Genomic DNA, 576,716 nt, shown 5'->3' on the forward strand with positions numbered 1-576,716 from the left:
GGGCAATAGATTCTGTTATCTTTTTGTGTCTCTCCGATGTTGATGGGTGGGGGTTGCTGTGTACAGTGTTTCAACGGCTGAGATTTGCGTTGTGGACGACGCCAAATCTAACTCGGTGTTTTCTTACTTTGGTGTATAATAACAAAACCAAACGATGGTTGAATAGATTTGTGATGCAGAGACAACTTGCACTTTATACGTCTTTGCTCGCCGTCTTCCACGGCAAACCCAAAGTGTAACCAAATAAGCTATTTCGACTTGCCTTGCTTGTTTACAAGTCGTTCCTGTGGCGGGTCTTGTGCCATTTTTAGGTCTGTTACTCTCTTAAAACGTTGAGTAGGAGCGTGTGCAGTGTGACTTGCGGGGTGCGGGCTGGCTGGCTAGCTGGCGAGCTAGCTAGCTAGCTTGGAGAGGGTGACGCGGCGGAGTAGCTCGTGTGCGCATGCATGCCTCAAAACAACTTAAAATTAGTATTAATAATCGTTTTTTACGATTATACCAATTTTGTAATCGTGGAGTGTAATAATCGAAATTGTAATTGAATTTCGATTAATTGCACGGCCCTACAACACACCAAGAAGGATCACCCTCATGGATGACATCATATGAGGTGCCAGCATGTCGCACGAGGCCTCAGTTTACCCAATGTCAGGTCAGCGAGTATCAAACAGCTGACTCTAGCCACGTGTTTGACTTTGTCTTGAGCTTTTTGTGACACTAAAGGACTCCATTTATGTAAGATGTTATGCAAAATGTCACGGTCACTTTAGAATAAAACAGGTCAACCACCATAACAAAAACAATACCACCAAGAGAAGAACATGAGATGATCATTAAAAACAGTATCAAGTCATAAAAAAAAAAGCATCTCTCTTATTCAGAAATAACTTTCCTCAGAACTTTGACAGCATGAGGTCGATTGTCTTTATTCTGCAGTGGCTCATCAGCTTGATGACTGTATGGTGTGTTCACAGTGGGCAACCCTTTGGCCCAGATTCACAAGGTGTGCGGTGACGAGGCAATCAGCCTTCATTGCAGCCTCTTGCCCAACATCAGTTTGGCGTGTGGTCTTTAGTACTGACCTTCACTGTCACACCATGATCACTATAACCAGTCCCTCATTTTCCATTCTTATGTAGTCATTTGTAGACCAACACCATGAAACCTTTCCCCAAACAATAGAGACTGACTGGTGAGGATTTTAAGTTGGAACTAATCCAAATTCTGGTTCCAGGAACTGACTTTTGCATTAAAAGTTTGCCTTTAACTTTCCTCTTCAAAGCCTTCATGTGTCGCTGCAAAACCTTGGGCCGAGAATCCCAATTAACGAGTACTCTTTCTGCTCTCTACCCTCATGGGGGAGACTCAAAGGGGGAAGGCATTAGTCCTTTGTAAAGAGAAAAGAACTCTTGACCCGGCAGATTTGTACATGTGAAAGAATAATGCTTCCTATACGCCCCAGGGATGGGAAGAGGGTCACAGTAAGCACCTTTTTGACCACCACCACCTCCGCTGCCCCCTTTTCATCACTCTATTTGTCCTCATCGTGAGAGTTCAGAGGGACCACATCACTGTGATAAAAAGTTAAGACTTCACATTTAACAGAATGTGTAGAAAATGTGTGCAAAATGATGGATGGAGATATGGAATTCCTTATTTCAAATGTGAATATAAGATTAAGGAATGGCGGAATGATAGAACGGTGGGTTGCAGGTTTAGGACTACAATTGTCTAGTGATGAGTTCAGGGTCGACCCCATCGCTCACCCGAAGTCAGCTGGGATACTTCAGTTTAAGTACACCCTGTGGAACTCTCTGACAAATTTTCTTTGATTAAAAATGTATCATATGCGTGCCATTAATTTGGGTTACAGTCAAGTAGTGGCTCATAGCGACCTTGTATTTGTTTTATATTTGTATACATATTTGAAAGCTTTATGCTTAATACAAAAAAAGGCATGTGAGATGCAGGTATGATTTTTGCCCACTTACGGTCACCATACCCACCATCTACACTGAAGTATTTGTGACTTTGATAGTGTGTGGCTTTAAAAGACAGGCCCTGGCCTGTTGGGTGGCATGGGAATCAATGAATGGGTGTTGTTGACTTATAAATAGGGGCTGGCTGTTAAGTGCATCTTGGTACATGTTTATTTTTTTGTACTATAGTTAGTTCAATAAAGCGATTAAAAGTGCAGTGTGTGTCTATCCTTGACGGTCTGTGGGAGGATTATTTAATTTGTTCTAGCTAGCGTCATTTTAGTTAACATAAACTAACACGATAACTAAAATTGAAAAAAAAAAATTCCGCTGTGTTTTATGCACTCTTTCTTCCCCGCTCGTACCAATTGTTACGTGTGTCTGCAGTGACTTTAGTCATTGTGAAAAACAGCTACCACAAAATATCACAAAATAGCGAAGAATCATCAATACAAAATGATATGTTTATGATATGTAAAGATCCACAATACAGTGACACTGAAAAAAATGAACTGCGATATGCGAGGGACAACTGAATTTGTGCGTGAAACAAAACAAAAAAGAAATGTGAATTATGGGCAAAAGTAATTTGTTGTGGGGGCATCTTGTATTAATATTCAAGGATCAGGGGAAACAGTTCCACAGTGACTTTAACAGCGGAAATAGAAATTTGCATTTTTATTTGAATTTGCATCTAAAATATATTTTTGGGCATGACATTTCTGACCAACCAACAGCAATCAAAACCATTGCTCTCTCGCTCACCCTTGGCGGATGTAACAAGGACGGCGTATGTATATGAGGCGCTTAATGGAAACCATTCCGTTGTGTTCCTCTTGTTCCTCACGGTCACGGAAAAGGAGGTGTTAAGGGAAGAGAAGAAAATCGATGTTTGGAGTCTCTCTCCTGCTCGTGCAGGTGTTAATCACAGTCAATTGTTCATTAATCTAGCACGCTGCCACCCTAAAGTTGGAGGCAGATATTACATCTTACTCTTTGCCAACCACACACACATACACACGCACCCACCCACCCACACACCCCCCCTGCTCACTATGCTGTCAGTGCCCGGCAAGGAGATAACTATCCCTAAACGCGAGAGGAGATAGGGCTTGTCACTGGCAAGCTGACAGGCTGAGGTGCATTACTTAAAGCACTCACCTTTGTTTCCGTTTATTTCGTTATTTGCACATTCAAGAAGAAAAACAACTCAACTATCTTAATAAATTAAACGTGGACCACTGTTGATAGATTGGGCCGAAGGGTCTTGAGAGGAAAAGCTTGTTTAAGGTCAGTTTTGCGTTTTGAATTATGATGAATGTTTTTGCTTCAATCACACATGTGTGACGTCAATACATAATGAGAAAGGGGTGAATGGAGCTCATTGGCACCCAGGGACACTAACGCAATCATTAAAGCACAACAATAGCTGCTGTTTTGCTATTCAGCCAAAGATAATGCTAAGTGACTAGGCTGTGTATGTAACACATCACTGTCACAACACTTTCTGCATTCATGCTACCATAAAACCTCACTCGCAACACCTTACGCTCACTGAACTGAAACATCACTCTCGATCAGGGTTGAGCGATTCCGGACCTCGAGGGCTGGTATCCTGGATGTTTTATATAGTATGTCTCCCTGATCCAACACACCTGCAACAACACTTGCACTCTACTCTTACGCTACACACTAAACGCATCACTATACTCTCACTCCTCAATGGAACATCGTGTAACACTCTTAAGCCTGGTTTAGATTATTTATCTGTGTTCGATTATTTATCTGTGACAGTCCCCACTCATTAATATTTTTTCATCCCGTTTGGCCTCCTCTGATAACCTCGACACAGAACAACACTCATAAAGATCGTGTCGCGCCATGCAACTGGCTAGAATTAATTCCTCCAAGGCACACCGCTCGCTTGATGGCACATGATCACACAAACACAAAGACAACCACACACTTCCTGATATGCATCGATGATTGTAGACTGTTTCCGAAGTGGAAGTGCTTCGGAAGATGCCTCCTGCCATCTGGGAAATCGACTTTTACACAAATCACGACGTCGGGTAGGAGTTGGAGTATTTTGTTTTATTTCCTGCCTCTTCCTTGTTCGACAGTCAGAGCACTTTCCCCACACACTTGAAGAGTTTTGATTGTAAATATTAAATTGTTTAATATTTAAGATTGTCAGTCCCGACTTGTTTTGGACACTATTATCAGGACGAATCAACTCTTAACACACCTCAGACCAAACGATAATCTTATAGGACAATCAAATCTTAAAACATTAGATTGTAAGGCTTTTGACGTCGGGGAGGGGCAAAATCAGGACCAAAGCATTCCGATTGTCTTAATGTCTGTGCCTTGCCTTACTCTCTCAACATTCTTCCTTGACACTAAACATCACTCTCACAACTTTCTACCCACACGCTTCACTGGAACATCATTCACTACTCATCCATCCATCCATTATCTGTACCGCTTCTCCTCACAAGGGTCGCGGGGCGTGCTGGAGCCTATCCCAGCTGTCTTTGGGCAGTAGGCGGGGGACACCCTGAACTGGTTGCCAGCCAATCGCAGGGCACACAGAGACAAACATCCGCACTCACAATCACACCTAGGGCCAATTTAGAGTATCCAATCAACTTACCATGCATGTTTTTGGAATGTGGGAGGAAACCGGAGTGCCCGGAGAAAACCCACGCAGGCACGGGGAGAACATGCAAACTCCACACAGGGAGGCCGGAGCCGGGATCGAACCCACGACCTCTGAACTGTGAGGCGGACGTGCTAACCAGTCGACCACCGTGCCGCTCACTACTCATCATAAACGCTAATCTTATTCTTCACTGAAACGTCACCATCACAACCCTTTCACGCCACTGACACTATACTACACTGAAAGCTTACTCTCGGAACAGTCTTACTCTACACTAAAACGTTACTCTAACAACATTCTTGCTCCAACATTGCCTACAAACACTCTTGCTTGATCCTCTCTAGCCTCAGACATTACTGCCGCAGCATTCTTACGCTCGCTGAAACATCAGTCACAACACTTTTACTCTACTGACTAGTACACTGAAAGCTTACTGCCACAACACTCTTACTCTTCACAAAACTCTGAAAGTGAAACATCATTCCCAAAACACTCGTACCCGATGCTTACTCTACATTGAAAGATCAATCTACAAACATTCAGACGCTATGCTTACACGGAATCATCTCTCTCATGGCACGATACCTCTACTTTCACTCTATACTGAGCACATCACTCTCACAACACAACTACACCCTCGTACTCAACTCTCACTCTCCTCCATCATTTTCAAACTCCGTTCTCACTCTCTGCTCTTCATTTTCACTCTTCTCTTCCTCTTGACTCACTCATTCTCACTGGCTTTTCTTAATTCACAATTCCCCTCTATCTGATGCTTGTCTCACGCGACTCTCAAACTTAATCACTCTCCCGACACTCAGGGCAGGCTTATATTACCATCTTACTCCTAATTCTTTTCTCACTTGATCACTCTCCTGACGCTCCTCCCAATTGTACTCTCACCTAGCACTACTCTCACTCTTCTCCCAAGTTACCACTCTCATCACTCCCTCACTATTCTCTCACTTTCATATTATCTTTCCCTCCCACTTTCCTGTCTTTCCTCTAACTTGCACTTGCACATTCCCACCACCTTATTTCCTCCAATGCACTCTAGCCCATTATTTTCTCACTCCAACACTTTCCAGTCACTTCATCCCTCCCCTCTCTCATTTGCACACTCCTCCGTCCGACTTGTGCTCTGCTCTGACTCACACTCTTCTCTTACTCTCCACTCTGACTAGCAGTCTCCTCTTACTCCCTTCTAAATTGTGCTCAACTCTCACTTTGACTTTCACACACACTCACCTTTTGCTTGATCACACTCCTCTAACTTGCCCACTTCTTATCACTCAAGACACTCTGCTATGCACTCTTCTCTCGCTACTCCTGTTATTGTCACTCCGGTACTTGCTTCTCCCCTGCTAGCTTGCACTCACATCTCTCAACCGACTCACGTTTCTCTCCTCTAACCTCACACCGTTGACTCATTTCCCTCTCACTTTGCATTCTGTCTTCACCCTTCTCCAACTTATTTTTTGCATTATTTTTTCCCAACGACTGACTGGTTCGCATTGTCCTCTCACTCTATACTTCTCTAACTACTTTCACTTGCACCTTGCCTCTTTTCCCTCTGTCCCATTTAATCACACAAATCAGAGAATTATAGTACATTATCCTCAAAGGCAACCGTAAAGGCAAGCATAACTTTGATGAAGTGCTAGCTTAGTGTACTTACGATAAATGATGGGCATCTGTACTGTTTCTCAGTTAAGTGTAGCGCGGAGCATACTGGTAACAAATAAAGGTGATATGTGAGATTTTTTTTTCACACTGTCCTAATCATGCGAGCAGATGAGTTCCTCTTGGACTATTCTGAAGGGGCTCACCAGCAAAAGCGAGTTGACAAATACGTTGGGTGGGAGATGGAGGGTTGATTATGAGCAGAGAAAGGCCTCCATGTGGTGAAATCTCTTAATGTTCTTTGACCGAGAGCCAAGTCACGCTTGTGTGTGTGTGTGTGAGTGCGCTAACAAGCCTAGCGGAGTGTCATCTCTGCCTTATCGGACTGCCACTCATACGTGAAGGATGTTTGTGTGTGTGTGTGTTCACGTATAACCCAACTCCACTCGCCAATTTGGCTTTTCTGCCTTTAAGATGTTTAGGATGAGTTTCCATGGCAATGGCTGTCATGACTGTTGATGTTTGCCTTCCAGTCCAGTTAAGCAGAAGACTCCGCTGTCGGCTTGACAGACCGCATTCATTTTGAGACTAATGTTTAGGGCAGGACAAGTTATATGGGAAAATACTTTGACAGTTATTGTCTGTGTAGATTCTCAGCAATCCAGGTCGTGGTAATACATGTTACCGGTAGATGACTTGAGGCAACTGGACTCTTCTTGGTTGGTGAAGATGTTTCACATTTAATAAAAAGATTTATTTGGTTCTACATTTTGGGTGTGGGAGTATGGCGTTAGATTGATGCCACAATTACGTCAGTGTAATGTCAAATACCACACACAAAAAAATATGTTTCGCGTGTACAAACCTGTCCACATGCACGCACAAGATTGTTTTTCACGCTTGTTTCTTCTCTCTACTACGTATACAATATGCTAATTCACGCTCGCGATGCAGGCGTTATAATTGTGCCACAATTCTTAACCAATCAGGCGTCGGAGAGTAGGGATAATTCTGATTGGCTCTTTACTATCTATCTATCTATCTATGGAATTACTATCTAACTAAGAAGTGGGGAGAAACTAGGGGGTAAAAAATACAACTGCCGGTGTCTCAAGGGACAATAACGTTAAACAAAACAAAGATTCTTTGAAAAACTCTATTTTTGAATTATTAACCACAACAAGACGCCATACATACCCTTCCATCGACTGCTTGTGTTTGAGGCTTCCCGGATTTCATACTTGCTGCTGTAAAATGAGATTAGATATCAGAATTAGCCCTATTGTCCGACTCCTGATTGGTTAAGAATTGTGGCACAATTATCGGCGTATTGTACTTGTGCGTGTAGACAGAAGAAGCAAGCGTAAAAAGCGCGTTTTGTATACGCAAAACATTTTTGAACGCGCAAAACATGTTTTTGTACGCAGTATTTCACATTACATACACGCAAAACACTTTCGTACGGGGTATTTCACAATAAATACATGCGAAACACATTTTTGTGCGCGGTATTTGACATTACGCTGATGTGATTGTGGCATCAATCTAACGCCATAGTGGGGTCCTCTAACATAAGTTTCAAACATAACATACCACACTTCAAAAACTAGAAACACCCTCAAATACAAGCTGGTTCATCCCAAGCAAACTTGTCAATGCTATTTATGCAATACAGTGTAGTAAGGAGTGCAATGACCTTTGCTTTGGGGAAGCCAAATAACCCCTACACAAACATATGGCACAACATAAAAGGGCAGCCTCTTCGGCTCCAGAGTCAGCAGTTCATTAGCATCTCAAAAAGAAAGGATGTTCTTCTGAGGACAACAGTGCCCAAGTCCTGGGCAAAGAGGACCACTGTGAAAGAAGCCGTCCATGTCAGACACAAAAGGCCCTCTCTGTACCGAGGAGGACGAGGATTAAATTCGGTTACGTATTAACTGCATTTACATGCAGTCAATGATCCTTTTTAAACCGGAATATTGGCAGTACAGTAATCCCTCGCTCAGGGCTCAGATAACGACCAATCACGGCTCACCTGTTTTCTGAAGCTGAGCCATGATTGGTCGTTATCTGAGCACTGAGCAACTTCAATGTCATCTTCAGTCAACAGAAGTGACAAAATGGACGCCCCCTTAACTAGATAAAAATGGGTGGATTTCTCATGTTCCACAAATACATTATTAATCAGAATGCCGTGTTTAGACAAGTGGGCCTGCATAGAACATATTCTGGAAAAAATATATGTTTGAGTTGACTTCCTTTTTTAACTGCGTAAAAACAAAAAATTCTAATTGTTCCGTGCTTCCTTCACTTTTTCTGCGTGCGGCCCTCTGAGGAAAAGGTTTGAACACACCTGCTCTACTGCTGATTATTTTATACGCTGACTGTCACAGGACACTTTGCTGGACAAATTCTGATTTGTACAATCTTGTGGACATTCAGCTGTATTTGTTTGAGCATTTGTTTTAGTGCCAGTTTATGAATGTCTTCCCTAGTTGACGCACTCTTCCATCGTTCCAAAGAATTGTCAGGAAATTGCTGTTTCTAAAACTGAAAATGGTTTCTTTGACATTGGTTGTCAAAATCATGTACATGGCTCCATCAATAAGTAGAAGACAACAGAGGCGGAGGCAGGCACACCAGAGGGCTAACCTCTGCGAGAAGCTTCAACCTTAATGTTAATCTCCTTCATGAATTTTTCAAGTCTTCATTAACGTTTTGGCCATTAAACCGCGTTTTTTTTTTTTCCCCAACTCTGTCGCGTCAAAACCGACGACTGATTCCTCATTCAAAGCTTTGCTTTATGTGTCTGTGCGCTTCATTTGCATAGGCTGATGTGTCTTTTGATAAACTCCGCCTCAGGCGCAACTTGGAGCCATTTGTTGCCTGAAACTGTGCAAGTAGAATATAAAGTAGACTCATCATCATGTTGTTGTTGTATAGTGTAAGCGGGGTTTCTGTATGAGAAAACCACATTAGTGTGTAAAGGACTTTCTTTTTGTCCTTCACTCTGCCTGCTGTTGTGATGAAAATGAGATCGGTGGAGCTCCAGTGAAGTGGAAAGGTAAATATTTGCATGACTCTGGCAAACCTGTGCTACATTGCATCCTTCCATTAGTCTGTGTCCTCATGCACAACATCCCTCCCCGTCGGCTGTAATTGGCCCACAGCTCAATGCGCGGCAAAGCTACACTACTATTAGTCTTCACCGGTCAATCTGCTCATGTTATCCCAGTGTGATTCCTGTGCGTGACTTTGCATATGACCCGCAGTTCTTGATTTACGCATCGGAAATCCTCGATGTCAATCACGTGTAACAAATGAGCTCAATGAGCTTCTGTTGATTTGATTTCATCCAACAGTGCGCTGCAGTTTCACTGCTTCCCTTTCACCCACTTCCCATTTCTCATTGGTTTGTTTCCGGGACGAATGATCAAAGTCGCCCACGTCTCAATAAAATGTCTCCACCGATATTCAGTGCAATGACTGACAATGGAACGACACTCAGTTAAGTAACAGGGTGGGCCTGTAGTGAGAAGAATTCAACATAATTTGCAAGAACCTTTTAGCAGCTTTTGGACTGCACTTATATGTTAAAGAGACACAAGCCTCTTTTGAAAAGTCTAATTTAAGTATTGTCTGCGTCGTTATTTAATCTGACAAATTTCTTGCATTGATTACGACATTTTTAACCTAAAATGTGTTAAGTAAAATGTATTTATTCCAGCGGGATGCAAAGGGGGCGTGCCGATGGGCGGGAAATTTCTGTACTGTATTTACTGTATTTTGTGCCGACTTTGCCTCTAATTTAAAAAAAAAAAAAAAAAAAAAAAACTGTACAGTAAAATGCATCCAAACTTCGCATGATGATAGTATTGCTCTCCAGGAACAAGAATCTGCGTGAAAGATTTTCTACTTATTGGAGGAATGTTTTTTACGGCAGTTCAAACGTGAGCAAAATTATGATTTCTGTACTGTATGTATTGTATTTTGTGCAAAGGGAAAAACCAAAGTGTGATAGCTTGACCGCAGTGCTTGAGTCCAGGAGCCTACGGGCCTATCAGGAATAATAAAAAAATAAAAACAAATGAAAATTTTGAATGTCAGTTTGAATGTGAGTGAAGTGATGAATTATGTACTGTATTTTGTGCCAACTTTGCCTCTAATTTCTTAGAAAACTGTACAGTAGCATCAGTTCTATCTTCACATGGTGATAGTATGGGACACCAGGAAGAAGAATCCACTGGAATGATTTTCTACTTATTGAGGGAATGTTTTTTATGGCAGTTCGAACTTGAGGGAAGCGATGAATTATGTACTGTATTTTGTGCACAGTTTTACCGTAAGGTTTAGAATACGCGCGCACTCAACAATTTAGGAGCGGATAGTTTGACCACGGAAAAACCAAAGTGTGGTAGCTTGACCGCAGTCCTCAAGCCCAGGTAAGCCCGTTGGTAAGGGCGGCCCTGCCGATGGGGTGGGGACCCAAGGCATTACCGTTCATGGATAAAAAAAATTAAATTGGCAACAAAATGTGTTTTGCCGGGCAAAACACCAGACGCACGTCAAACTGAAAAATATTCCATCCCTATCAAACCACCACTTCTTAACCATTTGAAATGAATAGAATTGCCATCAAATCACAAAAACAAAACAACAACAAAAAATGTTTGTAATGTGTCTACAATGGAAAAATAGCACGCTATTGTGTATATTATACTTGATAAAAACAGACTGAAATGATAATTACATAGAATGCGAAGCATGAAACAGTCTTTGCCACATTTTCTGCTTCAATTTAATGGACATTGTATTGCTCATTCATTGTATTGCTCTCAGTATAATTCAAGCATTGAGACACACATAAAGAAGACTTTCTCAAATGACTCAGTAAGTTGCGCTAATATTACATATTGTTCATGAAGGAGAAAGAATGTATATTGTGTGGGCATGTGAAGCCCTTTGAGACTTTGTTGTGATTCAGGGCTATATAACAGGGATGGGCGATACCAGTGATTTTGGATTCGATCTGATACCAAGTAATATTAGACTAAATATCGCGATACCGATCTGATATCAATAACGGAAGTGACATTTTTATTTTGTTTTGTTTTTTTACACAAAGCTGCGAACAAAATCATGTGTGCACTAACCACTGCACTCTCACCACACATCATCAGTTGAACCAAACTACTTCACACTATTTTGTTACCACTTTTCTTGTCAATCAGTGCCTACGAGACGTGGGCCTTCACCCTGATCATTCTTCATCCAATCAAATGCATTTACAATTTTCTAGTGGGTGGGACCAGCACCAGCAGTCTGTTTCTTTGCCCTCGGCAACACAGCAAAAATTCTGATTGTATGACAATAAAATCTTCGAAATTACAGATGAACAAATATATACATGAATTAATTGCAAATATCTTTAGCTTGAGGGTCGATACTTAAAATTGGGCCTTCTGGATCGGAATATCAATATTTTGGTATTGAGCCGCCCATCCCTACTATATAAATACATTTGATTTGACTTGACATATTGCCTGTCTTGTGGTTCTCCACCTTTTGTGTTTGAATAACAGTTGCTTAAAGGGTTATAAAATGCAACACCAATGCTATTCATCAGCCCGTCTTTTGCATTTCGCTTTGTAGATTAGCATTTAGATAAACATAATTTATGAAGGTAAAAGATGTGTGGTTGCTTTAAATACATAATGTGTAATTCTTTGTTTTAGTTTAGGTTGACAGTAAACTTCAACTTAACTCATTCACTGGCAGACATTGTCAGGCCCTCTTTTTTTGTTTTTATTTAATTTTGAAAACATTTTTAAAAACATAAAGAAATTCCTGGGACTGACTGGCTGGACTGTGAGAAGAGAAATAAATATGTCAATGGAAGTGAATGAGTGTTAATGATGATATGATGATGAGAAAAGCCATGCAAACTGCTTTATTCTTATTTAAGCGGAGGTAATTGAGGTCATCTTAGCATCAGGACAGCCAGTCATGCACAGCTGCTTTGTTTTACTCATCATGCTTGCGGGAGACGAGGTTACAGGTCTTCAAACGCATTGCTGCCAAATTAGGCCCCGCGTCTTCTCAGCTCTCGTGCTTGGGCATCCTTGTCAAACGATCCTTGCATGTACGCGCAGTCATTGCACTGTCAACAAGTTACACATCGCCTTCGGAGATATCGTTGGTTAAATTTGGAAATTGGATCACTCCGAAAGCACAATCAAGCCCAAGGTGAAGACATGAGATAAGGGACACATTGGTGGCATCATTACTTGCTCAGCGTGATAGGCCAATTAATGGCTTTACACACGGAAACTGGAGGTGAGAGATTTGTAATTCACCCCCATATTCAATATATTACAAAAGAAAGCAAAGCTGAGCTGAGCCCAGATTACTTCATCAACTGATTTAATGTAATCAATTTAAGCAAGTTATTCCTCTATGCTTTTATAATATTGTAGAATATTGTAGAATGCTATATTATTTAAAAAAAAAACATGGTACAACATTTTTGTTGTCAATTAAATACCTCTACAACCACCTGGAAATATTCTGGCTGTCGAGTAGGAATAGAAAAAAGAATAAAGAAGAAACTTGCCCCTCCTGGCACTTCCTTTGTCACCGTGACATGCACACATTCACAGCCAACAATGAGGCGCTCTAAAGCCGTCCACCTGCCGGCTGTCAAGGCAGATACCACCCCAAATACCGCCCCCCCCCCCCCACCCCTCACTTTCCCCTGAAAGTGCGTCCACCTTTCTCACCATAACGTGCGGGCGCTCACAGCTTACAACAAGGCGCACACAAGGGAGCAATGCCTGCGTTACTTCTGCTCGCCTCTCGGGGCACCACGTCAAAATTTTAGGTTATTTAGAGGGGAATTTGACGAATAAACCTCATTAAATCAGTCTTGAAATGTGAAGGCGCTACAACAAAATAAGTTGTGAGTTCTTTGAACAAAATTGAGTTTAATACCTTGACCCAAACACACACAATTCATGCTTGACCTCTGTATATGGACAATGTTTATTATCTACAACTAGTGGAACATACAAGAAAATACTACGAAATGGCAAGCCTAAATAAATGAAGAAAAACAAGAAAACAGATATCAAAATTAAGTGGGAGGTAAGGAAAGAATGGGACGTCTGATAGATGAGCATGAGAAGCTGGAAGGATAAAGAGAGTGAAGATGGCGGGCTTTATGAAATGCACAAAGTTTGCTCGCGTTCACTACCAATTTTGTGTGCACCCGCTGAAAAAGCTTTGGCTAGCTGTAAAGTGGTCACTTTGGTTGATCATCCTAGTCTCACGTTAGGAGCATTTGCAGATGGAGGAAAAAAGAAAAAAAGAAAAGAAAAAGGAGGCAGCTGGGAGCGGGACCTTGGTTGGGTTCTCATGTGGCTTGGCCGGTCGGCCTCCGCCAAGATAACCTAGTGGGGATTTTGCTGGCCTTCAACCGAAAGGGGCCAAAACCGGCGCGTCGCTTCAGCTTTTGCCCCCCACAGCCGGATTTCGGCTCATCTGCCACATTTGCGTGGCGAGGGAGGTTGAGAACCCAGATCCTCGGCTTTTGCGGGTCGACTGCTGGAGGTTTCCGGGCGCGTCCGCAATGCGTGGGAGCGCGATCAAAAATGCAGTCAAAAGATTAAAAAAAAAATTGAGATGAGAGAGATTTGGTTGAGTCGCCAGGAAGACAGCGACAGGAGAGAGAGCGAGAGAGGACGGGAGCGAGAGAGCGTTAGGGGACAAAAGGCCAGGCCTGTTATCTCCTTAAAAAAAAAAGGGGAGGTGGTGAAGTGTCCACCCCTCAACTCACGTTTCAGGTGAGCCTCAATTCGTGACATTAAAGTTAGGTCTATTGAATTGTCCTGTTTAAAACCTTTGTGTATTTCACAATATGTTACTTTCATGCTTGGATAGCGTTTAATCTGAATTCAGTTCACAGTGTCTTTAATAAGTCAAACCCTTTTTTTCTTTCAAGAGGCGTCTCTGTCCCTTTCTGCAAATAACAGCAGCTGAGTTGTTTTGGTGTTTGGGGTCCTTGCATCTATTTATCAGCACATCCAGATGCTTGCCTCTTTTTCACAAGACCACATCCTCTCCCCATTGACGTGGATATGAATTATGAATTGTTTTGAAACCGCCATGCAGAATGAGGGCTTTGTCATCCTAATTGTGATTGAAAGGAGTCTGTCGTTTATTTGCGCTCGTGGTGACGGCGCACGCACTGAGAATTAAAAAGTTGAATGAGCTTTGATGATCAACTGTGCGGTAAACTGTAAAAAAAAAAAACTGCCAGGAATTGTTGTGAAACATTCTCCAATTACTCAAAGTGTGATGTGTGGTCTAATATGTTAATATCGAACCATGTTGGATTTAATTTTGAGTGACCGACCGTAATTTTGATCGACTTGGTGAAAGATGTGGAACACAATCTGTTCTGTGATGACCTCCAGGTTGTTCTGATTGCAATTTTTCACATAGAAAATGCCAAGCGATTTGTACCAGGCGCAAACTGTTGCCATCATAAAACTCATGTTAACAGGTGTTGTTTTAAGTTGTACACGATTATAATTCAACTAAATAAAACTAATTACTTGAATTTGTTATGATACTGTGACTGGGTTTGGGTCTTTTGATTCCTTGTTGCTTTGTCCTTTATTTGGACAAAATAAGAGTTAATTTTTGTAAAAGAAAAGAGTTAGGTCATGTTGCAGCTGCCAAATGCCATTGAACAAATATGCCAAAATTGTGAGCGCTATCATCCAGAATGAATCTAGCACAGCTACACTCACCCAAACGCAAACTTGTGTTGATGTGTTAAACCTATTAATGTATGCAAAACAAATCCCCAAACCTCAAGATATTTTTCAAGAAACATTATACCTCTCTCAAGTAACCATCTGAATGTCATCTGAAAAGGCCCGAAACCATAAAAGTGCCACATCTATAAACCAAGCCAGAAGACTCAGCTGGGATTTGAGATGGAAAACAGAGCGCTGAACCTCGCCCAAAAAAAAAAAAAAAAAAAAAAAGAAAAAGTCGTTCCCTCCCTCCCACTGCCATCGCCGGTTAATACTCCACAAACATCATCTATAAAATGTGTCACATTTTGTAGAGAGGGCGCTTTGGAAAGAGTAGTTGGGCAACTGTAACAGCCATCATTCCTCATTTCCACACTGCTGAGCAAAGCACATTGGAGGAGGCCAGTCGGAGCAGCTAGGTAGGAGGTCTCCGTGCCCCCCCCCCCAACCCTCCTCGATCCCCACATGCATTTGTCTTTGTGTCACATGGAAAATAATTCAATATAAGCGTGAGTTATAGTGTTGGACATTGGCTAGCCCTTGCTACATTTTTAATAGCGAGATTTGCCCTATGATAGTTTGTTGTCAGTGCTTTTGTAACCTCTCTAAACAATCCACATAAAAGACCACTTGAACAATTACTTGGAGTGCCCAAGTATCCAAGAGGCTTGTCCACGTCTTAGACAGTGGAACTTGCCAACTAGAATAGTCAGATTTTGTCAAAACATGTCTAACAAGAGTCATGTTTCTTTTTTTGCAATTTTCTTGATAAGAAGCCACATAGGAAAGTAGTAATAACCAGAGGCGGGTATTTTACAAAATGTTGCTGGTCAGTCATTCGGCATCCTGGGTACTCATCTGTCATTTGTCAGTCATTTTTCGTGACGAAACTAATTGTAATCGTCAGTTGGTCAGTCCGTCAGTCAGTTCGTCAGTTAAGTCCACCAGTTAGTCTGTCAGAAGTCCGTTGGTCCGTAAGTCGCTCCCAACAAAACGTCAGCAAAACGTTAGTGACGGACTGATGGACTGTCAGGGTCGATCTGTCAAAACGGCCCGTCACTGATGGATGCGGTTGGTGATGATTACTTTGACGGACAAAAATCCACTTCTGTCTGTGCCTAGTCCGTCATTTTTAAAAAGTGTCCTGTCATTCGTCAATCGTCAGCAAAACGGGCATCCGTCAGTGGCAGACTGACAGATGAAATGCCCACCTCTCGAAATAACCACAATAGAACAAAAAAAAAAGTGCTTGTCATCGATAGGGTTACTTGGTTTGTGACGGTTGTAGACTAATGAAATAGAAAAGTGCTATGGTGTTGGATGCTACATTAATCTAGCTACAATCACAATACTGCACACATCAAAATAACAATATTACCCATAAAGGGTTCAATTGTATTGTCTCGCCATCTTGGAAATGTTCTGAACCACAACACACCTTGTGCGTGATGTCATCACTCTTTTGTGGCGGAGGAATTGATCACCCGAATTGTCAGGCAAGCAAACAAATGGTTACTAGGAATCAAATTAAAATGTTTTTTTTTTTTTTGAAAGAACCATTTTTCAATTTCTTTTTACACTTTTCTTGCCTAGCTAAAAAATTTTTTAGAAAAAATAAAAAAGTCCTTTGAAAGTTTTTACTAGATTGTCGACCAGTGGAGGTAATTGAGGTAAACCAGAATGTCAATCCAGGCAACCTGTTTAGAAGTCAATGTATTCAAACGATTAATCGATTGTCAAAATGATGGTCGATTATTTTGATAGACGATAGTAGACACCTCTGCAGTAAATGTACCTTGTCTCCTGAACTGCTCAACAATCTCCCGGAAACGTAAAAAGGGACTTTTTATTGTTTGTTTTAATTTGATGTAAGACGTAGCCGCAGACATCATCATATTGGTATTGATCGGAAAGTTTTGCTAATCCTGCTTGACCCTAATTAGAACAAACACTATGGAAAATGGATGGATGCTCCAATTCCAGCTTGACTAAGCCATGATGTGGCACATCTATGACAGGTCTCTTGCATGTAAGTCCCCTGCCAGATATTTGTTTACTATATTACCACGGGGTAAGGCGATTATCCAAGCTCATTTCCATTGTGGCATTAATTGCCAAGTACTTAATTAAAATGCACGGCGATTAGAGTGCATGCTATCCCTCAGGGTGGTTGGTTGCTGACGTTATGAATGTTTGATTGCTACGCCGGTGTAATAGGCGCCAGTATGTCTCCTAGGAATATGCAGTACACATTCCTACGTACAGTAGTACGTAGTTCTTTTCAACTTCTAGTGCTTTGGGAATTGGCCGTTTTTATGCGCTGTCGCTGATAACCAATGAGGTGACCAGTCTATTTAATTAAAGCAAGGGGGATTGGCTTTCATTTTGCATTGCAAACATGGTTATTAACATTTTATAGCCCAGGGCGATGAGGTTAAATGGGCAGGATTGGTGGACTGATTTGAAATGTTAGACTGATAAATTCAAAACAATGGGATGGCTTGATGTGAGCATGTTTATGAGCATTTTTATTCTTTACTCTATCTATTGCATTTGCAAATAACAATGATTTTAATAATAATTGATTAATCTGTTGTTTATTTTGTCAATTTTCCAAAGTACAAGCAAATATAGCACCCAGGGGCGGAGTCACGGGTGGGCCTGATAACACCACAGAAATCAGAGAATATTTACTGTTGAGAGGTTGAAATTCCCAGAATTAAGGTAGGTCTCGGAATTAAATTAAAATCAATATCAAAATTAACGGACTCAACTCGCAGCTCTTGAGTCGAGGTACTTGTGGGAAAAGACAGACTGTTGCAGGGTTTACTTTCTGGACCTGGATTCGATATCTGTCAGATAGGAGGATTTTCATTTTGGCCATCGATATATAGAAGGAAAAGCCACATTTACAGTACTGAAAAGTTTATTTTATTGTAAAATGTCAAGATGAAACTCATTGCATCATACCCTCTCGAGCTGAGTTGTACCATACTGAATCGAATCGTAACCCCACTGAATCGAACCAGATCGTTCCACTTTAAAAATCAAAGCTTATCACACTATATCACATGTATTGAGATGCATATCAAATTGGCCTTCATTTGAGATTGATTGATCTAGGGCTGCTCGATTAAGCGATTTTGAACCGTAACCAATTTTCTGGATAAAACGATGTTAAAAACGTTCAAATCGGCACGTTCGATTTTGTTATTTTTGGTGTATCTAAGTGTAGCCCATTTGTACTTTCTGTATTCTGTTCTGTTTGTACATTCTCTTCGTATTTGTACTTTCTGTTACTCTTCTCTTTGTATTAAGATCTCTGTTTTCCGGTGGTTACCTCCGTGTTTGTCACGCGGTCACGTGAGTAGCGCGTTCAATCCAACTGCTGAAATGCGAAAGCGATTGTCCGCTGGCCCAGGAGAAAGTGACACATGTGGGGGATTGTTTGCTGCAGGAGCCGACTATCTGAGCCGACTGCCGAGTGAGTGAGTGAGGAAGTGAAGTGGAGCGTATGTTCAACTGACGGAATTGGCCAGGTTGATGGTGAGCTCGGGAGCCCAGGATTGAAACTTGGAAATTGCTTGGAATAGAACTGAACAATTCTGAATCATCCCTGCTCTGGTCAGGCTGGTAGGAGGCTGCATTTTAGCCAGCCGATCCCCTTCATTGAACTTAAATTGACTGCCATTTTGAGTTCAAAGAAAGAAAAATTCAGTTTAAATAAAAGACATTCAAAATACTCCATTTTTCGTTATTTCTTATTTTACAGAGAAATCGTAATCGAAAAATCGGGTTTGAGAGAAAATAATCGTGATTTTCTTTTTGGGCAAAATCGCACAGCCCTAGATTGATCCATCCATTCATCCATCAACATCAACCATCAGCATTTTACCTTAGTGGTTGATTTCTCTAAAGCACTGCCACGAAACTGGTCATGTTCAAAATGAAAAGCATTGCTAGTGTTTGCATATTTGGACACCAGCTATAATTATCCTGTCTTGATAAATGAGGCTTTGTGATAGTTTTTGCATGTGACTAGCTTATTTTAATTAGGATACACACATTCTTTGTGTTTTGCCAGATAGTTTCCGAACTTGTTTTTTTAATGGGTGCAGAATAGGCTCGAGCAGATGGCGTGGCCCTTATGAAAGCACTTTTCCCACTCTTCAGTCTACTGGCAGTGTCACGCTTTTCCACTATAGCCACAATCAGCACACTGGTGCTGGTAGCTGAACAACAGAAAAGCTCAAGGGTGCGCAAGTAGTACGACAGCATGTACTGGGGGGAAAAAAAGCTAATATTGGAGACTTGAAATGAGCTTTCACCAGATGCTAGCTGCTTTTTATGCTAGCGTTCCCTTTTATGTGATTAGATCAGCTACGATGAAAATGTTTTACAAAGAGTAATGTTACAAAAAGTAATGTGCTGCAATTAGTCAAAAATGGGTAGTTTTATAGAGTTTCACATTTATTATTAAGAGTTATGTTAATATTTACCCAAAATAAATAATAAAAATAAATAATAAAAATATGAAATGAGTATTATGGATTATGTATGTCTAATTGAGGTGCGGATTTTGTTCAAGTGAACAAGGCACCCTGCAAACAATCAATTGAGGCCTGGCATCTGTTAGAGTGGAAGTCAAATTTTGGAACATCATTTTATATACTGTATAAATTTACTCAACTGTAGCTTTTACCTTTACAGAATCCTACAGCTCCCATGGAGTGGCCTATTTGAGGCTTGGCATTTATTTATTCAAATGGACCACACACCCAGCAATTAATTGAGGTGTGGCTTCTAATGGGTCATTGAATTTTTAAGGACATTCATTATGTTTTGTGTATTATTCCACTGTCAACTGTAGTTTCACAGATGCCCGCAGCCTTCGTAGAGGCTTCGATTTGAGGTGTGGCCTCTATTCATTCAACATTTCGGCAAAGTAGAGCTTACGGGCCTCTTCCAGACCATCCACAGTCTCTGCGGCCTATAGGAAACAAACAAACCAAAATGTCAACTTAGTATGCGCTCCTTTTATGTTGATGTATATGTGTTTCAGCAGTGCAAGCGAACAAGAGCAGCGACTTGGCCCGGTAATGATTTGGGAGAATGTCAGCACACATTAAAAATATAGGGAAAAAAATGAGGACACTGTAGACATGTTTTTGTGTTTTAATCCGTTTTTAATTCATATAACAAGGTATACCAGAGCTATACAAGTGGCAAGAAAATTGACCACTTTTATATATAATGTATATAAAAAAGAAGGCATTAAATTAATAGTTAACAGAATTGAGTTAGCATGTTGATGTGGCCTTCGGCATCCATTTGAGTTTTATCACAAGACAGCTTCAAAAAATGAATTACCCACATCTGAGAATGCTAGCTGATTTAGCGCAGTTCTCACGGGCAGCGGTCTTGTGCCCAATCTTTTTATTATGCCACAGACCTCTTTCAAGTAATGACGTAGAAGGCGCGAGGCAACGAGACGGAAATGGCCATCTCAGCACCTCAGTCGGCGGTGGTCGAACACAGGGACACCGCCGACTGAGGTGGCGTGTATTTACTGAAATAGACGTCATCGCCCAGCAAATAATGGATGCACATGACAGAGTGGGGGCTTTTTTAAGGACATTATATATTTCTTCACTGTAAACTTCAGCCTTGCAGATGCCTATAGCAGAGGCGGGCATTCCGTCAGACTGACCCCAAATTATTTGAGGCATGGCATCAATGAAAGCAGAGGCTGGGATATTATACAATATATATTATGTGTACATATTATTTCATTTGACTCTAAGGTTTACAGATGCTAAAAGTATTAATTTACAGAGGTGATGTGTATTTGTATTCAAATCATTGATTTGATGCACGGAATGCATCACAGTGGCGGCTTTTTTTAGGCTATTATTTAGTACGTTTCGTTACTCCACTGTCAACTTAAGCTTCGCAGTTTCCTACAGGCCTCAAATACTATTAACGTCTATTTGAGGTGTGTCCTTTATTTATTCAAATTAGCTATGTACCTAATGATTATGATTATTTCCAAAATGATGCATGGTGTCTATTGGTGTAGGCTTTTTAAGAATATAAATGCTGTGCCCCGAACAAGTAAGTGACTTGTAAACCATGTCAATACAATGCCGTGAAAGTAATGTATGAATGCGGCACACTTCAAACCTGTGTACCAACATACACAAAAACACACCATGCAGCAAGGCTGTTAGTGATTTACAAACATTTACATATTGATGACGCCCCCCTCTGGCTCTCTGGAGTCCAACACGCTAGACGAGTAACTTGTGCTTTTTAAGCGGGTCAGCAGCCAGCATGCTGCTTTAATGGTCAACTCAATGTCACACTAATAGCTCGAGTACTTTGTCCCCCTCCTCGGGGACTTAACAAATGGACCATTCACTGTATTGGAAAGAGATTTCCCCTTCTAACCCCATCGCATCTAATTTTGCAGATTTATTTTCGCCGGGGTTACCTTCCATCAGTTTTCTGCCTCATTGGCTGATCCTCGTCACTCAATCTCACAGTAAATGTTTCTTTGCTCTTTAAGGTTGAAAATGACACCAGCACAATTGATGAGCTTGACAGCATGCGCCCTAATATTGTGATAAATGTTTCCTCATCTTGCACCAGGTCAAGTTGGGATCATTTACAAACATTTTTTATGACGTAAATACATTAAGCCTTTTCTAATTTTACAAGTTACAGGTTAGCTAGAAGCTATCCCATCTTATTTTATGCAAAAAATAATAATAATACATCAGGAAAACTGGTCGCCGGCCAATCGCATGGCACATACAGACAACCATTCACACTTCACGTATAACATCAATTTAAACTCAAATTTTATTTATATAGCACTTTTCACCTCTCGTTGGTCTTAGTCAGCACACAAGCCGAGTCCGGTGTAGTTATAGGTCAGGATTTTTTTTTTTTTTGAAGACCAGTGACCAGGGCATTGCAATAATCTAAACGACAGGAGATAAAAGCATGCATCATCACCTCCTTGTCAGCTTGAGTGGGAAACGGGCGGACTCTGGCTATATTCTCAAAGGGAGACTTTGGGTCAGGATGGCCATGTTTTTTACTAACAAGTTCAGTTTATATATTTTTTGATCAGGAAAATGAAACCAGTTGTCATTTTCTATTTCATCCAATCATGTTGGAGGAATTAGAAAATAAGTTACAGCATGAATAACGCCCACTTTTAATGAGGAGTATGGCCACGCCCCCTTCCGTTCTCTCCAAGTCTGCGTGGGAGTCACGCCGGGAACCGATCGCAGTTTGTCCATTGGAAAGTTTGTCTTTTTTTTTTTTTAAATAAATATATATATATATATATATATATATACAGCCAAAACTGTTTTCTGAAGTTCACCAAGATGCATAAATTAAATTATATGATGTTGGGATGAGTTTTCATGTTGTCATTTTTATCACTTACGTACCCAACGTGCAATAAGTACTGTATATACTGTATTACAAAGTTAAACGTTATTATCCCTTCACTTACAATTTTTTTTTATTTCCTATGCTTCCCTTCTTTCAGGAGGAATAGGCACGTCGCCTATAGGCGGCTGTTTCTGAGTGGCTCTGTGCACTATCCCCATTGAGCACTGCCACTGACATTCATCTAATAACGCCACACTTCCGGTTTTGTCGCGGCCAGCATCTCATCTCATCTTCGGAAAAACTGTTACTTTGTCAAATATACGAAGTAGAAATGATTTTTTCTGCTTTATTTTTTGTATAATGTCTGAAGTTACTTCACATTTGGTCTTTAAAAGAAGAGATAAGAAGAAGACGACAACAAAGAAGAAGAAGCCGCCGCCAACAGAGAAGAAGCAGCAGCAACAAGGGTTTAAAAGTGCATTAATACACTAGGGTTGTACCTGGCTAAAATGCACCGCGGGATTCTAGTTAAGGTAAGCCAATGTTAGGATAAAAATGAAAACTTTAACGTACTTATTAGCCAACATTCCGTCACAATTGTCCGCTTACTTGAAAGACACTGCAAAAATGTATAAGCTATTGTTATTATTATTATTATCATCACCACACTTTTACTCTGACACTTACTTATCCTTCACAAAAAAATAGCAAAGTCTGACAAGATTTGCGTGATGGTCCTTGTTTGACTTTTTCTGAGAAATGTTGCTTCAACTCCAAATGGTTTTACTTTATTTGTGTACAAAAACAACAATGGACATGGCTGTCGCAATAGCTGACAATGTCATTCTTCCGTAAAGGCCACTTCTATCGTGAGTCGGAAACGACTCATAGCTTTTCAATGATTCCCCCCGCCATGCGAGTTAGCACTTATGAGAGAATTAGCATTGATGGAATTGTATTAAAAAAAAAAACAGTGCCTTGTTGTTGGTCATACATACCTCCCCATAATGCTTATGGATTCCAGACATACAGTCTGAATGTTTATGTTATAGTTGTAAGTTGTTTGTTTGTGTCCTCCACGATGCCCCATTTGTGTTGGTTTCATTTTCCATTCAGTGCATTCTGCTCCCATCCGCTCATATTATGACACTCCATTCACTAGAAGGCAGACCACTCTATTTGCAGGCATCTTGTTTGATGAGCACACACTTCATTCATTTACAGTCGGCGGAGGAAGACTCGGGTGTCAACGGGAAGGGGGTGTTTACGTCTGACAGAGGAAATCAAAAGAAATGAGACAAAGTAAATAGACGATGGGGGGTGGTTGGAGTGAAAATCGGGGAGAGGGAAGTCATTTGGAGTCCAACAGCGAGCTCAGTGCTGGTTTATTTATTTTTCGTAACCCTCGACTGCTCAAGCGATGATTTGCCTTTTTTCGGAATCACACTGATACAAAATGGCAGGCCACACTGCCGTTACGATTGTGTACAATGCAATTGTTCGACTAGGTAACTGATAAGTTAAAGCTTCTGATGCAGTACGTTGAGGGTCAAGTTGACCTGTTATGAGTTTAAAGTTTAAGGGGGAACTATTATGAAAACCTGCCTCTTAAATCCGCTGGTTAAATTAGACAGTTGTGGCTTTCATGCCACTAACTATCGCAGTCTGGACAGAAAATGATTTGGAGGGAATCTGAGTTTCCAGAAGTCTCCAAAAACACCACAAAAAGCCTCAAGATTTGTTTTTCAAACGTAATCTATAATTTTAAAAACGCCACTACAAAGTTGCGAAACCGATCAATTCAAGTCGGGCTGTGAGTTTAAATTGGACAGCGGTGGCTTTGTCTTTGTCTGGAGTCTCTGGACTAAGGTTCTTATAAATAACGAAATCTAACAAAATAACTACAACTAAAATTGAAAAGGAGACATTATTTTCATTGACAAACGAGTTAGTTGAACAGTTTTGTAGCTCTGATTTGTTCTGCTCTGGTCCAGAGTCAACAATAAAAATGCATCCCTTATCCATTAAAGCTTTCTCCTGCTGTCAGCTTGTAAAAATATTGTAATGCCTCTCTTGCACTGTATGTCCACTTTTTTGATTCCATCACCGTGACCATATTTACTGAGGAGGACGCCATACTTTCAAGGTAAATCTCCTTTTATCCCTCAGCTGAGTCAACAATCCCCGCGGAATGCATTAGAGACTCGTCAGTTTTACCCCTCGCCTTTAAAAACATCAGCTCATCTTTTTTTTTCCTTTTTTTTTTTTTTTTTTACCTTGGACCATCCCTTGTGGCAAAAGTGTTCTCATTAAATAACTTCCTGAGCAGAGGTGAAAGCAAAGTGTAGTTGATAGGCAATCTTGACTGGCCTCTGGGGATTCTGGTGGTTCCAAAACACAAGTGTTGACTATTGATCGCGTTGGGCTGGGCAAATTTAACATGTGCTCTGGTTAAATATTGTTGAAGGAACATGTGTTGGAGAAGCAATAACATGGGATGGATTTTATGTGAAAAGGGAAAGAATTTTTCAAATGCCTTCGTTTGAACACCATCAGCTTCCGCCTGCAGGGTATTTGAGATTATTTGAAGGTCATGGGTTTTGTGACTCAGGTCCTCCTCCAAATGGACCTCTGGCCCTCTTACGATTATCTTTGCCCAGCTGGCCTTTCATTCATTTTACCGCCCATGACCTCACTTCTCTACATTTCTCAATACAAACTGCAATATTCCAGATGAGCACAAGCACCCCAAACACACACACACACACGCACCCCCACTGGATACTCACTCACACACACATACACACACACCCACTATAACACACCCGCACACTGATATTCACACAGTCACTCACTGAATATCCCAAACACAACCTTGTGTGCACTCACTGAATATCCCAAACACAACTTTGCACACACAACCTCATTCACTGTCTCTCTCTCTCTCTCTCTACTTATGTCTGTTACTCTCTCTGCCTCTCTGTCTCTCTCACTGAATACCCCAAACACAGTTTTGCACACACAACCTGTCACACTCACTCACTTAATAACTCACTGAATACCCCCACACAAACACACACACTCACAACCTCATAGTCTCACTCACTCACTGAATAACTTGACCACAACATTGCACACACAACCTCATTCACCCGCTCTCTGTCTCTCTCTCTCTCTTTCTCTCTCTCTCTCGCTGAATACCCCAAAAACAATCATGCACACACACCACTGTCACTCACTCACTCACTCACTCAGCTTTGGTTGACATCTTTCTTATCACAAGAAATGTGTGGTGCAGACGACAGGCAAATAAAGGTAAGTTGGCCGCGCTGCAAGTACCCCATTTATCGACGCGTCCCCAAAACCTGATGCACCGTGAGCTTGTTTTTCCCTCATTTATGCATAGCCGCATGCAGAGATCCATGTGACTCTACCTGAAGTGCTTGTGCCACTTTGACATATTTTTCTTCTCAAGCCAACAATTGACTTGGGTTACTGTCAGTCAACGGGAATCTCGCGTTGCTTCATGTGGCTTTTAACACTTGCCAGCTCATGTTCATTACTGACATAAATAGTTACATAAATTTGATTAATTAGGCCAGTGGGCACAAGTCGCCCACAAATTCTGCCTGGCAAAACCATCGTGATGCCGCCTTCTTTAAGACAAACAAACAAAGGAATGCAAACATCTGTTTTATCCACATTATGTCTGCTAGAAATGTTGAAGGTTAACATTGAATCAAAGAATTGGTTATTTTGTAGTAGTTTTAGTCTATAGGGAGAAGTTTACAGTATGATGACAAGTGTGAATTGTGAGTAAGCCCGGCAATCGTCAGGTGACATTGTGGGTATTAAGCTTTGCCTTTGTCCAAGTGGCCACGTGAAGAAGTTAAAAACATACAAAGGTATGTTGTGTGAAATGCTATTGAAATGTTAGCTAGTGGTCCACTGACTCATTTGAAATAATAGGCTTTTGCATGTAGGTCTCAGTTTGTTTTTCTCATGCAGCTGAACAATGTGATGTTATGAAGGAGTTGAACTCTTGCTGCGTCAGGGAATGTGCAAGGCTAGCTTGTTAGGAACTGAAACTCCTGCAGGCAAACGCATTGCTTGCACAATTTCAGGGAAAAAGATCCACAAAAAATCATGGAAATAGAGAGAATTTGTTCTTGGTCAAACTGTCGCCATCATAATTGATTTAACACCAGTATAGGACGTTTTATGAATATAGCAGTGTTTCGTGCTTAAGTGTAAAAAGTGTATTTATGAAAAAAAAAAAAGCAATAGAACAATCTTAACTTTAAAGACCAAACACAAAGGCCAGATGTAAAGATGAGTCAAGTTTCATATTCACCTTTGTCACACAATTGTAAAAAGTAAAACTAATTTAACCACTCTTGATTGTAATAAGGGCGGCACGGTGGTCGACTGCTTAGCACGTCTGACTCACAGTGCGGAGGTCGTGGATTCAAATCCGGCCCCCGGCATTGCTGTGTGGAGTTTGTATCTTCTCCCCGTACCTGTGTGGGTTTTCTCCGGGGTACTCCGGTTTCCTCCCACATTCCCAAAACATGCATGGTAGGTTAATTGGACACTCTAAATTGCCCAAAGGTGTGATTATGAGTGTGACTGTTTGTCTCTGTGTGCCCTGCGATTGGCTGGCAACCAGTTCAGGGTCTACCCCGCCCACTGCCCAAAGACAGCTGGGATAGGCTCCAGCATGCTCGCAACCCTTGTGAGGATAAGCAGATTGGATATTGGATGGATGGATGATTGTAATAAATAAAAACAACAATTTAAACAAAGTGATTATGCACCGTTCAGATGGTGGTGCTGGGGTCTTACTGCTTTGAATGTGATCGACTACTCCATTTTTGGGAATAATTGTAAAATAAATAAAACCACATAACCGTTGAACTGAGTTCTCGTGAGTCACACTGACATCTCACTTTTGTGCTACTTTAGAAGCCTATTTCTCTGAAAATTCCTCAAGATCATCCACCTCAGAACCTGTAACAGTGCATTTTGGTTTCATACTATATGGTAAATACGAAGCCGAATGTACTGTAAATGTATCTCAATCACTACAAAGTTGCATGCATGATCATATAATGAGCAAAGACTTCTTAATACTGATATGCAAAGCTGGGCATCGGTCCTCCGTCCCCGAGTTTCCGTCCTGCATATTTAATCGACCCACGTGGTCCCGGCCCGTCCCTCGCCGGCGACAGCCAATCGGCGTCGAGAACGTTATCTCACGTCACACGCAGGCGCCGCACGAGCAGACACGCAGCCAAACAAAGAAAAAATACCAACCAAAAACAACTGACACACACGCACAGCGTTGTCATCGGTGAAATTAAAAACAATATGGGACATGTCATTGCGTCTGCGGGACCAACCGCAAGATACACCACACCCTTTTATTTTTTTTATTGTTTCCTTACTCAACCGCGTGTCAGGATTGCGGCACCTGCATGTGACGCGGTATCGGTTAAATCCGTTCTCGTCGCCAGTTGGCTGACTCCGACCGACTGGGACCACGTGGGTCGATTAAATATGCAGGACGGAAACTCGGGGACAGAGAGGCTATAGCCTCTGCCCAGCTTAGCTTCTGTCAAGCAGCACAGTTAAATTGATACTGTTGCCACGGGGATGTATTTGTGTTTGGTGAAGTGTCCCCATACTACATACTACTATAATGCATAAAGTGCTGCGTCCACAAGTGAAAATGCTTTTATTGTCTTTATGGGCCCAGCAGTATATGCATGGGACAGTGCTGCTCCCAGAAACAAGCTGATGTCGGCGAGACAAGAAACTGGGTGTAAAATATTTTAGAATTCTTGATCCTCTGGGTTTTCTGACAAAAGCCTGTCACAGACATGTTATTCAGACACCGAGAAACTAGTGTTGTTCCGATACCACTTTTTGGTCCCGATACCGATTCCGCTACCTGGCTATGCAGTATCGGCCGATGCCGATACTGTACCGATACCGATAATGTACCGATTTTTTTTGTAATTCTAAAGAATTGCACTCACTTGGATGTAAAATTATTCATATTTAAATCATCACTTGCGAAGTATCTGTAGTAACATATACAAAAAAAATACATATGTTGAATAAACAGCCTATTTTCATAGCTCTTCGTGCTTGTGAGAGTGAGACATGGGATACATACTGTATTCACATGAATGTACATTTGTAATATGTTGATGGAACATTATAGAACATTTTGCTGAGCGATGTGTTGTAAACAAACTCGTCTCTTAGTTAGCAAGTTAGGGAGAGCTCGAAAAGCTTCGACGGGTCATAAAGACGAGTTTATCTGGACACAAAATATTTCATGAAAGACGTTTTACACCATTAAACTAGTGATCGATATACTGTGTCACACAAAAGCAACGTACTTTTCTACGAGACAAAGATCCAGCCGACATGCCCCCAAAGTAATTGCAAGCTCTTGATAGCAGTCCCCCCAAGCAATTGCCTCCAATGTGGCGATGTATGTCCTTATAGCGACCTTTTTCACCAAACTAGACATAAGCAGACCGATGACCAATAACGCTAATAATGGATAAGGCTTCTTCTTGTATTTTCCTTCCGCATGCGGCTCTCAAACATGCGCGCTGCATTCAAATAATGATACCAGTATCGATAATCTTTCCTTCGGCGTTTTATTTGTTAGTATCGGCCCATCCGATACCAGCGTTTTAATGCGGTATCGGTATACAACCCGATACCAGTATCGGTATCGGAACTACACTACTAGAAACTGTTTGGATTTGAAGCTGACAAAAAGATGCATAATAGTTAGCCTTTAACACATCAACACTGGCTTATGTCATGACAGTGGCTGTTTTTTCAAGGCCACACCTTAATACTAATATAACACTAACTTAACTACCAAAACCCGAGTTAGGTAGGATTATGAATAGGTATTCAAATTGGGATGGTTTATGTCAGTGACTAATCTGTACTGGTTTATTCGGACGAATTCCCGGTGGGCCAGGCTGTATATCGGGCCACTACTCTGGCCTGCATTTATGATACTTGAATGCGTAACACTTTCTTGGACAAATGTCCTAACAAAACACACAGGGAAGCCATTACATTAGCTATAGTACTGACTGCACGACCTTTGTTACTATGGGTGTCACCAAGTCACAGTAACTTAATACCAAACATAGCAATAATTTAATACTTGACTCGGATTACTGTTGCTGTTAGCATGAGCGTCAGTCTGCTAAGTAGTGCATATTTATTTATTTAATTTCAAAATGAGAGCACTAAAAGGAAGTGAAGCTTTAGCTTCCTTAACCTTGCGGGTAAATGTGTTTGGTAAATCTGACATTAACAAATAAATATTTTTAAAAAATGCACACTTGTCTCTTGTTGCCTTTTTGTCCTGTAGCCCAATTGAACTAGTTATGTTCTCATACTTGTTCAAATAAATGCTGATCATGATCTTGTAAGCACATTGAATTGGAATTTTGATTTTCGAACAAATAAAATAGGAATATCATTGGAGGGAATTGTAAGCTATATTAGACTGATACACTATAAGGATATATTGGTATATCTTCATTAAAATTTTGTGATCTTAAGTGGGCTGGTAGGAGCCCTGAAACTCCAGAGCTGAAAATGAGTCCAATTCTGGCCCTTGTGATGAGCATCAGAATGGCGCTCATGATTTTTATGTACAGGCTTATACTGCCCTCTAGTGGTTAAAAGGGATAAACACAATTCTTCTTGAAAAAATGAATTCATGTGTTTGTGTGTGGGGTTGTAGGGAGTTGAGGGATTTATCAAATGACACTTTCCCATATTAGATTTTAAAATCAATCGTAATTTGTCTTCTTTTAGTCTTTGTCTTTATATCCATATACATATTTTAAAATATTTAATAGAAAGCATGGGTTCAATCCCCAAAGTCAAAGCCCCTAAACAGTGGTATATGATTTGAAGACCAAACTAAAAATGTCCAAGAGAGGGAGTCAAGTCAAACGGTCGTCATGTGTGAAGTCAATAAATCTGGTGAGACTTCAGTTTAGAAAGCATGCAAATGAGTTCACAAGTGTTTGACTTAGTTGTGTGTGATTGGCACCACACAACGAGTCCATCTTCCATTTTCTACAGTGCTTGTCCACATTTGGGTTGCTGGTGAGAGTGATTACAGAAGGTTTTGTACCAGAAGTTGTTAAATCAAAGTACACGTGTGCTGTGACGTGGAGGTGGTGAAATGACCAGTTAGGATTATGCTCTGTGAATTCTGCCTAGTAACAAATGCCCAAACAAAATTTAAATAGTGACATTTTATAATGACTTAAGAATGATTTGCACTGCCTGTGTTTACATTGTGTATAACACTGTCAATGAAAGTGGAACTGGAATTACTACTGTCATTTTTCCTGGAATGTCTCACAAAGTAATTCCTTGTATAAATAGAGGTTGATGATGCCTAAACTAGTTATGCAGTAAACACAAGTCTATTGCAAGTTCCAGGTTCGCAGTCCCACTATTTCACTTCTTTTTTTGTTTTTTTTGTTTTTTTAGTAATTTAAAGTGACACTTGATTGGGCTGAACAACAACACTTATATAATAGATCTGTATGAAAAAATTATATCAGCACTAAAATTAAATTAATTATTTTTTTGTTCCTCATCTCAGGCTGTCAACGTCATCGCAGGGAGGCTTGATCCGTGTTGCTCCTTGTTTTGGTTTGTCATGTTCTATTGTCACCTAGAGCAGGGGTGGGCAAACTTTTGGACTTGGGATGTAAAATTTGACAGAGGGGCCGGCCAGGAACATTTGCATCGAGTGTTTGGGCCAGATAACACACACAAATAAACGAACAAGCCGATTGACTACCAGCGTGCACTGATGGCTACCCCTTTTCAAACGTGCAAAAGAGCTCTCATGCGGGTAGTACGTTTGTGTCAATGAATATCGTCGCTGATCTGTGAAAAACACCTGTCTCCTTTTTTTTTTTTCCATTTTCTTATTTTTACATTAATGATGTTTCCGCCTTACAGACATTGCATTAATGTGAAAATTAAAAAAGGTTTCCAAAATTGGAGTGTGAATTGTGTGTGGAGTGGAGTGTTTTTCAGAGGACAGCGACAGTATGCAAGATGAGGCAGTTCCACACCTGTTCATACAAGTCCTCTCCTTGCGTTGTCTTCTTTAGCGACTCCATGCTCAAGAGGTCCTCAATTATCTCAAAACTTTCCGTACCTTTTTTCTATTTATGTTGATAAATATTCATTTCTTGAACAATAACATCTACAAAAAAATCAATTAAACTATGATTTTTCACAATATAAAATGTAACTAATAACAAAATATCAATAATTCAAACCAAATGAGCCTGAGGGTGGAGTAAAAATAAGTAACAAATTACTATTATAAGAATAAATAATGCAAACAATAAATCTCTTACAGATTAGTGTGAAACAAAGTTCTTTGCAATGAACAACACAAGGAACAAACTTAACTTAAACAGTGTGGAACAAAGAAAAAATGGTATTGTTTTAAATCTTCGTTCCTTGTGGAGTGTTTTTCTAAAACGCAAGGCCTGCCGCACACCGCAAGATGAGAAAAAAACCCAGCTAGAAAGAAATTTATATATTTTTAAAACTGAAGAGGAAATTAGTGGAGGGACCTAGTGTTCGCCGGCTGCGTCCCCTTCACGCTTAACCAAAGCCAGGAAGTGCGAGGCTTCACTATCGCTACAATCCACTTCATAAGGTGGATTCATTTGGCGTGGTGGTGGGCAAATCTCACCCGGAAGTGTATTTTATCATTTTATTATTTTATTAGTATTTAGCGTATGTGATGGTCAGTGTTTTGTGTGACCGAATGACGTCATCGCTAGACAAGACCCTTTTCCCCACTTCTGTCGTGCAGAAAGACAGTGGGTGTGGCTTGCCACAAAAGTCCTCCAAGGGTCAGTGTGCTATCTACTGGAGAAACGTGGGCACTGCAGGTACAAGATGAAATCATTGAATGAATCTAATTTTAGTTTTTTTTGTTGGACAAATTCAGCGGGCCGGATTAAAAAGCCCTGCGGGCCGTATATGGCCCGCGGGCCGTAGTTTGACCATGAGTGACCTAGTGCCTGAAAGTGATTAATTGCCACTAAAATTAATTTGCAAATTCCTACTCTTGTCCATTTCAAACTGTGAAAATTTAAAAGCAGGTGGCACAATATTTCGTTTTTATTAACATCAAATGTGAGTTCCATGGGGAAACCCCTTTTTTTTTTTTTTTTTTTTAATTACAAGTTAGAGTGGACAATACCAGTAATGTGTATATGAATTTGATTGACAATTGATTGTAGTTTTCGGACATTTAACGATGCAAACACTTTGTTATTTAGGCATAGGCAGCCAAGCAGGAATGGCTGTTGGCTCGCTAATCGAGGCAGAATTAGCTTTCGATTGCTAACAATCAAAGTTAGCAGAAGGAGATCTTCTTACCGTCCATACATGAGGGTTCGCTGCCCACTCGAGTAGGAGTTAGCTCCAAGCCGCCACGGGTCAGCCAGTTGCCGGAGTTCTGCCAGATTCCGCTCGGCATCACCGGTGCGGAGTGTGATCGATAATAAGTGTCCAATTCCAGAAAATGCATGGAGGTATAACATGTTAGTTTTGTACTGATTTCTCCAAAACAAATTGACAAAAGTTAAAATGCAAACTAATATCATTTTCCTGATTAGAAAAAAATACAGAAATTGAGATTGTTATTGAAAAATAAATAAATAAAATAAATTAGTACATTTAATGTCTCCTATTGGGTGCAATGCAATTCCACTTTCTACCACTAGATGGGAGCTCCCCTGTTTAGACAATTTGAAGAAAAGGGAAGGAAGAACGAACCTGGAAGTACAGTACTGTACTGTTTTTCAGTATTGTTTTTGTATTATCCATTGCTTGTGCGCTCTCTCTCAATGTATAATTATGTGTTAAACTATGTTTGTATGATTTTAAAAGTGCGTTTTAAAGAACTTAAAAAAGCATGTGCCGTAAATGCTATAAAAACATGCCTAAATGGTATATTTGTCCATTGTGGCTTTTATTGCTTGGGGTGGTCTGGAATATAATCCCCATGATGGAAGGAGGTTTACTGTGCTTCCAACACAGCACCACTTTTTATTATTTTATTACGATGTGTGTGACTTTTCTTTGACTGAGCACAAAAGTGGAGAGGTTAGCTGCACTTTGATTGCAGCACTCCTACTCCTATGGAGTTGTTTGGTGTTTCACTGCGTCCCGGGTCACTTATCGGGGTTAATTGGTACTATTTGACTCACAGGTAGGCTCCCTAATGGCTGCCAACCAACTGCTACTGTTTACATTTTAATGATTTTGTTCTGACTCATTAAGCCAAAGTCATTGTTTTGGATGCACGATGAGTAGCATTACTGGGTTGTATTTGCCAAGTCAAGGACGAATACGCTAGTACATCGGTAGTGCTCCTTGATCTTTTTAACAAGATTTCCCCCCGAAGCCAGTTTCACTGAGCAACATGAAACTGGGTTGGCATATCTGTCATGAGTAGATACACAAAAAAGGCTTTAAAAGCCATGCACCAAAATACACAGAAAGCCTTATGTTATGAATTGAAACCGACATTTTGGCCATTTCCAGTTGGACTTCAAAAATGAACTTGAAATTAAATGGAAGACTTGAAATGAAATGAAAGATTTTTTCCGGTTGTTCCAAGTTTGATGTTACATTGTGCAAAATTTGAGTTTTTGCTGCATGACAGAGAGTTTTGATGATTCATCGTTGGTGTCTTACTGAATGCCATCTGTGAATAAAAGTTAACTGACTTACAGTGTTCAGCCCATGAGCAACTGAGGCCTGACCGAACAGGTTTATAATTGCCTAGAGCTGCCACAAAATGTCATTCTTCTATTTTAGATATTTTTTAAAGTACAGTCTGTTCACTACTTTGTTCAGCCTCCTCTTTAAATTGGATGTAATTCCATTGTTGACCCCTAGATAGAGGCACACTAATTTGTTTGACTAAATTTGAAAGAAGAAGAATGTAAACAGAAAGTATTTCTTCTCACCCTAGTTTTTTGGTGAAGATTATTGAATGTCAAATCCTCTTCAATCATGCATTTTACACCCAACAGAGAGTGATGCCTTCAAGTTCATATCAAAACGTACATCTTGGGCTGATCAAGCCTTGGGAAGCTCTTGCGGCCTTTGCATTATTGATTTGGAAAAAAGAGTCAAAGCCTCAAAGCCTTATAAAGTAGACCACACCATGTTATTAATTTACTCTTTTCACTGTTTGTTATTGTAGTATTGATTTTTACTCCATGTACAGCACTTTGTATGCTGCATTGGTTGTTTTAAAGTGCTATATAAATAAAGTTGAGCTTTTTTTAACAAGTTTTTATTCAAGAACATTTTGCTCAAGGTGAAAGTGTTGCCATGCACAAGATCATTTTCATGACAGATTGACACAGAGCCAAATATTTCATTATATCAGTCACATAATTTTCATTGTCTCTTTGGCGCGCATGAAGCCTTATACATCATCAGCACGTGATCGTGGGGATTCGATTCAGGCTTTTGATGCACTGTCTCACTCGGCTGATGAGCTCCGGAGTCTAAGTGTCCCATCTCTACATCTTTGGGCATCATTATTAATGTATATTGTAAGATAAGTTAGTTAGCTAAAAATAAATGTATTTAAATAGGGTATTTCTATGTCTCGGATATCACGTATTGCAAGGGTGGTCTGGAATGTAATGGAGGGGGAGGGTCAATGTAACTGAAAAGTAACACAAAAGTGATTACTTTGACATTTAAATTCAAAGTGACACATATTTTCAATGTTAGGTAAGGGTGGGTAATATGGCCTGAAAATAGAATCCTAGATTTCATTCACAAAATCCCTATTTTTCATTTGGGTGAGTTTTTAAAAAAATATATTTTCATTATTTATAATAGACAAATAGTCATGGATGCGTTTTACCACAGGATGGCATTGTGGTACAAAAAAATAATCACAATCCGGCATTATTGCCCGACCTTCAGTTCTGCACTCAGACTGAAGAATGTTTTTTTCTTTTTAAGTCTCTATTGGTGCTCAGCCAGTTAGGTGAGGCAGAAACGTTTTTGAAAGGATATTTAATTTAGCCAGAACTCTCAAAACCAAACATCAGGTGTCCTTCTTGGCATTTTGACAAATTTTGCACTAAAAAAACCCCGGAGAAAAAAAACAAAACATGGCCTCGTCGTTGAGATCAAGCAGTAATGGCGCCCTGCGCGCAACAGCAAGAATGCATCGCGATTCCCATTAATGGTGGAAAACTGATAAAAGTGTTCTGTGGCAGACAGACGAGCAAGTTAGACTTGATGAAAAAAATGTAATCAGAGTGCTTATGGTGGGGTTAGGTATCACTCAAAATCAACAGGAAACTTGACCTGACAAACAGTATCATCCTCCACAACAAACCTCTGACATTTTGTATTGAAAATGCTTAAAAATCAGTCTTGATTTTTTTTTTTTTTTAATTCAAAACATGAAACAATAACTTGTACTGGCTTGACCATCATCATCTCAGCAGTCTTGAATTAAATCAGTAAGATTAATAGGGCAATCATTCTTGATAGGACCATGGACTTTCATTGTTTATTGATTCATCTTAATTAGTATTACTTAATTAGTATTCATTAAAATGTACAATGCTGACAGAGACTGTGGTAAGCTATAATGAGTGGCCTCAATATTAAAGTGAAATGAGATTCAATATTGGAGGATTCAGCAAAATGTTGCTTTCACAAAACATATAAATGCTGAGTTAGGTATTTGGTTTTTTTATATTTGAATTTAGTTAATTTTTCAAGTAATATATGTATTTTTTTCTATTTTAATGAAATTTGTTTCTAAATGAATAGCATGTGTAATGAATATACATGGTTTAAAAATTAATTGTATTTTTTCATTTTTCTCTCAATGTAATTCATTTTGAAACAATGAATAGTATTTTTTTTACTTAATTTTTGTATTGTGCTTGTAGTTTGCAGTAGCATCTAGATCTTCATAGTATTTATTATGTTAGATAAATATATTAGTGCACTCTAAAAACAGTTGGGTTAAATACAACACAATTTGGGGTAAAAAATGGAGCGATACACAAATTGGGTCAATTTGACCCACTTTCTTGCATTTTTTGTAAAAAACAGTCTATTTTTTGGGGTTTGTTTTTCTGCAAAAACAACCAAGAAAGTTGAGTCAAATTGACCCAAGTTGTGGATCGGCCAATTTTTGACCCAAAATTATGTTATTTTTAACCCAACTGTTTTTAGAGTGTAACATAATTTTATTTTTAGTAATTATTAAGTAAATCCTAACTATATTTTGTAACGCAGTAATTACACCACAATGTAATATATATATATATATATATATATATATATATATATATATATATATATATATAAATACATATACATCTATTTACAATTTATTTATGAAATTCGTTTTATTAATCAGTGTCTTATTTTAGTTTAAAAATAAGTTACTGTGATTTCTTACTTTAATGATAAGACCGTATCTCTGTGGAACGAGACAGTTTGAGGTTTTTTTTTAATATATCAGTGAGTCATGATGGTGCAGGTTGGCATATTATCTTACCTTCACACTGTGCCAGACAAGCTATCATCATTAAGTTTAAGCACCTTGACGGCTAACTCATAAACAGAAGGAGAAGTTGTACAAAAAAGTCAAGTTTTAATACACAACGCGCACTAAATTGCCTCTCGGTCGGCAGTGGAGAGAATGCCTATTTCAGGGACAAAAGCAGAAGGAGAGTTCTATTAAAAATTTGAATTAACTGCCTGTGTTATTGTGTTTCCAGAGTGTTTCACACCTTGTTGGTCGAACTGGAAATAATCAAGAGTGAGCTGAAGTACTGGCAGGTGGATTTGAAAGGGTTATGTTGCTGGAGTGTGTACATGTGCCACCATTCCTCCTGAGCCAATGGCAAGTATCACAGTGTGATTAAATTGCCATCTTCAGCAAAATGAAAACATGTCGTATCATAATAAGAATCCTCATCAAAGGAAGTTGTTGGGGCTTAATAAGTCTTTGCCAAGTGGTCGAAGACTGCGGAGCACAGTGAAAAAGAGATACTTTGACCAATCATTCATCTGTTCATGATGGCAACACTTCCCATGTCCTACATGGGAACACACAACAGCCAGAGCTGAGATTCGAACCCTCAACCTCAGAATTGTGGATCAGCGATGCTAACCACTTGGTCATTGTATTGTGTTGTGCTTGCCATTTGGACAACTCTTTCATAATTCACTGCTATTTTTTTTTCTTTCTAATTTGATTCCCCTCAATCATTAATATCCTTTTAAAAATGAAAGGCGCCGCGTGACCTGTAGTACAGAAAAAAAAAAATCATACTACGAAAACAATAAATCCAAAGTTAATGATAATTGTAGAGCCAGAAATACTCCAACACAGAAGAAGGATCTGGTCTCCTCGTACATTTGATTCTTTCCCCCATTTTCAAGTTATCTATACCTCACAAAAATTCTGTTCACGCCACTACACACTTATGGGAGTATTGCTCTGTAAACACCTTCCTGTTCCATCTACTCTACGGGTGGGTGGTTTGACTGTATTTCAATTTTATTATACAAAATATAGTGATATATATATTTTTTTGCACTTGACTGATTAAGATGCGACTCCTACATTCCCTCTCAAAAAGAGTTTTATGAACATATTCATAGCTCGGCTCATTTAAAAATTCGCCTGTTTGCGGATTTGTTGGGGGAATCGACCCTCCATTATTTTCTGAAATACTCACCTGTTTGCTGTTTTTGTGCTCAGTTTAAAGCCATGTTGAATATAAAAATATTGCCTAGGTGAGATCAGGTGGCATCTTGGCTATTGATGGATTTTCACTGTAATTATTATACAGTATGTAATGGAAACAAGGTTGAAACTTGGAAGTGAAACAGCTTTTTCAAAGATAGTGAACAAAACAGAAGAATAGAACTATATATATATACATTGGTGCTGTCAAACGATTAAAATGTTTAAACTAATTAATCGCAAGATTTTCCATAATTAATCGCGATTAATCATATTTTTCAACTACAATTTTTTTACGAAGCTTGGAACCGTTATTTACTTGAGTAATATCTGTAAATTAATGGGGAAAAAAAATAAAAGTATATTTGGATTCAAAAAAGTTCTAATAGCTTTCTTTGATCCTTGAATACAATTCTTTTCCTCCAGTTGAACGATACACCAAAGACGTACAACTAATATGGTGTGCAAATTATGTTGGATTTTTCCAATGAGCCGTCAAGCAACCTTTTAAAGTAAAACTATGTAAAAGTACGTCTTTGCAACAGTGACTCTGCTCTATGTTTGGCTGTAGAGTGAGCAGAGGTCAGTTGCTACAGGAAGTAAATAAAACTGAGTTAACTGAGTACATTTTTTTTTTGTGCGTTATGAAATTTTGTTTAATCTCCATAGTTAATGCTTTAATATTGACAGCACTTATATATATATATATATATATATATATATATATATATATATATATATTTACATATATATATATATATATATACACACACTGGGTATGCATCCACATCACTCAAGACATTTCAGGAGATACTTACAGTTTCTTTTGTGACTCTGTTGTGTTGTTTTATTTCTCCCAGTATAGCCATAAACCAGGCTCTCATTATTAGCTTAGCTAATAGCTATAGACCTGCAACTTGATTCGTGGGTGTTTATTGCACAATCATCTTAGGAAGTCCGATTAGTGCGCATAACCACAATTGGGCTGTAATAACCGTGTAATAGAAACGTAATTACCAAGAGTTTTTTTTGCCTTCGCAAAGTTTTATGCTTGTTACATTTTGAGCTACACAAGAGTTCAATTCAGACGTTTCATCATCTGCCTCAATCAGATGTGTTTATCATTTAAATTGGACAAACAGATTTTTCCCCACCGACTACCTGATGTCATTGCTGTTTTGGAAGTGTAATAGGCTTTCTAATAGGCCCATTTGTTTTTTGTTTTTTTCCCGCTCGCCCTTTTGTTTCTCCAAATGCCTTCTCGGAAAAACAAGTATGTGGGGATCGTGGTGATGTCCCTCAATTTAAGCCTTAATGAAAGCTTTGCCACTAGAAAGCTGTTCCTTCACATCATTGCTGAAACAAGAGATGCCAAAATGAGCTCCCCTTCTGTGAGCCCACCCCGCCCCACAAAATGACGCCTGTCTCTTTGCTCATCAAGGTAGCGTTTAGGTGCCTCTGTGTGGTGATTTGAGGAGGCTGGAGAGATGAAGCTATTTCTTCTTGCTTGGTTTAATGTTCTGACTCGACAAACCTGACCATGGTAATTTCCCCCTCACTGGCTTTGCTGTGGCTTTAAGGAAAAGCCAAAGGAGTGTGGCTAACTGCCGTCAAGGAAAAGAGCTGCGATTGCAAAACCATTTCACAACAAGGACCCCTACCTCGCTCCCCAAAGCGGTGTAGGTAAGTGTCAGTAAGCGTCATACTGGGTAAGAAGTGACAATGGCAGCAACAAAGTACTTTGCTCCAAGACAAAATGGGAAGGAGTCTCTGTATGTGGAAGATGTGCACAAATGTATGCCAGGGCTGACCCCACAGGACAAAATTGTTGCCGTTTTATATATATATATATATATATAAATATACATATAAAAAATAATAATCGGGTGGTGGGTGGGGGTAATTACAAAGAATGGACCCCCTCATAATCACTGTTCTGCATCCGTGGGTTCACCTATTTGGGGATTTTTGGGGGTTTATCTGTGTTTTTTGAAGAATATTTTTTAAACCCAAATCTCCCAATGCATTTCAATGGGCGTCAGTATGTGTGGATGTTTTTTTATTCGCAGGCCGGCACATTCTTTGTCCATATTTAAAATGCCACTTTTGTCATCTGTCTGGTTAGGAAGTCTGTGGTAGTATATATACTTATTTGTAATAAATCATTTTTTTTTACCAGTTTAGTAAAATTACATATAGAAAAAAAAACAGTGCAAGCACAACATCTTTAGTCCACACAAAAAGGCGTGAGCTGAGATTCAAACGTGATCTCTTGAGTGTGAGGCAGCTTTGCTAACCGCTATTCTACCAAGTTGCCCCATTTAATAATCTCGTCGAAATTGCCCATGAAATGATCAGTTTTGCTGCTGTCTAAGATGAAAATGTGCGAAACAGCATGATCGCCAAGATAGTCCCAGCATGTATAATCACATTCTCTGTTGATCTGTCAGGATAAGGACAGCAGGTTTTAGCCATGTTAATGACCCTTGTGGCCTGAGGTTGGAGACTTTCTCTGAACATTGAGAGAACTGTAGCATGACAGGCCAAAAAGGTAATAACTAACTAAAGTTCTTACATGGTTTGAGTTGGATCAGCTTGTTAATAAATTGGTAAAATGTATTTGTTTATTTGCTTTTGTGTATATTGGAGGGCCGATGACGTGAGATGATGGGACAGAACAATTTTTTTTTTATTTTGGCCATGTTGTTACTCAAACATCAAAAGTGAAACAAGTAATTTGTCACCGGCAGCGCAGATTCACAGTCACATCTGCCATCTTTCATTATTCATTTCTCTGTAATTTTCTTCCAATTCACAATGAAATATTTATCTTAGTGTTTTTCAGGCCAAAGTTACGGGAGCAAATCAAAATAACAAATGCATGAGTTCAGATTATATGTGTATTTTAGGGGGACCTCGCTTTCTCTCGCTCTCTCCAGACGCGCAATAAACTTTTGACCTTGTAGGGCAGCGCAATTTGATGGTAAATGGCTGTCATTTGGTGCGCTACGCCTCATGAAGCCACCCTTTTTTATTACCACTCGTGTTTATGCCCCCACTGATCACAACATTGCAGCAGTGCTTGACTAATTTGATGGCCTCGGGCGCATGGAAAAACATTGTAGATTACAGGCATGAATACTGTGTGTACTTTTTCAGAGTGAGGCTGTTTTTCTTTGTCAGATTGAACTGGGCGAGCAAATCCAGGGTCAAACCTTTGAGTGCTTGACATGTCCTCTGGGATCAGTACTGTCTGGGCGCTATGTTCCCGTTCCACCAAAACAGCAAATTCAGCAGCAAGCAGCAGTTCCACTGGTCCGTGCTGATAAGCTTACACTGAATTGTACTGTATGCATGCAGGAAATATTGTGAATGAGGATAGACGTCTGATAGTGATGATATGGAAAGAGCATTGGAAGGCGACACAATGGTGGTTCAGTCTCCGTGATCATTTGTATGATTGTATGTCCAGCCTCTTTCGACAGCCAAAAGCCGGCTGAACGCAGAGTGAGACCCCACAGATTCTTATTGTCCTTATAGCGTCTGGGGCATTTGACAAACAGTATACAACATATTTAATGATCTGTCCACTACCTATCAAGAGTCCCTTACACAAAACCAGAAATCATGCATGGTCAAAGGCAACATGATATAGTTGTCAGGTTTATCGTGGAGGAGGAGCCACATGCAGGAGGCAAAAATCGTGTGCAATATAAAGTATTTAATGTAAAACAAAAGGCAAACAAGGTGCTGGGATGAGACAGGATAGAACAGACGAACCAACAAGGGCTGAAAGAAAGCGGGGAACTAAATACAGACAAGTTGATGATACAACGAGGAACACCTGGACAAGACACAGAGGGTAGGGGGGAGCTGATTGGCTAACACCAGGGACCGGGATGACAAGCACAGGTGGACTTAACTTAACGAGAGACAGACAAGGCACACAAGGAAAAACATGAAACTACATTCAAAAACAAACTCAAAACATAGACCATGACGATAGTACCAGGAATATTATAGGTTTGGATTTTTCATTATAGTTTTGTACTTTTGTTGTCTAATTTCAGTTCATTTTCATTAGTTTTGAGAGTAGTTTTATTAATTTTTAATACTTTTTTTCCCCCGAAAATTATTTAATGTACTTTTTATTCGTTTTAGTATTAGTTGTAATTTTTTCATCTATGGAGTATTTGTCGAGTGAAAGATAAAAGAAATGTCACCAAATATTGTGTAATAAACTGCAATTCTCAAACGACTCTTTGACCTTCCTTTTTCTTTACAGACACACAGCAGCACTGAAACAAATACATTGAAAATGAACGCTGAAAGCTCATATGATATTAACTGACAAATATGAGAATGAATTATATTTTCACTGTAATTATAGGCAGTTTTAGGTAGTTTTATAAACATAAGATGTAGTTTTATTAAGTTTTCTTAAAATTCAATCTTAGTTTTAGTTATTTTTTTTAGTTTTCATTAACTATAATAACCTTGCATAGTACATGGAGTGACTACCTATACATTGACACCTTTTCTGATCTTTTCTCTCCTACTTTCATACTGGTACTGGTTGCACTGACATGGTACTGTATACTATTGTAAATTGGTACTAAACACTGCTAACCGGTGATTGAAAAAGCAGAAGTTGAAAATACTGTGGGCTACCACAGAGAGAGAATTCAAAGCCTTTTGTTTTTTGTTGAATTTGTTGGGCAGCAATTCACATAACAGATGGAGCTTACACAACAGATCAGGGTTTACCCTTCTGAGCAGGTGAACTAGGTCTGCCTCAAGGCCTCCTCCGAGTTGGTCATCCAAATAATCCAGAGGAGCCTGTAATAGATGGTCGAGCCACCTCAGATGTTAATTCTGCATTCAAGAAAACCTGACCATAAGGAAACTAATTTTCAAGCCTCACAGCTACTGCACAACCTTGCGAGCTTAGTTGAAGGTAGCAAGTTGACCGGAAGCGATCTTTGCCTTCCGTCTTATCGCTCTGTGCGAACAAGACCTCAAGATATGAACTTCCCTACTAACTTGGATGGTGCTATCAAACATGTCCATACATATAATTGGAAAAGAACAGAGATGAAAGTCAGGCAATCAAACAAAGGCCCGACCCTGGAGGAGTCTGTAATATCTACCATGAATCGCATGGATTTCAACACTATAGTATGTTTGGAAAGTAAGTAAGCAGGCTGGTTAGTTGTAAGGAAAGTTTTCAAGCACAACGATTCTGATGACCAAGACGTCCTGTACCAGCATGGTTTGAATTGAAATCCTTTCCCTCCTTTGTAAAACCCGTAGCTGTCCATAATACATTATAAGTGTACACTCTGCTTCACCTCGCATTGTACCGACGGTGACACAAATATTCTATTCCCGACACTCCATCACATGGCACTTTATGCAGTCTTGCTGCTTATTTTCATATTTTCTAATTGTGTTCCACATACAGACTTTAAGCAGCATTGTCAGTTGAAAAATAAATTAGAAACAGATGCTTCAATCTGCAAATTTAGGAATAATAATAATTGAAGCTGCATCCAGCGTTGCGCGGGGCCTTTGCATCACTATGACAGTTGGGGGAGCATGAAATTTGAGGTATGTACTGCACCGTGCACTCAATGCAGGTATTTATTTGTCCATTGGCACAAATTGCTAGATCTTATAATTAATGTCACTATATTTGTCTCTCCTTCTGTTGCTATAGATAGCAATATTATTTCAAATCAAACAATACATTTTCTTATCTATTCTTATCCGGTGACTATATGTCAATATTGTAGATATTCCTACACTGTTAAACAAGGAATGCCATGTACTGATAACCTTGACTGCAGTATAGAGACAATACAATTGCAATGATAATTTAACAGGTTTACTTTGACAAGCATTATTTTTGTGCAAGCCCCGAATCTGTTTGTCTTCATTAACCTTAGAACACTTAAGTTAAAATTAGTGATACCATCACTAACGTCGGGTACATTTAACCCGATATAATGTCCCAGGTAAAATTCAGTTTTCATCAATTTATGTAGGAGTACAACACTGTATGCCAAATTGGAAGTCGTTTTCTTTAATTTCCCAATATAAAATATAACACACATTACTGTTCTAGGGTTAGACAAATCAGTTGTGATGCTGGAGGTGATTAAAACTGTAAATATCAAAGAAAATTATTCTAGCAAAGTTTTCTCGATTATTGTTTAAAAAATAAAAACAATTTCTTTGTCAACAGGGGCCCTGCAGCCAGTAGTTAAGCTTTGCAATGGCATTATCCATTGTGTTTGTCCTCTGTAAATTCAAGGTAGAGCTAATAGGGCTTCCCACTGGGAAAAAAATCCTCTCATGCTTCCTGTCCTGGAGCTGCCCTCTTTCTCTCTGGGCACAAAGCTGCAACCTGCTGTTTCTCAGGCACTCAACAGCAGAGGTGGAGTCGCTTCGTTCGAACGTCTAAAAATAGAAACCCAGTATCACCCCTAATCTTGTCGAATTCCACACAATGTGGGCAAATTGCTGTGCAGAACTAGCTAACAAAGTAATTCCAGATGACATGTCATGGAAAAGTGTTTCAGTGTTTTTTTCACCTTGAATTGAAAGTTGTTACATGGAGAGAGTAGCAAGTTGCAACAGTACACCGGCGATAGAATAAAACGTGTTTTGTCTCTCTGGGTTATGCTGCATTTGGCAAGTAATCGATCATGAACTTCACATCAGTGGAGCTTTTATATCAGGACTGTATACCATTTAAACTACAATGGTCTCTCTGATTGTCTGTTGTGCATTTTTCACCAGCATCAAACAGCAAAGAAAATTCATTCAAATTAAACAGTCGCGCTCATTTCACTTGCATAGCCATGGTGCAATTAAGACCACCGACCAAAATCGTACTGTACATACCAGCACTACAATTAGTATTTATATGATTATGAGCTGCCCTGCGATTGGCTGGTAACCACTTCACGGTGTACCCCGCCTACTATACCGAAGACAGTTGGGATAGGCTCCAGCACGCCCACGGCCCTTGTGGATAAGCGGATTGGATAATGGATGGATGGATGGTTATGAGAAACGATGATTTTTGCATATTCATGCCACTTCAGTGGAATTACTCGGGTTTAAAATTAAAATATGTACTGCGAATATTGAAAAACTTTACCCTCTGTTGGATCTAGTGGGGCACAGCCTCCACTGTCTTGTCTAGTCTAGTTATGGGCATTTGATCAAATTCATTGTTTCAGTTGCTACTGCTCTCCATGTTATTGAGTTATCTTTTCTCCAGAATTTATACCTCCCTCGCCTCTCCCTAGCCTCCATAGTTCACTGCTCCTGGACGTAGAGCTATGCAAGTAATTTCTTGCAGGGCGGGTCTGAGACAACTGTCCTGGAGTAGTTCACCCGGGGCGTGGTATCTGGAATGAGCAGGTACCCTGTTGTTCGCAGGCTAAGTTCTTACAAGGGACCGAGTCACCAGTGATATATCTAGTTGGGGAGGAGCTGCAGAGTGCAGACCCCTTAAGGTAGGTTGTGCGGGGCCCAATCGTATGTGGGCATGTCCATGCAGCATCCAAATCCACCCCACTTGCTTATGGGTCAGTGTTTTTTGGGTAAAGGCCAAGGGATAAAACCCCGACAGAAAATCGAGTGACTGTGTCTGGAAGGACAGTCTCAAGAGCCTTGGATGGGAACTGCCTTCGGACCCTGGCCAACAACCAGGAATGTGGCATGTCACTGCACTGACGCTGTCCCTGACCTCGGTCAGGCAATGTGCTGCCAGTCGTCTTGGTCTTCTCCTTGCCACTCCACTGGGTTCCAGCATTTGTGAGTCAAAATGTTTGTGGTGGTTTTGTTGGAATGCGCAACCCTCTCATTACTAAAATACCTTAATCGTGCATGATCCTTCTCTCCATAATCTCAGAATGTCATTATTTATCACTTCAAGTCCAGCAGCAACTGATAGGCTGGCAACGGGGGCAGGTTTTGGGGGAAGATGGAAGCCTGTTGTCTGCCTCTAGCAGGCAAAATGGACGTTGCGATAGTGGAATCACCTGGCACTCCCTCCGTCTCCTATCTGCATAAACCTAAATCCGAAGTGGGGCCTAAAAAAATATGGACTATCTCACCCCGACTTGAGTAGGTAGCCACAGCCCCAAAGGCATTACTTTTTGTGGGTGAAAGAATGGAAAATCCTTTCATTTCAAGTTCAGAGCCTTGAAGGTCGCTACATGGAACGTCCAGATTCTGCTGGACCCTAAGAACAGCACTAGTAGTGACCACGCACTTGTCGAACTGCACTCATCGCATCTGAGCTTGGCAGATATGACATTGATATTGCCGCGGTAAGTGAAACTCGTCTTCCTGATGAGGATTCGCTCCAAAAGATTGGGGCAGGTTACACTTTCCTCTGGAGAGGTTTGCCAGAGGACTCCAACAGGATCCATGGCGTTGGCTTCGCAAATGGTTTACCTCTTTACTTACCTTCGGCAGCATTTTGTCCTGCTCTTATTCACTGAGTGATGAGATCCAGAACTGCATCAGATGGACAGATTCAGCAAAAGGGTGTTCCTGAATAGGAATCTTGGTGACACTGTCCAAAAAAGGACCAAATGGTGTTTGGATCCCACAAACGCAGACTCAGATAAATTACGAAACAAAAATATTTATTTACAGAAAAACGAAGGACCAACAAAGTACAACCAGAAATAGCTGGCAACAATGAACCAGGAAAACCGAATATGAACAATAAATATTTGCAAACGGCAAGGTAAATTTGACACCTGAAAGTACACAAAACGAAATGGTAATAATCCAAACATGCACAACTTAAATCAGCCAAGAATGACTTGAAAACCCAAATACTGTACTTACAAAACAAGGATCTAGTAGAACAAGACCGACTAGGGACGTGAACATAAGGCCTGGAAAATATTTCTTGAGCAAAACAGCGAGCAAGGTCAATAATCCGACAAGGCAAGGTAGCAGTAGGAGTCCTTTTAAATCCTGGTGATTACAACAAGACACAGGTGCGCTGCTGAAGGGAACGCCCTCCACTCCAGCTGGAGCTAAAAAAAAAAAAAAAAAACAGAGCCAGAGCCAAAACTATGACACCTGGCATGAAGACCAAGATTCAGGTCTATTCTGCCATTTGCATCTCTGTCCTACTGTAAGGCAGTGAACGGACCATGTACAGGGCTGACGTTCACAGCCTTCAGGCATTTCACATTGGATGTCTCCAGCGGATCCTTGGTATAACCTGGAAGGACCGCATACCACATGTGCAGATCCTGCAGCGTGCTAATAACCGCAACATCGAGACACATGTGGTGCAGCGTCAGCTCCGCTACGCTGGTCATGTAATCCGCATGCTAGAAAATCAACACATCTTTTATGGCATATGGATGGCAATCACAAGGAGGCTAGAAGAAACCGTTTTAAGACCATCTCCTTGGTGGAGGTGGTCTTAAAACTGTGTAATATTCAGCCTTTATAACTAGAGAATTCAGCTACCTCCAGAGACCTCTGGCATACAACCTGCCAGAGGGTGTCAACACCTTTGAATGTGGCCCTACCCCTGCCCACGAGAAGCACTGCCAGCGCTGGCATGAGGGTTTGGAGAGCCAACCTCTCCCCGCCAGTGATGGCATCCATTGCCCCCTCCGAATTTGGCCTTCGCTCCCATCTGCGAAGCCACAGGTGGTGCAACACCAATACCACAACCACTTAAATGCACTTTACTCATTGACACAATAGACCCCCTCAAGCAAGCAAGTAATATTGCTGTATATCAGAAGTCATTCACGCACTTCATTTCCATTTATATACATATTATGCAAGACCTTGCTCTGAGTAGTGTTCCCCTTGCTACTTGCAGATTCACCTACTTGCTGACACTTTTTGGAACCTATCCTCCATATTTGGTGAAAAAACACCTTATTTGCTGTTTATGTGCTCAGGCCAAAGCCCTGTCTAATATAAAAGTATTACTTTGATTCCATCTTGTGCCATCTCAGTGTCAAGGAACTATGTTTAAGTGAGTTGATGAACTCCATGTATTGACACAGTCGAGTACAATTTGTCATATATACTGTAGTTGGTATCGTCACATTTGTTGGCAAAGTTCTAATTACGACATCGAATACTGTCAAACTGACAAACTCCTTTATTCTCCCTTCACGTGTTAATTCCTTGCCAGATGTCTGGAAACCAACTGCCCGGCTGCTCAGCAGGATCAAGACACCCTGGGGGGGCAGTTTGCAGGTGGATCAAACTGGACAGTAATTTGCTGAACATGCTGTTGACCGAGAGCGATGCCAGACACTCCCTCTCATCTGTTGGACAGTGAGAGTGAGTATTGCAGTGTTGCAGTGAGCATTCTGTCTTTAGATTGGTGCAGGATCATGGAAAAATCAATTCTAATGTTATACTGCCATCACTTTGGATGTGAATGTATTTTTACGGGAGTTCGGCGACCACAATCTTATCAACAGTTTTCACATGTTTGCCAAGTGATTGTCATTATATGTGTATTGTATAGTGTCATTGTATGTCTTTACTTGACGTGAGTGTGAATGGTTGTTTCTTTACATGTGCCCGACAATTGGCTGGCAATCAGTCTAGGGCAGTGGTCTCCAAATCCGGTTGTCGTGAGTCCCTATCCAACCTGTTTTATGTTACCCTGTTCCAACAAACCTGATTCAAATGATCAGGATCATTATCAGGCTTGTGCAAAGTTTGCTGATGAACTGATCATTTGAAACAGGTGTGTTGGATCAGAGTAACATACAGTATATAACAGGCTGGCTACGGGCTCTTGAGGACAAGACTTGGAGACCACTTGTCTAGGGCATACCCCATAATGAGGACAAGATACTAGATGCAGAAACGTGTTGGACATTTTTAGGGATATTTTTATCATACTGTAAATAGACTCTTTAAGGATGAGGGTCGAGAAAATCCATGGTTCCCCCCAAAACCAGCGGAATATAATCATGAGTTCAAACAAACTTGGGCCAAGTAAAGAAAAAAATGGCTCTCCCACAGAATGCTCTCGTTTCAGACATCTACGGAACAAATGCTCTTCATTAAAAAGGCAAAAGTTAGTCAGTAACTTTTGGCGAGTAAAAGTACTCTGGTTTTGCCTTGCTATATTTTAAGGGGCTCTAGTCCTGTATATAATAAGACTGAGGTTGTAAACTGTTTTAAAAAGAATTTATAAAAACACGCTCTTTGTTTGACTGTCTCTGGACTGTCTCGATGAAACCCTGCATAATTTTTCCAACCTACACTGCAGACCCTTTTAAACTTGTACCACTTTCTTTGCAGGAAGTTCAGAAAGAATATCCAATTCCCAACCTCTCTATTTTGGCTAAAATTCTTGAAGCTCTTGTAAGTGAGCAAGTAAAGGAGGTTTGTTCTCAAATGACATATAAACACATCAATATGGCATTGGAAAAAACATATTGTTCGCTAAGTATTGATTAGCGTTACTCTTGACATGTAATCACTCTGTGATCTTGTGTGCGACCATGTTTCTGTTTGGCCCAGTCAACATCAATTGTTGTTGTTTTGCCACATTTGTCCATCATATCTTGCATATTTTGTTTCAAACTATAGTTTCTCTTGAAATACAGTATATGCCTCCAACTATTTTCAGATGAGTAAGTGCAGTAAGCACACCAAGATCTGCTGCAATATGGAATGAGAAAAATGTGTTTGAAAAGAAAAATACATTTGTAAGCCTGGAAAGAGCCGATTTGTCTGCTACTGCTGAAAACGTTTCATATTTCTTGTTGATTTTTTTTTCACATTTCAAAAGCGTAAAATTGGCGGGCTGGTTGGGAGTGCAATATTGCAGCCAGGTGGTCATCTTTTGTGGTTGCACGTTTGCACCATTTTGCCACATTTAAACATAAAATATGGGTCTGTTTTACAATCTGGAGCGGGTTTCAAATTTGGAGAGAGGCGCTGTGGAACACATGGAAATGGTGAGAAAATTTGAACGATTTGAAAGAGATGTCATTCCATGGAGTAGAAATAATAAGCACACAATTTCTAAAAATAAAAAACAATGATGCTAACAATAGCTTAGAATTAGATTCCTTTTTAAGGAACCCAAGGACGCTTAACAGTAACTCATGGAAATAATTGAAATATTGAGTATGATAGGAGCACAGTTTTTGCAGATGAGTAGCTAGCATTAGGCTACCTACCTACCTAGCTAGCAACTAATAGCTAGTTTGCTTGACTGCCATCAGTAGCACGATGAAAGACTGGTAGAGGTCCGACAAGCGGGCGAGGTTCCTTGTGCAGCAGACGCAGGAGAATGCGGGATGTTAAACGTCTCAAGAAAATGCAGGTAAAGTATTTTCAATGTGGCAGTGGTAGAAGTGAACCGGTCATTTTCATTGAAAGCTGAAGCAGTTTTCAAGTAAATTTAAAAACAATCACAAATAATCAACACAATACACATGAGGAGCATGGTAGGATATATTTGTATTTTTTTTCTTACTTTCCATAGCCTTTTAAGTATTGTGTGTCATTGCCAGAGGGGAAGTGCACAAGGCAAGTCAATAATGACATTAAAAAAAATAAAGCTGTAACAAGGTCGTGCTTGTCCCTGCTGCTCGGTGCTGTCGTTTTTATTGTGAGTGGTTTGTTTTTATTGATTTTCACTCCTGTTTTTCACTCTCAAGAACAATCAATTCAGAGTGTCGTCCATCTCCAGATGAGCATTGAGGACATGGCACAATATCAGTGTTATCAGTGTAGTACATATTCTTGATGTAAAACTATTTTAAAAGGTAGTGAACTGATAAATGGTGAAATCAAGGTCACATTATCTATAGCATTCTTTTATGTCCAAAAAGGTAGTAGCGGGGAATTGAGACTAAACATTTACTTCTTTTTTTTTTTACATTTATTTTTTAATTAGGGCATATGAGCAAGGTAAACAACATTCTAAATACAAGTTACTAATAACGTTTTTATTAATAAATGTTATCAAATCACCAGATGTACAAATTGTTAGGTAGAGTTTTCCCCAAGTGAACTCTTTCACTTTCCAGGATAGTCTTGGAGAGCAGTTATCCCTTTTATCTCTATTGTCTAAACAAAGAAATGATCTATGCGGCTGTCAGGAGAGCAAAGAGCACAACATTTTCAGCCTGGTACACACGTTAAGATTTTTAATGCCTTAATTGATTTTTGAAATGTGGGGGACCTCACATACGTCAAAAAAAAAAAAAAAAAAATCAGTTCGTACAACCTTTACAATGTGTGGTATACTCGAGACAACTCGCACAGCACACCGCTCACATTCTGATATCTTGGCCCAAACCAGAAGAACTTGTTTAATATTTACGATTGTCAGCCCGACCATTTTCAAAACAAATATGGGAAGGCAAAAAAAAAAAAAAAAACTAGCAACACACCCTATGCCACAGGATAATTGGTAAATGTAATATTTTAGAGATATTCCGTCATCTGACTTTGATTAGAATAGAGGAATTGGCCCAAAATTGCAGACCTATTTATATGCGTGTACTTGGCTTTACAATATTGTAATGTTGGGCAAGAAGTACAAAGGATCAGAGCTGGGCATTTTACTCAAATTTCCACCTTCCACCTTCAGCCAGGGTATCCTTCGGCTATCCGTCTATCTGCCTTTTTGTCTGGTCGGAATAAATAATAATCGCCCATAGGCTGGTCCGCCTAGCATTTTCAACGGGCTTCCGTTAGCGTTTCTGTCCAATTTGACAAACTTCCAATCGCTGAGGGCAATGTGTGTAATTTTATCAGAAGAGGCTGGCTGCTATATGTGATCACATTATAAGGTCATTGTCTTTAGCTCTATTTGGCATCATGAGGGGGCTTCATACCATATATGTGTGGGACAGCCGCTGCCATTTTAATTAGAAGACCTTTTATACTGCTTTCCTTGTATCTGCAATCCATAACTAGTCATAGAAAGTCAATTCTTGGTGTTTATTTTAACATTATGGATAATATTGGTGAAACAATTATAAATTTAAAGATTGGATAAAAGATCACACCCAGATATTCCACTTCACAATAATTTCTCAAGTGCTCTGGACATACAGTAAGTGAGAAAAAGTACATTGTTCTTTAATTAATAGGCTCCGGCAAGTTCACTAGTAGTTAGATATTACACAGTGAGTAGATCAGACATGTTTGGGGTCTGAAGAGGAATAAATATTTTCCCAAGGCCTTCGTCAGTCATTCCAGTCGAATGACCTCTGGGGATATAATATTCCATGTCCACAATAGCTCTGTGTGTTTAAATATAAACCCTGAGAGTGACCATTGAGGCCAATGTAAGCTGCAGTAGATGCCACAAAATGTAAATAATATGTGTCACAAGTGTCTCTTGCTCTCGCAGCTCAAAACTGGACAACATTGGGCATAACACAGCAGTGATAATGAGCAGAGGTGGGCATTTTACAAAATTTTGCTGGTCCGTCATTCGTCATCCGTCAGCGGCCAGGGTACCCGTCCATCATACGTCAGTTGTCATTTTTTGGGACAAACTGAATTGTAATTGTCAGTTTGTCAGTCTGTCAGTTAACCATCAGAATCCGTTGGTGCATCAGTCGGTCTCTCCAAAAAACGTCAGAAAAACGGGCGGACTAACGGTCTGTCAGTGACCGATTACGATTACACTGTCAGTCCGTTACTTCCCGTCATTCGTCAGCAAAATGGGCATCCGTCAATGACGGACTGACGGACAGGTCTGCTGGTCTGACTAAATGCTCACCTCTGATAGTGAGTATACAGTAGAAAAATGCTATGAAAACAATAGTCAACAACAGACACCACATCACCTTTTAAACACTTTCTAACTATGCTACTTTGTATTTCACATGGAGCATACATCCAATGTGAGTTTGTTTTCTGCCTTAAGTGCTGACTCGACTTGAAATTTTGAGATTAATTATTATTCACAAGAGTTGTTGTTAAACTTGTTAACGGGTCTGCTTGCTCAAAGGTGACCGTTGTTTTCAGTATATAGTCCTGCAGTTAAGAACTTTAACTTTTGTGAAAATGTGATTCTGCAACACTCTATGGCTGACTGCAATGCATGAACAAATGTCCAGACTTTTATGAGTTGTTGTTGTTTTTGGGGAAAAGATACGCTTGAGGACATATGAAAATGCACTTTTAGATACACCCCCAAAATGAGCCCATTTCACCATGGGCAGGTATAGGCTGTATAAAAGTCTAGAATTCTTGATCCTTTGGGCGCTTTGATGTATGTGCGGCTAACCTGTGAACTGCACAATATGCCTTTAATAGAGAGCGTTTTTATGTATGAAGCAAATCCAGCCTTTCATCCATCCATGTTTTATTTTATGTGCACACAATCTTTCAGGATATACTACTATATAACTCGGTAGTAATCTAATTGATTTACACGTTGCACAATCACTGATGCAATACGCATATTTGTGTGTACGCGTGTGTAAAAAAGGAAGAAAAAAAGCGGGGCACGCTGCATGTGTTTTGTTATCAAGAATTACCGCACTATTTCCGGTATGACGTCGCACGATTCCCTACAGTTTGAGATCTTTTCTTCTTTCACTAAGCGCAATCCACTTTCTATGAAATCAGTTTTGACCCTCACGTCGACACACACGACGACACAGCAACCTTTTGACAGCCAACACATCGGACCAATAGCCATCGGGAGCCATATTGCTTGCCCAGCCCATCAACCAGTAAAAAAATGAATGGGCGGGGCCTAGCGTGGGCCTGGCATTCAAGTTTGGTTGCGATGGTATTGACCAGGATGGGATACTGTGAGTTTTACTGGACACATTACTGGATTCATATTTTTCAGACTGTAATTTATTGTCTTATCCTGTCTACTCACGTGTAGTATTAGCGACCAAGCAGTTGACGCTCTAGTGGCGAGGAAGTTCAATGTGCGATAACGTGGCTGGATGTACTTGCTTTGCAAAGTATTCCAGAGAGAACAACGGTGATTTTTCGACTATTGTTACTACTGATATTAATTCCGATCAATCATGGTGATGCTACGTGGCTGATAGCCTCGGTTTTAAACGCAAAAAAATACCATTGTGTCTTGCCTCGTCGTCTTTTTTTAAATTTGAAATAGTGTGGTCTTTACTATGTTATAGCGAACTTAAACATTTAAGTTGATTTTGTTTATAATAGAAACATAGGGCTATGCTCACTGTTATAACACATAAAAATAAAACGACGTGTTTCAAATCATTAGTCGCCTTCTCCAGTGCATCCTGCCCTCACTGAATTTGGGTGTACTTTGAATATTAACCAGACTATTTAGGGAAACTCGTTTTGCAGGATTTGTATTTGTTTTAAAGCATAATCTTTGACATTATTTTGAAAATATATCCATATAAATGTAATGCTTTAATGTCATTTCAGAGAGCGACAGAGAAGAATTAGTGCTGAACGGATACCGCACCTCTTCGTCTTGAAGCGACACCCCAACCACTCGGATACTGCTTTTCGCAAAACTGTACTTGCACTTATTTATTGTTTTTATTTTTATTTTTTCTAACCGAATGGATATGGAAAAAGCTCACCCTGGAAGGTGTTGCCAAGTGACATGTTGACAAGAGCTTACGAGTGAAGTTTGCCAACTTTTTCGTTGTTGTGGTGGGAGTCCCTGTCAAGTCATTGGAAAAGGCAACTTTCACAACTTTGAAGGCAAAATGGATCAAGCCAGCGGTGGGGAGGATCCAAATAAAGCGTCTAAAAAGAGGTCCAGCGAGGATGAAGGAAGAAACAAAAAGCTGGTATGTGTTGCACAAAAAAGAGTGTGAGGAAATCACTAATCCACACGTCCCCCCCTCCCTCCCTTTTTTTTTGTTTTTTTTTTTACACTTGAGATTTTTATGTAATCATATTACAACAATCAGAAACATGAACTCTCATGCAATGCTGTTTTTAATGCAGTTAGTTATTGATGTGAGAGTTTGAGTGCAGTGAATAGATTTGGGAGTTCCACTAAAGAGGTAGTGTTTTATCTTTGTGCTGTGCTTTGCACTTAGTGCATCATGTGATCACCCTGTCAATTGGTTCCCCTTAAAAGTACTGCTGAGAGTCTTGTTGTTGTGACAGTTGGCCCTCAGTGTTTTTATACCGCTCATGTTGAAAAGTAGCTTAGCAGTTTGTTGACTCATTGCTTTGTGGTGTGGCCCTACCTGTGAGGAACATGACACCTTAGTCATCCTTGTAATTGGTGTTTTGATTTACTCATAGTAGCATGGGTGTTTTTTGATTCAAATGCAGAGAGTACCAGGTGTATTTCTACATGCCTCTTGGGTCCTCTGTTTAACCCATAAAGAACGGGAGCGCATAACCGCGTTTCTACCTCTAAAGCCAGGAGCGCTGTTGCGTGTTTCTCCCTTTAAAGCCAGGAGAGCATATACGTCATTTTCTTTTTTTAATTCAATTCTAGGTCTCTTACCCAATGAAATGCATCAGAATATACATGTGACGATGTCGTGAGTTTTCGGAGGATATCCAGAATTTTTTCGAGGAATAATGGAGGCACAGTCGATCGCGGGAGCTCTGATATAAGTCACGGCAGTGATATAGACAAAACGCTCGCGGACTTTAAAGCCGTGTAAACATCCAAAGGTGATATATGGTTAAGATATATGTTCGTATACAATGACGATTTCAACGTCTTTGTAAGAGAACACAGCATGGTAATTACCACTCGATTTTTTAAAAATTAAAAATAGTGCTTCACTTGCATCTTTGATTGAAACAGTAAATATTACAATAGAGGCCTGTGTGAAAGCCACATGTCCAAGCTCTCAAATTTTGGGCAAATTAGGTTTCTATCTCATACAGGGGCTAAATATTAATTATTTTGTAGGTGGCGAAAATGTCAGGTTTTCAAGGGTGACTCCAAAGACGACCGTAGGTCTTAGAGAGGGGCTTCAGGCTTTAATGGGTTAAGTCGGCCCTAACATAGATGGTTTTGAGGTTACGGACTGGAGTAGTTTGTGCAGCAGCGTAAGAATATGTCGTCATGTGGCACAAGAAGGCACTCTCAGTTACCTCTGTACCTACTGTTTTGTTGGATTTTTCAATACTGTTTGTATGGCCTCCGACTATTATTCATACAAATATTTACAGTAATGATGTTGGCTGGCAACCAATTCAGGGGATCTCCCCCCGCCTACTGCCCGAAGACAGCTGGGACAGGCTCCAGCACGCCCGAGACCCTTGTGAGGATAAGCGGTATAGATGGATGAATGGATGGATGTATTTACTACTGCGTTATCGTAAGTTGGTGATAGACTACGTCATGTACCCAATTACCTCCAAACTGGAGTTATCTCACCACATTAAGAACGGAAATCAATCGTAATTTGAGTACTCCATAAGCATAACCTCTGCCTCTGTAAATGTAATAAATGTCTCTCTGTGACCAACCACTATTTCGTTTGCCTCAGTTTATAACGTGCAGGTAAAGCAACATGTTTTCACAAAGCTCAAGATGCAGTTATTTACGTTTTACATAAAAATCAGCCGGATTCATACTGGAAGAGTGTTCATTCCAAATCCAGGGGTGTCCACACTTGATGTCATTAACACAAAGTAATGACAGTTAGCTTTCTGCTTCAACGCGTCATCGTCAAACAAAGGAAGTGTTGTTTCGATATTTGTTATTAACATGGCGGTATAAAACACATTTTCATGGTTGCGTAAACGACTCACTTTTAACTGGAAAAGCAAGAAAATACTGTAATTATGTTAAAAAGTCGTCATAAAGAGAAGCTACAGTATTTTTAATCCACAAAATATAACTTCAGTTTTGCAGATTCCACATCTGTTCTGCAGGTACTGTGTTGGAACAAATTAATAACTTCTGCGATTCGGTGGCGACCAGTCGATGATGTACCTTACCTCTCACCCAAAGTCTTTGAGACTGTTCCAAAGTCATTGTGATAGGATCGCTGTGACCCTAATGAACCTAATGAAGGAAAGCGTTGTAGAAAATGGATGAATTTTCATACCTTCAACATTACAAGATGCATTGTCTGCTCATCAGGCAATGTGTTGTGGTGTCTGCCACAACACATGATGGTACCAATCATAGTAAATTCAATTACATCTTTTCACCAGCTAGTGGAATAAGAAAGGGGGGGGGTCTTGAATGGGGTGCAGCACTTGTTAAAGGTGAGGCCATTATTTGGGTAAATATATGATAAGAACTGTCTGTATATCAGTGGGGCTGTGGTGTAATTAGGTTATGCCATCACCATTCCTTTGTGGTTGTAGTGCACCATGTTGAGGTTCTTCAGGTTGAAGCGCCTGACTGACAGTGTCACATGGCTGCAGATTTACATGTAGTTCTTGTGTAAACATTTTCTGTTATGACTAAAAACATCCAAAAGCTTCAATTAAGTGCTGTCATTTGCATTCTGTCATGTTCCCTTTCACGTGGGGTAATATAAAACTGCAGATCATGCACGTGTGGCGTGTGAGCAGCACCCCCCCCCCCACACACACGCACTGACAGCAATTGTATGAACTTGGTGGTTAAACAATATTTTTCCTCACTTAAGACTTAGAACAAAGGTTAAGTTACCCTTTTAAACAGCCCAAATATTTCTTACATTCTCACTGAATAGCATTTGCTGAGTGGTCAACAGTCTTTCCCTGACTGTTCTTAAATTTATTTTAATTGAATATAATGAGCCAGAGTTGATACCACAGACTTCAAATGCTTAATTTCAAGATGGGAATGTTGCTATGGTATTAACTTTTCCCATAGCCAGGGCCAAATGCTCTGTTGCACACATCTTGTAATCACTGGTTGTGTTCCAGCAACGTTTTAAAGGGAAAATGCGACCACAGTGACTGCAAGACAGGAAATCACAGATGCAAGTGAGATCCCATGTGCTCCCACAAACTATCCTGACATCACTCTGCAACTCTGGAATATCCTGACTCCCAACTTTTCAGAGTCTAAATGAGCTCACCCTGCAAATGTTTCTGATTCCTGGGAGGGGTTTCCGTACTCAACAATGTTCCCCTTTTTTCAGCCTTCCAAAGAGAATCAGTGCTCAACATGTTCGCGATTTGTTGTTGAGATCTCAGAGGAAGTAATTATTCACCTCGGGGTGGTTCCATGAGCGGTCATGGTTTGTTTATCCCACACTTTCTTGCCGGCCCGAAGTATGCTTGGAGCGCAGGGATTGCTCTTACTCTGTGAAGGACTGGGATGCACGTTTTAAGTCGATCTCTCAAGTATTTTTGGGGGGGTTTCCATCAAATGGTGGCTGCACCATGTTAACACATACAAGCTGAAATCTGACTGAACAAAAAAAAGAATACAACATATACATTACTGGAAAGTGGGTAGCCAAGAGACATGCTTTGAAATGAAGATATAACAGACTGTTGGAAATGTAATTACTAAAATTTCATGTAAAATGTAAATATACGTCAGTGCTTCTCAGTGTTTAGGCCAGCAGAAAAGACCTTGCAGGCCCTAACTGCAAACCACTGGTGTGTACATACTTTTAGGGCAAACATATGTGTCCAGACAGCTTCCTTACAAATGGCAAATTCTAGTGACGGGTAGAATGTTGAATTTGGATGAAACCTGTTAGGACAAAATGTTTTAAAGGGAGGTCAACCCAAACATTTTCTTTACAATAATATGTTCTATTCAGCCCCACTAGTCTAAACTAGTTTGAGTCTGATTAATATTGTGTTTGTGGAATACGAATTAAGCAGCAAAATCCATTTGTTTTTATACATCTCGGGGGGCGGCCATTTTGTTACAGTTGCTCAGGGTCAGATAACAAATCACGGCTCAGCTTCAGAAAACAGCTGAGCTGTGATTGGTTGTTACCTGAACCCTGAGCAACTGTTTGTCATTTTCAGTCGACAGCAAGTGACAAAAATGGCTGCCCCCTGAGATGTATAAGAACAAGTGGATTTTGCTGCTTAATTTGTATTCCACAAACACAATATTAATCAGACTCGAACTAGTTTAGACTAGTGGGGCTGCATAGAACATATTGTTGTAAAGAAAATGTTTGGGTTGACCTCCCCTTTAAAACATTTTGTTCTTAAATATGAAATTAACCAAAACACTTTTTTTAAGAATATGTTCAATGTGTGCAATATTTATCAGAATACCTTGTTTCAACTAGTGGGCTTGCGAAGAACATATTCTTGAAAAAAACACGTTTGGGTTGATCCATTTAACTCATATTCCACAAAGGCAATTGTAATCAAAATTCTGTGCTTAGACTAGTGGGGGTGCATACAACATATTGTAAAGAACATTTTTGGGTTGACCGTCCCTTTAAAGTAAAATTGCCAACTACTTTCTTGACTTACATACTACAGAAATACCTTTTTTTTTAAGTTTGTAATTGTAAATAAGATGCCTACCCTTCCAAATTCCCTGAAAATACAATACAATGGCAGACATTATGAGCGTCTAAAGGCCTAGATTGGGGTTGCCCACACTTTTTCAGCATATGAGCTACTTATAAAATGACCAAGTCCAAATGATCTAACTACTTTTATTTATTTAAAAATGTACTTAGAATTCTTTGTACTGTATGTACAATATATACAATATTGGTGTACCTGGCATGACTACCTGACTCCATATATATACACGGCGAGGTGTGCAACAGGCTTACGACTAGCAGCTGTATCAATAGCATAAAACTGGGATGGTTGGCAACAATTGAGTTAATGCAATGAGACTTACCTACATTCCCTTCGCAAGCTACTGGTAGCTCACGATCTACTTAATGGGCACCCCTGGCCTAGATAGACCAACCCATTGGCCAACTAGGGCTGACGCTTACCCCCTGTGGCGTCGGGCCGACTGTCGGTCGCTGGAAAAATACACTGCAACGGCAGACAGCGACGCTGACCATTAAAGTACCTCCTGCGCATGCGTGAGATGTAATACCCCTCCATACCATTGGTGGCGGCAGTCGCTATTCCTCATGGTTAGGAAAAGCCAACCAGAAAGCTATTGGCCGGGAGCGGATTATAAAAACGTAATCAATGCATTCAGCTATATTTTTCGCTCACGATGAACTCCCACGCGAAGTAAATCCTCACGTTCTTGACACAGTATTGTGAAATACTTACATTGTCAACCCTTTCTCGTGAAAAAGTCTTACTGGTTAAACATAAGCCTTGGTTAAACATAACCTTTAAATGGAAAACGTCAAGTTGAGTTTGTGTACATTGTTGATGTATGGAAGAAGTAAGCAAAATCTGTACCAAAGGCAAAATCTAACGAAAGTCCTTATTCTTTGTGTGATTCTGACCTAAACTGGCAGACACCTGTAGGGCTGCTCGATTCTGAAAAAAATATTAGTCATGATTATTTGGGTAATAATTAACATCACGATTATTCAAACGATCATTTGTTTTTTGGTACAAAACCACAACATGTTTAAACGTAAAAAATATAAAGACAAAGAAATGTAAGCAAGTTAAACAAAATTGATAAAATTAGTTATTATAAAATGTAACAAAAGGTGCAAATGTATAAAGTCAAGTATGATTTCCTTGTGTAAACAAACAGTGCATTGGATATAACTAATAATAATAATCATTTTTTACTATTATGCCAATTTTGTCATCGTGGAGTGTAATAAAATTGAACAGCCCGAAGACACTGGTTGAATTTCGTATCAGCAGAGTCAAACCAGTCTGTAGAGGAGAAATACTGCATGTGTGTGTTTGTGCTACAAGTCACCAGGAAGGATTACATCACAATTACAGCATTTGGGCTTGAGGCCAAGGACATAGATACTTACCCCAGCCAAGGATATTAGAATAACACCGCTAAAGTTAATGTTACTTTTACGACCTGTTTTGTTGATGCTGGGGGAAAAAATTGACTCGAGAACGAGAGGACCTTTTTCAAGGAATTCGGGAGGGCAGGTTTGACGGAATGGGAGAATGTTTCTGTTTTGCATACCAGAGCAAAAGATGATGTCATACCGTTGCTGCACGAGGGGAAAGTCATTCCCACGTATCCACATAATAGTAGGACCAACTGTTCTTGTGTCACAATGTAGGCATGATCTTAGCATGTGCTCTCAAAAGAATTAAATGGAAAATCTATTTGGCGTTGTACTATTTTCCAGAAGCATAAGTCACCATGCCACAATGCTCGGTGTGATTAAAATGTTATATTTTGCCATGAAAAGATGTAAAAAAGGTACTAATTAAGAGCTTCCGGCATAAAATTAATTTTAATCAAAAGCAATCTTGTTAAGTAGTCTTTCTAGTAGAAATACCAAATACTGGTACATTGCTTTCATATGAAATCACGTCATGTTTTTGGGAGAAAAAGACTCAATAAGATGGAATCTTGATTAATGAAAACCTTGAACAACTAAAATAAAACTAAAAAAATAAAACCTTAAAAAAAACATCATTACAACCCAACCAAAGTTGAAGCGAGTAAATGCAAAACTTAAGCTCATTTTCTGACTGGTTATATTTAAGACCATTTGTATTTAACACCGGAATAATTAAACTGGGTCGTTAAAGAGTAATTAAGGTAAAGAGGATTTCACTTGATTATGAGATCTTGGGCAGGGAAGACGTGACCGTGGCAGTGATGGGCTGACATTTTTTGAGGGTATTGTGGTAGTTTTAGTGACATCACACATCTAAAAAAAAAAGACGTGCTACACTAAATAGGGTGGAATCTTTACGGTTGACAGTGGACGATCGTCAGTTGTTTGGATTTAGAAATAATGGAAGATAAATGAGAATACAATAATCCAGTCAATCTGTCACTATTGTTAAATCTTTATCATGTGTAATTGCAACATTTTCAGTAACGTTCTATTCTGATGAATGTACAATGCATTATGTCAGGTCTTTTGCTCTTCTGCTTTTTAACATTGACATTGTTGATTTCACACAATTGACAAAATAAATTAACCACTACATAACAAAACAAACAAAAAAAACAATTATAAAGCAATTCATATCAGGAAGATGGATTCTTTACTGCTTTAAATGGTAGTCTGCTTACTTGATGTAACTTCCAGTGTATTTTTCTTCTTTGAACAGCCCTTGCTGTTCTTTTGAAATAAGTGTTGCAAAAATGTTACACAAATTCAAAGAAAAAGCAAAGCACACACAAATTCTAGGGGTGATGTTTGAGCTCTGAAATTTTGTGTGATTTTTTTTTTTATGCGTTATTCACTATGAATATACATTTAGACACTTCACTTTTTTTTCCAGACGACCCATGCAGCTTTTTGACGTTGTGATACATGAGCTGTATTAAAGCTTCTGAAGGTCTTGTTGACTTTAGGGTTAATCCAAACAGCCAGATACTTAAAATCGGATCTATATTCCTGATGCTGTTGTGTACCTTTCCCACAATGCGTTGATTGAATGTAGCCAGTGTTGAGCAGGCATGTGAGGCAGGAAATGCACCACGTGTGAGTGTGTCCATGGCATTCAGGAAGTTGGAGCGAGAGGAAGCAGTGAAGAATGCTTTAGTAATACAGTGGAAGAAACCCCCTCTTTATGAATGTCTGCATCTCAGGCTCATTCATGCCGTCTTGCAGGACATCAGTCAGACTCACTTAGTCGACTATATATGGACCTCTCCTCAATTTCTATTACCATATTTTCCGGACTATAAACCGGTTTTGAACCATGCGGCTTATAGTCCGGTGCGGCTATTCTGTGGATTTTTATTCCACCCCTCGGGGCGCTCTAACCGGAATTACAGTACAATTCAATACAAACGCGCTTCCAAGCAGAGTGGCGATGCACCATTTTAGATTTAAAACCACCTCGGTTTGCCATCATTCTTTATTATTTTGTAATCAAAAGCCATTCCGATGTTTTTTTTTTAGTTTTTTCAATGTGTGTTAAAGCATTCAAGTACAAATGTTAAATGAATTAACATTCCAATGACTTTTAATCAGTTTTATGTTATTGACTATGCAGAAAAAAATGAATTACATATTCATTTTTATTCACAAGGTGTCCCTGAACACAGCTCATGCTCTCGTTAAATATGAACACTTAATTATAAACTCTTCTGGACTTGCGAAACCCAACGCCTGCCGGTCCACCCCCGCAGTTAGCGGGGCTGCCGCCTCCGTCACCGTCCAAGCAGCGTTTATATTCCATTTAGCTAAGAATAATTTGCACTTCCCTTAAAAGTGTTGTCACCTTTATTTTCAAAGTATCGCCAGCTAACATGGCTCCTACCCGAAAGGTACATGGGGAAGTGGTGCCAAGTGTTGAAGTATCAGTGCATTTTTATGAGGACTGAAAATGTATGTCTAGTAGTAGGGCTGCTCGATTAAGCGATTTAGAACCGTAACCAAATTTTCTGGATAAAACGATGTTAAAAATGTTCAAATCGGCACGTTCGATTTTGTTATTTTTGGTGTATCTAAGCCACCGTAGTTTCCTCTGCATTTCCGCTTCCTCCCACGAGCGCGCAGTCCGAAACAACGACAGCATCCATGGCTAGCGGCGATTCTGCTATTTGCTCAGGCAAGTGAGCGTTTAGTTAATAAATCGGGCAAAAATAGATCTGTAGTGTAGTGTGTGCCCCGCATGTACAATACAACTCGTGAGCAAGTAACTCAACGTCTGAAAGTCGTCCCTTTTTTTTTTCTCCTCTACAACGGACATTTGGTCCAGCTGCACTATGCATCCGTACTTAAGCTTGACAGTGCATTGTATTATTGAGTGACAGTTTTGTACAAATCATTGATTTCTGTTTAAGTAAGACCAGGGAGAAAGGTGAAAGACTAGTCACTAGCTGGTTGGCAAAATGACTTGCTGACAGACTGTTTGGTTTACAGACTGGACTGTCTACCTTCTCTCATGTTGATGATTTCGTTTCAGATGGTATATGCACTTTGTTCTTTGATTATTGGTTTAATTAATAACAGATCTGAAATCTATTGTGTAAGTAAAATACTGTTAATCCCAATGGATTGTTCTGTGTGAATTAAGTAAAATTGACTGGCATTTTGAGTTCAAAGAAAGAAAAATTAAGTTTAAATAAAAGAGATTCTTCATTCTTCATTTTTCATTATTTTTATTTTATAAACAAATAGTAATCGTAATAGTAAAATCGGATTTGAGAGAAAATAATCGGGATTTTCTTATTAGGCAAAATCGAGCAGCCCTATCTGGTAGTATTGTTACAGGTGCATCCCTAAAAACTAAATTGTAAAGACATCTAAGAATTAATTTTAGCCTACATGTACCTAGTGACAGAGAACAAAAGATATAGAAATTCATAGATCTTAACAGGTAGACATTCAGGTTTAATTTAAAAACATGATCATTTAGGAAATACATCTACTTTTATGCAGACAGAGTATGTACCTGCAATCTCAGGGCTCAAAAGTATGACAAAGAACCTCCAGGGAGGAAACTCAAAATTTTCCTGATGTCCGTGTGTTCTGGACTTCAGGCAATCATTGACTGCAAAGGATTTTTTATTAAAAGGACATTTATGTCCACATACATTTGACCCCCTAAAATTGGAGGTACACTACATCAAGTGACAAATTCATAAATGGTAAATGCCACTTCTTAAATTAAAGACATTTTTCAAAATCCAGATTGTAATTTGTAAAGGCAAAAATCACAAAAACTCAGTGTCCAATTACTTCTGAACCTGACTAAATGTGAGCATCATGACTGACCTAGCTGAATAATGTTATCAGTAGACAAATAGTCTACATTTATCATAGCTAAGTGTCATGCGAGTCCTTCGGGATTAATGTTCAAGAGATTTGCAGGGACAGAGATAACCCGAGGGCCTGACTGTGCAGTCACATGGTCGTAGCGCTCACTGAAAAGCCATTCAAACGTTGTCCGGGCTGCTTTTTGTGTGCTTCCCCTTTCAAATGGTTTCTGTTTTAGGACACTACTAGCGGGCCCAGTGCCTGCCCGGAATAATAGAATAGCTCCACCACTCACTCATGCCCATTTAAAGGCAAAGCAGATAGACATTGACAATGTTTATTTTTCAAGGCAATTACTTTGCTCCAAGATATTTTTAGGTGCAGATAGCTCATTGTGTCGTTTTTAGCATCCAAGTCAGCTGAGAAAAGTGTGCCAATAATTTTAATCCCGTGTGCCTTTGCATTCTAGCTTGCAACATTCATGTGCCAAGTCTTCCCCGCTGGCCCCCCCCCACACAGTATATATATACACTGCGTGGTGCACTGATGAGAATCCTTCATCTTAGATTGTAGCCTGTCCTTCTAAGCGCTTTTCCAAATAGATGCTTTATGGCACGCTAGCGCAAGCTGTAAGACTCTCAGCTGTTCGTTCACCCGCAACTGAATCTTTATGTTCTTCTTTTTTTCTGGACATTAATTAACATTTGTAAACTGTACACACATTTCCACTTTAAGTTCCAGGGAGTTCTTGGTAACATTCACTCAGTTCCACAGTGGAACTTCCACTATACCCCACATATTTCTGGACCTTTCGGACGCACTACAATGTAAACATCCGCATGCTCTTCCTTTTTTCACCGCTACATTCCTAGCTCCAGGGTAGAGTTCCTGCAGTTGAAATGCTTTGTATGGATCATTGTTGTACCATCGCACATCCCTTTTGTCATTGTGGGTTTCCAAATGACTTCACTTACTGTACAAATCATTTAAGGTTTGGACTATGTACACACATAAAAATTCAAATTCAAATACAAGTATTTCTAAAAGAGTCGGGTGTTTTTTGGATTTGAATGTAGACTGGAAAACTGACTCATAATGGTAAGTTGCAGCGGCACACACGGATAGTGCATCTACTTTATTCGGTACCACCGGATTGTCGTAAGATTCCAATAATGGTAATGTGTTGCTATTTTGCCACATGTCCAAAATGACAGTTATAAAAGAAAAAAACACTTCAGTCTTTCTATTTCCATTTGCTTCTCTAGTGATGCTTCCAGTACTACAAATCTTTTCGGGTGTAAATGTCTGTAGTTTAACAATAATAAATAATAAAAATAAAATACTGCAGGACAGCATGTCGAGTTAAGAGAAGACGGAAATGTTGTGATCAAGTATCACTTGAACAGGGCAGCACAACCCTGCCATGGTTTTATTTTATAACGTGTGCTATTCTCAAGTAGCAGTGTTGTATTTCTTTTAATCTCTTATTTTTGTAGTTAATACAGAGGTTACCTGAAATCTGTATTCCTACTTGTACACATCAGACTATGTGCTTTTTAGTCTCATCTATTGTATGCACTCCTTTTGTATGTTTCCCTTCTGTGTTCAGACTGAGACACTACATCTATAGTAACTGCAATGCTGGTTACCGGCTACATTTAAGTACATTTTGTGGCAAGTATGTTGGAAAATGTAATGTAAATGTAAAGCACTTGTCTGAAAAAAGTGGCATTGCTGCATATCTAGAAATAGAAATAGAAAAATTAACTTGACTTTAAACATGCAGCGAGGTGCTAACTGACAATAGCCATTCAGAAAAAGTGATTTGCCCCTTGAATAGAACACAATAAGGATTACAGTATGTTATGTTCCTTGTGTCAGGTTTAATTGTGTCTTTGTTTCCCCATTTTTTTGTTTCAAAAAGGGCACGCGCACACACCCACACGCACGTACACATGCGCACACCCACTCGCGCGCACACACACACACGCTCAAATGACACAAATGACAAATAATGCTCTAAATTTGATTGCCTTAAAAGGCAGGTTATTTTTCACGTGTTCATCATAAGCAATGTCTTACAACTTATTATGGGTTTTGCTATGTAAACCTTACTGAGTTTGCGAAGGCAGCTGTTGCATAAAGTATGAAAAATATGGGGCTTGATTAATTTTGACAAAGATTTGTTCAGACGGAGGGTAATTGGGTAATTCCGTTGGTATTTGGTGCTCTCTGATGCCAGGAGTCCAAAAATGTGGGCCATTATATTGGCAACAATGTACATTCTACCATTAATCTGATGGATAATAATAATAATGATAATAATAATGATAATAATAATAATAATAATAATAATTGTTATGTGGACCATTATATTGGCAACAATGTACATTCTACCATAATAATAATAATAATAATAATAGTAATAATTATTATTATTATTACTATTATTATTAATATTATTATTATTATTATTATGTAGGTAGTTGGGTATTCAACTAGGGGCACCTTTGAAGGTGGAGGCCTTGATTTGTATAATTATCTGAAATGACACACAGTATGTATATTTCGTAAAGGTATTTTTCCCAGGGTGAGCATGTGCCGGTAGAGGGAGACCAAGCCGTTTTGATGAAGTTGCCACAAACTATTGGCAGTTATCCCCCGTTATTATTAGAAGTCATTAAAGTTAAAGCTAATTTGTTTCTAAACTCGTATAAAAGAGGCGTCGCGGCCACCGACTTTATCGCGATCGTTCCGGTGGGTGACTTAAAATGACATCATACAGATGGTCCAGTTAAATTGGTTGGGAATAACAGTTATTGCTTTCGCTAAATGCTGTGTAATGTTGCCAATCTTAAACATAAATGCTTTGTTTTTACATGCGCATGTCACAGAGCCATTAGAGATACGTCTCTTTAATGTTCCTTATATGCATACTTTGGCGTGTGTCACTAGACTGACTTTCAATATGATTTCATCCAGGGCAGACCTAGAATTTATTTGTCTTATTTCCTTAAAATGGATAATGGTGTTTTCTCATAAACATTTATCATGACGAAAAAGTTTACTTTATTAATTGAGGGGGCCCTGAAGACATGTAAGCTTGATTGTTAAATTACGTTGTTGCAATGTTGCCAAGATAATGGGGCAAGGAAGCCCTCAAGTCAAGGCAATTTGCCAAGCAGTGGTTTGATTGTTGTTAAATAGATTAGAAAATGTTAAAGTGTGACATTCAAATTTTAGCCTGCGTTTCACAAAGTATTAGAGTACTATTGAATGCCGGGGTTAATGACACATAAATGGTCTGATTTAGCAATGGTAAAAGTTGTTGCCCATGCCACGTTTATCAAGAAGTCATGCTGGGCAGACAACAATTACGACATATGATTTGAAGAACACTTGGATTTTCACTGAATTCGTTAATTACATGTGACAGAAAGTCAACACAAGTGCTCACACAGTATGTTGATCTTTTTGCTATTCCACCTCCGTCCCATCGGTGTTGACAGTGTGTTTCAAACTGTTGTCAACTGTCAAAGTAAAGTTGTAAATTGCCATTCAAATTCTACAATAGCAACATGACAAGATTTCCCAGAAATGACAGTCTCTCAAATTACTGAGTCAGGTTCGAATGGCCACTTTTGGACAAAAGTTAGTTATTTGTGTTGTTTTTGGTTAATGGTTTTCTGTGATATCACCTATAGAAAGTCTGTCCAATAAACACCTTCAAATTAGAGTAAAACGGAGCTCAACATATTTAAATAGAAAAAAAGTTTTGTCAATTAATGGATCGAGTCTATCCAAAGTCACAGTCCATGTTCTCCTATCTTCTAAAAACTATTCAGACCACATGTGAAGGAAGACACTTTGTTGGTGTGCGATTCAAGTTTTGAGTGAGTGCTCAGCTGTTGCCGCGAGCGACAGCTGATTGAGGCGCACATAGGGAGGTCCAGGTTAAAGCCAATCTGTTTGCTCGCCCTAGCACCACTAATTTCCCGATTACCGTAGTGGAGAAATCCACGGCTCTCGGCAGTCTTTATGGCCATTAGCAGCACACATCTCTCTATTCATTAGTGCCTCACAACCCCGTGCCTCACCCCATACAGCAGTGCAGATACTGCTGTCTTAAAAATGACTGGACACTCACATATTGTCCCGGACAGACATTAAGATGTTGGGGAACATCCCTTTGGTCATTTTGAATGTTCCCCTATTAGGAGGAAATGTTGGCTTTTAAAACAGTAATGGTGTGATCATGGTGCACACATTTCAGGAATATGAAAACATGCTCAAGAAAGTTCTTGGTTATGTTTTTTTAAAATAAAGTATGGAAAGAGTAATAATCTATTAACAATTCAGTGTTGACCTATTTTTGACAAACATTGGAGCTTCTGAGGTTAAAAACAACAACCCCAGATTTGTTCATATCTTAGATTTATTTTCTTTAATAAAACTAAAGTTGAAAAACTATTCACCCTTTTGTGACGTGTCTGAGAATTGCAAGTGCAAGTGGGGGAGAATTTCTTAGTTGGTTTTTTTTCACACTTGTTTCTTAGAAGCTATATAGTAAAACTAAATTAAACAAAACTGCTGACCTTTTGATAGTGTCTGATGGTTGTACTGAAGGTGTGACTTCAAATTACATGTTCCACTGACTTTTTGTAATTGCATCAAACATTACTGTACTGTATGTTGACTTATTTACTTGTCGACATGATTCTAATTCCACCACTGACAAAATAACATGAACACAAAAGGTATGGTTGCATGCAATTGCAATTTCATCTGTGGAAATTGGCATTAGAAATGCCAATTTTGTCATCCATTTTAATTTTCTTATGGTGTGTGTTCGGTGTCCATTTTTCAGGTGTGCATGCCGGGGAATATGAACTTTACACTCACCTATGTGTTCTGAAATCTTTAAACAAGTACAGTATTGTTCATCCCCTGCACCTACAATCTCATTTTAAGTATCATATACAGGTGCATCTCATTCAATTAAAATAGAAAGGTTAATTCCAGTATCTTATTTCAAAAAGTGAACCTCAATGGTAAATTTGAGGATTTTGTATGTATGTATGTATATAAATAAGTATGTATATATATATATATGTATATATATATATATGTGTATATGTATGTATATATATATGTGTATATGTATGTATATATATATATATATATATATATATATATGTGTGTATATGTATGTATATATATATATATATATGTGTATATGTATGTATATATATATATATATATATATATATATATATACATACTTATTTACTTATATATACATACATATATATATGTATATATATACATGTATATATATATATATATATATATATATACATGTATATACTAGGGGTGTAACGGTTCGGTTCGTTTTTTTGGAAACTTCGGTTCGGTATGTTTTCGGTAAAAAAAAACAACTAGTGGTGTCAAGCGATTAAAATATTTAATCGTAGTTAATCGCATTCTTTCATAGTTAACTTGTAGTTAATCGCATATTTTATTTATTGTAAAAATTTCCCTTGATTTTTCTGTGACATTATTTTCTTGAATTTTAATACCCTTAACATGAATAAGAGGATTGATCTTCTTATGCAAATACTTTATCAAAGCGAAGTCAACCCAAGCATTTTATTTTTTAAGAAAATGATCCATGCAATCCCACTAGTTGAAACAAGGCATTCTGATAAATATTACATTTGTGGGATAAGAGTTAATCCACCTGTTTTTAGTCATCACTGGGGGCGGCCATTTTGTCACGTCTTTCAACTGAAAATGATATCACAGTTGCTCAGGGCTCAGGTAACGACTAATCACAGCTCACCTGTTTTCTGAAACTGAGCCATGATTGGTCGTTATTTGAGCCCTCAGCGCATCTGTGATGTCATTTTCAGTCGACAGAAGTGATGAAATGGCCGACCCTCAGATGGTCAAAAATGGATGGATTTTTTATAACTTAATTCATATTCCACAAACAAAATATTAATCAGAATGCCTTGTTTTATCTAGGGGGCCTGCATTGAACATATTCTGGAAAAAAATATGTTTGGGTTGACTTGACCTTCATTTGAAAAAACAAGCATTGGATTCAACTCACGCAAACAGCCCCCCAGCGCTTTCAAACACACACACATACACCCACACACACAATCGGGCGACTTGTTGCTCAAGCTCCGCTTGGTTTTAGAACGACTAAAAAGATTATTACTCGCTGCTCGAGTGTCTAATAAACGTATGCGTATGTTGCGTTCACGAAACTGGAGCTGCGAGTAGCAGTCCATACTGCTAGTAGCAGCCCACACTGCGAGTAGCAGCCCATATTTTTACCTTTCGTATCCTGAAATTTCTTTCGCAACAAGGAGCAATATTTTCCTGTTGAGGCGTTTCGTAACTTGAAAATTTCGTATGAAGAGACGTTCATAAGTAGAGGTACCACTGTATGTACTGTATATGTGTAATAGAGTTTCTGTTTTTGAATTGAACTACTGAAATAAATTAGGTTTTCCATGATATTCCAGTTTATTGAGATACACCTGTAGATGATGGGGACCAACTAGTGACGTTACTATCTTTATTTTGGAGCCCACCTCCATCCTGTTGGGATTCTACCTTAAGAATGAGACATGATGCAGGGATGACACCTCTGTACATGTGTGTTCAACACAGATGTGGGGTTCTGTTTATCTCTGGTTGTTGTGTGGTCATTTCCTGTCATTTACATTGTGCCCTCCCTCCCTTCCAACAGAACATACACATAAAAACATTGGCTGATGATATGGTAAGGTGCTGGGTTTTACTTTGGCATGCTCATTTTTGTTGTTGTTATTTTTGTTATTTTGCATCATACTCGTCTGTTCATTATGGCTGCATTGGATGTGACTGAACTGAAATAAGCAGATGGATCGAACATGCGTTAGAAGCAAACAGAGAAACAGATTTCTAATAGTCTTCTGTCCAAATATGTCACGATGCTTCATGTTTCTGCCAGTGTGACAGCTTCTAGTTTTTTTTTATCCATTTGGAAATATTTCAGTGAAAGTACATCGTGCATGTTAATATCACATTTGTCTGTTATATATGTAAAGGTATTGTGTTGTTTGATTTGATGGGAAAAAAAAACATTGAATTATCAGTCAGTAACTCATGATGACAAAGTGAAACTATGATTTTAGGAGTTCCAATTTATGTTTATGTCCTCACTTTGTTCCATATCATTGCTGTACTGTGAAAAACAACGATCTCCAATTTTGGAAACTTTTTAAATGTTCACTTTAATGCGATTTCTGTAACACGGAAACATGATTCAGGTAAAAATAAGAAAATGAAAAAAATTGAGATAAGTGTTTTTCACATGACAGCGACGATATGCACCTTTTTTTTTTAATTTTAGAACTAATTTTGTAGATTTAGTTTGATCCAAAAGGAACTTACTTACATTTAATTGTCATTATATTTGTTACAATTATTTTTTTTTGTTTTGTAAAAAAAATGAGTGATTGTTTGAATAATCGTGATTTCAGTCATTACTAAAATAATCATGATTAATACGACTATATATAAGAGGTAATGTGTCCAGAAAATGCAACATAAGGGAAGGCTGAACTGCACTTTATTTATTTATAAAGTAAGGTACTTACATAGTCCAATAGTGTGAAAATAAAATATCAAAATAAGAGGGATAACAATATTCAACTTTTTTTTTTTACATTATTTTTATATCCAGTTTTCTATATACATAAATCATCTATATAATTCTGTAACTTATTTAATGTCATTATTTTTGAAAAAGTCAATAAAAATTAACCGCACCTAACACTTTCAACTTTATATTGTGGTTTTGAGATGACAGTTTTGTGAGACTAAGTTTTCAACACACTCAAATAAAATCAAGGAGATTGATTGTCAAGATTGCTGCCACAGTAAAAGCTCTAAATGACCCAAATCATACTTTCACTTTGCCAACTTTGTTACTGGTTTAAAATAAATCATTCAATCACAAATTGAACAACACATTAAATGTGCATGAAATTACTACTTTCCAAAACCACTGTGTATGTCCTTTAATTCAGCATGTGCTCTCTATTCCATTTCATACTAATCTTAACACTAGTTGCATGTGGGGGGGTCAGGATTTTATTTTACGTTTTGGTTCACACTATAGAGGAGTATAAATAGTTCCAGTAATGATGGAAAGCCAACTGAGCGTCATTATTTTATAACAACCAGGTGGTCCTTTGGGTAAGGTTGTAAGTGAAGTCTCTTGATGTTCATACAGTACTGTATTTGCTTTTCTGTATAGTAGACTGTTTCATTGTCGTGTCTAATTTTAGCAAAATGTAGCAAAATGTTTTTGTTACAATGTTTCACAACCAATGTACCTCAATCTCATTTTATTGGAAAGATCAAAAAAAGAAATCTTTATATTTTAGTGGTCAGTAATGGGATGATACAAAACAGCTAAGTTCTGTGAAATAACATCATGCCGTGAATATGGATTAAAGGTAGTCATGATTGCTACAACAGTATTATTACAAGTGATGAGTGTCTGAAATGTTGTTTTCTTGCAGCGCGACCGAATTACCAGTTTCCGAAAGACAGGAATGAAGAAGGAGAAGCCCCTCATACAGCACCCGACGGACCCCCTCTCCGCCCAGACCGAACTGCCCGTTCCTCAGCCGCTTTTTGACGACCGCTCCATGAACCTCTCAGAAAAGGAGATCATTGACCTCTTTGAGAAGATGATGGTAAATTTGGTTCCCTTTACCATTGTTTGTTTTGTGGCCCTGCACATATTGACGTCATATTTGGTGCTGTCCGTAGTTCATAGAAGCAGACATGTCTGGATGTCTTTTTGGTCTGAAAGAAACTGGAACCCAATGCGGATTTTGTTGAGATAATGAGTCCAATATGTAATGGTTATTGCTTAATGCTGAGCACAATACCAAAGGCAAGACAGTTGTTTCCAGATTGATTTTTAAATGAATAATTTCTGATAATTGGGAGACGTTATATATACAGAGCTGGGCACTTGACCCTTTTTTGCCCGTCCGGCCCCGACCCTCCACCCTTGACCTGGGTACCCTTCCGGCCGCGCCCCCCCGGCGGACTAGTCACGTTGCCTGATTGTGAACGCAGAGTTTTTTTCACCTACCATTCTGCGGATCGTGCCCACCCTGAACCGATGCTTGATCCTTACGAATCAAAGATGATTTGTTCCACTGCACCACTAGTGTTTTTTTTTTTTTTTTTTTTACCACTAGTGTGTACAGGTACGCAAATGCGTGTCGTGACGCAAATGACGGTATGCATCAGTGATTTCTGTTGCGCATGTGTACCTGCTTTCCACTTATGTGCACCCCTGTGTGTGTGTGTGTGTATATATATATATATATATATATATATATATATATATATATATATATATATATATATATATATTAGTGCTGTCAAGCGATTACATATTTTAATTGTAGTTAATCGCATTTTTTCATCGTTAACTTGTAGTTAATCGCATATTTTATATATTGTAAAAAAATCTCTTAATTTTTCTGTCCCATTTTCTTGAATTTTAATACCCTTAACATAAATAAGAGGATTGATTTCTTATGCAAATACTTTATTCAAGCGAAGTCAACCCAAACATATTATTTTTTAAGAATATGCTCCATGCAAGCCCACTAGTTGAAACAAGGCATTCTGATAAATATAGCATTTGTGGAATAAGAGTTAATCCACCTGTTTTTAGTCATCACTGGGGGCCGCCATTTTGTCACATCTTTCAACTGAAAATGATATCACAGATGCTCAGGGCTCACGTAACGACTAATCACAGCTTACCTGTTTTCTGAAACTGAGCCATGATTGGTCGTTATTTGAGCCCTCAGCGCATCTGTGATGTCATTTTCAGTCGACAGAAGTAATTAAATGGCCTACCCCTGAGATGGTAAAAAATGGATGGATTTTACAATTTAACTCATATTCCACAAACACAATATTAATCAGAATGCCTTGTTTGAACTAGGGGGCCGGCATAGAACATATTCTTGAAAAAAAAAAAGGTTTGGGTTGACTTTCTCTTCAATTGAAAAAACAAGCATTGGATTTAACTCACGCAAACAGCCCCTCAGCCCTTTTCAAACACACAAATACACTTTCAGCTGTTACTGAAAGCATGCTACTGAACACCAATTGAATGGCTAATCTTGTCTTGCTTTAGAGAGAAAATATGTATGACAAACACAACGCTACATATTAAGGGCAAGCAAGGAAAGTCTATCTAATCTAAGCAGTCTATGTAACCACAGTATGTATCTGTATGTAGGTACAGTATTTATGTATATGCTGCAGCTACGTATGATCTAAGCTAAATATTAGCTGGACCTGATTCCACTCGAATCCGGGGTTTCGGTGCCCAACCCTAAGCGGGACACAGCCGTGCATGTGTCAGCTGAGCAATTCATCTTCATCGTCAATATTTTGAAGCCGACGTAATGCCTCCTCTACTCTAAAGCTTTTTATTTTTCAAGATACATGTATATATCATCGTGACCAGCAGCCTTTATCAATGCAGCCGCTGGTTGCTATGGAAACCTTAATCACGCGATCAATTTTTTTGATCGCATGATTAAGGTTAATAATGCGCTAAATTGACAGCCCTAATATACTCTGTGTGTGTGTGTGTGTGTGTGTGTGTGTATGTGTGTATATATATATATATATATATATATATATATATATATATATATATATATATATATATATATATATATATATATATATGTATATATATATATATATATGTATGTATATGTATATCGACTGAAGCAGTGCACCCATACTGTAGTAGAGTGCCTTGGTCACTGAGAACTTTGAAATGTTTTTGATCACAAGAGAGCGTTTTTATCGGTGAGAAAATTACCTGGTTTAACGTTGCTTTTATCTATATCTGTACACTGCTCTTACACTCATAACTATAACATTCCTGCTAACTCATAATTATCGTACACACACTTCACTTTCACACAATACATCTTCTTTACTCAAAATAGACTTAATTTGTATTTAGGATGTGAATACATTTGCAGATGTCAGGCTTTTTTCCTGTCTACTTTTAGGGCAAAGCGATTCATTGACACTCCCCTGTGGGTTCAAAGCTCTACCATTCTACATGGAAAGACACACTACCTACAGCTTCATTGCATAGGTTGTGTTGTGGATAATACCTCATTGTGTTTTGTAACAGTTTTTTTTCTCCCTCTCACACAATGGCCTTTATTGCCAGGCGATACACTACATGATCAGTGCTTCTCATTTTTAGTCAGTCTCCGGTGTGAGTGTTTTCTTGCCAGGTTGCTCATCCCTGCCACTCAGTTCACGTCTCAGTGACAATGTTTGTGTTCATGGTGGCATGACATTAAACCCTATCTTAAATTTGCTTGCTGACAGGTGGCACAGAAAGCAGGTTTGGGCAGGGGCTGACATTTGACAGGCATTGACAATTCCAAGCAAACATGTTCAATTACAGTAATGAATTCAAATCTAAGAGGGATATTCATTTGTGTACTCTTCAAGCCACCACTCTTCACTCTCAGAAATGTATGAATTCTAAATTGGTAATTTGACCACGATTTTATGACAAATATCCTTCTAAAAGTCACACAAAACATACAGCACAGTACATGACATCATGCTTGAGCTCAGCATAGTTTAAGTATTTCTTTTTTAATTTATACAGCACTTTTCACTACTGTTAATATACAGCCACACATACAGTATATAAAATACAGAATCAGAGTTTTTCATTTTTTTAAAATTCACATTTTAAGAGACTTCAACCAATCCCACGAGGCTCCCGTAGATCGGACAAGACTCAAGCGAGTCCAGCGGGACTTCTGTGAACCTTGCAAGATTTAAGTAGATCTTTTGATACTTTCACATCTCTTCAGAGAGTTCCGAAGATCTTGTGAGACTTCCGCATTTATCATAAAACATCAGCCAAACTCATGAGACTCTACAATTCCTGCCAGACTTCCACAACTCTTGTTAGACAAACGCAAATCTCACGAGATGCAAGTCTTGCAAGTCTTCGACATACAGTACAGTGCCTTGCAAGACTCCTGTAAATTACATAAGACTCATGCAAATCAGTCAGACTTCAGTAAATCTTGAGATACGTCCACATATCCCCTGAGACTTTTTATAAATCTCGTGAGACTTCTGCAATCCTAAGAAGAGTTCTGTAAATCTAGCGAGACCTCATCCTTGCCACAAACCCAAATCCTGTGAGCAAGCGCAAATCTTGCAGGTTCTCGTGAAAATCCCATGGGACTCGTGTAAATCTTAAATCCTTGACAATTTCACATAGGGTGGGAGAATTTTGAAAAGACTTCATTTAGCAAATCTTGTTAGACTACCGCAATTCCTGCCAGACTCCAGAAAGTTACGCAAAACTTTAACTTATCTCATCCTCAAATCCCTTGTGACATCTGCAAATCCTGTGAAATTTCCACTTTCCTAGCAGAAATAAACATCTAGATCAGGCCCAACAGTCTTTGTTTTTCTTTTTCAGTTTTTTTGTGATGCAACCACAAATAACCATAGAACCTAAAGAAGAAATTGAAGTTCGACCTCAAATGTCCTGGCAATATTAAAGAAATATTTGACTGTACGGCAGAAAAATTATCTGCGTTTTATCTTTATGTGCAGACTATACACGTCTGGCACGTGTTTATAAATGTTGTTTCTAGCTTTCTTTCTTTTTTCTAACAGTTAATACAGGTTTTATGATGTTGACCCGATATAAATCTAAGTTATTGTTATTATTTCAGACATCATTATTTTCAACTGGACAAATAGTTTCTAAACCATCTCGGAATGCATAATTGTTCAACCTTTGCACCGCATCAACTTTTAAACAGATCCATCCCCTTTATGGTCATGCAAACATCAAATTGATTTGGCTTCCATCTTTTACAGCCTTTCTGTTGTTGTTTGTTTCGCCATGCTGCAGCCTTAGCAGCGCAGCAGGCCTCAAAGTGGAGTGCCATATTAGTCAGACCCCCTTCTGTGCACTAATGACCTGGAGAAAGTGAAAATATTTTTTCCTTTGGGGAAAGTGCTTTGCCTCTCACACAGTGTGTTCTTGAGGCCTAAATAGCACCCGGCCTTAATTAAAGCTTATTACTGACAGGCCATGAAGGCGTTCTTAGGAAATGAATGAAAATATGAAAATAGAGGAGCTATCCAAAGTTTGTTCGAGGTGAAATGATGTTTTGGTAGTAGAAATATAATAGACGTTTAAACGTCAACCCCACCACTGCCTCCCAAAAATTGTCATGTGTGTTGAAACTGTGTTTTTTTCCTGAGATGAACACAGCAGGAAGCCACAACCCCTCATCAATATGCACAACATTAAATCCACTGAACTTCTCTGGAAAATGTATCTCACTGAGCTTGGATGTCAGAAATGGAGCTGACAACAGTCCAAGAGGTTTAGGAGAGAAGTTACAAACTGTAGAACTTTACAAGTCAAACAATCAACCAGAAACTTACTGGGATGAATCTGCCACAAAATAGTTCAAATGACCTGAGATATCAGCGCAGTGAGCATTAAAAGGAGGAGGAACGGAGGTTTGTTTTGTCTGCTGTGTGATGGCCACACCCCCTGACAAAGACACGTACACGCGGCGCCTCGTGTAGCATTGCGCAATGGTTGAAAGAAGAGTGAAATGAACGGTTATTCAAGTGATTTGCCACCAAGTCTACGAATCCAACGTGGGTTTTCACGTGCACATGAATGAGTTGAAAACATTGTGATCAGACAGACAAACAGCGATGAAAGCATATCTTATGAGTCACATGTAATCCAAATAAGTACGTAAAGCTAATTACATTAGCGCTGATTGATTGTTGTCAGGGCTACCAAGCTTACGTGACTTTATTCATGCCGCTTACAACTTCTAGGTAATGTAAAGCAGACCAATTAATGTTCAAATCAAATTCAGTCCAGTGGTCCTGTTTTTCCATTTCATATTTTTTATTTGGGCTGAAAATTGAATATGAAAAAGCTGTAATTTTTTGGAATCTGTGACTTTTTAACAATTGAGATTTTTGATTGATGGAAATTGAAAGAACAAATTATACACAGATTTCATCACAGAGGGGTACCAGTATTGCAAGGTATAAAAGTGTGACATTGGATCGGGCCTGTCTGAGGATAAGCGGTATAGATAATGGATGGATGGATTTTTTTTAAATACATAAAGGCATTATGAGCCTGGAACTACACAGAGTATGAAGTCCACCCTAAAAAAATAAAACAACTTTGATTAAAAAAATAATCCTTTACGCGTGACCTTTTAATCAACAAGAAGATTAGGACTTAAATCTAGAGTATTTTTTTTTTTTGCCTATATACACCTTCAAATTGAACAGACTAGTCACTTTTTCAACCACACTAAACCCGGTATGACACGGTTGACATATTAAAACACCTTTCATCATTGGTTCAAGCCTGTATTGTCCATAACGGGATCATAAGCAATGGTAGGCAAGGAGAAGCTCATGTCCCAGTTGGCGTCACTCCTTTCAAAATCTGCCGCACGCAGCCTCTTAAAAGTCCAATGTGCTGATGGGAGCCATTAGACATACTTACATCTTGTTTTTTTTTAGACATTTGCATTTATCTATCAGCTTTTTAAACCTCTCAGCGTACAACATGTCTTTTTACTGAAGTATTCCACATCATTTTATTTTGCTTCCTGCGAGTGTCTTCTGCTTGTTAGGAGTTGCATGTTTTTGTTTCTTGTGACCAAGAAGGCCAGTAAAAAAAGATTCTCTGGCCAGATGGAGCTTTTATGTGACGCTCCATGCACTTTGTCAGAATGAACACTCCCAGTTAATAAGATCCGAGGTGATCCCTCTGCAGTAATACTCTGCAGCAGGACTTTTTAACAACAACCTACTGGAGAGTGCCTGTATGTAAACCTGCATATGAATCAGACCTGTGAATTGAGGTTGGAACTTGATTTGTGAGAGCTGAAAATTTTAGGGATTTGAAAAAAGGACATTTCCAAATCAAATTAATTGCTGACTCAAATGGTGACATTGCAGATTAATTGTACTCGAAAGTATGATTTTCAGTTTGATATAATAACAAATCTCTCTCAGCTTTTAATTGCATTAATTGCGCTGATTATGGTTGCATAGTTGTGAAATTCATTCGCAAATGTTTACCAAATAAAAGCATAGGTGAGCTTAATATGCTTACGCAGACAATTGTGTGCATTTACTTACCCCCCAGTGTAGTTTTAATGTATTTAATTCATAGTCTGGGCTTTCCCCTATTTCATCCCGAATATTTACTCATTCATTATGTATTCATAAAAAAAGTGTAATTATAATAATAATAATAATAATAACAATAATAATAATGTTAGTAAAACATACTAAGTCAAATTTTTGTATTGCCTTCTAAATTTATTTCAATGTATTAGTTTTGTGTTGCAGTATTTCCTTTTAACCGTGTGATTTTTTTTTTTTCCATTTTTGTGGTGGTTCTCACTAGAATTTATTTAATTTCCATGGCATTCAAAATCAAATATTGACATGTCTGAAACACTGTAAGCTACTCGACTGTAAAATAGTTTCTGGATAAAATATCATTTGGAAACTTTGAGAATGTCAAAAGAAGAAGCTAAAACATTGACTGTGCTCGGCTTCACGATGCAAGCACTTTAAAGTGTTTTAAATTCAGAAACAGTATGGACCTTAATTGACAAATGAGCACAATTAGTACTTGAGAATGCCTTTTACACCGACCAACAACCTCACAAACCCATTCCATTCATAATGTAATATTGTCTCATTCCTGATTCATAATGTGAATTCAAAGCAAATTTAGTCATCTCAGATCAGATTAACTAAATGCAAAAAATGAATCAGTTCATTTACTTACCAGTAGATGGCAGCAAGGCTCTGCAAATGTGCCCTGGCTCTCATGGGGAGCTTGATGTGTGTGTGCGTGCGTGTGTGTGTTTTATTCTCTGCTGCTACCAAGACATTCATTTTTGAGAGAGACTGCTTCTTCCGAACATCCCCTTCCATTCTAATCACCATGTCATTCTGTAGCCATTAGTCCTCCGTTCGGCCTTTGCTCCATCCGCTGATGCCTTTCACATGAAAGAGGTCTTTTGTGATGCTGTATGAAAGTAGCACAAAAATAGTGCCCTCAGTACTGCGCACATACTGCCAATCAAGGCTCATTCAATTTGAGTGGTTTGTCCTTTTTTCCTGAATTTGTACGGATGGTATAGCCTTGCAACATTCATTTATTCAGGGACTAATTAATACTGGGCGGCACGGTGGTTGACTGGTTAGCACGTCCGCCTCACAGTTCAGAGGTCGTGGGTTCGATCCCGGCTCCGGCCTCCCTGTGTGGAGTTTGCATGTTCTCCCCGTGCCTGCGTGGGTTTTCTCCGGGCACTCCGGTTTCCTCCCACAATCCAAAAACATGCATGGTAAGTTGATTGGATACTCTAAATTGCCCCTAGGTGTGATTGTGAGTGCGGATGTTTGTCTCTGTGTGCCCTGCGATTGGCTGGCAACCAGTTCAGGGTGTCCCCCGCCTACTGCCCAAAGACAGCTGGGATAGGCTCCAGCACGCCCCGCGACCCTTGTGAGGAGAAGCGGTACAGATAATGGATGGATGGATGGATAATTAATACTGCCATTTTGTCCTCTCCTCGCTCTACCTTGGGGTTCGAACAAAGAGAAATTTACGAGAAATGAAAGTATTCACCTGTGGAAGGACATGATCTGATTCAAGAGTGGTCGCGTGTGACATTGATGCTAAAGCAGATTTATATTGAACGCATCATGGTAAAAGTAGAAGTGACATTCTTTAAATTGTCCTAAGTGACATAATAGTTTAGAAAGAGGTCAATTTTTTTCACCTTTGTTCATAAGAATAATATGGTAACAAAATACATATGGTACTCAGACATAATTTTCACAAAAGGCTACAGTAGATTTGAGTTGCCCATTTTAAAAGCTACATGCAGCATTAATGTTGTAAATAAAGGTCAGTTTTTCCTTTGCTGTAGAACCGAGGAAAACTTTGAATATTGCTGCAATGTAACTGGGTGTTTTTTACACAACCTCTGAGTCTCGTATAATTGAATGACCCGCAGATATCAGATGATATCGAATGCTTTTCAGCAGGGCTGGGCATCGCCAAGCCGCCACCGAGTTCCCGTCTGCATATTTAAACCGCATGCTCCCAGTCGGTCCGAGTCAGCCAAATGGCGTCGAGAATGCACTTAACCTGTACCACGTCACACACAGGTGCCGCACTCCTGACATGCGGCCGAGTAAGAAAAAAATGTAAAGTAATATAGCGTTGTGTACCTTGCGGTCCCACAGGCGCAATGACACGTGCCTCATATTGTTTCATTAGTGTGTCAAATGTTTTTGTTTTTGATATTTTTATTTTTTTTTGTTTGGCGCCTTGTAAGCTCGTGCGGCGCCTGCGTGTGACGTGAAGATTACGTTCTCGACGCCGATTGGCTGTCGCCGATGAGGGATGGACCAGGACCATGTGGGTCAATTAAACATGCAGGACGGAATGTGGTGACGGTTAGGCGATGCCCAGCTCAGCTTTTCAGACGGCAACATTTTTTTTCAATTGTCTGTTGTTAAACATCATACCCGACCTTGGTCCACCTTACTGCCACTCCCTTCCTCTGTTGTGGCTCTAATACTACTACTAGGAATTCCAGTATCGATATTGGTGCGCATATTGTACGTCTGTACTCATACTCTTATAAATGCTCTGATACTACGACTCCGATACCACTTCATTGCCTGACATATAAGTTACGGCAGGGCTGTGCAATTAATTGAAATTCTATTATAATTATGATTATTAAACTCCACAACAACAAAATTGGCATAATCGTAAAAAACAATTATCAATATCCGTTTCTATCCTACGCACTATGTAAGGAAATCATACTTGAATTTATACATATGCACCTTTTTAAAGAATGATATAACTAATTTTGTAGATTCAGTTTGATCCAAAAGGAACTTACTTACATTTAATTGTTTATATTTTTTACAATTAAAAATATGTTTGTTTTGTACCAAAAAAATGAGTGATCGTTTGAATAATCGTGATTTCAGTTATTAAAAAAATAATCATGAGTGATATTTTTTTCATAATCGAGCAGCCCTACCTTACAGGCAGGCGGATGTCAGCTGTGTGGAGGTACAATTAATGTAAACACGGATGACAATACTTTTAACCAAGTGCAAAATATGCTCTGCTAAATGGAAAATAAATTCCACCCCACGGGCCCTGGAGACTACCTGGTTGATCTTTCCAGTAGCACATCAACTGTGTATTATAGTATTAAGCCATGCAAGACTTAGTACACAAAGACTTGTAGAGGGAAACTGTGAATGGCTCATTAAATCAATTGTTCCTTTGATTGTTCCGCCGTTACTTGGCTCACTGTGGCAATTCTGATGCTAATACGACTCTTCAAACTGCCCTCCGCTAGAGTCCAGAGTAAAGAGAAGTAAGTGCTGTCATTATGTATCATTTAAGTTGTCCTTACACACTATATTAAATGAAATATGTAAAATATGGCAAGACTGTTTAAAAGTACCTGCAGTTCCATGTAAAAATGTCAGTAATGAAAAAGTTGTCTAATTTGAATAAAACCTATGCCACATTTAAGAGTAGGTTGTGTTTTATGCTTTTGGATATTATATGATTCAAATAAATTGAATCAAATGTAAGTACTTGTACTCATACTCGGTCTGAAAAAAACTCCTTGTGTGAATTTGGGGTTTGAAATCTAGAATTGTACTTCAAGGTAACACGGTGGATTAGTGGTTATTATATCTGTCTACCAGCCCTGAGGTTGTGGGTTTGAATCTTGGCCCCATCCTGTGTGTATTTTGCATATTTAGTACTTAGTACTTCCATTGGTTTACTTTCTCCTGCACCACCAAACATACGTTTTAGGTTAAGACTTTCAGTTGTCCATAGGTGTGAACCAGAAGTATGAATGATTGTTTGTTTATAGTCCCCCCGCCCCCCAAAGTATTGGAACTTCACGGTCAATTACTTTGGTTTTGTTCTATATTGAATACATTTGGGTTTCAGGTTGATTAATATGCTAGAAAAGTTTATAAGTCCTGATTTTATTTCATGGAAGTTACATCACAATGTGTTAAACAACACAGGACAGAGCTCCTTTCGATGGGCTAGGCTCCATCTCACCTGCCATTTAAAAATGGATAGATGGATTAGATCAAATTGACTGTCAGGAATGATTTAATTCTTTGCCTATATTGTGTTACAAAGCTAAGATAATACTTAGGAAAAGGCTCCTTGTCAACGTACTCTTTAAAGACGACTCTTTTAATCTGTTAATAGACTGTCTTCTCCATTTTGTTAAATGTCACTCACTGTCTTCTTGTTCATCTGCTGTCTAGGAGGACATGAATTTGAATGAAGAGCGAAAGGCGCCTCTACGCGGGAAGGACTTGAGCACCAAACGGGAGATGGTAGTACAGTACATCTCAGCCACTGCCAAATCTGTAAGTCAATCAAGTCAAGTCATTTTTTTTTTCTTACAAAGTGAAGTGTGCTTACCCACTGACAGTAGTTGGCGTGCTGAAGTGTGTTGATGATTCTCCTTGCGAATCTCCAGAATGAGTTCAACCTTGATTCCTTGGCTTTTGCAGTATGGCTTGCTTGCTTGCACTTCTGTTGGCTCTACACTTTCCAAGCTTCACATCTCTGAATATTCTGATTGCCATCTGATTTACCCATCCGCCCCTACCCTACTTTACAATCCCCCCCCATCGTTTTGTTCCCATCATGCTGCACCCACCATCACTGGGTAATAGTAGGAACTCACTCACTCAACGCTAGCTGGATGGTCAGTGCTTGTCGAGCCGTTTGCCCGCATGCAAGATTTGGGGTTTTTGGGTTGTCATGAGCTTGCATGGAAGTTTCGAGGTGACGCATTCATTTATTGTTTGGTAAAAGGGTGCAAATGGAGTTTGTGGGTCCAACGCCGGTCTTGCATTAAAAAAGACCATTGTCAAAAACTGTGAGCACAAAGCAGTTTGTAACAATATTAGCTTTCATGTAAAACCTAACCGAACCCGTGCGTTTTTCCATTTACTTGTACAGTGTATGTTTTTATTTCATACTTCGGCTGTACTTGAAGGACCCGGTATAGCATTTTATGGTATGGTTATGGGCTCAGATCTTAAGTTCAGGTTGATGTCTGAACTGACAGCTGACCATCAGCTGGCCGGATATGATGTTAAATGTTTTTAAATACATGATTAGAAAAAAGCGGCACGGTGGTCGACTGGTTAGCATGTCCGCCTCACAGTTCAGAGGTCGTGGGTTCGATCCCAGCTCCGGCCTCCCTGTGTGGAGTTTGCATGTTCTCCCCGTGCCTGCGTGGGTTTTCTCCGGGTACTCCGGTTTCCTCCCACATTCCAAAAACATGCATGGTAAGTTGATTGGATACTCTAAAATTGCCCCTAGGTGTGATTGTGAGTGCGGATGTTTGTCTTTGTGTGCCCTGCGATTGGCTGGCAACCAATTCAGGGTGTCCCCCGCCCACTGCCCAAAGACAGCTGGGATAGGCTCCAGCACGCCCCGCGACCCTTGTGAGGATAAGCGGTACAGATAATGGATGGATGGATGGATTAGAAAAAAATGCAATAATACTGATGATATTGTATTTCATTACATTGGTTATCCCTTTAATCACTGCTGTGGCCCAAGGAGTTGCCAGGTGCATCCAGTTAAGACCGTTACAGGTCTCCCTCAATTCCCTTTCAAGAGGAAATACAAAAATACTTTCTCTAAAAATGAATTAAAACTACTTGAATTAAAAAAAAAATAGTATAAATGAAATAAAAAAGTAACTAAAATGAAAAATCCCAAATCTATAATAACCCTTGGCATTAATTAGTTAATGGGTTAACCCTTTTAAACTCTCTTGCTCACTAAAACAGCACTTAAACAATGTTTAGATGAGCATATAAAGTCTTACAGCATCTTGCATAAGATCTTGTTTGACATGGAGACAACGTCTTTCAAGACTTAGATGAACTATTACTGTTAGACACGGGCATGTGATGCATGCGTCCATGTTTATGTTCACCTTATAGTCCGCCTTTCATTGCATTTCTCCATCAAAGTATGTTTTATTTTGTTTTAAACTTCAATTTGACTTGTGGTAAATTGTAAAATGCTCATTATTGTTTAACATTTTTTTCAAGCCTCACTCATCTGTAGTTGAAAATATAAATGGCCTTGGCCATTATTAGTGCAAAACTTGTTTCACTTTATGCAATCCCAAACTGGATAATCTTAGTGGGTCATCAACAATCATCTATGAAAGAATAATTGTATTTATTCTCCCTTCGCCAGCTTCCCGAACCTGCATAGCATCATCATTTGTTTGCCTCCTCATTGTTATGGTAATTAAACGGCATTATTGATAATGATGATTTTTCCGAGATGATTGAATTCCTCACCGGGCCCATTATGCTTTGTGAGCAATGATATTTTATTCAAATGACTAACATAATGTGTGTAGTCAAAAGACAAGAGAACAAAACGGCACGTCTCTCAACACCCCGTTACTTACTTTCATTAAGACATGAAGAAAAGGGGATGGTTGAATGTCAGTGTTGACATATCATTCAGTGCTACAGGGGGGGGTACCCTCCGACAATGAAACATGTAGCCTTTGTTAAGGGCCCTTAGTCTCTATTGGTTTCCGTGGCTGCGGTGGGAGAATTTTAGTTTTGGTCAAATTTGTGTCAAAAATCAAAGTTTGCAGCAATTATTCAAGTTGGCTTGATATGCATTTTCTAAATGATAGCTTTGGTCTGAATAAAATGGACAAGGCATCTCGCCACATCAAGAAAACCTCTTTTATGTAGGGATGGTCATAATTATATTTAGCGCCCTTAAATGCACCAAAGGTGCTTGATTATGTAAATAGGACTCTTAATTTTGTTCAAATGTGCCAGTTTCTGACTTCAAAACCAAGATGGTGACTGAAATGATTATGCTTGAAAATAGTAAAACTCACAAGATCACTTGAAAATATCGTAATAACTGTCTGATGGCAGTAATGTTTTACATCCTATGACAACAAATAAACTCCGCGAGGCATTTTGGGCCACATATTGCTTGTGGAAATGCAGTCCACATGATTAATGCAGGAATGTTGGTGTGTTGGTTTGCTGTGGTGCTTGGTGTTTTTATTTGCCTCATGAGATTGCAGCTTGGGTTTGGGCCTTTCTATCTTTGCATTTTCCTCTCAGTTGTTGATGGTTTTCCAAAGTCCGGATAGAATCTGCCTCTTTTTTTTTTTTATTGCTGTAACTAAAGGTACATATAATATTTTCCCCATGTCAATTTTTAACTTTTATTCATATTGCCTTGGCATCGATTTGGCTTCAAATAATCACCCAGAGTGTACAGAGGTAAAACGCATAGAGGGGGAGGTTTACGGCTGTCTACTGATAGAAAATGAATGCAGATTTTCTCAGTTGTACAAGTTTTCTGCATACAAATTTAACACTGTATAAAATGTCCAGTGTGGGATTGAGATAACGTCCACAAATGTGGTCTGAACATAGTCTAAACTGGAGAAAGACAGATGATTTTGTTCACTCAAGTAAAAATGTCTTTCAAAGTAGAGGCAATATTTCTTCCTTTCTCCTCCCTCTCATGAATGGCTACCTCTCTATCACCAGGCAAGATTGAGAAACACTCCTCACGTCTCTGCAGGAGTCTTGCAAATAACACCCACCAACCGAAAGGAATTGCTTTTTCCACGGGAGAATTTGCACATTGACCCATTTGAATATGAGCCGTGTTTCCACAGAAAAGAACCTCGCTCTGCTTTTCAGCAGCGTGTCTTACGGACGTCCTTGACCATCAGCTTTGCATGAGCACGTTGTTCTTCACCTGCTTTCATTATTTCCTGCTATTTTAATGTTCACAACCCCATTTAAACCATCACATCTCCTCTAACATTCTTAACGCATTTCTCTGAGATTGTGTCTGTCTACTGTCAAATTTCATGTACGATTCAAACTCTGCTGCACCTCAGATGCTTGAGGTGCGTGATGGGAGGGTCTTGTTAAGAGAAATGTCCAACATTCTTATTGCGCTTGCGCTCAAATATCATTTTGTTCAACGTACAGTGGCACCTATGAGGTTGAAGCTGTACAATTTGGAATTAAACCAACATAAAAAAAAAAAACATGCCTCTAAAGTCACACAAAACTTTAGAGTTTGACATTTTCATACAGAGTATATCATACTCGCTCAATTCAGCGAGCTTCAAATAATCAATTTAGCCATGTTTCACATTTTCTTTAACTTTCAGTTGAAGCCCTTCTGCGTAATGCCTCCAAAGCAGGGGTCTTCGGTCCAGCTCCTCCAGGGACAATTTCCTGAATGTTTTACATATCTGCCTCCTGCAACAGCCTGATTCAAATGATCAGATAATCAGCAAGGTCTGCAGAAGCCGGATAACGACATTGATCATTTGAATCAAGTGTTTACAGCAGGGAGAGATGGAAAACATTGAAGAACATGTTGTCATTCCAACAACTGTTTGGAGAGACCCCAGAGTATCTCACAAGAGCTCAGATCAGAAGCATTGTAGGATTATTGGAATTTTCTGCAGATTCGACTTTGATGTTGCTGCAGTCATTCCATGTCAGAATTCGACCCAAAATTCTCCCCCCAAAATTAAACTTGAAATTTCCAACTGACATCATGCGAGAGATCTCAGTGTCTCCTATAAACTGAGTTTAGGGAAGACTCAGTTAATTCCTCTCATTTTTTTAATCATTTCCTGGCAATGCCGTTAAGGTCATACGTTTTGAAATTAAACCAACATTCCTTGAACATCTCCTAAAGAGCTCAGTTTAGCAGGAAATTGTGATCAAAATTTTAGACAAAATATATGGCACTAATGTCTCCTAAATTCAAACTTTGAAAATCAAACCACCGTCATTTGTGACATCTTGCAAGCCAGCAATTATTCACCAGCATTCAAGAATGGATTATTTGACCATTGTACCAATCCATCCTTCAGTCCTAAAATACTGTACTGTGGTGCACACAAACAGAACATACATGTTGGACTCTACTCTTCAAGCTCCTCCCTCACAGTTGTGTGTGCAGTCTCAAAACAGTGTCTGTTTAGTATAAGAGCTACTTTCATACGATACTCCTATTTTTTCTACATTTTGTGTGGCATCAACTGTGGAAAAGGTTGTGATCTGCATTCTGTACAGAATGTTAAGTCATCGTAAAACATTCCTGGTGTGTTAGTTTCATGCCGGAGAGTGGTGGATCCAAAGACTGATTGATTAAAAACCACTGTGTCGCACACCAGGTGGCGGCTCGTGTAAAATTAACTTTGCGGCACCTGTAACGTTTTGGGAGCCGGCAGGAAGAGTCTCACTAAAAGACATGGGAAAAAGATTAGAAGAGACATGAGTAAGAGAAAAATTAAAAGGGCAAGAGAACGGTGCAAAGATGGAGGTAAAAGGTAAAAGGCAAAAGACGCAGCGTTTTCCTTGATGATATGTAATCGATATGCATTTCCTCAGATGCAATAAAGAGAAGCTCCTCACTGGAATGTAGATGACTGGTGGAAAGACACCCTCACCGCTGCGAAACCAGGGCCACAAACAGCATTATTGACAGTAGGGATGGCAATTTCGACTAATTTGCCCGCCGACTAGTCGCAAATTTTATTTGCGACTAGTCGACTAGTCTATAAGGAAGAAAACTTGTATTTTAATACATATTGAATTCAAAGTTTAAAATGCAAATGTTGTGTTTCTTTAGGGGCTATTTCAGCCCAAACATTCAGGACAGTTTGTTAATTTTATTGATGTAACAACTGACTGAATAAAAGTCAACAATTGAAAGAGAAATACATTTCTGATACATTTTCCAATGCAGTGCTTGGCATTTATTATGAATAATGTAATGGTACCAACGTGGTGATAATCATTCTTAAATATCGCTGAAATGCTTGTGCTTGTTTAATCAAGACCGGGCATAAAATGCTGCCGCACGAACTCGGGAAGAATAATGGATTGTGTGAATGGCACACCTTGATGTTACAGGATGTGTAGCTGAACTCAAAAAGAAATATAACAGAACATGTTGGACATAAAATTTGCCCAAGTTTAAACACAGTTTTGGTATTACTTTGTGTGTGTGTGTAGGGGGGGGGGTGTCATGTGATCAGTGGCGCTAGACTGAAGTCACATGATTATGGCACTACGCTGGTGTGATGAGGTTAATTGAGTTTTTTGGGTTGCAGCTACATAACTGATAGCGTGTAAAGACCCTTTAAAAAATAATGGCCTAAGTTGTTTTTTCAAGAAAAAAAGAAAAAGTGAACCAAATACTGATGCTATTATATGTATTAATAATTTAATTTCAGGGCTCGAATTGAATGACCTGCTAAACGAAGGATGTTGCTGATTTTAGCAGAGGTGACCAGTATTTGTATGTTTTGCTTTGAATGTTTTAAAGCACTTTGAGTTGCATTTTTATGTATGAAAAGTGCTATATAAATAAAATGTGATTGATTGATTGATTGATGTGATTTTGAGGAGATGTTAAGGCCTTTTTTGGGGGTGTCAAAATATGACTTAGGCCATAAGACGTGACAATTTGGCATAACTTCCCTAATGTTGGTTTTGTACCCTGTTACTCAAGTCGTGACTGTAATGTAGTGGCTTACATTTTGTATAATTAACTTCCAAATTATGGCGAGAACGTGTTGCCTGGTGACTGTATCCTCCAGAGAGCTGCAACACACTAGTTTGATACCCAATGCCAAACACTAATGAAGCCTGATAGATGTTGGGCCGGCAGCACACTCCACCCTTCATTCTAGTTAATGGATCGCTACATTTGAACAGATCAGCTAAAAAGATGACTTCATCATTTCCACAGTTGTTGCCATGTAATTACTTTACATCCATTCTAAGGAATAAATTAACAACAGGGAGAAGCTGAAATGGTTTGCATGATGCACTTTTTTTTTCACCTGCCTGTTTTATTAACACCTGAAACATCTGGAAATTTAGAGCTGCAAAGCAGACATTTTCTTCAGTATGTGCTTCTAATAGTAAAAGAGTTCTCTTGTCGAATATTAAAAAGCAATTCTTAGCTGTATCGTGTTTGATGGACAGTTTGTAATATCACACAAGTTAACGCTCATGCCTCAACGTGTAATTGTCTGGCCTACTTATGACTGTGCTGTTTGTGTCTTTTTGCACATTAACCTTCTCCGCTGATTGCTGCATGCAGATAACTGGGAGCAAAGTTGCGGTAAGTAGTCCAATATTTTTATTTGGCTTCTGTGTCTATTTCTGTCTTTACACCATGCATATTGTGAAAATACTTTTTTTTTTTTTTTTTAGATAATAAAATTTGATTTTTGCATCTGCATTTGCATTTTGCATATTTCTTTACATTAGGGATGGGCATGCTGCTAATTCAATCTCAATTCATTTGTTGTCTAAAGAAGGACAATGTTATGTCTGCATGCGGGAAGATGGCGTACGCGGTTGAACATTTTCAAAGATTCTTGCATCCCTTTTAAAATTAATATTAAAAAACAAAATTCAATTGCCCATCCCTAATATACAGACAGACATAGCTTATTAACTTATCATTAATTTAGCAAAAGTATTTGTGGCTTTACATTTCTGTTCTTGTTGTTGTTATTGATTGAATTGTTCTTTAATTCCCCACCTGAGATGTAAATATTTATTCTTGCACTTTGGTACCATTTTGGCTTATATTTTGTGAGCTAGAGAAAGTTTTTCTTTTTAGTGCTTTTAGAAAGAAACATCAATAACATGTCTAGTCGTGCATTCTTATGACATTTCATTGGCCTTTTTTAGCGGTGTGAAGCATTTGGTGCTTAACAGGACTACAGGCAAGGTAAAGCAGCGCACGGTCCCGCTGCCTTTGCTCTGTCCATGCTCTCAGACACAACTCCCCTTTTGAGCCACTTCACATGGACATTTTTTATCGATTGTAATTTCTCCATCCTTTGTCCAACTGTTCTTTTGTGTTTGTTTATTGCGTGGGGGAAGAGTGGGGTCTTAGCTTCGCTTGTATGGATGTGGGCGAAGTTTCTCTCCGCTCAACGGCACTGGTCACAATGTGTTCAGTAAATAGAATATGACATAATCGCCCCAGCTTGGATCCAGACTGTTTGTTGGAAATGCATTGGCATACTTATCAAGACCTTATCAAGAACTTTCTTGGACTTATGTAAGATAGTTTAGGTAGAAACTAAGATGTGCTTTATTTATCTGGTGAAAAGATTAAGTAATATATTTAAAGATTGAATTAATTTCTTAAGCATAATCAAGCATTTTACCAGATTTTCTATAACCAGGCAGATATGGCAAACATTCTTTGATGTTCCCATGACATTTTTTGGGAAAATATAACATACTAAACATAACACATTGGTGTTGACCTTAATATTAGGTTCAGAAGCCGTAATGCCAAACCGTGTTTCATCCAGACCTGATTTGTATTTCGGAACTGGTCATATTTGAATGTAACATGTAAAACCCACTTTAACATTTCAGCCACTTGTACAAGGTACAGGGTGATTGAAATTGAATATATTTTTGTTTTGAAAACAAATATGGATCATCCTCTCAGTGGTCATATTTTGGACTAAATTTGGTCTAAAGTAGGTGTTCACATTGACTTTGTGAAACCACTGAGCACAGAACTCGGTTGCTCACCAAAATAGCAGTACTGGACAAGGCTAATAGAGTCTCTCGGATGAATTGAAGTGTAAAGTCTCACTGCGAGTTGTAAATGATCTCACTGCACAGTATTAACATGAGGTTTTTACGTGGAGGCAGCATAAATCTGTTCAATCAAAATTTGGAATTGCACAATTTGCATTCCAGTCGACTAACATGCGACCTCTGCACTACGTTGTGTACTTTGTTCATCCATTTTTATGATCTGCTATAGTTGCTTAAATATGAAATTAAGAAACATAGAAAATCTCGATGAAATCTCATTGCGGTAATGTTTTGTTGCTTGTTACACTTGTGAGGCATCAAACTGCTTGGCGAGAGATGAAGTTTCATCTGAAATTCTATCCGGATCCAAGGGAACAACATGTCATTATCACATCTTACGCATTCAGCAATTGATTGTGCAGGTGACAAATGTTGAAGCCTCGCCAGATTGCTCTTGTTAAAACTTGGAGTTGTCATTCTATAATAGGCCCCCAAGAGCAGGAGGAAGCTGAGAGTCTTTAGCCTGGTTAGTTGGTGGTTGGTCACAGCTAACTCCCTGCTTTGCTGGCAGATTCCCATTTTCACGCTGTCAGCGTGTGTCATTGGGATAGAGCGCTCTCACTTCTGCTGGAGGGAGAAAGCTGGCTCGGATTGTCTGTCGGGAACGTGCAACTGTAACTCCTCTGTCTCACGCATGAAATTTCTCTGACATTGCCTGCTCTCCCACTAGAGAATGAGCTAGGAATAGAGAACGGTGTAAATTGGATCTAATCCAGTTTGACCAGCGTGCAAATGTGCAACATTTCTAAGTCTCAAATGCTCTTTCCACCTCAACATTGAGCGACGGATGAGCGGAATACGTAGAACCTACAGTACCTGCTCATCTTGAACAACATATCTGCAGGTGTTCAAACCAGATGCCTTTGCTTCTGCACGGCATCACAGCTACCTGCTGACTGTTTTGATGCTTTTATAGCATTAGTCCCTGTAAAGATTGCCCTGATTTACGTCACACGTCAAGGGCCAGCTGGTAACAGTCCATCAAACTCCTGTGGCGTTACTGTGGAAGCAGACTTCCCCCTCTGTGCGCTCCTATTGACAGGCTCGGATGACACGCTGCTGATACAAAATGAGTGCTACACAATTCACATGAAGGAGAAGACAATGGAGGCTTGTTGGTCACGTAACACAGAATTTTGACCCAGAAGCAGACAGGACACTTGAGTGGAAAAACACAGTCTTTATATGCAAAAACCCAAAGTCACATCAGAGAGAAAGGATGGATGTAGAAGGCACGGGAGCTTGACGTTCGCTCACAACCTGCCACTGAGCAACTCGAGCTTAATTACTGAGAGACATCAGGTCATGCCTGATCCTATATGACGCAATACAGGTGAAAACATAAGGACCACAGCAACTGACAACATCGAGGACCCAACCCAAAACACAGTCATAACCAGTCGCCACACTTCTGTCTGTTTGGTGAGACGCAGCAACATCCCAAAAGAGTTGTAATGACGCATCCTTTTGCCTGATGTACATGTTGGACAGTGTCAGTAGGAAAACAAATCTTAACAAATGGACACACCCAATAAATATTGACAGAAATTATAGCTGTCGTTCAAATTAATTGTGGGACAAACTATACATTTATCCTTTTCTCCAATACAAAGTCGATACACCACTATATATCGAATATCTGTTCTCCGATGTAAATGTGTGTTTCCCCATGTTTAAGTTTGTATTAGTGCCAAAACATTAGCTCATATGTGAATCCCCATAATTGTGACTGCATACAGAACTAATAAAAACTATTTACTTGCCATGATTTTTACAATTGTTCTTTCTTGAATATTGCTGAAAATACTGATAATAATAACAATAATAATAATAATAATAATAATAATAATAATAATAATAATAATAATAATAATAATAATAGAGAAGACTAGACACAATCTCTGTCTCATATATATATATATATATATATATCAGTGTGTATATCATATATGTATTTATGCATATGTGTGTATATACTATATATGAGGAATATAACAATATCCAAATGTGACGATATGATCATATCACGATATGATGTTCCAGCCAAACACAGCATTGTGAACTACATATACCATAATACTTTGTGCTGCCGAGCCAATAGAGCGCATGACTGGCCAAGCTTATTTCTTTGTGAATGCTTTTACTATGTACAAAAACAGAATATTGTGATGTTTTTTAAGATATGAGCTCTTTTTCTTTTTTTTACAATATTGTGAGCTTTTATACAGTATTGTGAGCTTTTTATATATCGCCAACCTCCCCACAATATTGTGATAATTATCGTATCGTGAGGCTCATATCGTGATCGTGACATTTGGATTATCATTACATCCCTGGTTAGTTGTGAAAAGTGAAGATATTCAACACAATTTGTAGGGGTTCAAGAAAGACCAAAGGATTGCACTTTTCCCCGATAGGAAGTGAGGGAGGTGGGGGAAAACGTTATGTATAACTGAGGGCATGTCAACATCTGGCTCCTCCTTAACTCCAATCAAATGCTTATTCATGAGCCAAGTGAGATTATGAAGGACCTTTTTTTTTAATGAATGGATGGCAAGGCTAAAACCTCTTTTTTTTAAGGCAAGCTATTAAATGGGTTGCTGGGGGTTGATCAGATTTGATGTTGCATGTGTCCTTGGTCCTTTTAAAAAGCTTCAATGAAAAATGAATCAATTGTGTGACTGCATGGCCTGTGCCAGTGTGCCGCATAGATTCTATTTTAAATCAAGATCAAAGAAACATGTTTTGGAAGGGTATGAAATGTTTCCTTTGGTTAAAAGCAGACTTTAATTCATCTAATAGTACTAACAGCATTTGTTGAGTTTAACAGACCAGTCTGTTGTTGAAATGTATGTAATGGAATGTGGAAACAGCGAGTTAGCCTCTTTGTTTACAAATTGACCCACAATGAGCTTTAAAATGCACGGTTCAATGGGTACAATCCAGATTTTTGCTTCCAAGTGGTCTAATGGGATGTAAACCTGTACCTTCTCAATTTAAGCATAAATCATCCACACAGGGCTGCCATTGACATGTACACATCTACCTACGTCTAGCCAAGCAACACACCATTGGTGAATCCCCAAATAAACAATCCACCTCTGGTATATCAAAACTACATGCTCCGATGTGAAAAGCACGAAGTCACAAGTAAAATCTTTATTGGAGCCTATAAGAGTTTAAACACTGAAGATACCACAGACTATGATCCCAAAACACTACAGTGTATCATTCAAACACACACTAAATTTATTTTGAAAAATTGAAAAACACGTAAAAATAACAATTACTAGGTTCCTACTAGCCGTTTTATTATGCTTTTGGCTCTGTGTTACATAGATACTCTCATTTCATGAGTCTAATAGGGTAATCGGCCAAATTATTTTTAACTTACTGCCACAATGTCAATAAAAATATCATTGTACTTGCTATTCTTTTTAAATTACTGTCTGTGTAGATTCTCAGTCATCTAGGACTTGGTACTTTGCAAAGATTGAATGAAGGCAACCAGACTCTTTTTGTTTGTTGAATTTATTGTCAGTGTAAGAGAAGCACTACTTTTAATTAAAAAAAACAAAACAAGTGGTAAGTACATCCTCTGTTCTGTTTCAATGCCGGCGATATCGTCATTGTCTCCAAAAAAATGTCTTAACTATATATCACGATTGACTGTTTCCACCGGTTCAAAGTCCACAAGCGCGTCGTCAATGTCACTACCGTCACTTATTTCAGAGCTAACGCGATCGTCTGCGTCCGCCATTACTGCTCGAGGGCTTACGAGTGTTAGCGAATGTAGCAAATGTAGCAAAAGACGTTCGTAAACCTAAGTTTGAATGCTTTAACGTTTTTTCTTGTTGCTATTAAATTTTGAAAATGTTCAAAATTTCTTTGGGACGAGAAACAATGGTGGCAATCGTTAAAACTGTTCACGAACATCTTTGCAACCTTTAATGAACACTGACGAAAAACCAACATTCGGGCTGCGCGAATCAAATGGACATCTTCACCAGGAATTTTGTGTGTCCCATTTCCTTTGTGTCCTTTCCCTGGGCCTGTCTGTCTGTGTAGCATACATCTTTTCAAACATACTGTAGAGACAATTGCTGCTTTTCCATCAGTTGAACTGCCTCTGTTGATGTTGAGCGGACCATAAAAAGCTGAAGTGGTCACAGCGCACCGATATCGGATTGAACTACGTCTCTGTCAATGCTTTAGATTCTGTTTATGCTTGTGTCAGTGCATGTGCACCCGGCCTAATGACTGTGTGTGCTTGTGAGTGTGTGTGCGTGTATATGTCTCATTTGTTTTTCCTCCGTGCAGGCCCAACAGATGCGCCCGTTACATCTTGGCTTCGGCTATTGCAGGGGAGAGTGTTTGATAGAGTGGCTTATGAAAAGGAGGGATACGAAAAAATGTGATTCCCAGCATAGGCTATATATGAATTGGATGTGTTTTCGACATATCACGGATGGAGGCTGCGAATAGCGGCTATGCTCTCAGTTGCGCATCTCTCCCCACAGTTCTGTTACACAGTCGGCGTGGCTGTCGACATGCAGCCCAGCAGGAGGGTGCTGCAGGGCCGCATTAGGCTCCATAAAGTTTATAGCATATTTTTACAGCTCGCCTCTCTGTATGCACCCACCATCACATCCCATCGCATCTGCTTTAACTGTTCACACAGCTGTGAAATTCTGTGTATCCCCATGTTTTATGGTTGACGGCTCCTCTCAAATTCTTTATTTGCCTCTTTAGCTTTTTAATATCACCCGCGGCATCTGGGTATATTTAATACATTATTTGCTGTGCTTGATCAAGTTTGCGGCTCCATCTCGAGGTCCTCTCGATGAAATGCCTCCTAGTATGTCAAGATTTACACGGACTATGCAGGCAGTGGGTGGTCTTGATGGGGCACATTTCAGTCTGTAGTTTTGCCAAACGCTTGCTACATAATGGTAAAGTGCAATTCATTCTGACATGGGGCAGGCAGCATTGTGCCGCAGCATAATGCTTAGATCCTGCTGCTTTTTATAGTCTTGCATCTTAACTGTCACAAAACGTGATTCGGTATATTTAAAAAAATATAGCGTTTGCGCTTGTCCTTGCGTGTTTGTGTGTGTGCGTGTCTGTGTGTGTGTGACTGACTTCGATCCCTATAAGCATATTTTTGGGGGTATGGGAGGTTGGAAGCGCATAAAAGGATACACACAATATTGTTCAACACCTCAGTGCATGGCGAGAGTTGTTTGTGCACAAACCCAGTGATAAAATTCACTGCCAAAGTCATTGCCTTAGTCATTGTTTTTTTGATCAATTGATGCCAAACTCTTTGTAGCTTTTACCACTGAGAAGAATGTCTTCCAATATATACATTTTTCAATCAGCAGCATTGGTCCTCTGCTGCTCCTTTTACTCAGTGTTAGAAGTGGTGACCGTCTGTTTTCTCCCATGTCTGTGTTCACTTTATGTCCTGAAACACAAGCATGATCAATCTGAAATGCACTAAGACAATCCTCTTAGATATTTTTGTGTGACATGACGCCCACTTTATGCATTATACAATTAATTGGAAATACATTCCGGTTTGCCTTGCGCTCTAGCCCACTTGCTTTTCACCACCTTCATATGGCACCACAGTCCAACTAATTACTGTACAGTGTGGGAAAAAAAAGTCACTATCAATCTTTGCCGGTCACCCATGATCATGGTCTTTCCACCATGTTGTTCTCCAGCTGGTATTGTAGTACTGAAGGCCAGCACTTGGTGGCAGTAGATGCTCATTGAATTGACCACTGGGCTCACAAAGGCTGAAAGCCAGTTGTTGCTATGGAACTGACCTAATGGGTTTCTCCTTGCCAACGCATGGCTGTATGTGTTGCTCAGCCGCCTGCACGTTTATTTCCATCCTTTAAAGAGGAGACTGACTATAAAATGGCTCAATGGCATTCACAATGATTCAGATTGGTCTGATCAATACTTTCTCCCCACTGCCATCAACCAGAATGGGAAGTTTAAAGAAGAGATGAATCATGTTTACTCTGTCACATTCACAACGTTGCTCGACAGACAACCTCTTTTGGGTCCACTTGATATTTTCCTTGGAATGCTTCAGGGCCAGAAAGGAAACTCTTGTTTGCCTTACCTGCTATCGACACAACCTGTCTTATTGACCACCCCTTTATGCAATCATACTTGAATTATTTATTAGAGTGACCTACAAAGATAAATAGACATAATCCCTTGCTAACAGTGCATCCGTTATGCTCAAATAACGAGACCATTGGCAGTATTCGCTCTGGCCTTACTGTATGCTGAACCACAAATGCAACTTTGCATTATTTACACATTACATCAGTATGCTGTGGAAGTTTTGTAAGTGCAGGTCATTCGATTTGGAAGTAGACCTAACTACTAATTTGTCCCACCTAACTTTTCTGGAAATTATGCCAATTAACACGCAAAACCTCTGAGGTGAAAACGCTGTCATGCTTGACATCACGCCAGGCACAATCACATTTTATTTATACAGCACTTTTCATACATAAAAATGCAACTCAAAGTGCTGTAAAACATCCAAAACACAACATAAAAAGAAGACCCATTCCCGCCCTCCGTCCCAACAAACCCGATAACATATTTTCACCAGTACATCAGCACTCACACACACACACCTACACACCCCCACACACCTACACACACACACGCACACCCCCACCCCCACCCCCACACACAAAGCACACAACCTGATAAAGTGTGTTAGAAAGACATGACAAGGCACAGGGAAACCATATGAGGAAAGGCTACCCAAGGGGAGCTCATCCGCGCTGAGGGGAATGACAGCCCAGGGCCACAGGGGTGCCACTACCACAGAGACCCCCGGCCCGGATCAGCCGGGTGGACCCCAAGCAAAGTGTAGAGGCCCCCGGCCACCCGGACCCAAGGAGCCCCTGCGAAGACGGCCCCTGCGTGAAGGGCAGCCACCCCACCAACGCGGAGGCCCCCCCAGGAGAAAACACTGGAGCTAAAAGCTAACAACAACAGAGAACAACAAAACTAAAAAACAAAACAGTAATATAGTCTCAGAACTAAAATCAGTAGATAAGAAAAGAATAATTGTCAGTCAAAAGAAAATATAAATTACTTAAAATTAGTTAAAAGCCAAACTAAAAAGGTATGTCTTGAGCTTCCGCTTAAAAATATCAACAGTCTCTGCGGACCTGACGTCCTCTGGCAGGCTATTCCAAAGGTGAGGACCAAAATGGCTGAATGCAGCCTCACCATGCGTTTTGGTCCTCACCCTTGGAATAATTAAAAGGCCGGCGCCAGAGGATTTTAACAGGCCAGCATTTTTTTGGTAAACCCAAATAATTCTTCAAAAAAAATGCTGATAATCCCCACTGTAGAATAACAAAAGAAGAATGAGATGTACATCGCAAAGTCCGCTGTATTCAGTATGTGAAAAGGCTCAACTAAAAAGGCGTCATTTTTTAAATTTCCTTATTTCTTAAATTTTAGAATACATTGGTTAACTTCCCTTTGCACTTGTATTTTAGTAAAACATTTCAATGTTAGGCCTAAGTGTTCATCAAAAAATGTGTTAGAGATTGATGTCCCCAAAGATTTGCTATTATTGATAAGACACTGTCGGTTTATTCACAGCTTGAACATTAACATTGCTTAAATACAGGAAAAAAAAATCTTCAATAATTTAATTCAAATGGATTTCACACAGAAGTTAAAAAACACTATTATAAAAGATAAAATGCAAACGCATTGAACTTCAAAATTAAATACAACTGAACTGTACTAAATAAATGCACTGTACTGGATAAAAGACTGTCCAATCCACTGTAGCATTATTCACAGATTGAGCATTTAATTCTTTCTCATACCACTAGAGGTTATGTACACTATGAGAACCACTTATATATTAGAAAAATATCCGAATTGAAACCAATAGTCAGTGCAACTGAGGGTCCACTTTATTAACTGATGATTATTTGGGGTGAACACTATTTACCTATGTTCTGGCCCACTGCCTTCTAACTCTGGAATTGTTTTCCTGAAAGGTTATGTTTTCGATGTTTGCTTGCCCTATCTATGGGTGGTCAAAGTACTTTTTTTTTTTTTTTTTTTTTTTTTTTAAAGAATGTAGACAATTACAGGATATTGCAGAGGTTGATTTGATGGCAGATCTATAGTGCTCCAAATGGTGATGCCCTTGATGATAGCCAGAGACGCAGCATGCCAGGTGACATCCAATCATGTTGAGATGGCCGGCCTGTCTCTTTATGTCCAGAGTGGTCTTGAGAGCTGATGTTGTTAATGCTGATTGGATGATAGACACACACATTGGCCTTGAACCATACACATTTGGACATTGGTTGACGTCAAATCCAAAAAAGAATAATAATACAGTGGACCATCATGTTCTGGCCGATTGCAAAGTCATCCATTAGTATAAAAAAAAAAAAAGGAAAATTCACAGTTATTGGCGTAAGAAGTCGCTTATTTGTGATTTTCTTTAACATGGCAAAAAAAGTCAATTTGCTTTTTTTTTTGTTGCAAAATATTGTCTACCAGTATTTACAGTATGATGGTATGCATTGTAGCATCTCTTTAAATGAGACATCAAACAATTACATGAGTTAGTTCTGCGAGAGTTGTTCTTTAGTGTAGGCAGCCACGAAATTTGCACGAAATCCCAAATGTAGCAGCAGTGGAGCACATGCGTTCTGTTTGTGTTTTGATGTCAGCTATTGCCATACAGTAGCTGTGTTTTTGTTATTAACCTAAGCTAACTGACAAATGCCGCCGTAATCCATAGTAGACATTACAATATGTTAGCGTAGCCAAACATGACATAGTGTTAGAACGTTTCACCAAACACAAACTATGATCTGTTTGTGTTAAGGCTATCAATCAGGCGTGACTGTTGCTATGTCAAAAATTGAGGCATCATCCCCAATGTGCTTCCATTTTCAATGCTGCCATGAAGGGCAGGTTTGCATCATATTAAGTATTTTGGGTGAAATGCGGGCCAGCTTTCGGACTCTGTAAGCGGTTAGCCATGATGAATACTGCTTCTGTTTACATCTGATGACCTGAATTTCCACTACTGCACATGTGCTTCCCAGACAGGCATTCGGCCAGCAGTAAAAGAAGATAAGATAAGAAGGCCTTTATTGATCCCACAGTGAGGCAATTTTCAAAAGCAAGAGATGAGGAAGTTTTGAGAGGAGAAACTACACTAAAGAAATAATGATGACATCAACTATTAGGTTAGCTCTCGATGGCTAGTCGTGACTCGTTAACTAATCTTGGCAGCCATAGTGGATAGATAAGATGGCGTCACCCATGTCTGCTTTGGGCCATGATAGTTTCTCCGAACCCAAGAATTTGTTCCAGCGCCTCAGCGGACTGTCACTTCATATTGTCACTGCGCAGTTCCAGCGGTTTTGGGTTAGTAAACACCAAACCGGTAACCATTGTAAAGCTAATTAACTTTAACATTGGATATCCTACTGAAAATTCTATGGAATCGAGTAATCGGGTAAGCGTATATACGTATATACATTATATAATATATAAAACGTATATATTTTTATCTGGTAAAATCGGCTGCATCCTTAGTTAAACAGATCAGGCAATTTTACGGTTGGAATATAATTATTATTACATATAAGATCATCAGAATGTGGTTCAGTTTTAAGCGTTTTCTGAAAAAAGAGAAAAAAAAATACTTAAGCGATTATTTTAAAAGGGCGACGATAAATAAATAAACGGGTACTCGAGGCAGACAAATGCCTTGAGCATTTTTTGATCCAAGGTACTCAAATTACTTGGACTCGTTTCTTCCCTAGTGTTGGGATCATAGTTTGTGATGTATTTTTTAATATGGGGTCTTATAATAACTTTGGGTTGGGTCCACTCTACATTAACGAAAAAAAAAATGGCAGAACTACAGATTGTGTATTGTTTAATTAATAGGACAAGCAGGAAGTTCGATGACGTTTGAGTTTTTTTCTTTTCCTGTCAACATAAGAGACGTTAGTTTTCAGTCAGTTGTCACCGCCACGTGTAACAAGGCGTAGATTGTTTGTGTTACCTCACATGTCTCTGTACTGTATAACAGGAAGAATTTGCCAGCAGAGAAAAAAAATCAAGAGAGGGGGAAAGGGTAAAAGTTGCTTCAAAGAAGAACAAAAGAAATAGAAAAAAATATATTTTGATGTTATTATGCCAACAACATCTTGTGAGCTCCTGATGAAAATGCACTAAAGCTTCTAAAATTGTCATCTGAAATATGCCTTTCATCTCCCTGTGTTTTTTTTTAGTGAGGCAGTTGAGCCCCATCTCTCTAGCGAATCATTTTCTTCCCCTTTGCATTTCTGAACAAGCACCATAACCGTAATGAATTCTATTATTTTAAAGAAATTACTGTTAGTTGGGAGCCTTTTGGTTGTTGTTGTTGTCGTCGCGCTCTCCAAGGAGTAGTGCTGCTGCAGTGTAGACTGCACTCAAAGCTGATAGTATTCCTTCCTCGTTCCCTCAATATCCATACTAATGCACTTTCCTGGTGTTTCACAATAAGATGCTTTTGCTTTTGTTTGAATTTACCTTTAAATACAGGAAAAAGCATTTCGTGGCATGTAGTCCCCGTGCAGTCAGTTTTTCCAAGTCAGTAACTGTTGTGGCTATATATATTTTTTAGATTGCTGTTGTAAATACTGTGAGAAACCCAGTGTTGTCTTTCTACAATCCACTGAGAAAGTTTGCCCCTGAAAAGATTATTACCTCCAGAAGCACAAGAACGCAGCAGAAGCACTACTTTTGTATTAGACAGGGTAACGGTCTGCCTAAATGAAGCTCCTTCCCTCACTTTAACATAGTTCCTTGGCATCAAAATGCCACAAGATGTCTACAAAGCAATAGTTTTATATTAGACATGGCTTGCTGACTTTTGGCAAGAGGCTCAATGGACTGGTTGAGAGTCAACTGACAAACAACTATCGACACCTACGGACAACTTAAAGTATTATCATCGCCTCACCTGCATGTTATTCTAATGTGGGAAGAAGCCGGTCTATGCGGAGAAAAGTCACGCAAGAATATGCAAACTCTCTCCACAAAGTGGTGAGCTAAGATTCAAACCCAGAATCTCTCCACTGTGAGGCAGACCCACAAACCATTTGCAACACCGCTCCATCCGTGTTCTGAGTCAATTTATTTTTACATTGAAAATAAAAGAGATTTAAAAGAAAGACCACCTAATGAAGACGAGTGGACACAGCTTTATATGCATTTCATTCATGCAGTGACACTGATTGGAAATTCTGAAAGGATTTTCATCCCGTCCGCTCCCCCATTATATGTTGCTAATGCTTTATGTCGGACCACACACTGTTCTTTGTTCGTCGTAATTATATTTTCCAATGATCACCAAAGACTTGTACAAATACTATTATGAAGTTTTCTTTGACGTCGCTCTTCATTATTTTCTTTTTCTAAGCACAGAACTAATTGGATCATGAGTCTGTGCTCAGTCCGTATTTGGAGGTAGACCTTTTTTTTGTACAATTCTGTGCAAATGGACCCGCTTACTTTCTGTCATTCAGTCGCGCGCCACTTGCATTGCCATTGGCTTACATTCACAAAACAGTTTATGAATTAAGACAAGAGGAAATGTGGTATTGGAATACATTCAAGCATTAAAAGCAATCCTCTCAAACTACACAGCAAACTGATTACTAGCTTGTTTGATGAAACTGGTTACTAGCTTGTTTGATGTAATGAAACCTTGGAACATATTTTCCCCATAAATATATGAAAATATGTTTAGATGTAACTTGTTTTTTTATGCCAGTTTTAATTAAATGAAGTTTCAATGTAATGTGTCAGAACAAACCCATGTGAAAGTGTTCAGTTATTGTCACATTGGAGGAAAGTTTGGTGTATGCAATGAGTGAAAAACAGCGCTAATAAACACATAATACGAACCCATATTGGGATTTGTTCATAGCATTAATAATTATTAACATCAGAAAATTTAAGGGCACTTCATGATCCAAATAGCATTCTATGCGGCTAAGAAAAGAAACAACCATGCTGCGACCAGAGGAAATACTGCATATGTGCTAATCCAAAAACAAACCTGATTAGTTTATTGGTTAATTGCTTCAGATTGTCTTTTTTCCTTGCTTAATCCGGTTTAAAAATGATGCGAGCAAAGGGTGTGAGTGTGAAGGCACCTTCAAACTCTTTCACAGTGCCATAATTAGTTGCAATATACAGTGTATAAAATATTCAGCATGTTGTATTTTGGCGTCCAAAGCCTGGGCCAAAAATGAATGCAGCATTATTTAACATTGCAGAATGTTCTCTAATTAGCTTGTATTGCCCAGCAGCTGTCTGCTATTAGCTTTCTTTGTTCCAGATGTTATCTCATTAGAATGGCATTGATCATTCTAATGACTCTGAGAAAGATTATTGGTCTACATTAGTGTGATCCACTTTCTCCCTTTCTCCCCTGAGGTCAAACCAAGGTAGTTTTCACCCATCCATCTGTTCGGTTGTTGACCGTTTTAATCGTTTTCACTAGTTAGTGGTTAATTTTGTGTGACGCGAGCAGTTTGCTCACTAAGTCATTTAAAAGTGAACTGCAGCTCAGTCTTGACAAACCCAATTCTTTATTGGCATCAGTGGCTTTTTAAGTGGTTCAATGGGCTCTAAATTCACGGGTTTTAGTTTTATTCACTTTAAGAGCATGAATGAATGAATAAATCTGATCCCCATTCAGAGTGATTTTATCCAAGGTTTTTATTTTACCAGTGTTCGAATTGTGTTTACTTACATTACGTGCACTTAAGCATGTATTTGTGGTTTTACTGTGTTTTCTTGTGGCTGCTGTGGCCAGCAGTAATGGAATATAATTGCAGACTGGTCTTTTTGTGAAAAGGTTTCTGTACAGAGCAGATTAGTGCATTTTTATTTTCTCTCCTTCCTAATCTATTCAATTTTTTGTACTGATTCTCTGGCAAATTGGGTGCATCTAGCTCCTTTCCATGACTACGTTGCCAGTAAGGCTGCTACACCAATGAAAGGAGGCCCAAAAGTGGTGTGCTGCATAGCACATATAGCACAGCATTCACTATGGCTACGTTCACACTGCAAGGGGTGATGCCCAATTTGTATTTTTGGGTAATTTTGATATCTTTACGTACTCGTTCATGTTAGAAAAATAAATGCGACTTCTAATGTGAATGCAACGCGTCCGTAATGTGACAAAGCATGACGTCGAGTGACGTCCACAAAAAAAAAAAAAAAGACGTCACGTGGCACAGTGTTTACAGAAGCTCATCTATTTATCATCTCATATCGCCAGAGAAGCGAGGCGGGAGGAGGTAGAAATATTTTGGGGTTATGAGTTGACGCCGTTTTTTGGAGATGTCTACTGAAGATGAAGTCTGGTCATTGCCATGCGTAATAAATGAACCGTGGCTGAATTACTATTATCGCCACATATGTCAACTGTATGTTTCATGTTTCAAGTGGGATTGAAGTCCAATATAGAGACAGCACCGTTACTCAAGACAACTTTGTAGATTCATGGATGCTAGTCAGTCAAGAGGCCAAGGTCGGATTCAAAAGTTTACAGTTTGTGTGAACAGTACAAGTCCGATATTTTTGAATGCATGAAAAAATCGGATACGCGTTGCAATTGGGCAAAAAAATTGAATTGCAGTTGTGAACATAGCCTATGGTGACCTCTAAGTGGACAAAGAGTTGGTGCACATACTTTGCCTGGAATACAATTACATGGTTTTTGTAGCGCTGTGTGAACAGAGATCATTTTGGCAACTAAGTCTTCTGTTTGAATTGAATTGAAACTTTTCAGGCAAATATCAAACCTGTCAAATGTACCATAGCAGTGTTATGTTGTCGAAATGGGAAGGAAGGAAAGTTCCCACTAAATTTTACAAGACAGCAAGGTGATACGAAACGCCAGGCTGGTAGCTTCCCTGCTTGTGTAGGAACCTATTGATTGCTTTGCCACTTGTTTAATATCCCAGGCTTAATGGCATTCTTCTCTTAGGTCGTGTCTTCAGGTATTGAGGCTTGGCCGCCTAATGAAAACACAGAGTCATCACTCTCATTAAAATATATGGGTCTCTTATCGAGGAGAGGTTGTTTTTATTTGGAGCCATAATGAATTTCTCATCAGTTTGTTATTAACGTTGTGCTTCACGTGGCTCAGTTGGGAGAAGTCAGCCAATTACGTGGCTTTGTTCACCCTGATAGACAAGTATTTGTCTCTCTTTTGAGAGAGCAATAAGACGTGAATACAAGAAGGGGAAATGCGATGACATTGTCCTTCAATCCACTACAAGATACCTTTCTGCTTTCGGTAAAGTCGAATGTGGACTGTCCTGGTTTTGGGCGATTTGCAGCTGGATTAGCTCAATTCAGATTTTTTTTTTCTCATGTTGCTCAATTTGGATATGCTTCATGGCAGCATAACAAGCACATGCAACCGCACACACTCGCACACTTAATATTGTTATTAATTATCTATTATTGTTTACTTATTTGGCGTTATTAGCAATGTGATGATATTTAGCAAAAATTATAGTCTGTCAAAATACAAAGTCTGTTTGGAAAGGACAGGTTAACCTGAGCAGCAAGAATTGTGAAAATCAGATGTTGGGTTCCACAGAAATTATTTTTTTTTCGTGAAGGAGAAGAGAAGAGAACCCCTTCTGTGATTGACTGACATGTTTCAGGTATAAAAATAGCCACCAATCTCTTGTGCAGGCTGTAATTGTGAGAATGTGACGTCAAAATTACCGCAGCGTCTTAAATGGCATCACTTGCCCCAAAAAACTTGACTTAACTAGCGCAAATGGAACATTAAGGTGAGAAGACCATTGTGGACAGTAGAACAGGTTTTATACTGTACTTCAGAACTCAGTTTTTTTTTTTTTAAATTATTTTTCTGTGGATGATTTTAGGGGCATTTGAAGTGCTCATGCCATGTTTTTTTTTTTTTTTAACTCAAATGTTTTGGTTATATTTTCTTAGTCAGCCCCCATTAAGTGACAATTGTAAATCCACCATTGTTCCCCACAAACTAAACCATTAAAATACTGCATTGATCCAGTTTAGCCTCCACCAAAAAACGAGTGCAGTATGGCACTGCTGTGAATTCAAATAGTCGAATGAGGTCAAGTAATGATAATTTTACATTCAGTACCATGACCCTGGCTGTACGCAGCATTCCTTCCTTGACCTAAAACCCATTTGGATCTAATGTAATGACACATGAAGGGAGCATAATGGCATGTTGGCCTTCCTTTTGTTCACCAAACACTTGAGCGGTTTATTGCATTTTACGCTTGATAGGCTTGATCATGAATATTACAGCTTTTGTGAACGGGAGTCAATAAATTACCCTTCTTTTAAAGATGATGCTCACACTCGAGGTGTGAAAGACACTCTATATTTATGTCAGAGTACTTTTCCTTGTACCACTTTGATCACTTAAATTTGGATTTAATTTGTACTCCTATCACCTCCATTGCTATGTTAAGGCTGGAAAGCATTCTACAGGCTTCCATGAGGTTTGCACTGTTGTTTCCTGTGGTTGCCCTTCAACCAAACCGTATACTTTAATTTGTAACTTATCTTGATCTTTCGTTATTGAACTAACTAATTGTCCAGTCCAGTGCGATGTATGCAATCGTACAAGATTGTAATGAGAACTATGTATTTTTCCTCTATGTCAGTGTGTTTGTGCACAAAACTGCACTTATTCTTAGTTTGTACTTCATTGGCAGGTAAAGGGCCTACCCTGCCTCGGTCTAGATTAGTTCCTCATCTGGAGGCGTGGAGGGAGTTAGGCGAATAATGAGTGTCAGGGCCCAACCAGCAGTGCCCAGTTTGGTGATCTGCCTGTAGTGCTAAGCCTCACGGCTCATGCAAAACCTATAAACATTTCCATCTTCAAACTTGTGGAATCCCACACATTGAACAGTCAGTGTGTATGCATCGATGCAAGCAGCATACCTGTAATTCCTGCAGCACACTCATAATTATCAGGAGAGTAACAGGAGTTAGTTTCATGCCAAAGATTTTCGTTTTCAAATTGGGAGGTTGTACCTTGTCCCAGGGTGTAATCACACCTGCATTGTTTTGTCCACTTTAAATGGACCGCACTTAATATCCCATGCTGGTCTGTACCTTTTGTGCAGTTGTGTATACACACAAACAAATCCTGGTGCGGATCAAACAACCGGAGAGAGACCCATTTTTGGAGGTGGTCTTGGTGCGCTTCCAAAATGACTCGATGCGGTTGGCTTTCAGGTCTGAATACAAACCACTGTCACAGGGTACAATGCATGCAACTATTGGGGCTGAACAAGCCACCGTAGCTTGCATCATGGGAAATATTAGCCCATTGCAAATGTTGATCATACCTGATCCTTCATCTTCTGTTTAGCCACCCCAGTGCCAGCACTTTGTGATTTAGAGCACACAGAGCACACACTCCTATGACTTACTGCATGAATTTGCTGATGCTGTTCCAAAATTTTGAAACATGGCGTTGCAAAACGTTTGTTGAATGAGTTGCTCTTGACACTCACTATTGTTTTTGCAGCTCTAATATCAGTAAAAATGTGCCGAGCAAGAATGCAGCATGTAGGAATTCCGCGTTTCCTCCATTTCTGGGGTTGTTTTCTGTGTGCCACACTCATTGTTTCTCTCCAATTGGAGCGCCGATCATCACCCGCTGATGTGCTTACATAATGTAGATCACTTGCAAAAAGTACAATGTGAATATGAACCGCACAAAACAAAAAAATGAAGTCCGCTTTTGGTCCGGACCAAACAAGCGGACCAAAGGACTTTTCTGGTGTGAATACACACTCAGAATGAACAGAGATTTCTTAAACGGTGATGTATTGAAGCAGGTTCTTGCCCAAAAATATCTCAAGCATCCTAAATGGTCATTTAATTTTTTTACGGCAGGGATACCCTCTTTGTGTGCTAAAGTATCATCATTTAATGGCATCCAGATATAGCCGCACCTATGTTGAAAAATTAGATATTTACTACATTTACAGAATTATGTTGAACTGTAAATGTACATGTATGTACCAGAACAGATTACTTCCTAACAGTGCCCTTTAACACGAAAGCAACTTTTCTGATTAAAACTGAACAGAACCAAGGGAAAATAAATTACTTATCTTAATTTCACTGCCCGCTGCTACTCCAGTTTGTCCTTTAACGTCCACCTTTTATCTCTACTGGCTTTATTTACTTCTACATACCACATAATTCACAAGCTAGTGCATAGCGCCTTCGCCTGTTGAATTCCTCCACCTGCAGTCATATCCTGTTAATGCCAATTGTATTGTAATGTATTATAATTCCACTTAGACCGCCCCTAGCGGTGGAAAAAAAATCCACAGAACAGCCGCACATTTGTATAAGGTGCATGGTTCAAAACCGAGGAAAAAAGTTGCGTCTTATAGTCCGGAAAATACAGTACACATTACCATTGCATTCTAAATTTCAAACCCAACCCCATTAAAACATAAATGGTACCCAAAATGTCATTTTAGACGTAAAATCTACATCATCTAGTTTTGTGGGTTATGTTTTGATGATTTTGCATGTTACATGATATCTTTGGGCTTTGTTTAGACTTCTCTAGGGTGTGTACAGTCTTGAGGAGGTGCGTAATTTGTGAAGCAGATGTGTGGCTTAAATATTTGGGGAGCAGCTTCTGTATGGCAAATGCATTTTTATTTATAAATACATGAAAAACGTGTTGATGGTGATGTCAGTTGCTTTCACCCATAACAGTAATTTGCAGTAGGATTCGCATATCCACCTCCAAACCTAAATAATGACATTTGCCAAGCGCTTGCCTTTGAAATAATTACCGTGAAGTGAGACACGACAGCAGGAGGCTCTAAAAGCTGATAGAAGCTCATCGAGAATTGCAGCCATTTTCTCCAATCAACAGTCTGCTCTCCCTGAAGTCCTCCAAACCACAACCCGAGAATGCTGACTGTGGTAGTGCTAATTAACTCAGCCAAGATGAGGTTTCTGCCACACTTGTCTTCGACACCACTCAGGTGTGCTTGCTGGCTTAGCTGGCGAGATGCCAGTTTGGATTGTACACAATGTTACAATACCATCAAACATGTCTCAGAGTAAAAGACTAGGTGAGATGTCGTGTGGGATGGGAATGATTAACTCCTGAAAATGGCACTGATTCTTGTCGTCTGCCTGTAACTAATACAGCTGCGAAATGGAAATTAACGTGTTTAAATGATTGTCCGCATCAAGGTACTGTCTATTGCAGGGATGTCCAAATTCCGGCCCTGTGGCCAAATGCGGCCCGTGTTCAAATTTCTACCAACCCGCAGCCACGGGCATAAAAATAAATAATGAGTGACCGGTCAGTAGTGTTGACCACAGTTCGAAAAAGACATGTAAAAATAACAGAAGCTGTTTTACATTTCACCACCATATGGCAGCAGACCTGTGGCTGCCCTCTTGGGTACTTCCAGAAATACGCTCCAAGCGCTCTCTACCTCTCCGAAAACACCACTCTCAAAGTCGTGATAGGTGTCAGAGTGAACACCTTGCTGGTTGACCTTTTGTGTGGCCGTTTCCAGCCCATTTCTGAAATAGAGACTGCAGCGAAGAAAAATAAAGTTGACTGAGAGTGCTGTTGCTTCCAGGACAAGTGGAAATTGTCATATTTTTTCACAGAAATTCAAAACAACTATGTTTGCTGAGTTCACTAATGCTACGTTCACACCAAACGCGGATGAAGCGTTCGGCTTCGCTTCATTCGCTCGGGTTTGACCGTGGGAAATTGGAAACCTGAAGCTGCAGCCGTTCATTCATGCGGAGAGGGGAGGGGCTTCGCTAGCTTGTAGACGACGACAGCATTTTTCAACATCGCAATCAAGTGGCTGACACACTGCTAATGCTAACAATATTGCTGTCTTGGTAAACTTCAAGAACTGTAAAAAAAAAAAGAAAAGACGCCGAGTGAACAGGTGGCTGTGTGTGACCTTGTATGCCCGATGTTGATTGGCTGCCGCGAACCGAAATGGCAAAAAAGTTCATTTGTTTTATACGCGACGAATGGGGCGAGTGGGCGGATTTTCTGTGCTTCGCTCCGCGTCCCACCGCTCCGGACGCATCATTCGCGCCGCCCCGCACGCAACAGCGCCCGCCCACGCCAACTACATTGACTCCAATTGACACGCGCCGCCAGAAACGCTCCCAACGCAGTTGGTGTGACTGCAGCACAAGACACTGTGGCTGTTTTCAAGAAATTCAATATCAAGTCACTACCAAACGAAACATGCAAACTACGACAAGGTGACTGGTAACAAATGGCGTGAAAAATTGAAGCAAGTTGAAGCTGAATGGTCGGCCCCCTCACATTTTCACCTCACCAAATCTGGCCCGCTCTGCAAAAAGTTTGGACACTACTGGTTTATTGCCACTTCCCAAGTACGAGGAAGTACTATTTGTAGAACTCAGTCAGAATTCTGAGTCGATTCGAAATGGACAACGTAAACCGCTGCTGGTCCACCAGATTTGTGACAAAACATCACACGCATTAATATTAGCTTAGCATATTGCTGTGCCTTAGCCCTTGATGCTGCAGTATGAAACTCCAGTCTCCAGTTTTCTGCTGCCCTCAGCCTTGTTTTGAGTACAAAAAGTACTTGAAAAACAAGTATAGAAACCGTCATTCTCTTCCCTTGTTGTTGTTTGTCAACTTGTTCTCATTTATAAATATGCATTCCATATGACTTAATTTTTGTTATTCACGGTGGAACGCGCCAATGCAAGCTTAGTCAAGCTAGTATTATGTAGTGGAAAAGACCACACATTACTTTGTTCCAAATATAGTAATAACTCTGTATAGGTGTTATAATAATTTCCTATTATAGACTCCAGGAAAACCTGACGAATACTTTTATCAAGATGATTGCCTTTGCAATGACATACGAATATGCGGTTTGACCACAAAGCAGGCAAAGGTAATTACTGAGAAGTGGGCATTTTTTCTCCAATGAGGATAAGACAATGGAGACACCATCAATAAAGACAAACTTCCCCAACCCTTTCACCACTCACTCTGTAATGAAGACCTTTGCTATTGGCTTAGATGGATGAGAGCTGCTCTGCGAGAGCAAATGAGAGAGAGACAGGTAGATGTTTGTTTAAGACGAACTCCGGCTTGATATATTGGAATTGGAGTGGGCCTGTCGGATAGAGAGGCGCATTAGGACCGGGGTGATTAAGGAACAGAGTTGATGGAAAACAGAGCACTATTGACAAGGCTTTGTCGTCACCTATAGCCTCCCCACTGCCCCTGCTGAGACACCGTCTAGTTTCTTCCAGACCATGACGACTGCATTCACAAAACTTAACAGGAAAATTATTCTCTGTCAAGTTTTTATTGTACTGTAGTCCTTCCCGGGTAAAATGTATTTGAAAACAAGTGGCATTGCAATAATAAACTCTATAAAGTAGAATCAGGTAATCATTCAATCTTCTTATTTTAATCAAAGACTATATACATTTGGAGGAAATGTGCTAATGAATTATCTACTTTTTTGTTTACATTTAGGAGTTTTACAGTTTAGTTTGTGTCACCACAGAACCATTTTCATCTATCCAATTCACACTTATGAGTAATTTTGAGTCTTCAGTGAACCAAGCATGCATATTTTTGGACCAGCTGACTTTTTGGAACCCCCAATCTCCGAACTGCTGCAGACGTGCACTAGCTGACTGTGCTGCTGCCAATTGGCAATGTAGTTTTAATTTCTCCACAATCTTTGGAAAGTTATGGTGACAAAAATCAATCATCAGTGCTTGGCAATTTTAGCGGAGTGGAGCCACCAATAGTTTTTGGGTTTGATCACAAATACACTGTAATCACAACATTTCTTAAAAAGTGAATATGTAGGTAGTGAATAATGATATCCTAAATTTGAAAAGGTCTCAACATCTTGGATGATGCTTCTTTGTACCTGCAAATATCTGGTAAAACCTCTGCACCAGGAAGGCTACAGCCACAGTCATCATACTGTTTACAACCCCTGGCAAAAAACATGGAATCACCAGTTTCAGAGCATGTTCATTCAGTTGGTTATTTTGGTAGAATAAAATAAAAGACAAGATCACCGACTTGACACAAAACTGAAGTCATTTCAAATGCCAACTTTCTGGCTTGAATAAATCAAGAAAAACATGGTATTCAGTAACAGTATTTGTTTAGACCAACCAGAGGGGGAAAAATATGGAATTACTTATTTCTGAGGAAAAAAACTGTACATTTCCATTCCCAAAACTTGACACCTACATTAGATTTGATCTGCTCGTTAGGTTGCAGTTAAACAGGAACGTTGATACCTTGGGGAGCTGTTGCACCAAGTGGACTGACATGAATCATGGCTCCAACATGAGAGATATCAATCGAAACAAATGAGAGGATTATAAAACTTCTTATAGAAGGTAAATCATTATGAAATGTTCCAAAAGATGTCAATTGACCACAGTCAGCTGTGTCTAAAATCTGGACCCAGTACAAACAACATGGGATGGTTGTTAAAGGTAAGCAAACTGGTAGACAACGGAGGACATTAAAACATCAAGTTAGAAAACTTAAAGCAATATGTCTTGTACAGCATGTACAGCAAAACAAATGAGGAGCAAATGGGAGGGACCTGGAGTCAATGTCAGTGACTGAACAGTAAGAAACCCCCTAAGGAAATGGGATTTACTTAGAGAAAAGCTAAAGGAAAGCCATCGTCAACACGTAAACAGGAAAAAAAAAAAAAAGTTACCATAGGCTAACAAAACGTATTTGTATACTGTGGATGACTGGATCTGCATTGGGCAAGGTGATGATGCTGGAACTTTTGTTTGGTGCCGTACCAGTGAGATTTGAAGATGACTGCCTGAAGAAATCATGCAAATCCGGTCATTGATGATTATTTGGCTGCATCTTAGGTAAAGGCACTGTGGAAATGACTGTCATTACAGCGCTTCTTCAATAAGAAAGAATAAGTATAAGAAAAAAAAACAAGTTTGCGTTGGCATTTTAGATCAGAGGTCGGCAACCTTTTACACTCAGAGACATTTTGACACGGTTTCCACATAAAAGAAAGCCCTGGGAGCCGCAAATACTTAATGACATTAACCTCCGAAAAACGTCAGCTTGTTTGAGTTCCCAGGCAACGCTTTGTTCTAGTTGTAGGCTATAATTTGTGCACACTCACGTCCACTTAACATTACCTCCAAAATACATTCAATCAGTAATTTGACGCTTGAATTGATTATAGAGTATAAAACCAAAGTATCTCAAAGTCTACGCTCATCGTGCCCCCAGGCTTTGAAACGTCACACCAGCAAACAAACCTGCCCAATACAATACAATACAATACATCTTCATTTTGGCTACAACGCCTTCACAAAACACCATCTTTCAGATTTAAAACCATGAGTGATACATAAAAAAAAACAATGACCCAACCAAAGGGCATATTAAATGAAAACGAGACTTACCTCACGACACACGAGAGGGGGGTATTTTTGCAACAAAGCATCTCATTAATCCATATTGAACAAGCCTACGTAATCCAGCGAACCTTCCTATTTTCAGTCGTTATTGTCTAAAACAAGGCTGCATTCAGCAGACGGAGAACACGTACACACCTCCGGCCTTGAAATCGTGCTTTATTCGACTATTTGCTATATTTACCACTTTAAATTGGCTAGAATTGCATAACAATTACAGATGAAGTAAGGATGGACAATGAGAATCGATTTATGATTAAAAAAAAAAAAAGAATTTGACCATATTTGGACTTCCGAGATTTTCGTTCGACAGTGACTACAGGTATATAATTTTATTTTAATATTTCGGGGTCCCAATAATGTTACAATTTACAACTACAATTAAATACACGAAAAAACAAAATACTAAAATACTTTGTTCAGATATTGTGCAGTTTTAGTCTCATCTGCCTGCTGGCACGTCGTCAAGGGCTGTCAAAAGTCACTGAAGAAGGTGAATGCCGATCACTGAAAATTGCACAAGGTCTGAAGAAAGAAGTTAAAAACTTTGACTTACTAAGAAGACATGGTGCATGTTTTTGAGACAAATAACATACTGTAACGAATTGGGTTATCAGTATTGTGGTGACGTTTGCGTTTTGCTAAATTATGTTGTTTCCGAGGTTCCTGAATGCATCACGCAACTCGCTGGATTGGAGGGGTGTGCGAGTGAGGAATGAGCGGACGGTGAGAAGGACGAAGAGATCCATGTGTACTTACGACGAAACTGTTGTTGCACCGTAGTTGGGATAATAAAAAGACAGTCGTTTTGGAATAATAAAAAGGGAGAAAACTAAGCTACATCTGACCTTGTGTCTTTGGGTTGGACGTTACAATGCACTTCAATCGGACACCAATAATTTACTTTCCCAACCCACGTTGAGCCGCAAAATAAAGGTGAAAGAGCCGGTTGTCGACCCCCTTTTTAGACACTCTTCTTATCCCATCAATTGAAAGGACATTTGGGGATGATGAAATCATTTTTCAATATCACAATGCATCTAGTCATAGAAAAAAAACTGTGAAAACATTCCTTAAAGTAAGACAAAAATTGAAAATCTTTGGTGCAAGTTGAGGAAAATGGTCCATGACAAGGCTCCAACCTGATTCAAATTGTCCTAGATCCTAGATTTGGTTTTATTTGCCATCTTGCTTCTTGAAATGAATAAAGTGGTGAACTCATTGACCACAGTAAAAACTTCCTTTTTTTTTTTTTTTTTCAAATAAAGGAAAAACTGAAGTCTCCAGCCATTCTCTGGCTTCTTCACATCCTCTTGTTCAAAGTGGTAAGAAAGTGCAGATACAAAGGTGAATCTACCGCTTCCCTCCCCTCGCTTCAGCTCGATGCTTCCCGAACAGAATCTCTCAGAGCTCTTTCCTTTTTAAACAGTCTCACCGCTCAGTACCACTTACCAACTTCAAGGTGATACAAACGCCTGAGTGTTAACTCTACAAAGTACATAAGTTTCAGACAGAAAGACGGGTGCTCTTGATCGAGAACGGTGATGGAGGTGGGGAGGGGGTGAGGTGACGAGTACGCATATGAGGAACACCTTCTGAAGTGTCAAAAGATGGGCCCGAATGATGAAAGAGACAAGGAAAGAGGAAGGGAAGTTACGGGAAGGAGGGCGAGAGCAAGAAACAGCAGCGAGCTGATGTCACATCTGAGGCAGCCGAGAGGCTTTCAAGTCTGGAGCCATGGTTCTGAATTCTGTAAAGCAACCACTGAACTGGGGGAATGGGAATGTTTGTACCAGTGTGTGTTCCCTTTGTGTGTCAAAGCAGGGTGTGTTAATAGGGATGTAACGATTCACTCAAGCCCCGATTCGATTCGATTTTAATTTTCAGTTCCCGAACTTCGATTAGATTTTTTTTTTTTTTTTAATCGCTGCTATGCTTGTGCTAGTGAGATGCTATAGCCATCCACAAACGCAATACGCAATGATGTTTGGTGCAGGCATGTGAAGTAGGGCTGCCATAAACTATTATTTTGCAAGTTGACTAATTGGATCATATGTAAATCGTGGCATAATCGCATCAGGCTCTTATATGACCATCGGAATCTTACAGCTAGAATTCTTTATGGTATGCATACAAGAATAATAAAGACAATTAAGACAAAAGTACATTTAACTTTATTCAACTTTGCAGCTTGTACCAACATTCCTGACATGTTTATAAAAGATGGAGTAATTGAAATTGAAGGTGATATTGTTGCCTGAATTTTTTTTAGCTGTAAATGTTTACTGCATTTTAAAATGGAATCTAAAACTATACACTCTGCTGAATTGCACTAATACTATGGACACGACCTATACGTACTAAAAGAAATACTTGTAAACACATTTCACTTTTCTTGGGCACCAAGCCGTTTTTTTGGATGTAGAAGAAAGTGAAATCATATGAGAACACTTAGGAAAAAGCACTGTGCTAAATAAAACCAAACTAAAATCTTGTATTGGTTTGCTTCTCTAATATGCACAGTTTGATCTACACATTTAAAATGTGGTATGCACTTGGAATGGAAAATACAACTTGATTAGGAGGAGCATAATTTTTTTAGCACTCTAAATTTGCATATTCTAACGATCTAGCTATGTTATGTGTTTTATTGCCATTAAGGGTTTGTGGAAAATAGGTCATGTAGCGTTAACTTTGAGTAGTGGGATTTCCGGGTTCTTAAATGCAACACTCGGTACATGGTCATAGTGACCGTGAGGCAGCGCATATCCTCTCGCTGTTTGATGTCAACCGCGGGTTTACAAAAACTGTTTTGGTTTTTAATAAACGTGACTTTGCTGACTAATGCCTCCTTAATTCGTAGTAGAGGCTACAAAATGTTAGCGTACCACAACAGGACATGCATGCGGTGTTCACTCAGACACACACGGTAGCCTGTGTGTGCTAACTAGCTAGCTTCCAGAACGACTGTCCCTATGCCGTAAATGAAATCGGGCATCAGCCACAATGTGCTTCCTTTTTAGATGCTCGTTCATCACCGCCGTGCTGCTATGAAAGGGAGATTTACATCGTTTTAATTAATTTTGTGAAATAGGTCCGGAGTTTTGGATTCTGTTGTTAACTTTAACTTGGGTAGCCATGACACCATTGCCCACAATGCTTCTGTTTACATCACGGATGACCCGGATTACCACTACTGCGTACGTGCCCTGCAGTAGACAAGACGTGAAAGCTTTTGTTAACATGGCGTTGTGAATGGATTATTTTATTTTTTTACATCGATGCATATTTTAAGCATTTCTCTCGATTTTATATCGTATTTTTGATACATTTTTACATCCCTAGTTAATAGTTTTCTTCACTGTGGGTTAGCGAACCAGTAAAATGAGCACCTGGAGAATATGTTGTGCATGTGGAAATTATAAAATCCTCTCAGAACCTCCATATTAGCATATTAACCTGTGATTTCCTCGCTTTGAATGACTGAGTTAATGTACTACGCCTTGCAAAAATTATGGAATCAGCAGTCTCTGAGGATGTTGATTCAGTTGTTTAATTTTATAGAAAAAAGGCAGATCACATACTACATGACACAAAACTAAAGTCATTTCAAATGGCAACTTCCTGGCCTTAAGAAACACAAAATTAAATCAAGAAAAAACATGTGTTAGTCAGTAACAGGTACTTGTTCAGACCAAGCAGAGGGAAAAATATATGGAATCACTCAATTCTGAGCAACAAACAGCTCGTAGTCTCAGAGACTTAATGAGTGATACCCTTCATCAATAATGCTCCAACTTTCTCTAATTGCTTTGGCCAGATCAGCTTTGCAGACTGTCTCCAAATTACCATGCAAATAGGATTGACTTTGTTTTTTTTTTACCAAGTTCCAGTTTGTAGTTGGTGTTGCAGGGCACATATAGAGACCAACAACCATTCACACCCACATCCACACCATCACTGAGTGGGAACCGATCCCATGACGTGTGTACCATGACGCCATCAGTGACTAAAAATAAACCAAATACAGTATATATTAAAGTAACAAAGAAAACGCTTTGGACAGTTTTGTGTTGTTTCACGCTGTCGTGATAATCTATGAACAAGCTGATCTACTACTAACAATGAAACAGATTTTCTGCATCTTTTTTGAGGCCTTTTCATTACGTTTTTACCAAAGTCATCATTGGAATCTCATTATATGTACTTGTACACCTTGTTAAAAATGTTTTTAGGGCAACTGTTTTTCATCTCCCTTACACTTTAAGTTGCTAATATTAATATCCAAACAAATCTGCTCACCGTGCTCTTTCGTTGGTTTAAAGGACATTAGTTCACCATGAACTTGCTTCTTGAACCCTTACCTACTTCATACACACACATCCACTTGAAAAACTTTGCCTTACTGGAGTTCCAATGTACGTGATTGGTCTGTTCATCTCCTGTGTGAATATATTTACCACTGTAACGACCAAATATGTTGCCAGAAAGCTATGTTAGTTGAAATAAAAACACCCTAAATCCACTCAAAGTTGTGCAGGTTTATAATAGTCGACGTGTTGTATTGTGAGGATGATACGTGGATAACCATTGTTAAGAATTTACTCTGTAGCTCTGTGCTTTAACCGTGATTTATTTCTTGCTTAGAAGACTTTACCACTCTGAAGTGTGTTGACACCCACATGCATGCAGCTTGGCTCAGGTTCAGAGAGAACACATTACCTACACATTGCCGAAGGTGGTCTCCGGCACCGTAAAATATATTCACCTTTTTGATATATGGTGACTGCACGGTGTTTGTGCAGTGTGGAGGCTTTCACAATCGTACTCCCAGCAATATCTGCTGTATTTCCGGTATTATCCATTGTGTCATCACCATGTGATCTAATATTTATTAGGATAAGGTGAATCAGTATCCTCTCAGTTTCTAACCCACGCACATGAAATAGACATTAGTGGCTCTGTAGCCTACTACATGGTTAGGCCATAGTTGGGTAACATTTTCACGGTATTATCTTCTCTTCATGTATAAGCGTAGCACCCACCGAGACCTAATCCGCAGTACGAGGAAAGAAGTGCATGCATTTTAGATTTATAGGTTTCATTTCCCCCACCCACATACATACACACACATCTTAATAAAGCTGAAGGAATCCAGTTTATGCCACGCTGAGATCACTGTGCACACAGACAAAACAGGATTTCAGCTTGCTGGAGTTCAAAAGAAATGATCGAGACAGGGTTAAAATAATGTGCTAACTTGAAATACACATCCCATTTTTAGCAAGTGGATTTGTTAATCCCCCCCCTCTCAAGTACACCAGCACGAAATGAGGCTTTTTAATATGCCGGTCAGTTGTGCCGCTGTCGTGTGGAGTTACTTTCCTATCTTTAATCAAGAACAGATTCTTTCATGTTAAGAGCGTGGCTTAAATTTTTTTCAGGCTTTCTTGCAAATCCTCTGGCTTGCCCTCAGATAATCTCTTCTAGCATGAAGATTTGAACCTTTTTGAAGTTCAAAATTTAGACTCTTCTTACTTTGTGTTCTTACCATTCCCTTTGCATTATCTAGGTAACATTTTCCTGTTGACCAATCAACGAATTACAGTTCGCCACCAGATGGTACATTACAGCTCATTTCGTCACAGTGTGCACTTGGCATGTATCAGCTACAAAACTTTGGTGACATCAGACTGTAACAGTGAGACATCTCGTAATTTGCTTTACTGTCAAGCGATCGCAAGAAAGACGACAACACACAATTCTATCTTTACTTATATCTACTGTACGCACCAACCAATACTATTTTGCTTAGCGCTTTAAAAGAGGTGCTGAATATTTGGAAGGTTTGGGTTGGATATTTTTGGGCACTGCACTAATGGAAAAAACAATCAAATACTGCACTGAGCTAAAAATAACAGAAGAAAACATATAGCGTGGTTGAAACAAGGCGTAACTTCGCTATTACTGTATTTCAACAGGCACAGGGAGCATCCTTAGGCACTTTCACACTGTCCATCATCCTGTACCGCTATTCACTGTGAAATGTACTGAATGAGAGAATAAACATGAGGAAGAATAATGAAGGTGAGGTGCTGCATATTGTACTTAACATTTTACTTGTAATACAAACCAGCTGTGCTTGGTACTACAGTCAGAACCCGCTGACCCAATCAATGTGTTTCTCACATAAATTTGTAGTTATCAGTCTTAATTTGAGAGGAATTGTGAACTCTCAAGTGAGAGTTTTCGTTTTTCACAAATGAAGTTATGATCATTTTCTTTTGTTTTGTCCTCCACAGGTTTTGCACATTGATGAATAAACCGTTTCTTAAAAGATGTTGTTATGCCTTGGCATCAAGCCTGACCAGAGCTGTAGCATGGCTCTTTTATTAGAAAGCATTTATCTCATTTTTGGGATGCCTAAGGAATATCGATAGTCGATGGTCCTCGCGTAGCATTTTAACTACATAAAGTGGCGCTTAGCCGTAAAAATGATCATGGTGGTGCCAATGACATTTTTCAAGTTTTCCTTATCGACTGAGGGTGGGAAAATAATTAAAGCTGCAGATCAATTTTCAAGATCAACTATTTTCACTTCTTGCGTGATGCTACATCTTCTTGCCTATGATGAATGTTTGGAGTATGTTGTCAAGAATATTTGAGGCAGCATGACTGTGTATACAGACAAAAGGTTTTGTTCCCTAAACTTTGCCATAAGCGTTTGCTTCGCAACTTGGCTACATTTTATTGCATTATGGAAATTCAATTCAATGGGTACTTTATATTTAATAGGTCCTTTCACAAATGAGATCCAAAGTAGTTCAAGTAATAGTTTTTTGTAGAATCGAGGCATATTGAATGGCATCATTTGAAACACGATACAGGAGGAGAGTGCTCTTGTCAGCCACTGTCACATCCATGAATTTTACCCCGGCAGTTGAACTCATTATTAAATTAAAGCCTTCACAACACATTTATTTTTCTCCCTCCCTCAAACTGTCATGCAATTGTGTAGCTGACAAACCAAGATTTTGAGCACCTTTAATCCCTCTTTGATAGATTCATTTGTATTTTTTTCCCCTCTTGTAGCAAAATACAGTGGATTAATTCGGTTAAATATACTGGTATATCCTTTTCAATGTGTACACTTCAAGTTTGACTCTGCCTTCTCGCATTGGAGCAAATAACCTGACTGTTTTATATGGAGAACACAAGCTTCTAATGGTCTTTCACCAAATTGAAAATACCTCAGGGCATGGGTAGGATTAATTAGATCATAAGGATTTTTTTTTTTTATAAAGATGGTTTCAAGACTAAATGTCCTCCTTTGTTTTTAAGCATGTTATAAAATGGGAATCAGTGTGGCAGAAAAATCTACTAATTACCTGGAGTGTTTATTTGCTTTAGGATCATTCCCAACCTAGTTTTATTTGTAAATGTTCGATGGGAAGAGATCCTGAGACAATTGTAGTGCACACAAATGTGTTTTGACGTTTTTTGGATAATTTTATACTGTATTCTATTATAAATAGAAATATTTTTTTCAAACTTTTTAAGTTCTACAATGAAAAAACAAACATTAATTCATTATCGGTGCAGTTTACATTTTGATTTCTAGCTAAAATGGCATACATTCACAACTGATGCTTGTAAAAGTATATGAAAACACCTGCCTTATGTTACAAAACCCCCTGTAACAGAGGCAGAGGATGCATATGTGGATGCTGCAAAGCCAGGCTGTAGGTTTTTCAGACTAACATTTAAGACATTCATTTCTCCCACCCTGATGAAACTAAATTTCATTGTCTGACATGTGTGACAAATTACCGTTCCTGACATCGTTTTTTTTGCTGGATCTATGTGTGGAATAGGCTATTGATTCTGACATGTGTTACCCCTTTCACACTGTGTGAAAGATAACAACAGAATTGTATACCATACAGTCCAGGCAACGCCATTAAATTACCTCAAAGTGCACGTATTGGAAATCTCCGTGGAAATCTCTTTGTAAAAGTCAAATGCATATAAATGCTTCATGTTTTGTCACTTCTGTAATATATATGTGTGTGTGGGATCTTTGTGTAAAAGAGGCCACTGAATCATTCATCCTTGGTGAAAACAGATGGAAGAAGTGTAAAAATGTATAAGGGGCAGCACATTAATTGTGCTGTAATAGTTGAACCCGTGTCATCCAGGCAGTCATTATGAAGCAAAAGCTGTACCATAAAAGTTGCTGGTATGGAAAGGATTTTTAGAAGCCGATTCACAGAGGGCGGGAAAAGTAGACTTGAAGTGTTATGTGTCAAGCAGTTTAGAACTAATCCTATTACACATATCAACACAGGTAGCTAACTCTCCATTGAGGAAAGCTGATTAACAGATACTTTGCTGTCTGCTTCAATTACATCATTTCAATTACTTATTGCGTTCTCAACCCACCGAAAAAAAAAGAGAAAATTTAGGCTCCTCATTGTAATTCTTTTTTAATGTGTGATGTGTCCCTCTGTGGATCTTTTAGCACCCCAGATGCATTTTTATTGTAAGCCTAAAGACCTCGACACTCCAATCCGACGTCGGCCCTTGGAAAGTCGGTACAAGCCGTCTGTTTGGTGTGTCCCGCAACGTCATAAAGTTGGAGCCGTTGTCGGGGCGTCTTGGGCAGGTATGTTCGGCCGATTCAACAGGTAGGATTGGGTCGGCCTGTCGGGACAAATGATCACTGTGATTGGCTGATAGCTAGCGAATCAAGGCACTGGACAAGAACGGGAAGTGACGAATGCGGACAAACGGTGTAAATCTAAGCTTTTCCTCAAGAACTAAATCAACTTCGCTCATTTTTCACATCTCCTCTATGGACATAATGGCTGGCTGGACAGAAGAGTGTAAAAATAAAAAAAGACAGACGTTATTCGACATTGCCGTGAAAGGCTACGCTCATCGAGTGATGCAAGACAAGCTCTGGGAAGTTATTGAGACACAGCCGGTTATAGCAGGTAGGATTTCTTTTTATACTTGAGTTTATTTTCATACAGAAACCGTTCGTAATTGTTGATTAAATATACTAGCTTCAATGGCATGGAGGGGCAAATGTAGTACTTCTCACGCATGCGCAAAAGGTCTGGAGGTGTTGGCGTCTCTGTCGGCTTTTGCAGTGTGTTCTTCGGTCATTTTCCGGTCCGACGTGCCGACTGCTCGGCCGACGCGACAGTTGGCCATGACGGCCGACGTCGGATTGGTGTGTAGAGGGCTTAATCCGTTGCTTTTTAGTGTTGTCTTCTCCTATTGTCTTTATCTTATTCATCACATTCCTCTTTTGTGTCACCTCGCTCATTTCCTGTACATCTGCATACCAGTGGAGGTCTTGTTCATCAATTCTTATCTGACTTGTCGATTGCAAGATACTCTTTGGCGACGTTACTCTTTTCTTGGTGTAGCCAAACTGAAACCATTACTTATTGGGAGGAAAACAGCAACGCATTGCCCAATGTTTTTAAATTTAATGTGATATGTCACCCATAGTTGGCATGTATTAAATTTGTTCAGTTCAGCTCGAAACTGCTTTAGAAAGAGCAAAAATGTAGGGGCCTGGGTGTGTTGTTAACATGTAATGTGTTTTTATTAAAAATAAAATCCACATATAAACTTCTCATTTTACATATTTACTTGATAAAAACAAAAGTGAATGGTCTTGAAGGAATTCCCACTCCAACATTGCACGTTAATATTAAAATTCTCCTTCTTAGATCTTAACTGAGCTCCTTGGACTTTCACTTTGTTCAGAGTGTTGGTCGAAACATTGAGCCCTTTTTGAAAAATAATTGAATTGATGTTACATTCATGTCCACGATGTGTGTGCGCAAACTTCTGACCGCATCTGTAAAATGTATAATAGGGCTACATGTGCGAGAATGATTGTTAAAGGCTTTCTTTGAGATTGTCATTAGTCAACTTGATTTTCTGTCTCCGTATAAAAAGCAATCACTTTGACTGCCTAATGGAGTGAAGGCATAGCAAAGGCTTCATCAAAGGCAGCAGACCGAGTGGCACATTTGATGACGTCTTAAAGTGACTCGCTTCAGGAGTGTTTTGATTTAGCACAATCAAATGACCGCAATGATGCTCAATCTCGGTCACGGAAAACTCTCAAGTTGAAGTTAACACTTCACTTTAGTTGGAAGAATAAAAAGGCTTGATTTAACTATGAATCATCTATTAATTTACTTTTACATGTGTTGATGAAATTGCTGGGTGCTACAGACATGTGGTCAACTAGGCTGTAGATGGCCAGCATAAGGATCATGGTATAACCTTGATTTCAATTTCAATCAAAGTAAAAATGATTCTAATTGTTTCCATAATTGTCCAGCCCTATTGAGCTCCATCCATAATCACGCATTCTAGTCAATTAGGCACTGGCATTACAATAGTGCTGAAAATAGTTCAACGTGCCATGGCGGAAGAGTGGTCAACGCCATTGTCTTATGCAAAATAGGTGTTACGTGTGATTCCAGCTCTGGTTTCCCCCACAAATAAAAACATGTTGGTTGCCCACTGTTGCTCAAGGGTGAATTCAAGGGAAACATAAAAATAAAGGTCTGTTTCCCTGGCTACAATATCAACAGGTAAGTTAACAGAAAGTATTCATTTAAGTGACATCACTTCATTGAAGGTCCGCAAGCTTTTCAATAAAATATGATTATTCATTTATTTTAGAACTTAGTATTTGCTCAATTACGAAAACCCAAGTAGCCTAAACTACTAGCTCATGGTCATTCATCCCTGCATGTTTAACACTTTATTCTTGAACACTCGGTTCTTTTTGTCAAGTACAAAATGACCTTGTAAAAGCGATGTGAAATTCAAGCCTCTGGCATTTTTATCCTGCTGCATCCACACCTTTGCTGCATTGAATCAAATGATTAACCATCTCCCTTATCTCTTTATCATTTTTATTTTATCTTGTTTTGATGTTCTAATTTTATTTTAACAAGTTTTGTTACATACTGGTCTAACCTGATATCACGGGTATGATATTTTGTGCCATGTCACAAAAATATGTGTTAATAAAAACAATACAAATTCTTTGAATTCTTGTAAACTCAACTTTAAATTAACTTGAAAGAAAAAACAGAAAATAAATTAGAAACAAATTAAAACAATGATATCTATAAGATAATAGCAATAAAAACAAATACATAATAAAATAAATACCGGCTGTTCCTGCTGTGTGTGCCGGGCAGTGTGGTGCAGTGTGGTATTAATATAACTTGTTTTTTAGATTAGGAAGAAAAGTGCCTTTGAGTACTGTATGCGTTCTTAAAACTTTTGTGTGTGAATATTAATTATTTGAAAGAATATCACACGCAGAAGTCGATGCTAACCTCACTTTAGCGTGTCAATCAAATTTTCCATTGACTTTAACTTTAGTACTGCCAATATATATAAAATGAACCATATCTTGTATTTAAATATATAATGAGTGTAATTATTTTTGTTGTGTTTAGATTTATAGTCAACTCCAACAGTGGTGTCATTAAACATTTAAAAGCATGCTGAGGGAGGGCAGAATCACATACACGGTCATATGGTTGCTGCACAAGTAATATGGTGCATTCAGGGTAGTTTCACAACATCCGGAACTTGCACATACACTGCGCCGTTCTAGTTTTTCTTGTATTCTAATGTTTTATAAATCGAGAGAAACCAAAATCACAATTACAATTTGAATAATGACCCAGCCCAAGAGCTCAATTTCCCACATCTGATGTCACGTTGGAATTTTTAGATGGCAAAATGGTACAGACTGAGTCAGCAGCACTCCTACTGCTTGCAGCCAAGTAGTGCACTTCATTTTGCCTCACTTGCTCTAAGACAAGATTGATCAACACACATCAATTTCACTCGATTGACAGAATTCTTAATCGATTCTGTAGTCTGTAAATAAGTCTTATTTTTCCACTTTTCTGTTGTTCCTTACTTAAATAGAAAAGCCCTCGCAAGTTTATTAATGTTTCAGCAGGTGAAAGTGAAATAATTGCAAAAATGTTACGTTTGCTTGCCATCTCCTCTGAGGGGCATTTAAATACACAATAAGCTTTTAGATAGAAGCACAAGTGGTGGCTGTTGAATTAGATTGCACCGACGTGCGATTCGTTTGCGCTTGCAGGAACGCTGCGGGCAGGAGCTCTTAATTTCTTAAAATTAAGCAAAGCATATTGGTACATAGGTTTATGGTAATCTCGCCCGTATGTCTCTGAGGCATTGCAGACAAATTTCAGCACTTGCGGGGGGAATATTAAGTAGCTGGCGTGTTTGTTATTAACTGGATTACTTTGTTGTGTGATGGAGAAAAAGGGGTTGGGGGTTGTTCCGGTGCTGAAGTTAAAGTTTTCCGCTATCAACCTCACAGAGAGCTTAATGACGATATCAAAGAGCTTGCCGCTGAGCTCTGCACCGGCATGTCAGAATCTTGACAAATCACCTCGGATACATTTGTCAGATTTATTTTTCCTTTTCATATGTGATGTTTCTGCTTCATTAGCTACAGTAAAAGTGACAAATGCAGAGGGTTAAAAAATAATACAAAATACAGGTTGACTTTTTATAAAGGTTGCCAACAGTCACATACCCACGACGGTGCTCCCAAAAGACACATCTTCGTTGGCAGATTCATCTTAGATCAGTCGAACTATTATAAATAGATACTGAAGTGAGGACTGAAATATGTTTGTCTGATGTTTACAGCGTACTCACTCCTAATATATGGTTTGAAGTCAACTCATTTATCAACAAAAGTCATGTTGTAAATATAAGGAAATAATAGAAATAATCTGACCCTAAATCATGCTGCAGCCATCATAAAACGTTTGACTGTTTTGAGTAAGTGTTTTAAAGTGAAGTGAAAATATAGAGTCTTTGAAATTTGACACACCATACGAAGACTGTTGTTAATGACTCGGACAAATTAGAATGATTAAAACAAGCCACGTGTATATAATGGGGCTTCAAATTCTCTGCTCTCAAATGCTGTGGTTATGTGCACTTAAGGTGTGAAACCGCACCCTGCTGAAAAATAAATTCTACTTTGGCTAGCATCCTACTTATGCTTACACATCCTAACATTTTTGAGTCGAGAATATACCTGCACAAAACGTCAGTTAGCGGAAATATATCTGTAATATGTTTTGGGTTGCGCGGCTTTCCATTCTGCGATGAGAAGCGCTAGAACAAGCTAGCCCGCCAGCTAACAAGCTGGACGGCGGGCTTGTCCACTGCGTCTCCTCATTGCTTAGTGTTGTGAGTGTATGGGTCCACATAATAGAGGCACTTTCAGGGAAAGTTAACCATTTCTATCGTCCAGTCAGGCCAAGTACACACGCCCTGCCAGTTATACACCAGCAACGCTTTGTATTCCAACATATCAATGTGACCGGAATAATGCAAATTTAAATAATGACACCGAGCTGTTCTGTAGGTTGTGGCATTTTTGGAGTATCGGCATAGCTAACTAGCTAACTGAACGCCTAAGTGGTAGAAATGGGCCAAGTAATTATAACTAAGTAACTTTATTGTGCTGGATAACCACTGATGCAAATTAAGGAGCTCAGTTCTTATACAGTATAACGAGGAAGTGGGACCCTTGCCCGAAGTGCATCACTGGGTCCTGTTTTAGCCACACCCAAATAATTAGAAAAACTTAAATGGTGAAAAACTTTTTAACGCTATATCTCCGCAATTCGGTAGTACATAGTCTTTTTTCATCTTATCATCCAAAGATGTATAGCGTGTTTAGAAACTAATCTCAATTCATTTTACAGATTCACTACGTCTTTACTGCTGTGCTCGTGTAAAACCCAGTTAGCCTGCTATTAACATATTATATATGATCATTATGATCATTTTCATAGCTAGTTTTGAAAAATAGTTGCAAGCGTTCTTCTTGGGCCACAAAAAATGATATGGAGGGCGGGATATTGCCCACGGGCTTTGAGTTTCACACCTGTGCTCTGTAGCCATCCGTGATTTCGAATAACATTGGTTTCAGGCAAATGCAGTTGCGATAAATCCGATGTGAAGCTGTGACACAAGCTGACATGATGACCTTTATTCTCCATTATAATTCCTCCTCTGGCAATGTGCATTGCTAGCACTAGGAAGGGATACCTTTTCAAGACAGGCAGCTTATTATCTGGACCCGCCCTTGTTCTTGTATTTTGGTGCAAATAAATTGCCTTTTGCCTGTGTTTCAGTGTTGCTCTTTGCAGATATTTTGTTTGTAACATTGCAGCAATGTTGCACGCACGACCACCTTATAACAACTCCACAGCAGTTCCTTGGTAACCATCACCGTCTTCTTGACTAACGACATGGAGCGAGCATTTAAATATTCAGACTTCTTTCTTCACTTTGCGTCTTGCTTTTTTAATGATAAAAGCTAGGAGGAGTTGCGGGGAGAGGTTTGCGCTGACGTCTCGCTGAAAAGGAATTAGACAGCGTTCCAAGCAGGCGCACCTTGACCAGTCACCTACCTGTTTCATTTCCTATTTGTTTCATTTTGCACGAAACATTGTGAGGATAAAAGCATTCCATTTTTTCTTCACTTGAAGACATGCCCTGGTGATACAGTGGGGAATAAGAAACACAATATAGGTTGGCTTTGTCTTCCAGTCCGCTTCTATCGTGATTTGGAGGGAGCGAGAGGAGCGATCTTGGCAACTTTTAATGTGGAAACGATGCAGTGTTTTCTCAGCGAGCAAATGTGTTGCTATAATCAGGCTGCTCCCTACTCCTTACTTTGGGCTACGTAAAAAATGAAGGCTTTAATTGATTTAATGGTTGTTGACTCCCACATGCTTGAACAGATGTAACATCAAGTATTCCTAGAAGCGAGGGTGAAGGGAAGAAGGAAGTAATAAGCTAAAAGAAAAAAAGGTAGCGTAATTGCAGAGTGTTCCCAAGTGTTTCCTCCTCTGGAAGACGGCATGTTCATGAGAGGTGGATAGGGTTAGTTCAGATTTCAACAGTGGGCGCCATGTAGCCAGGTTGAGATTTATTCACATTCAGAAGACCATTATTGTTGACCTTGCCTTGCCAGGGAAAGCCAGAGTAAACAGTGGTCTAATAAATCAACTTTAACAAGCCCCGAAGTCCTGGCTGCTGCAGCGGCCGTCCAGCCCTGACACTCGGCTGGATTAATCCACACTTCCTCTTCTCTTCAGTAGCATTCCTGCAGTCTGCCTGATTGTTTGTCCGCTATGCAGACACACTGGGACATTTAATTGCTCCACTGGATGCATCCTCCCCACGCGGAGTTTGTATTGTGTTGGCGTGACAGCCAGGCTAGCGTGGCCAATATATGTTGACTTGGACTGTGCACTCGATTCCGTTTCATCGCGCCTCCGCATATCAGCAATGTTTTATACAGCAACTGACATGTTACATACACATAGACACATCTAGCTCTGGAATCACACTCTTTGCCCCGGGGAATAAATTTGAGCCGCAACAATCCATTGCTCGTTATCGATGCATCGGCAAGGAGCACACTGTGTGTGCATCCTTCTGGGGAATAAAAATTTAATTTCACACGTGTGTTCTAACAGGCTTCCAATGAAAGCCTATTTGCTTTTTGGGTGGACCGTGTTATGCACATCGCCATGAGAGAACAGTTCAAGTATTGAATTTGAGACATTGGGATTGTAGCAGTCACATTTAACATTCTTAACTGGCAAAAATACATTAATCGTGAATATGTTAAATGTAAAAACATGTTAGTGCTCATGGGTCATGATTGAATAAAGTTCATTCTCTTATTTATAACTGAAATCGTTGGTTCTTTTATCTCAGACAAGTTTTTAAAACTTTTTTAAAACTTGTCTGAGATAAAAGAACCAATGATTCTTCATAGGGTATGTCAAAACTTTAACTCCATAGGTACTGTTTTAAGTCATATTTTAACATTCTTACCTGTCCTATACGCTATAAAAGTATATAAACATTGCATAATCTAAAATAAACTAAAACACATTGCACATTCAGGAATGGGTGGAGAGAGATATTCAGACATTGTTTTTGTAAAAATTCTTATGCAAGTGGCAAAAGAAAATGGTCTCTGTTAATATTGAATTGTTGCTTTTGCCATATTTTGTACGGAGCTGCCACGACGGAGATGTGTACCACTTTCTTTCGTCGCAATAATATTTTGTAAATTTTCTGTTTGTTGCGAGCGTTTCGGGTCATTTTCATACTAATCAAGCACTCTGCTTGTAGCCACACGCTATTTGTTTAGCACCTCAGTTGTAAAATCCATTTGCATTAAGTTCAATTTCTGATTATCATCAAATATTTTGTCGAGTCAGCGCTCTTTGGTGGGAACACAAAACAAGGCTCCAAGAGGCAAAACACGTTTTTGGAGTTGATCATTTGGATGCTAACTAATATTGAGACCCAGAGATGGGAAATTCAGGTCCAGAAAGTAAAAACCCCGCCACGGTTTGTCTTGAGCCACAGGTGCTTCTACTCCACTGTTGAGTGGCAGCACCTGTGGCTAAAGCCAAACAGGGTTTTTACTTGGACTGGTCTGGTCTGGACCCAGCTTTCCCTTCTCTGTTCAGACCTCTGAAGTTTTGAATGACATTACAGCAGACGTGGGCAACTCAGATCCTCAAAGGCTGGTATCCTGAATGCTTTATATGTTTCCCTGCTCCAACACACCAAGCAGGGAGACATATAAAACGTCCATGAGACAGGCCATCGAGGACTGGAATTGCCCACCCCTGCTTTACAGGCATATTTTTATGATAGTTAGAATTCCCAACTTTGGAGGTTTTCCTGTTGTCTTGGTAGGGAGCAGATATGAAATGATGGGAACGCAAAATTGTCATCGTCCCGTAGAAGTGTTGCCCTGTATAACACTTACAGAATACCCACACTTGGTAGCAAATGTTTCATGTGAGTATTTGCTCTGTGTGTTCATACACAGGTAAGACCTGACACATTCTGTATGCACACATCTGTACAAGTGTGTGTCCATGTGCTTTATTTATTTGGGCCGACTGATTGTGCGAGTATGTGGGCGCGCGCGCATGCGTATGTGTTAAGGAGAAAGTAGCTAGAGTTCTTCTTCCAGTGTCATATTTTTGGCCTGGCTGTGTTGTGTCCCAGGCTGCTGCACAGTTGGTGAATATCAATGCAGTGTGGCGTAGTGACAGGGACTGGAGCTGACATGTTGTCACATGGAGATGAAAAGCACTCTGAGATGATGTGGCAGGAGTGTTCCTCCTGTCCACTGAGAGATGGCAAGCTGGCTCTGCCGGTTTTTTTTGTTGTTTTTTTTTTCCCGCGTGCGTGGCGCGTGCTCTTTTGTGCTTTCCTGCTAGTGTGAGTGAAAGAATGTCTTGGTTATGTACTTGTGCACTGATTTTGTAAGCCCTAATCTATCGCTCACTGAAGGGAAATTACGTCATTTTCCCTGCATGCAGCCTGCACTGGTTGTACATGCATGCTGTGTTTTGCTCCTCCCATTATCAAAAATGTTGGACTTACCTTACTCTTTACCATATAATGATCTGAAAGTGGCATTGCGATGAGTGTACATGACAAATGATATGCCATATCTTCCGGACCATCCATACATCATTCCATCCAGCCATCCTGCCATTCATTCAATTTTATTGGTAACATATTTGGTATGCAAACCAAGTCTGCTTCAATCCCAGTTTTGAGTTGGTTGATTTGCCAATAAATCTCGTTGTTACTCGTTAGTTAAAGAATGAGGAGCCGGTTGAACGGCAAATGGATGAATTCCTGGCGTGGTTGTCGTGACTCACACAATTGAATTGAATTTTGACAAAATACTGTAAACGGGCTGTCACTTCTCTAGTGCTGCTCTACTTACAGTAGTCAAAGCGCTTCATACTGTACCTCATTTAACTACTGATGACACAGCTCAGGAGCAACTGGGTGTTCAGTAGCTTTCTCACGGATACCTCAACACGGTCACATCGGCCGGGAATCAAACCCACAACCTCTGGGTTGGGAGACGACCACTCAACCACTGAGCCATGCCGCCACCTACACCTCCCAAATTGTGGTCATGTTATGAATCATTTTGTAGTGTCTGTTAAAGTTTCTACACTGACGCAAGCACAAATCAGAAGGGAAACGAGTCGCATTGTTGGCATTGTTTTCGCCTTCCGAGTCGAAAAACAACTTGGATCAGTTCGACATTAGTAATACGTTGAAGAGCATCGACCTGCATATAACAGTGTGGGCACTTCGATAGGCTTCAAATATTTTGCAGTGTACTGTACATCTAAGCACTGTCCATGGGACTTCAGAGTCAAGTTAAAAACTTTTTCCAAACTGCACCTACTACAGTAGTAGCAGACAGTGGAGTTTTTCAGATGGTGGCCTGAAAGTGCAGCTGCAGTGACAGATGTTCTTGTTTATGTTTGGGAGCTCTACCAGTAGCGCCACTCCCTCCCAGTCTCTTGCTATTTTATTCCACAAGCACTCCGTCACATCTGAGTAAACTTGGGCAACTTCGGTGCATCGACCAGCCCCCCGGAGAGTCAACACGAAGGGAAAGGGAGTCGCTGTGCCTGGGCTTGTATCTGCAGACCCAGCAGGACTCCTGATTAGTGTTTTTGGGGAAAAAAAAGGTTCAGCCTGGACTTTGGCAGAGGCTGTTAAAGGATTGACTTAATGCAACGTGTTTGCGTCTCTGTGTAGTTACATAGATGGATAAGAGGCAAAGCTAACCTGGCCGCCACCTGGAGTCTGTCGATTGAATTATTGAACAGAAGCTCACCAAGACAGCGAGTGCGGCAACATAAAAGTGCCTTTGTCAGTTGCTCTTTTTGCCTTGAGCGCCGTATAGCCATAGCAACACACACTGATGCACGTTCCCCAGGGGAGGGCCGACATGCAGATAAGCCTGAAAGGGCAGAAAGAGTCGGGATAAAATCAAAACAAAATGCAGCCGTCTGATCCTTTCCTATGCGCCCATATGTTCCAGAGTATCACAAGTACTTGAAAAAGTGATAAGTCATTGCTTGGAAGGGTTCATATAACGTAAGATGCGACCAAGAGGATTGAAGAGAATGAGACAAAGAGTAACTCTCCTTATTAAATTTGGTGGTGTGTGTCTCTGTACTTGTGTGGAAAGTAAAGTTAGCAAAGTGAGCGGGATTCAGCGGTTCTTTGTTGATGTTTTGTGTGCTTATATAAGTCTGTGTGTGCGCGCGGCCATGCTGGCGTTATTATTGTCTCCCAGTATGTGTGTGGTACTTTATGGATGCCCATCCTCCTGTGTTAGCTGCGCGTTTGTGAATGCCCGGCGCCATCAATCAGGAAGTTGCGCGCCGCCGTCTCTGTCCTAATAGCAACCCTAACCCTGTGTGTCTTTACACTCTGCTTTCGTTTGCGAAATTTTCATTTCCACTGTCAAGCCCCCCTCCCCTTTTTTTGCTACAATAGTCTCATTGAAGTACTCATCTCCAGATGTTCTCTCCATAGATAAATCTGCTATTCAGATCTCTATAATTCATTGTAATATGCACAATTCATGCCTGGGGTTATAAAGAGAATTACTTTCTTTTTGAAATTCAAAACAAGAAAGCACCACATTGAACTTTTCTTTTTTTCACCCTCCCGCCCGGCTTTCAGCATTCAAGTGCACGGCAGTGGGGCCTATTTGCATATTATGCTTCTGATTCCCAGCAAAATAACTTGGGTTATTGGTACGCACTTAATTAGGCAAGATGATCAAACAGGCTTTTTTTGCGACACTCGCTCCCGTCCCGCACCTTCGTGCCATTTGAAGCAACGCAAACGCCCAATTGCCATTTGCAGATGAAATTTGAAGTGGGTACGCAATTTAACACGCGGCGGTGATGAATTATGCGGTGGCCCGGGGAGTGTCTGTTGACAGGTTCAGTCAGAGAGGAAAGTGTCACAAAGACAGACCACGCAGGCACGAATAAAACGGGAGGAACACGTCGAGACTTTGCAGCCCGCGTTGAATTATACATCGCAGCAGCATGATTGAATAGGCTTTGGCAATTGGAAAACCGGTTTAATCATTAACACTGTAGACTGATTGCGGAAGGAACATAAAAAACGTATTCTACTTCCCCTCCAAACAATGTATGCAAGCACTACGACATACGTCACCATATTTCATCAAATAGTGCTAATAGATGCCTCGTCCCCAATTAATCGTGAGGTTTGACCTCCAATTGAATAAACGCCACACCTCAAGTATACCCGAACAGGTGGAAGTTGTAATATGTATCCAGGACCATACAAAAATTTGGAAACAGCTTTGAATTCAAATAGTCTCAAACACATTGTGAGGTCATAAAACTCAAGTTATTATTAACTCTTGATGATGCACAGCTGTGAAGTGAAAATCAGGTCATAAAGCATCATACATATCATGAAGCATGTCTGAGAAAATACTAAGATGTGTAACGCTGTAATCTGGGCAATGGATGCCTACTTTGAATAATCAAAATTATAAAACATAGTCTGTTTTGATCAAATAATCCCATCAATATTTCTTCATAATGGTGATAGTTGAAGACATTTTTAAGTAATGAAAAAACACTGAATTAGGTCTTACATACATACCTGTACATTGAGTTCAATTCATTATTACTGTTACACTTAGGATTTCTCCAATAACTCCTAGAACTCGAATAAGTGCCTGACCCATAATAAAAATGTCCAACTATTGGGTGGCGATGCACATTTAAATTTGCATCTGACTGGTGAAATTCAGATAAAGCATACAATTCCACAAGAAAATTATGTATTTGCAAGAAGCATGTTGCATAGGCCATTATCACGTTATTGATATTTTTTTCAATATATTGTGCAGCCCTAGTTTAAAGCTTTTGTTAATTTACTCTTATCTGGTTCCAGATGATTAGATTAAATTAAAAGTCATTTGGGGGTTTGGGGTAGTTGTTTTGAAACCAAAATTAAATATGGAGAACACATATCAGGCCTTCAGTAAACACATATCCTGCATTCAGCCATTTTGGTCCTCACCTTTGGAATAGCCTGCCAGAGGACATCAGGGCCGCAGAGACTGTTGATATTTTTAAGAGGAAGCTCAAGACATACCTTTTTAGTTTGGCTTTTAACTAATTTTAAGTAGTGTATCTTTTCTTTTGACTGATTTTAGTTCTGAGACTATATTACTGTTTTGTCTTTTAGTTTGTTGTTCTCTGTTGTTGTTAGCTTTTAGCTCCAGCGTTTTCTCATGGGGGGGGGGTGCTCCGCGTTGGTGGGGTGGCTGCCCTTCACGCAGGGGCCGTCTTCGCAGGGGCTCCTTGGGTCCGGGTGGCCGGGGGCCTCTACACTTTGCTTGGGGTCCACCCGGCTGATCCGGGGTCTCTGTGGTGGTGGTAACCCTGTGGCCCTGGGCTGTCATTCCCCTCAGCGTGGATGAGCTCCCCTTGGGTAGCCTTTCCTCATATGGTTTCTCTGTGCCTTGTCATGTCTTTCTAACACACCTTATCAGGTTGTGTGCTTTGTGTGTGTGGGGTGTGTGTGTGTGTGTGGGGGGGTGTGTGTGTGTGTGTGTGTGTGAGTTCTGATGTACTGGTGGAAATATGTATTCGGGTTTGTTGGGCGGGAGGGCGGGATTACGGGTCTTTTTTTTATGTTGTGTTTTGGATGTCTTACAGCACTTTCAGTTGCATTTTTATGTATGAAAAGTGCTATATAAATAAAATGTGATTGATGTGATTGATTGAAATCCTCTTTTTTTCCCCACCTTGTTAATATTGTAATATCCTAAAGAAGATGTATCATGCTATTTTAACCTTTCTACAGTTAACTATAGGCATATAAATGTATGATGATATATTACCTTTAGCATAGTGATCAAATTTCTTATGAAAGATGAGTTATTTCTGTGGTTCTTTTTCTAACCTAGAAATAAGACGCTTAATACACCGACACTGCCACGCCTCTTTCATGACGTTGCCCACCAAACAGTAAATAGTAGAGATTCGATGGAAGGGCGTATTGTGGAGTCTTCTTGATCCAGAGTCCGACCATGAATTTAAAGTGAACGAAGCACCAGAGACCCCAACTCTGGTGCAAAAATGTACGCGTTTGGCCGACCACTGCTGGCTTCTGGAGAAAGTGAGCATGTGTTTACTCGGTATGGGGCATTGTTACGTAACTATCAGAATCCGGTCATTTTCTTCGGTCGGCGGGGTGGTGCTTGTTGAGGAGGAAAGAGCAGGAATGCTCGAAGATGGGTGAATGGAGGAAAACACCACTTTTGGGGTGTTTTGGGTGAAAGACATTTTAACACGGCTACCTGCTGAAAAAGTTGATTCAGTTGATTCAGCATGACACATCTCCTTTAAAACCTGACATATTTTTCACAATACCTGCTATCTCGAAACCTGTGGATTTTTTTTTCCATTACTCCGAGGTTGCAGACCTGAGAGATTATTTTGAAATGAAATTGATGTGCTATTGTCTTTCATGCAGGTTGGATTAATGACACATCTTTGTTGTTATCTTTCACAACAGTCATACATTTCAATTTCCGGCTATTTAATATGGTAGAATTGAATTAAATTACTTTAACCAAACAGATGCTATTCATTCAAGCATTTTTTCCCTCATTTTTTTTTATAATGGCTGCAGAATTATTTTTTTCTTTCTTTGTGAAGTCAGCAGTTAGAAAAAGCAACACTACAGCTTTTAACGTCTGTTTAAAAAAAAAAGATTCTCATCAGTGGTAACTTTCTGAGGGCCCACCGGCTATACAGTCCATGTGTGACTGTTTCATTAGCTTTTAAGGATGAACACTGCTAGCAATTTAATGAGTGCTTCTTTTTTCTCCAGTGCTTTCCTACAAAATAATATATTTTAAGTAATTGCTATTAGCCTTTACGAGATCAGGGTTTTTGGGGTCGATCAGTGTTGAGCGAGTTTGAAAAAAATGAGACTGGATCACCGATTCATTCGGAAGATGGAGCAATATATCTATGTAAACAATTTCTCAATTTACTCTGCAGTCAACCCCCGCCATAGCAAAAATGCATTTGAAAAAAACAAATTTAAACCCCAAATAATCTTCAAATAAATATTAAATATAACATGTAATGCTTACATGTTTACAACATCTCCTTGTCTGACATTAATGATAAAAAAATGCATGAACATTGCCAGTCATCCACCACAATTATTATTTTGTCCTGCATTGTTTGTCCACATTTTACCTGCCGTGTATGTAACGTAGTAAGCGCATTCTTGAAGCCATTGGTTCTGGTGTAGCTGTACAGATCTGGCTCCATCTACGCAAACTGTATTGACTTTATATGTAATCGCTTCGCGAGAATAGCCAACTCACGCTCAGCATGGCCGCAGTATCTCTCGTATCCTCGTTTAGCAAGAGGTTAGTGCATCTGTCAACAACTGAAGTATTTCCATGTTTGTTCAAACAACACCCCTGCCACTTGCACGCCATTTCTTCTCCAGCTCCATAGTGTGTGTGGAATAAAGAAATCAGGATCTTCTAGCGTTGCTGATCCAACTAAGAAGAAAGCCATTTCGATGGCAAAGAAGGTGGTTATCATTAAAAGTTCGGAGAAAGGTGAGACACTGACAAACGTCGGATATTATTTTAGAGATATAGGGGTTGTTAAAGCGTTAATTCCGACATGCGTGGAAATTCGGGTGACATCGCCAGCGTAGGAACGGAACTTGTTTGTAACCCGAGGACCGCCTGTATATATCAATAACATCAGCCAATGTGATTATGATTTTCGGTTAAAACATAAATTTCATGCTCACAACTTTGCTGTAGCAGTTACGATATAAATTTGAGCAATATGCCGCCTTCACTGTCCTTCTCAGATAGGGGTCTGCAAACTACTTTCTCGCAGTCTGCCAGAGGAAAGTCTTTGGCCCTGTTACTCCTCTAATTGGGTTGCCAGAGTTGAGATTGGACACACAGGGACTGTATTTGTATCTTACTCGTTGCACTCTCAAATTGCAAGTTAACAATGACGTTTGGACACACAGTCACGCACCGCACATCCCTCATTTCACACTTTTCACCCATTATATACCAGCTCAACCTCACAGCCCAGCGGCATTTTGAATGTTACATGTGACCTGTTCCCCTGATAGTTTAGTTGGAAATCATACATACAGTATGCCACGCATTGCATTACATTCAATGTATGGCTGTTTTTCCAGCAATGTGGGTTTTTTATTGTATTGTACTTTGATTATCACTCCTGCTTGTATGCTCAATTAGTCTTTCCTTTTTATTGCACATTTGCTGACACCAACTGTCGGAAGAAACTAAAGAACAAAGTTTGCTTGGAGGATCAAAATCACAGCAAACCTGCAGGTTGCATATTGCACATTCAGGTGGTCAAAAAGTCCAAAAATTGCTGTTATTTTCACTTTTCTTTTTATTACTTCACATAATACAACTATGTGGACATAAGTCATGTCGCAGATCTCTTAATAGAATAGAGTAGAATAGAATAGAATAAGCCTTTAATAGTGCCCCCTGGGGAAATTCCAATTTTGCAGCAGCAAAGTGGACACAAGCAGCACACAAGAATACAAAAAATATCCATCTATCCATCCGTTCATGCGTTTTCCAATAGAAATAATTTAAAAAATAAGTACTAGTAGTGGTTAGTATGTCTAGCTTATGGCCGAAAGGTATCAGGTTGGAAAGGTATCAGGTTGGAAACTTGGCTTATGTTTGTTCTCTTCCTCCCACATTCCACAAATGCGACTCAAGATGTGTTTGCTAAATATTTTGTTGTAACAAGAACGTTGTTTGCAACAAGCACCAGCTGACAAAACAGGTAGACCAAAAAAATTAAACAAAACCACAGCAAAAACTTACACCATCAATAAAAAGCAGTGAAATAATAGCTGACAGCTAAACAACTTCAAATTTAACATTTAAATACAGTACACTGCTGATATTTCTATTTATATCCAAGACTTTACAAAAGTCTTTTGCTGATTTGTGATTTGGTATCTATTATTTAAGGTTTTGGGGAGTATAACATCTCAATTAAATGTTTAACATTTGACATCCCAACCACTAGAACAAAGAATGGAAGCCTTTTGATTTGATTAGGTATTGTAACATAAGTGATTGTAATTAAGTAAAATAGCAATGTGATTTCACCCCCACCCTTCTCCTCTCTGCCTTTATAGATTGGTAGAAAGACTACAATATTTAGATATTTGTAGCTTTTAACATTTACTGCATTGAGGGACTTTTTTTCTGTTTGAGTTTGAAATGTCCGACTGTATTTAAATGCACCTGGTGTCTGGCCAGATGTGAGAGGTGTCAATGTTTATGTCATGTTCCCGTTATGACCCTATCAGTTTTAACCACAAAGCTTGAGTGTATTACAAACAATAATACAAATATGTAATTACAAGCATCTGCCTGTTACATGGCACAAGTGATCCAAGTGATAAGCCCACTTATACGCACACACGCATACACACGCACACGCACGCTTGCACACATACGCTCACACACATGCACACCCACACACAATAAGTCGGTTTTCACATTTTAAGATAGCGATGGCTGCCAGTTAGATGGCCGTTAACGTAGCACTGTCCAGACTTGGACATATATTTATTTATTAACTTATACAGGAACGATTTAACGCGCGTCAAAGACCGTCTTCCACCTTGTGCACACAGTCTGACGGACGGACACAGAGTTGGAGTGCCTTCGCTGTACTTCCCCCCCCTCCCAAGTACGGGCAGGAGCACTGAAACATGCACATGCGCTAGTGCGACCGATTTACATTTTTACCATGTCAAGTCCTGTTGTTTGTTTGTTTGCTTGTATATACTCAGGGAATGCTCATTCATTAGTCCAAGGCGTACTTTGACACTCTCCCAAAGCCAGTTGGGATAGGCTGGAAAATGAAGAAAAGAAAAGAAAGGCTAGAAAATAGCTGGCTAGATGGCCATTTACAACAGCAGTCAATTGGACTGAATAGAATGGTAGCACCGCAGCAGCATTATGTTCATTTATTTATTTTTTTTCAACTTCCCTCAAAATGATAGCTGAGGAGTCAGCCCGACAGCGCTGATATTTGGATACGTAAATACATGGGGGTCAGATGACTTCAGTTACAGCGTCTGGTCTGGTGCGACCTTACAAAGCAGTTTTCAGGCAGCGAAAATTGCTTTAAATACAAAAGAGCGTCAGGTGTTGAACTTGACACCCCGTCCCGACATTTGACTTACATGCAGGCATCATCTCGTCTCTGTTATTGCCTTGATACTTCATCCAGTGCTGAAAATAAGGCAGACAACATGTTTTTTTTTACAGGCAGTGTAAAAGTAGGTGAAGTTATCGTCCATTTATGGTTAGGTTAAGTGGACCTCTTCGCTTAATTTTTCATCTCACTAAGCTAGTATTCTGACCTAAGGGAATAGTTTAGGGAAGGCCCGTTTGTTTTCCATTCGCCTAGCGGTGTTCACAGCGGCATGCTCTGGCGTGAAAGAATTTGTTGAGTGCCCTGTTCTCAAGCCCATTCAAGGCCCTCGAGATGAACTGGAATGGAGATTTGAGCAGCTCCAGCAGCTCTTTGGTTCAACCTGACAAAAATTGACACACAGACACAGAAAAAAAAGTCTATTATAGCAGTAAAATGGGAAACAGCTTAATATTTTCTTCTATTTTTACTTCTTTGGGTGACTTATTTCACAGTTGGCTGTATACACCATAAGCTAAAGCTGTGGGCATTACGTTTCCCAAATATATACATAGAAAGTGAGACTCCTGCACAGTATCATTGATCATTTGCCTGTTCCTTTACGCTTCACCCATTTTTCTTTTCCATTCTCATCTTTTTAATCATCACATTGCACACAGTCATAACTGTGTGTGCGTCTGTGTGTGCAGGCGCTGAGTTGTTGGTTCCAAGCTATTGGTTATAACATCTCAGCAGCAAGCAGTATTTTTTTACAGCTATGTTGGTCCCTGACACCCATTCGGAAAGCAGAGGATGTTGGCAAGCTCATGGCCCGCCTACAAGCTTGTCCATCACTCCGCATGTGCGCGGCCAGTCGCTCTTCAGGTTCACTGCTCAGGTCTCATTTTTAGTCTGTCAGTGGATGCAGTTTTCCTTTCACCGATGGCTGCACAAACCCACAGAGGAAATATAATACCGGCATTGCTTGCAGTTTAGTAATACTGCCATTGAGGCGATTGAGTACATTGAGCCTTTTGAGGAGTTACTCTCGTTGTTGTGGTGTCATTTAGTTCCTGAGGTTGACTTCAATTCACTTGTGGCATTTCCAGTGGTATACAATGGAGCCTTGACTTACAAGTTCTGTTCGTTATTTGACCAAGCTTGTAGCTCAGTTTGATTTGTATGTTACATTAATTTCCCCCCATTAAAATGAATGTTATTGGAGTAATGCATTCCACACTCTAAAAATGTCTGGTGTTTTGGGGGCTGCAGGTTTTCATTGAGGAAACGTAACAGTTTATAGTAAAATAAAAAATTGCAGACTGTTGTTGCTGTTGCTATCTATGCTCCTTGCGAGTGTTTTCATTTTGTCTTGACTTTGTCGTATCTTTAATAAAAAACCTGAATGTGCATCTGCAACTTTTTTTTTTTTTTTAATTCAGTCAAGCGGTTGCGTATCCACAGCCCCCTTGTAACACAAATTTTGTCTCGCAACATAAAGCAAAAAAAAAAAAAAAAAATCAACCATGGTTTGTAGCTTGAATAACTAAGTTTCAGTCCTCATAAGTCAGGGTACCATGGTATTTGCTTGTGTGTATGCATCTATGTATGTCAAGTTCTCAAATAGGCAATTTAGTTGACAAAATTACCATTAAAAGCAAAAATGAAAGGAAAATGAACATCCTTCGCACATCAATCATGACGAATCCTGGAAATTATTGATGGTGTGTAGATGGTAATGTTAGCTTCTCATGCTAACCACTTGCTAGCTGGCAGTCGACTGGTTAGCTGCCATTCTTGTTACATGTGATCAAAAGGCAAGGTATATATGCGAGTATTCGATTGTTAACCTTTGGGACATATTAGATGTCCTTGAAGCTCAATTTCAATAATTTTGCTCATTCTTTGTAAACACATTCAGTGTATATTTGCGTGTTTTCTTTTTCATTACACTCTCTCTCTTTCTCCCCACTCAGTTTATGCTCTCTTGCCCGTTCCTTAGAGGCGAGTTTCTGACATGAGACGGGGCGGCCGGCTCTGTTCTTCCCTTTGATAGAGGTGTGGGGTCTAATGAAAGCTAAGACATGATGGCTGGCGAAGAAGCAGTGGGACTGTGTAAGCTGTGGGGGTCGAGGTCTTGGAATTGGATAGTTAGAATGTTGCCACAGTGCATTAGTGCAAGAGACGCAGAATGGGAATGTCAGGAATGGCTTTTTTTCCCCTCTCCTGCCTGTGATTTGGTCCCCTGTCACCAAGCCTGCTGGTTTAAGTGATGCCTGATTAATTGAATGAGCCCCACAGTCCGCATGGACGGCACTGATAAGGACTCCTTTTTAGGCACTGTGGCCATGTTTGCACAACGCTGCAAAGGTTGTGGCGGTTTGGTATGGTGCAATTTTTTTCCTGCTGTTCACAAACGTTCTGAGAGGTACCAAAATAACAGACACGTTTTTGGTAACCTGTTTTCGGGAACAAACTACAAGACACAATTCATTGGTCAAAAGGCACACAACTTGGATGCAACAATTAAACAAAATACCTACTTGGCTAGCCTTAACGCTACTTGCTATTGAGTACTATTTCCTAGTAAGTAGTCAGTTGGGTTTCAAAGCATGTCAAGCCAATATCACAACGTTGATCGAAAGTACTGCTGGTCAATCCTTGATTGAGCAAATTCATCATTGGAATGTATGGCTAGAAATGACAAGAACAAATACAAAGACTTGTGTTAACTTTGCTGTAGTATTATTAGTCCAAGTAAATGTAGTGTTCTGTTTTTAGTCCAATTAAATGTAGTGTTCTGTTTTCTTGCTACCCTTAGTTGCTAGTATAAAACCACATTACAGTATAATACATGAGACACTCAGGACAGGAGAAAGATGGGAGAAAAATGTCAAGTACTTTGGCGGCTAACCCAATAGCTAAGGCTAAAAGGTAATTCAATATTGGTGAAATAAAAAAACCTGTGGATTCGCTTTATTATTGTACCCGACGCACACACACACATGCGCACACACACTAACGCGGACCAACCGGTCTGTGGTAGAAAAATGGTTGAGAAACACTGCCTTAATCTACTTTTAATATTTTACTTTACACACAAGCGAATTGACGTTAGCCTTGACGTTAGCTCAACCAAAATAACTTATGCCTTAACTCAGCCCATTTGCGCCACGAGTTACGTGGAAAACTTTAAGCACAATGAAATTGATCACGGGCCAATTGTTGAATAACAGAGTGCAAGTAAATGTATACAGTATATGTTAACAGGACGAGTTGGGACAAAACATCAGCGTGGTGAGCCCTCTGATGTCGCTTGAGATTTGTCATTCTTTCCATCTAGTTTGTGGCCACATTCACCGTTACCACTGTCTACAATGCATCGTGTTGTTCTTTTTGTTGGGTAGTACATAAAGTATGTCCATATCTTTCCTTAATTTCCGACCACCAAAGCCCATTTGCTGTCACTGTCGCCATGGTCCGTCAAAGGAGAGCGTGTCAGTGTGCGTGAGCCTAGGTGAATGACCACAGACCTGTTCGTGTTTTGTTGTGCGGGTGTGTGCGACGGTGTGTGCGACGGTGTGTGCGACGCGTGCGCCCCCCGCGTGCTGTCCCGGCAGTGGGCGTGCCCAAACGAGGATAGGTTGCACCAGCATTGCATTTTTTTGAAAGACAGATTACGTGTACAATAGGAAGGGATGTCATAAATTTTGAACGTCTGACGGACCACACGCTAACAATTTCGTCCTGTCTCGTCTCGTCACCGAAAATTCATGTACGACACGTCATGTTTTCGTCATCAAAGAGCCATGTTTAGCTCATCATCGTCTCGCTATCGTCATGAAAAAAAAAAGGGTATTTTTGTCATCGTTGACGAAAACAACACTGTATGGAACCCCGCTAGTCTAACTCTAAACACACTACTCTGATTATTGTGTTAGTTGAATATACATTAAGCAGCAAAATCCTCCCGTTTTCATCCATCTCAACCACGACGAGTCAAGGCTCACGTTTAGTGAGTTCGGTTATGTGATGTTCACAAGCTGAGCTGTGATTTGTGGGTACCGCTATTAGTTTGTCAAAAATTTAGTCAAGCTTGCAATGTTCGACATGTCAGTGCAAGGGAACAACATGACAAAAGTCAAGTCTGGCGCAGTCTTGTCGACTCATAGACTATAGCTCATGTGAGAGATTAACCAGGTATTGAGATGTATTAAAAACTATTTGAAAGGATTAAAATGTTTCCCACTCGCCCAAAAGCGTGACATCAAATAGAGTTTCTTCACTTACCAAGCAGATCTCGGCGCTCTCCATTCATTTCGTGGGGAATGCTGTCGAAATGGCACAGCACAGGCCAGTGTGGAGATGTGCGGAAAGGATCGATTCCTCCTTGATGCTGCCAAACATCGCTCTCCACGCTTTAGCGCCGATGCATTAGAAGATTAAATGTAGCGTCTGGATGTGGCCGTTGCTTCCTAATTGATCCTAAGCCTCCTCCTCTCCCTTCCGCACTACATCTCTGCTGCCCTCTCCGCCATCTGATGAGGTGCTGCACCGTATCGATCCCTAATGCCAATTTCTTGATTTGAAATTCGGATCTGATAAATGCGCCCTAATACCATAATCATACACTTGTGATTACGGGGGAGTCAAAAATGCAGTACCAGAAGGCAATCGGTGATTGAAGGCTGTTATAGAGACCCTCTGCGTTTGCCACTTTAATGGGAGTGAAGGCGCGATCGTCAGCTTGACTGACTCTGGAAGGCTATATAAGGTAAATGTCAATATAAAGGAATCAACAGTAATTGCTGATCTCATGTTAAATGATTGTATCCAATATCATCAATGTGAAGTCAAAAGTCCGAATGAATCATGTAGTTATGTATGAAAACAATTCAGGCTGTTGTCAAATATTGTTGCTCTCAGAAATATAAAGATTTTATTGTGTTTGGGATTAGAACAACATTTGGACATCCATGCTATTTGTTGGATAGAAAATCAAAATATGTCTCATCATACATTTAAATCATGAGATCTCATCCTGTCTCAAAAGACCTCAGACAGCAACAATGAACTCACTAACCTCTGCTTTGCATCTCCTGTGTGTTTTTTTTTAAAGACAAACCAACCCTGCAGTTAAGATGTCACAAGACTGTAACAAATGTATCACCAGCATTGCATTTTTTTCAGTATTGATAGAGGATAACTTCAATTACGATATTTACAGAAAGTGTTTCATGATGGGATAAATAATTGTCTGGATGGGTGAAGGTTAAATGGTGGTGTCAGGATTATGGTTATGGTTAGCGGGGGTTATTGTTAGGGGCTTGGGTTAGTTTAAGATTAGGGTTAGGTTAGATCCCAAACTCTTCTTACTGAGTAGGATATATAACATTCTTGGTAAAAAAAACCCCCCAAAAAACAGGCCTTAGCCATCCCCCGAGTGATAAATTACCCGATTAATACTAGCATGTCCGAATATATTGTATTACAATACAACACTCAACTTATACATTCACGTTTCTGGAACTAAATGGCTTCCTTTTTTTGTGAATCATCAGCTAACCCATAGGCTAATTGATGACACCGCCTCATAGTTATTCATAAGAAGCTGATTTCACTCTGGCATTTCAGGGCACAGACTCTGCAAAGTTGAGCCGGGGTCAGCGGTAGAAGCTGACAGGGTGAAATATGTTGTTTCCCCCCATTGACACTGGCTACTGGCCCAACTATCTAATTAGCTTGGTAAAAGGGGGAGGTGGAGCGCCGATGCTTCCTCTCGAGCTCATTTTTTAATAAGCTGATTCTTCTTTTTACCAGAACAGAGAGAGCTCTAGCATCTAGCTGACCTTCCATATAACATGTGTTAAGAGCCAGGGCGGCCAGAAAAGGTGTTCTCGTAGGATATACTGCACACTCACAAATGTTGCACTCTCCCCGCCCCTCGTTTCCTCACACCAAAACAAATTTTCTTGCGCAGTTTGCACCAAGCAGAAAAATCACGCCACATTTCCACACAAGCACGCAATATATTTCACCTTTTAGATGCAATCTTCAAGTGCTTATTGTTCCTCGCCTCGCTCCCCTCTGCGGCGTGTTAGCGCGGTAAATAATGCTCATAATTTCAGGATGTTCACCTTGACAGGAAACAGACTGTTTTCTTTGAAGCGCTCATTCAAAGACTCATGCGGTGCCGTGTTTTTTTTTTTTTTTTTGATATGCAGCAACAAGGCACTTCTTCTGCTCTTGTTTAACCTATGGGGAATAGAGCTGTATGTCTTCGCCGTGAAGGAACGACTGTGTTGCGCACGTACTCCCGTTCCATTGCTATCAATAGGCTGTGTTCCTTGTTTGTCAACATTTCCATTGCTTGCTCACGACTTCACTTCGTTCGCTTTCACAGGAAATGGACCAATTCAGTCAATTGCTTGGGCTGAAAGACGTGCAATTGTCGTTTTCCGACCGAATTCAGGCTGCCATCATGGCCGGCTGTGAATTTGTTGTGTTTCTCGCAATAGTTCAGTACGCTTTTGCATAATCGTAACGACAATCTCGGTCACGCGGCGGGTACCACTTCAATATAGATATTATTATTGTCATGATTTGCATGCATTGGGTTTGACTGATTTGTTGTGAGAACACATCTTTGAACATGAGAAATCAATTGTAGTTCATGTCATGGGTGATACATTTTGTTGGCTCGTCTGAGTTGCCAATAATGTTGGAAAAAAAATCTGGTAAGTATGCATGCATGTCTTTTCTGATCATTAGGGTAGTAATGTATGCGTGCGGGAGACACATACCAGTCACATCTCTCATGACATGAGGAGGCCAATCATAATAGTTTATTCAGATGCGAATGGAGTGAGTGGTTGTGTGAAAGGCAGGCAAGCAGTGTTCACATTGGAGAAAATCAGAACCTGTTCGGATTGTTGATCACCAAATACACTAAGTTGCGTGAAATTTTTATGTAACATTGAGCGTTGTAGGTGTATTTTTTTCATACTTAGCCAACAAACATACACTTAAGACATGTTTTATTAGGACTTGAATTTCATCCATCCATCAATTTTCTGTAGCGCTTGTCCTTTTTTGGGTCATGGGTGGATTGAAGCCAGCTGACTTATGCCAAGTGGCAGGATACACTAATCGCAGCGGACATATTAACAAAAAGTGCTTTTTTTCTGCCTCTTGATGCTGTTTCTGAAATTAAATCAGGGGCCTCCATTGATGCTTCTGTTTTACTCAGACTTCATAGTTCTGTTCTTCATGCTTTTCGCCTCTAGAGGGCAGTCACAGACTACACGAAGAGCCACCCACCAAACCCCTCACTTCATATAATGGCTACACGTACACACATACACGTATTGTCAATGCTTCCATATTCACCATGTACGTATGCACACTTAGATACACTGTACACATACTTTACATTGCATCATTTTGTATCCAAGTACTGCTGGGTTGAGTTTCAGAGTATATTGTTTGTGTGTCTTCTCTTTCTTCATTTGATCTCCCAAGCTAGATTTTTGGCAGGCGTACACGCATACCTGCACATCAGCTCGTCTCATACTCTATTATGTTGCAGACGCGTGAATAATAAATGTGAGCACCAGCTGGAGAGGTGGGAAGGCATTGATTTACACCCACGGCTTTCCTTCTCTTTTAATATATATACATACATATATATATATATATATATATATATATATATATATATATATATATATATATACATGTATATATATATGTATGTATATATATATGTATGTATATATATGTATGTATATATATATATGTATATATATATATATATATATGTATGTATATATATATGTATATATATATATATGTATGTATATATATATATATATGTATGTATGTATATATATATATGTATGTATATATATATATATATATATGTATGTATATATATATATATATATATATATATATATATATATATATATATATATGTATGTATGTATATATATATGTATGTATGTATGTATATATATATATATATATATATATATGTATGTATGTATATATATATATGCAATATATATATATATATATTAGGGGTGTAACGGTACACGTGGGTGTATTAACGTTTCGTACGTTTCAGTATGGCATGTTTGGTTTGGTCCACTTATTAGAGCGCGCTTACGCACGGACGCTATTGATTGTTGCTCGCGGGAGAGAAGGGTGGCGACACAAAAGAGAGAGCCAGAAAAGAGCCAGCTTGAAGGTCCCCGCGATGGGGAAAGGTGCGTGGATAAGTCAGAAAGTTGTGTGCCGACATTGCTACATGAAATCGGCGGCTATGTTGCAGCTAACATGCACGGCATCATCCGTATGTGAATGTTTCTTAGACGAGGAAGCAAGCAGTCTTTTTAGCCCAAAACGTCAAACTTAAATAGCGAGATTTATCATATTGTAAGTGTCTTCCAGGAACACGGCTTCAGACGTAGGTTAATTATCACGTTTTTATTAATCCAAGTATAACAGCTCGCGCTCTTTTTTGTCTGCTGCTCCATTCGCTTGCATTCATGAACCTCGGAAAGATCACAACTCAGCAACACACAAATCCGACCACAACACAGATAACCCAATTCGTTAGAATATGCTGTTGAACATTCCAAGATTTCAATGCCTAAAAAGTGTATACAATTTCAAAAAGACTTTAAAGTTACTGTATTTCATTATAAAAGGAGTTTTAATACAGTTAGCAATAACTGTAACTGTTATTGTATTTTTTTTCATCACAAAATGTGTATATGTACTGTAATGACAACTTGTCTTTAACTTGAATACATAGATGTGTCATAGGCTGTTGCTGCTGAGTGTTTAAAGATTTCAGTGTCTTAATAATTTACAAAATTAACAAATCTTTATTGTTAGTGTATTTTTTATTCGGGTGTCATTTCTTCGAATATCACCCGAATGGTTCGCTTTTATTTATTTAAAAAAGTACCATTGTCATCATTTCAAAATAAACATATTTAAAAATAAAAATCTGTTTTTTCGTACCGAAAATGTACCGAACTGAAGTTTCCAAAAAAACGAACCGAACCGAAATGTGTTTTGCGTACTGTTACACCCCTCACATACATATCCACACTGTATTTTCTGGACTATGAGGCACTACTTATTTCCTAGGTTTTAGTCCATGTGGCTTATATAAAGGTGCGGCTACTCTGTGGATTTTTCTTCCGCCGCTAGGGGCGGTCTAACCGGAATTACAATACAATACATCACAATTGCCATCAACAGGATGTGACTGCAGGTGGAGGAGTTCAACAGGCAAGGGTGATATGCACTAGGTTATGAATTAGGTAGTATATAGCTTCAGCAGGGAAGCCCAGACTTCTCTCTCCCCAGCCATGTCTTCCAGCTCTTCCGGAGGAATCCCAAGGCGTTCCCAGGCAAGCCGGGAGATATAGTCTCTCCAGCGTGTTCTGGGTCTTCCTCGGGGTCTCCTGCCGGTGGGACATGCCCGAAACATCTCACCAGGGAGGCGTCCAGGTGGCATCCTAATCAGATGCCACCTCAACTGGCTCCTCTCAACGTGGAGGAGCAGCGGCTCGACTCTGAATCCCAGATGGCTGAACTTCTCACCCTATTGCTCAGGGAGAGCCCGGACACCCTACGGAGGAAACCCATTTCGGCCGCTTGTATCCGCGATCTTGTTCTTTCTGTGATGACCCACAGCTCATGACCATAGGTGAGTGTAAGAACGTAGATCGACCGGTAAATTGAGAGCTTTGCCTTTTGGCTCAGCTCCTTCTTCACCACGACAGACCGATACAGAGTCCGCATCACAGCAGATGCGGCACCAATCTGCATGTCGATCTCTTGTTCCATCTTACCCTCACTCACGGACAAGATCCCAAGATACTTGAACTCCTCCTACTTAGGGCAGAAGTAGAAGTCATCCCCGACCCGGAGAGGGCACGCCACCCTTTTCCGACTGAGGACCATGGTCTCAGATTTGGAGGTGCTGGTTTTCATCCTAACGGCTTCACACTCGGCTGCGAACCGCTCCAGTGAAAGTTGGAGATTGTTGCTTGAAGAAGCCAACAGTACCACATCATCTGCAAAAAGCAGAAATGCAATACTGAGGCCACCAAACCGGACCCCCTCGACACCTCGGCATGATGCGTTACTGTCACAGCGCGGTATAAGGGAGACGCATTGTAAGTCACTTGTGGGCAACAGACCCACTATATCATTTTATAATTCACAAAAAGATTAACAGTGACTTTTTTCTCGTTGACAAATGCACAAGATAGTTTGTCTATGCAGCACAAGACAAGAAATCAAGTTCCTGAGTCGTTTCAATTTATATAGAGTAGTTTATTTGAGTGAAGCGTGCATGTGACTATTTTTTCTCCTTTGATTATACATGTATTCTGAACCATGCAATGTTTAGGTGGCATGCTATTTATTTGACATTTTGCATAATGAAGTCTTTTGAGACTGCTGATTATTTGGATCTGTTAAAAACTGTGTTACTAAAAGCTGTTTTTTCAATTATAATTGTGATTGAGTAATTGTTGTATTGTGCCAGCAACGGTTTTGTATTTCTTCATGCTTTCAAAATTACGGCAATAATATGGCTGGTTTTCAACTTGATACATAGCTATATACCGTACAAACTCAAAATTTGTCAACCCACACATATTTTTTTCCAGAATATGTTCTATGCAATTGTGAGTGTGAATGTTGTTTGTCTCTGTGTGCCCTGTAATTAGCTGGCAACCAGGTCAGGGTGTGCCCCGCCTACTGCCCGAAGACAGCTGGAATAGGCTCCAGCACGCCCACGACCCTTGTGAGGATGAACGGATTGGATAATAGATGGATGGATGGATGTTCTATGCAGGGCCACTAGTCTAAACATGGCATTCTGATTAATATTGCATTTGTGGAATATGAGAAATCCACCCGTTTTTAGCTAGCTAAGGGGGCGGCCATTTTGTCACTTCTGTGGACTGAAGATGACATCGAGGTTGCTGAGGGCTAAGATAACGACCCATCATGGCTCAGTTTCAGAAAACAGGTGAGCCATGATCGGTCGTTATCTGAGCCTTGAGCAACTTCAATGTCATTTTCAATCGAGACAAATAAAAAAATGGCCACTCCCTTAGATGGCTAAAAGTGGGTGCATTCTGCTGCTTAATTTATATTCCACAAACGCAATATTTATTCGACAAACGCAATATTAATCAGAATGCCGTTTTTCAACTAGTGGGCCTGCATTGAACATATTCTGGAAAAATATGTTTGGGTTGACTTCCTCTTTCACAACCTGGATGTGGAGACTGACCAAAATGTTGAGGAAAATATACGCTTTAAAGCAGGGTTACTGTAACTGTGGTTTGTATCCTCCTAGGTGTGAACAGTGCGGTACGACAATTACACAATTACAAGTTTTTTTTCTTTACTTTACTCAACTGTGTTTTCTTTTTCAATAAATAAAATAAGTAGGAACTCAGAGAAACAAACAAAAAATTAACACCTTGCGCATGCAATTTGGTGCGACGTGAGATTATATAATTTCACTTGGTTTCCAAATTTGGCAGATACATTATATTATATTGAATCGTGGACTTTTTAGTCAAAAATATAAAGTCTTGATATGACTTTGTTTCCAAGCATTTTGTTACACCAATTCATGCCATTATTTTGTCTCCTTTAGTTGATTTTCGTACCCGGCATTCAACAAGAGCACCTTAGTGCAATCCAATATTAAACAGCCATTAATTCCTACCCCAACCCTCTCATCTCAAATCCATCCCACTTCCCTGTCAACAAACAACTGCATTGGAAGTGAAGGTCAAGTCCTGTTCTCTTGCTAAGTGTGACATTAATATTCATGCACTTGTTTATTTTCCATTGTAATTTCCCCCTTCTGCGTACAAAAAAAATAAAAAAATAAAATAAAATATGCGTGGGATTAACAGTTGTCAATTTGGGTGCTGCCACTGAGAAGTTCATGTGGCTTGTTAGGGTTCCACTAGGGAACACTTGATGGCAAAATAGATTCAAGTTCTGAGATGTCACTAATTCCTGGAAGTCTTCATTAAAAATGCCAAATGGTGTCGATAGGTTAAAAAAAAAAAAGTTCAGGGGACGATTACTGGAAGCTTGACTTTAATTGTGTTTATCTCTGACAGTGTTTAGATCCTACTTGAGCGAATGGCTTTCCACTGCAACACTAAGAGACACTTCACACCTTGCTGCACGTGTGCATTTGTTGTATTTTACCAAACAGGGTCAATTGTGTGTGCATTTGTAATGCGATAAAGCTCATTATGTCTGCCCAATAAGCAGTCGGGCATTATCTGGAATGTTTTATGATGCTTGTACGAGCCCAATTTACCACAGCACTTGCTTCCATTGTTGGCCTATGAATGTGATGATTGTCTTAGGCTGACTGAGCTAATGTTACGTCCTGCTCCGAATGTGGATGCACCTTTCTTCAGAGGTGATGATTTTATAGAACCCGTGAATGTCTCGCCTGTTATTGCCGTCGGTGGCGCACAGCAAGCTGAATGCACCGTTTTGCATGTTGATCATTCACAAAGTCACAAAGCGCCAATGACAAAGGGTGCCATTTCCGATGAGCAAATAACAAACCTCAAATCTCAAACACCTTAAAGCTCTTAATATTTAAAATTCAACCATTCCTTATTGTTAAACGCAAGCTTGAAGTGACCAAAAGGGCAAAAGGGAGACAGCTGTGCCTATACATGGTAAAATGTTGTTTTACGTGAGGGATGTCTTTTTTTTTTATCAAGTGGATGAGCAAGGCAAGCTCAAGCAAACTTGAGGAACCACACATTCATTCGCAAGCAAACATTGCTCTATATTCATTATAAACATGTCCTCTTTTTTCAACATCTACTTTTTGTGATACTCTTTATGAAAAAAGAACTTATGAAGCGAGGAAGAATATACCGTATTGGCCCGAATATAAGACGGCCCTGATTATAAGACTCAAGTTTGCAAAAAGGCTTTTTGAACACCAAATACATTTTTATACAGAAAATAATTACAGTACATTCGAAACAAATAATTATAACAATATATTTGAGAGAAAAGGCATGTTATTTTGCCTCATTCAAATCTTAATATCTCAACATTTAAATATGTAAACTAAAGTGCAATCACATTCGTAAATGAATGGCTTCTGGTTTTTGAAATGTAAATAAACCAATATATTGTGATCAAACAACAAAACTGCAATAACTGCATTAACCATCAAAGTGAAGTCTAACTACCTGTAGTCTTGAAACAAATCTGAATAAGGAAAATCATTGCAATAAAATAATGCAACCTGGTTTAACTTGAGAGTAGCTGAGATCTATCATGACAGAACATTACTCCTCACAAACAATTATCTGCCTCGCTGTGCTCAGTGTCGCTGTCCTTAATCCCATCCTCTGGCTCCTCCCATAGCACGTCATCCTCACGTGGCAGGGGTTGCTTTGGCCTGCGGAGTCAAGTTCAGCATTCGCTTCAATGATATCTGGCGCCATCAAGCGTTATGAATGGGTATAATGTCTAGACCCCGAATATAAGACTACCCCCACTTTTTCAGTCTTATTTCAATGCAAAAAACACAGTCTTATATTTGGGCCAATACGGTACTTCGGATATTAAGGCATGGTCAGTGCTGATGTTACTGATTTTATTTGGTGTTTGGAATTCATTTTATTTCTTCATTCCCATGGTCTCAGCTGGAACTGACACAATATTGACCATCGTTTTTGGACAAAAGGACTTGGAAGTTCTGTGACTCGGTGTCGTTGTCATTGTTTGACATTTACAGTAGTAAAATGGCACCTAAAGCATTGTCTGTACAGTTAATCAACCAAATCTCAGTGGTAAATTTCATTCGAGATCCAAACACATCGAATGGCAACTAGTGTGCAGTAGCAGACTAATTGTTAACAACTTTGATTATTCTACATTACTGTAGATTAAAGTGTGAATTCAGCACACACACAAATGAGATGTAGCTGATAACTGATGCCACCAAACACAACTGTTATAATAAGCAAAATCAATGGAATAGCCATACAAATGTCGAGCACGCAGGAGGACCATCCCTTGCTTTTGTAATGGATGCCAGGACAAAGACACTTTTTTTAGGCTTTTCAAACTCATTTTTGTCGTGGGCCACATCATCGTTTTGGTGTCCCTTGGAGGGCCATTACTTCTGTGACCCCATATAAATGTATGATCACCTTATCTTATCACATATACACAACAAATTGATGGATAACTAGTTTTGATACAAGAAGCCAGTAAATAGTTTGTTCAACTATTATTATAACCTATTTTTAACAGATTGCTTTGTAGCAAATGATTGCAATATCTCATACGTGTATTAACAGTGAAGACAATTTCAAAGTCAACACATGAATTGCCTTTGCGGGCCACATGAAATGATGTCACCGGCCAGATCTGGCCCCTGGGCCTTGAGTTTGACATCTGTGCTTTACACGATCATGATTTTTTGGGGCCGATCAGTGAGTTCAACAAAAAAACGTATAACTGATCCGATCACAAGATGGAGCAATATGTCTATTTAAATAACTTGCCTATTTACTGTATGTATTTAAAAGTAATTATGTATTTTTTTTTCTTTTAAATTTAAAAGTGGACAGTATATAGTGTATTAATGAACATTTACATGTAACTATGCCAAATTATAGCTGTTGGCTATTTTCTATCTGTAGTCCCTTGGCAGGCTGTAACATTTTAGGTTCATTTGTTTACCGTATACTGAGCATCAACAGAAGTATCCTCAAGCAGTTTTGCCAATGTTTAGCAATTTTTGCAATACCCTGAGGAAGGGAAGTAGGGGGTGGAAAAAAACAAGAAACGTGATTGGAATTTTAAACAATTATTCTTAGCAAATGAGGGGAACTTCATATTTAGTAACGATGTAGCTTTCAAAAATTGTAATAGAAAAAAAAAATACTTTAGTTGGAACATTTTCAAAATGATTTTAATGAAAGTGAGGTGACCCGCTGGAATTTTATTACATCTCACGCATGCGCAGAAGGTGCTTTAATGGTCAGCGTCGCTGTCTGTCGTTGCGGTGTATTTTACCAGCGTGACGTGCCGACAGCTGGCCCCACGCCACAGGGGGTAAGCGTCAGTCATAGTTGGCCAACATCGGATTGGTCAATCTAGGCCTTAAGATCGTTTCCCAAACTTTCAACATCAATACGGGTAATACTTTTTTACATTTGGGACACTGTATTTGTAGTATCGTACCTAAAGGATAGCGGTAATTGTATCAATTAGCAGACTCCCACAGGTTTTCCGTGCAGCACTGTAAGTTATGACAACAGTTACAGATTGACTGGTAGTGCCAAACTCTTTAGGTAGCGGGTAAAATTCATTTGTGATGGCCCGCTACAGGGAAATGTGTATGTGGGAAACACTTCAGCTGTAATGTTTTATTTTACGGAACCGATTAATGACGTCATTGATTGACCGGCCAATTAGAGACATAACGGCCAATCAAAAAATGTGCATAAAATGCAAAATATTGGCCAATCTGATCAAGCCGATCAGATCTGTGTAAAGTCTACGGTTTGTCTTTACGGTCACTGGTACCATCCTTCTTTGGTGTCCCAAAAGCCAAAGAAAAATAAAAAAACTCACTTATGGAGTATATTCATGAGTGGCAACCATCAAGGACCATGACAGTTTTTATAAAGTCCTTCTTTCTTTGGATGCTCACTATTGCTAAAGTCTCATCCGATATTGTACCATGCGTGACATCATGAAAGATCATCGTTCCCATTCCAAGTTTTATGACTTCTGTTGCGTATTATCATGAAAATTCGGGTCTATCAATGTTGAATAGATTCTTTGTCTGTCCTTGTATGCAAAATACCAGCCAAGAAACAAGCTGAAAAATCAAATCCCAGTGTTTCATTAATGTTTAATAATTACCTGGCTACACACAGTTCATGAAGTAAAAATTGCTGCCCTGATGTCATTTCACCAGTTGTAGAATTAGCTGTTATAATCTTCCGTCCCAATTCATATCTGCGCTGACAGCTTAGCCCGTATTCCTGTTTATCTGCTCCGTCCTCCACTTCTACCACCATCCCTCCAAACAAAAATTCCATTATTGTGACAACTCTCTGAGGTATTTGTAGATGCAGCGACAGGCAAGTCATACACGCTCGCTGCATTTGTTTGAAACCTCATCTCCGGCGCGGCCTCGCTCACCCTCTGATGGGCAGATAGTGGCGAGGAAGGCGGCTATTGCGCGTGCTGTCACCAGCTCCATTTGGACCGTGGCTCCTCTCATTAATATTGACTTTCAGCTTGGCTTGTGTCGTGTGCTGCTCATGACCTGTGAAAGATGAATTCAAAGCAAGGCTGTGGTGCTCAGTAGCCCCTGATTGCATCAGCAACACGTCTGTCATCGCTTCACTGGCTAATGTTACCACTAAGTGACGTTGCTCTTGATGTAGTTATATGCAGGGGCTGGACAACTACACTATTGAATGTAGCTCTTGTAATGTGTTTTCTCCTCACTTTTTACCAAATATTGGGGTTATAGAAAGAGCGTCACCCTTCATAAATCTATTCCTCTTCCCGATGTAGCGCTCGCTTGCTTCTCCTGTTTGCCATGAGGAAAGAGCCCCGAGCAGTAAAGTCTTCTGGTTGATGAAATTTTAAGCTTGGCATCTTGGCAGAGTCCTTCATTCCATTCTCATCCCATTCCAGTCTTCAGGCAGCGTAGAAAGCGTTCTCTCCAGGAAAATCATAAAATTCATTCCCTGTCACCGCACAAAAAAGAGAACTAATTTTCAGATCAAATGATAAATCTTCAACTCATCTTGATGCTTGTCTAGTTGCCAGAAGTGCATTGTGAACACAAATTCAAAAGCAGACAGACACTACCCCTTCTCGCACTGCCTGTAAAAGCCAGAATGTTCACGCCTATTTTCCTTGTTGTTGTTCTGGTTGAATGGCTTGGGGACGGGGGGGACAAAAAGCAATTGTCTACCTTCCGAGGTAGTATCAGAACTCTACCAAAGATCTGAAATTCCACAATGCAGGAATTGCTGCGTGAAGTTTAAAACCCAACACTCATTTCTACCACCCTGTTATCAAAAATGTGATCGATAATGTCTTCATCAAACACAAACTATGGCATGGCCTCAAAACACTTACTATATCACTACGTCATGATCAGCTACCTCATTTTCTTCCCGGTTATTTGGCTTTCTTGCATGATGCATGTGCAGCCGTGGTGTGGTACTGATGTGTGAAAGCTGGTCCAATGAACTCTTCAGTGTAGCATCGAGCTTATCCAGGAAAAGTCATTACATCACACATGCACATGTGCGCACAATCACAGCGACAGACTCTGCTGCTTTGAAGCACCTACGGCAGAGCTGCCTGTGTGTTACTAAATCCCATTCTCAAAGAGCGTTTTGCCCTCCCAGCGTCTAAGAGCCCGTTGGCATAGCCACAGAACTCACATGGGCACACACAAAAGCACAAACACAATCTGCATGCCTGATGCAATGCTCAGTCATTTAAGCAAACAGATGCATTTGGGCACATGAAACAGCATTGCAGTGTGTTGGCTCTAATTACTTAAACTGAGTGTTTGCTTTCTCTTCTTGGTTTGTTTATGTAGATAAGATGAGAAAGGACGTTTGTACCCCTCTGACATTATCGTTCAATTATGACCTCATTTTCCACACGTTCCTTTTTGCTTTCAAACTTTGTTCCACAACAGAGGTTCTCACAGTTCAACGCCCATTTAAAAAAAAGAGTAGGAGATGTGGTTTTGAGACAGGGGGATCACTGGATGCATGTAGGAATAAAGGAAGGTGGTACAGTATCCTCAACATTCACCTACAGCCTGTTTGTTGCATAGTGTTGCAACAGTTGTGAATGGTTTTTATGTGAAAAATCATTTTAACTAATAAAATGAAAGTTCCAATTATTCCCATTTTGTATCATAGGGTACCGAATCGGTTCGACCACTTCATGGTCAGCTGGACCAGGTGACTTAAACCACTGGCAATATTTGTCATTACTGCAAAATTGTAGTATTGGAGGGGAAGGGCACATATAGACAAACAAACCATTGACACCCACACACAGTCACCTCTATTGGCAATTTAGTCTTCAAATAACCTGACATTGCATGTTTTTGGCTTATGTGAGGTAGTTTGAGTCCCTAGAGAAAACCCCACACAAGTGCTCTGAGAATAATCAAACTCCACACAGAAAGGCCCAAACTAAGATTTGACCATGGATTTTTATGACTATGAGGCAGATGATGTACACGGTATTTATTGGTTACATTAGAAGTCAACAACCTGTTTTGCATGGGAATTGGTGTAAAGATTTATCATATTTTTTTATCTGTGCAAATTTTTTTGGTAAATGTACCCAGCACACTAGCTATATTGTACCTACGTAATTGGCGAAAACACATGCATCAAAGGCTTGTCTTTTCATTTTGCCTGGAAAGTTTTGAGACTGGACCTTATGAGCTAAAAATTGATCTGGAACGAAGACATGTACTCCACTTCGCTGAAGTGCTCCGTTTTCTTGCAGCCCTGAGTTTCTGCTCTTTACATGCCTTGTTCACCTCCATTGTAGAGGTCTGTTCATATTTTTAGTTGCAACTGATGTGTTCAGTGTGCCATGGATATCAGTTTTCCATCTTTTGTATTCAGAAAAAAATAACAGTTCACCATAGTGTTGTCATTCATGTGAGTACCATCATTTTCGTAGCATATATTAGGCGCAATATTAGTGAAGTTGTCTAATTCCATACATTTTCGTACATAAAGCTCACTGCATTATAAGGCGCATTATCTTTGTGAAGCATTCTGTTTGATAGATTCAGTGATATCATGCTAGGTTTGGACGGGGTATCTTGACGTCAACATCTCTCGTTCCTCAGGTTTACCACATTACCGTGTTTTCCAATCCCCGTAGATGCCCCGCGATGTGTGACCTTTCAGAAAGTGATATTTCTAGTAGGCGGACTCCTCCCAGTATCATGCTTGCCTCTTGCTTGTTCAGGTGCAATCTGAATAAATGAAAAAGACAGCACTAGCTGAGTTTGCCCTGCAATGTTTTGGCGTGAGTACACACTAAGCGGCATCTCCCAACCCAAGCATCCCTCAGTGACCCGACAAGATCAACACAGAAAGGAATAGTGGGATGGAGCTGAAGATGTGGAGGAAAAGATGTCATTACCAAGCAGTACCCCAGGGTGTAGCAGTTCACTGGATAGGTTAACTGGTCCGGCTGCTTTGCGCCTGGTTGGCATGGCGACTGTTTCCCAGGGTATTTTTCTGTCCCCATTCTGCTATTCTCAGTGGTCTCCCTGTAATTGTCATTCACGTGGCGGCCAATGTAAGCACCGCAACGGTGAATAAGCTCTGTATGTATTCAACAGTTGAGCCTGTGATCTTCCTGTTCTGGAAATGAACGATCTCCTGAAGCATAGGAACTGTTGTAAAATGGCAAGACACTCTTCTAGGGGAGAAGGTGTAGGAATATTACATTTTTACAGCGGTAATAATAAAAGTCCCCATCTCTCTTTTATTACTCTTCAATAAGTGAGTTGTTTCTGTATCTGTGTCCTGAATGGAGAATCTGGGAGGGAAGTCAGCACACAAAGTATCAAGGCCTTTTCTCTCGTTTTTGATAAATGGCTCTATCTTAAGGCATTAGGTGTTCTATTTTTCATAGCGGGCCTTTGGGCCACGCTGGAGAAATCCTCTCTGTGTGCACCCGCACAAGGTGCCACGATCCTCGGAGATGGTGACTAATCCAGGCCTAGCGTCTCTCGGCGTAAGTGGCTGCTACCAGCACTGCCAAAAGGTCATACCTGTCAGATATTGTGTGTTGGGAGGGACAGACAAGGAAGACAGGACTGCTCAAAAAGATACAGCTGATGGTGTTGCAATTGTTTTTTTGTCTCAGAGGAAAACTGGCAGACAAATATGGGTTTGTTTCACGTGGGACATACGCATATGCATTGTCAATTGATTAGACATTTTTCATAGTATAATTTACAATTTAGTTCATGATTTTTTAAAATGATTTTCTAAGGCTGTTGTCCATTTCATAATGTTTTCCCTTGCCATCAGGGCCGTCATCTCCCCCAGTTGACGAATGTTTTTGTTAATGTCTGACAGTGATAAGCGTACATCTCCTAATAACCCTTACGTTTTCTAAAATTCATGTGTATTAAAACTAGGACTGCCACTGACAAATCTCTTTAGAATTGATTATCCTATCAATTATTCAATTGGTTAAGCTCATCTTTAGAAAACAGGTCAGCCGTGATTGGTCGTTACCTGAGCCCTGAGCAGTTGTGATGTCATTTTCAGTCGACAGAAGTGACACAATGGCCGCCCCCAGAGATGGCTGAAAATGGGTGGACTAACTCTTATTCCACAAACGCAATATTTATCAGAATGCCTTGTTTCAATTAGTGGGCTTGCATAGAACATATTCTTGAAAAAAGTATGTTTGGGGTGACTTCCACGTTAAGCTTTTTCAGTGCTAGTTGACTTAAAAAGCACCAAAGGTGAGCTGCACTTTGTGAAATAAAATGGTCATGCACACAATCATCACTGACTGAGGAACTGAGTCCGTCTCTAACAAAATGTTGGTGCAGTCAACATGGAAGTGCCTAAACATGTTTCTGGGCATCGCAAATATGGTTTTAAAATGACTAATTATAGTTTTGAGGCAGAAATGTTTGTGCCGACCAATTTTTGTAGTCAACTTAGCTGAGTTAGCTGATTTCTTTCCCCCAGCTCCAATTAACATCATATTCGCTTCAAAGTAAACATTTTCAAATTAAATTTGATTTAAGCCAGGGTCTAGCATTAAGCTCTCTTGCCGGCTTGAGTGCCCCTCGCAGCCATTAATGGCTGCTCCAATGGTCCGCCGACTCTGGATGCGAGGAGTACCTATATATAAAAACAAGATCCAGCGGCGACTGTCACACTGCCCTTTGATAAGTATAACTTGCAGCACAGCGTGTTTGCAGTGTTTGTAGAAATTTCTTAGGGCAAAGTCTGCTTTCATTTTTTAGATTTGTTTATTCAGTAGGCCAGGTCACATGAAATCCAGTGCTTGACACGTTTTTCACTGTTGATTCAGTCTCAGCTGCTGCTGCTGCTGTGTAATAGAGGTGCATTGTCAGCTATGCAAAATTGAGCTACATCCATGCAGACTTCAACTATGGGAGCATGATTCGGCTCAATCTGATTGGTGCTGAAACTGGAGTTCCATTACATTCATGGCGAGATTAAGAAAGGTCTTATCAAAAGTGCCGACAGCCAAGAAGAGAGGTGCGATGTTATATTGTACATACATACATGAGGAGCAGATGCAAACTGACCGCCTTGAAATAAATGACCACATCTGACAATGAAATTCTGAACTTTGTTTGTGGGCTTTCACATGTAAATATATATCGTTTTTTGCGTGTGCATGAATTCATATATCAACCTTGTTTACCTCCTCTCATTTCCTAATCCAAGCTGAGGGTTAGACCTTCCGTCACAAACCCCCGCACAAAGCCATTCTGCACCTGGCGAGACCCGCCACCATTCTCCCAGGACCGCCCCTGTCGTAAATCACGCTTGTCCCCATCACCCGAATCTACCCGGAGAACCTGGGCAGCGGTTGAACATCATTAATGTCCCTGCCTGTTTACCTGAGCCCACTTTTTGTCCTCAGTCACCCTGCATTTTATTCCTCCTCTCTGTAATTTATTACACAATTTTGGCAGGCGCTTCTCCAATTACAGAGGATGAGCACAAAACGACTGTTCGCTGGTACCTTTGGTGTCGTTATTTCTTTCAATGCAAGCCCTCCTCTTGCTGTGAATTTACGTTGTCATGTCTGCTCCAGATGTGGAGCTGCATATTCGTGCTGGGAATAGTGTCAAACAGATTTTCTACTGCCAACTGTATGTGTTTGCAAGGACAGCAAATTACTTCAATCCTTCAGGTTGTCACTTGTCACCGGATGGACTTGACTTTGGCGTATCAGTCAGGTCTAATATTTGGTTGCCGTTAGCCGTTTGCGCTAACACAACAAAGGGAAGGTTGAATCATTTGCAGTCCGTTACAAATGATCTCCAGGTATATGTATTCCATGTCAAAGCTAGCTCCTGTCAATTCCAAGGAAATCCTGAGGTTTGGGAAGTCAAATACACTGCATGACAAAACTTCACTATTTTTGTTCTGTATCAGTGCCAGGATTTTGATTTATGACAGATACTCCCTCTAAATCTGAACACTGAGTTGAAGAAAGTGAAAACAAATGGATGAAGTGACAGAGTAAGGGCACAACTTGACTGCTCACACGGTATACATGGGCTGAAGTCCAGTAGATGTTGGAAAAGCACGTTTTAAACGGTTTGCAACTGTTAAAACAATTCCAGAAGTAGAAGATGACATCTGAGGAATTTTAAAGAGGAATGAGCCCTCAGATTTAGCTGGACCTCAGTTTCAAATGAATGTGCAACCCTTTTCTGCCATGTACAATTTGCAACAAATGTCACTTGATACACACGGCAGTAATGATCGCCATCTACGTGAGCTATTCTACCCACACTGCTCTTCTCACCAATTACTTTGAGCTTGTTAAGTTGATTTCTCAGGGCAAGTGTCGGCGTTTAAAACATCATGGTAACTTTGACCCGCTGATGTCTCAGAATTCTCAAACCTACCTCGATTCCTTAGGTTCTACGGCTTAACTTTTTTCATAATGTATCTAAAGTGTTAATTTAAGGAAACCAACTTTCTGTATTAAAATGGATTGCTGCAGATTAGGCCCTGGACCTTTGGCCTGCATGTCGAGGTTGCAATATATGATTTTGATGCTGAATGAAGAGGGTCGACAAAGAACAAAAGCGCTAGTAATAGCTGTCATATTTGAAGCCAGTCAGTGTATGCACTCATTAAGTCATTGTTTGAGCGTTGTTTTCCTTGTTAGCAATTCCGCTTCGTCGTCCTCCACCAAACTTTTTGTGTAGATGTGTAGCTCTTGGCTTTCATATCCAGATTCCCAGAGCTGGAGGCGAGAGTTCATTAAGCCTTCACATTTCAATCAATGCAGCTGAGACCAAAGTATAAACCTAAATGAGATCCTGTGTGACTTAACCTGCTTAACAGCTCACTTATTCTTACCCCTGGTGCCATGACACTGGAAGGCTGTCTAGAGGAGAGCTGAGGTGGATTTACACCCACTTCAAATTCAGTAAACAATGGAACATTGTGTTGATTTGATCTTTTAGTGCAACTTTCAATACAACATAATGATTGATTCATTCATTACTAGATATAGTGCTTTATCAAATGCAATTTGAGTTAGCCTGACAGTTTCTCATTCTGTTCACTGAATGCTAAGACTTGACTTTAGTTTGAGTCGGCAAAAGACAAATCCATATCTCCTCATAAATGTGTTATTGTCTAATTCTCAATTTCCATTCCACTTATGGTATGACCTACAAGGGTGAAATCCCTGTAGGTCACTAAAGTTGAAGTTCAATCCAAATTATTGGGAACAGAGGTCTCCAAAATTTTACCAAAAAGACAAAAAGAAAAAACCTGTCATTCCACCAACAAACATTTCAGGGAAAAAAAAGTCAGCAAATCCACACATGTGTTGTTGCTGTTTTTTCTTTTTTTGGTGAGTCAATAACAGTGTCTTGAATTAATTCTAAAGTGAAAAACAAGCTTCATGTACCAAATTGTGTTTGACTTCGGAGGCTCCACTGTGTCATATTGTTGTGTTCATATTAAAATATTTCCCTTCGCTCATCTCTAGAGTCAGTTGGTCCAAGTATTTCATTTTGTCACACCGCTACAAATAAACACATCTCTCCGCAGGAAGTGTTCACTCAATTTTATTTACGCTACTCCCCCCCACCCCAACCGCTCTCCCGTGCCTGACAGTGAGCTGCTTCTATCTTTTATAGGGGTGGCATTAAAATTCAGCACAGACAGTAAGTACTGCAGAAGTGCTTGGAAGCATTCCCCACACATCCATTCCCCATAGGTACAGCCACAAAAAGCTGACAATGTGCCATTCCATAGCTATGACATTGTCTGATGTCAGACATTAATTTCATAGGATTAGGCATTGGTGATCATTGTTTGTAATGTACCAAATTCATCAGACCTTTTTTTGGCAATCCGTTTACTTGGCAGTAACTTATGAGATTTCCACCAACAAATATTACAAGCGCGCACAAAACATTGGATTTCGCGACTCAATCACAATGGAAAACAATGCGAGAGAACGAGATAAATCCAATCTTAGATTATTTCTGTCAAAACCTGACACCGGCTCTTCCCACAATGCAACAGTTGTCACGGTGCTCATTAATTCCCTTCAGTCAACAGAAGCAGCCGTCACATCGCGCAATTTATACAAAATGCAATCATTTTTTATGTGCTTTCGCACCGTGTCACATCCTTGTGACACACTTTTGCATATAAAATCAATTCATATGTAGAGATTAGGATGTAAATGGATTTGTGCAAAAAAAGCTCACTTGAAATTGGTTTGTTACTAACTTTCTGCAATGTGCTGAAGATAATATAGTGGGAAATAGGTGATTATGGTGCACTTAAAAGTAGATTTTGTTATTTAAACTCTACAGTGAAAGTTTTAAGGTCTATGTTAATGCCAATAGAAATAATGAATTTCAAGGTTAAACTGTTGCCATTTTATATTGTAACCTTAATCGACTGCACAAAGTCACAAGTACCCTTTTTAAATTCTTAATTTTCAAATGTAAAATAGATAAACCACATTTACTATTAAAATGTAAAAACAAAACAGACCAATTTAAAACAACAGGACACTGTACTTGAACTTTGACAACATGTAACGTCACGTGTTGAGTCTTACTGCTATGAATGGAAGTTCGCTTACTTCAAGTAACTTCTTCTCTTCCCATGTTCTTCTTCCCCTAACAGCCCCTGTTGAGAGGCTTCCTCTCCTTTTGGAATAAGTCTAAAAAAAGCCAAAGAAAAAGCAAAATACAGGATTGGTTAATCATTTGATGCTTTGCGGGGTCATCTTGTGAGGTTTATTCTGATTTTTATCAAGACTTGATCCATAAAGTTTAGGATTTGGGTGACTTAAGAGCAGTGAGTCTCAAGTGTCGTACCACTTGGGGTACACAAGCTGTCTCTTGTGCAGACATGGGCAACTTTAATGCTGGAGGGGGCCACAATTTTTCATCAGTTCTACTGGGGGGACATGGGCCCACACACTTCCTAACTTGATATGTGATCTTAATACATTTCGTTTTTCTTTTCAATGCAAAGTGTTTGAAGCAAATAACAAAATAACCACTTTGTGTAATTTTTTTTCCAGTAGGAAGGGCTGTCTTGCATAGAAAATACCACTCAAGGACCGCACAAAACTGCTGAGCAAGGAACCAGTTTTAAATGCCAGAACTTATTGTGTTCATTTTTTCACAAAAATCAACTCACCCAAATTTTTGATATTATTGAGGTCCTCTGTTTGTCATATCTGCATATTCCAAATCCGCAAATAGATAGATAAATAGATAGATAGATAGATAGATGGATTGGAGATATTACAACTTTAAAATACAGTCGCCCCTGCATATTCGCAGTTCAGCATCCATGGATTTGCATATTCGCAGATTTTTTTCCCCCAACATTTTTTAACATTTTGGATTTTTCTGGGGCGATTTTATATATATATATATATATATATATATATATATATATATATATATATATATATAGATAGATAGATAGATAGATAGATAGATAGATAGATAGATAGATAGATAGATAGATAGATAGATAGATAGATATACTGAATGTATACCATTTTTTTTCCGAATAATTAAAACATTTGCATTTATTCTTTGAAAACTGTTTTGTTTGTGCGTGATTGGCATGGCTCAGATGGTAGAGTATTCATCTACCAACCCAAAGGTTGTGGGTTCGATCCTCAGCATTTGTGACCTTGTTGATGTGTCCTAGAGCAAGGTACTGAGTCCTCAGTTGCTCCTTATGCTGTGTCATCAGTAAGTTAATGAGGAAACAGTGTCAAAGCGGAGGTAGAAAAATGCTCTATAAGTCTCTTTCTTTTCGTGTCTTCAAAGTCGTGTTAAGTAGCAGTCTCCCATTTCTTTACACAGATCTTTGCATGTGAGTTGAATTCTGCAAGGTCTATCTGGCTTCAGGGGTTGGGTAGAAGAGGGCAGGTGAGACAGTCCTCCATGGTGTGGTCTGGTTCTCAACATTCACAGATGGTTGGGACAGTCTTGCACTTTGTTCAAGTGAAATCATATTTAGCTTTATTGGACATGTATGGGTGTACGTATGTATGTATTTATTTATTTATTTTTTTGGTGGTCATTTGTGGAAAAGTTTGAGAGCCACTGCTCTAAAGGCAGCGCATGTTGTATATGACCGCATTCGACTTTTGAGGTTCCACTATATTTCATTTTGTCTGTAGGGTTAAGCAAAAACTATCTGTTATAATACGTTATGTTCTACACAACTAAACACATGGCATTAAATTCATCTACTGTTGAACATACAGTATTTGACATGCTGTTTCAAACTGTGGTTCTGGTGCCCCTCTGAAGGTCAACCTCAAGTGGGATTAAAGCCAGAGAAGCTTGCTGACAAGGTCTATTGGTATGCCCTCTCCTTTACCACATCTGGGTCGCAGCCAGTTGGACCGAACATGTTTGTTGTTCTTTGTGTGTGTGTGCGTGTGTTTTTGCCGCAAGCTTGAACTGTCTTGTGCGGGTCAGACCAAAGTGAAATTGTGAAAGTGAAAGTAGAGGGCATGTCCCTTTGAGAGCTAAACGCAGTGGAAAGGAGGGTCAACGTGCGATGTAACACAAGCAGGTTAACCTGACCTAATTGACCTCGACTTTGCAAGATGAAAGGCTCAAGTAAAAGAATAACCAGTGATGAACAGGCCCTCAATTCCCCCCAGTTTCTTAAGTTACTGCTCCGGACAGAGTTATTGCATCCATTCAAGATCTGACCTTGCAGAGATGAATTATTTATAATTTTGTGGTTTATAGCGAGTCATCAAACACAAGTTCTTTGCAATTCAGCATTGCCCATCAGTCTTTTTAATGTTGTTCAAATTTGGTAGCAATCAAGGACAACTCCGATTTTGAAGAATCCCCGAAAATGGCCAAAATGATTCTATCATGGCCGCTTCAAACCAGATAGCCTCCAGCCCTGCCAGTGACCAAATGAGAACTAGCAATATAGAAAATTGATGGATGGCTTATCAAGACCAAGAAATGAAGTGATTTCAAGAGAGCCTTCTCACTGCATTCTCCCTAAATATTATATCATGTATTTCCCATCATGTATGTCGTGTAAGCTAATGAGTCACCACGTAATAAAGCTAGCGATTGCTTTGTTGTCAAATCGACACCGTGACATGGAAATGGTTCAAAACCACAATATTCCACAAAGTTTTCTATTTATAATGCAGCCTTTTACAAGGATAAATTGGCTGTCATGATGTGATTATGGAGGCTGAAAGGATGTAGTCAAATGGAATTGCTTGAAAGTAGTCTTTTTTACTCGACAAGTAAATTTGAGACAAACATTACAGAGCAAACACTTCTCGCCTCATGTTAACAAAACGTATAAATTCAGTGTCAAAGGTTTAGAATCTAGTTGGAGATTGTGGAATTGGCATATGACAAATAAATATAGGAGATATATGCAGCCGCCCGTCAGGGAATCGCCGTTTATGAGCTAGTCTCAGCACATTCTTCTTCAAATAAATAGGATGGACATCTGTGATATCTTTAGATTTGTGTTCGTCTACACTTCTGGGATGACACAATACACACATTATATTCACAAACAATGACTTATGAAGTCAAACCGGCATTGCTTCTTGGCCTGTATCTCATTGTTTTCTTTTTGTTTTTTTCTCCTTCTCAGCTCAGTGGCGGTGTCAAGTAACGCTACCAGCCTGATTATTGAGAAAACGTCGGTGGCCTAATTGCATTGGCGTTATCGGCCAGCCGCCCGGCCGTAACGCAACAATCTGATCTGTAAATTTTTCGTTCTTTTGTGACAGCAAAATGGCGACAGGATATAAATAGAGAAGAAAGAGCTGCTGGCACGGTTTAGATGGACTGCTGTCACCCAGGGTTCAAAAACACCTCACAGTGGACAGAATGAGAAACTGTCAGGCAGATATGACAGTGTTGGAAAAAAATGCAATGATTGGAGAAAGAACGGCTTGGTCGCATGGTCTGCTGGGAAATCCCCCCACTGAGCTGGGAGCCATGTGCTCTGGTGGCGAGATGAAATGCCTTATCTTCTGGTGGCAGGTCTCTGTCCTTTAAAGTAGGGAAGCTCAGGGAAAGTCATTGTCCAGCCAGCCACCATCTTAACTGATCCGTGTTCCCGTTGACCTTTACCACCACTGCCACAGACACTCAGCCAACTCTAGATTGTGCTTAATGTGCGAAAACAGCGCTCGTTTCTTTAATATGTCCAGACCTCAAATATTACTTCCAGTGCCTCGTTTCTACCAAGCGTTCGGGTTCCGTCCAACGTGCATTTCCAGGGTGTAATGTCCTGCATTTTCTGTCTGTGTCAGCTAATATGTGTATTTGTATATGATTTAATATTACAGGTAAAATAACAATAACATATATTCATATTTGAATCCTGCCATGTTACCAAATCAATTAGGGGGTCGACTCTTTTATTCTACGAATGCATTAAACAAAATATGAAACAATCATCACAAAACAATGAATGGCATGTATAACTAGAGTATGAAACAAAATACAATATATCCATGTCATTGTCAAAAAATGTAGTAAAAATGGCAGTACGTTGCATCACTCTCTAAAACGTAAATATAGATGCACCTAACACTGTGGAGCGATCACACATTAGAGTCTCCCGGAACACCAATCCACATAATGTAAGATCATCTTTAACACTCTACAGTGAACTCTTACAGTGTTAGACCTTCGTCGACAGTTTTTTTGATTTGGGACTTGATTGAACAAACCTCATGACATGACTTGACTTTGACTTCAATAACATGAAAAGTCTTGCCTGTTTATGCTTAAAAATCTGTTTTTTCAAGTTAGTCTTTGAAATAATTTTTGAAAGAATTGCGGTGTTTTGTGCAGTGTGCGTGAACCTGGTAACCCACCAGTATGCTATATGATGATAAGGAGTACAGAGGCCAAGTATCAAAGGATTGTGTTTTCCATAAAATTGGGAAAAAAAGAAAGTCAACATGCACAGTTAGCAACTCTAACAGAGACACAACAACTATGGCATCTTGAAGTCTGTCACTATAAAACCTCAAAAGACAGGTAACCTTGGCTTAGATATTTTGGAAGCTTTTACAATGGGAATGTAGTAGATTGCGTATCAAAATGAACCACAAGATACTAGGGTTGTAACGGTACGCTAAATCACATTTTGGTCTGGTTTCTTGGAAACTTTGGTTCGGTATATTTTCGGAACAAAAAAACAGATTTAAAAAAAAAAAAAATCATTTTGAAAAGATGACAGGCAAAATGGTGCATTTTTTAGAACAATTAAAAGCGAACCATTCGGGTGATATTCGAAGAAATTACACCAGAATAAAAAATACACTAACAATACAGATCTCTTAATTTTGTAAATTATTAAGACACTGAAATCTTTAAACACTCAGCAGCATCAGCCTATGACACATCTAAGTATTCAAGTTAAAGACAAGTTGTCATCACAGTACATGCATACACTTTTTGTGATGAACAAAATACATACAATAACAGTTACAATTATTGCTAACTATATTAAAACTTTTTATAATGGAAAATACAATAACTTCTTTATAAAGTCTTTATGAAATTATATACACTTTGTAGGCATTGAAATCTTTGAATGTTCAACAGCATATTGTAACAAATTGGGTTATCTGCGTTGTGGTCAGATTTGTGTTTTGCTGACTTGCGATGTTTCCGAGGTTCATGAACGCATCGTGCTGCTAGCGAGAGGAGCAGTGGAGAACGAAGCCATTTTAAGTGCGTTATTTTAGACGTGCTACTTGCAACATAGCCGTAGCAATGTCGGCACACAACTTTGGGACTTATCCACGTACCTTTCGACCATCTGCGATTTTAACAGGGAAACGAGCTGTCTTGTTTGCGTATGCCATAAAAATGGCATTTATCCACACATTTATGATTTATCACGGCTTCTGGCGTACTGGCTCCTCTTTTGTGCTGCCAATTTCCTCTCCCGGGAGCAACAGTCAATAGCGTCCGTGCGTAAACTGGCGCTAATGATAAAAAACGATCCGAAACGGTACGCAAGTGGACCGAACCGAACATGCCATACCGAAACGTATTAATACACCCACGTATACCGTTACACCCCGACAAGATACTGCCTGGTGGAAAAGATGCTCAGCAAAAAATTGCAACATGGTTTTTCCAGTGTCATTTTTTCATGTGCTGACTTTAGCCTCTCATCTACCCACGCTTTGTGAAAAGGAATTGTAACACGAGCCTTTTATTGTTTAATATCTTGGTATGCACTAATTGCTCAGATTGTATCAATGTTTTATTTTAAGACCACAGGGACACTGTTTTGAATTAGAATTATGTACAAGATGTAATTATCATAATTAGAGCACCGAGGCAATATAATGATCAGAAAAAGCAAATATGTCAGGAAATTAATGAACCGATGAATAGACAAATGAATGGAACATTTAGTACAGTATATCCCTATTGGAGCAATAATTTCTAGATGACTAAATACAGTGAAACAGACAAAGTTGTCCTAGTGTATTCCTTGCAAAAAAAGAAAAGGTCTCCTTATTTCTACTAAAAATGAGCCACCTCGCGATCACAAACATACTATTGTTTGCAGCTACTTGTGTTCCATTTCCCTCGTCTCCTCAATGGATTAAAATCTGAGGGTCTCGCCGTGTGTTTGACATCGTAAAAGTTCCATTGTATGGCTAAATTATATAAACGTATCATCAGTGTTGTCGTAAGGAAAAGGCACACATGCATATCTTTGAAAGTGAGGTGAAATGGTAAGAATAGAAAAGGCGAAGGCCGACTGCAACAGCTTCCAGGCCAGACACATTGTCGCCATCTGTTTTTTCCGGTAAGATGACAGAAAAGCTGAATAATGCATCCATCAGTCTGCCCGAGTGTGCCGAACACTGGGCACTGAGTGCGCTGCCAGCTTGTTATGGGCTCATTACAGGTGAAGATGACATGTTGAGCTGCAGTCGCCTTGGCATTGTCTACCTGCCCTGCCCTCCAGAGATCGCACCGTTCGCTGTCACGCCCTGCGCCATACAGAAGGGAGACTGTGATGGAGGAGGACAGAATGAGCCTCAATCTTGCCCTAACCCACCAAAATGAAATTGACAGGGTCCCTCAAGTAATTGCTCCCCACACTATTTTCTTTGGCAGGAAATACTGTTATCGACAAATCGGGGATTCAATAAGCGACAGGAGATGAGGCTCTCCGCTGTGGTCAAAAGGCAGTGTGTGCGTGTGACCACGAGTGTAGAACTTACACTCTCATGATGAGCCGTATATCTGCCCACCTTGCATACATTTTTCTTTGAATCTCCTTCTGACTCTTCTCTCTTTACCTTTCTCTCTGGGGTGTCTTTTGTTTAAAGCTTTGGCTGACCGTTTTTTGTGCACCTTCGGGGCACAACTCTATTTCCCAGTAGCCAGCATCCTTCTGCTCAGATTGTATTTCTGCCGCCTGAGTGGCAGTGTAATGTTGATATGGTCCCAGGACTCTTCTTATGCGGGACAGGGTTGTGAAAGGGTGGTTTACGGTCAGTGTTTTGTTTGCAGAGGTCAGACAGAGCCTGTGGTGAAGCCCGGGCCTCATAGATGAGAAGATAGGCAGTGAAAAAGTGATGTAAAACCTGAACTGTTCATGTTCCTATGTGTCGATGTGAAACTAGCGATATCCACCAATGTACTCTATATATGCTGCTGAAGGAATTATCTTGTAAGGTTTCTCTGTTCAAATGCACAGAAACAATTTCTTTGTGGAAGACAATTTGTTATTAAGGACATTGCATCTTTAAAACGGAGGTCAGATATGGATTTGTCATTACACCTCAGTTGTTGATGTTCTGCCATTCCATCACTACACTCTAAGTGTTTGTCTTTGTGGAGTTGAAGGTTTGACTCATTTTCAAATGTTCTTGCTTCCGTTGAATGTATCGTTAGTGTTTTGATTTGCTCTCTTATGCCGGACACTCACTTGGCATTTGTGGTCTTTCGAAGATGAATATAATCGAGAACTGTTTGTTTAAAAGGTAGCACTTCCCAAGATCTCAAAGTAGTAACAGCCTTTGTGCTACCCACTCCGCCTTTCCTCCGCCTCCCAAAGGAGTCTGTGCTCAAGTATAAGGGTATGAATTTTGTCAACATACCATTCCTTTTTGAGAACGGTCGTTTTCAACACAATATTCATTGTATGTGTTTAACCAGTCAGTTAAAAACTGTGACATGATTATACAAGATATGGCCGAAACGTCCCTGGACTGGTGTCGTCAAAGCTAAAGCCAAACTATAAACTACTGGTGTTCTGCTTTAATATGTGCCAGATAACTAACCGGCACGTCTACAAAGACATTCTACAGTGTTTCATTCAGTGCGTGCGAAGGGACAAGAGTTGTGGCAGAACAACTCGTGACTGCTTTACCATGACAACGTGCCTGCTCACAATGCCCTGAGCATCCTACGGTTCCTGGCCAAGAAAAACATTGCTGTGCCAGAGCAACTTCTGTACTCACCCGACCTGGGTCCATGTTTTTTTTCCCGCCGTGACGGAACTAATACTTCCAAGAGTGCACTCAAGACTCAAAAGTGTTGGGGATTACTTGTAAATGTGTAGTTTGGATTGGAAGTATAGCTTTAGTGACATTAGTCCTGGTGGAACTTGCCAGACACGCCTGGTCTTCATCATTAAAATTATCCATATTATCTTCCATACCTTGTCGTGCCAATCTGCAACATTTAACATTTTAGAAATAATTAGCGCAACAAAGGATGTAATTAAACCTCATCATTTTTCATTAGATCACACATTTTCCAAAAATGTCATACTTGCCCAAGTATCTAGTAGCTTTGTGTACTTCCCTTTTCCCGTTGAATAATTAATTGTTTGAAGGTCATGTTTCACAAAGGCTACTGACGCTTTGCTTAGCTGACTAAATACAATTATAGCACCTTGCTGTGTTTTTTTGTTTATCTTAGTTTTCCCCCGTTCTTTAATGTTATTTTAATCTATCTGTACAGTATCTGGGCGGCACGGTGGTCGACTGGTTAGCACGTCCGCCTCACAGTTCAGAGGTCGTGGGTTCGATCCCGGCCCCGGCCTCCCTGTGTGGAGTTTGCATGTTCTCCCCGTGCCGGCGTGGGTTTTCTCCGGGTACTCCGGTTTCCTCCCACATTCCAAAAACATGCTTGGTAGGTTAATTGGACACTCTAAATTGCCCCTAGGTGTGATTGTGAGTGCGGATGTTTGTTTGTCTCTGTGTGCCCTGCGATAGGCTGGCAACCAATTCGGGGTGTCCCCCGCCTACTGGATGAAGGCAGCTGGGATAGGCTCCAGCACTCCCCGCGACCCTTGTGAGGATAAGCGGTATAGAAAATGGATGGATGGATGGATGTACAGTATCTGTATGTATGTACAGCACTGTATGTGACATGGACCTCTCTTTATGTCTGAAGTACCGTTCTCATTCATTCATTGTTTAACAGTGCAATATGTATACCAACCTGTGTTAAAGCAAGATTGTATGCCTACTTCGTCTGTAATCTTTTAACATTAACGAGATATTGTTTTGCCTCAGTTGCTTGCAAACAGGATTGATCAACAATCAGTGAGACACAATCAGTTGTCGTATTTCAGTTATTCCAATTCAACAAAACAAAACACAGAGAACTCTACCTAAATAAACACCTCGACAGTATTTTTCTTGTCCTAAAAAACATTTTCTTCAGGCAATAAAGGACTGACGCCATTTGAACTTGTTCCTAACCAAAACAGCATGATCTCTCAACGCATGTAGATAGATAGGCATCTAGAGTTTTACCACAGTTTGTCTGGCCAGTGTTAATGATGATCTTATGATATATGGACATTAACGTCAATTAGCGCTCCATTGACTGCTCTGCAATGTAGTGTGCGACCAGGTTCATGTTCTGATTCGTTCCGCTTTTGTCTGCCTCAGTTCTTGATATTTTTTTTATGTTTCTCCATAATCATTCTTTCTGATTTTTTTTTGCTTCCAAATTGGCATTTGTGCAAGGAGAACCTCATCAGCAGTTGATATAATAATAAAATAAATGCCCCTGACCAGTATTTGCAGGACTAATGGAATCAATTATTTTGCCTATCTCTATTCAGGTTGCCCAAGGTTTTCTTCAGTGTCATATAATACAACTTCTGCGCTTTATTTAATATGTAGCGCTTATCAATGTGAATGAAGGTGGGATTCAGCTTTTGCTACTACACGCTTTCCAGCCCAACTTAATCTGTTGGAGTTTGTTGCACATAATAAAATGAGGCGAGAGTCCTAAGGTATAAAAACAGTGTGCTCTGACCCTTCCTGCAGAGAGCCACTGTGCTGCACGTTTAGTTTGCTTTTTATTGATTTGGACCCCATAATGACTGCACCTACTTTTTCTTCCTCTCCCTGGGTGACAACCAGGCCAGAAGACCTCCTATTTCTCTGCTAGTGCACCACATATTTTTTGCTTTTACTGACACTGAGTTAGTTTACTGTCATAGGACGATGATGAAGCTGTCTTTTAGTGCTGCATTTTATGGATTCTGATCATGGGTGTGAAAAGCTACTGGAATTGACACACACAAGTATCAGAGCTATTGTTTTTCACAATCTAAGACCACTTCTGGTTTTTGCTTTCAGGAAAAAAAAAAAAAAAAAAAAGCTTGATTATGCTTTGCAGGCTAGCAGCATGCATCCTTTAGCCAAATAAATGACTACTACTTGCAAAAGTGCCTATTAGCACAGTTCACTTTGTTGGAAAACCAGCAGTTTGGGGATCAACACAGTGCCTATGATTTTGCTGAGAAATCATGTTCCAAGCATATTTAATGATGTTTTTTTTTGTTTCCGTGTGGTACTTTGACTCAACTTCTTTTTAATGTGACTTGAAAGTAGTAATTTAGGATTAAAAAAATAAATAAAAATCTATTTTTTTTTCTGTGTATAGCTTGTTATGGTAGTGGAATAAGATACGTTTGCATGCACAATCTTTTTGTTTTCTCAAATTTGATACTGCTAGAACAGACTAAATCAATCAGTAGGTTGGAAGTGAACAAGATTTACTGAGTTTTTGGAGACTGTTTATCAGTTGTGTGCATAACCCTATAAAACCGGGCAGCATATGTCCAAAAATTCACAGGTAATTCAAATGACTTGGGAAAAAAAAAGACTTCAGGTGTTGGGTTTATTTTATGGCATCATCATGTGTGTTTATGTGTGTTGCTTCCAGGGAGGACTGAGGAACAGCAAGCATGAATGTACGCTCTCGTCCCAGGAATATGTCCATGAGCTTCGTTCTGGTATCACAGAAGAAAAGCTGCTCAATTGCCTGGAATCCCTTCGGGTTTCTCTCACCAGTAACCCCGTCAGGTTAGTTCCTCACATTTTTGGGTTTGTCTTAGTATTTGTTCTGCATCCAGGCTTTTTTGTAGAATTGAATGTATGTGGCCTACCCATATTTAGCAGTTTTGTGGTATTAGTGAGTAGGGATAGACCGATTATCGGCCGGGCCGATTATTGGCAAAAAGCCGAATATCGGCATCTGCCTTTTTTAAAACTCTGCTGGCCGATGATAAATCAATTTAAAAACTGTGGAAATTAAAACAAAGATATGTGAAAATTTAACATTTCTGTCATTTTGAAATTTTCATTTGCTGTAGAAAACTACACGGAGCTATTGTTTGAGTTTTCATTTATCCTTTTTAAGACATGCTGACAACCCCGGATGCTTCCTGAACTTTTTATTATAAATTTATAACAGAGATGTATATTGTCAAAAATTTCTTGAAATTAAAAAAAAAACAAAAAAAAATCATTATGCAAACCTGAAACATTGTTCAATAAACATGCTTAAAGACGTCAACCCCCAAATTTTCCTTTAGTTTACAATAATAGGTTATATGTGCCCCCATTAGTGCATATCTATATAGTCTACATCACAGTTAGTCAGGGCTCAGTTAACAACCAATCACGGCTCAGCTTTAGGGCTCAGATAACAACCAATCACGGCTCAACTGTTTTCTTTGGCTGAGCCATTGTTGTGACCTGACCCCTTAGCACTTGTGATGTCATTTTCAGTCGACAGCAAGTGACAAAATGGCTGCCCCCTGAGATGGATAAAAAACAGGTGGATTTTGCTGCTTAATCCATATTCCACAAACACAATATTAATCAGAATATCAAGTTTAGACTAGTGAGGCTGCATAGAACATATTATAGTAAAGAAAATTTGGGGTTGGCTTCCACTTAAAAGACACATTTCTGGGTAAAATATGTCTCTTAAATTCTAACCACCATTTTGCATGATGGCAGCCAAGACTTCCTCAAATGTCTTACTTTTCTTTGGTTTTGCCATGTTGCTTTTTAAAAAGAGAAGATATTGAAAAGGTAAAAAGGTAATTAAGGTATTGTATTTAACTTCCTGAATATAACCTTTTACTACCAGTATTTATTTTATTCTGTCTGGCAGTTTTGGTCAGATTTCAGTCAGATTTTGGATTTGCCCGTGAAGACTACTGTACATTTATAGTACTTAAAGGTATGACCTTTAAAACCAGAATACTGACTTATTCTGGGAAAAGACAACATTTTGTAGCTGAGAGAAAATGGAAAATAAATCAAAGCCATTGCACAAACTTTGGCCAAAGGCAGTACAACCGTTTGGAATTTGCTGAAGAAGAATGCAAGCAGCTTTGATTGGTTGGTGACCAGTCCAGAGTGTACCCCACCTCTTGCTCAAATTCAGATGGGATAGGTTGAGCTCAAAATGGATGGATGAATAAAGACATAATGGTATACTAACCATTTGTACTAACAGACATTGGTAAAATGTGATTCATTGAATTTATTTGTTATTAGAGATTAAATCTTTCCAACTTTTATACGCATAGTGATCCCTATGAGGTGTCAGATTGATGGGCCGCACAAACTCAAATTATTTGGATCAAAACATGATTTATCATATTATACCTCCGGTCAAAATAATGACTTTGCTACTGTTTCCAAACATCTGTTAACCACTGTGCGGATGTGGAGTCTTCAGTTTGCACTTACATTAAAACCATGAATACAATCAGATGGTTATGGTGAAATTCCACATGCTCTTTTAACTGCTGTGCAGCAGGTCTAAAGTTTATAGGAATCATGAGATTATTCATCATATCTGAAAATGTACCCTCCCTGTTCCTCATTAATATATTTTAAAACAGATATAACAATGTCACCATTTGTTTAAGCTCAACTGCAGGGGTCGTTACAGACTCATGACTGTGTTTAAAAAAATCACTTTCGTTACCAAATGCCTCATTTTTTCCACAATGAATGGGCTCCTCAGTTTTAATTCTGCTCCCACAACCTCAGGGAAATGCTCTTATTTACTGGCCAGCTGCTGAAGACAGTGTGTGAATCAATGATGGACACGTGAAATAAATGGTCAATGGCGTGGGTAAAGCACAAGAAAACTCAATTGTGGCATGGTGTTCCCAAAGGAACAATTACATTATCTTAATGTTCGTACCAGTTAACGTTACGGCTGTGTTCAATTAATAGGAACTAAGAACCAACAGTGATATGTTCTCATTGAAAACCATTTGCTTTAATAACACAACCATACCATCTATTAACTATGCGTGTCGGCATATGTAATTAAAACGTGTTATTATGTATAACACTCACTTGCACTACTTTGCAGGTTCTAACGGTGAACAGTCATTAGTGTTCCGGCTACCATTCCTGCCTTCTCAACCAAGAAATTGAGATGGGATATACTTGAGTTGTAGGTATTACAACCTACGCCCACTTACATGTGAAGCCTGACTTAATTTAAATAAAACAGTCTCATTGGCTCATATGCAAGGGCCCCCCCTCGATGAATTCATGCGCAACATGATGTGCTTTTAATACATTTTATTGTGAAAACTAATTAATGAATGTCAGGAGGGCAGTGTTGTCAAACCCCTCTGGTTTCTCATGCCTCATGGGGAATTTAAGTCAGCGTTCCCACTCGGAAAGGCCAGCTGCTACTGAATGTACTACGTGAGGCCGGGCTTTTCCTGTGGGCGTTTTCAAATGACCGGAAGCATGTAAGGGGCACCGTGCTTTATGAAGGAATCACCTCCTGTGGCTAGGCAGGTTCACGGGGTTCTTGAGGTCATCGGAAAGATTATTCATGATTAGAATAACCCCACTGGAGATTTGATGCCTCATGCAACTACTGGAGTTGAATCTACTGTATGTAAAGTCGTAATAAATACATATAGCACCGATATGGCCTACTGGTTAACCTGTATACTGTTTGTAGTGTTTAGGGCTGTCACTCATGTATATTTTTAGAATCAGTTGTCCTATCAATTACTCCATCGAATATTTGGGTAAAAATAATCTATTTCATACACATTTCCCAAAAGAATTTTGCTGCTTTACACTCACACTTGATCACTGCATAGCGATGTGTTGATTAGCGACGCAGGTAGCTAGCTATGCTAAGCTGAGTTAGCTGGAAAAGCTCTATCTTGCACGGAGACAAGTTAAACCAGGCACGGACAATTTAGTGAAAGATGCCGTGCTCTAGTGAAGTATTCACTGGATGTCTTGCGACAAAGTCTTCGCTTGTTCAGTGGTGTTTTACTTTAAAAGTACTGTACTGTGAGCTGCACTTAGTGAAAATCAGGAAACGGGCACTCACACAAAGCGTTATTTTCAAAATGAGTACACCATAGAGTGTAGTCTACAAACACCATCGAGTATGTTCTAACTAGCGATCGTAGGATATTAAATTAATTAATGAATAAAGAAAACAAATACGTCTCAGTCGTATACTGCACATGTAGTGCTTGAAATTCTTTGCGGAGGTTTGGCCCCTATTTTTGTACCCAGCGCAAGTTTGGCACAAGTAAAGTCTAGCTATGTAAACAATTATTTTATGCATTATATATTCTTTAGATTAATCGTCCAATTAATCGGTAAAAGTTTTTTTTTTTGTCAAAAATTGGTATCAGCTTAAAAAAATCTATTTCTGCAAGGCCCTAATAAATACAAAGATCTGATAGTAAATACTGAAGGTTCCAGTCAACCACCCGTGATATGCAGCATGATGGCGTTTGTAATATTCAGGGCTCAGGGCATTGCACTTCCTAATTAATATGAATGGTTTTGATTGTCATGGATCACAGCACACTTTTGTTTGTGAATCTTCTGGTTCCGCTATGTTAATGTAACCTTATACGGTTTGTTATCACAGAGTGAAAATGAGTGCGACTTGGATGGCGGTGTACCACAGTCATGCTTTTCTTACAGCGAAAGAAGAAAAATCTTTCCACCCTTGAACAAAAATCCTACAGATTTCTGAAAGTTGTTATGTGGATTCAATTAAATTCAATTAAATTAAAGATTACAGTATTGTCTGATACTTGTATGAATACTATGATTTTTATCTCAATTAAATGCGAAACAAAATGAAAACTGGAGTTTATCATACCTTACTTACATGGGTATAAAGATTGTGGAACCCACAGTGCAGCAAAAACTGACTGTGAAGTAAAGTTGGCGAGTGACGAGGCAATGTATATAATTTTTAATCTTAAAGTATGTTGCATGTATGTATAGATACAGTGCTACCTTGTCATTAAACCACACTGTTGTATGACACTTTTGAAACGTCATAGCTACCAAGCTAGTGGCTAGTGCGAAATGGCAATGTATCATGCAAAAAGGAGTAACTTACTACTTTTTCACTGGCTGAAATGAGATCTAGTACTTGTGTTTCTGGATTGTAGTAGTTCAAACACCCCAAAATATGGAATCTCTGATGGATCACATGTCATCCTGATGTCACAAAAGATGATGCTGTAAAACCTTTGCTCCTTTGGAACTTCAAGGTACCACTGGGCATAAATACGATAAATTACAGATTGATCATTTATCTGTTGTTTTTCAATGTGACTGCTTAGCATGACTTTTGTTCTTGTTCCTGTGTGTTTGGGCAGCCTGCTAATTTGCTCCCACAGGCTTGTGTTTGTCTAATAGTTTAACCGGCAAGGCTGCACACCTGTTTGGCAGCACAGGTGGCTCCGGGGCCTTTGTGCTGGGGGCTTTATCTCGCAGGCAGTCTCCACACAGGTGTGCGGCATGTCGAATCCGAACAGCCTCACCCAGATGGAATTGCCCGAAGCGTCGGCTGCCTACTGTTTTCAGTCTCTTCTCTTCAGCTGCCATGTTTTTCACTTGTTTTTCCCCAGATAATTATTGAGCCTGTTATTCTGTTTTCCCTTTTCATGTAGTCATTTTTGATTCTTGCTGCTTAAGTACAAAATTTACTTGCAACTTTTAATGTGTTAATCCACTGATAAGTAGTAAGGTGCCGTCTTGCTGAAAATTAGTCACCTTATTTTCAGGGATGTCAATAGATAAAAAAAAAAAAGAGAGATTAATTAATCAAGATCTGTAATTGATTAATCTAATTAATCTATTTTTTTATCTCACTTAAAAATTGCAGAGAAAAGCCCCAAAGCCCCCCTGTTGTCTGTATGCATGTATCTGTATTTATGGTGTATATCTTTTTTTTCAATTACCCAGTCATTTGCCACCTTGAGGAACAGTTTTTCGCATTCAAGACAAGTCCTGTTTTTTTTTCACGGCGATCAGCGCAAAATGAGTTGAAGTTCCACTCACAATCAATAAAGTGTCCAGTCACGCCCAAATAACTCTGGTTGCGAGTTGAGGCCCAGTGATCTGCGGTTACAGCAAACTTGTCCGAAACACCCCCGCCCCCCACCCCCCCAAAACATCAAGCTTGCTTTTCTTTTCACCGTCATAGATCTTGCCAATTCTAGTTATCACTGCAGTCCTTCACGTGGTTTATATGATGGGACATTGGATGCTGTTTGCAACACCTTAATTAATGCTATGTTAATCGGCCTGCAGTTCATCGCTATTCACTTGACAAGAACATTCGTCAGTCACAGACTTGCTCATATGCGGGCTGTTTTTGAGTTTAGTGGAAGAGCTTTGCAATGGCTCGCTACATTACATCATCACAATTATTGCACTAATTTGACATCCCTACTTTTTTTATCATTCAGTAAGTGAAGTTTTTTTTTACAGCCAAATTTCTATTACGCTTCTCAACTGCTATGTAAATAACCTTAACCTCAATCGGATTGTTTATCATCAATGTGTAACATCTTTTCCATGCGTTTTAGGTTTAATGTTGAATTTATAAATGCAGTAAACCCCTGCTGATTCACGCAACACCAGTAACGTCCTTGCCTATTTTCGATCATAACTAAAATAATTCACTGAAAAGCTCAACTACAGTATTTGCACAACAAATGTTATGTGTTCTTTCTGTAATGCCCAATTGCTACCTTTACACTATTTCATGTTTCATGTTGCACAATGAAACTAGCTTCGGTGGCTAAATTTTCATAAAAATCCTGTGGGGACAGTTTTTCAATTGGCATTTTATTGGTCTGAATTTTGGGGGTTTGGAATTTAGATATATGGGGGTCTAGCCATTTTGATTGGATGTCATAACAACATAGACAATTAAAAGATGTCAACAAATCCAACTTCCACACGCATTTCATTACTTGCAGGTAGTGGTGTTCCGATCAGACATGGGAATTCCAGGTCCAGCTTTAGCCACAGGTGCTTCTACTCAACTGGCAGGCAAACAAGGTAATTTGCTTGCCGGTTGAGTTGAAGTACCTGTGGCCAAAGCCAAACTGGGGCAGGGTTTTTTACTTTCTGGAACTGGATTTTCCATCTCTGATTCTGATCAGGGTCTTATGCTGCTGAATTAAATACCGATCATCCGCAAATGAGCTCCACCGATTATGATACCAATCACATGGGTTAGCTGCAAATTTTTCAATTTTAGAGCTGCTAACTAACTATTATTTTAATAATCAATTGTCATTTTTTTTTTCCATTAATTGAGATATCAGGTAAAAAAAAAAAATCTACCCAAGTTTCCAGCCTTTTATTATACTTAAACATTTCAAATTAAAAAAATGTTATCATTCACTTCAAAGTTTTCTCCGTAAGATGTTCAGTGTTAAGGGAAGAGGGAATGTACGCTCCACTTTATACAGGCTGGTCTCTAGTTGGCTGCAAAGTACGAGCTGCAGGTGATCGTTTTTGTGATCAGCAATGAAAGGTATTGATCGACATATACCAATCACATACCTTTCCATGGAAATTGGCCGCTCACGATTGGTGGACGATCGACTGGCATCCCACTACTTCCAGGGTTCTCCCGTCCTTGGCTCCATGTGACCATGGTAGTTATAACTACCAGTAAACAGTGAAGTTCAGTTAGACAAGACACCAACGTGTGTGAGATAGTCACACACATGAACAGCTTCAGCTGTGGCACTTTTGATGGGGCAGTAGTCCCTCAATAAATGTCAGTGAGACATTCGTGATTGATTCATTTATATTCACTTTGTTATCGTAGCACAGTGGTTTGAATAATACATTAAACAAAGCAGTGAAAATGACTGAGTCCTTCACAAAGCTCATAGCTGATGCTTTCTAGTTCTCTAGCTCAAGCCGCCATTCTGCCCCTTTCTTTTGTGTGAACAGTATTGGATTCTAAATAAATGTATGTATTTCACATTGTTGTCAGGATTTCAAATAGCATGAGAGCTAGCCAACAGTGTAACTCATCCATCCATCCATCCATTATCCTAACCGCTTATCCTCACTCGGGTCGCGGGCGTGCTGGAGCCTATGCCAGCTGTCTTTGGGCAGTAGGCGGGGTACACCCTGAACTTGTTGCCTGCCAATCACAGGCCCAACAGTGTAACCTTTGAAGTAAAATGTTTTGAATCATTTTTATTAGGTCCCAAGCAAAGAAGTGTGGGGGCAATATCGAAAACACTTTGATTTTGCTTCTTTTAAAGGACTTAAATTGCTGTATTTCGCTCTAAAAGTGTCATTTAATTACTTAATCTAAATGTCTTTATTGGCACAAAAAACAGCCTCATATCTCATTAGTGAAGGCCTATTTTTCTGCAAAAATTAATTGTATTATTCAGTGATATGTCCCACCAACTCCTGACCTCCAGATTGGAACATAACTTGCAAATAATACACAGACAACCAACAATTACGGTACATCTAGTATTGCAATCAGGAAGTCACTTGCTACTTTTCCTGCCTTTCTCTGACTTCACTTTGCTATACACTGGTGAATAATTTGCACATGTTTGGCTGGTGTGTGGGCTGATGTTCAAAGTGTTACTCATGTGGAGGAAATGGGGATGAGTCATTTATTACATTTGCACTAAATATGTACATATTTCTCTTAAATGCTGTATTTATGATTTAGCTATTCACAAGAATGCAGTTACTATTTTTAATGTGTTACTCGGAAGGCTTGTGCATTGATGATATTCAGTGTCAGGATGTAATGTAGCGAAATATTTGACATGCTAAATTGCTAAAGCAGACACTGATGGTGTTTAGTTTCAAGCTGCGACTCATAGTGCTATTTGCTGTTGGCACTCCCTGGCACCGAACAAGTCCGTGTTCCCTCAGGAGGACAATTGAATGACTTCAATTGGAACATAATACAGAAGAAATACTGTAGATGCTTCCCATAAAAAATCTCCCCACCCACTTCTGATGAAATAACACATAATGGAAAAAAATATATAGAACATAAAAACTAACCACAATTCTACTGCTCATAGCTTCTCTTTTAAACATACTGTAGTGTTTGTAATACATTTTAACTGCCATATTGGATAAACGGAAGTGTGCTATTTCCTAGTGTGGACATTTTAGAAGTGTCATTTGTTGTTATTGTTGCACCGACAACTTCTAATAAATCAATTTGATTTGTAGTTACTTTATTTGTGCATATGTAGTTTTTTAATCTGTTGCTTACTGAACATTAAATTCAGATTGTATTTGCAATAAAAAATGCAAATGATGTTTCATATAATCATAAACTGCAGTATAGAATAACATTGTTGTCACCAGAAAAACAAACTTGTTCAAATTTTTATAGGATTCTGAAATGCTGTTGTACTGTTCTGTATGATTGAGCATATCTGCAAGTTCTCTTCTGTCTGTTTACTGTTTCTGTTTACATGTTCGTATCACCACATTTGCTTTGGAAATGAGAAACACGCGGCCAAATAATAACCACAACCTAAAATCAATGCAACCAGCATTCCTAAAATGTCATTTCAAGTATGCCAGCTAATAAACAGTGTTAATCTGCACAAATATTAGTCCCATTACCTTGTTCCCCAAACTGATAACGCCATCATGAGAAAGATGCATAAACAGTGAATTTGTAGGCCTGTGATCCTTCAACCATGTCATCTTTGTTTTTCTTTCACCTCCCTCACTTCTGTATCACAAACACAGTCGATTGCATTGTCATTCTGCACTTCATCGAGTCGATCTGCGCTGCCATCTTTTATGGCTGGATGTCGGATGGAAGTAATGAAGGTTCAATAGAAGCAGCCTTGTATGTACCTGGACAAACACATTACGGTCAGACACAACAGTAGCTACAACATAAGACAGAGAAATTGCAAGTGGATTCAAAGCATTGGTGTTCCCAAGTCGAAATGTCAAAAGAAAGAAAGGTATTGACTGTTCAAAGCTTAAATTAGAAATGAAATGCTGTCAGCTGTTAAAAATCACCATTGTCTAGTAGTTAGAGCAGGGTTCTCCAACGTAGCCCCCAAGGACCACATGAGTAGTAGCCTGCGAGCCTGTTCTAAAATAAAAAAAAGAAAATACATACATTTAAAAAAAGCTAAACTTTGATGGGTCATAGTGATTTCCTTGGAATCTTGTGGAAGTGATCATTTGAAAACTTAAACACTGGCAGAGATTAATTGAAATATTGTTGTTAAAGATATTTATCTATTTATTATTGTGAGAACTCTTTCAACTGTTCAATGTCACATACATGATTATTATTAATTATTCATAATAACCAGAGCTGAGCACTTGACCCTTTTTTGCCCGTCCGGCCGCGACCCTCCACCCTTGACCTGGGTACCCTTCCAGCCGCGACCCGCCGGCCATATTCATAAACATTGTCGACCCCTGCCCCGTTCCGACCCCCGCCCCTCAAAAAAAAATCCCAAAAAACAATCCGTTCCGGCCCAGGGACGGACTGCCCAGCTCTGATAATAACATATAGCCAAATAACATCAATAAAGATCATTTGAGCAAATGTGTGATTTCAGAAGTGTGAATCAAACTAGTATCCCTTCACAATAATCAGTACCCAAGAAGTAGTTCTCAGACTCCAAAAAGTTGGTGACCCTTGAGTTAGAGGCTCTGACTGGATATTGACATGTTTGCCATTGTTGATCTTCCTGGCCCAACATTTCTGAACTGCCAAAAAAGTAATAGCACATCATTGTGAATGACACGATGATGCCTTTCAAATTAGTTGTGGAATGACATAGTTATTTGCTGTGAAAATAAGGGCCATCTAATGGGATTGCTTGACATTGGACATTTGGCCTCATCTTTTTCACCCTTGATGTTCCTGGTCCAATATTTCATGCCTGGCTTAGACAAACAGCAAACAACACACACACGAGAACTACATTTTTGTTTTTTAATCATATGTAAATCTGTGAGAAAAGAAAAAGCTGTTCCATCATATTAAAATGGTAGAATGTGTGCGGTTCTTTTATGCATCCCCGCTGCAATCTGCAGGTTTTTATGTTAAGTATATTGGCGAGTGGGGGCTATTGCCTGAGCTAATTTCGTCACCGATCAAAGTAATACTTCAGCGCAAGTAACCAATCGCCCCAGGCAACAGCATCTCCATCTTAATCGAGGGCCTTCCTTGACATGGCAAGTCAATACAAATGGTTTTATTGCTCAAACCATTATTATTTAAAGTGATTGTCAAAAATGTGAGATGAAGCATTGACTCCACAACCTTTATCGTCAGGAAATTGTTCCATACATTTAGTGTTTATTGACAGTCGGGGGTCCTAGCAACATGCGATCTTAATGGCATCATCTGGCTGTGACCACACAGCCGACCCCCCGCTACTCCACCACTACAATCCCTCCTCCCCCTCGCCTCCTTAGACAAACAGGCTCATCTGCACTGGATCATTTGCCGTCTCCCGATATGCTGTGGTTTATAGGCAATTATCCCTCGCGATCCGTTATCGATTACAGTGTTATCTTTCTCGCATTGCTCAATTTTGGGCACGGGAACACAGCGGCACTCCACGAGAGTGGCTGGATACAAACAGCTCAGTGATGAGAACTCTCGTGAAGATGGATGCATGTTCATTTGCCCCTAAATGGGTGTAGTTTAAATTCTAACTGTATTCGGTGTCAGGGAGGCCACGGCTGTGTTGCGCGGCTCAGGTAGTGTGTTGGGAATTAAAACCCACTACACGAATGTGTCAAAACTGTGACATTTGTTTGAATGTCTGGTTATCTCAAGGGTTAAACCAATATTTTGTGTTTAATTCACTCTCTGTATTAAAATGGCTTTCAGTGCCAAGACTGTCAATAATACTGACTGGATAGTTTGTGTTCTTTTGCTTCCTCTACAGTTGGGTTAATAACTTTGGTCATGAGGGTCTTGGACTTCTTCTGGATGCACTGGAGAAGCTCTTGGATAAGAAACAGTGAGTATACACCTACAAAATCTTCTTTCTTTGATGACAACTATACTCTTTTTAATAATTTCTTTTTTTTTTCTAGGCAAGAGAACATTGATAAACGGAATCAGCATAAACTTATTCAATGCTTGAAGGCTTTCATGAACAACAAGGTTTGTATGGATCAGTACAATTTTCGCAAAAAAAAATAATTTGTACGTTAACTTTAAACTATATAATTCTAAATAGGGCGGCACAGTGGTTGGCTGGTTAGCACGTCCACCTCACAGTGCAGAGGTCATAGGTTTGAATCTCCGGCCTTCCTGTGTGGAGTTTGCATGGATTACTTGTTGAATGGTTGTTGTTCGTCTAGATGTGTTCTGCGATTGGCTGGCAACCACTTCAGGGTGTACCTCGGCTTACTGCCCAAAGAGCTAGGATAGGCTTAAGCAGGCCCACGACCCTCATGGGGATAAGCGGTTCAGATAATGGATGGATAGATGGATCACTCTAAATAACTAGTGTATTAATGATGATCTTAGATTATAGTAAGCACTCCAGTTATTTCATAACTGTTGAGCACAACTTAGTTGCTAACCAAAACAGCAGCCCCTAGAGCAGGCAAGCCACATGCGGCTCTTTGGCCGGCCTCATGCGGCTGCTGAAGCTCTTTCCAACTGAGGCGTGGCGAGCACGGAATGGTGCTAAAAGTTCCTTGATATCGTCCTGGTCTTGTTTTGCTGCAAAATAATGAACCATTCTCTTTAAAATTTAATTTTGTTTGCCAGAAGAGCATTTAAGTGCGCCATTTTCGGGTTCGTGTCACGCGGCCAATCGGGTACCGGTATTTGAAATACCTGCACCCGACTGGCTGCATAACCCACGTTATAAAATACACGTCTGACACATACACTGATGATTGGCTGACTGGTGCACGTGACATTTCTCCCGCGAGTTATGTAAACAAAAGCCAGCCGTGTACGCTCAAAGTTACAGTACATTAATCTTCCGATTAAAAAAATTGAACGAATGAAGTGCGCATTGATTATGGACACTTTCAACATATTTAGCCGCCCCGGGTCCCTTGTGTGGCTTTGCAATTAATCTTGGGGCGAGACGGCTCACATATGTCACCGCGACGTGCCGTCATCTGTTTGGGAACGGTGCTTATTATTGCTTTGCCCGTCTTCCACCCATTGTCTCGGACAACACAGAGATATTATTGTTAATTGGCTCTTAATACCTGTGTTGCCTTTATTCAGAGTGTTCCTGTATTTCTGACTTGATAAGCAAACGAATCACTGTCATTAGGCAGTATCATATTTCTAATGCTATGAATAAGACATATGATACTGTCAAATTAGTGAGCAGACCGTGTACTGTGAACTTTCCAGAAATACAGTGAGCCTTACTGCAGTGCTGTGAGCTTTAACACGCTATTGCAATAAATTTCATACTGTGACATCAGTTCCACCATAAAACCAAACCAGGAGCTTTTGATATTGTTACAGCAGGTTTGTCTGTTGAAAATATAATTTCGGCCCCCGATAAGATTCTTCAGAAAACTTTGGCCCGTCGGCAACTAAGTTGCTGACCTCTGTTTTACACAACGTGAGCAATACAGTGTGGGTATGTGAGGGCTCGTTTGAACGCGCTAATAGAACGGATTACATTCGTCAATCAAGGTACCATGTGCCTGCACTTTGACACAAATGGCTTGGAGGGAATATATACCGTGCCGCTATATACGTTTGTAGACAATGACAATATCGACTGCTTTGTAACAGAACAGAGGATGGTAATTACCACACTTTTTTTAAATTGAACTCAGAGTGGAGTGGAGTGTGCTTCTCTTGCACTGACACTTTATTTTCACATCTTCGATTGAAACAGTAAAGATTAATAAACTTGGGCTTATGTGAATGCCACATGTCTAAGCTCTCAAATTCTTTTGGAATGATGTTTTTATCTGCTACAGTGGTGGCTGAGATAATAATTATTTTGTTGTTGAAGTTCTGGGGAAACTTCAGGTTTTTAAGGGTAATTCTAAAACCCAACCTTAGGTTTTGGGGAGCTGTTGAGCCAGGCGCTTTAGGCCTTAATGGGTTAAGCATTATGTTCATTGAACAATTTTTAAGATCTGTATAATGTTGTCTTTTTATCATCACACATTTTTTACAATATACATCTTTGTTGTAAAATTCTAACACAATTCAGGGAGCTACCAGCGTCGTCAGCATGCCTTAAAAAGTGAAATGAAAACTTGAACAATAGGTCCGTATAGTTTTCAACAGTTAAAGTTCTCCAACATTTGAAACCGAAAAAAAAAATTAAAATTTCACTTGTCTTTGTTTTGATTTCAAACAAAAACAAAAGTTGCAGTGTTCCCAGGTTCAGTAGAATATTTTATAGTTAACTAAAAATTTAAATACATAGTTCAATAAAGTTAATACAGTTTTAAATTGATTTATTATCGGCCATCAGATTTTTAAAAAAGGCTGATACTGTTATTCGTCAAAATGCGCCAGTCTAGCCCCAATATTTAGATAGATAGATAGATAGATAGATTGTAACACAGTCCTCCTTTTGTATTATACCCAGTGGTCTGGATTCCATTGGTGGATGATGACGCCTGACATAATGGGCTAATATGGAAGAGCTAATTTTACCATTTACCATTTCCACTCCACTCTGAGTTCAATTAATTATCCATTTTGGGAAGGTTTTGTTCATTTCTCATGGCACACATTTCATGGCTCGGTGACCAATTGATGTTCCTGCTCCTAATCCACACTGGTGGTCACCGAAACCTTTAGTGGTGAGAAGACTAAAAAGGTTCCCTATTATGTTTTTGTCTCTGGACTTCTGCCCTCAATTGAATGCATTCATCATCCTCTTTATTTTTCACTTAGTGTTAGTGTTGGTTAGGTTATTATTAGAGTCTAGTTTCACTTTAATTATGACAATACATTTACAGAAATAAATCTCCTACCCCATTTCCCTGGTCGGTATTTGAAGAAATGCAGTATATTAAAGTTAGACATACACTCTTGAAGCTTTGTTCTAGTGAAAATTGACATCTTTGAAAGCTCTGCTTAATTTACACCCACTGGAATATTTTTTTCCTTCATCCATCTCCTTGCTTTCACTATCTGACAGTATGGGCTGCAAAGGATCCTGGGAGATGAGCGCAGCCTGTTGTTACTGGCGCGATCCATCGACCCCAAACAGACCAGCATGATGACCGAGACTGTCAAGATCCTGTCGGCCTTCTGTATCATCGGCGAGGAAAACATGTAAGGACAGACACCTGATCACTAGTCCTGTCTCAAGTTATTGATAACGAGATGTTTCTCGTCAGAGCATGTGTTGTGGAATTCAGAGGTCAATGTTGCCTTCCTGAAAGGGTTAGTTCAACATAAGGAGACCTAGAGGAAAGACATATGGAACACAACATCTCCGCTTTTACCAGTCTTTTTCTTTACAATATCACATTCCAGAGTTTGACAGTACAGTGAACTCTGACACTAAACGCAATACCTCCGTAATGTTGTTGATATAGGAGATTGTGTTTTTCCTTGAACTACACTCATCTCTATTTGCATGAAATATCCTTAATAAAACCTGACTGAAAGCAAGCCTTGGCACACTAAAACTTTCAACCTTTTAAAAAAAAATCAAATCTCTCCTGATAACTGCTTCAAGCTTTATAGCAGCAATTGATGTTTTTAATACTTTCGACACATTTTCCATGTTGTTGTATCACAATTGTAAAAATCAAGGATACTTTCAGGCCAATAGTTGGCTTTCTTTATGTCCAAAGCAGTTGATGAGTTTGTAGCCTTGACATTTTCCCCCGTATTTGGTTCCTTTTTATAAAGAGCCAAAATGGGCCCAAAAAACATGTGATACACTTATTGGTCTCAATAAATGGCCATAATCTTTTGGCTCAACTGACATTTCAGCAGGACAAACTGATAACAATGGGCACATGAACCAACAAAGGAGTTACAAAGTTGTTTTTTGACACGATTCAGTTGGAAATCGAGTAGACTGCTGATACAACTGCAAAAGCAGGAGGAACACAGGGAATAGTACACACATACTGTATTTGATTCAGTCACCTATGCAGTACATCGATTCCATATTGTCAACCTTGTCGCCTCTACGACTTGAACCTTCCTGTTTTTTCATTTTAATGCGTTCCTCAGAACAGATAGCTGTGCAAACAACAGCAACCGCGCACTGTTCATCTTCCTTGTTTGTTGACACTGTAAACTGTTGCTCTGGCAAGGGCTTGCTGTTGCCTTCAGATAGTTTGATAAAATCACATAGTGTGTGATCCTTCAATCGTTAAATGTGTGATCTGTGGTTTTCCAGTTGTCATAAAAAAACCTGCAATTTTTTTTTTTTCCAAAATGGCAACGCTGGAACAATGATGCAATGGCTGCCTTTACTGTGTTGATTTACTCAGTGTCGTTTGCCACAGACTGGCATCTTTTAAATTGCATTTAGAAGAGTTGTTTTTAATTATTATTATTATTTTCTACAGAGATAGAACACAATAACAATGATACCACCAACGCGGGTTTGTATGCAAACCTGCAAATTCAGTTCGTCGTGCCACACATCCAAAGGGGCCTGAAGCTCTTACACAAGCTGCGTACGTTCACACTTTTCACACTGATGTCCAGCAACTGAATAGTTGAGACTAAACTAAATGACAATGTCGCCGAATTGTTTTGGATTTTTGATCTGCTATCAAAGGACAACAACTGTAGTCCACATGATGCAAGTTACTGTGCAAAGTCTAACCCGTTTTTAATTTCATTTTGGCTTTTGTTTTTCAAATTCAGTTAGTTTTAATTGGTTTTTGGAGTTTTGGGAGTTTTTTTGGGTTTCATGTTTTAAAAGCACACTCATCTTTATTTTATTTAATTAACGGAAATGTAGTTTCAATTTTAATTGTAGTTATTCTGTTCGTTTTCTTTCATTTTTTTAACATTGTGCAAACCTTTATCAGCCTGTCAATTAGACCATATTATTTGTATTCAGACTTATTTCTTTGACAGTATTGCAGGTAGTGTTCAGTATATTCAAATGGAAATACGGTGTAACTCTTAAGTACCACACAGAGAATATGTTGGGTTCACTATGGAGGGGATCGTTGGCATGATGGTGGTTACCTTGTAGCAAGTGACAGCGACACGAGTTGGATCGTCTCTTGGCTGCCAGCCAGTGGCGTGATGGCGGCTCATGTTTAGCTGACAGCATTGAGAGGGAACGCGACAACTTAAGCAGATCTATCTAGCGTGTTTTGAAGCGTCCTTTCAAGTGACTTTAAAGCTTTGCTGAACGTCTGCTTGTGAGTCTCTAACCTCTATTCATGGCTTTGCTCAACGCTTGTACTCTATCGGTCAAACATGCTATCACCCTTGCTGAGAAAGCAGCTACTTAGGGGTCATTTTAATGATAAAAGCATGACAGTATATGTCTGGCGGATTATAGGTTAATTTACTTCCATTAGTGTGTCTGTGTTTCATGGTGAAGAGACAATCTGCCTCGAGCGCTTGCATTTCTCTAATTTGCTTATGTTCTCATTAAGTACATTTGCACATAACTCTGCTGGTCCACTGCAATTGGTTGCACCAGTACCTTTTCTCTGCTCAGAAAACCTTTTAAATACAATTGCCCTAACAACTCAACACAAGCACACATTTATTTCCCGGCATTATAATTGTACGTGTAGAAAGTCATAAGGACAAATTGAGATACTGCAGAAGTAGTTTAAAACAAAGAATGTGAGCACAAGGAGTGTGAGCACTCAAAATAAGATCTACAGTGTTTGACCTGAAAATTGTGACTAAATGCCCTGTCATGAAGGTGATAAAAGTGTTTGTCGACACCCACTCACCTTTCTCTCTGTGGTGTCTTGTCTTCCAGCCTGGATAAGATTCTGGCTGCAATGACAATTGCTGCAGAGCGGAATAATAAAGAAAGATTTGCTCCAATTGTGGAAGGACTGGAGAACCACGATGCCCAACAGCTACAGGTTAGGATTCCCATATATCAACACATGCGCACACACACAAATGGACACCATTTCCGCTTTTTACTTTCAACTGTCAATAAAACACTTGATATTCCTGTCACTCACCACATGAATGAAGCAGCCGGTTTCCTCCTCGCTCCAAAAGTGTCCTTTCGTGCTGCGTCTCTGAGCTTGTTTACCTCTGCTTGTGTATTTGCGGCGGGTTGCGTACCAAACAACGCACTTCCGCATACAAACGCTTCCTGTACTACAAAGACCAGCATTCCTTGCGATTGAGCAGAGTGTCTCGATCGCGTTTGCGCGCCGGCAGTATCTTTGCCTTTTTCGCCCTCCTCTCCGTCTTCTCCATCCACCTCTCAGCAGTAATGCTAAGTACAGCGTCTTATGCTTTTTATTTTAATGTATTTTAGTTTTTTTATACAAAGTATTTTGACTAAAATTTTGAGTTTATCAGTGAAATCCGACATACGCGGAATCTCGTGTTACATCGCCAGTGTAGGAACTAGGGATGTAACGATTCACTCAAGCCCCGATTCGATTTGATTTCGATTTTCAGTTTCACAATTTTCGATTCGAGTTTTTTTCTTTTTTTTTAATGGCTACCATGCTTGTCTCTGTGCACTAGTGTGGTGCTGCAGCAATACGCAATATGTGATGATGTTTGCCGCAAGTGTGTCAAGTAGGGCTGCTACAAACAATTATATTTATAATTACTGGTGACCGTCTAAACAAGGTGATTTTTTATGGGTGCCATATAAACACTCGTGTGTACTACTTGAGATATTTTTTGTGGAAAAAAATGTGTATTATGCATAGGATTTTATGGTATTTTACAATTAAAGCTGCCAAAGAAATACACATTTGTATGACACTGATTTGACATTACAACTTGCCTTGACCCTGCTTAGATTCGACGACTTGGATTTGCTTGGATTAGACTGTGGTTATGATCATTTATGCCTCTTCCGGGGAGTGGCAGAAGACATCAGAGTATCTGCAGCAGCTTGAGAAAAATGAACAAAAGAACTCAGCTAATGTCAAAATTAAGCTGTGTTGCTTTGTTGAGCGTAAACTGTGGAAATGGGGCAGATATTAATTACAATGGATACATTTAAATGTAACTAAATTTAAATTTATGAAGGCCGTCCTTGAATTGTTATGTATACAAAGTGTCAGTCATCATGTCATCAGTCAGGACCTATGAGTAGCGGTGTATGCTTTTTATGGCATTTTTTAAAAGTTGACAGGAAGCCGGTACCATGGTGTTTCAGCCCCTCAAGTTTGATTTTGACATGAAGACCATTTTTAATAGCACGAATGTAAATGACAGCTGTGACGTCTTCACGTCCACTTGTCAAGCACACAGCACCTTGGGCACACGATGAGATGTGATTGCTGGGCAATATTGAATATGACGCCTAGAGCTTCATCGCTGCTGCTGCTTTAATTAAAAACGCTGGCTTCCTTGAGCTCCCTCTTTTTTTTCCCAAGGGTTTTTTTCTTTTTTTTTTTAAGCAAACATCTTCAACAGCTCACTTTCACTCCTACTTTCCTAATTTCTCTCATATTTTACAAACATTTCCTTTATCGACCTCTTTTTTTCCCCCTTCAAGGTCTCAGAAGGCCTTCGTTTGAAAGGGCAACAAAAGAGCTTGCCTTCATGTTTTTACAAGTGTACTCCAGCAGAAGGAAGGAAAAAGATAAAAATGAACCTCCTCAATACATGTTTCTGTATACCTAAAGTGGGTAATTACTGGAATTACTTCTTTTAACAGCAGGGATGGTGCAGCGTAGTTCTTGCATGAAACTGATACAGCAGTGACTAGTATAAAGATGATGAAAGATGAGAGATGAAAGAGTGAACCGACGGAAGAGCTGGGATTGAAACAAAATGGTTGGACCATTTGGTTCGGTCGGTTTTCAAGAACTGTTCCCTTTGCATTTAAATGTTTACATTAATGACCAAAAACGTGTGGTCGTTGTTAAGTAAAGAAAACAATTTACTGCAAAGTAAATATAATTCTCTCCCCAACCAGTTTGGAGTGGATGCCAGCAAAACATGTATTTCAAAGGAGACACATTATGCATCTTTTTTGACGAATTTCAAAATTTTGAAAAGAAAACAGTTCCCGCGCCTCTTCGCAACATATTCTTCATTCCGAGTACACAAAGGATGCAGAATTATAGCACAGTGTGATGCTCCACATTTTTCCTGGTGGCTGTGTTGTCTCGGTCAAAACATCACTGTTCACTAGGGCCTTACGACCAGCCAAGTGGCCCCTTGTTCTCAAACAGCTCAGAATCTGAGGAGAAAGGCTAAGCAGTAAACATGCATAGAAAGCCATACACTGTCGCACAGCAACACATAGAGCCGCCAAATTAAACTTGGACTGGGCGTCGCTCGGAAATGGCAGATCTTCACCCAGTCTTCTTGCCAAGTTATGGATGGAGAAACTCGGAATGGCTTGATCAAAGAGAATGGCAAAAGATTCGGTTCCTCAATCTAGTTGTTTAATTTCACATTTGATGGGTGGGCAGGCATCCTCAGTGTTCCATTTAAAAACCACACAGGAAAAACTGGACCAGTGTTTGGAAAGTCAGTCTTCTAGTTCTGCATCTGTAAACTGCATATTTTCCCCTTCAAACCACCCCAACCGCACGGCACTGCCTACGGCCGAGGTATGTTTGAGGCTTGGTGTGTATGCGGGTGAAGAAACAGAATTTTTCATGAGCTTTGCGGCTTTCTTCATTCACATGAACTCTGTGAAGGTTTTCGGCTTGAGGTTCTTTTATACGCTCTCTCACTGATGGATTCAGTAAAGCGTCACATTCCTGCATGCAACGTGTAAGCAGTTTCTTTTATTTTATTTATGGTGGCGCGTTGGGTCAACACTGCTGCGTTCCTAACCGAAATGGGATGTCCCAGAAGACATCATCTGCTTTTATTAGGACCTTAAGTGTCATTGCCCTATGGATAAAAAAAATAAAAATAAAAAATAAAAAATAACTGCGATATTTATCTTTGACAATTAAAAAGATATAGATTGCTTGGATCTCTGTCAACTAATCACCTAGCTGCTGTGTACCCACCCTCTCTCCAAACAGTGGCCCGATAGTGTTCAAATAGTCACCTCCTTTCCCAAAGTTACCGCTCTATTTGGCTGTAATCACCTTTTTCTATGATATTTGACCCAACCGTGTGTCATCATCAATGTCATGGCCATGAAGCACATCGCCTGCTGAGTTGAAGCAGCATCCAAAGCTGAAGTTCATGGGTCCTTTATAAGAGTTCTGGAGCAAAAGCTACGAACTATTTCAACATCACATTACATTACACAACACACTTAATTGGTTCTGTGAGCCCGTTTTTAACTTGAAACGTTGATAAATCGAGGTATAATTTCCCAATGAAAGGAATGGAAATGCAATTCATCCGTTCCATACCCAAAATGAAGTTATACTTATTATTATTTTTTTTACCAGTGTTTCGTTAAAAATAAATATAATTCAGTATAAAAATAAGTGAAACCACACTATTAGAAATGAATAGAATACAAAAAAACCCACAAGCTATTTATTGCTAATTAACTTCTACATCCTCGGATATGTTTTGGATGAAAACGTGGGATGATCCTCACTCACTGAGAATTAAAGGCAGACTGAGTAACAAGGTAACAAGGACATAGCGTTGCACATTGATTATGGAAATTTAATTTCCATGTCACTCATTTTTTTTGTACAAAAAAAAGAGCATATATACGGTAACACGAAAAACAAATCATATGACAATTTGGACATACAAAAAACAAGGTCCTGCTGTATACTGCAGTACTACTACTATCGCGACTAATACTATTACTGACAATAATAATAATAGTAATAATAATCAAACATATATTGTTTTCAAAGTAATTTTTCCTTTGTTTTATTTTATTTTTCGATAGTAGTGTCTCCTCTCTAATAAAGACCAACTGGAAATTCCTGACAGTTGAATAAATCAATACCTGCAGACCCTATTCAATGACATTTAGCTCAGACCCAATACAAATTCCAGTATTGCTTTTCTTTGGCTCGTTTTCCCTGATGTCAACCAGTTGAAGGAGAATCTGCCCAGCAAAGTAAAATGAGATTGTTTGAAAAACTTGAGACATTGACTGCCGAATGATGTCGTTGGGATGGACAATATCATCAGTTAAGCGTAAGCATTTGTTTTGACTTCTTAGCAGCACATCCAAGCCAATAGTTCAGGTCAAGGTTTTCCAAAGACAGCCTTGCAGCATCCATGGGAATTCTTCTGCACGCTATCGATTGGCTGCCCACGGAAAACTGTCTTATCCGTGGTCTTCTCCCTTAAAACACCTTACTGCTCATTAGAATTGATCAGCGATTTCCAAGTAAGCCCCGCGCGCACACATGCAGACTTTTTCCCCTCCAATAAATCCATTAAAAATGCACATCCAGGCTGCAGACTTTTCACCTTTTCTTGTGTTCTCCTCTTTTCACCTTCTATCGACTGCTTCTTTTTCTTTTTCCAGGGGCATTGATAACAGTACTAAAACAGAAGCACAGCATGAGCAGTTTGAACCCCCAAAATCCATCACAGGGGCAATAACTGTTACAGAATAAAATTATGTTGTTTTTTTTTTTTCATTTTGTAAGAATCCACCTATGTGTTTTGTGTTTGCACACTCCACAGGTTGCTTGCATGCAGCTCATCAACGCGCTGGTTACCTCCCCGGATGACTTGGACTTCCGGATACATCTGAGGAATGAGTTCCTAAGATGTGGCCTCAAAAAGATCCTGCCTGTGAGTTATCAGAATGTCATATGACAGCATTGCTTTGGATTATTTCACATACTTTAAAAGCTAAAATATAATTTTTGACTTTTTTCTGACTACTGCTTGGGAGATATGTGGGGTTACCGTCTAACAATTGATCATGACGTTTTTGAATGTGTACTCCTCAATAATTTAGTCTTGATTACATTTATATGAGAGTAGCATATTTTTTCTCTTCATGTTGAAAAACAGAATATTCCATTTCAAGATTCAAGCCACACTGCGTCATTCCTATCATATATCTTCTGATAACTTAGTCTAGTCTCAGTCTAACTTGGAAATTATTAGTTATTAATTATCAATATCAATTTAACAAACCTCACTGATTTCCACAACAATTGTGGAGGGTTCTGGCTAAGGTCAATAAATAAATAAATAAATACATACATACATACATACATACATACATACATACATACATACATACATACATACATAAACTTTCTATGTTCTTATATCCGTGATTGTGTTTATTATTCCCACCACCTTAAGCCATCATGCCCACTCCTTCTGAACCATTGTTGCTTCCGACAGATGGGCTGTCATGTCACATGATGCCAGGTGGTCAACACCTGCAGAAATGAGCCTTTAGCTGGCCATGTCTCTTGCTTTCGGCTCCACTGCTGACATTCCAAGCGAGCGCTCCCACTGTCTCGTGAATGGAACATGTTCCAAGTAATTTGTACTATTCTCAGTGTCAGATTTTTTTTGTGAGGTGTTTTACTAAGTTCTCTACAGAAGCACTTGCATTAAAACTAGTAGTGGCAATATTTTTAATGTCAATACTACTGAAGGGCATCCATTTTCTAAAACGTATATCTTGGGAAACTGCGATCAGTTGCTGACTTGAAATTTGAGATGGGCTACGGCCTGGAGTGATCACTGTTTGTTAACATTACTTTTTCCCTCGTGCCTTCAACTTTACTTCTGTTTCAGCTTGTGTCCATTTTTTTGCCCAACTACGGACATAGCCTGTAATTTTTATGTTTGTTTTGTTTCTTTCAAGTTTTTAACTAATGTCAGTTCATATCATTAGTATAAAATATATATTTTGAACCTGTCAAATTCCAGTTTGTTTGTACAAAGCACAGGTTATAAAACAACCATAATTCATTTTGATATTCTCGGTACCACCTGTTTTTCTTTTATTGCTAATAGTACAGTCTTTCTACAGTCAGCAGAGAGCAATCTTCAATACAGTATTCAATTCAGTTCACTTCAATACAAAAAAATACTACATGACATTTCCCTCTTGTCCAACAAATGACAAATGATGAAATAACAAATGACAAATGAAAACTAATTAAACAATGTAAGTGTTGAGTATAGCGTAAAACATGTTTTACCCAAATATTACAAATCAATGGAATACTGGTAGTTAACACGGATACAACTCTATCGTTCTCATAGGTTTCAATATAATAGAGCTAATGGTTAGAATTTGATTTAAACAGTATATTATTAATAACTTTAAAACACTGTCGTTGGAAATGACAAAATCTGACAAAAATCCCCAACCTTGCAAAGTGTCATTACATTTGCATGGAAACAGTTAAAAAAGAAAATTAAAAAGGAGGCGAGGTGGACACAAATGGAGCCCAAAGGGTTAAAACAGTCAATCCACCTAACATTAATAATTTTTGAACAAACTTGAAAATTTAACCCACTGACTATTTGTCCAACTCATTCCAGGAGCTCAAAGAAACGGAAGAGCTGGACATCCAGCTCAAGGTGTTTAATGAGAACAAGGAGGAGGACTCCATCGAACTCTCCCATCGCCTGGATGACATTCGGGCTGAGATGGAATATCCTTTCCCCTTCCTGTCCTGTCCTTTTGGTCCCTCTGTGTAAATTATATGGATGACCACTTGTGCTGATGTAGCAGCAAGTGATGAGTCAACAAGATGACTTTGATTGACTGAAGTTCCCTCGCGATTTGCTTCATTAGAGAGGGATTTGAGGATCTTGTCCACAATATTAAGCTCCCGCTCGTCTGCCAGTGCAGGTTGGGCAAATATGCTCGTGTTCTTCACCTTCCACCTCACATTACTTCTTCATTCTTCTACATCTCCTTATGTTTGTTTTTCTGTTCAGGGTGACTCATGACTCTTGTTAACAGCAAGTCTCAACTCTTAGTTGTTGAATTCACTTGCAACAATGCCACGACGACAACTAGTTCTACCACTGCTGATACAAACAACACCAACACCAAGTCCTAATACTACAAAAAAAAAAAAACATTACTACTAGCAGCAACAACAAATTAGACTACTACAACTACCACTACTGCCACTACATTAATACTCATATCATCAAAGTGCAAGTACTAACAATAACTAAAGAAAGTTACAACGTTTTGTTACTTACTAACAATAACTGTTAGTACTACTACTACGACTACTACTACCACTTATTACTAGTGACATCAAACAACAAGTTTGCTACTATTACTAACTACAAAAATTGTGCTACCTCTACAAGCACTTGTTCTACTATTACTAACAACAAATCTGTTGCTACTACTATTACTAATAACAAAGCAGTGCTACTAAAGTATTAAAATGTTGCGTACGGACCCTGCCGTGAACGCACATTCGCTACCTTCGCAAACATTTACCCCTCAGTGGGATATGAGCTAAACAAAATTGCGCTACTATTACCCACAACAGCAAAAAACAAAGCGATTGTACTACTACTACAACAGTGCTTCCCTTAACAACTGCTATGCTACTATTTTTAACAACAACAACAACACATTTAGTACTACTACTACTACTGCAAAACACAACTCTGCTACTACTACTATTACTAATAACAGCAGTGCGACGACAAACAAGTATGCTACTGTTACTAACTACAAAGAGATGCTACTTCTACTAGCACTAGCACTAGTACTACTATTACAAACAATATCTCTTTGGCTACTACTGTTACTCATAACAAAACAGTGCATCTAACAATACAATCTGCTACTATTACCTAGAACAACACAAATTATACTACTACTACTACTACTACTACTACTACTTCTGTTTCAGTGCTTCTCTTAAAAACAACTGTGATACATTTTTTAACTGCTGCTTCTGTTACTGCTAATACTGCTACTCCTACTACAATTACTACTACTTGACTACTACTAATAATAACAACATTACAGCGACTGATACTACTATTGATACTACTACTACTACTACTACTACTACTACTACTACTACTACTACTACTACTACTACTACTACTACTGCTAGTAGCAGGAACAACATTTTCAAATTTCATTTTACCAGTAGTTCAAATTAGAGTAGGAAAGTTTGCTACTCCAAACTATTGAGGATGCTTCTCTGTTTGTAGTTGTCCTCCTTCATTCACCCGCTGGTATCCACTAGGAAGTTAATAAGTTGGCACTAATTCAATCCAGAGTCAGAAACTTCTTCACCAAGCTGTTTAATAATTCACCAGTCTTCTCTGGGGCTATGTATGAATGAGTGGCACTGGGAGGCGACATTCCAGACACCTGACATTGTTATGCAGATGTCCGCAGCCTTTTTTTCAAACCCCATCAAATCCCACACTTGTCCCACTGACACAAAGCGCTGCTGTGAGTGACACTTTATGTTGACACACTCAGGTGAAACGTGTGTGCGCGCGTGTGTGTGTGTGTGTGTGTGTGTGTGTGTGTGTGTTTGAGGGGGGAAAAAAAGCCCACTTGGATTAATGATGTGCTTGAGCGGGTTCACAAATGAGATGGCCCAATGTTTGTTTCCAAGGACAATGTGGCGTATTGATCGCGACGCTTCAGGGTATCATTCTAAATGCCTCGGCATCCCCTCTGCCTACACAATAACACCACGCTGGTGGTCCTTCTTCTTACCTGAGCGTGCCTCTTGTTTTTCCATGATTATTGACCCGCACAAACTGCTCCCGTCTGTGTCCAGCTCGGGTCCCGGTGCCAAGGAGGTGACACTCATAAATATTAAGTAGCTGTGGAATGGTGATTGATTGACCCTACCACTGACTGGCCTACATCCCACTGCCACTGCCACTCATGTTTATTCATTATTTGGCGAGCGAGAAGAGGGGTCATTGAATGGATTGGCATTCTACGTTGGGTCCTTGTCTGCAGCTTAGTGATAGATAGAGCTACTTGGATACTTTCCCAGTCTTGAGCTCCTTCTTATGTCCTCTCCAATGTTGCACTAGCGAGGCCATAATTGAATCTCACAGGACTGGTAATGCTCCCAGGCCTCAAACTCAACTAATACAAGTTAGGAAATATATACTTGAGAGGGTCCTGTATTCCCTTGACTGCCTCTCGACAAAGATGATATTAATTAGAGACAGAGTTGGGAAAAAAAAAAGTGTCACATACCAGATCCAACACAATTGGTGTAAGTACAGGAACTAAGTATTGATTTTCCCTTAAACAGTCAACCCCAAAAAATTATTTGCAAGAATATGTTCTATGCGGCCAAATATATTGCAAATATTTTTTGGGGGTTGACTTCCTCTTTAAATGATCATGTTCCCTAAAATGGTGATGAAATTTGCCAATCATAGTAAACAAACTCCTCTAGTTTGCGCAATGCACATGATTGACTACTAATAACACTGGTCGACAGCACATTTTAATCAGAGATACAGTAACTTTGTGTCACATCTCCTTAATGTGTGACCACTGCTAATGTACTGTACTTCCTCAAATAGTGCCCTCCACTCAAATTGATACTTTGCCTCAGTTAAATAAGTGAATCCCCATTCCCTTGAATAAATAAATGCCTCACGTCAAATAGACACATGCCTATTTTACTGACCTCTGCTAAGGTCCTGATCTTCCTCAAAATTGTGGCCTCCACTCTAAAAGATGCCATGCATCAAATCATCTCGTGAATTGTCATCTGTTTTGAAAATTAAAGACCACACTTCAATTACTGAGTAAATACCTCCCTGTTTTGGTTGGTTGAATTCAGAATTGTACGACCTCAGGATTCCACTGAAGTTGTACGTTTCTCAAAAACTCTACACATACAATAGTTCATGCAGACTTGACACTTTATTTTGCCATGATTTCAACTATACGAGGGTTAGGAGGTTACATTTCCAATAACTAGTTAATCAAACAAAATGTACTGTGGAGAAAATTGTAGTAATAAAAAAAAATGTACAAAATGCTTGTAAAGTACTTGTAAAAACAGGCACTGTGTATGCCCCAAAGCAGGTACTTATAACCTAAATTGCCATTTTTAAAGATATTTTCCTTCTCCTAAAGCAGATGCAAGAATAATATCATGTGCCGCTACATTTAATGAAACGGGAAAATGTCACCTCATCACTGTGCTCTAATGTAAATATTTTAGAAGATATAATTCATATTGCGATGGCAGTCTCTTCTTGTTGTCTGTGTGCACATGTATAGAACATGTTTGAGGAGCGTATTACACTTTTCCAAACAGATTGAGGTTCCATGGGGAAATCCTTTTTTATGCATAAACAAGGTAATAGTGCTTCCATCGTATTCAACAGAGCTATTTAACTTCTTAAATGCTATTGGAAGTTTGACGAGCACACATCAACTACTGTATAGTGTTTATATATATTCATTAAAGCTTTAATGCAGTATAAAGAGGAGAATATGTAAGAGTCGCATGCAAAAAGTGATTGAAGAATGAAGAGCATTGCAGATTAAGACATGTGAAGGATGTGCTTTAGATGTCGGAGCCGTCAGTGCTGCCTTCTGGGCCAGGCTGACAGAAGACACATAATCAATACCTTTTGCAAATTTAATAACCTGCGTTTCTTTTTTTCCCCCTCTCCTTTGCCATTGAGTGAATGCCAGTTTCAATCACAAAAGCGACTCTCAGCATAATTGTTGTTCTGCAAACGAGCACCTCACACCATTGTGCTCGCCTTAAATGTTGAAACTTTTTCATCACCTAATTAATTTTTTCTACTTTGAAAGCATCAGAGTGACAGGTAAACCAGAGGGAGTTATTTTATTGCTTTATTTCCATACTTCCGACTCTCCTTTAAGTTAGCTGTTATCAGGGTTTTCAGCTCCCCGGAGAGAACTGATAAAATGAATCACATCTGTGTTTGCTTTCACCCTATGATGCCTGTCAGGAAGCGGAGGTGTGAAAAGAAAACAAGAATGCATCAAGCTGTGCATTTGAATGTTGTTCAGAAAAAAAGGTGTGAGAAAAACATGAATCGAGGATGATTATAGCTGCTCAATTGTTTTCTTTAACTTGGCCCCCTCCACTGACATGAATGAGGTGTATCATCTCTTATCCAACATGGTGAAGGACACGGGCTCCGAGGCCTACTTCCTGTCCATCCTGCAGCACTTGCTGCTCGTCCGGAATGACTACTACATCAGGTAAGTTAGACACTGACATGGTACATTTGGAACTTACTAACTAATACTTGCTATGCCTCAATGAAGTGCCTGATTCAACGTCCACTTGAATACAAAACAGACACCTGCTTTCCTTGATGACCTATGCTAAGAAATTGTACCTCCTCAAATAGTGGCCTCCACTCTCAGTTATGCCTCAATTATTTGTCTGGTTCAGCATCCATTAAAGAAGTGTCTCTTCTTAAATAAAAAAAAAAAAAAAATACAGCTAATCAAAGACAGAGCTGGGCATTTTACTGAAAATTGTGCGTCCGTTATTCGTCATCTGTCTGCATTGCCTTTTTTTCCATGGGGGTAGGGGTATAGTACCCGTCTATAGGCCGGTCCGCCTCTAATTTTAAACGGCTGTCCGTCTGCGAGTCCGACTAAACTTTCACTCGTATCGAGGCACAGGCAGATTAGGCGCTGCACGGACGCGTGGGCCACCCCACGTGCTTTGATTTCCGGACGAATCGTTCCGGACTTTCATGCTTAACCACATTTAAAGGCTGCATGTTCTCCCAACATGAATCCCATAGAGCACCTCTGGCACCAACTAGGGCAGGCCATCAAACCCGTGTCCAGCCCAGAGATACTCTCGCTATACATTGCGCAATACTGGAAGAGTGGGAAAAAAATCCCATAAATAACGCATACCATCAATTTTATTCATATGACTACATATGACAACGTGGAACAATTCCTGTGCATCATTATTTAAATAAATTCACTGAACAAATTAAAATCATTGTCGTCTTAATGGCACCGCCCTAACTGGACGGCAAAACTGTTATTTGGATATTGTTTTGACGTTTCTTGTTTACCTCTGACGACCCAGTTTGAGGTATTTGAACAACCCAAAAAATGGGCTCTTTTGTACAAAATGTAAGAAAGTGGGTCAAAATGACCCAATTTGTGTATTGGTCCATTTTTGACCCAAAATTGTGTTATTTTTAACCCAACTGTTTTTAGAGTGTGGTATATATAGAATGCTGTATATGTAACACACCTAGGTGTGGTTACTCTAAAAAGGTGCCGTGATAGATCCTTAACAACATGAAATTCTTAAATACTACTAAAGTATTAGTTTTTCAAATTTCACCTTTAAAGAGCAAACGTGTGAGTCACTGGGCCGGGTCGAGTGACACTGATGACTTGACTGCTGCGTCAGGCTTTTTTGCAGACAGCAGATTTGTAAAAAGAATGTCGGAAAGTGAGGGGATGATGAGAGGAGAGAGATGAATTTATCATCGACAAGTTGGTCTACCCTTGGAGTTATAAATAATGCATTGCTCATCTATAAGGAGGAAGCGAGGGAAAGGGACTCACATTAAAAAGCTACAGCCACTTCCACCTCGGCTTTAGTGGCCGTGTACCTCTCTCCAAGTCAGCAATAAGAAGTAATTTGCAACAGTGAGGTTCTTAAAGAGAACACTCTAAACTGAGGTACAGTTCAGAAGTGATTTTTAAGATGAGTTGTTAGGGCTGTCACTGTCTATATTTTTATCAATTATTTCATCGATGAATTAAATAATCAGATTGAAAGTGTTTTACAATAGAATTTTTCTTCCCAGGTTACTCTTTATTATTTAGTTGATTTGTTATTGTTTAGTGATTAAAAAGAACAAGTAATGAGAGGGACTGATGTTGTACACCATCTTTTTTGGAACCAGTTCAGTTACTGGTTCAGCCATTGGGTTTCCAATATAAAAGCAGATGTTTGCAAAGTCTTATTTTGATTAAACACAAAAGATAATCATTCTGCTTTCATGAAGAACTACAACAATCAGAATGATGACTGTTGAGAGGCTGAAATCAGATGATTTGGATAGTTTTCATTTGAGTAAAATGTACTCTACAAAATTTACTGTGTATATATTTAAACTCAAGTAAAAAGTAATTGAACCCCAGGTTCTACAGTTACAAATAGTATGTCTTTTATTAATGCCAACATGCCACAAACTTCCAATTGAAGCAGGGACACTTGCAGCGCTAAATATATGTCATGCATTTCTTGAGTTGAAGGCTAACAAACAAGGCAGGGGTCAAAATAAAAATTAGCGAAGTTCCAACCATCTCCCTTTTCCTGCTCTCTTCAATACTCGAACATTCTTTCATGCTTAGCCACATTTAAAGACTGCATGTTGTCCCAACATGAATCCCATAGAGCACCTCTGGCACCAACTAGGGCAGGCCATCAAACCCGTGTCCAGCCCAGAGATACTCTCGCTATACATTGCGCAATACAGGAAGAGTGGGGAAAAAAATCCCATAAATTGAAATTTGGTGACTCATCTGGAGTATGCGTCGACAACGCAAAGCTCTGCTTTGGAGCCGATTTGGCCCAACCGAATACTGAGTCTGGTCTTTAAAGATGTCATGTCATTCTTTTAGCCGGGGGCGGTATGTGATTTGGTATATACTGTAAAGTTTGTGGGCGGCACAGTGGTCGACTGGTTAGCATGTCCGCCTCACAGTTCAGAGGTCGTGGGTTCGATCCGGCCTCCCTGTGTGGAGTTTGCATGTTCTCCCCGTGCCTGCGTGGGTTTTCTCCGGGTACTACGGTTTTCTCCCACATTCCAAAAACATGCATGGAAGGTGATTGGACTCTCTAATTTGCCCCTAGGTGTGATTGTGAGTGCGGATGTTTGTCTCAATGCGATTGGCTGGCAATCAATTCAGGGTGTCCCCCGCCTACTGCCCGAAGACAGCTCCAGCACGCCCCGCGACCCTTGTGAGGATAAGCGGTATCGATGATGGATGGATGTATAGTTTGTCAACACCAAGTGGCACCATCAATGATGTTTTGTGAAGTTTTTGATGAGAAAACCGAAGGAGCCTATTAGAGGTGTGACATTTATACTGTATAATGATAAGTGATGATTTGTTGAAAGGTTTCGATTAGTTGAAACTATTTATGTAAATGCCGTTTGAATGTACAGTGGTACTGTATATGTATTTGGGAAGATTCTAAATTTGGCCTAAAGCATTGAAGTGCCATGTCGACTGTCATTGCTGTGAGTTGTTGCTCTTCCCTCCGGGGCTCGGTTTATTTTTGATAATTAATCTCTCAGTGCAAGCCTAATGAATGGGAGCACATCAAACCCGCCCTGTAAATATAGAGCAGATGTGCTCTTTTGGAGCACGCCGATATGGGGATTACATTGGCTATGTGGAGCAGAGCTGGATCAAGTGGCTGGGATGACGCTCGGCACTGATTGGAAGAACTGGAGGTGCCAGAGTCAAAAAAGGAAGAGGTGGGGAGTGATGCAGCGGGACATATGCTCGCTTTTTTGGAGCCTGGCCCTGTCCACTGTGCAGAGGCCTGACAGTTCTGGGTCACTCTAGCCGTCACTGCGGCCGCCTGGCGGTGGCGGAGCATGGAGGACGTCGGGAAAATAGGGCGGCTTATTGAGATAATAACGCAGGGTACGCGGGTGACAGTTGTAAGCCGAGCGGCACCGCGCTTAAGCCAAGCAAGGCGACACTCGCCAGATTCATCCAATCACGAGTGGGCGAAACTGCCAGCTAAAGCTTTAAAGAATGCCATTCCATGCCTCCTTTTTCTATTTTTTTTAATTAGAGAACCTAAATGTTTATTTTTATTTTTATTTTACTTTGGCTCAGACTGTTGTTCTCACACAGGTTTGTATTCACTAAAGTGATTTGTCCTCCCACAAGGTGACAGCTCGTTCTTTAGGGCCGACCGACATCTTGCAGTGACTCCAGTTTGTTTTGATAATTAACGTTAATGCTTTCATACACGTGTTTGCACCACTAGTATTTATAAATGCAAGGTTCGAAATAACTTTTTAAATTGAGGAGCATTTTTTCTAATTAGTAATTTAAGGAGCAACTTCGTAGCTCCTCCGGTCACTGATAGTGTAGTGGTACACACGCCTGAGTTGTGTGCGGGCAGCGTGGGATTGATTCCCGCTCAGTGACGGTGTCTGTGTGTGCCCTGCGACTGGCTGGCGACCAGTTCGGGGTGGAGTCTGCCTTCGCCCGTTGACGGCTGGGATAGGCTCCAGCACCTCCCCGCGACCCTGTATAGGATAAGCGGTTTGGAAGATGACATGACATGACCTTCTAGCTCGCCAGGGCGTTTTCAGTGAGTGCATACAAAATTGGTAGTGAACGCTAGCAAACTTTGTGCATTTCATAAAGCCCGCCACCTTCACTCTAGTCGTCCTTACACCTTCTCACGCATCTATCAGATGTCCTATTTATCCCTTACCTCCCAATTATTTTTGATATTTTTTTTGCCTTTTTTTCTTCATTTATTTAGGCTTGCCATATTGTAGTATTTTCTTGTATGTTTCACGAGTTGTCGTTAATCAACGCTGTCCATGTACAGAAGTCAAGTGTGAATTGTGTGTGTTTGGGTCAGGTTTTTAACCTCTATCAAAAGAACTCACAACTTATTTTATTGTAGCGCCTTCACATTTCTAGACTGATTTAATGAGGTTTTTCGTCAAATTCCCTTCTAAATGACTTAAAAAATTGACATGGTGAGCAGGAGTAATACAGGCATTGCTCCCGGTTGCTATTAAGCTATTATCTACACTCTTATGAGTGACCCCCATTTTCGCTACACTGTATATACTGTATTTTGAAAATATGATTACTGGTATAATAGCATCTTTGTCACATCAACCTATTTTACTTTTCCCTACTTTTGTGTTTTCCAATTTCAAACTGTAATAGATATCATATGTTATATATTCATATTCATTATTTGATATACATAGCTTTTATAATTCAGAAAAATAGAAACTTTTAGCCCTAGGAGTTTTAAAATGAACTGAGGGTCAAAGTCGAGCTTATAAAATCATTATTTCTCAGTTAGAAACTCCTCTTAAATGGCAATCTATTTGCTAAATGTCACAAGCAATTAAAGTTGATAGTTTCTTCGCCAAAAAGGTCACGTTTGCCAGCCCGTTCCGGTGTCTCACACACACAACCACTCAGCAGGATAACCGTGCTAACTTCTAACTAGCTGACATGTTTTCCTGGTCATTGTGCTTTCAATTACACACATTACACGGATTAGATTTACATATCTTTTTTTATGGTTGCTCTAATTGGAAAAGATGATTGCAAATTACACGAGAGGGCTGGCTGTCACCTTGAAATGGACACATAAGCACACCCTCGGCCTCGGTGCGTCTATTATCTGCTCATTTCATGACAGGAGTGAAACAAGTGATCAAATTTAACAAGGCGCTTGGCTATTTTCTCCATTTTTTCCCCCCCAGACTTGGCATTTTGTGACCTGTAGTTCAGATGAGGGACTAATTTACACTTAATTAGTCGTGTCGAATTTGTGTCTATCATATCCCCTGTAATTGTTCTGCTTTATGCTTTGTGACCTAACAGGCCTCAGTACTACAAGGTGATTGAAGAATGCGTCTCTCAGGTGGTCCTGCATCGAAGCGGGATGGACCCCGACTTTGGCTACAGTCGCCGCTTGGATGTGGACTTCACCCATTTGATTGGTAACTTTTACTTCTTATGGGAATGGACTTTGATGGTTAAAAAAGTAAATGTGAATGGTTATTCACGCTTACTTTTTTAATCTAAATGCTATTTTTAGGAACTGGAGCGAGCGGCGACCCCGTAGTTGTGTTATATGACTGCGAGGTCATGAAGTTAATCTGAATGTGACTTGGTGAATAAGTGTTTGAATGTAATTGGATAAATGAAAAACAAACACAAAAATGAAGTTGTTCATGTGCTAACCACAACTTCACCCTACTTCCGGGACCACAACAATTCTAAATATTTAGGGCCCTATTCTGCTAGAGGGTTAGGATTAGAGTTAGGTTGCACGTGCGCTCGGCCTAAAATTTTTGTGTGCTCGGGCATGTCTAGCTTACTGTGTTTGGGAATTTGGCAGACCATGCTGCGCTTTTCTGTGCGTTCTGGCGGACCAAGGGCGTTTTCTATTACAGACCCCCAGCGCACTTGACAACTTTGTGACACAAAGTAGACTAGATTTTAGACCACGTAAAAGCAGGTCTAAGTTTTAGTGCATGTGGCGTAGCGTAATTTTGGTGGATTTGATCCAGGTGCAGGCAGACAGGTACTGCACACTGCTGATAGGTGTTGTATATGTAATTCTTTAACAATTATTATATAATTACTCTAACAGTAGTTCATTCATAAATATGACATTAGCGTGCATAGAACCCTCTGAATCATTGTAGAAATCAATTAATTGGATACATTATTAATATGATTTTACCGTCTTTAATATATTTTTAAAATCACCCCTTGACCGTGGCACAACTGGTATGTGTGCATGTGTGTTTTCTTAACTGTTTAACTGAGATATACAGTTAAAACAGCTCATTACATTTACTTGATACGATTAAATTGTAGTAATTAGACACTCCAAAGTAGAATTGCACTTAAATCAACAATGTATTCACTGTCTGGCCAAATTGTGAATTTTTGCATGTTGAATTTAGATTCAGAAAACTGTTTTTATCCAAACGGCTCACGTGTCTTTTAGCGGTAAATGACTTAGAGGAGAAGTAAACACAAAGCTATTATTTTCAAGAATATAGTGTGTTCTATGCAAGCCCACTAGTTGAAACAAGACGTTCTGATAAATATTGCGTTCATGGAATAAGAATTAATCCACCCATTTTTAGCCATCTCTGGGGCCGCCATTTTGTCACTTCTGTCAACTGAAAATGAAGTCACAGTTGCTCAGAGCTCAGGTAATCACCAATCACGGCTCACCTGTTGTCTGGAGCTGTACCATGATTGGTCGTTATCTGAGCCCCGAGCACCTATGATGTCATTTTCAGTCGACAGAAGTGACAAAATGGCTGCCCCCTGAGATGGTAAAAAATGTGTGGATTTTATTGCTTAACTCATATTCCACACATGCAATATTAATTAGAATACTGTCTTTCAACTAGTGGGGAACATTTTTCTTGAAAAAAATGTGCTTGGGTTGATTTCCTATTTCAGAAAGTGGAAAAACACTGAAAAAACAGTGTGTTGACAACAAACAAAAGTTCAACATTATTTACATCCTTTCTTGTAACGGACATCCAATTTTCCAAATTGTTGTTGTTTAGAATCTCACTACATTTTCCTGCTATTATTCTTTATTTAAAAAAAAAAAAAAAAAAGTCATAATGATTTTCAAAATTTAAAAAAAAAAGGGAAAATAAATGGTTCTGTTTTTTTTTTTCCAATACTATAAAAATATAGTCATTTCCCGCTAACGGATTGGATTCCAACACGTCAAAATATATTTCAAATTCAAATTTGGGCAGAGAGTCAGCGGTGTATGTTTTTATTTTTTTGTGCAGGACAAATTAAATAATGCAGCTGTTTCTGTATTACTCCTGAACAGTTCTGACTCTGCTACAAAGAATCATTAAAAGTTTTACTCTAAACAAACCTCCTTGCTCACTTTGCTGACATATGACCGACTAAAACTTTTGCAATGATATTAACCCGCACAAAAAGACACATGAACCACCGAGGCGTCGTCTTTGTACTGCTTTTTTTTTTTTTTTTTTTTATGATTTCTTGTTCACGTCAGGGGGTGTCTTCTTCCCAAATAAGATCAATTTCTGAGAACGATATGCAGTCTAATGAGAATTTGTCCTTCAAGTAAGCAAATGCGCGATTTGGAAACACATATTGTGCGGTGTTTCGACCCTTGTCCATGCACACATTCACACACACAGGCTTAAGCACATAAAGGTGATAATTAATGTTGTTTTCATGAAACAGCCACAGTGACAATCACACGTGCCGGAGAGATGACACGCTATGTTGTGCATACATCTTCACTTTTCCCCCTAATGGGATGTCCACAAATATTTTTTATATAGTATTCTACATTTCTTTTCAAAAAGAGCCTTACACCATCATATAAGTCCACAAACTACTTAGACCAAGCTTCAAAATGAATTAAGGACTTATTGTTTAATCCTTCTCAGAAACAAACGTCAATTTAAAGAAAAAAAAAAAAAAACTTTGGCAGAGGCGGGGGAAAAAGTAATAATGCACGGTAAGGCGCATGTAATGTATTGATGCGTGTGTGTGTTTGTATGCTGTCTTGCAGATCAGTGTGTAGACAAATCCAAAGTTGAAGAGAGCGAGCAGAAAGCTGCCGAGTACTCCAAAAAGGTGAGGCATTAATCACTTCAACAGGCCCCTTGCTTGGCCGAGTCCTATCAGGAAAGTCTTTTCTTCCGCACTGCTCCCAGACAAGCTATCGATTTTCCATGCTTTAATCAATACCTGGCTGCGACGCTACATGATCCGTATCAGCATTACAAGAATCAATGGCGAGGTTCTGATTTGTGCACAGTACTGGGCTGCACTTAAGTTTAGTGCAGGTGTTTTTGATGCGTGTTTGCTCTGAGAGAGGCCTCCTTAATGCGCATTTCATTGCTCGTACAGTGGAAATCGAATGCAATATGTTTTGTTACGCTGCTGCCCAAGTTGTTCTTCTTTTCAATATGAAAACAAATTTTCCATTGAGATCAATTATATTTAGAACTCTGCTCAACTCAAATTTAATTCATAGTTGCATACAAAGTGCTGTGTCAAAATCAGACGAATAAAAACAAAGAGTTAAAACAATGCATCCATCCATCCATTAATAACGTAAAACACATTTTTGTCCTTTAATTGAACCCATTTTTTCCTGATGGATAGTTGTCTTTTTCTATTACTACCGTGTTGCAAAAAGTTCATAAAAATTGAAATATGCAGACTTTTCCTTTTGATGGTGACTGAGATGATTTAAAGTCAGATGCACTAGCATCACACATTATGGAAATCAGATCATTTCTCCCACTTTTAATACATATGGCCAAACTCCATTTTCTGTCTCTTTGGCCCTTCCACTGACAAATGAATTGATACTGAGTGAGGTCAAAAGTTAATGCATATGATTAGAATGCATTTTTAAAGCGCACCATTGTGGCACCGAGGAGCTTCCGGCTGTTTTTTTTTTCTTTTCTTAGGCGCAGCGTCTTACCAGCCCAGTGCGTGCACCCTGCTGCGTCTGTGAAGTCATTGCGCTGACATGTCTTGGTTTTGTGCAAAGGTTAAATCCATCAACATGTATGAAAGCCAGGCCTGGAACAAAGATAAAGGACAACAGGACTCCCGGGTGATGAAGACCACAAATAGAACGTCTCGGTTTTTGGCGTCTGTTGATGTGCCCCGAGGCCGCTTTCCAGAGGCGTCCCGCCGCTCGCCAGCCAGCCTCTGCCGCCTTGTTTTCATCAGTGTGCACACGTTGACATATTTGTGTCCTCTTTCTTGCAGTTTGACGAGGAGTTCAGCGCACGGCAGGAGGCGCAGGCTGAGTCCCAAAAGAAAGAGGAGAAAATCAAAGAGTTGGAGGGGAAGATCCAGGCCCTGGAGTCTCAGGTACATCCACAAAAAAAAAAAAAAAAAAAAGAAGCGGGTATTTTTGGACTCAATTTTTCAACCACATGGAGAGCTTTTCGCACGTCTCACAGATGTTCTCTAAGTGGATGTGAGAACATTTGATTGAATAAAGGGTCAATGTCCTTAAGTTGGAGCTCTTAATGTGCCTGAGTGTCGGCATTGAAGCTTTTCCAATGTAATTTGATTATCTTGGAAGTGGATTGCATTTCTTTTTTACCGCCTTTGAAAACAGTTCTTCCTTCGCAAAACCTCCATTTCTGAGCACAGAAAACTGCTTTGCCATTTTAACCCAATTGCAAACATTTTAGCAACGTCTTGAAAGGAAAGAGCAGTAATGGAATTTAATGTAAGCCAATATTGAAAGATGAAAGCATGGCTGCACACCAACGACACAATCACACCCAAACTGGTGCATCACTCTCTCGCTTCCTGATGAATGCCCCGCCCCCTCTAATGACATCACCACAAGCTGAAGCCCTTTTTGTTTTCAGTGTTATATTCGATAACGAAGGCATTCCTGTCTTTTGAAGGTAGAAGGCTGCATTAACAAGTCAAAGTCTTTCTTACTGATTTGTATGACTGATCCCTCAGAAAAGCTGGAGAGCTTTTCATTCGCAACTGCTGAAATTAAACCCCCTGGAGGGAAACCTGATTTACTGAACAAAATGTTAGTGAATGTATCTTTAAATATATAATTATATCTTCAGTTTTGTGAGCAATTCGTAGTACTTCACTGGGGGCAGGGAACAAGCCGTCACACGAATAGCGGAGTAACTGATAGCTCACCTAAACTTCCCATATAAACCAAAAATATAATCCCAAAACAGTTCATTTTAAATCACTGTATGTAGGAGATGTGGAGTCCCACTTTTATGTAAAGCTATTAAAGATATAAACAGTTTTACTGTTACATCCATTCAATTCTTATTCTTGTTACAAATATACATCTCACTCTGACATTATGCAAATGAGATCTATGTATCGTCTCGATACGCACATACATTGATATCCAAGTTCGGGAAAGTCCCCCCCCAACGCCCATAAATACCCATGTTCGCTTGGACGTGTAGTTTAATTATGCAGCGTCAGTAACAGCCAACCAAGTGCCGTTTTTGATCTTAGCCACGTGTACCAATCCAATCCTATCTCAAGCGCTGAACACAACAACAACCTCTCTGATGATTGCGAGTGTGTTTTGCTGCCTTCATCCGCGTTCGACAGAGCGCCGCTAAAGCCGTGGACGTTGCAAGTGCAGACCATTTAAATCCCGCGTTCGGCTCTTTCCATCAAAGACATCCTGCCATCACAAGCATGTTTTTTTTGTCATTATTCTTTAAGAATGAAGTGGGAGCGAACCAAAACCTTTCATCCGAGGAGACAGCCTGTCAGATATTAAAACACATGCGTGCCCGAGTCGCTTCCGCTCACCTTGTTTGCCACAACCAGGCACATTTAATGAGCGTCGGTCTACCAGGAACTTTGGCACTGTAACAAGCAGCCTGTTTGATGTGCCTGTTTGATTATCCCCCAATTGAGTGGAGTAGTGCCTTCGCCTGCAAACATCAACAAAGGGACATGGGAATCACAACAAGTGGGGAATCATCCGCCCTTCCCCAAGCCTTTTGGTCCTAGCGTAGCGTAGCAGAAGGAAACTATTCACTGCAATTGGGCTGGAGCTGTAATGAATAATGTAGCAGTGCAGTGGTACGCAGCGGAACTCTGCGCTATCCCATTAATAGCTTTTAACAAGCTGACAGACTCGTAGCTGACCTCAGTCGGTCCCCGGGAGGATCTGGCGGTCTATACCGGTCGACCCCCCCCCCCACCCTTACTCAGGCAAGAATTTGACTTTAAAAAATAAAATGAAATAAGCACATTCATGATGCAATCCAACTAAACAGAGGGATCAGGTAAAACCTCACTCGAATAAAACATTTTTGACGTAATCTCCAAAACATTTCCCTTTAAATCAGGGGTCACCAACTCCGGTCCTCGAGGGCACCTGTCCTGCAGGTTTTCCATCTCACGTCTCCCTGCTGTAACACACCTGGGAGTGTGAAAAGCGTAGTGTGAGAGCCATAACAGAGGTGGGGTAGAGGATTAAAAAAAAAACAAAAAACAGTCATACGTCACAAGTCATTTTGCCAGGACAGGTTGTGGAGTTTCACAGTCAGCTTCTCTCCTCCTGTTGTGTTAAAAGCAGTTGTTTTCAGACCGCTGTTTTATAACATCACACCAGACACGGTGACTGACTTGAGCAAAGGTAGTTTCATGTTGTCATTTCCATACTGTATGTAATATACAGACACACAATTGGAATTTTAAAATTGACCCACCAGTTTGCCAAATTTAGAGGTAATATAAGTCTCTCAGGTAAATTTAGAACCCAAAGTCTGTACATTAGACCACAGTAGTCTTCGGTAATGACTTTTAATGTCTGAGAGACCAAGAGTCTTCATTGACTGGCGTAGTGGCCCTGGACATGTACTGTTCCATAATCAACTCATAGCACAGCAGGGCAACTCACATTACAATGTTGCAAAAACAACACCAAACAGCCACGGGGACAGGCAAACAGGGCTAAGGTGGAACTCTTACGTAGGGACAGAAGGCAGAGGTGATGACGGAGTTCAAGGAAAACAACGAGGCATCAAGTTCGGAGGCAGGTAGAGTTGAAAACAGGAGACCAATCCAAAGAGTGTATTGCATGAAAGTGGAAGAACAATGTAAATATTTTGCTAGTCTTAATTTATGACACGATGATTAAAGATATGACCGACTCATCCATGGACCTCATACGCCAGTGTTCTTTAACACCACATGGTCTCAGGGGTACATCTTCAAACATAATAATTCACATAGAACAATGACTGTCACACATCTAGGAAGATTGAAATGTATTTTACAATGCCAAAAAGAGAACAAAAAAACAAATTGAAGGAGTATTTTGAGGGAGCACGCATAGATCTTACTTCTGCTTTTTCATGGTGATTTTCCTTTGAAGGTACTGTTGATGACATGATGCATTACGTCGGGTTTTGAGGCACAAAAAACACATTACACTCTGTCTCTTGCACATCAAACAAGCTCATTGAGGGGAAAGGGTGTGTGTGTGATGCACTGGCACTGTTTAAGCTGTGTCCTCTTTGACCCCGCTTGCAACTTTAATGCTCGTCTGCTCGGTGTACTGTATGTGTCGTACAGTGTTTAGTATACTAGTCTTCTTCTCTGTCTCGCTAACCCTCCTTCCCATGTGTTCCTCTGTTTGCTCCCTCATGTTTGTGCTGTGGCTACGATACGTGTGTATTTGTGCGTGTGAATGTGCTCGGCATCTGCAGTTAACTATTGAAAGGGACAAGCTCAACGAGGCTCAGAGACTCATCAGGGAATCTGAAGCCAAGGTGGGTGTCCTCCCTGTACATGTGGTCCTGTAAACAACTGACAATGCATCCAACCATTGCTTTGTTTGGTATTTTTAAAAACATATCAGAGAAAAACTTGTTGATTACGCTCGTCTAACTTGTTCATGTGCCCATTTGTTTTTCTCCTTAAAGTTGTTTTTAACAATATACTAGTGAGTACTGCAAACCCAATGAAATTGCATGAGATAATTGATGACCATACAAGACTATTGTTTGAGGTAATAACCAATGTTTCCCATATATTCTAATTTATGATAGTACAGTCTAAAGAGGGATAAAAAATAAATACAACTATTGTAGACAATTATGAAGAAGTGCAGGGAAATGACAAGATGTTAGACAGACGGTACATTTTTTGTCATTATGGCCAGTCAATTGTGTTTTTTTGTTGCCTGCAAACGGCAACAATCGAAAACTGAGTCTCAAAAAGCATCTCGAATGGGACTTATGATGGACGTTTTTTAAAAACAATAGAGATAAATAAACACTAGGGGGTGCCTCAGCTGGTTAAGTGCATGCAGACCTAGCCACCATATTTAACTGAGCTCCCAGGCTCAGCTGCATGTCTTATAGTTCAATAAAAACAAACATCTCCTTACAGTAAATAGTTTTCTAAAAAAACACTACAACTGAAATGTTTGCCTTTCACACATCTTTGTTTTAAAATTCAAAAACATAAAAGTGCATCCACAACGCAGCTAAAAATAAACATGTTTCCAAGACCGGACTTTCACATGCAGTACTTTGCCGTCAATTTTTGCACCATGTACAGCACTTGGAGCGGTGGTTGTTTTAAAGTGCTCTATCAATAAAGTTGAGTTTAGCTTTTCATTACGTGGCTTACACACAGACACGCACACCCCGGCACACACTCACGTCTTACTTTTATCACCATTTCCCTATATTATCAGCAACTTTACTTCTCTCAGGAGCCATGTCATTCACAAAGCAAATTAACTGTTGTGACATTAGGGAGTGGTTAGCTTGAGCCGCAAGGCAGCTTACTGTGGCGAGCAGAACTGCCCCTTGTGTTTATATGACATAGAAGGGCTCATAGTTATGTTACGAGTTATAGTCGACAAAATTTCGTCAGCCTATTGCATTACCTTGAACTAGTGATGGGACGAGAAACACTGGTGCATCAGCACAGTGCTGAGAGCGCAAGTGTGAAACCCCGTATTGGTGCGTGTATATCGCTTTAACAAAAAAAATCATGTGACCAATACAGGAAGTGTGTCGTTTGGCTGTGCCGTGTCAAATTGTTTGACATGTTGTGGGTTTGTTGGATGGAGATTGAACACTTTGGTTAACAAAATCCCATACATTCTTAACGTTACCTTTAAATTTTATTTGATATTACTTACTCATTTGAGCCTTGACACAAAAGATTTTGAACTCTTCTCATCAACAACTTCACTCAGCAAACAAATGGAGCAAATACAATATACAAAGATCACATTTTAAGTACAAAACTAGCAATTGAATAAAGATTTAATATTATTTCACAAGCTAATGTTGGGTCAGCATGCAAGTTTGTCCTTTTTTACATAATGTGACAATTTCCAACTATTGTGTGGCGATGCACAATTAATTTTGCATCTAACTGGTCACATTTAGATAAAAGCATACAATTCAGTAAGGAAATTATTGCATGTCTTTGTTATATGCATATTGCATAGGCCATTATCGCGATAACAATATTTTTTCAATATATTGTACAGCCCTACCTGGAGGGACTCAAAGTTAAGCCGGTGCTCCTCCACATTTTGAGGAGCCAGCTCAGGTGGTTTGGTCATCTGATTAGGATGCCCCCTGGATACCTCCCTGGTGAGCTATTCCGGGCATGTCAAACAGGCAGGAGGCCCCGGCAATGACCACGGACATGCTGGAGAGACTATGTCTCCCCCAGGAAGAGTTGTGACTCAAAATTAAGCTGCTGCTCCTCCACGTTGAGAGGAGCCATCTGAGGTGGCTTGGTCATCTGATTAGGATGCCTACTGGATACCTCCCTGGTGAGGTATTCCGGGCATGTCAAACTCGCAGGAGGCCCCGGCGATGACCACGGACATGCTGGAGAGACTCTCCCCGAGGACAAGTTGGAAGAATAGGCTGGGGAGAGGAACGTCTAGGCTTCCCTGCTGAAGCTGCTGAAGCTCTCTCAGAAGTGGTTTTGCCTGGCGTTTTGTAAAGAACTGATTTAAGAACATGGCGACTGTCGATACATTACGGTCATATTCTTTGGCGAGATCTACCAAACGCATCCCTTTTTCATACTTTTCTATAATCTCTTGCTTTGTTTGTGTGGACAAAACAACTATTTTCCTCTTCTTTCTCATCACTTTCTTGGGCTCCATAGTGAATACTGTAATTCACGTAAAACTATCGGAACACCTCATCTCCCGAGGGGCGAATGACGAAAGACACGTCATAGACATATCTATCACATATATATATATATATATATATACACACACACACACACACACACACACACACATATAAACATATGGTAGAGGTTCCTCTTAGCCAATACGATGCCCGGAAGATGCTAGGTAATAGCCAATGGCAGAGCAGCAGTGAGTATGTTGCGTTCAGTAAACGCTGGAGCTGCGAGTAGCAGCCCAAACTGTATTTTTATCTTGCATATCCTGAAATTTCTTTTGTAACAGGAGGCAATATTTACCTGTTGAGGCGTTCCGTAACTTGAAAAAATATATATTAGGGGTGTAACGGCTCACAAAAGTCACGGTCATCATTCTGACCGTCCCGCACTTAACCGCGCCCGCCCGCGCGAGCTACATTGACTCCAATTGAAACGCGCTGCCAGAAACGCTCCCACCGCAGTTGGTGTGAATGTAGCATGAATGCAGAATAAGCCCGCACCGAAACGGTTCGGTTTGAATCCAAAAACCGTAACCCCCCTAATATATATATATATATATATATATATATATATATATATATATATATATATATATATATATATATATATATATATATATATATATATATATATATATATATATATATATATACACACATATTGGCTCACCAAGAAATGTCTTTATTTTTTAAAGAAAAAAGCACAGTTTTTTCAATAAAGATAACTTTAACGTAATCAGAAGTACACTCTATACATTGCTAATGTGGTAAGTGACTATTCTAGCTGCAAATGTCTGGTCTTGGTGGAATATCTACATAGGTGTACTGTATCTTGGCCTATTTACAGCAAGTATCACGCCAGTGTTCTAAACGTACAAGGTGTTTGCTCATTGTGTCAGAAGGCTAATCGATAGAAGAAAACTCTTGTGCACACACTCTTACATTAGCACAGCTGAAAGGCGTTTAATTTGTTAGAGAATGTATCAAACTGACCTTGACTATCTGGAGCATCACATTTGTGGGGTCAATTAAAAGCTCAAAAGGGCCAGAAAAAAAAGTACTTCCATGAGAAACTCAGTTTTCTCTCGTTTTGAGAAATGAAAGCTATTCCATGCGAGAAAATTCCTTGAAACCTGAAGATGTCATACAACAGTGTGTACTACTCCCTTCAGAGAACAGCACAAGCAGGCTCTAACCAGAGTAGAAAGAGAAGTAGGAGGCCCAGCTGCACAACTCAGCAAGATAAGTTCATTAGAGTCTCTAGTTTGAGAAATTGACGCCTCACAGGTCCTCTACGGGCAGCTTCATTAAATGGTAACCGCAAAACGGAAGTTTCTCCGGGATGGTGGCCTTCAGGGCAGAGTGGTGAAGAAAAAGCTATATCTGAGACTGGTCAATAAAACAAAAAAGATTCATATGGGCAAAGAAATACAGACATTGGATAGAGGAAGATTGGGGAAAAAAAGTGGCATGGACAGACATAGTTTGGATGACATAGAAGAACATTTGTGAGCTGTAGCACAACTGAAAAGATGCTGGAGAAGTGCCTGACACCATCTGTCAAGCAAGGTGGAGATAATGCGATGGTCTGGGGTTGCTTTGGTGCTAGTAAGGTGGGAGGTTTGTTCCAGTTAAAAGAGATTTTGAATAACGGAGGCTTTTGCAACGCCATGCCATACTCTGTGGACAGCGCTTGATTGGAGCCAATTTCATCCTACAACAGGACAATGACCCAAATTGTGCAAGAACTATTTAGAGAAGAAGCAGACAGCTGGTATTCTTTCTGTAATGGAGTGGCAATCACAATCAGCAGATCTCAACCCCTTTGAGCTGTTGTGGGAACATCTTGACCGTATGATGCGCAAAAAGTGCCCATCCAGCCAATCCAACTATATATATATATATATATATATATATATTAACTTACCCATAGAAGGAGACAGTATGGCCATTTTGTCCGGAATGCTGAAGGAAATATTGACAACAGAGGGGGTCCACGGTCGTTCATTCCTAAACCGACAATGTAAGCAAAATATGTATGGAAGTCAAACACCTGCTACATTGATACATTAGTAAAGTCATAATTACAGTACATATGTGTTAGAAAAAACACTTTAAAGTCATATAGAATACACTCAAATGAAACACTGCAAGTACAGCAAAAACTGAGCTTGCTTTCTTGTACCTTGTGAAAAGATATTCCTTTGCTATACCCCGTTTTAACCTCACCTGTCAGGACCGTCAAACCCTCTGTTTTTGCAGCTACGGATAGTGCTGTTGATAAAACAGAATCAAATTGAATCACTAAAAGGCTGTAATATTTTTACCCACTCAAATTTCCTGCTTGTTCAATGCAATTTTCACAAGTAATCGCGTTGCAATTGAATTGAATATCAGAAATGAGATTGGGACATCATATTTAATCATATAGTATTCAGATTTAATTACCTGCCACACTGACCTCCTCGTTGAGTCCACAGTATGAATCCAGATCCCTTTCATATAAGCGCGCCATCAATATGGAAACCAAGCACACTCTTAATTTAGCAGTTAATTTCCTTCCATTTGCTTATATCAGCACTGGAAAGAGGAAATGGGCCACAGAGGGTTTGAGATTGACGCACACATAATCGTCAAATCAGTATTGTCACAGAGAGGAGCTCTAATTTTAGCCCTAATAAACAATCAGCCAAGATGTAATGAATCACATCTTTGAAAAAGATGCCAATCACATTCTAGGTAAATTGACTTTGGAGGATGCTCATAAAGGTGAATTTCTTTGGGCAATGCACACGTCTAATAAGCTGAGAAGCTCGCACCTTGCCCATGTTTGGGTGTCCATAATTGCCAAATTTGCATTTTTTCTTTTTATTTCCGATTGGCATTGTTTATGTGGTGAACGTGACAGCAGAGACAAGCTGAGGGACTGTGTTACCTCTTTTCAGTCTCAGCTGCAGTGGTGAGGTCCAGTAATTGCATATTTTAAGGCTGCACAGGCAGAGCTAAATCCGTTGTTTTCCCCCTCAAAGAAAACAAAGATGTAAGTCTTTAAATCTTTTTGGCAACACAATAAAGCCTTCAAGCAGGTAACAGAAACGTCTTTGGCATCTTAATTAAAATGAAAAAAAAAAACAAAAAGAGTCATCCATGTCTTCTCACAGATTGCAGCTGGTCCATCTGTGCCCGGAGCACCACCTCCGCCGCCGCAACCGGGAGGTGCAACGGCACCCCCTCCTCCGCCACCCCCTCCTCCACCGCCTCCCCCGGGCGGCTGTCCACCACCCCCGCCGCCTCCTCTGCCCGGCCATGCCAGCGCTCCACCGCCTCCGCCTCCTCCTCCTCCTCCGGGCGGGGGGCCTCCACCTCCGCCGCCACCGCCCGGTTGCGGGCCTCCACCCCCTCCGCCTTTCTTCGGGGGCCCGGGTGTGCCTCCTCCACCTCCTTCATTTCCTGTCGTCAAACTGCCGTACGGACTTCAGCCCAAGAAGGTTTACAAGCCTGAAACGGTGATGAAGAGAGTCAACTGGAACAAGGTATGCTAAAACTAAACTCACTGCACCTTAAATCACGAAGAATAGAAACTGGAGTTGTATCACCTCTATTCAATCACCCGAAAGCTTATACAGTATGTTGAAACTTTCCAACTCATTGAGCATCTAACGGATTAACTCCACAACTTTGCTTTACTATTTTTGGGGCTTTTTTTTTGTTTTTTGGGCCACCAGCATACCACAGAAGTGCACAAATGATGACAAAGAGAAAGGATAAATGTGATGATAACCATTTAACAGGCAATGCGACTAGCAGCGCGATGTGGTAAACGTATCTCTGTCCAGGCTACTCTGAACAATACGGCTGAAGTGACAATAAGTCAACATATGCCACCAGAGAAGGGTACATTAAAGATAAAAAGAGAATATACATTGAAAAGTAAGCTAAGCTTAAAGTGAAGAGACAAACCACCCAGGCTTACGAAGAAATATTCCGTTGCACGTCTGGCCTTTAAATGTCATCTAAGTTGTTAACTCATTCATATTTACGTGATGAATGCTACAAAGAAGCACTGGGTGAAGTCAACACCACTGTCTTGTTTTACTTTAGTTTGACTATATAGTTAGCTTATTTGTACTGCATACTGGAATTCTGTCATTTCCTGTAGAAATCACGAGGTCACAATGTGAATCAGAGGTCCACCAGTATTTCCAAGCAGATTGTGGTCAACATTCCCACTTCCACTGTACAAACACTGTACGGCTGATGAGGTCAGCTAACTTAACAAAACCTTCAATACCATAAAGGAGATCCATTCTAAAGCCTTTCGTCAAGTCAGTACTTAAGAAGTGGTCCCTCCCAAGGATCCAAAATTTAACAGTCCTTTCCACTTAAATGCCCTCACAATGGAAAATTGTGAGCATAATTGAATCAACACTGAGATATATTTGCATGCCATCTCGTTGAAATAACCATTCCACATTTTATTTTCAGTCATATTTCATAAAAATAAGTATTTCATATTTTTACTGTACGTATTACATTATCTTTTCCCTTAATGTTAATTATTTTTTGACCCTACTGTGCCTTTGTACCTTTCTCTAAAGCTACCGCTACATTTTTAACTTTAGGCCAGTGTCACATTCTATCACAGTATTTTTTTGGTAATGTGTAACAATTCAGATGACCTTTTTAAAAATCCATATATGCAAATGTATTTTAGATTCTTATACATACACTAACAAGAGGATAATGTTTTATGGTTTCATAGCCATAGAAAATGAGCAATTTTGCCTTCTTAGCTCAGTCTTCCTTATGAATAAAGGTTCAGCAATTTATGATCATGTCACTGTGATTAGTCAATGTTCAGTAGTTGTAGCGTGCATTGAAAAATACCTTTGATTTGCAGGAAGAGTGGTTTGGTAATGCAAATGAAATTCATAAGCACTGGAGGACAAACAATCTATTGTTTTGACAGGCAAAACAGTCTCCTGCCTTCATAGATTGAAAGTGCACGGGTGCCGGCGGCAAATGTGAATTAGTTGTTTAAAGTTGTAGTCATTTTTCACAAGAGTTCCATCCAGGGTTTGTCCTGCCAGAGCACGAATCAAACAACTTCGGAAAGTAAGTTCTATGCAATTACTAAACCATGGCTCCACTTATACTGTAGTATACTCGTTGCTAACATCAGAAATTGCTTTAATAGTGCACATTTTTCTCCATATAATTTTGTCGTGATGTGGAGGCACTGCCTTACCAGTCACAAGTAGTTGGAGTGAGAAAAAAAAAAAATAGTGTAACAATTGCATCTTGGATTGAAGCAGATGCACGCGTAATACGTTTATGAGATATATAAAGTCAGTACAAACAGAGTCCTGTATTAATCATTACTGCAAATTAATGTGACTAAAATGATAAACTAGTTATAAGTACAATAGACAATGGTCATTTTACAGCTCAACAGTTATATATTCTTTTTTTTTAACATGGTTTGCTTGAAGCCCTACTATATATATGTTATAAATGTAATGGTAGTAAAGTTACTGCCTTTTAGGCATTTTTTTTTTGTTTTTCTCACAATCTTCTACTTCCATCAATATTGTAACATCATATTTTCAAGAATAGTTTCATAGCAGTATGCACCCTTTGGGCACAGAAAGACCACAGGACCACATACAGTACACTGCAAAAAACATAAACATCAGCAAGATGAAATACCTTGAAACAAGGGGACTGCTTGTTTTTGTTCTGTATGATATTGACTTATTTTTCCTGTTTTATTCTTACTTTCGGAACACATTTCAAAAAAGGAGAACTTCTATCAAGACAAATAATGCTTGTTATTAGTGAGAAAGCACTGGTTTTGAGGTATTGATGAGTTTCATGAAGTGAACTGTGGACCTGGTATCTACACGATTGTGACATTTTTTATTGTATTGTTAGTTAGGCACATTTTTTGATGCTTAAAACAATTTACTTAGTTTCCTTGTTCTTGATAAAGGTGTGCAGAAGATTGCACATTTACTCTATGGGATTTCTTTCACAAAATGAAAAGGTTCAAGTACCGTATTTTCCGGGCTATAAGCTGCACCGTAATATAAGCCGCACCCCCAGCCCCCTTTTATAGAACATTTTGGAAAAAAAAACTTAAATAAGCCGCATCTTTATATAAGCCGCACCTATCTATGTTGACTGTCATTCCGGTTAGAGCGCCCCGAGCGGTGGAAGAAAAATCCACAGAATAGCCACAACGGACTATAAGCCGCATGTCTTAAAATCTAGGAAAAAAGTCGCGGCTTATAGTCCGGAAAATACGGTAAGCATTTTCTTGTTTTCCTCCAAATTACAGTACCAAGCATGCACTTTAGCAACTTCTACAACGTGAAAACAGCAATGTAGCCATGTACACCTAGCTTGTGGAAGCTATTTTATTTTTACTAGTTTGTTTTCAAATCATGTTTGCATCATTGAAAGTAATTCTTAAAAAATACAACCTTACGGTGTTTGTTGTTGTTGTTGTTGTTGTACTAAGGCTGGATTGATACAGCTGGTTGAAATGACACAATTCAGACCTCAAGTGGCACAATTTCGATATGCTTTATAGCGGGGTCACCAACATTTTTAAACCTGAGAGCTACTTCTTAGGTATTGATTAATGCAAATAGTTACCTGTTTGATACACACTTCTGAAATAACACATTTGCACAAATAACCTTGAATATTGTTGGTATTATGTTATTTCTATTCGTTCATTATGCAAAGACACTGACCTTGTGAATTATTTTTTCACAATAATAGGGAAACATAAATACCAATATGCAACACTATATTCTTTTAAACCTGTTTAAATGTTCACATTTTGAAATGATCAATTCAATATAGAAAACCACAATGTCCCATAACATGTCAGCTACTTTTAGAACATGCCCACTGGCTAGTCATGTCAGTGTCAGCTACACGTTGGTAAAGCCTGCTTTATAGCAACATCGTAAGGAGAAAAAAATACAGAAAGGCATAAAATCTTATATGTATCTTGCGATTGATTGGTGACCAGTCAAGAATGTTGCCCAACTCTCTCCCAAAGCCACTTGGAATAGCTTAGTTCCACCGCCCGAATGAGGACAAGCGGTGAAGTGAATGAATGGATGGAATTGGAAGGCTTCAAATCTGAATGAGGTCTTCTCCAAATATGGATACAAATCTGATATGCTTCTACCAATGCGAGTGCAGCATAAATGCACAGATCTGGAATTCCCTGCTAATACCAGCTTGACCTTATTCAGATTCACTGATTTTATAGTAGGGTCTGCCAACAACGCAATTACACACATTAAATACTGCAACTTTCGCTGTAAACCTTGATTGCAGAAAAAGTGGAGACAATTAAATACCGGAGTAATGCAGTTACCCTTGAAATCAAAGGCTGGCAGAGTTAGCTGAAGCCAACTAAATGCTACATAACGTGTAATATTTGAATGTACTGTATTATTGTTTCCAGTGTGCCCCTACTATTGGCAGGGGATAGGGACCAAGCTCAGCCACAAAAAGTGAAAATCCGAGTAATTGCCTACAGGTGCTACAAGTTGCTGGAAAATAACACATTTTCTTTTAGACAGGGTGTGTAAATGAAAGTCCTCTTGTCACTTCAACATAGTTCCTTGGCACCAATATGTCACAAGATGGTGCCGAAACAATACTTTTGTATTAGACAGGGCTTTGGCCTGAGCACAAAAATGTGTATATTTGATTTTATCAGCGAATAATAGATGGTAGGCCCAATTTTAACACTGTAGTGATTTAAGTGCAATTTGGGTGTCTGCATATGGTTGTTGTTTCATGTGTTCCATCATAATTGGGTATTTGGTCCTTCAGAGTGAATCCAGTCAAAAACAAGGACATGTGTGACTGTTTATGTGCACATATAGAAAACACACAATATCCAGCGAGACTTTGAGTGGCACTTTTATGTGCTTCTATTATTGGGCTGATAATGGAATCCTTGTGTGACTGCAGATAGTACCACAGGAAATGGCGGAGAATTGCATCTGGATCAAAGTGAAAGAGGTGAACTTTGAGAATCCCGACTTGTTTGCTCAGCTCTCCCACTGTTTCTCGTCACAGAGCAAAGGTAAGAATGGAAGCGTCATCTCACCTTTTCACTTTTCACCGCTCCCACTCCCGCACACACAAGACCCTCCTTGCTTAATTAATCTCCTCATGCACTTCATTTAGCATCTCTGCCTAAAGATGCCAAGCCACTTTGATCCTATGACACTTTCTTCCTGAAATATTAATTTCTAAAGTTGCGGTTTGCCCTTAATTCTCAGCTTTGTGCCAATTAAGGATAGTAATGCTCCTGCTGCAGGGTGTTAATTTGACTACTCGTTGTATTTGTCCTTTCTACTTCTACCCTAGATGAGTATTTTTTCCACACATTTGTTTGGGCGTACAAAAGGGATGTTTGACCCGAGAAGAGCTATGCTTGCTTTATTTGTCGTCCTGGTTAGGTTATTTCAACAAGGCTTCCTAACTTGCTGATGGATAACTACAAAACTGTACAGAGAGGCTTTGTTTATTTATGGAATTGTGTATGTGGAAGCACTTTATACCCTGATGGTAATGCGATGCGTGTTATCCTCCTCTTTGACAGTGTGTCTGTGTGTGTGTGTGTAGTTCACCCCACTAATTCTAGTAGCAGTGGAGGGAGAAGTTCAAGCCCTGTCAAATGCTGACCAGTCAAATGTGAGCTCTGTCAGGCAATGCGGACATAACTATACAGCCAATCCTTCAGCCCTAGCCATACACCCAACGTCTCTTTGGACACCAACAGCTTTCTTACAGCCTCCAGGTTTTCACACGAAGCTGATCAATCTTTTTTCTATATATCTCTCAAGTAAATAGACATTTTGCTTTGATGCCCACAGGGTGATTTCCTGACACAGATTTCCTAATACAGATGAAAAGTGAGTAGGCTGTAGCGAGGTTTAATAAAGTGGCATGGACAAGACCACTAGCCATATTTCACTGGAGGTTATCTGCCAGAAACCTTTTTCTCAAATTGACACTTGATTGTATACTTGTAGACATGTTTTTGCATTTGCCTCTAACAGGGAATGGAGTTTGTTTTACTTAAAAACAAGGTCCTTGGTTTACCATGGAGATAAGTTCCGACATTGGTGACAAAAGCACAATTTGTACATAATCCGGATCTTTGCTCATACATTTAATTTGTTCTGTGACCATGCTTGTAACATTCTTTTAATAACAAAAAAAACAGCACACTACAGTGTCTTACTGTAGTAAAAACATACAATAACAGTCCCCCAAGGATTTCGCGAAGTTGCGATCGCAACTATTTACGCGAAATGAAGAAAATCCAGCGAAATTGCACTTTCCCGCAAATTTGTTTAAACACCGCAACTTATATATTTATATATATATATATATATATATATATATATATATATATATATATATATATATATATATATATATATATATATATATATATATATATATTTTTTTTTTTTTTTTTCTCGTGACTTTCAATGTGGCTCCTCAGTGCTTCTTCTTTCTGGTAGACTGCAGCTATGCCGTCATATTTGATTCAAATCCAGATGTGCGCTAAATATCGTTTTCAATAATATACATATTTGTAAATATCTATTGCTCTTTCAAACATCATTTGTAAAAAAAAAAATCCACTTCAAAGTTGAAGACAAACTTTGCGTGATTGTAAAGAAATTAGGTTATGAGCCCCAAAAAATGGAAATTTTATTGCATCTTTTGTTGAAACATTTAGGAAAATTGCCCGAGAAATCAGGCATTTTAGACCGCAACAATCATAAAGGATGCCCGCATAATCCTGTCAGGACTGGAATAAGGACATAATGTAATCAAATGTAAAGAATAAAATCTTTCTTGCATCATGATAAATCAATAGCCATTTTACCATTGTGTTGCTCATTCTGTTGTGTGTACTTTGGCCACCAGGGCACAGTATTATGCACACTATATCTTCACCAAGCTGCAATGATTACTCGATTGAAAATAGTAGATTTTTACAGAACGTAAAGAATATGTGATTGTACGGTACAAGTCAAGATATGTACCGCTTGTGTTTAAATATACGTTTTTTAAAGGTTTATAATTACGGCAAAATCAATACTAGTTTCATTAGCCTGTCTATGGTATTTTGCATGGTGTGTTAGCATTAAGCTAGTGGACTTTCGTGAAGCAGTTAATGTGCTTTGGTTTAATACACAAATTGCGATGCTCTTTGTTTTATGATTACCATAGTTTTAAAATAAACTTCAACTGGAAGTGGATGTAACTTGAAGCAAGCACTTGGCCTCTCTTTTTAAGAATTGTTTCGCCAAATTTCTGCTTACGGTGAAGTTCACTGTCACTACAGCTAGTGCTCTTACTCCAGTTTTTCTTGCAATTTAAGAAAAAAAAAAATCTACCGAACGAATAACTCACTTACAAGTCGAGGTGTCACTGGAGTGAAGTCTTAATTACAGTACATACTGTATTTGGATGGAAAACACTTCTCGCACATAAATATGAAACAATCAAATGAAAGTACTGCAGTAAATGACCACATATACTTATTATTCTCTTGTCCACTTTTTGTAACCTCACACAGTATGTCGGGATGATCATAAAGCAGAGAGAGAGAGAGAGAGAGAGAGAGAATGAGAATGAGAAAATGTTAGTGTCAGAGTTACCGTGTGTGCCTGTGGGTTCAAATCTCAGCTCAGGTCTTTCTGTGTGGAGTTTGGATGTTCTCCTCATGCTTGTATGCTTGTCAGAGTTTTCTTTGGTTACCAGACAAATATTAATAAACGCAAATGATTATTGGCCCATGCCACGTTTTTTTTTTTTTTTTTTGCCAGACACTAACAAATGAATCAGCGAAAACCAAAGGATGAGGGAATAATTTCCAATTTCAGACTACAGCTCACCAAAGATACTTCATTTTAATTTTGCTTTAAATGACCTCTTATATTTATTAAAATTCTCTTCCTCCCATTAGAGCTTAAAAAAGCTCTATAGATAGGCCATATTCCCGCTGGCAGGGTAAGAATTTACGATCCAGCATTTCCCCTGGGAGTTACCTTTGCTCTATCCCTATCAATTACCCCCGCAGCAACTTCCCTGCATCAGCTCTCATGCCGGGATTGTTAAAACAGAACATGATTTTCTCATGAATGAAAAATGCTGTTTAATGTTTGATATGGAGCCCACTCGAGAGGCGGTGGAGCCAGCCAGGGTGGCTTTGTGTGGGAAATGCCGAAAATGTGTCACAATGTGTGACACACGAGGCTCCTATTGTAACCTCAGCCTGTTGGAAGCATAGTGTTTCTGCTGATTCAACAATAAAATCAGACTGCACTGTTGTATCCTATTTTTCAATAGTATAAACAATTCATGTTTAAAAAAAAAAAAAAAAGTGTGATCTTAGAGATAGGTATTTATGCCCAATCGGCATTGTGTTCTTGGGTTTCACAAAGGATGAGGCAAGCAGGTGGAAATGCATTCCCTGCAGAGCTGCCCCCTGTTAATGGTGCAAAAAAAGCATCTGTTGAAGCCACATTTCTAAGGGTTACAACACAAAGGAATGAAACAAACACAATGACAATCCTGATTTTTTCTGATCTTTATAGTGAGTAGAAGTCTCTAAAATGACAAAGCAAACCTTCGTTTTTTTTCTCTCACTTTTAATGAGTGGAGATGACCAGATTGTCAGATGGTTTGCTCAGGTAAAACATCAAAATTCATAATTTCCTTTCCTTTGCAAAAAGTCAAAATCAATTGTGGAAAAAATTGCTGTCATGTGTGTTTCACATGAATCCTAATTAGCTACCGTTGCAATTACTTACCATCAAATATCTATCCATCAGTTTTCTCTAGATCTTAGCCTGTTCAAGGTCATAGTGACCTGGACCCTATCTGAGCCAGTTTAGGAGTGTAGGGCGCCTTGACTGGTTGATTGGTCAATTATAGGCCACATAGAGACAGACACCATCTATCTATCTATCTATCTATCTATCTATCTATCTATCTATCTATCTATCTATCTATCTATCTATCTACCTATCTATCTATCTATCTATCTATCTATCTATCTATCTATCTATCTATCTATCTATCTATCTATCTATCTATCTATCTATCTATCTATCTATCTATCTATCTATCTATCTATCTATCTATCTATCTATCTATCTATCTATCTATCTATCTATCCATCCATCCATCCATCCATCCATCCATCCATCCATCCAGTGTAATACTATCTAGCTATTGACAATATCATATCGATAGCTATCTAGCTAGCTATCTATCTATCTAGCTATCTAGCTATCTGTCTATCCGTCCATCCGTCCATCCGTTCCTCATTTCAAAATATATAAAAACTGGATTTTTTTGGTGAAGAATCAACACCAAGTCGGACACAATTGCGAAGTGGAACTAAATTCATACAATCTTTTCATTTTGTTTTTGGTGCCTTTTTTTGCACTGCCACATTATTGGGCCGCTTTACTGTCAGTGCAGCCAACTCATTCCAGAAGTTCCCTGATGATTTAGAAATTACCCAATGTTGACCTAAAGGGCTGATGATGATAAATAGAGTCCACCTGTGTGTAATCTAGTCTGAGTATAAATGCACCTGCTCTGGGGTGGTCTCAGAGGTCTGTTAAAAGAATATTGGGGAGCAAACAGCATCATCAAGACTAATGAACATACAAGGCACGTCCAGCATAACAGTATGGACATGTTTAAAGCAGGTTTAGGATCTCAAAAGGTTTCTAAAGCTCTAAACATCTGGCAGAGCACTGTTCGATCAGTCATGTTGAAATGGCGAGCGTATGGGACGACTGCAAACCTACCAAGACCTGGCCGTCCCTCTCAAATTTCAGCTCAAACAAGGAGAGCATTGGTCATAAAACAATGAGGTAAAACCGATCGAGACGTACCCTAAAATACTTGCAGCTGTAATCGCGGCAAAAGGTGGTTCGGCAAAGTATTAACTCAGGGGCTCCGATTAATTTTGCACGTCCCACTTTTCTGTTGTTTATTTTTAAAATAAATAAATAGATGAATAAATAAATATCGTATGCATTTCGTTGTGTGCCACTTGGTGTTGATCATCAATATATTTATAGTCACCTTTTTTGGTGACTTCGAAAGACTCATAGACATTTGAATACATATTGAACGTATATATTTCGTTCATGTCTTTTTCTGGTATAAACAAATGTATTGTATACATTGAAACATGCTTGTATATTATTTCTGATGAATCAATAATAGATTGATGTCCATCCCTCTGCTATCTATTCCACTTCACTTCATTCGCCTAGCTGACCTTTAGATTCTGTGCTAATGAACATTTTTTAGAACATAGAACAGAATTTACTAAGTGCATTCATTTCCCAGCCTTTTTGTACTGTGTTTCCAATTGCAGTCATCTCTTAGTAGACAGAGCCACATTTTCTCTGTTTAAGATGTGGAAATCAGTCGTATTCATTTTTTTTTTCACCTTTGACACCATCAAACGCTCCGAGATCAAAAAATTGTGACCGCCGACTCACGGCACATTATCGGTGCTTCTCATCTCTCTTTGCTCTCATCTTTTCAACCTTTGTACAATTCGTGAAATGGTCCTTTTAGAACAACCTGGCCGTGTCTTATTGAAAGATTTTTTTACTGTTGCTTTCCTTCTCTCTTTTTTTGCTTCTTTTCTTCCTCACCAGCATTGCTTTCCTTCTTAACACTCTTCTTCTTCATTGACTTTTTCCCTCCTCCTCTCTGGCATGGCTTGGCTTTATCAATCAGTGGGTTTTGCCTTTGTGTGGCTCTCGGGATCAAATCAGATTCACTCCAGGATTGAACGCGTGTTGCCATGGCCTGCTGCATTTGAAAGGCAATCCATTCAGCTGGAACTTTTGCACTTCAATTTGGAATAAGATGGATGCTGGTAAACTTTGCAGCCCCCAAAATGTTTCCTCTGTTGCTTCACATCAACGGTTGATCGACAAGGCTTGCTTATACAATGCTGTGACGGATTGAAATTGAAATCCCCCGCATTATGACTCGTGTATTCATTATGCGTCTTTGACAATAATGAGTATTGATTACATACGAGCTTTTAGGGGTGCCGGTAAGGTTGTAGCCATTAAAACATACCATCAGACTTTAAGCCTTCATTATGGGGGCTCGTTGATGTTGCGAAGCACATTTCATCCTTTCCTCCCTTCACCTACTATGATGCATAATTCATATCGGAGATGAGACTGTCCTTGTCGGATCCCTTCTCACCTGCTTGAAATACTCGCTTTGGTTTGCCGGACTTGCAAGACGCCCGTCATGAATTGTGCCCGCGTAAACAAGCTAATCTTCAACCGCTGTCGCGGTTTTCTTCGTCAGAGGTTACCAAATCTTTGCTGTCTGTCCTTTTCTTACCGCGCTCGGGTATTTCTTCTTATCATTAAGCCACACCCACACAGTGCCGCCACCAGACTGTTTGTATTCTTCCCTTCTTCTTGCAAACATCATTAATCTGCTCCCACGTAGCTGTAAATTCTCCAGACACTAAACAGCTGTGTTCGCAGACAGCCTCATGTAGTTCATTCATTGTTGTGCTTGGGAACTGGCAGCTTTATGTCTCTTTAGTTTACAGCCCACATTCTGACAATTACCCTCTTACATCTATTAGGGCTGGCTATGATAAATCCCTTCATTTTTGATCGTTAAAAACAAATGGGATCAAACATTCACTATAACTAACTGTGTAGTTAGTTGCTACATTGCTGATAAATTGCACTACTTGGCAGCGACCGATAGAAAGCACAATTAATTCAGGCCGGACTAGTTTGGTGCCTCAATAGGCTGTCATTGAAATTGAACCAGGAAGTGATGATGGTTGCATGTTATAGCTTCACTGTAAAAAGCACAACTTGCATTTTAGAAGGGGAACATGGTAATTAAAGTTGGAACAACTTTATCTAATAAGAAAAATAATAATAATAATAATTCTTGAAATCCGTGGCAACGTTAATTAGTACAACAAACCAAGCCAGTTGTTTGCTTCAAAACAATTTGATCTGTTGCTTTTCCTTTATATCTTTACGTTGGGGGGGACAATACAATGGACACCAGTTCTATAAACTTTGTTGCTGTTTTTTTTTTTAACAATGTACCGGGGGGCGGAATGTTAGCATGCTTCCCTCACAGCTAAGAGTTCTGATTTGAATCTCGGCTCCGGCCTACTGGTGTGGAGTTTACATGTTCTTCCCGTACTTGCACAAAGTTTCTTCTGGTCCTCCAGCTTCCTCCTACATTCCCAAAACATGCGCGTTAGCTTCACTGAAGACTCAAATGCCCAGCGCAAACTACTAAACAAACTAAACTTTTTGTTGTTCACACAGCTGATTATGAAATTAACATTTGATCATTTTAACATTTAAATTTTTCAGCATTTCCTTCTTTTTAACTGAAATAAATAAAAATAAAAGATGTAGCCTTGTAAATAAGTAATACAAATTGAAACATCAGGAACAAAACACTGAAAAAGTATAATATTTATACCCACTATAGCAGTTTTCTTTTCTTTTCTTTCCTTCAGTAATCTGAGCTTTAATGAAACAATTGAGTTGACACGTGGCTGTTCTGATTCTGGCGCGCCTGTGTCAGAGGTTATTGATCTGGCGTGTATTAGTCATTGCTTTTTGGAGCATTGAATGAGTTTTTATATGTGTATTGGAAATGTCCTACTGTGTGAGTGGTCTTTGAACACACCTCAAGTGTACTGCCGAATGCGAGTAAGTCCTTGCTTTTCTTTTACTTCTCCACGTAGCTATCGATCGTTTAATGCAAGCACTTTTTTTTTGCAAAACCTTGTTCATAAATGGAAAATCAATAAACACAAAAGTGTGTTCTTTGTGTCCTTAAATGAAAACAAACGTAGTAATGTTACACTGTTTTCACTCAATGTGTACGCGCTCCCGCGGCAGGGATAACCATTTTTTTCTGGGGAAACCACATTGTTTTAACGCCTGTTTTGACTTACACTTGGGCAGAAAAGGGAGCTAGAGCGTTGTGATTTTTCGTCCCGTCTGAGAATGGGTCAATGCCGAGGAATCAATCGTAGGGCAACTTAGGACATGACATGCTATGCAGCAAGTCAAACAAAAATTCTGACATGCCAGACTTTCCACGTCTGTCGGGTCAAAATCGGGCTTCATTTGTGTAGAACGGACATCGGCATAACTTGTCCATTGGTGAGAACGTGAGTGCGGTTGATTTTCTGTCTATCGATGCCCTGTGATTGGCTGACAACCAGTCCAGACTTGACTAACGTGCACCTTTGAGGACAAGTTGTATAAAAAAATGGCCTAATGTAATTATCTTACTTCAATACTGCCACGCAGAATACTTTTAAAATTGAAATAATTGGTGCAATACCATTTCAAACTTCAATAAATTCAACGGTTTGAAACAATTGCATTGTGGAACACTGTATACCTACGTAAAGTAGGTTGTGGGAAGTGCTGGAGTGAGGTTCCACTGGATGGTGAAGTCAGTCCATCAACATTTCTGTTTTCAGAGTATTCATTTTCAGATGCATTCACTTGTTGGCACTCTCAACAAGAATCTGTTGGCCTATTTTGTTGAATGTGAAGAGGTTTATCTCTGAGCCTCAGGCTACTCCTGCCTACCTAGCACTAGAATAACTATGTCCTAGAAATGTATTTCTTCCAATCAAGTGACTTGGAAATGCAATTTGGTAGTCAACTATCCTCATTCATTTCCCTAAATTGTAGCTCTAGTTTAGTCCTGGCCAACCCGCGGCTCGCGGGCCGCATCCGGCTCTTTGGCCGGTTTCATGCGGCTCCTGAAGCCCTTCTCAAAATCAACCTTAGCTGCGCGCAGCGCACCGTCAACCCAATTCATTCACAATTCATTGTGTATGGGGGCGAGCACGGAATGGTGCGGTAAAAGTACCTTGCTATCGTCCCGGTCGCTATCGCTCCGAAATAATGAGCCGTTAGAAGTTACACGCTTCACTTCTTGGCTGGTGTTACGTGGCCAACATGCCTGTATGCCTGATGCCTGTATTTGCACAACAGGCACCCGATTGGCTGCATAACCCACGTTATAATTTGACACTTCTGAAGAAATGCACAGATGATTAGTTGACTGGCGCACATGATATTTCTCCTTCGAGCTACGTAAATAAAAGCCAGCCGTGAGCTACTGTGCATTAATCTTTGATTTAGAAAAATAAAATAAAAATAGAGAGAACTAATGTGAATTACGTTGATTATGGACACTTTCAACAGATTTAGTGGCCCTGGGTCCCTAGTGCGGCTTTGCAATCAATCTTCGGACAAGACGGCTCACATATGTCACTGCGACGGGCCGTCGTCAGTTGGGGAACGGTGTCCGTTGTTCAGAGCTCCACTTTGCCCGACTCCATCCCTTTTCTCTGATAACCTTCCAAATTTAAGCATTTCAGTAAGCACAGAAAAATAAACTAACAAGGTGCTTATTTTATTTATTGTTACTCGGCTTTTTCTTTACCTATGTTGCCTTTATTCAGAGTGTTCCTGTGTTTCTGACTTGATAAGCAAAGGGATCACTGTCATTAGGCGGTATCACATTTCTAATGCTACAAATAAGAAATATGATATTGACAATTTAGTGAACAGACCGTGTACCATGAACTTTCCTGCAATACAGTGAGGCTTATTGCAGTGCTATGACCTTTCGCACAGTATTTTGATAAATATCATACCGTGACATCAATACCGTGATAAAACCAAACCGTGAGCTTTTCATACAGTTGCAGCAGGTTTGTCTGATGGAAATGTAATTTTGGCCCGATAGGATTGTTAGGGAAAAAAATTGCCTGACACCAAACTAAGTTGCTGACCCTATTTTACACAAAGTGAGCAAGTGCAGTGTGTGCGGGGGCTTGTTTGAACACGGTGATGGAATGGATTACATTCGCCAATGAAGGTACCATGCTTTGGCACACTTGAAATTTTTTCATTGGAGGGGAAAAAAGTTGAGTAGTGTTGGCCTAGAGGTGGGCGATATGTATCGTCATCGATATAATCGTCAATCTTGCTTTCACGATGTGTAATTTTACATTATCGAGTATTAATACTGCCTCTAAAAGCAGAACGACTCGAGTCAGTCGACGGTCGCAAAGTATGAGGAAATGCTGAAAATCAGTGTGCATTGACAGCAAAGGAGGAGGAAGTGATAATCATTCGCCAAATCAGCGGGCAGGACCCGGTCACGTGACTCTGTCCACACTGTAGCCGAGCTGTTTCAAACATAGAGTGTCGAGCGGTGATTCATAGCGAGGCGTGGGTCCACTTCGTCCGTAGCCTGTAAATGGTTTTGGTTTGGACAAGACTGACGTCGGTGGGAATAACATTGTTAGATGTGCCAAAACGGTCACCGTGAAGAGCAATTCTGTTGCACCATGAGCCATATGGATTACGAGGAAAACTTGCCGACCGCGCAAGTACGCTAAACAAAAGCTTAAACACACACACTCAGAAAACAGTCGCCGAGTTGAACCAACAAATACAAACGCACACTCGCACACACACACACTCACTCAGTACTTTAGCGAGCAAGTCAAACGTGACATCCTGGATTATCGGTTAACATTCAGTTTACACGCTTTTAGTCCGCATCTTTCATAACCAGCCTGTATTCCCAAGGCATGTTGCACAAACTACAACGGCGTATTAGTGTGACGCCAGCATACACCCAAACATGAATCAAGTCACAAGTCTACATATCACAGCAATGAATGAGTGGGAAAATGCACTTTTCGGTAAATTGCAGTTTTGTTATTAACTTTATTTTGAATACGATGGCCAATGTATGAGAATGGCGACGTCTTTATTTTCTCTCGCCGGGTGACACTTCGTCACAGGGTCACATATCAAATACATTTGTTCTCATTCTGATTGCTGTACTTAACACCTATTTCTAATTCTGATTCCTCTTGTAGTTGGCAGTGGTACACCAGTACTTACTGCAGCTCAAAACATCACATCATTATGGAATAACAGCAGAGACATTTAAATGACATAAATATTTTTTCAAATTTTTTTTGTCCTTTGTTAAATATTGTCGGAGAATATCATTATGTTTTGCAGAAGCTGCATTTAGCAATTTAAGAGATGTTGTTCACAAACACGGTCTAACCACAATTGGTCTGGGAAGCAAGTGTAGATTTAAAATATTTTTTGTAGAATATTGTCAGATTATCATTGAGTTTTTTGAAAAAATATCAAGATTTTTTTTTTTTTTTTTTGCCCATATCGCCCACCCCTATGTTGGCCGACCGAATACATAATGGCAAGCCATTCTGCCTGGGCTTCATTAGGACCTTTCCAGGATTCAAATCTTCAGTGGCCCTTTAGTTCCCTCCATTCAAACCTCAACCAGGAATTTCAAAAAGGGGAATGAACCTCTCAAACATAGCTTGTTCACTTAAAGGTCAGGCAGAAAAGTAGACAATTAGTTGTTCCCAAATTTGATGAAGGACTCGCATCCACTTGCTTATAACATTTCACGGGCTACAAAGTTAGACAATGAACGGGAGTTTGTCAAAACATGCAAAGAAGAGTTAGGGAGTAAGGGGACGAGACAGAGCAGTTTATGTATGATGATGTTTATGCTGTTGCTCCTTGAGTGGTTGGCCACCCCTGCTCTACTTGGTAATAGCTCCATGAATCTAGTTTTGCTGCTGCAGTTTAACTATCTGTTGATGGATTCATGTGAGATTGACAAAATACTTCTGTCGTTCTCTTCACACTCACACTCCTGCCATCAGAAATAGACTAAACCGCAAGACTGGCACCAGCTGATACTCGGTAATGACCCTGCCAGAATGGCCGCAATGATGAAATCGGTGCGGGGGTTAAGCTGTATTTTTTGGCCCCCGCCTAATAAGCCTCCTAATAACTCTGTTAACATCTGGGCTGATCGGGCCACCAGATCAAACGGACTCAAGCGTGGTATGAACCCCACATGATGCTTCGTAACTTCACACTCTGGGAGGTTGAAAAAGAAGAAAAAAAACAACAACTCAAACCTACAACACGTTTGCTCACAAACTGCAACACTAATTGTCACTTAAAATGTATTAATCCTGTTAAACCTTTCTTCCCTAACATCAAGCGTTGCTTTAGCTTTCTAGCTCAAGACAACAACAGAAACGCTACCTTGTCATGTAACGCAAAATTAGCATCTGTCCTTCTTTGTTCCCGTCCGCTATCATAAATATCGGAAACGAGTCAATACACTTCTGATACATTCCCATACCTGTGTTAAATTGACTATAAAAAATAAGGCCCCGACTCTCATCTTGTTGACAACACCAAACTCTTTGGACCAGTCGGTATCCGTCCGAAGCCCGGGCCAGGTTCTGTTCAAGAGAAGCAGGCCACTCTGTGTCCAACGGATGGTTTACCTCCTCACAAACATGATCCCAATTGTCGAGTGTCACCCATTGTTGCTCAAGGATAGCCCCCATTCCTTTTGCCTAATTATTTTGATGGCTGAACACCTTGACTCGAACTGGTAAATCACAGAGTCCGGATTAAATGCCCATTGTTATTTCAAGGTGCCTTAATAGGTTTTTATCTCATTTTAACAAATAAAAGAGTCCAAATGGTAGCATTTTCCTCATTTTGTGCGAGAGGCCATTAATTGCTGGCGCAGGCAGGAGACATTTGTCTCAATAAAACACAAAACAGCCTGATATTCATTTCTCTCTGTTTGGCCCACTGTGATTATCTCAACGGTCAGTTCTTAAGCCTGCTCATCTTTTTTTATATGTCACATGTGAATGGGGAATGGGCTCTTAAATATTAATGACAAGTAATTGCTTTATTGCCAGAGACCTTATATCTATATGTGTGTGTGTGTGTGAGGGAGGAGAGAGAGATTTGCTCTAATTCCGGCTTCATATTGCCTTGCTGTGATGTCCCACTGATTTTAATCTTCTCCTCTCAGATGAGAGCCATTCTGGCTTTCACTGTGCACTTCAGACCTCTGAATATTAGCTGCCTTTGATACCTGCCGCCGACAGCTTCCCATGTCTGCACCCCCGTGCACATTTAATGCCCCTGTGTTACTCTAATTCAGTCATCAGAATCTTGTCTCTTTAAAAAATAATTGTATGTTGCTGTATTCTTTCCCCTCCCCTTGTGATCCTTTAGATACTGTTTAACAAACTGTTTTGGACGTGTCATCTTTTTCTGGTATTGTTTTAAGGTCCTCAAGCCGCAGTGCTGGCTTGACAGTGTTGTTTTAGAGGGCAGCAAGAAAGACGGCATCTGGAGTAAAATAGAGACTACGGATTATAATACTACAGAGCCTGCATGCTGTTTTTGTTATTTGGAGTTTTTTATGCCATGCATCTTTAAACCTCACATGGCAATAATGAATTTGCTTGACCAAAGACCAGCCATCAGTTGTTTAAGTCACCCATATTGGCTTATCATTCTTGGAACCCTTTGCTGACCAAATACTGTTCAGGACATAGTGAGAAAATATAATTTCAAAATAGAGCTGGACAATTGTGGGAAAAATAATAATCACAATTTTTGACGGCTATTGTAAGCACGAGGAAGAAAACAATTATTAATTTCAAAACGTATTTATCCAACTAACAAAACTCAATTAATCAAAACTATCATTATAGCCTTATGCCGATTCACCGACTGCTATCATTGTTTTAACACCTGTATGTACCTTTTAGTCTGCATGTTGAGCATATTTGAGCTAAAGTCATCGGAAGTGCACTCCAATTCAAATTGGATCATAAGAACTTGCATCACATTTTAAACACATATGAAGATACTCGCATTCAACAAAATATACTTAAGTTAATAGCACAATCCTTTTGAATGTATTTTGCTATTTTTTTTTTTTTTTGCCAAGTTCCATTGTTATTAAAACTGTACATCCATACGAAAAACAAAGCATCGACTATGTCCATGTGATTAACATTATTTAATTCCATTGAGAAATGTTACATTTACATTTGTTCTATGTCTTCAGTGTGGTTGTTTTATACTTTCACATAGTACTTACATTCTCAACACTTGGAACGTCTTACCATTTTCCCTTTCCATTGCGTGACATTTACTGTATGATAATGTCACTCTATGTACTATCCAGCATAAAAAAATGGAAAATAACAACCAGAAACCATTATGTTTTATTCACAAGTGATATTTACGTTGAAATGATATATTCACGAGATGTTTTCACATGCTTCCTCCAGTGTCTCCGATATTTGCACAGCAACCTACTTTTGTATTTGATGCTTATTAGCAATGAGACTTGCCTGTTAAAAAAGGACAATGTCATGGGAGCTTCGCATATTGAAGAGCCCCGGTAAAGCTTCATTAACTTCCCCACACCATGGTCCCAGACAGCACACTATGGAGCACATATTTAATGCAGCACACAAGTACAAGAACATTGGCACCATTTTTATCGGAAATACTTGATGGATGCTCTGCTGCGCTGGATTGACCAGTTTTGAGTGATGCATGGAGGCAAGAGGCAAGTTTGGGAAAGTTATGCTGTTGGCGAAGTTGCTGAGTCATAGTTCTGTCTCAAGTCAAAGGAACCGTTTGCAGGCAAAATATCAAGCATTTCAAAAAAATAATCTATAGCCAAATCAATATAGAAAGATTAAAGAGAATCAGAGAGCCGAGGCGGTCTATTTTTCAATAACAAGCTCAATTTATGTTTTTTTTTTTTTAATCAGGAAAATGATATTAGCTTGTATTTTAAATTTTATCAATTTGTTTTGGAGGAATCAGTACAAAACTAAAGTGTTCAGAAATGCCCACAAGAAATGAGCAATTTGATCACACCCTCTCCCCTCACCTCAATTTATCCGAAATTCACGCACACAGGCCGGCCCACTCGGCCCACTCCCATGTCTTTTCAAAGTTTATACCTTCATCCATTTTCTCGAATCGGCCACTTATTAGCGATCACACGCCGCACCGGTGATGCCAAGCGGAATCTGTCAGAACACCGGCTACTGGCTGACCGGTGGCGGCTTGGAGCTAACTCCTACTCAAGCGGGCAGCTCGTCCGAGACACGAACCCTCATGTATGGACGGTAAGAAGATCTCCTTCTGATAAGTTTGGCTGTTAGCAATCGAAAACTAATTCGGCCTCAGGTAGCCGCGGGAGCTAGCGGGATCAAACAGCCATGCCTGCTAGGCTGCCTATGGGAAAATAACAAAGCGTTTGCATTGCTAAATGTCCAAAAACTATGATCAATTGTCACTAAAATTCATCTGCACATTCCTGGTATTGTCCACTCTAACCGGTAATTAAAAAAAAAATAAAAATATAGAAAAAAACGATCAGCACAATATGTTTCATTTTGTGGAGTTGATCATGTCTTTTCCTCATAGGAGTTCACATTTGATGTTAATAAAAAAATAAATATTGTGCCGCCCGCTTTTAGATTTTCACAGTTTAAAATGGACTCGAGTAGGAATGTGCAAATTAATTTTGTGGCACTTAATCACTTTCAGACACTAGGTGACAACAGAATGTGACAAACCAAAACAAGGAACAACATGGATAACAATGCTTGCCTCCCTGCGATGACATAGACAGCTTGGAATGGAAAACAAAAGAAAACATACCCCAAAAGTGGGCGGGCCAATTTGCGACTTTAGTTATCCCAAAAAGCCCATAAATCACTTTAGATTCTTTGTGAATTTTAGTGCTGACATATTTACTTTTTAAAATGTTTCATACAGACCTATTATATAAGTGTTGATGTTCAGCCCAATCAAGTGTCACTTTAAGATCCACTACAATATTGTAGGTGCTTTTTGAAGAAAAACTATTTTTCAATATGACTTCTTAAGAATACAATCATTTTTATTTCATTTTTTTGGGTGGTAATATATAGTATTTATAAAATTCTGATATTTGGGCGGGAATCGATGGCTCAATGGTTCATTGTCGCTCCTAATCAAAATAGTTCAACTTGAACGACGTAGCGTTTTCATGTTTCAGTATTGTAAGTGATTTCCTTTCAGAATGACAATATAAAATTGCAATTACAGTTGACAGATGGACTGTTATTTTCCCACCTCCCTTTGTTTTTCATCTTTGTCATATTTTCAAATGAGAAATCAATCATTAGTGCAATTTTTAACTTTTGCCAACTTGTTGTTTCATGTTGACCCCTGTGAAAGTGCTTTGGATTTGGATTTTATGTTGACTTTTGATTTTCGCACCTGTCAGAAGTCGCACACAGTCCCTATTTCTCTTGTGACTAACACCTTACTAGATAGACAGCCAGAAACTCAGTCGCCTGCTGAGTTTGCTACAAGGTATTACGTTTGATTTGTCGTTGAGCCTCTTTGCTAGAATTGGTTTGTGCCGAGAAGAATGGGATGGAGGATAGACAGAAGGCGCGTTGGTGGGAAAAGAACAACTGTGATGTCACCTGCTGGATGGGTAAACAATCAAGTCTGGAGTGTGTTCAGGATGGGGTCTCTTTGAATATAAACAATCATGACTTTTCAAACCACGGAGAGGTAAATTACTTTACAGATCCGCAAAAAAAAAGGTGAGTGAGGTGGACAGACCAATGTGATTACAAATTGTGATTCACAGTCACCCTGAAATGAACAAAACAAACAGCAGCTTGACTGAGGGAAATTATATGTGCCGGAAACATTGGAATTGTGAAACCTTTTCAGTTTGTCAGTGGCCACTTTTGTCAAATGCGTCATAGTGCCAATGTGCAGTATAGTGTGGTCCTAAACCCGCGTGTCCACTTGATTTTGACTCGGACTGTGAAACACGGGTAGCGGTAGTGTTTAAAAGATCACATTTACTTTGTTCTGAAGACAAATGACGAGGGTCAACATCGATAAGATCTCAGAGGTCCTCCGGTTTTAATTTGTCACTGCTCAGCATGTTGAGGAAATGTTACCAACTTACTCATTAGTAGGTTCCTTTAACCGAAATGCAGCTAAGCTAGCAATATGATAATGCCTTGTTGTTTTTGCCTTGAATGATGCATTGCAAAGAGCGCCAACTTTCTGCTGCACGTCTGTTTGGCTCTATAAAATAAATGTGGCAAAATGAGTTGTAATTTTAGCTGTTATTCAGAACAGCTCTTTTCCAAGTAAATTATTGTGAGTGATGACAAATGCTGTTTGATGAACAGATAAAAGTACTTAGATAAACTCTTTGTGAAAGAGATTGAGGAGAGTAAATGTTCAGTCCAAGAACATGTCACAATCGTATTTTTTATATTGGCAGTAAACAAACCTCAGTTCCCTTTTAGGAAAAATGCTGCACATTGCCTTCTGGGATTTACCTTTTTCTTGGATTTATTTTTGTTTCCCATTGAAAATATTTTTTTTCTGATGTCTTATTTCCATCTTCGCTTTGTTGACTACCCTCCTGTCAGCTCCTTGTCTTCATCCCGGATCATTTTCTTGCTGCAGTATCCATGCATCTGTATTTCACGGTCTACAAGAGTGCTGGGCTTGTTGTCAGTTTTCCTTTTCAGTACCTGTTTTTAAACAAAATAAATTTAGCGTGCAAGGTACTCTGTATTTATTGTTGCTGCGCAGATGCCTTGAGGGTCCTTCTTTGAGTGGCAGCATTTGTGCGGATTTCCCTACTTGATGCTGTCCTTTTGACCATAGTTTATTAACTCCGCATTGCACACCTTAGAAATCTGATGACTTTGCAGACATTTTGGACATGGCTGACGTTAAAGGTGGAACAATATGTTGCTTTGTGTTTTGATGTGTTGTCTGCCTGCGGCCTGCTCTTTGCCCTCTAAACAAACAGAATGTTGAAAATGAAAGGCTGTCGAACTGTACAGGTATTCCACCAGCGCACACAAGTAAACATGCAAAGTTCAGAGTCAAGTTATGTTTATTGGTTGTTTTGACATGACTGTCTGTATGCACATTGATGCTAATGTTAAAACCCACTGTGGGCAGGTAGGCTGGCCACTGACCGAGGGTTTCCAGCAGACTTGTCATCATTTACACTGAAATTTGAGCCCACATCGGTGTATGAGTGCTGACTGAGTCGATGTCCATGAATTAATGATTTGCCGCATGGAAAGTAGCGATCCGGCAATGGCCGATGATTGTTAAATAGGAGACTTTTTAAAAACTAGACAAATCATACTTTGTACGCCCAGATTTGCATTAAAGTGTTCTCGCTCTCCTTGACCTTTCTTTTCACCTTTTCCGACTCTCCGCCAATCCCTCTTTGGCAGAGGTAAAACCGACTAATTAAAGTTTGCACAGGCCACAGGCATCCTCGGGAATGGAGAGTCTCCACAAATGTACTGTGTAAGACCAATTAACCTGAGCGGATTGATATTCTTTGATTTTCATTTCATTCACATCAGGCAGAAAAACCTACTGACTGATTGGATGTCGTTACATTTTTTTTACTAAGTCTAGTACTCCTGAAATTGAGCCTACTGTTGCAGGTACTGCGCTTGACTCGCCGGTAAGGCTTGGAGGTCTTGCGCTCTTGCAGGGAGGCGCTAAGTTCAGGAATACTATCTTACAATGGTCACTTTGCCCCTTTTCCACTGCATAGTACCTACTCAGCTTGGCGAAAGTTCACTCATTTTGAGTGTTTTTCCATTGACAAAACTACGAGGTAGAAAACAGGTAAATATCATACGGCTGACGTAAGCCTTTGCTAATTGCTCATTAGTTGAGGAGATTGGTCGTTCCCTACCTACATTGCTACACTATTAAAAACACGACTTGTATTTTTTAAAACAGTAATTGAGGTTGTAACGACTTAAAAGTATACATCTTTGACATTAATACTCCAATGTTAGTTAGCACAACAACGCCAGCAAGTATTTCCTACAAAACTATTTTCTGAGTTGCCTTTGCTCAGATCTTTAAGTTGGGGGACAATACAAGGGACACCAGTTCTGTAAACACGTATTTCTTTGTTGTGAATGAACAAAACATAGCTAATTTTCACAACAGCAAAATTGAGAACAATTATTTGAATTGCCCAACTTAAAACTTGAAGTTTGCTAGAGATTGTTAACCACAATCTACTTTGCTGGAAATAAAACAAATTTGTACATCGTTGTAGCATTCGGAGTGAGTGATCTGTGTGATTGTTGCAGTTTTGCATTTTGACGGAGAAAAGTGAACCCAAATTTAGATGACTACAACCATTGTGCAGCAGATTTTGACACTATTCGGGCAAGTCTTTCTACTATATTTTGGATTGTGAAATTCTGTCCATTCACTCAGAAAAAAAAAAAAAAAAACAACATTTCTTAGGTCAGAGGATGCTGATGTTGGAGCTGAAAGACAGCCTGCCTCTACTGTAGTTCATCCCTTAGGTGTGTGATGGAATTGAGATCAGGGCTTTGTCAAATTTCTCCACATCAAACACATCCAAGCATGCTTTTATGGACCTTGTTATGTAAACAACATATTTTGTTAAGACGGAAAAAAAAGAAATATGAAAAAGGGTGCATTTCTGGTTGAGGGCAACTCCTGTACTGTTAAAAAAACCTCAAAATTTAAGGAAACAAACTTAGATAAAATTTGAAGTTGGGCAATTCAACAAAATCTTTAGTTGGGCTAATGTGAAAATTGACCTTTGTGCATTTTCAACAAAGAATTTAGAATTTAGAGAACTAATTGCCCCTTGCATTGTCCCCCAACTTAAAGACATACGCGAAAACAACTCAGCTGCTTTGCTGTGCTAACCAACATTGTTGCCATAAATGTCAATAATTTATGTTTTAGAGTTGTTCCAACTTAAATTACCCCCAAAATTACAATTTTTCTTTGCTTTGTTTTTTAATGTGATTGATTAATCAATCTATCAATGGTGTTTTTTTCCCAAAGGTATGCTGACATGTTGGCGGCTGTGTCCAAGACTCGAGTAAACTAAAGCTTGCACTGTCAAAGTAAAAGCTTTGTGCCGTATTCTGATGTAGAAATACGATGGCTCACTAAACAAGTCAGTCTGGGCACTCACACCTTTGAATCTCTCTCTACATGTTTGGGTGAATCTGTTCATTAAATGTGTGGGGAGTTCTTTGACCTTAGGCTAGTCTCACAATGACTTCAGTGTCTCTAAAGTCATTAGCTGCTCTTCTCCTCCTGTACTGCACTTCTTCACTCAATCAACGCCCGGTGTGCTCCACCTAAGTCGTTTTCTGCATGTTTCTCTGCGTGTTGGCGCATGTGTGTCTGATGGTGACGGTTCCTAGTGGGATGTAATTAACAGAAGATGTCACAGTGTAACCCAAGAGAGACTACAACGGTACCTCAGCCAAAGGTGAACAATCTTAATTTGGATCAGCACCGGATTGTACCCACCTTTTACATATTTCCATCTTTTGCGATTAAAACAAATCCATACAGTGTTCAATGATAATGTAAGAAAAAAAAAAAAGTTAAAACCAGCAGAAAAAAACAACCCCCCCCCCAAAAAAAAAAAAAAAAAAATATTGGACAAAATATCGGATGCACAGAAACAGAAATATTTTTTTTTTAAATAGAGTGCGTGCGGTTTATCTAAAGGTGTGAATTATAGTCCGGAAAATAGGGCATTTGTTTTTCCCCAAAAAATTAACAACTAGATTAGGGTTGCCGATGCACTATTTGGTGTTTATTGAACAGGACAAAAAATGTATCATAACGGTACAATGAAAACACTCACCTGGTGAACGTAAACAGGTTGGTTACAGAACGAATGAAACTCTGCATACTTGTGCTTTGGCACCCAAAGACTCAACTATTGGCTGATTTGTATTTTGTTTATTTATTTTGGGGGAGGAGCCAATGCCTGTATTTTTCAGTTTTTTCAGTACATTTATAATGGCCATCAATTATTCACAAACATTCTCTATTATAATAGTGGGGGTCCACTGTACATACATTTATGGCAATGCCACTGGTTCTTACAGTAGTTTACAGAAGGTGAAGTCATTTTTGATGACAAAATTCTGCATCCCATTAAAGTACAAATAATCCATCCAGATATAAGGATGTTTGCTTTACCCACAGCCCTAAATTTGTAGTTGTACTGTAGATCTTAAACCTTCAACATATACAACCAATGTTATTTTTTATGGATGTCCAAACATACCCACCTGTTGTATTAGCCATACATAAGTAATATTAATTGGATGGCTTTTTGGTCTGGTGACTCATTCCGTGGCTAATAAACTTGGAGTGCCTCGGTGTAACAAACGTGCCTCCTAAAATTCCCCCCTCGATCGGTGCTGCTGCTGATTGTTCAGTGGCGACGGCAGTAGCGTATGATTCAGATCAGCCTCATCAAACCACACAAGCCGGCGCAAAGACACGCTTGCACAAAAGCCGCCAGTCCCTCTGGATTTGCAGGCTCCTCTCACTCGGGCTGGCAGGAGCTCGTCTGCTTTGCCTTCCTTGTTCTCGGCCGCCACCCCCACACATCCTGGTCCAACAAAGATAAACACATGCTGGGTAGATTATTAGAGACCCACTGAGGGCCCCACAACAGAGCTGAGAGGGCCGCTTTGTGCTTCGATGGTGGCGGCGGAACCTTGTACGATCCGATGCAGCCACCTGCCCCTGGGGGGGTTGTGATACATACTGAGACACAGGTGGGCGCTGACACCAGCATGTGAGCGACAGTGGGTTGGAATTGTCAAAGGGGAGCTCTGCCACATTGATTTCACTAATGACATGGTGGAGTTTTTTCCTTTTTTTTTTTTCTTTTTCTCACTCCCACGTCGTACACGTCACACATTCAAAGACCTGACAACCACAAAGTCAATCTTGCCACATAGTCAGGACAAGCTATCTCCATTTCCATGTATCTTGCTTTTAGTGCACTGTACCCATTGGCGAAAATACTCTACAGTATTTGTAGGGCTTTTCATACATTTTCTTTCTATTTGTTTGTTTTATATTGTGCTCGAGATGGGACAACCCCCCGTCTCCTGTGCACCCACAAAAATATCAAAACAAAACAGGCGCCTCTTCATATTTGTCGGGGCATGTATAGTTTACCGTATATGATAATTTGGGGGACTGTGCTGTACCAAGGGGATTTTCTACTCAACGCCGGTGGCACACCTGAGAATTTGGTGACATAAACTTAGTCTTAACTTTAGACCTGGTAAAAGCAAGTCTAAGGCTAGGTTCACACCGCAGGTAATTGTGACGAAGATCAGATTTTTTTTGCCCATATGTGACCAGTATCAGATTTTTTATAAATGCAACCTGGGCCACTTTCATATGTGGTCCTAGATCGGATACATACCGGATTTTCGCAATGCGACCGCAGTCTCAACCGCCAGGTCGCACGTATCTGGCATTGACGTCATCCGGAGCACAAAATGCGCTCCGCATGGCTGGAGGGAGAGTGCCGGCGAGATCGAATCTGCCAAGTTGTTTCGAGTAACAGTATTGACTTTATATTTCTCTTTAATTTAATCCCACTTGAAACATGAAGCAGAAATTGGACATTAGGTAATAGTATTAATTCAACCACATAAATCGGTTCATTTTTTTAATGCGTCAACTTTAGTAACGTCTCCATGAAATTAGATCGGAAAGACTTGCCTTATCATTTCCCCCGGATACTGTATTTCTACCTCCTACTGAATTGCTCCACTGTAGAAATACCCCGACACGCTGGACCACATTTACTTCCGTAAACACTACGTCGTGAGTGACGTTGTCTCTTCTTCTGCACATGTGGGACACTTTGGCGACGCATATGTTCACACAGTACACAGACCGAGGTCGTATTTATAATGTAGTATACATTTTTTTTTTGAGCTTACTCCAAAAAATCTTTTTTTTTTTAAATCAAAATTGAGCATTAAAACCTGCAGTGTGAACCTAGCTTAAGTTGTGGTACCAGTGGTTTAATTCTATTTTGTAGAATTAAATCAATGCACAGGCATATTCTGTGCTCCGCCGTCTGAATACTTATTGAAATACATTCATTGTATACATTATTATTATCATCATCTTGATTATGTTTTTGGGCCACACGGCACAACTATGTGGTGGTTGTGGGGTGGGGGTGTTACCGATACAAACAATTGGGGTGGAAGACCGTTTCCAAGTGCCCACTTCCCAGCAGTGAACTGTGATAGCTCTAGCCACCGGCACGTCATCCACTGGTGGAGGTCTGCTTGCAGTTCCTTACATTGCACACTTCAATCCTCTGCACTGAATTTAAAGGGAATGAGTGGAGCTCTTTTCATTTATCAGCTCTGTTCCCTCCCACAACGGCGTAAACGCTCCTTTCTAACTGCACCTGTCTATGAAAATACCAAAAAGAGGAAAAACGGCAAACGTGCACACAGTTAGACTTCACTTTGTGCTACACTTGTGCCTGGAAAAAAAAAAAAAAAATAGGACAGTAATACTTTTGCCAAGAGGGTCAAACCACATGATGAAACATTTAAAACATATCCACACATAGAAGTCAAACTAGAGCCAGTTTTCTCAAAGTATCAGATAACCACGCAGACATGATTCAAACATGACAACTTAAATTCACGATATTTTTTTGTGTCCCCATATAAAACAGATAGCACGAGAGCACATTTTTTTGCTGAAACATTTTCTGAAAGTTTGTGTGCTGGAGGGAGCGGTGCATCAACTCTTTGGGAATGCTTAAGCGGTATGTGTGGTGAAAACATTTGGGTGAAGTCAGAAATGATTATTATCTACATTTACAATGCAGATATTTGTAAAGCGCAACAAGAAAATGAGCAAATGATTCACTTTTCTTGTTGAAAATGTAAACATTTAATGAAGCGAATTAATAACAAAAAAATAATAGGTATAGAGGGGGAAATACATCACTGATCCAACAAAAAAAAAAATACAAATATGTTGTAATGCATATAATTCCACACACATTTTGTTTATATATTTATTGATTTTTTGGGGGGGATAAATAAATGATTAATTGGCATCTTACTGTTCTGATTCCAGTGGTGCCAGTAGGGGGCACTGTGCTAAAGGCCAATAACTGCATGAGGATTCATGTGTGTTTATTGGAGGGTATATGCATGTGCTCCAGGCTCACTGGGTTTGTGTTAATCATAGACATGCCTGAAATGTGTCTTCATGTTATGACTGTGTTGAATATTTTGAACCAAGTCTATGTGAGAAGGTGTTTTTTTGCTTTCACATGTTCTATTTGAGAAGAAATAGCATGCTTTCTCTTTTCAGTTTGTTATTAGTTTTCTGTCAAGCTTAGGGCCCATTTATATTTGCTCCTAGTCTTTCTTAAAATAACAGTTAGTTGAAGGAAAGGCTAAACTGTTCTTTGAAAACAGTATGTTGAGTAATGAGAAAGAAGCAAAGTACCCTTTTAGATGTTATTATCTTACTACTGTACCTTTGGAAAGAAACACTTTGAAATGTTGTTTAGCTGTGTACATGCCTGCTTGAGTAATCACTCTCACACATTATTATCTTATTTAAATGTTATAAATGGAGCCATTGACTGAATTTGCAAACACAATATCAGTCTCCAGATTAGAATATAAAATCCTCCAATTGAGAACCGTTGTGTTTTTCTTTGTCCCATTTTTGGCTGAATATATGTCACTCCCTGCCAGGTTAATGTATCCAAAATAGGTGCTCACCATTTATTTTCAAATCCAAATTAAGGTTGTCCGTCCTATTAGTCTCTTTGGTGGATTGCATGGAGCCATTGGATAGTACATATTGGCATATAAAGGGACAATTTGAGTGATTTCTCTCTTCTTGTCTTCCCATGAAAAGCCACCATTGCCTATTTAAAGACGTTTATTTCTCCAGACCTGAGAGAGTACATTTATAACGCTGTCCTGAAACCACTCTCTATATAGACGTGTCAACACGTTCCACATAAACAGTGTGGTCTTTTTGTCATTTGATAAATTATTTTACAAAACATCTTTAATGTGGCAATTCTGATCACATTCAAATATTTGACACATTTTGAGGCTTACGTTTTAGATAATTGGTCTTTTACTGTTTGGGGCGACTGTAAAATGGTTTCTTAATATATTTCCTCAGCTTTGCGCCAATAAATGCCATACTCTAATTAATTACCGAGTGGTATCATTTTGAATTGACAAACACTGCAATGTTTAAAGCCATTAAAAGCTGCAATCCATTTTAACGTTGACATGAAAGGAATTTAATATGATGCCTGGCCCCCATTAATTTTCTGTATATATACTGTATACAGGAAGTGCTCAATTTACGAACGAGTTCCGTTCCTACACTGGCGATGTAACACAAATTTCCACGTATGTCGGATTTCACTGTTGAAAGTCGAAATTTATGTCAAAATACTTTGTATGAAAAAAAAACAAAAAAACAATTCGATACATTCAAATAAAAAAGCATAAGATGCTGTATTAGCATTACTGCTGAGAGGTGGATGGAGAAGGAGAGGAGGGCGAAAAAGGCAAAGATACTGCCGGCGCGTAAACAGACACAATCGAGACATTGCGCATGCTCATTGCTCAACCGCAAGGAATGCTGGTTTTTGTAGTACAGGAAGTGCTTGTATGCGGAATTGCATTGCAAAAGCACACTTTTGGAGTGAGGAGGAAACTGGCTGCTTCATTCCTGCGGTGAATGACATGAATATCAAGTGTTTTATTGACAGTTGAAAGTAGGGCTGCACGATATTGGGAAAAAAAAACTGACATTGCAATTTTTTGGGGGGGGTTGCGATATGTATTGCGATATTAAAAATAGAAGAATTTTCACCAGATGACTTGAATAGCTTTGTTTGGGAATAATTTGGTTAACTCACCATGACACCATTGTATTCATATAATATCGCTTAATTCAGACTAAGGGCGTTCATCTGTGAATGATGATTGCTGTATATAAAAGAGATGTCTCTGTAACATAATATATTATTTAACATTGTATTTCACACTTCAATGTAAACAGCAGCAAAATATTAAACATATTTTAAACCAAAAAATAAGTAAAAGAGCAGGTGCACTAGTTAGTCCCTTGAGTTATTTAAAAAAATAGAAGAAAATAAAAAACCTCTAAAGCAAAAGCAGAGTTATAAACCTCTTTCAACTAAAATATTAAAACAATTAAAAAGCAGATGTAGCGCCTGAGTTGTTTACAAAAATATAACTATAATTAAGATAAACAAAAAAACCTTTGTGAAACTGCAACGAAGTTGTAAACAAATTAGAACAAAAATGGTGAAAAGTTATTGCATCTGTGATTTGTCGACACTGTTTGGACTTCTTATCATAAATTGTTATATGAGCGTCTGTAATCGTTTTTTGAGTAGATGAAGTTTCACCTCGGGTCCCGCTTCTTAGTTTGAACTGGTTATACAGGGGCTTGTGATGGCGATTCAAATGGTCTGACAGGTTTGTTGTGTTACTTGGTGTTGCAGCAACAACGGTGAGGCACTGTCGGCAAATAATGTTTTTTTTGTTGTTCTGAATCTTCCTTTTTATAGCGTAATTATTTCCATATTTCGGATGTTGACTTTGTTTTGGGGACTAAATCCACTGCCGCTTCTGCCGCCGTCGGCTGTGAGAGTGGAGGGGGAGTGGCCGGTGACTGATTGGCAGGAGGGAGGGGGTGAGCGACACAGGCTGTGTTGAGCATGGAGTAGCTTGCTGCGTTTATGAAGACAAAACAAGTTTGCGTGTTCTAAGAAAAAAAAAAAGTTGAACTGTGATAATTAGGACATGCGTGTGGCCAATCACGTCCTACGATGTGACTATCGCGCATGCGCACATCGCAATCGCAATGTTCAAAAGACATAGCGTGCAGGCCTGGTTGAAAGAAACAGAAATGACGTCCATTTGACTCATGATGCCGTGCGTACACAGTGGATTATTCAATATATATAATATTCTCATTCATGTAAACGGGGTTATTCATAATGTTTCATAAATCTGAATTTTGACCTTAAACCGAATATTGACTGCTGTTAAACATAGTCACTATGATGCTGGGGACAAAATGGTGGAAGAGGCACGGGCGTCGTAAAGTTGAAACGTCGTAGGTCGCGTACATCAGAATTCGAGGACTTCCTGGATAAGTACTGTATATAAACCTAATAAAATGAAATGTAAAAGCAAAAAAAAAAAAAAAAAAAAAATCAGAAAACTCATCTCAAATGAATGTCCATCTTTAACACTTCATCCATTTGATCTATTTCCTTATTTTTCTTTAATTGTGTTGTTTTAGATTCATTATCTTGGAAAATTCCAATCCCAGCGTGCATGGTTCATTTTACAATATGGTCACCAAGTCCTCTGCTGGGGTTTCCAATTAAGATACAATCTGTTATCTGTTCGGACCACTAATAAGCACAACAAAGCGGATTGAGTGGACCCCCTGGAATTCATATCAGACCTCTCGAAATTACCATCAAGCCTCCCTATCTGATGCATTGCCAATACCTGCTCACGTCCCCAATTAAAAGCCACAGGCAGGTTGTTCTCCTCTTAATAAGGAATGTATTATGTCCATTGCCACTGTGATGCATAATGAGTGGACACCAGCTAAGTGTGTGGGGCTAGAAACACATCATGTTATTTGCGCGATTGTTTTCATCTGAAATCAATGTGTGTGTGTGTTGTCAGTTATGTGAGCCCAGTGGGTCAGTGTGTGATTTGTGTGTGTGTCTTTTTCTGTGATAATTAGGACATGCGTGTGGCCAATCAAATGCAGCGGCCACCAACAAATGCAGCATTTTTAACCTTTTTCATGGTCAAACCAATTACAGCAGCAACCATGAGAAAGGACGAGTAATGCCAACGATTAGATGCAAACATGGTACCTTTATTCCTTCTTTTATTAGATGTTACATTATTGAAACCGTTGACCAAATGTGTTAAGCTTTCAAAGCATTAACGGGAAAGACTTGCAAAATCCACCTGTTTGTTTTGTTTTACTTTTTTGATACATATTTTGACAATCTGTTGCCAGGCAGATTAGCAGTCAAGGGAACCTTTATGAAACTGTCCTGTCAATGTGTCCTTGTCAATTTGGCTGGATGCTGTAGCGGGCTTTTTGCCCAACTTTTTTGTCTTGGTTGCACCAGCACTAAAGTTAGTTTTGAAACGTATCACATTCACGGACTGGCCAAGCTATGGAATTTCCCTTTCTGAACAATTTATCTGAATTTTCATAATCCTGCCAGGAACATTACAGTGGCTTCGCACACAAGAGAGTGTTTTACACATCGCTGGTGTTGGGCCGAAACCTCATATGTCACAATTTGGTAAATTTAATATTTGTCCACAATTCTATATTCTTGTTCAGTCCGCATGAATGGGTAATACTTTTTACAACTTATTGATCTAAAGACAGACGGGAACTAAGTGACAGATAGACGATGCCCAGCTCTGGTTGCATGAGTAATTTAAAATGGCTAACATCTAATATTCTAGGTCCTGTTGGTTACGCTAGTGTTGGACACCTTGCGTGGATCAAACTTTTCATACAGTGGGCAGAACCTAAGTCACTGATTCCCATCCACTGTGCGCGGCATATTAGTGTGACGTCAAAAATTATCAGGTGTGCCATAAATGTGTGTTTATTTAAAAATAATGTATCTTTGTTCATGTCTTCATTTCCATTGCATATATCAGCTTTGTGTTCAATAAGGTATTATTACTTGCTATTGACATTTTATTATTAGATTCATAGTTCGATAGGTTCAGTCATATAAATAGCAGTATTTAAGACTTTGTTTTCGGTTTGCCATGCATTCTTTCCCTTCAAAGTTTCCTGTTCTATTGGCTGATATTTTATCTTAAAGTAATTAATATATTCCACATGTCATGACTTAAAAAAAAACAAAAAACAAAACAAGGCCTATTTTGGGGTCTAACGGGGATATACCACTGTATGATTAACCAGATATCGGCACGGGAGATGAAAATGAGATTTGCTGCTCGCAGAGATGCTTGATAAGCCTCCCGCCCCACACATATACCGCTCATTATTGGTGTACACACAAATGCGTATGCACGCACTCCCTCTGAGCTGCCCCCATACAGACTTTTCAAGGTATCGTAAGCGCCATTGGTTAATTAGACACCGCCCCCCCGGGGACCCTCCTGAATTTGACACTGCTTTTCAAATGTCACGGGCAAATTAGAAACAAATGTGAGTCATTATTTAGGAGTGTCACACTGTTTTCGGTTTGGTGGCTATTTTCATTAATGACTGTGTATTTGTCCAGTGAGTTTGTTCACGTGACTGAAGCCGTAGCAGAAGCAGTACCTCACGACCAACCTGAATGACATTTGCTTGCTTAACCTTTACGTGCTGTTCGTTTTCCATGCACGCATAGCATGTTCTGGGTCAATTTTCACCACTGATTAACAATTGTCTATATCCAAACAGGAATAGCAAATCTTTTTTGGACTCACTGGTTTAGAGAGAAGGGAATGCACTTTTTAATGGCTACATTGCACATACAGTACTCATTTTTGCAGGCTTCAAAGCACGCTCTGACCTCTGTATGACTTATTTTCCCTTTCCCTCTTTCATTGTTTTGCAATTCTCCCATGACCCTTCAAAGACCAACAAATGCACGTTTATACGGGAATCTGTGTGAATGTGAAAACCCCAAAAAAGTTTTCATGACTGTTATGGGCTACCTATTTAACAGTGGTAATACTGTTTCAAGATTTCCACAATTGCCACTATTTTGCTTGATTTAACAGTTAATCCATTTAGAGATATGTTTAAATATATAGATAGGTTAATCCATTTTAGTAAACACATGTCAAGTCTAACTCAGAACAGAAATCGTGTAGAACAGGGATTCTCAAAAAGTGTGGTAGAAGTAGATTTTTTTACATCTGGACTTAAGAGTTATTTCTCTACGCTCACCCGTGATTAAACCACAAATGATATGTAACTAATCTTTTGTCTGCCTTACGTCTGGATTTTGGCCTGTTTTACTGCCACTTCTCCTTTGTTTTTTTTGGTGGTGTGCCGTGAGATTTTGCTCATGTCAAATATGTGCCTGGACACAATAAGCGTTGGGAAACACTGCAGTTTACGGTTCAATCGTGATCTCCAGGCTACATCTGTGCATGTTATGCCTTAACGTAAATGTGCTGTGACATTGTCGTTTCCTCACTTGAAAATATGGCGGCTTCCAAGGAGAGCTTGTCTGCGATGGGAGAGCTTGTTTATAACAACTGTTTTTTTTCGGACCATAAGCCGCACCATTATATAGCGGCTTATAGTCTGGAAAATATGGGTGGTACTTGGTGTACATATTTGTGAACTACTGCTGTACACAAACATTGTAGCACTTGTGACACTTTTAAAAATAGTTTCTTTTTTTTTTTTTTTCCATTTTGGGTCACTTTAGGAAAAGTCCCAAATTTAAAGAAGGACATTTACGGTATTTTCTTTTTTTTTTCTTTTTTCTAACGTCAATACGGGTCAAATTGGACCCAAACATATGTGTGGGTTTCAATGAAACTCTTATTGCGGTATACAAAGCCTAAGTCTACTGTCAACATGGTTTAGTACGACAGTCAAGCCAATGTGAGGTTATTGGATGTTGTAAGGTAATTATCTTTGTGGTACCCCGCGAGGGTATGTTGTAGCAACTGAGATTGTCTCCTGACAAATAGCCCACACTCAACCTAAATAACACCCTGTTGCTATAGGTGACCACTACATAACCTATGGAACAAGACATTATACCCAAGCCCGATACATCTGTGTGGGCTTTTTCATCCTCCGGCCAGGCCTCCAATCCACAAGCTGTTGGAATTGCTCCTGTGGTCAGTGGCTGTGGATCCTTCCATTAGTTGGCAAGCACCATGCCTTGTCCCTTAATACACAGCAAATCAATGTGATGCATTTGGTCCACTAAGGGGAAATCATCACCACCAGTGGGGCTCTCCACAAAATGTGCTTGCTCAGCAGGGTTGGAAATGGCAGCTTCTTGCAGGGTAAATGATTCTGCCGTGTGAACTAAACAAACTTAAGACTCAATGGTGCAACAACCTTGTCGCCATCGTGACTCCAGGGTGTTCCCCCCCAACCGACTTGATCAACTAGTGTTCAAAATCGACTTGAACTGTAGATAACTATGTATCTCTTGCAATTATTCATTCATTCATTCATCCATTATTCATTCATTCTTCCAACAACGTATCCTATAATAACACTGGTCAACAAATCTTTTTTTTCATCAGCAATGCAAGTCAACTTTCTTGATGATTTATTTTACTCTGATTCCGAATCTGCCCTTGTATTTTTCTCTATCACATCAGGTTTTTAGAAATAATATAATATGTCATATAGTTATAGATTTAGTGATTCATTTATTTATTAATTAAGGGTTAGGTTCAGCAAAAGGTGCATTTTTTTCTTTCTGCAACGCCATAGCTATAAATTACAACGCATGGTAAAAATAGATATTGCACAAGTTTTTATATGTGAAACTTCAAAACAATCAAACAAACAAAAAAATCTCCAAAACATGATTTACTAGAAAAAAAATGATGTTTTTGAAATCAGTGTCATGCATAAATTTAAGGACACATAAAGCCATCTCTGATTAAAATGTGCTGTTGACAAGTGTAATTTCAAAATATAATAATAATAATAATAATAATAATAATAATAATAATTGTTACTTTTATTATTATTGTCATTGTTATTAGTACTATTATTATTATTATTACATAACATAATAATAATAATAATAATAATAATAATAATCATAATAATAATATTTGTTATTATTATAATTGACTATTATATATGTAGGGCATTTGTATTATTATTCAGTATCCAACATTTCAAACAAAATGTCTGGATTTTTATGGGAAAAAAACAAATATACATTGTATTATTTTACACATTTTACCTTTTTTTTTTACAATCAAGTGAACTCAACCACTCTAAATTCAAGAAGTGTCACTGGTTGTTGTTGTGATTCTTTCACTCAGGAACATTATGAATGGCTGTCTTTATGTGCCATGTGATTCACTGGTGGCCACTCCGGCATACACAAAGTACAGTACACTCTCCAGTTGGTGCTGTTTTCCAGGCCGTCCAGTCTTTGTAGTGATGGCCATCAAGGAAGGCACAGCGGGGGCCCGTGGGCATTCCTTATCCGTTTGAATTGTTTCCATTGCGCCTCCCACGTGAGCACAGGACTTTTTGAAATTTTAATAGATCCCTGACCTAGATTAAGTGTCCGTGTGATGCGTGTCATTCTTAACCACTGTCAGCTGGAAATTCAATGGAGGAACGAGGAGGGGAGGGCCTAAACCAAAATGTAGCGTTGGCGAGAAATTGTGTTACACTGTCATCTTGTCTCCACCAGCTTGTATTCAGTTCTAAAGGAAATAATGAAGTCAGAAAAAAAGAGGAACCCTGCTGATGATTGTGCGTGTGGCTGCACTTTCAGAAAATGTGACACTGTGCATAATAATTTGCCCCTCATTTATGCATTTATGAAAGAATCGCCCGTGGGGCTTTTTTGGTCTTGTGCAAAAAGCTGCTTTGTGTGAAGAGGCAAGGGACTGAAAAGAGAGAGACTAGCAAAAAGAAAAAAAATGAGGAATCATCACAGGCAATCACGTCATATGTTGGTGTATGCACTGACAGGGTTAAAAAAAAGAAGTGAAATGTATAGCTTTCTTCATTTCAGTTTGGCAGTTTGATGTTCTGCCCCAAACAGAACATTATTTTTTGCCAGTGAAGCAAAGACACTTTTGACTTAGAAACAGTCAAGACTCTTCAGCAAGTGGGAGATTGATTGATGCCATTTAGAGTTTACATTTTACATTACGTCTTTTGACTGCAATTTGATCATGATGCTTCTTTGACTTGAAATACTTGCAACCTAAGGACCCACTCAGACCATTTCACAGGAACAAAACGATGTAAGTCGATGTAAATGTACTGCTTTTAAAAGTAATTGATGATTACATAAACTCCAATAATAATACTAAGCTCTCTGTATCAATTCAAAGCATTTTTATTGAGGGAAAATCAATAGGTTTTTTTACGATATATGGTTGTGGTGCCTTGAAGTCACACACTATTCTGTGATGCTGGTCAGACATTTCTACTGAGCTCAATCTGTCTTTAATCCATTTTTAAACCAGGCTAAAAATCTCAGCAGCTGCGAGAGTCATTTTTATATTATTCAGTATCTTCTCTGCCCGGTCTTTTCAATTGGATTTCATCAAGAGGAAATATATACCTTATTTTCCGGACTATAATCCACTACTTTTTGCCAAACTTTGAACCCTGCGGCTTTTAATGTGACATGGTTTATCAATTTTCACTGACAACCTTCAAACCTTTAATAGATTTATCCATAGTCTCGTCACATCTGACCAATGAAATTACCAAACACGTCACAGTGGATCAATGAAACTGTCCGAGTCCGCCCTAATACTGAATATTCATCAGCCGTTTGCGGTTGGAGTGTGCACACATGAGGGCAGAGCAGGCTGCCTGAAACGAGCCATGCAGAAGTCTGTATGTGTAGCGGTGTGCGGCTTTTTAAAGGGAAGTCAACCCAAACATTTTTTTTTTTTCAAGAATATGTTCTATGCAGCACGGTGGTCGACTGGTTAGCAAGGTGTTCTGATAAATATTGCGTTTGTGGAACAAGAGTTAATCCACCATCTCTGGGAGTGGCCATTTTGTGACTTCTGTTGACTAAAAATTACATTGCAACTGCTCACCAATCACAGCTAACCTGTTTTCTGAAGCTGAGCCATGATTGGTTGTTACCTGAGCCCTGAGCATCTGTGATGTCATTTTCAGTCGACAGAAGTGACAAAATGGCCGCCCCCTGAGATGGCTAATAGCGGGTGGATTTTGTTGCTTAACTCATGTTCCACAAACATAATATTTATCAGAATGCCTTGTTTTAACTAATGTCCCTGCACAGAACATATTCTGGAAAGAAAATATGTTTGGATTGACTTCCGCTTTACGGAGCAATTGAGAGTGAATATAAGCATTGTCATGTCATCTTCCAAACCGCTTATCCTATATAGGGTCGCGGGGAGTTGCTGGAGCCTATCCCAGCCGTCAATGGGCGAAGGCAGACTACACCCCGAACTGGTTGCCAGCCAGTCGCAGGGCACACATAGACACTGTCACTGAGTGGGAATCGATCCCACGCTGCCCGCACACAACTCAGGCGTGTGTACCACTACACTATCAGTGGACCTTATAAGCATTGTGAGTTGAGTTTAATCAGAATAGCGTCGCTGTCCTGTAAAAAAAAAACACTTGTGTCCATTTTTTTCAATTTTCTTATTTTTACATGAATTGTGTTTCTGTATTACAGACATCTCATTTGATCTGAAAATTAAAATATTTTCAAAAATTGGACATAGGTGTTTTTCACAGGACAGCGATGATAGGGAATGAGTGCCATAAACACAGCCATCTCTGCAGTCCGACCCCCGTCCCTCTTTTTTTATTTTTAGCGACCGACTCCCACCATAACATAACAAACTGGTTTCCAAAGCCTGCACTGATGCGTGTTAAAGTTCATCGGAAAATTTGCCCTGTGCGACAACTAGAGACTTTAGAATGGTTCTGTTAGGCCATTGTGTAGCTAGTTGCATTTAGCATTGTTTTGGGGAAAAATATGTGTCTACCGTTGTTTAAGGCGGATACAAGTTTTTAATTAAAAAAAACAAAAAAAACACCAAGCATAATAATGCTAAATCTATTACATAAACATATAGTACAATTACAATAAACTATTTAATATTCAATGCTTCACAAAAACAATGCACCTTTTAACCCGGTGCGACTTATATATGATTATTATTATGTTTCCAAAATTAACCCGCTAATTGACTTTACGTCTATTATTATGTTGCACCTAATGCTACATAAAATATGGTAACTTTAACAGAAATGTTTTCATAGATTTTGTCCATTGTTGTATCATAAAAATATAGACTGCTTTGCTTTTTTTTAATAATCAAATATCTATGGAATTTTAATTTTGCTTCCATAATGGCCCTGTCTAAATTTGTTCACAAATGTACTTACTCAGTATGAAATGTGGACCTGTCTAGTTGAACTCAAAGCTATTATGCCATTGAATGAACAACACAATTTTACCATCTGCCAACTAGTGGAAAAACCTTTAATATTTGTGTCCGTCAAAACACGTTGCTGAGATAGATTAGCTGTTACACAAGCCATCCTGTAATTTATTGCAAATCTCTAAAACAAACACTGTTTGTGAACAAGTGTTACCTCTTGTTCACAAGTGACAAGCACTTCACAGCTAGCCACTCGGGAGCTCGCACGAGAGAAGATAACGTAGCAGTGTACATCTTCACATCTTTAAATAGAGAAGGACCAAAATGCACTGCATCAATAATGAAGCATTTGTTTCACAAAGAGCTGCTCAATAGCAGTTAAAATTACTAGTTGAAATTCCTAGCCAATGACAGTAACATAAACAGGAATGGTAGAAATACAACAAAACATATCTTAATATATTCCTCATTGATTGTATTTATTTATTTTAATTTATTCATTTATTTATTATTATTATTTTTTTCAAATGAAGTCCATATTATATAGTCTCACATCTCTGGTTAGATTTATTCCAAAACAAACAAACCCACCTCTTAATTAGTGGAGTTTCCTGCCAGATACAGCAGTGCCTTAACTGAAACCAAGGAGTAAAATTAAAGCGGGAATAGGGTGGTCGTGGAGGATCCCTCATTGGATGATTAAAAGTAACCTTTGGAGGTATGGAGAAGCTGTTAGCCATGCCCTTTCTTTCCACGGCAAATGCCATCTTGGAACTCGTGGCCTAATGATGCTACAATAGTTGTGAGGCAATTACACAGACTCTAAATTAATCCCAAAGCTGTGGACCTGTGAGCAGGAGATATAGGTGAGGTGAATGCTGATCCAACAAGCAGGAGAAAAGCAAGCAGGCATCGGTGAGTTTAAGTCATAAACTATGTTTTGTCACATATTAGCTCATTCTTGATGAGCTGTAATAAACACATTGCCTGACATCTGGGTTATATGGAGGACAGGTTTGTAGTGCAAATCCATATTTCCAAGTTTGAAGCTGTTGAGTTGGAAATGCATTATTTTGTTTTCCATGTTTCTTTCTTTCCTACTTTCTTTTTTTACGAGATATATATGACCCCTTTGGGCTTTATTTGAGTTTAAATGTGCCAGGAGTGGCAAGAGACTGTAAACTAACAAGATACAGGATTAGCGTTTCTCACATCCTGATAATGGCAATTGTATTGTATTATGTTGTACTATATTGCAATTCCGGTTGGTGCGCCCCTAGCGGTGGAAGAAAAATCCACAGAATAGCTACACCTTTATATCAGCCGCATGGTTGAAAACCGAGGAAAAAAGTAGCCGCTCATAGTCCGGAGAATGTGTGTGTGTGTATATATATATATATATAGCTTTTAATTATGCCTGCATAACACTAAACGGCAAATTCAAGCAATACTTTTTAACTTCATGCTTTTGTAAGCAGGCATGTATAAAAAGCTAATTCTATGAGACTACAACACTTCAACAGTGCTTGTCCATAAAAACTAAAGAATACTGGATGGGGATAAGAAGATAAGCAGGCCAAGAAAATGTTTGATATTTACTCTTCGGAGTGAGTCGCTCTTTGCCGTCAGGGAATCCAATGTCTCATAACCGCAATCCAGCATGAGTTGGCATATGGCCTCCAGTTCTACTGTGACCTGATCTGCCATGAATTTACCATCATTACATTCAGTGGAAAAGCTCCAGCATGTTATTTTCGGGAAATAATTCTTCTTACTTTCACTCAAAATTGAGGCTCAAGCACAAAAGTATGTTTCATCCTCTCTGCACACCTTCCTCAAATCTTCAATTCTGTCTTACAAGTGAGGTTTGGAAGAGGCCTAGAGAGCAGAGCAGGTGTACCGTGGTTGGGATCAGTGTAGCGTTAAGCAATGGGATTCCAGGGACATGGCCTGACACTTCCAGTGCGCTGCTCTCGTCTCGACTGCCCCACCAGTTCCCTGCAGAGGCCATCTGCTTGGGTGACACCGCTTTCAGGCGGACCATGTGATCACATACTGTAAGCCTTGTTGTATTCTACTATAAGTGTCTTTGATTAAATACATAACTCTTGAGAGTAGAAAACAAAATAACCTGGACATCCTGCTTTTAAAGTCATGGCTATTGGGAAAAGACACCCTCTATAAGTCACCTGGGCTTGGGGGGGTTATATTAACATACATAATGCTGTTCTAGTCAACAAGTAACACGTATGCAGAAACAGGATCCTCTGGATATACTGATCAGGCAGAGCTGACAATGACAGCAATTGTGAGGTTTACCAATTTGGCAGTGTATTAAATAAAATTAGCACTTACTTAGTAGTAAAAGGGGCTAAACCGATTAGTCCACTAGTAGGTGTTTACATTGTGAATTCAACTAACTTCTAATCACGTTTTTGGCATCTGGTCGTCCAGTCAGCAAATTTACAGAGGACCTTTGACTCGGCCGCCCACTGCAGTTGCCAGACTTTAATGCTTTGCAAAATAGCCGACTAACATGGAGGTACGGATTTAATGTGTCTGCAAGGCTTCAAGAGTATGAACATAAAGCCGGTATGGATGATATAGCTATTAGCTTTGCAAGTTTCTGCTACTCCAATCCTCGCTGGTCTTAAAATATCCCAACCAGCGGAACCACGGGACTGGTGGCGAGAAACGTAGGTAGTGGTTCTAAGTGAGTTCCATCTTTGTTCACAAAATGTTGTGTCCAGTAATATGCGGTAATGTATAATATGCTTCATGACACTGTGTTGAAACACTTGTCACAGTGCAACATCATATCATATCATATTTTTCCAAAAATGAGATTTTAAGAATATGGCTCTAGCTCATTCTCCCAGAGCTGATTTTGTTTTGCTTTTTTAGATTAGCAAATTAGTTGAGACTGAAGATGTGATGAATCCTCAATCAATTGCACACCATTCTAAATTATTATTACGGTTATTATGTCAATCCTTTGCTTATTGAAGGCATATGGTGGGATATAAACATATGTACACACATAGGTAGACGAGGGAAATATAATGTATGACAAATACCTTGATACACAGTCCACACAGATGTGCTTGGTTACTCCTTTTGAGTGGCCAGATAACATTATCATGTGTACATTCATATGGTGATTGCCGCATCCTCTTATGCACTCATTGGATCAGTAGACAGCAGTAAAGATAAGCAATAGTTTGATGACCAGTACCAGGGTTTTTCCGGACTCAAATTGAAGTAGAAGTGGTACCATCCAGACCGTGCGCCATGAGGTGCATGTATTCTGTAAATTTAACTGACTCACATTCTTTTTCAGGCAACATACTTCAAGAGTCCAGATAATAATAAGAATAAGAATAAGAATGCCTTTATTGATCCCACAGTGGGGAAATTTTCATTGTTACAGTAGCAAAGATATAGGTCACACAGGGGCGGCGGCATAATGTGGCCATTAATGTATAACATTGACGGCAAACATTTAGAATCAAACCTATGTAGATATACGCAGTAACATGTGTATATACACATGTGTATACACACCAACCTACATCTACATAAAAAATATGAGGAACACTCATTTCGGCCTGTACATAGTACAGAGGAAAAAATACTCTAAGTGACAGTGCTGCAGTGCTGTAGTGAAATGTAAGGAACAGCATTGGATAAAAATAAAACTAGACTAACAGTAGCGGGGAATGTTGAGTATTGCACGGTATTACAGTAGTGGGGAATATTGGGTATTGCACGATACGAGCTCAGGTGCAGGACTGCACAATTGCACTAATGACCGCCAGTTTGTAGAGACTACACAATGTTCTTGTTAAAGAGTCTGACAGCAGCAGGCAAGAAGGAACGGCGGAATCTCTCCTTTGCACAGCGAGGGTGTAACAGTCTGTCACTGAAGGTGCTGTGGAGTGCTGTTAGGGTGCCCTGGAGGGGGTGGTCCGGGTTGCCCAGCATTGATGACAGCTTGGCCAACATCCTCCTGTCCCCCACCGAGTCCACAGAGTCCAGGGAGCAGCCCAGGACAGAGCCGGCCCTCTTGACCAGTTTGTCCAGCCGCTTCTTGTCCCGGGCCGAGACGCCGCCTGCCCAGGTGACCACTCCCTGGAAGATGACCGATGCAACCACCGAGTCATAAAAGTTCCTGAGGAGTGTCCCCTGAACCCCAAAAGACCTCAGTCTCCTGAGTAGGAAGAGTCTGCTCTGACTCTTCCTATAGAGGGCGTCTGTGTTGTCGCACCAGTCCAGTTTATTGTTCAGATGAACACCCAGGTACTTGTAAGTTGAGACTCTATCAACATCTGTTCCCCGGATGTTCACTGGTGCAGGTGAAGAGTGCTGGCGCCTACCGAAATCCACCACCATTTCTTTGGATTTCCCCGCATTGATCAGGAGGCGGTTCTGCTGGCACCAGTCCACAAAACCCTGAGTAAGTTCTCTGTACTCCCGATCATCTCCGCCTGTGATGAGGCCGACAATCGCAGAGTCGTCAGAGAACTTCTGCAGGTGACAGGTAGGGGTGTTGTAGTTGAAGTCCGAAGTGTAGAGGGTGAACAGGAAGGGAGCCAAGACAGTTCCCTGTGGGGCCCCCGTGCTGCAGAGGAGCACGTCAGACACACAGTCCTGTGTCCTCACATACTGTGGCCGGTTTGTGAGGTAGTCCTGGATCCATGTGGTGAGGTGGTGCGCCACCCCCGCCCGCTCCAGCTTGTCTCCCAGTAGGGTGGGCTGGATGGTGTTGAAAGCACTGGAGAAATCAAAGAACATGATCCTCACAGTGCTCCCCGCCTTCTCCAGGTGGGAGAGTGAAGTGTGGAGGAGGTAGATGATGGCATCATCCACACTGATGCTAGGCTGGTATGCGAACTGGAGTGGGTCCATTGAGGAGCTCACCAGGGGGCGCAGGTGGACAAGGACCAGTCTCTCCAGGGTCTTCATCAGGTGAGACGTCAGCGCCACCGGTCTGAAGCTATGACTATTATCATGTTAAAGCATTCTTTTAAAAAAAAAAAAACTATACAGTATACATACACAAATCAGGTGCTGACTTTAAATTGAAAGTACATTTTATCCACACGCTGGTACAATCTGCCAAGGAAAATCAGCACGCCGATAATACCAACCATCCATCTATCCATTATTCAAACCACTTATCGTCACTAGCAGGGAGAAAAACACAATTCTATCTGTTTCTTCTTCAGCAGTTTCCAGTGCACTGCTGTTGATATAGCTCCTCCATAGTGGCAAACGCTGCAACTACAGTTAAAATACGTTGCTGCCACAGAGGGACATCAATCGCTCAATCAACACAGATGGAGCTTTATGCTGTGTTGAGCTCTGGTTGGGGGCGGCACAAAATTAGCTGGAGGCTGCCGGCACGCAATTTTGAACGCAGGAAAAACCCTTAGTACACATCGCCGCAGCAACACTGCACGTACACTTGAAAACTAAACTGGATTGTTGATGAAAACTTGTTCATGAAGAACCCCTTTTCCTCTACTTTGATTAGCCAAAATCACTTTTAATACCTCTGTGGTTGTTTTCTTGTTCCGTTTCAGTGTAGCTAGCAGTGATCCTACTTGTGGTGGATGTATAGTGTGAGACCGGTGATACAAAGCGCATGTCTGGTAGTTTCAGAACTCAAGGGAGGCCTCAGTGGCCTCCCCCCGCTGCTGGCTGTTTGCTACATTCTTATCCCCGCTAGCCATCTAACCTTCTACTAGCACACAGCCTCCATTCACATCAACCGTTGACCACCTTTTGTTTCATACCCCATTTTCTCTGTTTAATCATGTGGGACAATATTTATTCATGGTCTATTGTCATTACTTGCCTTGGATGGCAGGTTGATGGGGTTTCTTTTTTATCTTGTTGTGTCACTTCAAGGTGATCAGCGGTTTAAAGAATAGGGCAAGATTAACATTTGGGCCGTATTGTACAAAGGAAAAGACACAATGGTGTCCTATTTCTTGGTTTGCTTTCAGTCCAGAATCATTGCTTTTATTATTGCTGTTATTCATATCAAGTTTAGCCAGTTGGTAAATATCTGTATAATGTTTACATTGGGTATGTATAGTAAACTCATGTTTTCTTTTGAAAGACCAAATGTAAAGTAATTTCCGTAAATGACAAATGAAATCTAAGTAAAGTAATTAAACATTGTACAAAAAAATAAAGGATGAAAAAAATCATTTCTATTTCGCATATTTGAAAAAAATCACAGTTGAGAGTGGCAGATGAGCTCTAAGCCGGAAGTGTGACGTCATTAGATGAACGAATGGGGAAAGTGTACAAGCCACTCAGAAAATTATATTTTGAACTTATCTTAGGGGAGCATTGTGTTTGGAGAGTTGGAGGAAGAGGAGGGTTTTGGCATAATGCATGTTGGAAAGTACATGTACGAGTCAGATGTTGTGGCCGAACGACCAGACATGGAGTGGAGACGAGACCCACTTGCATTAGAAGCATGGTAAGATAAATAGGCTACAACTATTAGCCTAGCATTAATGTTTGACATTTGATACTGCGCCATGCTGTAAATTACGCACATGCCATAGAACGTTAGCTTCGGTGTGCCGCTGCTTTTTTTTTTTTTTTACTCTTTCTTCTTATGTCACGGATTGAAATACCGCTCTTTACCTTTAGATTTTTATTTTTTTACTATGTTTACAATTTCTTGCAGCCAGTTGGGAGTTGTAAACGAGATGTTTTGTTTCAAGTGTTTATTGCTGAATTGAGCAGGTATGCACTTGAGCAGTTTCGATGTTGTTTGTGACGAATCTACAAACAGGAAAAATAAAATTACTGGACTGGCATTCCCTGGATGGGCACAGCTGGAATCGGGAGCCAGTTAATTTGGGAGCCATTTGAACTGTAACACAAAGTGGTCTATTTACGTCCCCTATTCTTATCTTTCGGCCACTCAAACAACTGTGTGCAAAGTTGTTTGTATGTTTCAAACAAAAGAAGGACACAGTGATGTTGAGACGCCGCCTGGCGGTAATCATAAGTATTCATTATCTTACTTTTCCTACTGGGTGACACGTGTGATGTTAGTAAGTAGAGATCGGGTAAGCTTTTATTTTATACTTGTATGTTTTATTTACTTATCCGTCTATATGTTAAGTTGAGTGAGTGATTTAAGAAGTGCAGTCCACGTTTACATATCACGCTTCATGAAATGAAGTGACGTGTAGGAAGTGGTAGGGCCACTGGATTATTGTTTATAGGTTCATATAAGAAGTTAAGTCATTACCAAGTCCAGCCCACGTTTACATCATGTTTCATGAAACAAAGTGATATCTAGGAAGTGTCAAAGCTACTGATTTGTTTACATTATTGTTGTAATCTTCACTTGAGTTTGTGCCTTTACATGAGTATATAATATTATGTATGTTTACATCACATAATTATATTGCCCTGGTGAACGCTTACCAAACTGCTATTGTAATAGATACACTGTCTCTCATATGAAGTAATTCTTCATTTTGCCTTTACCTCAGTCAGTATTCTAAATTGCATAACAGATCTGATATTGTTTGTTGTAATAAAGTTTAATTGTTGAAAAATAATTTAGAAAATGACCTTGAAAAAAATTGCAACTCATATACACACATGCATGATGAAACTTGAGTCTTACTGAATATAGTCAACCTCCTATATTCTTGCAAAAACAGAGCAAAAAGGGGGGAAAACACAAAACAAGGACAGTTAACCTTTGATGCTTGCTGAGTTGAGGTCTCGCATAAACTCATCCTGGATGATGGTTGGAATACAAATATTATATATGTACCTCGTAAATGTCAATTTGCCCTGGAGGTTGTTGGCAAATTCCAAATTACATTTTTATATGTGGTGTAGGACTCCCACATAGTCTAGAAACAACTCAAAAATCAGTTATATAGAAAGTAACTCTCCATATCAGCATGTGGCAGCAGCATTGGAGAGTGAAAAAGGAGGTCGACTACATACATGGTTGAACTCTTCTGTGTTTCATGACTTTAGTCCTAGTGATGACATTGTCTGTTCCTCATTCAATGTAATGTATATTCTATCTTCTCATTTTCCCTTTCATATGATTGCTTCCAGTATTCAATTGTGTTCGCCTTGCAGAACAAGGGTAAATCTATCCTTAGGTTGATTGCAGTATCAAACACTCCAGAGACCTGCTACATTAACCTCTTTCCTCTGAACCATGTATTTAAAATTGGAGGTTTCGCACACACGCGCACACAAACACACCTCTCACCAAGCACCATTCTTGCAGCTCGTGACAAAAGTTGCGGAATTAAAGCGCCACCTCATGCCGTTTTAATCCCATGAATGAAGATGCAGAGAGCCTTGCAGTCACGCTCGCAGAGCAGCGTTTTAAAGAGATCAACCCCGCGCTGCGCCATGATCAGCCCCGCATTGTGCATATCTGACATGTCCTTAAAGTGCTCCCAGGCATTGTGATCTGACTTATTTCCTTGAGTGACTTCTCCCCTTCCAAATCGTCTTACTCTGGTAACGCGCTTAGTGTTGCTTGCCCACAGGAATAGTGTCTGAAACAAGTTCCCTGCCGTATTCTTAAGTCTGTTCACCCATTTGGAATGACATTTCCATTTACAAAGGGAACCCACTGTCACTGAGCAGCTTACCATGTACCATAAACACTTGAGAGATGTTGAGAACTTTGGATAAAGTGGCCATTCTTTTTCTCATACAGTTTTCCATCTTTTTGATAGGAAGCATGTTGGCTTAAGCTTCTGAGGTTAATTGAAGATTCTAAATTACCCATTGCCACTACTAACGTTTGTTTTCCTGTGTGAAGACTGCAGTCCAGTGTGTACGCCACCTCACACCTGAAGTCAGCTAGGGTAGGCTCCAGTGACGGTAATTTGGACAAACGCTGTGGAAAATGGACGGTTGATGGATCCTATAGGCTCTGATGCACCGCTTTAGTCCGTTTTCATCAACAAATTGATTGATTGATTGATTGATTGATTGATCGATTCACAGTCTGTCTGGATGGAATGGCCACTTCACCCACACCAATAATTTGGAGGACTTATGTTTTTTGTTTTGGTGAAACAATGTCCTTTTCAGGAAAAAGATGTGTGTGGTATCGTAATGGAATTTATTACAGACGATGCACACCCTGAAGTTGACAATCAATCTCAGGGCACCTATAAATGGACATTCACAGTCACATTGAGACCTTTGGACTTTTTAAAGTCTTCAGAGCCCAGATTTAAGCCCTCATCTTCAGAACTGTGAGGCAAATGTGGTAACCAGTTTATCACCATGCCACCAAGAGTCAAACAGTATAACTTAATTGCTTTGCATCACATCTCCTCCACCCTTTGGTTTTACCTGCACGTCGTGGACCTTCTCCAAATGGCTGATAAGTTTGAGATGAATATATCCACCAATAAGCGTCATACGGGCCGGAATTCCAAGGGGTTTTCTAAGTCAATGTACTTCATTACCGTGACCCTCGACCTGCCCTCATCTCTGTAACCTGTAGCTAAGGCTATCAGCACAAACTCAGGATTCTTACCCGGGTACTGACTTCCTCTCAGCAGGGGCTACGGCTTCTGGCTATCCCTTGTCGCGGCTGTTTTTGTTTTGTTTGTTTTGTTTATGGTTGCAGGGTGTGGGGTGATGTCTTGAAGGGCACTATTTAATCTTATTTGATATTATCAAAGTTGAACAGGCCTGCATGAGAGAATTAAGGTAAGCGCACCATTTCAATATTTCCTCATTCTCTTATAGTTAGTGTTTATGGAGAGGCTCATCGTGATATTTTCATAGGTTTTGAAGTGGGCATATACAGATATGTTCACATACCTTTTTAAATGTGCTGATTAAGCGCCATTTTTGGACATTATAAGCAGTGTTGTTTTCGTCAACGATGACCATGACGAAAATATTTCGTTAACGCCCCTTTTGTTCCTGACACATAACGAGACGATGACGAGCTAAACGTGGCTCTTTGATGACGAAAACATGACGTGACGTACATGAATTTTCGGTGACGAGACAGGACAAAATTGTTAGCGTGTGGTCCGTCAGACATTCAAAATGTATGACATTCCTTCCTATTGTACACGTAATCGGTCTTTCAAAAAATGCGGGTGCAACCTATCCTCGTTTGGGCACGTCCTCCGCCAGGACAGCACGCGGGGCGCACGCAGGACGCACACACCGGCACAGCAAAACACGAACAGGTCTGCGGTCATTCGTCTCGGCACACGCACACTGACACGCTTTCCTTTGACGGACCATGGCGACGGTGAGAACAAATGGGCTTGGTGGTCGGAAACGAAGGAAAGATATGGGCATACTTTATGTACAACCCAACAAAAAGAACAACACGATGCATTGTAGACAGTGGTAACGGTGAATGTGGCCACAAACTAGATAGAAAGAATGCCAAATCTCACGCGACATCAGAGGGCTCACTACGCTGATATTTTGTCCCAACTCGTCCTTTAACATATACTGTATACATTTACTTGCACTCTGTTATTCAACAATCGACTTGTGATCAATTTCATTGTGCATTTCAATTTCAAGTTTTCCACGTAACTCGTGGCGCAAATGGGCTGAGACAATTCACAAGTTATTTTAGTTGAGCTAACGTCAAGGCTAACGTCAATTCATTCGCTTGTTGTGTGTAAAGTAAAATGTTAAAAGTAGATTAAGGCAGTGGTCCCCTACCATTTTTCTACCACAGACCGGATGGTCCGCGTTGGTGTGTGTGTGTGTGTACAATAATAAATGCGAATCCACAGGTTTTTTTTATTTCACCAATATTGAATGACTTTTTAGCCTTAGCAATGCGGTTAGCCGCCAAAGTACTTACATTTGTTTGACGAATCAGTTAAAAATGTATGCCTGTATGTACCGAATGTATGTACGAAACCTTGTATGCCTATTTTTAACTAAAACGGACTCAAACCTTTATGAATTTTCGTCGGCGAAATTTACGAAAACTAGGCTAAAACTTTTTGGGGGAGTTTCCATCGACTAAAACTAGGCTAAAACCTTTTTGAGTTTTCGTCGACTAAAACTAGACTTAAACATCACTAATAGGAATGACTAAATTTGACAAAAAACTAATAAGCATTTTCGTCCAAAAGACCAAGACTAAATCTAAAATGCCTGCCAAAAACAACTCTGACTATAATCGATGTATGTTCAGTGATTTAGGCTGTACAAATTGTGTCCAGTTCCTCGGCTGACTTCACACCAATATTTGGGGGAGGGAGGGATTTTCTTCCTGTTGCAGAGCAGAAAGGTGCTTTACCAGAGTAGTTAGTTATTTACTGATATATCCAAAACAAATTAATGGAAAGTCTAACCTAGTTTCATTTTCCTGATCAAAAAATACACATACATGAAAAATAGCCCATCCTGGCCGCAGAGTCCCCTATAGAACCGGAAGCGCGGAGCCCTATTTAGGAAAAAAAAAGACAAACTAAACTATGTGTTTGAAACCAGGGAGTGTGTGATATCATACTCATTTCTGGCATTGTTATAAATACGTCTTTGAAATGAAAAACTGATACTGAGGATTTTACTGTCTGCTGTGTCAACTTCAACGTCAATTTGGTATTTTCTTTAAATAGGCCTATAGCTTATTATCTGTTGCACTGTATGCTAGAAAGTAAGTAGATTGCTGTATTATATACAGTATGTATTGTCAGCAATTGGACCACAGGCCAAGCTATATGGAAATGTCATGTATAGAAACAATGAGGAAATTATGCAAGTTGGCACTGATTGTAAGGCTTTAAATGTCTTTGTTCCCATTTTGCCATCGAGATAGACCTAATTTATCAAACATGACCAGAATGTGTCAAACTTCTTACAGTTATGCTGCACAACGAAAACTCATCATCTTTTCAATCAATAACTCAAAGTTACATGTAGGAGGTGATGCAATATGAATAATGAGTTTGTTGAGGACTCCATTTTGGCCGACATCCATCATTGTCAACAAAAATGAGTCCAGAAAATATTCAATTAATACCTCAGGGTGCCATTCCTCATTTATTATTCTGGGGTTAATTTCCAACTGTAGATTTGTCTTTTGTCACTTGGGGCTAAGAAATGGTTTTTGCTCTATAGTCTTTCACTGTGGTCATGTTATAATAAGGTAAACTTTGGAGTACATAAGTTCCTTCTTGTGATCAAAATCCGCCATAGGTGTGAATGTAACTGTAAATTATTTGTTTGTCTTTATGGGCCCTGTAGACCAGGACATGAAATAATCTTGTCTGAAGTCAGCTGGGATAGACCCTGGCTTCCCTTGACCCTGAACATGATTGGCTGTTGAAAATGGATCCAGCCATCGTCATAGACTTTTGTGAAGCTTTCGTGGCATGATTTCCCAACCAGTACCTTCACAATTCCTCTGTGATTGGCAATCAGTCCGTTCCTTTTGGCCGGAGTCATGGATGGATGAATCAATTTACTGCCGACAGTAGGATATTTCACTGTAGTATTTATTATAGGATTAGTGTACATTCTGCATATTTGTATGTATTATTATCAGTTTTAGCACTGGTGTCCAACGCTGTCGAAGTAGCCGACTTAGTTTGCAAATTATACCCTGGCACAGTTTTGCATGGAAAAATCTTGACTCAGAGTCTTTTCTCCTGCCTCAGGCAACTATGCCAGCTGGTCCAGCTCACAGATTGATTTTTCATCAAGTGGGTGGGGGTTTTCACTGAAGAGGAGGTGAATGTCGCGCTGAGTGGCAAGCGGAGGAAGCAGTGGGAGAGCCATTGGCCGACACAATGAAAGTTTAACACTGGCCTGTGGTCTTGTCTCGCAGCTGGAGTCAGATTGTTGCCTTGGGCCAGTGGCCTTGTCTATTGACCAAGCTGGTCCCCCTCACCTGCCAATTCTTACCTACTTCACATAGATTTTCTTTTGGCCCGGTGAAGTCTTAGGAGATTCCCGTCTGCTATCGATTCAAGCTCTCGCTGTTGGAGCAAGTGCGCCTCTGTATTCTGTTGCTTGAATTTACCATTTAGTGTTCCGTGACAGCAGACAATTTCAAGTTTGTCTTTCTCATCCCTTACCAAAGGGAACCACGGTGCCAATGATTCACAGTCTGTGATCAGTCTAACATGGATCTGCACCAATCCTGTGGCCAGTCGGGACGAAAAGGTCAGCCAAATTGAGCTGCTAACTGTGGATATGTCAACAGTGCTCTCCGGCCATCTGCCTGTATGTCATCCACATAGACTAAAGTGAAATCATCACAGCTAGAACACTTATGTGAATGCACTGAAGTGTCAATTAGTCATTGGATTGTAAGGGTGTAACGGTTCACAAGTCACGGTTCGGTACGGGTTCGGTACAGCAATAAGTCTCAAATGCTTAAGACTATTTTTTTTATTTAGTTTTAACAGAGAGCAAGTTGCAATTCAATTTTATATGGATAGAATGAGGTTGGAGATAAAGTGAGGTAGTACTTGCCAACTAGTAACTTTTGACTTCATATTAAGAGTTACAGCGCAGCAGAGTACAGCTCATGCTCCACCACGGCTCTTGTATATGCTGATGTGCCAATATGCGCCTTGCGCATTATAAAGGGACTTGCGCATTGTAACGGGACTCCAGCATGTTTAATAAACGTTTGAAGCCCGGCTCCTCTACTAAAGCATATGGGTGCATAGATGTTGCCATGTATATGCCGATTGCTACTGATATATTTGGCTCTGTCTGCTTTCACATCTCCAGCCCGCTTAAAAGTAACAGGGATAAGTTGCTGATGTAGAGCGATGAGCTTTCTTTTTTCGACGCCCGGTAACTGTATCGGGGTGATGCCGTCTTACGTGTGTTAGCATGTTTGAAGTGTTACCTGCAACATACCGCACGGAGGTCGAACAACGGCGACACAGTTATTGTTCGCTCCACCGCTCGCAGCCTGGCTCTCCATCGGCGCCGTTTAGAAGCCGAAATGTTCCCGGCTGATTATACTATATATACACAATACACTATACAAATGGCTGATTTGTATAGTGCAGAGGACTCCTTTAACTCCATGCTTTCTCCTGCACTCACAATTTTTCTTCAACATTTGTTTTAATCTATTTCTTCTCCGACCAACAAATGTGGCGGTCGCTTGGTCTCAGGCGTCAATTTTATTTGTTTTTATTTTCCCCCATCGACGTATTGGTCGTGTGACTGCGTGCACCGAACTGCGAAGCCCGTACCGAGGTACAGGACGAATACAAAAAACGTTACACCCCTATTTATTGACATGATATTCTTTCTCATTTTATCCCGGGAGACATCACATAAGATTTTTGACCTTGGAAAGTGTCTCTATTCAGTTTTCTAGGATAAATGACAACCCCGGATATTATGTCTGATCTATCTTGAAGTCAGGACTCTCAAGTTGTAATGCATTCAAAGTGGGATTGGTTTCTATGTGACACTTGTATAGGTGTGTATATTCCTGGTATTAGTATCACAATAATTTTGGATGATTGCTTTTTCTTTAGTTAACCTTGATGCATTAGTTGAACCCTGTGACACTATTTACCTTGTTGCATTGCCATCCACTCATCTTTTCATATTCCTCATGGTCTTTCATACATTTTCATAATGATTTTAATAAAAGTAATTCTAACCGGCACGCATGTGCGGAGTCTATTTTTATTTATTTATTTATTTATTTTTCTGGAAATGCATTGATGGAACAACAGTCAGCATCTGTTGATGAATATGTGTTGTCATCTTATTAATGCTCCTCATATACCCAGGATGCCTGCCATGGATTTTCCATCTCAACGGATTAATCTTTCATTTCTTATGCTTAACCACAAAACAGAGAGGTTGGGGATGGCAAGGGAGAAGCTAACACTGCTAAGCCTCTAGACTTGGCCTCATCTTTTTTGGGCTTGCAATAGCAAAGGTTTTGAAGAAGCAATACAGTATGCATCGGTGGGATTAGCATCTTTGGAGCATGGAATGCACTTCATCTATAGCGCTAATATATGACCCTACAGGTTTAAACGTATCTTGATTAAAAATGTTTCAAATTTATAAATGCCAGACCAATGGCTGGCAATGTAACTTTGTAAGGCAACACCTGTAACCATCTTTTGCATATTATTTTGGTTATACAGTACATGATATGATTTGACTCTACAGACCACAGTGTTTCCCACAGATTTAAAATCTACTCCAATTTGTCATCATGTGATTGGATTGAACCACAGTGTTTCCCACAGATTTGAAATCTACTCCAATTTGTGATCATGTGATTGGGATTGGGACATCCCTTGTTGTTACATTACTACTTTGGCCGTCAAGTACTCAAACACTACTACTGCACTTCTCAAACACTATCATTTTCCAAAAACTTCCATGTGAACAATGTTCACTTGACTGCATGTTTATGCTTAAAAATGTATTGTCATGTAAACCAACAGCTAAACCTTTTTTTCGTTGTTTTCAACTCAACTCATCTTTATTTATATAGCACTTGCGCAACAGCTGCAGCTGTAACAAAGAATTTTACAGAACACATTCACTTAAAAAACGTCATACTCAAAATATTGTTCTGGACATGAGTACAAACAATATTTGTTTTGTTTAGATTTGATGTCAGGGGGGGTTGATTTATTGTGAAATGTTGGCTTGACCATGACCTGTGTTTACTTGTCCATTCTATGTTAACACAATCCATTTGCCTGCGGCCTCAATGTAAAACGTTCCCCTTTAGTGATACATCCATCAATGTGAAAGTGTGGCTAAAAGTGAAGTGTGACTGCAGGGGGATGGGTGGGGGTTATGTAGTTTTCATGCACAATAGCACACATTTGTGCGTACCGCATTCACACCAGAGGATTTGTCACGACCTCCACAATGTCACCAAGATGCATCTTAGCAATTGTGTCGCATTGAGAGGATTTTCGGGGAGAAGAGGGATGGGGGGCAGGATTGCAAAGTGAGCTGTGGATTTCTATGACGCTAAGAGAGGCATTTATGCCGAGATTGCCACCGCTCTTTTTTTTTCCTCTTCCAGCGCAGTTGCTTGTTTGCCTCAGAAGCCAGTGTGCAAATATTAGCCATCTAAGTGCACCTGCTATCATTGTGCCACCCACCACCCCCTTCCAATCTGGTTTCCCACCCTGCATGGCTATACACTTCATTTGTCAAACACACAAAGGAAGACAGAAACACAATAGGTGCCCATTTTAGCAGTGTCTAGCTCTTTATTGGTGTCCCGACAAGAAGTAAACACTGGGGTGACATGACTTCCAAGACTGGTGCTGTTGTCTTTCAATCGAGGCTAAGTGCATGCTGCATACAGACCGCTCGGTCGTAGGCCTCCAAAAGATGCCCGTCAACCTGAGTCACAGATGATAAACTCATGTACATGTGTTGGTTATGAAAATACACAAGCAGCGATGCTAGACATCAGTCTCGTTTTTTTTGTTTTTTACGCTGCATTACTGCAACTTTACCTGTTTGCGGAACTCTTTTAAAGTCACTCTCTTTATTTCCAGAGTGAACATGGGTGCATTGTCAACTCAATTTTATGAGTACTTAAAAAAAAAAAAAAAATCATACAAAGTGATGTACATACGGCAAAAATCAAACATTGAAAAAGCCAGTTAAACCAATAGATTAATAGCATAAACACAGTAAACACAATAAAAGACTAAAACAACACCGAGTCTCATGCAGAGTACAAAGACAAATAATAAAAAAAAAGTATTTCAAGATGAGTTTTAGAGATGGACAGAAAGGGGGCCTGCCTAATGTTTAACGGAAAGTCATTTCAAATAGAGGGGCCAGGAATGGAAAAAGATCAATCCCCTCTGAGGCTACGCTTAGTCCTCGGTACCTCCAGTAGCATCTGTTCCGCTGACTTGAGGCACCGGACAGATAGGTAGAGGTGGAGGAGCTCAGAGAGGTAAGATGGGGTGAGACCATTTCAAGATTTATAGACAAATAAAATAATCTTAAAATGGACTCTAAAATGTACAAGGAGCTTGTGAAGGGAGGCCAGAAATGGTGCTATATGTGCTCCCTCTACGGACTCCATCTAAGAGGCGAGCAGCAGCATTTTGGACTAATTGAAGACGCTTGAGTGAAGACTGGCTGGTTCCAAAATGAAGAGCATTACAGTAAAACAGCTGAGATGTTGTGATGGCATGGATTACTGGTTCTCTGCTGTTGTGAAATGAGAGGCTTCACTTCAGATTGAGTCCGCTGATAGTGTAGTGGTACACACGCCTGAGTTGTGTGCGGGCAGCGTGGGATCGATTCCCGCTCAGTGACAGTGTCTATGTGTCCCCTGCGACTGGCTGGCGACCAGTTCGGGGTGTAGTCTGCCTGCGGCTGGGATAGGCTCCAGCAACTCCCTGCGACCCTATATAGGATAAGCGGTTTGGAAGATGACATGACATGACACTTCAGATTGCTGCCCAAGATAAAAATAAATAAATAAAAATAAAGATAGATTTAACAACAGCATCAATTTGTCGGCCCAATATAAAATCACTGTCCAATTTAAAATCCAAATTTGAGACTGTTGTCTTTAGAAAAAATGCCACGGTTCTCAGGTCAATAGGGTGAGAGGTACAAGGGGCACTGGGACCATAACTTCTGTTTTCTTTTCATTAAAGTTCAAGATGTTTACAGCATCCGGACTTTTGTCTGATTTCGTCCAGGCAGGACAAAAGTGGCCTTAAGAAAAAAACGTCATTTTTGCTTTGTGGTACATACAGTAAATCTGACTAGCATCCACATAGCAGTGAAACGAAATACCATGCTTCCTTATGATGGAACCCAGGGACAGCAAATACAGTACAATGAAAACAGCAGAGGCCCAAAATCGAATCCTGTGGAACACCGGCCATGGGGCAGAGTGGGACTCAAAGCAACCAAGGCTAACACAAAAAGTACTGCTTGCATATTAGTATCTTAACCACTCCAGAGCGCAACCACCAATGCCCACGTGGCAACTATCACTGCACTGCACTATTAAATTGTAGTAGGGGGAAATAGTAGCCAATTAGGGCTCACCATTTTTCGCCATACACTTGGAGCATGAATTTAAATACAGTGCCCAGATTCAATACACAAATGTAAAAGAAGGAATTGTGTGCTAGTTTTTCCAAGTATATTCTAAGCCTTCTTTATGCAGTATGTGTTGCTTTGTGCATTCAGTGGGATTGTTATTTTTATTTGCTACACAACCGTACTGACACGACTGTGCGGAAATTACACATCTGTTTGTGTATTTTTTGTATCTGACAGGCTACATTCCATCTCCTCTGTTGTCTCAAGAACATCTCCCACATTATAACCTCTCATTTTACATACTGTACAATACACATACATGCCATATGGGTAGTGAATTCATTGTTCTCAAATGCAGCCTTTTGAAATATATTTACATGTATTTATATCTTTCTTTATATTACTAGCTTAGTCTTAAATATCAGAAGTGGGCATTTGTCAGTGCTTTAGTCCTTCTGTGAGTTCTCGTCTATATTTTAGGCCCGTCCGATTGGTCCGAGTCAGCCAAACGGCGTCGAGAACGGACTTGCCAGTACCACGTCGCATGCAGGTGCAACACTCCTGACACGCAGCCAAATAAAGAATAAATTGTATACCTTTTGGGCCCACAGATACAATGACATGTGCCCCTATTGTTTTTATTTCACCAATCACGACACTGTGCATGTGTGTGTGTCTGTTGTTTTTATTTGATATATTTTTCTATATTTGGCAGCGTGTTTACTTGAGTGGTGTCTGTGTGTGACGTGAAAATTATGTTCTCGATAGTGATTGGCTGTCACCAACGAGAGACGGATTGGGACCATATGGGTCGGACGGAAATAAAAGACGGGAACTTGGTGACGATAGACGGTGCCTACCTCTCTTAAATGTGTGTGTGCGTGTGTGTGTGTGTGTGTGTGTGTTTGTCCCCTGCAAATTAATTATTGACTGATCAAAAAATATGGTTAGCTTTGAATACTTCAATTAACTGTGGTATAAAAGACATTCAAACAAATTAATGTGAATTTGAACTTAAGAAGGGCTCTTTAGAAAGCAATGACCTCCCAAGGCTATCAGGGGGAGGTAAAGTTTCCGTTTGTTTTATTTTTCTGACTGTCTTGAGGCCTGCTAAATTCCTCTACCTTTGAGCAATTACAACATATTTTTCACAGTGAAATTATATCTTTATTCTTTTCTATATTTTTTTGTTTTTGTTTCCTTCACCTGAATGGATTTCATCGCTAATACAATACACACTTTCTAAAATCTATTTGGTGAGCATTTTTTAATTGCAGTTGGGGAAGCGAGGTGCCAATTAATTTGCCATAGATATGCTGTTACATGAACCCATTAATGGGGGTGCAAATAGCTTTAACTTTGTTTCTAATGTAATATAAACTTTAATTAATAAAGGTGGTGATGAAGTGGAGACTTATCAAACAAGCCCTGTGTCCATTAAAGGCCCCAAACCCTCACAAGGCAGCCTTATTAAAGCACGTTTCCAAAAGTGTTTACGATCCCGCCGAGAAAAAAACAGGCAGAAATGCAGAGACATGAAGAAAAAGAAATTAGTTTGTGCAATTAGTTCAAATTAAGAGTTTTGAATCCAGGAGGAAGGACAATGAGAAGGCATGTACTGTAGGAAAGGAGTCAGATAAGTACTGGGCTGGTGAGATGAGTGGGAGGGACTGCTTTGCCTCCTTTTGTTTGCCCCCGAAGAAATGAACAAGGACCCTGAGGCACACAACTAATAAAGATACTCATAATAAAAATATGGTTGGTAATCTTTGGAAGGGGCTTTGGAAGTGAATTCCACCTACCTGCTTTGAAAAAAAGTAGTCGTTTGGCATTTTTATGCCATATTGGAAATCTAAAGTTTTGATGGGAAAAACAAGCTTAAAGTAGTTTGACTTTGGAGGTTCCACTGTATGTATTTTGACCAATATATGAAACCATCATTTTAAAGTTTATTTATGACTTGTTTTTTTGGTTACAAAACATAAACTCCTCATGTTTACCACGTGGCATGCAATATATTTATAGGTGTCCTTTTTTTGTTTTGTTTTGTTTGTTTGTTTTTGCATATGGCCATGCAAGTGATAGGTTTTTACTAATATTTGTTTTAAAGCTGGGCATGTCAGGGTTGAATACAATTCCCAGCACAAGTAATATATTTGGCAGACGATCTCGTATAAGCTCAACTTGTCATTATTTGTTAAAATCAAGTTTGACAATTGGTTTTTGGACAGAGACATAAATGACAACTTTGGCACCCTGGTAAATGGTAACCGAACATTATAGAAAATATGCCATGTATTTCCATAACGACATACAGTGTGTAACAGCTGGATTAGACCACCACCACCCATTTGTCTAAGAGACCATCCACACGTGCTTTAATGTGGACTGTTTCCATTCCCTATTTTTTACATTCAGGAAAGGATATAAATAACTCTACTAGACACCATAATCAATATTGTTCTGTACTATCTATTTAGAACAGGGGTCACCAACATTATACACTCAAAGAGCCATTTCGACCCTTTATACACACACGCACACACATATATATATATATATATATATATATATATATATATATATATATATATATATATGACAGTGACCCATTCAAAACTTGGTTTGAGAAGTGTTGGTTCAAGAGTCCTTTTAGGTTCAATCCCATATGCTGCTTTACATACTGCATACATCTTTGTTTGTGGATGTTGTTTGAGTCCAGCCTGATTAGAAGTGTACCAGTGGGGCAGTGAAGTCTAAAAGTATCTGTCAAAATCAGTGCCAGAGTGTGTCTGTTTATGCATGTGACTAAATAAATTAGAGGGAGATCACATGCCACTGGGCCTGTGTTTGCCCACACGCGCTGTTCCCCTTCATCCAGCACTACCGAGCGTACGGCTCACAGCGGCCAAAGCTGGTGCTCTTGCTTCTGATCAGCACTGACACTGACTTATTTAAAGTCCGTATTGGCGCCTCTGAGGCTTTATCCATCCATTAAACATCAACTCATTTTAGACACCTGGTGGTAATTATGCTGAGATTCTGATTGGGTGTTACTGGTCGCTAGGCTTGCCATACATGTCTCAAAAGATAACGTGCACTCAGCATCTGTGTTTTATGGTCTAAAGCTGATTGGACAATCATTGTGTTTTATAATGCTGTCAGTAAAACGTTGCCAAGGCTGAAAACGGTTTACTTGGATCGATGCCCCCTAGAATCCAACTTCTTTGCAGGAAAATTCTTACACTATTCAGTGAAAATGTGGCAAAAATGTTCTGATCGGAGAAAAAACCTTGAATGAAATCATGATTCAAGTCAGTTAGTTGCCAGTATCTGAAATAAGGATGCCATGCCAGAATAAGTAGGCTGATGAGTGATTCACTTGACAAATAAGTAGACACCTCTCTTTTGCCATCCATTCAGCTGACTTTTGGGAAAAGCACACTGGTTGCCAGTCAGTCACAGGGCATTGAAAGAGATTAAGCGATTTTCAAGCTCACCTTCACACCATCGCTAGGTGACAATTAAATGCTCATTGTCTGCATGGAAGTCAGGCGAGTGAACATTTCCACCATCAGTGGCTTCCTTTATTTTCTTATCAGGAAAACAAACACTAGTAATGGCAATGATTATTTATGACAAATAACAGACTGATGACTGTTAACACACAAGACAACAACACCAAAGTAGGTGGACAGTCATTCAGATGGACGCGTGTGTGGAGAACAAGTTTCTTGCACAGTATTAAGGATGATCTTAGGTTATTTGGCGTCCTCTTTAGCGGTGATTTGTATTCCAGTGCACACTGACATGCAATCACTCCACAATGTTGTGTGCAGGGCATCCGTGATTGTTCTAACTTTATTGTCTTACATGGTTGGAGTCTATTCAATGCAGAGTCTTGTTACACACACGTTGTTGGTTGTTCAGAGACATATATCAGCTTTGAGCGCTGTGTAAAAGTCAAAATCACAATAGTGTTGTACTGTTTTAAATATCTGCGGATTGTAACTTTTAATACTTTTGAGTGCCAACTCTACAGTTTTATATAATTTGAAAGGACCAATATTGACTTTGGGAGGAAAAGGCGAGAGAAAGATACTCCATTTACAAAAAGGGAGGTATACATTACAAGCGGAAAGGCTCATTGACTGTGACTTGAGGATTTGAATGCCGTTCTTCGTGGATCTTCAAGGAGAACCTGCAGGCTTTGACATCCTCACATCACTAGAATCCCTCAAAAGAATCACAGAGTGACGGAGCAAGTCGCCTTGAGCTTTAATCATCATTTTTGTGCAGGTGAACAGACTTGGAATTACGCAGTACGGTATGTGTCTGTCCTCATGTTGATTGCCAAGGATAAACCTATTGGCGCGAACAAGCGTGGATTGGAGCTGCCTGAAAGGGAAAAAAAAAGTCATTTTACCCCCTCCTCCTGTCCTCATCTCTCATGAAACCTTGACATTTTCCAACATAGAAATGTGAAGTATTTACTAAGTCCTTTCACGCCTTGGCAGACAAACTGGATCAACCTATTGGTTAACCTTCCCTAGAGGAGGAGGAGGAGGTAATACGTTAATGCATTTAAAAAAAAATAAAACCCACAGGCATGGTAATGTACAGTGCACTTTTGATACTGCTGTAGACTTTCAAACCATTACTATGTTGCTACATGTTGACTATTCGAACTTTTAGTGTATCAGTATTATACGAACACACTTAAACACTATATATATATATATATATATATATATATATATATATATATATATATATATATATATATATATATATATATATATATGCCCAATTATTTTTAATGTGCACCTAGAGTAATAATACAAGATGTTCCTTGAATACAAAAACATCCTATTTTTGTCTCTTCTAATAGACAATAAGGCAAATTGGAAAGGAGCTGGGCCGCTTCCCAAAGCAGGGAACGAAAGTACGTGGGGTCGAGAGAGGGCGGATTGTTTTCTATCGTCTGTAAAAAGTACATTCCACCCTGTCAGATAAACCTCAAAGCAGGGCAGATTTTTTTTTTGTCATAAAGTCTAAAGGTCATGTTCAAAATTTAAAAAAAAAATGGTTCAATAGTCATATGAGATGAGCAGTAGCCTTTAAAGTGAAAAATAAGTTCAGACAGACTATCAAAAAAAATTGACCTCATCATATTTTGTTTTCAGCTTTATCATCAAAAAACAATTTGTGAAGTGTGCATAGCATGTTTATTTTTGACACATTTGGCATAATCAGGTCACATTTTTTTTCACAGCCTGTCAAACTAAAAATATGCTAAAGCAACCGCTCCTTCACTTTTCAAGCCACACACCCTCTCTGACATATCAACCGAGTTGGTGCAAGCCCTCTCCTCCGTGCATTTATAGCCAAAGGCATCATTATTTTAACACTACTTCTAACGTATGACTAACTAATGTATTTCATTTTAATTGGGTAGAATTATTATTCCAAACTGCCATTACTTTCAGTTTTGTACATCTTACATAGTTGTCAACATGTAATGGGCAATTCAGCATCCTGATTTATCAATTATATATTATTTATAGCTTTATTTTCAATCATGCATTGGCATTGTTGAGAGGTTTCAATTTTTGTGAGAAATGTTTTATTTGTGTGTGTTGGGGGGGGGGGGGCATGTACAGTAAATGTGTAATACTTATATGAGTCTACCATTATACTCAATATAAAACACTCCCTAAAAGGCCCCAGTTTGGGAACCACTGCCCTAAACATATTCAGATCAGTTATTTTGGTGAAGGTAACAAAGTCTCACACACAACCTGATGTTGACACTTTGAAACATCCCTCCATTTCAGTCTTTTTCACCAGATCAATGCCATGATTACAGGACGTGGGGGTATGAGTAATCTCTCCATCTGTCCAAGGGATAGCCTTAGCGCTAAATCTCTCTTCGTCATCTCCTCCTGGTGGTATGAACCCTGCACTAATATTGTCTACTGAATGCTTAAAGGCATGGCCGGGTCTTAAAAGACACCGGCGGCAGCCTTTAGTGCCAGTGAGCGAGCTCCTTTCCCAGCAGCGCTCAAGAGCACTCGGGTCGCAGCGCGATGCCTTGGCGCAAGCGGAGAGCGGTTCCCTCCAAATGATTGGCTGCCGGGATCAATCCATTCGCTGCCCCGGGAGCACGTCCAATTTGAGAGGCAGAGTCAGAGCCTTCCCACACTCCCTTGCCTCTGACTGACAGCACACAAGCGGCGTGTTTGGATGCAGGGCACGTTAAAATACACTTGTTCAAAGCTGCAGGTCATTAACTGTGCTCAGAGTTATTGATTCAAGAAATTGTTTTATTTGCCTGACATTGTTGTGCGTTTCGCATTAAGACTCATTTTCTTGCTTTTGAATAAATATGTTTTCTGTGTGTCAATTTAGATTGTATTGCCTTGAGAATATCACAGAAACATTACTCCCGCACAAAAATAGAAATGCTTTAGATTATTATGAAGTGTAACATGAAAGGATGAAAAAATCTGCTCACAGATGCATGTAACTTGACCTCCAATTTCTTCTTTTTCGAAAGCCTTTCTGCCATAGGAAATAATGTAACTATAATGCAGATTCATTATAGTCCCATTATTTACTTTGAAATAAAGTGTCGAACTGTGGTCATTAAAAAAAAAAACACTTTTTTTTAACTTCACAGGCAGTGTTTTACATCACATTTTATGAGCATGGACTCACACCCGAAATATCCACTCGCCATTCGTGTTAACTTCAGCGAGTGGCATTCTAATTGATTCTCATCGTGTGCTTTCCCCCCAAAAAAACTGTCCAACCGATGAAAATCTAATTTGATTAAAATGATACATAGAATGCACTTATCTCTCTCTCTCTCTCTCTCTCTCTCTCTCTCTCTCTCTCTCTCTCTCTCTCTCTCTCTCTCTCTCTCTCTCTCTCTCTCTCTCTCTCTCTCTCTCTCTCTCTCTCTCTCTCTCTCTCTCTCTCTCTCTCTCTCTCTCTCTCTCTCTCTCTCTCTCTCTCTTCTCTCTCTCTCTCTCTCTCTCTCTCTCTCTCTCTCTCTCTCTCTCTATATATATATATATATATATCAGTGTATCTTTATTATACAGTGGAGTTCAGTTGGCGGGCTGCCTGCTGCTGTTTTAAATCCTGAAACATCCAAAAGTTTTAAAATTTAAAATGGCTTACTTTAACCTGGATCTCGCGCAAGCGTAGAATGGTCAAGGGTAGAATCCAAGTCGGTTATTATGTCTATTGGTGTGATACAGAATAAAATCTCCATGAGCATGAGCAGCATCCTAAATAAAGCTAAAGCTCACTAGCTGCTCTCTGGGGCAACCGGCATTCATTTTTTGCCAATGAGTGATGGTGTGAGAGAGGCTAAAAACAGAGGTTTGATACACTGTTGAAATGGGCTTCACGTAGACTGTACTTCGGAACAATTGATTTAAAGCTTGTTAGCTCAATTAAGATTAAAAACAAAATAAAAAAAACAATAAAGATACAATCCCCTCGAATGTACTAAAATATCTTGCTCACACTGGTCCGAATGTTTCTATTCAACCTTAAGTGTGATTTTGGGACTCTCAATGAATGCTATTTTTATCAGGCATTTCTTTTAATCCCGGGTATCATTAAACATGATGATGATGATGATGATGCCAAAGATGATAGTTCTTCCACCCCCCATGTGTGCTGCCTCATGTTGTTCACCTTGAGTATAAAGACAAAGCACAGCTCTGAGATTCTCCATTTACAAAAGTACAAGTACAACTTTAATTCTTAAGAGGTTCCAAGAAAACCAGGCAATATGTTCACTCAATATTCCATATTGCGTCACTCATAATCATATGCTGTACTGCAGCTGTTATTTTGACAGACTGAAACTACATGCGACGTTTCGGAAATGTCTAAGCTTTTGGTTCATTGACATAATAACATAAGTTGCTTTTTGTTGTGGCAGTAGCAAATTCCAATGGGGCACTGTTGGACTTAGATGCTGTGATTGTGTGGGCCATTTGGGTAAAATTACCTCCTTGTCGTGTTGAAGCAAGCTGTCTGGGGTAATGTGGGGTTTGTCAAGCTTTATTTAGACCAGATGTGCAAGGAGTCGTCATGCTAAAAGTCCACCCTTGGGATCTTTTGTTCAGGGAGTTGATGGACCTGAGGCTGGTAACACAGTCTTCAGTTTCTCTCAATTAGTTTGCAATCTAAGAAACAACAACATGACATCAGCTACGGGGAGTTTCGCTGCATTCACGCTACGCTCAGTTCAACTCTGGCATTGGAACATGACTTGAGAACATTTGGAGAGAGCTCATCCAATCTCATCTTGAAGCACTTTTTTTTATGGAGCAGGTCTAGAAGAACTGAACCACATACTTTAACAAAAGATGCTTAGCAAAACTCCCACTAAGGTATAAACCTGAAAAGAATTGTGACAGTATAAGGTGGCTCTTTGCCTTGCCAAGATAGATCTAATAAACATATTTTAATTACATATGCTTTATGTGATCAAATGTGGAACAATCACCGTTTAGTTCATTTTTCACTGAACTTATGTCCAGAATTGCTCCAAATAAAAACTGTATGTTTGTCGTCAGTGTCACTATAAATATAAGTGGGAAAGCAACGACTGTGTTTGTACGAAAACACTGCATTCTATGTGGCTGCTCTATGTAAACTAAGAAGACAACCGTTGCGATTCCCCTAGTGCTTTTTTGTATTATACCAGACAGCTAAATGCAAGTTTGAAGGCCTAAATTAAAGACCACATTGTCTATCTGTGTTATGCATCCATCTATCCATTATCCAAACCGCTTCTCCTCACAAGGGTCGCGGGCGTGCTGGAGCCTATTCCAGCTGTCTTCGGGCAGTAGGCAGGATACACCCTGTCAGTTAATCTCAAGGCCCTCTCCCACCGCGGTATCCGGTGGCGTCCGGAAGTGAACATGTGTTGCTGTTTAACTAAGTTGGTAATGCCTCGTGTTTTAATGGACGTCTTGTGGGAGATGGCGCATGGAAGGCGACCAGGATGCTGAGTGTGGGCCAGCAGAACATGCCGGAGAACTCTTGTCATCACAAAACGTCCAGTGGGAAAACCTCAGTCCAAGACCCACAAGGCGTAACAGGGATGCCAATTGATCCTGGATAAGCCAAATGGGTTTTTGCTGTCGCGTTCATTTATTTTCACAACGTAATCCTTGTTAATGTGGCGACTATGTGTTGGCATGGGGAAAGCTTTTACCTCCCCTGCAGCTAATAGGATGTGTTACAGTTTTACACTCACTAGAGAATCCTCCCCTTGTGCTTGTTTGGAGTTACTTTGCATCATTCAGTTTCCTTAAGTTTTACATGAATATTTGCAAAAAAAAAAAAAAAAAAAGGAACCGGGACAACACATTTATTAAAACATGTTTCTTTATCTCAAATGTGCATGGCCAATAAAAAATAATTGCTAAGCATGACTGCCTCAAGGGGCTATTTTGACCATAAATTAGCTCTGCTGAGCTCTGTGAGACTGCTTGATTAAGTCCTATTAATAGACATTTTTTTACAGGATTAAAAATGCCTTATCTTTTTGCACCCAAAAATATTAATGCATAGTTTGCTTGCGGTAGTGACGTTAAATTGAAATTATCCCATGCTGTTTATCTGATAACAGAAGGAGAACAGCAGTTAGCCTTTTGTGTCGGTTAAAACATTGTGCACATCACAAATCGTTCTTTTCAGAGCGATTTCTGAATGGATTGTTTTTGGGATTATTTCATCAAATATGAATCCGTACAAGCGGGATGGTTTTGTTGTCGCAGTATTATATTGTAGCCACTGGGCAACTTGTCGAACACGTTTAGATATTGGCACTGACGGTGGTCAGATGTTACTGGCCGTCACTGTGGGACAGGTTAAGATCGCTGGCACCATAGTAATTGTCGCGCACGTTTTGGCCGATACACAAAAAGTTTTCTGAAGTATAAAGTTTATTTCTGAGTATTTACAATCTGAGAGTCATGCTTTTGGACAATCGTGGTTGAAATATCACTGCCATGTAAGCCCTGAATGTGTTTGAAAATGTAATAAACCAGCAAATCCAGGATCATGATCTGAATGTGCAAATTACTGTGAGGAACACAGATCCAGATTCAGAGCACTATGCCACTTAATTTGAAATGTTAGGGGCACAAGCATAACATTTACAGATGCACACTGCCAATCGATTTGCAAAGTATTCATGTGTCCTCTTGTTTGGACTGTATGACTCATAAATTCAGTGTTTTCAATTCATATTTCATTGGGCACGACAGTTCAGAAAATGGATGGATGTATGGATATTTTAAGGCAACCTAAACATGTAGGACCTTGAGTCTGGAATACATTGAATTGAATTGGAATGAATTGAATAGGAAACAAGTTATACATCTTAAAGTTGTTGTTTAATGCTAGTGCCAGTATTATCAGCAAGTCATTGTCAGGATTTTGCAAACAAGATTTATTTGGGCGAAAGTAATCACTGATAGCCCCCTTCGCTATTGCTCATTGTTTACAATTGATATAATAGAAAATATGAAGATTCACCCCAAGACCCGCCTCTTTTTACACAATAGCCAATCATCATGGTCATTTGCCATCCCGCTCTCACAAACATTGGGACGCTTCTTCTACTTTGGTGTTGGTGTCCTGTCTTGCTCTGTTGGAGTTTCAGGTGGTTGGTAAACCAGCTCATTTGTGCATTATCACCAGCGACTGGGCTGAACGTTTTCAGCAGAACTTTATCAGCAGCAATAAATATTTTCTTGAAAGAAAAAATACACATTTTTAAAAAAATAAAGAAATAAAAATGCAAATTTACTAATTACACATGCGTGAGTAGATGAAAGATTTACTTACACTGTCTCAAATGTTATGCGCGCAATGCGACCATTTCAACACTATTTATAACTGTATCCTGTATTTTATTACAGTAAACCACTTCTGAAGTTGTTTTACAAAGTGCATTGTACAATACATTTGGTTTGACATAACCATTGTAGTGATAAACGAGGTACTTTAGGGGCTTACAATAATGTCAAGCAATCAGGTTCGGAAGCCAAATATGGCCTGCTGATAATATAGTAGTCGACACACAATTACACACATAATAGCACATGCATATGCCTTTGAGCACTACTGATTTGTGTAAACGCTCCCCTCCCTCATGTCACGTGTTGACAGGGAAGCATTGGAGCGATGCAGGTGCCTTCAGCGGCGCGTCATCTGGCTGCCCAGGAGATACTTCCTCTTTGATTGTTTCTTCAAACACGAGACGCATGGCGCTCGGGGAACATGTTGTTTGCTCTTGATTTCTTGGGAGACTCCTCCTGGGACTCCTCCTTCCTCTTCTTTCTGAGCAGTTGTTAAGATTATCAACAAAATCTGCCACCATTCCCACAAGTAGATGCAGAGGAGGCCTCTTTCGGGATTGCGTTGTGTTGCTGTAAAACGTCACTTTTTCATTCATCCACTACGACCTTGGCAGTGTTGGGCAAGTTACTACTTATTACTACGTACTACTAAGTTACAAGTTAATACTAATTAAAGTAAGCTGAGCATTGGTCAATGTTTAGTCTAAATCGTCTAAATCCAATCATGTTCCTCGAGGGCCGGTGTCCTGCCTGTTTTCCATCTCCCTGCTGCAACAGTGTTGCTGCAATTATGATTGACATGTGGATTCTCCAATTACGCGTCAAAAGTTACTGAAAAGCCTGTCTGACAGTACAGTCAAACTGGGCGTGACTTCATGAGGTCACAGCGATAGGAACAATGCATGCTGGCTGAATGAATGGAAACTTGGGTGCGTTGTGATTTATGATGTGTTCAAGGGTCTGCGATATGACAAATATCCCATTACAACTCACGTTAAAACTCACGTTATATAGTTTGATATGGGTGAAGTGTGACTAAAATTGTATCAACTCATTCACTGCCAGACATTTACAGGCCCTCTTTTACCCTAACGTTTGAAAAAAATAGAAAAAAATGTATAAATAAATTCATGGGATTGAATGGCTGGACTGTGAAAAGACAAGTAAATCCGTCAATGGCAATGAATGAGTTGATGAAGTGTCTTATCAATGGTTCTCAATGTGTCTGAACTTCCTCATGGTCGTCTAGCTATAGCCCCTAAGTCATAAGTATTTAACATTGTAAAACAAAAACGGGTCATTTTTTTAATGCCCTTTGCTGTTTATCTTTTTGTGAAATTCCAACATCGGATACACCTACAATGTCAACTTTCTTTTTTGACCTCTCAATTATGGGCCTCACAAGTGGCAAATGTGTGCCTTGAATTACAGCAATAAGTGACTGTAATGTAGTTCTTTAATATGTTACTGCAGACACATGCCATTATTTGCTTGGGCCCTACGAGTTTACACACTCCAAAGAGAAAAAAAGAGAAGCCTCTCTGAAAATGAACTCCCCTATGGCACACTGAGACAATTGAGCATATGAAAGGTCCTCTGGCGAGCACCCTCATTGTTCTATACTTCACCCAATGTCAAGTAGCTCCAGCTTTTGTGTTTTTGCATTTGTCTGCTCACAAACACGGGTAGCGTTGAAATGCCACTTGCCTTGAGTTGAGGGCTTTAAAATGCTTCATAACAATACTAATGCAATATCATTTTTTCCCCCTTCTCCAATAGTGAGGAAGGATACTAAAGACGAGACTGATGACAGAATGACACAGTTTAAGAAGAAAGCAAAGGAGCTTCGCATTTTGGATGCCAAGACAGCGCAGAATTTATGTAAGTATACGTCCATGTTTTCAACCGTGATCTTTTAATGCTGTTTTTTTTTTTTTTTTTTTTTCCATCCATGAACATTTCAGATCAAATGTTGGGAAACAGGTCTCACTATTGAAGGTGTTTTTATACTCTTGTTCTTTGCAGTTAACAGTCACCACAAGCATCTATGGATAGGGCACACTATCTGCCTTTAGCATGTGGAAAATAGATTCTTCACACAAGTGTGCCCTTGGGCTATCCATCCATCCATTATCTGTACCGCTTCTCCTCACAAGGGTCGCGGGGCGTGCTGGAGCCTATCCCAGCTGTCTTTGGGCAGTAGGCGGGGGACACCCTGAACTGGTTGCCAGCCAATCGCAGGGCACACAGAGACAAACATCCGCACTCACAATCACACCTAGGGCCAATTTAGAGTATCCAATCAACTTACCATGCATGTTTTTGGAATGTGGGAGGAAACCGGAGTGCCCGGAGAAAACCCACGCAGGCACGGGGAGAACATGCAAACTCCACACAGGGAGGCCGGAGCCGGGATCGAACCCGCGACCTCTGAACTGTGAGGCGGACGTGCTAACCAGTCGACCACCGTGCCGCCCCCTTGGGCTATATGTCAGCAATTTGAATTTCCTGAGGCCTAAATTGTTCGGTTAATGGTGTATTTCCTCCAAATCCTGTGGGTTCTTTTTGTTTTACTATGGAAAAAAGTAATATTATGTGTACTACAAAAATATACACGCCACCTTCTGTCCTCCTAATTTGTACAGTACATGGTGTCTTCCTTTCCAACGGATGAAACCGTTTGGCAAAGTATCAAGGTCTGATGAAGACATGCAAACTTGACATATGTTCCCAACATATGGATGACACAGGTGTCGTGCATTCGCGGCTGTGACAATGCTCAGTTTTGCCAATTCCGTCTCTCATTGAAATGTGAAGCACCGAGCGGTTTGGATCCCTCCAAGGACAGTTGGCTTTGCGTCTTGCGGTGTGAAATTAAAGCTTGTTCGCCATTCAGAACATGGGGTCCTGTAATAAAGCCCCCTGAACCAGCTATTTCATTTTTTAAGGACTACATATTCGAGGTTTAGGTGACAGTGGTTCCAATCACCAGCAAGTCATCCTTAATGACATAGTTCGGGTACAATTTGACTAGAACCAATGTGTTATGCTGGACCTATCATCACACAAATTAGTGATAGTGTATAAACAAATTGGAAAAAAAAAAAAAAAAAAAAAAAACGTTTTATTTATTTATTTATTTTTTTTATGTTGTCCATGGCCTACCCTGGATGAATACAGTATGCAACTTGATTTTCCTTTGGTAAAATGAACAAAGACTGGGCTTTCTTTTGTAACAATGAAAGATACATTTTGTAAACCAAAGCGAAAGGCCTCACTTTTTATGTCCCGGTCGGCTGCTACGTTAGCACTTCCAAATGTGGGCACGCTGTTGCACTGATGATAAAGGGCTTGTCCGAACACGGTGATTGAACAGATTACATTCGGCAAGCGAGGTACCAAGTATGTGCATCTCACGCATGCACTTTGGTGCAAATGAGATAGAGGGAAAAAACGTTGAGTAGTGTTCCCTACAAAATTCACTTTCAAAATGGGAGGGGGAAAAAATCAGAGCATAGCAAAAATATTCTGACATTTAACACACAACGTTTTAACACTGATTTTGTTGAATGCAATGGCAACAACAACAACAACAAAAGGTTTATGTGCACCCTTTTGTATAATGTGGCATTTGCAGTAACACTACAAAAATTGTAGCTCTAGTTTTAATAGATGAATTTTTGAACGTGATGCTAGTCATTCTTATTGGAACTCTTAACTTAAAGTATGTTCCCTGTAAAATAAAGTGAGTCCGCTGAATTTACAGAATACATGCACTTCATGGCGCATGGTCAGGATGGCACCACCTCTGCCTCAATTTAAGCCAGGAAAAAACCTTGGCCCAAGGTATTTCTTTATGTAATCACAGAGAGCACTGGGTGTCAAATAGGTTCCTAAAAGACTTTGATTTTTCAAAGGTAAGGCCTTAATTAATCATTGCGCTGTCAAATGTACTGTATACACTACACTGTACATTGGAGGGGGGCAGGGACCGGGCAAACATCTCTGATGATTGACGGCCATTAAAATGCATTGTGGGGCACAAGACAACCATTTATTATTATGTACAAGTGAAAGACCATTTACCATGTTTTTAAAGCCTGAGAAACATTTACTCCCAGTATAAAAGTAATTTACTTTTACCATTCATTTACAATACATTTTTATAACTATATATATGATAAATTGTTAATAAAATACAATGTTTCATAGTACATCCAATAGCTATTAGTCTAATTTGTATTACATCTCCTGTTGCTCTTGGAAGCGAACAGATTCTTTATTTTTCCACCTATGCACCTATTGAATTTTTGAAGAAAATACGGTATTCCCTAAGGCATATTTTGTGTCATCCCTCACAAACAAGCCTGATTTCAGTTATACAATATGTTTTGTTTGTTACACAGTAACTTCATTTTTTCAACTATCATCTGTAATGCTCAATGTTCTGCCCTCACATTTCCACAGGCTGTTCTGTGGCGGGACTTTGTTCTCATGAGTGACACGTTAGCTCTTTTTTCATTTTGTTTTTGGAACATGTTAAAATGTCTCTTTGAAACCAGTGGGCCAACAGAACAAAAAGGAAATTGTCTTCTCCTCTTCTTTCTCTCCGTCTCAACAGCAATTTTCTTGGGCTCGTTCCGCCTGCCTTATGAAGAGATCCGAGAAATTGTGCTTCAGGTGGACGAGGAACGACTGAGCGAGTCACTCATCCAGGTAAGGCGGACATTCGGCAGTGTGTCCGCGGCCTCCCTACCGCACGTACACTATTACTACCCTTAATTATGACCTTAAAATTGCATTATCAGCGCTTTCATAACATTTAAATATAAAGGTAAGCCCAAATGTGTTAAAAAAATAATAATGCAAAAAAAAAAAAATAATATGACAACAATGAACTTGACATTATAGTAAATGTTGTTCTTTCTTTCACATTGTTGAACAATGTGGAATACATTGAAGCCTAATTAAAAGCATTTGAAACAAATGTTTCATTTAAGGTCAGAATTGAAACACACATTTGCGTTGGACAGTGTGTCTTCTGCATGTGCCACATGCACAGATCCAGACATTAATGACAATTGGCAAGCTTAATTTGGCAGTTTAGTGATGAATTACTGCCTCCATGGCAATCTATGATTTTTCTGCCATTATGGGCAATTGGGTACTGACTGTTTCTTTTACCCACTGATGTGCACCTTCCACACGCAGTTGCCTTAGCTATGTCCCTTTCAAAGTTAACGAAAGTTGTCGACCTTGCGAACAGTGGCACTTTTGTATGAGAAAGCAGGCCAAGTTCAGCGAGTATAAAAAAAATAAATAGGGTGTGTAATGTTTATCATTAATCTTTGGGTTATTTTGACAAAAATAAATACCACAGACATGTTGTTAAGACACCTGGGAAGTGTTTTAAATGATGAAAACACAATGTCTCCTTTAACTATTTCTACATAATGTGGAACCCCAGAGAGTGGAAACAAATGGTGGTTGGTCTCCACGAGCTTGGTGACCCCATTTAAAATGTGCTATGATCTGCGTTTGGCACAAGCCAGTCTCCTCATTGTCCACTGGACCGTGGAGACCCCACATTCATCGCCTCATAATGGATGATGAAGGACATGGCTTGGCAAAGACTCCACAACCCCACCCTCTTTTCCTCCAGCCTTTTGTCTTAAAGCATGATTGATGAGCTCACTAAATGGGACTTCTTTTTGCTGCGTTTTGGCTGTTTTTGGCATCTCCGAACGCAACAGAAGTGTGCACGTGAGGTAAAGATGCCTCATTGTGCACTTCAGACTGTCAATAGGTTTAATCGGAGCCTATCCACAGCGCACCCCTACTAGGTCTTTGTTGAGTTCTGATAACCTTTAATTTGCTGGTAATCGAGCAGAAAATAAAGATTGACCAGTATGAGACTACTTTTCAAAGGTGAAAGACAATTTAGCTCTTGATTTTTTTTTCCCCACCTTCAGCTATTACAGTGCGGAAAAGTGCCAGATACTCCTACCGTGTCCCTTCAAATGTTTCCATCTTTAGTTTTATAATACTAAACTGTAACATTCTAACATCCATTACCAAAAAAAAATCACAAGAAACATTTTTTTTGTGTAACTCTGTAATTTATCATCTGGTAAAACCTGACAAAATCAATCTTCACCCATCTCTGCTAAATTCAAAACTCTTGCGTTATATTGGGATGAGTGTAACTGCCGTCAGCTCGCTGAAAATACAATACAATACAATACAATTTTTATTTGTATAGAACATTTCATAACAGCTAGAGCTGTAACAAAGCACTTTACAAACAATACAATAAATAAATAAAACAATAAAAGGCTGTGATACACATATTAATAAATATAGATATAAATAAATAAATAATATATAATATATGAATACAAATATAAATAAATAAAGCCAATAAATGAACATAAAGCACAACAATTGACACCGGAAAAGAGCCGAAAATGTCCGGTCTGATAAAAAGCCAGAGAACAAAAATGTATCTTCAACCGCGTTTTAAAAATGGACAGAGAGGGGGCTTACCTAACAACCAATGGGAGGTCATTCCAGCGGGAAGGACCAGCAACAGAAAATGCTCGATCCCCTCTGAGGCTCCGCTTGGTCCTGGTCTTGGCACCTCGAGCAGCGCCTGGTCCGCAGACGTGAGGCTGCGGGAAGGTCCGTAGGAGTGGAGGAGCTCGGAGAGGTACGCCGGTGCGAGGCCATTTAATGATTTAAAGACAAATAGGAGAATCTTAAATTGAACCCTGAAATGCACTGGGAGCCAGTATGGAAGGAATAGCCAACATGGAAGGGATCAAGGAAGCAAGGAGTGTTCATAATGCATCTAAAACTCTGGAACTCAATCGTATTATCCTTCTTCTCTGGCGACATGTCTAATGTAATGATTTGTCAGCAGAATGTGGCAGAGCATTGGCCTTGAAGTACCCCTACAATGTGTCACCCTGGCAGAATGGATAGATAGGAGTTGATTGGCTCTCCTTATTCTGCATTAGGGCCCATCAATGCCTCCGAAATGATGTACCCAAGCCTGAATGCCGCCAGACAGACTCTCGGGTGCGCCCCATTTATCCAAACTCCATTTGAATCCCTGCAATTCCACATATGCACCCCTCCCGCCCTCCCCCCAACCACCCTGCCATCCCTCCCCGTCCAGCCTGGCTACAAACATATTTACACTACATGAAAATGGAAAGATTGTGTCAATTATGCCCTCTGCCTCGGGTGCCCACAGCCAAATTGTGTCATTTATCATCCAAGCGATAAATATGCGTAAGGTTCGTGCGTATGCTGTATAGGCAAACTGGCAGGCATTTGTGCTCATTCCTGCACACCCCTCATATCTCATTTGTCGACAAGATTCACCGTGTCGATGGATGGGGGTCACCCCTGTGTGTCAGATCAGCTCTATCAAATACACAGCTTACATACATAACATCATACCTGGCAACATGATGTAAAAGTGGGGAAATGTGGTATCGGTCTGATGGTCTGACACTATTCATTGACAGAATAACGATCCTGTGGTGTTGGTGTTTGTGTTTCAGGGAATCGCCTGCATTGCATGGTCTATCTCTTCCACTGTTTTTATTCATGGCATGACCATGCCCATGACCTTGCTATCATTTCATTCTTTTCTGCACTGTTTCTGTGCTTCCCCCAAAAGGACCTCCTCCTCCTGATTACCAATTCTTACCAAAGGAACACAATCATGTATTATTAAAGGGGGAGTTTGCAGGATAAAAACTGCCGGCAATATTTAACTGTAGCCTTACTTCACTTTTAACCGCCCGGCACCTGCCAACTCTCTGACAAAAGCAACACCCTCTCACTCACGTGCACAAGCCCGATTCTCCAAACTGGTCATTCATAGCGGCATGTGATTCTGAAAGTGCATAATTGTGTTAAATAGTTAAACAGAACGCTGTTCAGTTTCAACCTCTAGCAAAACAGAGCTACCATTAGCACTGTGAACATGCATACATTATGCTACATTGACAGTGTTACTGTAATGCTAAATGTAAATTGCATTTATTGGAATGTACAGTTGTACATAACTGTAAACTCATTTACAAATCAAAAGATAACAGATAAGTTGCTAATTCCGCATTCAGAATCATCAGCTTCCCGAGGTCCCTTCTGCTACTTGTTTTTAGTAAAGTTGTGCCCAGGTGTTAGCATAGGAGGGGTGTGCATATTTTCCCCACAGGTGGATAGTCCAAAATAGTTCCAGCAAAGCTCCCGAAGCTTTAGCGAACAGCCCGGCTCCAGATTTATTTTAAATGGTCCTATTTTGTCCCTAAAATTGGAGCCAGTGCGAGTAAATTTTTCATCCACTCGAACAAGTGTGAGCGGGACAGGATGTGATGACGCAAGAGAAAAACAAGACCCACACATGACGAGGTATAGTGGCAAAAGCCAAACTCAAAGGGACATTAATCCAGGTTAGATTTATGTCATTAGCTTCCGATCGCCGCTAGCCTTTAGATTCATAACAACGGCAGCGGGACCACAGAAAGGACCAAGGGCAGTGATGCAGATTGACGCTTCGTCGCCCAATTATTGTCCAATAAAATTTGGACGAAACAACTGCGTGCTAAAAAGAACTTTGTTCATTGTAGAAACATAGGAAAAATGCGCACATACACCAAAACACTTCATGGCAATGTGTCGTTACTGTCGTAACACTTCAGTCAGAATACGGCTTAGAACCGGTAACATTGAAGCGTTGCATATGGTGAGTTATATGTTTTTATCTGTTTCTATACCTGTCCTTTAAAATATGTCTTTCTACGAAAACGGTCAGAGACACAAAAAAGTTTAGGGAATGCTGATTAATATGTATGAAAAAAAATAAATAAAAGAACAAATTGGCGTATTTCTTCCTCGAGTGTGGCGGTTTCTTAAAACTCCAATTAGAGGCATAACTTGGGGACCGAGAAGGATGATTTTTTTCTTTTTTTTTTTTTTTTTTTTTTTTTTTGGAACAGCCCATTTGAATAATATTCTACTGTCAGGTTTATACTGACAAAGTTTCAAAAGTGTGTGCAGCGGACCTCAGCCTAAACTGAAATTTGAACTCGGGAGCTCTTGAGTTGAGAGGCAGACGTGCTGCCCAACTCTCTACTGTGTAATGAGAATGTGACAGAGGCACTCAATGAAAATGTTGACAGTGTCCACTGACACTTGTGACAACTCACACTTTATCTTTGGTTAGGCACTGTTTTACGTTCAAGTCTCAACATTCCTGACCTTTCAATAATGCACCTGATTTGAATCATGACCAGTCAGTTGAAATCAAGCCCATAAATCAAGGCTTCATCCTCACTTGTTTGTGATCTCATAGGCAAATCCATCAAGTCAGCTTTCTGCATGCATCTTATATATCAAGCAACAGCTCCCGGGACACCGCATTGCTGTGATCACACAGTCCCTCATGCCCAAACGTAGTTTGTTTCAGACATTCCGCGTCACATCAATGCTCATCTCCAGACTGACCTCAGCAAGCGAGAGCCAGCGTATAATCAAACGGCAGTAGTATGAATCACAGCAGCTCAATTTTCAAAGTTATGTCAAAATAAATGCAAACACCTGATGCACAAGCAGAAGAGCGATACGACTTTGTCGACCGCCACGCTAAGATAGTTTACCCTTATCCTGACCTAGACTGAACCGTATGATGGAGCCGACATGGGGGACTCGTCACTAAATGTTTAAGCACGCCCTGCTTTTGGTATGTGTGTGTGTTTGGCGAGTTAATCCATGTCAGTGGATGATGTTGCCCTGGTGGCTTGTTTCGTAGGATATCAGAGTGGCTTCTTAATGTTTGATGTTTTCCAATGCATTTTATATGAACCCAATCTCCTTTTGAAACGGAAAGGCTAATGACTAGCATGACACCACATCTATAAATGACTGGTTAGGATTTTCAAAGGTTTTGTGCAAAATGAAGACCAGATAAACTTCTCGAATTTCTTCTATCAGTACCTTCAATCAATAATACGCCCATTGACATAAGAGCAAAATAATTATTGTTCACCCCATAAGTATATTTACGCAGTGGATATCAAAAGTCTACAGGTTTTGTAATGGAAAGCGTGATTCAATATGCCCGGAAACACAGACATTTGATGATTAAAAAACTGTAATTGTCAGTCATCATTCCGGCATTACTAAATCACAGTTTGTCAGCTATTTTAGGACCGACAGATCTTCTTTTACTACTTACTACGCCACACGCATTCACAGCACAAGCACTGTATCTGCTCCGGTAAAGAACCACGCCTCATACCATGAAAAATAAATCAAAGATATACCATAGTATGGACAATCAATATTTACAATCATCTCTTTGACTCAAACATTCAATCAATAAACAAAATATAACACGCCGTGTGTGCTTTGTAAGCCCGTAGTAGATAAATCAAAGATAATTAAAGTCCATCACACTACACTAAGCTCTCGAACCTCCAGCGACCTCTGTCCATATCTGACTCTCCACTTACACTAAATGTGTTGAAAGTAAAAGGAATATCACAAATGCTATAATGCATGAGAATGTTTACAATGCTGCAAACTTTATGGAACACTACACATTAGTATATTTTCTGTTGAACAAGAGGCTGCTGCGTAAAGTTTGCACAGGGACGTTGAACAGTGCATTGTTGTATGATCTTTTGCATTTGGTATTTGCTTTGTTTTGGTGGAGTGTATGCAAAATTTTGCTCACATATTTCGATGTTATAGTTTGAAGAAACCAAACCAGAAAGAACACACTTGATTAGGTTGATAATTCTGGATTTGACTATTTAATGTTCTCATTTTATCTTTACAACATATTCTCTAAATAAATAATTTCTCCAAGATTTAACAGAAAACCATAACATGAAGGTTCATATACAAATAAACACACATACATAAAATATTACACTCAAACAAAGATTGTAGATTTATGTTGTCATGGCAACCAATTGAAAGTAAGTTGAGCGGCAGCACATCTGCAAACTGGTGAAAGTATAATTCTGACACGCAGATGGCGCAATTGTGATAAGTCAATGCCATGATGTCATTAGTAGTCGTCTGCATCAAATCACGACATCGAGGAGCCATCGTCTCATTGCCTCACAAACATTTCCACGTCCTCCCTCCTCAATGGAATTTCTGTTGAGAGTTGCTAGCATGTAAACAGAGAAGTGACGACCTAGTGGAGCGGAGCCCATAGTCAATGCAATCCCCTTAAAGTAACCTGGCTGTGTATTTGTCCCCGCGAACACATAAGCAAGACATGTAGCGCGTGTTTCCATCAGTCGTCAGTAAAGTAGGAGTTGGTCAGTGACGGACTAAGAAGGTCCGTCGGTACTGAGCCGTTTAGTGACCATTCCAGTGACTTTGTTGATGCTTCGTCCATCAGTTTTTTCGAAGTCTCCTGTCATTCGTCAGCTAAACGGTCATCCGTCGGTGACGGATTGACGGGCCTTCCAGCAGTACTGACGGAATGCCCATCTCAGATTTTAAAAGTTTCAATCACAACTTTCCGAATAGTCACACTTGAGCTCAAATCGTTACCAGATAAAATTGACAGCTGGGCCAAACAACAACTTTTTTTCCCCTTCGCAAGCTAACATGGGTTGAGCATGTCATCAATTTTGATAATCATTTTGAGGATTCGCCTTGAAAACGGTAGTGTGTAGCCCGTTCGGTGCTGCATTCAACTTTAATGACCTTTTATTAGTATCATTTTGTTTTATGATTCGCGGCAAATCCCATCCCAACATGTGTGTCTGACAGTTGGTGAGGGGGTAATAATTTGAGCACACAGGGAAATGTGTGTCACTTTAAATGAAACTTGTCTGCAGTCTCCAAGGAAACCATCACGGTGAAATCCATCGACAACAGCTGGCTCAAAATGCTGCATGCAAAATATTTAGTAGACATTGACATTAATTACATATAAGACATGAATGAAACCCACTCAGGCCAGATGGAGAGGAGAATAAAAGTTCTGAAAACATTTACAGCTTTACCTCGCGTGCTAGCAGCAAAAAGTGCGTTCAACTGACAGCATCTTCTTATTATGTATTAGCATGCCAATTTGACCACTTGTCATGAATCTCATGTGAAATTGCAGAGGTCCTTCTACTGTAATTGTACTAAACCTTGCTTGTCTGAGTTAATCCAAATCTTGGGTTAGTAAAATTATTAATGTGTCAAAAAACTAAGACAACATTTTGATAAATGAAAATAAATACGCTGAGGGGATGACAGTCTCCAGTTCTAACACGCTGGTTGTGTCGTAGCAGAGTCAGCGAAGGCTTGTCAGATTATGGCCTCACCTTTCCTTGCTTCACCTTCACCATGGCAACAACCTTTCCTGACAAATCTCACGGGAGCCTGTTGCACCAGTCTCACTTGTTGTTATTGTTTATCTCTCTTGTCAATCATCCAGACGTAGCTCATCCATATGCATGCCCGCTCCCACACCCTGGGCGCCTCCCGCCCTCCCATCATTACACCTAGATGCCCGTTGGCTAGCAGGCTCTGGCAAGGGCAGTGCCAGACTTTGTTCTCATTTGTAACAACAGGTGATTGCAGCAGCTTGGCATGTCACTGAGCATCATTTGCATGATGTACAAGTGCACATGTGGGCCATGGCGATAAGTATGGCTGTGCATTGGGCCTACTAGATTAGCGCTGAAGGAGGAGACATAGAGTTCGCCTTGGGTATGATTGGGGTTTATTTTGGCGCGGCGTGCACAACTCTCGCACTGCAAATGTTAATTTGTCAACGGCGTGTTAAATACATTACGCTTATTTGGAACGAGGGGAACCGACTAAAAGAAATAAAAATAAAGATGGCATCGTATCCAATGTCCATGAGAGAATGGTGGCCAAGGCCCAAAGTTGCTAATGTACTCTTGAGTGATCATTTGAGTGATCACACAGACACGCATGATCCTGTGACAGATGGCACTTTGCTTTTGCTCTCAATCTAATGAATTTCTATCATCAATTTGTATTCTTATGTTTGGTGATTTAGTTATTCAGACATTAGCAATATCACATACATATGATTAATTGAGTGCAGACTAGAGGTGGGTGATACATATCGTTATCGATATCATCGTCAATCTTGCTTCCACGATCTGTAATTTTACATTATCGAGTATTATTAATACTGCCTCGAAAAGCGAGTCAGCCGACGGCCGCAAAGTATGAGGAAATGCTGAGAAATCAGTGTGCATTGACGGCAGAGGAGGAGGAAGTGATAATCGTTCGCCGAATCAGCGGGCAGGACCCGGTCACATGACTGTCTGCACTGCAGCGAGCTGCTTCCTCTTCATTTCATGGAGGAGTGTCGAGCGGGGATTCAGACTGAGGTGCGAGTCCACGTCGTCCGTAGTCTGTAAATAGTTTGGGGTTGACAAGACTGACGTCGGCGGGAATAACATTGTTAGATGTGCCAAAACGGTCACCGTGAAGAGCAATTCTGTTGCACCATGAGCCATATGGATTACGAGGAAAACTTGGCGACCGCACAACCGCGCTAAACAAAAGCTTAAACCCACACACACACTCAGAAGACAGTCGCCGAGTTGAACCAACAAATATAAACGCATGCACACACTCACGCACACACACACACACACACACACACACACTCAGTACTTTAGCCAGCAAGTCAAATGTGACATCCTGGACTTGCCTAATACATTGATTTTTTTTTTTTGCTCATCATCTGTATCGTAGTTCCCTTTTATTCTGCTCCAATTCCATGTTTTTTATCACTAAAGCTTATTTTATTTTATTTTTACTCCCCTTTACAACACCTTGCTTAATAAGAGTTCAGGTGTGCACAAGGAATGGAGATTCTGCATGTTTGGTTCCAAGAGACGCATTTGATGTCACACACTGTCTGAAAAGGTTTTCCAAGCCAAGCATTACAATTAATTCCTCTTCTACCCCTCCATCAGTGTTTCTCTCGTACTGCTTTTCTCATTAAATTTAATGTGATTTCAGAATGTGTCACACTTTGTGTCACTCTGGAGCTTAATGTGATTTGGTTTGTTGGTGTGCTTTGACAGGCTATATGTTCCCCACTAAAACAGGGACTGAATGTGTACGCTGTTTACTGTACACCGGGAAGGATGCATTTCCTTAGCTAACATACGCATTAGTGAGTACAGTGTTTGAAACACACGACCACTAATATATATATATATATATATATATATATATATATATATATATATATATATATATATATATATATATATATATATATTAATTTAAGATATTGCTTGTATTGCTTGTTTAAAGACTATTTCAAATTGTGTAAAAACTAAAGTTAAATCAAGCAACTGTGAAGTCATTTTCAGTCGACAGAAGTGACAAAATGGCTGACCCCAGAGATGGCTAAAAATGAGTGGATTACAAACACAATATGTATCACAATGCCTTGTTTCAATAGTGGGCCGGGATAGAACATAATCTTGAAAACAATATGTTTGGGTTGACGTCCACTTTATTCATACATTTCTCGTGTGCCGTTGTCTGTCCACGTTTTTCATGCAGCCATCTTGATTGCCATGCTCTAGTGTTGTTTTAGCTGGATGCTGTCTTTAACCACAAGCTGTATTTTTTGTCGTTCTCGACTTCAAGCATAAAAAGAGAACAACAGAGACGAACAAAACATTTGAAATGTTTTTGTGGAAGTGTTATAAAGTAACAGGCCTGTGGATCTTTGGCAAGTCTCCGCTCGCTCCATTATTCGCTCATTGATTCCAAACGGAAGCCTCCCCAGATTTGCCGTGAGGTAGGAAGGAAACCTGCTGTGGCGTCCCAAAGGGGAGTTGGCTGTCCCATTTTGCTCTTCATCACAAAGCGTTGGCAGAGGACATTGTGGGAGTGTGTGTCTTGCCAAATGCTGATGGAAATTAATTAAAAGAAGCGCATCACATCTGTCAAGCACATGTCAGACACGAGACCCCCTCCGTTCTCCATGGTACTCACCTCATAGATGTTAATAGAGAGGAATGTAATTTGCTTTTGACATCAGATCATTCTCACTCTGGTGTATTCAAGCCAGTTTTAGAAGATTACAGTATATTGTTGTGAGGAACGGCCTATCGATTAAATGGGCCTCCGAAAGCATCTCGAGGAACTTTGGCCATTCTTCATTTCGATATTACTGCTTGGAATGCTGTAATGAAGTTTGACAAGCAATTGGATGTCTTATGGATTTTCATAACGTGCTTGATACTTCTCCGTTGCAGAAACATTTTTGTCTTTAGCACTGCATCCTCACCTGCTATTTTTTTGTGTCATCAAGAATTTCAAACAACATTTGTACTTACCCGCTTTTTTTTTTTTTTTTTTTTTTTTTTTCATTAAAATGTTGACCAAAAGACCAGTTTTTGTTTTGAACCGTCATCGCGCGTGACTTGTCACCCCAGGCAAGTAAAAGTAAACCAGTCCAAGGTGTAGTCAAAGTCAATAAGCTGAATCTCCCCATGGCCCTGAACGGAGTGAATTATATATAAAATGAATCAATTTATTGAAATAGCAGCAATATGCTAAGCAATATCAGCTTAATGGAACCTTTTCTTACTGTAAAGTAGGCCTGGACGATATGGCCTCAAATTCGCGGCACAATATAAGTTGAATCCCCTCATGGTAATTGTACAGTACAGTACAGTACAGTAGAGTTCAGTTATTAGATTAAATGTAAACTTTATAATGCAAGTTTTTCTGAATGAGTTTTGTGTCACTTAAAGCTAAATTGCTAAAACAAAGAAAAGTAATGTAATGTTTGAGAGCATTTGATCTCACAACTCATCATTAAAACTCTATGGTGCAAAAGAGTGAAAATGAACATAAATAACAAGTAGTATTATACATATTTAATACACTATAAACATTAATATACGGTTGACCTTTTAAGGCACAGCAGTTTTATTTGTATAGCACGTCATACACAAGGTAATTCAATGTACTTCATACAAGCAAACACAACACCAATAAGTATTTACAAACACAACAGATAACATTCAGAAGCAAAGTGGAGAAAACAAATGTAGGCTTATGGTCCTGGCTGACGTTTGCGCTAACAATGATTCATTCCCAATTTTCAGATGTGTATCCTTGCTGTGTAGCTGTTATAGCTTGTTAATTTCTCTCAAGACACTTAATAAGGTACCTACCTGCTAGTTTCCTGTACATAGCTTGTTGCTGTCCTCTATAATGTGGTTTCAGCCACTATTCTGTTCAACGTCTATTATACCACGTGGCAGTTATTCGGGTGTTATGCTACAACAAGCTATTAAGTCATGTTTGCTTTGCAGTTAACAGGACTCCTTCATCTTCTGCTGTTACTACCCTCATTCTTCTTAAGTAATAATGATATTTGTCAGAAATGTTGCTTGTTTACCGCCAAAGAGGCAAGGATTACTGAATCAGGTGAGCAGCATTGCACAATGAAAGGACAGTTTTTAACCATGCTAGCTAGCCAGCCGCTCATAGCTGATGCGGACTTACAACAAGTTATCTTAGCGCCTGCCGGGAAGGCAGGGAGGAGCTGTTGTTCGGAGTCAAAGTTTTTCTATAACTTTCCAAGCTCATTTTTCCTGAAAATTGCTTTTGGATGTTGAATTTTTGAGGTTACGCTTTAGATCTGATGCAGTCCACAAACTCCACTGGGGGCGTGGAGTTTGTAGACTGTCGTGACTGTCGTAGAACTGTCGTGAACGTTAACAAATATTTTAAATGTTACATTGAAATGTTTACAATTTTAAAATGGAGAAAAAATGTTACACACATTTTCATTAAATATTCTTATTTTTTTTAAAACAACTAAAATAAAAATGTGTTATCTTGTAAGATTCAGCTTTCAAACTAAATTTAACATTCAAACAAACAAGTTTTTTTTTTTTTTTGTTTCTTTGTGTCATGGTCTACAGCAGTGATTCTCAAGTGGTAGTTCAGGACCCAAAAGTGGGTCGCGGACCCATAATGGGTGAGTGTAGATATGCTAGGGTATGAAATATTGTTGTGTTTCTGAGGTCTGAATTCATTTAATTGTAAAACAAGATTATTTGTACTTTCCTTAAATGAAGAGATCAATGCCAAGATGATTGGAATGTTATGGTACTATGGAATTATGCCTACTTTGACTTTATTCCATTTTGTAAATAGGATTGTCATGGTCAGCCTTAGTTTCTAAGTGCTTTAAAAGGCACTTGTTTTTTAAACGTTTTAAATGCTTATAATGTTTAGAGCAGGCATGTTTTCTTTTTGAACATTTGTGCTCTATTTTGTTCTTGACTTCTGTAAAGTGGGTTGTAAATTGGTGAAAATTGGAAAATGTGGGTCCACGGTGAAAGCAACAAACATATAAAATATACTAAAATATAAACAAACTGTAATTACTTTTTTTTTCTTCTTTGCTAACCAGTCATGTATTCACATTTTTTTTTTCATTATGTTTTTCATTATTGCTTTGACAATTCATGTATTGCAGGAAAGATCACGTTTTCTTGAAAGTTTTCACTTCAATCAACAGCCTAGCACACATATTCTATAAATGTAGCATCAAACGTTGACATTCAGTTGCACCTTTTACTTATCACTCACTGCCGCACATTTGCCCAGCCGTTTGTTTATTTGTTTGTTTATTTTTTTAAGGAGAAAGTGGATTGTGTTGTTTATTGTTTGCTTCTTTGATTACTTTACTTCCTGCATGTACTGATATGTGGTGCAAGGCCTTCGGTCAATGTTTGTTGCTGCTTGTGCGCTTGCAGTCATCTTTCTGGCTGCTGTGTATGCGTGCCTGTACTGTATGTGTATGTGTGTCTGGCAGCCTGTGGTGAGCAGTCTGGCCCAGTACCGTCGCCCGGTCCCCCCTCTTTGCCGCACATATGGCGCTGCCTTTGTGTCAACGGAGCTCAACGGGGTTCCTTATAATTAACAAGATAACAGACGAATAGAATGAGGATCTCACGCAGGATTTGATTACCCGCTACTTCGTCTTTCTGAATTTGTTCTTCACACTTACTCAACTGAAGCAGTCTGACAGGCTTTTTTTAATTATTGATCCTCCTCCACATTTCACCTCATTCAGGATAGACACTTTTTTTTTGTGCATGTGTGTATGCTCCGTGCATGTGTTTGTACTCACTCACCACTTTATTACAGTAGATAAATAATATCTGAAAATCCGGTATATTGTACTTAATATAATATACAGATATTGTATATTAGAAAATAATTGTGGTAATTTATGTCTTAATATTAAATAAAAAATAGTGTAGTAGAATTTACATCAATAAAAACTTAACATGTTTATTGTCTACTACTAGTAAATGTTTTATTGTATCAAATTAACTTAATATTAATCTCGTTCTCAATCAAAACTGATTATTGTTGTGATCTAATATTAATTGAATATTCTACCTTCATTTAATGTAACCATTATTATATGTGAATTAAATTGTAGCCAATATTCAATCAAATTAATATCAATTAAATTCATTACTATCTCAATAAAAAAAAACAGAACGCAATTACAATTTAATATTACATGTTTTTTTAATGTAATTAACTATCACAATCTAAATTAAGTTCAATTAAATGAAACTACCTAAAAAAAAAAAATAAAAAAAATAAAAAGAGGACTGAAAACAAGTATTCTATTACAACTTTGCTTCGTTTTGCTACATAGACCACACTAGACCGAGTAGGTCTGGAAATTCAATGAAAGACGATTACCGGTACTGTTTATTGCTTTGCATTTTTAATGGTAATGTTTGGACAAGATGACTGATGCTGTTAGTAATTCACGAGGTATTGTCCCCTAAAATGGACGAAAAAGAGCCACAGATCAGCACATTGCCTTGTGCGTCTTATTACTGCAGTTGTTTTCTATACTTGCATAGACTTCATTACAAACATTCATTTGCAATTCACATGAGTTTTTGTATTTCCGTCAGTAATAAACCTATTGCATTTCTCTTGAATTCATCAGGTGCTGCGTATGACTTGAATGTTCTGTATGAGTAATTATCATAAATTAGCTCTATATATTATCCACTGTATAAATTATTCTCAAGCCTGTAGGGGACAAGGCTAAATGTGAAGCCTGTTATCATTATCAAGGCTCTAATTGGAGCGTCAGCAGAAGCATTTGCAATGATGACTGCCTCCCAGTCAAGAAGTACAAAGTCGTGTTTTATTGCCTTATTTTTACACTCGGCAAGGGAAGAACAGAGACGTCATCATTCGGGACCAAAGACACCAATGTGGTTGTACCTGAAATGGCCACTAAAAAGGAGATGGTCTTTCTTTCTCACACTGACTAACAGAGGAAGTGAAGACCCTTCCTGTCTTTAAAATATATCCAAACCGCTTACCCACACGAGGGTCGTTGAGCCTAACCCAGCTGTCTTCGGGCAATAGGCGGGGTACACCCTGAATTGGTTGCCAGACAATTGCCACACAGAGACAAGCAAAAATTCACACTCAATCATACAGAGGGACAATAGCGTGTTCAATTAACCTACCACGCATGTTTTGGGAATGTGGGAGGAAACCAGGCATTGGGAGAAAATGCAAACTCCACACAGGGGGGCCGGGGCCAGATTTCAACCCACAACCTCTACACTGTGAGGCAGACGTGCTATTGCCGCCTATATATATATATATGTATAATGTATAATGTATATTTGCAATAAGAGTCACTTAAAGTTCATTTGGTATAAGTGTGTTTTATTTTTGTTTGCAGAACCTGATAAAAAACCTGCCGGAGCAGAATGAGCTGTCGTCGCTAGCGGAACTTAAGAGTGAATATGAAGAGCTGGTGGAGTCGGAGCAGTTTGGGATTGTGGTGAGTCAAATTCTTAAACGGCCAAAAGAGACAAAACAATGTGCACGAGCAAATGTTTGTTTTATTTTAACAAACCACCACCAGTTGATAAGTGAGTGGCCTCTCAAAGATGCTAAAAACTGGTATATGTGCACACGCTTAAGTGTATGTTCTCCAGTTTGGGCAACTTTATTGCCTAACACTCCAAGATGATAGAGTCACATTAAGCACTTTCATGAAGACTTTGGACCCAGGGGTGCATCCAAGGTGCTCTCCCATCTCCTTAATTTCGTCCTCCTAACTCAATAAAAGTTGTTGGCCTTTGTCTTTTATCGAAGTGTAATGAAGCGGTGGGGGTGGCAGCCTTCCCAAATGATCTCGCCCGTCGAGTGATCATATACCTCGGCGCTGATGAAGAAGCTTCTTACTTCGCAGCTATTTAGTTCTCCGGGGAAATAAGAGACGTTAAAGCTTATTGTATAGGAATCAGTTAAACTGATGGAGACGTGTGTGTGTGTGTGTGTTTGACAAACATCTCATCCAGACTCAGCCATGGCTCTAATGAAACAGCTTTTCGTAGATGGGGAAAGTTGTCTTGAACTTCTGCATTTTCTTCTGTTGTCTTACTAAGTGTGGAAGAAGGGGAGCACTTTTCTGATGCAATTTACTTTAAAGACACTGTAAAGTGAATTCAGAAATGAGTTTCTAGATACTTTATACATGTTTGTATCCATGTCGTACTCATTTGTAGTGATATACAGGCAGCTTTAAACTGCTTTGCAACATTTCAGAATGAGCCGCGGCAGGAGTCACCCCTCCCCCACTATATCAGAGCTTGAGTGCCTTTGTTTGCATATCAGCAGTTATCAAGTACAATTGTGACGTGTAGCTAGCTAACTAGTTATGACTACACCCCAAAAATGGATCTTCACTTGGGATAGTCTGCTGTTTTATAATGGATTGTAAGATTTTGCTACTGGTGTATAAATCACTAAATGATATGGGTCCTGAGTACATGAAGAAAATGCAAATGGAATACAAATCCAGTAGGATCTCTTGTCTTAAGGGAATTAGTGGAGCCCAGGGTTCAAAGCAAATATGGGGAAGAGACATTTACCTGTTGTGCTGTTCTCAAATGGAATATGTTGCCAACATAAGTGAAGTCAGAGCCAAGTTTAAATACTTTTAAATCCATGTTAAAAATATGACTTTATCGCATTTCTTTGATTAAGATATTTTAAGTGTTTTTAAAATCAATTTCACCATATGGTCTTTAAGTAATTTCAGATAGGTACTTTTCGTTCCTGTCCTCTGCTGTCATATTTTTTTTGTAAATATGTTTCAATTTTGTCAAAGTATGTTTCTTCAGTAATTCTAATAAGCTACTTTTGTTCTCTTCGCTTTGCCTTTGAATGTCGTCAGCTGCTTAGTTTGTACATGTAAATTGTGAATATTGTGCTTTTGGTTGTGTGAAGCACATTGAGTTGGCTTGTGTATGAAATGTGCTATATATATAAAGATGCCTTGCTTTGCCTTATAGTGCCTCGTTGTCAGCTGTGAGTGTGCCTACGCCCTACTTGCAGAGATGGAAAATTCAGGTCCAAAAAGTAAAAATCCTGCCACAGTTTGCCTTGAGCCACAGGTGCTTAGACTTCATTGAGCTCGTTTACCTGCCGGTTGAGTAGAAGCAACTGTGGCAAAAGCCTGATATATTTTCATGGCAAAAATATGTAGTTATGTGTAGGCAAAAGAAATATACTCGACAGTAAACTTAATTTTTCCAGATGGTAGTGGATGCATTTAATTGACAGTTGATGGGACATGCCCACAATGTTTGACAGCTAAAGGCCCCGATACACCAAAACGATGTTCACCAACAGTGACAGACGCTTACCCCGTGGCGCCCGGCCGGCTGTCGGCACGTCACCCTGACAAAACACAATGCAACGACAGACAGCGACGCTGACCATTAAAGTATCTTCTGCGCATGCATAAGATGTAATACCCTTCCATACCATCGGCGGCGGTAGTCACTATTTCTCATGGTTAGAAAAATCCAACTGGAAGATGTTGGCCGGGGGCGGATTATAACAACGTAAAAAAATGCATTCGGCTATATTCTTTGCTCACGATGAACTCCCACGCGAAGTAAACCATCCCGTACTTGACACAGTATTGTGAAATACTTACATTCTCAATCCTCGCTCTTGTACTTGTAAGAAGATTAAGGCAGCGAAGGCGTGCTCACTGTTTATCCGCATCACATCCCGTTGGTGCCCCACGTGCTGATTTGCTAGCTAACAGCCAATCAGATTGACCTAATGTCACGACTGGCGACGCCGATTCAACATACGTAAACGCTCCCAAGACGCTTACAGACGGGTTATGACACTACGACGGTGGCCACTACACCAATCAGACGGCGCTTAAACACGCCACGAGGCTTCACGACCTCCGACGTCGGTTTGGTGTATCGGGCCTTAAGAGAAAGGCTTGTTTTTTTCATGATTTTGATGCGGGATCAATAAAGGCATTCTTATCTTATCTTATCTTATCTTATCTTCATTTTACATACTTGGCAGGGTTGTTAACGCTCTTCTGTACAGCGATTTTGACAAAGAGAAAAACTACATATTGGGACACAACATTTACATATCAAATACCAATAAGTGCGTACTCTTTTATTGACATCAAACAGTCATTTTGCTGTTTAACGTTGATGAATGTCTGATGTGCATCCTCAGATGAGTTCGGTCAAGCTCCTGCGGCCACGTCTCAACGGTATCCTTTTCAAGCTAACGTTCGAGGAGCAGGTCAACAACATCCGGCCGGACATCATGAACGTGACCTTCGCCTGCGAGGAGGTGAAAAAGAGCGAAGGCTTCAGGAAGCTGCTGGAGTTGGTGCTGCTGGTCGGCAACTACATGAACGCTGGCTCCAGGAACGCCCAAACCTTCGGTTTCAGCGTCAACTTCCTCTGCAAGGTAAGATGAAATTTGGATGTATGCACTTCAATATTGAAGTAATTTTACAGTTTGAGTCTGTCGGTGGGAGCGTCAGTCCCCAAAATCATAATGATGCCACCCAATTGTACAGTGAAACAGGGAATGACCTGCTAACTAACAAATGGAAAAAGAAAAACAAAAAGAACTATATTTTGTTTTATTTTATTTTCCTTCTTTAGTTCATTTTTGTTTGTACTCTGACGGCATCAGTCAAAAGTGAGCATTTAAGAAACGTAACTTGATAAAGACATTTTTGTCCAGCTTTTGTGTAAAATATTAAAAGATCTAAAATATATCATATTAGACTGTGCAAGTCTTCTTGAGTTGTGGCCTGGTGAGTGCCACGTTGCAGAATTAGAGTCAAGTTGTCCTCTTGTGTGTGCATGTGCTCTGCTTTCGTTGTTCTTTAATTAAAAGTGAGCAAAGGGGGACTTTCCCGCTGTGGACCGAGGCAGGGAAAGTCACGGCACAGTGAAAATCATCCTTAAAGTCACACTGGAGCTTACCAAATCCCATCTTTATGCTCTCATTTCATCTGAACTAAATGTACTTACAAGGAAGCACTGTCATGTAAAAATCATCAAACAACCCCCCCCTGAAAAAAATGACCTGTTTAAATTAGCAAATTGCTAATTTAGGGGTGAACATCTCTAGAATGAGTCTCAGAGTCTTCTGAAGTCTAGGTAATATGTCTCTGGATTAGTTACTGGTCCCTTAAAAATAAATGAATAAGTAAACAAATAAATAAATAAAAAAGTGGTCAGAAAAATAAAATAGAGCAAATTGACATAATATGACCTAAAAGATGCTACACTACTGATAAAATCGCCATCTTACAAACATTTAACATGACACATCATATTGTAACAATTAAAATGACTGTTTGACATTGTTTGCAAATTGCATTTTTACTTTGGAAAACCAACAAAGGTGGCAAAATGGTGAATTTCCACATTGAGCAAGCAACGTAGATGTCTCCGGAATCAGTGTCGAGCCTGGTAACAACCTCAGGGGGCTGATTGGCCAATTATTGATGAACAAGAGAAGAACAAAAAAATATATTCTTTCTCACCTGAGTCAATCTGATGAATTGACCCCTGAGCAGCAGTTCTGGGGTACCTAATGGGCTCATCAGGGAGGAGGAGGTTGATGATGGGAATGAGTTGTCACACGCAACCACACACGCAAACACACCTCTCCCAAGGACGCACAAATCTCTCAGGAGCGAGCCTGATCATGTAGAACATTTTGAACGCCCACTTGTGCCTCACGAGTGCAATGAAATGTAGGTTTAATATTACGACATTACAGCGGTTAAAATATGAGTAAATTATTATTATTATCATAACATTGTTAAACAATATCACATTCCATGGTTTAAAAAGACATCTATTAGCCATCTAAATAAGCATGATAATGATTAACAGAACAGAGGCTGCGTGCAGCACTAATGCAGCATATTGGCTGAATGGATGAAAGCATCTGCTCGATTACTCAAAAACATCCCTGGCGTACTGAGGGAATAACAAGCAACATTAAATAACAATTTGCCAGCGCTGCTTAATAATTAAAGATGCAGAACAGATTTGTGTTCAATTCAAGTTGAAGCAGAACAGATTCTAAGCCCACCCTCAGTGTCTGTCCTGTTATAAAATGGTGTGTTTTGTTCGCAAAGCAGCACTATTGGGGCCACACTGAGAAGTAGACAAAAAGTAGGAAGGAAAAAATGTGCACGGAATGTTCAAGAATAAACTTGGAATATTACAAGGTAAATGTCATGACTGACCAAAGCGTTCTTTTTCAAATTGGAATACCACGAGAAAGACGTGGCAAGAGCGATGGATGCCATGAAAGTCGACTTTACTCAACTCGGCTCAACTCTATTCTATTCATAAAGCACTTTAGAAACAACCACAGCTGCCAACAAAAATGGTGTACATAAAGTTAAATTCAGACACAGGAAAACAACGACAGTTAACACAATATATGAATAACGTAAAAACAGTAAACACAATAAAACACCAAAACAATACCGAATACAAAGCAGAGTTAAAAGCCAAAGAATAAAATGTCTTTTTAGATGAATTTTAAAGATCAAGTGTGAAGTAAACTTGGCCAACTATCTTATGAGTAATACGAAAGGCTAAAAATATTTTGAGCATACTTTTGGGTTTTTTTATGACACAACCCACCACAGTCATAATTAGACCCTGAGTGACGCGCTTGATAATGAAAATGCAAATGCGGCCATTTTGTCTTCTGTCGACTGAAAATGACATCACAACTGCGCACAACAACCAATCACGGCTCAGATACAGAAAACAGGTCAGCCGTGATTGGTCGTTGTGAGCAGTTGTGATGTCATTTTCAGTCGACAGAAGACAAAATGGCCGCCCCCACAGATGGCTAAAAACGAGTGCATTTTGCTGCTTTACTTATATTCCACAAACGCAAAATTAATCAGAATGCCGTGTTTCAACTAGTGGGCCTTGAAAAAAAGATATGTTTGGGTTGACTTCCACTTTAATGCATTCATTCATTATCCATACCGCCTATCCTCACAAGGGTCGCGGGGCGTGCTGGAGCCTATCCCAGCTGTCTTCAGGCAGTAGGCGGGGGACACCCGGAACCGGTTGCCAGCCAATCGCAGGGCACACAGAGACAAACGTCCGCACTCACAATCACACCTAGGGGCAATTTAGAGAGTCCAATCAACTTACCATGCATGTTTTTGGAATGTGGGAGGAAACCGTAAAACCCACGCCGGCACGGGGAGAACATGCAAACTCCACACAGGGAGGCCGGAGCCGGGATCGAACCCACGACCTCTGAACTGTGAGGCGGACGTGCTAACCAGTCGACCACCGTGCCGCCCCCCGCTTTAATGCAAGCTATCAAAATGCATGCATGGCCCTGCTCAAAATATTCTTTCAGTCCCAAATGCAACATTTTCCCATCCCCACAACATGAGCAGATTTGTTTAAGAATTGGAATTCGACACACTATCAAGGTGCACCATTATGAAGGCCATCCAGTGTAAAAAATTCACATATTAAAAACTGAATTTAGTGGTGCTTTTATGGAGGTAAGATGAAACAACTTATTGTCCTTGAATGAAATGCACAAAACCGAGTGAGTGTATCTCCATAATCATCATGTTTTTTTCCCCCACATTTTACATAAAATAGATGCATATATGGATGCACAATATTGGGGAGATATCACGTCAGGGTCCACTTGAAGTCTAATCGCCATTTTCAGTTGACAGAAGTGACAAAATGGCCACCCCGAGACATGGCTAAAAACGGGTGGATTAACTCTTATTCCACAAACGCAATATTTATCAGAAAGTCTTGTTTCAACTAGTGGGCCTGCATAGAACATATTCTTGAAAAAAAAAATTTGGGTTGACTTCCCCTTTAAGTACTTCTATGAATCTTCTATGATCTATGAACTGATTGCACTTACTAGCTCTTTTTTCCTCTATTCAACAGAGGCATTTATTTGTTTTGCATTGACCACAAAAAAATACATCATCAGGATATTATCACTTAATTTGACATTGTTACGCTCCTACTGTTGCAACAGGGAAATACACGATGACATTATTAATGCATTACATGTATGAAGATGAGTTCACTATAATAAATAAGGTAGTTTAGTGTGATAACGGACGCTCGGAGTATGACGGTAAAAACATTACAATTCAAAGCCTGTGAAGTGAGCAAATGATTTATCCTCACTTGATGAAAGTTCCACGTTGGTGTGTGAGGGTGTTTCGCTGATAACATGTAATTGGCTCAGTTTTGTGCGTGTGGGGGTTATTGTTACTGTTGCTGTTGTTGTGCGTGTTGTGCACATGGCCAGGTGCACATGTGTGGGCAAATCCAACTCTGGCTGTCTGCAGCATGGATACTTTTAGTATGAGTACAAAGTGCTGCGTGGCGCTAATTAGCTTCCCCCAGCATGCCATTCGAGCAGCTTGGCAATCACGGTGGGGGATGATTACGGCATAACTTTTTTTTTTCTATGCACGGATGTACTGACTCTGGTGTCTGTGTGTGAAGACAGAGCTTTCACTGACACAATGGTGTGTTCACAACAAGTACTACAAAAATGGGGCAAAGGTTTTGTAATTCACCTGAATCTGTGAATGCACTTTAGCTGTCCACTGGTAAAAAGTGAGCTTTACCTTTTCTGTGGGGATAAAATGTGTTTATATACCACACGCGTCTCACTATAAGGCCATGTAATTTCTCCCAGCCAATCAACCAAAAAAGGTGACTTATACATAACATTAGGGTCAGTTTGTGGTCATTCATTGTCATGTTACTTTATTCATTTACTTTTGTGACGTTTATGGCAGCAGGCATTTAACTTTCTTATATTCTCTGACTTTGCATCTTTTATTTTATGTATTTATTTAGTTTAACTTTTTTTTTTCTTATAGGAAAATACAATACCGAACCCTTCTTGATAACAACGATAAGTAAGAAAATGAAAACACATTGAGACCTATAAAGGTGAAGGCAGCTGATGAGTAAAAAGTAAATATGTACCTGCATGGACATTAAAAATATAACACCATAATCCGGGCTTCTCCTCAGTTAAATAAGTGTCACACTGTAGGCATTAATCTCTTTTGAAATACTTCAGACTTCAACACTGCACTGGCTATGCTTCTACTTCCACTGTGCTCCCTCAGAACATCTTTTAGAAATACACTTTTGAAAATATAAATGTTTTAGATACATCAAAGCAGTCAATGTGTGCCTAGCCCTTCAGTAACTAAGATGCTTAAACCTGTGTGTACACCAGTTGCTTAAATGGATGTAAACATTGGTAATGAGATATTTTTCTTCTCTTTTTTTTTTTTTTTTTTTTTTTTGTTTTGTAGCTGCGAGATACCAAATCGATCGCTCAGAACACAACGCTGCTTCATTTTTTGGCTGAGAAATGTGACGAGGCATACCCAGAGATTTTGAGGTTTCCAGATGAACTGGAGCATGTGGAGAGTGCCAGCAAAGGTATGTTGCAATTGTCTGTTAGGGGGGAGGCCTTTATTTTTGCAAACATGTCTTTGGTATTAAAGCTCTAAAATTGAAAAATGTGCCGCTAATCTACGTGAAAGGTATTGGAATTGGTATCGGCTGATGATCCACTCATCGATGTCCGTTTGTGTCTATGAGTTACGGTACTTTTTAGTTTTTTGTTCATTTATTTACCTATGTCTTTATTTTTTAAAATAAATATTTGATGTTTAGGTGTCTATTTAAAAAGGCATATACTTATTGACTTTATTTCTAGTTAATTCCGTCTGGCTTGATCACAGCTATTATTCAGGGAATAGAGTCGAAAGGAGTTGTTTATGTTACAACAGTCATTTAGGCTTTAGGCAAATATGTGCATTCTCATTAAATAATTCAAACATCATAATTACTCATTTCATCTACTTCAACTGATTACATAATTGACTCAGGCAGCCTTGCTGGTGTGTAGGAGACTTGAATGGTCCTCATTTATTCATGTCAATAGGATTTTTTTTTTTTAAGTTAATCAGCTTTGTAAGACATATTGATGTGAATTAGTCAATTAGAAGACAGTTGAAATAAGTGACTTATGCTAAAGCCATTTAGAAACTATTCAAGGAGGACAGATGCAACTGACTTCAGCAGCTCTGCACCAGAATACATTTTTTTTATTAAATTCAAACCAATTGAAATTAAGATTTTTTTTAATCTTTGAACACTATTTGGCCTTTCAAATCTTGCCTCACTGTAGTATACAGGGTTTTAATCTACTTAATCAATTAATTAATGCTCTCTTCTTGTGGGGAAGGGGTACTAGTAAATGTGATGTAAAATATTAATACAGTATACATGTAATCAACGGGCTAATAATACTCCCAAGCTTGAAACGTAATCCACTACCTTTCACCCATCAGGAAAGTCATCATTTTCCATGATTGGGTGGAATATTTCAGATTTTTTCTTAGTCCATTTTTTGCACATAATCAGATTACCGGTAACAACTTTTCTAACCTTGGTGTCATGCATGGATTCGTCTACAGTAAAATAATTAATAATATACCATATTTCCACAAATTGTGACCAGATAAGGTGTTAATTTAGTTCAACTGGAAATGTTAGGAGGTATTTTTTCAATGATGTTGAAGAATTTATGATAAGAATTTTGAGTTAAAATTGAATAGAAATGACTATTCTGAAGAAAGGCAGTTAAAGTCCTAGTGTGAAGTAAATTCAGAAAATGCCAAATGCAATCTAAGTAAAGTAAATAAACATTATATGAAAAATAAAGCATGAAAAAACATTTATATTTCGTTTTTTGAAAAATTTGACAAAGTAACAGTTTTTCCGAAGTGAGATGCTGGGCGCGACAAAACCGGAAGTGTGGCGTCATTAGATGAACATCCGTGGCAGCGCTAAATGGGGAAAGTGCGCAAAGCCACTCAGAAACTGACTCAGAAAGCAATATTTCAAATTTATCTGAGGCGATCCTGGTGTTTTAAGACCTGGAGGAAGAGGAGGTTGTTGGCATAATGCATGTTGGACATTACTTGTACGAGCCAGATGCCCAGGCAAGGAAAGTGTTGTGCCCCAACGACCGGACATGGAGTGGAGACGAGACCCACTGACATTGGCAGAATGGTAAGATAAATAGTAGAGATGTCACGATATGCAAATGTCACGATACGATAATATCGCGATATGAACCCCACAATACGATAATTATCGCGATTTTGAGGAAAGGTTGGCGACATATAAAAAGCTCCCGATGCTGTATAGCGCACAATATTGTAAAAAAGTAAAAATAAAAAAAAGGGCTCATTTAAAAAAAAAAAATCACAATGTTGTTTTTGTACATAATAACAGCATTCACAAAGAAATAGGCTTGACCAGTCATACACTCTTGTATAAGTGCAAATGCTCTTACTTGATAATGCATGCACATATCGTGACTCTCAGACTGCATTAATAAGCTAAACACCAGAGGGTGCTGGAACTGCACAAATGGGAACCACTTGGTCTTTTAAACAGATTTGCTGCTATTCATATCATGGCATGACAACAACAATATCGTGGCCAATTTAATATTGTGATATCGATATTTTCAATATTGTGACATCCCCACTAAATAGGCTACGATTATTAGCTTTGCAAATGGCATGTTTATTCATCAGTAAAATCTTGCCACCTCATGCGTAGAGCGTTGGCTCCCTCCGGTGGGTTCCTTTTTTTTTTTTCTTTTTCCCCCAGTTGGGTCATGGGTTGAAATGCCGCTTTCTACCTTTATGTTTTTATTTTTTACTATATTTACAATGTCTTGCAGCCAGTTGGGACAGTTTCGATGTTGCTTGTGACGAATCTGCAGACATGAAAAACTAAATTGCTGGACCGGCGTTGCCCAAACGGCCACAGCTGGAATCGGGAGCCAGTTAATGTTGGAGCCAGTTGAACTGTAACATAAATTGGTCCATTTACATGCCCTATTCTTATCTTTTGACCACTTTAACAACTGTTGGCCTGAATGTGAACAATCCACCGCCACACAGCGCCGAGACACTTCGCCGAAAAACGCAATAAGAATGGCAAAGAGCAAAAAACGTGACAAACAGTACAATGGGTGGCTGGCGACTCGATCTCTTCGGATGACATCGCTCGGCCAAGATTACCGGAGATTGACAGGTCTAATTATGAATCCGGGTGGGTTGCGAAAGTATGCTTGAAATACTTTTAGCCGTCAAAATATGGTTGGCCAAGTTTACTTCACACTAGGTCGTTAAATGGCAAGAGCATTTGACATCGGAATATCATTGTCTCTGAGCATGGCGGCTCTAAACAGGTTTACCTGGGGTGGCAGGAGGTTCAGGTTGGAGCGTGGAGCTAATAAACCCAAACCGCCGCCCCCCACCCCCCCAACGTCCGTACAGTGTGTGCTTCGTGGTAAATAAATGTGAGTTCATTATGTTTCCTGTGAACATTGGAAAACATTTCAATGTATTGTTTTCAAGATCTAGTTTAGCATAGCCAGGCACAACACCTCAATGTACAGTAAGCGAGATAGTGCCTCATTAAACCTTCAATTACCTAAAAATACTACACTGCAAACTACTTGTTTTACATAAGTTGTCACACTTGACAGACCATTTGAACACATTAGAACAGAATAGAGCAACCACAAACACCCGAAATCTTTAAAGGGAGAGACATTATTTGGGAAGATATGATATACAATTATCAGTCATCATGCACATACCATAGTTATTTGATCATTGATTGCATCATTCATGGTCAGGTGTTTTTTTTTTTTTTCTTTATTGCGGTTGTTCATAATGTCGGCCTGTTTCTGCCATCTCATATGATTGAATGTGTCAATGGACTCTCTTATCTATTTGGAACGATGTGAATAGCCAATGATGATGAAGAGATATTGTATCCTTACTATTTTATTGACTCTCTCCATCCTCGTAGGTGGTTATTGAGACCATAATCCTATGACGTTAACCAAAGGAGTCAATATTTTCATAGCGTGACCCCGCCATGATATCAGCGGGCCAATCTCGCAAAGTGTCATTGGCCAATTTGCCTCGTTAATGTCACTCCAGAGATGAATATGTGGAGCCTGACAATACGGATGCAAAGTCTGCATGCTGAATACCACAGTTACACTCTGTCTTGACAATGCGGGAAAAGAAAAAAATATGACACAAATGTTCTCATAAATCTATTTAGTATAAGACATAGCCAAGGGCAAAGTACTTTGGTGCCTTGGAGAGAGAAAGTGGAGAATATGAAGGGTGGGGTGTTGGCTTTGAGGGTATTAATACTGTTGTGAATATATCTATTATCCACATTCATTTCAAAGCACTGCAGCATAATAAAGCAGCGCCCATTTTCCATTTAAACTCATCGATGTACTTGGCTCTGTATTACTTAGACAAAATGCCTTTGTGGATGAGCAGGAAAGCAGAAGAAATCATTTTTCTTTCAGTTTCAATGGACTTGCGAGGGATCCTTGGGTTGAGACGATTTCCTCTTGTGCTGAAGCAGAAAGACTGTCAAACAGAAGGCAGTTTGTAGAAAGCTTAATTTGGGCTAAAATATGACTGGTAGCGAGCCTACAATTTTTCTTGAACTTTTTCATTGAAAAAAACACATTTTGAAAGATATACGGTAGCATAGCAAGCTACTGTATTTTGTTTCATGGATTCACATTTAAAGTTGGTTGATTTGTGAGGACCCGGCTTTGGTAAAGTATGTACTTTAGTATTGTTTAAGAACATCTTTAATGACATAGCGAGAATTTATTGTATGATTGAAAATCATCAATCAAAAGAAATGCCCTACTGCATATTTGGTTAACATGAGATCAAACATTTTGCACCTGGCTTCACGTTTCGATGAATTAAAAGAATTACGCAAGCTCATTCGACCATCTCATTGTAATGAAATTGTAATTGCACTGCACGTTTAGTGGGTCATCAGCTATTTTTTTTTTTTTTTTTGAGAGTGTTGTTGGTTGTTATGATCAATGTAGTTAAGGGTGCTAAACACCTGTCCGTGGGGCACACCACTGCTGAATAAATCAAGTGAAAACAATGTTTTATCACTAAAGCAATATTTATATACATACACCTTATTATTGACCGGACAATATTTACATACAAATTATGTGGATGGCAATGGGAATGAAGTTTAGATTTTCACATTTTCTTATACTTCCCAGTATGTCTGTCACTTGTGCTTCATGTCCACACAACCATTTGTCATCGGAGCCTCACAGCCATGGCTGGAAATGGAAACAATTTCCTCACTGGCCATCTAAGGGATACTCGTCCCTGGTCCCTGGAAGTAGTAATAGAGAAGGATCGGGGAGGTCAGCAGTGGAAAAGGACAGTCTGTCATGAGGAATATTAGGAAACTAACCTGTCTAGCTTCCACCAGCTCTGGATGAATGATGACTTCCAGAATGCTCTTTCTTTTATGTTTTTTCTTTTATTCTTCCTCGCGTCATGGTGGATCAGTAATACTGTACATATATGGTGAGACCAAAAACAGTTACTGTTTCCTCCACAACCTCTCCACACTTGATTTTTGGGCCGTTACAATGAGTTAAAACATCTTAATAAGAGTAATAAACAGGGCACTGGGCTGATAATTGTTGTATTTTAAAGGTTGACCATATACTGTTCTCAAAGCCATCTGCAGTTGATCGTTAACTGTTTGATCTCACTCCAAATAACCTGACAGGGATGAATGAGAGTATCCACAAGCATTCTCCCTCCCAAAAATCCTGATGAATTCACAGCATAACCACCGCTAATAATAATCAGCAGTACCTCATCAATGACCAGCATGCTGAGCATGTTGCGTCTTTACCATCACCCTGTTGAGCCACGGCTTGTACACTGCATTCCCGCCTATTTAATCTCACCCGCTGTTGCCAACCGCAGTCGAAACCCTGCCCTACATTGGGAACATGCTCACGGAAGATAAGTGGTGGCTCACTCCCCTCCCTCCTGGACATTTACAACACCTGCCTAGCCTGAAAAGCAACCTGCTGTAGAGTGATCCTTCTTCCCATTCCTCAAATAGCACCCTCGGTCCCCCGCCATATGGAAGGAGATAGTCGAATCTGATCAACTGTAGCAGGAGAGAGATTCATCAACCAGGCTGTTGGGAGACCCTGCTCCTTGAAACTCAGAAAACGACTCTTCCACAAACTATTATTACCTCTATATATCCAACAACTTAGAAACACTTGGCACCATTTTACTGTAATATAGAATAATATGAAACTGTGACTCTTCATCCCGCATTTGCAAGTTTTACAATTATAGTACGGATAATAAATTACTTAGTCTCACAACGACTTTGGTGTGCATAGTAAGTCAGTTTGTACGGATGAAGCAGTAACCGGTACTAAATTTCATTCTCATGGTCTGTATTTGGGCTTTTGTTTCATGTTAGGTCTTTTTTTCTTGTGGGTTGCTTCATGTCTGGCTCGTTAGGTTTTTGTGTTCACCTGTTCTCGTCAGCCCAGTCCCTTGTGTCTACCAATCAGCTCCTTCAGTCACTCGTGTCTTTTCCAGGTGTTCCTCATTGTCTCCTCTGTTTGTTTGTATTGAGTTGCCTGCTTCCTTTCAGTCTTTGTTAGATCATTACTTCTGGACCTTCAGTTTGACTATGGCCTTAATAATGTCATGAAAGCTTTAACATAATTTTCCCTTCCAGTGCTGACAGTGTATTGCTTTGCTTCTTGCTTATTTTACTGAACTATAACTGCATCTTTTAGTTTTCACAACACATTCATCATATTTAGGCAAAACAGATAGCATGCAGATTTAGATCTCCAATATTTAAACAAAGTACTCATTGGCATGGCAGTTTGCCTGGTACTATTAATAACTTCCTCGAGAAACTTGTTACAGCTTGTCTGTCAGGAGATTCTGATAAGAACACAGATAATTATGAGGATTATTGTACAAATGAGCAGGAAATTGAGTTTTCTCCAGGGAGATCCCTGCCTCCTCCAGATAAGGCTCTGTTGAAGCGTTATGACAACGGGTCCACAGATTTCTAATATTGATTGACTCCCACCTAGTTTTGATTTGTTGTGTTTTTATTTAATGCTTGTGTTATGGCTCAGGTCGAATAGGTTTTTGTTTTATTGTAATTGTTAGTTACACATTTCCAACCAAGGTGATTTTATAAGGTCTCCTCAGTGGACCACTTTATTTTCAAATCCGCCAGAAGTGGAAGTTTTTTTATTTCATAAGCCAAGGATGACTGGTCTGGCTTTGTCTGTGCTAATTAAAATTCAGAGAAAGGACAAACTCTGCGGCAGAAAAACAGAAACGCTTAAAAGTACGTTGTCTTTTATATTTCAAAGTTTAATATTGTGTTTGTACTACCCCAATACGTGAGATTATGGTTAAATTAGCCAGTGGTGGCTTTGTGCAAATTCCATTCATTTTCAGTCTGGATGCAGAAAAGTGAAAGAAAGTGGGGCTGCACCAGGTTTTGTTTTAAGCACAGATTAGCAGAGATGGGCATTTTATCCTATTATGCCGATCCATCTCCCATCCGCGATCTGGGCACCCTTCTGTCATCTTCCCTCCGTCTTTATCCATAAGAATAATCCTCCTCCGACCCCTTGTCTGTGCTTCCGTCCTTACATTCCGTCAGAGAATATTTCAGATTGCATTATAACGCAATGCTATTGCCTTTTTACTGCACGACTTTAGTGTTATAACGCAATTAGTTTTAGTTTTTATTGTGCCGTTTCGCAATAAAAATAATTACGGCCAAATAACGTTATTTTAGGAGGAAACGAAAGACTTTAAATGTATGGCGGCTCTGGCAAAAATTTCTGCAATCTAGAGATGTCCCAGACAAGGACATACTTTAAAAAAACAAAATTGCTTTCCACCATTTTCCCTACGCCCCATACATACCATATCTCGGATTACATATGCAAAAGAGGCTGGCTGTTTTTCTGACAATCCTTAGTGAAGTGGGTGTCCTGTATTACATATGTTGAACCACCTAAAGGCAGACTATGCCTGTGAGTACAATGTTACTGGCAGGAGCGCACATCGGAGAGTTGACAGGCAGTTAATAAAGGCGGCTCTTCGGTATCGCAGAAGAGAAAAGTGGTCTTGCTTTTAAAAAGAACCCACCACAACATGTTAGTCGGTACTTGACCCGGTTCGGGATGATTACAGGGATGGGCGAAAACCCACGTCCGACCATGCCATGATTGCTTGGTGAAATTGTCAATGTGGTGTTTGTGGTGGTCACATTTGTGTTTGTTCCACATACACAGGTCAACACAGTAATTGAAAAGCGCCAAAGTGTGCTTCGCAGTTCGCAGTCACATTTGTTTACCGGTTGGGTGCGATGTCTTGCCACCCCTAGTTCAGTGTTTACTTCTCATGTTAACAAAAGCTGTGTCGCCATTGGCCTACCAATATGTGGGGCGGGATGATAGTAGACCCCCTGTTTTTAAGAAGGCAAGAAAATTAGTGTGTAAACCATATAATTATTGATCCTCATCTTGTTTGATCAACACGCATCGCAGTCAGTTATTAGTATGTCTTAGAACTGTTTTAAATTGTGTGAAAAATGCAGGTATCTTTTAAAAATGTTGATGAAATGTGTGATCTCTGTTTAAGCAATCTCATAATAAAAACACACTCTTTTGTGCCAATCATAGTTTTCTGAAGCTCTCAGCACACAAAATGACAATATGCCACAAGAGTCTTGCCATACATGTTATTTACCCACACAGGCACCACATCATTGGCTGTAAAGTGCCTCTGTCCGTAACTCCATTCCTCCGCTGGCTCATTGCTTCTATTGACCACACTTTGAGGGAAAACGTGTCCGTGGCTTGCTCATAAACATAAACCGGGCGGCTTTCGCCGACCCCCACGTATCAATGCAGGTGGGAATTGATTTTGGATACTAAATGGGGTCATTTTTTATCATGGGCTGTCATCAATATATAATTTAAAGTCATGGCCTGGCGCTAGTGCCTCAGCTGGCTTTTTACCACCCCCTTGGGAGTTGGCTGCTGGTTCCCTTTGGAGGCAATGCTTGCCACTACGCCAACCATCTCAGATGATTTATAGGCACTCACTTATTGCATTGCAACATTTACCACAATTGTCACGTTTTTAGTGGCTGCTAAGACCACATTCTTCTGTGAGCCTGAAGAAGAACGTATCTCAACATGTCATGCATTGTTGGCAATTTTGTAGGCCTTTATAGGCCAAATTGTGGCCAACAGTGAATTCATATCTTTTTTTAAATGGCTCACCTTTGGCAATCATTTACCATATATTCCAGACTATAAGATGCCCTCACTCTGTTTTAAAAAAAAAAAAGAATATTGAAACTATTGCATTTACAGAACAATTTTGAACTTTAAATGTACATGTATGGAAGTGAACAGATTATTTCCTAACAGTGCCTTTTTAACACGGCAGCAGCGTTGCTGAAGACGGAACAGAAGCAAGGAAAAATAAAGTACTTATATTCATTTCACTGCCTGCTGCCACTCCAGCTTCTCAGTTAAGGTCGATCTTTTATTGCTCTACTTCCGCATACCACCTAATTCATAACCTAGGGCATAGCGCCCTTGCCTGTTGGATTCCTCCACCTGCAGTCACATCCTGTTAATGGCAATTGTATTTTATTGTATTGTAATTCCCGTTAGACCGCCCCTAGGGGTGGAAAAAAATTCCACAGAATAACCGCACCATTATGTATAAGCCGCATGGTTCAAAACCTAGGAAAAAAGTAGCATCTTATAGTCCGGAAATACGATAATTAATTTCCTAGGTGTCACTTATTTTGTTAACACCACCTGTAGGCTCATTTGCATCCTCAATATTCAGGTGATTTTAAGAAAAAGAAAAAAAAAACCATAAATTAGTATTGCACAACTTGGAACCATTTTGATATTGTTGATGCATTTGACAGAGCAAAAATTGTCATATTTTCATCATGCTTCCTGATTTTTCTTCACAATAGTAAATGTGAAAATGGCAAGGCTGAACAAATCATAATTGAAATTAAATGAGAAACAACAAATAACTACCATAATTTCTGGACTACAAAGTGGACCTGATTAAAAGCCGCAAGAAAAACAAATTGTTCATACAATGGCCTCGTATTGGCTTCGTATTAATAGTTGTGGTTCTCCACGTTATAACATGGCATCTACGATATTTAAAGAGAAAGAGGTCACACAGATGGATTTTTTTTAAACATTCATATATCTTCAATACCGGTAGATGATTTTTTTCCCCAAACACAGCTAGTTACATTGTGGCATCGCAGAACCTTTCTCAGTCACTCGTTGTCACACAAGACCAATTTGCAGACCAGCTTCATAGGCAGCAGTGCACATAAGTCTGCGACAGTGCAGCCTTTGGAAACCCGCTATGTGTTTGGGAGACGCAGGGAATGTATTTATGGCACTAGTTCCCTATGCTCACTAGAATGCCCAGAAGGCGGTCATTTGACTACTTATGCTTTACATTTGACGATGTCACCCCACCACATCACCTGCTATTTTGGCAAGGAATGGCCAATTTACAAATTAAAGTCTTGTAGCCAGCAGGGTTGTTTGTCAAATATCAGCCAGATTTGTCGTTCAAGAGTTGTTGCAAAAAACGTTGTAAAAACCCGTGGGCATTCTATTAAACTCAACTCAAGATGCTCATTTTCACTTTATTACATACTATAGCTCCTATATTCACTCTTACACAGCCACATACTGCTACGCACACAGACTTCCGCAGTTCTCAGGCAACCTGCGTGTACACTCCAACCACAAATGGCTGATGAACATTTAGTATGAAGGCGGACATGGACATTTTCTTTGGTCCATTTTGACATGTCGGTAATTTAATTGGTCAGATGTGATGAGACTTTGGTTAAATGTATTGACAGCTTGAAGCTTGTCAGTAAAAATGAATAAATAAACCGCACCACATTAAAAGCCGCATGGTTGAAAGCATAGGAAAAAAGTAGTGGTTTATTGTCCGGAAAATATGGTACGTTTTGAATATTTAAATGTTATTTACATTCCATAAGTAAACTGTTTCTTAGTTGGACCAATTTTTGTGTAAATAACAGTTTCTTTTGGCTATGTATGACAAACCATACATTAAAAACACAAGCAAAACATATGAAATAAAAACAATCCACCAACAGCCTGCACATTCTTTTACAGTTAATAGCGACAGCGACAGTGTGGTGTCTTGGCAAAGCTGTTTTTTTTTTTTCAGTTTTGCCTCGACATTGTATAGCAGCTGAGACCATCTACTTCACAGAAAAGGTCTGTTTTTATCCCAGCAACTGAAGCAGACGTAAGGAGAGACAGAATTGATTGTTGCAGGCATCTATGAGATAAAGCCCCCGATGCTGTCTGCTGTGTTCATCATCAGGTGGCCTTTTCTGCGTGTGCAATCTGCGATGTTGATGTGTTAAGTCATAATAGTGCGAGCGACCATTCTCAGGCGGAGTTGTCAATACAATTGCAGGCAGTGGGTATTGTGTTTCATGTCAAGCCCATTATTGTTTGCAACCTTTGCTGTACACTTGGAGAGCCTTCATCCTTCACTTTTTAATGACTTCTGTTCAATGCTTTGAGCTTATTTGTTACACCTAACCTTTCACTGTGTAATTAGCAGAGTTTGGGGACTTGAGTCATATGACTTGACACGAGTGCGACTTGAGTTGCCAGTTTTAGGACTTGCGACTTGCTTGCCAAAAGCTTTGGAAAGACTTCACTTCGGCTTGGTATCCAAGAGACTCGACTTGATAGACTTGAACTACATGATTTGAGAAGTCATCATGTTTTTGCATCGTATACTACAGTAGTTTATAGTACATAAAATCTCAATTTTCACACATGTTGCCTTTTAACCCATTAAGGCCGGGAGCACACAACATAGTTCCTACCACTAGACCATCTTTCATCTACCATCTCTCTACCCTCAAAACCGGGAGAGAGTATTCGTCATTATCTTTTTTTATCCAATTCTCGGTCTCTTAACCAAGAAAATGCATCAGCATATACGTGTGATGGTGTCGTGAGCCCGCGGAGGATGTTTCGGAGTTCTTTGGAGTCATAATGGTGTACACCGTTGATGGCGGGAGCTCTGAAATGAGTAACGGCAGTGATGACGCGCTTGTGGACTTTGAACCACTAGAACCAGTCGAACGTGATATATGGTTAAGATATACTGTTTGTGTCGATTTTTGAAAATAAAAAATAGTGTTTTTTCTTGCACTGACACTTTAGTTTTACATCTTTGATTGAAACAGTAAATATTAATAAACTCTGGCCTGTGTGTAAAACATGTGTCTAATCTGTCAAATTATTTTGGAATTATGTTTCTGTCTGCTACAGGGGCTGAGATATCAATTATTTTGTAGGTGTTGAATTTCTGTGTGGTGGCACGGTGGTCGACTGGTTAGCACGTCCGCCTCACAGTTCAAAGGTCGTGGGTTCCATCCCGGCTCCGGCCTCCCTGTGTGGAGTTTGCATGTTCTCCCCGTGCCTGCCTGGGTTTTCTCCGGGAACTCCGGTTTCCTCCCACATTCCATAAACATGCATGGTAAATTGATTGGACTCTCTAAATTGCCCCTAGGCGTGATTGTGAGTGCGGATGTTTGTCTCTGTGTGCCCTGCGATTGTCTGGCAACCAATTCAGGGTGTCCCCCGCCTACTGCCCGAAGACAGCTGGGATAGGCTCCAGCACGCCCCGCGACGCTCGTGAGGATAAGCGGTATATATAATGGATGGATGAATTTATGTGAAAACTTCAGGTTTTCAAGGGTAATTCCAAAAACGACCTTAGGTTTTGGGGAGCTGTTGAGGCAGGCGCTTTCGGTTTTAAAAACCAGCAGTAATTGGAGCAACTCTGAGGATTGTTAATTTAAATTAATGGATTATTTTATATGCCGGTTGTAAAAATAGGATAGCAAAACACATGGTTTGTAACTCCTAAGATGGCTACAAGGGGTGGATATTACTGCTTAACTCATTTTCCACAAACACAATATTAATCAGAATGCTGTGTTTCAACTGGTGGGCATGCAGGGAACATATTCTTGAAAAAAAAATGTTCGGGTTGATTTACTCTTTAAATAAATGCCAGCTCTACCGTTGCCCATATGATGCATGTGTTCACCGGAAAGCTTGTTTAGAAGTGGCTTTGATTTACCTCTATCAATTGGTACGTAGAGATAGAACCCAGTGACCCAACCTCTACATGCTTGTTTGATATTATTCCACTTCATCTTTTAATGAACATGTTGTCACTTGTCAACATTTGTTAGGTGAATCTGAAGTCTATCCTGGATTTACTACCAGAAGTTGAAATTTTATATCCCTGCGAAGCACTGTAGCCAGTCGAAATCCCGCTGCAGGAGAACTATCTCCACATCCACTTAAATCATTTCTGATAATAATTCCGCCTCAAGATATATTTTGCCAACATATTACTGGTACTTCGAAGGTGCAGATTTTTTTGGGGTGACCTACATTTGGAGAATAATACTATGCAGTGATGGCAGAGACAGCCAAGCCTAGAGCCGTTCAATCTTACAATAGGCTATTTGGCTGCGAGCCAAAAGCCCCCCTTCTAAATGGTGCCTAAATGGAAGCAGAGGATCAGGCTCCTTTGGGCTACATGATTACTATACAAACACCCCCAGTGCTGTTTGTCTTTGCTGTTCTCTTTCTCAAATGTTCTGGCCTGTAGAACCTGAACAAATGGACTAATTGTTTCAAGTTCCTTCTTTTTGTCCACACTGTTTTATTAACCTCCATTTGTAAAGACATGTATGAATACAGGTGTAGATACAGAAGCAAAACGTTACTGGGTGGTGTTTTCTAAGGTGTTAAGGTGCAGGGAATGTTTTAAAATGTTGTGTCTCATCACTTAAAATAGGAATATTTTTTTGTGAATTTCCCTAAATTTAGTAGTAAATCATGTGAGGTACCAAAAGAATGAAATCCACACTAGTTTTGATCTGCAAGTACATGTGTAGCATATCAGAAAAAAAATACTATGGAGGGCAAAATGATCATGGGACATGATTTTAAAATCAAGCAGGTTAATTGATCTCAATTTGATCGAATACAAATATTTGACAATTGTAAAAATATATGTATTTGTGATTTTTTTATGATTGTCTGTCAGTAATGCACTTTCAAACTTTCAAACACTTTTTTTTGTTTTCTTTTTTTTTTGGGTGGGGGGAAATAAAACACTGTTCGAAAAGCAATCACAAGGAAAAAAAAAAGTAATGAGTTGCGTGCCAAAACTCAATGTTAGGCAGGTTTCCTCTTGGCCAGCCCGACATTCGCCCTCATTTTTAAGATGCATCAAGGGCAAACAAGTGTAATTTAAAATTAAACGTGTTCCCTGTCTTTTCTGTGCCTTTTTTGTTGAAAGTGGCATGTTTTTAGTTTTACTTAATCTTCAAGCCCAAATGTGTATGGCAAACCAAAGTCATATTGGCTGACTTCTTAACACGACACTAACTTTGTCTCATCATTGCTTGATTGGGCTATTATTAATACATACAATATGTTTTAGTCTTTTGTCTCAGAACAGGTTTTTTGTCCACTGCAGTCTGCTTGCGAAATGAAGACAAATGTGCTCACTGTAAGAATTGATCTGACCTTTTATCGCTGTGAAGGGATATGAATCTCTGCACATCTGTTATTAATTTTATTTTAGGGGGACTGCCATAGTTGGGAGGGGGTGCAATAGGTCCAAATTTAGGCACTTACATGTAGGTCGAGGCATAACAAGCAGAAGTAGAACAGGACTGACTCCCAGCTCAACAAATGTGTGATCTATTTTTAGAACCAGATATTTAGTCCTACTCCAAAGTGACATGACTACATAAAATGTTGCACAGTGGTACCTCTACTTACGAAGGTCTCTTCATACGAAATTTTCAAGTTACAAAACGCCTCAACAGGGTAATATTGCCTCTAGTTACGAAAGAAATCTCAGGATACGAAAGGTAAAAGTATGGGCTGATACTCGCAGTATGGACTGCGACTCGCAGCTCCGGAGTTTCCTGAACGCAGCATACTCATAGCCGCTCTGACATTGGCTAGCCTAGCATCTTCCTGGCATCCCATTGGCTAAGAGGGACCTCTACCGTCGGTGTCTATGTGTGCAGATAGACAGGTAGATAGATAGATATGTCTATGCAGTGTCCTCGTCATTTGGCGTCGGGCCTTGAGGTTTTCCGAGGTTTCGTGAATTAGAAACTAGGAAAAGAAAAAAAAGAAAAAAATGTTTTTTTTGTCCATACAAACAAAGCAAGAGATAATAGAAAAGTATGAAAGGGGGGTGCATTTGGTTGAGCTCGCCAAAGAATATGACTGTAATGTATCGACAGTCGCCACGTTATTAAATCAGTTCTTTACAAAACACCAGGCAAAAAACACTCTGAGAGAGAACATGAACCAAAGAGGGCAAAAGCGATGAGGACAGCAATTAAAAGGTAAACGACCATCATTTTTATTCCTTACTCTATTCTTTGTTTTTTTACATTGTGCACAACTCTCATTTATTGTGCAATTGTAACATGTATTTGTTACATGTTTTGATGCATTTTTATGCTTTATAAAACATTTATGTCTGAATATTGGTCGGGCTTCGAACGGATTAGGGAATTTACATGGAAAACGCGTCTCTACTTCCAACATTTTCTACGTAAGAAATTTCTTCCAGAACCAATTAATTTCGTAAGTAGAGGTACCACTGTAGTCCATTGTGCCTCAGTTCCTTCAAAAGCAATTCATTACCAATCGGTTTCACACAATCACTCAGTTATTATTGGTCGATGAATCAATTATTCTGGCCATCCCCAATTTCCAAATATAATGTTGTAGAGCACTTTCCTTTAAAAAGGAAGTCAACCCAAACATATTTTTTTCAAGAGTATGTTCCCAGCAGGCTCACTAGTTGAAACACGGCATTCTGATTAATTTTTAGTTTGTGGAGTATAAGTTCAGCAGCAAATTGCACTCGTTTTTAGCCATCTCTGGGGGCAGCCATTTTGTCTTCTGTCGACTGAAAATGACATCACAACTGCTCACAATGACCAATCATGGCTCAGATTCAGAAAACAGGTCAGCCGTGAATGGTCGTTGTGAGCATTTGTGATGTCATTTTCAGTCGACAGAAGACAAAATGGCCGCCCGCAGAGATGGCTGAATACGAGTGCATTTTGCTGCTTAATTTATATTCCACAAACGCAAAATTAATCAGAATGCCGTGTTTCAACTACTGGGCCTGCTAGGAAAATATTCTTGAAAAAAATATGTTTGAGTTGACTCCCGCTTTAATGCCTTGTTCTCGGGCAGAGGTGCCTACACTTTTTCAGCATGAGCGCGTCTTATAAAATGACCAAGTCCAAATGTCCTATTCTATTTTATTTACTTAATTTAAAGTATACTTAGAAATCACCTTTGTTAACCCACACTGCAACAAGTCTGAGACGCCCCACCACGGACCCCACCGCAAAACAAAAATCCTCCTCTCATTCTGTTTGGAAATATTTCTCTTACTTGTTACTCTATTCTATATCATTGTTTATACTTTATGAAGTTTAGAGTAGACAGGTGTATGACTGGCTGCCCTGTATATCAATCAAGTGCCACATTTCCGAACAGATGATAGGAGGGAGTTTTTAACGCATTCACTGCTATTGACAGGCAGCTATATCAATAGCATAAAACTGGGAGGGTTGGCAGTGATTGAGTTGATGACATACGATCGACCAACACCGACCCCTTCGCAAGCTACTTGGTAGCTCACAATCGATGCAATGGGCACCTGTGTTCAAGGGTGTTTTTGCATTTGTTGAAGCAAAGGAGATTCACAGTATTGGCGGGTGAAAAAAAACAACATCAAATGCAAAGCTGCCAAGCGTATGTAAAAACGTTCAGTCTTAATTCCATCACCAATAAAGAAAAAAAACTTGAACCACACTCACGATCACAGCATGTTTGCAGGTGTAACGTGAATATGTGAGCGGCATTTACGCTGTCTTCCTCCTAGCCAATACTGCACAGCTGAGTATTAGCTACCACACATCGCTCACCATAGATTGCTGGTATTTGAAGGTTAATGCAATGCAGTATATTTATACTCACTGTTGTGGGGTCGCTTCAGCTGTAAGTCATCTGTCAGACGTCACTCTGAACGCACCACGGGATAGATGATGGCATAACATACCTTTGCAACATTTAGATTGAAACTTGCCTTTGACTAAATAATTCACAATGCATTCCGGCTACCACTGCCAAATGCCTTGTATCCCGTTTTGCCTCTTCCAGTCAGTGAGCCCATTGAATGCTACCTTCCTGTCCCCACCATGCATCACTCCTGGCAATGTAATTCATTTCATCTGATCATGACGATGGAACCGGGTATGACCGACCAACTGAAAGATGTCTCTTCATCAGTTCCGCTCCTGCACTTGAAGCTAATCAAAGAGCGACGAGCTGTTTGTGCTCTGGGAATGCGTAATTTCATGACAATAATCAGAGATGGCAATCAGAGGAGTGGGCATGAGGGGGTTCACTGAGATGTATTTAGAAAATGCAGAGGATATTTGACAGAAACTGATGGAGGGATGAAATTGCGCTAGGTCACTGTGGGTGCATGAGGTGTGAGATGGACTCTCAGCACAAGACTGTCGACATAAGTCTAGTATCACCTTAGTTTTGTGTAAACAAGAAAATCATATGATTGGAAATTGTAGCAGTGGAGTAGTGAGGACAATGAAAGGAAAACTATTCATTTTTTAATCAACAGCATTACTGATGCCTTTCAGAAGACTTGGAACTTGGGAATTTACAACCTCTGACTAAGAGAGCACTGGAACAGCTCCAGAAATCTGAGCTTCTTCACCCAAACTTGAGTATCATGTCAAATAGGAATTGCGGTTCTCATTGAAAATGTAAAACATCAATTAAGATCATAATCATCAACACTGATATAAGCTTGTTTAGTCACATCATTTGACATTGAAGACTGTGCTTGACGTGCACGTTGCAGCTACTGTATGCCTTTGCTGAACTCAGGGATAAAAAAAAACTGAAGATGGCCTGGTCTGACTAGCCTGGTTGCCATCTGTTCCTGTCAAAGAAGTATTGTTATTCAAGACTACACAATATACTGTTTGGTTCTATGCCTCAAAACAAAACAATTCATCAAAAAGTAAACATTCGACCCAACAGTTGCACATTTTTGCAGACAAATGGTGGCACTTTGCTGTCGTGATTAAACCGAGAACAAATTAAGCGTCCTGTCTTCGTGTTAAGTTGCAGGATGGCAGTGCGGATGGTTGGATTTCTGTTGTCAGGGAAGTACCTTTCCTAATTTGGCTTGCTGCTATTTCTTGTTGGTCTCAGGAAGTAGGTGAATGAAACACTAGCTGGACTAGGGTTAGGCCTACCTGTACGCATAGTGATGGAAATAAATGTATTGCCAAACTTGATTGGTTGATTTAGCTGAGCTCAACCTCTTAACTCTGGTGACGGATAAACACAGACATTAAGAGAATGATGTGTTCAGGAGAAGTGTGTCAAAAAGTTCTGGTTCAAGTGTTCTTCAGTCAGGCAGAAGCAGTGTCTCTCATAGAGGGAGCTGTTGAGCCGTGAATGGATCAGAGTGAGGGGCAAATGAAGGGGAAAGCAGACAAACAAGATAATAAACACTCACATACAGGAGACTGAAAACTGAGCAAGATGTGTCGATTATGAGTTTATAAAATAAATATGACAAAATCTTACAATAAAAGCACATTTGGGATGTTTTAATTAACTCTTTGTCAAATGACCTTGACATTGTCTTTATGGAATACACCAGCACTTTGTCTCTGACATTCCTTTAAGACGGACCTGTATTTTAAAACATTCCTTGACCAAGTCAAAACCATCCTAATTTGGAAATTGACCAAACCTTGTGCATATGCCAGACTTGTTTCTATCAAGCCCATTCTAACTCTATATTATGTATATGCATGCACATTCTACTTACATTTGAGTATAGCTGTGAGCTTGTGTTCAGTCTGTGTCCAAGCAATGAGCCAGATTCTCCGCTTCCCACTATATCATCATTGTATTTGTAATATTTCACTGTAGGGTTTATCCAGTAAATAAATGATATATGATAGTCAAAAACTTCTGGAAGATGGCAAACATCTATCTGTCTTGTGTGATGTCCTTACACTGCAGCCTTTAAATACCTTAGAAGAGGATTACACTTTTTAGCATATACTGTAGATGGATTACTGCTATTGCACTCTTCGACAGATATGGTGGTTGTGAATTAACGACAACCTTTTTTTTTTGAGTGGGGGGTATTTTTTTAGGCGAATCTGCCTCATCTTGTACATTTTGTGTCAGGTTTTACACAAGGTTTAATAATATTGAAAGCTTGCACTTATGACATCCATCATTTCACTTCTTATCTGGAAAGTAATGTATGTACTTAAATATAAAATACATGAATACCTGAAATCGTTTTTAGGACAGATTCTCACCATTTTCTTTGTTGTCTTGTACACCACGCTACAATAATGAAATGTATTGTTTCCCCCCATTGACTGGTTTAGAATGTCGAAATGAATGTTCCTAAAAAGATTCATTAAGAAACACAAAGCTACTGATACCCTAAGGCTTTTGCACAGTAGCTAGTGTATGTTCAATTAATCAATGGGTGAATGAGGTGAGTACCTAGAAGGTTCAAAAGCACTATACAACTTCTGCCAGTTGACTTTTTTTTTTTTTGTTTTTTTTGTATTATTCTTCCACAGTCTTTTTTGCTATTTTCTTTTCCCCATTATCTTAATTTGCATAGTTGCCCACCAAGATTTTTTTTGTTTGTTTGTCTTTGTTGCCTTTCATCATGTCTTTGTCCATTTTTTTGGTCTTCGCCAACATGCCGCCTTTCATCTTTCAGTTATTTCCTACATTGGCTTGTCCCCCACATTGTCATCTTTCTTGTATTTTTCTACGTTATCCTAATTTAGTACATGATCCGCGTCGTCGTCACCATGTGTTGTTTTTGTCTAATGCCGTCTTCATCCAAGTTGTCTTAATAAGACGCCCCACTCTACATTGTTTCATTGAGCCACCTGAGCGGAAATCGAAGATGACGTGGGAGTCAGACAGTAGGAGAGCCGAGCAAAGAGACAAAAGGATAAACACAAGTCATTGTACTCCCCTTTCAGCTGGAATCAAAGATGCTCCATCTGCACGAGTAAAATTGATACTGTTGCCGTGACAAGGCAGCCACATTGTTCCCTCTGATTATTTGGTATCATGTGACGTTCAAAACGGCAGACGTGACGGTGGCAAATGAGGAGGTTTAAAGAGCAGTGCCAGCAAAAGGCAACTGAGGGAACCTCTCGGCGTGTTCTTAGCGTTAAAAAACAATATGGTTGTTGTCACAAAAAGCACATTTCACAGCGGCAAATAAACACTAATATACTAAAAGTTGCCACACATAAATAGGGAATAATACAATCACACAATGCAGAACGTAGACAATGACTCACCGTCAGTGTTTTTAACCTGGACGGCATCCACACAATGTGGAAAATAATCATAATTCCCTGTCATTTGTCGCTTGTCACTGTGCTAATTGCATTGGCAATCCTTTTTACTTTTGCTCTAGTTCCTCTTTTAATGTGCATTTACCTTAATCCTTCACACACACAAAAAACCCTTAAATAATGAATTTACCCTCCCCTCCCCAGAGGGAAAACATAAGGTTCTGATGGCTTATGTTAAGCTGCATTAATGAAATAACAGCATCATTTTAAATACATAAATAAATGAGCAAATACAATTACTTAAAAAAATTAAATAGAAAATAGGTACCGCTAGGATAACAATAAATAACTGGAAATGATGTTCCTTGTCCATAATGTTAATTATTATAAACCCTGTTAATGCAGTGGTCTTTGACATATCTTAAAACAACTGCTTCAATTTTAGAAAAGAAAAAACAAAAGCATCCATGTCTCATCAAGTAATACAATATGGACATGAGTATTGTCCCAGGCAGGACGTAGTAAGTTGTTAGTGCTTGAATAAAAACATATGAGCAAAAATATCACTGCCACCCAAAAAAAAAAAAAAAAAAAAAAAAAAAAAAAAAATGCACCTCAGAGCTTTACAATGGAGGTCATGTCTGTGAGACATTATTGGTTTTGGCAGCCACCGCAGCTCCAAGCCAGCCCCAGATCTCTGGAGGAATTACAAATGGAGTCAATTACAATATATTTGGATGTATGGGAAAGTTTAGACATTGACCTGGGGGTGATGATGACTATTCCCTGGGAAGTCTTTGCCCTCTGCAGTGAAACACGCAAGAAACTCGCAACTTTATTGGCCGTTGCAATACTTTGTCACGCACTTTCTCAAACATTCTACCTTGTACTGACACAATTGTCGAGGCTGAAGCTGTGTTGTTGTACAACTGCAAGTGGTATTGGTAAGGAAGTTGGCAAAATAAAGGACTGGTTGACTTCAGAGGGGAGATTATCCAATTAGAAATGTTTAAAAAAATGATTGAATGATTGTTAAACTGAAAGTTCTACAGCTAATGAATTGATGTGTATGAAGACACACAAAAGGATAATTTGAGCATTTCCCCACTTCTGATAAGTAAAGGCCCGACTGCCGGGTGTCTCTAAAATATTATCCTGGGGGTGTGGGGTGTGTAAAGACTTTTTTTTTTCTCCTGATCAGCTCATAAATCAGTTGGTCTGACAATAGTAAATGTGAAAAAACGTTTTTTTTTTTACACCCAAGATATTGTCCATAATAAAAATGAGAGAATGAAGCATTTGCAACTGAAATGTAACTAATTACCAGAAAAGATGACATCTGGCTTAGCATCTTCGACTATTTTTTCTTTCTTTTTTGTTTACCGTATAAGCTTTGGGGGGAGGAGACCTGATTGCGGATGTCTATATCATGATCATCATATTGTCATTTGGGTATGTGGTGTGATGTGTTGTGTGTTGTGATGTGTCACTACAAGAGCTGTAAAGAACACATTAGGCTTTTTTCGTTATACTATACTACATGCCCAACTGCCTCACAAGTTAAAGAAACAACTTTTAGTGATGGCCTACTGCATGTGACTGACGCAAATGCTCCTGCTGCAGCTTTTTGGGGGGAAATACAGTTAACTTATATAGAAAATAATCAATGTAAAACTATTTGCGTGGATGAAATACACTCAGCCTCTGCCATCCATAAATAGCAATGTCAGCATAGCTTGAAGTCGAGTGGAGGCGGGACATTGCTGCACATTGTAACGTTCATGGCTACAAAGATGACCATATAACATGGGTTACGGGGTTGCACCGTCACGGAAATAAACATATGATATCATTTAACTGGATCCACTCCTTTTTCCTGGTGTGAAAAAAACAGCAGTGAACAGACAACTTAAAATGGAAAGCAACTTTTCTGTATATGTTCGTTGTTCCTTGTTTCTCAGAATTTTTCTCCATGCATCAATAAAAGACACTGGCAGCAGTCATAATAATTTTACACATCTCAGAAATGTTCTTCTGCCTGAAAAGACAGCATATACACCCCCTTATTCCCATCTGTTCTTCCTCTGATCCCCTTGAAGTGTGCATTCAGAAGTTAACAGTGTGGCCATGTTTTGTCCCCTGAAAATAGCTGTGTTATTTCAGTGGTAATTTTGCTAATGATATCCCAAAAGAATCTGCACCACATTCTGCACACACACGCAAAAGATTAATTGGCGCAGAAGTCTAGAAATCTTAATGTACAGTACAGTATTTCCGAAAAAAAAAAAATAATAATAAATAAATAAATACCTGACCTTAAAACTCATTCAGTACCAGACATGTTCAGAACACCTTTTACCCGAACATTTGGAAAAAATATAAATAAATTCTTGGGATTGAATGTTTGGACTGTGAAAAGACATAAAAAATATGTCTTTGGGATTGAATGAATTTTAAAGTGTGTGGGACACGAAAAAAAAAGTTACCCTAAAAACTTTTTTTAAAAGGAGTACAAGTACAAATAGAGAAAGATTCCAATGATTACTTTGGTAGAAACGTAATGAAAAGGCCTCAAAAAAGATGCAGAAAACTCGATATAGTCGTGAGCTTGGTCTGCCCATTGGTAGTTTGACCCAGCGCGTGCATGACGTCAGTGGCCCAACGGCTCGTCTTCAGACTCTCAAGATGGCGATGACAAGTTATAAGTATCGGTTTCTCCGTATTTATTGTGTAATTAAATATGGAACAAAATGAATCAGAAGAAAAACCACGACAAGCACACTTCACAGCCAGCAAGTCAAGAGACGTGGCTCGATGACTCGATTTTCATATCCGCCTTCTTCACGATTTCGCCGTCGCGCTGGCCCCGCCTGTAAGAGCGTAATCCATAATAATGTGTATCAATTCGAAAAAACCTTCATTGCGACATGGATATTTTATTGTTTAATACAACATATTAAAATTTGTAAAAATTGTGTCCTATACACTATGAAGATATACAGTATTAAAAAAACCCACAAAAAACAGGATCTTTATCCATTAGCCGTGCCAATAAAAATGGCTCAACCCTAGATTATGGACCTTGACTAGCCTGACTTTATTGCCTGTCTTTTTCCTGTAAGCACCAACATGAAATTGAGAGATGAAATTTGAGCTGGCAATTTTCCGGCTTTAGAGATGGTATCAAAGCATTAATCGGGGCAGAATAGTGCCCATGTGAGAGCGAGAAAGCCATGAGAGTGGTTTGAATTTTCACACCGTACCTCCTGTGTTGAAAGCAAAACCTGACATTGCCACCCATCCAATTGTCTGGTTACCTGATTCTGTGTCATCACTGTGTGAAAGTGCACCCAGTTGTGGCAAATACCATACTTTATTTATTTTTATTTTTTTAGTTCCGTGTGGCACAGGCACACAGTAAATGCTCAATGTTCTTTGGCTAAGCTTGTGTTGTTGTTGTTGTTGTATTTTTCTAAGATCTATGTGGGAAAGAGACTATGTATACCTACTTTCTACAGATGTATGAATACTATACTGTCTTTTAGATGTGGTTAGGGTGTCTGTCTCATAGTTGAGGGGTCTCAGTTTCAGATGTGACTCAATATTGGCACAGTTTTCTCTGGGTACTCCAGGTACTGTATCTCTTAGGGTTTGGCTGCATTGAAATTTTGACACGGTTTTACTGTCTCCTCATTAAACAAAGGTGTACAGTAATACCGTCACTAATGCAGTGTCGAACGGCAGAATTTCAGGGTGTTCTTCAATCCATCCTTTTTCTAAACGGCTCTGATTGGTCAGTCGCCAGAGCAAGGAATCCTTAGCCTGCCGTGAATTAGCTATTTTACGATGATTACAGTAGATTGGCCATGAAAAGGTTATGTCAGAAAATCCTCAGCAACATTACATTGTATTCAAATTGCCTTTATACTGTACATACACACCTTGATACAGTTCCCACATTAGGTCAGTGAAATTCATTCATTATTGATTGAGAAATAAAACCAAAATCATAGCATAGCATCTGCAATATTACATGAATAAACAATCCTGTATCCACAGTGTGGTGTTTGGTGACGAGAATACAACAACAGCAACAGGGCAGCATTATATTGTTTTCTACCAGCAAATATCAGCCCAGTTAAATGACAGCACTCTGGAACACCCATGTCACTGTATGCTGGCTGCCTGACGACCAGCTGCAGCGTCTAATAACAGCAGTGACCTCAACCCTTTACTTTATTGTATTGCTACGGCGCCACTAAACCCTTCACAGTGCTGCTGTTACCATGCATGTGCCTGTGTGTTAAGTGTGTGTTCAAATGACCGACCACTCGTGGTTCTGTCCATGGTTGTGCTGAAGGCTGGGCTGGTGTGCATGTGAGCCACAATGCTGCCATTCAATTTTATTGTGGGAAGATGAGAACAAGAGTGCATCCAAGCTGCGGAATTGATGTACAGCAAGACAAGGTTGACCCTTGTGTGACTGAGGCCACCGTGCTTGTCAGCCCGTCTTATTTCTCCTCTCCCACTTCAATTACAGTGCAGTGGGTGGGCTAACCTTGCAGATGCTTCGGGGGTGGGGTAGGTTAAGGAACATAACTTATCGAGGGATCCGCCGTATCGACGCTCAGTTTTACTGATCAGTTAAAAGCTGCAGAAAAGGTAAAGGGACGGTCTCATTGCAAAACACTTAGATTAGGTTGGAATAAAATAGTTTATAGAATGCAATTTAATAAAAGTACGGCATAGTAGAATTAAAATATGTATTGCTATTGCACATTTTGTGATTGTAAATGGTTATAATTTACAGCTCACCACTGGTAACAAAATACATTCATTCAAGACACTTCATTTGGATTATGCATTTCTACAGCATTAATTATAATTATTAATAGTAGTAGTAGTTATATTTGCATTAGGATGCGTTTTACACCTGCACCATTGAATATGATCCGGTCGATGATGAAGTTTGAAAAAATGTCTTTACCCTTATTTTCATGCATCAAGCACACGTTTATCGTTTGTTTATTATTATTTCAAATTGGTTAGATGTCAAAAATGTTCAATTTCGTTTAAAATGCGACTTTTATTGCCATAAATGAACATTATTTTCTGGACAATTCATGTAGCATACTTTGTCCATCAAAACCGAGCCTTATTCAATAGTTTGCATCTACGTGATGTTGTTCCAACAATGTGACTACAGCATATATTGGTGGTGCATCAACAAGGCATATAAATATCACTTATAGCAACAATTCGATTGAATTTGACATGGATTATGGCAACTATTTTCATCGTATGGTATGCCACATATTTCCAATTACTGACTATGCTTACTTGAATGACTCCTTCCTGTTTTAACTCCAAAAGCGTGTGCCAGTGTGTGTGTGTATGTCTGCGTGTGTGTCGATGAGCCTAAACCCTTTAACATCAACCTGAGCACGGCTGTGCATTCATGCTTGTGTCCCATCTGATCCCTTAAGACTCGCTGTTTGAAGTGTCTGCTTGAAAAGGCGGATCTGAATACTGCGAAATCCACAGCAACGCGGCAAACAGTGATTACAGACTGATTAATGAGCCACGCTATACACAAACACGTTCATACTGTACACACACTCCTTATGCACCACTTGCTAGGCCTGAAATGGATAACGCTGGAGTCACAACACCATGTTTATGCCCCTTCTAGTGCTGGAAGTGTTAATTTATGTATGATATTTTCATATTTTTCTCCACAGTCTCTGCTGAAATCCTCAAAAGCAGTCTGACCACCATGGAGCGTCACATTGTGAGGCTGGAAAACGACATTGAGAACTTCCCCAAAAGTGACGACCCGCAAGATAAGTTTGTGGAAAAAATGTCGATATCCTTTTTTCTGTTGCCTTTTTTTCTGTTTGCGTCCTTATATGAATGTATGGCGTGTAGAATATGAGGTCACGCTATGCATTGGAGCGGCGAAGGCATGCTGTGTTTGCGTCCTCGCCAGTAAGCACTTAAAGCCACTTGGTGTGATAGGTGGCCCCCGGGGGACCGTAAGAGAATGGATCTGGCTGCCTTGCTGTGAGATGTTGATCGGATCGCCCTCCTCACTTCTTGCCTGGTTCCCTCGAGTGAAATCATGCCTGCAGCTATTTTTACTGCAGTCTGCCACGACTGCCTGTCCCCCCGGGGGACTCTTTAATGGTGGCTCCAGACCCTCACACCAACTTATCTATCGCCTCTCCCTGATTTCATCTCCTGACCTGGTCGCATGACTGGCTTCTCTCATGGCACCTGTCCTCTTTCAATATTTCCACCACAATAGAATTAGCCTTGTCTTGAATAAGCTTTTCTTCAACGAAATGTGTTTTTTTGGTCTTTTAAAAGTGCAATGGTTCACGGGGCTGCCAGCTTAAGATGTGGGAATGTGACTTGTCTGTCTCCACATCAGGCTCCGCCTCACTCGGGAAATAGGAGGCAGGACATTGATAGGTGGACGATGAAGGAAAGATGTACTTTATAGGGATGATCAATGGTGGAACCATCACTTGCCCATTATTGAGCTTATTGCAAGTTTCATAATTCAACTTGTTGCCACCTCCCTTAGTTACTGTTGCTAAGTCAACCAAGCGTTAAAAGGCAAAAAGCAATAAGCCTATACAATTGAAAATAGCATTATGAGTACTGTACCAAAAAAAAGTACATCATTTGGGGAACCCCATTAATCCATTCATCTCACATACCCGCACTTGGGTCCGTCCTAGACTGGTTGCCAGCCAATCACAGGACATTGTAGTCTAACAATACAGCTGATCTCAGTCGCCAGCGTCATAATAGCGTGTCAAGTGGTGAATTGTTAAGTACCTGTACAATATATATGTACACGAAGGGCTTTGCATAAATATGTATTTATGTAATTACTGGTAATAGCACTGAGAAAAAGCCCTGCTTCAATCCCTGGTGGTGCTCTGCGAGGCGTGCAGCAGGCAGGAAGGAAAGCTTCCTTGCACCCTTGATGTTGGTATTGATTCTACGGCTCTCCTTGGAGAACTGAAGGTTTGATTGAGAGGAACCCGAGAAGTGTAGATGTACTGCAGCACGGCTGTCCCTCACTGTCTGGAGTTCCTCCCCCGAGAGTAATGGCGAGAGGTTGTCTGGTCGTGACCTAAAAGAGTCCGTCCGCTCCCCCTTCGATCCGTCCCAACCTTCCGTGGCTGACTTTAGCTGTGGTTGCCAGTAAGAAATTGCCTCCGATAAGGTTTTGCTTCCAAAGGTTGGCCCAAATTCCAAATTGTACTGTATGTCTTCGGGGGCATTTGATTGTAGTTTAATTGTGGTCCTTATTGTGTTATTTTGTTGCAATCCTGACAAATTGGCACACAAGACTCGAGTCAACAGATGAAAGTGCATGCCTGTTCTCGCACTTAGCTCCCTGGAGTGCGGCATTTACATATTATCACCTGTGTATAATAACAAGAGAAAAGCAAGCATGCAATTATCACTTGAGCTGCAACAAATCTGCGTTTTCTTTCCACTGAATGTTTGTTGAGTTTAGAATTTGTTATATGTCTTTTTAGCTGTTGGAAAAAAAAAACAGGGTTATTTTTCCTTCCAATTAGTTGGTATGCTGACATTTCTGTTGAGACTGACACCCAAGACACTAAATTGTATCAATCTGTGGGGGAATGTTGCACTACTGATTGTTGGCAGTCATCTAACAATCTAGTCAGGTTTTGTTGTTTAGATGAACATGAAAAATGTTTACATGCACATTCAAAGGCGAGGTCAAGGATCTCAAAATACATGTACTGAAGCATTGCTTTTTGGATGTGGAAAAGAAAATTACAGTACATACTGTAATTATTATAAGTAATTCATTGCCATGAATGTCTACAATGTAACGGCCACATTTCAAAGGCCTTCACGCAAGATTCGGTATAATCGAAATGTATCATTTAAAAGATGCGCTTTAATGTTGTACTGATATTACTAATGTAAATGTGCCAATATTGTGAAAGATGTTTCAGTTTGTAATAGGCCACATGGGATATTTAAATGTCTGGTATATTAAAAAAATATGTAAATAGAGAAAGCACACAATTAAGAGTAAGCTTTTTATACCGTCAAAAAGGAATTATTGGAAATGTATCACATCATACTGTGGATCATAATTGGATTGAAATATATTGATTGTATCGTATTATAATTGGAGCGTAGTGTATCGTTTTACTTCGTATTTTGATAAATCACATCACATTGCAATTGGGGTGAATTGCATCATAATTGTGGCAAATAGATTATTGATTTGAGTGAATCATATCACGTCATAATTTGAGTGAATTCTATCTTATTGCTTTGCAATTACAGTGAACATTATTGCATCGGAGTCGGAATGTATCAACTTGCTTCTGGGGTTGATTTATACGAATGTCTGTCAGTGTCATCATCATCATCGGCGGTCACTCGTAGACGAGCATGACTGTCCTCCCTCATTGGTCCTTGTGGGTCTTTAGGTGGGCATAGAGGCAGTGTATCATGTCTTATTAATACATAGTCATTAGACGATAAGAAGGTGACTATGGAAGCAAAGCTATGACTTCCACTCTTTTGGGAAGGCTTTCCACAAGATTGCGGTGTTTGTGTGTGTTGGGAGGGGGTGCGTGTGTGGGGGTGTGTGCGTGCGTGTGTGTGTGTGGGTGTGTGTGCGTGTGTGCGTGTGTGTGTGTGTGTGTGTTGAAAGTCAATTTATACAACCTACCGAATCAGAAAATCTGAGTTAGGTATTGACCCTTTTGTAAAAAAAAAAAAAATTGGTAAAGACTGAAGCAAAAGGAAGCAAGCGGATATCAGTGGAAGCACTTCATTTGGCTTTAGTGATACATTTTTCTTGTTCCATTACCGTAATGTATGCAAATGACTGAATGGGCTGTTTATTCAACAGTTTAGAGATCTCGATCAGCGAGAATAAATGGGTGCCCACAAAGGCTGTGGAGTTGAGGCACGAGTCCCCGGAGAGCTCTATTTCACCGGGGAGGCTGCGATGCTGAGCAGCAATGGCGCTTAAGAGGAGGACTCTGTATATTAGAATATTAATGCTAGTTGGGGTGGCTCCATAAGCATGATGATGAGAGGGCCAACAAGCCTTGATAGATTCAAGGACATGTCCGATACGTCTTCAACGGCGAGACTGAATGCACTCAACCGGCCTCCTGCTATTCGGCAGCACACCATTCACACCAGTCGCCACGTATTGAGTGGCAGAACAGCTGCAGGGGACAGTTTTGTGAACTGCTATGTTAGGTTCAAAAAAGGGACTCTGCAATTTTTGGGGGTATTTTATTTTTATTTTTGTCCTAAACAACATAACTAAACTATTTATATTGGTTATGTTTCATGTCAGGGACTTCCCACGTGGTGCATATTGAACTGGAAATATTTTTCAATGTACTAATGTCTCAGCAAATTAATAACTCTTTGTGTCAGGATTTCCTGAATCAATTCAGCCCTGACCATGCCTATTTGCTCTTAGATGTAATAAGCATTTGGATGAAGACATTTCAACTAAAGTAGCACTTTTATGAGATGCGGTGGTTTCGTGCTTATATTATTTACATCATTTATATATTATGCATTCCATCTTCTAATACAAAGTGCAACTTGCATATTCAATGAGGTCTGAGTCATGTTGCTTTGATTTCACGTCGTACAGGAATCTGAGACGGTGACCTCTGCATGTGCCTTGCTTTTCATTTGGCTTTTGGTTGTTTATCGCAAAATGAGGAGTAGGCTCGGCCATGGATATTAAGCAAAGAAAACATGGGAACAGAACAACAAACTCGAATGTGATACAAATTAATCAGACTCGTGTTCAAACCAGTAAGGCTGCAGTGTCGCCATACTTGTCAAAGGTAAGCGAGGATGGTGTATTATTTTTACATGTTATGATGATGACAATTTGACCTTTGAATATATCAATGCTGTGATCATTCTTTCCTGTGGAACAAATGTTTCTCCCTTGGATTGTCACCATTCCCTTGTCTGCCGTGCAACCTACTCAGACTCACAGAAGCATCACAGCACCCTGTGGCCATATGTTCTCTCTGAGTTCACCAATGAGTGTCTTGTTAGGCTCTTGACATTGGGCCATATGTGACAGCTCCATTAGTCAGTAAAGGAATCCTGATGGTGGGTCCCGTAGCCTGTAGCTCCCATGAGGTAGCAGGGGGTGTGGCACTGGTGCGTAGAAAGTACACAAGGGACAAAGCCTGACGTTAACCTTTTGTTAGCGAGTCAAAAACTGATCAAGGCTCCACATGCTCTTAATCTTAATCTTGGGGCATCTTTGTGGATCTGCTGTCGGCCAACACCCTTCACCCTCTATCATGTGTGAGGTCAATACAAGTGGTAAACAACGATTATTGTTTTCCCTGTACAGTGACGGCACTTCCAGTGTCGCATGCAATCTGCTCAATGATGGTGTCTGATGGTGGATCAAAAATGACAGAGACAGTTAAAACAGTTCTGAGGCGCTTATTACGGTGCTCTGTGAGATTAAGTCTTTACATTTGAATTTCGTGGCATATGTTTCTGGAATTGTTCGGTTGGCCTTTTTCTGCATTTGATTTTGGATTTGTTCCACTTTTGATGAAGGAGTAATGCAGATGACCATAATGTTTCTTTATCAAGTAACCATGAGTAAATCCACTCCTACACAGCTTGGTCTCTGCAGGCCAAGGCCTCTGATGATTATTTATGCTCCAGTCGGACTAAAAGGACCTAGTGGCAGAAACACCAATGTGCACCTCATTACTTCCCCAAAGGGCCTGGGCTTAGTGCAATGGTAATAGACAGAAGCCCAGCCACCCTCATTTGTCACAGGCTCCTGGGTTTGATGCAAAGCCCCCCTTGAGCACTTGTTGCTTAAGTCTAATCCTGCAGTAGACCAGGCATGTCGCTCTGCTCAGCCGTCCCCACTCTCCGTCGTCATGGCTCATGATTCGCTCTCATTTGATGTTTAAATGAAATCCCTGACTTAGTTGAATGGCAGGCCCATTGTTGGCACATTATTCCTTTCGAAGGCAAGTGGAAGAAGAACGTGACTGGAGTTATTTGGTTAGTAAATATGAGCCATTGAGGATTTTGACAGTATTGGGTTGTTCAGGTTAGTGCACCAGAATACAACCCCAATCCCATTGAAGTTGGGACATGGTGTAAAATGTAAATAAAAAGAGAATACAAATCATGTTCAACCTGTATTTTATTTAGTGCACTACAAAGACAAGATATGTCATGTTCAAAGTGATAAACTTTATTGTTTTTAGCAAATGATCATTAACTTGGAATTTTATGGCTGCGACACATTCGAAAAAACTGGGACAAGTGGCAAAAAAGTTGAGAAAATGCTCATCAAAAACTGTTGGGAACATCCCACAGGTGAACAGGCTAACTGGGAATAGTTGGGTGCCATGATTGGTTATAAAATGAGCTTCCCTGAACTGCTCTATCATTCAAAAACAAAGATGGACTGAGGTTCAGCTCTTTGTGAACAAAATAATATGAACGGTTTAAGGACAATGTTCCTCAACGTATAATTGCAAGGAATTTTGAGATTTCATCATCTGCGGTCCATAATATCATCAAAAGGTTCAGAGAATCTAGAGAAATCACTACACGTAAGTGGCAAGGCTGAAAACCAACATTGAATGCCCGTGACCTTTGATCCCTCAGGCGGCCCTGCATCAAAAACTGACATCAATGTGTAAAGGATATCACCAGATGGGCTCAGGAGCACTTCAGAAAACCAATGTCAGGCGTTACATCCGTAAGTGCAATTTAAAACTCTACTATGCAAAACAAAAGTCATTTATCAACAATCAGTCCCTCCAGGATTTCGCGAAGTTGCGATCGCAACTATTAAAGGGGAAGTCAACCCAAACATATTTTTTACAAAATATGTTCTATGCAGGCCCACTCTAAACAACTTTGAGGTCGTCTTCAGTCGGCAGAAGTGACAAAATATCTGCAAACTCCACACACCAAGGGCAGGGCCAGATTTGAACCCACGACCTCTGCACTGTGAGGCCGACGTGCTAACCAGTTGTCCACCGTGCCGCCTAATTTATATCAATGAACGCAATATTAATCAGAATGCTGTATTTCAACTACTGGGCCTGCATAGAACATATTCTGTAGAAAAGTATGTTTGTGGGATGACTTCCACTTGAACGCAAAATCAAGAAAATCCAGCAAAATCGCACTTTCCCGCAACTTTGTTTCAACACCGCAACTTTCCCGAAACAATCTTTTAAAAATGAACATTTCGCGTAAGTATTTTGCTTAAAATAGCTCCTCGGGGCCCCTACTGGAAATATCAACGGACGCTGAAGTCACGAAGAAGAAAATCCCTACATCACATCCTGTTTCAGACAATGGCGCCCGTTGACAGCGGAGAGATGTGGACCAAAGAAACGGCAAACATTTACTAACTAAATACACGGCAAACCGTGCAAACCAATATCCGGACCTCCTGCACGAAAGCACGGGTAAACTATTTTGTTCTAAATGCAGTGTAATCATAGATTATAAAAGTAATCCATCAACACGCACTTCACAACTTCATCGTTCCAATTACACGCGAAAAGTTTTAAAAGAAAATGCACCCTCTACAAATACTCACGAGGTGATGGAAGCGAACGAATTAAGGTGAGAAACTTAGTTATATAAAATGTGTAGTTGAATAACGTGTGTTAAGCCTAGAGTTGGGTAATATGCTGACGTAAATCAATCATTACACCTGGCTTTAAATGAGTTAGTTGAAGTTTAATCATCAGATTTTTGAATTTGAAATATGTGCAAAATTATCAACTGAAGAAGCCGCACTAACTCCCTTGGGTACAAAACCTTACTTTATTATAATCGCACTAAAATGATTGGTAATGTTTTACATGTTTCCACATGCTCATAACAACATTCACAAATGATTGATTGATGATTGATACATTGCCGCCTGTAGTTATTTCACAGTACAGGCTTATAATGTTATATAACATTTTATCTAGGCGCGCAGTTAGGGAAAAAAGTCTAAGAGTGCTAAAAGTTTTCACTTTCTTGTCAAATCTGTGAAGCTATCACCATCGTACTGTCTGTTAGTGACCACCCAGCTATGTATGAGAATATCCCCGAAAGAGAAAGTCATCAATGGAGGAGCCATATATATTTATTTGCAGTCTACCAGAAAGAAGAAGCTCTAAGGAGCCACATTGAGAAAAAGATTGTTGCCATGTTTGATTTAACTCCAGAAGCTGAGAGGAAATATGTCTAACATCCATTTTCAATAAAGAATATACACATTTGTAAATTAACTGTTGCTTTTTCAAACACCTTTTGTAAAAATCCAATTAATCTTTGTCGAAAAAGTTTGCTTAATTGCAAAAAAATGAGGTTTTGAGCAAAAAAAAAAGGGGGAGAATAGTTTAAACAGTTTATCACTTTGAACATTGAATATGTTCTCTTTGCGGTGTATTCAATTAAATATAGGTTGTACATGATTTGCAAATCATTGTATTCTGTTTTTAATTGCATTTCACACGATGTCCCAACTTCAATGCAATTGGAGTTGTAGCTTCAAGACTGAATGACACCCGTTAAGGTGTCCTAATACCTATTCATATAGTTTCCAAATATATTAGCACATTTGTTCACTTTAATTGTTGTGGTGATAGAAAGGTACATTTAGAAGAAAAAAATTGATCACCATCATTGAAAATAGGATAATACAACTGCCTCAGTGACCATGGGCCCTAAGGGGTAATAACCAAGCGGTAATTGTTTTCTAACGCTGCTCTTTTCGTGAAGAAAATTGAGATATCAGAGGCAGTATTCACAAGGTTTATTCTCTTTATCTTCCTCCCTAAATGAGGAGATGAAGGGTGTTTGAACTTAAAATTAGATGTCCAGGCCAAATAATGTGAAATAAGTGCATGGGAATAACCCCAATTAAACCATAATATGGCAATGAAGTGCTGTGCACAAACAATCCAACAATTTGGATTGCAGATAAAAGAAGGTTGTTCAAGGATGGGTTCAAACTATTCACAAATGTCATATGTGGTGTCCCATTTTCTCTTCAAAGTGGGTGGGTTTGGAATCTATCTGCTGCAACCAACAGGGGTTCACTGTAGTCTGTTTTTGTGTCGCTCTAAATTTCTCTAACAGGTTCTCTTCACTGACAAGACCTTGGGATCGCTGGGTCTCCATGACTGCGGGCCCTCCCTCCTGAAACCCCGCTCTTACACGCCAATGATAAAACCATCTTATCGACTGCTTTTGCACGCTCGGAAGCAATTAAGCGCTTCATTATGCAGATTAAGTGTACTAATTGCCCCACGTTTGCTAATTGATTACAAGATACTGCTGTAAGGCCGACACACGAGTCGTCTTCTACGAAAGGAGCATCTTAAAGCTTGCCATTTATGAACAGATTAATGACAACAAATGACACAGTGGGCCGTGTCACCAGCGTGTCACTTCGCACTCAACTTGGCAAATTTTCCAGTGCAGGAGGGAAAGATGGAACGAGGTTGCTAATTAAAATGAATGCGTGACAGTCAGAAAGACTAACAATTACAAACGACAATCTGATTGTAGTCAACAGGGGAGTCCCCATTAATTGGCAAAATGAAGATCATCAATCACCCAGAGGGGGGGTGCAGCACAGACTGTATCTTGTCAGTGCAACCCAGTGTGGGGGCAGCAGCATGATATGCGTCCCAGGGACAGAGTCACGTTGAAAAAGAACATTCTTTTTCTTCTCTCAATCCCTCCCCAACTCTGTTTTTCACCACATGAGCTTTCAGTTAGACACTCTTTGTTTTTTGGAGTTATATTCTTCCCTTCATCGTCACCATTTTCGGAGGGAGGATTGGCTGGCATTCTATGCCAGTCAAGGCCAGGATGCAATTGTCAGAACCCATTGTCGGGTTTGAAGCCTTCCGAGGATATTGTGTGCTGATGACATGTGCCGAAAGTCTTGTAACTCCATACGGCTGCGCTTCATTCAATGAAAGGCAGTGGCACTGCGCGCCTTGTTGATATTGTTGTATTAATAAAACATGTCCCCCTGCTTATGCAAATACTGACAGCCATATTGCAGTCTTCAGTGGCTGACTCATGCTCTTTGTTATGAAGTAGTCAAATGACGCGACGTGAAAGCAAGGTCGGGATATTGCCGAGTCAAACACGTCCGGGGTCTGAAAACACCTCCGTCTCTAAATGTATCAAGATTACGTCATCGGAACCAATCGCTGGTCTGCAGATCACTCTTGCAAACATGTTGCTTGTATAGAGCAGATAGCAATTGTCTTGTTGAAGTTCATGTACCGTAATTTGATGTCGTCATTGTGTGTCATTCCCAGATACCATCCTTTTATCAAGGCGCCTAATAAATTGAAAGTGCATGCAACCTTTATACCTTTTTCAGTGTCTATTGGCAATTATCCTCCAAACAAGTGCACGGATGGTTGTGTTACTGGGAGAAGTGCTTTTTGTTCGGATGGAGGCATGGTAACGTTAAGTGAGCTACAGTCGTTAGCGAAGAAGACTGACCTCCACAGAGATAAAGGTTGCAGGAATAGTCTGAAAATGAAATACAAAAGTGGTTATTAGTACAAGTGTCAAACAATATAGTGAAACCTCTAAATGGCAGCTGCGTGAAAGAGGTCCTTCAATTTGGAGTTTGGCCATCATTTTCTGGAAAAAAAAAAGCTACACTAAAACAATTTCAGAATAAAGTAAATAAAAGAAAACAACTTCAGAATAATGAGACTTCATTGTAGTGCACTTCATAAATACATGTTGTGTTTTCTTTCTCCAACAATCATGGGACCAATGAGAACATGATGAAGACCAAATAGCCAAAAGTACTGAAAGCGGAACATACATCACAACATCTCTGTCCTGGCTGTTCAGTCCAATATGCCAACCTCCTAATTTAAGCATAATTGGACCGTTGTTTTCAACCCTACATCTCTTAGTAGTATTTTTAACTGGAAAATCACCCCACCCGAAATCCAGGCGGGTAGAGCTGACCTGATACTGTTCAGTGGAAAAGCGACTTCCACTGTAGTGCACACACATCCGACTGTACATTGATGGTGTGTCTAAGCCCTGTCGTCGCGGTGCAAGGAGTGCGATGTGCTCGACACATCTCTTACCTGAACTAGCAGCCGACCTTGAATTGACTTTCTGTGATGAAGATTTATGCTTGATCCCTGAGCTTTTTGTCTTGATGCCTTGTAGAATTCCATCCCAGTCTAAGAACACTTTGAAACTACAGAGACCATAGATCTTCTCCTCTGATGGACTCCTTTTCTTTTTTTACCACCCACATTTCTGGGCCATGACTTTCAAGGTTCGCTGTGTTGTTGGTTAGAAGTCATACAAAAATATTATAAAAGATATGTGGGTTTTTTTTGTTTTTTTTGTTAATTTGCTTTTAAAAGGACCTCTAACTTAAACACCAAGGTGGTTTTTTTTACAACTTCTAGCAGCTTGTAATGGACAATTTTAAATGAAAGACAAGTATGCAAAACATCCGAACATTACACATTTTAAAACCAGTGTGAATATACGTTGCAAGAAGATATTTATGTATTGGATAATGTGCTTTCATCTCAGTTGTTCTAGATTCATATTTCGATTTGAAATTGTGGCACCACCCCGCATGTGAGTCCAAGGTGAAGGAATTCTTCAACTTGTTGTGAGCATAATGCAAATGTAAGATTTCAACACATTTGTGTCCAGCTCTGTCTTGATTTTAAACAACACACACACACACACACACACACACACACCCCCCACACACACACACACACACACAGGTGTTGCCAGGAAAATGCATTCGAGGATGGCACGCATTGCTTAGCCTTGCTGCTGCCCAGCAAGGTGTTATTGCACAGGCAATTGGATGTTTGTTTTCTTTCTTGGACACAGTAAGATAAGGTCTTAAGCACAACGTGGTAGAATATGTTCCCTTGTTGTTCCTGCAGGCAAGTAAGAAATTTGATATTGCAAAGATATTAGGCTGAGTAATTTGAATTATTGTTTTTTGATTTTATTTTATTTTTTTGCACGCTCTGTGAGCTGATCACGCTCTGCTTGTTTGTGGTGGACAAGAAGAAGAGTGCCTCAGGCTTGTTTGATCCACCGATTCCACACAGGCAAGGTTATTATGTTCTATGACAAAATAATATGATTTTATTTGCATGTGCACTATTGCCTTCCTCCCACATTTACATGTTTTCTATGAATTAAATTGCCCATTTTATGAATGTATTTTCTAAGTATGTTTTTTCCTACAACACCTCCAAAATGATTTTTATACCACCACAGCATACTGTTTCACTTGAATTTAATTATTGATTAAAACATACATCAAATAGAAGACCAGTGCCAATGTAAGATTAAAAACGTTTTAACGCCTCCCCTCTAGAAACAAAAGAATGCAGTATTTGTTTGTATGAGCTTGAAAGTTTGTGCAGCAAGTTTCAATATTGTACAAACATACTAGTGCACGTAGGGTGTAACCTTTGTAGCCTTCGTGTTCACTGCATTTTTTCATTGTCTGTTAGCAAGTGTCCCAACATAAACAAAAAACAAAACATGGCCAGCGACCGTGATAAACAATTCAACGCATCTGCATTTTTCCAAATAACACAGAAAACATTTAGTGATTATACACTCAATTGCATTTAAATTAATAATGTAGTGTAACCACAAATAAATGTTTCAGCTAATATCTAGTAAAACTAGCTGCATTTTCCTGTACCTGATCAGCTGGGTTTCCAAATGTGCCAAGGCAATACCATATTGGTTATGTAAGTCATGCATTTGTTGAGCAGACTTGTCACATTTTGCCGACATGTGGCTGTAAATGGCCAACATAAACACACTTGCTATAAAGTTTGGTTATTGTTTTTACATGTTGTTCAGCTGCCAGGCCCCGACTGATATGTTCAATGTGGCGTGTATCCACATTGTTGTGTCATCTGAGACTAAAGCGTTGTGAAGATGTGAACCATCAATTGTCCTCAACTTCCCAAGCAGGATTTGACAGTACGCGTGCCATTCCGCTGCACTTTTCCAAGTTGAGGTCTGAAATGTCCCAGTTTTCTGGAGTCTATCAACATCCTTTCAGTTTGTAGTCATTAAGACACGTTGCTGTTGACAATGGAGGGAAGAAAAAAAAAAAAACTGCACCGGCGTAGCAGAGGTGTGCCTGGTGGGAGAATGGCTTCGTCATTGTGTTTATGGTTATTTAGGAGATGGCATTGTACAAATGTGTATACATCAGATGGCTGGCAGGCAGTACAGAATGAGGCATTTTTTCCACAGAAGTGATTAAAATGATTGAGGACAGCGGTAAAGTCATTCATCTCTCAGCAAGGTGACGAGGGACATTCTGTATGGTGGACTGTTGTTGCCTCCGTACATGTGAGTGTGTGTGTGTATAGGCGTGTGTGCGGGTGTAGGTGTGTGTGCGTTTGTCACAAATGTAGAATGTGAAGTGTTGAAAAGGGAATGGCATGGAGGCAGATAGCCACAGGGGGAGGATGTTTTTGTCTTTTTTACTATATCTGAACTGACAACCGAATGTTTATTATCCACCCCACGTTTTCATTTGACCTTCTTCAGAACAATTACCAACCAATGTGTGATGTTAGTTTTGCCTGTATTTATTAAATTTTACTACCATGCATAAAACTATGGGTGGGACAAATATCTGTCACAGTCTGAGCGTCAAATATTGGTGTTATGGCTATCCAAGAATGCACACAAACAATTTCAGCTTTTTCATATGATGTGAAGCTCAGTATTCTAAAGATTGAGGTCATGTCCACAAAGACGTCGTTTATTTTTAAACTTATGTTTTTTCTATTCTTTTTGGTCTTGCATCCACACACAACTTGCATTTTGGGCCCCTGAAGACTGACTTTTTGGAAAACCAGCCAAGTCCAATGCTTTCTCAAACTCTCAATAGTGTAAAAAGGTGCAGAAAATGAAAAGATTCTCAGTTTTTTGTCTGGTATGACATATTTTTATGCAACAATATATTGCCTTTAATGCTGTTGATTAATTTAATCACCATTCCATCTATTTTCTGTCCTACTTGTCCTTATTAGTGTTGCAGGTAACCAATGCCGTTCCCAGGTGACTTCAGGCTCGACTGGTCACTCTTCCAGACAGCATGTTGACCAAATGGTTAGCATGCTTGCCACACACTTGTAGAGTTCGGGGTTTGAATCTCAGCTCCAGCCTCCCTGTGTGGAGTGTTCATGTTCCCCTCATGCTTGTGTGTGTTTTCTCACATTCCAAAAACATTCATGTAAGGCAGGGATGGGCAACAGGCGGCCCGCACTCTGAACATTTCAGTTGTCCATCCTTAATGTAATCTAAGGTTCATTAAATACTGTTCTAGGTGTAAATGGTTGTTTGTCGCACAAAGTCAGCTGTTATAGGCTCCAGTTCCTGCGCGATCCTAATGAGGGCAAGCACTATAGAAAATGGGTAGTCGGATAGTATTTGATGTCTTACGATTTTGGTGTCAACATTAGAAGAACTTACCTTAGTGGCCTTGTTGGCGATATATGACCAAACTCCAACACATGAACTGACACCTGAAAACAATTAGCATCGGCTGCCTTGTGAAAGTGTCAATTTGAAGTCCGTAGCAACATGCTCCTAACCCAGTACCCGGCCCCTGTGCGACGCTCCTTCCATCGCCTCGCTTTCCCATCAAGTGCTCTAATCTCCCGAATGCCATCCAGCCTCCCTGTTCATCCCCTGCCTTCAGGATTGGTTTCACACAGTGATCCCCTCACTGACCAGACAGGCGACTGAACAATTAACCTCCATGGCTGACCCGAAATATCTCAGACCTTCTCACTTCGACGTTCTTATTGGTCTCTAATAGATTTCCAACAGGAGGAGGAAAAAAAGCGGATTGAGTTTCACCTGGCCAGCCCTTAGGCTCTTTGCTGAAACACTGTTTGGCTTGTTAGTATTCTCCCCTCGCTAAAGAGCAATACAATTGTGACGGCTCTACAGGATGTTGTGTAAAGCGGGCCAGGCTGGTGAGTGCCAATGTGTTAATAATAGCGTTAGACACTGTGGCATTCGACCAATTGTTCTGCAGATTGCTTCCCCATTTCCATCCTGTTAAAACCTTCCATTTCAGTTATGTTGCTAATGCAACAAAAGCACTCTGATGGAACCAATTTGACTGAAACTGTATTCCTCGTTAAATTGATTAGTCCCTGTGGTATTTATTGTCACGTTAGCCTCCGATGCAGCATCTATCCAATTCCATCCATTCAAGCATTTTTCACTCACACCAATTCATTTATCAAAGCCAGAGTGCTATTTTTTGCTGCCTACATATTATGCTAATGCGTGGGAGTCTGCTGTGATTGTATTGATAGTTGAACATGTGCATATTGTAGCTAGTAAGGTAATGATTCAAAAGACACCCAGTCCAACATATCCACTAATAGATCTCCAGGGAGGTAACATAATCCCTCAACAATATCTTCTTATCATATTACGAGTGAACTATGTGCAAAACGGGGGCTCACTATCCACAAATGAATACTAAGCCTCATACTGAGCTTTAAGCTTATTAGGCTTCATGGGAAACTGAACGGCTTCAAGTATTGTCTGTGACGCAAGGCTGATGAGGGATGATCATTCTCTCTGATACTAGTTTGTTCCCAAACGCCGTGCAAAACAATGGCTGATCGGATTTTTGTTTTGCCCCTGGCATTAATTGCAATCACGTAATAGAGATTCCGCACAGTGCCATGAGGGTAAATACACTCGGTAATCTTTTGCTTGAAGTGCTTTTGTCATCACAAGAGGGAGCGTGTCGGGGCCAAATGAATGTCGGACGTCTTTTCACGCCGCAGATTCGAGATTAGTTGTAATGCTCATCTCCATCTTCCTGTCCATGAAGGTGATACACTTTGCAAAAGATGAGGCGCCCTTATCTCCCTCGCTATGCTGGTCGCCCCTCAACCATCTATTACCGTGATTCCTTGTCATCACTCTCTCATCTCGGCCGTCCGGGCTCTTATCTCCCTCCTGCTTCCTCACAATGACTAAGCCCCGAAGACACTCTGTAACTCTTCCTCAAGCTTCCAAAGGGCGGCGATATTAGGAATGAGTAGATATCCGCAAGGTGCATGCTTCTTGGATTCACAGCCCTTTAGTGTGTCACAATGCTCTTTTCGTCTTATTCAAATCAAGCCCATCCATGAGATAAAGAGGATATTTATTGTTTTCGTATGCAATAGAGGGTGGTTGCGCAAACAGTGACATTTGCAATTGACTTTCCAATTGATTTTGAACGACGCGTAACTCAATGAGATGGTGATATTTTACATCGAGGGTCACGTCATTTCCTTTCCAGTGCTATACCAAATTTGCAAACTTTAAACAATTACCGGTACTCCAGGAATTTTATTTGGATTTGTCATTTAGGATAGCTGGTATAATTAAAAATGTGTTTGCTCATTTTACTATTTGCATTTCTCACAATAAGTTTACACAAATTAAGGATTAATGAAAGGTTTACAAATATTAAGAACTCAGTATTTGGCAAGTTCCAGCCACTATTGCCTTGTATTGTTCTCTTTTCTGTGAAATATGTGATCCCATGTCCAATATGAGCTAATTCTGCAGTAAGAAACAGGGAACTCCATTATAAAGAAACATCAATAGTATTTTTAACAGACACATGATGGATCTCATTTCTCTTAATTGCAACATTGCTAGCTCCTCGATGCTTCAAAAGTGGCCATTGACTCACGCCGCCATATTAAGGTGCAGATCAATTGTCTTAAATTAGTATCGAGACTTGAGGATCAAGCTAACACGCTTCAACGGGTTAGCTAAAACCGAGAGACTACTGTGATGTGTCCTTTGATTTCTGATGGGAAGCGCTAACATGTAAACAGAGGAGTGAGGACCCTGGAAGTTTCGAATGGAGAAATGAGATCAGCCCTATTGTCATACCTCAATGAAGCTTCATGTAGGCTCACTTTATTTCAAGCAGGAAATTGCTTGCTTGAAATTCTCGTGTTCTTTATAAACTAATTGATAATCAATATCAAAATATATTGTACACTTTTTTATAAGGGCATCTTTATTGTGGAATAGAATCCTTTCCGGGATATTTTCACTGTCTCTGAGCATAAACCCCATTGATTTGCAACAATAGGTTGTACATAGTCCTCAAACCTATTGGGTTTGCCGTTGTTATATATGCATACATTTAAATAAAATCATTGCTTGGAATATTGAGGAGCAGAATCATCAGAAAGGACATCCGGTTGCTATTTTCTGGGCTTCTGATTGTACTGGTCAACACATATTCACACATTTTTTAAAGCTCAAGTGTGATGTAATTTCAGAAAATGCCAAATGAAATCAAAGTAAAGTAATTAAACATTTTACAAAAATAAAGCATGAAAAAAATAATTTCCATTTCATATATTTGACAAAGTAATTGTTTTCCCGAAGTGAGATCCTGGCAAGGGACAAACCCGAAAGTGTGATGTCATTTTAAGACAAAAACGGTTGAGCACAACATGGAAAGTGTACCATACCAGTCAGAAATCGACTCAGAAAGCAATATTTCAAACGTATCTGACGGGATCAATGCGTTTAAAGAGTTGGAGGAAGAGATGGTTGTTGGCATAATGTATGTCGGGCCATACATGTATGAGCCAGATGCTCAGGATGAGAATACAATACAAAACTTTATTTATATAGTGCATTTCATAACAGCTACAGCTGTAAAAAACACTTTACATTACAATAACAAAATAGCAATAATATAACAAGAGAAAGCACTCAAAACACAAAATACTATATATAATAGACACCGGAAAACAGCCGAAAACTGTCAGTCTCACGTCCTCCGCACCTTGAGCAGTGCCTGGTCCGCAGACCCGAGGCTCCGGGAAGGTTCGTAAGAGTGGAGGAGCTCGGAGAGATATGCCGGGGCGAGGCCATTTAAATACTTGTAAACAAATAGAAGAATCTCAAAATGAACCCTAAAATGCAACGGGAGCCATTGAAGGGAGGCCAGAATTGGTGTTATGTGTTCCATCTTCTCCGAGCTCCAAGCGAGCAGCAGCACAACTTGAGACCTTGAGAGAGGATTGGCCGACTCCAAAATAAAGTGCATTACAGTAAGCTAGCCGAAATGTAACAAATTAATGTATTACTGTTTCTAAATGAGTTGTCTAAGATGAAAGAAGTTGGACCTAACAACACCGCTGATTTGCCGGTCCAATATAAGATTACCGTCCAATTTAAAACCCAAGTTCGAGACTGTTGGCTTTAAATGTGAAGCCAGCTGGCCCAGGTCAACAGGATGGGATGTAGAAGAGCAACTGGGATCGAAGACCATAACTTCTATTTTCTTTTCGTTGAAATTTAAGAAATTTAGTGACATCCAGGCTTTGATGTGCTCTAGACAGGACAAAAGCGGTCTTAAGGAGAAAGCGTCTTTTTTGCTCAGCGGGACATAGATTTGACAGTCGTCCGCATGGCAGTGAAATGAAATATTATGTTTTTGAAAGAATGGAACCCAGGGCCTGCAAATACAATTAGAACAAATACAATGAGTCCGTGCAAATCGGTTGACGGTGCTTAAGTTCAAAATCAATTGTTTTAAATAGTGTACGTGGATCATGGCGATTTGCCTGTATAAGACTTGACAAGTGTTCCCCCTTAGAAATGTTGTGCCCGAATGACCGGACAGGGAGTGGAGACGAGACTCATATCGGAAGAATGGTAAGCTATTTATTGTATGCTGCAGTTATTAGCCTAGCGTGATTGTTTGAAATTCGATGCTGTGCCGTGCTGTAAATTATGCACGATGAGATTACCTACCGGGTCCATTTATTCTGCTTGCACTGAGAGCACACGTCTTTGTGGGTTGATGTCCTACATTGTCAAATTAGATTTATTTCTATTTTGATAGTACTAGTAGGCATAAATAAGATATATTTTACGAGTCATAAAATGAAAGTGATTTTATAGTAACATTGACTTGTGATTGGGAGTTTTCCAAGAAGACGTGGCATGTTCATTCATCAACAAATTCATCTATTGTCAAACAAACTGAAATTCTAAGACACCACACATTTTTCAAAATGTATTGTAGTCACACCTACCTTTTTGCAAACCCTTTAACATAATCAAAATGCTTGAGAAAACTGAGATTTTCGTAGTGTTTGTAACAAAGAACACCGGCATTAAATCATTTTGCTTTGCGTAAACTAAACTGGTCCATTTATGTGACATATTCTTATCTTTTGGCCACTCTAACAACTGTTGGCTTGAATGTGAACAATGCATCCGCACAACGCTGAGACATTTCATTGAAAAATGTGATAACAATGGCAAAGAGCAGTTAACGGGATAATCAACAAGCAGTAGAATGGCTGACTGGCAACTCCATCTCTTTAAATGACGTCACTCACCGAAGATTGCCGGAGATTGCCCAACCTATGCATTTCCGTTGTTAATGTCACAATGGGTCTGATTTTGAATCCGGGTGAGTTGCGTTAAAAAATAATTAAATCAATAACGAAAGTATGCTTAAAATAGTTTTAGCGCTTACTATTACTCAAAACATAGATTGGCCAAGTTTACTTCACACTTGAACTTTAATCAGTGACGCAAGTAAAGACATTTTAAAATCAGTGTCCTAAATAGGTTAAGGGACACATAAAGCCATTTCTGTTTAAAATGTCCTGTTGACCAGTGTTGTATAAATGGTACTTGGCAGTTGGTGAATGAATTTTAAAGCAGACAATGGTGTTATTTTACTGAATGTATGTGAATGTCATTTTAAAATAATTGTCTACATGTGTTTTGATCCATCTTTTGTTCACCCTGCAATTAATGCACCATCACACCTTGACTATGATGTATACATCATTTGTGTTTTAATAGCCATTATAGATCATTTTCCTGTCCGGTACCACCGTCCACCGGCAACCCCAACACCGACCTTAAGTTGATCTGCATTGCATCCAGTTAACATGAATTCATGATCATCAATCCTTGCCCTTTCCTGCTACATAGAATGGCCCAGCTCATTTAGGAAGGTCCGCTTCAGCAACTTGCCAATGGAATGCAAAGTACACCAACAATTTGACGAATGCAAAAATACATAGATGGAGGGAAAAGTCATTGATCCTGTAAGAATAATAATATCCTTGCCCAGTTCATGCTGTTACTAAGGTAAATTGAGTAGATGCATTTTTGCTGGAATCATGTTGTTCTGTGGTCCAGTCACACTGTTGAGGTGGTGTTTTGGCATGTACACAAAGCCAACAAAACACTTTGGCTTGACAGACATCGACCCATCAAGCAAATAACAATGATTTTCCCACACAGTGCTGTGTTTCTGTCCAAGGGAATGTGACGGTAATTGGAAGGAAAAAGTGAAGTTTAAATGTGGAATTGCAGTTTTTCATATGTCACTGACAGTACTGCTGTCTCTCCTTCATGAGAGAAGGCAGGCTGAGGTAGAAGAGAGGTGGGCATCTGGGGAGGCTCTAATTCACGGGTTTGTCTGTGTTTTCCTTCCTCATGTGGAAGGGGAAGGAGGCTGTAACAAGGTGCCGCTCCACAGGGGGGAGTTGTGTTTAGTGGTGGCATTGATTTTATAAAAGGGTGCTCAGTGGGTCGGCTAGGTAGGACTGTCAACCTTAGCTCGCACTAAGCCAAACGCATTGTCAAGCTAATTGTTTCTGTGCTTATCCAAGAATCTTTTTTGAAAGTTTTGTCTTGTATGGCTATATATGGATTTGCGTCATGGCTTTATTCAGGCATCCAAACAAGCTATCGTTTGATAGCGGTTGAGACGTTAGCACCACTTGACAGTGACGTACACTCCATGCGGGGATGAAAGTTAAGAAAGGTAAACGAGTGGTGCTGAAAGACAGCTAGATTGACAGTTTTGCTTGCTTCTTTTGACAAATGGTTACAGTTATAACAAATGACGCGTGTCACAACCATGGAACACGGGTCAATAATTGTAGGAGGAGTGAGGAAACGATTGCGAGAGTGGCACTGAAATACGATACAGCCCAAGTAAGGGAGGACGCTGGGAAATCAGCGAGAGGGCACCGGCATTCTGGAGAATTTACTAGAATTTCACACGGAAACTGTAATAGACTCAGTAGAGCACACTTGTCTACCAAGGTCTAATTATGTTTGATCAATATTAGCAGGAAAAATAAGGAAGTGACGGTGAGAAATCTGATACATTCCAAGGGAGGATGAAAGGAATTCGGAACGATAGAGAATTTGAGAATTGTGAGGCAGCTGTGCTAACAGTAGGTTGCCAAGGCCAAACAATCCTAATCATGTTCAAACTGATGCACTCCAGCCTTGTTGGTGTAACTCTGTCTACTGGACCCGGTCAGTCACTGCACCACTTGGCCCCAATGATAGCTGACTCTAACACTGATAATTGATTTTATTTTTTATTTTTTATTTTTTTATCCAAGCCAACTTTTAACACATTAAATATACCAAATATATATTTCCCTTTTGATCCACACCAATTTTGAACATGTTAAATATACCAAATATATATATTTCCCATGATTGGTGGAGGTCATAAAGGACTGTGATTAGTAAAAAGCATACATTAAACTAAAGTCAAAATGAATCATTGACCATTTTGAGTGAGGGTGATTTTTTTGGGGGGTGACTAAATTTTGAATTTAGGTGGACAATCATTCAAGAAAATGACAAGTTGTAAGTCAAGTGAAAGTTGGGAGACATTGGGCGCTCTATTTGTTGTCGGCGGAGCTATGTTTGAGCGTAAAAACTGGCGCATGATCTTGATCTTTGTGCCTGGGCAAGCCCCGTGTTGCCTCTTTGGGAATTTGGGAGACCACTCTGTGCCACAGCGGACGCTCTGGTGTCCTGAGGGCATTCCCTTTGACATGCATTTGGTGCCATCTGACAATTTGACGGCTGAAAGTAGACTAAACTTTACACCTGCTGGAACCATCTCTAACTATTGGTGCAGGGAGTGTAACGTGATTTTGGTGAATTTGATCTGAGCACAGGCAGACAGATTCTGAGCTTGTATGTGATGGATGTCATCCTATTTCATTTATACTTACGGCAACGGCATGCATAAACGTCTGAATCATTGTAGAAATCAATTCATTGTACACATTATTAATATGAACATCTCTATTCAGTGTTTTAAAATTGAGGCATGGGATGTCACACACAGACACGTCTGCTTACAGTTCCTCTTTGGCCTTTCGACTCCAGCAAATCAGTTTCTTCCTCCGCCATGTCAAGGACTGTGCGTGTCATGTACCAATTTTAAAGGGAATGAGAGGAGCCTCTTTGATTGGCGGTGAATCAAGTCAGCTGTGTTCACGCCCACAGCGGTGCAAAATGCCCAGTTTTAACTGTGCCAAGTTGGGTGTGTCGACAAAAACACCAAAGCCTAGTTGAGCCTGTGAAGATTTAGACCGCACCTCCCACTAGACTTGGACTGGCCACCAAAATAGAGTAATTTGTGTTAAGAGACATAATTTGAATGCATATTCATTACAGACTTTTGTCTAATTCTTATTTTATCTTATCTGAGCTTGTCTATTCTTGTGTCATTTCCAGCCAGAGTATGCCCATTCAAACTATACCAATTCACTCTCACTAAAGTCTGGCCAAAGTATGTCAAATATGAGGCTGAAAACTATTTACATGTATTGGTTGTAATAACCAAAAGAAAAAAGCCCAATGCCCAAATGCTTAGATTTAGTTTTAGTTTTTTCCTATTACATTTTTTGGAATCCATCTTGACTGGTTGCACAGCATACCACATAGACTCATATCCAGAGGCGTAGTTTATCTTACCTAAGGCCTCATTGCTCGTCATTCGAGTGTAGTTTGACGTTGGTGGAGGGACACTTACTATGTGCTATCATGGGGCTTTCTTCACGATGGTAGCTCAGTCATTTCCAAGTATAATCTCCATATTTACATATGTATTAGTTGGGAGTGTGTGTGTGGCAGCATGACGACAGCTGCCGTGCACATGCATCTTTTCGCATCCCAATTTCCATTTTTCTGTCACTCATTAACACTAGAACACTAGCACTCATCATTGGAAAAATCCGCTTGCTGCGCGTATACGTCTCACTTTTATCCCAACCAGCTGATTTTGTGACAGCGCCCTCTGTCCATCAGCTGTGACACACCACTAGACAAAAAAACAAAAGAGAAAGGAAAGAAAAATCCCAGGGCGATCGCTTTATCTCACTCCTGATTGCCAGATAATTATCAGTTAATTATTTAGAGCCTTAAATTAATTGGCCAAAAATAGCCTCCGTGCCTGCGTGTTGCCAACGGAGACGGCTCCAATATTCCTTTCCCCACTTGTCTCCGCCTCTTGTGCTTAATCTTTGTCAGGCGCCGACATCAATGTAATCTAATAAAGGAGGAGGTTATCCCCTCTGTACATTAAGTCTAATTACTTAGCCATCATCACTTATTGTTTGAATTTCCCCATGACATGTTTCTCTCTTTCTGCCAATTATGAGAGCGAAGTGCATGTCCAGTCCATCGTTCATTGAGCTCCACGGATATAAAAGAACATCAGCCTTTTCCTGAGGCTGCACTTTTTTTTACACTTAATAGGCCAACGTCTGTTTAGAAACGCCCACCAGCTCATTTCACAGGCCACTGTGTCTATTGATAATGTTATCAATGTTGTGTTACGACTCTTAAAAAGTGCATTGCATCTCGTCTAAACTTCTCAGTTTACTCTTAGGACACTTCATTAAGCTGGAACAAGAAATGTCCTGCAAGTGGTCTCATAATGGGATTCATTAGCTTCAGGAATCGAAACGTATCATCTACTTTTTTTTTTTCTTTTTATTCTGCCCATGCACACACAACCCCCCCCCCCCCCCCCCCACACACACACACACACACAAGAGCAAGGGACAAATAGCGTGGGCTGACCTGCCCAATGAGTTTATGCTGTGGTAATGATAAGACTATTGAATGCGAGCCGCACTGCTGGGCCACTGGTCCTACTCCGGAATGTGATCAATAGACATTCTATATTCTCGATGTCCATCTCGCTTTAGTTTGCCATCTTTCTTCTATCACCACTCCCGCAGTTCCGTGAAGAGAAAACATTGGCCACCATTGATTATGAAAGAAATCGGATCACAATGTATTGCTCCGTAGACTTTTAACCCAGCGGAAAGCACTCAATAAAAGACTGAACATATGAACCCTAGATATTTGATTTGACACGCTAACGATGTTGTTCTCCTGTGCTGTTGTTGTTATCACCAGGTTCATTTCGATAACCCTATAAAATGTTGACCTTAACTGTTTTTATGCAGAAGACGATTTTTATAAAATACTTTTCGATATGCTGTTGACATTATATTTTGATGGTGTTATTACAGGATCTATTGTGACAACTCATTAAAACAGGCTCTTTTGGAATTTTTGTAGCAGCAGTAGTAGTACTAGTAGCAGTAGTAGTGGTATTTATTGCCATTACTTAGTGTATGATTATTAGTGTTGCTCTCAAAGCATCCATTGTTATAACATGTTGTTGTTTTTAACTCAACACCTATTTCAACAGTACATTTGTGAACACAAATATAGTGGACAGTAGCCCAAGAAAAGAAGTGAGGTTATAGAAAAAAAGATATTATACACCAATAAGGTAGTGATCTTTGGTTGCCTCGGCAACAGCAGAGGCACCACTCTCCTTATTATAAAGTGTTGTACCATCCAAGCGACTTTGTTATTGTGTGCTTGTTATTTTAAGGTCAGATGACTACATCACGTCGCTTTAAGTTAATCATAATCATCATACAGTATATGTCCCTCTCATTAGGAAGTAGAGGGTCGTCAATTTTATGATCAATCGATAGCGACATGTCTATTGTGAATACCACGCGAATCCCACTACCCTTTAAGTGACGTGATGTTATTTACGAGATTAACCGGCGTACGTATTAAATGACACGGATGGCGCCTGAGTGCTTGTCACTTGAAGGGTCCACGCCTGACGCGGATGGCGAGGATTGATGTTTACCGATTAAATCAACATCGGCAGCGACAAGAGACTTGACCTTTTTAAGATTTGACAAGTCTAAGCGTGGTATCGGCACTGTCATGTATGTGCCGGTATGTGGAGATGACGCGAGAAGGCACAGGCCAGGGGCGTCAATGCGTGAGATGGATGAAAACAAGCATGAAAGGTTATCGTTTTAAAGTGAGTGCCGAGTCAACCCTCGCATTTTCTCCATTCTAAATTCACTACTCAACAGGTCATTCCCAAGGTTCTAATCCCCTCATATCTAATTGATACACTCCCTCTCCCCTTATCACATGTAGTCATTATTGAATTGTTCCAACGGCGGCTGGGTGGAGTAGTGAGGAGCTTTGAATGTTAAAGCAGAGCGACCTTCCTCTCAATAGGGATGAATATTTCAGGCGACGGGGTACATTGATGAGCACACTCTGAAACCGGCTCTCTGTCTTTTATATGGAAAAAGAAATACTTGTCTAGTGTGAATGCATCGATGTGTGAAGTGACAGTTAAGACCAAACATATTCATAATTCCATACCCTGGCTGAATTTTGAGTCATATATTTTATTTTAATGTGGTGAATGGGTATGATGGGCAATTGTCTTCGACATAGCTATTTGCATTATATTGTTTTTCACAATTGTTACACAATTGTCCATCTCCAGACTTATTCATATAATGGGATAGTCATTCATTCAATCTTAAATTTATGAATGAGATTGGGGTCAATATGACCAGGATAGTTTTTTTCAATTTAAGGTTGTTGTTTTTTTGCTTTGGAGGCTATGTGTAGTGATTTTCAAAAGGTAAAAAATAATTCCAAATGTGATTACTATTTGATATAACATTCTGCCACTTTCCAGCAAGACAATATCCAGTCAAAAATGTAACTCAAAAAATGGCCAGGATAAGAATACATTACCGTAAGGAAACAGAATGATTGAGCATTTGAGGGACTGAAGCATAAAGCACACTAATGCTCTACATTAATTACAACTCATGAAGAGGGTGGCTTCTACTAATCACCATCACCCCGTTGGCACCCTCTGTAATCCAACACTGTGTGTATTGTGTGCAGATGGGTGGTCAAACTGGAGCTTCTCGCTGGTTGATTGTCATCCAAGTTGTTGTGATGGCTTTGGACAAACTCCAGCAATACGCACAGTATTGTCTCACTGAGGCATTCAGGTTTTTAACAGATTAAATTATCTCCGCTCTACGAGACTGAGTTGAGTTATTATATCAGCCACATCAAACAAACTCCAATGTTCAGATTTTGCGGTGAGGGTAAAAACGTATAACTCAGATCCAAAGCAATATATCAGCATAAAAATGTAATTTAATGAATTTCTAGCGTTTTGAGCACAACATTTGTAATTGTAAATAGTAGTGACATGGTTGTATTATAATAAGGTTGTGACATTTTAATGAATGTTTTGTTTAATCAAATGTAATTAAATGTCGTAAATAAATCTTGTTAAATGTTGTATTTTTCAATTATGTAAAGCACATTGAGCTACCTTGTGTATGAAATGCGATATATATATATATATATATATATATATATATATATATATATATATATATATATATATATATATATAAAGTTGCCTTGCCCTAAATTACAAAAAAGAAACATCTCTTGACAGTACATAGCACCTGATACAAAATCAGACTGGCAGTTTGTTCTTATGAGAGTTTAATTGAGCATACCATAACAAATGTTAGTCATATGAGCTATTTTCCAGCATTTTGATTATTGATTATTGTGCTTGTACTGCCACGACATGCTGGAGTTGCTTGTTTCTCAAGCTCAAAAAATAATTTCAAGCAGTTTGTTGTAATCAGGAAGCATTACAAGGTTGTGTGGTTTCATTTTTTTTGGGATAATGCATTAAAATAATGTTGTATCATTGTTTTTGTTTTCCATGATTTAATTGAAAGAAAAAAAAAAAAAAACACAAATAGCGATGTTAGTACAGTCCAAATTTACGTGCATTGCATTTTATACAAAATCCTACACAACAATCCTGCACTGGGATCAAGAAAATACATTTGTGGATATTTACTGTCATGCTCACTAGTAGTTATTTGCATACAAAAACTAGGCTATGTAGCCTTGAAACATGACTGTAGTGCATGCAACATTAGGGACACCGTCATCCTCTTTCCGTTCACTTCAGCACCAGGTCACATCCCAAATTCCGGAATGTGGCCCTTTGCCTAATTCCCTGTGATAGGTCCAGTGTCGACGCTGTGCTCCCCACGCTGGACGCTGTCAGCCTCTTTCCTGCCTGCCCTACAGACCTCTCTCTCCTTGTCTGACCACACACACTAGCACATGGCAAAACCCATCTGCATCAATGTGAGGCTAACAGCACTGTATTAATGAAACGGCTCCCTTTGTCTTCCTTTATCTTGAATCACCACTGCTGCTTGAGTCACCTGGAATTTCTCACCCTTTCGCTCGTCTCTCCGCATCCGTTCATCCATTTCACGTGCACCTGTGTCGCTCGGCGGTGCTCCGTCAATGGGCAGCCTCGGTGTAATTTGGCCCACAGAGGATGTTTGGCATCCGGCGTGAGGCTAAAGGGAGCAGCCATGCTCTAAGCAGGCTTAGTGCGGGGCGATGGATGGAGGGCCCAACCAGCACACAGGAAAAGCATTAAATAAACATTAATGGAACTAGGTTGAAGAGATTTATTTCGGAGGCTTCTGGCCCCACTGTTCGTTTTTTTAAATTTTTAATTTTTTTTTTTATGCAGAGCTTTTAAAAAATTGCTAATTCATATAGGTAGAACAAGCCGGTGGTTTGGTTCCTCAGAGGTGGCCGTTGCCACTGAACGCTCCGTAGGTACTTTGTATGTGAAATTAAAAAAGAGAGTCGGACTTGGACGTGTTTTTGATGTCGTGAGCGGCTTTAATCAGTGCTTACTGATGTGGATAGTAAACTGTGTGGCACCTCAGTGTTCTAGTTAAAAGTAACAGATTAAACACAGAAATGTGGACATGCCGCTAAATCTCCGTTTCTACATCAAGTAATGACTTCAAAACAAATTTACTGACTACCGACTTATACTCCAGTGCGACTTATATATGTTTTTTTCTTCTGTATTTTTTCTTCTGTGTTATGCATTTTATGGCTGGTGCGACTTGTACTCCGGAGCGACGTATCGTCCGGAAAATACGGTACATAATATGACAAGTACTGATTTAATGCACATACATTTATGCAAAGTTGTGTAAGAAATGAAGACTCAGTCATATGGCATGTGTGTGCGTGTATGTACTGTATGTATTTGTGTGAGTCAGGTCTCATCACTATGACATATCTTTGGTGTGGAAATACAAGAAGCCAGGGTAGCCTCGGTCCAGTTGGTCCCCCACGGGACGAATACGCCGTGTACGTGTGCAAGCATGTGTGTGTCTATAATGCTAAGGATACAGTATGTAGCAACATCCTGAGAAGGAGAAGAAACATAAAGAGCCAGAGGCCACAAACAGCAAAAAGCAACCACTGCCTCAATGGTGTTGCTGTGTTTGGGGCCTGAACACATAGTCTTAAGTCAGAAATAGGCGACTGGCAGCCCTTGACCACACCCTGAGTGGCCCCTTGATTAAAACCTTTAAAAATATTTGAGTTATTTATTACAAAGTCCAAAAATTATTCCAAAAATGCTATTAAAGGCTCATTTTGTTTCCCACAAAAACGAGGTGAAATTGGGAAAAACATTTGTCAGGATTAAGGAAAAAAAAAACAAAGATACCCAAAATATACTATGATTTTTGATGGATTTGGAATGATGTGCAGAACTAACAATGTACACCAATAATATTAAAATTAGTTAGATGAGTTAGATTTTTGTGAAAAATGCACAATGTGAGTTTGTTAGATTTTCAGCAGTTTTGTCCTGTCTGTAAATGGTATTTTTTATGAAGAGAGTTCACTTTGTCCCGGGAAAAAAAAAAAACAGCATGTAGTTATTTTGTTGTTTGCTTCAAAACCTTCATTTTTGGGTTAGGATAGTGGATATTTTAGAATTGCATTGTAATATGTCAAAAATGAAATAAATTAAGAGCACATATTTTGCATTAATAATATAATACACTGAAATAATACCCATATAGAATGAAATAGTTAATGATGTATTCCGAATTAAAATGTGCTTACTTCTCTCAATTTCACAACTTCCTGTTTGTGTTACTGTTTTTGTTATTTTCATGCCATAAATTGTGACTGTAATTACGCACGTTTGCTTTGTGGTAACAGTACATTAGATGGGCCAAAACGATGTCTTCTACTTCATCGTTGAGAATCATGACATTATTTTGTGTAGGGGCTATCCTACCACTCCCTAATTGTGGGCTTTTGTATGTGTGTGTTGGAATGCATGAGAAAATCCAGAAGAAATCAGGTGGGGTCCACTGTGTACATTTTGCAACCATCAACTTTTTATTTTTTATAAAAAGAAGTTTTGTAGTGCTGCCCTTGACTGTCTGTTTGCATCTTCTAGAGAGTTTTCAAGTGAAGGTTAAAGGAGGTGTTCCAAGAAAGAAATAAAAGTGCCTGATAGAAGCAAAGATGATAAATCATGTCCGGAGAGGCAGGAGTGCTTTACACTCACCTGGAATGTACCATCCTGTGCTTGGTTGCTTCACAGGATCTAATCCAGCCAACCTGCACTCCCTTTTTCTCCATGAAAGCAAAGCTAGCATACAGTATGGGGCTCAGATAAGTGCAGAGACACAACACAGGCACTTGTTGAGACACTTGTTGTGAGTGATTTATGTCAGTTATTAAAAAAATGATGGGTCTCAATTCCTGAACATTTACTTCATCAAACCATAGATGGTCAAAATCACAATAATCCCAGCCAAACCTTTCTCACCACAAGTCAATAAATCAAATGCTGAAAATGAACCTATTTCATATTGCGTATTCACATTTGTATGCATAAGATGGAAGGTCAGCTACTATGTGATTACATCGTTTTCTGCATAAACACAGACGGACACGAACGATCGTGGTGGAAGGCATTCTCTAAGTGTTCATTTGTGATCTGTGATCATCCACCATTGGAGGTCTGCTTACAGTTCCTTATAATTAAAAATTCATATAAAAAAAGTAATTTTTGCACTTCGATCTTCTGCATTAATTTCAGCCAGTTGGTTCCTGCTTACGCAATGTCAAAGACTAGGTGTGCCTCGACTGCACTGAAAACTCCACACATGCGCACACTTAGACTGTAGTTTGTGCTGCACTTGTGCTTGGCATGAAAATAGGGCCCACCTGTGAGTGCAAATTGAACCCATGCCGCATGGAAGTCAGGCAAGAACACCACTACACTAACAGTGACATACAGTGCTCAAGATAATAGCAGTCGAGTGTAGCCCAATTGTCCTCGGCTGCAATAGCACTTCTCAAGTTGCTATGCAATACTGATATGAAGCACTTCTCAGAAAGAGAGGTGCTCAAAATCTCCCCTTTGTGTAATGGAATAACAAATGGGTAGCAGGGTGGCCTTGTTGTAAGCCAGTCTGCATCACAGTTCTGAAGTTCTGGCTTTGAAAATCTCGACACTGGCGCTTGCAGGGGTTCTCCCTGGTTCCTCTGGCTTCTTCTCACATTCCAAAAAGACGCATGGCGGTGCAGAGACTGAATCATCTAGAGTTTGAATTGTTGCGGGGTCCAGGGCGTACTCCGTCTCGGACACACATTCAGCTGGGATAGGCTCCAGCTCATCTTTGAACTGAATGACGACAATTACTATATGAAACAGACAGATGGATCTTTTGATAAGAAATAGAATTTGCAACATTCCCAATGAATTTGCATGCATGGAATTAAAATCTATTACCAGATGTGTTTGAACTTTACTCACTCACTTTGCTGTTATTTTGAACACCATTGTAGATAGAGATGGTTACAAATATAAGCAGTACATTTCTTTTGTGTGCATAGGTTGCAAAGAGTGAATAATTACATTTGTTTTGATACTTGCATCGAAGCTACAGTAGTAGCAGATCACAGTGATGATCTTTGAGCCTTTCCTGTATTGTTTGGGGCCGTTCCCTTTGAGTCTTCTGAGTGTCCAAGCGCTAGTCTCGCCGAGGTCAGGTGGCTGCTGCGATAATGCTTAACTGATGTTGGCTGTCAATAGCCATTCGCCGGGAGAAAAGTGGCGCGCCTGTTCAGTAAATTACACAGTGCGGCGTGAGCGGCCAGGTTCAAAACAACCTGACCCCACTGTTGTTGGGAGAAACAATAGAACAATGACTCCAATCAGCTCCTGCCGCAGCCGTGTGTGTCGCGCCGCTGACTGCAAAATACCCTTTCCATTGGCGCAGCGCTGCCGCTATTAGCTCGCTATGCCATTGAGTCAAAAGTGTGATGGAGGGGTTATTGTGGTGACATGTTTGAGTGTCTCTGATTGACTCTTTTTGTTTCTACGCCCCTGTCCTTGTTGACCTTGACACAGATGCTGCCTCACATTGATGATAGCTTTGGCATACAGTGGTAGCATAAGGCTGGAGTATCTGACAATTTGGAATTCAACAAACATTTTTGTGGAAACAACATGCCCCTCATGTTTAAACAGTAGTCTCTGTAGACTTTATATTAGCTATCATCATCATCATTACATACAATTTGGCCTTTTGTGGCTTTCAGCGACTGAATTTACCTTGAAGCAGAAAAGACTCCGCCCCATTGTGCCAGTGCTTTGGTCCTGCAATAACAAATATTTCAGTGTCTTGATAGTTGGAGATGATTGTCAATAGTCTTGTACATTTCTGTCAAGTGTTACTTTTCTTATTCCTGTATGGACGTGTCAACTGCAAGATTAGCTTCTTATGCTAGCTAGTTAGTTGCCAACTAGTTAGCTTCTATGTGCTGTGCTGTGATAGTTTGTGTTTATGTGTGTATTATAATTTGCGGGTTTACATCATAATAGTGGTTGATATAATTGTTTTACTTATGCAGCATTTAATGTTAAACATGTCAACTATAACAATAATCGATTGGTTTACTTACCACTCTATTTTATTTTATGAGTCGGACAGTTTGGTATTCTAACAACATATCAAGTCAGCTTTGTTCCCTTTTTTCCTTAACCGTGTCCCCCTCACGGCTTTTGTAAGCATTCGCGGGAGCAGTACGAGAAGCTGTCCATCATGCATAAGAACATGCAGAAGCTTTATGAGAACACGGGCAGCTACTTCGCCTTTGACCCGCAAGTCCTCAGCGTGGAGGACTTCTTCGGAGACCTGTCCAACTTCCGCTTCCTCTTTTTGGTGAGTAAACAATATGTCAAAAAGTTCATTTCATTTCCATCTTAGTACCTTGCATATGTGTATCACAATGTAGTTTCATGAAAACAATTGTATATATGAAATCACTATTTGAAAGAAATAGGCATTATTTAATCAATCCAAATTACTTATTGTAAACTGCTTGCTGATGAGCTCAGTCTTTTGAGATTTTAGTTGGAAATGCTGCAAAAATAATGTTCCGAATGCACTATTTTCCATTCACACAACTATACTTGCTCAAGCTTTGTGTGCATGTACAAACTCACACATTGCAACCAACACTACAAAACAAAATCGTGCTGTATAAATTCAAAGCAGTAGAGTGAGTGAAGAGTGAAAAAAGCAGGCGGTAAATGTCATACACACATACATTAAAGACACTGGTGCTGATAACAGCAAGACTACCTTAGCACATAAACAATCTCTGAGATGAATTGAAGAGTATGAGCGCATGTAGAGTATGTTGTTTGAAGATGGCACATTTAAGAACAATTAGCGTGCCAGTAGACTGATGCAGTCACTCAACAACGTTGGGTCATGGATTCCTTTTTATTTTGGATTCAAACATCCATTTCACCTGACATTAATCGTAATGCATTGAGTGTAATATTATTCCAAAAGCTCCTCATCACTTCGGTATTGCACTAAATGAATGCCCACTGGCCACTATTTGCAGGAAAAAGAGTACACTTTTATTCTCCCCATGATGGGGAAAATTCAGTTTTGTACAGAAGCAACGCAAGAGAGGAATACAGTGGTACCTTTATTTACGAATGTCTGTTCATAAGAAATTTTCACGTTACGCAACACCTCAACAGGAAAATATTGCCTTTTGTTACGAAAGAAATGTCAGGATACGAAAGGCAAAATTATGGGCTGCTACTCGCAGAGTTTCCTGAACGCAACATACTCATAGCTGCTATGCCATTCCTGGCATCCCGTTGGCTAAGAAGGACCTCAACCGTAGGTGTGTAGATAGACGGGTAGGTAAATAGATAGATGGATGGATAAAACATTTATGACTGATAGATAGATAGATAGATAGATAGATAGATAGATAGATAGATAGATAGATAGATAGATAGATAGATGCAGCGTCCTCGTCATTCGCCCCTCGGGCCATGAGGTGTTCCGATTGAACATACAAACAAAGTCCATACAAACAAAGCAAGAGATAATAGAAAAGTATGAAAAAGGGATGCGTTTGGTTGATCTCGCCAAAGAATATGACCGTAATGTATTGACAGTCGCCACGTTATTAAATCAGTTCTTTACAAAACGCCAGGCAAAAACCACTTCTGAGAGAGAACATGAGAGGGCAAAAAGCGATGAGGACAGCAATTAAAAGGTAAACAACCATCATTTTTATTCTTTACTCTATTCTTTGTTTTTTACATTATGCACAACTCTCATTTATTGTGCAATTGTAACATGTATTTGTTACATGTTTTGATGCATTTCTATACTTCATAAAACATTTATGATTTACATTTATATATAATGTTGGGGGGCTTGGAACGGATTAGGGCATTTACATGGAAAACACGTCTCTACTTACACAATTTTCTATTCAAGAAATTTCTTCCAGAACCAATTAATTTCGCGAGTAGAGGTACCACTGTGCTAATATATATGAAAACAAACATGTAGGTTTTTATATACAACATGAGGCAATGGTATTTAAAAGATAAACTGTGAAAAGGCAAAAAATGTGTTGTGCCTTTTTATTAAGGTAAATAGTACATCATTGCAGGAAAAAACAAACAATAATGATTCCCTTGGTTGATGAGGAGATGAAACATATATTTGATCTCCTCAATGGCATTGGCAATCTCCCAAAATTGTCAGGAAGGAAGCAATGGCGTCCACAAGGCATTCTCTCATGCTGTCTTCGCTCCCCATTAAGAACGCCAAGGTCGTCTTGTCTGAATCCTTCTCCTCTCTTCACTCTGATCCCCATCTGAGACCAACTTTTCATCCCCCCGCCCTCCTCCAATCCCCCTCTCCACCATCAAAGTGTAACTGCACACAACACTGTGCTCCCTCAAGGCTTCCCGTGTTGCACATCTCTAAAAGAGGCATCCACCCAAGAAAATAAATTATTCTCTCAAGCAAATAGCTGCATATGAATATTTTATCACTGATTTAAACTTCGTTGCCATGAATAAGGCGGGAGGAGACGTGAGCGGGCCACGGGGTTACATTATGACTAAAATGTCTGGAAATAGTAGGAGCAAAGTGTTGATTATAAGGTAATGGATTCATGTAAAAAAAAAAAATTGATTATGGCAATAATAGTGTCATCAGTCTTATTTATATATATATATATATATATATATATATATATATATATATATATATATATATATAGATAGATATTTATATATGTGTGTGTGTGTATATACATATAATTATTGTACATATATTAGGGATGCACGACAAAGTTCGTTTGAATTTAGGAACTCATTAAATAGTTTATTCAAGTGAAGCCTGCATGTGACTATTTTTTCTACTTTGATTATATTCTGAACCACGCAATGTTTAGGTGGCGTGTTATTTATTTGACTTTTTGCATAATTAAGACTTTTGAGACTGCTGATTATTTTGATCTGTTAAAAACTGTGTTACTAAAAGCTGGTAAATTTAAGTTTTTCAGTCATCTTTGTGACTGAGTAATTTTTGTATTGTGCCAGCAACGGTTTTGTATTTTTTCATGCTTTTTAAAATATGTATAGATTTTTGTCAAAATTACGGCAATAATATGGCTGTTTTTTTTCCGAGAATATTGCATAATAGCAGTCACCATAAATAAATGGAAAAATATACAGATATTCCATGTGATCGGAATCGGTATCGGCCGATATTACTCATACATGATCGGTATCATAAAACCTGATCGTAACGTCCCTTATATATATATATATATATATACACATATATAGATACACACATATATATATATATATATATATATATATATATATATATATATATATATATATGTGTATCTATATATATATATATATATATATATATATATATATATATATATATATATATATATATATATATATATATATATATATATATGTGTGTGTGTATCTATATATATATGGAAATAACATTTTCGGCTGCTAAACTATTATGTCATGATTAATTAAATATAACGTTTTTACTGTGTTCTTATGACATTTTACATGTTGAAATACAATTACAATTTTACAAATATTAAAATAATTGTATTAGTTTTTCTATTGTATTTAGTACAAATTTAAAAGATGATATAAAACAAGTAACTAATGAAATGAATGTGAACAAAGCTGGAAATAAAAGCATGGACCATGACTTCAATTTTCATGTCATTTGATGTAATGGTTAAAAGGAGAAAAAGAAAATAAAGAGGAGGAAAATTATTTTCTAAAAAAAGGTTTTTGTGAAAATCTTGTTGTTCAAAATATTACAAAAAAATGTGGATAATTTCTCATGGAAATGCAAAAAGAAAAATAAATGTGTTTTCTTATGAGAATTAGTTATGGCACGCTGCATGCTGCAATCATTTAGCGTAGACAATATGAAGGGGTTGCACATAATTGTGACTGCCCTGGAGCGGTCTCCGTTTGCTCAGTTTTGCAAAGGCTGTGCTTTTGAAGCGACTGAAAGCCCCAGCAACCGATCTCTGTTTCCATCCGTCTTGGTTCATAAAAGATCGTTTAAATTTTTGGTACATCGCTGGTATTAAAATCATCTCTTACCATCGCCAAGCCAAGTCCATGATTGACAGTCTGCCGACCAAGTAGCTCAATTTTCCAAGATGTATGCGGAATTCCAATAAATTATTCTTCAGCGAAGAAAGGCGAAAATCAAAAAATGTGAGTGCTAAATTTAGACTGCTGGAACAAAACGCGGCCAATTCAGTCCGTCAGTCCCCAAAACTTGCTCCTCATGGACATGAGTCATTGCAGCATTGACACTGCAGTCCTCTCAAAAGCGAATGTAACCGATAATAGAATCCATTAACTTCATTTTCCTTCTGTTTCATGTTCCTTTCATCCCTCGCTGTGCGGCCAGAGAAATACTTGATTTCAGCGCATACTCACAAGTATGAACTTGTTCATTTAATGCGGCTGCCATATTCAGGAGGCGAGCGAAATGCAGTGGCGGGGTCTGCATGTGTAATCCTGACCAGGAGCATTGGGGGATGAGGATTTTTCCCATTAATGTGTTATCAAAGCACAGCAGATGGGCTGGGATGAGCGAACAGTCTTTCTTGTTAATTGAGTGACTTTCTAATAAGTCCAAAAGAACCAGAGTGGGTTTGCAAAGTAGCACGTTAGAGCATCTCCAACAGATTGGAATGATGATTTCTGTGTTTCGTGTATCCACTTCATGCCCCATTCCGTGCTGAGCCGCACATCTCAAAGCTGGCTAATTCCTTCACAATATGACATATTATCATGATAAAACTCCTCGCGTTGAAGATGATTCTGTCACTTGCGCACACACATATACACACACACACAGACAGTATTTTATCCTTACGAAGTCATATATATAGCCACCCTCCTTTGTCCCTCCTTCCGAATATAAAAACCGTTACACCCGTGTAATATATATATATATATATATATATATATATATATATATATATATATATATATATATATATATATCATGTGTGCATGCGTGCGTATACAGTAGGACATGTGCATTAAAGTTGTTTTGAGTTGTATTATAAACTGCATTAAAAACATCAAATTGTATTTGCTGATACCTTCGGAAACCCTCTATTAAAATTACAAAAATATAATCACTATGTGATCTGGATGTTTCAGTCTGAAAATTTACTTATTGTGGTAGTACACATTTTGTGTTAATAATTGTGGAATCTAAACTTTTTTACATATTTTTCGTCACTAACAAATGTCTTTAGTTTGTATGTAGCAATACCATTTTAGGCTCATTTAAGAAACTGATACATCCATAACTTGAAACAAAATAATTGGATGAATGAATACTTTGCACAAAAAAAAAAAAAGAGAATCACTTTTTAAAGGGGAAAAACAATTCATATCAGAGTTAGTATATTGCAACACTGCGATATTTGAATATATCAATATAACAATCTGCGATACAGTATATCTACAAGATTTTCCACACATATCTTGGCTCACGGCGTAAGTAGCAGATGGCTAATAAACACATTTTCTGCTTAAAGACCAGGCGCTTTCGAGTTTGTAAAAATTCAAATGAGCTATGTTGGTGACACTGTGGTGTGAGATCACATGCAGCAGTTGGAATATAATCCCTCGATGGAGGAGTCAAAAGAAGAAGTACTGTGCACTGTGTGGGGTCAAGGAAGCAAAGCATTTCATGAATTATTGAAGGAATTGACTTGCACAAAGGTCCCTGGTGGTTGTTTGGACGACCTTTAGGTGGCACAGCGCTCAGGTTGGAAAACAAGCAGCACTTCGGATCTCCGTCAAAGAGGCCACAAGCGCACGTGTTGTTGACATGTCTAAGCGGCATCTCGGTTCTACTTTTACTTACTTCTTGGTCTACATTTGCAAGCTGTTTGAGCAATTGGGACTGCAGCCCCCTTGCACCTCATTCCGCTTCTTTCCACAGGAGGGGAACCGAGGGCACATAACTTGTCATAAACACGGCCTCTGGGAAATATGTGGCCACAAATCACTTTGGCAGCTGTGGGAGGTTATTTCTTGGGACAAATCTTTCGCCTTTATACTTAAACCGCACATCTGACCTTTTCTTCAATCCCTCCTATTTACCTCCATCAAGTTGTGCTTTTATTTTATTTTGATTCAGTTTTTTGTGTGTGGTTGTGTTTTTTGAGCAGGATTATTCAAACGCTACACATCTGATTTTTCCATTGTGTTTCACGGTAGCTGTATTTAACCTTGGGACAACCCCCCCAAAAAAATGCTTTAGTTGTGCGTGTGCATCAGCAAAGGTGCAATTGAGGTACTGTCTGTCAACAGAATCACCATAAACAATCGGTGGAGTTACCCTTGTTCATTTACTGTAGATGATATTAAACCCTTTCCAGGTATTGCAAATTTTGGGGGTTACTGGTGTCTCCAGTGATGTGACTGATACAGCTCCCTGCATCTGATCAGATGGAACAGTGTTTCTCAAACCTTTCCAAATAGTAGGACCACTTAATAAATTTGCCCTGCAGTCCTACCTACTACTTCAACAATATGCACTGATTCACCTTAACGGTATGATCCCAAAGAAAATACTGTGGGAAAGTTGAACAATGTTGAAGATAGAATAAAACAGTTATAAGCTTTGGGCAGGGTATATTTAGTAGGCCTACTTATTTTTGGACTTATATGGCTATTAACTAGGGATGTCCTGATCAAATCTTTTTGCACCCGAGTCACTTTATTTTGAGGATCTGCCGATAACCGAGTCCCGACCCGATAACTCTGCAATGTATTAAGGAGAAAGAGAACGCATCCAAATGTTTTGTTTTTTTGGACAAAACTGTCCCGACATGACACGCTTTTTTATGGCTAAGTGGTAAATGGGCTGTCACTTGTACAGTGCTTTTCTACCTTTGGTACTCAAAGCGCTTCACACTGTACCTCATTTACCTACTTTTGACGCAGCATCAGGAGCAAATGGGGGTTCAGTATCTTAAGTGGAGCAGTGGTTTAAACCAAGTAAAACATTTCAATCCTTTTTAAGGTGGCGTGTTAAATTAGTTGTGTTCAACTTAGCTTTATCCATTCCGCCATGTGAAATGTGAAATTTGAACACATTAAAAGTCGCTGTTGCACTGTCTCTACTTTCCACATTAAATAATTGATGACTGCAGACTTTATCATTGTTAAGGCCTAGATAGACCAATCCGACATTGGCCAACTGTGACCGACTCTTACCACCTTTGGCGTCGGGCCGACTCAGCACGTCACACTGGAAAGAAATTACACCGCAATAAGAGACAGCGACGCTGACCATTATAGTACCTTCTGCGCATACATGGGATGCAATACCCTTCCATACCATCGGCAGCGGTAGTCATTATTCCTCATGGCTAGAAAAAGCCAACTGGAAAGCTATTGGCCGTAGGCAGATTATAAAAACGTAAACAATGCATTCAGCTGTATTTTTCGCTCATGATGAACTCCCACGCGAAGCAAACCTCACGCTCTTGACACAGTATCGTGAAATACTTAGATTGTGAACCCTAAGCCAGCAAAGTCACTGTTTATCCGCAGTTGTCACTTACTGTTCGTGCTCCATGCACTGATTCGCTAGCTAACAGCCAATGAGAGTGACCAAATTTCCTGGCTCACACCGACGATTCAAAATGCTGAAACGCCCGGCTAGACACTTCCCGACGGGGTCCGATGTTACAACGAAGTTCACTACATTAATCAGACGGTGCGATCAGACACCCCGACGCTTACCAAAGTCCGATTGGTGTATATCGGCCATTTCGTGATAGCTTAATGTTAGCTTCCCGCGACTACCAAAACGTTCCCCCAGTGGCTGTGTTTACTTACGCTTTTTCCAGCTGTGTGAAGGTGCTACATAGTATATATATATATATATATATATATATATATATATATATATATGTGTGTTTTTCTTTTGGAAATATATGTGTACCTCCAGAATGTTTTGTTGTTTTGTAGCCCTTAAAAATGTTCCATCAAGAAAATAAATACATACAACATTTTTTAAAAACCCTACCTTTTTCCCCTCAATTCCGATCAACTAAAATGACATCATCTGGCCCAATTTTCAATCACGTGATCGGGATCAGGACATCTCTTCTATTATTAATTATGCTAAAATGTGGATTTTTAAAGCATAACTTATTCTATTTTGTCTAAGGATACACCAAGAATCATGGTGTGGTAGTTACCTTGGTTTTCAGGTCTCAGTTAATTCACACGAGTGATATGCAAAATACAAAATTGCTTATCTATTGGGTACTTTACCTCATTTTTCTGTGTAAAGATCCGATGTTACGACATACAGGAGACACTGGTGGCTTATAGACTAGCGTGGCCTATATTTGTACGTTTCTTCCTTTTTTAAACTTTGGTGGGTGTGGCTTATGTGTGCTGATGAGTCTGGAAAGTACAGTAAGTCGGCAGTGATCACACACAATTAAAGAAATAATGTTGGGTTTTTTTCTTACCTGTTTTATGCCTGCGCAAAGTTGGTAAACATTATACACAACTCAAAACAAATGGGCATTATTGCTACTTATGTCTAAAGTACAACACCTCCGACACAAGCTTGCAGCATGAGCAGAGCAATTATTGGTTTATTATTAGCTAATTATTAGCCAGAAAACAGTCTGACAGAGCAAGACAAGAGCACATGTGCAAACTTGTATGTGCATCTGTCCGATAATTTGAATAGACATATATAATAAGAGTGCATTTCGCAGCAGCAGTCTGACTACCTGAGTGTACACATTTGTGTAAGCTTTTAGAAACCGCTAATCCTTAAAATAAATCCTTTAAAGATGCACAAAAACAGTCACTGTTGCACTCTATCAATAAATCACCTTGAAGTGCAGACATTTTCAGTGGAATCTAAATGCTATATTTATAAGCATTTGGAATTTTGATGTATTGTAAACATGTCTTGTTCAGTACTATGACTCCTGTCAAGGAATGATGAAGCCGCTTAATCAGAAGGCCTAGTCAATTCTATCAAGGCGGCATTTAGATATGTTTGGTGCTTTAACTAATCCAGTTTATTGTTAATTGTCATATTAATTACATAGATTATCATCTCACTGTAGATGACTGCAACTACCGTGATCATTTCCACCTAGGGACAAACGACTTTGAGTTATTTTCCACCGTCAATTGCTATCTTTAGTTAAATATTTTTCTTTCATCATCTCAACATATGTCTCAAGAGAGGAAACAAAAGCATATACTGTACACGGTTTTGATTTTCAAAGCAGTGCACCCATAGTAGAATGTGTGACATTATTTCAATAAGGTGTGAAATATACCACTGCTCTAATTATTTTGAGACACATCTTGTCCCCTACAACATACTGTATAGTGCTACCACGACCCTTAATGTAAAATAAGGACCATCAAAGGGACCATTATAGAGAAAAATAGCAGCCCGAATGGCAAGTGTTGCTATGGTAATTACGGCTTCCATTTGATTAGAGTAATGTTGCTATGTTGCATAATCATGTTTACAATCACAATTAGTTGTTAGCTTTAGATCACTTTTGCCGGCAGGATATTTTTTTCTTCTGTAGTCTGCATAATTTATAAATCGTTTTCTGTTGCAGATCTTCTTTCATGCAATGTGGTGTTACATACACAGCACAATGCTTTCTAGATGAGGGCATAAATCGGGGGGGGTGTTGACTGCCCATGATTTCACCTAAATTAGTTTGCTCCGAGCTGGTAATGCAGTATTGCCCAGTGTCCATTGGTACGCTATACACTAAAGAGACCGTATGCATCATGACTACCATATTTCCTCAAACAATGGTGTTGGTCTAATAGTTGCTGTGGCCACGGTAATCAGATATGTCTTCCAATTAAAGCATGAATTACTTACTTAAATGGTCACCTCTTTCCCATCAGGAAAAAAACACAGGGTAGTAACTGCAGTTACCTCATTTCATAGACACTTTTATTCACTCATTTTAAAAAAGTGTACCGCTGATCTCATGTTGACAGCGTCTTTAAAGGCAACAGTGGAGGTGGTCACCTGGAAATGTTTTGTGTCCATGCAGCAGTTGTCACAATAAACACCTTTTCCCATCTGCACTTGAGTAAATAAACACCCACAGCCATTATTGCTGAAATAGGGTGTGCAGTTTTCTCATTCTTGATGCATGTGATACATGTGGCAATAATATGCACGTTGATTCATTTCGAGACTATATATCACAGTTTCGCCATAAACATCACTCAGTTGATTTTGTGTGTGTGTGTGCGCGTGTGTGTGTGTCATTGCCCTTGTCAACCATCGAGATACTGACATCAAGGTCGCGTGTCCTTGAACATGATGTCGAAGCTCTCCTATTGACTAGCATGATAAACCACTCATTCCACGCTTTTGCGCCACAATCCCTGTAATCCGCGTGCCTTAGCTGCTAACACACACACATTCATCAGGACCATTCGGGCGGGAGATGCAGGCCAGGTTGGACAAGTGTCATCACACATAATATCAGCGCAAAGATTGGGATAAGCATGTTCTCATTGGAATCTACAGGAAATTGTACCAAAACAAACATCCACTTTACAAATTTAGAGTAGGCCTGTATGTCAGATTAGACAGGGCTATTTTTGGAATAAAATTGTATATTTTCCATGACTCCTTTTTGCAAATCAAAACGTCTACAGACCGATGTAATGTTTTCTATTGAAATGAATGGGCATGCAATTAATCCAGCATGTTAAAATGCAAGTAAGGGAGTGGGATTCATACAGAAATATTATCTTTTAAAACCTCACTAACACTTTAATCGCGGCAGCTGTTGCTAGCTTGCAAGCTATGTAGCGCTTTCGCTCTCTGTTCGATACAGTTTTATACAAATGCAAACTACAACCACCATAATAAAAGTACTGCATTATAAAAGACATTTCTGACCTTGTCCATCAAGTTTTAGCATTGTTATCTTTGTGCAAGCAAATTTATTGACACATTTGTTCTCATCCGATGAATGAGCTGTCACATAAAATGCACATTCTGTAGCTGCGATGGGTGCGGTCGGTCTCGGTCTGCACCAGCTCAGCTCCGTGATGAGAAGCAAACACATCTTGTTTGCCTCCAAAGGTCACACAGTTGCATCTTGCTCAGTGTTGGCACAAGAACAAACTGACACATTTGTAAAGGCTGAATTGCTCCTGTTGATTATCTGGCTGCCTCTGACTCTTTCCTGACATTTGGGCCAGTCACGAAGGAGCATCGGGATGATATCATCTTCTCACTCCACAGAGATTGCTTGACGCTCTGCAACGGCTGCTCCGCTTTCTTTTCTTTTCACCAGAGCTGGGCAGTCCGTCCCTGGGCCGGACCGGTCGGACCCTCCGGCCCGGCCGGATGCCCATTTTTGGGGCGGAGGGGTGGGAGGGTGACAATTAAAAAAAAAAATTAAGCATGGACAGAAGTGGATTTTAGTCCGGCCCACCAATCGTCCCTCATACGTGTGACGGGTTCGCGAGGCAGCCAAATTTAATCTCAGCCTACACGGTGAAAGGCATTTTTCAAAACAACTTGTGTCCGGAAGTATATTCAAGCTGCGCGCAGCACTCAAGTATGATACTGGCACATCATGCGTTTTCCTACTTCCGGAAATACGCCGTAGCAAAACTGCTGTGTAGTGGTTTGCTGGCATGCTTTTATTTTGAAGGCCGGTAAGTGTGAAGGAGGAGAAGTGTGGAAAATAATTAACTTGTTGAATGCTTGCAGACTTGTCGTCTGTTGGACCCAAATAATCATACAATATGACAAAACCAACCCCAGGGCTCGCAATGGAAGTAAGTACAGTACACGCATCTGGGTAATTACAAGAGTAAGGCTAGGTTCACGCCGCAGGTCTTAATGCTCAATTCAGCTTTTTTGAAAAAATCCAATTTGTTTGTGTAAGCTTTCATATTACATTAAAAATGCGACCTCGGTCTTGTCTGCTGTTTGAACACATGCGTCGTCAAAGTGCCCCGCATGCGCAGAAGAAGAGACGACGTCACACCCGACGTTTTGTTTGAGGAAGTAATTGTGGTCCAGCTCGTTGGGGCATTTATACACACAAGCGATTAGGTAGCAGGTAGAAATAAATACAGTATTTGGGGGAAATTATGAGGCGAGGCTTTAATATCTCATTTCATGGAGACATCACTAACGATGACGTCGCGTCTTAACCGCGCGTAAAAAATGAATCTATCTGAGCCGTGGCTGAATTACTACGATTGCTATAAATGTCCACTTTATGCCTCATGTTTCAAGGTGGATTAATCCATCCACCATCCATTATCGATACCGCTTATCCTCACAAGGGTCACAGGGCGTGCTGGAGCCTATCCCAGCTGTCTTCGGACAGTAGGCGGGGGATATCCTGAATTGGTTGCCAGCCAATCGCAGGGCACACAGAGACAAACATCCGCACTCACAATCACACCTAGGGGCAATTTAGACAGTCCAATCAACTTACAATGCATGTGATCGATCGGAGCATCCCTAATTGCCACTGTTAATATGCCAAGAAAAACACTCACAATTAACTTCAATGGTAAATGAAATTCCAAGAGGATTTGTGCCACTGATGTGTTACATCTAATTTTTTAATCTTTCTCAATTGTCATTTAAAAAGCCCTCAATGGTCAGGCTCCTCCATAGATGGTAGATTTGATGTCATTTTATTTTCTTGTTAGGTCACAGGCATATGCTTACTGCCTTGTCATGTGCCTCACACGAAAATAAAAACAAAAAGTGTGAAATTGCGGTTTTTATTGTTGTTTTTTACTAATTGTAAAATGTCAATGTTGTTTTGTAAATGTATGGTAGTATTTTAGTATTTTGTCAAGCACTGTGTGTGTTTCATTAGATCATAGCATTTTTTCTGATGTTTTCAGGAGCTTTTGTTGTAACCCGATGAAACCAAGCTCGAACATTTGCATTTTGCGATAGCACATTTGTTTGGCGCAAGCCAAACACTGCTCATCACCAAAAAAACATCATACCTGCATCGAAGCATGCTTTCGGCAGCATCATGCTTTGGGGTTGTTTTTCTTCAGTTAGACTTGGGGCCTTATACAAGGTGGAGGGAATCATAAACAGTTCAAAGTAGCAGTCGGTGTTACCACAAAAGTTTCAGGCTTCTGCTCAAAAGACAACAAAAGAAAGAAAAGCCGACGAGAACATATACAGTACAATTCAGGTGGGGTCAAGCAAAGGCACTTAAGTTGGTGCCAGGTGTGTGGCGACTCCCATTTAACATGAGTTGAAAAGTGATTGGTTAATTCTGAATACAGCAACTTGCTAGTTGGGGTGTGCAGATTTATGCAACCACATTATCTCACTCATTTGTTTTCATTTCCCCTCGAAAAGATGATAAATGCAATTCAATTGTGTTGAACAGGTGTGTGAAGAATTTGTATACACTGTATTGAGTTACTTACTAGCGTAACTTACTTACCTTTCTATTCAAAAATATTTTCAGGCCAAAGTTAGGGGAGCATATTCAGTTAAAATCTGAATTTGACTAGACATCATCCACTAGAAATCTGTAGAAAACAAAAAATACGTGGCTTGTGTTTTCATTAATTGATGCAGTGACATTGATATGCCTTCAAAACTGTAATGTTTTTCATTTATTATTGCCAGTGTATGAGCGCTCCTCCATCTTGGAAAATATGTAAAGTAGAGCAGAGGCCTTATGGATTATAACCTTGTATTTCTCTCCCCCAAAAGTGCTCATACACTTGAAATGATTTATTGTTTATTCCGGCTGCTTATCTTCAACCCTTCTCGGAATACAAATTCTTCGCTGATGGCAAGTTGCTGCTTCTGAAAACGACACTCAAAGAGCGGTGGCAGAAGTCGAAATTCATCTGTGTGTGTCTGTGTGCGCGTGTGTGTTGCCTCATCAGGAAGCCATGAAGGAGAACCACAAGAAGAGAGAGATGGAGGAGAAGATCAAGAGAGCCAAGCTGGCGAAGGAAAAAGCCGAGCGCGAGAAGCAGGAGCGCCAGCAGAAGAAGAAGAAGCTGATTGACATGAACAAAGGTGCGTCACTTCTCCACAAAGACACCGGCGGGGCATGCAGAGAGTTTGGGAGCGGAGCGAAGGGGGTGCGGATGGGTGCTTGTGTGGAGTCTTGCTTTAGAAGTGATATCGTGATATGGGTCATATTGGGATTACACCTCTGTTTTCGTAATTGACAGATGGACTTTGGCCCTTCTTCCGAGATCCTTTGCAGATTCTACTTCTTTTAAACCAATGACTGCAGGAAGGCAAAAAAAGAACAAAATCTTCTGTGGTGTGCTATTACTTGGTGCCGGACACTGTCCAAGCCTCTTAACTCATTCACTGCCAGACATTTTCAGACCCTCTTTTACCCCAACGTTTGAAAAGATTTGAAAAAAATATGGAAATAAATTCCTGGGATTGAATGGCTGCACTGTGAAAAGACAAAAAAAAATATGTCCTTGGCAGTGAATGAGTTAACCAATATATTTGATTAGCTTTAAATATCTCACTAAAATCGATGTGTTTTACAAAGAAGTCTGCCATGAGACAGATTTTTTTGTGATTATGTTGCTTAGTTTCTATTGAAAACACAAAGAAACATTTTTTTTTTGGGGGGGCGGGGGTTATGAATGGGCCGTGACATAAAAAGCGGATGTATCTTTTTACATGTTCACTCAATAAGCACATATTGGTTTATAGCTTTGTAGGAGTGGCATACCGAAGTTAAACAATGAGCATGTTGCTTGTTTTAACCATTTGTCCCAAAGCCTTTCAGGCAAGCACAGGGTCACCACAAATGCTAAAACATTGACATTACTCGACCAATTAACACATTGTTTAAAAGGCCTCTCTTGTTCCATAATTTCACACCATGAAATACTGATGGCCGTCAAAGTTCTGAGCACACATCACAGGTTGATCAGTTTCATCTCAACATGGGCCAAAATCAGTATCACTTGTTGATGTTGATCAAAATGTTGATCAAGTTATGACATTTTTTTCTTTATAGATTCAAAGTCATTTAAAAGGGTGAATGAACCGTTTCATTGAGCTGACATTGAATTCTGACTGTTTTGGTGAACAACTTCTATGGTACATATACTGCATCTGGTGCTGGGTGATATGAAAAAAATATTCTATCACTATACAGGACATTTTTTTAAATTACCATGATATACATAGTTTCAGTTATTCTATTAACTCTTGGTTTTTTTGGATTGTTAAAAAAGTTCCCATTTTTTGTGTCACCCTTTATTTAAAAAAAAATACAACATACAATGATTGCTTAACTTTTCTCTCTTTATTTTGTAGATGTATGGAACACAAAAAAATATATCCAGTAGTGCTGCTACATATAATTATCAAATGTAAAACACAAAAGGCGCAGTAGCCTAGATATTTTTGCACAAATATAGGCATCAATCTAAACAAGAGTCATAAAAATAATGTTTCAGACATTTTCAGTAAAATAAAATAAATGCAATGAAAATCAACTTTCAAAGTGCACGGTTTGAAGTTTCTGATATCTGTCTTCTGTAGTACAACCAGAGCAAAAGATCAACAGCGCTGAACAATATTGCACAAAAGTGGCAGTGGTATGAACGCAAACACAAGCATTCTGTTGTACGTTTCTGAAATATGTAGCCTTGGAGTGCAGCCGGAGCAGTAGATCAACAGTACGGTGCAAACATTGCAGAGGTATCCAAATAAAAACAAACATCTTCATTCTGTTTCAAGTTGCAGACATCTCCAGCCTTGTAGTGCAAACACAACTAGCAAAACAAATGATTAAAAGTGAGTTTCAATCATACAAAGTGGCTCTCGCAAAAGACTCCTGTATTTTCGGATGACTTTGTTTTTTCTTTTGACGTTTTGCCCCAGCTGGTTCTTTCAAAAAACATTTTAAAAATTCACAGTACATGTGGTCTTTTTCATGTTTTTACTCTAGGAGATAGAAGAGGCTTGTTGTGTTTGAATTGGGGAAGGGAACCTTTGTGTGATATCATTTGCATAAGACCGTTTTCTGCTCCGCGTCGGACATCTTGAAACAAAGATTTAACCAGACCAAAGATGCACTCCCTCTTTTCGGTAGAAAGGCCTCTCGGCCCGCATAGGACCCTGCCTCTCGCTGTTGAGATGAAGATGCAACTTTTATTCCAGGCACCGCTATATTGCCTTCTTCGTCCTCTATTGTCAAACCCGCACGTGTTAATAAACGTAAAACAGTGCAATGTCGCTAAATTAAGCTTGCTGCCATCAAACAAACACCACAAAGATGACGTCGCAGAATAAAACCAGAAGATGTAAATGTTGTAGCAGCATTGCTTCTTTTGTAAAAATTGTTTCTTATTGTTTTTTTATCACTTATCGAGTGCACACTGTAGTTGAAAGCAGTTGACACTGAAATTCCCAGCATGCCTTGGCGAGCCCTTTTTTTGGAAATGATTTTTAATAATTAAGGGTTTATTCTTGTTAGTTGTTAATTATTTCCGATTGTTTTAGTATTCATTATGTGTGTTCACCCACCTCATTATTTATAAATTTTCCTGACGTTTTGGATGTCTTTATGCACCGGAGGTTTGTCTTGTGCGATGGTTTATCACTTCCCCGATTCGTTGTTCTTTAAGCCACCTGCTGGCAGTGTGTGAAACTGGTATTAAAAGTCAAAGTTTTTCTCCAGCAAATCAAATTGCATCCATCATTCACCATTGCCACAATCCTGCATAGGAAATGTAGATACAGTGAATAGGAGAGAAGTGGCACGATAAAAACTTTTAACAATTTTGTCTCCGCGATATATATTATATTGCCATATCACCAAGCTCTAACTAACCACATCCGAAGCAGAATAGCCATGTAAGTTGGCTTTGTCCCAGCATGCTGTTCTATATATACGATGTCCTCATGTTTGGCAGCTTTTGATAGTATTTAAAGGGTGAGGTTTACTGCCCATGTGTCTTTGTGTTGGAATCAATTGTCACTGTCCTAGATACAGTCCACACGCGCCACACATCTAATGATCTAAAGGTTTGAAGCCGCAACACGTGTGTTAACATGCATGGACAAATCTTGTGTCTCTGATGCACCAGTTTGCCAAGAAGGCACCTGAACATCACTATAAAGGATGTGCGCTGCTATACATTCATGTTTTCTGCAACCATGCATTGTGTTTGCCAAAACGGTAGGGCAGTCATTGCATATTTGAATCCTTTGTGTATTGTCCAAATATCATTACATTGTCCATACACATATTTGTAAAACTAATTGCGAAACATGGTTGACCAAAATATTAGTTACATCTGGTGCTTAGGTATTTGTTTGCCACAATTTTTTTTACTACCTGTCCAGTCAGCACGTAACTAACGCCAATCTTCAAGACACAATGCAGTTTGACTTTGGCCAATAGGGGGCATCAGATGTTTCTTTTTGAATTTTGAGTGTTACTTTGTGTTTCGGTAGTGTCATGCAACGCGATTGTGATGCTGAAAGAGCATTCCCGTCTAGGATTGCACAAGTGGGCTGTATATATGGTGACTTATTGCAATTACTCCTTTATCCCACCGCTGCACCCCAGCCCGAAGCAATGCCAGTAAACTGCGTATTGATCAGCATGAGTTGCTCCGACATGAAAAATAAGAGCAGCAGAGCGGGATGCTTGTGTCGAGCTCTGCCAATGACATTGAGAGGGAATTTCAAGCCCGAAGGCCCTTTGCGAGCAGTCATTCTGGTCTTTTGTCCTTTTTGGGGGGATTTCCACAATTCACTAGCTACTAAATGTCAGCTTCCAGCCAATGACCTCACAGCCATATGGGGAAGTGTGACAAGACAGTCTTCAGTATGCCACAAATCCTCCAAGATAATTGATGCATGCAACACTGTTTCTTTTTTTTTTTCCCTGAGCAGTGACCTCTTTGAAAGCTTCACTTTTAATAATCCAACACGGATGTGTGTGAAGGAGTCTGCAGAACGCTCTTTTCTCATTCGGGCTAACCAGATGGAGAAGGGTAGAGAAGCAGCTATAATATTAAATATTTCTGCCAGAGCAGATTTTGATCTGACTTTGTGAATGCCATAATATGACTCACATGAATAAAACATAAGGATGACATGAGCAACGTCGCCTGCAGGAGATAGCGATGCGAGGATTGTCCTCCACTCCAGAGGAAAAAAAAAGGTACCTTGTTGCGGTGTCCTGATCATTGTGACCTTGGCACTGCGGATACAGTATACACAATTTTAAATTTGAGGTGCCAGGCTGTCATTCTTTGTGGAATCTTGAATAGTTCATGTTTTTCTTCCATAGTATGCCTGCATGTGAAAGGTAATTAGACAAGGACAGTCTCTTTGTTCATTAGCAATACAAAATATGGAGGTCAAACAGCAGTGAGGCATTTTTTTACTCACAACTTGAACTTTAGAAACTATATATTACTTTTTCTGGTTTCTTTTTGCCGTTTTGTGGTTTTTTTTTTTACTCCCCTATGCTCCTTTTGAGATCACTGCCAATAAATTGTCCATCGGTGCCTCATTAGGTTAATCCTGCAAGTGAACAGCTCAATTTGTGAAGGCCTACAACAATTGGTTGGGACTAAATGTAAAGCACCATAAATTTTATGCATAACACCAGCGTATTGTTGCCGTCTAATGCAAAATGAAAATAATTTGAGTTTCAGAAAAGCAACAACTAAACATTGAATAGAGATCTCTAAGATTTTCCTGATGTATTGCATGCAAAAAAATAGCAAATCTGGAGTTATAGCTTCCTTGATTTTTTTTTTTTTTTTAATGACAAAACTTTTTTCATCTTTTCTCATTAACCCATTAAGGCCTAAAGCGCCCGGCTCAACAGCTCCCCAAAACCTGAGGTCGTCTTTGGAATTACCCTTGAAAAGTTTTCACAGAAATTCAACATCTCCAAAATAATTAATACCTCAACTCCTGAAGCAGATAGAAACAATTCCGGAACATCATCCGCGGGTTTACGACACCGTCACCTGCATATTCTGATGGATTTCCTGTCTACGTGATTTTAGATAATCCAATAATAAAAAGAAAATGACGTATACACTCTCCCGGCCTTAATGGGTTAAGTGAAAAATAACAGTAACAAATTATTATTTTTAATCAAATAGCACAATATAGTGTCTTAGTGATTGTATGAATCTGTCCAATGACATTCAAAAGGCCTCAAAGCACATCAATATCTAAGTGATGAAAAATATAAACATAATGAAAATTGATTGAAATCTAACCTAATTGATTGATTTTAGCCTCAAGCAGCCCTTGGCTGCACAATGTATCGACAAAATATGGGCATTATGATAATGGCCCATACAAAAAGCGTATCGCGTATTTCTGATTTTCAACAATCGGATGGAACCTCAAATGTGTATCGTCATCCAGTGGGTGAACAATATCTAGGGGCATTACTTACACTAAAAAAGTGTTTAGAAATCCAGTCACATGAGCAGATGGCATCTGCCCACTATATAATTAGATTTAATACACTTTCCGTTGGTTTGCTTTGATTAAATCGTATTGCTTGGAAACCTTTCAATTGATCATCCAACTGTGTTTAATGCCATTTTAAGTGTGTTTTTTTAGAAGGGATAGATTTTATGCCATTTCACAAATTGCAACCAAATCCTCTTCACTTGTGACTGATTAATGAATTGCATAATTAATGAGGTCTTATTTCATTTTGCCTTATGGTAAGCTTTTGATTGGGGGAAGGGAGATGCTTTTCAGAAAGAATAAACAACACTTTTGCTTATTTCCCAGCTGAAGTAATATGATAATAAGTCATGTGTGTGCTGCATACATACAAATACATACACATTTTTATTTTTTCACCAAGCATAACTGATAGATGATACAAGAGTGGTGCTAAACGGGTTTCCCCTGTAAATGATGACACATCCTAATGTTGGAAATTGCTTATGTAGCCATTACCCAGTCATCCCATTTGTTTTTATTCCAACTAAGTGGATTTCCACGTTCTCTTGAACTGACCAGATGCTCAACATTTACTTGATCACATCACTTGCATTTAAATAACTGCTGAAGAAACCCAGTCACATAAGAATTTTGAGGGGCGCTAAAAAAAAAAAAACATTTTTTTTTTTTCTTGTTTATGTTTTATTTTGTGCAGCAACATATGACAGAGTGTCACAGAGAGCATGTGTCAAAAGCCTGAGCGGGGTCAAGCCACTGGGCCGTCTTTTCTTAAGGCCTCTTGTGAGAAGCAGCAGGCCCTTTAGGCTGCACGCTTGGCGAACATCGGCGAGGTCAGAGCCCCCGTCTGGGGCGAGTGTCTGCACCCGCGTGTCAACTTTGTACCTCAGTCGAAACCACTAAGCTTTGAACAGCGCCGCAGAGCCAGAAACACTTTTGACTGCAATGCAGCTTGGCATGAGGCGCAGAGGAATAAACAAACAACCAAAGAGAGGAAAAATAAGTTTTGGGAACCATTTGACAGAGAAACAGCCCTCTCTTAACAGGTAAAAATAAAAATATGGTTACACAAACATCAGGGGCTCTATTATGGAACGTTTGATAGATTAATCCATACCAAATTTGAAATGAGTATTATATATGGATGGGTGAATGTAAATTGTGAAGCTTTTTAGTTTTTGTCAATCATTGTTGGTGGAACATTATGATCAATTGTGTATAGGTTCCCAATATCTGATTGGCCAAATAAACACTATTTGACTATGCAGTTGTGCCTTGACTTTGTAACTTCAAACATACAATACGTATTTCAAATCCTCTTTCTCTATTGAACAGAATGGAAATGCCTTTAATCTGTTGAAGTCGCATATGGTGCTCCTTTTGGTGTGTGTGTCTTGGTCACCAGGGGGCAGTAAAGTACAGACATGACTGACTCAGTAGGATGCAGAATGGTAACACCAACAGTTTTTCACAGAGGATGAAGAATATATGCCTCTGAGCACTGTTATAGTCTGTCTACACTTGTCGCAACAACGTATAGCTTCAAATATACGGGTCACTCGTAAGTCAAGACACCACTGTGCATTCTTTTAAATTGTATAATCACCACCAAAAGAAACACAAAGACTCCACAGAAAAAGATTTCTTTTTTTTCTACAATAATCATTACTATTTGAATGCGTGCTCACCCAAATAATTGGTTAGCAACAGCTTGCAGGCACCAGTCAGGATTGTTTGGTGGGCATATTATGATGCCTCTGCCAAGGTGTTTGTGATAAAACTTTGGGATGGAATAATGTTCAATGTTTTTATCTTTGATCACATGACAGCTGGAAGTTGTTGTGTTTCATCACATAATCTATTACCACATCCAAATTCAGATAATTCCACAACTTCTTCAAAGAGCACCAGAAACTTTTCAGTGGAAGTTTATTTTTCCATGGTCCCATTTTCCCACACATGATTATAATCTTGTGTGTCCTTTTTATCCATCCAAAAGCGTATTTTACCCCTACCAGTGATCGCCATATTTTAATTCAGCGAGGCCCATCGATTGAGGTCTGACTGTGAGTCTCTGCCAAGAGCAGTTGGCATGTTGACAATGATGCTCCTATTTATGCATCCTGCTTGTCAACCTTTCGCACTTTGAGGATCAACTTGTATGTGCTTGCATGCATACATGCAAGGTTCCTCATAAAAAAAGGCATTTCTTGAACTACACTTGGTCTGGCTTTGTCGTGACCAAGGATGGGCAACTGGCGGGTCGCATGTGGCACACAGTCCGAGTGGCCCCTGATTCATTTTAAATAAATAAATAAATGAATACACTTCAAAAAATATATTTTTTCGGGGGTGGAGGTTATAAACATGTTTACCCTACTCTACTACAGTGGACCGCCGCATACTCACGGTTCAGCGCCTGGGCTTCACCTAGTCACATATTTTTATGTTTTCTAAATATTTTCAATATATAAAAAAAATGTTTGTTGTTTTTTCTGGGTGATTTTGTTTTTGTGGGGGCAAAGCCGTTTTTAATGGGGAACATTGGATGTTTATTTTAAGTTTATTTTTTTTTAAATCTTGGTAAGGTTCCAAATTGTGAAAGAAAATTCTATTTGTTGTGCCCAATTTCCCCAATGCATTTAATTACAGTTTCGCTATTCACGGGCTGGCAGGTTTTTGTTATATATATATATATATATATATATATATATATATATATATATATATATATATATATATATATATATATATATATATATATATATATATATATATATATATCAGGGCTGTCAAAATTAAAGCATTAACTATGGAGATTAATTTAAATTTCATAACGCACTAAAACAAATTAACTCAGTTAGCGCAGTTGCTTGACGGCTCATTGGAGAAATCCTAAATAATTTGCACACTTTGCACAGCCGAATTTAATGTGTGTGTGTGTGTGTGTGTGTGTGTGTGTGTGTGTGTGCGTGGGTGTGTGTGTGTGTGTGTGTGTGCGTGTGTATATATATATATATATATATATATATATATATATATATATATATATATATATATATATATTTTATATTTATATATATATATATATTTATATATATATATATATATATATATATATATATATATATAAATTTGCCTGCATGCGTGTGTCATCACTTTGCCTTCTGTTATCCCTACATTCACTTTTCTTTAGACTCAAGATTGTGACAGTTGCCTATCTTTTTATATTTAGTGTCCTGGAGCATTGGAGCAAATTTATATTTTTTCCACATTTCATTGTGTTTTCCGTTTGCCATGCCAAACCAAAATGCATATGCAGCTGACTGATTGCTCGTGGCTGACGGCTTCCTGTCAGCCGTGACAGAGGTGGAGGGTCTGAGATTGATGGCTTTGTGCCACACTGACAGCTGTGGGTAGGCAGGAAGGAGTGTGCACCTGTGTCACTGCCTCAGCCATGCTAGCTGATCATAGGCAAGTGTTGACAGGCAAGTGCGCGCTCTGCAAGTTTGCATTGTGTCTCCACCGCGACACAGATGCGGCAAACGAGGGTAACGCCGCGGATAGCTTGTCGAGACATGAGGTCACGGCTTGCCTCTTTTATTGTGCTGCCTTAGCTTGGCAATGAGTGACTACATTTCAGTCAAGTAAAGATGCTCCTGAACCAAAAGGATGTTTAACTGTTTCTTCCCTCATATGTCCAAGGTGTAGCCCACCTCTTGCCCAAAGTCGACTGGGAAAGGCTCCAGCTCACCTGTAACCCTTAAGAGGACAAATATCATAGAAAACGGATAAATGGATAGTCACTCAAAGGCTACCATAACAATTCATATTCAGTAATGTGGTGACCAAGCCCTGCAATAAACTCTGAAAAACTGTGAGTAATTGAAGACCACTGATTTTTTTTTTTTTTTTTTTTTATAGTTTCTAATATTCTTGTTTTAAGAGATATAAATATCCCACGCACTATGATCTGAAAGCAGTAACAGTGATTTAAGCTCATTTTACATTACCCTTTTAAATAAATGGCTTATATTTCATTTGATTTTGCTTATGCTGCAAAGAATCCCCGCAACTTTCATGAATAATTTCAATGTACTTCTTTGACACCAATTACTGTACTTCCTTGCAGGGGTCCCCAACCACTAGGCTGCGGCCCGCAGGTTGGTGTACCACTGCCAACTACTAGAGCAATCCAAATGAGAAAAGGTGTTTATTGTAGCAATCAATATGAAAAAAAAGATTGGATATACATTGATTTGTGCCACGTCACCTTGGAATACAAGTATGTAATTTCTATGCACACTGATTTGCCGAATGAAGATTTCATCACTTCCTCCTTTTGCGGCTCACACCGGTCTCATTCGTATTTCCTTTTCGTCGCGGTATAAGTACTCCATAGTGAATAATTGCATATCTTAAAAGCAACATTGTTGATAATATCGATGATGATATATATTGCCCACCCCTTATTGAAAGCCTCAAAAGTGGTCATATTTCAGGGCTTCCTAGAGAATCTAAATGCCTTAAAACACAGTTCAAATGTGGACAAACATTACAACACTGGAGGTTTTATGGACACGGCATTAGTAACAGTTCTCAGTTTGATGCAGTGCCGTTCTATTCCAACAATCACTATAAGAATTACATTGTTAAATCAATACTCTGATAACGTCAATAAAAACCGAGCTCTATTTTTTTTCTAAAAGTAGGGTTTTTTATGCAATCAAGTATTGCATACGTTTTTCTGTTGATGTATCATTTATTGTACTCTACATACAATTCCCACTTCCAAAAATGCTTTCATAAGTGTGCTCCCTCTTGCTGAAAGGCGCCTTTGAATATCAATAATTTATGGGTGGATCAAGTGTCTAATCATTTCTCCACCCACGTGGATCCCACCAGTCACTTTCCAGTCAATCAAACTTAATTACTTTCAGCAGAATTCATTGTCAAATCTGTTTAGCTTTCAGAGACATCACCGCCTTTTGCAGATGCAAACAACACGTGTGGACTTTAGTTCAGATGTTATCTCGATCCCTATTCCAGAAGTCGGCATTCACTATCCAAATGTGCCACTCATTCTGAATGCTGCCCTGGAGATAAGAGCCAGACTTAACACGTGTCTAATAAGCTTAGACGTCTCTTTCATCTAAATAACCTGAGTGGCTCGAGTAATTCCCTACCTGTCCTGTCCATAGGAACAACGGCATCATAAAATGTAATACAGGTTTAATAAAAAATGGTCTGCACATTTTCAACAGGCCTGAGCAACATAGTACTGTGACACTTTTAAGGGAATACTTTTGTACTGTTGTGTTTGCAGGAATTCTCGGAAGAGTGAGTATGTATTTATCATGAGGGTATTGTAGCTTGCCCTGAAGACAAATAAAAAAAAAATCATTTTGGTGACTGTGCAGAGAGAATAAAACACGACAGAAACTAGAAGGACACTCAATAGAGAAGCAGCATCAAAAGATAACACAGAATGAGCCAAATGTTGAACTACTGTATCACCAAAAGTGAAGAGAATCATTGATACCTTGCGCATGCTGTCATTTGGAACCCGAAAAACAAAAGAAAATCTGTTAAACGTTTCAACGTTTTTGAACACCTTTGTCATATCCACTCCAAACATCTTTAGTCGTGGCCCCACAAAATTGCTTGAGCAGTTTTTGTGTAATCCATAAACAGGCAGCAAAACAAACAAGTTATTTGAATATATCCAATTTGTCTGAAACCCTCACGATTTATTCTCTCAAAATTGACACATGATTTGAAGCAACATAATGAAAAATGACTATTAAAAAAGTATTTACTTTCAGTTAGAAAGCTGCACCTTGCACATCTTGGATTTAGAACTTTATCAAGCAAGTTCCCCGTTAAGTAATTTGAATTGACTTTTTTTCCCTCAGCCAATGTCCACTTTATTGCAATTTGGTTGTGTATTTTCACTGTGATCCTCCAACCCCCCCCAAAATGTTCAGGTGAAATACATAAATGTAGACTTAATTTTAATCTCAGTCTTAAAAACCCAAATCCACCTCTGTTTATCTTTACAACAACAAAGAAGATACGCTTTTGGACAAAACTACTACATTTAAGACTAAACATTAGAAGACTGATCATTGGCTTGTGCAATCCCAGAATAAAATTAAACTAAATTTCACCTTTGGAAAATGTGCGGTTGTGGATTCGACACAGCTGGGCGTCCTGACACGGCGACCCCAGAAAGTATGTCAAACGAACAGCTGTCATAGCCTTTCCATGTGTGCCTGTGGTGTTACTGGGCAGAACTATCTGAAAGCACATGGAAATATGGATGGAAATAGCAATATGGACACTCAGGGGCGAGAAAATGACTGATAGTGGAGGCAGGAGAGTGTGTTGGTTGCGACATTGCATGCATTTCTGCCCCCCCAACCCCTCCAACTTTACCGCCTTCCAGCCTCCCCTACTGTTTCCCACTAGGGACCTGGCAGCATCCATCCAGATGGAGGGTTTATTTTGGTTTTTGTTTGTTTACTTATTCATGCATCCAGCTATTCGGGGCATCGCATGGGCTTTCGTTCCACCACGGAATGCAAATCGCCGCGGCGGCTAATCCACTTTCATCTCTCCCATGTCGACATCCAACTTCTCTCTGTGCCTCTCCCTGTTTTTTTTTTTTTTTTTTTTTTTTTGCGGGGGGTGTTCTTACTGGTCTGCTTTGGGCACAAATTGACCAGTCGTTCTCTTGTTACCTGGTGCACGTCAAACAATATATTTCAGCTTCCACCTACCTCCCACATCTCCCAGACATTCCCACCTTCCGGCCCCCTTTCCCACTCTGATCTTGGTGCTTTGCAAGACCTCATGGCAGGGCCAGAGTAGAGGCGACATTATTCCCCCCCACCTCCGTCACCCTTTAGAGTGTAGGGTTGTGGGAGGTGACACAAGTGGGGTTGCATCAGTAAAACTATTCAAATTTAGGCTAAAGTTAGTCTTTCATTCCTTTTTACAACTTTCCCCTTCATATTTGCAAACATGCAGAGAAGCCCCACAGATACTTAGAAAACTTGGTAATGTTTGAATTTCAAATACATTAAAATGCATTTACATTGCAGCTCTCCAGGTCATTTCAATCAAGCTAAGTGCTATGAAAAGTGCTCGAACTTTGCATGAAGTTTGAAGTATTCCACAGCAAACATTTGTCTGACTGAGTTGTTCATAAAGCACATCTATTCGTACATGAAGCATATTTATTTTACTCTTCTTCTTTTATGGCGTATTATTCTATCCATTTCCTGTTCCCAAGCAGTTTGTCTTGTCAGACTAGCAGCTACTCTTTACTGCACTGGAGGGAAGTCTCCTATTACATCAGTGGCTGGGAAAGTGACCACAGGTCCCGGGCGCGAACATTCTACCAGCATTTTACAGAATGAAGCCAGGGAAATGTAGTCATGTGCTGATTTGTAAACAGGGACACATATGGTGACATTTGGACCGCGTATCGGTGATGTAATGATATTGGTTCTCAATGTGAAGCCAAACTGGCATAACCCCCCGCCGCGCCCATTTTCTCTGACTGAGCTACAACACTCCTATAAATTCACATGTACATTTATGTCAGTATATAATGTAGCCCATCAAATGTGGTGAAATAGCTTAAAAATGGATGCTATGCTTGAACTTCAGCCTCAGAAAACGATGACAAATCTGGACTGGAAATGAAGGTGCACATTACAGACCTGTTTGAAAAAGTTTCTCAAGTTGTTGTGTCAAAGCTTTTGTAGGGTTTCACTGCTTTGACTGCGGGGGAAATGGGGGAAAATGGTTTAGAGAGAGGTAAAAAGAAGACACATCAAACAAGTGCATGACTGCTGTCCTTTGGGCACTTGTGTTGCCTGTAATGATGTGTGCTGGAGTGGGTGTGCATGTGTGTGTCTGTCGCAGAGGCTGCTGAGAAGGACTGGGCTTAAAGGGAGACAATAAAAGAACTGGACAGCAATGCGGTACTGGAAGGGGGGGAGGCCGAGTTACGCAGTTACGCGTTTGGGCAACCGAGCTTGAAGTTTGGTGCTTTAAAGTGAGCTAGAGACGAGTTTAAAAGAAAGCATCATGACAGCCTCTCCACCTGGCCATAAGGAAGCACCCCTCCTCCTCCCAGCGAGGCCTTTGTTTCACGGCTAATGGTCTAGGTTAATTGCACAGGTGACTTTCTGTGGGCGAACAGATGGGCACAAATGTGCTTAAAAAACATTACACAGAAACCAACCCAAAAAGACATTAAAAGCACAAAGAAGGGTATTCCTCTCCCCTCCGCTTCTCCTATTTATTCCATCCTTCCCTCCCTGCACAAGGAGGTTGACTGAGGTGAAGTTAAACTCTTAGCCAGTGGTTTCAATTCATCAAGCACACGGCCTGTAACCCCTCATTAGATCTCATTACAGAGCAAATTAGATGCAGTATGAGGCTATTTAGAGGATAGTGGATCATCAACATCTCCCCTATGCACAATGATCCTCTTGTCTGACAGTCCGGATGCGGTGATTCTTTCTTTGCTCTGATGACTTAAGAATGATAAAAGAAGACTATGGCGTGTGATCATAAAGAAACAAGACTATGGCAGCCACACGCTTGACTTAGTTTCAGTTGGCTAACTGCTCTTGTCACAGGATTGTGCAACATCTCGCCAATATTCTGCTCTATAACATTGCTTGCACTCGCTCAGTCCGTGCATTGTTTTCTGTCTTTTGTGTAGCACAATGCTGTTCCAGAGTTTGAGAGGCTCTGAATCAGGAATTTCAATTTGATTCTTTGCTGCATGTTTGTGCCACCTCCAGTGGCGTGACAACAGCAGTGTGCTCCACAAAAGCCTATAAAGATGCTCTTAGCGAGAAAAGAGCGCGGCTGCCATAGTCTTGTTTTTTTATTCTTTAAAACTGACATTTATGCTTTGCAATCCATGCTTTCTTAATGCATATGGAGAGAAAAAGGACTGTTCAAGTTACTCACTGTCCAGTGTACATATGTTGATGTTTATACCTGTTGTTGTCATTTCTGGCCATATTTTGCTGAACAGCCTGGACAGAGACTCATGTGCCACTTTCTCTGCAGCTACTGAACAATATATTCCATATCCATTTTTATGGAAAACAATTGGTGGATATTTGGTGTGGTACATTGTGGTTGTCCATTAATATCCATGTTTATGCTGCATTGATCCTTGCACCACTGCTATCATTTGGCGGCACACAGCATGATATCATAATGTGCTGTAAACAAACGCCTACCAGACAGGAGCTTTAAACATTTCTAGAAATTACTCACCTCGCTCTTCCCCGAAGAATTATTATTATGATTTACCCATCAGAAATAGAGCTCTCAGTTGGTACGACTTGTGTGGTTTTTTCCCTCCAAGAACAACATGCAGGAGGTGACAAGTAGCAAATTGAATTTATGAACAGGCTTTGTTGATGCTGCTTCATAAGTCATCCCTTTTACTTTTTACTGTAAGAAAGTGGGCATGATCAAATACATGGGAATGAAAATCAGTGTCATGTTTTGTCAACTTTGTGTTGGGAAACTTATAAGATTCATTAGGTACACTTACATGCTCAAATTAGATCCACCACAAAAGCAACCAGTGCAATTACTGCAATAAATGCCGAAGTGATAAAACAAATGTTTATGATGCAATGCAGCTACAAGGACTCAGCATATTCAGTGTTCAATTCATATCTTTCTGATAGTGTCAGTCAAAATAAGTGTTTTTATTTCGGCCCGGTTTTAAACATTATGCATCTAGTATGTCATATTGAATTAGAATGTGTCCCCTCTAAGTGGTCTTGACATGAAGTATGAGCCACTGCTTTCATACCAGTGTTCTCACAACTTTGTTTACCTTGATTCATACGCCGCCGTTAGTCTGTTCTTGAGTGGACTACAACTTGCTTAGTTTGTGCAAACGTGTCCGTGTCATTGATACAGTAAATGCTTAGTGCTGTTTTCAAGCCAAGCCGAGGCTCGGTGTTCTTGTTCCCGCAGCATATGTATCGGAAATAATTAAATGTCAACGAAGCTCTAGCTGTCGACTATCGAAGAAGCTGTTTTACGACCTTGTTTCTTTGCTCGCTCCGCCAGTTGCTCCCCATAAAACACTCAGCCACCACCAGGCCCGCGCAAACTGTGGTTCCATTTTTCCTTCCATTCCTTTTGTTCATTTTGTCAGTTTCTGCTCCCTTTTTCTCTTGTTTTACTCATCAGTCCTTGGGAGTATTTTCCTTTGAACATGAAACGTGTGACAAACAAAATTTCCTTTCATAAGGTGACAGTCAGCATTGCATCCACTGCATTTATTTAAAAATGTTTTGATTAATGTGAATGAATAACATTTTTAGTGCAACCCTATTTATCTCACTAGAGCAGTTGCCCTAGTTAGATTATTTAGATAATTTGGTCTTGTTGTTTACAAATACAGTATACTGTATGGAAGACTAAGTGGCCAGAGTGATCAAGGTGAAGACATTTTGTGCAAAGAATATCTCAGGTTGACTGTCCTTAAGCTCTCATTCTGCTCTTAAAGATTTAACTCTAAACCCTACAAAAAAGTATCTCAAAGTCCAAGAGCAAAAATCCAGCGACTTTAATAGGATCATTACTGCACTTAAAGGACGTCTGTTGAGGTGGCCGCAAGGTGTTCCGCCACTCGAACGGTTTGTCAATGTCTCGGGTCTCAGCCCATCTCAACCCATTACAAAGACAATTGCCTGTAAGTAGAGGAAAGGTATGTTCTCTTTTTGGCACAAAGGTTAGCCCTTCTATAATTCCTTTGCAGGAAAACCATCGCTGTGGATAATGAGCAGTGCATGTAGATAAACTTGAGGTCAGATTGCTGTAATGTTTATTCGTGGGAAATTAGGAACAAGAATGGCAATCTGATTAATTGAAGAAAAATAATGCCACATTAGTTGGTACTGTACCAGTCATGTGCGACAGAATAGCAGTATTGTGTTTTGAAGTTGGATCTGGTAGATCTTGAGCAGCAGAAGTTCAGTGTGGATAGACTTGGTCTTTGGAGTCAGAGGGCACGGGTTTGAGGCCCACTACAGAGAAAAATGTAAAAATGGCAACTCGCTGTTGGGAGGGATGCTAGTCTGCTTGCTGGATACTTTTAAGGTGCCTTTGTATCGCTCCCACTACCCCAGCTCAAGTGGTTCAATTTGCTATCACTGTGAATCTCTCCTTGCATGCCAGCATGTGTGTGCAACACAAAGTCTATGGTGCCTCGGAGTGTCAGTTGAATTTCCCCTTGAGAGAATATGATGAGTATAGTCCATTAAAAAAAAAAAAAAAAAAAAATTACTACCCCGCCATGGTCCCAATGCAAGTACACTGTTAATGGTCCTTTCACTCCTCTTCTACTAAGTTCTGTGGATGTAAGTTTAGACAACAACAACCAAGGGAAGTTTGCAATTATTTCGCATTTCACATACAGATGACAGTGCTGTCAAAATGATGCCAGTTTACATGCAGAAACAACAACAACAACAAAAATGTCATATGCTTGCCAAGCCAGTAGTTGATAATGTAACTTCACACCTGACAGTCTTCCTGCGTGAGTCTGCTTTTTGGAATTTTAATGTGGCATGTAACTAAGACTAGACTTAGTAATGTAAGATTAGATTGTCCATTTTCCAATTTAGCATTTTGAAGCTCCGGAAACACAGTCGCCATGTACTGCCAACGTGATACGTTTTATCCATTTTGTCAGGGACAACAATGGCTTCGTAGTTTTTATGTCATCCTACTACTGTTAGTCAATAATCAACAGAAATTAAAAGACGGCCTCGTTTGATTGTTTGGCCTAAGTACCAAAGAAAGTTTGGGTTGTATTTGTTGAGTTTACATGGTTTAGTTTGAGTCTATATGGAGTTTTTTTCACAAGTTCATACTGTGAAGGCTAATTTTCTTCTGCCTGCTTGCTTTTAAGCAGCAGTCCAACAGGACCTCATTAATTGAGCACCGTTTGGTGACATGGGAGTATGTTTCCCATTTTAGTCATTTAGTTTGTGTGTGTCTGCAGTGCTCCTCCTGAACTTCAGCTTACCAGGGCTCTGAAGTCCCGGCCATTACGAATGATGAATTGTGCTACAGTTAGGCTAGAAGTAGGACAAATTGATCAAAGTGTCAGGTGCCCCTTTGCGGTGTCGTGGTCTGGTCGACAACAAAAAAGCACCAGAGAAGGAGCTGTCAAAAAGTTTCCTGTGCCAGGTGGTTATAGATAAATGTTTATTTGTCACCGCCGGACATGCGAACCACTGCTGCTAGCCTACATTTCAAAGCATGAGCCGCCAAATATACTGCGAGCAGATTCTGTTATTTGTTCTTTATATTGTTCTACAGTGACAAACACATGCTTCCTCAGTTTGAACCATTGAGCTTGCTATCTGGGTGTAGTGCTGCAATTTGAGATAAGCACTTACTTGGCTCAGACCTTTTTTTTTCGCCTGATAAAGCTGGTGTAATTAAACTTGATTTAATCGGGATTGCTGTTAAGTACAGCGCACCGATAAACAGATACATCGGTTTCAAAGCAGCCCTTGGGAAAAAGGCTGTGAGGTAGACGGAGAGAGCAAAATTAGTGCAAGCGCTGATTTGCAATTTAAAGAATTGCGATAGACATGCAGTGCTTCTATTTTTAGTTTTTGTCTCTCCTGTTTTGCATGAATGATTGCAAGTCGGACGGTTTCTCGCAAGGCTTTCGCTCATAACGTAAAAATATGACATTTGCTTAAATTAATAGAGTAGCTTTCAGCGTGTGTGTGTGTGCGTGTATGTGAATGTTTTTCTCTGCATACAATTTATCTGACTACCGTGTCCCTCTTAAATTGCAAAGGATGTGTCGTGCAGCACCTGGCTACTTATTTTGGAAGGTGCAGAAAACAATATGCAAAGAAACATGAGATAACTATTGAGCAGGAGCACTCATGTATGCGCAAGAATTGAAGTCACCGGCACCACTATAAGTCACCCTAATGATCCTAGCTTAAAATAATGCCTGTTCCGGACTGGAATGATGAAAAGGGTTGCCCACTGACTCATTAGTATCGGGGCGTAAAGATAGATGACCCAGATATAGAACCAACGCTTACTTTTTAACTCGGTTGAGTGCCGAGCCGCATGTGGCCTAGCGCTTCAAGTGTCGCCTACCTGTCTCTTTAGCTATGTCAACTTTCTACTCAAATCCACACCACAGCTTTGGCTGCACTATAGGGGGATTCTTTTTTATTTGAAGGCTGGTTTTGGTGTCATTAACCCAACAGTGACAGAGGGCTAGTGCATTGAGCGGCGCCACACTAAGTCTTTATAAAGAGCACTTAGCTCCCTTGCGTTAGCCACAAAAAAGAATATCTGTCAGTGACGATCAGTGGATGCTTTCGTCTCGAGGCTCCCCTGTCTGTATTAGTCGCTAAGCTTTAAATGTACTTTACTCCTCCCGGTAGTTTACTGAGAAAGGACAGGCGTCTCTCAGAGAACAGTGCGACTCATTCTTTTATTTTATAATTAATGGGGAGCAGTCATTCAATTTAGCTCTCAGTCCAAGGGGATGGTGCCATCAACCGCAAATTTCCCATTCAAACGGGGCAAGCGGGCACCCCTTGAATGTACCAAGTTTTACTTCGGCCTTTGGGGCAATGTGAGGGTGAGTCTCAAATTCTAGTAATGCAATAACATGTGTGCACATCCACTTTTGTAAAAGGCCTCTATCAAGATAATTTTTTTTTTTTTTTTTTTTGGCAATGAAGTCTGATTTTTTCAGCGGGCCACCAGGTGGTAGTTTTCTTTATGTTTTGTATTTAAAACACAGCAGGGAATACACTACGAAGTGAAAGTGTACTATATAAATACACATGCTTTTATAATCTTTCAGTGGCAGCAGAATAGTTTAACATCTGTGTGACTTTCTGTACGTATCCGTATATAGTCTTACAACCGCCACTAAAATAGGACAGCTCTCTCCCAATCGGTGCGTTGAGACATTTTTATATCAGGAACTTTGACGACTCAGCATTAGTTGCAGTGGGTTATAATGCTTCACAGCATAGCACTGTTTGCCATCATGGTCCACAAATTCTGCCAAGCAACAAACAGTCGCACAACCACCAGTTATAAAAGACACCCCCTCAAGATCTTGATACCTTTTTATTGCAAAGAACAGTGGCAAGTCTGGGCTTTGTAGTAACCCACCAGGTGATATAAAAATGTGTTGATCATTTTTTTCCTTAAATTTTAAGTGAGGATAGTTTCATCCTCATCGGTCTGACTTCCTTTACACATCATAGCATCGGTAATACTGCATTCTAAACCATTCAACCACATATTCCCAAATATAGCCTCGGATGAATATGCAGTCCCTTAAAAAGGTGTCCATGCCCCTTGAATTTTTGTCAAATTTGGTGACCTTACAATCACAAACTTGAGTGTGTTTTCTTGAGATTTAATGTGAGAGACCAACAAAAAGTAACACATGAGTGTGAAGTGAAATGAAAATGATGTACTGTTTTCAAAATTTGAAGAGAATATAAATCTGAAAAGTGTGGCATGCCTTTTTATTCAGTACTTTGATACCCCTAAATAAAATGTAGTGCAATCAGGTTCCTTCAGAAGTCACTTAATCAGAAATCTGAGTCTGCTTGTGTGCACACTCAGATTATACTGAGTAGTGATTACATTTTTGCTCATTTTGTGGTGTCCAACAGAGGGAGATGAAACTGGTGTGATGGACAGCCTGATGGAAGCTCTGCAGTCGGGAGCAGCCTTCCGTGATCGGCGAAAACGGACGCCGCGCAACGGTAAGACAGAACAAAACAGTTGGCTTTATATTCATAGCGATGTGAATGAAGTTTACCTATTGGTGCCCTTCCAAAGTCATCACATAACATAACACAACATGACTGGTGATTACAGAGGCCAGTTTGAAAATGATCCTGGTCTGAATCTGTTGATTGCTTGTATCCCTTTGTATTGTGGACACAAGCACTGATCATGTCTAAAGATACATCTTCAAGCAGACATTCATCATAGACAGAAGTATACATGAGGCCCAGTGTATCTCATTAGCAATGTCTTTTCCCTTTGCAGAAAATGAAACACTTGTTACAGTGGCACCACGCTGCTGTGGTAACAAAATACAGTAATCGGTTCTGCCAAGATGGCCTCTTGCATTTTGACGGGGTTTTTGCCATCTAGGTTGAACTTGAGTGCCCTTTCTGCTTAATTTTATCCTCATTAAGTTCGCTTCTTTGGTGCACAGTATTGTTTTTGATGTCAATGGTGAAATTTCAATAGTACACCTTGCAATTGGCCTGCAAAAACCTGTGATGATGCTTCAAAGATGATATATCTTTGAGCATTATATTGGTAATAATTATTGGTTGGCGTTGGTGATGATGATCATGACCAGTCACCCCCATTTGCATGCACATACCATTCAACCTTCACTCAAATTGATTGTAGGTTTCCAATCATTTGGTAGGTGTCTACACTCGCTTGATTATTTTGATGAATTTAAATAATTTGTCAATCCATGAGTTAATATTCTTCAATTTTATTGATGATTTGGTGTCATACTACAGTCTTTTAGTGCAAGTGAGTGTATGCATTTCCTCCTGTTTCAATGCTATGACTGTATCAAGTAAAAACCAACCGTATTTTCTCATATAGTGGCCTTCCGGTGTTTTTATTTATACAGGCATTTACGAGGGTGGGGGAAACTTATACATTTTATCAGGTCTTGCAGCTGAAAATCAATCTTAAACATCTAAATGTTTATCAGCTTGCAAGTAGTAGTGTTTTTGTTTTGTTTTTGTTTTTTCATCAAAATCAAGCTTTACATGTCACCTGTAATTAAGATAATTACAGTGGTACCACCTGGGGGACAAAAGAAGATGTCTATGTATTCACATCAGTTCAGTGGAGTATGTCATCTACTAGTACAGCGCAAGCCACTATTTGAGGAAATACAGTATGTTTTCCCCTTGCTTTCACCATTTAAATTCCATCACTCTTTCTTGGGGTTTTGAATTGGTGTCCTGACATTTTATCACTTCCAAGGGTTGTTTCTGGGAGTTCCATTCTTGCTAAAATAAATCTCTAATGCTGTTTTCTCTTTTCTTACTCATGCATCCCACCCTTTCCCTCTTCTACTCTGATCTCTTTTTCCCCTCAACTCCATCTACAACATTTTTCTAGGTGATCAAAGTCCTTCCAGTCCAGGCTCTCGGTGGCCCACTGCTAACCATGGTTACAGAACCCTAGGTGTGTGTTTTAAGTCCCTTTTTATATTCCATCTCCACACAACAGAATCCTGCCTCCCGCTGCTCTAATGCTGGCTGTGTAACTCACATCCTTCCTTGTGCCGAGCTGCTCGACAACACCCAGGGGCCTTTGCTGAGCTGTTTTGCGTTGCTTTGAAAAGGCTAATGTTAAAATGCTGGATTTATATGTGTATGCCGAAGAATCACACTAAAAAGCCTCATGAGCAGAAAGTCACAGCATTTTTTTTGCTTTGTAGAGCAGCTCAAGTCATCTCATGTCATGCTCCTAACAGCCTCGGCTTAGACATTTCTTGTAGTGTTTTGTTTTTTGCCATGCCAAACTTAAAATCCTTGTTCACAAATGAACTTTTTTTAATTCCTGCTTTGGCACAGCACTTTTCTGTGCTGTGTTTGTAACCTTCAGCAAATGTTTGTCCCTATCGGGTAGTAATTACTTTCATTTTCAGTTTGTGTCTGTCAACAACCTGGCCAACTACTACACATTTTTCTTCGTATCTTGAAAAGTGTCTGAACAAGTGCATATTTGTATATACATAAAATTTCCTGAGGTTTATTTGAGTTAAATTGCACTCAACAGCTCCGAACAAGCACTTTACTTTTCTGACTAATTGGTTGAATTCAGTTTAACTACTTGAGGGGCCTTGGGGAGCGGCACGTAAAAGATATTGAACCTTTGCTTTGAACATATTTTGCCAGTGTTGGAGTTTGCTTCTGTGTAGAAGGACCCAGTGGTGTGGTACGCGCTCAAGCTGAAATATTTTTTTTTGGAAAGTATGTTTGTTAAATCAAACTCCACAGAACTTCTACCAGGCAATTGTAAAATTCATGAGATGCCTTTATCACCTCTGTATTCAAAACCTTCACAGAGGTGAGGCCCTTTCTCATTTATTCTGTTTCAAATTCCCATGAATGGAATCTCATGGGGCATTTGGGACACGTCCACTTTGATGTTTTGACTTTAATGAAGGGAATCCAGAGGGCTCACCGGCTTTCTAGTTTGTATTTGCAGATGATGTCGACATCTTAGCTTCACTGGAGCGTGACCTTTGTTGCTGTTGAAGTCAATTGTAAACTGGGTGGGATGAGTCCACCTGTGGAGTGTCCTTTTGGGCCGTGAGCTGCTTGTTTTTCATTACAGTCGTGATAGTTTCCGAGTCAATAAGATCACCTCTGCCCATGAGCTCTACTAGTTTAGATTTTCTTGGTATTAGTGGTTACAGTTAGGGTTTGGGTTTAGGTTTTAGATTAGTTCCCAAACAACTTTTCTTTTATATATACTGTACATGCTGCTGTTTCTCACTGTGATGACTTTTTTAGAGCCCAAACATGCTTTGGAATACCTGAATATCAATGATAGTCTGAATGTTAACCTGATTTAAAAAAAAATAATAACAAAAATTACACCACTTCTAGTCTCTACCGTCATCCTGGTTAGCCACCTCAAATAAGGAACGATGAACGATATACTATGTGTGTTTTGAAGTATTGTCTCTATTTTATCTTTCTGAAACTGCATATTATATTCAGTTTTTGTCTGTTGAATATGTTTGTGTTCTAGTTTTAGGCTTCAGCTTTATTGAGTTGCACGTGTTTATAGACTCTGGGGCAAAAAGCATCTTTACGGTTGCTGGTTAAATGTGTTTGTTTGTTTTTCTTGGAAAAACGTGTTTCGTATATTCTGAGGGATCTCTGCGTTATGTGTCATGTTTCAATGTTCCGATTAATGCTAAAAATATAAGGTATTGCAAAATAAGATGGTTTGTCCCACAGTAGTGGAACGGATAACAGCATCAAAGAGCAAAGGATCCTGGTTTCAAGTGTGAGATTAAATCTAGCCCTGTTCAAAAATCATTAAATTCATGCAGCGAGTGCGGCAATACAGCCGTGCACCAATCTCCATTCACATCCGTCTGGCTGTGTTGAATGGCAGAATCTAAAATTACCAACAGTTAAAAAATTATTTAAAAAGTAATTAAGTGGGTCTCTATGTACTGCCATTGTTGTGTGATTATGATTATTACATTATTCTCGCTGGGTTAATTCATGGTGCAACATACTATGCAGCTAGAACTCACCATTCAACTGCACTTTTCTGAATTTGGCATAAAAACACAAAAATTGTCAAGTTCTTGAATCACGACATGGGTTGAGATCCGCGTACGGTTGGGCATTGTACTGTTTGAGGCAGTATTTTTCACTCTGATTGGGGAAGTTTAATACGATACTAGTGGAGGTGTTAAAGCAGTTGATTCAGTCATTGTGCAAAATGTATCCTTTCCTACTTGTCACCATTATTGTCATCTGATGCTTTTAAAGCTTGATTAACTTAGCGTCCTCTTCAGCAGCCTCCTGTAACCGAGTGTCTCTCTTTGCTTGCGTCAACGTAAGTTGATTTAAAACCAGCGAGTGTCTGCTTGTCGTCTTTCAGGCTGAACTCCCCTGCAGCTGACTACCTCCGGTGTCAGGCTCCGCGCAATTCTTGGTGCTGCCAGTCACAATTACGCCCAATTCTACAAGCATTTCCCATTTCCTTGTCTCCACTTTGTATGAGATGGAAAAGCTAACCCTGGAGGCTCCATGCATGTGTTATGCAATTACACCAGACAGTCCTAATTCAGCACAGGAAAAATTGAGAGATTGATGGAGTCTTGGGGAGTTTCTGGAAGATAATTCATTAAATACGTAGTGATATTGAATCGAGTTGGTCCAGGACGAATGAGCATATTTGTATATATGAGAGGGGGGAAAAAAATCTAGCTAAAGTTAGGCTGCTCATTTTCTATTTCCTCGGTTCTCCCCGTGGTAAGACAGTTACCTAGGTATCTGGCAGAAGATTGGCAGATTTAAAACACAAGCCCCTCATACATCCTGCTCCATCGATTTTCGGTCAGGGATGAAAGCCACAGACTCAGTGGGTCGTTCATAGCAAGGGGCATCCCAAAAGACACATCTATCAGTTTTCAGAGAGAGGCCAGACAATCTTATATATTTACTGTCTTTTCAACATCATTACATTCCCAAACCAGGGCTCCAGTCTCCATTCCTTTCTCTGCTGGTATCTTGATTCACCTTCAAAAGTTCCATTTTCAGTTTTGTATAGTAAGTCTCTTCACGACTTATTTGACATTGAAGAGGGGGCGGGAATAATTTATAGTCTCGTTAAAAATATACGTCCCGATATAATGCTTACCCAGGTCATGGAATTTCAGCCCAACTTTCTAATCTTTCAAATTAGAAAGTTCAGACCCATTCGTTTAATTCGACGGGTCAAGTCAGAGCGGAGACCCCCCCTGTATGCTTAATGAAGATGAAATTACCTAGTTTATTTCATGAAATTTTAAAGAGGCTAAAGTGGATGAATCTGCAAAGAGGCAAAACCAAGAGGCCCAAGGGATGCATCTGATGAAAAAGCTGCTGGCGATGGTAAACACCCCATTGTTGTGCTAAATCCCCCAAAGTCATTTTTGCCATAAATAATATTTCACTGCATATTATTGTCGTGTTTGTTTTCCAAATGACCCTCATATTGCAAGGCATTTTGCAGCGGTCTAACTTTTTTCATGTCCTCGTTCCTTAAAATACATGAACCTAAACTGCACTTTCGGGAATAATTTCGACACATGTATTCTTTGCTGCTCTTCTGCAACTTCACTGGTCGTTCCACTCTAAAGAGTGCTTGCCACTCATACATTCTCAAGCATGTATCGCCGTTTCTGTTTGATATCTCAGAGTTGAGAGCTAAGGCCTCCTCTGGGCGTCCACTCCTGGTGTTAATAGATGCTATTCATCGGGGCGGCCCTGGAGGCAATCCGGCAGGAAGTGGAGCTAACGTGATTTCAGACGAAGAGGCCCACAGGACTCAGTGCCTCATGCTGTTGCTTGGATGCCTTTAGCAGATTTGAGATATTAAAACGCAAGATGAGAGTAAAGCGGTGCTGTTTGAAATCTATCACCTGTTTCCCAAAGATAAGGAAAGGTAAGGCAGATATGCATACTTTGGTGCCACTACTTTTAAGAGGTGATGTCTTTGGGCGTAGAAAAAGCCTGCACACCTTGCTTTGACCCAAAAAGACACTTACCATAACCTGATTTGGGAAATTGTTTTGCTTCATCATCCTAATAGTTTATGCAATGCAATATTATTCAACACCAAAAAAGTGGGCATTTTCTGGGAAAAGAAAAGTGCATATGGTCACTGTTACAAATCACAAATACACACCTCAAGGAGATGTCCACATTTATGTCATTAAGCTTCATGCAGAAATTGAGAAACATGATGAAAATGCTCTAGCAATGTTACAAAAGTTAAGAAAATTGCTTTGAACACATTTACTCCACGCAGTAAAACCTAGGTTCTTTCCTAAACCTTCACACCACCCCAAAATTGTTTGTATAGCAAACAATCTACTTGGCAGAGGTAATAGAACAATAATTCTGGCTCATTGATGGGAACGCTACTTGCGACCCAACTGCTTATTGAGCCATCAATGAACTAGCTTCTACTATCTTATGAGATCCAGTAATATCCTGGAGTGTATTCAGTGGCTCTTTTTTTCCTTACTTAGTCTCCTAACAATATTGCTTCTCAAGTGTGGGGGCAGTTATGAAAGGTCACCCTAAGTGTAAATTGTCAATAGTGGATCAATTTCGGAGGGCAAATACGCTTTGGAGGTCCCATAATGGAGGGTTTTATCTTATTTTTACCCAGGGCGCATCCACGCAATAGGCTTGATGCAGTTCATTCTGAGATCAATTCCTATTAGAGCTATAAATTTGCAGTGTTTAAAGCCAAAGAAATGCCCAATAAAGGGGCCGGCAGTAAGAGTGTCCCACTCACTGATAAATAGCCATCATATAATGTAATACAGCCCGGGCTATCATACTTAGTGTTGAAGGATGAACAAGTTGCTTTGGTTGAATTAAACTCAATGCATTGCTCATTAGGAATACAGCAGGGCCAGCTGATGATCAGATGGAGGAAAAAAGCAAATGTGCGTAGGTGTCGGATGCCTGTTTGTTCTGCTCACAATAACAAACACTATCAAAGACGTCTTCTGCCATCATACCCTTGTTTTTCCTTTCCTTTCTTTTAGCCTATCTCCATACAACATGGCTGTTATTAAGCCATTTTCGATTAAATGTCCGAATTGACGTTTGCATTCTGAAGACGATGACACTATCAATACAGTCTGTCGACTGCAATGAGGAGGAATTAATTTGACTTCCTGGGCTTTAAAGTCTACTAACAGCAAATCAAGAGATGAGTGATTGTGGTAATTCCAGTAGATGCCGATAAAGAGATCACACGTCAAAGAGTGATAAATTCTGGTTATCTGTTTGAAACAGGGATGCGGGGAACAAAGATGTCAATGGAATGATAATGCATGTAGTGCTTTTAGCTTCGAGGAGAATCCACTAGAACTTGTTGACAAGATGGTGGTCTTGCACTATTGTCAAGGTTCACAGTAAGCCTGAATAATGGTCTTATATATGGCAGTGAATGATGTGTAATTGGAAGAGGTGTCTGCTAAACTGAAGCTAACACAAATATCATGAAGACTGAACACTTGTGTCCAGCTAAAAGCTATATTAGAAAACATTTCAGCCACTCAATCCTGTAAAAACACAATGGAGATGAACAGTATATGTCGGAAAGGTAGATGGGAGATTTCACACTCCCAAACCAGCTTCAGGTTGCTGTTCAATTGTTGACAGATTGAAATATATACGGGTGTATATATATATATATATATATATATATATATATATATATATATATAGTTTTAGATAGATTTGCATTCAATTAGCTTCACTCAATAAACTTGACAGGTTTTAAAGTCTTTACAGAATTGTAGAGGAAAACAAAGCCAACCGAAAAGGCACAGCCCTGAGGAAAGAGTTTGTTTGGGCATTTGCTAACCAAAAATGCATTGCATATTCAGTTCAGCCAAACAAAAAAAAATGACAAATTACAGTGGACCACTGAAGTCAAACACATATTACTGAGCCACCTCTGTTTCACTCAACTTTCAAAACGATTTTAATGCAACAATCTATCGCATGGAAACGTATATTTGTTTTACATTTGAACGTTGTTGACATTCAAGTTTTAGTGTTAAAACATTTAACAGCAGTTTGCAATGAAGCATCAAAACAACATAATAGGCCTACCTGTTTTAATGTTAGACAAAAAAATGTTTTAATGTGAAGGTGAGTTGCATCGCAGATGCACATCTGCCATGTGATTTGGAAACTTAATGTTTGACCTCTATATTTTAGAGGCATCATTTTTGCAAAACCTTTGTCAAAGTATGCATTTTGTCCACTGTAGCTTGTTTTCTTTGTACATTTAGCATATTTCTAAAAAGCTCTCTCGAGTGTGTTCATTCACAGTGTTTTTATTATCATTTGAAGTAACTATGACAGATCTGCAGTTGACTCGAACTCAATTGCGATCATACCCAAAAGGCTGCAATATGACAGTACATAACTGTATTGAATTGAGAAACTGTTGTACTTGAGAAGATGAAGATTTCAAAGGCACAAGTATCAGTGAGTATCAATAGGGAGGGATAGGTTCAAGATCAAGCAGTGTTGATAAGCTAAAATTAGAACGCTACGGCACTCATGCAGTTGAACACTACGATGCGTGACGTGCTCCCATGGACTAATGCCAATTTGCTATGCTCTTCCCCCAGTTTTATTTATTTATCTGTTTATTTGAGTCACGTTTATTTATTGATGTGCCTTAAGGATACGATGGCAATCTCCATTTGCTCAAAGCACCAGACACACAAAAGGGCTGAACTTGGGTGGACACTTTACAGCGAACAAAACAAGTCTGTCAGTGGACACAGTTCATCCATAGTTGACATAACCACTTTCATCGTAATGGAAAATGTGAAATGGGCCATTTTACCTATGGAGTACACTGGCTTAGCTTCATATGTAATTTTATATCTTTCGGTCTTTCTTTTTTGTTGCTTGGTGTATTCTGTAGCATGACTTCCAGCCATATTACAGTAAATGCCCTTAACTGTCATAGTTGACCACCAAATACTCATCAGGGTTCTAACTGGTCGTGCTATCCTCCCCTGTCCCTTTTCTTTGCTTTTAATAAATAACTTTTTAGGATAAGATCACACATTAATACATTGTACTTTTGTTTGTGGCTTTTAATCAAATCTCCCCTCGCTCGTGATAGTAACATAGGATGATGTAATTAGAGGCGTATAGAGTGTAATTGTTGTTTATTCTCCCAATGACATATTTGCTGTTGTAAGCTACTGGGGGAACAAGCAAAGCTTAACTGCACCCGTGTGTGCAATTTAAGGTCATTAGCTTTGGAAGCCAATATTTCTAGCCAGAGGTCTGCCAGAGGACCTTTGGTCCACTCCTACAGTTGTACAAAGTATGCCAGTTTGGAAACTTGGAGGCATAGTTTATCCAAGCTAAAACTTTCCAAATGATCCCATTATTATGGAATTTCTGGAAATGCCTTCTACTGCTAATTCGCCTTCACATTGTTGTTCAATTTTGAGAAATCTCTTCACGGTAAATCTCTGAATTTATATATGGCTGAAGTGCAATGCAGCTCATTTCAGTGTACTAATGACACGTGGGTTTTGGGTAAATACTAAAAGTTGGTGTAATTAAACTGTCTATAATTCTACTAATTCTGTTACTGGTCAAGTGCACAAGAAATAGGATAAAAACAAAAAAAAGAGGAACACCAGATACATGACAGATACTCATGTAATCCATAAAAGACGAAGTTACTCCCCTACAATGTAACAAATATATCAGGTTTGGAAAGAGCCACGGTGTGGGCTGATTTGAAATCTTTTATGTATATGTTACATGTACAATTATAGCATAATAATATGTGGATTTCAGCATTCTACAGTATATACACTTAGCTGTGTACATCAACATGTAAGTAAACTGTAGTGCATGTTAACGGTCCGGGTTTCCTCATAATGTCCATTAGGTTTGCTTTATAACACGTCTCCCCTGAAGGCATTGCCAGCTAAGTAAAGGATGAGGCAGCACACCGCATTACCTCAACTATTTTTCCCCTACCCTACTTCCTCTCCAGATTACTTCCATCCAGTTGCTAGGGTCATTCTTGCTTTAGGGCGGATTAGGGCAGATTGGAGCTGAGATGTTCTTTTTAGATTTCCAACCGCTAGGGAAGGTAGCGTTTGTTCAGGTTGAAACTATACTGAGTTTGTTATTTTCAAAGATGTCTTTGTTTGTTAATGTGTATTTGTATTTTGGGAAGGTTTTTGATGGACTTGTCAGGCCAGTAGTTGAGCTGATTTGTTTGACTTACAATAGCTGGCATTTTGATTTGTTGGTTTGTCCAGAATTACAGCTAAATATTCATGCATCCTCGCACAAACAGACAAACCCTGTCTATTCCGTCTAAAAATAGCATTCTATCAATGTAAATATTCAAACAGTATGCATTATGATTAGTGGGACAGCATGTAAAAATCATTTATGACTCTACATCATTAATGTCTCCAACATGGCAGGCATGCCCTTTTCTCGCTCTTGATACCACCTTTAATATGTTTACCAAGGCAACAGAGTGTCTAAGATATAGATTTGCTGTAAAGGTTTTATGATTGTAAATATAGCTGAAGAAGCAATCCTCTTATAATTTTACTAGAGTCTCTGAAAGCTAAATAGATGGTGCTGCTTAAAGCGGGAATAATTGAACAAGGGAATCAGTCAATGAGCGAGGGAGAGGCTGAAGGTCTTGATGGCTTGATGGGCCAGATGACAGCTCGTGAAAGCAAGAAAGACTGATTAGGCAATATGTCATATTGCTGCATTACTGTCTGTACACATGTTCTCTCATATCATCTTGACTCCGATACTAACACCCCCACATTTTATACTTCAAGCCACAACAGAACAATTTGGAATGCTAAATCCTCACCTGGCATGTCTTTTCACCAACAAAGAAGAAAAAGTACACTGGAGGACAGCCACCATTTTGTGCTTCTGTGTCTTGGCTGTTCATTAAGAGAAAAAAAATATCATTTTTCAATCAATCAACGTGGCGTACACCACATCTGTTTCAATTGTTGGTCAGATCCTTCATTGCACTGCCCTCCTGGATATGTTGTTTCTTTTTATTTTTACTCCCTCACCTGTAGAGAAGAGTTGTCTTTGCCGTGATGAGTTAAAATTTGATGATATTTTAGTCTTACACTTTCACTATGCCTTAGTTTAGACTAGGCATGGACAGATATTAAATCCTGAAAATATTGTGGTATCACGGCATTAAGATTGCAGCCCTAAAATGCCTTCTTTTTTTATTTAAAACTTTGTTTTTGCTTTTTTTTAACACAATATATTTTAACAAAATGTAGAATATTTGGTACATTAGGAAATGTGTATTTTTGTACATTTTGTAAATTTTAATAAATGACAAAAAATAGATGTTAACAATCTTCTTTAGTTTTAATTCTTCTTCTGCTCGCCGAGAAGGACAAAAATTACTTTGTAGTTAATAAAATTGTATTGTATTAATTGAAAGCAATTCACTTCAAAGAGATGCCTGTTTTACTCAACTCGGAAAGCAGCCAATCATTGTGTGCCCCGCTCAGAAGTCCCCTAAAAAAAGAAAAGAATAGCTCATTACCTTTGACAAACAATATTAATGGTTATCGACAACTGGACTTTGTATTACCACGGTAAACCATCAACCCGATAGTCAGCAGTCAGTTTTCTTGCGGCCCTCAGTCTCTTCAACTGCCACATGCCAATAAGTATATCCAAAAGAACCCTGTTCTCCCCATGTTTTGTCATTTGTTAGTAAATGTCTTTCGGACTTGTCAATGTGGCATGTTTTTTCACTGTTTGCAGCCGTAGTTTGACGTGGAAAACCAAGGGCTAAACCAAGCCAAGCCGGTGCTGTGCAGTGCTCTTAGGTACTCCCATCTCCCATCTGTTCACAACATGGATTTCAGAGAAAAATTGAATCAAAGTTTTTTACGATTACACAGCATAGTAGAGAAGAGGCTGAACATGCTTCTTTTCTATCATTGCCTTTTGTCTCTCAGTCTCCCATTTTACCTTTTTCTTCGTTCAGAATCTTCCCAACTTCCCTTCCCTTCCCTATCATGCCGCTTTCCTAAAGTGCTTTACTTTTCCCATCCTGCCTCCATCAATTTCAATGACCCTGTCCGTGTCACTCAGGCCAGAATTATTGCCCCGGACGGAACATTGGCCCAGTGGCGCCATGCTCCGCTCTCTCCGCCCGCATTATCCAGTTACGGCGCATCCCATTTTGTAGCGAGCCATCTTCCTATATACTCGTAATGACAAGAGCCGTGGAGACCCTGTGCATTTGAGCTGTAATACAAGACATTGTCATTAGCACAAAGATGGTGCTCGTTTTTGTCCATTACATTAATTGTTACACATCACTGGCTGCCATGCCCACAGTCTAATGTTACATTGCCGGCATTCTCCATCGACTAACTGTGCTACTTAGTCGTTTTGCTTAGGAAGGTGAGAAAGGTAATTGAGATATGTCATGTAGAGAATTGTTTTTTTTTTTACTCCAAACATCTCAAGGAGACGATCATACCTGCTTGTTTATGATTATTTCAGCGGATGCCGATGTTTGAATGTTTTCAGATCGAATAAATTGAAGCCAAATGCCCTTCCACCGCTGTACAATGGTTGTCTTGTCAGTCATCTCTCCTCATATTAGGGTAACAGGCCGACAACGTAATTGCTTTGATGGTCCAGCCTAAAAAAATCACTTCTGGGCATAAAAGGAGGCCTTGGAGATGGCAGCCAGAGAGAAAAGGTGCGAATGAATTAAAGCACTTAGCGTTCCTCTGGGGCATGTGGCCCAGATTTCCCTTCAAAGAAATAATATAAGGAAAGGAGGAAGGCGCGTGAGGGTGGGCTGTTTCCCCTCCCTGCTAGAATACATAGCAGCAGAGGCAATAATACACATGCAGCCTCCATTATGCCAAAAATAGAGAGTTTTTCACTGACGACACAATAGTATTGACATAGTTAACTGGCAGGTGGAGAAAGGGGGACTTCAGTGGAAGTAATCTGATTTTGAACGGGGCTCCCATGTAGGGGGGAACCTCTGGTCAGGCCTTTTGTGAGGGAACAAAAGTTTGGCCCCGTGGAAGTAACGCTTTGAATGTATCAGTGGGACTTAGAGAAAGGATTCCGCGGATGTCTCAGGGCCTATGCAGCTTTTAGAACTGCAACAGACACACATCAGCCGGGTCGGCTTTTTATCGCCTCTCTTCTTTATTGTTCCCTCACCTTGAAACTCATAGACATTTAGCCTCTTTTCTTGCATATACCTTTATACGATCGGATATGTCTTCATACTGAGACTTGTGCTCAGGCATTGTCTATCAATTAAAACTGCACATTAAGGGCCCTATTTTCATGCTCAGTGCAGTCTAACTGTGTGTATTTGTGGAGTTTGCTTTATTTTTGTGTTTTCTTAGACTCGCACAAATGGAAGAAGGTGTTTGTGTCGTTGTGGTATGGAACACAGCCAACTCCCGGCCAATCGAAGCTGCTCCCCTCATTCATATTAAATGTATTGTCACCAAGGCGCACAAAGTGCTTGACATTACGGAGGCAGAAACTGAGTCGCTGCAGTCCGTTCATCAGATTGGCACACGTAAAAGTGTATTTACACAAGGTTAACTGCAAGATCGCCTTGCGGATGTAGCCAGATGTGCATGTGACGTGGGCAATTGGAGACCGCTGTGCAGAGCCGGGCATCGCCTAACCGCCACCGCGTTCCGTCCTGCGTATTTAATCGACCACGTGGTCCCGGTCCATCCCTCGTCCGCGACAGCCAATCGGCGTCGAGAACGTAATCCTCACGTCACAAGCAGGCGCCGCACGAGCAGACATGCCGCCAAACAAAGAGAAAATGTCGGACAAAAACAACTGACACACACACGCACAGCGTGGTGATTGGTGAAATAAAAACAATATGGAAGATGGAAGAATTTGAAGATGCACTTGTTTTTTTAATTTTTTTTCAGTGAGCCCAGTCTATTTTCTGTCATCACATTGTCAGGTGCCCCGTGTACGCGCCAGCTCCATCTGCCGGAACGCCTAGCAAGGCGCAACGCTGTCTGCCAATTTCCCGAATACGATAAACTAGACTTACCCTGGCACAAAAATGAAGATGCAACCGTTTTTCCACAGAGTGAAGAGAATTGATCATGCTTCTTCAAAAATGTACCCTGGGTCACAAAAAAGCTAAATGCGTGGTTCTCTGTCACTAACTCTTGCGTGAATGATGTTCATGATTCTTTTGTGTGAAAAGGGCAATTGAATAGCTTTTGGCTTTGCTGACGGGTGACTGTTTCCAGTTAAAAAACAACAACAAAAACCTGTTTAATTATGACCGCCTGCTGCACAGGGTAGCTTGTCATCATTGCAACACAAAAGCAGTGGAGCTATTTGACTAATCCCCTCCTACCAATCCACAAAACCTTTAGGGGTCACAAGACACCCACCCCCTGAAAAATCTCCAATGGTGCCTGGAACTGAATCTTTTCCCAGCCAGCCTGAGACACACCCTCTTGTTAGTTCCACTCTTATCCCTTTGCCTCTTTTTAATTAATTCCCGATGCATCTGCATCCCTCCACATCTTGCTAGCTCACCACATCTTTGACCCTCTTTTGGGGAGGGTATCGCTTTTGTACGTGGTTGATGGACCATTACAATTTCTCCACACTCCAGGTGTGGTTCCCTCTAAAGGACTCATTGGTCTGTGAACGTAGAATTGATTGATTGTAGCTCTTATAACGTAAGGTCTATGACCAGTAAACATCTTAAACCAGCTTATGGGTCCTCTGATTTTTTTTTTTTAATGTGGATGAAAATAATGCATTTTTTACATACATTATATATTTAGTTTATTTGAACCCTAAATTATTCACATCCTTGCAAAAATGGGAATTAAAGTCACAAAAGACGTAGGTGAAAAGTTATTATCTGTACTGAATATAATGAATTTTTTTTTCTTATTTCATACATGGGCTGTGTTGTTGTGTCAGGCTTGGGGATGTGCCAACTCTGTGATGTTAAAGACATTGTGTGTTTGGGAAAATCTGTTGTCCAATGTAAAATCAGCATTGCTTTTTGGTGGAATGAATTGGGGTTGTGCTGCCAAGCATAGGTTTGTGCCAAACCTGTTGGGATGTTGAAGGAAGTGTCTGCCCAAAAACACTAGAAATACATTACATTGCACTGATTGTGTTTTGTTTGGTGGGAAATGTGGTGCAGCGGATGTGGGTGCAACAAAACTGAGGTTTGTCAAAGGGAGTGTGTGGCCTTAAAACATTTGGGAAATGCTGTTCCACATTGTAAATGAAACATATCAATATGCTAAATAGGCTTTGTTTTGCAGGGGTTAGTGGGGATGGTTGGGGGGTGTTAGGGCGCCGGTGAGTGCCAGGGACAGGGCTGTACCAACTCTGGTGAATGGGTGTGTAGTTTAACAAAGGTTAAACAAGAATAAAGAAAGAAAGCTGTTTTCCAGAAAAAAAAAAAATCTATGTAGCAAAACACTACATTGGATTTGTTTTGTTTTAGGGGTATTGTCTGGGAGGAAGTAAGGTTGAGGTGGATGTAGTGCAAGGAAGAAAAGTGTGTCAACTCTTTGCTTATTTGTTTTGTTTGTTGAAGGGGATTTGACTTGGCTTAAATGTTTGGGAACAGCCATTCTATGATGTAAGATCAACATGGCTTTTTGGTGAGATGAGGTATGTTTGCGGAGTTGTATTACAAAGGGTTTGACAAACACTATTGGGGTGTTGAAGGAGGGTGCCTATCTTAAACTATTTGAAACAGGCGGACATTTTAAACAACTCTACATTATGAACATTGTCTACGCCTATATTGGGAAAGAGTATGTAATAAAACATAGACTTGCACCAAGGTTGATCAGTACTATTTTAATATTCAGGTGTTCTTAAAAAAATTGGGGAAAAAAAAATATTCCCACGTTTTAAAAAAGTGAAATACCTCTTAGATTTTTCCATATCCACTCTAAACTGTAGTATTTGTTTTCGGCGTATGTTGAACCCCACCATTAGGTTGGAAATTGGTTACTATCTCCTGCGTAATCAAGCTAAAAAAACAGCAAAGAAAACATTGCCCCCTTAACAGTAAATATTTTGGTATTTCTGTGCTTTTCCTCCGTGCATATTTAACCTTGTTCCATGCATTATTTAGAGCTGTACCTAACCAGGGGCGGAGCCAGAACGTGGCTAATGGGTGGGCCTGGAAAAATCACGGTGGGCCTGAATATTTCTCACACTTCGCGCAATCCTCCTGTCCCTACACATCGTATATTCAAATAAAATGACAAAGCGAATAAGATGAAGTCCAGACCGTCCTTAGGCAACCACAATTATGCCATTCTTAATATTCAATTTAAAAAAAACAAATCATTTCATAATTTAATAAAAATGTAAAAGTATATATTTTTTCATGAATCTCACTGGGTGGGCAGTCTGTCAATCTGGGTGGGCCTGTGCACACCCAGGCCCACCAATGGCTCCGTCCCTGTACTTAACACATTGTCTGGTGATATGACATTACTTTTTGCTGGCTGAACAGACATTGTGTCGCCCCTAGTGCACAACAACGTGTTTGTTCGCCTGACACACTTTTGCGATGCCAATCCCCAGCCACAAGTGACACAAAGTAGCCACAAACTTCATTTTCAGAGCTGGGCAGTCCTTCCCGGGGCCGAAACGGTCCGTACCCTCCATCCCAGATGGACACCCATTTTTGGGACGGAGGACTGGGGGCGACAAGTTTTAAAAAAGGGGCGGAGTAAGCAAGGGCGGAGGTGGATTTTAGTCCGGCCAGTTAATTGACCCGCCTGCGCGTGACCTTCTTGCGAGGCAACCAAAGTTCAGATCAAGCTACTCGGGGAAATGGGCAAACGACAAAAATTGCATCCAAACACTTCAAACATACCACTAGTTATCCAAAGGCGCAGGAGATTTTAAGGGCATAGAGTAGCATTGTTAGTTGTCCTGCTACACTTGAAGATTGTTTGTTGTGTGGTCCTCAGTCACGTTTCATAAAGTCGAATGCCTACCTGTCCAGAGTTTTGCTCAGCACATTCATGGTGGAATTGGGAACAAGTCTAAATTAAAAAGTAGTGTTTATATAAAATCTATCTTGTTGTTTGTATGTAAAGTGCTTTGTTACAGCTCTAACTGTTGTGAAATGCGCTATACAAATAAAATGGTATTGCATTGTATTGTATATCTTTTAATGAATTGCATATCGTCGCTGTCCTGTGAAAAACACTTATCTTCAATTTTGTAAACTTGTTTAATTTTCACATTAATGCGATGTCTGTAACGCGGAAACACCATTCATGTAAAAATAAGAAAATGAAAAAAATGGAGATAAGTGTTTTTCACATGACAGCGATCATATGTTATACTAATAAATTACATTATAAACAATTATTATATAAGATGTATATTTATAACAATTGTCAAGTCATTGCCACTCTTGAAAATGTATAGCACATATTGTCTTTATTTCAACATTTAATTTTAGTTTATAAAATGTATTCAAATTAATTTCGAGCTATTATTAACTACATCACCCATAATGCATAGTGAGTGCTATAAATGAAGTGTAAACATTTGCGGCTTAAAGATCACGTTCATGATACATCAAATTATTGGCAAACAGCTACATAAATGTGTTCATTTATTCAAAAGTCTTAACACTGACCTATTTTACATCCGCTGCATTGACGTATAGATAATGACCGCTGTTAAATAAAGCAGTTCCATTACAAGTCTCGACTCGCTCACTTCGTCTCATTACACACATACAACCATCTCTCCCGCGGCGTCATGCACGGACGCTAGGGCTGGGCCGATAATTCGATATCGATATGTATCGCGATTGACACGTGATCGATACTAATAGAAAATGCCTTCGTTAAAATGTTCAATAGAAAAAGGAAAAACAAACCCAATCGCAGTATGGTGCGTGATGTAGGCAGCGCGCTTCCGCTTCCAAACATGAAGAAGAAGCGTTTAAACCAAAGAAGAAGCAGCTTTTAAACCAACGAGGAAGAAGCACAAGTAGAGGAGTTCTTGTCTTTGACATGCTAGCAGTAGTTAGCCTTATCCGACACCGGCATCTCACTCAAGATAAAATCAAGCAAGTCAAATATGAATGGACTATGGCAATAATGAGTCCGCTAAAAAGATAAAGTAGTCCAAAGACTGTAGGTCAACGATGACGTATGCACTGCAAGAGAGTATTCATTCACTTGCATTGGATGAAAATTGAATGGGGGCTAATATATGTCAACAACTGCTTTGGGGTAGACCTAATGCAAATACGCATTTACCATGCATTGATGGAGGACAAACTGCACATTACACTACATAACGATGTACAAAAAACAGTTGACTGTTATTTAAAGGCACGGTTTAAAACTAAATAAATAATTATCAATATTGATAATTATCAATATTGACTGATATGAAATACTTAGATTGTGACAAATATTTCTCAGCCCTTCTAAGCACATTATCTTTAAAATGGAGTTTATTTAATCCACGGGTTTATTTCACTCTTTCATAGTTACATCGACCTCTTATTAAACGTTAAGTATTATGTTAAAATAAAATAACCTAAATGTATTTTTCTTCGGGTCATTATTTTCAATAGTTAAAAACAAGAAAAAAAATTCAATATATATCAATATTGACCAATATGAAACACTTATATCGTGATATACTTTTCAGTCATATCGCCCAGCCCTAACGGACGCTTTTTGGAGGGTGGTAGGGGGGGCTTAACGGGCTCGGGGGCCGATATTTTTTATGAATAATGAATTTTAAATCAAAACAAGTTCTTTTAGAGATGTGCATGAGACATCTTTCTAGTGGAATTGGACAGAAACTGCTCATTAAAGAGGAAATAAATGCATGATACCAATGTAGAAAGGTCATGAGAGAGGAGAGCGAGGGAAAGAGAGTCGGCATCTCAATCGGCAAAGCAGCATACACAATATTATGTCCAGTCCTGAAGGATGTGACATATTTCCCCAAGTCTTTGTTGGATGTTTTAATCAGCTTACACATGCCCTGGAAGAAAATTGAATTGGTCTGCAGGAGAGCAAAGATACAACACTACTTCTTGATTGTTTCTATTTTGTATCCACTTCAGTAGGACTGTGATTGCGTGTGTCTATTTCACTGGTCATGTATGCCTATTTATAATAGCAATAGATTGTGTTGGCAGCTCACCAGCTGAACTGCAGACAGCTATGTCATATATTTGTTTAGTATTGTTGGATTAAGGGGACAAGAAGCAGATGTTAAAATACAATTGAGAATCACAGAGGCCGCTGGAGTAAGTCAGGCATTCTGAGCCAAGTAAGGTCATGATTATTCACCATTTTCATTCATGCACGCTTGTCCTATCTTTTGTACGTGGAAGTAGGGCATGCTAAGGGAAAAGGGTCAGCTCCACGCACAGAAAAGATGCTGGAATTCTGCAGAAACAAAGTGCTTTTTCCAGGAGTTTAGAATTAAAGACTTACTACTGTATTAAGCATGGACTTCTCCTTCTTATTGTCATCAGTCCCATGCAGCAACAGTTTTGCACCAAACAACAAGTGGCTTAAAATTTGCAAGTTTTTTTTTTTTTATTGTCTCACACACAGGTGATCTTAAAATGAAAACTAATAATAATAATGTTAATAATAATATGCATGTCATGCAGTGTTGTTTTCGTCAACGAAAATATTTCGTTAACGGCCCTTATTTTCATGACCATAATGAGACGATGACGAGCTAAACGTGGCTCTTTAACAACAAAAACATGACTTGACGTACATGAATTTTCGGTGACGAGACGAGACAGGACGAAATTGTTAGCGTGTGGTCCGTCGGACGTTCAAAATTTATGACATCCCTTTCTATTCTACACGTAACCTGTCTTTCAAAAAATTGTAATGCTAGTGCAACCTATCCTTGTTTGGGCACGCCCATCGCCGGGGCGCACGCGTCGCACACACCGTCGCACACACCGGCACAACAAAACACGAACAGGTCTGCGGTCATTTGTCTCGGCTCACGCACACTGACACGCTTTCCTTTGACGAACCATGGCGACAGTGACAGCAAATGGGCTTTGGTGGTCGGAACTGAAGGAAAGATATGGATATACTTTCTGTACAACCCAGCAGGAAGAACAACACGATGCATTGTAGACAGCGGTAACGGTGAATGTGGCCACAAACTAGATGGAAAGAATGACAAATCTCAAGCGACAGAGGGCTCACCACGCTGATATTTTGTCCTGTAACTCGTCCTGTTAACATATACTGTATACATTTACTTGCACTTTGTTATTCAACAATCGGCTTGTGATCAATTTCATTGTGCTTAAAGTTTTCCATGTAACCTGTGGCGCAAATGGGCTGGCTTAAGGCATAAATTATTTTGGTTGAGCTAACTTCAAGGCTAATGTCAATTCATTCACTTGTTGTGTCAAATATTAAAAGTAGGTTAAGGCAGTGTCCCCAACCATTTTTCTACCACGGACTGGATGGTCTGCGTTGGTATGCGTGTGTGTTTGTGTGTGTGGATGTGTGTGTGTGGGTGTGTATGCGTGGGTGCGTGTGGGTGTGTGTGTGTGTGTGTGTACAATAATAAACACAAATCCACAGTTTTGTTTTTTTTATTTCACCAATATTGAATGACTTTTTAGCCTTAGCAATGCGGTTAGCCGCCAAAGTACTTACATTTTTTGACGAATTAGTTAAAAAATGTATGCCTGTATGTACGGAATGTATGTACGAAACCTTGTATGCCTATTTTCAACAAAAACGGACTAAAAACTTTTTGATTTTTGGTCTAAATTTACGCAGACTAGACTAAAACATTTTTTGGGAGTTTCTGTCGACTAAAACTAGACTAAAACCTATTGAAGTTTTTGTCGCCTAAAACTAGACTTAAACTATCACTAATAGGAATAACTAAATGTGACAAAAACTAATAAGCATTTTCGTCCAATAGACTAAGACTATATCTCAAATGCCTGCCAAAAACAACACTGATGTCTCAAAGACATTACATTGTCCATAAGCGTAAACATGATTGTGAATGGTTGTTTGTCCATATGTGCTTTCGATTGGCTGGTGATCAGTCCAGGGTGTACCCCACCCTGACTCAAAGTCAGCAGGGACTGGCTCGAGCTCACCCGCAACCCTAATGAGGACACTTGTCCTCCAGACAGTCCTGTCCTCTGCTTAAGAAAATGATGGATTGATGGATGGACATTTCATCAAACTGCCAAATTCGCCATTCTTAGAAAGTCACTGTTGCTAATAAAATAATGGATGCGACTACAGTATTTTTAGGTCACTTAATTTCCATGTTGGATACAGTTTTGAGGCATTCATGATTCAGATGCAAATGGGACAGTTATCAGCAGTGAGAAACACATGAATAATGGGATGTGCAAAACGCACGGGCCCTACATAAGGAAATGAAAGAGCGTTTCTGCTCCACTGATTTCATTATAGACACTATTATTGGCTTAGAGTAGCAACATCTATTATCTCCCTTTAGATTATATATTTTTTTCATTTTTTGATGTGGACAGTCTCTTACTACTGTCATACCTCATCACATGGCACTGCCCTAAATAAGGCAAAGTGAGTGCCTTCAGGCAGTGGTCGCATATAGGAGCTGTTATTACCTCTCGTGTGTATCATTGTGTCTTACATAAAATCCATGCATTTCTAGCAGTTGCTACAATTGCTGTGCTGATGTTATGTTGCTGCTACTCTACATTAACCCACTTCATGGGCAAGAAACATATTCAGTCACTTACCTGTTTTTTAAGGACCACACTGAAGAAATGTATATACAGTTAGATTAAAGTCAAATCATTAAATATGATCACATCCTGCCTACTGATCTTGCAGTGGACACTTGCTGTTGGATATTTTAATGCAAAATGTATGAACTTGTTGATGATGATGAACTTAGGAACTCAGAAGGATGCAGCCTTACGTCACCAGTATAAAATGTATCTGGCAATTTATTGGTTATACTAAATATCAGCATTCATCGCAATTTGTTGTACATGGAAATTAGTGTAAATATATGTGACTTTATGCACTATGTGTGAATCACAATAATTTGGTGAGAAAAAAAATGGAAGAAAAGGCGAGCAAGGGTTACAATATTGTTTTTCATGTAGCTGCTAAAGGACATACTTGCCGAGGTCTTCAGCAAGGTTGTTGTATACATTCAACTTGAAATCTTCAAGGTTAGACCTCAGAAGTACAGAATTGAACATTTCCCCACTTCTTGGCAATGAGCATCACAGAAAGAAACCAATTCAGCCTTTACCACTTTGGTATTGTGGTGAGCCGAACTGAACCAATTGGTGGCCAAAAATATCTTTAGAAACAATATACGGTACTTTTTTGATTTGTCACAAGACTTCAGACACAAATTTCAGCAGTTCTCATTGGGATGCCCGCTGGTGGTGCATCACCCAGTTATGTCATGATGACATGATGAAATAGTGTGACAGTTCTGTGGAAATGACAAAAGGCTTGCATTAGCTAATACAAAAGGAGCGCATTACACATCCCAAGCAGGTTAGTTCCAGCGTTATCACATTTTCAGCGAGTCCTATTCACAGCCAATCTTGCCGCCAGTATGTTCCTGCTGCCCCTTGCCACGGATTCTTCTCTATTCTTAGATCCTCCTGTCCTTACAATCTACTTTTTTTTTAACTGTTAGTCCTCAATTTACAAACTATCCAGGGTCAATTCAGTTTGGCAGGTACAAGTGGATGTTAGTACAGAGGACGGGGTCAAATAACGTGGAATTATTACGTTGTTTACATTCAGCTGTCATGAACATTCACTCAGAGATCCTATGGCCATTGAGGCTAAAATTCTGACATTTCAACACATAATAACAAAACCGATGGTTGCAACTGTCAATGTATCTGTTGTTAACCGAATGACTGCTTCTTGAATAAAGTGTTTGTTTGTAATTGCTTACTACTCACATGTTTCAGGTATTCCAAATAACTCTTCACGTTTGCATGTGAATGGTTCTTGTTTGTGATAATAATATAGATTTGTTTAGAATCTTTCAGGAACGATCTTGGCCACTCATTATTACATTCAAATATTCCACTCCTAAAACCATACGCTGAAATAGACCTCCAGTCTAATCCCAACATTACCTGACGATCGGTATCTGTCAGTAAGCCTGCAAGCTTGCCGAAGTGGATAACAATATCTTTGCAAAACCACAGCACAGACCGACATTTTTATCAGCGGGCTCCTGTGTGTTGGGAAGCTAAGCAAATTGGTTCTGCTTTCCAGGAAGTCCTGTGTAGTTTATGTGTGTTATGAAAGTGTTTATGTTTCACAGTCGCAACCGGGGGATAAAACAGACTTGTCCATACAGAAATATCTGTCTTTGGTTAGATTAGGCCTGGTGTTCTTTTCCTGGGGTTGGTGTGCTTTTACGACCACCGCCTTCTCAAAAATCTTGGCCTCTATCTGAATTTGATAGAGACCAGGAAAAGGCTGTAGACATTATCATTGTGAAACATGGTTAGCTTGCTGTCTCACAGTCAAAGGTTCTGTGTTTTAATCTCAGCTCAGAACCTCCCTTGGGAACAAAACATGCATGATCGGTTAACTGAAGACTCTGTCTGAGTATTTCATTCTTTTGTCTATATCTGCCCTACGATTGACTGGCGACCAGTCCAGGGTGGGCAACACCTCCCTGAATAGATTCTTAGAAACCCACAAATATTTGGATCCTGTCATCTTGATCACGGGTCTAACAAAAAACACACACAAAGTATTTCAGACAGCATTAGTGGCTGATTAACTGTTTTGTATTCAGAGTATTACAGGGCATATTTTCTATTGAATTGCACATTAGCCTGAATTAGATAGGGTGACGTAAATCTGAACTGATCAATGGTTGTAATTTCTCACAAACAAAACATGAATGTGTGCAGGAGGCACATGCCGGCTCCAGGTGATTTTTTTAAATTGGTGACAAACTGTTGTGTTCTTCATAGATATTCATAATGTAATGTTCTCCTCACTTCCCATTTCACTTGCTGTCATCTTGGTGAAGTGTGCAGCTGCCCTGTGCGTTGCACACACAGCGACAGACACGCACACACCATCTCCTCTCCTCGTCTGGTCCTGTTTGCAGTCCAAATGATTGGATGAATAAGTTGTGCCATCCCATATGGTGGGCTGTCCTCCTGGATCTGATCTCACTAGTGAATGAAGGAGCCCATGAGTCACCGCCGGTTTGTTCTGCTGCACTTGTCACGCTCCGCTGTCGCATGCCTACCCTCTCCCCCCTCAGCCCTACATGCCCCACCAACCCACCCACCCCTTTCCTGCTCTTCTCCCGCCCGCCATTCTACCAAGCAAACAGACGCTTCGTCTTCTGCTTTCTTCTTCATGCTCCTTTCCCTCCATCCCACAATTCCCACCGCCATATTCCTTCCTTTTGCCGTCCTTTTCTCGGATGAGGTCAGAGTCTGCGCCCAGCTCACCGAGCATCAGTATGGTCCCAGAGCTCCCTACTTCCTTGCCAACATCAATGTCATTTATAAACGTTTAATGGCAGCTCTTTGGGGTGATGCTTAATTTGTCCCACCACTCGGCTCTTCATTAAAACTTGATTTTCTGTCTAAGCGTATCCCAATCAAATTAGCTGCAGCTACCTAGACGACTTTGTTTCCCTCCAATGTCTTGGTTGCTCTGTTTTTAGTGCACATTTGTGTTTTTATTAGTTCAGTCAGTTGGTTAAATGTTTTCAGTGTGATTCATCACAGGATTAAAACAACCTTTAAAGGAAGATAATCAATGAATGAAATGCGCTTATTGAGAGATGCGGTAATTACTCTTGTGCACTAGTCGGCATACACTTGTGATCATTGTGATTGTTATAATAGTCCGGGATTAATAACAACTAGTTTAATGGTCTGCAGTCAACAGCGACCTATTTTGCAATAATGTTACAGTAGCTTAACTGCTTGTTTGTGCTCTCTACCAGTGTAGTTCACGAACACAGACTAATCCGACTGTCTTTCCGAACCGTTTCCCATCTCTGTTATCCCATAGGTACAAGGGCTGGACGCTTAGGGAAGAAAATAATACTCACAATTATTTTGATTCAGATTGAAATCACGATTATTAAAACAATTATAATTGATTTCACAACTTAGCATTTATTCAATGACTAAAACTCGACTACTCAAAACCATTGTCATAGCCGCATGTCCATTTATTCCGGCACATTGGAACACTTTATTCTTTTTGTTAAGTACAAAATGACCTTGTAAATCTTTGCCCACATTGAAGCCTTGAAAAACCATTACCCTTATCTCTTTATCATATTTATCGTATCTTATATTATTTTCACAAGTCCTGAGACTTACTAGTCTAACCTGGGATCTCGAGGATTGTATTTCATGTCACGTCATGTGGAAGTGTGTGTTGGTACCACAAAAAAAAAATTAATTGGATTTTTGTTACCTTGAGTTTTTGAGGAAAGGAAAATTCCTTGAATCCTTGAAAATTCAACTTTAATTAAATATAACTTGAAAGGACAACAAGAAAATGAATTAGTAAGACGGACGTTTTTGTGTTGGGTTCAAGTTGACCCCAGAATTGACTTAAAAAACGGGCCGATTTCGACCCCAACACAATACAAGGGTTAAAATCAGAATTGGCTAATTCTGTGTCCAAAAAGTATTGAGGCTATACAGCTGCATATCTGGCCATGAAAATGATCATAACCTGCTCAATATTGCATTACAGTTGATGTCACACTAATGGCTCTATAAACCTATAAAAATGTGCACATTTTCTGCTAGTGATGTTAATAAATAAATGGAACTAGTTTTTTTTATATTTAATTTACATGTACAGTGGTACCTCTACTTACGAAATTAATTGGTTCTGGAAGAAAGTTCTTAAGTGGAACATATTGTAAGTAGAGACGTGTTTTCCATGTAAATGCCCTAATCCGTTTCAAGCCCCACAATATTCAAACATAAATGATTTATAAAGCATAAAAATGCATCAAAACATGTAACAAATACATATTACAATTAGATTATTGCACAATAAATGAGAGTTGAGCATAATGTAAAAAACAAAGAATAAAAATGTTTACTGTTTAATTGCTGTCCTCATCACTTTTTACCCTCTTTGGTTCATGTTCTCTCTCAGAAGTGGTTTTTGCCTGGCGTTTTGTAAAGAACTGATTTAATAACGTGGCGACTGTGATACATTACGGTCATATTCTTTGGCGAGATCAACCAAACACATTCCTTTTTCATACTTCTCTTGTTTAGTTTGTATGGACAAAAAGAATGATTTTCTCCTTTTTTTTCTTTTCCTTGTTTCTAATTCACGTAAAACTATCGGAACACCTCATGGCCCGAGGGGCGAATGATGAGGACGCTGCATGGACATATCTATCTCATATATATCTATATACCTGTTTTTCCCCACACATAGACACATACGGTAGTGGTCCCTCTTAGCCAATGGGATGCCAGGAAGATGCTAGGTAATAGCCAATGGCAGAGCAGCTATGAGTATGTTGCGCTCAGGAAACTCTCCGGCTGCGAGTAGCAGCCCATAATTTCACCTTTCGTATATACGAAATTTATTTCGTAACAAGAGGCAATATTTTCTTGTTGAGGCGTTTCGTAACTTGAAAATTTCGTATGAACAGACGTCCCTAAGTAGAGGTACCACTGTAGTCTATAAAATATAAATAGTCAAGTATAGAAATAAACAATGGTGTACTATATTAATCTCACTCTCCCTCGTGTGCAAATATTCATAAGTGTTTGACAATGTTTAAATGTTATTTTCTTATCAAGCATATCCTGCTATTCTGAATGAATAACTTTTTTTTTTTTAAATGTGAAGTTCTTTTGTCAGTTATTTTGCTGTTTTTGCTTATTCTAGATTTTTGTCGAGGTAAAAAGTGTTAATCAACGGCTTGGTTTTGCCTCCAGAAGAGAGAATAGAATCAATACTTTTCACTTCGCAGTTAACACTCAAGTTTGAGTTTCAATAAGTAGCATCGTCCCTGCTTGTCATAGTAACAAAACAAGTACCCTGCGTTGGTCCTGCAGTTAAGGGGGCAAGGTGAGCAGCGGCTGATTTGCATGAGACAGTATTGTCCCCTCAAACCAAATTAATTTCAACATGGCTTGAAAAAGACAACATGCATAAACACCTTGCTTCAGACATTTACCCTGGTTATCACTTCCATCACATATAGATTGTATATAGTGGGAATCCACAATATATTTTTGTTGCTTCCTTGTGTGTTTTATTTGCTAGCACACAAAATTACACAGCACACCTAGATTCCTTTTCTGTGTAACATTCTCTATATTTATTGTGTTTATTTGTGTTCCTCTCTTTTTGGGAGTTTTTTTTTTTCCTTGAATAGCAAAATCAATACACTCCATCTCAGCCATAAGAAACAGCTCAGAACAAAAACACCAGTCAATAAGTCTAGAGTGGTGTTTTTCACATTCTCACTATTTTGTCAAGTGTTTTTTTTTTTTTTAACCAATTACCTACTTCTATTCATGTTTCTATTCCAACGGCAGCAGTGCTTGGTGCCTCTCAATCTGCATTAAGATGCCATCAGATTATTACATTAAAAATGAATATAACTCGTTGTCCTAATGAAGACAGAATGTCATGCTGCTAAGTGCATGCCACAGCAACAGTTGGCTGTAGCCCATTAGACACCTGAAGAAGGTCTGTAGGCCTAGATAGACCAATCCAACGTTGGCCAACTCTGGCGCTTACCCCCGTGGCGTCGGGCCGACTGTCGGCATGTCACGCTGGAAAAATAGATCGCAAGGACAGACAGCGAAGCTGAATATTAAAGTACCTTGCGTGAGATGCAATAGTCCTCCATACCATCGGCGGCGGTAGTCGCTATTCCTCGTGGTTAGAAAAAGCCAACCGGCAAGCTAATGGCCGGGGGCGGATTAAAAAAAACGTAAACAATGCATTCAGCTATATTTTTTTAGGAAAACCTCACGTTCTTGACACAATATCGTGAAATACTTACATTGTCAACCCTCACTCCTGTACTTGTAATTGAGTGACATAATGTGAAGCAATCAAACACCAAAAATAAATTATTTGTTTACATATTTACATTTTAAGTTTTTGAAGTACGAATGCTAATTTTTCAAAACTCAAAACATTTTTGGGGGGCTAGGAAGCCTACATGCATTAATGAAGAAAGAAACAGATTTTTTAGTTTAAATACCTATAATGCATTCATATACATGCACATTAAAGCCCAAATGATCTATTTATTCAGGTTGTGTCTACCCTTCAATCATTGTATGTGTATTAATTGGATCAACTGGTGAAGAGGGCTGTGAAGGCCCAGCTGAGGGTTTCTCAAGATGGCAGGGTCATTGTGTGTTTTGTTTCCAAGAGCGACATGGCTTCGGGCTGCAGACAAGCGGGAGATGAGGTGTGTGTCCATGCATTTTATTTGTCACTTTATATTTGGTGTCATGGTTGGATTTAGAGCCATGTCTTGAGTGATGATGAGCTTCAGGTTATGTTTTTGTTTTTTTGTTTTTTGCAGTGGATATAACCTCAAAATTCATTTGTGATGCGAGTGTGTGTGTGTCTGCGAATGGCAGTTAATAGTCCCAAATGTTGCCTGGAGCAACAAATACCAGCCCTCAGGGCAGTGACCGAGCACTCCAGTAAGACTGTGTTCGCCACTTCCTCCCACGAACCTTCCTTTCTCTGTGGTCTTTTGTTAAACAACCAAACAATCAGTACTTATGATATCTGCCTTTAACATTACTTACTTAACGCAGTTCAAGGAGCTCTTAACTGACATCAATCCAGTGCAATGTGCAAAGCATTTCCCTAAATTTTGTTTACAGAGTTTTGAGAGATTACCGTATTTTCCGGACTATACGCCGCTACTTTTTTCCTAGGTTTTGAACCATGCGACTGGTGTGGCTATTGTGAGGTTTTTTTTCTTCCACCGCTAGGGGGCGCTCTAACTGGAATTAGAATTCCAAACTAAGAAAAAAGTCATTGCAAAGAAGAATACACTACATTTTCTTTAACAGATAGAACAAGGACAACAAATTACAAACAGATAATTACTATATTTTCAAATCCTCGCCCTTCATCATGGAGCTTGTTATGTATTGATGTCGTTGTAAAAGTGTATGGGTACAAGACTGGCCTGCCTGCAGTCCAGACCTGTCTCCCATTGAAAATGTGTGGCGCATTATGTTTTTGTCTTCTAAAGTGGATATATGGGCGGCACGGTGGCCGACTGGTTAGCACATCCGCCTCATAGTTCAGAGGTTGTGGGTTCGATCCCGGCCCCGGCCTTCCTGTGTGGAGTTTGCATGTTCTCCCTGTGCCTGCGTGGGTTTTCTACGGGTACTCCGGTTTCCTCCCACACTCCAAAAACATGCATGGTAGGTTGATTGGACACTAAATTGCCCCTAGGTGTGATTGTGAGTGCGGTTGTTTGTCTCTGTGTGCCCTGCGATTGGCTGGCAACCAGTTTGGGGTGTCCCCCGCCTACTGCCCGAGCCTGGTAACCTTGTGAGGACAAGCGGTATAGATAATGGATGGATACATATATATATATATATATATATATATATATATATATATATATATATATATATATACATATAGTATTTGTTGTTGTATAACTTATTTTTGCTCCTTTTACAGCACGTTGTATACAGGGGTGGTTGTCTTAAAGTGCTCTATAAATGCAGTTGAGTTGAGTAAATACATTAACAGGATGTGACTGTCGGTGGAGGGGTTCAACAGGCGAGGGCGCTATGCTCTAAGTTAATACAATACAATTTTATTTGTATAGCGCATTTCACAACAGCTAGATATGTAACAAAGCAGTTTTTTTTCATTATTTTTTTAAAAAATAGAGTGGAGACAGCTTATATAAAGGTGCGGCTTATAGTCCAGAAAATACAGTATATTACTTTGCTATCCAATGACAAGCATGAATGTTTTTAAATTCCCAGTCTATCGTATATCGCCTACAAAATGGGCATTCGTCATAGGTGGATAGACGGACCGGTCCGTCGGCTAGGCGGAATATTCAGCTCTGCACGCACACACATACACACACGGTGAGGCATATGCAACAGGCATATGAGTGGCTGTACGTCAATCAAGTAACACATTTCACAACGGATGATAAGCGGGAGTCTACTTTTTAAAAAAAACAAACTCTTTTTTAATGCCTTGTGAGCTACCGACATTACCTTTTCAAGCTACTGGTAGCTCACGATCTACTAAATGGGCACTCCCTACTTTCATTCTGAGGTCCAATTCAGAGTAAAAAATGTAAAAAAGCACAACAATCGCAATTAGTTACGCACAGAGCCAATGATGGATAAATAGCATGAGAAGCACGGCACAGATCCATCCGCTCATCCATGCTGAGAGAGTTTGCAAAATGAAATGTGTGTCACTATTATCATATTTTCTACCATAAAATGTGTGCATAACTTCGAAAGTTTGTAAAACTAGAAACTCCCAACTTTTATGTTTGTGTGTGTGTATACAGGGGTACACATAACATACTTTTTTAAACTTATTTTTCAATATTGTGGAGATTAATACACCAGGATATCTTGTGTATAAAATAACAAGATATCCTGCCTTTTATTGCGTTCTTAAATCCTAAATGGCCATATTAGACATTGAGAGTTTTTTTTTTTTCAAATGGGCAAACGTGTTTTATAAAATAAATGAAGTCAAAGTTCTAATTATCCTTTTTTTTTTTTTCTTTCTTTTTTTTGCTAATCCGAAACACAATCCGATCTGTGACTCAAAATCCGTGACCGATCTGAACCGTGACCTATGTGATCCGTTGAACCACTAGTGAGTACCAAAGTCAATCTCCTGGTATCCCATGAAAAGTAAATGTGCACTCCTGTGTGTGTATATCTATCTCTATATATATATATATATATATATATATATATATATATATATATATATATATATATATATATCTCTATATATATATATATATATATATATATATATATATATATATGTGTATATATATATATATATATATATATATATATATATATATATAGAGAGAGAGAGAGAGAGAGAGAGAGAGAGAGAGAGAGAGAGAGAGCGATTCAGTCACGCACTTCAAACAGTACATTGAGAATTGTGAGTGATCAGCGGATATCCGTGTAAAGCTCCACCACGATGTTTTGATTGATGATGTTTGTCTACAAGGTGGCACTTTCAGTCAAAACCTTCTCCGCACTTCTTAATTCGTCTCTGTACAGCATCTGAATTAATTACCTCCACTACTGCTGTTATAATATATATCCAGAGGTATTTGTATGCATCTTCTGCACATGTACCTGTGCATGTATATGCGGCTGCGGTACCACAGAAAACAAGTGTGTCGTTTGGGGGCCACTGAGGAGGGGCATGTTAACCAGAGGCACAGCTGGTCCACCAGATGTTCCAATTCCCACTAGGCATGTCACAAGAGGACCTTTATTTCTCTCCCCGCGGCCCACACACACGTACTGAAATAGTTCATACACAACAACATACAACTTTGATAGTTTGGTACTCTAAATTTGTTTAGTGTTTGTGCTGAACAATTCCACAAAGTTTCCAGTCGTGCTGCATCAAGTCCCGGGACCAAAACAGTGCCGTGTATTTTAGCCATCAATAATGACACAATAAGAGCATAACCAAATACCAGTACTTGGGGGGGGCCCAAAAAAAAAGCAACTCTGTATCAGGCGGAGCTGGCGCGCAGTTTAGCGCAGCCATCCAAGATGCACAAATACAAAGCTAAAGGGCGGAAGTGTCAGGGTTGGAATCGATCATGGAAAAGCGGCATATGGGACATGTGTTGGGCCACAGAGTTATAGACGCTTCCTGGACCGGGCCAGTACAAATGTATCCACTTAAATAGATCAAGCCAGTTTACCATATTGCGCTTTGCGTGTCAGGTTAAATCCTTCCCCTAAGGATTGTCTCAACGCTATAGATGCATTTCCAAATCTGTACTTTACGACGTTCACGGCCATCTACAGTAAGTTAACTGACTTTTCTTTTCATATACTGTATGGTGTATGCACATTTTCACGATGTATCCTTGATCGAGCAAGCAGCCTTAAATAATACAGAACAAATCTATTGGTGTCCTATTACTTTTGTATAGTACTGGATATATACAGGGTATATACAAATATTTGTAGTGTGCAAAAAGAAAAATGTTTAATGCTTCGTATTCAATGGTTGTAAAGTGTTTAAAATGTTCACGATGTTTGTTTTTCTTTTCCTCAAAAGTGGTCTAATTAGTATCCTTAAATTATTTGTTAAATTAATACACATAAAACAAATTTTAAGTTATTTAGCTGTCATCTATTATTTCACCGCTTTTTACTTTTTGCCATGGTATCGTTTTAGTACCGGTATTGAGGTTATTTTATGCGCGTAGTATCAAAGGCAAAATGTTGGTCACGGTGACGCCACTAGTTTCCAGTGAAGTATACCGTAAATTAATCATCTCAAAGTCAACAAAAGTTGTGAGCGCCATCTCCAGTGTGATTGAAAATGATTTATTCACGTGAGCTAAACCCCTTGAGATGCAACATCTCATTTGCGAGAGGTGTCTGGCAGTTTCTTAGCTCCCTGATTCTTGGTATAGTGGACTCACTCTCATTGTCATCTAGCATGGTTGGGTGCCTTTCATGGTGCCATGATCCTAGGTGGTGGATGTGGCCATTTGGAAATGTCATGAGAAAGGTCGAGACCATCATCACGAGCCAATTCAACAAGCTGATTTATGGGGTTCGTACGAATGAAATATGTTAATGGGAACACACGGTTCGCTTCAGGTACCCCAAAGGTCACCTAGCTTAATTTCAATTAGACCTTTAGGGATGGCCAGGTAAATATCTCAAGTGGAAAAGGCTGCAGAGGAAATGGAGTCGCTTGTTAAACCGTTGTGTATATGGGGATTAAGATAAGGCTAATGAGTGGCTATTCCACGACAGTGTTGATTGAAGAGTTTGGGAAAGAGATGTCAAATGATATAATCATCGAACCCAATTTCACCCAATGCAACAAAAACCTTTGCGCATTGCTTGTTATTTACAGCTGGAGAAAGATGCAAGGCTTCAGTCCTTGCAGCACTCCCCATCAATCACAGTGAATTGTGCTGCGCTGAATCCCATCAATTACTGCTTCCTGTTGACATATGCAGCAATAATTCCTGATCAGCCAACAATTCCCTAGAATAACAGCTTTGCCAGGAACAAGCAGCACGGCATTGTAAATGTGTACCTCAAAGTTCTGCACTAAATCCCACTCGCTTCTTCTCAATCCCCTGTGTTTCAACACAGTATGTGTCAAAAGAACTTCCCACTCAAAACGCCTGAAAATGAATCACAAATTGCCCGATAATGATTTTTCCTCTCTGGGAGAATAACAGGGTCTCGATTCTGGCTGTTGCTCCGCTGGAAGTCCCATTGATAGCTTTGCAGAAGTAGCGGCTGCACTGTGTGGGTGTACAATAAAAGTTTGATCATTTGAATGCAGAAAGTCGGAAATCTAACATAATCGCTTGCAAGAGACCTTTAGTTGTAAGCATTTCAAATTAACGTTCGCCTTGTGAAATAATCAAGGCAGCCCAGTAAGGTAGTGGCATGTGTGCCTCAAAGTCAGGAGATTCATTTTGCCTATTGTTACTGACACCCTGAGAAATAGTATATTGTCGCTGTCCTGTGTAAAACCATTTTTTTCATTTATCTTATTTTTATGTGAATGCGCTCACGTAAAAATAAGATAAACGTTACAGACATCGCATTAACATGAAAATTAAAAAAAATAAAAAATAAAAAATCGGAAATAAGTGTTTTTCACAGGACAGTATATATTCCATAATTTGAGTCATTCACATCATATGAGTTCTTGGAGTCCACTGTATATATTTTATGTGGCCCTTTAGCTGTCAGTCCTCCTTTAACATGGCAGGGAGTTAGTTACCAGGTGTGTGTGGGGGTGTGTCGGGGTGTGTGTGCCAATGGGTCTGTGCTGGGGTGTGTGTGTGTGTGTGTGCGTGTGTGTGGTGAGGGTGATGTGGCATGGAGGTCACTTGTGTCAGATCCAATGTCCAGGCCCATGCTGTGATGTGAAGGGCACTGTCAAGAGACAACCGCAAGGCAGTGCAGGTACATCTGCCCTCAGTGCTCTTTTCCCTCTGTGGCACCGGCACACACTCAGACACAAACAACCCCCCCCACACACACACACACACACAGGGAGAAAGCCCCAGAATCGGGGAATCATTTCCAAACAAATAATACTGCCTACTTGTTGACTATGCGAGTACTTGGAGTAGGCAGATGTCCAACATATTCACTCACTCCATGTGGAAGAAATATGTTCACTCACATATTTGACGGTCCAGCTACATTGGGAGCCATTATAAGGAAAACATTGCACTTTTGGAAAATACATACATAAAATTGACAAGCTAGATTTCATGGATCATGTTTCTAAACATTTGTATCGACTGTACAAATTCAAAAATAAGTTAACCCCTATGGGCTCGATTTATATAGACAGCACACCTGCGCCATGACGCAAATTATCCAGATTTTTGTCTCAACGCAAGGCTTGTAGCCTTGTGCTTGCCAATTGGGTTGACCAATATCTGCCAAGCACAGCCTTCCGGTGCTGTAAAGGTGTGTCCTTGGAGATGCTCCCGGCGGAATGGCTTTGTAGGCAGAAAGTCACTCTAAATCTAAAGGCTGCTCAAACCACATCTAAATACTGACACGGCTGGTCTGACGCAATTTGGATTTGATCTTGAGCTCCAAGGAAATGTGTGGTGGATGTCAGGTTCCATTCATAAGTACAGTATGTGAACAGTGAGCATTAAACTCTTTGAATCATTGGAATATTATTTGTTCAATTGTGACATTGGGCGGCACACGAGCATTCGGTGATGGGGGAATTTGGGGGGGTCTCCAAGTGTCCACTTCTTGGCGCAGCTCTGCTTCTTCCATGTTTATACTCAGAATCAGATTTATTATACTCTAGTGTAGAGGTGGTCGATATGTATCGTTATCGATATCATCGTCAATCTTGCTTTCACGATGTGTGATTTTACATTATCGAGTATTGATACGGGCGGCACGGTGGTCGACTGGTTAGCACGTCCGCCTCACAGTTCAGAGGTCGTGGGTTCGATCCCGGCTCCGGCCTCCCTGTGTGGAGTTTGCATGTTCTCCCCGTGCCTGCGTGGGTTTTCTCCGGGCACTCCGGTTTCCTCCCACATTCCAAAAACATGCATGGTAAGTTGATTGGACTGTCTAAATTGCCCCTAGGTGTGATTGTGAGTGCGGATGTTTGTCTCTGTGTGCCCTGCGATTGGCTGGCAACCAGTTCAGGGTGTCCCCCGCCTACTGCCCAAAGACAGCTGGGATAGGCTCCAGCACGCCCCGCGACCCTTGTGAGGAGAAGCGGTACAGATAATGGATGGATGGATGGAGTATTGATACTGCGTCTGACTCGAGTCAGTCGACGGCCGCAAAGTATGAGGAAATGCTGGAAAGTCAGTGGGCATTGACGGCAGAGGAGGAGGAAGTGATAATAATTTGCCGAATCAGCGGGCAAGACCCGGTCACGTGACTCTGTCCGCACTGCAGCCGAGCTTCAAGTATGGAGGAGTGCGGTTCCAGCGGTTAACAATAGTAAGGCGCGAGTCCACTTTGTCTGTCTGTAAATGGTTTGGGGTTGACAGGACTGACGTCGGTGGGAATAACATTGTTAGATGTGCCAAAACGGTCACCGTGAAGAGCAATTCTGTTGCACCACGAGCCATATGGATTACGAGGAAAACTTGCCGACCGCGCAAGCACGCTAAACAAAAGCTAGCGTGCTTTTAGTGCCCACACACACTCAGAAAACAGTCGCCGAGTAGCCTGTATTCCCCAGACACATTGCACAAACTACGACGGTTTATGAGTGTGACGCCAGCATACAGCCAAACATGAATAAAGTCACAAGTCTACATATCACAGCGATGAATGAGTGGGAAAATGCACTTTTCGGGAAATTGCAGTTTTGTTATTCAACTTTATTCTGAATACGGTGGCCAATGTATGAGAATGGGTTTTGTTATGACGTCTTTTTTTTTCCCTCGCTGGGTGACACTTTGTCACATGTCACATATCAAATATATTTGTTCTCATTCTGATTGCTGTAGTTAACACCTTTTTCTCATTCTGATTGATCTCGTCGTTGGCAGTGGTACACCAGTACTTACTGCCGCTCTAAATGTCACATCATTATGGAATAACAGCAGAGACAGTTAAATGACATGAATATTCCCAAAAATCAATGTAAGTCCATACATAATTTTTTGTTCTTTTTTGTTAAATATTGTCGTAGAATATCATTATGTTTTGCAGAAGCTGCATTTAGCAATTTAAAAGAGATGTTGTTCACAAACACAGTCTATCCACAATTGGTCTGTGAAGCGAAGTGCAGATTTAAAATATTTTTTGTAGAATATCGTCAAATTATCGTTATCGGGTTTTTTGAAAAAAATATCGATTTTTTTTTTTTTTTGCCCATATCGCCCACCCCTACTCTAGTGCGTGACTGGCATGTCACATTTAACTGGAATGAACGAAGACGCTTTGATTGGCCATAATTGAAGTCGACTTTGACCACTCCCACAATGGCGCAGAACTCCCACTAGAGATTCACCGGCCTGCATTCATCTGCAAAATTAAAATTGGGTCAAACCCGCATCCGCGCAGGGATAAGTCACACATCAAATTAGAGCCCTAAATGTTAAAAAAAAAATGCAAGTAACATTCCTAACTGTCTATCAAAGTCTAAAAATAATTTAACCACTGATAATGTTGAATCTTGAAATTTGCTGAAGTCTTTGGGTGACATCATGCACAATTACGATTCAATGACTTCAGGATTTATTTTTTGTTTGTTTGTTTTTAAAGGATGCAGTATAATACCATAATGCACAACGTGCAGTTGTAAAAGTGTGGGGAAACTGTAGACAAACGTGTGTATCATTTCAGCATGAGAATTTAGTGGTGCAATTGGTGCAAATTGATTACCTTCAGAAATGGATTGACTGCATGAGGACACAAAATGAAACAATTACACTCCAATAATGGTGCATTTTTGGGGGGCAATTATATTAAAGCAGCAAAGGGATATTATTTTCATATAACTAGGCTTTTACAAATCAGCCCCCAAAATATGACATTACACTATTATTTTCACATTAAATCCTACGCATCCGCTTTTGAGCATGCAGGCTCTGCTTCTGACATTTCTTAACTTATCCATTCATGCTTTTGACAAATTTTAATGGTCATTTTTTTATTATTTCTATGCTGTGACTTCGCTGTCAACCGGAAATGTAGTTATTCTTGGATTAATGGCACATTAGTGTTTGTGGCAATGTGTGACCCGCTGAAATCCATGGCAACAGCTTACAAATCTATTTCTCTTTCACGCCTGTGTGGCTCTCGTTCCCGTTGCACGGTCCCCCTGCTGTCACCTCCCCAAGTGTACGCTATGTCCACACTTGAGGAAACACACTGTGAAACTTTAATGCTAATTGATCCCAGTGCAGTATTGTAGACACAGGTGCGTTGCCCCAGGGTCTGGCGCTGCCATGGACACCAAGGGATTGTGGGTAACAGAGGGGCTGATAGGGCCATGGTAGAAAGTGCCACCGGGCAGGACACTAGTGACCCACTTATTTCCAATCAGAACACGTTTGCAGTGCACAGTTGTTGGCTTGTGTTTGCATCAGTCAGAGGGCAAAAAGTCGAATAGGACTTTGCAGCCAAATAGTACCCCAAGGTCCTAAAGAGTTAATTTGTTCAGTTTTGTACTGAAGCTTTGTTTGAATCCATATAGAACCTAAAACAAACATGTCAATTGAATTATATGGGATGGTTTGTTTGGTTCTCTGGTAAGGAGCAAAGCAGAAACTCTCCCTATTTATCTTGGCTAAGGACTTGTACTGTGTTTTTTTTTTGTTGTTTTTTGTTTTTTAAATATGATTCTACTACTTTGTTAGCATAGGTCACTGATTGACGGCAGCGTTCTCTAACTTAAGTACAAATTATTGTCCGGTCGCACTGTAGGAATGGAACTGTTCTCAACCGGGTTGTGGCTGATCTTGTACTTACAGTTGAAATTTGTCAAAGTAAACTTTGATTTTTATTTCTCAAACTAATGCAATTCATTCATAATTGTTGGTCATTTATTTATTTATTTTTTTTCTGAGAGGGAAATACTCAAATCCGTGCCGGATGTCATTGCCACAGTCAAAATAGTAATACAGACTTAAAAACAATGTGTCTTTAGAATACTGTAAGCTTGACTATGACAAGTGATGACTCATTGAGTCCTACTGATTTGAGTATTGTAATTTCTAGCAGTATATTTTTTTTTCCACCCCGAAAGCCACTTAAAAGCTACTCCTGTTACTCCTTTGTTGCTTGTTGAACTAAGTTTTTGTGCATGTTCATGTCTTGCATGAAGGCGGGTCAAACTGTAAAGGCGTACAGTAATTTTTCACTATATGTGATGGTATATTTTATGTTTTGAAGAAGCCAAACGAACCAAATGAAACCCATGTGAAAGCCTCCGAAGATTCTTATAATTTAAGAAGGTAGTCATGCCAGTAGAAAAGCAAATATGCAACAAACAGACTTTTACTGTTCTAACTCATGTTGTGTGTTTGATTGTTCTTGAACAAGTGTGCTAATTCTGAGCCTTTGAGCTGTGGGAAAACGTAAATCTAAGTTGCGCTCAAGCTGCTGTGTAACTCCCAGTCTTTCATTCCTATGTTTGGTCGTGTGTGTGTGTGTGTGTGTGTGTGTGTGTGTGTAGACGATTGCATGTTTTTGTCAAGACACAGGTGTGCGGATTAGGTGTGATTACTTCAACTATCCTCTGTGGTATATCTTATTTGATGGCGATTGTGCCATGTAGATCTCATCAAAAAGGGGCTAACAGCGGCAGCACGTGCACAGACGCCTGAGCATCTGGCGGCGCCGCCGCAGCTCAGCGTCTCCATGTGCAAACTGCTGTGAACATCCTGGATGGCTGCTTGAGAAGTTTGTGTGTATGCGTGTGTAGAAATGTTGCCCGAGTGTGAGGTGGAGAAAGTGGTAGATTGGCAGTCTGAAAGGAGTTAGAGACTAGCATAGCATTGTTGTACAAGGAAAAACATGTAGCTTCAAAATTGTATGATTTGTGTTTTAGTGTTTTTATTTTTTTAGTGCACTGAAAAATGCCTTCAAATGTTAAATCTGTAAAACAAAGATTTTTTTTTTATTGTAGTCCATTAAAAGCCCATATCTCCAAACTATGAGCTTTTTATTTTTAGCTGAAAAATAACTAGTTATGTTTGTTTTAGTCAATGTAAGTAAGTAACCACAATATTTGGATATGCATGTTTTTCATTGAATAGTTATGTTAGCTAAAAATTCCATTCAAATTTGTTGAGGCATTATGGTTTTTTTTTCATTTAAGTAAAACTAAAACATCCTTCAACTACAAAATCAATCACAATATTTGGATACATGTTTTTCGTTGAGTAGCTCAAAATTCCATTCATAATTGTTGAGGCATCGTTCAACTGCAAAGATTAATTTTTTTTACAACAATGTAATTGAATAACGCGTTATAGAAATTGAATTGTCACTATGGAAACATAACATTATAAGAGACTGAATAAATCTAAAGATAAATAGTTTTTATCCTTTTTAAAAATGTTTTTATTGTTGTGTTGACCATTGAAAGAACAAAGTTTGTGTTTTTTACTTTTTTTTAGAAAAATAAAGGAAATCACAATTTGAAGCTGCATGTATTCAGCAATTTAAAGCAACACCGGGCGAGTATTTGACCTTAATAAAAAAATGTTCACAACTCTTTTGATGAAACATTAACTTACAACTAGTTGAATGGGACTTTTGCTATGGCCTTAGGGGGGGTGTATCGTTTTTACCGGCACTAAGTAACTTTGAGGAAAGAGGAAGTAACCCTTGCACACAAAATAAATACAAATGTCCTGAATTGCTTTACAGCAAATGTCACTTCCTCCTTTCGCTAAAAGGACAAAAGTCGATTTGAACTCTACGCGTTATTACTGGTGTCATGGCAGAAGCCAAAACAACCAAAAAAACAAAAGTATTGTTTGAACAAAATTAGATTAATTTCCTCATCGCTATTCATCTTTCACACAGCCACTGGAAATAGAAATGTAATTCAGTCCAACTTGCAGGCCAGCGAGAGTTCAGGATTTCCCGACACTATGCGCTGGCGCGCCTGGGAAATGTGGTTGACTTTTGTTAAACCACTACCACTTTTGTCTACATGGCACTGCCATAATCAACAAAAACTGACACAGGACACAGCGTTGCTTTAAACAAACAATAATTACAATATCAAAACTTTTAAGAATTAAACAAACTTACATGCCCAATGTGTACTGTATTTTACAGCTATTGTATAAGGCCCAGTACATCCATGATTATGCCATGCATATGTTAAAATGTATATTTGTAATTGAAAAATCAGTAACCTCCCAAAAATATGAAAAATTTCAAATTGTGTGGGACAGTGTTGCTCAACTTCCAGAAAGAGGAAGATTACGGTGGAAAGTGCACGATGTCAGGCCTCATAAATTACAAAAGAGATGATGTGCGTTAAGCAGAGTGGAGTCAGGCGGATGTATGGCTCCTATTCCTGACACCTCCATTGACTTTGCCCATTCATGCCGCTCAACCTAAAACACCTTGGAGGTGCACTACGTCTGTAATGTCTTTGAAATCAAAGTGCATGAAAGCGGAGCGTAATTGGAGAAAAACTAAACTCCAAGTTCACTTTGACCTGTACAGACAATGTCTTTGTAATTTTAACAAAGAGTTGGTAATAGCTAGACAACAACACTTTTCTGAAATCATTAGTAAGAACCTAAACAATACACGCACTCTATTTGCTGTGGTCGACACACTCACAAATCCCCCAAATCAATTAGCGCCAGAACTCCTCTCAACAGATAAATGCAATGAATTTGCCTGCTTCTTTAGGGATAAAGTACAATTCATCAGGTCAAGCATCAGCACTTAAAATCACCCAAGAATAATTTGGTTACCATGACAGAATTTGATACAGTGGATCAAAAAACTATAACAGATTTGGTTCAGCAGCTGAAACCATCAACTAGTTGCCTTGACCCACTACCGTCTGACTTCTTCAAAACTATTGTGAATTCTGAATTGCAGCGAATAATCAACTGCTCACTTCAGTCAGGCAAGTTTCCTAAACCCCTGAAAGTAGCTGCCGTCAAGCACCTTCTAAAAAAGAGAATGCTGGATGACTCCCTGTTCGTAAATTATAGACCCATCTCAAACATTCCCTTCTTATCAAAGATTGTTGAAAAAGTGGTTTTTAATCAACTCAGCAAATTCTTGAACTCGAACGGACTTTTTTATAAATTCCAATCAAGATTCCGGCCTCATCACAGTACAGAAACAGCTCTTATCAAAGTAGTAAATTACATAAGATTGAACATTGACACAGGCAAGGGGTCGGTGCTAGTCTTATTGTATCTCTGAAGGAATAATTATTTAATAGTTATCCCACATTTGCTTGTTATTAATCACCAAATAGCTGCCACATGTTTGCCTATCATGCTGAGGTTGAATGAACATATAATCCTGGGTGATTTGATAATGTTATATTCATATAGTGTTGTGTGGTTTAGTAGTTTTAGTTTAGAGCAATGGTATTAATGGGTTGCAGAATATATATTTGGGTGAAGAAGTGTGCTTCTGTCGCAAAGTGAAGATGGAGAAGCATGGGAGTGCCACGTTTTTATATCATTCCGCAACAGCTGAAATAACGAAATGCCGATATGATGTTTGTACACATGTACACAGTAATAAACACACACATAGAAGTACAAGTTCACGTGTTTCCAACAGCTTGCATGAACCCCACCCTTAGGTTGGAAAAACCCATGTTATCAGGGACTTCAAAACTCAATAAAAAGAAAGGGGAGCGAAGCCTTTTTTTAGAATTTCGAGAAAAGTATTGCTTCGCGGACTGTTGCGCAGCAATATAGTGTGTTTTCTCTTCGCTTCTCCTTGCAAGCTGGTAACAAAGAAATTGAGCGTCTTCCCTCTTTTGGTGTCTTATTTTTAAATGTCTAATTGATGAACCTGAAAATCTCAGTGCAGCATTTGATACAATTGATCAGAACATACTGTTGAACAGGTTGGAAACTTGGGTGGGATTAAATAGAACAGTCCTAAAATGGTTTAGGTCTTACTTAGAGGAAAGAAGTTACTTTGTGACCATTGGAAGTCTTGAATCAGATCGGAGCGCCTTGACATGTGGGGTTCCTCAAGGGTCAGTCCTTGGGCCCCTTCTGTTCAGTCTGTATATGTTACCTTTGGGTCAAATGCTTCAGAACACCAATGTTGCCTATCACAGTTCACAATGCAGATGACACACAGCTATATATATCAATGTCCCCAAATGACACCAGTTCAATCAGCGTATTGTGTCACTGTCTAGAGCAAATTAACAACTGGATGAACCAAAATTTCCTTCAGCTAAACCAAAACAAAACAGAGGTAATTGTTTTCGGCAATAAAGCAAAGAGGATTGCTGTTAGATAACACCTGGAGTCACCGTCTTTAGAAACCAAAGACCAAGTCCGAAATCTTGGGGTACTGATAGACTCAGACCTGACTTTAAGCAATCATATACAATCAATCACTAAATCAGCCTTTTATCAGCTGAAAAATATATCCAGACTGAAGGGTTGCATGCTGCAAGCAGACCTGGAGATACGTATCCATGCTTTCATCTCCAGTAGACTTGATTATTGTAACGGTCTTCTTACTGGTCTCCCTCAAAAGAGCATCAAACAGCTGCAGCTCATTCAGAGGGTTCTTACCAGACCAAAGAGATCGGAACATATTACTCCAGTCCTAAAGGCTTGACACTGGCTCCCAATTAAGTGTAGAATAGATTTGAAAATTTTGCTGCTGGTCTATAAATCACAGAATGGTTTGGGTCCTGAAGACATGAATGAAATGCTGATTGAATATAAACCTTGTAGGGCTTTGAGATCTGCAGACTTGGGTCAGTTAGTGGCACTGAGAGTTCAAGGTAAACATGGTGAAGCTGCATTTAGCTGTTACGCTGCGCGCAAATGGAATAAGTGAAGTCAGCCCCGAGTGTAAATGCTTTAAAATTCAGGTTAAAAATGTTGCTTTTTTCTCATACCTTTGCTAGACAATTTTAATCTTTTTTTTTTAATTATTTTATATATTTTAGAAACCCACTTTTATTTCTTTACTTTTAAATGTTTTGAAAGTTTTCTGCTTATATGTTGTAGTTTTGTTGGTTGCTTTTGTTTTCTCTACTTTGCTTTTGAAGTGTTAACTGTGTTTATAAATGCTTGTAGGTGTTGTCTTTGCTTGTGTGGAGCACATGGAGGTTCCCTCTTGTATGAAATGTGCTATATAAATAACACTGCCTTGCCTTGCCTTGCCTCAAAGACAGTGGGGAAAAAAATGAGCGCTATGGATGGATGAGGTCTAACTTTGGCCAGCCTTCCTCCCTCCTCAAGCCCCTCTTCCCCCATTAAAGTGTGATGAGTGACCTCACTTAGGGAGTCGGCGTACAGCACTTAATTCACCACTTATTTATTTATACGTGTTGGAATTGTGTTGTTTGCTTGTTTTATTGAAAGGCTTGTGGGCAGAGTGGCGGTGGCGGGCTGCCTGGCATGTGAGCGCCATGTCTCTGGAGGGCATCCCTTCTGGGGGGAAAAAAAAAGAAAAAAAAAGCATCTTCCTCCTTGATAAATAAGTGAAGGCCACGGATTAATTTTTCATTTTAACAGAATCCATTGTCGCCTGAGATGTCTGGTCTGTGGCGTGGTGTTGTCAGGCTGCAGGCGATTAAAAGAAACCTATGACCCTAACAAGAAGCTTATACACACACACTGGATGTATCATTTATTTTATCAGTATAATGAAATCCAATCCAAGAGCTGCATCCTTATTTATCATCAATCCATCCATTTTCTTTTGTGTAACTTCATATTTTGCAAAATCTTTGTGCCTTCTATCCATCCATCCATTTTCTTCCACTTAACCAAGTTTATTTACTTTTATTTTAGATCCCTCTATTTTCTTCTGCCAGTTTGAATTCATTCTGTTCACCCATCCATTGCTTTTCTTACGCTTATCCTGTTTTTCCCCCATTATGTTTATTTCACATTCATTTTCTACTGCATGTGGTTTTATTTTAATTGGATTTCATTTTCCATTCATCATTTCCTTTCGCTTATTCTGTTTTAATTTTATCACAGCAAATTTTATCAATATTCTTCATTTTATCCAGGTTCTGTTCCATTTTGCTTATCCCTTTTTTTAAACATATTTTATTCACTGTTGTTAGTAGGGCTGCTCGATTAAGTGATTTTGAACCGAAACCGAATTTTCTGGATAAAACAATGTTAAAAATGTTCAAATCTGCACGTTCGTTTTTAAAAAAAATTTTTTAATCTAAGCCACCGTAGTTTCCTCTGCATTTCCGTTTCCTCCCACGAGCACGCAGTCCAAAACAACGACAACATCCATGGCTACCGGCGATTCTGCTATTTGCTCAGGCAAGTGAGCGTTGAGTTAATAAATCGGGCAAATTTAGATCTGTAGTGTAGTGTGTGCCCCGCATGTACAACACAACCCGTGAGCAAGTTACTCAACGTCTGAAAGGCGTCCCTTTTTTTTCTCCTTTACAACGGACCTCTGGTCCAGCTGCACTATGCTTAAGCTTGACAGTGCATTGTATTATTGAGTGACAGTTTTGCACTAATGATTGATTTTTGTTTAAGTAAGACCAGGGAGAAAGGTGAAAGGCTAGTCACTAGCTGGTTGGCAAAATTACTTGCTGACAGATTGTTTGGTTTACAGAACTGACTGTAAACTTCTCTCATGTTGATTTCGTTTCAGGTGGTATATGCACTTTCTTCTTTCATTATTGGTTTAATTAAGAACAGATCTGAAATCTATTGTGTAAGTAAAATGCGGTTAATCCCAATGGATTGTTGAAAAATTAAGTTTAAATAAAAGACATTCAAAATACTTCATTTTTCATTATTTTTTATTTTACAAAGAAATCTATTCGTAAAATCGGGTTTGAGAGAAAATAATCGGGATTTTCTTGTTAGGCAAAATCGAACAACCCTAGCTGTCAGTATGACAATTCAAACTTTCTTCATTAATCATGTAGTTATTGATACAAGTCAAACAAAACTAAGCATTATTAATCTTTGTCAAGGTAGATATGTGTGTGGGGGGCCGGGGGAAAGTGTCTGTGCACTCATAAATATTATTTAAAGCTCATTAGCTGGCTAATTTCCTCTTCACATCCACTTACCGGCTGGGAGAATCGTGAATGGTTGAGTTGTTTACAACCGTTTAACCAAGATAGCATTTAGCTGCCAACACAACTTCCGTCGTTCATCAGACTACAGAGCCCAACAGGGGATACCATGAGAATATTTAAAATTTACTATACTAATATACTATTGTGTTTTATTGCAAATCTTTTGCATTAGAATTAAGGCTGTCAGAGGTAAAGCGTTAACTATGGAGATTAATTTAAATGTTATAAAATGGTAAAAAAAAAAGTAACTCAGTTGTATTTACGTCGTGTGGCGGCTGACGCAAAGACGACTTTTACGTTTTATTTTAAAAAGTTGCTCGACGGCTCACTGAAGAAATCCAAAATAATTTGCGCAAATCCAAATTCCATACCATACCATTAGTTGTATGTCTTTGATGTATCGTTCATCATATCAGTCGTATTCAAGGATCAAAGAAAGTTGTTGGAATAGTTTGAATCTAAATAAACTTTTAATATTTTCTCCTACATTAATTCCAAGATTTTACTCAAGTAAATATGTGTTCCAACTTTTCGTAAAACAATTGTAGTTGAAAAATGTGATTAATCGCCATCAATGATGGAACATTTTGTGATTATTAATTGAAAAATGTTATCGCTTGACTGCACTAATGCAATAAGTTTTGAGTTTTTATTGCTTCATTTTGCATTTAAAAAGATTATTGCAAAATAACCTCATGTTATTTTAGGAGGAGAGCAAAGAACTTCCACTTCCGGGTCATAGCTTTAAGTGTTCGGCTTGTTAGAAGAACCCAACACAACTTCAGTCAGTCCATAGCAGACCCGGTTAGGGATGAATAGAGGGCGAAAACCCTCTTCCATCCTTACTTACATCCTTTTAAGAAAAAAAAAACTTCTCATCCTCCGTCCCCAAAATGGGCATCCATCCGGGACGGGCAGAATCCCCATCTCCGGTTATTATATATGCGCATTAACTTGATGAGTATCTGGTTTGGGAAAAAAGTCAAGGAAAATAATGTGTTTGAGAATAGAAATGCTTTCAATCTCGCGATGTTATAAAAAGATTAGATAATTTGTAATTCTGACTTAGATTTTGGCAAAGAAACAAAGTGGGCTCACGCAATTTGGTCTTGCTGGGCACATAAAATCATATGACGGGCCACCTGTGTTTTAAAGTATTATGAATTAAAATTGCTTCTCTGTGATTCAATGAAAGTATTTTTGTTTATTTTAATCATCCGAAAGTAAAATTATGTAAGAGTAGTTAAAAAACTACCAAACTTACTTTTGAGTGAATACGTGTCAATTCTTGAATTTGAACGTCACAGGTGCTCCTTTAGCCGGTGTCTTGCACGATTGCTTTAACTCTTGTACCCCGCAACCAGTGTTGACAGCCACGCAGGCGAGGCACAAGCAAAAACATGAAGGTAGCAAAGTGTAGCACATCACAGGACGGGTGCCGGTGTTTTATGTACATGTGGGAGCATCTCTGGCCATGAATGATTTATGCTAAAAGAAGAGAAAGTGAAGAAGTCTTTCTGGAGGCCCCCTCACTTGCGAACAGAAGGGAGCGTCCTCGCTCGGCCAAATGGGTCTGATGGTGAGGAGCGCGTCTGCTCACTTGCTATGATCCCCAGCACCACTCACGCTGCACACTGGGAGACATCAAAAAGCAGAATAAAAAATAAATAACACACATCATCATGTTTTATTAAGGCAAGTTGGGCTTCACTCGCGAGGGGGCCATGAGAATCCCGAGGTTGAACGAGGAGGGGATCTTCAGCGATTGAAGTGCATTGTCGCAACAGTAAGGACTGCACTGACGACCATTAGCACCTGCTGCTAATGATTGGCTACCCCTCTGTTACCTTCTTAAAACGAATATGCAGTATAAAACTTCTAATCATGTAATATTTAGGAAGTAGCTGGTTTTGTCCTTTGGATAGGACCGGTCCAATTCAATGGTTTTGGATTGAGAAATCGTTAACATGATCACCGTCTTAACAAAAATGTAATTTGAGCATTTGTTGTTTTAGAATCGTGTATCAAATTGGTAGCCCTTCGCACTAATCAGTACCCAAGAAGAAGCTCTCACTTTCAAAAGGGTTGGTGGTGACCCCTGATCTTCACTATATTGTGTCCAAAGTGCTTCATAAAGTCTAACATTCACTTATTTGAAAACAATATATTGAACCAGTGAGTATGGGGTCTACTGTTTTTATTTTGGTTTTTTTTAACCTAGCACTCTGTAATATTTTACTTTATAAAAACAGAGTAATAAATTATGAAATATAAATGCGAAGAATGAAAAAGTTTATGCTTCATGATTAAATGCTGCAATCCAATTCCTTGTGCTGCTCCTTCTGGTGTGCCCCCTTGTGCAACCAAGGGGCAATATAATACTGCAGTCATGCAAACACAAACAAAGAATAATAGACTCCTTTTTCTGCTACTACTGTAAAATTCATCAGTAAGATGCTCTAGTATTAGTTGTTTATCACAGAGGATAAAGAATGCATTCCTGTGAGTATCGTTATATTTGTTGCTACACCATTTGAGATTATGTATTAGTTGATTCTAAAAGTGTGACTGTTGATACCAACTGTATGTCAATAGCATTTTGTGTTGTTTGTTTGCATTAAGATGAGTAGACTTTTTCATAAGGTAAATCTAGGCTGCTTTAAAAGGGGAAGTAACCCAAAAATGTCTTAACAATAATATGTTATTTGCAGCCACGCTAGTCCAAACACGGCATTCTGATTGAAATTGTGTTTGTGGAATATGAGTTCCATCCGTCCGTTATCCACACGGCTTATCCTAACAAGGGTCGCAAGTGGTAAAATCCAACCTTTTTTTAGCTATCTCAAGGGGCGGCCATTTTGTCACTTGCTGTCGACTGCAAATGACATCACAGTTGCATGCTCAGCTCAGAAAACAGCTGAGCCGTGATTGGTCGATGAAGACCAGTCCAGCAAGTAATCTGCCTTCCGCCCACCCGAACAGGATCAGCAGTATGGAAAATGGAAACATGGATGAACTAGATAAATGTTGGAATTAAGCCTCACATTTTTGGTACGTGAAGTATTTTGCACCTTCCCACCACACTTGACTTTATTTAGAAATTCTTCCTGCTTGTGAAAAATGTCAAGTTGTGTGGAACAAGTGCAGATCTCCTTCCATAGGATTGACACATTTACTGCAAAATCTTCAAAAGCTACACTTGCGCTTCCCTATCTTATTTAAGTGGCGTGCACTTTTTTGACAGCAATGCAATACCATTCGTAGAGATGCACCATATTTTTTTCCACAGTGAGCAGCTACGACATGGCGTTAACACAAATTCTTGGAGGGAATGCAGCATCTTTTTATAGCTGGCCTTGTTTTATTGGTTTTAATACTGTCAACACGATGCTAAGATTCCACCTGTCGGATATCGTCTTCCCACCCAAACGGATTAGTGTGTGGATATATATGTTTGTTTGTGTGTGTGTGTGTGTGTGTTGGTGGGGCATTTAGAACATGTGCTGGCAAACTTATATGTGTTCAAGAGGATCAAGCGGGTGATGTGTGTTTGTTTGTCATCCTGGTGAAGGTGTCATTGTGCAGCCGAAGCCTTGTCTGCTGTCAGATGTTGAGAGATGCCTCTCTTCCAAAAGGGCGCGCTTTCGGAGCTTTCCCTGTCTATTATAAGCGCCGCCACACTCATCGGGGGGCTCGAACGACGCGCCCGACGCCCCCGCATGTCCCTCAAGCAGCCGCCAAGAGAACAGCCACCTTTCCAACTACAGGAGAGCACCCCCCCCCCACACACACACACACACACACACAAAAGACACACTCAATCACCCTTTTGGCTGTAATCTTCAAATACACTTGTCTTCCTTTTTGGCGTGATAAACAACAAGCAGCAGTAATGAGGCACCAGATTGTCAGGGCTTCCATTTTGTCGTGCTCAAAGAATTGTAAAATTTCTACATTTAAAGACTCTCAAAAACTTTGATGCATTCTTCAGTAAATACTACCGCTGTTCTGGGAATCACAGTATATTGTCCAAATCCGCAGATACAATGCCAATATGTTACATGGAGCAGGGGTTCCAAACTGGCTTCCAGCGACCATTAGGTCCATGAACCATAGCTTGGCAGCAAGGAACTAATTTGCTATTAATTATCATGTCATATATATTTTTTTAAGTGAATACCTAAATATTTCATGACATTAGATAACCAGTATAAATCTCACAATGGGGAAATTTGCAATTCAAATTTTGCAGTTTACAATCTGGGGACCAGCACAAAAATGACACCAAAATACTAAACCAATTACACCTCCCTCCCATAGATTTGGGCCAATTAGAAGCTCGGATGTGATTGTGATGTATCAAGTGAATCTCTCATGCCCGCATCACTCATTTAACTCGTGAATTAGTTGGCATGCAGAATTTCTAGCAGACAGACACCGGTCGACACAATTTTTAATCAGAGATGTAAGTAAACTTTCCTCGATGATTTTTCTTGTTTTGTTTCCTTTTTCCGCCCCCTGATTTGACTGCCCTCATTTCTTCTCTAGCACAACAGTTTTGCTTTTTTTTCATTTAATGTTAAGACACTTACACGTTTTGTCAAATTCTTCAGCACTGGTTGTAAATTGACATGATTAGGTTGGATCTTGAAAAAAAAGTATGGTGTTTGTTTCCTTTGGTTACTAACGTATTACATGTTTTACACAAGTTAATTCCATGTAACAGTAATTTCTTGCAAAGTGTTTATGTCACCAGTGAAGGTGATAGGGTGACATCCGAGCTCTCCGGGGACTGAGATGTGTCACTATCTTGCCATCTGCATCACAAACAGATAGATAGCAGCGCCATCAGAGCTCCACTCGGCTAAGCCCAAATAGAAAAAAAAAAAAACAAGGGCCAATCGATGGATCTCACCCCGCCTCTACGTGTATCATCACAATCCATCTGTGTTTATCAGCCCATCATTTGTTGTCTGCGGGCTTTTTGCCTTTCTTCTCTTTTATATTTTCTTTCTTCCTCCTCCCGCATTTGCTTGGTGATCCATCAGCCGATTTACCTTATCACTGTGCCCAACCAGCCATTTAGGCACCCATCTGTCTGTCAAACTATATCTTGGTTTTCATTCGTCTAACTAGCGCTCCGGCTACGCCCTCGCCTGTCAATCATGCGGCTTGCCTCGGCTCCATCGGCCCACTCGGCGATGAAGTCGTCCAGTCAAACTTCACTTTGCACTTCATTAGCGCTTTTACACCGTTTCAATGACTGTAATTTACACTTCATTTGGTACCCTCACTCAAGCTAATAGTTTAATCAGATTCAATACAGTAGGTACTAGGATGTGCCTTTACATAGATCGTGCATGGCGGTTGTCGTTTTTGCACTGCATCATAATGAGAGGCACCTGGGAGATTTCATCTTATTTAGCTCTAAGTGTCAGAACAGTATATATAGTACAACTGATGTATATCCATTTATAAAACAGTGCCGTGCAGCTTCAAAGCTCTGAAAAGTACAACCCCAATTCCATTGAAGTTGGGACATAGTGTAAAATGTCAACAAAAACAGATTACAATGATTTGCAAGTCACGTTCAACCTATATTTGATTGCATACACTACAAAGACAAGATATTTAATGTTTAAACTGGTCAACGTTATTATTTTTAGCAAATAATCATTAACTTGGAATTTTATGGCTGCAACATGTTCCAAAAAAGCTAGGACAGGTGGCAAAAAGACTGAGAAAGTTGAGGAATGCTCATAAAACACCTGTTTGAAACTTCCCACAGGTGAATAGTCTAACTGGAAGCTGTTGGGGCCATGATTGGGAATAAAAGGAGCTTCCCTAAATTGTTCAGTCATTAACAAGCAAAGGTGGGGCGAGGTTCACCTCTTTGTGAACAACTGTGTGAAAAAATAGTCGGGACATTGTTCGTCAATGTACGGTTGCAGGGAATTTAGGGATTTCATCATCTACGGTCCAAAGGTTCAGAGAATCTGAAGAAATCACTGCAATGGAAGTGGCAAGGCCGAAAACCAACATTGAATGCCCGTGATCTTTGATTCCTCAGGTGGCACTGCATCAAAAACTGACATGTGTCAAGGATATCACCAGATGGATGGGCTCAGGAGCACTTCAGAAAACCAATGGCAGTAAATACAATTTGGCGCTACATCCCAAAGTGCAACTTAAAACTCTACTACACGAAGCAAAAGCCATTTATCAACAAGTCCCAGATTCACCGCCGGCTTCTCTAGGCCCGAGCTCATCTAATATGGACGGATGCAAAGTGTAAAAGGGTTTTGCGGTCTGACGAGTCCACTCTTCAAATTGTTTTGGGAAATTGTGGATGCCATGTCCTCCGGGCCAAAGGGAAAAAGAACCATCAGGACTGTTATGAACACAAAATTCAAAAGCCAACATCTGTGATGTATAAGGCCGTGTTAATGCCAATGGCATGGGTAACTTACACATCTGTCAAGGCACCATTAATGCTGAAAGATACATGCAGGTTTTGGAGAAACATTTGCTGCCATCCAAGCAACATCTTTTTCATGGACGCCTGCCTGCACTTCAGACCTGTGTGCCGTTGAAAATGTTCGGGGCATTATAAAGCATGACAACCGAGACCCCGGACTGTTGAACAGCTGAACCTGTACATTAAGCAAGAATGGGAAAGAATTCCACCTACACAGCTTCAACAATTAGTGTCCTCAGTTGCCAAACGTTTATTTAACGTTGTTAAAAAAAAAAGTTGATGTAACACAGTGGTAAACATGACCCTGTCACAGCTTTTTGGGAATGTGTTGCAGCCATAAAATTGTAAGTTCATGATTATTTGAAGAAAAAAAAAGTTTAGCACTTTGAACATTAAATATGTTCTCTTTGTGATGTCTTCAATTATATATAGGTTGAGCACGTATTCTGTTTTGATTGACATTTTACTTTAACTTCCCAACTTCAATGGAATTGGGCTTGTACAATCACAACAAGAAGGACCAATCAGTAAACATCAGAGATTTCATTTTCTTGTCTTTAAACACACTTTCTTATACTTACTTTTGGACAGTGACTATATGCCTGACTATATTTATTTTATTGCAAGTACTTATTGACTAGCTCAAGCTCAAAATGTATGGCATGATAATTGAATTTATGGCTCACTCAAAGCTACTTCAGTAATAAACATATTCTGATGTAATGCGTATATGGCCAAATATTGTGTTTCTTTTAATGATAAATACAAATAACAATGATATATATTTGTGTTATTTGACAGCTAAAAGCTACATTTTGGTGATAGATTATTTTTGGACCGCATCAGTAACATACCACTGTCAGTCAAAGTGAAAACATTATTACGTCTAACAGATTGCACGGCTCTCGTATGAGCGTCAAACTAAACATATAAGGCATCGGAATATAAACAAGGAGCATTTTCTATCTACACGTGAAGTTTTGTGTGTGTTTTCCCTAAGATCCTCTCCCATGCAGCGTGCTATCTTATCTGTGATCTAAATAGCTCCCTCACAGCATCCAAACGGAAGCAGGTCACTGCTTTGGCTCAGTGCGGCGCGGTTCAAGCCCCGGTGGAGCAAGCCAGACACTGATGTCAATGTAGTCAGGGGGTCTGGCCTCCCGCATAGGTCCAATCAGTCTTAGAGGATCAGTGACGGGCCCCCCCTAGGCACCAGTGTTCCTTGGCCTGATGGATGACTCTCTCTTCCTGGCTCAGGTCAGAGAAAAGCAGGCTTTGGCGCCTCGCTCCATCTGTGCTTCTGTCCGTGCTCCATGCATGCCTCGTGGTCATTGGGCGGTTCACAAAGCCGCCGAGGCCTCCAAACAAAGTGGAATGCATGAGAACGGCTAACTTATACAAAGACGGCTTCATGTTTTAGAATCCTGTTGGACCTGTAAGTCGAACAATACTTGAGAGTTGCTTCAAAGTATGAAAAAAAAACAGAAAAGTCAAACGGCAGGTGAGCAGGGATTTTCCTCTTGAGGATATTTGTTTCTTTCATGTTTCTGCTTAGTTTGAAGCCGGCCTCCTGAAACAGCACCGCTGAGCAGGGTAGTCAGGGCTGGGAGTTTTGCCTCGGGCGCTGATGGGTTGCCAAAGTGTTTTTGTATAACGCTTCGTTTGGGCCACGTGTGCCTAGCTTCCCTCCCAAAATGCCAAGAGAAATTGTTCAGTTTATTTTACCCAGTTAAGTGGAGCGAAGTCAGGGTTATTTTTTTTTCACGAACACAAACAGCAACATGAGAAGTGTTAAAGTTTCAAAGAGAATGATTAGCCCCACTCACACCACCCTTAAAACTCGTTTCTACCTTTTTTGGTAAACCAAAATTTAGAATTATCGGCCATTGGAGGTAACAGCCATAAAGAGACAGCATTTTGTGGCTTGTGGTGGTATTCCACAATACCTCCACCAGTGTATTCTCTCAGGCTGGATTTACACTGCAGGTGTAAAGCTCCCTATTCTAATTTAATGTCTATTTCCAATTAAGATGCCCAAATAAATAACTGCATAAAAATAACTCTGCAACCATCAACATTTAAGCTGCAGACAAAAACAATAATACATCAATATTCCGAATATTCAACTGTAGTACGTACTATTAGGTGGGCTAGTCTGACTGTCCCGCCCGGTGATTTTAATGAGGTAACCTCCAGTGGTTGCTTAATAATTGACACCCCTTTAATGCAACATATTGGGACCACATTTCATTGTCTGTGCTTTTACGGTAGTTTAGATTCATGTGTATGCCACTGCTCTATGTTTTAGTCTAATGTAATCCAATTAATGCTTCCGCTACAATAACGTAATTCCTTCCGGTTTTATAATAGAAAATAATCTTAAAACAAAGGGCCCATGAATAGAGGAATGAATCCAAATTTGGGGGCCTTTGCAAGCGAGAAAGCTCAGAATTTTTTGCAAGCACAAGTATCTTTAAGAAAATGTGGATTTAAGGCAACCAATCAACATGAAAATGGCCTCAAAGTTTGACGGTAATTCGCCATGAAAATGGGCATGCGAGGGTCTGTTTATGGCTTCTTCCAGATTTAAATTTCTACATTCAGTTATATTTGTACACATCTCATTTCTCAAGATTTATCAAGTGTCTTATTACTTTGCTCTGAAATCGATTTAAAATTGTCATTAACAACAGAGAAATTTATGCGATAAAAAGAAAAGCATGCATCTCCAAATCTTTTTAGTGTTATCCAAACCCCTTCAAAAATGACTTCATCTGAATTGGAAAAGCAACGTTTATGCAAGTGTCCATCATCCATATAACTTGGCAGGGTTTTACATTTGTGAACACGATGGCCTAATGCCTGCTTTATATCCCCCTTCTTGTGGTTCTGCTCAAGTTTACCAGCGCCACGCTTACTGCAACACGTGCTTGTGGATTGTGGTTGCTGCTGCCAGTTTGTGTTGCTTGAATAAGAAGGGAGTATACAAATGCCAGAGGATGTGCAAGTGTGGGGGCTGCAATCCTCGTGCGTGATGTGTTCTGGTGGCATGGCAGAGGTAAGACAGGCCTACAGAAACATGCTGAGGCAAGATACTGAAATGCACCCACTCTCCCTCCGATATGTAGACACTCGGTGCTCTGTGTTTTGTCTTGTTTTCTCCCAATGTGTAGTTTTCCTCTGCTAAATCCCCCCTTGTTACTGACATTACCTCCAGTGTTTACTCAGAAAAGCTGGCCTTCCCTGATTTGAAAACCCCACCCAGTGGGCACAGAAAGCAATAAACACTCTAACAACAGGAATTTGGACACCAACACAAACCTCCCAGTATTGAGGCTTGGCATGCACGTTCCCGCTATGTGTACACGAATGCGAGGGGCAAGCAGGGTTTAGCTGACAGTGTGTTGAGATAAACGGTGATAAGCAGAGAGCACGGTGACCATAACACATGCAATCACTTTTGACAGCGCGGGATGTGGTTAATCTCTTCATGTCTCTATCAGCACTCTATCTCACTGGGTACCGTGATGTGCTTGCCTGGCGAAGTTGCCGACTGACCCAGTTAGTGAATGTAGCCATTATAACCCCCACCCTCCGTTACAATTCAAACCCCCCACCCCAACCTCCTCCTCGACAACGGCATGTCGCAACTTCCCTCCCTTGGATTCCATTTTATGATCCAGGCTGCTTTTATGAAAAAGTAGCCTCTGAACTGCCACGCAAAAAATGTCACATCAGTGCAAATTTTCCTTTGCTTTTTTGCGATTGGCCAGACGTAATGTGCATAAATGCAGCCTATTCCTCCATCGGTCCCCCACAGTACAACATGTTCTCGCTCAACAGAGCTATTGAAGAGAGAGCACGCTCTGAAGGTAATTTCACCCGACTTTCGAGCCGTGAATGGAATCGCAGCACTTGCTCGTATGCAAATGTTTATTTTATGAGTTGAGTATGAAAATAAAATCTCAACCATAGAGGACATTTGATGGGTTAGGAGCGACAACAAAGTTGAAAAAGAAAAACAAATTTGGGCAAAGAGCCATTTTTCATTGGTATCCGGGCCAGTCAACAAACATTAGAATATTAAGATTCCAAAAATATTTCACACAAAACAATAATGTGGTGAAATATATTAATAAAAAGGAAATCAAATAGTATGATGATGTTATTGTTATTATTACTGTTGTATGCAAATGGACTTCATAATTTAATTAAATTTATTTAAATGTACCATCCATCCATCCGGCTTGTTTTTTTCATATGGAGTGCTCTTGTTAATTGACTGTGTTACCGTGGGTTGCGTTAGCTTGGAGCTAGCGGCTGCCTCCGGCTACCAATGGTCTGATCTCCGTTTGCTTTGGCTGTCGGCGCTGACGTCCGAACCGAGTCTCTGCCAACTTTGCAAATAACTGGTTTTCACTTTATCCTCCAAGGAAAAGCCAAACCAAATCGACACTGTAGATGTGGAGTTTGTTTTCGGGACCAACTCTGCTTTGTTTTTACTTTCCGCTATAGCTTCCCACTATACTAACAAACAGGGAAGACGGGGAGTGTCACGCACGGTGCACTGTGCGTGCTGTGATTGGTTGGTCGCGGATACGCGTCAGCGCCTTTGCGCCGCCATAGAGCTAAACTGTTTGGAATGTGCCATGTAGACAATCAAAAGATCTTTCGGCTTTATGAGAATGTGAACACGTTAAACCGCTTAACGATCTAATATCGTCATATCGCCCACCCCTAAGATAAACTATTTTTAATAACTAAAGTGCACATTCTTGTTCAGTTCAACCTTGAGTTACGAATGCTCCTTTTTGCATACAATTTGGGTTTCACACAAAATTTTCATAGAAAAATGACCTCTGTTTATGTACTATTTTCGATATACGAGCGATCTTGGCATTGACGAGCAAACGGATATTGATATTATTGTAAAATGGATGTTGTAATTCTTCTTGCTACGTATCATTGGCAACGTGCATAACACATTGCTGTGATCTGAAAACTAGCGATATCCTTCCGTGGCTGAAGGAGGAAGCTGTTGCATATGTAGGTGGAAGCATGTTGAACTTACCCCAGAGATGTAAATAAAGCGCTAACCAATCAGAATGGTCCTTAAGAAAAGAGAAACTGCTAAAGGGAGTGTTATTGGAAGCTCTTGTCATACAGGAGCAGAAAAATCGGCGCTCTTCCTCTCACGTTTTGTAACCAGGCTACATATAATGAGAAAGCACTTGCCCGTGATAGCGTGAGGGTTTTTTTAAGAGAATTTACCAACATACAAAAAATGAAAAAGATGTCTGGCGGGATACACTCTGGTCATCTATAGCAATTAATTTCTTTCAAGTCTTATCTTTCATCTTGATTTCATCTGCTTCTTAAATCACGGGGCGACAAACAATACGGAAGAGAAAAGGACCAATGTTGCCCTTTTTCCTCCACCGGCCACTGCCTTTTATTCTCCAGTTGAGCTATTTTCTATCCCGCGATACTTGTTGGGAGTGATTACTCTTTCCGCCGAATCCGCAGCTGTTTTTGCCGCAACTGTAGTTTTGCGATACCCGGGCCATAACTTTCGCCTGGAAGAAATAGCTCCTCTCCCCCTGCATTCCATTTATACGCCATATCTTGTCTCCGTGTAGGGAGTTCCATTACTCTGGAGCTTGGGGAGGTGGGGAGTGGGTGAGGAAGTGGTGCGAGGGAGATGAAAAGAGGTGATAGGAGGTTACGGCTCTTGCTAGAGATGCTCTCCCTTTTGACAGCAAGCCAAAACACAATGTGTCGGGCCTGAGATATAATCGAATTTATGATGTTTCACCTCATCAAAGAACGAAGTGCAGAGTGACGAGGAGAGCGAGTCAGAAATGGGAAGGAAGTAACAGGGAAATCATGTCCTTAATTTGTTTGTGAGAAAGTGGCACATTCTTTCAGCGACATTTACATCCCCGTCTCAAGGTCTGCTTTCAATGTCTTCTCATCAACATTTAGAAAGGAAATGTACAAGAAAACATTTGGCTTTGACTACAATATGTAACCAGATGTACTTTTCAGAGAAAATGGCTTTTATGTCCTATCATGCCCCCCCAACACATTAAACAATTATATACATGTGTTATATATATATATATATATATATATATATATATATATATATATATATATATATATATATATATATATATACATGTGTTTTATATATATATATATATATATATATATATATATATATATATATATATATATATATTTTTTTTTTTTTTTTTTTTTTTTTTCTACATATAGTGGCCTAGTGAGTGTCAGTGACATCAGGAGCTCTGACTCCAGATTCAGTTAGCCATTCACCACATGGTTATTTCACTGTTAGCATTTTCTCCATGCTGCATAAGAGTGTTTTCATTTTGTCCCATTCATAAACGTCAGAAAGCGCAAGTGAAGTTTGCTTCCAATTCAAAGGAAGAAAGGAATGATCAAGCGACTGCTCATAATTTGAAAAATATGTAAGTCAAGTCACTACTATATTAACTCATTCCCTGCCAAAAAGGGTTTTATATGTCTTTTCACAGTCCAGCCATTCAATCCCAGGAATTGGGTCTGAAAATGTCTGGCAGTTAATGAGTTAAATGGATTTAGCCCACTTCCAGTTCTACCGTCGGCAGCAGTTTCCAGGTGCCATCCCTAAGTTTTAGTGTGATGTTCGAAGCCCAGAGACAGTCGCTATCCAGATGTTTAACCCAACGCATCATAATGCTTTCCCCAAATTCTTCCTCTTTATGCTGACCACTCAGGGGGTAATCCCACTAGGCATTCCTTTCTCAAAGCGTTTAAGGGACGAGTGCCAGCTCTTCTCATGCAGATGAAAGTGTTTTATCATGATGTAAGTCTGCGCAATTAGCCGCAGATGACAGGAGCAAAAAAGTCAGCGTGATGGAAGGGGGGAATCCGGCGGGGTTTCTCTATCGTCCACCGTAACATGAAATGACGTCTCACTGGAGGCCCTCCAAAAGGGGGCCTGAGAGGGTTGTGGGTTGACTGTGCCGGCTTAAGGCCTTTGCCTTGCCTGTTTAGTAATCTTGGCATCCTCTCCTCCTTCTATTACCCTTGTCTTATTCAGAGCCTCTCCCTCGTGGCAGGGATCATCATGATATAAACGCAAGGATACGCTTGTGTGCTCGCAACACAATGCTTGCCTTTTCCACATAGCAATGCGGGGAGAGTGTGCGTGCGTCAGCAGTGTGTTGGGAGAGGCACTGTGGCTGGATTTACACTGCACGTCTAAGTACCCAATTCAGGTTTTGAATGTATTTACGTGTACATTTTAAGGGAAAGATATCCTATATAGAGTACATCTTTGTTCACATTTGTTGAATAACTTGAGCTCCAAAATGCACAAGAACAGCTTTAGTGTGATACATGAATGATGATAAATAAACAAAAACGAACCTATTAGAGTGAAAGTGTTTAAATGGGCCAGTTGCTTACCTATAATATGACATTTGTGACACATAGCCAACAGTATGTTGGGAGTTGACCTTGCCCAGTGCTACAGCGCTAACAGCTAGGATGCTAACACATCTCTTGCTCACAGCCTGAGTGGATCCATAATGTTAACACCAGAAGTCCTCAATGAACAGCTAGCTACTCTTGCGCTGTATCCTACAGAGATCGGTAGAATGCTAACATGAAACAAAATGAGCAGAGAAAATGCAAAGTCAGTTTCACAAGCATTTTACATCATGCAGATCGAGTAGCAGTTGCTACGCTAACATATTGCAAGATAGCAAGCTGAGTACAATAAGTGAAAAATACTTCTTTAGTAATCTCTGGAAGAAAGAAGGTAAAGGAGGCATCAAAAGGCATCAGGAAAAATTCAACAAGTGTGTCTCTGAGATCTTGTGGTACTATGTTGGCTTTTAAATAGAACTCGCCTCCTTTGTATGAACGTGAACAGTGTGTCTCTGCTCGACGTGTCCAATTGAGTTCAAGCTAGTGGCTGCAATACAAGCTGAGGATTTCAAAAGAAAAAAAGTCATTCGAGAGGCTCTCACGGAAGTTTGTGTCCTTTTTTTGTAAATGCCGTCTGACAAAAGCCTTATCGTGTACTTCAGCACTGCGCCTCTGAATGCACGGCTAGTAGGCTTCCGTGCATGCCTGTAAGCTGCTTTTTGAATATTTACCACCAGATTGAATAAAATGTGCACGCTTACTGTAGTGTTGACAATTAAAGCTGCATATTTAACTGTCAATATTCACAGGCAATTTTGAATTAAACTCAATTAGATGAGCTTATCAAGTACTGCACTTGAATAGTGCCACACCTCAAGTCAACAATTTTTCTTCTCCCTTGTGTAAAATTACAAAACATGAAATCCTACTACTCTGACTGATACCACCGTGTAGGCTACAGCCAGTGGCAGCTGTAAATCTGAAGTTCAAAGAGAAAGTGAAGAATTAATTTCATAATGACCCTGTAGGATTTATTTTATTTATGCGTATTATTCCATTGTATAAAATAGTGGTCTCTCCCATCACTCCCACTTCCCGAGTAAAAGCCTTACCTCTAAAGGCCCTGATACACCAAACCGACGACACAGGTCGTTAAGCGCCGTGGCGTCTTTAAGCGCCGTCTGATTAGTGTAGTGGCCACCGTCGTAGTGTCGTAAGCATCTTGGAGGCGTTTGTTGAATCGGCGTCGCCAGTCGTGACATTTGGTCACTCCTATTGGCTGTTAGCTAGCAAATCAGCGTGCGGAGCACCAACGGGATGTGACAAATGCGGATAAGCAGTGAGCACGCCTTCGCTGCCTTAATCTTCTTACAAGTACAAGAGCGAGGGTTGACAATTTAAGTATTTCACAATATCGGGTCAAAGAACGTGATGGTTTACTTCGCGTGGGAGTTCATCGTGAGCGAAGAATAGAGCCGAATACATTGTTTACGTTTCCACCCCCGGCCAACAGCTTTCCGGTTGGATTTTTCTAACAATGAGAAATAGTGACTACCGGCGGCGATGGTATGGAAGGGTATTACATCTCACGCATGCGCAGAAGATACTTTAATGGTCAGCGTCGCTGTCTGTCGTCGCGGTGTGTTTTGCCAGTGTGACGTGCCGACAGCCGGCCGGACGCCACAGGGCGTAAGCGTCTGTCACTGTTGGCCAACGTCATTTTGGCCTACCTAGGCCTTAAACGACGCCTGTTACGCTACAGTCTAAAGAAAAAGTGCAACTTTATTTCACCACTGACTCGATTAGAATTCTATTATTCACTGTGTTAATCGTACAAAATAGAGATCTCTCTTAAGTTAACAACTTAGCCCCAACTGATGGTCAGTAGTATCTGAAGTTTAAGATGTCGTTTAAAGAGAAAGCACTACTTTTATTTCAGCATTGAGGCGTGTTATTCATTGATGTGTACAAAACTGAGCCCCCCGCCCCCTTCCATAGATGCTCAATACTCAGTTTACAGAAGTTATGGTGCAGTTTAAAGGGAAAGTCCTGCTTTACATCAACACTGACCCAGTCACAATTCTATTATTAATTCAATTGTAACTTTGTTTCTTTGCGCCTCCTTTTTGTGCATGTCGCTCGGAAAGCGAGTCAGTCTCCACCTGTAGACATCATGGTGACTGATGTCATGTTGATGAGCAGCGATGTTGTTTGTCCATGCACGCCTAAATCACTGATCTGTCTTCCTTGTCTCCTCCTGTGCGCCATCTGCATGTTGGGAGACAGAGCACAAACAGGAAGCGCTTCTGCTGTGTTTATTAGTGTGTGTGTGGCGCCATCACTCTCTGCTCATTACCTGACATGATCGAAGGAGCGTGTGCCATTAAACAGCGCTCAGTCTGGGGTGGCTGGCACCCCTCTGCTGGCACTGTCAACGCGGTGGCTCGTTTGGTAATCACAGGAAATCATCTCCAGGAACTTCCTGCTTGTGTGGAGCCACGTGCGTCTGCGGAAAGGATGGCGAGCGGCTGGCATTGTCCATGGGTGACATGCTTGGAGAACACAGTGCTTGATGATTCTGTCAGTATGCTAGCCATAAAAAAAAACAAAAAAAAAACACCTATGTGTGACTTGGCACAATCTGAGTCTGAATTATAATTACTGGGGTGTATTGGGGATGCAGTGGAACCTCTGAACTCCAGCACGAATACAAACTTCAAATTAATATCCCCTACAAGAAATAATAGAAGTAGATTTAATCTCTCCCTTTCTATTACTTTTTGTAAATCCATCCATCCATTATCTATACCGCTTATCCTCGCAAGGGTCGCGGGGAGTGCTGGAGCCTATCCCAGCAGTCTTCGGGCAATAATAATAATAATAATAATAATCTTTCAATTCAGGCAAAGAACAGTTTTTTTCCATTTTTGTTCCTCTCCAACACACTCCACAATCATGGCCGACATACAAAATGAACACTCATTTCACCAAAATTTAAAAGCTTCTAGGCATAATCTTATCGTGCTACTTTGTGCAATGAGCTGTTGTCTCTACTCACAAGTTCACGTGCTGTTTTATTCTGCGGAACCGAGTTTAGCTATCTGCTGAAAAACTCAGCAATACTTGTTTTTTAGTGCCCTTACTTTAAAGCGGAAGCCAACCCCAAACGTTTCTTTGCAATAGTGTGTTCTATGCACCTCCACTAGTCAAAACACGGCATTCTGATTAATATTGCATTTGGGGAATATGAGTTAAGCAGCAAAATCCACCCGGTTTTAGTCATCTCAGGGGGCGGCCATTTTTGCCACTTTCTGCCTACTGAAAATGACATCACAGTTGCTCAGGGTTCAGGTCATGACCAATCACGGCTCGCCTGCTTTCTGAAGCTGAGTCATGATTGATCGTTACCCGAGCCCTGAGCAATTGTGATGTCAATTCCATTGCGGCCTGAGATGGACCAAAATGTGTGGATTTTACTGCTTAACTCATATTCCACAAACGCGATGTTAACCAGAATGTCGTGCTTGGACTAATGGGGCTGCATAGAACATAATACTCTCAAGATAATGTTTCCGTTGACTTCCACTTTAATTCCCTTATATGCCACAAGATGGCTCCAAAGCTCTGGCCAATAGGAAAGTAGTATTTGGTTTCAAGAAAGTACTATGCTGAAGTGGAACATCACAACTGAGAAAAGTTCTTTGTATGTCTTGAGTTATTAGCTGAAGTTATGAAGTCTTTGCCGCATGTGTATATTTTTCACTCTGCTGAATGGTAGAATGCAAAAGCCATTTGTTGTCAAAGCATAATGTTGTGAACTGAGGTGGAAATGATGGGATCATTTTATGTGGTACGTTTTAATCTTTTAATAATGGGCAGATACAACATAACATTTTGGGAAGCTGTTAATTGCTCGCAGTTTTAGTGCACCCCCAAATTGCACCCTCTAATTTCTATTACTTTTTGTGAAACATCAAGAAATGAAAAAAATGCTCAGAATTCATACATTGTCATTTTGAAAATAGTTTGGTCAGAGTCATAATGTTGTAGACTCATGGCTATAAACAGAAATTAAATATCCATCTCCAGTTCTAATTTCATTAGCAGCGCATCCTCAAGTCTCCCTGACAACATAAGTGCCGTTTTGTTGTGCCGTGCACAAGAGATGCGGCTGTAAGGCCGACTAACAACGATGATTCACAGCCTTTTGTCATAATCAAATACACATTCAATCTTCAAAGTTTATTTATGTGAGCAACTTTGCTGGGAATGGCTTTCATTTGCTTCTCTGCCATCACTTTGCATCTGCATGTGAGCACTTGTGTTCCCTTTGTTTGATGACGAAGCTAAGGCTCCTCTTTCTCCGTGGTTCTGATTTGTTTTCTTTCTTCCTCTTCTGATCAGACAACCGGCGTGCAGTCCTCGAAAGGTCCCGCTCACGTCACAACGCCAACCACCAAGCCCGATGAGTCCCTCCCGCAGACTCGCCGGATGAGCGCCAAAGACCACCTGGATGACTTCCCAACCACCCTCTCACACTCATGCAAAAAAATAAAACAACAACATCAAGTCATTCATGCCTTAGGCGTTATCATCCATTATCAGTTACTCTTAAATATTGTCCTCTCTTAAATCATAGAGGAAAATATTTTAAGGCTGATGGTGCTACGCTGCTTATGAAAACACAAGGACAACAGCATCATCATCTCAAAGAAGTCTTTGAGTGCTTTTAACAAAACGCCCATTGGCTTTTTACAAGGAAATTCAGCGCCCAAGTTGGAAGAAGCTGTAGGCAGACAAACACAAGATACTGACCGTGAGAGTCGACGTGAGTTATCCCGCAAAGCTACCAGAGCCGGCCGCTGCCCGTGCCGATAATTCATAGCATGCGACTCCACACTTTCATCTTGACGGCATTTTTCTTTGTTTTTTGTTTTTTTTGTTTTTTTTATTGTGCTGGGTTTACTTTGGCTTGACACATTCCTCTCAACCCCATTTTTTCAGGTCAGTTTTTATGGCGGAGTATTTATGTGAGGCTCTACGGTAATTGCCGCAGCCCGCCAAGTGAGTGTTATTGCTTTGAAACGCCCCCTTTCCCAGAACACCGTACCTGCTTGTTCCTCCGGGTCCTGGGAACCTACTCTTCCGCCATTTGCGTGAATACAGTGAACCCCCATTTATCACGGGAATGCATTCAAAACCTACTCGCAGTTGATGAAAATCTGCAGTCTACATTTGAAAAGTACATTCATAATCAAGTAGTTTTACCCCTTCCGCATGCTTTAAACACACATTTAAACATCGTTTTGTTTTTGACGTATTCTCAGCACCCATCCTCACACTCTTGCTCGCACAGTTCTCGAAATGAGACATGCTTGGTTCAAGCTGTCCGTCACTCCCAGTTGAAATTTACCGGAAAAACTAACACATAGAAAAAAAAAGAGAATCAAGTGTGAAAAGACAAAGCGCGCAGCCAAACCCTAGCTTATGTTATGACAAAGAAACTGAGAATAACCTTTCACAAGTCCAAATATTTGGGGCCTTTTTCTATAATTATTCTGTATTGACGGCACACATGTTGGCATTGACAAAAATGTAAACCTCATAAAAATCTGAGAAATTAGCAATTTACAACTTAATTTCAATGACCATGCGTTGCCCTTGGTGGGAACGTTGCGCCTGCCAACAGCTGCCACGGTAGTTAACCTGGCTGCTACATCACGCTGGCGTATCTCGTCTTCATATCAGTATGTCCAAGGTTCCCCTTTATAAATTGGAATATTTTTTCATGATTGTAACATACAGTTAATGAAAACCCCAAATTCACCATCTGAAGAAATTAGAATATTACTTAACGAATAATCAAAATGAACTGCTGAAATGAATGGAATGTCTCCGATCTGTATAGCTATAAAAATAAATGAAAAAGAATCATGCCTGGTTTTAAAAGAGGAGCGGCATCAATAGTGAGAGTGCCCTGACAACCAGTCTTGCTACCGCGTTGTGGAAAAGGGGCTGGTTCGTTTGCTCATGTGTGGACATTCACTTAAACTTTGGTGTGCACCAAACAAGCAGACTTGACCACTACTTGGCAGACTCTACTCAGAATCATTTTGTGTTTTTTTAAAGTTCCCCCCTCCCTCTCCCCCAATCTGAAATCAGTGTTTTGCGACTCCTAAGTGCTCTGCCATCAGATTTTTTAAAATCCTTTTATTCTTCTGCAAAAGAAGAAGGACCTTATTGACTTTTGATGGACACCTTTCAGAGATGCTTTTTAGCAGTGGCGGTCCTACGTTGTATCTTAATGTCATATTTTCATTTGAAATAAACACCCATTCATTTCCCCCTTGAAACAGGACAGAAAACAATGCCTGGTTAATTAAGCTTCCAAACAGCTTGCATCTTATACCACTGAACAAAATGCATCATGTTTTTAGGCGATTGTGAGCCACCGGGCATATTTTATGCATAAATTAACAATATAAAAAACAAGGCGAGGGGAAAGAAAACATATAAAGTATGCAAAATCTACTGAGGAAATCTGCGTCGGTGACAGCAAATTAGAGCTAGCTTTCCCTGGTGGGCTCTCCGTCGCAGCTGCTTCTCAGTAGCATCTCCCAGCTAATGAAGTTTTAAACATTCAAACAAACACGCGCCTGATTCTTGTTTCGTGTTCAAAATAGTGGAGAAGTCGCCTGGAGCTTTGCGGCCACAGTTTAGGAACGGAGCCTCCGCCTCGTATTCATGTATTCATGCCTGCGGTGGCGCGGTCCACCCGCTCGCTGCCCTCAACTGTAAGCAGATGCAGCCAAAAACAAGCAATGAGTCCACGGCCAGAGTCAAGATGCTGCTTGTCTCAGCCGGTGAGCCTCCAACCACCATCGCGCTTGCGGCATGGCCTGTGCCGCCATTGAAAAAAAAAAAATGGGCAAAAATGGGAATTTGTGCATTTAAATGTATGGAGATTGAAATTGAAATCCAGTGGTACCTCGAAGTATGACCACAAAAAAAAACATCTTCCAATTGAATCCTGTCGCCGTAATAGAACATTTTTTAACTGTCCAGGCAATGTTTTGAGTAACAGTTTAAAATGTATTTGACATACAGTATGAAGTAGAAAACATAAGTGACGTACAATTCCAACCATATTTAGAATCATTTTTGAAATACGATTGTGCATTTAAATACATTTAAATACAACCCAAAAAATAGAATTTTCCCTTTGAGATGAATTACACTAGCAGTCAAAAGTTTGGAAATGTTTTCTTATTGAATTGCAAAGTTTTGAAACTTTTGACAGCAGTGGAACAAAAAACAAAATGAAACCTACTAGATGATGAAAGTTCAAACTGCCAAAATTGTTTTAAATTTGATTTTGGTCAATCTCCAAGTACTTTTTTTTCCTCTACGGTTTTGTCTTGTTAATTATGATTTGTTTCTTTTATTTAATTCTCATTGTACTATTTGTTTTCTTCTCAATGTGTCTCTAATACTTCTCCATAAGAATCAGACATATACGTAGTGTAAGAAGTTTTTTTTCTATTTTAAATTCATGTCATTGTTTCAATGTTGTCTTTTTGATTGGGCCAATTCTAATTTGAAAAAAAACAACAACATTGATTTGATCTTTTTTAAACTGTTCCTATTTTAAATGTGCATCATGGCTTTCTTTTGGATCCAGTTTGGTAAAAATGTACAGACATGAAAGCCTGTTTTCTATTTTCTCCATTGTGCGACGGACATATATTCATTGATTGTAGCGGTTGGGATATTCATGTGATGACAAAGGGGGGCTTATCTGTGGTATTTTTTGTGTATGAAGCTCAAAGGTATTGTGTTAAAAAAAAAAAGTGATGTTGGATCTTTGTGGAGGTTGCAAATGCTGCTACGGCTGCTTTCGAGGGCTTCATGTAAAATATTCCTTTCGACAAACAATTAGACTAGACGCATTGGAACATTTTCCTCCTCCTACCATGACGATATACTCATTGTCCCTGTAAGTGTTTGCGTTCCCTCCCTAATTGTGTTGAAAACAGCAAAATCCAAACTGTCTCATTATTTATGTGTGTAGTGTTCAAGGCCCCACGTCTTTTTAGCTACATAAACACGTGCTGGTGGTCAGTGTTAAGGAGAAGCAAGCAGGGGTATGAAGCATCGCATTCAAAATGTGGAAAAAAAAGGTGCCATTTTTTTTTTCGTAAACGACGGATGGCTAGCACTTTAATAATAAATAAAATGCTTACGGTGTGGTTTGCAGTCACTTTACCTCACAAAGGAAAATATTTGCTCTGTCTGAGTTCCAATTGCCACGACTAACGTATTTGCTGAAATGTTTCATTTTGGCAAATAGTCCCCAGCTGCCTCGCTTCATTTGGTTTGTCGCCCGGATACCAAACACGACATATTTTTGGTGCCGATTTGGTGGCGACTTTGTTGTAAATCTGCTGCACGTCCCTCTGCCTACCTTCCTCGTTATCGTGACTTTGTTAATTTGATTGTCTTTACAAGCCTTTCTGTTTGCGTCCTGCTCCGTTTGTATCCTCGACAATGTGGACGGGACAAAGTAGAGGAAAAATAGAAGGATGACGCGCCCCTCTCCTTCCACTGACTATGTATTGGAATATGATACTAAATAATAACCACTTTTGTTTTATAAACTGATTTCTGAAGTCAAGCTTGGTCTCTGTGTTGTTGTGTTCCATGCAGTCTACATACACTGTCAGCACAGTTCATCAGGAACACCACCCATCCATTTTCTACTGTCCAGAGTTTGTCCTCATCCTCGGAGCTGACTTTGGGGCGCACCGTGGACCGGTTACCAGCAATCACAAGGCACTAAAACAACCATTCGCACTCACATTCGCAATTTAGAGTCTTCGATTAAACCCTAAAGGCTTTAGCCCTAGATAGACCAATCTGACGTCGGACATTGATAAGTGTCGCGGCGTCGGATTGCGCCGTCTGATTGATGTAACAAACACCGTGGTAACATCGGGTCCCGTTGGGAAGCGACTGCGGGGCGTTCCAGCATGTTGAATCGGTGTCGTGAGTCGTGATATTTGGTCACTCTGATTGGCTGTTAGCTAGCAAATCATCGCATGCGGCAAGAACAGGAAGCCACGAATGCGGTTAAACAGTAAGTGATGGAAAGCCGAGAGAATTTGAATGCTTTTTTCCTATAAAACCTTAATTACATATATCCGATGTCATAGTGGGTAAGCATCGGTCACAGTTGACAGACATCGGATTGGTCTAGCACGGGGGCAAACAATCATACTCCACACACAAATCAAGAATTATCTTTATTGGCCAAGTATGTTTAATTAAGGTTTGATTAAGAACACACAGAGAATTTGTCTTCAGTACTTTCAGCCACCTTAGTACTATAGTAAACAAGTCACTGTGACGATATATATATATATATATATATATATATATATATATATATTAGGGCTGTCAAAGTTAAAGCATTAACTGTGGGGATTAATTTACATTTTATAACGCACTAAAAAAATGTACTCAGTTTTATTTACTTCTGTGGGACCGCAAGGTACACAATATTGTTTAATTTTTTATTTTTCCTTACTCGGCCGTGTGTCAGGAGTGTGGCACCTGTGTGTGACAGGTTAAGTCCGTATAGGTACAGGTGTTGCCTCTCGTTTGAGAAGGCTTCGTCAGTTCATAGAACAAGTCTTGGTTAGGGCTGCACCATCCTAAATTGGTGTGGAAAACCAACTATTTAAGCCCTAAATTGGAGACATGACCCAAACCGTGGGCCATGGCCATCCAGGCCATGCTTCCTGAGCAGCTGCAGGAAGTACATCCTCTTCTGGGCCCTTTTCAGGATTGAGTTGATGTCGGCCTCCCACTTGAGGTCCCGGGAGACAGTTAATCCCAGGAACTTGAAGGCCTCGACGGTGGACACCGGACAGTCGTGACGACGGATGTTTCCTGAAGTCCATGATCATCTCTGCAGTCTTGAGGGTGTTTGCCTCCAGGTGTTGTTGTTGTTTTGGCCGCAGCAGAACCTTAGTAAGCCCTTCCCGTCAATCCACAGTTTAAATGTATCATTTTATTTATTTTTTTTTCTAAAGACACAATTTTTCATTCTGCTTTTCTACTTCTACTGATCCGTGCATTCATCAAACCTACGGAGTGAGGCGCGCTACACCTCCCTAATTAGGCACATTGTTGATCTTGTGAGGTTAATTTGTACTTGGCTGAGCGTAAACACGCCAAAGGAGGCCGACCTAGTTCCTTACAAGGAACCTGCTTTGTAACTATAAAGAACTTCCTCGACGTTTTCTTGACTTGCCAGGTGATTCAGTGCCGATTACATGATGCATTCGCGGGGTCGGGGCATTGCCACTTCTTACACCCAGCCAGGTGAGCGATTACAAAGAAGCACTAGTCTAATGAGCTTAGGGATGCACTTGTACGGATATAGCACACATTTGTTTTATTCTGTTTTCACGGTTTCGAGCTGCAGGTAGGCCTATAAGTGGCCCTGTCACACAGCTGACAGATAAGCCTGGCCCACACATGCTCTCTCCTTCTTCTCACCCATTGTGTGACTCTAATGCACCCTCTGACAGATCACTTGCACAACACAATTAAGTGTCATTTTCCTTTTTTTTTTCTTTTCTTTTTGCCAACCAACTTGAGAACTCAAACGTTATGGAGATGAGACAAAGCAATGTTGCTAATTCGGTCTGCAGCAGCACTTATATACGCTATGCCTGATGTGTTCAGAGCGCCTCCATAATTATGTTTGAAGAAGAATGTTTCTGTCACGTGTTCAGAACCCTGCATATGTGTGTGTGTGTGTGTGTGTGTGTTTGCGCGCCATAAACGGCTCCATGTTGTTGTTGTCTGCATCAAAGTGTGTCAAATAACGGGAATATTCGCATAGAGACTCTGTGCTTCCAAGATAAGACGCCAGCGTTTAGTCAAGCTCCCTTTTGGTATTTGCCTGCATGCCACGTATTTCTTTATGATATTTACAAACCACAGCTCAAGTCTGCTAGAAGTCAACCAATGAATAGGCCATTAACGTTTTGCCACCACACTCAAACGGTGACATATGACCAAAAGCCCTCATAGATATATTCGGGCCTATTGTGGGATTTTTCAGGGGTGACTTTTATTCCTCTTCAAGTTACGCCCCAAGAACATTTGTACCTTAGGCAGATTCAAGTGTGGAATGTGAAGACATTTCATGAATCTGCCGTCTTTCGCTATATTTGATGATGCATAACAATAAAATGACACAAATAACATCAGTAACAACAGAAAGAACAATGAGATTACCTTTAGACAAACCTTTTTATATTTTATTATTATTTAAAGGTTTACTCAATTCCGTCTCCTATTTAGCCTGTAAAATGAATGATGTCTGGGGTTTAAGTCTGGAGATTGACTTGGCCAGTTTAAAAGAAAGACAATCTGACCATGCTTTCCACTTTTTGTCTCTAATGGACTCCCTCCATTATCCGAGCCGCTAATCCTGACGAGGGTGTGCTGGAGACTATGCCAGCTGTTTTCGAGAAGTAAGAGAGGTACACCCTAAACTGCAGAGGTGGGCATCGCCTAACCCCCACAGAGTTCCCGTCTGCATATTTAATCGACCCACGTGGTCCCAGTCGGTCCCAGTCAGCCAAACGGCGTCGAGAAGGGATTTAACCTGAACCACGTCACACGCAGGTGCCACACTCCTGAAGGAAAAAAAAAAAAAATCAAACAATGTTGTGTCCCGTGCAGTCCCACAGACGCATGACACGTGCCGCATATTAGTTTTATTTCACCGATCACCGTGCTGTACGTGTGTGTGTGTGTTGTTTTTGTTTGATGCTTTTTTCTTTGTTTGGCAGCGCGTCCGCTTTTGCGGCGCCTGCGTGTGACGTGAGGATTACGTTCTCAACACCGATTAGCCGTCGCCGACGAGGTATGGACTGGTACCACGTGGCTCGATTAAATATGCAAGACGGAACGCGGTAGCGGTTAGGCGATGCCCAGCTGTGCTAAACTGGTTGCCACCCAATCACAGGGCACCAAAGGCAACCATCCATACTCACAATCACACCTTGGGTCAATGTAGAGTGTTCAATTAACTTACCATGCATGTTTTTTGTCAATTGGAGTACCTGAAGAAAACCCACGCAGGCTCGAGGAGAACAGGCAAATTCCACATGTTAAAGCCTGGAGCCCGGATTCAAACCCAAGAGCTCTGCACTGTGAGGTGGATGTGCTAACCAGTCGGACACCCTGCCACCCGCCATCGATGTTTCTTTTTTAATTTGTTAATTATTTCACTATCAGCCGTTTTCAAAGCAGAGTTGCTTGTAATGCCAGCAGCTTTGGATTATTTTGCCTGATCTATCGAAACCCACAGAATATTGTGTTCCCTGAAAATGTAAGTGCATGCATTATTTTGTTTTGCTTTTGTGACACCTCTAACCTTAAGATAAAATAAACATGACTGAGAAAGGGCTCTTGATGGGAGAATTATATGTTCAAATTTGGTATGAAACGTGCCTTGAGCAACACTGACTCACTGTATGGCCGGAGTTAAACGTCGGTGGCTTTCTTATATGCCATTTGCCATTTACTCCCATGGACTTGATCTTTAAACATACTCGGTTTTTACAATACATATAATTATTCCGTTCAAGCGTCAGGTGTCTAAACATGTCTCTCATTTCTCTCACTTATAATTGAAAGGATACAGTAAGCCAAATTTCACCCCTAATCTTCATCTTCCACTAAAAAACTGTGCTGATCTCAACAGCAGAAGGATAATTGTCATTATTCATCATGCAACAAGATAAGGACCCAATACACACTATGAACAGGTCAGAGGAAATGCATGGAAGGTTCTAGCCTGGTCAAGGGCATCTGCTGACTTTAACTCTTTTGAGCCTGCATTTCACTTGCTGAAGAGGAGACTAAAGTGAGACCCCATCAAAAAAAGATGATCAAAGAAGAATAATGACTGAGTTTTACAGACAAGCCTGTGTTTTGGAATCTTAGTAGTTCCTTTTTTTTTAGCCTTTCCATCACTTTGGTAAAGGTAATTTGTCTGATCAGTCCATAAAGGCTCATCTCTGTACTTTGTGAAAATTTGTAGTGCATCCTTCCTATTCTTCTTGCTAATGGTTCACATGTTCTGCCGTTGCCTCTGTAATTTTGCAGATTGTGTTCATTCTTGCCCTCTGGAGGTTGTTGCCGATGTCACTCACAGTTATTTCAGGGTCTGCTTTTCTGCTATTGTTTTCCTTAATCTACCAATTTGACGTCACTTATTACACCAATGATTTAATTCATCTCTCGGGAATTCCAAATGGTTGGCTACAACCAATGTTTGTGCAATGACTCGAATTGATTTTTTGTCTTCTCTCAGCTTCACAATGACTTGTTTTACATTCATAGAAGGGTTTCTTTCTGGTTGTCATATTGGTTATTGGCTCTTCACAGGCCAAGTCTGAACGTCGACATTTTGCGATATTTATTGTTTGTATAACACACACCTGACAGTCATGTGGTCCAATACCTTTGTGTGATCAACAAAATTTGTATTTTTATGCCAATAATGCTATTATATAAGTTGTTTATGTGATCCAGATATAAATTCAGCGATATAAAAGCAGTTTATTTTTCTTTTTGCATATTGATCCTGTGATGCCAAATGTTTTCAGTCTCCACCACAAAAATAAAGCAACTGGCCTCACTATTCCAGTGCTATTGGAAGGATGTCTGGATAGATATTCTCCAAGGAAGCAGCCATCTTGGGATATGAGAGCCCTGTCTCATCCCACAAATGTTGCTCCCAGCTGGGAGAGGGGCCGCCCCAAGGAGACTTCAACCTGTCAAACCCAAGCGAATATAATAACAAAACAAAACAAAGCAAAAATTCTTGCCCTTCAAGCCTCCGTTTACCGCTGTGCTCGTTTCCTGGCATCCATCACTCTTCTTCCTCCTCTTGTCACCGAGTCAGGCTCTGTTTCCGACGCCCCATTTTGGACAGGCCGACGAGAACCTAGACTCCAATAGAGAGGGTGTTTGAGAAATAGAATTTGGGAGAGTTGAGAATCTTGGACTTTTATCTTATTTTATAATTGTTTTTGAACCTGGATGAAAAATGTCAAGTGAGTGGAGTGAGGAGACTTTTATCAGTCAAACCTGTGTGAGGTCGAGCAGTTCAGCCAGCTGAGTGCCAAACCCGCTATTTTGCGTTGTTGCCAGATGCTAAATGTTTGCTTTCGTGCCCATTTTATGTAAAAATCTCCTCCTTAAAAAAAAAAAATGTCATCAGCATTAAAAATAGAAGCATGAGTAACATTAATAACCATTGCCTTTTTCATGCTCTGTTGAGAACATGGCCCTAAAGTGGACAACTGAGTCACGGCTCTACTACTACTACTCATACCCATCGCCCACAGCACCTCATGCACACCACACAGAATAGAGCACAGAAGAAAAAAAAAAAAAAAAAAAAAAAGAAAAGAAGCATCGCTGGCTTCTGAAGAAAGAAAGAAGCCGGGTAATTGAGTGAGTAGCCTCCTGGATTCAGATGTCTGAATTAAAGGAGCTTTTCGTCCAAGAGAAGCCTTTTTTAGGATAGTTTTAACGCAAAAGTACTTAAAAGCTCCTTCAAAGTTTCTCCGCTCTCAACCAAAATGGTCCCTGCAGAAAAAAAAGGAGAAAACACTCTAATGCTCTTTCCTGACAGAAGAGGATGAAAGGGTTTTGACCACACAAACTCATGCACACACCCCTGCATATACAAATACACAAATACTCATGAAAAATTGAAGCATTCAACTCTAACAACATTTTTTTTTTTTTTCCAGCAGCTTCTTAATGTGTATGCTTGACATGTCGGGGGCACAAATACAACACTGGCTGGCAAGAAGAAAAGTAATGGCCATCAAAGTTAATGGCGGGAGCGAGAAGTCCGATTTCTCACTTGAGAGGCCTTTCACAGTAAGCCGTGCTGGAGCTTCTTTTTTTTTTTTTTTTTTTTTTTTATTGTACTGCATTAGTCGACTGACTGGAGGCTGAAGTGAATTGGAGATGAAACTGATAGAAAGCAAACTGCAACAAATGTTCAATTTATTAAACAAGATGAGAAGTTGGGACAGCCCGCAATGCAGTTTTAACAGAAAGTAAGACTACAAATTGTCCGATGCCCATTTTATTGAGGTCAGTTTTGAATACATCTACCTGTAAATTGAATAATGTTACGCAATCGAAATACATCAAAACCATTTCAGTAATTAATTGTAATTCATTGATGGTGTATTGGTACATAAGCCAGAGTTTCTCTGCCCAAGACTCGGCAACTAGGCTTTGCATTGTTGTCATTAGGCATTTTTTACCTGCCTCCGTCAATAATAATTATGCCGTAATTTCCTCTTCATGGGTGCTCATTTTTCTCTTCAGATTGGTTGAGAATAAGTCACAGCTTGCCAAGCTGGAATGAAAATTGTATGCAGCATGGGTAGACTGGGTGAGCAGTGGCTCATTTGCATGAGGCAGGAACTAAACAGTCTCATTTCAGTGAGGCGAAAGTGCATACTGGTGTACAGTAAAGTGAACTGCACCTCTTGTTCCTGGAGATATTTTGATGAAAGCATGTCACAGACATGCTAATAAGACACCTGGGAACTGTTCTGAGAATTGTGTTATTTGACAATATTAATACTGTACAATCATGCAAATTGTTTCATAAATTCATTTGATTGCATGCTTTTTTGTGCTGTCCATCCGAGTGAGTCCCATAAAGGCCTTTTCTCAACTTTGACTCATAGGCTGAGTGACAGCTGTACGTGAGTAATGTGCGTGCTTGCCCCCGCCTCGCTCCTCGCCACGCTTAAATATGCTGGCAATCTTCACCGCGTCCTTCTGGGCCATCACAAGGTGACTGTTGGTATTAGGTCGTAGCATTCGCCACGCTAGGATGCCTCTGTCATTGGCGTTTCATGTAGAGCTCCATCGCATTCGTCACGTTTCATGAACTTCCTTATTATTCACTGGCGGGGAGTCATTTTTTTGTTCTGTGTGTTTTGTGAGCTCAAGAGAGAGAGAGAGAGGCAAATAGAAAGATAACACGCTGATTTCTCTCAAAAATCCCATCTTGGTGTCTTCCTAGAGCATGAACTTGTTTACTTGGAGAGCAGGTGGTCGAGTGCCACTGTCCTCTCCTCCCTTTGGAGCCTTGAAGCCGATCTCCCTCCTGTGATTCCTTGGGGTGATCATCTGCGAATCCCCACCCAGTCACTGTGGCTCCATGCAGGGTTGCTGGATTGTCAGCGGGCCATCTGGAGCTTCTCAAACAGAGTTATCAAAGAGGCGACACATACGATGCACAGAGGGGTAGAGGAAAGAGATCCACTGGCAGGATCACATAGCAAGCTTGAGGTTTCAACCAACATCACAAGCATGGTTGGTTATACTCTTACGAGTTGCAGTCAGATGAAACCACATTTTCCACTCAAGCAATGCAAGATGGAATGAAAAAGCCATTCAGTCAGGGCCGCAGCATGGTGGCCGTGAGATCCCTTGATACTCTGCCACAGTTCATTTATATTAATGTCAAGGAATATTTAAAGAATGGATTTACAATTCATCTGAATGTAAACTCTAAAAGAATCTGTCTTTAGTAAAGTCTCTTTGATTATTAAAAATCAACGACAATCAAAACCATTGCTTTCACACCATAGCACGCACACAACATTGCCAAGAAGTAATTATCATGCCATCCATAGTTATGGTTTCATGAAATCAACTGCCGACATACAACAGTGTTTCCCAGTACACTCATGATGCGAGCAGGAACGAACCAAAGTAAAAAGCAACGCGGTTGGTGACGATGACAATGAAAATATCAAATAAAAAAACAGACACACAGGCACAACATTGTGATCGGTGCAAAAAAACAATATTGCGTCTGTGGAACCGAAAGTTATACAACACTGTTTTATTTTTTATTTATCAGTTTTCTTTCTGTTCTTGACACCCTTAGGCTGAGTCCGCCTGAGAGACGGATGAGAACTCACAGACGGACTAAAGGACTGACGAATGCCCACCTCTGGTTATTTGTAGGTGCCAGAGCTGGGCAGTCCGTCCCTGGGCCGGACCGGTCGGACCCTCCGGCCCGGCCGGATGCCAATTTTTGGGGCGGGGCGTGGGGGCTGAAAAAAATTTAAAACAATGGCTGGACTAAGCATGGCCGGAAGTGGATTTTAGTCCGGCCCACTAATCGGCCCTCATGCGTTTGACGTGGTTGCGAGGCGGCCAAATTTCATCTCAGCCTAGTTGGCGAAAGGTTTCTTTTTAGGCTTCTTTCTACTCCCGCTTCGGCGCGAGCAACAACTGCCGCATTGATTCACGTGAACGACGCATTGTGCTGTTGGTGACAGGCCTGCGACACATGCCACGCGCACATCAGGAATTGTTGCTGCTCAGATCGGTCCATTATGTCACATGTTGCGATGACATAACAGTTTCCCACACGGAGAGGAGGAGAGCATGCGTGCTGCAGCTCGTTGCTGCTGCAAAGCAAACTAGTTTGGCAGCGGCGTATGTGTAAAAAGAAGCTACTCACCCACATTCCTCCTTAGCCGCCACCTTCCAGATCGTTTTCGCAATAAAATTGAATGCATTGTCTAGTCATCTCTCCCTTTATGGTTGTAGCAGGCACGATATCCATTGTTGTCGCTGTCTTTTTGAAGCGACGCCGACCGACTTGGAACTCAACTGTTTCAAAACAATTTGTGTCCACGAGTATATTCAAGCTGCGCGCAGCACTGACTCAAGGATGACGCTGGCACATCAAGGTGGAGTTCATGCACTTCTTCTGGCGTCTTCCCTACTTCCGGAAATACGCCGCAGCAAACCTTCTGTGTATAGTTTTTTTGCTGGTATGCTTTTATTTTTGAAGGCTGTGAAGGAAGGCAAGTGTGCAAAATAAATAAGTAACTTGTTGACTGCGACTTCTGGCTGGCTGTTGGACCCAAATAATTATACAATATGACAAAACCAACCCCGGGGCTCGTCATGGACATAAGCACACGCAGTTGGGTAAGTAGTCAAATGCTAGTGGCGCATTTTGAAGAGTGTTTGAAGCGTGTCCACAGCGGGTTTGAATAGTAAATTAGCCATCTAATGATCCTTAAAAGGCCTCTGCCGTTAGCAACTCTCCCGCGGTGGCGTCAATCACGGACACTTTTTTTGGGGGGGGCGGAACGGGGTGGGGGGTGATAATGTTTATGAATAAGGGCGGGGGGGTCGTGGCTGGAAGGGTACCCAGGTCAAGGGTGGAGGGTCGCGGTTGGACGGGCAAAAAAGGGTCAAGTGCCCAGCTCTGGTAAATGCGTTTAAATGTTGCCAATGTAAGTTATTCATTTTAATAAGCTACTTTTGTTAATAGATACTTCCCGTTGAAGTCCAGCAGTTTGAGTTTTCTTTCCAGTATGTGCATCAGACAGGTCTCAATTGTGTTATTCGGTTCGGGGGCGTGCACTTAAAGCCTAGCGTAGCAGTGAGGGTGTTCTGCCAAGCAGGTGGCCATGCTGCACCGGTCCATAAAGCACATAAAACAGTGTGCGCCTGGCAGCTGCCCGGCCATAAAACACATTAACACCATGATGTCTGTGCCTGTCCCCTTGTGCTTGAGGCAAACGAGCAGAATCTGCATCATGAACTCCAGTTGGCAAAAAAAACAACAACCTCAGACTGGTCTAATTGTTTTGTATGATAAGAAAACTCTTGAGTGGCTTCTCTCTCACCCCACCTCTATTGACAGGAAAGGTTCTTTGTTCCTGGACTTGTGGGGGAGGGGCCTCCATTTCTTTCTGTGTTCTGGAGTAAAGTTGTCCCTGCGGTGGCGCATGCACTGGAGCGTAAAGTGGCACAAGGTGGAGTGGAGCCATTAAAAGACTCTGGTTGGAGTGGCTGACCTGTGGAGCAGCACTGCCAGCTGCAAGGTGAACGAACATGCCACCGCTCTACATCCAAAACGGCCGCCACCCCCATCCCACTCCACCTCACTCCTCATGTCGCCTTCTCTTCTCCGTCACGCTTTTCAGCCACCACTTCCTGTCTGAGCCGCGGAGGCCGTGTCGTTGCTAACAGAGTGTCGAGTCAAGCTTTGTCCCCGGGGGCTGACGGAGTGGTCATAGGCTGTGGATGTTGCAGGTTAAGGTTGTTATTGCCAATGTTCCAGACCTCCTCGCAGCTCAAAGTGACAAATAAGGAATACGTTCTGCTTAGATTTATGACCTACAAGAGGCAGGTGACTAATGTTTCGGTCCATTGGGACACTTCCATCCTTGTGGCATTGAGAGATTTTAACCTTTTGAGCCTCCTGCGTTTCACCGCGCATTAATACATCGAGGTTGACACGCTCCGTTTTTTAGTTGTTGTTTTTTTCTGGTTGATCTTTACAAAGAAGCAGATCATTAAGGCGAATGCATTGACCACACCGACTTCTAAATATGCCATTATAATTCAGTCACGTCTTCTATGCGGACGAACGGTCTGAGGTCACTTGGATACATGGCGAGGATCAGTCCCTGCGCTTGTGTTTCCACCAACCTGTCGGAATAGGCTTTCAATAATGTATAAAAGTGGGTGCAGACTTTGCATGTATTGTCAGGGCGAGGACATGATCTCTGACATCTGGAGCCCACACGGGGCCCATACTATTCAGTATAAGAGGCTAATGGCCTCTTCCCTACTTTTATTGAATTATTCAATTGAAATAGTTTTGTAAACAAAACACATTTGTTAACACAATTGAATCGTCTGCAAATGTCGTAGCTTTATCAATATTTAATTTTCAACATAGACAAAAATGATAGCCTTTGGCTAGTTTCTGCTCAATAGTTTTACAACTGACTCATGCAAATGAGGCAAGGTTTTCCCCTAAAATGGCAGAATTCTGGAAGAAGACACATTAGTGCTCCATGACTCTAAGCTGACGTTTGTTCTTTTGTTGATCTCACGCTAATCCATTTACTTTTGTTGGCTTTTTGATTGATTGGATAACATTTTCCTTGCACACTAATGGTAATAGAATACTTATGCACCCGATTTAGTAGAATTTCATGCAAGTAATGAGTACAAATGTGACAGCTTTGATCATTGTATTAGAATAATTCCATAACTCAAAATATGTGGCGCTTAATCACTTTTAGCATAGCAAAAAATACTAAAAAAAACAAAAAAAAGTCTCCAGACCAAGAATATCTCCACCAAGGCCAATAGTGTCAATGGAAAAAATCTTAGGCCCTCCTGTGTGGAGTTTGCATTCCCTCCCCATGCTATACAACCCTCAAACATTCATGTTACGTTAATTGAAGATTTAATTGTCCAAAGGTGAGAATGCGAGCGTGAATAATGTTTTGTCTACAGGTAAATGTGGCCTGTGATTGACAGAATAAGGGGTGCATCTTCCCTCTAGTCCAGTCAGTTGTGATGGGCTCACCCACGCCCTTAATCATTTTTAATGCGGACAGCTGGGGCTTAGTTGTGTCAGTCAGTTGAAATCCGACTCCCACTATCTGCTGTTGAAGTGTCCTCAGCCAGGACAAGGAAGCCTAAATTGTCTCCAGGTCTGCATTATGAATGAGAACCTGTTCTCAATTACCTGGTTAAGAATTAATAAATAAATGAGGAAAAGTGGGATATAATATGAACAGATGGATGCTTAAATTACATTCTGTGTGTCATTGCTATTGCTCTTACAGGATTCTACAAGCCTTTATAATTGAATGCCATTTCTTACTAAATTCCAGAACAGATTCCAGAATTTGTCCATGCAAACAAGATTATAAAATGAACACTCCATAAGCAACTCATGTAAAAAACATTATGGAAATACGGTCTCATTTGCAATAAGGTCGGCGGATCATATCAACATCACCAGTGTCGGACCGCACCTATGGACCTACAGTGTTCCTTATTGGGCTGCTCCATATTCGATTTGCTGTACCCTCATGCACATCTTTGGCCCCGGTGTGCGCGGCTGGTGAGTTGGCCCTCTGAATATCAAGTGGCTGATTGCTTCTGTCACCCGGTGAACTCCTCCCGCCAGATGTGCTTGTCCACGGCATTTGTCCCCTGAGCCGAGCAGTGTTTGTAAGGTTGGACAGACGGTCCAGACCGAGGGGAGGAGGGTGCGGAGCCCAGCGCCATCCCCATTCAGGACCTGCCACTCATGTCTTTTTCCCTTCTCGTCACTGTCAAGGGAGTGCTGATGCGGTCGTCTGATGACCGCCACGGCTCCTGTATGACACCATCACTCCTGCCATGTGTACTGCTCTAAATAAACTCGTGACACCCCTAATTTGGAGTTCTTGAATGCTTTGTCACCGTATGGCAAGAAAACATGTTTTCGCACATGAGCCCTCCTGAATGCATCCAGAGTTACAATGACCAGCAATTGGGATACAAGTGTACTAAGTGTATTTGGTGGTGCAAAGTGATACACATACATAATGAGCTGCACCATTTTAATAATATAGAGGCTATGGGTTCAAATGTCCGATCAGTCCTTCCATTTTTAAATTAGAGACTTCACTGAACCTAAGTTGCGAATAACTGTGAATGTAAGTGTACGTATTTGGTTGTCTGTCGAAATGTGCCCAGCAATTGGCTGACAAGTGGAAACCACTCCAAAACGTGTCAGGCCACTTAATTACTTAGGCTGATTAATACTCCCGCGAGTGAATCTTTTGTTTTCGTAACCATTTTCATGTTTAGGTGTTACAAAATACAAATATGTTTCTAAAACTCACAAGGGATAGGCTCAAACTCACCTCTGACCTATGTAGATAATGATTGGATGCAATAATAGATAGACAGACTACACTAGCTGTTATCGTCACAAAAGGGCACGGTATACTGTGATGTCTGCTAGGAATTAGCAAATGAGGTTTGAATTGGTCACTGATGTTGTAACGGTTCACTCGGTTCCGTCCATGCAGCCAACATTTATTCAGTTAGTGACAGTGTGAATGTGAATGGTTGGCCGTCTCTACTGTGGCTGTCTCTCCGGTAAAGTCACCTAAAGTCAGCTGGCCAGCGACCCTCACCAGGATAAGCAGTGCAGCAAATGAATAAATGGAGAATAGATGTGGTTGACAGAAGTTTCAATAGAAAATGGAGACAGTGAATGGCAGAGCGACTTTGCTGCTTGGAATCATAAAATTTTGGTTATTTTCAGCAAAATCTAATGAACGAAAACAAAGAAATGTCATAATAATGACACTGGATAATGTGCTGCAATACACTGAACTGCCCTTGGGTCCCTTAACCGCAGATTGCCATGGTGTGGAATAGTGATTCTCCAGTGGTGGGTCGGGACACAAAAGTGGCTCATGGAGCTATTTTGAATGGGTTGCCGACAGGTAGTAAAAAAAAAAAAAAAGAAAAAAAGAAGTCATACAAATTTTCTGTAACCATGTCTTTTGCATATGTCAGTTAGTGAGTGCATAGATACATATTAAGGTTATGCCACCACCATAGGAGCAGTGAAATATATAACGTACATCCCAGGATTGACTTGCGTTTTAGTTGGAAAAGGAGTTGGGTTGAGGTTATGGGCATAGTTAGGGGTAACGGTGTTTGATTAGCCTCTCATGTGAAAATGCCAATGGTGCACAATTTAGACTTTTAAAAGAGGTCTGTTTGCTTTGTTCTGCATCCTTCATTTCCTAAAGTGAAGACAAATTACTGATGTCTCATTTTCCTAAAAAGAAGACATCATTAGACATTCATTTTGTTAATTTTATATTTATATTATATTAATTAAATTATGTTGATCACTTTGGACTTGTAGGCATGCGTAGCTATGGTGACAAATATGATATGAATATGTTTTCAAAGGCTATTTAGTGTTTTTACGATACATTTCTGTAAATGTGACTTTGTACAATATGGAAATGGGTGACAACAGTTGAACACCGACAATGTAAAATAGCGGTATGAGGGAATCAAATTGTTCTAAAGATCTCTCAGAATGAGACAATGCAATTCTACGCTACAGCCAATCAACTGATGAATATATCTCTAATTTAACAATGCACTCTGCAAAGTCTCAATATGAACCCTTGAAAGTGGCCCTTTCAATACAATTTGATTCATGAATCACACTTGATTGTAGAAGTGTCTTTTTTCTGAGCAGGTTTAAGTTTTGATCCTTCAGCCTTTTTTTTTAATATAAATATATTTACTTTTGGTTTTACTGCAATTGCGTACACTTGGAGGCAATTAATATAAACTTCATTATAGTTTAAAACAGTTTTAGTGCTGCATTTGGTTACAGACCTTGGAGAGCTCATTTGGGTCTCAGTTTATTGTTTGTGCCACTCAAGAGTGCTGAAGTGGTGCCTGTTGCTATGGAGGAAGAAGTGAATTTGGGAACTGTGCCTCTCTTAAGAATGTGTGTGCCATGTTACGGTGTGCACTGTTAGTGCATTGTGTATGCCGGCGTGTTTCGGGGGCCGCCAGCAGAGCGACGGGAACATCTGCACACAGTGGCGCAGGCCTTCTGCCTTCACGCAGCACTCCTGCCGAGCGACGCTTCACGGCCTAGCAGGCTGTGACCTCCCACAGGCTCTCGGGGATCGCTTTCCTCTTAAAAGCCAGCTGTGCCTCGTAGTCTCTGCCCGCCAAATATTCCACAGTCCAGCTGTTCACCTGAAAAGCTTGGAGCGGACTCCACCCTTCAACCCCCTCAAGCATCTACTCTTACCCTTTCATATTTTTGGAGAGCCATTGTTGCTGGTTTAAGACAGCATGGAGCAACACATGGGTTATTAAAGCGACACTTGGGTGAGCTTAACGTTGGCACTTATATAATAGGTTTGCATGTAAAAACCACATTAGTACTAAAATGCCCACCTCAAAAGACTCTGTCCTGATTTAAGGTCTTTTTTTGTGATTAGGTTTATGACAAATTTCCACACCCCAAAAAGGGGCGTGACTTATGTTATGTTTTCGGTCTCAGCGCTCTACGTCACGCGAGGAAGGCATGCTTGGTAATATTGCTCGCTTTGTCAGTTCTGTTGTCTAAAACGGTGACCAATCGCCACCAAAATACAAATGCACATTGCTACTCTTGTCCACTTCAACCTGTGAAAGTACAAAAGTGTTCTGCACATTAGTTTGGATGTATTGAAATAAAACGTAATGTCATCATGATCACCTCCACAAAATCAAAAATACCGTAGCGATTGCTCCTCCACTTTCACAAGCTGAAGCGGACAAGAGCATGAATGTGTACACGGTTATATTTCGGACATTTAGCGATGCTAAACTCATGTCTCAGGAGGGAGAGAGACGTCGCTTGCAGCAGCAGCAGGCAGATTGGAGCCCCCCGCTTCCCTCCCTGATTAAAGGTAGGATTGGGACAGCGGAAGTTTAGCAACAACTAGCTTCAGGCTGTTAAAACAAAAGGCGTTAGCACAACAACATTAGCGCCTTAATGTCCAACCAGCGTGTGGAGGTGAAGATGAGCCTGTGTCTTCATGTTGCCTCGCAAGCAGTCGCGCGCGGTGTCTCTGCTTTTTGCTTGCAGCCCCCTTCTGCCCTAGTGAAGCGGCTTGAGAATAACAAAGGCCTCATCGAACAGTGAACGAAAAGTTCCAGCGAGGCTGACTGCACAGCCGAGAGTGTGGCCGCAATGGAACGTGCCATTTCGGCTGTTACCTTCCAAATTGGACGGCGCGTTGTAAGCCGGAAATCTGGGGCACTCCTCATCCAAATAAATGTGCACGTCTCATTTCCACTTCAGTCCCTGTAAATATCCTTACTGGAGTTTAATGCCTCGCCCATCCTAACCGTGATCAGCAAAGAAGCAGTGTTTTTTAAAAAAAATTTTTTTTCAAGCAAAGAAGCACTGTGCGCTGGTACCAGCCTATGTAGCTTTGTTGACTTCCACATTTCCTCATTCTCATATAAATCAGCCACGGAGAGGTTAATCCTTATGATATGTTTAAATGGGCATTAGTATCCACATAAATTTTGGTGCCAATTGATCGTCGTTTTTGAACATTATAAGCAATGAAAGTACAATGATTTCCAATGGAGAGTTTGGAATCGGTCCCTCGCGTGACTCCGGCCGAACAAGGATAGAACGGTAGGAGGTGCGGCCATTCTGCTCATTAACAAGGGGCGTTATTCATAGAGTCACTTATTTCCTCATTTCTCCCAAATTTATTGATAAAATAGAAAATGACAACTTATTTCATTTTCCTGATCAAAAAATATATTAAATGAACTTGTTACTCAAAACGTGGCCATCCCGGCCCCACCGTCCCTTTAAGTTGGCTAGTTCACTTTTTGTTGATTAATTCATTGTGTCCTTATGCTTTGTTGAAGCGTATGTCCTGGTTTTATTATCCCCCCCGAGGTTTTTGATTGCAGTTTGCTACACTGACAATAATTAAACCATGACCATGAAACTTTGTGTCGAAGTCGCACAAGGACCAATGAATAACCTATTCAATTCTGCTGCAAACCTGATTCTCATGATATTTTGTATTTGTGTGTGTGTGTGGCGAGGCCATTTGCCTTGAAAAAAAAAAATAAAATAGAATACCCACATTAATGCATTGTTAGCTACTATCCAGTAGAGATGAGAGCCATCATGAGTAAATCTGGACAATTTGGGTGTGGCGCCTTTCCAGAATAAAATAAAGACAAACAAAATGTTGGAAAATAGTGGTGGTGCTACATTGGCGCAAGAACTGAATGGAATATTGCTTATCAAGGAGAAATAATTCCTCAAAGTCCAACAATAACTGGGATGGTCTCAGCCTCCTACCGCAAACCTATCCTCGACCAACCTATCTGGGTTTTCTCGCTCGACTAACAGGCAGCACACCATACACCATCATCACAAGACCAACATTTTCCACCTGAAAGCAGCCCTGAACCAAATCTTTGAAGATTTTTCTTCAACATTTTAATATTGCAAAATTTGTTTTTGCTTTCATATTTTCCTCATCACACATTGATGATTCAGTATAGCCGTAAATGATGAACTGACATTGTTTTCTATTCTGAATCTTAAACATGCTTTCTCTAGGACAGTTGACTCTGATTTCCATCCTAATGTGCTTTATTTTAAAATATAAGCGGGTCATCTCTCTGAACGCTACACCAGACGGATGCACGTTTCAGAGAGTGACTAAACTGCTTAATGGGCTTTAAAGTGGGCTGGATGACACTTTAATATGCTTTGGAGTCACACTAACAGATTGCAGCAATATCTAGTGATGATAATAATTGTGTATAGTAAAAACAGAATACAAGAAAAGCAGAGATGCTATTTGCAGACACCCCCCTTACTCACCTGTCATGTTTGTGTTGGTGTCTGGTTCCAGCCAGCAGACCCAATTTGTGTCATTGATTTCATTGTTCTTGTTGTGTTGAGCCGCGAGAGGATCGTACGGCACGGTCCAAGTCTATAGTGGACATCTGCCGGCACCTTGTAAATAATCCATCGAGGACTCTATGATGCCAATCTTTTTGATGATCGGATGAATGTGGAATTTATAAAGCCTATTTATTAATTACACTTCTGACTCACAGCTATTGCTGGATGTTTTTTGCCCCGGGGGTGATTATTTTTAGCTGAGGTTATTGAAATCTAGAACTTGAGGAAGCTGCAGGCTAATGAATGCCTAAGATTGCAGAGAGGAATGTATGAATAAAGCAATATCCAAGCATTACCCTGTTCAAGAAGTAGAAGTGGCACAAAACCATAACTTTCTACGGTTACAGGAATTTGACATGCAGCATTTATTTTTACAATAATAATGCATTTTATTTGTAAAGTAATTCAGAACAATGCAAATTGGTCCTTTTTCTCTTTGGCCTGGAGAACATAACTTCCATCATTTCCAAAAGCAAATTGATATGTGCAGGGATGGTGCTACACAGGTGCTAGGGGAGGCTATAGCCCCATCGGAAATCTGTGTAGCCCCAGTTAAGCCCCTCTAGTGATTAAGTGATTTGCTATTCCAAAATATCTTAGTAAATTATTTTCTCAGCCGCTCTTTGTATAGAACAAGCTCCTCTTTAGCGCCAGGCAATGGCGTAGATAACGTAGGGTTGTAGCACAGAGTGTAACGTCAGACTGGGTCACTGCATTGTGTTGGGGGGTTATGAGATGGTTATGAGATTTAGGTCTTATCTTCTAAACTCATTTATTTATTTATTTTTTTCAATAGCTCTTTTTGCTGTCATGCAGCTGCACTTTTATGCTAACCAAAGTTTACTCAAGGTATTCTTAGATTTCTATGCCTGGTGATGAAATGGCACCTTGAGTTGTTTATTGAAGCCAATTTTTATTTTGTGTATTGTATTGGGAAAGTGTTGATATACCCGTCATTGGAGTTGAATGGCATCTTAAATTATTTTAGTGTAATTTTATTTTGGGTATTTATTTATATCGGGATTATGTTGGGAAAATATTATTTATGTGTTGTTATTTATGTTATGGTGGTCATGTATGTCATTTATTATTTTTTTATTTATTTAATTTTCCGGTTGAAAGGGTGGGAATGGATGGCAATAAAACAAGGCAGCTATTGCAATTCTAATCACTGTCATTGTCTGTTCCTGGTTTATTTTTTCCTTACTTGTTTGGCGTTTTTCTGTCTTCTATTAACGTGTGGAATGTGAGGCCTCTTGGACCTCAAAGCCCATGTGGAATACAGCCCAGCTACGCCACTGGCGCTGGAACAGAAAAAAATTCTAGAGCCGTGCCTGCAAATGTGGACTCGTCAGACCACAGCACACTTTTCTACTTTACATCAGTCCATCTCAGATGAGCTCGGGCCTAGATGAGCCGGTGGCATTTATGGATGTTGTTGACACAGTAGCTTGAATGGTAGAGTTCTAAGTGGCATTTGTAGATCTTTGTATATCGAATCTTTTGATGATATGGTCCTTAAATGGTAAAATGCCTAAATTCGTTGCAATTGTACCTTGACAAAAGTTTTTTTTAATTGTTTTAGTAATAGGTAATGCAATTGTTCACACAGTGGTGAACATTGCCCCATACTCGCTTGTGAGCAAATGTGCCTTTCTGGGATGCGCCTTTTATACCCAATCATGACGCACACCTGTTTCCAATTAATCTCCTCACCTGTGGAAAACATATGATGTTTTTAGAATCATTCCTTAACTTTCCTAGTCTTTTCTTGCTCCTGGCCCAGCTTTTTTAGAACATGTTGCAGGCATCAAATTAAAAATGGGTGAATATTTAAAACAACCAAAAAACAATAACATTCTTCAGTTAGAAAATTTGAAAATCAATGTATTCTGTTTTTATTTACATTTTGCATAACCTCTCAACTTAATTGGAATTGAGGTTTCTATATACAGTATACGCTACCATAAAATCCCCAATAGCTGTTGAGTCATATTCTTACTGATGCTTTTTGCCAAGATAATTTCTACTCTTTTAATAAATAAAATGTTATGAGTAAAATTAATATTTTTAAATGAACATAAAAATGTAAAAAGACATTAACCTAAAATATAAATGGGCTTCTTCTGTAGTGATGCGTGTGTTGGAGGTGATTTAATGCATTGTCTTTTTCACATTCAAACTGTCATACAGGTGCAAATAGATGAACATCTGTATATTAAAATGTGTTTATGCTCTGTATGCAAGGAGGGAAATGTGTGCCTGGCAGGTTCGTCCCTTCGCATTAAGGCTAAACACGGCTGATATTCTGTTCTTCTTAGTTCTTGATGTTGACGATACTTTTGTCACACAAAGTACCATTTTGGTTACCTGGTCTTTGTGGTGCCAACCTTCATTGAGCCGGAGCACATATTTTACAGAAGAAAAATCTCACAGATAACTAACAAATGGGAAAAAAAAAAAAAAAAAAAAAAAAAAAAAATATATATATATATATATATATATATATATATATATATATATATATATATATATATATATATATAAAAGTATACTCAGTTTAATTTTGCACCCTCTGTCATCTAGTGGAAGAACATTTATGCCTGTCACTATAAGTTGCTGGTGTAGATAGATGAGCAAAGATACATTATTTGTAGTAAATACATAAAACTTTTCAGATCAATTGCATATAATTTTCCATGGCACAACGCCGGCAACGGATCACTTCCGTGACATGAATGTGCCGTGGCACAGTGGTTGAGAATTATGACCAAGTACCTGTGCTGGAAATAAGCTTTCAATCAGAAATCAAGCAGTGCAATCATGGCACAGGACCGAGGGTTAGAGACTTGAGAGGTTACCTGCATTCACGTTAACGTATCGATGATGGGATGGTTGAAAGAGCCTAGGCGAGAACAACTCATAGCTCTTCGTGTGATGTTAAACGAAAAGGTCCAGCCTCAAAGTGATTGATGACGAGCACGGCAAAGATATATAGGCTCACCCCCACAAACCCCTTCCCTATAATTTATGAGCAAGCTCATTTAATTTGTCTGCAGCTTAATTTGGCCCATATAGCTAGCTCTTTGACATATGAATCAAGTCATGCAATTGATGACGCCGCTCGGCTGTGGCATCTGTGCGCGAGTGCAGCTAACTATCTATTGTACCTGTGACATAGATACCGTCATTGTCATCTGTCCAATTTACATGACCTGACAATTACCCTAATAAGTAGAAATGGCACCTTCCAATGCTATTTTAAAGGCGCTAAATGAAGACGCGGATTTAGTTCACAGTCAGTCGTTATTCTGATCTCCAGCGCTGTGGCAGAAATGCTAAATGCCCTTGAGCTAAATGTTGGTCAAAATTGGCCTGCACGTGGACCTAATTGTGTCCTTCAACGTCTGTCAAGAATTTTTTGGGCAGCTTTTTTATTTGAGATTTTTCACAGGACCCGTCTGCCTCAGAACACTGTCCAAATAGACTCAATGTGAAGTACCATATGGTCCACAATATTTACATAAATGTCACAACTGCAACGAAGTGGCCACAGATGCTGAAATTGCATTTGGCTTAATTAAATGAATGAATGTCATAATTACATGATACAACTACACGCTGCAGTATCATGCATGATTGGAAATGATAGTAATGTAGCTGCCAGTTAAATTGTGTAAAAATGCTGGTTCATCAACAGGCACTCTGCTGGTGTGGATGCGGTGTTAACACAGCGTGAAGTGTCCCCTAATAACGTTGGACGATTCAGAGATGTGTCAAAACCTCACGAGCAGCTTCGCCAGTGATGAACGATCACGTTAATATTAATTTAGTTGTAATTAATCAGTGTGCCGCTTTATAATGTCAGGATGTCTTCAAAGTTGTTGCAAGTGGGGAAAAGTCGATGGAAAGGGCTCAGTCAGTCACAGCGAAGTGGCGACGTGGGAGTCAACACTGTGACATCTAATCAGCCCGCCATCTTGTCTGAGCTAATGGCAGAGGAACCAAAACGGAAGTATAAGCTGTCAGGATACAACTGACATAAAATATCAATGCATAAAGCTACCCTGGCAATGTGATTATATTCTTAAATCGGTATGCACATTGATTGGCTGTGTTTATGACATTAGCTTGTACCAAACACAGTGACAGTTTGTGGTGGGTTGAACTGTTTTGTTGTGGGAAAATCACCCAAGCCAAAGTGATGCTTGTGAGATTTGACAGGCAATGTGGTTTGCTGGACCACCCTAATCATGCCACAGCTACGTTGGGTGATGTTGCCACACTTGGAAGTTGGCAAGCTCTCTTATATGAAGACTCCTTAATAGACCCCAGTGGGGCATCATTTCTGTTCCACTCATGATGAAGACATCCTCTCTTGCTCTTTATTGCCTCTTCTTCCCCTTTTGTCTGCGCCGGTGTGTCTTCCAGTTTTCTTCCCTTTCTCCCTCTTTTCCTGACTTGATATTTTTCTCCTGGCTCTTCTCAGCTCAGCCCGCGGGCATCTGAAAGGTCTGTTTGACGAGGTGGTCCCCTCACCCCTCTGGAAGCCATTAGAGAGGTTTTAATTTTTTTTATTTGAATGAATATGTGCTAGTCCTGTCTGTCTTCACCTTTGTCTGTCCGTCATCATTTGACTTGGACGGAAACTACCACATTCCACCCATGAACGCAACATTTCCAACATTTGTTTCTTTACATCAGACTTCTGTGTTGCTGTGCTCGTCAACATTTGTGTTTTGGCAGTCTATATTACTCGGGTGGCTCCCTATTGTACAGAGTATTTCAGCCACACTCAAAAAGAAAACAATACTATGAGTCTGAAGTTGTCATTTTACAAGAAAAATATATATAAAATATATATATATATATATATATATATATATATATATATATATATATATATATATATATATATAATAAGAATAATATTTAACCTTTTTTTAAACAGTTTATGAGAATAAAAAAATACATTTATCAATGCTGTAGACTAAGTTCTTGCACTGGCTGCACTGGTGCGCCCAGCTATTTTTATTTGGTGCAACAACACAAAAGTTAGGCGCACACAATTTTTCAACTGTATTGCATTCAACACCACAGTTTTGTAGGTGCACTGATTTTTATTTATTTATAATATAAATGTATACAAATTTTCTGCCTGTCTTTTTAGACAATATTGACTGGTACATAATTAACTAAGAATCTGGTCATCATAAAGCTCTTTATTTGAAGTACAATTCCACAACACAGGTACCTTACTCAAAAGTACTGGTGCCTGAAGTGCTCTGTTAGTGTTGGTTATGACTTTTGAACGCATTGGGCCTCAACATTCAAGAAGTTGTCAGTTGTTCTTATCATCTTATCATACACAGCTATTTCCACCTTATATCTGATGGTCGAGCACTCATCTAGGCCTTGGAACAATACATTTTCCCCAAACCATCATGCTATACAATATTGTCGATTTTGTTTTCGTTAATGCTACTGATATCATAATAGAGCATAGTATATCTTTTTTAAGAGCAAATCACTTTTTATTCCCAAGAAACATTTGTTGCTTCTCCCGCTTTGCTCCTCTCAGTGTTGTTGTTTTGGTCTTAACCCTATCTGACTGCAACATACGCATCTCCAAATGCACACATGCATGAATATCTGGACCATGGCCAATCAGATGGTGGCTGCACCCTTTACTCTCTCTGAATCATTTAGGCCAGGATGTACCTAATGTGTTTTGTAGTTGAACCAAATGGAGGCTTTCAAAGACATGGATTTGAATGATTTGTTACACCGATGCAACCCCCTTTTTTTTTTCAGGCATACCATTTACCACCCTAATTGGTCTCAGTTGAGAGCCTTGTATGTAGTGGTGCCTTGAGATAAGAGTGACACAACTTACAAGTTGAGAGCAAAAATTTGAGATGAGCCCTGAATTGTGGTAGAGACTCACTGCAAAACAAGGAGCAGTTTTGTGAAGAATGCTTCAAATTGGTATACAGAACTCCCAGGTGAAGTTTACTGTCAAATTAACATAAAATAAAGAGAAGTACATATTGTGTGTTTAACACAACCACATAACATTGTCTTAAATTTCCGCTAGCTGAATACTAACACAAAATGGAAAATCAGCCATAGACAGATGTCATCATATCAGCATTATAGCCTTTCAAGCAATGGATATTTAAACACAAATGGTGGAGCAACACATATAGAAAGATAGAATAATATTCACAGGTTTACATTATCCTCTGCAAAGAAAGAGTAATATTACAGCGGCCTACTGAGGAATTCCGACGTGCTCCGCACCACCATATGTCTGTATTAAATTTCAGGTTTGTATAAAAAGATACAACAAATAAAAATGTCTGTACTGTCTGTACTTGTAAGGTTATGCCTTTCACTATTACCTCATTTCAATCTGTCCACAATGCTGCTTCATCCTTTTGTAAAACGTATTTCCATATTTGTCTCAAATCTCTCCCTTCAAACCGTCCACTTATCTTCGTCTTCCCGCTTTTACTGTTGACATTTTTGGGCAAAGTATAGTCAAATGGTGACTTGAGGGCAAGAACAAAAATGCATTCTGCTGCTAAGTGCTGCTCAATATGAATGCGCTTCCGAAGAGGCTGGCTGCAACGGGGCAAACTTCTCACGGCTTTTCATGCATTCTGTCCCCATGAAATAAATATAGCATCCTTTTTTAAAAGCTTGTACGTAAAATTGAGCCTCGATCAAATATTCAAAATGCTCTCAGCACAGGCGGTGGTCAAATACGCACTAAGTGCACCACTTTACTTGTGGCATTCAACCCCAAATCAGATTGGCTTCAACACGTACCCTGCTGGTAAGCCTGTGGCAGTTTGTGTCTGTGCATGAAGATCCCGGGAAGATCGCACTCCTGCGGCTCCCCTGCCCCTTGTTGATCTGCGGTGAGAAGATCCCACGCGGAGCAGCTGCGAAGCGGCGGCTGCGGCGGTTGCCCTCTTGTTTTTTCAGCTCATTAATTGCGGCGAGGGCAACCGATTGGAGTCGTACCTGATGCTTTGAGCCGCGGGCCCGTCCGGGTCAGGGGAGATATCTGGTCCTCGTGAAGCACGCTGCAGGGAGCGCAGCTGAGGTCCACCAACAAGAAGCGCTAAGCACCGCCACAAAAACCTCATTCACGACGAAGAGGTGCTTTTGAGGTCTCGCAGGCTCAGACGATCAATCAAAGCCATTTCTATCATAATTACACCCGGGGAATGGTGGCCATGTGCTGTTCACATACATGCCCACCACCTCTTTTGTCAAGCACTTAGCCTGATGCGTTTTCCTGCACGCCGCAGCCTCTCCATCATTACGCGCTGTCACTTTTACCTTCCTCCGCTATATCCCCGTTCAAGCCTTAACTGTCCTCCTCCTCCATTTTGAGATGCATTGACAGTAGGGTTTGACAATTCATCAACATTTCATTGTGAGTCGGGCTTCCCAACGTAATTGAAGAAAAACGATTAATGCTCCAAATGAATCGATGCGTTTGCCAGTTCCAACCTTGTGAAAGCACTCTGAATGCACCGGGTTGCTTGTGCAGTAAGTGTGTGACGACTGTTATTTTGCTCTCTCTAAGCGTGCTTAAAGTTGTTAATGACATCCCAGTTGGAGTTTCCTGCAAAATCAAACACACAACAACAGGAAAAATACATACATTGTATGTTTAAGTACAAGTCATAGTTCGGTTAGAAACATCACTCGTGCTAATGTTAAAGTCAATGTAAAATCACATTGACAGGCCAATAAAAAATTAGCATTGGTTTCGGGGAGTGATGCACCCACAAAAATCGGATATAACGTTGTACATAAATGTTGTAGCAACATATACAGACAGGTACTATATTAATAGTTATAGTTAATAGCATATATTCTTCCTAATGTGTGAACAATGAGTTGTATTAGTCAAGTTCATGTCTTTCTTCTTTTTATCTTAGAGTAAGTGTTTATCTCCATGCATGCATGGCACCACATGGCCAAGAGGCCAAGGCGTGCGCAGCAGGAACCGCTGGTATTAAGTTCTGAACTCAATGAAGAATCATTTTTATTAATCAGGATTTCAATATCATAATAATTGTGATTATTATTTTTTTTCCATAATCACCCAGCCTTAATTGACTGCTCGGTTGCCTGGTGCAGACCTTGCACAGAAATCCACAGGCACCCTAATAGATAATGCTCGCTCATCTTGTTGTAGAATGTAGCGGGGATAGATAGGAGTGTTTATCTTGTACAGAGAGAAGGAGGTACAGTATATGGGGCAGAGTGTGTGGATGAAACAGTGATTTCTCCTGCACAGCTCCCTTGCTAATTAGTACAGACGGCCCGCTGGCTGCAAGTGGACTGTGCCCAGAGAGCCCGTTTATTTGTATCGAAGGGTTATCGACAAGGAATTGCTTTTTACTCCCACAGATTTAGGAGGGAGTTCAGCGGTTACCCTGCGGCTCCATTTAATAATGATTGTGATTATAATTAGAGTATGCTTGTGCATAACATGTAGCCCACGTCAACCCCAACCCCCCCAGAACAATTTATCTGGAGAATGTTTGTTCTGTGCCCAGGTGTCCTACACACACACACACACGCGCGCACACATAAAGGTTTCTGCCATAGAACCCACAACTTGTATGTTTTCTTACTTTCCCTCCGCGGCACCTAAACCGTTGTCACTGCACCCCTATACATTCTGAGAGCTGTCAGCACTGCAGCAACATTATTGGCCCAGTGCCGTTCAGCCAGGACTGCCAGCAAGTTTCGGAAAGTGGACACTTGAGTGCTAACCAAAGCCATATGCCGCAGGCCAAGCTTAAGTTTTGTTCTTAGCCTTTTTATTTGTTAAGGAAAAATACTGGATTGGATTTTTATTACAAACCACAAGGGACTATTTTTGTTTTGATAGAAAACATGCATTTTTCGGAGAGGACATTGCCTAATAGTATAGCTTTGTTTTTGTTGTGTCACTATGGGGAGTTGGTTTCATTGTACAGTTGTGGTCAGAGGTTTACGCATAGTCAACATACACAAATGTCACATTTGTTTTAGATTTTTATTAATTTAGTTAAGTGTATCTGAAAAAAAGCTAGTCAATATGACCATCAACCTTTTATCCAGAAGGCATGTGGGCACCCGCAATTTTCTGTCAAGCCTGAAGGTTGACAATATTTCACAGCATCGGCTCCTTTCTTGGTGGGTGCACTCTCAGTTCATAGCAGGCTTGACCCAGCTTGTTCCTCAACATCACCAATTGGCAATTTCCTTTTGTCTGAAGGTGACAATTTGAGTGTTCTTCCAGACATTGACAGTGGTGACGCAACCAAATGACGTTTTAATACTGGCCAACTGATAATCTTGTTTGTTTTTTTTTTAGAAATAGCCCCAAAATTTTGCACATATGCACGTATTTTGCACATATTGAAAGTTTTTGTCATACATCTGATTAGGAAATGCATGGTCCAATCCTATGTGGCCTCCAAGTAGCACTGATGAAAAATTGTGGCCCCCTCCAGCATTTCAGTTGGACATCCCTGTTATAGGGACCCATGATTAAAATTTGCTGTTGACCATTGTAATTCAGGTGAACTTCGTTCATGCAACACTATGTGACCATTGATGTGCTGCATTGCTTTGCAGTGCCAGGAATGATTCTTCTCTTATCGAAAAAAAACACAAAAAGAGAGAGAGATTTTTGCAGCGATGGCATGCTACTGTGCATATAGCTAACCCTCTGTAATGCAGAAGCCAAGCTGCAGTGTAGAACCGCCCTTGTGCCACAGAAAATGGATGACACAGACCTGCTCTAAGAGGCTTTTCCAAAGCTCTGGCTTACCAGTCTCCCAGGTGTTAATGTGCGCTCGGTCTGCCACCCTGGCTGAGAAGATTGGGATCCACAGTCGCCTGCAGCAGCCAACATCTGGCGCTGAAGCAACGCTATCAGCCCTCTCCACTAGTTTCTTTCCCTGGCCTTCAAGTTATGCAAAAGAGGAAGCAATCACATGACCTCCAGAGCAGGAGGAGCTGGCGGCAATCAAGGTGATTTGATATTTGCCTTTATTTGAAAATAATGGCGTCCCTACCTGGGGATATAGGAGGGATTTGTTTGTGACCATGGTAACCATACAATGAATGTTTCCCTGGAGATTGTCTTTGAAAGAGCAGAAATCAGCTGGACACACGACTGGTCAGTCTGTGGTGTATGTTCATTTCAAGCGTTCCAAACGTGGTTTTAAATAGACCGGTACCTCAACTTTTCGAGATATGATCCATTGCTGAACAGATTTCAGTTGAGGACAAAATTGTAAATTTGGACTGGAGCACTTGTTATGATGGCAGCAAACTACACAACAAGGAACAGTGTTGCAGGTAGTGAACAATTCTTTCAAGAAAGAGGCTGCAAAAACTCAACATATAACAAAGACAATTAGACTTGTATTCAACCAAAGCACATTCATTTTTCATTTCTTACAAAAGTCTGCAAGCTCAATGCAAAACACCATCGATGGGCAAACGACGCTAGCAGGGATGATTCTGTAATTATAAATCAATGAAAAAATTATATTGGACACAATCCATAGCAACACATGTAGACAGAGCATTCATGATTCCATTCATTTCAATGGGGAACGATGAATTGCGATACAAGTGTTTTGAGTTACGAGTATGGTCATAATTCAAGCTCAACGTTTATGTCAAGGCACCGCTATATTCATTTTACCAGGGATGTGCAACATCCTTTTAAATTGCTTCCGTCCTTACAATCTGTCATTCGGCTGTGAGTGAAGTGGCGTCCTGTGACGTATTCCATGGTATTACATGTGTTGAACCACTAGAGAGCAGATGTTACTGCAGGGAACGCACGTGAAAAGTGTTTTGCAGGCAGTTAATAAAGATGGCTCTGTGGAATTGCAGAAGAAAACTGTGGTTTTGCTGACGCAACACGTCAGTCGGTACTTGACCCAGTTAGGGACGGTTACAGGGCCGGACAAAAGCCTACTTCCGTCCTTGCTTAATCTATCTTTTTAGAAAAACTTCTCCTCCTCCGTTTGACTGTCCACAAAATGGGCCCCCGGACGTGCAGGCCGGATCATTCCGTACCTGGGATGGAATGCCCATCTCTGATGATCACCTTCAGCTCTCTTTGTGTTGACATTCTTGTGGGTGGATGTCTCTAAAATGACCAAAAAAGCAAGAAGTAACCAAAGAGGAGATTTCCTCCTCCATATTTAGGGTGATTTAGAGGGAAAGTTAACGACTGCACGCTTTTAATACGGCTCATATGAAATATGTCAGATTTCACAGCTAAATCCCCCAAAACAGCTTTTCTTCTCCAAAGCGGATGGAGAATTGTATGCCATTTGCATTTGAGGTGTGCAGACATCAGCAGTGGTACCTGAGGAGAAAAAGTCCCTTGGTAGAGGGTATGCATACACTACCATTCAAAAGTTTGGGGTCACCAAGAGATGTCCTTGTTTTTTAAAGAAAAACATTGTTTTTTCAATGAAAATAACTTTAAACTAATCAGGAACATACTCTATACATTATTAATGTGGTAAATGACAATTCTAGCTGCAAATGTCTGGTTTTTGGTGCAATGTAGGTATATAGAAGCCCATTTCCAGCAACGATCACGCCAGTGTTCTAAACGTACAAGGTGTTTGTCCATTGCGTCAGAAGGCTCAAGGATATTAGAAAACCCTTGTGCAATCATCATTAGCACTAGAGGAGCTATAAAATTGACCTTCCTTTGAGGAGGTTGACTACCTGCGGCAGCACATTTGTGGGGTCGATTAAAAGCTCAAAATGGCCAGAAAAAAAATAACTTCCATGTGAAACTCAACAGTTGATTCTTGTTCTTAGAAATTAAGGCTATCTCATGCGAGAAATTGCCAAGAAACTGATGATGATTCTACAACGGCTGAACTGATGATGATTCCACTACTCCCTACCTTCTCTATTAAGCTAAACTATTTTTAACAGTGCTAATGATGATTGCACAAGGGTTTTCTAATATCCTTGAGCCTTCTGACGCAATGGGCAAACACCTTGTACCTTTAGAACACTGGCGTGATCGTTGCTGGAAAGGGGCCTCTATACATTTTCACACTCCCATTTATATCTAAGGATAATTTATGACAAAAGTGTTCAATTAACCTACCATGCATGTTTTGGGAATCTGGGAGGGAACTGGAGCACCCGGAGGAAACCCATGCAGGCATGGGGAGAACATGCAAACTCCACACAGAAAGGCGGGCAACCCACGACCTTTGCACTGTGAGGCGGAAGGGCTAAACAGTCGACCACCGCTGGATGTAAAAATATGAACCCAAAGTAGAAGATTAGCTTATAGAAAATGTTTGGGCTGCATCGAAATGTATGTTTCAAATAAAGCCAAAATGTAATGTTGAATATTTTTTTTCAAAGCTTTTAATTATGTTTCAATCAATGCCACGCTGTTCAACAATGTGATAGCAAGAAGAAACAAAAATTAATATACGGTCAAGTTCATTGTGTTTGGGTTGTTGTGCTTTTTTAAGTAAAAAAAAAAAAGATCTCCACTTTATATTTCATACGTTATGAAAGCCCATATTATAAAATTACTTAGGTGTATGGTATCATAAACATCAGAACTGCCAGAGCTGGGCATCGTCTATCCGTCTATAACTTCTGGGTGGTATTTCCAGCCGACCCACGTTGTCCCAGTCCGTCCCTTGTCTGTGACAGCCAATCAGCGTCAAGAACATAATTTTCACATCACATGCCCAAGCAGACAAGCCGCCAAATCAAGAAAAAAATCTCAAATAAAAACAACAGACACACACACACACAGACACGCCCAGCATGGTGATCAGTGAAATAAAAACAAAATGGGGAACATCATTGCATCTGTGGGAACAAAAGGTATACAACACTATTTTATTTTTTATTTCTTCTTTGTTTGGTTGCGTGTCAGGAGTGGGGCACCTGAATGTGACGTGGTACCGCTAGAGTCTGTTCTCGCTGCGGTTTGGCTGACTCGGGGTCAGAACTATAGATGTGAACTCAAAGATGGACTAAAGCATAGACGAATGCCCGGCTCTGGTATTAGACTGTTGAACGTCAGCTTGTGTTTACATGGTCTTTAAAAACCCGGACACTGTCAATATTCGAGTTTTCAAAGCGTTATTGACTACATCTAAACGTAGTCACTTTTTTCATTACATATTCACATGCAAATGAGATGAGCATCCCCTGCGCCTAAATTACTGTGGAGTTCGTCCTCCTCCAACTCACACACCCTATGTATACAGAAGAGCCGCATTCTACACATGCATCTGAAACCACGATGAGATGTCTATTTAAAAGCTGTTACGACTCTCAATGCAGCCTATGGATAGTGATTTTTAAGTATGTCGGAGAAACGTCTCTCCTGTGCCTTTAGTGGAATTGTGGGCCGGAGCAGACTGGATCGCAGCTCAATAGAAGCTGTAATTAGTTGTAATTTATGAGGCAACTCCTCCCCTGCGATTCCTGCTGTGCAGAATTCCCTGGCCACTCGGAAAAATTATGTTTTCCTGCGTGGCGGATGGCACTCAAATGAACCACGGCACTGCTGTAATGGCTTGTGCCCCACTGTTTTGTCCACCTTGTGGAAGGTGGCTGAAAGTCACGTTGTGCGATGCTCACCGTAGCGCAGGTGTCACTATTTCCATCCAAGAAGATTAGAGTAAATACGCCCCAAGCCGCCATAAACACAATGAAAGGTGCCGGCAAAGCATCCACAAAGTAGATGGTAATGCGAAGATGTTAGTGCTTACTGCAAATGACAATGGGCTTTCAGATCTCTGGGATGCATTTGCATGCCATTTTCTCGGCGAGTCGTTCGGAATTCAGTCCAGTGCAATTTGAGCACATCAATTTGGAGTCTAATGTTTCTTAAGCAACTAATGGACTCTTCAGCACAATGAAAATTGCTTCCTAATCATCAGAGGAAGTTTGATGGCTGAATCTAAGTTGATTAGCTTGCTAACATGAATATAATAAGGGATTAGCCTTTAAGTGTGATCACATTTTTCCCCCCAATTATATCGTATCTTAGCAACTGACTGCAAGCTATTGGTTTGTAACATACGGAAAGTACGGAAAGTATTCGGATCATTTGAGATTTGTCACTTTCTCTGCCATTGGCGCGTTCACTTTCTCTGCCATTGGAGCCATTTGGCAGAATCATTTTAGTTCATTTTATTTCTCATGAATGTACACTCAGCACCCCATCTTGACACAAAAAAAATCTGAAATGTAGAATTTTTTTCAGTTCTTTTTTCATAAATTTGCAAAATTTATGGAGTCATCTCTTCTTCATCTTGACTTTTTTAGAAATATGATGGGAATTACAGGTTGCTAAGAGTATGATACAAATGGTCCTTGTGGAAATGAATCTTGTAATCCCAAATAGTGTGTGTGATCATATTTTATCTGTGTCTTGTGGGTTTAGTGTAACCATTTTGTTATGATTGACTGATTTTCATCTTGACCAGGTCACTCTTGGAAATTAGGTTTTAAATCTCAAGGAGTGTTTTTTAAAATAAAAAAAAACATGGTTAAACAAAGGATATTGATTGATTGATTGATTGATTGATTGATTGATCAAATGTAGCCATACGACCATAAACACAAAATACCACTAGAATATGTAGGCTGATTTTAGTACTCCTTACGAAGCCATAAGTCTGTCTTTTGGCGATTTCTTAGACCTGTTGATGCAAGGGTCCAAATATTTGTTCCCTTGTCACAACCATACATTCAACGACTGAGGTAAGCAGTGTGTGATAAACCACAACGATGGTTTGACCTTAATGCTAAGCGATGTCATGGATGATGGTGGCGGGGGGGCTTTCTACGAATACATTTCTGGGATACTATGATGAGCTGGCAGTTGGACCAGAGAAGGAAAGATACACTGGTCGCCCCACCTTGCATCACCCCTCACTTTTTTTTTTTTTTGCTCCCAACCCTCTTCAGCTAGACTCACCTCAGTGGAGATGAATAATGAATGTGAGCAGACACTCGGGTCAGAGGTGACGTGTCTGTGAGGGAGCAAATTCCTGCCTGATTAGTACATAAAAATCCAGGCCCATCTGCCTCTTCTCTGGGATTTGACAGCGGCCTGGGCAGGAATGTGAAGAGCCCAGGGACAGCGGAGCAAGCACACAGGGCAGGGGTATTGGGTAGGCGTACAGGCGGGGGCTTGTCACTCTTCTCCAAGTCAGGAAAGACCCACAGCAGGAGCACTCACTTGTATCATGGCCTCACATCATGTGGGCACTGCTGTGGTGCACACTGCAAAGCTTGAACTTTCCTCCGGGCATGTTGATTTTAGTGCTGTGTGTACAAAACAGGCCATCAACTATTAAATGGCAAGAACAGCACAAAGCACTTTTTGGATGAACTCATAAAATGAGGATGTAATGGCAAATGTGTTAGGTCACGGTTGACACAGGCAGGCTCTTAAAAATTGTGCCTCTGCATCCGAATGTACCTTTTGGGAAAGAGTCCACCATTTAATTAAGGAAGATTTTTTTTTTTTTTTTTTGTGATTTCCAATGTTTATTTTGTTATTACTGTTACCTACTAATTTGAAGCACTTTGTGAGTCCCTCAATGAAAACTACAATTTAATTATTTATTGCTGTTTGCCATTTCTTTTTACTTGATGTGTTTTTAAGTTTGCCCAAAATTCATTAAGAATTGCTTTTCATTTTTCAGATCAAGATATAGTATTTTGGTTTCTACTTGGGCATTATTATGTCAGTGACAGTGAAAGTGATATGATTAAATAAAAACCATAAACACGAGCATTTAAGATTGTTGGTGTCATTTCTTATTAGAATAATAATATTAATTTCTAAATTACTAAATTAAACATATTTCATACAATTATTTATTATATTAAATATTAAATAAAAAAAGTAATTTATTATTACATTAGCTAGTGGAAACAATGAGAGAAAATGTTTCCACAACAAAAATGACACACATTTCCTCAGATAGTGAATTATTAAATTTGTGTACAGCATTAATAAAATAAAGTATACATAAAACACCTTTATGATATCAGACTTAATTCAAAGTTATATATATATATATATTTGCAATATAAATAAAAGTCGATAAGTCGACATTTTTAATGCAGGAATCACTTGTTCCAATATAGCCTACCGTTAAAAGTCCGTATTTAGGGATTAAGGCTTCCGGTGAGTATCCTGAGTGAAGATCATCTCTGTTGCAAGCAGCTTTTTGGAGCCAAACTGCCCAAACAGAGTGGATTGCAAACATTTTAGTTTGTTACTCACTCCGAGATTGTCAATGCTGTGTCCACAACCATCCAGATTCACTCTCCCTAATGTGAAGCGGTATTGACCCTAATACAGTAACTAGGGCTTCACGATATTGGAAAAACATGCTATATGCGATATCTATATTGACTATATTGATATCAATATTATTGCGATATTTAAGATGTACCAAAGGAAATGCCTATTTTTAATGTATTTTTTTATGCTGTAAAATAAGCAAGCTCAATGTGTTCTTAATCAATTGTGTGTGTGTATATATATACATACATATATATCATGTGTCATCTTCCAAACCGCTTATCCTGTACAGGGTCGCGGGGAGGTGCTGGAGCCTATCCCAGCTGACAATGGGCGAAAGGCAGACTACACCCCGAATGGGTCGCCAGCCAGTCGCAGGGCACACATACCACTACACCATCAGTGACCCTATATATAAAAGTCGATAAGTCGACTACATATATATATATATATATATATATATATATATATATATATATATATATATATATATATATATATATATATATATATATATATATATATATTATATATATTTCTCTACGTGATTTTTAATTGTATTCTATTTTTTTCATTTTATTATTAATTATTTGTTTATGCATTTATTTTATTTTATTTTTTCATTTATTCAGTGGTTGTGGTTTCACAACCAGATACTGATAGATACAGATATATGTGCAGCACTTTGTACCTGTACTGTTTTTAAAATGTAATATATAAATAAATTGGATTGGATTCCACTAGAATATGTCCAACTATTGGGCAGCGATGTACATTTAATTTTGGATCCGACTAATCAAATTCAGACAAAAACATCCAGTTCCAATGCATGTCTTTGCGATATACATATTGCACAGGCCATTATCGTGATATTGACATTTTTTCGATATATTATGCGGCCCTCACAGTAACCTATCCATCATGAACAGAGTAAGTAACTTTGAGGGAGTTGACCAATGCCGAACAATGACAATGTGCAGCATGGGGATGTAAATTAGCACACTGTAAAACACACAATGAGGCCAGAGACAAGCAAACATTGGGAATGGAAAACATGGCTCACCTCGAGTCGACAGGAAGAACATACCCTTCGGCAATGGCTATAATTAATATGCTAAATTGAATTGCAATAATCGACTGGAGGCCTGGCCTTGTGCTCTGGAGGTATGATGATTAAACTGTTAGGCTCCAGTGAAGGGGTGATTGGGACCCAGGTGAATTAAGCAATGGATCCGATGGCAGACAATGGCTTCTATTTTTCATTAATTAGTCTCCGATCCATAAAACGTGTGAAAGACTTCAATGGTGAATAATCGTATGCGGTCATTTCATTCATTCTCTTTGAATGGCTTCCATCAATGCAATGCCGTGCACACACGATGGTGGAAAAAAAGACTTGAGTGTTTCATACATTTTGTGGGTTGGCAGGGTTACAAAAAAGGTTAGGCTCCTTTGTCAGCTGTCAAAAATAATCAATGTTACATGGCTAGCATTCTACAAAAAACATGAAATGCCAAGTTAAAAAAAAAATGGGAGCATCATCTGAACAACAACTTTTGACGCAACTGAACCTAAATGATGACCCAGTACAAAAGGATGCAATCTCCGAGGTGTGTCGAAAAGTTTCAGTGCTGGTGTCACAGGATATATTTTAAATGCAAACTATTATTTTTTTCCTTTTAAGTGATGCCACTGCAGTGTGATGCACTTTTCCAGCCTTCACTTCCACGCATTCATGCACTTTTGAAAGGATTCTTACTGGATTCTCCACAGTTCCTTCGTCACAGCCATCTTGATGTCGACCATGTCTTCAAAACAAGCCTCCTTGAGGACTCCCTTGAGCTTGAAAAGAGAAAAAAACTCTTACAGAGTTATGCTTGCTCCAGCACAGCGATATTCTTCTTGGCCAAGAACTGTTAGATGCTCAAGGCATTGTGAGCATGTGCGAAGCCATGGTGACGAAGCTGTAAACATTAGGGAAACACTTGAGTTCTGACACCGCAATATCAGTTTTAGTTGAATTTTTATTTTTAGTAGTCAAATTACCTGATGATACTTAAAAGTTAATTTAAAACCATGTTTGCATGTTTCAGTGTAACCGCATGGGCCAAACATCTGGGGCCAAAGACCAGGAAATCGATGCCACAATCCAACGATGGCTACATCTGGCTCCTGATAGGGACAGTGGCAGGAAGGAGAGGAAGAGAAGAAAAGAGGGCAGCATGGAGAGCACAAAAATTTGTTGGATGGATAAATGCTATTCAAGAGCATGCTGCGTCCCAGTTTGTTTATATCTATAAATAGGAGCCATGTAAACATGTCACTCTTTGTCTTTGTTTTCGGAAAAGAATTCAAGATAAACATGTAGTATGACACGAGTGGGTCTGCTTCTGCAGTAGCTTGGATTCACGAATGCAATTTCACATGCAGACTACTTCTTTTTCAACTGTGTCGGAGTAAGGACTTGGCCTTGATGGGATGAGACTTTTGTAACAGAAGCTTTTCAAGTGTTTCAAATGTGTCACAGTTTTTAAGAGGCTTTGCAGCTTAAGATTTCTGTTTATTTGGTCAAGAATTGCAGAATGAATGTTGCAAAAGCAAGAAACTCAACATTTAACACACAACCACTGTAACCATGACAAGCAAGTCTGCAGACATACGTTTCTGCCTATTACAAAAAATGCAGCCAAAGTGATTGCGAATCCTTCATCATGTAGCAAGACAATGACTCAATTCTCAGTCACTGTCCAAATAAAGAAGTTCATTAGGGGCAAAAAGTGGAAGTATGTAGGCTGGCTGGGTTAATATCCAGACAAACACATGCATTTTACCTGCTAAAAAGGAGATTGAATCGTGTAACAGCAACAAACAGGCGAAAGAGGCGATGGCAAAAGCCTTGTAAGCATCACAACAGAATAATGCAATGTACAATCATGACAAGCAAATGAATTCCAACTAAATACAAGTTCCTGTAATTGCTTCTAAATGACATGCTTACAATTGCTGAAAGCATGCGAAAAGAATAAAAACTGCCATAATTAATTGTTGAGATATGACGTTAAACAGTGCTTTAAGTGGTCAAATTTAAGTGCCAGTACTCCCCCTATTCAACAGTTTCCAGGTAAATTAATTAGGCCGTGGATAAAAGCAGATCATTAAAAATATGTAATAAATAATAAAACATAAATAAACCATAAATAAATCCATAACTAACATTTCTTAGCAACATTTCTGACCCTAAATTAGCCATTGAGTATGATTTTGGGATGACGTTCTGTTGATGTTGGTAGCAACTATGACAATAAAAACTTTACAGATTCCATGTCGAAAAGGCAAGTCAAGCTAGCCATCACGCCAGCACGTGGGTCAACATCAAAATAAAAGCCTGCTAAGGCTCATTTTACGAACGAGTTCTGTTCCTACACTGGCGATGTAACACGACTTTCCGCGTATGTCGGATTTTACCATTAAAGTCGAAATTTACGTCAAAATATTTTGTAAAAGAAAATGAAAATACATTCATATAAAAAGCATAAGATTCTGCACTTAGCATTACTGCTAAGAAGTAGATAGAGAAAGAAGAGAGGAGGGCAAAAAAAGCAAACCGGCTGCTTCATTCTTGTGGTGAGTGACATGAATATCAAGTGTTGTATTGACAGTTGAAAGAAACAAGCGAAAATGACGTCCGTTTGAGTCATGAGGCCGTGTGTCGCTGTACACAGTGGGTTATTCAAGAGCGAATCTGTCCACTCATGTAAACGGGATATTCAGAATGTTTCAGAAATCTGAATTTTGACTTTAACCCGAGTATTGACTGCATGTAAACGTAGTCACTATGTTGCTGGGGACAAAATGGAGCAGAAAGCACGGGCGTCATAAAGTCGAAACATCGTAATTCGAGACTGCCTGTACTATTACAGAAATCTCGCCTCACCGCGGAAATAGACGATTGCATAGACGGAAAAAATGGGCTTCCGACTTTGCTTAGTCCGACTATTTTTTTAAGTTTCCCGTTCATCGCCTACAAAATGGTAGTCCATCATAGGCGGATAGACGGACCGGTTTGTCACATAGGCGGAATGCCCAACTCTGCATATTATAACTTATAAACATGAGGTAAAAGAAACACGATCCTGCTGCAGATGGAGGAGTGGGTTTGGTTCTCAGTTAGACCTTTTTTCTCAGAATTGAATTCTGGCTTTGGTGGCTTGAACATGGGTTGTGTAGCCATAAGAAAGTTACTAGAAGAAATAGCATTCATTTTTCAGGAGGTAGTAGTGGTACAGTTGACAGTTCAGCGGGGCGTGGTTTCTGCATTCAGCTAGACACCCAGGGGATTTTACACTCTTCTCTGTGGTGTACTAAACTTACAAGACAATTATTTTCACTTCACAGGTACTTGAAAGGTTGATCTCAAACCGTTTCTGCATCTGAACAGAATATGTAGGCCCTTCAGTAACATCACTGGACAGAGATGCTTAATGAAACAGTGATTTAAACCTCTGTATGTTGTTCCCTGATATTAAGAACAATAATGCCATCAGGTGTCATACATGTGGCAATAGTGTATTTGTTTTTGTAATGTTGCAAGCTGTTTACTGCACTGCTGCATGGCCTCTACCTACAGTGTGAGCAATTTTAGTGAAATTGTTTTTTCTCCCGACTAGTCATCCAGAACACAGCATCCAGATGTGAGAACCCAGAACAGATTCAGGTCAATGCACTCGGGTATGCAATTCCTCTGATATTACACATTTTTAATTCTTCCTTACACGTCACTGGAGAGTAGCGGGTGTATTGACTAGCCTGTAATTGAGTGATATTGCTGCTGAGGCTAGGAATCTTATGAGCAACAGAGAGACTGTGGAAAACACAAGTATGAGGCAGAATCCTTTGTTCTTACCTGAAGCTTAGCACTGTCCATTTTTCCATATCAGTGTGTTGCTGCATGTACTGTCTATTGCGCCTCTCAGGCTTATTTAGCATACATACAGAGTATAGTAAAATGAGCCAGCTCCAGGCCCTTATCATCTTTGCTCCCCAATGAGTGATCAAACACATGGAGCATATCAACATTCCCAATGAGACCCTGCCAGGTAGGCAAGGGGTATGCACTCATTCTGAATTGCCGGGACTCATCTGCCATTTCATCGGACGTTTGGTTTTCCAATAAATCATTGTCACATTCCTGAGATTGGGACTGGCTTTGTACTGCCCGCATTTGCACATGCAGTATTGAAGTGAAACCTACTTAAATAACTTAATGATGATTTGAACTTTTTGACACAGACTCCCAGTTTTCTTCAGCTTGGGATGTTAAATTGGTGAGGCAAAAATAACAAATGAAAACATAATTAACAATTATCTTCAGCGGTCGTCAAAATGTTTGCTTTCTCTTTGGAACACACTGTCCCCATTCACTTTGTTTAGCAGACGAAAATTGCATGCCATGAAGACAACACCAGATCCGGTCCCTACTTTGATTCAATAAAGTGCTAACATCCTTAGATAATGGAAATAAATTTGTAAGCATGTGGTTTTACTATAAAGTAACATTTTTCCTGAACCAAGTCACTCCATGCAGATCGTTTTTTTTCCCCAACTGCAAATATGCTTAGTATTGGCCCTGTCTGCACATAGCCGTGGTTTTTGAAAACGCCAGATATAAGCCTGTGGTTAGCCCTATCATCCACACGTCCCCAGAGTTTTTTTCAGTGAAAACACAAAACTCCGACCGCAGTGGAGATTTGCGGATATCTCCGGATCCGCGTTTTGCTGTGGACGGTTACACCCGGAGATTTACGTCGTCACCGTGCGACAACAATGCTTTGACGTCATTGCGCGACTTGTGTTTTCATGCGAGTCAACATGGATTCCCACGGCACTGCGTTGGTTATAGCCATTCTCGATGCGATTTTTGCTTACTTATTTGTCCGCAACCAACCACTGCTTCTCGTTGAAAGGTTTAAAAGCAATTCTGACCTCTTGTCGGTTCCCCCGAAAGAGTTTGGCGCTGTGTTTTTGGTTTCGTGGAAGTGACGTCAAAAGACGGAAGTTCCTTCTGAATGGACAGTATTTGGCTAACTACTGCCACCCAGAGGCTTGGCATGCGTTTGAAAACGCACTTCTGCGATTTCGTATGGATGCGTTTTTTTAATGTGTATTCCAACGCAGGCTAGAGGGGGGGGGGGGGGGGTACGGTTGTTAAAAAACCCGGCTACGTGTAAACAAGACCTCAGTTATATCAATCAGATACTTTACTGACATTGTTTTTATCATGCTAATCATGGGTAGAAGCCGAGAGTAACCAGAACAGCTTGTATCGGTCAAAGGTAGTTTCTGGTGTGAAATGTGTCTAAAAGATGTTTATTTTTCTTTTTTTCTTTTTACAACAAGATTTAATGAATGAATTTGCTATACAACAAGCAAATGTGGCTTTTACTGTAGTCATTGAACAGACACTATATAGAATGGTACTGTATGTGGAAGGGCACAAAGACAAACTCCTCATATTTAACTACAAATTCACTCCCATTGGCCTCCTTGGTCATTTTGAAAACCAGTAGAGTACTTTAAAGCGTGATAATCGATTATCTGTGAGTAATGTATTGGCGCAACATATATTCAAAGGAATCACAATTTTCCTTTGCCCTACACATATAAATAACTCAATTACCTGAGGCACCAAGGACGTTGAACAAAGTTCTCCCCAGGATCAATGGAAAAAGGCTTTTTGGAAATGCAACACCTCTCAATACTGCACACTTCATTTCCCATGGAGGCCATTGAGGCGCTTACATTTAATTATAATTCATGTTAGGCTTCTAATTCAAATTTTTACACTCCTAAAACAGCTGTCATCTAACTGCTAATAAACTGCATTGGTGAAAAGGAATGTGTATTCCTTTAACAAAACGGAAGCGTGAAGAAAATTGGCCCCAAAAAAAAAAAGTAGAAAAAACTGAAGAAAATGTGTAGAAATATATAGTAATTTGCTAACAGCAGGTGAAAACTGAATTATATCCAACCAATTAAAAGGACACCAGTGTTTGAGGCCACTAGCAATTAAAGTTAATATCACAGTACAGTATATACAACAAGATGATTTTTGGAAGGGCTTTTCAAGTATGTCGCTCACTTGCTATAAACTGTTTACCTGTGATCACAGCTTTTTATTTATTGCATGGTTCCACACAATGAATTATCCAATGTCTTATGGACGGTAAATTTTGCTAATGCAGTTTTGTGCCCTTCCTCGACACCTGCCTACCTACAGTTATACAGATATGTGCACACAAGCTTGCGCTATAATAAAAAACCCACATAAACAGTGTAACACCTCTAAAGTCACCCTGTGTCCCTGCGGCTCTGTTCAGTATTGCAGAAAAGCAAATGCACACGTTTGACTGCAAGGGCTAAACGATGAAATAGTCTAACAGAAGAAGCCCCGGTGTCCTTTTGAGGCCCTTGCAAAAGCCGTAAAGCTGTCGCCAATCAATCGGCAAGAGTGCCTGGATATTGTTTACTAGTGCAGCTCATTAAGCAATGTAGCAGTACATGCTAACTTAATTTATTGGAAGATTTATTGCAGCCTAAGCAGGAGAGAAGCATTGCCTTAGCTCAACTGCGTGCCGGCGCAGATCTAGGTTGTTAAATCACAAGTAAAAACTACTCTATTATGTCATTTTAAACTGTGTGTAATTCTTAGTGGGACATAACTAAGTTCAAATAGGCTACTTTGATACTGTGCTTAAATACAGTAGATATTTCAGGTATCTCCACTTGAGTATTAATTTTTCTGACAACTTTCTACTTTTACTTCCTACATTTCAAAAACGATATCTGTACTTTCTACTTCTTACTTTGTGTGATGACACAACATAAAAAGATTTAAATAGAGCGAGGTAAAGTCAGCTGCAGTTGAGATCTTGATTAATTGCCATCTTGGGTTCAAACAGAGACAGCAATATCCAGGAAAGTGAACCATGGAGAAATTATGACAACAGCAACAGACTCGGAGGAGAACGATATTCCTAACCCATGGCCAATTTAAGGGAATAGCGGGATGTTGTTATTTAGTTCACAACATTAGCAAAGCTACCGGAACATGTTCTTTTGATAGCATAAAATTGGAGCCAACAATAGCTAACTGTTTAACAACAAAATTGAGCGACGTGATATTTTTGACTTCTCAGCACGAGCACTATGAAAGGTAATAAAAGACGGAGATTATTTTGTGGGCATTGTTTAGTTTTGTTTTTCTCATAGTACCAAGATAGCATAATGGGTTTCGTTTATTACTGAATGTAAAAATTCCATTCTACTTTTGTTTTTAAACCAACAATGTGTCATATGTCCGTTTTTGTTGATTATGGCGGCGCTATGTGGACAAAAGCAGTAGTGTTTTGACAAGAGTCAACAACATTTCCCATGCGCGCCAGCGCGTAGTGTCGTGAAATCCTGGGCTCTCGCTGGTCTGCAAGTTTGACTGAATTACATTTCAATTTCCAGTGGCTGTGTGAAAGATGAATAGCGATGAGGTAATGAATCTAATTTTGTTCAAACAATACTTTTGTTTTTATGTTTGTTTTGGGACTTCTGCCATGACACCAGTAATAGTGCGTAGACTTCCATCCTTATAGCGAAAGAGGAAGCGAGTATGCCGTAAAGCAATTCAGGACATTTGTATTTTTTTTGTGTGCCAGGGTTTCTCACATCCTCCTCAGAGTTGCTTAGTGCCAGTATAAACGATACAGATACCCCCGCACCGCTCCCCCCAAGCCCCCCGGGCATGAGAAAAGTCAATTTTTTGGGACTGCTTGACAGCAGTAATATATATATATATATATATATATATATATATATATATATATATATATATATATATATATATATATATATATATATATATATATAAGGTTAGGAAGTTAGAGAAGTTTCTGCTTTTGACCTTTTGACTTGAATCATCAGAATCATCACTTCAAAAAAATGTTACATTTTTTCTTCCACAACAATATAAAAGCTTTTGAAAAGACAGACAAGGAAACGATTAAAGCATTTATTATAGGAAATAAATAATACATCCAGGCGATGGCTCCCCTCCCCCTTCATACACTTATTTGCGTAGATGACACTGACACACTGACATGACTCCCACGGCGCCTGAGATCACGCTGACGCCCAGCGAACAGGACTCTTACTCGGGTGCTTTGGGCTCATGTCCCAGCTTGCAGGTCCAGTGGCATCTCTCCCTCGGAGTGCCTCTGGGGACGAGTCACACTTTTAAAAAGACCGAAATTAAGCGGAAAAATGTCTGCTCACTCACTGATGTAATTATCTGTCCTGGATTAACATCTGTTCACAAGCCTCGCCGCCAAGTCCACTCCAGCATGTGCCAGTACCTTGCGGCGGTGTCGTGTGTGTGTACCTGTGTCTTTTTCTTTTTTTTTTTTTTTGCCCGAATGCTGTGTATCTTGGCACCAGCTGTGGCAACTTTTCACTTTGACATCCTCCACCCATTCAACAGCTGCATATTTATGTGAACATCTTTGCTGCAGTCACTGCGAACATCAGTGGTGCGGTGCCACCTCAGTTTTTCCAGTATTACCGGGACACCGTTGGCTTTAGCCATGTACGTGATTGTACAAATTATAGTAAGTAGTCAAAAGATGGTAAATTATTCTCATTACTGCATCATTAATGCCATCTAGAAAATGCTTTATTTTTAAGTTGCCATTTTTGATACTCAAGAGATCACAGTTTTGCAGGTGTGTTAATCTTGGTGAAAATTTACATGTGGAGGTGGGTAGGTACGTGACTTTCAAAAAATGGCTCAGTAGCTCATGATTATTTGGAAAAAAAAATCCATCCCCTGAAGACCCTTTCACTTGGCAACATGAAATTTGGTAGACCCACAAATAAAAATGTATGTCATTAAATGTTCTTCAATTATTTGAGGTGGCCATTCTAGGGTCATTTTCACAATTTCAAAAATTCAAAAAATTTATTTTGATTGCTAATTGATTGCAACCAAAGCCACAGCCACATATACAAGACGGACATGGGTGTACTTAATTGCGTAAATGTAGATTTCATCATTGTATGTCTATGGCATCAAAGCTACTTGCTCAAAGTATAATTGTTCTAATGGTTTGTGTACTGTTGTGTTCTGAATTTCCCTTTCAATATAATTCAATACATATAATAATATAATTCCAAATTGTCAAAAATGAGTTTTTCCTGTTGTTGCAAGCTCATTAGCATGCTCCATTTGTCGACAGTATATGCTGTGTGTCAAAGTGAGCAGGTGGGTGGGCGTTTACCCTGCAATTTATTCCCACCGTAACGCCTCTATTGCACAAAAGCTCAGGTATCCTCGGCGTACTGGAGTACCTGCTTGAGATTCAGTGCCAAAACCCGGGCTAATCCATTATGCTCTGCCATTGTTAGACCCAGTGTACACATTATAAGGGCCAACTTTCCCCGGTGCTGCTCCAACTGTAAGCTAAATGAAGGATTCCATTGGAGTTGCACATATTCATATGCAATAACCAAAGGATTACACCTGCCTCACTGTGGAAATGTCAACCAATATGAGCAGCAGAAGAGCAATTGAATGGGCCTGGATATCCATGGTGATGATTCCCAAGAATGTTAGGCCCAGAGGGAGCAAATTATTTTCGAGGTACAGTACACTAAGAATGAGAATTTGAATCTAGTCCTAACCAGGGCCTAATTATCTTTACTCTTTAGTTATTGGAGCAGAGGGGACAGACTACAATGTCCTCCCTATTAGGAGGGATCTCTGGAGACTTTTGAGCTATGGGTTAATGAACTGCAGAAAATCAGAATGCAATCACAGCTCAGATGCTATAACTGAGGTGAGAAGACACTGGAGAAAGTTAGTTCTCGGGGGAAGGTTGACAATGGCATCAACAAAAATGTCGTGTTCCTTTTCTACAGCCCTTTTTAGATCAAATCACCCAGCTGCCCGTCACCACTGCCTGTGGCTCGGCTGGCCTTCTCTTGTTACGCTGCGTGACATGTTACATAGCGATCAGTTTGCAACAGATTTGCATAGCCCTTGGCTTGCACAAAGATTTGTTAATTGATTGGATTAATACTGATCACTGCTAACATGGGGCACAGGGTGAACCCATGCCAATGTGGAGCTGATAATTGCATATAGTGAGCTCATGTGAATGTGTTATCAGTGATTAAATGCTTTGGCCAGATTGTTACAGGCATAGAACAATCATGGGTGGTCATTTTCGGAAAGAAAATAATACACCCTGGACTAGACACATAAACAAAGAACTAGAGTATTCACACTGACATTTACAGTACACCTAAGAACAATTTAAGAGTCTTTAATGGAGCTAACTTGCATGTTTGTGCAATGTTGAAGGAAACCAGAATACCTGGAGAAAATTCCTTCATCAACACTAAAATTAAGTTGAGGTAGAACAGCATCATAAAAAAAAGAGAACTGTTATCATAGTAGCATGATTTAGATAAAAGATGTTTTGGTGTACTCCTTCAAAACTGGCAACATTGTGCCTGAGGTTCCAGGTTATCCTAATATGCAGGATTAACATTGTGCTTGATTAGTCCATTATTGGCTGTTAAGTGTTAATAAAAATAAACATTAAAAAACATGTAAACAAATACATTAACTTTTGTAGTTTTTAGCCATGGAAGTATAAATAAAGACTGGTGCAAAAGTACAGGAAATAGAGCTGTGGAATTACCCCATATGTGAATTGAATTGATTTTCTTTTTTCCTAAATACAAAAATGTAATGCATATTCACATGACCAACACGGTCATGGCCGCATTAGTCTTCTGATAAAGGAGCTGTGGATATTCTGTGTATCAGTCGGTCTGTGGCTGCTGCCTCTTTTCTTCTCAACAGAATCTCCAAGGACTTGTGCATCGCGTCTCTAGTTGGTCCACAGGTGTCGAAGTACACTTTTGTCCGGTCTGCGTGTCCAATATTAGCCCTCTCAGACATCTGCACGATGGCCTCTGGGATTATTTCGTAAAGGACACAGAATCAAAAAGAGCAAAAGGCTTTTCGCTGGCATTTGCCACCTCAGCCCAATCCAACTTGTGATCCAAGGCCAGAGCTTCCCATTCATTTGAGCATTAATGACACTGCTGCAGGTCTCCACCTGTGTCCTCCTCTTCTGATCTGCGCATCTGCCGTGCCGGGAAGATCAACAGCAGGACACCATTATCTTCACCTAGTCTTTCTGCACCAATACACATGGAGATTATCGGGATTGCGGGGTGTTAGAATCACTACTTTCATGCTTGACCTGAAATCGATGTACATATGTCTTTTCCACTGTGGTACTTCAGCGTTTGCCATGCATATTCATATGGTGGCCAATCAATTTCCTTTAGAAATTCCTTACTATAGTGATGGAGAAACACCTCTAGAATTAGGCAAAGATCAATAAGGATAATGTTTTTGTCCCTCTGATGCATTCTAAGTCATGCAGTGTCATCAGGACAATGGCTTGAACTCTTGCTGACATGTCTTTGCGCATGCTTGATCAACATTTTATCTGCCTTGTCCTATTTGTTAAAAATCAAAAACAATAGACAAATGAGATGTTGTCAGTTTCCCTTCATTACCACACTAGACGGCCTCAAACTGTCTAAATGTCTCGCCTCATTTTTGGATGTTAATACCTGTCAGCATCTCAATTCAGCTCATTCTCGTAATATAAATAAACTGCAGTGTATTATAGTATAAATAGATAACAAGGTAATTATGGACAGTGGGATGTTAATGTGAGAGTGGTCTGCTTTTGCACCACACTTTATTGGGCCCAAAGTGCTAAGGCAAGCTGATCGATCTAACTCAGACATTTTGTGGATGACACAAAGCATCCAGCCAGGATTTTATTAAGTTTAACCATTTTTGATTCAAATAATTGGAAAAGGTTCTCTGAAAAACATCTGGAGTTGTATACCCCATACAAAAAAAGAATAAAACACTGATGATCATCTACTTTAATACATATAATTAAAACAATGTGGATTTAGTGTCTCTGGATAAAATGAACATGCATAGTAAACTGTGGTTGATGAACTCGAGATGAGGCAACACATTGGTGGAGGCCTGCCTGGCATGCTCTTGGATGGTGAGGGGTCCTCAGCAGTGCCTTGTCCAAATGGTGGCAATGGCCAGCTGGGGCTTTTGGCTCACACACTTAGCACGTAGTGGCAGCTCCCAAGCTAATAGTGTGGCAGGTTATTATGTGGCCGTGCCTTATTACTTCCTCGACGGTGCTCTTTTTAGGTATGAAATGTGTGAAGTTGGTGGAAAATTAACATTAAAAATGATGTTTTTAGAAGTGCTTAAATTCCAGTTCGCGCTACCTAAGTAAATTAAATAATTTGTACTGGTGGCTTTGCTGACAGCGATCACTTGACAGATGACATCTTTAGGTTCCTGTGGGTGCTGTTCTACTTATGTCCTTTTGGTGTCGATCATGCGTGTTTCAAAGTGTTGCTGACAGTCAGTTAATTGAGGAAGACAGGAGGAAGACACTATCTGGACTATATCTCGAATTTTAGAACTAAAAACTGTGTAAAAAAGAATGCAATGTGCTTCTCTATTAATCGCCGAACACTCCAATGAAGAACAACTACCGGTAAGTGAAAATAAAGCAAAACCCTTATTAACCAATATTCATGTATCCTGTTCACTGGGAAAGTCTCAGAGTTTGTCAAAGGTAGCAGCTCAGTTCTGCTCCAACCAAATTTCTGACATGCCACAAAACCATCTGATGTTCGTACAACTGGTTGGGAGCTGCTAATCATTCCTCATCCCCCCTAGACGTGGTACCACGTCTGACAATCCAGAGTTAAGTGATTGTTATAGGTGATGTCAACAAACCTTTATAAGTCACTCACAAAAGCTTTCTTAAACTTTTCAAATGACCAACATCATATAAAGTGTCATTAGAAAGAACTTTTCCCTACGTTTTATTGAAGACGCTTGTACGTTTTTTCCCTTCACTGCCAGCAAATATTGTGACTCTTGCAAGCAAAAGTGGATTTGACGCATGTGTTTTCAAACCTGCTCTTTTTAAAGAATCCACACACCAAAGTCGTCACCCGCTGTGTCAATCCATGTCTGCTCACATTAGGGAGTCAAAAGAGCTTTGAGAAACAGTAACAACTGGCCTACTTTGGGTCAAAATTGACTGAAATTATTCTCTGGCAACTCCCAAGCTATGTAATAGATGCAGGTGGGTGAAGAAGGATTTATGTACCTTAAATGCTGCCAACATAAACATAGGGAAGACAGAACCATCATTATGAATTCAATCAGACTAAAGTGTTTAAATGGACCACTATTGATGTCCCAGGGGGTCAGGGAAATTGCGTCTTCTTACGTTACCTAAAGATAGTCAAGAAGCAGAAGACAAAATGTTCTTACCCCTCTTTCACATTCTTTCCCTCTTTGGCTGGGCCTGGTTGAGTGACAGGTACAGCCTGTGACAAACAGGGCTTGTAACATGCTCTCAATCTGTCAGGGCTGATTGCGTTGGCCTCATTTGCTGACATAAAAAAGAGGTTGCTGATGAGATTTTAAGACATAATGTGTATTTAAATCACTGGACAGGGACCAGATTCAGATCAAGACCTAAAATAGAAATCTGGTTCCTCCCTGAGAACCTATTGTCATAATATGACATATACAGAACATGAATTAATCTGTTCCAGCAAACATAAATGAAAAAACAATTACAGCATTTGACGTTTGGTGACCCAGTAAAAATTTACCCGCAACTCATTTTGGGTCCCAAGTTTGGTAAGCCCTTGTTTGAAGTGGCAGCAGACAAGATTTCCTCTAAGTTGTGTGTTTGCAGTTGTCAGCACTATCTGATCAATTCCACAAACGGAGGAGCAACTCTGTGTTCATTAGTCAGTCTATATGTTAGTGTTTGGAAGATGTAAGGTAGGAGAAGTGATTCCATCATGATTGAAAAATGTCATATTTCCAAGATCTTGTTGTACTCCAAAATCGTGTTACACCGCCTGCGCAGACATAGATTTGCTTTTAGAGAGTCTAAAAGCTAGTGTATTTCTTGTAAACAAATTTGCAGATGTGCCGGCGGGTGCAGCCTCCCAGTGGGGCTTAGTGCATCTACCAAATGCACAACACGTTGACCTGGACCATTGTCCTAGCATAAAAATGGCAATGTGCCCGTTTTTAAGCCAAACACAGACTACGTTCTGTTACCAAATTGGCAGTTGTGTCGAGGGCGAGGCAGCTCTATGTGCCCACACAGGCTTAACACGACCCCAAACCAGACTTGCGCTGGCACGAAAATGAAGTTATGCCCATTTTTACACCGAGTGCACGGGCACCAGTCTACCAAAATAGGACCCTTGGAGTCACTATCTTTAAAAGTCAAAGACCAAGTCAGAAACCTTGGTGTGCTGATAGACTCGGACCTGACTTTCAGCAGTAATATCAAATCAGTCACTGTAACAGCCGTTTAAAAGCTGTAAAACACATCCAGATTGAAGAACAGACCAGGAGAAGTTTATACATGATTTATTCTCCAGTAGACTTGATAGACGGTCTTCTGACTGGACTGCCTTAAAAGAGCATTAAACAGCTGCAGCTCATTCAGAACGCTGCAGCTCGGGTTCTGACCAGAACAAAGAGATCAGAACATATTCCCGAACATATTTTAGACTGGCTCCCAGTCAGCTGTAGAATAGATGTTAAAGTTTTTCTCCTGGTCTATAAATCACTGAATGGTTTGGGTCCTCAATACATTAAATAAATGCTAATGGGATATAAACCCAGTAGGGCTGTGAGGTGTGCAGACTCGGGTCAATGAGTGGAGCCTAGAGTTCAAAGCAAACATGGTGAAGCTGCATTTAGCTGTTATGCTGCATGTAAATGTTGCGGAACCTTGTGGAGGAAATGTGCTATATGCTATATGTATGTATCTATATGGATCTATAAATAAAGCGGCCTTGTCAGCTGCCTTGCTTTGTGGAGGTAATAATCTAATGTAGGCAGATATAATCTTGGTCTCAATTCTTTGTTATATAGTATATGTTACGTAGTCTTGGTAGGGTTTCACAGCAAAAACATACCGTGCCCTATAACCCTTGTATACACCCTCTACACTAACTCCACTGCTGTCAGATAACAGGTGTCGTCACCTACATTTCCCAGCATTGTAATGAACAAGTTTTTGTCACATGCTCAAATTGATCATGATGAATGAGACTGCGTCCTCTTTCATCTAACCTATTCCATGCGTCTTAAGGAAAAATGAACAAAGCATTGTCAAGGCGTCACACAGGGCCCCTCCTAATAAGCTAATGTAGGGAAAAGTAGGGACGTGCATTAAAATGATTAGTCATGGATGGTAATATATTTGGGCCCTTTTGGTCCGTGCAGACTTCTAAAAATAAAGGTCCAAATGACATCTCGCGGACTGAGAATTTATCTTGAACCATTTATATCCATCTGTTCCTTCCTCACTGTTCCTCTCTCTTTCTTCCTCCAAACTAAAGGGTCAGTGATTATTATGCTTTACCGTGTGGAATGCATCACCATCCTGCGGTAAAAAAGCACCTGCTCATAGCCTCTCAGCCACGGCTGTATTGATGGCGAGCTCAGGTGCACGTATGGCCTCAGATGCTGTTGCTATTATTTCTTATTGTCATTTATTGGATTCAAGCAATTTAAGTGTCACCGGAAAAAAATGTCTTAGACCAGCTTGAATAGTGTCGCTTTCTCATGTTGCTGTATGCCATTTTCAGTTTAGTTTGCATATGGCATAAAAAGCCAAGTATTTAATACAAATGAAATGTCTCTTATACCAGAGTGTGTTATGCATCTTCCGGTTGATTCAGAGGAAAAATTCCTCCACTGTGAATCAGTTGTGGTTTTGAAGCGGAGGGATCTTTGTTAAAAACCTAGAGCTATAAAATGTGTTTTCATTGATTGTTTAGCCACATGGTTTTAACAGCACATGAGGAGAACATTGACAATCTAATAATGCTATGTCATCAAGTTGTATTTTAATGGCATGCCCTACATCCATATCAATTACAGATGACAGCCTTATCAATTTCGAATAGTACTTATTCCGATTTTTGGATTCAACATATAGAAAATGCTATCAAGTAATACAGTTAGAACTGCATGGTTAGTGAGTTTAGTACATTCCACTTTTCCCTCCAAGAAGTAAAAGTGAAAGATAGCATCATCCACTGTACAAGGGTATATGGGTCACGTCCATTGTGGCTTTAACACTGTTGGAAAAGTGAAACTTCCTGTTGCAAAGGGGAAAGGTCTCCTGGTTGAAATTCTGTCAAATATAGTCTTCTCACATTGTGAAAAACTGAAATTGGACAGCTGTCCCCTTCAGCAAAATCTGCATTTTCTGGGAGAGTTTCTATTGCCAGTGTTTTGCAAAGTTGCATCAGTTTGTGTTTAGAATGACCTCATAGTATTCCTGTGTACAGTTTGTCTTTTAAATCATCTACTGGCCACTTTAAATCTACTGAAATATATTGGGAATGTGATGTGAATCACGCACACAGGAAATAAAATATCCATTTGGCTACACTGTAACTCTTCCCACCAGACTCAACACAGCCAATCAGATTCAGGGCAGTTTTGCAAGTGGTTTTGTACAAACCAGGCAGGGAAGCAAGCTGAGAGTTTAAACGTAATATTTTTGCTTTAAAGCGGAAGTCAACCCAAACATATTATTTTTAAGAATATATTCCCAGCAGGCCCACTAGTTGAAACACGGCATTCTGATTAATTTTGCGTTTGTGGAATATAAATTACGCAGCAAAATGCACTCATTTTTAGCCATCTCTGGGGGCGTCCATTTTGTCTTCTATCGACTGAAAATGACATCACAACTGCTCACAATGACCAATCACGGCTCAGATTCAGAAAACAGGTCAGCCGTGATTGGTTGACCCCCAATATTCAGACATAGATGCTTTATAAAGCATAAAAATGCATGAAAATATGTAACAAATACATGTTACAATTAGATTATTGCACAATAAATGAGAGTTGTGCATAATGTTAAAAACAAAGAATAGAGTAAAGAATAAAAATGATGGTCGTTTACCTTTTGATTGCTGTCCTCATCACTTTTGCCCTCTTTGGTTGATGTTCTCTCTCAGAAGTGGTTTTTGCCTGGCGTAAAGAACTGATTTAATAACGTGGCAACTGTCAATACATTACGGTCGTATTCTTTGGCGAGATCAACCAAACACATCCCCTTATCATACTTTTCTGTTATCTCTTGCTTTGTTTGTATGGACAATAAAAACAATTGTGTCCTTTTTTTTCTTTTCCTCGCAGCGGTCGTGGTATTAGTGGAAGTGACGTAAAGGCTGCCTCGAGCGCTGCCACTGCCGCAAATCGTGCTTGCTCTTTCTCCTAATTCACATAAAACTATTGGAACACCTCATGGTCCGAGGGGTGAATGACGAGGACGCTGCATAGACATATGTATTTATCTACCTGTCTATCTGCACACATAGACACATAAGGTAGAGGTTCCTCTTGGCCAATGGGATGCCAGGAAGATGCTAGGCTAGCCAATGGCTGAGCAGCTATGAGTATGTTGCGTTCAGGAAACTCCGGAGCTGCGAGCGGCAGCCCATACTCTATTTTTACCTTTCGTATCTTGAAATTTCTTTCGGAACAAGAGACAATATTTTCCAGTTGAAACGTTTTGTAACTTGAAAATTTCGTATGATAAGACGTTCGTAAGTAGAGGTACCACTGTACTAACATTTCAAACGCAACACCAGTTATCCAACTGCACAGCAGACATTAAGGACATAGGGTCACGATGTCAGTTGTTCTGCTACACTTGAAGATTACATTCAATCTTCTTCACAACACAACAACGGCTTTGCCTTTATACCGTAACGCATATGTTAACATGGCAGGGAGGTCATTGTTTGTTGTTGCGGCCCTCAGTCATGGTTTCATAAAGTAGAATGCATACATGTCCAGAATTTTGTTCAGCACATTCATGGTGGAAGTGGGAACAAATCTAAATTAAAAATTTGTGTTTAGAATTGTGGCAAATTCATATATTTTTGCATCATGGTGCTTTTTAGATATTAATTGAATAAATAAGCCACCAACCTCAGTCTGCAAAGCGGTGTCAGTGACAATCACTCTGATCGTCTGTCATCCAGGAAATGCAAATCAGTGCATGACTAGATACATTTGTAAAATGGTAGACAATTTGGCGGCACGGTGCTCCAGCACTCCCCGCGACCCTTGTGAGAATAAGCGGTATAGCTAATGGATGGATGGTATACAATTTCAGTTCCTTAAAACAAGCAATATTGTATTTTTAACTGTATTGCATTGGTTCAAGTAAAACAAATTTTAAATGTTTAAAATCCAGTAATATATCAATTCTACAAGGAAATGTGATCCTTTCCACATATATTAACTGTAAAATTAACAATTAATAATTGTTCTGTTTTTTTTTACAATATGTTGCCTTAAAATACACATCAATTCATTGTTATTCATATTACAGATTTTTGGTGCCATGATATTACAGCGTATTAACTATCGGGGGCCGATAGTTTTTATGAGGAGCGTCGAGGCTGGAAGGGTACCCACGTCGCGGCCGGAGGGACTGACCGGGAAAAAAGGGTCAAGTGCCCAGCTCTGCTTTTATTAATGTTGAGATAGTGAAAGCGTTTTTTTTTGCTACCAACCCCGTTATTGTTGAGCAAAGTATTTTCAATACTAAATTCCCCTCATTTTATTGTGTATATGTAATATGACTAATATATACAGTCATAAAGACCCTCAGAGGGGAAGCATAACTATGGTGTGGACTGCAACAAAAATGAGTTTGATACCAATCTTTTAATGTGTGCCCTGCGATTGGCTGGCAACCAATCCAGGGTGTCCCCCACCTACTGCCCTAAGACAGCTGGGATAGACTCCAGCACGCCCGTGACCCTTGTGTGGACAAGCGGCATAGATAATGGATGGATGGATGTTTTAATGTGTTTGTCGGCAACCAACTTAAAAATAAAAACTCTCATGGGGTTTTTGTATTACCCTCATGTTGTGAACATTGTATACTAGTAATTCACTTGCACTGACAGTGCTCTGACAGTTTGCTTGAAAAACCTTTGATAGACTAAAACATGCGTCCTCTCACGTTGGTTTAATGGTAGGGATGCGTGTGTGTGTCACAGAGCGATTTCATTCATCCTCTTTGTTTATTTCCACCTCCTCCCCCTTTTTTGTTTTTGTTTTTTTTTTGCTGCAGTGCCTTTCCCCATAAGATTGAAAAATTTAGTTTCCTTGTTATTACAAACGTCCCTGTTTATGTAGATATTAAAGGCGTGGGAAGTGTGAATGATTTATGTCGCAGTCAGTGACTCAGACCTGCATTTCCATACACCGAGAAATGGTGATTGAGATGATACAGGAAAGGACAACATGTGATGAGTGCAATAACATGCTTTATGCTGGAGCGTTTGGAACCCCTCTATGATGATAATAATAATCAATCATCATCATAATAGCTTTGGTGTAAAAACAAAGGACTAAATTACTGGTATACATTAGTAAATATTCAATTATCACACTCACTCAGAAGGCACACATTATTTTTATTTTGCTAAATAAATAACATTTAAAACAACATTATTAGGGACTCACTATGCTCAAGAAGACTTTTTCCACCAAGTATCACCCCCCGTAAAACGTTGTTCTCAAATACTATTACTGTATAAGGACAAACATTAAAACACAGTAATATCATAAACGGCAACAGAAAACAGTTAACGATTAAATACAAATGTATTGTACTTAAGTTGAATACAAAACCCTACCAATACAGCAGCTTTCTGAAAGTTAAAACGGCTCGTCTATTTCAATTCTAAGTACTTTATTTACTTGGGTGCCAAAAGGAATTTCTCTCTGCTTGTAGGTATAACATCCTCTCTACCCTGCGCACCCCCCTTCGTCTCCATGACTTCCAACATAATGGAGAAGATGCTCCCCCGTTTGAGCTCTGTGTATCTCTAAGCGTGCAGCTGCCGCCGCCCTGGAAGCTCTGAATAATCCTGCATCCTGGCATGAGCGCTACAGCCTCAAATAATGGGCAGCACCATATTTTAGTGAACAACATATTTCATTTTTAAGGGCAATTTGGCAATAGTCTTGATGTTTTTAGGATTCATAATCATTCAAATAGCATCAGCTAAACAGCGATTCATAAACGTACAGGGACACGCGCACAAGACCGCACAAAGCGCGATCTGTGATTGATTAGCACAGTGGCACCGGTACAATAGCTGGGAGGGGGTGTAATCCTTAAATAGCGGGTTTGAAGGAAGAGTGAGGCTAGCCAAGAATTCTGATCAGTTGCGAGAAAAAAAAGTGTTCTGGATGTTGTGAAGTGCTTACCAACAATCCATTTATTCTACACATACGCTGCTATTTCTGCCAACAATGTTGGCAGGTTCAGCTTGTCTTTTTAAAGTATGAATGGATTTTAATGATGCATACTGTGCCATTAATTGACAATCACATTGTTGTCAGTGTAAATATAAATTGACGGTGCCTCTGAAATTCACATCTTGAGGATTATACTCATTTACACATCAGGACATGTTACTTCAATTCTGTTCCAAGGTAAAATTGTTGCCATCATAAAAGCTTTCTTAACATTCTCATTTATTTCAAAATTTCAAAAAGCAGATCACCACTGTAAATAATAAATGGAAAAACTATGAACTTTGATAGCTATAAACTGAATTCCTTGACTATTGCAGTGAATATTTCTTGACACATTCTCCCTGGTGAAGCTTTTGAAAAGAAAAAGCAAAGACAAAGCAAGACACACAAGGTTTATCACTGCTCACTGAACTAATCTATGCTGGCATTATGCATGACAGTAGATCAAATTATGATGTTTTCAGCGAATACAGATTATATACTTTTTTCATTCAAATTTGTCTCTGTGCAGGATCACTGCAACCTGACTGCGGGACATTAAATAATTTTCTAGCCATGCTCGGGAATCTTAACCATTTTAACAATATCTATCAACCACAATTTGCATAATTAACTTTAAATTTGACATTGAATTGCTTGTGTACATATAGTTGTGTCTTTGCAGTGGCCGCTCACTCATCAAGTGTGAAATTCGTTAGAAAATCGGTTTTAGCAAGCTGTTTAGATTTAGGCCCTACGAACCAACAGTCGGGCTAATTTCAATAGTACCGTATTTCTCTCTTACATGAATTACATAATCCATAACTTGAATTACGGGCGGCACGGTGGTCGACTGGTTAGCACGTCCGCCTCACATTTCAGAGGTCGTGGGTTTGATTCCGGCCTCCCTGTGTGGAGTTTGCATGTTCTCCCCGTGCCTGCGTGGGTTTTCTCCGGGCACTCCGGTTTCCTCCCACATTCCAAAAACATGCATGGTAAGTTGATTGGATACTCTAAGTTGCCCCTAGGTGTGATTGTGAGTGCGGATGTTTGTCTCTGTGTGCCCTGCGATTGGCTGGCATATTTTGATATTTTGTCATTTATGTCGACTGAAAATGACATCACAGTTGCTCAATGCTCAGCTCAGTTCAACTGTTCTCTGAAGATGAGCCATGATTGGCAGTTTTCTGAGCCTTGAGCAACTGTAATGTCATTTTCAGTCGACAGAGGTGACAAAATGGATGCCCCCGGAGATGGCTAAAACCGGGTGCATTTTGCTGCTTAACTCATATTACACAAACACATTATTAACCAGAAAGCCTTGTTGCAACTTGTGAGCCTGCATAGAACATATTCTTGAAAAAAATATTGTTTGGGTTGACTTCCTGTTTAAGGTCTTTTAAGAATTTTTAAATCAGTTTCACTGTATGGTCTTTTAGTAATTTTAGAAAGCTACTTTTTATTTCTGTACTTTTAAATGTCTTTAAATCTTTTACTAGGGTGTTTAAATGTTGTCAATCTTGGTTATTATAGTACATTTGCTTAGCTACTTTTGTTTTGTCTGCTTTGCTTTTGACTGTCTTTCGCTGTCTTGTTTGTAAATGCTTCTAGTTCTAGGTGTTCTGCAGTTGGTTGTGTGAAGCACATTGAGTTGCCTTGTTGCTGCATTTTTCCATTGCACGCAATAGGTTCACTGCAATACATATCTCAGACAAAATACAAGCGGACTCATATGATTTCACAGGAAACAGTTTGGACAAGTGGAAAATCGCATCTCGTCTCACGGCCGACATCCTCCCCTCCCTTCAGTCATCCACCATTAGGTTCGCGCAGTAACAAAACCTGTTGGCAGTCCGAGTCCTGCTGCTACCTGCTGAAACATGAGTCTAACAAAGCTCCTTCATCTGCCCTGCGAGTCTGCTTCACTGAGCACACAATTTTCTATATAATCATTGAACAGAGGCCAGTCTCTCTAAGATACATCGAAATGTAATTCATATAGGAACGAGCCCATACGATCACATATTTCTCGTATTCAATCCCAGCTTTAATACAAGCGAAGGACGTAAGGCGGTGATAGTGGTGGTAGAGGTCAATGGAAGCCTGCAGGGGTGACTTACTTTACGAATTCTACATTGGACTCTCTTTTTCTGTTTTTCCTTTTTGCTCATGGATTTTCTCATTTCCAATATTTTTTCTACCTGTGTGCCGCATTATATTTTGAAGGTGAATCGGATAAATACTGAAATTACATTGGAGGATAAATGGCACCTCGGGGCTCCCCTACCCCCTTTCCTGATTACCGTTGACACAGTGTTAGAAAGTAAGTCCATTCTGACATCGTCGAGTTGTCTTCGGTGAGACAGTGGACAAATCTAAGGACCGTCTTATTATTTAGTCACTCCATTTTTAAAATATGTATGATCTTCAGATTTGCTGCCTCTAGCTCAAGTTTCTAATTCTGGTTTAGGATTTATCTAAGAAAACAGTCCTGGTAAATTAATCTGGGTCATGTCCAGAGCCACTGAAATTCCCAGAAGGTGTATTTAAAGAATATAAATGTGTTAACCGCAGTTACGTTTCCAGTCTGCCATTTCACTAAACTCTGCGGTTTTGCCTTAAAGAGAAATTGGAGCTCTTCCTAATGGAAGCAGCATGTCAGTGATTGACCGGTGTGATGACTGTGATTTTAAACAAACCAGAGTGTTTTCTTTACCCTACAATTTAAACACTAATTACACTGTAATATTACACCGCGATCATGCGTAGGCGCCCGGCCAAAATCTCAATCAGTCTAAGGCAAACATTTGCAGAGGCCGTCCTCTGCATGAAGGTCGGACGCGTTGCACATATGAGGCGCATATACAACGGGTGGCTTGCATATTATGTCTGCTGATTCCAATGGTGCCATGCGCATTTCCATGATGACATGTCAGTGAGCGCCCACACATGACAAGAACATTGTTTTGTGTGGGTGCACTGGAGAGCGTCAGAAGGAAAATATCAAACTAGTCCCGTAACCACCCGCCAAACAACCCTCCCCCCAATCTTTCTCTGTGGTTGTTTGTTTTAAAACAGAAATGAGCTCACTGGGAAAAAAAAGGTTTGGAAACTGTTGCCAGAACAACTTTTTGTGTTCATTTGTACTTTTCAATAAGTGCATGTATGTGAGCAAAAAAGTGAAAACCTATGCTATAAGACAAACATAATTTTTGTATACAGTTTAATTTATTTAATACACGTTTAAACAACTTTGCAATGTATTTAAAATGTGTTAATACGTTTAATTTTGTTTAAAGCGTATGGTCTCTTAATCACAGATTTCCCGCTAATGTGGATAGTTCTCAAGTGTATCTCTTGCGCTAAACTGGGATTGATTCACTGCACACAACACTGTGGAGCAATCACATAATGTAGCTCACCTTTGTTAGTGACGCTGTCTCCACATAACAAACAATTACCTTTAACACATGTTAACACTGCACAGAGGTTTTATAGCACTTGTATTAAAAAAAAAAAAATCCACATATTTAGAGTACAGTATGTGTGTGGTGCTGTTTTGATCAGCAACAGAGTTCAAATAGGCTCAGCAATTGAGTGTAAAAATTATTTGTGTCAATGATAGTGTCTTTGAACTTTGGTAATTACAGGTTATCTGATCTGGGCAATTAAAGGAGGGGGTTTTAAGTGGATAATGCAAATGCTGGGCCAAATTTAGTCACAGCAATTATATTTTTAAGGAAATACAGTACCTTGAGGTATCCTATCCCACTAACCTTCTGCATTTCGTTATAGCGTCCACTGTTAATAAATAAAATATAAATGCAATTTACCCACCGACTTACTATTAGACCGGTGTTCTTGTCAATCCAAATTTGGGTAGAGTGTACATCCATAATCTCATAGGGACAATGACGTTCACAAACAATGACAAAATGACATGCTTGCTAGGTTGCAGCCACGTTGCAGTTCAGGACATTTAATGTGCATAATGAAATAAATTTTAAGTAAACTAATAGCTTGGTAGAGGTGGCTGGTTATTGTCGTTGTGTTCTTTTTTTTTTTTTTTTTTTTTTCCTCATGTGTCTTTTGTGCTGGTGTGTCCACTGGGAACATTTTATATTCACTTCCATATTGTGGAAGACTTTCTCAAAATGGCTAATATGGCAAAATATGGAGTTGTATTATTCCCCATTCTCCATGTCACTTTTGATACATTTTGAACTCCAGACTTTTATCATAAAGACCAAAAGAAATTCTGATTGCAGTATTATACTGGCAAGGAAATAAACATGTTTTTTTTCCCTATTAGAAATACAGACAACACATTATTTATCTTCTCCCTTGCCATGAGTCCTAATCAGAGCAGTTTTGATAGTTTATTTTAAGGGAATAATTTGAGCAAGTGCGCGATGTAAACATGTTCTCATTAGTTTTGGGCCAAGTTCTCCCAACCCACACACAACACAGTCATCAAAACACCCCCCACACACCCGACACTCAGCCACTCCACAGGCATGCGCATGGTGCTTAGGCGTGTTTTGGCCATACAGAGCAAAGGGGGCCTGTGTGGCAACTGAGGCAGCGGGGGCACAACCTGTCAGGGAACTCTGCTGCCAAACTCCAAATAACATTTGGAGGTAGCCTTGACTCAAAGTGACTTTCAAAGTTTTTCTTAGGGACGCTGATGAGTTGATTGTGACAGCTCACGTTGTGTTGTTTTTGTTATGAAAAGTATGTTTTGAGTTGACATTTGCTTCAAAAACTCAAATAAATCGGTTCATATCATTACATCTTGTTAGAGGGTTGTGTTTTCGGGGGGATAAATAAAACAATCTAAAGATCTTTAGCAAGCCAATGTTCTGTTATTGGTAAAGCAAGGAGGGTGAGACTGGGGCTCATTGTCACATTGCGATTATCTTTTCCACAAGTGGGCACATCTAAAAAGTGGAATGCTAGTTTTGGTCAGGGGTCCAGTCTGAGGAGAGAATAGCACATTGTGGTCAGAGATGAGCGACCCTGTTCAGGATAAGCAATGTGAAAGATGACACATTTTGGAACAAGCATCTTACAAGTAAAAATCTTAGCAGTGATACGTGTAGACTTGTTAAAGAAGAGATTCTGGCATGTTGTCATATCTCAGTCATTGTTCTGTGTTAAGCTAACTTTAAACAAATTGTAGCTCGTATTAGCAAACATGGTAGTTTCGGTAAACACTTGTCAGTCATTTTGGGGTTAGTTGTCGCATGACATGACCAGAATGGGCTCATGAAAAATGCACCCCTGGCAAATCGTTTCACATATGCATATGAGTTTGACTACAGTGAGGAAATTTGTTTGTCAGGTTTGTTTGTATAAATGTATAAATGGATCTTCACATTGTTGTTGGAAGTTGGAACTTGGTCCATTTTAGGGTTAGACTGGTTGAAGTTTCACGATGAACCCAACGTTTTCTTTTTTGTAATCCAATTTAATCTTGGATTTCGGTTCAAGGAAATTAAAACAGGCATTTGAGGCTGCGAGCCATGGCCTACGTGCCAGCAGTTCCGAAGGACTTTAATCCAGTTCCTGCTGCATAATATTTTATGTTTACTTTTGTGTAATGGCTATGTCAATGAATTGTTCAAGCTCAATGGTGAACATTTTCCTTGGGTGACCAACGTTTACTTTAAAATACAAAAGGGGAGAAAAGCAATAACTTTGTCCTTGTTTTATTAGTTGTAAAATCCAATGTGACATCTTACCTCAAATAGTGAGACAACTTACCTGATTAGTGGGGCAATATGTCACATGTTCACACTCTCTATTTGGTTGCTTATAACTCTGCACTCTCAGTGTCTTGATTAATTATGTGTTGTTTAAGATGTGTTGTCCAGTTTATAAAAAATGCTTACCTCAACGAGATACCTTTTTTGCCCATATAGAAAATTACAGGTAGCTGTTAGTGTATTACCTTTTCTTAACGGTGGGCTGCGTATTTAGTGCCTCGGCCTCGGTCGACTTAATCACCCTCTTAATACCACCAAAATCGATCGCACGAATAATATCAACACTATACAAAAATGTAATATAACAGCATGCAACTGTGGCATAAACATCATCAGTAGTTCTGATTCACTATGTATCAAATAACTTGACAAATAATAAACATTTCAATAAAATACATCATACTCATTAACGATGATTATTATGAAGTGTATTAAAGTTTGCAGATGGTTACAGACGTGTTTTGGCTGTAACACATTTTGATCTGACCCACCAATCAGAGGGACAGACAAACGTTGACGTTCCGTGAGGATGAATACAAAATCTGATTGCTCACTTAGTTGAAGTTACATCAGCCCGCGCTATTGTTTGGCGCAGGCAAGAGTAATTGATATAGGGAAATTTAGAGGTTGAAATCTGATTGGACTATTGATCTGATTGGTACTGGAAGCAGTGCAGCCTAGAGAAATACAACTTTATTTACTGTATATAGCACATTTCATAACAGCTACAGCTGTATCAAAGCACTTTACATTAACAAAATAGCGCTAATATACAGTAGGCACCGGAAAACAGCAGAAAAGTCTCAGTCTCACGACAGGTCAAAGGCCAAAGAATAGAAATGTGTCTTCAAACGAGTTTTAGAAAAACGGACAGTGAGGGGGCTTTTGCCTAACATTTAAAGGAAGGTCATTCCGGAGATACAGAATGAAGAGAAAAGACTGTTGGAAATAAATGAATGTAACTGCGTTGCCGTTTAGGTTGTAAATGTAGGTCAGTGCTTCCGATAGTGTTTGCTTGCCGTGACTGCCTACCACTACCTTTTTAGATATACTGCAGTAATGTTTACACCAAGCGATACAGTTAAGTTTGGCACAACACACCCTGATTTCGTTAGCATTTCCACATCGGGTGTGTAGGCGGGACACAGACAGCTGCATAAATAGTGAGACATCATAGCAAAAGGACAGCCTGTAACTTGCCAGTAAATTCTACAACAAAAAAACTGCTGTAATATGAGGGCAGTGCTTTCTTCTCATTTTTTATCCTATAGTGTCAGTGTCAGTACCCCAAAAAATGGGGTATATGTATATCATTCACTTTTGCATGCGTTAAAAAGGAAATGTGTGAGGAACCCATGAGAAATCAAAAGAAATAAATGTTAAGGATCGATACTACTGCTCTGGTATTGATATGATACCGACACTCACTTTAGTATTGATTCTATCGTTACTTGGATCAATCTGCACGGCCCTAAGCGGAGGGGGGACAGGGGTGTTGATGGGGGCTGACATACATGCGCATATGAGTGTGTGTGTGCGGGTGTGTGTGTGACTGTCCGCGTACAAACTGGTAGTTAGAGACCACAGCCATTGTGATCACATTTTGCTTACACCTCTGTTGAAGAAATTGGTGGTAGGCTTGCAAAGCGTGGCCTCTCTAAGGCACCGTAGTGCGGGTGCTTCAAAATGCACGCGCTTCGAACTTAGGTCATTGCATTATATTGGTTCACCACTAGATGGCAGTACATTCTACACACTGTCCCTTTAACGGAACTTTGGTCGAAGTTAAAATCTTATTGTAGAATATTACTGAAGTAAAGTCTTAAAGTATCAGACATTTGTTGCACCAACTTGCAGTATGAATAATAATTTGATGATATTTACCCAGTGGGCATTTGATGTCAATGCAACATCAATAGAACTTCAATTGAATGATTTGATGTCATATTGATGTTGCATTGACATCAGATGCCCAGTGGGAAATCAATGTAAGTATTGGAAGTATAATGTAATTAAATATTTTTGAAGTATGTTATATTAAAAGGCTGCTGGCAACCAGTCCAAAGTGAGCTGTAATGACTCGAATTTACCCATGGCTCTTACACGGACAAGCCCGACAGAAAAAGGATGGATGGTATCTACTAACATTGCGTAGCTACTAATAGTCCCTAAGTCTGTTTAGTGACTTTAATGTTAGGTACGCATTTTGTACTCAGCAAAATAATAAATAGAAAAAATGTCTATCGATTAAAGATTTATACATGTACAAACGAGAACACAGACATGTTCATGACTAACTTATATTAGCATCCCCAGAGCAATGCTACTACCATGAATGCAATGAAAGAAATCAAAGAAGTACTAAAAGATTTATTATGGTGTCCATTCCTATGGTATGTTCATTTCCCTTGGTGTTTATGATCGTGATGTTAATTTCTTCACATGGAGTCTTTCCTCTTGATCACACAAACACTTTCTGCATTTCATTCTATGTGAGTGGGAGATCATTTTGTAACTTTTTGTTTTCCCAGTCCCTCCACCTGGGTAATCTGTCTATACAGTACCAGTTGCCATGCACTTTAAGTGGAGTGGAAGAAAACAACCATGAATTACATGCCAAATTCTCGCAATGTCGATTCACAATTATGATGGCTGGTATTTGAATGTGTACGTTCAATGTACAAGCACACAAGAGCCCACATTTAACCCATTAAGGCCTAAAGTGCCTGACTAAACATCTCTCTAAAACCTAAGGTTGTTTTTGGAATAACCCTCGAAAACCTGGTTTTCCTGGAAATTCAACACCTAGAAAATAATCAATATCTCAGCTCCTGTAGCAGATAGAAACATAATTCCAAAACAAAGTGAAAGCTTAGACGTGGCTTTCAAACTGGCCCGGGTTTATTAATTGTTTGTGTTTCAATCGAAGATGTAAAAATAAGCGAATTTGTTTTATCAGTGCAAGAGTAGCACTATTTTTAATTAAAAAAAAATCAAGTGGTAAATACCATCCTCTATTCTGTTACAAAGACGTCGATATTGTCAGTGTCTACAAACATATATCTTAACCATATATAATGTTTGATTGGTTCCACTGGTTCAAAGTCCACAAACGCGTCATCTTTTTCACTACCGACATCCTCCGAGGAGTCACGACACCATCAAGTGTATATTCCAATGCATTTTATTGGCTGGGATACAGAGAATTGGATTTAAAAAAGAAAATGACGTATACGCTCTCCCGGCTTTAAAGGGAGAAAGACCCAACAGCTTTAGTGGTACAAACACGGCTATGCGCTCCCGGCCTTAATGTGTTAAATATGCTGACGGCAACTCGATGGCGGTTAGGCAATGCCTAGCTCTGGAAATGGGAATGATTCAATGGAATGGGCCATGTTTTAAATGACAATGCATCAATATGATGAGCTTGCATAAAATAACATATTTTAGCCTCACAGCATGGCAGTCAAATAAGCAACGGTGTATTCATAATGTTTGCTTTTCACCACTAATAGTCTCACCTTCCACAGGCACTCCTGCGGAATATACTCCAATATATTTCTCTAAATTGTCCATGCTATTATGTTGACTGGTCAACAAGCTGTGGGTAATTGAGAATTCAGTGTAGAAGGAATCACGCAACGACTACATTTTCTTTCTCTGTGATCGACAGTCATAAGAAAGAGGTGTGTAAAGAGCAAACCACAACTATATTAATAGCAACATAATTTTCTCACTTCATCTTTAATTTCTCAGTGTCACATAAGAGCAAAGTAGCACTCATCATCCTCTTAATTAGCTGTCACAATATGGCCGATAGGAGTTCCAGAAAAGATGCTTCCCTTGGCGCGGGACAACAGGGGAGAATGGCGTTGAGGGTTTCTAGGATATTTCACCAGTGTTTTCCTTGTGTAATGTGTTTTAAGGCCGCAGATCCCCTGGGTGGAGCCGTATCTTGCCTAAGTGGAAATGGAAGGAGGTGAAGAGGCGAGACTTGAACAGACACACAATCCATCACGTATGACAGATGACTGCTCTTATCTTGCCGCCAATAGTCTCGTGTTCTTGCCAAATCACACAGGCAGAGAAGAGTCGAGCTCCTCCACAAGAAAGTTGCATTTTTAGCACATTTAATTAGTGTGTAGGGGTGTGTACATGTGTGTGACGAGACATGGAGAACCGTCCATTTGCGTTTGTACATTTTGTTAAAGTACTTTTTGATCGGGCAATTGGCATGATTAATTCAGTCGTCGAAATGTGCTTTTTGACATTGCAGTAGTGTGTACAACTCTTAACCACTAGTTTTGTTGGTCCAATGTCAATTTGACAGCAAATCAGCAAATAGAAGGATATGTAGCCATCAGGATTATGCAGGAAATCCAAAACGAATTTGAAGGCCTGCAGCCACAACATCTGGTCCTACCCTGTGTTTTGGACACCTGGATGCCCTGTGCCGAGCCTCAGTTTCCTTAGGTCATTTCTGTATTATGTTTAACCTGTGTGTGTGGGTGCGGGTGCGTGTCTGTGCACAGCTGGGGTCCATTTCACAAAGCAGGTTTAGTGAAAACTCAAGAGTCTGCTAACTCTGAAATGAGGGAAACTCTGACTTTTCCGTTTCAAGAAGGGAGGTAACTCAAACTGAAGCTCTCGGTCAGTCACCATAGTAACAGACTCTCTGAACTCCACCTTCCACCCTCTTTCAGCGCCACGCAGTCCTTTTCATTTCCTAATTCTTTCAGTTTGCCCGTTTGTAGCGTAGTTCTGCTGTGTGTCATTAAAAAAAAAAAATCTGAGTCAGTATATGATAAATTCATTACGCAAAACATCACTGAAAAAATATTCTGTTGAATTAACTCAATTCTATTTTGGGAAGTGTTTGCATGAAATATAATCATCTGGTTTAAGATACACTTTTTAAGTAGACTATACGTCTACTAAATAAATGTATCGGGATCCAGATTATTTTATTTTGTGCAAACACTTGACAAGATAAAAGTGAGTAAATTCTGTTTTATTTTGGGAAGTGTTTGCATGAAATATAATCATCTGGATTAAGATACATTTTTTTAGTAGACTATACATCTACTAAATAAATGTATCGGGATCCAGATGATTTGATTTTGTGCAAACACTTGACAAGATAAAAGTGAGTAAATTCACCACATCGTTTTTTCAGTGTAAGTGCAGACAAACGTGACAAGTCATTTTCATAATGATGCCGTGGATGAAGATACAGCATTACTACGCAGAGAATTAAATATACGTCCGGAGAGCAGACCATGCAGTGATGTTTTAGCATTTCCAGATAATTATCTTTTTGAGCGGTACGGTTTCACGTGACATCATTTCCATATATTGAAACTTTACTCAATTTTATTTCTTCAATGTGGTTGCACGAAATATAATCCCTCATAGTTGTGGTGCACATGCTTAACTTAATCCAGATACATTTTTTAAATAGACTGAATGTCTACTTAAAAAATGTATCTGGCTCTAGATTATTTTATTTTGTGCAACCACCTGATGAAATATAATTTGGTAATTTTAACCATCATTTTTTTCATTGTACCCCCATGAGATCATGCTGGGGTCTTAACTATTTGAACAATGTTTATATTTATATTTCATCAGCTGTTAAGTGTGCTTCTCCCCTGTGAGATTGCACCTAAAGGAAATAAATTAATAGGCGGAAGCAAGCAGTTTCCCTCTGTTATATCACTGTGATTGCAAAGGACTTGAAACTTCCACATATATTGACCCAAGCAGCAATGTTCTCCCACGCCCCTCCCTCATTGCCATAGTGACTCTGCGAATCCATTCATGCTGTCTTTTCATAGTTGTGGTGCACATGCTTAACTTCAGGTGAGGAGACTTCGAGTTGAGTAAATTGATTCAAATCAGCTGTTCTGGAACCAGAAACTCAGAGTCTCATAGTAGATCAACGCAGACTTCAGGATTAGACTCAGAGTTTGATGAACCTGCTTTGTAAAATGGACACCTGGGCATTCCGCCTATGTGACGGACTGACCCGCCTATGACGGACGCCCATTTTGTATTCGATAAACGATGGATGGGAAACTTAAAAAAATATATTAAAACAAAAAAAAAACAGTCAGACTAGGAGTCAGGAGCCCATTTTTTCCATCTATGTGATCTTGTAGTTTTGTGGTGACTACCCGGAGAAAACCCAGGCAGGCACGGGGAGAACATGCAAACTCCACACAGGAAGGCCGGGGCCGTGATCGAATCCACTACCTCTGAACTGTGAGGAGGACGTGCTAACCAGTCCTCCACCCGCCCAAGATCATGTAACAATACATTTATAAAGTAGAAAATGAATTTTCTACCTTGAAAAGGTTACATTATACGGAAGGAATTTAGCTCAAGACTCCAAGTTGGACTCATTGTCGATACATGCACGCCACTGTGAAATGTTTGGGAATGTTTACACACTTTAGAACTTGCACAGCTACTTTTTTCTCGCTGCCTCATTTACAGCCTGATTGGAGGTTGGGTGGCAGCAGAGGGCAGCGTCTAATTCTTTCCCAGTAAATTAGTGAGATAATTAGGAGTGGGATAAATGCTCTAAATGGACAAAGATTAATGTGTTTTCCTACTTTTGGGGCTATTTGTTTCGTTTTGGATCTGTGTAATGACTCAAGAGTTTTTCCTGAAATTTGAGAACATGATTACATTTATGATGTAGTCTGTAAATGCAAACTGTCATCTACTTCTTTGTTCATTTTTTACATGTACAAAATACATTAACATTGTATTTAAGTACAGTATATACACATATTCAGCATTTCTTGCTGTTAAGACAAAGAAATAAGACAGAAGAGGAATTTATCTGCTCTTGAATTCAATTACGCCTAGTAAATAGAAGCAATTATGCTTGAATATCATAATAGATATTATGAACAAGTGAAATAAGGAGCCTACTCAATACAGCAACAAACTGGTTTTGGTTTACTTGTCTTCTTTATTTACCCAATGTTCCACTGTATCTTTTATGACATGCAATTTGCAAGCAGCAGAAATGCATCTCTAATTTAGCTTCAGGATTACATTAAAAGCAAAAATGCACACTTCTCCTTCATTTGCCAAGAGATGCATACAATAAAATTGACTTGTTTGTGTCTTTAATATGAAAGAAACCCAAATGCTACTAACCCAGAAGTAAATATAGGTCAGAACATGTTCACGAAGGCAGTGTTTTTCGATTACATTGGCTTTACACTCTTATGGATACATATTTGTCTTTACTAAGATTAACAAAATGAGGGGAAATCTGACAGATGTGCTTAAAGGGAACTATTACCAAATGTGTGATACAGAACCACAGAAAATGTCGCTGTCAAATGAATATAATTGGCCTGAGTGGAAATAGCACAAGTGCAAAAGGCCAATAAGTGTATAAGAGTTTTATGTCAGAGCCGAGTTATGGTCTCCCACTCTTAAGATTCAGCAAACTCAGAGGAATGTTCAATTAGGACTGTGGTGTTCAAACTTTTTGCAAAGAGGGCCAGATATGGTGAGGTGAAAATGCGGGGCGCCGACCGTTTAACCTGGCATTCTTTTTTACATGGAACACCAATAAATCCAAGTATATTTTAGCAAAAACAGTCTGCCTAATAACTTTTTTAATTTAAATTTCAAGATTCTTAAACATGTCTTTTGGTCCATTTGAAACATAACATATCGCTGGCATATCAATGTTCACTGAACTTTTAGATTTAAAACAGGGAAATAAGTATTAACCAGTGCAAATTAAATTGCAAACATCAATAACAACTGGCAATTAGATGTTCTCTTAAAATTTTAATCCTATGGCAGGAAAATATGTCAAATATACATATCTATCATTTTCGCCAGTACAGCCAGGGTTAATTTGAAACATGACATATTGTTGAAAATAAGTGTTCAGTCAACTTTTAGATTTAAAAAGAGGAAGATAGGTAACGGTCTCCTTGCAAATGAGGCAGGCACAGTTGTTTTGTATTTCAGTAAAAAATTTCCAATTTCCACCTTTCCTTTATAGAAGTACGAGAGCAGTCATTTGGGCTGTTTTCAAACTTTGATGTGTTATTACTCTGCGTATATCAATGTAAGATGCTCCTGGCTTCTTGACTTTTCCTAATTCTGTATGTATTTCATTACCATGGTGCAATTGTATGGTATTAAACAATATAAAAATGAGTTACGAGCCATTAACTCCTTTATCTGCGGCGTCCAAGTCAATTTGACGGTACGTATGTTGCGCTGGGATGGCGCCGCCAGGTTTCTATCGCAACCAGCGGTTGCATTGAGAAACGCTGCTGGTCATCATGATCGATAAATAAATAAAAAATCTTATAGAGTAGAGGAGGCCTTACATCTGCTTCAAAAACTGACGAGACGAGGATGAATTGCTCGACTGACACACAGGAGGAGGAGCAGCCCTGTCGCGTGTTGTAAAATAGGCTGTAGATGTGATAGTCATGGCGTGACTAGTGCATGCCAGACAGTTGAAATAAATAAAATAATGAGCTTATGTGCTGCTTGTTGACATCATTCCGCCACGGAATGGTAAATGGGCTGTCACCTGTATAGCGCTTTTCTACCTTTGGTACTCAAAGCGCTTCACACTCTACCACATCTACCTACTTAAGACACAGCATCATGAGCAACTGGGGGTTCAGTATCTTGCTCAAGGATACTTCGACATAGTCACAATGGCCGTGGATAGAACCCACAACCTCGGGGAAACGTTGTGAAATGACCACTCTACCACTGAGCCATGCCGCCCCCTAAAAAAAGAGTTCCAGGGTTCGATGGGGATGGAGTTGTTTTGTGCGCCGTACTGAGGATTTATTTCCTCTTCTTCGAAGTGAAGTGCAGTAAAGTCTTTTTTTCGGCTCTAAACTAATATATTTTACAACAGGTGACCCGCATGCAGCGCGAGAGCCGCACGGTACAATGGTGCTCCACCAACTGTTTCTCATTCATTCATATGACATAATTTACGTTAAATTATACTCACAACAGAATTTTAATAAACAAAATACCTTCATTAGATACTCGAGCAGTGAGTAATTATCATTTTAGTCGATGACGTCATTGCTAAGAGCACCCCAGTGCGCATTACGTCAAATTGACGGGTCTTGTACTTCTTGTAGTGTCAAAATTCTGGTATTCCTAGTGTTTTAAATTGTCGGCCCAAAATTGCATTTAGAGTGTATTTTATAAGCTTGTCAACGGGGCTACGGGTGGGCCAGACGTTCTTAATACTATGACAGAGGGTGCAAGCCGGACAAAATTTGACCGCGGGCCGCCTTTGGGCCCCCGGGCCGGACTTTATATATGGTTGAATTTGGAACATACTGTGTCTACAATGGTGCCTTAAAATACTGTGACATCACCACAGTACTGCTGAAAAACAAATAACTTGAAGGAAAGTAATTGTGGCTGTGAACAATAGATTTCAGACATGCCCTTAAAAGGTGTCTTAATGGCATTTTACTAAAAATTGAGTGTCCGTTATTCGTCATCTGTCTGCAGCGTGGGTACACCTCCTTCATCCGTCATTCGCCCTTTTTCTGGGGGGAAAAAAATAGTACCTGTCCATAGGCCGGTCCACCTCTAATTTTAAACTGTGTAACTGTGTATTTATTTATAAAAAGCAAACTTCAATAAAGCATTTGTTTTGACTATTATGACATATTTTACATTACACACAATGTCAGAATACCCTTAACGTTAATTAGATGGTTACGATTTAGTCATTTGGACATTCTTCACTTGTTGTTGTCGTCCTCTTCAACACCAGAGCATTGTCAGTGCATAGTGAGCTGTTTAAGAAGAGTACAGCAGAACCCTGTCAAACACAAGTTATATAAGTACTACTGTTAATATTACGAATATGAACAATTAAAAAATATATAAAAATCTTACTTTAACACTCTTAACAGTCAAAAAGTATCAAATGAAATGAAAAAACAAAACTCTTCCTTTGATAACACGTGCCACTTTGGTCACACGTCTGCCTTCTTCATGTAACGTCTTCTCTTCGCAAGCCTTGTTGGGGTCAAGAAAAAGCCAAACGTGAAAAAAGTATCATTGGATGCTTGCTGAACTGAAGTCTCATGAGGTTCTGACTGTTTCCCGTGACCCTCTGCGCAACCATGGTTAAATCATATTAAGATTTACTCAATATACTGACTTGAGGGGCATTTGACTCCATTTGTATTGGTGGTGGCGGCAATGTGTAAGCCAAATAATAGCAACTGCATTTCTCTTTGTGTTTTTGCTTTGGAGCTATTGAAAACTTCACAGTTTAAACAACAAAAACAACTTGGGCTTGCCACAGAGAATAAATTACCCACAATCAAAAGTGTAGTATGCCCCCCTGCCCCACATAATCCTGTTATGTTTGGCCCACACAGCACTTTTATTGATCAAGCTGAGCATTATCATTCTCTGAACTCTGAACCTCCACCTCCTGTCTCGACATTTTTGTGTGACCCTCCTCCCCAGAATAAATTCACTAGAAATGAAGGACATGATGCTCCTCCACAGGGCAGCCGGCTTCAGTCCGCATAATAAGAGGACTTCAACAAGTCAGGAGGGCCTTGTTACCACTGAACTGTTGAGTAGCCACGGAATCGGGAGCCAGAAAGAGAAGTGGCTCGAGCACTCGTGGCATCCCCCTGCATCCTTTCCCTTTGGAGGTGCTCCAGGCTCAGTTAATTTGAAGATCCCTCAATAAAATAGCTCTGCAAGCAGCCTTGCCATTGTGACCCTCGTATGAATGAGGGCTTTATAAATAACATGGACGGTTCTTGGGAAAATAACAGTCCTTGCCCTTAACAATGCCATTATGGGGACTTGAAATTGACCAAATACAGTCTTTAAAACCCACAACCAACTGCTCTGATGTACCATGTAATTTACATAGTTAATCTGGTAAGAGGAAATCAAGGAATATGTTGGAATACAGTGAAACCTCCAAAGGACCACAGGCAGCTCTTGGACGCTGGTCAAACACAGATTTGTTTGGACTTAAAGGGACAACAAATTATTCAGGAGTAACATTTGTTAAGTGATGGAAGGAAAATTATAAGGAATATTACGTATTTGGAGTTTTACTGCTTTGAATACAAGTCTGCTTACTTCTCATGGCTTCCCTCTTAACAACACTTGTTGAGGCCGATCTTTCTTTTGAAAGTGCAGCAATGAAGCCATAAAAGCCAAATAAAAAGTACAACCTGCTCGACAACAGTTGTAGATCCAAAGTTTCGTTGGACTTTTCTGGAAAATCAAGCGTGTATTGAGATTCAATTTTTATTCCAGACCCCGTTCAATCCAACTAAAGTAGACCGTAAAATGTGAGGTTGTGGACTTTAAGTCTGTGACTGAACAATCCAGCCATAATTCAAATTATTTAAATAAATTCAAATAAATAACTAAACATATCAGTACTGGCGAAACTACTTGCAAGTACTTCTTTGCTGTCAGCAATATGTTTTTTGCACCCGCAAAACATCCTGCTTGTCAGTGAAATTTGCATGGTGATAACAATGGAAACCGGCATCACAGAACTGTTCAATTCCGGCCTGAATGGCCTCTAATTGTTGGCATCGAAGCACCAATTCCTTAAAACGAGCCTGCGTATCTTATTTCATGTCACTACAGTGGATTTCTTTGCAGGTGAAATATAGATATAGTAACATTTCTCGCAACATTATTCGTTGCTCACTAACATTTTGTATGTCTACTGCTATCTTGCATGTTTTGTAGGGTTGTATTTGTTTTTTTTTGTGCTACGTGATTGCCAATAGAACAGCGCTTGTCATTGGTCGAGGCAGATATTGCCGTTTTAACGGCACCTGTGATTGCCTACTGGCTAGGCTGGGCAGTTAATTTATAAAACCAAATTCGATATTGTAAAATAATGTGCACATTGCCAGCATTGCCACGGCAGTAACGTTATAGTTTTTTCCAAAATTTTGATAAAGGTTTGACTCTCACCTCTTTACTGGGTCATCAAATGACACGATAAATCCACAAGGTCCAACTGACTAAAATCATTAATTTGCCAATTCACTGTTACGTTGAGGCTGATTTCCATTTCATGGTTACAATTTGGAGAAATCCGTTTTCTGTTCTATTGGGGCCAAAACCATAGTTCTATGAGTTTGCTATGAAGTTGAACTCTACTGGCCCAATTACCCAGGGACTCATAAATGTTTAGTATCACATTTTAAAACTGAGAGCAGAGACAGCATCAACCGAAATGGGCTATTAATGTTTATTTGTCAACTTTCATATAATGTAACATTTCACTTGTACCTATCGGGTTGCTACTTATGGCTACATTGTAAGGAAACAATATAAGGCTTCAGATATATCCCGTGGATAATATCTTTCAAGGATCTCGATCGTGCAAGCAGCTGTGCAAACAGATGTTTATCTGGAATTAGTGTTTCTGAGGAAAGGTGGAATATCACAAGTGGGATCGGGTCTGAGGTAATTGATGTATCCTCCTTGTCCTTATATTGGATTTGTTGATCAATTAGATTAAATTATTCATTTGTTGTTAACAATGATCAACCTGGGATTGGTTGTCAATTGGACCTACAAGAGAGGTTTGTCTTTTTAAGCAATATTCGGGCTCTCTGGGGCCATACAATACCTTAATGTTCTCTGAGCATCCATTTTTCAAACAACTCCATTTTCCAAAATAGATTGTAGTTTTAAAAATATACGGTCAAATGCTAAATCTAATGAAAACCCCGCATCATTAATTGCTTTGCTTACTAAGAATAACCACGTTCTCCTCCCTTGTCTGTCTTTTTATTCGAGAAGCCGTCAATGTAAATTAATAAACCCTGTCCTGTCATAACCTAAATGCAAAAAAAATCCTTCCCCATGTAATTGTTTTAGTACTAATCTGCATTTCTATTGATTTGGATATGCAGATCAGAAGGAATCAAAATAGCTCTGTCGAGGCTAAAAGGGTTAGACCTGTTCCTTACATCTGGCAGACAAAAACATGCATGCCGACAGGAATGTGCAGACACAAGCCAGCTGAACAGAGGCAATTCCCAAGGTGTGTTCGTTATTGAGGTTGAGCTGCGGCAGCTGAGCTTTGTTCATAAAATTACTTAAAATAACCAATTATCCATCTTTGGCAAGTGTACAGAACCATCCTCAAACCCCAGAGGAAGCCTACAGTCCTGACACTGACAGAAACAACTCATGTCACATGGTCTAAATATAACTATTTCTTCTTTTTATTCTATTTCCTTTCAGTGTTTTTTGTGATTCTCACTATGTGTCTTAATGTCTGTCTGTGTCTGCAATTGTCAGTCCGTGTTCCGATGTCTGTCAAATCAAAGGCAAACAAGTTCAGTACCAGCACTAGCTCTAATTTATTGTGCATAAACCATACGCTCTAGTATATTGCAAATACACACACACACAAAGGACTGTACTACTTCAGTGCCGCTGAATACATTATTGATAGATTCAGTTATGCTTGAATAAAAACCTCTGACAGTATTATTTGACAAAGAGTTGTGTTCCATGATTTAAATTGATTTGATTAACATGTTACTGGCATGCAGTTTCCTAAAAACTAATTGCGTTATTTTGCAATAATTATTTTTAATTGCAAAAAAAACGCAATTTGACCAGACAACTTATTGCGTTATAACGCAAAAGTTTAACAATAAAACGGAATAGTACTGCGTTATAATGCAATCTTGAATATTCTCCTGATGTCCCCTGGCGGCTCCATAGTCTGGTGACCGATTGTGGTTGCGTTAGCAGGTAAATGCTTTCTCTGGGTTAGGGTTCTCTCTGCCACTCATAATACTCCCAGCTGGTAAGTGCGTTACTGCGAACAATGATAATAATAATAATAGTAATAATATTAATAATGATAATATGTTATTAATAATACGTATTATTCCATATTATATAACAAACTCTGTCACTCCTAATAGTTTTTTCCTCCGATCACCGTATGTTCACAGGTCACGTGCACATTTCTCCACCATACTGTATATTTCAGCTTCACAGATGCCATGTTGGTTCTGCCGGCGCCTTGTGTTGTTGATAATGATGCCTGCCGTGCTGAATCAGTCAGTAGCTTTGACACCTAGTGCCACCCCCTACTATTTTTTACACAAGGGTAAAACGATGGGCTGTTTCGTTATTCAAAGAGACAATCTAACAAGCATTAATTGTGGCTTTGAGGAAATGGGGTAGGTAATATTGGTTTATTGTCAGATACAAATGTTTCCAACATCATGTTACCCCCACAAATTCAGGTTCCATTGTTCCCATAGTGCAAATGTCTCTTTTGAAGTCAGACACCATGAAGCACAAGTACTTTGAATGGGTGTCACGGTACGCTAAATCACATTTCGGTTCGGCTTGTTTTTTTTGAAACTGGAAGTTTTGGTACAAAAAAACAGATTTGTTTTTTTTTAATACTGTATGTTTATTTTGAAAATATGACAAGTAAATGGTACTACTACATTCGGGTGATATTCTAACAAATTACACCAGAGTAAAAAATACACTTAAAGATCTCTTAATTTTATAAATTATTAAGATACTGAAAACTTTAAATACTCAGCAGCAACAGCCTATGACTATGACACATCTAAGTATTCAAGTTAAAGACAAGTTGTCGTTACACTACATATATACACTTTTTGTGATGAAAAAAAAAATACATACAATAACAGTTACAATTATTGCTAACTACGTATAATAAAACACTTTTTATAATGAAAAAAATACAGTAACTTTAAAAAGTCTAGATGAAATTGTATACACTTTTTAGGCATTGAAATCTTTGAATGTTGAACAGCACATTGTAACGAATTGGGTTATCTGTGTTGTGGTCGGATTTGTGTGTTGCTGAGTTGTTATGTTTCCGAGGTTCATGAATGCATCGTACGGCAAGCGAGTGGAGCAGCGGAGAAAGAAGAGCGCGAGCAGTTGTACTTGGATTAATAAAAACGTGATAATTAACCTATGTCTGACGGCGTGTTCCTGGAAGACGCTACAATATGATAAATCTCGCTATTTAAGTTTGATGTTTTTGCTCCCTCGTGTAAGAAACATTCACAGTCGGATGATGCCGTGCATATTAGACGTGCTATCTGCAACATAGCCGCCAATCTCATGTAGCAATGTCGGTACACAACTTTGGGTCTCCTCCACGTACCTTTCCCCATCGACCATTTTAACAGGAAAGCCAGAAAGTTCCCAAACAGGAGACCACAGTGTATGGGGGGACCTTCGAGCTCTGGCTCTTTTCTGGCTCTCTCTTTTGTGCCGCTACCCTCCTCTCCCACGTGCAACAGTCAGTAGCGCCCGTGCGTAAACTCGTGCTAATAAGTGGACCGAACCGAACGCAAGTGGACCGAACCGAACACGCCATACCGAAACATATTAATACACCCACGTGTACCGTTACACCCCTAGTACTTTGAGTACTGCCCGCATTTGAGTACTGCTCGGTCTGGGTGAGTGGCATTTTGCCGGCATTGTCTCGCGGAGCCGAGCGCTTCAGCCGCCTTTTAAGCTTGAACACGTGGCTCCTACGCACTTGTGGCCACCTTGACTTTGCTTTTATTGACAACTTTAACCTATTCTGGAATCGCCCGTCTTTTTACCAGCCGGATGGTGTTCATCCGAACTCTCTTGGTAGCAAGATTTTAGCCGCTAACATCCACCATGTCGTAACCAATTCCACTCCCAGCTGACTCTTGTTTACCAATCATATTTCTTCTTCTACTCATAAACGCTGCAATGACAATGTCACTACCATCACTTACAGGCCAATACCAGCTGCTCACAGTACCACCACCCTCACTAGCTCCCCCTGCAGGCCCTCATTATCATTACCACTATCGGACAATTTTCCCATTGAAACCATCACCTTACCACTATCGGACAATTTTCCCATTGAAACCATCACCGGCAGACGCTTCCCTTGCACACACAAACAACGTGGTTTTAACAGTGGTAATCTAGTATATGTTAATACTGCTCATTCGTACCACCATGAGCGCACGTCCAGCACAATAATTAATCTGGCCGTGCTGAACGTGCGCTCCCTTTTAAACAAAACTTTTATCATAAACGACCTGATTTTAGACAATAATTTACATGGTATACTTTTGTCTGAGACATGGCTTGGTACAGATGCTCCAGTTGCTCTCAACGAGGCTTGCCCACCGAATTTTAACTTTTTATTTTCTACAAGGGATGGCAAAAGAGGAGGCGGGACTGCATCAATTTTTATTAATACTCTTTTATCAAAGGAGATCATTTTTAGCAGCTATTTATCGTTTGAACACCATGCCTTTGTTTTTAGCAGTCCCCCTATTCTCTGCATTACCGTCTATAGACCTCCCCATCATTCCACTTCTTTTATTACAGAATTTTCAGAATTCTTATCCATTTTATATTCCAGTTATAACAGGATATTAATAACTGGCGATTTTAATATACACATGGACAACATCTCGGACCCACTATCCAGAGATTTTTCAAACCTTTTAAACTGCTTGGATTTTAAACAGCACGTCTTGCAGCCAACTCACAACAGAGGACACACCCTGGATTTGGTTATAACCTATGGCTTGTCTGCTGGTGTGTCCTCTGTTGTTGACTTGGCAGTGTCAGACCACTACTGTGTCTATTTTAACATCGCCAGTTTTAACCATCTAGCAGTCCCGGTCAGAACAGTGAAGAAACGCTACCTATCTTCTGAGGTGGCAGCAAATTTTATCGAGATCTTAAAAAACACTCCTGCTGACATTTTACCTGCACCCTGTGATCTTATTGTTGACAATTTTAACCTACATCTTAAATCATCATTAGATTTAGTAGCTCCACTTTTAATTAAAACAACAAAAACAAAGACTGTACCCCCGTGGAGAAACAATGCCATCAAAATATCAAAGAGAAAATGCAGGAGTGCAGAGAGGAGGTGGAGAAAAAGTAAACTTACAGTACACTATGAAATTTTATGCGAACAACTGAAATCTTACAATAAAACAGTAAAACTGGCAAGATCTTCCTATTTCTCAAACCTCATTACAGTCAATAAAAACAACCCCAGGGTTCTCTTCTCCACCTTTGAACTTTTAACTAGTTCTGATTTTAATAAGTCCCCACAGAGACCAACAGATGCTCTCTGTGAGGACTTTGCAGACCACTTCAGAAGTAAAATCGATGACATAAGATCCAGTCTTTTAGCCCGTCAAAACACAAGTTTTAATAAACCCGGACAATCATATTTACATGAGGAAACACTGGAAAGTTTTGCCCTGGTTGATGCAAGGACACTTGTTCGAGTTTTCTCCCAGGTAAACCCAACAACCTGCCTTTTGGATCCAATTCCCACATTTCTTTTTAAGACATTTTATGGATTTTTTGAAGAACAAATTTTAAATATAGTCAATTGCTCTCTTCAGACAGGCGTCTTCCCCGCTGCCTTTAAAACGGCGGTGGTGAAGCCCCTTCTGAAGAAGAGCGGTTCTGACCCGAGCGTTTTTAATAACTACAGACCCGTATCCAACTTACCGTTTTTAAGTAAGATTTTAGAAAAACTGGTTTTCATCCAGTTGAATCATTTTTTAAATACAAATAATATTTTGGAGAAATATCAATCTGGTTTTAGGATGAACCACAGTACGGAGACTGCTCTTTTAAGGATCTTAAATGATATTAGGTGCACTGCAGACGTGAGAAAACTCACAGTCTTGGTGCTACTGGATCTAAGCGCTGCTTTTGATACAGTAGATCACCAAATTTTATTAAATAGACTTAAAAATCTAGTGGGCATCTCTGGTACTGTTTTTGACTGGTTTTATTCCTATCTCACAGACCGATATTTCTTTGTAAGTATGGATACTTGTTCCTCTAAAACTCATGAAATTAAATGTGGGGTTCCTCAAGGTTCGATTTTAGGCCCCTTACTTTTTAATCTTTATATGCTTCCCCTCGGAGATGTCATCAGGGGACACGGCATCAGCTTTCACAGCTATGCTGATGACACGCAGCTGTATATTGCCGTGTCTCCTGATGACACAGGACCCATTGATACCCTTTTAAATTGCATTTTAGATATCAAGTCATGGATGGCAGATAATTTCCTACAGCTCAATGAGGACAAGACTGAGGTTTTAGTTATCGGTCCCGAAGGTCAGAGAGAGAAGCTTTTACCAAAACTACACATTTTTAATCCCTCACACTGTGTGAAGAACCTTGGCGTCATTTTTGACTCTGAGCTCAGTTTTATTCCTCATATTAAAAATGTAACCAAGATTGGTTTTTATCACCTTAAGAATATCGCCAGAGTCCGCCCGTTTCTCTCTCAGGCTAACACGGAAGTGCTGATGCATGCCTTTATTTCCTGTCGTTTAGATTACTGTAATGCCCTGCTCTCTGGCCTCCCGAAAAAGAGCATTTCACCACTGCAACTACTGCAGAATTCAGCCGCTCGGGTGCTGACGAGAACCAGAGGGCGGGAGCACATTACGCCAGTTTTGAAATTGCTGCATTGGCTCCCTGTGTGTTTCAGGATCGATTTTAAAGTACTTTTATTAGTTTATAAATGTGTTAATGGTCTTGGGCCATCTTATTTATCTGATTTGCTTTTATCATACCAGCCCTCGCGGATCCTGAGGTCCTCTGGCGCCGGCCTTTTATTTATTCCAAGGGTGAGGACCAAAATGCATGGCGAGGCTGCATTCAGCCATTTTGGTCCTCACCTTTGGAATAGCCTGCCAGAGGATGTCAGGTCTGCAGAGACTGTTGATATTTTTAAGAGGAAGCTCAAGACACACCTTTTTAGTTTGGCTTTCAACAACTTTTAAATAATTTATCTTTTCTTTTGATTGAAGATAATTCTATGTTTTGCTTTGAATGTTTTAAAGCACTTTGAGTTGCATTTTTATGTATGAAAAGTGCTATATAAATAAAATGTGATTGATTGATTGATTGATTTGTTATATAATGATGATTCAATTAGCACGTATACCAGGGGCGGAGCCAGAATGTGACAAATGGGTGGGCCTGGAAAAATAAGGGTGGGCCTGAATATTTCTCTCACTAAGCACAATCCTCCTGTCCCAACACATCGTATATTCAAATAAAATAAAACTGAATAATATGAAGTTCAGATCTTCCTTAGACAACCACAATTATGCCAATATTAATATTAAATAAAATAAAAAAAACACAACGAAACACAAATTCAAAAATAATTTAATAATCATTTATTAAAAATGTAAAAGTATATATTTTTTTCATGAATCCCACTGGGTGGGCAGTCTGTCAATCTGGGTGGGCCTGTGCACACCCAGGCCCACCCGTGGCTCCGCCCCTGACGTATACCCTATGTATTTGGTACCATTTCTATTATATATGGCTTTTAAAAAAAGATGTAATTCATCATAAGCTAATCAAAAAAATGTGGTTGTCATGACAGTGTCCTATTGCAAGTATTGCTTGGATCGTGTTAAAATCTGTATTTTTGTCTGTGCACGGCTGTGATTGTGTGTGTGGCTCAAATGTCCAGCGCTTCTGTTCAAGTAGTCACTCTCATGTAACAAAAAATGTATTGGAATTCTTTAAAAAAAAAAAAAAAAAAAAGCAATTACTTTGTCTAATTGATCCCTTTCCGCCCCTGCTTGTCATTCACTGACTTTGACATCGACGGCAGCTAAACCATACATACAAGTAACCATGATGAACTGTTTTAACTTGTTGTATTTGTGCGTCGCACGCGGGAGGTCGGTGAGGCTCTTTGAGTTCTTTATTTAGTGCTTGCAATACTAAATGCGACATTTATGCTGCAGCTTGATGAAAGCGCTGATGGGTAATTAATGATAATAATGCTAAATCTGCTTAAATTCTGTTTACGTAAAAAGATCATTTAACTACAGCAATTTGTAGAGGGCTCCAATAAAATCAGTTTTCACTCTTGCTAAACCACCTGTTGCTATATTTTGGTCAGTAATGTAAGGAAGAGGAAGGCTGCATCCTGTGATAATGTCCCCTTTTTCTTCTTGTTGTCTTTTTAGTGTCCTTTAATGAACTTTGTGCAACATTTTTGTAATATGTTTTTACATATCCACATACACATGTATTCTCTTGTGGTCCCCGTTAACCTCAATAAACAAGGGATTACTGTATATACCTTTTCGGTGAAGGGATTCTTTTTATACTGTGACATGAGTTTAGGCCATATGGACCATCTGTGGCAGCACTACTGATTGCGCGCACATGACGTCACTCAATGTGTTTGCATATCAATCAATCACTCAATCACATTTTATTTATATAGCACTTTTCATACATAAAAATGCAACTCAAAGTGCTTTAAAACATTCAAAGCAAAACATAGAATTATTTTCAATCAAAAGAAAAGATAAATTATTTAAAAGTTGTTGAAAGCCAAACTAAAAAGGTGTGTCTTGAGCTTCCTCTTAAAAATATCAACAGTCTCTGCAGACCTGACCTCCTCTGGCAGGCTATTCCAAAGGTGAGGACCAAAATGGCTGAATATATCACTTTCATCACTTTCCTGTGACAAACACTTATCTCCAATTTTGGGAACCTTTTCTTAATTTTCACATTAATGCAATGCCTGTGATGTGGAAACACCATTCATGTAAAAATAAGAAAAAATGAAAAAAATGGCGATAAGTGTTTTTCACAGGACAGCGACGATATTAATCACTGCCACAACCCGATCGATAACTTACTTTGTGGCATAAATTTAGAGAGGAAAGCATTCTTCTGGTCCACTTTTCTGTCTTCCTGCATTGTTCTGTCAGCAGGTGACATTAACACCTCGTGTAGTCAATGAATGGTCTCAAATGTCAATCATTATAGAACCACAATTATTGGTTGTGATGCCACTCAGTGTGTGAACCTTAATCTTTACAGTCCACAGCTGATCAGCAACTTTAAAGAGAAATTCAACCCAAACATATATTTTTTTCAAGAATATGTTCTATGCACGCCCACTAGTTAAACCAAGGTAATATAAGTAATATGAAATTTGAGTTAAGCAGAAAAATCCACCCGTTTTAGCCACAGCTGACCTATTTTCTGAAGCTGAGCCGTGATTGATCGTTACCTGAGCCCTGAGCAGTTGTGATGTCATTTTCAGTCAACAGAAGTGACAAAATGGCCGCCCCCTGAGATGGCTATTAACGAGTGGATTTTGCTGGTTAACCCATATTCCACAAACGCAAGATTAATCAGAATGCCTTGTTTTAACTAGTGGGCCTGCTGGGATCACATTCTTGAAAAACATGTGTTTGGGTTGATTTTTCTCTTAAATGGACATTTAGAGCTCGTAAGTGACCTTGCCAATCAATCACCATGGACAACTTGATATCTCTAAGGTATATTTCTGGCGGTGGAATGGATTCCCAACATCACAGGCACGAACAGTTACAGTACGTAGAATGCGGTCACTTGCTTGCGGGAGCTCGTGAGCGATAATGTCCATTCACTACTGGAAAGAAAACAGGAGCGCAGCGACCATCTTCTCTTACATCGCTTTAATTGGCCGGCAAGGGAAATCAGCCACTGAAATGGTGTCATACTCAATGTGTTCTACCGCAGTAAGCGATTGGATAGGAGTAGTTATCAGGGCCAGCGTAAGAAGCACCTTCCAAAATCTGCTCTCATTTTCTGATTCTGGATTTTTAAATTGATATTGATATGAAATAATGTGAAAGAACATCATTCCAGACTGTAGCTAAAGTCTTATTATGACACTCTATGGGACAAGGTCACCATATTATCAATGTTAAGGTAGAATGGGTAGCAAAAAAGTGTCCTCTTGTCAACAGGTCCTTTCCAGTTGATGCTTTATTCACATATTCAGAGCAGGATACAATAAGACAATATTTTACTCATAAACACAATCTCTCAGGCCCACATTTGTGTCAGTTATGATTAGCGTTCCACGTTATAGGTGTGGTAAATGTCAGCGCTATAGTCATCATAATTACCCGAGTGATTTGAATTCACCCACAGTCAGTCCAGACGGTTCCCCTCATAGAATACGGTCTCATTAATTCAGATTACATTCACACCTCTCAGTTGTTTTCACACATTTTTTTTTTCTTTCTGTCAGGTTATAGCAACATCAATCACAAATACACTAGAGTGAGTGTGGAAGTATGCATGTGTTGAATGTGTGTGTTTTTTTTAAGTAATGCTACAAGTGTTGATTGTTCTTGGCTGGTCATTGGGTCACAAATAACCACAGGAAAAGTTGCTGGTTGTATATTTTGCCGTATTTAAAAACAAGTTATTTGTCAGTCTGCATCGCCATAATGTTTATATGACTGTGGATTCTTTTGTGAGAAAGGGCTTTGACTACTAATGATGCAAAATGCTTCATTGCCCTAAAGAATTTAAATGTCAGTACTTGTGAGTATTACATTCATTTCTATCTAGGATACCAATTAACATCCGAATAATTGCTTTTGGAACAATAAACTCCACTTGTAACATTTAACATTTTCTCTGAAATGAATGCCATCACTAAAGTCTTCCATAATGGAGTATGCCACGAGAAAGCTGAATTTGAAGTTTAATCATGGATGAATCCACTCAAACTAAACTGACTTTAAAAAGTAGCCAGGGTCCATCTTGAGATTCCAGCGAAACACATTTTTATAGCAAGATTCTTCTCCAGTTACCTGATTATGCATACCTGATGGAATGAGACTGGTTTGCAGTTATATAGAAAAATATATTAACTGAAAGTAACCCCCCAAAATGTGCATGCTGTAAATGATTATGAAAACAATGACATTTGAGTATGTACTAATAGTCAAAGTAACTCTATGGTAGGAAAAGTATGGCATTGGAAACAACTCCATTTGATGTTACATTGGGCCCGATTAGTTCCATCTTGGTGTCGAGCTATTGTGAAGTCTTGGAAATGGAACACTTGGATCGTGAAATTTGGAATTTTTCAGGAAAAAATGTGACATACACACACACATATATATATATATATATATATATATATATATATATATATACACATACATATACATATACACATACATATACATATATATATATATATACACTTATACATATACACATATACATATATATACATATATATATACACATATACATATATATACATATATATATACACATATACATATATATACACACATATACATATATACACACATATACATATATACACACACACATATGTATATATATATATATATATATATATATATATATACATATATTTATACACATATACATATTTATACACATATACATATATATACACATATACATATATATACACATATATACATACATATATACATATATACATATATATATACATATATACATATATATATATATATATATATATATATATATATATACATATATATATACATATATATATATATATATATATATATATATATATATATATATATATATAACACAGACCCCCCCCCACCCCCCCACACACCCGCACACACACACACACACACACACACACTTGCTGGCTGACAGGTTTAGGGCTGAGGCTGAAAGATTATAAATGCCCTAACCCAGATCACAATCTCAAATGGCCAACTCCCAAAATGAGGTGGAGTCTATTCCTTTGGATTCAACTGGAAGCATGAAGAGTTTCTCTGTCAAATCCACTAATCAGCTCTGGCCGCCTCCTCTAACTTACTGCCGTTAAAAGTTGGGAAGTGACATTTAACTGGTACGCTGGGGACAATGCAATGGAAACAAATGGCAACTTCGGTGTTAGAATTATAATGGCCTTCTTATTCTACTTTTAATGACCCAGTTCACTTTTCAAAGTCACCTCCTCTGGAACAGGTAGACTTCCTCTTGGCCTGGTGAGCCTTCTCATTGGCGAGAAAAGACCATTTCAGGTCATTTTAACTGTAGAGGATTCTCAGTAATATTAAGAACGAGAGGCTAAAAGCTCAATCACTTAAACTAACTCCACCACGTTGCCCCAACCTACCTAACGGCTTCATGCGGGCGCATTTGGATATTTTCATGCTTCATTTCATATGGGGCGCCTCTCTCTAATCCCCAGGCTCACCTAATGAGGAGGTAATGAAAAGTTAATCCACATAGCTCAACTTCTCGTAGCCCTTAGCTAATGCTGCTTTTAACTCCAGCTCTCATTAACTTTTAAAAGTGAACCATTAACAACAGGTTGGTAGACTACCCATCGGCTTGCCTCCGTAACCTCTCGTTGGGTCGGAATGTTAAAGCACAATTCTGGGGATGAAATATATTTTCAGTATGCAACGATCCCCTGAGTACACACCTAGAGCAGGAACTTTTGAAGTATGCACTCCTGTGTCTGGATTTACAACAGCAAGTCTCTCCAGTCTCCAATTTAAAGGCTGTATCAAATCATGAATATCTAATAACACATATGGTACATGCACATAACTTATATCTGATGTCACAGTGCAGTTCAGCGTAGCCCCCACCCCCAAACACACACACACACACACGCACACACAGCATGGTTTGCCAAAGTCAGTACACTTACTGTATATTGTGCTTACCTCCCAGACAGGGTTTATTTTTATTCATAAAGATGGTGCTATATGTGAAGGCAAGCATTAAAAAGCCGTTGAATTACTTTTGTCAATTAGCAGTGGACAGTGCAGACTGCCAGGCACAAATATTTTGTCAGACTCGAGCCAAAATCTGAATGGCTTCCTTCAAAACATTTTCTTATCTGGGCAGCTTCCAAAAAAAAAAAAAAAAAAAAAAAAAAAAAGAGTACCTGATTACAAACTTTATAGATGTGGAGCTACTCCAGAGGGCCAAATACAAGTATATAAACATTAGTTCCGAACATTCATAGACATGTTTCCATCCCATTGAATACATGTACATTTTTATTAATCAATTGATCACATCTTCCCCGTAATTGAAATTTTATCGGACTTAGTCGACTAATTTTTTTCCAAAGAGTGATAAAGTAAATGGAATTCAAAAAGAATATTAAATAAGGAATGATGAAAAACATCCAGCAGAAAACCTCTTTACACCTCAGGGGTGGTCTGCTTATAAGAAATTGACATTGCCCAAAGCCCCACCCCACCACCACCACCATGCACCAGAGTCCAATGTTGCCTGCCACTGTCTCCCTACCTCTATATGACAACACGGGGCCATAAAACATGTCTGACCGACCCCGCGATAAATAATGATTTGATTACAAATGGTTAATGCAAGGGCAAACAAGTGTGTAAATTTTGCATTCCCGGGGCTCTCTTGACAGCTCTCAACTGATTACCAATTCATCATTTTTGTGCTGTGGTGACAGATAGTTCTACAGCACTGTTGCCGTGGAGAATGAGAACGAGGTTAATGAATGTGGATCAGGCTAATTCCTCTGTCCTTGCCACGCCGAAGACCTATAAAACATCCTTACATACACACACCTGTGTGTGGGGGAATGCTTGTAACAAAATGGAAATGTTCCCAGGGGACATCAGGATGAAATAAAAGCCACATTCTGCCATCTCCCTTCACAAGAATGGAGATCAGGCTCTCTCACATTAAAATAGCGCTGCTCCATTGGGCCGTGGTCAAAAGTGCGCTGCTGCATTAACATCTAGGGCCATTATGCTCAACCTCCGGATATCTTTTAGAATGCGACTTAAAACTTTATGCACATGCCGTTAAACGAAGGAATGCCTTTTTTTTATGTAAGACGTTACGAGATAAAACGTGTGCTACGCAGCTGATGTGAACAAGTTGAACAGGCTGAAATCATATCACTTTATCCGACAGGCTTTTACGAGGCCCTTTGAAATCCATCCTACTTGACTTTTGTCATGCCGCACATCGCATGTGCACGCCTCTACAACAGATCAGCGAGCTCAGAGCCTTCTCTCGCGCACTTCCCATTCCGAGACTAATCAGGTTCGCTGATGAACGACTGGGTTCTATTAATTACAGGAGTGAGGGTCTACGACAGTAGCGAGACAAATCACTGAGGGAAACGGTAAAATTCAGTTTTCCTCTGCTCTGTCTTCACCCTCAAGGGTCTTGAGAGCTGACTACCATCATAATACAGACAACACTGCGGATGGGGAGAGATAGTGTTTGACGCGTTCCCACATGATTGAAGACAGATTCAGCGGCTAATTTATGGACTTACTTTGTAATTGCTCGGGCATGCTCGTGCATTCAAAATTAAGCAACGTTTAATACAGAGCGTTCACTGTCACCCCGCCAGTAGCAGACAGTCAATTTTACACAGCTATAAATCAATCTATGGATCTTTGCTTCAACCGTGCATATTGGAGGCAGAGGGTGATTTTCATCTCAATATATCAAGCTTCTCTAATGAGAGTAAAACACTATTTTTGGCATTCATGCATTTAGGTTTTAATGTTAATTGGCAGGGCTTTTCAGTTAAACTACACGGTGAGCTGTTCATTATAATGATTCATTGCAATGGTGAAATGAGACCATAAATATACATAAAAAGGATGTCTGTTTTATTTTTCATGCACTTTGTTGAAGCTACAGATGTAGGCTTGTTCTCAGTGGCAGTCAGACCTGTAACCAGTTTCGTAACTTCTTTTTACCCAAATTGTCCTCATTATGGTCATAGGTGAGCCAGAACCAATCCCAGCTGACTTTGGGCACTGTACACCCTGGACTCGTCACAAAGCACACATAAAGAAACGTTCACACTCACATTCAAACCTGAAAACGTGAAGCATTCAAAGAATGTAACATGCCCTCATTAAAAGTAGGTGCATATCACAAAGCTATTATAGGGAACAAAAACTAATGAAATAACTACAACTATAATTGAATATATATATATATATGTATATATATATATATATATATATATATATATATATATATATATATATATATATATAAATTATAGTTGTAGTTATTTCGTTATTATTATTATTTTTTTTAAACAAAAACTAACTGAAATTTACGGAAGATGATTATGGCCAGTGGAGGAGAAAAAAAATCAGGTTGTAAGATTCTCACTTTTATTTCAGAATTCTGACTTTATTCTCAGAATTCTGACATTCAAGTCAGAAATTATTCTGACATTAAAATCAGAATTCTGACCTTAAAGTGAGGATTCTGAAAAGTGAGAATTCTGACTATCCTTCTGAGAATAAAGTCAGAATTCTCACTTTAAAGTGACATGGCTTGTACTGTAGTTGGAGGATATCGGTGCACGCAAAATACTGTACATTTAAAAGGAACTGCAAGAAGATCTCCAATCGCGAATGACGTAAATTTGACCGCTGTGGATGGATTGGAGACAGCCTTCCACCCCCGTATCATGCGTACGTGTGTGTGTGTTTGAGAACATATGGATTAATGGATAATTTAGCCACTCAATTTTGATCCTAGATTAATTCATCCTCTTTTGTCAATTGTTATGCAAGATTGCCAATTTACTTTTACTACAACAAAATTTGGGAAAATGGCTTTTGCTTCATTGTCTTGTGGATCTTCTTCAAAATACAGTGAATGGGGGAGGTGTGGTCCAGAATGCTTGTGATTAAAGGACAGTTCTGGCATCCAATGTAGCAACTTTTTAAAAACACAGTGTTATAATAATCTTTGAGTTACGTACATAATTAAACAAAACATGAACGTAGAACGTAGAGGAACTCATTGAATTAAAAAGTGCAAATCGTCATGAAGTGGAGATGCAAGGTTTTTCATCCAAGTGACAATATGAAATATAGATGCTGACTGTTGTGTCCCATTGTTCGATTACAAAAATAAACTTAACATAGTTGACATCAAAAATGCAACACACATTAATTAGTTGGACTGCAGTCTAGTCTGTCTGCTCAGATTTCATTGTCGAAGCGCAGTGAATCGAAGCTCCCATTGAGCCGTTGGCACGTAGAGCAGACCAGATGATATATTGGAAAACTTCCTATTGCCAGATTGAAATGTGTGCATGCATTCGTTCATGCGTCTCCCACTGGGGGCACTTTGGCACAGAGAAGATATTCTTCTAACAACCTAATTTGGGTCATTTCGGTAGCCATCTAAACAAGCTCTAACAGGCCTGCTGAGATTGGGAGAGAGCAGTTCAGGGTTACACACACATAAAACCTTTCCTCTAAGTGAATATTAGATGCCTTGTCTGCATACAGTGCATAATCACTGTTGCTTTTGCAGATTTTATTACTTGCTGTATGGTCTTGATGACAACGTTGGCCTCAAAGGTAAATATATTTTTATTAAAGATTGACCAGGCCCCAGGGTAGAGAAGATTAGTGACAACAGTTTGCTATGTGTGTTTGTATTCCGCATGGCGGCCATTCCAACATCCTCCTATGCTTTGACTTCCACAAACATGAACTTGACACAACACAAATCAATCTCAACTATGTGCCCCCAGTGCTGAAACACATAAAACAAAAATTGCTGTGCTGCAGCTGCCACAAATAACACTTATGATGAAGGTAATAAAATACAGAGCCAGTGTTACCTTTGACTTAGCATTTCACTCACAAAAACAAGACATCAAATAAATGTGTTAAGCATTCCAAAACCATTTGGGTTTTGTAGTTCGATCTGTAAGGAGGGGAGGGTCATGGGTTCAAGACCCACTGCATATAAATCTGTCTTGTCTGACTATGAAACAGCATGGTGATAAATAGTCCAGTAATCCTTGTATAGTCAGAATAGTTCCCCTTAAATATTGATAAATAACATGAATAATTTTATGTGGATATACATTTATGTACAAAAATAGCAAATTCATTGAATGAAAATACATTTCACAATATTTATGCATCTGTTAACTTTCAATACAGATCACTGTTGCCTGTATGCACAAATCAACACAGCACATTTGAACACAAAATCGATTGTAAAAAAAAGAAAAAAAACCTGACAGTTCTGCGCCTTACAATGCTGGAAGTGATGCTCAAAATGGCAATGCAACAAACACAGAACAAATCAACAGACAAAAACATAGCCTCCTTGACAGAGGTTAAACAAGACCAGAAACACAGACCATTCTTCTTTGACTATTTCCTTTTAGTGGAGAAAATAATTGCCATCTGTTGGCATTCCGTTAACTTATTGCGATGCGTGCACAAAGAGAGAGCCAGCTTTCTGGGTTTTAAAATCAAAAAGCCCAACTAGAATGAACTTCTCAACTTTAAACACCTCATTACTAAGCAGTGCCACTAATAAACACAGAGATAGGAAACAACCTTCTCACGTAGAGTATGCAATACCTACCGATATATCTAATTGTGAACTGCAAAAGATATAATGAGCGAAGCGGGGCGTATCCTCTTTAGAGAGCAGCAGGTAGTGTTAGCTAATTGACGGCTGAATGGAAGGAAACATGACAATCGCCTGCTGACGTGGCAGAGAATAGGAGGGTGTAAATGCCGTCTCGTAGGATCTGAGGCATTATGAAAAGGTAGGCATTTTGCACTGCGGCTACATGACTGTGATAAGAGCCTGGTGCCACGAGTGTTTGCCACGCTATCGTCTTACTCAAGCTTCATCTTGGTGAAATCAAATTCATGCAAGTGTAACCAAATGATCAGTCACCGTAATCATGTTTGAAGAGGAAAAACAGACAATGACAAAAATAATAAAATGGTGATACTATGCATTGTAGCCTGCTGTTTGCTAAATCAAACTCCAATAAATAAATGAAGGATTAAAGGGCCAGAGTGCACCTGGGTTAAAATAGTTTCGGGTTTTTCATTGTAATTTTTTTAATTCATTTATTATGGGTGGGTTGCATACATAAAAACGTATATTGCTGGCATTAGGCGGGGAATCATACTACCAAAATAGTCACTTTTTAGGAGACCCCAAAAACAGCATGTTTGTTCAATCATTAACATTGTCAAATAAAACAAACCATTTTCAACACTTTAGCTTGGTCAAATAATACAAATAAAATAAATATCTAATCAAAAATAAATAAAAAGTTCATCAAGGTCATGGTAATCCGCAAAGATTGAATTGAGGAAACTGGACACTTAATTTTTTTATCCAAAAGGCTTCTTGAATTCCACATTTTTAGGTGGGGAGTCTCCCTATTGATGCTTCAGTGGGTGTGTCCCCCGAGGGTGGTCAACAATAGGTTGTTATTGTTGTTGCCAAGAGTGGTTAGAGGGACCACTGTCCTGCATATCAATTGGTTGTGCTCTCACCTTGTGGCAAACCAGCTCATTAAGGCCACTATTCCCGCGGAATGAGGCAATCTTTGGAGGGAGGGATGTCAGGACATCGTTATAGGCAGACCATCAGTGATATCTCAAACACAACAACACCCTATAGTTTACCACCCCGAGTGGACACACCCACCGGGGCATTAATAGGAGACTCCCAGCCTAAAAGTTTGGACCTTGAGAAGCTGTTTGGATTAAAGGTGAAATATCTTCAACAAAGAAGAACAAGTCCAGTTTACTCAAATCAACTTTCTATGCAATCCCTTTTGTTAAAATGATTTATACGTGTTCACCTGGTGACATTCACAAAATGCAGCTCCTTTTTACTGCTTTTATACTGTTGTCTGCATGGGTGCCTTCATGCAGAAATGATAAGTGCGTCTTGCGCTGCTAATTTTGGACAATGATGAGTTTGTGTGTCTTTTATGTCCAACTTTACAAGACTAATTCATCAATCAATCCCCCAAAATATTATTTCTCACGATCAGTATGTTTCAAAATGAAATATACTCCTTTTCCCCTCCATATATTTTGATTAATGTTGAGATATTATCAGAGCTGGGCATTCCTTCCCGGACGGACGCCCATTTTGTGGATGGTCAGATTGAGGATGAGAACTCTTTTAAAAAGGACAGACTAAGCAAGGAAAAAGGTACGTTTTCGTCCATCCCTCTAATCGTCCCTAACCGGGCGAAGTCCCGGCTGACATGTTGTGTTGGGTTCTTTTAAAAAGAAAGACTGCCTTGCTAAGCCTGCACAACACTGGAGTGCTCTTTTTCATGTGCGTTCCCTCCCTGCAGTATCGTTTTCACAGGCATAGTCTGCACTCTAGTGGACACCCATTTCACTGAAGAGGGGAAAAAACCCCCACTGAAAGCTATGACCTGGAAGTGAAAGATGTTCGTTCTCCTCCTAAAATAACATTGCTTTATTTGGCAATAATTCTTTTTATTGCGAAATAACGCAATAAAAAGTGAAAACATGCAACAAAACCGCAATCTTAAATATTCTCTTGATTTCCCCTGGCTTGCTCTGGTCCGCGTCATCATCATCATAATAATCATTACATCACGACGGGGGTTGCTGGCAGCTAAAAAGCTGTCTTAGTTAAACAGTTGTAAACGACTCAATCCACTCACGATACTCCCAGCCAGTTAAGTGGATGTGCATAGGAAATTAGCCAGCTAATGATCTTGAAATAATGTCATGCACAGATGCATTGTTTTGTTTTATTCCGGTGGCGGTGGGGGGGGGCGGACCGACCTAATGTAAGGACGAAAGCGCTTTAAAAGGGGCGAGGACAGACGGGTTCGGAGGACACTCATTTTTATGAATAAGGACAGAAGGGTACCAAGGTTGCGGACGAAGGATGGACCAAAAAAAAAGGGAAAATTGCCCAGCTCTGGATATTATTGGTACTGTTGCCAACCAGTGTTAATTTTGACAGATATTTTAATTTAGTTTTAGTTACAATCTTTTGACTAAAATTATCAAAAATTTTTGTCATAAATTAGTAATCTGATTGTATTTAGGTTTTAATCCAATTTTTGTCTACGAAAATAAAGGGCAATGTTAGTCGATTAAATTAATAATTTAGTCTATGTTTTCCTTCAGCATACATTTAAACTTTTATACAGAAAGTATAACACACCTATTTGTAACTCTAGTTTAACACACAAGACACACATTTAACACAACTTTGTTATTATCAGTGTTATTTTCGTCAACAATGACGATGAACGTTAGCGTGTGGTCCATCAGACGTTCAAAATTTATGACATCCCTTCCTATTGTACACGTAATCTGTCTTTCAAAAATTGCAATGCTGGTGCAACCTATCCTCGTTTGGGCACGCCCACCTCCGGGACAGCACAGGAGGCGCACGCAGAGCACACGCGTTTCACACACCTACACACCCAAACACGAACAGGTCTGCGGTCATTGGTCTCGGCTCACGCACACTGACACGCTTTCCTTTGACGGACCATGGCGACAGTGACAGCAAATGGGCTTGTTGGTCGGAAACGAAGGAAAGATATGGGCATACTTTCTGAACAACCCAGCAGGAAGAACAACACGATGCATTGTAGACAGCGGTAACGGTGAATGTGGCCACAAACTAAGTGGAAAGAATGACAAATCTCAAGCGACATCTGAGGGCTCACCATGCTCATATTTTGTCCCAACTCGTCCTGTTAACATATACTGTATACATTTACTTGCACTCTGTTATTCAACAATCGGCTTGTGATCAATTTCATTGTGCTTAAAGTTTTCCACGTAACTCGTGCCGCAAATGGGCTGGCTTATGGCATAAGTTATTTTGGTTGAGCTAACGTCAAGGCTAATATCGATTCATTCAGTTGTTGTGTGTAAAGTCAAATATTAAGAGTAGGTTAAGGCAGTGTCCCCAACCATTTTTCTACCACGGACCTGTTGGTCAGCGTTGGGGTGTGTGTGTGTACAATAATAAATGTGAATCCACAGGTTTTTTTATTTCACCAATATTGAATGACTTTTTAGCCTTAGCAATGCAGTTAGCCGCCAAATTTTTTGATGAATCAGTTAAAAAATGTATGCCTGTATGTATGGAATGTATGTACGAAACCTTGTATGCCTATTTTTAACTAAAACAGACTACAATCTTTTTGAATTTCCATCGACTAAACTAAACTAAAACATTTTTGGGGGGTTTCTGTCGACTAAAACTAGACTTAAACTCACTAATAGGAATGACTAAATGTGACGAAAACTAATAAGCATTTTCGTCCAAAAGACTAAGGCTAAGACTAAATCTCAAATGCCCTTCCAAAAACAACACTGGTTATTATTAAACTTTGTTTCAATTAAAAATATTGAAATGACAATATTATGCCATCTTAAAACTTAAAAATTAGTTTTCGACTAAAGCTAGCATTGTCAACAGATCCAATGCTAATGGTGTCAAACTGCTGTAATTTACCACAGCGTAATATGCACGCAATTATTTTCAGTTCTTCGCAGTTTCATGCTAGAACGTTAGCAACGGCAACAAATTTAACTTTGAGAACATCTCGCGATGTACATTCTGTTGATGTTGCTTCAGTTCAAATTCATCGTATTCTTTCCACAAATGACCGTTCCACATTATTTACACTCTGTCTTTTTTCTTTATTGTTGAAGGTGAAATTGGCCCAAAAATACTTTTGTCGCTTTCTACAAGCATTATTATTATATAATGGACATCATCTCTGACTTTCACTATCGTATCTGTCTCATTTGTCGACTGCTTCCGGGTGACCGCTGAAGTTGGCCTCTGATTGGTTCTCTTCTCACTTTGTCCTGTCTGTTCCATTTTCTGAGTGCTACTTTTCTCCTACACGCATGTTTCCTTCTTCTGACTGGATTTCGTGACTGTGTTTTTCGTTTCGTCTTTTAGTCGTTGACGAGATTGTCAAATTAATGTAGTTATCGTTATCATCTCAATGACTGACTTCTATTTTAGTTTCCCTTTCGTTTTTGTCTGTATAAAAATATATGTGATGAAATGAATGACAAATTTTAATAAATGAAATTCACACTGTTGCCAACAGTGTAATATTGCATTGTGATCACATTGTGATTCCCACCACTGATGCCTAATTTGACACTGGCTATGTATACATGGACAAAATTTCTTTAATCCGATCAGAGTTCAGATTAAAATTATGATCAGAAGCACTGTTTTCATGGACATTAAAAATATTGATCCAATTAGGAATTGCATCTTCATGCATGGCACTTTCGAGCGGAACAAATTATTTTGACGCGCAGATTGACCAAATGTACTGGAGATAGTAGAAGATGTAGTGACTTCCAGGTCAACAAAACATCGATCCGTCCATTTCTACTTTAAACATTAGCGTTATTTTGCATATTTTTCCCGTTTGCGCCCTGACGTACGTTTGCGCCCTGACGTACAGTTAACACTTCCTCAGGGAGCTTTTTTTAACTTTATTGAATCAAACAACAAACAATATAACCCTCACTCTGCTTCTACTGCTTCTGGGAATTACAGAAACACATATACTGACGTCACAGACGTGCGTGGTAAATACTGTTTGTTCCGAAATATCAGAATAAATGTTTTCGTGCGTGCCGATCGGATTAACAATCGACATAAACTAGCTCTGTCGTTTGGAATAAAATCTTCATCGCAATAGGCTTGATCGGCTCAGAATAACCCTAATGGGCTGTGTACA

The 576,716-nt window shown here is 39.7% G+C and overlaps 1 protein-coding gene and 2 long non-coding RNA genes across 8 annotated transcripts; 2 read left to right on the plus strand and 1 right to left on the minus strand.

The window, feature by feature from the left end:
- Positions 1-54,135: 54,135 nt before the first annotated feature.
- On the plus strand, positions 54,136-480,789 carry diaph2 (diaphanous-related formin 2). Of its 6 annotated transcripts, none has more exons than XM_086021885.1 (31): positions 54,136-54,182; positions 54,796-55,169; positions 71,839-71,871; positions 73,661-73,837; positions 84,600-84,704; positions 91,504-91,524; positions 177,522-177,661; positions 188,854-188,928; positions 189,005-189,074; positions 192,061-192,197; positions 194,845-194,953; positions 199,650-199,760; positions 201,486-201,598; positions 206,047-206,163; positions 211,561-211,679; positions 214,277-214,341; positions 215,494-215,598; positions 218,958-219,020; positions 224,585-224,956; positions 229,428-229,542; positions 295,308-295,409; positions 298,150-298,244; positions 313,327-313,428; positions 316,152-316,391; positions 321,310-321,439; positions 347,293-347,417; positions 378,832-378,996; positions 392,634-392,769; positions 412,932-413,024; positions 414,424-414,489; positions 476,520-480,789. In XM_086021885.1, exons 2-31 carry the CDS (start codon positions 55,086-55,088, stop codon positions 476,582-476,584), a joined length of 3,450 nt encoding a protein of 1,149 aa, XP_085878011.1. In that variant the 5' UTR covers positions 54,136-54,182; positions 54,796-55,085; the 3' UTR covers positions 476,585-480,789. The 6 variants fall into 6 exon arrangements, with proteins under 6 accessions (XP_085878011.1, XP_085878002.1, XP_085878048.1 ...); XM_086021876.1 differs by lacking the exon at positions 54,136-54,182 and adding an exon at positions 54,193-54,364; XM_086021922.1 differs by lacking the exons at positions 54,136-54,182; positions 414,424-414,489 and adding an exon at positions 54,193-54,364.
- Positions 234,136-249,410, plus strand: LOC147151721 (uncharacterized). Its single transcript, XR_015084635.1, has 3 exons — positions 234,136-234,170; positions 234,253-234,376; positions 249,380-249,410. It is a non-coding gene; the product is annotated as an uncharacterized LOC147151721 (long non-coding RNA).
- Positions 480,790-485,869: 5,080 nt separating the features above from the next.
- Positions 485,870-499,811, minus strand: LOC147151722 (uncharacterized). Its single transcript, XR_015090106.1, has 3 exons — positions 499,769-499,811; positions 486,051-486,150; positions 485,870-485,977 (listed from the first exon to the last, which is right to left on the minus strand). It is a non-coding gene; the product is annotated as an uncharacterized LOC147151722 (long non-coding RNA).
- Positions 499,812-576,716: the final 76,905 nt, after the last annotated feature.

The sequence above is a fragment of the Filicampus tigris genome, chromosome 2 (genome assembly GCF_054856515.1).
Source record: "Filicampus tigris isolate MCC_2025a chromosome 2, RoL_Ftig_1.0, whole genome shotgun sequence".
In the NCBI taxonomy this organism is placed as follows: Eukaryota; Metazoa; Chordata; class Actinopteri; order Syngnathiformes; family Syngnathidae; genus Filicampus; species Filicampus tigris.

Coding starts and splice junctions, on each gene's coding strand:
- diaph2 (XM_086021885.1), top strand. CDS start 55,086: ATGGATCAAGCCAGCGGTGGGGAGGATCCAAATAAAGCGTCTAAAAAG. Junction 91,525..177,521: donor TAACTGGGAGCAAAGTTGCG/GTAAGTAGTCCA, acceptor TGTTGCTTCCAG/GGAGGACTGAGGAACAGCAA. Junction 295,410..298,149: donor CAAGACAGCGCAGAATTTAT/GTAAGTATACGT, acceptor CCGTCTCAACAG/CAATTTTCTTGGGCTCGTTC.